At 44.5% G+C, this 570,776-nt stretch overlaps 5 protein-coding genes, 2 long non-coding RNA genes and 1 pseudogene across 19 annotated transcripts; 2 read left to right on the top strand and 6 right to left on the bottom strand.

Annotated features, from left to right (window-relative positions):
- Positions 1–9,729: 9,729 nt before the first annotated feature.
- On the bottom strand, positions 9,730–138,370 carry TJP2 (tight junction protein 2). 10 transcript variants are annotated; one of them, XM_086684970.1, is made up of 24 exons: positions 138,216–138,370; positions 107,170–107,290; positions 49,976–50,029; positions 47,511–47,635; positions 46,027–46,129; positions 43,241–43,823; positions 39,229–39,332; positions 38,445–38,598; positions 36,829–36,937; positions 36,591–36,724; positions 34,459–34,525; positions 33,508–33,658; positions 29,449–29,557; positions 28,020–28,230; positions 27,106–27,293; positions 26,148–26,243; positions 25,492–25,571; positions 24,886–25,096; positions 18,108–18,208; positions 16,677–16,889; positions 15,378–15,488; positions 13,658–13,987; positions 11,628–11,713; positions 9,730–10,724 (listed from the first exon to the last, which is right to left on the bottom strand). In XM_086684970.1, exons 3-24 carry the CDS (start codon positions 50,018–50,020, stop codon positions 10,559–10,561), a joined length of 3,477 nt encoding a protein of 1,158 aa, XP_086541096.1. In that variant the 5' UTR covers positions 50,021–50,029; positions 107,170–107,290; positions 138,216–138,370; the 3' UTR covers positions 9,730–10,558. The 10 variants fall into 10 exon arrangements, with proteins under 10 accessions (XP_086541096.1, XP_086541090.1, XP_086541093.1 ...); XM_086684964.1 differs by lacking the exon at positions 138,216–138,370 and adding an exon at positions 116,317–116,724; XM_086684967.1 differs by lacking the exon at positions 107,170–107,290 and having other exon boundaries at positions 138,216–138,347.
- A 38,439-nt stretch (positions 138,371–176,809) lies between these two features.
- On the bottom strand, positions 176,810–200,386 carry FXN (frataxin). Of its 2 annotated transcripts, XM_086684961.1 has the most exons (5): positions 200,169–200,383; positions 191,546–191,643; positions 189,233–189,353; positions 180,777–180,874; positions 176,810–177,412 (listed from the first exon to the last, which is right to left on the bottom strand). In XM_086684961.1, the coding sequence occupies exons 1-5, from the start codon at positions 200,334–200,336 to the stop codon at positions 177,262–177,264; spliced, it is 636 nt and encodes a 211-aa protein (XP_086541087.1). In that variant the 5' UTR covers positions 200,337–200,383; the 3' UTR covers positions 176,810–177,261. The 2 variants fall into 2 exon arrangements, with proteins under 2 accessions (XP_086541087.1, XP_086541088.1); XM_086684962.1 differs by lacking the exon at positions 180,777–180,874 and having other exon boundaries at positions 200,169–200,386.
- Positions 200,297–206,334, top strand: LOC147574709 (uncharacterized). Of its 2 annotated transcripts, XM_086684963.1 has the most exons (3): positions 200,297–200,477; positions 203,032–203,163; positions 205,637–206,334. In XM_086684963.1, the coding sequence occupies exons 1-3, from the start codon at positions 200,335–200,337 to the stop codon at positions 205,764–205,766; spliced, it is 405 nt and encodes a 134-aa protein (XP_086541089.1). In that variant the 5' UTR covers positions 200,297–200,334; the 3' UTR covers positions 205,767–206,334. The 2 variants fall into 2 exon arrangements, 1 of the variants encoding a protein (XP_086541089.1); XR_015243446.1 differs by lacking the exon at positions 203,032–203,163 and having other exon boundaries at positions 200,343–200,477.
- A 68,606-nt stretch (positions 206,335–274,940) lies between these two features.
- PIP5K1B (phosphatidylinositol-4-phosphate 5-kinase type 1 beta) lies at positions 274,941–568,019 on the bottom strand. Its single transcript, XM_086684735.1, has 15 exons — positions 567,523–568,019; positions 440,200–440,268; positions 391,749–391,879; positions 382,017–382,134; positions 373,108–373,260; positions 367,175–367,474; positions 343,938–344,149; positions 342,291–342,374; positions 342,121–342,169; positions 338,510–338,594; positions 335,215–335,370; positions 328,316–328,460; positions 278,731–278,848; positions 277,129–277,172; positions 274,941–275,135 (listed from the first exon to the last, which is right to left on the bottom strand). The coding sequence occupies exons 2-15, from the start codon at positions 440,266–440,268 to the stop codon at positions 274,979–274,981; spliced, it is 1,821 nt and encodes a 606-aa protein (XP_086540861.1). The 5' UTR covers positions 567,523–568,019; the 3' UTR covers positions 274,941–274,978.
- On the bottom strand, positions 368,842–370,173 carry LOC112868513 (small ribosomal subunit protein uS5 pseudogene; annotated as a pseudogene).
- On the bottom strand, positions 483,125–485,751 carry PABIR1 (PP2A Aalpha (PPP2R1A) and B55A (PPP2R2A) interacting phosphatase regulator 1). Its single transcript, XM_086684959.1, has one exon. It carries the CDS (start codon positions 485,616–485,618, stop codon positions 484,755–484,757), a length of 864 nt encoding a protein of 287 aa, XP_086541085.1. The 5' UTR covers positions 485,619–485,751; the 3' UTR covers positions 483,125–484,754.
- Positions 485,850–489,042, top strand: LOC147574708 (uncharacterized). Its single transcript, XR_015243445.1, has 2 exons — positions 485,850–486,267; positions 487,594–489,042. It is a non-coding gene; the product is annotated as an uncharacterized LOC147574708 (long non-coding RNA).
- LOC147574707 (uncharacterized) lies at positions 535,459–543,949 on the bottom strand. 2 transcript variants are annotated; one of them, XR_015243444.1, is made up of 3 exons: positions 542,466–543,949; positions 541,424–541,515; positions 535,459–541,057 (listed from the first exon to the last, which is right to left on the bottom strand). It is a non-coding gene; the product is annotated as an uncharacterized LOC147574707 (long non-coding RNA). The 2 variants fall into 2 exon arrangements; XR_015243443.1 differs by having other exon boundaries at positions 541,424–543,949.
- Positions 568,020–570,776: the final 2,757 nt, after the last annotated feature.

The following is a 570,776-nucleotide window of genomic DNA, read 5'->3' as shown; positions in this document are numbered from 1 at the left end:
AAAATGGTGTTTGAGCCTCCAAAATACTAGACTAAGTGAAAGAAGCCAAACACAAAAGGTCACATATTATAGGATTCCATTTATAGGGAACATCCAGATTAGACAAACTCTATAGAGAAAGCAGACCAGTGGTGGCCAGGGGCCAGGGGAGGGGTGCATGGGGAGTAACTGCTTAATGGAAACAGGGTTTCCTTATGGCGGCCCAACACTGCGAATGTAGTTAAGTGCCACCGAATTGTACATTTTAAGATGATTAATGGGTAATTTCATATTATGTGAATTTCACATTAAAGAAATAGGGTCACCTGGGTGGTTCAGTCAGTTGAGCATCCGACTTTGGCTCAGGTCATGATCTAAGGGTTTGTGAATTTGAGCCCTGCATCAGGCTCTGTGCTGACAGCTCAGAGCCTGGAGCCTGCTTCAAATTCTACGTCTTCCTCTCTCTCTCTGCACTTTCCTCTTTCTCTCAAAAAATAAACTGAAAGAAAGAAATGAAGGAAGAGAGAGAAGGAAGGGAGGGAGGGAAGGAAGGAAGGAAGGAAGGAAGGAAGGAAGGAAGGAAGGAAGGAAGGAAGGAAGGAAGGAGGAAGGAGGGAGGGAGGGAGGGAGGAAGGAAGGAAGGAAGGAAGGAAGGAAGGAAGGAAGGAAGGAAGGAAGGAAGGAGGAAGGAAGGAAGGAATATGTGGAGTTCCTGAGCCAGTGCACACTGATAGCACTGAGCTGGGGCCCCTGCCCACAAAGTTACACCCACTGGCTGTCGAGCTCATCTGCAATTAAACAAGCAAATCCAGGACATGACATACCTGGATTTTGTGCTTAGAACTTTGAATTGGAAGTATTCTTAATTTTCCATGTGAATTTAAAGGAAGATCATTTCAAATAAAAAATAAAGATGAACTTATTCATCTTGGTTCTTCTAAGGCTTACATTTGTTAAGCACCTACTATGTTGGCACATAGTTAAGTAATTACCTGTATTATAGTATGTAATCTTCACCACCATCGTTTCAAGATAGGTGCAATTTTTTTTGAGACAGAGAGAAAGGGCACAAGTGAGCGAGGGGCAAAGGGAGAATCCTAGGAGGGGCAGAGGGAGCGAGAGAGAGAGAGAGAACCAGGGCTCACCCGATACGGGGACGGGGTTAGAGATCAACCGAAGCGGGGCTCAAGCTCACCTGATGTGGGACTCAAGCTCATGAACCTTGAGATCATGAACTGAGCCGAAGTCAAAGGTTTAACAACTGAGCCACTCAGGCACCCTGAGATAGGTGCAATTTTTATACTTAGAGACGAGGAAACTGATGCTGTAACACGGAGGTTATACAATTAGCCCAGGGGCATTAAGCAGTTTTCAGAGAGGGATTCACACACAAGTAGTGTGCTCAGGGACCAACATTCTCAGTCACGGTGCTTTGTTAATTCACTGCCTTCAGAGGAACTCTCCTCCCAAAGCTTTTTCAAAGAGGAAAGGAAGCCAACGTACACTGGTGGGAGGTTTGGCTAACATTTTTGCAGTACCTACTGTGGGCCAATCACTTGCATAGATTCTTCATTTTTCACAATCACTGTCCCATCCCACTTTGTAGATGAGGAGACTGAGGCTCAGGCAACTAACTTACCCTGAGTCACAGGACCAGTGAGTGAGCCAGATCTCTGAACTGAGGGATCTGAACTGATCTGAACTGGCTCTCCCCCAGGCTCTCAGGCTCCCTCTCCCGGGACCCTTTTCCTCTCTTAGTTCAGTCATCTGTGCAGCAAATAACAAAGTGACAGGTAGGGAGAAGGTGCCACCTGCCCTTCCCATCCCACAGAACAAGCACTACTGTCCTTCGAGGAGACGCCCTTTCAGCCCAGTTAGCCCAAAAGCAGAAGACTGCAGAATTGGCTTCCTTTTCCTCTGTCACATGCATATCTCTAAGTACTGACTAATTTATGAAATATTAATTAATCTAGGCCTGCAGAGGAATACAGGCAGAGGGACAAGTCTACCAGCTGGGCCTAAAACTTTTCCCGTTATGCACTCAATAACATTCCACTCCGGTAGAGAATTTTTCAGATTGCATTTCCCCAGACCAGGTCCACAAATATGACCTCTGCAGTCACCTTGCTAACAAAGGTAGACAGCCATCCCTCAGAAATCCCATCGGGTCCTTATTCGGCAGGACTCCAAGCTAATTTTCTAAGCCATACAAATACATCTGCCACCCTTCCCCAAATTGCTTTTTCTTGTTCCAACTCACTCTAGCTGTAGTAGCCACAGAGAACAGGATTTGAATAGATACACTCATTAGTTCCCTTTAGAGCCAAGTGAAATTTCTGGCCCAATCTTGTCAGGAGAGTTGCAGATGATCCCAAGGAGCTGCAGAGTTCCTTCTTTTTGTTCAGAACGCTGGCTTCCTTTGCAGCTGCATGGGTGCTGCACACTGCTTGGGGGCAGGCAGGGGGAAGGGAGGCAGGGAAGAGGCGATCGAGGGTGTCAAACTGCACTCAGCCACGACCAAGGCCATGTTAGTAAGTGAGGCTGGGCGGGTGTGGTCCGTACGGGACAACAGACGCCCAGCTCCAGCCTGCGGGTGTCATGCAGAGATGGGAACCCAATACTGCCAAATCTACAGATGTACCATTTTGTAAAGAAAAGCCCCCAATCTGGACTTGTGTGTAAAATCCGCTGACTTTTAAATTTAAGAAAATTTTATTGCCCTGTGTAGGCCAAACAAGTTTGTGAACTACCTGAGTTCTGAGGATTCTGCCAATCTTCAGGCCAGATCGAAAGTGTTTTTTGTTTCGTTTTGTTTTTTTAAGTGTAAAATTGAAAGCCAAACAGCATGATCAACAAACTATTTCAAGACATCCTATAGAAGGGGCCTTTAGATGGACAAACAGGAAGACTGGACTCAGAAACAGAAAACTTTGTTTTGAATCCAAACTCTATATGTGATTTGATAGCTGAAGGAGTCCATGCAAGTTATATAATTAAGTAATGGATTATGTATAAAATTGGCATAGCCATACCAGCCATTCTCACTATGGAGGGCTGTGGCAAAGAACAAATCTATCAATTCAGGAAATTCTTACACAAATAATTTACAGTAAACTTTCTGAAAGCAGAAAATGGATCATATTCAGTATATAAGCGCCTATGTATCTCCACACAGACACACTCAATAAATATTTATAATTGACTTAGCTTGCCCAAATTCCTGCTATAATCCAAATTCAGGGAATTAACCTTTTTAACGAACTACAAAATAGTTGGTGTGGCTATTAAGCATAATTGGTATAGTGACTAATTAGTCCTAAAACTATTTATCAAAGTTCCCAGACTTAAAGAAATTACATGTTAATGTGTACATTTCTGTCTACTAAAGGGGCAAATAACTTCTGCCTGGTGGAAAAGATATCTACAAAAGTTATCATTTACTATTCTGTAGGCTATTAACCAGGTTTGTATTTAATTCAGAATTCTTACTGTAATATTCCTTAATTAATTGCTCATACCTATCTAGTTCCTCAAGTGCTCTTTAAACTAGCATGAACACCTTACTGGTACCTTCATTAGGGAATGGATTGAATCAAGTCTTCAACATGTATTCATTTTATATTTGCAAGAGAATCATAATTTCATCCTTTTAAAAATTATACTTCAGTGTGTCTTTTCCTAGCCAAACTAAATTCTTAGCAGTTTTTCTTGACTTGTTTTACTAATGTTCTCCAGTTTACATCAGTGGTATGAGTTGGGAGTTTAAATTGGGCCTAACATCAGCAAACCATCAGGTCATCAATATGTTCTTGTGGAAAAATGGCATGTTTCAATTTATCTCCCCCTCATTCATTCATTTTTTTCTCCCCGACAAACATTTCTAGAATATACGCAGGACACTGAAGAGGATACGAAGATGAGTAGGTCATACACATACTCCCTTTGAAGATTAGAGGTGAGTGGAAAGCGTATACATACGTTGACACTTAGAATATCAGAGAAGACGGTTAAAGGGCTATGGGAGATTACTGAAGGAATTGGTGTTAAATTCGATTGGAGACATCAGAGAAAGCCTGACAGAGAATGTGACATATCAGCTGAACCTAGAAGAATGAGTACGATTTTGAAAGATGGTAAAGAAAAGAGAAGGGTATTCTTAGCTCAAGGAACAACAGAAATTCAAGAAACGTATTGGCCAACTGACATCAACTCCTTTAGGCTCCTCTGACCCAATTCCAATGGGTGTGGGGTGGGGGTGGGGAGAAGTTCCCCCCACACAACACCAAGCAATTCGCAAACACCATTTGGGTGTCAGAGAATTCAACTCAGTTCTGACACTGCCTACCCAGCGATAGCATCAGATTCCACAGGTTAAGGACTCAGTGCTACAAGACTGCCCTCCACCCAATTCTGATGCCAGGCACAAGCTCCAGGTTGTTGCCTGTGTTTCTGACTGGCTACAGATTAGAGGTTCCAACCACTTCCTCATCACAGAACTCAGAGTAACACTTACTGATGTTACCAGCTTATTAAGGGATATGATCAAGGATGCAAATCAACAGTCCGATACGTAGGGCAGGGATGGGGTAAGTTTGTGGAGCTTCCATGCCCTCTCCTGGGTGCCACTCTCCCTGCATCTCTGTGTGTTCACCAACTGGGAAGCTCTTTGAACCCAGTCCTCTTGGGTTTTTATGGAGGTTTCAGTGCATAGTCATGATTGACTAAGTCATTGCCCATTGGCTGGTTCACCTTCAGGGGTGAGGGGGTGGACACTGATGGTTCCAACCCTGTAATCACATGGTTGGTTTTCCTGGCAACCTGCCCCCCATCCATGGGTGGAGACCAAAAGTCACCTTCGTTAATACAACAAAAAATGCCTTTATCACTCTTAACACTTCGGAAATTCCAAGGGTTTGGGGAGCTGTGAGCCAGGAACTGTGGGCAAAGATAAACATTAGAAATATATTCTGGTTATCTAAACGACCAAATATATATTTCTTACAAATCACAGTATCACAGTCAGGAACAAGCCCTTCTTTGAAACTGGAACATATATGGGCTTTGGAGGACAAAGTTACCTGAAAAAATATTTGCATAACAAAGTACTCCAAAATTCAATGGTTTAAAACAACACCCGTTTCCGGGTGCCTGGGTGGCTCAGTCGGTTAAGCATCAGACTTTGGCTCAGGTCATGATCTCCAGGTTCATTGAGTTTGAGCCCTACGTTGGGCTCTGTGCTGAGAGCTCGGAGCCTGGAGCCTGCTTCCAACTCTGCGTCTCCCTCTCTCTCTCCCTCTCAAAAATAAATATTTTTTTTTAATATTAAAAAGCAACAACACCTGTTTATTATTTCTCATATATCTGCCGATAAAGGCTGGGCTCAGGTAGAATGTCTCTGCTCCACAGCTCTCTCTCTCACCCTCCTGAGACAGAACAGTAGCTAGCCTGAAGAGCTTCCTCTCAGAGGTGCAAGGGAGAAAGACACATGGTCAATCCAAAACCAAGAGGTGGGAAAATATATTCCAAGCCTTCAGTGGAAGGAACTGTAAAGTGAGGAAGGGCATGAAGAATCAGAACGAATGATGCAGTCTACCACAGGTACAGATAGTAGAAAAGCTTGAATGCTATGATAAAGAATTGAACTTTGTTGCCAAGGGACTAGCTCTTACTTGTTCTCACCACAAGAAAAGAAATTATGTAACATGATAGAGGTGTTAGCTAACACCCAGGTGGTAATCACAATGCAACACATAAATGTATCAAATCAACACCGTTGCATACCTTAAACTTACACGTTATATGTCAATTATAGCTCAATAGATTAAAAGAATTTATTATTAAAAGAATTAAACTTTGCTGTAGGCAAGGGGAAGTCATCACGTGTTTTAAGTAGCAGGAGACATTCTCAGATCTATGTTAGAAAGATGGTTCTGCCTGTTTAGCTAGATGGAGGATTAGAGAGTTTACAACCATCTGAACTAGGGTAGTGGCTGTGGGAAAAGGGACAACAGAGGGACAAATTAAAAAATAGCTAAGTAGAACAAAGTAGGTCAACATTTGGAGGAAGAGCAAGAAAATCAAAAACACCACTCATGTTTCAAAATTGGTGTGGTGAAACCAAATGACAATACTACTAGCTACTTTTATTGAGCACTTACTTTGTGCCAACTACTGCAAACATTTTATGCACACCATCCCATTTAAGAGCCACAATAAAAAAACTGTGACATGGTGTTACCGTTTTCTATCCTTATTTCATACATGAAAAGAATGAGGCTTAACCAGTTGGGTAAACTGCTCAAGGTTACATGCTAATAACTGAACAAAACTGGTGACTGATGGAAGATTGCTTTGATTCCAGAACGTGAGCTTATCACCTCTAAGAGCTGCCTCCGCAGTAGATCACCACCTGCCTCTACACACGCTGCGCAGATTGTGGAGGCACTAATTTTATGCGCCAATTCCTTAAAATAAATCTCAATATACACACACATGCTGTTGGTCCTCTTTCTCTAGGGTTTCTAGGGAACCCTAATACAGGTACGTAGGCTCTCCCCTCCCCACTCCCCCTACATACGATGCTCTCGTTCTTCTACTGTCTCCCTCAGCCCATCCTAAAACATCATACAGAAAACATCTCCCATCTTGGAAGGCTCAGTAGATTCACGGCCCACTCACCATCCTCAAACACGCGGCCAGGTTTCCTCCGCCCTTGTGCCTCGCTCCACTGGGCGCTTCACCCTTTTTCGGCAGCGTCTCCTCAAGCCTTTGCTTGAGGGCGAGGAGTGAGGCTGCGCAGAGCAGACGCACGCACACGCACACGCACACGCACACGCACTCACGCATGCGCATATGGGCGGGCGCATGGGCGCACGGGGAGCAGTCCTGAAGAATCCGAAACCCGCTGGTGAGCAAGTAGCCCGACTCCTCCCGCCTGGAGTGGGAAAACTTTGAGGCACGTGTTTTACGCCATTCATCGGCGTTTCTTGGCGGGATTAAGCGCGGGTCTCCCATCACGGAATTACCTCGGACTCCGCGGGCACTTTGTGTCCTCCCCTGGTGCCGAAGCGGCTACCCGAATTAAGACCTCTCTTCAGCCTCCTTTCCCGCCATTTCTGCCGCCCGTGAAGCGGGTTGACAGCACCAGGAAGCGCGGGGGCGGATGCGTAGTTACGAAGCCTTTTTCTGGCTGGCAGAGACTGAGCCCGCTGCTTGGGGGCAGGACCACGCCGAGGACGCCGGAGGTCTTGGGTGAGGTGTCGAGGCCGGAGGCCGGGCACCTGCTGAGGATGCTGTGGTTGGGGTAAGTGCCAGGTTTTCTTCTACGCCTTCGCGTGACGTTTGCGTTCTGCTGCGTGAATCTACCCCTGTGTTTGAACACCCCGCTCCCCCCAGTCTTTGAGTAAAATGGATTTTCCATAAGGCGATGTATGGGGGAGGGGGCTTTATGCCTGTCGTATGGCTAGTTGGGAGGCGTTGGCCCTAGATCTTCTAGAATGGATGTCTGGATTAGTTCACGCTCTGGGGTAGGGTTGCGATACTGCAGTTTTCGGGCGCCCTTCTCCAGAATGTTTACTGAACGGACCCTTGGAATTGTGCTGCTGGCTTACGTGAAAGAACATGGTAAGAAACAGACCTCCGGGGCTGTGGATGGGGCGTGCGAGTCTTGATCCCGGGGTTGTGAGTTCCGGCCCCACGTTGGGTGTAGAGGTTTCTTAAAAATAGAATCTTTTAGGGGCGTCTGGGTGGCTCAGTCGGTTAAGCGTCCGACTTCGGCTCAGGTCACCATCTCGCGGTCCGTGAGTTCGAGCCCCACGTCGGGTTCTGGGCTGATGGCTCAGAGCCTGGAGCCTGTTTCCGATTCTGTGTCTCCCTCTCTCTGACCCTCCCCCGTTCTTGCTCTGTCTCTCTCTGTCTCAAAAATAAATAAACGTTAGGGGCGCCTGGGTGGCGCAGTCGGTTGAGCGTCCGACTTCAGCCAGGTCACGATCTCGCGGTCCGTGAGTTCGAGCCCCGCGTCAGGCTCTGGGCTGATAGCTCAGAGCCTGGAGCCTGTTTCCGATTCTGTGTCTCCCTCTCTCTCTGCCCCTCCCCCGTTCATGCTCTGTCTCTCTCTATCCCAAAAATAAATAAACGTTGAAAAAAAAAATTAAAAAAAAAAAAAACGTTAAAAAAAAAAATAGAATCTTTTAAAAAGTGGGGGGGGGGGGGGGTACAGAACTCCAAAGTCATCCTTGCAAGCAAGTGGCCATGGCTGTGGGACACAAGGTAAAACAACACAGAATAAAAAGAATGGGAGTAGGGGGTTGACTTCTAGAAGTTTCCCCACCTCCTTATGGACACTTTGAGTCAAGTCAGGTACCAGTCGTCTCGTGCCCTACACTGGCCTCTGGAAAGCAGAGGAGCCCAGTGTGCATAGTGAACACTACTCTCACTAATGGCTTTGTCTTTCCTGTTCTGATATTCTCTTCTTTCCTCATTTGCCTAGCACCCATTTCTTTTCTAAATCATAATCCACATGTGTTGTAGGCAGCCGTAAATCCTTCCCAGAACAAAGAGTGTTAATGAAAAAGGGGTGGGGCAGGCTCTGTGGTCCATGGGGCATACTATGGGACATTATGGGGAACAGAGGTCCTGCTTGTCTGCATCAGTAATTGTACCACAAAAAAAAGTGCTAAAGCCAGATGGCAGCCCAGCTCCTGCTGAAATGCCTCCTCTCCCCTCCCTGGCTTTGCAAAAAAGCTTGTTCGGGTAGATAAAAGGACACAAGCAAACTAAATCATCATATAACCAGTGTATCTTTTTCTGTCCGCAAAAGGTGACTTTATTGACAAAATACAGAGATTTGAGTCACTGTCTTCAGGATTGCTCAAAAATTCAAGGAACTGCACTAAATAGTTTATGAATTACAGCACCCAGACTGATAGAGACATAACTATGACGTATTTCTAATACAACTCCTTTTTTGAGTAAGCTAAATTTCTAACTCAAAGCTAAACATCTTTATGGCAATTCATATTGTAAAAGACTCTAATGGAATCAGGACTCTTCTCTTTTCCTGACTTCAGTGTACTTTTGGATTCATACAAGCCCCAATTCCTAGGCTGTCTTGTTTAAATTCTAAACATAATTCAGCCTTTAAAGAGTGAATGTGCGAGTATAAATTGATGCAACTCTCCTAGGAAGCAATTTGGCAACAAGTATTAAGGGCCTTAAAAATGGTCCTTATGCTTTTGCTCAGTAATTCCACTTCTGAGAAACTACCGGCAGAAAAGGATGAAAATGCTGATCATTGATATAAAGAAATGGATTACATACAGAGGTACATTTCATATAAAAGAGGCCACAAACTGGAAACAAACTACCAGATAGCAGAATTGTCTAGTTATGAAGTCACAGGTTATGCTGTTCTGCAGTTACTAGCAATGATGTATACCTGAGTTTTAACTCCCTGAGAGAAAGGTTCGTGATAGAATGTTATACAGAAAAAGTAAAAAACAGAACTGCAAATATAGTATATTTATACATACTATAGCCATCACACACACAGACATCTGCAAGACATGTACTTGAAGGAAATGCACCAAAATTATCTGCAGGATGAGATTTTGGGTAGTTTTCATTTTCTTTTTCATATGGATCTTTATTTTCATGTTTAGCAGCGAGTGTGATCTCATTTCATGATCACTAATTGAAATAAAAGTTGCCTTTAGAAACAAGAACTAGTGTAGAAATCTACCACAAAGCAAATTATTGGTTGCAATAGCCTCCTTTTTATTAAATTATAAAACTGTTGTCAATACACACATTTTTGGAAATGTGGTTTTTCCAATTATCTGCTTTCGTGGAGCACATGGTTTTAAACAAACAAAAAATTTCTATACCAGTATCTTGGTCTTCAAACTATTTAGCACTGGTAGCCAAACCACCAGGTATAGCTACCATATATACAGTCAGAATTTATGGAAAATATTACAAAGACAAATGCCTTGAAAAGATGACACAGTGCAGAGAAAACCATAGCTATTAAGCTGGTATGAAACTGTAGTCAGTGTTTTAGTCCATTATGGCTTTGCATAACGCTCCAAAGGAAGAAAATTTAAGACACTTCTCATCAAAGGCACTTAGAGATGTAATAAAATATTTCTTTGAGTTTAGTTTGAGTCCGGAAATATTTTAATTCCTTTTTCACATTCCATCTCTCATTGAAACAGTCCTTGAAGGCAGCTATTAATGAGGGAAAATAGTTATCACTTCTTAATATACACGTTAAAAATACGCAAACAGAATTGATACAGATTTTGGTCCACTGAAGCAGTTAACAGTATCAGACTGTTATGTTTCTCTTAAATCTGAGCAAAAAGCCATAAACTCCCCAGACCCAATTCCACAAACAGAGCCCTCAGTTCTTAATTTGCACTGTCTGTCCCCTGTACTCCCCATGAGGAGGAAATGGGACCTGAGGTCCCACCTCTATCTCCACAGTGCACTTTGCCTGGAAAGAACCATCCCATGACTCAGGGGGAGCGCTGCTCTGAGGTGGAGCAGCGGGGAGACAAAAGAGTCAATTCGCAGGCATCTATAATTCTGTGTCCCGATACCGGGAAGGCTGGCCGTAATAACCGCGCTTTGAGTGTTCTGACAGCTGCTGGCGATATTCTTCTTCCTCAACGTCACTGCCATAACTTCCCCTGGGGTCCTGGTAGAGTCTGGAAGGACCTTTCTGGGGTTCAGGTGGCCTAGAACTAACACAGTGAGAGTGTTAAATGCGTCACAAAGCTCAGCCAGGGCCTCTGCCCGTTGACGTGCGGCCATGAATCCAAGACAGATCACAAACTTGGAGTCGAATGCCGCACTGTGCTGTTTAACCAGGGTTACTTTGGGCCCCACTTCAGGTTAATGGTGGGGGAGTAATCAGTTAAGGCTTATTGGGCAGTGAGTGAGGAAGCCAAAGTACCCTACCAAACCCCTTTTGTTGCCAGGGGCCACCTGGTTGGCTGTACCACTGTTCAAGTGTTAAAGAAGAAATTTGCCTCTAGTTTTCTATTGCTGTAAAACCAGACTCTAGTTTCCAGTCAGAATGGCCACAAGAAAATGCGACTTTTTTTTTCTATTCTCGGAAGCAGGAAATGATCCAGTATAAAGCCTCTACAGGAAGACACTGTCATAATTCCTAATGCTTATGTAGCATTTTAAATAGAAAGCATCTTACCAACACTGGTCAACTGATTGTCACCTTCCCTTCAGACCACAGTTCAGTATAAGTGGCCTGACTTTGCTATGTGATACAAAGGAGTTAAGGAGCTTGATTAAGAGCCAAAATGTATTAGTGACAAAACAATTAGTGTTTAAGCCCCAGGAATTTTGCTCATGTGCTATCCTAATACAAGTAACCTGCAGTGGTCAGAGGGGACTACTCTGAAGTGTCAGTGATTACATTTTGTCGGTGTTAGTACACAAGCAAAATTTCTATGAAATTTTGATTGTATAATGTTTACAATTAAACTTGACTGAGTAAGTAAGGTAAATAGTTCACCAGGAAAAAAAATCTCCTTGCTACATTCAAATGTGGGGAAGAAATTCTTTCTTAGGAGTCCAAGTCCTAGACAAGCCCCCTTTTTAGACCTATACTGCTGAGCAGCCCTTACCTTGTATTCTGGGACAGGCCAGGGTCTGGCTTGTGTGTTTTAATTGGAACTGCATAGATATCAGGATGCTTCTGAGCAATTTCAATCTGTGGGAATTAAGGGGGAGAAAAAAGAACAAAAAAAGAAAGAATGAATGACTGCTGGGTGGCTTGCTGGATTCTTGCTGGTCCCATTTTCCAATCCCATTTTTAGTAGAAAAGGAAAAAAAGAAGCAACTCTCTAGTTTTTATGGTTGTATATGATGGCCTAATGTTTAAGTTCTGCCACATGCTACAACATGGATGAACCTTGAGGACATTTTCCTAAGTGAAATAAGCTAGTCACAAAAGGACAAATACTGTATGATTCCATTTATATGGGGTTCCTAAGTAGTTAAATTCATGAAGACAGAAAGAAAGTAGTATGGTGATTACCAGGGATAGGAGGAGGGGTAACAGGGTGTTGATGTATAATGGGTACGAAGCTTCAGCTAGGGAAGATTCAAAAGTCCTGGAGATGGATGGTGGTGGTGATTGCATAAAAATAATTGAAAAATGGGGCACCTGGGTGGCTTAGTTGGTTAAATGTCCAACTTTAGCTCAGTTCATGATCTTTTGGTTTTCTGAGTTCAAGCACAGGTTGGGCTCTGTGCTAACAGCTCAGAGACTGCTTCTGATTCTGTGTCTCCATTTCTCTCTGTCCCTCCCCCGCTCATGCGCGCACGCTCTCTCTCTCAAAAATAAATAAAAAACATTAAAAAAATAGTTGAAATGGAAAAAAAAATGGGGTGCCTGGGTGGCTCAGTCGGTTAAGTATCCTACACTTGATTTTAGCTTGGGTCACAATCTCATGGTTCATGAGATCGAGCCCTGCATTGGGCTCTACAGTGACAGTGCGGGGCCACCTTGGGATTGTCTCTCTCTGCCCCTCCCCCGCTTGAGCGCTCGCTCTCTCTCAAAATAAATAAACATAAAAAAGGGGGGGGGGATAAGAAAAATGTTCAGAAGCACTACCGCTGTTGTGACAGACTTAAAAAAAACTCTCCCATATCCACTAGGCAGAATATGCTTACCTAAATTCTTCTCCAACTTTTGAAAGGTTAGATGTGCATATGGCACAAAAATTCAAACAGTATCAAAAAGTACAATCCATGGGGCTTTCAATTTTAGCTTCTAAGGTTTCCTTGATTTCTATGGTAAATCTGGGAGCAAATTAAAATTCAGTTACTAAGGGGCACCTGGGTGGCTCAGTCGGTTAAGCGTCCAACTTCAGCTCAGGTCATAATCTCACAGTTCAGTTCATAATCTCACAGTTCAGCCACGTCAGGCTTTTTGCTGTCAGTGCAGAGCCTGGAGCCTGCTTCAGATCCTTTGTCTCCCTCTCTCTCTGCATTTCCCCCACTCACACTCTATCTCTCACAAATCAATAAATATTTTTAAAAAATAAAATTCAGTTACTGAACAAATATAACAAATGTTTTAATGAAAAATAACTTAAGAGAGGTACTGACTGTCTTGTCCTACTTCCCAATTCCAGAACCTGATATAAAGTTCTGAAGTGTGAAAAGCATAATCTTATTCACCTGTATTGTTAAGCTGTCTTGATTAGAAGAAAAAGGGCTACAGTGATAGCTGGCAGTCTGGAAATGACATACACACAGGAGGTGCCTGTGGTATCATGCATGTGAACATTCCTTTCATGTTGGTGGCAGTGGAAAAAGGACTCAAATCATTACAGGAAATGAAACTGAACATTCTTGCTGTTGACATGCTAAGATGATCTAGGGGTTTAAAAATAATTACCCTTGTGGGGCACCTGGGTGGCTCAGGTGGTTAGGTGTCCAACTTCAGCTCAGGTCATGATCTCACAGTTCATGAGTTCAAGCCCCACTTCGGGCTCTGTGCTGGTAAGCGCAGAGCCTGGAGCCTGCTTCAGATTCTGTATGTGTGTGTGTGTGTCTCTCTCTCTGCCTCCGCCCACCCCCCCAATACTCTTTCTCTCTCTCAAAAGTAAATAAAACATTTAAAAAATATATTTTTTTAAATAATTACCCTTGCATTCTGTGCTTCTTGGAGCTCTTGCATTCTCTGTAATCTTGCCTTGTGATCCATCTTCTCAAATATTTTTACTTTGCCCAGGACAGACTTGGGAGTGCCATCTTGCTCCTCACTGCCCTCTCCTACCTCCTCACTCTCTGGAGGAGGGACAGGAGTGGAGGGCTTCAGTATAGACCTTCCTAAGGCAGGTTTTGCTGCAACAGGAGGAGGATAACCTTTGGTAGATGCCCCAGGAATTTCATTACCAGCAACAGCTGAGGGGTTTGACTTATATTCATGGGATCTGGAGAAGTCAAAGGATTCTTCTCTGTTCTGGGTTTTGGCCTGAAGAGAACAATGAACACATTTTTACCTTGGGTTTTCAGTTTACTTTCAAATCTGTATTAGTGATTTAATACACTCCCATTTCCTAATCAGTTTCCAGAGGTGGTCAACAAATACCATTCTGACAAGGAATCAAATACTACAGGACAAACAGCCACTGGGTGGGCATCCTGAGCCCTACCTTGCTTCCTACAAAAGAGTATTTAGAACTCTAGGAAACCAAGAGGGTGTTGGGGAAGGGCTGGGAGGCCTGCAAGTGTAGAGGCAGAGCAAACCTACTTTTGTACTAGAGGAGATTAAGATCAGTGATCAGTATCTTGGAGAAGACCTCACAACAAGTCAAGGGGGTTCAGGATTGAAGAGTGGGATCCTGAGGGTGCATGCCCTAGTCCAGAGGGGAGGCCCATGTCCAGCCATGTAGGAGACTGGAGGTTGGAGTGGGAAAGGTAGCAAACAATGCTAATGGCCACTCCATCTTCACACTTCGATCCTAGGCCTGCTTGTACATTTTCAGTGATATATTTTATGAGGTCACTATTTCTGACAACTCACACAATCAGTGATTACTTTTTTCCTACCTAAAGTATTGAGTTAAATGGAGAAGTTTTATTGGGTTATACTAAAGGAAAAGCCTGTTTTTATAGATTTGATTCAGAAAGGGGTAAAAATATTATATGACATGTACTGTATGTTCTTACACTGATTCTGTTCTGAGAAATTATTTAATTTAAAAATAAATTAAGCTGAGGGGCACTAGGTGGCTCAGTCAGTTAAGCATCTAACTCTTGATCCAGTTCAGGTCTTAATCTCAGGGTTGTGAGTTCAAGCCCTGCATTGGGCTTTGTGCTGGGTGTGAAACCTACCTATAAATTAATTAATAAATTAATTTAATTAATTAATTAATTAGTTAAGCTGCCCTCATAATGAGAGGCATAATAAACAGTGGTGGTGATTGTGTTCTTCAGCAAACTATCAATAGGGACTTTCTGGTTTATCTAAATTGTGGGCAGAAAACTAACTCAAAAAGAAAAACAGATTCTGAAACTGGTGCTTCTGGGCATTCACTATTTGTCAAACTTTTATTCTTGCTACAAGGAACTTTTTTTAATAAAAAATAAAATGAATGAATGCATGAATGAATATGTGAATAAGTAAATAAAATAACAACAATCTTAAAACAGTATGTTCTCCTAAAACTACCTTTCCTTCTTTTTGCTCTTCCCTCATTTTGGGGTTCACCCACAAACCAAAAGACACATTTTAACAGAAAGTGTGAGTCAGAAACATAATTCAATGCCATCTTATGGTGTGTGCTCTTCCCTGGCTATGCAGGAAGCTGTCGGGTATCTGCTTCTTCTTCCTCCCCAACGTGGGCTTCCCAGCCACATACCTTGGGTGGTTCTGGCTTGAATGCTGGGGGTGGGCTACTGTCCCTAAGTTGATCTCTGCTAGCAGCCCTCCTCATCTGAGCTCGTGGCTCTGGGCTGGGTTTCCTTATGCTCTACAAGACATAAAGGTTCATTCACAACAAGAACATCCCAGCAAAGAAGAGAAAAGATTCATCTGCTTTGCTGGAGTTCTGCCAATTTGCAAAAGTTCAGAAGTTGAGGTTCATAACTTGCATAAATTGAGACACTGACCCAATGCTTCTTTACTGAAAAGGCAGATACCAGCATATTCCCATTAGTAAATGCTTAAGACACTTTTTTTAAACTAGTTACATCCATTGGTGTAGTCTCTTCCTTTAAAATAATCCCCCACCCCCAAAGTCTTCCTAAAGTCTAAAATCTCTTTGGTCACTTATAGCTATTAATATTTTAACCATTAGCACATCTATAACTGCAGACATTCAGGAGTTAAATTATTCTTTATAACTTGTCCACTGGTATATACTAATTTTTTGGCCATGGTAGGTTTTATCCCCCTTCAACATTTTTGTTTGTTTGTTTGTAATTTTATTTCATCAAAAATAAAATCATTTACCAAAATGAGCTAACTTGCTAAAGCGATGACAAGAATAACTATTCAAGTATATGGATAACCTCATCTACATTGACGTAATGTATCTGAGGTGCAACTACTAATTGATCCTTAGTGCCTGTTGACATGATTTCTAGGATCACAGAAGCTGTCTATTCACTGGCCAGTGGATGCACAGTACACATGATCAGATACATATTTGACCATGAACTCAATTTAGAAATTGAAATACAAGAGAGAAGGAAACTGATGGGGAAACACTCAGGAGTTTTGGCAGGATTAGAAAGGTTAAAGGTAGGATGGGTAAGAAAAAGCAAGGATACCTAAAAGTACAGAGAGACCTAATCAAAGGTTACAAGTAAATACAGCAAAAGTGTATTTATAAAAAAATGTTCCACTTGTAATTTGGACAGCTGGCACATAAAATTGTTCAGTGTATCCATCATGATTGAGAACATCAGTGTGATGAGTGCTGATCCCTCAACCTCTCCCAGCGCTAAGTTCCTGTCCGGCTTTCCCATGGACCACAAATGCTATCGTGCAGGCACTGACTTAGAATAAGAAACTCCCTAGAAGTCATCTGTTTCAACTCTTAGGAATACCTTCTACAGCACCCTGAATAAACAGTTGTCCAGAAGAATCCAAGTGAAACAGCAGAACCTCTTTTTCCTGCCCATGGCCTCACAGCCTGTGGCCTGCCTCACCTCACCTCCTCATGCTGCACCGGCTCCGAGGAGCGGGTGATGGAAGACACCAGTGGCTCCTCAGCTGGCTCATCCAGCTCATTGTCAGTGTAGGCGCCTCCTTCGCCGTCGGTGTCTTCAAAGTCACTGATGAGGCGGCTGTCGCAACTCAGATAGTCCGCGCCCATGGCAGTTAAGTAGGACATGCGGTCTTCAGGGTCATCATCCATCCCTTCCATCTAGAGGAATTTGTTTCGGAGGGTCAGTGGGGTCGACATGGCTCCTGGGAATGGGGACTCAAGAAAATTCCCAAGGGCACAGCCAAGTGACTGAAACCTGACATGTTCTAGAAAGGGAAGTCATCTTTATTTTCTTGAAATCACTTGGCTTTAGATTATTATGTTAATTTTTTGTGCAGGGACTCAAACTAGGAACCCTCCACCCTATCTAGCCTTACTACTATCCATCCTTTCTACCATTACTGAGCCGTGCTTCCTCAGATTGTTGTACTTTTCTTCCAGAATTTGGCTACTTTCCAGCTTTTTCTGCTAATACTTGTCTCCTAGTAATAAATGCACACTGCTTGGTGTTGCATATGTCTCCACTCATTCACTCGATTCTCAAATCCTTGAGGAAGGAAGCTATGTCCTGTTCAACCTGTTCTCACAAAAGAGGTTCTAGGGAGCCTCAGCAGGCTATAAACACTCAGAAGATGCAAGACACCTTGACTAAACATGCAGTTTCCTAAGGGCAAGACTAGCACTCAACAATCTAATTGGTTCCGCAACAAAATCATACCTCTGACGTCTCACAAACTGGTTCGATTCAGCTCGACTACAGAATACTAGCACCAAAGGCTCCTTAGAACCACAGGAAATTACATAATCTCTTTGCTTCCTCCCTGCAGTAGAACTGTGGGCAAACTACCTGCATAGATGAGAAGCTAGCCAATTTTAGAAGCCTACACAAGCTTCCTAGCACCCTCTTATCAACCTACTCAAATTCCTAGGACACATTCTCTGCCAATCTTCTTTCTAAGCAAATGACTCCAATTCAACTAGCTTTCCCTTTTTAAATTAATTTTTAACCATATTCTCCATGATTCTCACCCTCACCTTTCCCCCTCATGCTGAGTTTCCCGTGTACTTAGTAAGCTGTGGATGGAGCTCAGCACAAGATCTTGTAAGCTCTGATTAGTGTGCTTGGAATACAACACTAGTTACTACGTTAAAAGTAAAAGGGAAGTGAATGTAGGGTCACATACATCACATTCTACTTTTCTTGGAAAAGTCCCTTCATTTTATTACGTTTTCAGAGAATTTATAGAATTTCAAATCTGATTAGCACAGATGTTGGAATCACTTCAAGTGGGCATAGTTTTACTAATTCACTACCCTCCTGAGAAAAGATTCAGAACGTGGACTCTCACCTCATAGCAGAATATCTATGCCACATACCTTTCCTTCAGACACCCAAACTGCTTCTCCTTGCTGATGCTGAATTGAGTCCTTCAAGCTGCCAAACCAGCTATCATTGGCTGAATTTAGGTTGATTGTAGCTACAGAAATGTAAACAAAAGGTTTGCATCTACTTCCATAGCAATGCTTATTAAAAATGCTATTTGACCTCATTTTATTCTTTTGTCATATACGAATTAAAACTCTTGACAAATCCAAGAGAAAATCTGCATATATTTGAACAATAAATCCCTTTAGTCAAATGTAATTAAAACCATTACCAGTCCACCTGTTGAGAGTTTATATTATAGATAGATGTTATAAAGCTAAAATTGAATTTCTTTCTTTTCAGAATGTCTGTTTTTCAGAAAGGCTACCTTTAGAAAGTATGTTTTTAATAATTACGTTTTTAGGAGCAAGGATAACACATCTAAGCCAAATATAAAAGTATCTTAAAGATCATTACATAGACATATATGTTATAAAGAAGAAAAACATATACCAATTTACTGTTGGATATCACCAATAAAAAACTGAAGGTAACATTTAATGTTATCAAAATGTATATCATTTTGATAGGCTTTAACATTTTAGAATATACCTACAGATTAATCAAAGTCTATAGGTGTATATTCAAGGAATATACATTTTCTATTCAGAACAAAATATATCTCCTATAACAGCACTTACTACGGATAGACCAAGCACTTTTCCAAATACCTTACTCATTTTTTATTTATCAAAACCTTGCAAGGTGGGTATAGCTATTGGCCCCATTTTACAGAAGAAAAATTGAGGCACAACAGTGAAAAGTAACTAGCTCAAGGCCTCACACCAAACAACTGAAAAAAACCTAAATACAAACTCAGAAGTTTTCTTTTAGAGCCTATGGCCTTAGCCACCGCACAACACAGCCCATCTAAAAACAGATATGGGGCACCTGGGTGGCTCAGTCAGTTGAGTATCCAACTCTTGATTTTGACTCAGGTTATGATCTCACAGTTCAGGAGATCAAGCCCCATGTGGGGTTGTCAGCACAGAGCCTGCTTTTGAGTCACTCTCTCCCTCTCTGCCCCTCCCCCACTTGCACTTGTTCCCTCTTTCAAAATAAATAAATAAACATTAAAAAAAATAAAAACAGGGTGCCTGGGTGGTTCAGTTGGTTAGGTGTCCGACTTCGGCTCAGGTCATGATTCAGCAGTTCATGAGTTCAAGCCCCACATCGGGCTCTGTGCTGACAGCTCAGAGCCTGGAGCCTGCTTCAGATTCTATGTCTCCCTCCCCTGCTCATTCTCTCTTTCTGTCTCTGTCTCTCTCAAAAATAAATAAACATTAAAAAAAATTTTAATAAAAACAGACATAAAATACCAATCAAGTAAAACATATGCATTTGTTCTCCAGCAGTATGTATTTATGAACCTAACAGGGATAAACTGATAGAGCAAACTGCTCCAGAATAATAAATTGGGCCTAAAATGATCAGAGTGCAGGTATATTAGGATTTTTTTAAACTATATCATAGCCTCTTATTAAAGGCTATGGCATTATGTGTAGCACCCCAAAGAAAATTGGGGCTTACTGGTAAAATTTGTTAGGCCCCTGATCCATCTATCCTGAAGTCTGCGTACTTCTCTATATATAGCCAAAAAAAACCCCATTAAGCAATCTGTAAGCAACTGCGCTTCAAGTTTTCTTCCTAATAACCTATACCATTCTTTCATTTAAGAAGTTCTAACACTGACCTTGGAAAATCCTGAATGAGCTTGTAATTTCCTTGGTCATCCATTGTGTATAGCATTAGAATAAACCGATACATTGCACAACTCAAGCAAAATTAACTTGATTCCTTGAACTTTTGTATCCTTATCATGGTACTTTGCAAAGATTATTGTGTTCTTGGGTAAAATATGATGCCATAGTGCTTGCATGTGGAAGTGAGATTACACACCCCAGAAGTAAAATGAGAGGTCTGCAGGAAATGTGTACATTAAACTGCTTTTTGAGCTTTATGTTGGAGTTGAGACGAATACAATCTGTATTTATCACAAGAAAAACCTAAAGTTAAAGGGTCTTTTGTGAAATGCAGAAAATATGTTCATGCCTCCTAATAAAATGAAAAAGTCATAATACCTCTCATTGAATTCACACTGAATCAAACAACTTCATAGTGGCTAATTTCCTAAGACCCACATAAAAGTAACACAGACTAAGTTGGTACCATCCAGTTCATACACTTGACCCCCTTTTAACAGGTGGTTAAAACAGGATGTTGCCTTCTCTTGCAATCAAGTACCTTTAGTTTACTATTGGTTTTTGCTCATTAGGTTTTGCACATTCTTTTAGCATTATTATGTGCTATATTATTTTAGTTAATTCCTGTTGCTCCCAATCTCTGGACGAGGCCTGCATCTACTTGAATAGGCTTAATACATCTCTCAAACTCCAAACAGTGCAATATTGGAAGAATGTGCATTCAGTCTCTGTCTTGGCTGGGAGTCCTGGAATTTTGAGAGCATCTGTTCCCAGCCCTGGCACGAGTATGGTCATTATTCTCTCCCCAGCCAAGGAGATTGCTGGGAAGTGCCAAGTGCAGCAGCAAAAGGTGGCATGTAAGGCTGGACAGGTAGGGAGAAATTGGGAATGATTGCTAAAGGATATTGGGCTTCTTTTTGGAGTGACAAAAACATTCTAAAATTGGTTATGGTGATGGCTGTACAGTTCTGAATATACTAAAAACCACTGAATTGTACACTTTAAATGGGTGAATTGTAGGGTACATAAATTAAATTCCAATAAACTTATTCATGTGGCAGAGACCCCCTCTAAACGAGCAACCGTCAACCAAGGTGTCCAGCCAGAGAGTACAGCATCTTCCATCTGCTTCCTGTGGTTTCCAGGCTCTACCTTCCCTCTGGAAACCAAGAACTGGCTTGGCTACCATAGTTTGGGTTCCTTCACCTGGTACAGGATTCACTTTTCCCCTCAAGCCTTTGCAAACACTGTATAATGACATGAACTTTTTTTTTTAAACATGGAATATTGAAAGATAATAAAATAGGTATAAAGTAATATCACTAACAATAATCAGTAGCCTTTGTTCAGTACTTCCAAAGTCCCAGGACTGAACTGTACAAATTTCATATTACTGAAACCTGGGGAAGCTGAAAAAAGTGTTAGATTATTGAGTGGTTTTTTTTTTTCTAAATCCCCATGATTTCACAGAAATGGTGGCCCTGTTTGGGTCTCAGTTCACAGTTCCATTTCATTGGTCTTCAAACCATGAACTGAGTGCTTCAGGAATTTCAAGAAAACTTGCAATTCAAACTTCATGTTTGAAAAATCATTTTTGTGACAAGTACACAGAAATGCATTCTAGAATAGAAATTTTTAAATGGGAAAAAAGGGCAGCCTAACATTTTAACTTATACTGAAAATTAACTTGCTTTGGGGCAAATCTCAAAATAAATCTTTCCTTGTCATCCCCACTTAACTGAGGGATACCATGAGTTTGCAAGGGGAGTCATTTTTTTTTTTTTTTTTTTTTTTTTTTTTTTCAACGTTTATTTATTTTTGGGACAGAGAGAGACAGAGCATGAACGGGGGAGGGGCAGAGAGAGAGGGAGACACAGAATCGGAAACAGGCTCCAGGCTCCGAGCCATCAGCCCAGAGCCCGACGCGGGGCTCGAACTCACGGACCGCGAGATCGTGACCTGGCTGAAGTCGGACGCTTAACCGACTGCGCCACCCAGGCGCCCCAAGGGGAGTCATTTTAATAGTGTCATAATTAAATACTCATCTGTGGGAAATGGGACTTTCTTGTTACAATGCAACAGGGAAAAGAAGGATATTGACTGTGGGGAGTCTACCTGCAACATAACCCTGGATTTTTGAATTAGGGTGTTCAGAACAGTTCGATTATTCTTACTTACACATTCAAAAAATGCCATAAATTAAAAATCATTAAAAAAAACCTTTGATTCTGGCCATCGTACACACAATCAGGCCACAACCTGGTCAGCCTGACAGAGACACGGGGAATAGAAAGCATTTAGTGAGATCATCCATGCGGCTTTCAAGACTCAAACTTGGAAGTCTGGAAGAATACTGTAAGAGGCCATTTGGTAGAAAACTGGGGCTTGTTGGTAAAAGTCATTCAGCACCCTGTTCCATCTGTCCTGAAGACTGCAGAATTCCATGTTAGAGAGGTTGGCAACTCATGGCCACTTCAAAGTTCTAGATGAAACTGGAGGCTTAGTATCTTCATTTCTGTTCCAGCCTCTGACTTTAGTTATCCTAAACCTTCAAACTCTTAATGAGCTTTAGGCAAGAAATAGTTTGGTATCCCAAAGGCAGATCTAAGTTACAAATATCAATGCCCTGCCTGTTTGCTAGGCCTTATGCTGACCTTCGGCACACAGAGTAATGTACAGTCCCTGCCTTCAAGAATCTCATCATCCATTAGTGGAGCCGAATAAGGAACTGTTAAACCTTTCCACACACATGAGGTCCTACGGATCCTCAGACACAGCCAGCTAGTGTGATTATGCCTGTGCTCCAAAGAGCAAACGATACCCACTCACAGCCAGATAAAGAGAGGGACCTAGGGTCACTGGCTACTTTCTTCTACCATGCCCCTCCCTTTGTCCAGCCTCCTGCAGCCTGGTTCTTCCTCCACAACCCATGAGTTCCCTCCCTGATGTCTCATATCCTCACATGAACTCCAAATTCAACTCTAAGGCAAGCCCCTAGCTATTCAATGGACTGAAGCAAAGGCGGGGGTGGGGATGAAGTGGGGGTAGGTTTAATATCACTCATAATGATATAGCTCTTGGTTAAATGGACTAATTATCTGTTAAACAGAGGAATTACGCTATATGACCCCTTTCAACATTAAAAATACATCTGTGCTGTAACATATAGAATATTGGACACACAGAGACATCAGTTTCTTCTGGGCCCCACCATTCAATGTGTGACCCTGTAAAAGTCACCTGGCTTTTCTTACAGTCCAATAAGCACATGAAAAGCTATACCAATGTTAGCTACTGTTATAATAAAAATAGTGATAATAATTATTAATTACATTATTACTATTAGTAGCAGTAGTAAAAACAAGAGGAAAGATGAGTATGAATGTATCAAAAGCCCAAGCTCTTAAGACTTTACATTAAAAAAAAACCCAGTTTATGGAGCACCTGGGTAGCTCAGTCGGTTAAGTGTCCCAACTTCAGCTCAGGTAGTGATCTCACGGTTCGTGAGTTCGAGCCCCACATCAGGCTCTCTGCTCAGCGCCCACTTCAGATCCTCTGTATCCCTCTCTTTCTGCCCCTTCCCCACTTACGTACTCTCTCTCTCTCTCTCTCTCTAAAATAAACATTAGGGACGCCTGGGTGGCGCAGTCGGTTAGGCGTCCGACTTCAGCCAGGTCACGATCTCGCGGTCCGTGAGTTCGAGCCCCGCGTCAGGCTCTGGGCTGATGGCTCAGAGCCTGGAGCCTGTTTCCGATTCTGTGTCTCCCTCTCTCTCTGCCCCTCCCCCGTTCATGCTCTGTCTCTCTCTGTCCCCAAAATAAATAAACGTTGAAAAAAAAATTAAAATAAACATTAAAAAAAAATTTATGATAGACCACTCTCCTGTGCATTTGGCTAAATTACCTCTCAGTTACAGCATTTCACCATAGTGATAAATAGCACATATCTTTAACAAGAAAAGCCAGTGAAAATAAAACAAGAGTCTAATGTGGACGTACATCTATCTACCCCCCTTCCCCAGTGTCAGATATGCTAAAAATGACAAGTAGATGGTGAGCAGCACTGAACTCAAAAGAGCTATCATCACTATGTGAAGGATGTTCTATCCACAACAGTCTCCTCACGTTGCTCCCACAAAACTGCATGACCAAAAACTTCATACAACCCTTTTAAACCCTCAATTATACTGCATTCACAGAACTAGTCATGTATGTAGGTAGCGTATATTCAGTTATTAAAACATGCTATGTTCTTAGATTATTTTTTAAGGAATAGTAGCAGTGGGTCTTCATTTCAGGAACTTAATATTCTGTGATATAAAATTTTAAACATATGCAAAGTAGAGAGAACATGAACTTACATGTCTACATTACCCACCTTCAACAACTATCAACTCGTGTTAATATCCCCACCCACTCTCCTCACCAAAGATCATTTAAGCAAATGCTAGGCATGATATTAGGTCATCCATAAATATATATTAGGGTCATCCATGAACACTTTATTTAGTATACATTCCTACAAGATAAAAACTCTTTATTTTTAAAACATAATCACAGTATCATTTATCCTAAAAATGGAAGTAATAGAATATCATCCAGTACCCAGAGTGTTCAAGTTTCTATTTTGGGGACCTTTTTAAATAATGAAACCAAGTTCCTACCACTCCATTAGTGCACACATGCATGATAAGTAGAGAACGATACAAGCTATATAGAGATGGGGGTGTTTAGTGGTGCACTGGGCTTAATCACTAGCCTACAGTCCCACACAAAAATTTGAACCTCATCATAATGACCAATTTTTGCAATGTCATAGATCTTTATGATCATTTTTAGTCAAAATTAAATATATACACTCAATGAGTCTCATAAACTCATTTTATAGGATTAACTTCTTTTCAAGGAGTCATGAATAGGATTTCAGATTATTCTTCTTTTTTCATATTATTTTCTTGGTTCTTCCATTCTTCAATTCTGTATTTTCCACCATGGAACAAAGAGACAACATTTTAAATTTCACTTACCTGTAAAAAGATGTGCACAAGTTTTTTTAAGCTTGTTGGCTTGGTCATATAACTTCCGAGAACTTTTGTTGGACGTTGGATTCAACCTCTGTCTCATGGTTTTGACACCTTGTCTGGAGTCTGGGTTGAAAAAAATCACAATCGGGAACCACTGAGTGTAATTCAACAGGTCCACAGCTTTAGGAGTCACATCCAGGAGTGCATGCTTATCCTGTCAGAAATGGGGAAAAGTTACGTCAAAGTTATGTATGTAAAATCATACAGCAGCAAAGAGTTTATTTTAAGTAAAGGCTGCATCAGATAAAACTTGTCAATTTAAATCCAAAAGCAGAATGTTTTCCTCCACGTTATGGAGGAAAGTTATTGGAACTGCTGAGAAAATGAATTAACAGGTTATCTGGTATAATGTTGAGAACTGAAAAAAACAGTACGTCACTGCCGCTGAACATCACCTGGTTTCCACACAATGCAACAGCTTACATTTATATTTATTTTTTACAATTAACATTTAATGATTATTAAAAACAGATTCTGTCCTAAAAAAGACTCCAGCAAACCATGAGCTAATTCCTTCCGACAACATGGCCTTCAGATGAATTTCCTCACCTGTTCAATGATTTGCCTCACTGTATTTAACCGCACCACCCCACTGGATTTCTCGGATCCTGCATCTTTTGGTTCCGTTTCTGCAAAAGCAAAAACAAGGGGCTAACCAACTTTTTTAGAAATCAAAATCAGAGACTCCATCAGTCTGACATAAGGTGCCACCCTAAAGAGAGAGGAGAAGCACTCACACCACCTCTTAAATTGAAATCTAATCATGAGGAAGCAGATAGTCCCACAGGTGAGACAAGGGGCTTGGACTCTGCAAGATATCAATGTTAGAAAATAAAGTAGAAAGAGGAGGCTACTTCTGTCTTTGTAGACATAAACACAATATATACTAAACAGTACGGTTTTATCAGTGTTAAATTTCTTGGCAGTGTCACTGTATAGAAGAATGCTCTTGTTCTGAGGAGACTCACGTGGCTAAAAAAATGTTACAACGTCTACAACTTAAACTTTTCAAATGGCTCAAAAGAAAATTTTAAGAGTATGTATCTGTGTCTGTGGTAGGGGTGATATATAGCAAACTTTCTGACTGGTGACAGTGACTGCATGTGAAGGGTATGTGGGTATTCTCCTTTTTTTCCATTTTTCCTTTATATTAGATATTTCTCAAACTGAAAATTTGGGGAGGAAAAGATCATCAACAGACTTACTAGCAGTTTGAAACAGGTCAGGTAACTCATTTGCCAACTTTTCCAGTGCTATATCTGCTATAGGACCAAATAAGACCACAGGTCTCTTGAAACCAGCTGAAATGAGACAAGAAAGGCCATGGAAACACATTTCCTCAGCTATTAAGATAAGAAGCCAAAGTATTTTATAGGCTAGTGATGAACATAATTAAAGAAATGGTGTGCTCTCCCTCCCTCCCTCACTTCAGCCCTGTTCTTTCCTGAAGAATATGCTTTTACTCCCCTCCCTAGTGTCAAAGATAAAGTTTACTGGGGCACCTGGGTGTTTCAGTCAGTTAAGCATCTGACTTCAGTTCAAGTCACGATCTCATGGTTCATGGGTTCGAGCCTCGCCTCAAGCTCTCTGCTGACAACTTGGAGCCTAGAGCCTGCTTCAGGTTCTGTGTCTCCCTCTCTCCCCCCTCCCCCACTCGCACTCTCCCTCTCTCTCTCAAAAAATGAATAAACACTTAAAAAAAAAACTTTACTATAGGCAATATATGAAAACTTTTGAATGGTAGTATCAGAAGAAATAACTGAAGGGGCGCCCAAGTGGCTCAGTGGGTTAAGCTTTCGACTCTTGGTTTCGGTTCAGGTCATGATCTCAGAGTCATGAGATCAAACCCTGCATCAGGCTCTTCACTAAGCCTCGAGCCTGCTTGGGATTCTCTCTCCCTCTCTCTCTCTGCCCCTCCACCCCCCCAAAAATTAAAAAAATTAAATAACATAAGATGTGGAAATACACCTCCATGTAAGAGTTGGCACAGCTCACTTTTTTGGAAATTTTATTTCATGTTTGAGTGTGATTCCAACGCTATAACCTGGCATTGGTCTAAGTGGTATGGTAAGTTTGAACCTGACTGTTACAGTATGGAAATGAAGAAAAACAGGCTCAGAGCCCAGTCAGATCATTTCCTTAGGCCCCACCTAGCTTCCTCACCTTCTCGCAGCAAAACCCTCTCATAGGCTGGGAACTTGGTGCTAACTGACACAACGGCTGTTAGATCTTCCCGACTCTTCCTTAAGTTTTTCTTCACGCCAGATCTCTGACCACGCATTCTCCAGAAATCTGCTCTGTCCCCAGCATTGTCTCTCTGGGCATTCTGAACACTGGCCATCTGTTCAGCTCTGAGAGAAAAAAACCACAGGAAGTAAATCTCAAAAGCCAGAAAATGCACAAATGAAGTTAAAATTAACCAAGTCTAGTCAATACTGCTTATGAACTTGGAATAGAGAAGATGCAGCTTGACACCAAAGAGGTTTCACAGAATGGGAAACGTGGGGACATTCTCCACACAGTGGAAGCAGAGAATGGTTGGGTGCACAGAAAACCTACCAGAAATAGCTCAGAACACAATAAACTTGGCTCATTATGGTAGGATGGAATACAATAAACATAACTAAAATCCATGCCAAAGTATAATCATCTTTACTATTTTCCCTAGTCAGCCAACCAACAAGTGTTAACTGGGATAGATCAGCCCCGTCCAAGGATGCGGGCCCGACAGCGGACAAGGGCAACCTGTCTCTGAGAGGCGTGTTGGTTTGCTACAGCCGCTTGGTAATCTGCTTGTAGGCTACGCAAGGTGGCAGGCACTCCCCTGGAAACCGTTGAAACACCAGCCAGGTGCAACAGCCAACCACATGATGCTAACTAAGTACAGCAGACCATTTAGTGGGTATCTCACGGTCCCGGGCCACACCTCATAAATAAGAATAGGTGGAATAGGTGACAGGAGAGGACACGACGACAAATGATGAAGTTATAGGGGCTTCCTTTTTGAGCAGGGAAGGGACTGTATTGATTTGTGGAACACTTAGGAGAGGTGTATGAGAGTGTATGATCTCTGATACCTGCTTTTGTTGGGGATTAAGCCTTTCTCCAACTCATTTCCGATCCTCACGGCCAGCCAGTGGCCCAGCTTGCCATCGTACAGCGTATCTACCACTCGGAAGACCTCCCCCCTGGTGAAAGCCAGGCTCTGTGGAGTTTCCTTCTCACATTCAAAGTGGCTTCTTATAAAAAACGAATCCCCTCTGCCACAAGCTAGTATGTCTCTATACACTGAAAAACAAAAGCATTGTTGTATGTTGCATTCTGCTTCACAGTTACCAGCTTCTCCTATCCCTGATCACCCTTTTTACTTCTCTTCATTTAGTAAACTCAGTGAACAGACCCGATGGGAATCAGGGCTCAAACAAGGGCAGAAAGCTAACTCCATGAGTCACCATAATGGTTAATTTTGTGTCAACCTGACTGGGCCACAGGGTGCCCAGATGTTTGGTTAAACATTATTCTGTGTGTAACTGAGGGTGTTATGGAATGAACATTAACATTTAAATTAGTAGACTGAGTAAAGCAGATTGCGCTTCCTCATGTGGTGGGCCTCAGCCAATCAGTTGACGGCTTGAATAAAACAGAAAGGGGAACTCTTCACTGAGTAAGAAGAAACAAACTCTTCCTGCTTTAGAACTAGGACATCAGCTTTTGGGACATCAGCTTTTTTCCTGCTTTCAGACTCAGATGGAAGCATTAGGTCTTCCTGGGTTGTGAGCTTGCTAACCTTCAGACTGTAACTACACCATTAGCTCTCCCAGTTCTCAGGCCTCTGTACTTGGAATGGAACCAAATCATTGGCTCTCGTGGATCTCCAACTTGCCAGCTCACCCGGCAGATTTTGGGACTTGGCCAACCTCTGTAATCATGTGAGCCCATTCCTTATAATAAACATCTATACACACACACACACACACATATATCCTATTGATTCTATTGCTTTAGAGAGCCCTAATATACTTGCCAGTCAACCCCTGAAGCAGACAGGGAAGATGCTATCAACCCCCATTTTACAGATGAGAACAATGAAGTCTGAAAGGGTATAGCAAGTTGTCAGACTTGCATTGTCAAGATAAGGGTATAGCAACTTGTCAGATAAGCATTAATGTGGGAGTTGATCCACAGATGGGGCCCTTTGTATCTTGCATATGGAAACTCCATAAACTCCAGGCAGTACTTAAGGACAGATCACTATTCAGAAAAGCAATTTTATTCCAAATTGACACAACTGGTAAAATGATTTCAGTTGGTGTACAGAAGACATTTCTGTAGGACATTAAATGGTACCCAAATTTTCTCCACATACCTATGACTCAGAAATTGAGTGTGAAGATATACTTCAGTTTTTTAATACCCAGACTTACCTATTCTGGTCCCAAGATACCTCTCTCATCCTTCCTCCCTTCACCCACTCCCCGCATTAAACTAATAACCAAACATGCTCACCATCAGCTCGGCTCTGAGCTAATATGGTCACCATTTCACCTTTAGGGATTTCTAGCAGGTAGAGAACGGCATCTTCCCGAACCAGCCCTCTGAAATCCTGTGTGTTCACCTGATAAGGCAAACAGAAAAACAAACCGAAAAAAAAAAAAAAAAAAAACAAAAAGAAAACAAAACAAAAAACAAGAAGAAGAAGAGGTTTTTTAAAAGATGTCACCTAAGTTTTTGTCTCTTTGTTTTCATCAGGGCCTGCCCAAAGCAAATCCCAGATATAAAAAAGTCCTTAGTGTCCCAACTGAAACCCTCCCAATACCTCCTATGGGCCTAGGCTGTGTGAGTCACCATACCCTCCTGCCTCCCCACACTGCCAACCGTCCCTTAGAAATAGGCCATTCCATCAAGGATTTGTCACTGGATCAGATTAAACCTTCTTATTATGTTCGTGTGTCTGTCTCTTCTTTGAGTCTCCCATAGAGGTGGTCAGGGAGGTAATATACAATTATGAAACATAACTGTAATGCTATAGGGAGTGGTAGAGTTTTATGGCAAAACAAGCATGCTGGCCCAACTTAAGGCATTAACACTTTAAGTTGATTCAAATAAAAGCCTGAAAATAAAAATGCAATTCCACCTTTCTCCTGTAAGTTCTGTCACCTAAAAGGTTTTTAATATGTGTTTATGAAACTGAAGAGCATTAGCCTTAAATGGCAGACCATTAGCCTAATAGATAGACTTATATATTTAAGCTTCTGGCAAGGAGCCACAACATTTATCCCCCATCGACCAAAGAGGGGACACAGTAATTAGGTTTTGAAAGGTAAGTTACAAAGCAAGTAAAACTGAAATGTGGCACAAAGAAAAAGACATTTTGGAATCTTTGTTCAGTACCTTTAAAATCATTTTAAAACAGAATAGTCAAAAATAAGCAAATATAAAAATTATTTTAGGGGCGCCTGGGTGGCTCAGTCAATTAAGCATGGGACTTTGGCTCAGGTCTTAATCTCACAGCTCTTAAGTTCAAGCCCCGCATCAGGGTCTCTACTGTCAGCACAGAGACCACTTCAGATCCTCAGTCTCCCTCTCTCTCTGCCCCTCTTCCACTATGACTCTAAGTAAAACATTTAAAAAAAAAATGTTTTTTAAGTACCTAATATTTTAACAATATAGAAGTAAAAAGAAGATACAGAATTCCTACGAAATATTTTTTTCAGTCATTGAGGACTATGGAAGTCTTTATTACTTTATCACTGAAAAAAATCATTGAGCCTAAATTAAGATTGGAATTTATGATTAAGTGAAAACAGGCATTAGGTTGACACTTGGTGCTTTTGAAATAAAGTAACTTGCTAAAGCAATCCCATTAACTTTTCCTTTGAAACAGTATTTATCATTTAGGGTATCTGTCATTCCGTCTCTCTATCCCTTAATTAGGGATCATCAGATTTTAGAATCTAATCCTTTCTTATGCCATTTTCATATCTACTACACCTGTGTCTGTATATGGTGACATGTTTTTGTATGCACTCTATATGCCTTTATTTTTATTTAAAAAAATTTTTTTAATGTTTATTTTTTGAGAGAGAGCACGCGTGCAAGTGGAGGAGGGGCAGAGAGAGAGGGAGACAGAATCTGAAGCAGGCTCCAGGCTCTGATCTGTCAGCACAGAGCCTGACATGGGGCTCAAATTCACGGACCGCAAAATCATGACCGGAGCCAAAGTCACATGCTTAACCGACTGAGCCACCCAGGCACCCCATCTTTATTTAAATGAGATAAGGCCATAGGGCTTGAGGGAAGACCTTGAGGGTCCATCTATCCATCCTATGGCCATGTGAGACTGACCTTCCATCGAGCTACAAACTACACTGGTCAAAATTAAATCACACATGGTAGCTACATTTAAAAACTTAGAGGAGTTTCTTTCTCTCTTCCATCCCATAAAAGTTTCTGAAAGAGAAATAAGAACCATACCAGATAAATAATAAGCAAAGAGTTATGCCAAACATGAAAACATATACGTCTGTTAACGGATAAGGCAGATATCCTGCCACAATACACTGGTGTGTTCATTCCACATGTCAGGCTGCCATCTTTACAAAGGGAAGAGCTCCACTTAAAAAACCCTCAACAGAAGAAAAGTGTTTAGTATATGTACAGAGTTCCCCACATATTCAATTTGGCCGTGAATGCTGGAACAAATTAGTTAAAAAGGCCAGGACAGCACTTTGATACTGGAAGGTTAGGTTGTACAGTCCTCTCCAAGAAATATCCCCTTTCATTAATCTATTTAGTAGTCTACGGGGACTAGCCGTGTCTGCTGTGAGCCTGAAAAGGATTCTGTATCAGCTACAGCTTTTGATTATATAGCGGCTTCTCTGCCCCAGTAGGCAAGCTCAAGTCTTTTTTACCCTTTTGTAGAGCTGAGAGTTCCTTAACAGAAAATTTATTCACGCCCAAGAACGAGGACCATCTATTGTCTGACCTTCAGATGGGATTACTGCCCCAAAAAAAAGCTGGTTCCCATAGTTTTCTTCTTGTCTTTTACTAGGGTGATAACAAAAAATAAGACACTTTCTTAAGTATAAACATTGCATACCATGACTTTTACACATGGAAATGACTCTCCTGTCTTTAACAACTTACAGAGAGGCTTATTAGGCCTTGGGGTGAATTCACTATGTTTTCATGGAAATTCAGAAAATCTTTTTTACCCAAGGATACAAAAATATTTTATTCTTGAACCTTCATGAGCAAAGGCTTCCAAATTCCTGACTTCCTATAGCCCCACATTAGTTAGGAAATAATGCTTTCTCTCCTTTGGTATCAGCCCAAAAGTAAATTGGTATGAGCTGGCACTCTGATGGGATTCTTATCGATAACACTTGGTAAGTGGTATTTCCTAGGATCACGTGGTACCACCAGGTTCACTCAGGTACACTTGGTCTTCTAGGATCCTGACCAGAGCCAAGGAAGGTTTAGAATATCACTGGAAAGCTTCAGCAAAGCTCATGATCAAGCTTTGCCCTTCATCTGCTCCAGAAATGAAATCTGAACTACCGCAGTGAGGCCAAGAGCCAAGGAAGAGGACCACCTGTTTTGGGGCTCTGTTGCCTGCTTCCTTGGGAATTCTGCAACTTTTTTTCTCCTCTCTCCTTTGAACCTAGATACTTTTACCAGACCCCCTAATAAACTCATAAGAAATGCAAGTTTACAGAAGCAGAAATTCCAGTGAAGACAGTTCCCTGTATTTTCAGAGTCACGAGGTATTTGACATTCTTTATTCAGAAGCCAATGGAAAATACATTATATGTATCTCATGAAATGTCAAAGCTGAGTTTATTTTCTAAAAGTAGTAGATTATATAAACATATATATAGTAACTTTAAAAGGACCAATATTTGATTAACCAGAAATTCCCATTCCTGGTCAATTTTAGATGTAAACAACATCCTGAGTGGCAGCAACTTGTTATTTTCCAGTGGGGAGAAGAACAGACATTGACCTTCCTGCTCTGTGCCAGGAACTCTGCTAAATGCCTTGTGAGTGTTATCCATTCCAATCTTCCAGGGCCCCTGCAAGGCAGGTATTCTCATCCCCATTGAACAGATATGAAACCTGAGTGTCAGGGTTAAACCAAGGTCACGGAACTAATGAGAGGCTGGGAGTGGATTCAAGGCTGATGATCTAAGCCAGCACCCACCTTTGTTCAAGTTCAGCACACTGCCTTAAGAGTGACAACCAGGCAGGGAATCAATAAAAAACAAACAAACATTAGCAAGATCTTTTGAGAGGTCTTCCTCCTAGGCCTTAAGTTAGAATCTCAATCTTTTTGTTAAGCTTACTAATAAAAATCTTAGCAAGGGTCTTAAACACTATAAATTCCCACAGGCATGGGCATGAGTTTTGGGTTCCAGGACTGAGAAGACAGGGCCCATTCAGGGAAACAGAACTTATGTTTAGCACGAACAAACCTGCTACTGGTCCGTTTTCACGAGCTAGACACTTCCCTTATAATCAGCTCTTCCCCAGTAACGTCTAGAAACAGGGCTGGGCTTTTCCTACCTTCAGAATCTGGTCCCCTTCTTGAAGGCCTTCTTGCTCTGCGGAGGTCCCCTCTTGAATGCCAGCCACAAATATCCCAACGTCATTGCCACCAGCCAACCGGAGGCCCACACTGTCTCCCTTCTGAAACCTCACCATTTTGGTATTGGGACTGCAATCGGTTCGGTTTTAGAAAAGAAAGATGGGAGATTTTTCTTTGTGAAGGAGAACAACATTAGTGAAAGATTTAATTTCTTCTATTTATGGAGAGATTTACATATTAAAAATCTCCCGTTTTTATCTGTCGTTTTTGGGACTATGAGATGAACATCAGCAGGCCCACTTAACTGGTTAATAAGTAGAAATACAGGTGTTTATGTAAACTCATTCAAGATTAGAAAGCAAACAAAAGGCAGGGCTAGGCCATCTGACTCCCACTTTAGGATTCTCCCAAAGGAAAGCTTGCGGCCACCACAGGATTCTTGCCAAATGGAGACACAACCTGGGTCCAGCAAGGTCGGATCTTACTCCAGAAGCTGCCCCTCTCTACCACCACTGAACCACACGGGTTCTCATTATCCAGAGCAGAGCACTGTGTCATTTCTATCCTCCCTCCACATGCTAGGATCGTCAGGATACTACAACCCTAAAAAGGTCCTGTAGTTAAGCAACATTTCACCTATTTGAGAGTTACCAATTTGGCAAACTCAAATACTCAGAATCACATTCTGGAAAAGCAGCCAGATAAGTAGACAAGCAAAGTTAACATTACAAAGTTCGCCAAATTCCACATTTTTCTTTTCCTACAAGTTATTTCTCTTTCTCATAAACACTAACAATAGAGGTTGGTTAACAGTGGCCCATTATATGCAAAACTGCCATCTGCAGTTAAAAAACACCAGTGTACTTCAGTTAAGGACACTGAGGTGTATGGAAGGAGAAAGGAAAAGAGAGAGAGGCTGAAAGATATACCCATATATTGCTTCATCTTCAGGACTAGGACGGAGAAAGGTTCTTGGGGCTGCTTTTGGTTGAGGAGCTGTGGATTAAAAACCACCTATCATTAACAAGAGAACTAGAGTGAGTTTGTCTCTATAAAGATCACAAAATCCACAAAAATCCAAATCGGTACCTTATGCTACATATAAATCATCACATCAGACAACAAAAATAAGTCTTTAAGGTGAAGTTTAATTTGGAGGCATTAGCAGGTACAAATAGTTTCTCAAAATAAGTGAGGTAAGAAACTTCCAAAATCCCAGGTGCACAGTCACATGCGAAAGAACATTTTATATACTTTAAAAACCACATAAATCGGCCCTTACCATCAATAAATATTATGTAAAATCACAATGATAATTTTAGGGCAACGGGGCAGGGCTGGAGGATGGGGTTGAGATCAGAAGTGGGAAACAAAAGGACTTCAGTTAATCAAATAAGACAAAATTTAACTGTGACAGGATTGGAAACATATATATTTGGGGGGCACGTGGGTGGCTCGGTCAGTTGAGTGTCCAGCTCTTGATTTCAACTCAGATCAAGACCTCACACTTTCATGAGTTTGAGCCCTGAGTCATGAGCCCTGAGAGCTTGGGATCCTCTCTCTCCCTCTCTGCCCCTCCCCTGCTCATGCTCTCTCTGTCTCTCTCAAAATAAAAATAAAGGAAATAAAACAAATATATATATATATGAGACTAAATGTATATATATATATATATATATATATATATATATATGTATACACACACACACACACACACACACATATATATATATATATATATATATATATATATATATATAAACATTTAGTCTCTGCCCCCAGTTCCTAATACAGAGCTCCTAAAATCCCTGTAATTTCCAGAGTGATATGGGTGCCAGGACAATCTTCTCTCTTTCCTCTTTGCCTTCAGTTCCTGACACAAGTCCTACATCTCTTGGAATTTCCTCTATCTCTGTCTCTAAAGAGAGAACTCCTCGATAGCCTCAAGATGGGGACTGGTCACCAGACACAGCAACCCATGATTAGAAGCTTAGAACTTTCAGCCTACCTCCCCACCATCTGGGAGGGGACAGGGGTTAGAGACTCAGTTAATAACTGATCACACACATGACAGAGCCTACGTAAAATCCATAAACTATGGAGTTTGGAGTGCTTTAGGGTCAGTGAACACACTGAGATACTGGGAAGGGTGGTACGCCTGGAGAGCACCTGGCAGCTCTGTGCCCCTCACCCTATACCTTGCTTCCATTTGGCTGTTCCTCTGTCGTATAAAAACCGGTAATAGGAAGTAAAGTGCTTCCCTGAGTTCTGTAAGCCAGTCTAGCAAATGATCAAACCAGAGTGAGGAGGAGGTTATGGGAACCCTCGGTTCAGAGCTGATTTGGTCAGAAGTATAGGGAGCACCTGGGGATTGCAGTGGTGTCTGCAGTGAAGGTATCTTATGGGACTGAATGCTTAACCTGTGGGGTCGGCACTCAACTCTGGGTAGCCAGTGCCAGGACTGAAGTGAATTGTAGGATGATCAGTTGGTGTCTGGAGAATTCGAGAATTGGTAGTTGAGTAGGGGAAGAAACCCACACGTTTGGTGTCAGAAATGTTAATGTTTATTTGTTTTTGAGAGAGAGAGAGAGAGAGAGAGAGAGAGAGAGAGAGAGAGAGAATGGGGGAGGGGCAGAGAGAGAGAGAGGGGGAAACAGAATCTGAAGCAGGTTCCAGGCTCAAGCTGACAGCAGCAGGCTCAATATGGGGCTCAAACTCATGAACTGCGGGATCATGACCTGAGCCTACGTTGGACACCCAACCAGCTGACCCACCCAGGCGCCCCTGGTGTCAGAAATGTTAAGAGCAGAGCAGTTCAGGTTGGGATCAGAGATGGGAAACACAAAGACCATAAATATAGTGAAACATTTAAAAAATGTGACCAATCTGTTGGCATATGGTAAGGGCTATTATTCTTGTAAGTTTTTTTAATATTAAAAGAGACTGGAGTGCCTCTTCCACATATCTGAATGATTTCTTAATAACTTCTCTCTCCTTCTGGCCACCCTCTGGAATGACCAAGCATATACTTCCGAACACAGCTGTTTACAAGGAGCCTCACCTGGCGGTTCCTCTTGGTATTTGGGTTCCTTGCTGTTCTCTGTGCCAAGTGCAGCTGCAGCGTCCCCCATGGACTTAAAGGGAGTGGGTGTGGCGCCCATCCTGGACCATCTGTTCTGCATGTCCTCTCTTGAACTTAAGCACACATCATGTTAATGTCTCATAATGCAACAGATCTGTAAAATGTATGTGTGTACATTCACGGTGCCGCGCATGAGGGAAAGTATACATCATCTTACTTTGGTCTTTCCTTCAGCTTTTCATTTGAGGAATGATAATCATAATCGGAATACTGCTGCCGTCTCTCCTCTGGAGAAAATGATCGGTTTGACTCTATTTCTGAGATATCTGGTTTCAAAAATAAGAAAAGACTTCTTATTAAGATATTGAAGACTGTACCAGAAGTGATATTATTCTCTGGGTAAGCCAATATGAGAAATGGAAAAGAGGCAGGAGTAAATGTGCTGTTAGTCTAGCAGTCTTCCCTTGAAGCAAATCTGAGCCTTTGAAGGGAAAGACATTAATTAATAAAGAGGAAGCCAAATTCAGAATTTTATGTTCCTCTTTCATTACACCTTCCATCAAAGCTGCTACTGAGGAGTCAGAATTCAATTACTGGATCATACATGTATCCACTCATTTTTAACCACACAGAGCAGTGCTTCTCAAACTTAAATGTGCATATGAATCACCTGGGATCTTGTTAGACTAGCTATTCTAGCACACAATCAGGCCTGTGATTCTGTGATTCCAGCAAGCTCCCAGAGGCTCATGCAGCCAATGGGCTAAGGATCACACTTGAAATAACAAGTAAATAACCTATAAGCTCTTAGCATACTGGGATTATTTCTCCTGCTCTGTTTTCCTGCACTGCACTCATAGCAGTAACCAAATGATTAGACTTTTGATATGATGGAAGTTAACCTAAGTTGTATGGTTTCATAAAGTAATTCTTTTAAAAATCAGCATGGCTGGGGCACCTGGGTGGCTCAGTTGGTTAACCATCCAACTTCAGCCCAGGTCATGATCTCACAGTTTGTGAGTTTGAGCCGTGCATCAGGCTCCGTGCTGACAGCTGGGAGCCTGGAGCCTGCTTCGGCTTCTGTGTTCCTTTCTTTCTCCACCTCTCTCCCTCTCTCTCTCTCTCTCCCTCTCTCTCTCTCTCTCTCTCTCTCTCTCTCTCTCTCTCTCTCTCTCAAAAATGAATAAACTTAAAAAAAAAATCAACATGTCTGTCTTCAAACTTGAGTACTTAATATTTTCCAAGTTCTTCTGCACAAAGGCAGTACTAGATGGTTAGTCAGTATCATACCTACTTATTTTTATTGGTAAGTTTTTGCATCGTTAAAATGTGACCCCATGTGTAATTCAGATTTAAGAAGTGAGTATTGCTTCCTAAGACAGAAGAGATGACACAGATTGCTAATTAATGAATACCACAATATTCAGCCACTCTGACTGTTTAGCTATCTTCCATATAACCTTCCCTTTATTTGAAATATTAATACCGCTTTTTAAACATATGCAAGAAAGTACAAGACTGAACAATTTACAAATGGATGTGGTTAGGTCTTTGAGCCACTCACACATATATTTTTTACGAACAAGTTTTTTTTCAGTGGCCTAAAACAGATTCCACTGGGGAGTTCACAAGTCCACCTGAATCTCATATTGGAAAACTAGTATCAGCAGACACTTTAGTAAGAAAATAACCACCACTTATCCGAATTAAATTTTAAAACAGAAGCTTTTGTTGTAAATTTAACTTCCAGCTGGATGGCTATACTACAGTGAGAATGGAAAAGCAACAGCCTTCCTTGTTTCCAGCCAAGCTCACAGGCTTCCCCCTCTTTACCTTCTATTTCTGAGTCGCTGTCATTTAACGACGGGATGTTGATGAGTGTTTGCCTGCTGTCTCTCAACACCACTAGCTGGAGTTTTCCTCTTGACTTTTCTATCAGTTTTCGAGCATCCGTTAAAGACATGTTCTCAGTTACAGTTCCATTTATCTGTGTTTATGAATAATGGTCATGTTACATGTGATGCAGCTGTTCACAGCAAAATAGAAAGTTTGTATTTTGCCCTTCTAAAAGTGTAAAGTCTTTGCTCAGCTATTCAAACAACATGAGTTTTAGGATGACTGAATAAAAATGATTATCCTTTAAATTAAATATAACCCTGCATGCCTGGATCTCAAAGACAGGCATGAGAGAGCTGTGGTATACTTAAGTTACTCTGCTAATTTATTTAACTTCCAAGCTCAAGACGATGGTTTGGTTTACTACTGGAACATGTTTCCTGACCGGAGAGGTTTACAGAAACTATTAAACATTCAACATTCATGTACTACCAACTCTCCCTCTCATCTTTCCTTAGTTTAGGGAATAGGAGCTTAAACTTTAAATAAACAGGGAATAAGAAAGTATTCAATGAATTTTTTTTAAAAAACTAACATGACACTATTACAAATCTCCATGTCTGGTTTTTGTGATAAAAATCTCACCCCGCTGCCCTTCCCAGCTTTTGTCTTATTATTGACTCCCATCTCATCAAAGTTTCACTCTATCAGCATTCAAATAGGAAATTTGGACTAGAAAGATAAACATGAATTCAGTTGTTCTCTACCCTGTATCACCAACCTTGAGAATTATATCTCCTTCATGCAGGTTGCCATCTTTATTTGCCAGACCAGTTCTGGTCATTTCCTTTATGAAAATCTGACTCCCAAGCCGGAGACCATACTCTAGAAGACAAACACATAAACATACACATATTTCATCAACTTGTTCAGAACACTTAGTCTGGTTCTTAGGTCAATTTTTAAATATTTATGAAAAATTAATTTTGCACATAGGACATTCTGTCAGACAACCAGCCTGGACTCATCAAAAAAGTCATTGACATAAAAAACAAAAGAGGCAGAAGGACTGTTCTAGATTGAAAGAGACATAAAAGCCAAATGCAACGCATGAACCTTCACTAGGTCCTGGATCCAGTATGGGACAGAGGTGGGAGGGGGGATACGTTATTTTAGAGCAACTTCAAAATGAACCATACTACAATATATTAAAAGGGATATTAATGTTAATTTTCTAAAGAACCCACAATGGCATTTTGGTTATATGGGAGAATGTTCTTATGCCCGGGAGATACCTGCTGAAATATTTAGGGCTAAAGGGGGTCACCCTTGCAGTTTACTTTCAAGTGGTTCCAAAAAACCACTGAGAGATAGAAGAGGTGTGGAAGAGGAAGAGAGAAGGAAGAAAGGGGAGAAAAGAAGGGGAAAGAAAACAAATGTAGCAAAATGTTGACAAATGGAAAAACTAGGTGAAGGCTATATGAGTATCTGCTCTAAAATGAACACTTTTCAAAATGGGGCCCAAAGAAACCAACTCAGTACATCTCAATAAAGATGTTCTGCTGACAGTGCAGTTGCCTACAGAAAGGAAAGTGGTATACCCTTCATGTGTAATGACTTAGCTGTGTGGGTTTGACAGTGAAGAAATTTCAGTGTGTGAAGAAAACAGGTCAGTAAGCCAAGCCAAGCAATAAAGTATTGAAGTAAAACCTGTGTACTCAGGGGGTTTGTGAACTTCGGATTGCTCTGAAAAGAAAAAACACTGTATTTACTAAATATGCACAGTGAAAAGTATTTTAAATACTATTCAGACTCTTCTGATTTTACTTATTAGACTTATGAAAATACCTAATTTAAGGATAAATTTTTGCTGTTTTAGGAACCACAACCCAGCAGGTTTTAAAAAGAGACACCTTCAAATTTATTATTATTGTTCTGGACTCAAAATCTTACAATTTCAAAACAAAGTAACTTCCTACCATTTAAAAAAGTTATGAAGTAGATTTAAAGATAAGTTTTTTTCAAGTATAATTAACATACAGTGTTCTATTAGTTTCAGGTGTACAATATAATGATTCAGTAATTTTATACATTACTCAGTGCCCAACATGGTAAGTGATCTCCTTCACCTATCTCAGCCATCCCCCCCCCCCACTTCCCCTCTGGCAACTACCGGTTTGTCCCCTAAAATAAATTTTAAGTGCTTTACAGTGAGTTAGCATCAGATCTTATGACAACAATTGAAAAAGTTGAGGTCCATCTCCACCCCTTTAGGAAGGTGATGAGAAAGAATAAGGGTAAGACAGCATCTTCTTTCATGGATGACAGTTCCTTGTTGGTTAAACAGCCTCACAGCCCAGCACAGAAGGCTATGACAGCTTGAATGATGACTTCTTTCTCATGTGTCAATTCTTCTATCCTCTTAAAAACTGCAGTCTTACTGTACAGTTGCAAATAGGTTGTTATTGGTGTATTATGGGCATCTCTTAAATGGAGAAAAAAATGAGTTGACCAGCTTCTAAGACACGTACCAGCAAAGCTATCTGGTGCCCAGGAAATGCAACGGGGCAATTCAAATGGATATTTTTATTAGTCAAATATAGGTCTTTCCTACTGTTAGATTTCTTTGAAGATTAGTTTTTATGCAACTCTTGCCAGTGATAGCCAAATTATTGTGTAATCCTAACAGCAAAATTATCTTTTAAAAATTGGAACTTTTTTCCCCCAGTGAATTCCAAGTTTAAGTAACAAAATGGCCTAGGAGGAATAAAATGCTGTCTCAACAAAGGGACATAGCCCCTTCTATCCTTGATAGTATTAGTAAGACCAGGCATGACTTAGGCGTCTCTTACAGACAAGATCTTTTCAAGATTCATTAGTGAGTCTTGAAATCAATGTAGTAAGTTATGAACAGTATTTTTTTTTTTAATTTTTTTTCAACGTTTATTTATTTTTGAGACAGAGAGAGACAGAGCATGAACGGGGGAGGGGCAGAGAGAGGGAGACACAGAATCTGAATCTCAGGGCTCCAGGCTCTGAGCTGTCAGCACAGAGCCTGACGCGGGGCTCGAACTCACGGACCGCGAGATCGTGACCTGAGCCGAAGTCGGACGCTCAACCGACTGAGCCACCCAGGCGCCCCATGAACAGTATTTTAAAATGTAATGGAACCTCTCAGAATGCATCACACAGAATAAGTACTGTTCCATGAAAGGTTTGTTCAAATTTTTTGATATGAAGATGCATCCGTGATTGTTTGCAAGATGTGGTTCTTTCTGCAGTGGAAGGGAAGGAGGAGGGAAAGGAAAGGGAAAGAGGCAAAGAAGAGAAAGAGAAGGAAAAGTCTGAAAAGCACTACCTTGGGTAACTCAAGAACCTGGAGTACCAGTCCTATAGAAGGTGTATCAGGCCTCTCTGAGGGAGGTCTCATGCCAGGTCATCTTTCTCAAAATTTCTCCAGTCCATCTTCTAATCTGGGAGCAGGATGGTTTTTACTCTATAATTCTTGTAGGTTGATAAATTAATATATCATTATCAATGGTTGTAAAGATTCTGTAGAATCCTTAAACCTCCTAAGATGCGCATTCCTTAGAGATAGGAAAGTCTCGACTCACTCCCCTGTTTTCTGGGACTGGACTCTGCATAGCACATTACTCACATCCTTGTGTTATTCTTTAGGTATTTCGATGGGCACCTAGTTCTAGACTCAACTTTGTGCTCCACTAGAAGTAAAAACAAAACAAACCCTCTCATCAGACAGGCTATGTGAAATGTCAGCTCCCAACCTAAAGGGCAAGAAGTTAACTTTGCATTCTTGGGTGCTCTTCATTGTTCTTCCTCTTGGAGGGAGAAGTAAAGAACAGAGATAAAAGATATATGACAAGTAATTTAAAAAGTCAGAACCAAGAACCAATGCAGGGAACATCTCCGCACTGGCTCTAAAGCCTTGTTCATCCACCTACTTGTTTCTGATCATCTATCTACTTCTAGGAGATGCAATTTGTGTTCTGGCTCACCACTTCCTGGCTTCAAGATGTGGGCAAGTCGCTTCCCTTCTTGAAGTTTCCAATCCTCGCCTAACTAAGGGACTGCTGGCTTCTCTAACTGCCACGTGGGGCTTTAGTGAATTTTGGATGAGCTGAACCATGTGCAAGTGCTCCAAGGAATGCAGTGTGGGACAGGCAGGCTGGACCAGGGCCCTTCTCATCTGTGGGCACACCAAAACTTCTCTGTACCACGATGCTCCCCACTGGGCAACAGGAGTGAAGTCTACTACCTACCACACAGGGCTCTGGTGAAGATTAAGAGTTATTTATTCAGCGCAGGCCTGGCACAGAGCAAACGCTCAAGATCAGCTAGAGTCTGATTTACTCTCATGGTTTCACCACTCAAGCTGCACCAGGCTCACCAGGAGAGCTTGTTAACACAGACTCTGGTCTCTCTCCGTGTTTCAACTCGGCGGGGCTGGGCTGGGACCTGAGAATCTGCATTTACTGCGAGTGTCCAGGTGGTGCATAGGCTGCTTTGAGAACCCCTGGCCTAGGAGTTTAAAGCCACATTTCTGCAGCCTGGCTCTGCCATTGGTGACACAGCTTTGTGCAAGTTAATGAACTTTTCTGTGCCTCAGTCTCCTTGTCTACATAAGGCAGATATAAGTAACTCCCACACGCAGTGGTTATGAGGAAGAAATGAGCCAGCTGGTACAAAGCATCTGGGCCAGTGCTTGGCACACAGTAAGTGCCACGTAAGAGTTAGCTGTTGTAATAGTGCTCTTCTTCAGCAAGCATGCCTACCTTCATTTGCTTTGCTTTTCACCAGGAGAACCCCGATGGGCCTGTCCGAGTCCGGCCGCCCCCTCAGCTCAGGGCTGGGGCTGCAGGAGTGCAAGTGCTCGCGGCTGCGGCTCCGGGACGCCGCGTATCGGGCATCGGGCTGGGCCCTGCGGCCGTACTCCTCCTCCGGGCTGTAGGTTCGGTCGTAAGCTCGGTCGTAGGCCCGGTCTGTGCTCCGGCCGCGGCTGCGCTCCCGGGCCCGCCCATAGTCGTCGTGGTCCAAACCCCGCTCCAGGCTGCGGCCGCGGCTGCGCTCTCGGCCCCGCCCATAGTCGTCGTGGTCCAAACCCCGCTCCAGGCTGCGGCCACGACTGCGCTCGCGCTCTGGACCCCGTGCCCTCTCGTGGGGCCGCCCCCTCTCCGGACTGTCCTCCCAGCTGCGGCTGCGCGCACCGTGGCTGCTGCGCCGGCTCCTCTCGCTGTACCCGCTGCGGGCACTTCTGCCGTCGAACTCGTCCATCACATCAAAAGCGCGGTCATCCTCACCGACAGACGGGCTGCCCTGGGGTGGGGCCAGCTGGACCTTCCGGGGCCTCTTGACCACCTGTCATTCAAGCAAACGCAGGGGGGATGCAGGACAAGCACAGTTACAGAGAATGCAGGGTTAAGAGCCCAGCCCTGCTTCTCCTTTCAGTAAAACTCTGTCCCCGCCAACTCACTAAGCCTTGAGTATAAGACCATGAGTATAACTGAACACAGGGCCTCTAAAATCTGCTTCTACTCAGTGTTCTGAATAGCATGAAGGGACTTTAAATCACTAAGTTATGAAAATGAAAATCCAGAAATTGAAACATTCTGGATACAACTGCCTAATTCATTCAAAAGTCAGTGTCAGTAATGGAGCGGGAGGGGACAGCGTAGTGAGAGGGCAGAGAGAAAGAAGGACCCTTCTAGATTAAAAGGCATTGAAGAGATTAATGACCAAATGCAATGCCTGAGCCCTGATTGGAATCCTGGATGGGGAAGAAAAGTCTATTGAAAACATCTTGGGATATGGACTGGGTATTAGATGATACTTTAAAGTCATTAATTTCCTCATAGTGTTATGTAAAACAATGTCCTTATTTAGGAGATGCATGCTGAAGTAAGTAGGATTGACACTGTCGTATCTGCAGCTTTCCTTCAAATGGTTTACTGAAAATACGTGTTTATATACATAAAAACATCAAGTGGAGAGGCGCCTGGGTGGCTCATGAAGAGTGGCTTCAATTCAGGTCATGAAGTTTGAGCCCCAGGTCAGGCTGTCCGGTGTCAACACAGAGCCTGCTTCAGGTCCTGTGTCCCCTTCTCTTTGTCCCTCCCCAACTTGCGCTCTCTCAAAATAAACTTAAAAGGAAAAGAGAGAGAGAAAGAAAAATCAAGTGGGGCACGTGGGTGACTCAGTCAGTTAAGCGTCCCATTCTTGATTTCAGCGCAGGTCATGATCCCGTGGTTGTGGGCCTGAAGCCTGCTTGGGATTCTGTCTCTCTGCCCCTCCCCCACTCACACACGGGTGCCCCCACTCTCAAAACAAATAAATAAACATTTTAAAAAAGAAAAACTCAAGTGAAGATGGCAGAATATTAACACCGTAAAAGAGGGGTGCCTGGGTGGCTCAGTGTTTAAGCAGTTAAGCGTCTGACTCCTGATTTCAGCTCAGGTCATGATCTCACGGTTTGTGAGATCCAGCCCCTCTCCTGGCTCTGCACTGAGAGCAGCTCTGTGACAGGCAGAGCCCGACTGGGATTCTCCCCGTCCCTCCCCAGCTCACATCTGTGTGCACACTCTCTCTCTCTCAGAATAAACATTAAGAAAAAAAAAACAAAACTGTAGAAGATATAGAAGTGTTCATTACACTAATCTTAGAACTTTTCTTTTTGCTTAAAAATTTCATAATATGAAGTTGGGAAAAAAATTAAATACCACATACCCAGTACATCTCCCTAGCACTGTCCTTAAACACACCATATTCCACTTCTGGCTTCGTGTGTCCACTTGCCTGGCTCGAGTAGGCACTCCCTGAAGCACAGCCCTGCTCCAGGCTCAGGTGGCATCTTCATAGCTGCTGCTCACCCAGCGTTTGCTGATGAATGACTGAGCAAATGAATGAATGCTACAGACCGCCAGTATCTCCTAAGAAACTGTAGTTTATTAAGATACAGCAGATCTAGGGGCGCCTGGGTGGCTCAGTCGGTTGAGTGTCTGGCTTCAGCTCAGGTCATGATCTCACGGCTCGTGAGTTCGAGCCCTGCATCGGGCTCTGTGCTGACAGCCCAGAGCCTGGAGCCTGCTTCAGATTCTGTGTCTCCCTCTCTCTCTGCTCCTCCCCCGCTCATGTTCTGTCTCTCTCTCTCTCCTTCAAAAATAAATAAAAACACTAAAAAAAAAAAAAAAAAAAAAATTAAAAAAAGATATAACAGATCTCGTGTGGGCCTTTACAAAAGGGTTTTTGAGCAGAAATTTATTTTCCAAATTAATACTGTTTTACAAGTGTTCTCAATCTAGGGAATTCTCTTAGGATTGTCCAGCCTGGTTCCTAAGGCAAACTCACTCAGATACCAGAGTCATTGGAAGTTAACAGCATGAGGAAAAGGCAGGGAGAGACTACTTACATATTTACATCATCCGTAACATCACCCCACAGCAGGGGCAACAAGAAGTAGCAGCCCCTAAATTCTGTCAAGTGTTTAAAAGCAAGTGGTAATTTTCTTCTGATCATACAAAACAAGATGCTACGGAGACAAGCTGAAAGCAAACCCAGAGCTTACAATGGCGGCAATCTTCCCACTTTTTCTCAGCTGCTGAACAGCAAATGAATGGAGCACATCCTCCATGGGGGTGCCATTAACCATGACCACCCTGTCATTTTCTCTGCAAACAAAAAATAAAAAGAAGACGTGAAAAACTCCCATCTATTCACTGTAAATCGTTTATTTGGGAACACATAAAAGCAACAAATTGACCCAAAATGCTTACTAAAAGGCTCAGTGTCTGACGACTCCTGAGGCCGAATCGGTCAACTCAATCTGAACTCTTCCCAGGAAGGAACCCACAAGCCGCTCAGCCCACTTTTGACATTGTCTATGGGAAGCCAGTGGGGGACCAATACCAAAGGGTCCCTCCGGGAGGCACTAGGCAGTGGCAAGGTCTTAGGCACAAAAGGAACTTCTGCATTAGGCCCTCCCTGCCCGTGGTGCATGGTGGGCTTCAGGAAGTCTAAAGATAGCCCCCAGAGCAGGTTTATATCCACCTGTGTTTTTATGGAGGGGAGGAGGTCAGGAGTTTGCCTGAGGTTATTAAGGAAATATTGAGGTCATTAGAACCCTCTTACTTACCTCATCCCCAAAATCACTTTTTAAATCCTACACTGCTGTCTGTATGAAAGACTACTTAGATACGAATATACAGACTTGATATGCCAATAAATCCTAAACTTTTGAGCTCTCTGGCCAAGACAGTCATATAATTAATTTTAGATTCTGACCTAAGAAACTGTCCTGAGGGAACTCAGATATGTTTCTTTTAAAAATGGCATGATCTCTTCAGAACAGAAGGCTGGCATTTGGAAAACCTGTGTTTTCATGTAGTAAGTTTTCCCAGTTTCCACATCCCTCTTATAAGTCAGAGCATCATTGGGGTGCCTGGGTACGTCAGTCAGTAAAGTGGCCGACTCTTGATTTCGGCTCAGGTCACGATCTCAAAGTCGTGAGATTGAGCCCCATATTGGGCTCTATGCTAAGCGTGGAGCCTGCTTAAGATTCTCTCTCTCTCTGTCTCTCTCTCTCTCTCTCTCTCTCCCCCCCCACCCCTCCCTTGCTTGTGTGTGCACTCTCTCTCTCAAAAAACAAAACAAAACAAAACAAAAAAAACACAAATCAGATCATCATTAAGCCAAAGTATCCTCATTAAATCCTTAATGAATAGAAGGTAAAATAAGTATAAAGTGTTGGTTGGGTTGCTAGGGGCCGGGAGGAGAGCATGCTGATTTTGTACTCCACATTCAGAAATGATTCCTAAGCCTAGGAATGATAGTTGTGATAGTTATTACTCTTTTCCTGTGGAAATGACTGCTCTCCTTCCTCTAAAGGTTTAGGGATTGTTAAAGCATGATATGTTATGGTCTCAATTCTTGTATATATATATATATGCAAGTTTGGTTTTTTTGTTTTGTTTTGTTTTGTTTTTTTAAGTGCATACCCTGTCTAGGAGCAACCAGTGGGGCGGGCAGGGGCTGGGGTGCAAGGACACTCACTGAAGCAGCCCATCAGCGGGCCCCCCGGGGAGCACATCAGAAATGACGATTGATGTTTCTCCATTTTCAAAGTGGGGATTGTCTCTGCCTCCGGACACTGCTATTCCAAATCCTCTTTTGGAATCCTGTTCATTGGAGTTAAGAGAAAAATTAAAATAATAAAAATCCTTCTGTAAGTGGCTTTTGGGATTTATTACAAGCACTCAGTGAAATAAAGGTCAAACCAATAACCAGAGACAGCTCAAGAGCAGAGGGCTCACAGACACAAATGACAAAATAAGGCACCATCATGATTAGCTGACAAGTTTATAAAGGGAAATCCTTATCTAAAAGGAACAGTCTTGTGAAAGCTGGAAAAGACTGATAAAACAGCCTGGAGTTATCACTAGGGGCTGGCATGGGAAATAACATCTTCTGTCCAAACAGGGATATGCTATTCAAATCAGCAATCATACCTGTTCTCATATCCTGGCCTGAGTTTCAGTCACAACTGAATCTGTGCTGAAAACCCTATTTTTAAAGTATGACTTTAACTTCCAAGTTAGGTGAACTGGTGGTTTCATTTTAATAGGGTGAAAAAAGAAGTAAATGGATTTTAAAGATAAGATATGAAGATAAGCAGTTTTAAGATGTTATGAGAGAGCAAAACATTAAACTCCTGTGTACATATAAGACAGAAAATACAGACTAATTACATTCACAATTGGTCTAGAAATGTAAAACAGTGAACCTGGATAATACATAAATAACCCTTTCATTTCAGTGTTTAAAAAAGCTACGCTCCCAAAGTTTCATGCAGATGATATGGGCATGTGACTATAACTGTAAATCAGGGTCTGATTACATAAAAATGTACTCCAAGAATACAAGAAAGTCTTCCCCCATTTTCCTACATAGGACCCACTATGCCAACTGGTGACAATAACCAACACAAAACAGGCTAGGCGATTGTCCCATGATTACATGGCCTTGGACTGGGCAGCACCATCACCTAGTAGTTGGTTTATGCAGAGGCAGCTCCGTCCTCTATACCAGACTTAAAATGTCTCTCATCGTTGCCACCTTGAGGCCCACGACTCAAGGGGTATGTGAAATGCTGGTGGAAGGGCGCAGAGAAGAGTCAGAAGACGACCAGAGTTGAGAAGTAAGACCCAAGGGGAGAAAGCACTCATCCAAAGAAACCATGTCATGTTACTTAACTCCGGAAGTTTCAGCTCCTAAGCACTGACGTGGGTGTTTTTCAACCAGGACTAATTCATTTATTCAGGAACTAACTTTTCACTAAAGTCAGGATTTGAAAAATTCACAGTTCTAAGGGTTAAAGGAAAACTCTCCCTCTGAGGAACGTACAACTCCTCTAGGAACTTACAATCCAGAGCCTGGAGGGATTCAGAGCAGGACTAAGACCAGCAGAGCCCACAAAAGTCACAGAGATGCTGACCAGGGCAGCTGATGGAATAAGACCCCAGGACCACAAGTGCTTCTCAGATCAGCCCAGCCACACACAAATCACTTACAGACTGTTGGTGGCTGTGCTGATTTCAAGTGGGGCTAACACCTATCATGCCCACCTCGAATCTGCTGTCAGGAGAGTAAAAGGGACTAGAACTAACACTTATGAAGCAATCATTATGTGCTGGACTCCATGTACTAGAGGCCATCTGCATTACCTCATTTAATCAAGAGGAGGAATCCCATGAAACAACCGTAAAAATTAAGCCGTAAAAATTAAGTGAAGTACCTTTCTATCTGGTTTACGTTGGCTTTCAGTCCCATGGGGAAGGAGGGCAGGATTTTTAAAAATCTGATTAACTCGGCGCCTCCTGATCTAATCATGAGTTGGACAGGGGCACCTGGGTGACTCAGTCGGTTAATCGTCCAGCTCTTGGTTTCGGCTCAGGTCATGGTCTCGCAGCTTCGTGGGTTACAGCTCTGTATCGGGCTCTGTACTGGCAGCGTGGAGCCTGCTTGGGATTCTCTCTCTCCCCCTCTCCCTCTCATGCTGTCTCAGTCTCTCTCAAAATAAATAAACTTAAAAAAAAAAAAAACTCCTTTAATCATGAGTGGGATAAGAAATATAACCCATGTCTTCTGTCAAACCAATGTTTCAAAATTTAGTTTGAACTTAATACATCATAATAAAAATGACAGAAGTTGTGGAAGCTACCTCAACATCCTTAAATAGTAGAGGTTATTTCCATTTCTTCCCTCCTTTTCTCTTTCTTCATAACCTGTTCTGTCTGGCGATAGGTGAATACACTAAATAACCTCTATAATTTTCGATTACACGGGCCTTAACCAAAAAATATAATAGCGTGCAAATCTTTGATAATGCAGTAATTACTGCCAGCTACAATGCATCATCCACCTTAAGGGGGGAAACACTGTGGCCGAAAGTGAATAGGATCCATGACCCGTGAGCTCAAGAATATGACTGTAGCACATATGAACTGTGCAGCACTCACCTTTTGTAGGGTCACAGTGTACTGTTCCCATATCAGTTCTTCCATGCCTGGGGCCTGTTTTCAAACAGCAAAACCAATTTGTTTAAACCACAAACATTTCAATGCTAGAAATAAAGCTGTAATTCAAGATGTCTTTATATAAAGTCCAGCTTACACATTCTACACACTAAAAGGAGTTGATATTTTTTAGGAACATTATGTTACCTATCTTCAAACACTCCTTCAATCAAATGGTAGTCTTAACAAATGAAAAGTAATGAAATACATAGTAAGATATAGACCCTAAAAAATTGAAATATTAAGTGTTGAACTTTTTTATTACCACTACTCCAAAGCAGTCATTATAAAATCCCTTAAAAAGAAATCTAGAGTTTTAAACAGATACTTCTTTTTTTTTAAGTCACTCTCCCCTCCTCCTATCAAAGATGACCTCTTAGGCAAATCTTATGTCTAAAGGAATCCCTGGCCTTGTCAGAGAGTGCCTTTTCTCCATGGGTACTGCTGAGTGTAAAAGATGAAAATGCCTGCATAAATAGATGGGGGCTTCCTTTCTGACAGTATTCCAAAATAAATGTCCAGAAAAGCCTGAAAATAGTCGTTATCAGTTTAAAAATACTAATAATAAATCCATTAAATGCAGGCTGCCTTTGAGGAGAAATCCTTAAAGGCTAGAAATGCCAAGAAAGCTCAAAGCCAGAGAGATAAACCAGTATCGAAGCGGGCATTCCAACAGAAGGCTGGGAAGAGAGATAAGCTGTAGGACCCAAACAGGGGGGCGATTAGATGGAAGTGGATGTAGTAGGGGAAAAACTCCATCGGGCAGATGGAGATGGCAGGGGCATGTCCCTTGGCTCTGAGTAGAGCGGAAATAACTAAAACTATCTCCCTGGAGAATTCCTACCAACAGACCTGTACTCACACAGGTTTGAGACTAAAATTCTCATTACAGATAGTACCACATCTCCTCAAAACCTGCTAAAAGTGGTTAGGCAAGGGAGCACCACCCTGGGACACAGAGGCAAATGCAAATTCTCTCCAAGGAACATACTAAACACAGGTTTCAGAGAATCCCCCAGATGAGTATCTGAGGAACAGAAGTTGACAATTTGAATGCACACACACAAAGCGGGTCACCATGAGTGAGAGTTAAAACAGGAAACTGCAGGACCAAAGACTATAAATGCTGGGAATATCAATCACAGACTCAAAGAAGTGGATATAACATGTATGTTTATCATAAGAAATTAAAAGGGGAAATTGGAAATGTAATGAAAGGACAAGGGAACATCAAAAATGACCAAGGAAATCTGAAAAAAAGGCAAACAAAAATTTTAGAAATAAAAATGTATAATTGAGATAAACAGTGGAGTGAGCCACATACTGTACACACCTGAAAAGAGTAATTAATTGGAAGACAGATGTGAAGAAATTATCCAGAACACAGTAATAAGCATTTAAAAAGTGAGACATCCTGAAAGAAAAGTTAAGACCAAGGAAGTCTTATTTACAATGTATCTGGTTAGATTTCCTGAACAAGATGCTGAAAGGGTACAGGAGAGATGTAGTACTCAAAGAGATAATGACTCTTCCAGAATTAAAGATTTTTCAGGTTCAGGAAGCCCAAAACATCAAAAGCAGAGTAAATGGGGGGGGGGGGAGTGGTAGAGATGGGGAAAAAACACTTTTAAATACATGGTAATTTCAAGGAAGAAAAAAATACATAAAGACTTGAGAACAGTCTAGACCTGAGAGATTACCTACAAAAGAACAATCTGAGTAACAGCTGACTTCTAAACAGCAATGATGGAAGCCCAAAATTAACAGAATATTTTTAACACAATACATGTTGATTTAGAGGGTATAAAAGACATTTTTTGAAAACATAAAAACTGGGACAGATTAGTACCCTAGACCAGCAATAAAACAATTTCCAAAGGATATTTGAGAAAGAAGGAAAATAATCCCAGAAGGAAGACCCAAAACACAAGAAGGAACATGAGTAAGCCTGAGCACGTATTGGCTGTATGCAACTACAATAATAATGTATAACCTGTTAGACTTAATACAAATAAGACAGAGCCAAAGTATAAACAACACACATGTAAATCCAGAAGACTTGAACATAATTAGATTACTCTAAATGTTTTATTCAGGAGCAGAGTTAAACTGCTGATTAATTTTAAACTTCACTGAGTCAAATCTACATGTTAAATTTTCTGGGGTAACTACGATAGGAGTACTGACAGTACATAACTTTCAACAGAGCAGAGGTAAAAATAAAACAAACAACAAAACAAGTCAATCCAAAACAAGGCAAAGGAGGCAAAAGGGGAAACTTAGAAAAAAAAAAAAACAAAAACAGCACAAATGTAAAATGCAAACTAGAATATAGAAAGAATATAGAAGAGTAATCACAATCACACAAGAAGGTCCAGGGAGGCCTGGGTGGCTCAGTCGCTTAAGCGTCCAACTCTTGGTTTCAGCTTAGGTCGTGATCTCACAGTTCATAAATTGAAGCCCCGCATCGGGCTCTGAGCTGACAGCATAGAACCTGCTTTGGATTTTAAAAACAAGAAGGTCCATCAAGCTCTATGTCTTTTAATAAGAGACTATCTAAAACCTAAGGACACAAAGAAATACGTAAATAAAAGGCCTTACTGTATTTATATACAAACTAAAATAATTTTAAGAAAACTAGTTGTTTTACATTAAAATTTTTTCAAATCAAATTTGCCATTCCTGCACTGATACTAATATGAGAGAGAGTAAAGAACTGAAAAATGTCTAGATGATGTGCTTCCTTTTTCCCCAGTTAACAAACTCTCTTGACTGGGGAGAAAAACACAGCTTAACATAAAAGGCAAGTCTATCAACCGATCTACTGGAGCAGATCATCTGTTCCCTTTGGCAGAGGGGCTTAGGAAAAGGCAATTTTGTTTGTACAGAAGGTAAACCAGCCTACTCTTGAGTAGCTCTAACTGATTAGTCAAATTGAGAGGAAGTCCTAATCCTTTAGCTCACCCTCCCACTATGTACTCACTTTTAAAAGGACATTTCCATGGCTAATACCATCTGACTCCAAGAGATCAGAGTTATTAGATTAAAAACTAGAATAAAAAAACCACCTCTAGAGTTAAAAAGAAAATACAAATGGTCCTGGAACAGGCAAGAACTAGGATGCATGCTACCAGCACACCTACGACCAGGTGCTACGGTGGCAGGACAGCGGTCTGGGGAGGGATGGGTATCAGCATCCAAAATGGGGTTATGTTTAGGTTAAATGAAGGCACAACACATTGAAACAGGTATACATTAAAAAAGACCATACGTCTTTTTGACAAAGACTTTTGACATGGTGACAAAAGTTTGTTCACCATCACCACTGTTTTTTCTTTTTAATTAAAATATTTTATTTACTTTTGAGAGAGAGACAGAGTATGAGTAGGGGAGGGACAGAAAGAGGGAGACAGAATCTGAAGCAGGCTCTAGGCTCCGAGCTGTCAGCATAGAGCCTGATGTGGGGCTTGAACTCACGAGCAGTGAGATCATGACCTGAGCCAAAGTGGGACACTTAACCAACTGAGCCACCCAGGCGCCCCGACCACTGTTTATCAATTGAAAGAAAATGGAAGTGGATTTTCAGGTAAGATTTTTATATCTCACTCACTCCATTTCGTCCCTTTTCTCCTAGAACAGCAGTGGGTGCACAGAGTAGGCACTCAAAAAGGTTTTCTTTTCAATGAACCAAGAAGTGGGTACACTGTCTATTTATCACTTGTTAATGTGGTTAAAGCACTGATTTCTACTACTTAAAAGTTTTCTTAAAGGAAATTTTCTGTTACAGTCAGTGGCCCTCTGCCTCTTCGACAGCACCCTTGAGGTGGTCAGGTTGGGAACTTGAGTGCCGATAAGGTCTAGTGTGCTAGGTGGGCTTTATCACCACCATTCCTCTCTGGAATGTTGCAGTCTGTGTTTAAAACAGCATTTACAACGTGTGCCACTATAATGCAAGTTTTCCAAGATTTTAATAAAGTTTTCTATTTTAAAAAAAGTTTTCTTAAAAGGAAATAGTAAGCAGAAACCTGGTTGATTAGAATTATCTCGATCCTCTCTTTCCATTTCCACAGAACACCTCCTAACGCCCTGATACCTTCAGGTTTCAATGTGGCCTTAACCAATCACCTACCAACTAGAAATGACTTTACTAGCATGCATGCTCCCCAAGTTCATCTTCTTACACTTGACTCTACCTCAAAGCTGGCAAATTTCAACAGGGTGAATTAACCTGGAAGTTGTGGTAAAATAAATACAGATGCCAATTCCTCTTTCAATATAGCTATATCCCTACACATTAGGAGAAAACATCACTGTTGGTGGGAATGCAAACTGGTGTAGCTGCTCTGGAGAACAGTATGGAGGTTCCTCAAGAAACTAAAAATAGAACTACCCTACAATCCAGCAGTTGCATTATTAGGTATTTACCCAAAGGATATAAAAATACAGATTTGAAGGGGGTACATGCGCCCCAAACTTTATAGCACCCATTATCAACAATAGCCAAACTATGGAGAGAGCCCAAATGTCCATCAGCTGATGAATGGATAGAGATGTGGGGTGTGTGTGTGTGTGTGTGTGTGTGTGTGTGTGTGTGTGTGTAATGGAATATTACTCAGCCTTCAAAAAGAATGAAATCTTGCCACTTGCAAGGATACGGATGGAGCTAGAATGTATTATGCTAAGTGAAGTAAGTCAATCAGAGAAAGACAAATACTATATGATTTCACTCAAATGTAGAATTTAAGAAACAAAACAGATGAACATATGGGAAGGGGGTGGGGAGAAGAAGAGAAGGAAACAAACCACAGGAAGACTCTTAATGATAGAGAACACCTATGGGTTGATGGAGGGAGGTGGGTGGGAGAGAGGCTAGATGATGGGGACTAAGGAGGGCATTTGTTGGGATGAGCACTGGGTGTTGTATGCAAGTGATGAATCACTGAATTCTTCTGAAGCCAATAGTGCACTGTATGTTAACCAACTAAAATTTAAATGAAAAAAAAAAGAAGAAACATCACACAAGACCTTCTCCAGAATACTCTTCTAAAAATCATCAGGATTGCAATTATGTGGATGGAACTAGAGGGTATTATGCTAAGCGAAATTAGAGAAAGACAAATATCATATGACTTCATTCATAGGAGGACTTTAAGGTACAAAACAGATGAACATTAAGGGAAGGGAAGCAAAAATGATGTAAAAACAGGGAGAGGGACAAAACATAAGAGACTCTTAAATATGGAGAACAAAGGGTTACTGGAGGGGTTGTGGGGGGGGGGGATGGGCTAAATGGGTAAGGGACATTAAGGAATCTACTCCTGAAATCATTGTTGCACCATGTGCTAACTGACCTGGGTAAATTATAAAAAATAAATAAATTATAGAAAGTAAAAAAAATTTTAAATAAAAACCATCAGGAAATAACTAACCAATACCATAACAATCACCCCTAGGAATGGGCATTGCTCTGGGGTGGGAGGGAGCACAAATGTCCAAAAATGGAGTGATATTTGGGTTAAATGAATCAACACAATGAAATGCATAGGCATTGAAAATAATTACTTAACTGCCATCAATTTTTTAAAAGTTTCTTTATCATGATTACTACATTTTCAATTAAAGAGAAGAACAACTAATTGGCTTTATATTTTCAGGTCCATCCGCTCTTGGTGGGAAGGGTGGGAATATAAATTGGTATAAACCTTTCAGGGGGAAGGAGTGCCTGGGTGGCTCAGTCGGTTGAGCGTCCAACTTCAGCTCAGGTCATGATCTCATGGCTTGTGAGTTCAAGTCCCGCATGGGGCTCTGGGCTGACAGCTGGGAGCCTGGAGTCTACTTCCAATTCTGTGTGTGTCTCTCTCTCTGCCCCTCCCCTGCTCAAGCTTGCTCGCGCTCGCGCGCGTGCGCGCTCTCTCTCTCTCTCTCTCTCTCTCAAAAATAAATAAACGTTATGGGGTGCCTGGGTGGCTCAGTCGTTTAAGCGTCCGGCTTTGGCTCAGGTCATGATCTCATGGTTTGTGAGTATGAGTCCTGCGTAGGGCTCTGTGCTGACAGCCTGGAGCTCGGAGCCTGGAGCCTGCTTCAGATTCTGTGTCTCCCTCTCTCTTTACCCCTCCCCCTGCTCACACTCTGTGTCTGTCTCTCAACAATAAACAAACATTACAAAAATTTTAATAAACATTAAAAAAATTAAAAATAAAAAACCTTTCAGGAGGCATATTACAATAAGTATCAAAATGTAAAATCTGATTACCCCTTGATCATTCAGTTCCACTTCTAGCAATTTATTTTACAGGATTATCTGCACAAGTACACTAAGGTAAACATATAAGTTTTTTTATAGCTGAGTGTAATTTTTAATAGGTAATTCAAATGTCCAACAATAGGAGATTGGTTACATATATAGATCATATTCAAATGTCTATGGGGAGAAATCCATATACAAAACATCACTGTTTCCATTTTTATTGTCATAAATATATGTATTTATATAACCATACATGGAAGAGATGGGAAGAATAAATACCAAAAAATGTTAAAATTTCCCCAGGAGCTGTGGTATGGAAGAGAATATTTTTATATGAGTACATTACTTTTAGAATACATTTTTTATTTTAAAAATAAAAAAAACAAGTTCTCTTTTAAAAGTTTTGGATTTAGGGGCGCCTGGGTGGCTCAGTCAGTTAAGCGGCCAACTTCAGCTCAGGTCACGATCTCACCGCTCCTGGGCTCAAGCCCTGTGCAGGCTCTTTGCTGACAGTTCAGAGCCTGGAGCCTGCTTCCAATTCTGTGTCTTCTTCTCTCTCTACCCCCTTCCAGCTCATGCTCTGCCTCTTTCTCTCAGAAATAAATAAATGTTAAAAAAAAAAAAAAACTAAACTAAAATTGAATAAAAAATAAAGGTTTTGGATTTAAAAATTTTTATCATTTAGCCAAATAAGTGAGTTGCCACAAAACTTTATTTTTAAAATATTGCCCAAGGTAGAATGAACCTGGCTTTTGAAATTCACTATTCCATAATGAGATTATACTATCTAATCTACCCCTGTGCTGCGCACAGGGGTAATTTAAATTAGATTTATCAGAAAGAGAATTAAACCCCTATTCCTACCACTGCCACCCCAACAGGACTGAATTAAATTCTTAAAACTTATTTTAAACGTTTATTTTTGAGAGAGAGAGAGACAGAGACAAAGTGCAAGCAGGGGAAAGGCAGAGAGAGAGGAGACACTGAATCCGAAGCAGGCTCCAGGCTCTGAGCTGTCAGCACAGAGCCCGACGTGGGCCTCAAGCCCACGGACCCTGAAATCATGACCTGAGCTGAAGTCGAATGCTTAACCGGCTGAGCCACCCAGGCGCCCCAGGACTGACTGAAATTTTTAATCAATCAGACCTTGCCGCGTGCCCAAAGATCTCACTAACTTGTATGAACTGATCAGATTGTAAGTGGCTTCTTTACCTAGGATTGGTAATGCATTGGGACATAAACTATTAACTATTTAAACATAGTATTTAAAAGAACATATGTTCTGTTACACCAAGTGATGAATTTAAAATCTTATTTTTTAAAGACGAGGAACCTGAAGTAAAAATACATTTTAATAGTTCTTTTGAAAGCTATTAAAATATACCATAACTGTGTATTTAGTCCACAGAACTAGGACTTTTTATGAAGGTCTCAGAGAAGCCCCTTCATTCATTCACTCCCTCATTTATTCATTCGTTCAAAGACATTAAGTACCCACTATGTGCCAAGCCTGTGATTTGTGGCACTCGGGATACACTGGTGAATAAAAACCACCAGAGCCCGTGGAGTGTTTACAACAGGTGTGCCCAAAAAGAAAATCACTGAGTGTCTTCCCGCCTCATCTCTATAAACACCTTTTGGGAAACAGAGAGCACCCCTCACAGTCACACAGTCCTCAGAGTATCCTCTCCTGTACATCCCCCAGGGGACAGGCTGCCAGCTTACAGCAGCTTAGCTGAGGGCTTCAGCTCATTCATTTCAAACTGGGCCACTCGGCTCGGGCCCCACCCAACCTGTGCCGGGCTGTGTACAGATCCCAGAATTGCTGTCAGTATTCAGCCGTTGCTTAGCCTTGAGGAGCTTTACCTACATGGATCAGAGCCAAAGATACACGTATTCCATGATGCAGTGATTTCTCTCCTGGGCAGAGGCCCAAGAGGAATGTATGAATATGTGACAAGGACACACACAAAGAGTATTCACAGCAACATTCTCAAAAGCCAAAACCTGGAAACAACCCAAATTAATATCAAGAGCAGAATGGACAAGTAAATCATAATATATTATTAAAATGCGATATTCTACAGTAGTGAAAACAAACTAGAGCCACACAGATGCAACTCAAAGAAAACACTGAGTGAAAAACATCTAGAAGAATGTGCAGAGCCTGATATCACTTTGATATAGTTCAGAAAGCAGTGTTTCACAACAACGTGAATATATTCAATACTATGGCACTGTGCACTTAAGAATGGTTAAGATGCTCAGTTTTATGTTCTGCGGGTTTTTGTTTTTTTTTTTTTACCACAATAAAGAAAAAGCAAGCAAAACTAATTTTTTCCTTAGGGATGCATATGCATGTGTGTGGTAAAACTATGAAGAAAAAAAAAAAAAGAAAAGCAAGGGAATGAAAACCACAAACTACAGGATGAAATGAGCCAGGGATGCGGCACAGTGAGAAAGGACTTTCTGTCCATCTCCATGAGGCTCCATGGATGTGCATGATGGGCTCCTGGGTATGTGTTTTACTACCAGGCTTTATGATTTAGATCTGTAATTCCTGCACCTGCACCACATGCTTCACAAGTTCAGAAACAGGGGGGCAGGAACGCCTGGGTGGCTCAGTTGGTTAAGCATCCAACTTCGGCTCAGGTCATGATCTCACAGTTTATGAGTTCAAGCCCCACATCAGGCTCTCTGCTGTCAGGACAGAGCCCGCTTCTGTCTTCCTCTATCTCTGCCCCTCCCCTGCTCGTGCCAATCTCCCTCAAAAATAAATAAACATTTAAAAAAATAAAATAAAAAATAGGGTAGGTGCATATGAATGAACATCAAGGTGTACCCAATTCCTGGACAGGGACCTTATACCAAATATTTTTTAAGCCCAGACTTTGCAAAGTGAAAGAGCAGAAGAAAATGTGATCACTTCCACCGGAGGCAGGAAAGACAGGGTGGTGGCAATAATTTGAGAGGTGTATGGAAGGAAGGTGAGGGAGAGATTAGCTAGCTCTGGGGGAGCAGTGGGGTACAGGGCTCCCATGTCTATCTACCCCAAGTCAACACCCCAGATTATTCAAACTTAGCCCATAATTATGGGAGCTGTCTGATAAAAACCCCAAGCCATAAAAGTAAACATTCATACATGCTACAGTAGTACTTGCCATTCAAAACTCTGAGAGGAAGAAAAGAACAAGTCAAAAACTGTTTCCTGTAACTGAAGAACCTAGATATAAGAATAAAGATTTCTGCAGAATAAGGAAGCAAAAAGTTTCACCCCAAAATAAATCCCCAAACACAAACATCTTCTACGAGGAGTATATTAAGTCATTCCCAGGAAGCTACAACGTACTTGCAGACTCCCAAAACATGCAAGACAGCAGTATTTGACTCATAAATCCCATAAGAGGCTATCAGTTTCACATGTCTGCTAAAAATAAGGCAAGTATTTCTAAAACCCACCATTGACTACAAGCTGCATGTCACAGTTTGTTACTGAAAGCTGCCAGAAGGGCAAATAAATCCGAAGAGAAAGCAGTCACTGTGCGAAAGCTTTTGCTCCCCAACCACTTCCCGCAAAGAAAGGCTGGGAAAGAAAAGAGGGAGAGCTTGCAGAGGGACTCACGTGGCCTTTCAGTCTCCCAAACTTTTTAACAGCCTGGCCCCACATCCTCTGGAGGACCTGAGCAGTCTTCATGGCCTCTGGAGATTAATCGGCCAGGCCACTGCCTACACCCCAGGCTGCTCACCCATTGCCACCACTCCACGTGGTTACGTAAGGCGGATACAATAGTGGCCCACATTCCCAGCAAATCCTGTTGTCATCTCGCACAGTGACACATCCATACAGCAGGGACGCCGGAACGCTTTGAAAAGCACCACTTGTGAGGAAAAATAGAACGCAGTCTGGATTTACACCACTTGAAGGGCTTTCTTTCCCTCCTTTCTCCCACGCAAGGGAACCAGAGAATCAGAGCAAATATTCTTGCTAGACATACAGAGTAACTATCGAAGTAGAAATTATTAAGCAAGTAGGACATTTTGGAGCAGTACTCTGGAAATGAACATTTAGAGAAGGGTTTATTTATATAGACCCTCCCATACACACATACACAAAAGGTATAAGCTGGCTAGAGATGAACTGGCAATGTTTCAGGTGGATGGAACTGCTAATGTTACATAGAAATTAAAGGCTTGAAGATAAGATGTTTCACATCCTTGGAGGCGAGAGGAAGCAGGGAGCCAACTGGGGGACAGAGTGTTCACTCAGTAGAGTTTTCTCTTCTCCCTAATCTTTCTGTAAGTTTAGCAGATAAAAGAATAACAAAGAGCCGTATTATTTGTTTCCTTCTTTGTTTTTACCAATGGTGGGAAAGAGTGGAAAAGTACATTTTAGGTTTTTCAACATCTAGCAGAGACTTTATGGGATGCCTGGGGTTTCAAAGTTGGGTTTGGGATTTCAAAAGCACGGTCTTGGGGTTCCAGTCACTCTTGGTACTCTAATGTATGTTACACTAAGGGACCAGACCAAGCAGTTTATAAGTGTGAAGAGTACACTATCTGAACTGTCTGGGGTTAAGGTGTGTGACGAATCTGGACCACGAGATGGAGACCATACAGGAAGCAACTTGAAGCACAGGCAAGAATGTGCACTATAAAGGCAGACGATCTGGAGTGGTCTTTGTTCCATCACTTAGCTGTGGGATCTTTGATAATCTGTCTCCACCTTTAGAAAATGGGGAAGGATGCCTGTGTGGCTCAGTTGTTTCAGCAGCCAACTCTTGATTTCAGCTTGGGTCGAAATTTCACAGACGTGGGATCCAGCCTTGTGTCAGGCTATCTACGGTAGGCATGGAGCCTGCTTGGGATTGTCTCTCTCCCTCTCTCTCTCTGCCCCTTCCCCCTGCATGAGCTCTCTTTCTCTCATAAGTAAATAGGAAGGAAGGAAGGAAGGAAGGAAGGAAGGAAGGAAGGAAGGAAGGAAGGAAGGAAGGAAATAAATAAATAAATAAATAAATAAATAAATAAAATGGGATAATACCTCAGAGGGCCACTGTCAGCCTGAAATGAGGCAACCTCTACAAAGGGCATGTGCTAAAGAGGCATGACAATGTTCAGGTCATTCCCTTGGACTCTACAAGAATAAGTTCTTCATAAGCATTAGAACAGCATAATAGGAGGGATGCCAGGGTGGCTCCGTCGGTTAAGCGTCCAACTCTTGATTTTGGATCCGGTCATGATCTCATGGTTCATGAGTTCGAGCCTCGCATTGGGCTCTGCTCTGATGGCACATGGAAGCTGCTTGGGATTCTGTCTGTCCCTCTCTCTCTGCTTCTCTGTCTCAAAATAAATAAATAAACTTAAACAACAACAACAGCAAAACAGGGTAGGAAATGAATAAAAGTTTGCTTCAAATCTTACACGAAGAAGGGCAGGAAGTACAATGCTCAGTACTCAGTTGGGCTGTGCGGGTGAAGGCAGGCTCACTGCACAGCGGACAGGCTCGCCCCAGGGCTCACTGGGTCCTAGGAGCAGAGAAGCACAAGAACCTAGGCAGGGAGGGAAGACACAAAGCAGCTCCCTCCTGGACTCTGACCATTCTTTAGAAAATACTTGAGCTTCCCTGATAAGGAAATAAATACTTCTTTCCTTAATTTATGCATACTGCCCAGAAGTCACAGAGGCATTGTACCACTTAAGAATTCCAGATTCTTCTACAGTGATTTCCAGAAGTCACAGTTTCTGCCCTAGTTCTTTTCATTGTATTTTTTAAAATATGTAACAAAATTACCATCTTAATCATTTCTAACTGTACAGTTCAGTGGTGTTAAATATTTCACGGTGTTGTACATCCAGTCTCCAAGACTCATCTTGCAAAACTGAAATCAACACCATTAAACCACCTTCCACTGCCCCCTCCTCCCAGCCCCTGGTAACTACCATTCTACTTTCTGTTTCTGAATTTGATTACTCTAGGTATGGCATCTAAGTGAAGTCTTACAGCATTTGTCTTTTTGTTTGGGACATACTTCACTAACCTAATGTTCTCTGTTCATTCTTGTAGCATGCATCAGAATTTCCTTCCTTTTTAAGACCGAATGATATTCCACTGTATGTGTATACCACATTCTGTTTATCCGGTCATCCACTGATGAATAAACACTTGGGTTACTCTCACCTCTTGGCTATGCTGAACAGTGCTGCTGTGGAACATGGATATGCAAATACACTATCACTAATTCTTTACGCATTCACTCAGCATATGTTTACAAAGTGTAACCTGCTGGATGGACTCTGAGGATCAAATGAAGGTTAAAACAGATATGGCACCAGGGGCACCTGCCTGGCTCAGTCGGAAGAACATGCAACTCTTGATCTGGGGTCATGAGTTCAAGCTCCACACTGGGCATACAGGTTACTGAATGAATGAATGAATGAATGAATGAATAAATAACACAGATACGGCATTGCCCTCAGGAAGCTTAGCAAGAGCCAACACCTAATCTCATGGGGGGCGGAGGGGAGAGGTGTGTTTCCCATGAGCAAATCACACTGAGATGAAGTCTGAAGAATGAATGGGATTGGGGCTGGGGTAGGGTTGTGCATGATGAAAAGAATAGCACAGAGCAAAGATCTTGAAAAGGAAGGGGTGGGGAGTCCACAGGGAATGGCTACGAGAACCACTGCAGGCTTTCCCTAACAACTGTTCTACCAGAGACATCAAAAGGACATTTTGTGGAGGGAAGTAGCCTCCATGAGAAGATCTCAAGTTTAGGAATTTACCTTCCCAAAGATTCCTAAGCTCTGTATTCATAGATTTGAGAAAACTTTACTGAGCAGCAACCTGGGGACTGAAAGAAAAATTACCCTGAGTCACTACCCAAGGCGGCCATAGTTGGTAGGAAGTAGACACGTAAGCAGGAACAACTCTGCTCCTGCCACAGCAGATGAAGATAAAGGCTCAGTGTCGGTGCTGGGGGGATACAAGCCGAGTCCTTCCCTCACAGGAAGGATTTTAATGAAAAAAAGAAACAATAATAAACAAGTAAACATATATTATAATCTCAGACGGCAGTAAGTGCCATGGGCTGTGACACCAGAAAGAACTAATCTTAAGAAAATCTGAACCACTCTCCAAGGAGAGGGGACAGTAAGCACAAATGCCCTGAGGTGAGACACAAGCTCATTATGTCCAAGGAAGAAAAAAGGCCATGTGGGGCGGGAGCATGGTGAGCAATGAGGTAATGGCAATTACAAAGAGCATACCCCTCTCTTCCCCCACGAAATAGGGTCTTATGTTAACGATCAAGAAGGATTTAGTAAAAATTCCAATCACCAGGCACAATTTCAGGACACCTAACAAATAAGCAGGAACCGTTTCTGGCCAGCAAAGGCAGAAAATGAGCTCCACTCTCCTCCTAAAATGTGTACTTTTTAACATCATAAACCAAGTCCTTGGCTCTGGGACACTTGCCTGTAGTCTCTTCTTATAGTAGTAAACCAGTCAGCAGTGAATTAATAAACAAGTCTTTATATGAATTTTGGTTTTACCAACAAAAACCGTTCATAGTTTATCCCACAAGTATTTCATTTTCCAATGCGGTAACAAGGCTGTCACCGGCTCCTCACCCTCCCTTCACAGCCGTGCAAGGTGAGTGCTCACGGGCAGCAACTAAACTGTGGGCACGGTGTACTCACGCCGCACCTTACAGTGTGCACAGTTAAGAAAGTGATACACACGAGGTACAAGAGGGATTTCTGACAGGTCATCAGAATTCATAGGATTACACCTCAGGCCCAATGCTGAAAGGTACTAGAGTTACTGAAGTTTTTTGAACCCCATCCGGAACCTTCAGTCTACACTAAAGAATTGGGAGACAATGACAGTATCTCTCAGGGAGGACGCAACGGTTGTTTGGAAAGCAGTTGTGCTAAAATGCAAAAAGCAATGAACCTAGACTCTAAAAGGCACTTCCAGCCAAGACTCTGGACTTCCAACCCACCCATGACCTTGGGCACACACTCAATTCCATTGCCCCTTGGTACAAACAAGTATATCACTATCTATTTCATACGGGGAAATGAAGAAAACGCCCATGGAAAGGACTGTAAAATCCAGGCCAGTAAGCTTTCGAGTGGGAGGTTTATTTATTCATAAATACCCCTGAAAATGGCAGCCATATGATGTTGAAGTGAGAGTGCGGTGGGCCATCACACACACTTGGGTCCAAGCTAGCTCCCTATACATTCTACAAGTTCTGTGACCTTGAGCAGTTTACTTGGTGAGGCTCAGCTGCCTCATCTGTAAAACAGGGCTCACTACATCTACCCTATTTGAAATGTTGTGAGGACTGAGTGAAGCGGTATTTGTAAAAGCCTTGCTAATTCGTCACAGAATGAGCACTCCCAATAAAGTTACCCACCAAAGGCACTGCAGCAACAATATAACGAGATCATTCCCAAGTAAGAATTGCCTGTTTTGTCTTCCGGAAGTGCACAGTAGTTAAGAACATATTGTGTATTCTGAGAGAATTCAAAGTATATGTCCACACAGAAATGTGTACACAGATGTTCATAGCAGCATTATTTATAACGGCAAAAAACTGGACACAATCCAAATGACCATCAACTGATAAATGGGTAAACAAAATGTGGTATATCCCCACAATGGACTATTATTGGGCCATAATAAGGAATGAAACACCAATACATGCCACAACATGGGTGAACCTTGGAAACATTTTAAGAGGGGCGCCTGGTGGCTCAGTCGGTTAAGCATCCGACTTCAGCTCAGGTCATGATCTCACAGTTTGTGAGTTCCAGCACTGCATCAGGTGCTGTGCTGACAGCTCAGAGCCTGGAATCTGCTTCAGATTCTGTCTCCCTCTCTCTGCCCCTCCCCCGCTTGTGCTCTGTCTGTGTCTTTCAAAAATAAATAAAAGTTTAAAAAAAAAATTTTAAACATTTTAAGAAGCCAGATAGATGTAAAAGGACAAATACTGTATATGATTCCATTTATGTAAAATGTCCAGAAGAGGCAAATCTAGAGACCAAAGTAGACCAGTGGTTGCCTAGGAATAAGAGTTCAGGGAGAAATGGGAGTGATTTAACTAATGGATATGTGAATTATTTTTTGTGCTGATAAAGATGTTCTAAAATTGACAAGGTGATGGTTGCACAACTCTGTGAGTATATTAAGAACCACTGAATTGTATACTTTTATTGTATGGCATGTGAATTATATCTCAAAAAAGCTTGTTTCTTTTTAAGAAGGATGCATCAAGCATTCCATAATCAGAAAGTGGGGTTTCCAATTTCTGCTTCACCAGTTAGGCAAATTACCTAACTTCTTGCCTCAGTTTCCCCCATCTGTAAAGCAAGAGAAGTAACAACACCCACCTCTCTAGGGTTGTTGAGAGAATTTAATCAGACAGTGCATGTAGAGAACTCAGGGTAGTGCCTGACACAGAGAAAATGCTCCATCATTTTTAGCTATTATCAATATCATAACTGTTAGACTCATCTACAGAAAAGACTTAAGTCAGAGAAGTAAAGTAACTTGCTCAAGTTCATACAAGTAAAAGGTGGCAGAGGACACATTCTAACCCAGGTCAGTGTGGCTACAAAGCCTGTATCCTTTCCATGAAGAACACTGCCTTCTTCCCCTGTACACTGATGGAGCCTTTCAGAAACTACCTGTGACCAGTCAGTTCCCTGGCCTATCAAACCAAAAAAAAAAAAAAAGCATGGCGTTATTGCTTGGGCACTAGATGGATCCAATCCCTCTGAGAAGCTTGACGATCATTTCCAAGTAGTTGCCTGGGTTCAGTCAACCTGGCTCAGCAACTCTTCTGCAGTGACTTCAGAAGGAGAGGGCGCAGGAAGGGAACCGGGTCAGACTTTATTCCTGGCTCTTGCAGTAGCCAGCTAAGTTATAAGTTCCCTGTGGCTGTACCTCTGTGAACACATGTGGAAACAGGGGCACCTAAAATATATCATCACTGACTGAACATCACAAAGTGCCAGACAATATGAGCTAAGTGTCTAATGGCTGTTAACCATTAACCCTTCTAAAAACCCAGTTCCTCCCTTTTTTACATATGAAAATATAAGGTCTGATGAGCCCTGAAACAAAGAATTGATAAGCCAGACTTCATTAAAATGACAAATCTCTGGGGGCGCCTGGGTGGCTCAAGTAAATAAGCATTTGACTTTGGCTCATGTCATGATCTTGTAGTCCGAGAGTTCAAGCCCCACATCGGGCTCTGTGCTGATGGCTCAGAGCCTAGAGCCTGCTTTGGATTCTGTGTCTCCCTCTCTCTCTCAAAAATAAACATTAAAAACTTTTTTTTTTTAATTACAAACTTCTGCTCTGTGAATGGTAATGTCAAGAGAATGAACAGACTAACTGAAGACCAGGAGAAAATACTTGTAAAGATGTCTGATAAAGAACAATCATCCAAAATATACACAAAAACTCTGAAAACTCAACAAGAAAACTACCTGACTAAAAAACAGGCCAAACACCTTCACAGACACCCCACCAAAGAAGATCTGCAGATGGCAAATAAGCATATGAAAAGATGTATAATACCGTATGTCATCAGGAAAATGCAAATCGGAATAATGAGATACCACTGCACATATTAGAAGGGCCAAAACGTGAAATAATGACAACATCAAATGCAGTGAAGCTGTGAAGCTGTAGGAAGTGGCGAGAAGGCAGAACGGTACGGCCATTCTGGAAGATGGTTTGGCGGTTTCCTTAAAAACCAAACATACGCTTATCATACAGTCCAGCAACCGTGTTCCTTGGTATTTACCCAAAGGAGTTGTAAACTTATGTCCACACAAAAACAGATGTTTTTAGCATCTTCATTGAGAATTACCAAAACTTGGAAGCAACCAAAATGACCTTCAGTAGGTGAATGGATGAATAACTCCATGTGATGCATCTAGACAATGGAATATTATTCAGCATTAAAAAGAAATGAGGGATCAAACCATGCAAGGACATGGAAGAAACTTAATGCATATTATTAAGTGGAAAAAGCCAATCTAACAAGGCTATATACTGTACGATTCCAACTATATGGCATTCTGGAAAAGGTAAAACTGTCGAAACAATAAAATGATCAGTGAGTGCCAGGATTAGAAGGAAGGAGAGAAAACAGGCAGAGCATGGAAGATTTTCAGGGTAGTAAAAATACTCTGTATGATATAATGATAGATACCTGTCATTATTATACATTTGTCCAAATCCACAGAATGTACAACACCAAAAGTCGACTGTAATGTAAACTATGGCCTTTTGGTAATGATGATGTGTCAGTGTTGGTTCATCAGCTCTAACATACCACTCTGGTGGGGAATGCTGATGATTATTGTAAGGCTTGATCTTGTGTGGGGGCAGGGGTATTTGGGAAATCTCTGTACCTTCTCCTCAATTTTGCTGTGAATCTTAAACTGCCCTAAAAAAATGAAGTCTTAATTAAAAGATATATAGCATATATCCTGAGATACTAAGGAACTTGCACATGGCTCCACAACTAGTAGGTAGTAGTTACAATTTGATTCTAGATCTGCATGAGTCCAGTTTTAGTAAGATATGGGGGGGGGGGGGGTGAAATCAGCAGGTAATTACATTTAAGACATCTATGTTCATAATTCTGGTACACTGAGCTATGAAGTATAATTGTCATTTAAACAGACCGTTCTTATTTGTAATTATAAAGAAAGCATTAATAAGACAAAAAGGAAGGTGCTAATTTGGAAACAGGGACACACAGCCCTGTCTACTCTATGATTTTGAATCTGACTAAGCCCATACTACATTAAGACACAGCTTCACTTAAAAAGAAGAAAAAAATACATATAAACCACCACCCCATGACAGGTACCAAGATAAAGAAAATTATAAACTGCTTTGTCAAAAGGTAGGTTAGAAAACCAATTATTAGAGTGCTCAGCTAAATCCTGCCAGCAGGGTTGGCCCTAATGACACCCAGACTCAACTGTCCATCCAGACCCATCCGAGGCACCATCAAAGGACGGCTCACACAGAAAAGAGTGACTCAGTGCCTCCACCATCTGTCACTTAATGGTTAATTAACTGGTTAATCCCCAGAAAGCCAGGGAGCCTCCAGAGTCTGAAGCTTCAAAGACATGCCTTTTCTTTTTTTTAAATTTTTTTTTTTTCAACGTTTATTTATCTTTGGGACAGAGAGAGACAGAGCATGAACGGGGGAGGGGCAGAGAGAGAGGGAGACACAGAATCGGAAACAGGCTCCAGGCTCTGAGCCATCAGCTCAGAGCCCGACGCGGGGCTCGAACTCCCAGACCGCGAGATCGTGACCTGGCTGAAGTTGGACGCTTAACCGACTGCGCCACCCAGGCGCCCCAAGACATGCCTTTTCTATCAGAATTGGGAAGTACATGCAGGTCTTAAAAAAGACCTCACATTTAGATACTGTCTTGCCCACACCTAGGGCTTATTAGGAATGCCAAATCAAGCCCTACCTTGGACCTGTTGAAAAGAATATGCATTTTACCAGGAGCACCCATGTGATTAAGGCACACACTGAAGTTGGAGAACCACTGGTCTAGCAGTGACTCCAACAGAACTCTGAGCTATAACAATATTGTCCAGTACGGTAACCGCCAGTTACCTGTGGCCACTGAGCATTGGAAAGGTGCCGACTGCAATTAAGAAACTAAATGTTTACTTACCTTTATAAATAGCCACATTTAGCATATAATGTATTAACTATATATATTCCTAGCAATTTAATGTTTCCAGGTTTTTTTGACTACTTTAATACTATGGCAAAATTGTAGTGCATGGAGCCCTCTCCATAATTTGTAGTATTTCTGAATTGAAGACCACAAACATTTCTAAGCATTTTCATATGTCCTGACCCATTACTTTTAAAAGAAGTTCTGGGGGGCCCTGGGTGGCTCAGTCGGTTAAGCGGCCGACTTCGGCCCAGGTCATGATCTCACGGGTTGTGAGTTCGAGTCCCACGTCAGGCTCTATGCTGACAGCTCGGAGCCTGGAGCCTGCTTCGGATTCTGTCTCTCTCTCTCTCTCTCTCTCTCTCTCTCTCTCTCTCTCTCTGTACCTCCCCAGCTCATGCTCGCACTGTCTCTGTCAAAAATAAATAAATTAAAAAAAAAAAAAAAAGAAGAAGTTCTGGCAATTCACATTACTGTAGCAAGATAAGTCAAATGCCCTGTTTTTTAAATGCCCCTATGAGGAAAAATAAAAAAAACATACTACGGATTTACAGAAACAGTTACTTGCTTTCATACTTTAAGGATCCTTTTGGTAATCTTTTAAAATTTTTCCTTCAAGAAAAAATGAATGTGGGAAAAAGATTTTGAGTTCCCTCTGTAGGCATGCTGGTAAAACTGAGTAAATGACACTTTGGGGGTTTGTGTGTGTGTGTGCCTTTAATGGAAATTTATTTAATTAAACTTCCTTTCTTTATAAGACACATTTTTTGACATTTTGAAAACACTAATTTAACCAGCTGTCAGTATGAGACATTAAACCATTAATCTATGGATAAGATTTAAAAGCTTACAATTTATGGCTTCAACCTAATATGTACTTATTATATATTTAAAATATCAAATTCGGTAACTGAAAGTTTAGCACAGTGTGTGTCCCCTGCATCTCATGGAATCAATGGAGAAAAACAAAGAACGATCAGCTGCACTGGAACACACTCCATTAAGGGGAGGGGGCAGCAAAGACCAGAGACAGGAAGGGGAAAGGTGAGGTTTCCTGTATCCACCTCCCACACTGAGGCCAAGTGAGAGACCAAGCCAAGCTGTTAAAAATACTGAAAATGCCAATCAGCAAGCCTTACTAAGGACTTTGACTTAATAAGAAAACACAGATGTAACTGAGTCGAGTTAAACAAAAATAGGCTTCCAATGTTTTCTTCTCATGACAAAACGTATTAAATAAAGAAAAAGTTAAGGTGGTTGAAACAGTTCTGTTCCTAAACTTGGAAAAAGATCTCATTCGGTGGTCTAATACCTTATACACCATTATTATATAAACTGAGCCCAACTGAGTCCATAAAATAGTGTGTAGACACCTCCTCCCCAAATCTGCACTGTGCCATTATTGGTGACATGGGAAATTTTAAATAGGGGTCAACAACTTTAATTCTGAATTTCAGCAATGTTGAGCTCCTCTCAAAAAGAATCCATCTTTGTCTAGTAACAGAAATTGTTGGTAGAAATTATATGCGATCTTCAAGTACGAAAAGACACCCAGCATTTCCCTTTTGTGGAACTAGAAGTTGTCAGGAAATCAGAAAAGGCCACTGCATAGTAACAGATATTATCCACTAGATGGTGCAGTGATGCAGAAATAAAAAGAATGGTGTTTCCCTTCAAATTTAAAATTGCAAAATGTCATTTAGAGGAAATTAGAAATGAACCTTAATAATTACAATAAAATCCCACCATTATAGCTTTTATGAGAGGCAAGATAAATTTGCAAATGGGGGGTACTAAAAGTAGAAAATAACAGTCATTCATTAACATTATAAAAACACAAAGGCAAAGGCATATTACAATACATAATCACCCTACAAAGTTGCTAACCTGGCTCTGGGTGCTGTGGGATATTCAAAGAAAATTAAGCCATCTGGAAAGCAGAAGACAGCACTTTCTAATTGTTCATCACTGGACCTAATTGGTATAGAGGAGCGTAATTTTCAGAAGAGAGGCGTATAGAAGTTAAAGTTTCAATGAAGAAGGTGGAATCCATTCATTGATTCATTCAACACATATCTATCAAGCACCTCTCTCATGCCAGGCTTTGTACTGAGCACTTGAGATTAGACAATGAGGGTAACAAACAAGGCCCGGCCTTCATGGAGCTCACAGGCTGATGAGGGTCAATGTAAATCAAGGAGTCAGTCAGCAACTGCAGAATTAAAGCTGACAGGTGCTAGGACGGGAAAGCACACAAAGGTCTAGAAAAGAGAGAACCTGCCTCTTCCGGGACTCGAGGAAGGCTTTCCTTCTCAGTGACCACGTGGAAGTAGGGTATGCAACTCACTGAGGAAGGACAGACAAGAGACCACCACATCTAGGGCACAGAGAGGGAGGTGGGGGGGGGGGGGGGGGGCGCGGGGTGGAGCCTGGGACTCAGGAAGAATTTTGGTGTCATCTATGAGTAAGTAAAAGTCTGAGACAGGTCAGTGGTACAGGGAGATTTGTATTTTTACATGTTTGAGTCCAAGTTCCTTATTTTACTGAGAGCCAGAGAAGAAAGGTAAGCCTAGGTCGACAGCCCCAGCAGGTTACTAGACACAGGAGGTGGGAAAAGGAAGACAGAGGGGCCTGGCACTGATTCCACATGCAGTAATGGCTTCTAATCAGCTGAAGCCAAGGGCTCATCCAAGCGTTTAAGCCCCATTCAAGATCCCCTTTCTCCTGGGAGAAAAGACAAAAGCTAACCATACTTTCTAAGCCAGGTTCAAAGACACCTTTGCAGTATTGTTACTAAGGAGTGGGCAAGAAAAGGGGGTCAGGGGAAAAGACAACAACACAACACACTAAGCTCTCTCTAGCTATTCTACTTTGTCCCTGGTTTGTCACTAACCAACTATATGACCCCAAGTTCTATGAGCATCTTGGGTGATGATACCCATCTCCCACGGTTTTTGTGAAGACTGAGTGAGAATTATACGTGGGAGTTTTTATAAACTCTAAAGTACCACATGGGAGGGGTGTTTCCTCTATTAAGTAAGCCACACCCTTAAAAGGGGCATTGTGGTATAAGTTCAATAAAAGATTTAAAAGATAGATTGCATTGAACATTTAAGTACCTGTGTACCAGGCTTTGAAAACAAAGACCTAATCAACATAGGACATAGTCCCCACCCTCAAGGGATGCTTGTTTGTAGGATGTAGGAAGGCCTGGAATAGTACAGAGAACAATGACAGTAAATGCTTATGAGCTGGGATATCAGTCACTGATAGGAGTCCAAAGCCTTTCCAAGTCTTCTAAGCCAGAGGAACACCAATGACTCCTTTTCTGCGCTACATTTCTTCAAGACTTTGAAGATGATGGCATCTTATTATAATCTTGAAGTTTTCCCTGATAGGAAAGAATGAATTGCTTAAAACTGAAATAGTCAACAACGCAGAAACACAATAAACAGTAACTGTCCCAAAGCTGGAATCCAGGGAAATAAGAACATCCAAAACCCAGACAGAAGTGTTTGATCATAGAGGGTGATTTCAGTTTTATGGCCTTTCTGCATCCTTAAAAAAAAAAACAAAAAACCAAACAACAAAAAAATGTGCTTTGAAGTATACTTTCTCCAGTTTTTTGTGCTTATGCTAACTGCTTAATTTGGAGGAAGTCTACACAAACAGCCTCTGTTATCAGTCACCTTCCTGGACTGAAACCAGAAAGCAAACCAGCCCTTGAGTGCTCAGGCCCACCCCTTTCTCTCTTTCACTTTCCCACAGCCAAGAAGGACCTCAGACAAGAGTGTCCTCATGAAGCCAGAATCTTTCACAAGTCAGCATCCTGATATGCCTATTTCCAGATAGCCAAATGGGCGAGAAACTAAGCATCCTGCTTATGGGAGTTCTAAAGCAGAGCCCGGCAAATGTTTTCTTAAAGGGTCACATGGTATGTATCTTCGGCTTTGGAGGCAAATGATATTACATGAATACTGACATAACCAATTTTAAATGTACTCATTTAAAAAGGTAAGAACAGGCGCACTTGGGTGGCTCAGTCAGTTAAGCCTCTGATTCGGCTCAGGTCATGATCTGGCAATTTGTGGGTTCGAGCCCCACATCAGGCTCTCTGCTGTCAGAGTGGAACCCGCTTTGGATTCTCTCTCTCCCTCTCTCTCTCTCTCTGTGCCCCTCTCCCACTCCCTCTCAAAAATAAATATTAAAAAAATAAATAAATAAAATTACAAGGTGAGAACAATTCTTTGCTAGTAATACCAGCAGGAAAAAGCAAAAACAAAAAACCAACCAAACAGGCAGTTGGCTGTAGTGTGCAAACCCTAGTCTAAACTCATGCAAAATTTAGTAACGACCTACTGATGTGCAGGTGTCTGTTCACCAAGACACAATCTATACATGCAAGGTGCTCACACCGGTACTGAGGGAGGTGCACACACTTCTTGATCATTGCTTTCCTTCACCTTGGTTTTCACTCTTATCCTCAGTAAACCTTAGGACTGTCCTTAGCCTCTATTTGGGGATAATCCCATTTTGTTTGCTTATTTCTTTACTTTTCTTTCTTTTTTTTTTTTTTTTTCATTAATAAGGGGCAAGTTCTGAGCGGGTACATAATCCAAAAGTTAGATCACTTCAAAGTGAACTATGCTTGGTTTTGGTAGAAACAGAACTTCTCTGGTTATAATTAACCTAAGCTAAATTCTGAACGTTTTCACAGTTTCCAATCACGTACCGCAGGGAAAGCTGGGCTAAGAGCAAAATCTTGCTTCAGATAATCCTCAAAGTAGATCATTAACTGCATGTGTTGGTATTATAAACATTGGGCAAGACACTGTGTGAAGAAATGAGTTCCACAAAGAGAAGTAAAAACCTTGGTTCCTGATCTCAAGCTGGAATGCTGTCTGCACCCTCACAAAAAGAGAATGAAGATGTGTCACCCACAACCCAAGGCACATGCTGCTTTAGAAGAAATTTTTTTTAATATTTATTAATTTTTGAGAGAGCGGGAAGACAAAGTATCTGAAGCAGGCTCTGCGCTGACAGCACAGAGCCTGATGCCGGGCTCAAACTCACGAGCCGTGAGATCATGACCTGAGCCAAAGTCAGACATTTAACTGACTGAGCCACCCCGGCATCCCAAGAAATTTTTTAAAGACAGGGTGTAAACACTGGAAGTTTCCATCGTCCACCCTGAAGTGTGACTTAGAATCTGGTCAGAATTCTAGAGCCAGCATGTGTTGCGGCTGAGCTTAGGACCAAGAGTCAACATTTCCAGTAGGTGCCACCTTGAACGGACTGCCCATGGAAGCTCATGTAACTCATCAATTCTGGGTCCTGGGCAAAGACAGCTATGTGGTGAGGCAGTAAGGAAGAGAAAAAGCACCCTTGCGAGGATTCCCAGGGGCAATCAGAAAGAAACAACATCTGTATTTGGAACCTTCCCAGCTGTTTCTACCTCTTGGGCTATATGCTCTGATTGTCCACATCCCCCCACCCCAACCTGTCCAAGGGTGAACACATGGTACTCCGTGGTGGCTGCCCCACCACCAAAATATTCTAACTCCAAAATTCCCACTCTGTCTTTACCCTCAATCAAAACTTTCACTATATCAATGCATATGGTCTTGGCTCCATATGAAAAGAAAGCTTACTGTTCTGTTGCACATGCAAGTGTGAGTATCTGGTAGCCTAAACTTCTTGGAATTTGTAATGTTTTAAAAGATGTACTTTGATCCTGAGGTAACTTGTTATGGAATTCTGACCCTTAACAGCCAAGCTCCCAAACACAGCACGTTTAAGACGTTCTAATTCCACAACCCACGTTCTTTGTAGCCACAAGTTTTTCTTGACATTAACAACAATTGCGGGAGTTTTGGGCGGGGGGTGAGGGAGGGTTGAAAACACAGTCATTTCTAACTAGAGGCTGTGGAGTTGAAGAAAGTCTCTCACAGACAAGACATTCTTAATATTTGTATAATAAATTTGTATAATATTTGTATAATGGTTTTAGCTAGTTTTTTATATAAACTACTTCCCCATAAGGCTGTGTCTTACTCATCTTTGAGTCTTTGGGGCCCCATACAGCAATGAGCACAAGCAAGTCATTGAAGAATAAAAACATCTCTTAAAAACACTCATATTATTATCATCACTCATGATTCCCTGGAGGGAAAAACTTTTGTACCCTTTCAGTGATAATGTTTAAACTCCTAGAAATCAACAGAGGACTTTTAGCTTCTCCCACTATGTCTCTGCCCATCTGATTCTGAAAAACAGAGGCTGGTGGAGTTGGAAGAACCTACTGGTTTTGAATTAGTCAAGTGGACCTTGGCTCAAATTCCCTGCCTATCACACTGAGCTGTGTGACATGGGGCAAAGTACTTAACACTTCTGAGCCTCACTTTCCTCACCTATCAAATCAGGTTTTAACACCCACTTCCAAGTGGGTGGAATCAGTCAGTGAGATCTGCACCAAAGGTCTAACACAACGTCAGTCACATGCTTCCTCCTCCCACTTCACTAGAAGAAAGTTAGAAGTCCTACAGCATAGAGCAAAACCTGGGCCCCCTCATGATTAGGCATTTTTCACAAACATCAGTTTTGCTGAACAGTTGGGAACTGAGTAGAGTGGGTCTGTCCCCAATACACCCATAGTTGTAGAAATGAAGGACACAGCCTCAGAGCTGTTCTGCAATGCATACTATTAATGCGTATTTTAGATGTGGTAGGGTTTCTTGTTGTGTTGTGTTTTGTCTTTTAGATTTGTTGGTCCAATAATGAAAAGTTGCTATTTCAAACAGTCTCCAAGCCACCTACAAGGTACTTTTTTGCAGGGCTGGGAATATGGTAAGAAGAGGGAGAGTATATACACCCATACGAATCACACTTCAGTCCTGTAGGACTTACCTGCTCCATTGTCTTCCTTGTGCTTTCCTTCACTGACTGAGCAACAATGTGATGATGTCTGGACTAGGAAAGCGAACTCCAGACCTGCCCTCAAGAACCCATAATCAACCCCTAGCACGGAGACTGATACCCCTCCCAACACTAGGCAGAACACAGCCCACCCCCCAATCCCCCCAGAAAACAGCCTGCCATTCTGAAAGGATAAACACATGCACTGAAGTTTAGATCTCACTGAGGACTTTTTTTGTAATTCATTGTTTCCAAGCATTTGTTTTGATCAAGTTCATCCCAATCAAAAAGCTTGTATTGCTTCTTACGAAGATAACGGACTATCTATGTAGCAGACGACACAAATAGAGCCAATATATCCAGGTTGAAACAGATGAAAGAGACAGACAGACATGACAGCACCCCAGTTTCTGTGATATTTCACTGCATAAATCATTATCCCAAATATAAAGCCAAAAGAACAAGTCTGGTAACTGTTGGGAGTGACAGGTTACTGCTGTTTTTTTCAGGACAGTTCACGGCTGGGATATAATCCAGTCAGGTCAACATTTATATTTAATCATCCAATCATACTTAAAGACCACTTAGAACAACAATGCAGTTGTTACTTGGAGCTTACAACTAAGCCCAGTGAGCTTTTTTACCTCACAGTGACGTGCGCACTCTCCTTTGCTTCTGTTCTATTAATAGGTGAGAGATACTCTTTGAGACAGCGCATACTGACTGCAAATATTTTGTGGTAATAAATAGCAAAAGCATTGGCAATTTATGTTTCCTGGACAAAGTAAATCATAAACACGATACTCAGAAATGTAGCAATGCCTGAACTAACTTTATTTTTAACCCAGTTCTGTTTCTCCACATTTTACAGAAGAAAGGCTCACAGGGAAGTTTATCTTTAAAAAGAGGATGACTAAAATTCCTGAATGTGAGGAGGTTTCAGGATGGAGGAAGGTGATGTGTGATTTCAGCTGCCTTTCTTAATTCCCTAACTTTTGTGGAAAATCAGTTCGTGCCAGAACTTACTAAAAAAAAAAAAAAAAATCTAAGGGCCACTGTCAAATAAAAATAAAGGCTGTACTTTCCAAAATACACAAAGCAGCACCACACATCCCTTCCTGAGGCTATAATACTACTAGCTTAAATATTTATAAACACCTGGATCAGAATACATATATATTTAAAACTAATCATTTTCATTGAAGGAGTGAATTAGGTCAGTGCCCTTAAGAAGCTCCCCATCAGCTCTCTTTTCCACTCTCCAAACAGTGAAACCCTTTGTCCATTGTATTAACCACTGTAAACTGTTTGGACATCCATTGTTAGCCCTGGCCGACTGGGTAAGTCTGGCTAAAAAGAGAGAAAATGGGATTCTGTCAATATATTTCTAACACAATCAAATTTAAGCAAGCTTTGCAAAGCCAGCTCACTCTAACTGCTGCACCAGGGGCTGAAATGAAGTTACTGGTCATGCTTATCTTGGCACTTAGAATATTTGCATTCCTATCGCTTCACATTTCTCTGCAAGGAGCCTTCAGAAGTAGCACTATAGATACAAGCCTACGATAAAATCTTAATCAATAAATCACTTGGCCAGCCCCCTGAAAGCAGTAATAGTAAGGTCCCTAGGAAGTAAAAAAATGGATTCAGTTAGTTCAAGATGTTTAAATGTCTTAAGAGCAATACACTATAGCTCACATTTCATAACATAAGCTAGAAAAAGGACAGTCACCATTGCCAAATGGTTTAGTAGACTAGAGTGTGCTGCCTGCATGAGATTCGAGGCACCAAATAGAATAAAAATCTAATCTCTTTCCATTTCATTTGTCAAAAGATAATGAAAGTTAAAGACAGAAAAAGGGAACGTCCTTTTTAGCCCATCTATCAATAAGATTTACACATCACCCCTTACTTTATTAAAAACTAACAAATCAGAAGGACTTCCAGAAGAAAACACTCATTAAGCTTCATAAAGAATACATCAAAGCAGCTGTTCTTAGAATTAAGTCACCTTTCAGCTTCTGCATTAATTGGTAGGCTTGCAAATTATAATTTCTCAAGCTTACTCATATAGAGAAGTACCTAGAATCACAGATCAAGAGCAGAAGAAGCTGAGGCCCTTCGGAGAAACAGCTATGTGACAGGTGGGTCTTACAGCAGCATCCAGGATCCAGCAGGTGACTATAAAGTCAAAGGACGGATTCGGAATGTAAGTTACAGAAAGCAGTCTTATGACTGCTTTGGCATCCTGTTCTTCTGTAACAATGAGGATACTAAGAAGTTATAACCACTGTCATTCAGGTTGCCAGTGCAACCCCAGGAGGTGTCTATCCCATTTCTTGTTGGCTGGCACTCATCTTCCCTTGCTCCCAGAGGCCAGAAACCCCAGCCCTCTTGCCAACAGGGTGCACTTGTTTAAGGTCTGGAAGGAGAAGGAAAGCAGATGGCCAGCAGTGGCAGGCAAAACTGGACTTCCCAGACCTGAGCTTTGCAACTATCGTTAAGGCCCTACCATTTCAGCCACCTCTGGACTGAAAAGACCGAGAAGGTAGAAGGTGTTTCCAAGGTCCCGGCTCTGAGCCACAGCAGCTTTCTAACTTTCCGGGCAGGGGGACACAAATATGAAAGCCAGTGGAGTGCCCTTGGTTTTCATCCCTCCAGTCTCTTGTTTTGTAGGCACTTAATTGTCTCCATTAAATTCCTTTCTCCGTGAAATAGCCAAAATGATGTCTGTTTTCTTCACCGAGCCCTGACTGAGCAGGTACACAGTGCCCACTGTAGAGCTGAGAAAACCAAACACGGAAAAAATAAATTGCCTGAGGTAGAGCAAGCAAGCAGCTGGACGAAGGAATTCAAACCCAGGTCTGTCCAACTTCAGAATTACAGAATGAAAGTCAAACATATCCCCGATGCATGACCCAGCAATTCTACTCCTAGGAATTTAGACAAGAGAAATGAGTGTGCGAGGCCACAAAACAACGTGTTGATTTCCACAGCAGCTTCATTCATAATAGGAAAAAAAGAGACAAGAGATTCCAACAATAAAGGGAATACTACACAGCAGCAAACAAGAACTACTGAATCACATAACACAGATACACATCAAGGAGGTTATACTGAAGAAAAGAAGCCACTGGTGAGAGAAGTCAGAAGAGAGGTTCCCTTGTGGGTGGGGTGGTAACAGTAGGAAGAAGTAGCAAGAGAGAACCTTCTAGAGTGATGCAAAGTCCTGTTTTTTGATCTAGATGGTAATCACACATTCATGTAGGAGTCCATCCAGCTCTGGAACCAGATGGTGGTGGTTGCACAATACTGTGGACGTACTAAATGCCACTGAACGGTACACTTCAAAATGGTTAAAATGGTGGGGCTCGTGCTACATGCACAACACAAACAAAAACAAATTTATCAAGCTGTCCACTTGGAGATCTGTGTATTTTATTGTGTGTAAATTATACTTCAACAAAATGCCAGGAAAATAACAATGTAAGAGAAGCTCCATTATGAGGAAACGAGCTTGTGAGGACAGACCCCAGATGCCACTGTTTCTCTGGGAAAATTTTTCTGTTTCAGGCACATTTTTTTTAACCTCAGTTCTTTGGTAGAAACTGAGTCCACCTTTCCTGCCTCTTCCTGACTCTGGTGAAGACATCTGCAAACTATGCACTTAAGCAGCGTAAGTAGACTAAATATTTCTCCCAGACCTTTGACTAAAATTCAGATTTGGGTCTGCTAGAAAGAAGGCCACCAGGGGTGCCTGGGTGGCTCAGTCGGTTAAGCATCCGGCTTCGGCTCAGGTCATGATCTCACGGTCCGTGGGTTCGAGCCCCGCGTCGGGCTCTGCTGACAGCTCAGAGCCTGGAGCCTGCTTCGGATTCTGTGTCTCCATCTCTCTCTGCCCTTCCCCTGCTCATACTCTGTCTCTCTCTGTCTCAAAAATAAATAAAAACATTAAAAAAAAATTTTTTTTTTTAAAAAGAAAGAAGGCCACCAGTATTTAAGATGAACTTGGTACCTCTTCATTTCACCATGTCGTTGCTTGCCTGGTTTTAGACTCTAACAATAACACCAGAAGGAAGAGCACAAATGTTTCCAGTTCCATTTCTGGAAAATCTCAACGGGTGTCTAGGATGCCACAAATTTCTCTCCCTTCTTAAAACTCACCCAGACACTAAACAGACCAGCCCAAAGTAGGCAAAGTGCTCTGCCTGAAGTGATGCTCAAAGTTGAGTGACAGTGAGTGATTTTACGTCAGGCAGTGAACAGTGAGGTCCTGCGACAGTAACCAGGAGGCTCATCTTCAGCGGTTTGTGAAGAACAAACCAGAACAGGCTCCCAGCTGCAGGCTTCCACCTTACTTTCCACACTCCTGCTGCAGGTGATGTGGCCCTTGTAAGAGAAGTCCACAGGAAAAGAAGGGGGTGTGGGAGACTCCCAGTAGGTAGTGCTTACTGGGAACACTGGAGGGGAAGAGGAAAAAGAAAGAACGATTCTTAAGCGACTCGAGATGACTACAGATATTGGCTTGGGCTGCAGAGCAAGGAAGAGAATACGGCACACACTGTGATGGTGCATTATTTAAGCTGCAACTGAATAATAGATCTTTCCAGCACTTCATGAGCAGAACAGCTATTGCCACTCTTGAGTTCTCAGTTTATCTGTTAGAAAAATATCTTTCAGAGAAAATCCACTGGACCTTTTCTTAAAAGAAACAAACAAACACAAGGTTTTTAAAGTGCATGGAAGCACTTTAAGATGACAAGAACCAATAGAAGTTACTTAGAATGTTCTCTAGGCTTTACACCCAACCACTGAGAAGACTTCAGAGACCTTCAAATCGAACTACTCATTTCCCTAGAGAGAAACTAAATTTACGTGCCTTACCTGAAGCCACCCAACTAATTAGTGGTACAGCTTATACACCGCTACAGAAAAGGTTAGTATATAACTCGACAGGTCTTTTTCTTACTACAAACCATCTCATTCACTATATAAATGTCAGGAATCCACTCTTCTGAGTTCCCAGTGAGTCTTCAATTCTTATTGGTTTATGAAACAAAAGCCTTCCCCAGATCCAGTCAGTTGGGTGTGCTAAGCATAGTGGGTATGTCTGATGCCCCATCAGCTTCTGGGGTGACCCAGATGACTCAGACCAAGGAAAGGCTCATGGAAGACAGGAAGTGACCGGCATGTAGCAGACATGATAAGGGCTCTAATAAATACTGGCATGTGCACACTAACCAATCATGGGCGAGAAGGAAACTGATTCAGCCTGAGGGAAGAAGGGTAAGGGAGGAACCTGGCTTCTAAAAATGAGCTCACAGGGAAGTTCCATCTAAACGAGTCATTCTTTCACAAACAGAAATGGTTAGTTTTGCTAATTAATTCCCCCAAATAATTTCATTCTGCTGCTGCCACATATATTTGTGAACTGTCTTCCAAGGACGGAGAATGGGCTGGTTGCTTCTCACAGCGTAGACTACCCTCCTTCCCAACACAGCCTCCGGGTCTTAGGTGTGCTCCACATTAAGGCACAAAAGAAACCCCGCAACCTAGGACTTGGAACACTTCCTTTACTTTTGTGATAATAAATGGCTCTCAACAAATGGTTCTCAACAAAGCCATATTCGGAACATTATTTCCTCCTCAGAGGAACAAAGGTCTTAGAAGCTACAGGTCCTAGGGGCACCTGGGTGGTTCAGTCAGTTAAGTGTCCAACTCTTGATTTCGGCTCAGGTCACAATTCATGAGATCGAGCCCAGCATCAGGCTCCACGCTAATAGGGAGGAAGCCTGATAGGGATTCTCTTTCTCCCTCTCTGCCCCTCCCCCCCAAAATAAATAAATAAACTTTTAAAAAAAGTTACACGTCCTAAAAAAGTTGTTTTACTAGAAAACATTATTTCTCCTGTTCACCGTCAACTCAAATGGCAAAATCTAGAGTATCTGCAGTGTTCTCTCATCTCTACCAAAGGTTTTCTTTAATACAGTGGCAAAGATACAGCTGGACTTTAATCATTATCTGTTAATTACAGCCTAGTAACTGTTACTTACCAGGAACTATCCCCATAATTCTCTCACAATGTATTATACATCTTCCTCCAAATGCCTTTGACTTGTCACTAACTATAAATATATAACTATATATTTAGTCTCATATGGGGTGTCTATCAGATGAGGCATACTATAATTAAGCTTTCAAAAGATGATGCCATCTTTTTCTTGTGAACATAATGTATATATTTCATATGGCTGATTAAAGTCTACAATAGAAAATAATAATTGCCCTATTAATTAATTCTAGAGTCTGACTTTACATATGCATAGAGATAAAATTTAGAAAACAACTGCATTCAAGGATGTGACATGAGATCTTTGTCATGATTAATGGTGTAACTTGAAATGTGTCAGTTCAGCTTCCTAAAACACAAATACTTTGGGCACCTGGGTGGCTCAGTTGGTTGAGTGTCTGACTCTTGGTTTTGGCTCAGGTCATGATCTGTGGTTCATGAGTTGAAGCCCCATGTCGGAAACAGAAACAGAAACACTACAATCCATGACTATTCTAATTAGGCTAAATATTAGCCTGAAAGTTAAAATAAATATTCATTATGGTAAAAATGTATATTGCTACGGTCTAAAATGTATAAGGTACGGGCAGGAGTGCCTGGCTGACTCAGCCGGTAGAGCCTATGACTCTCGATCTTGGGGTCAGGAGGTTGAGCTTCACGTCGTACAGGAGTGGGTAGAGTTTACTTAAAAATGTAGAAGGCGTATAAGTGATTAAGAAAGGCTGCATTATATTTTTAAGGTTAAAGACCTGACCTGATTTAACGGTAACCATCTGGCAGAGGCACTCAACAAATATCTGCACGGATTTAAAATGTCTGAAGTACAAGTTACTAATTGAAGGCTTAGAATTTCACGTAAAAGGCGTGCACGCACACACACAATTAAGGATTTTGGTGACTGAAACAAAGTGTTTTCTATTCTGGTTTTATTTACCTACTATGATCATGAACTTCAATTGCTCCTTTCTCTAGGTCAAGGCAGGGTTACTTTTTTTTTTTTTTTTAACCTCAAGACTTCTAATTCCTGCTACAATCCTTGTTAAAGCCTATTTTACAGACCAACATAGGCTACATTTTTAAAAAATTAAGTGTATTTGGGGCACCTGGTTGGCCCAGTCGCTAAAGCGTGCATGCAACTCTTGACCTCAGGGTTGTGAGCTTGAGCCCCATGTGGGGTGTAGAGATTGCTTTAAAAAATACAATCTTTAAAAAAATAAAATGAAATAAAATAAAATAAATGCATTTACATGTGAGGCTATTTGGTCCTCTCCCTTCTTCAGCAAGATGCACTGCATAGCAGAGGGTGCCCCCTGCAGTACCTAAGTTTTTCCTCCATTCTTTCACAAAAGTCACACCACAGACCTTAAAGTCTTCAGAAGGGCTTGTGGGGAGCAGAGAAAGGAATGAGAATCAAGCAAGATATCAGAGAGCTTCACAAATATACTGTCTGCAATAAAAAAGAGCCGGGTAGGCAAGAGCAAGATGTGCATGTAAGACATAAAAACCGTCAAATTCAACTTTCCTGGCTTTTCTGGGTCATTCTGTGTCTGACATTCCTGAAGGTGTGGTCAAGGTATACTCAGCTCTCCATAACTAAATGTCACACTCATATTTTAAGCAGTATTTCCCAAGACTCGGATTTCAAGGGCTCTATTCACAATTTTTACCTTATTCTCATACCATTCATCCCAAGAATTTATTATTCTCACATCAAACCTGTTGCTTTCCTTCAAAGTTTTGCCTCATTCTTTTTTTCATAAATTTTTTTTTTAAAGTTTATTTATTGGAGAGAGACAGAGATAGCATGAGTGAGGGAGGGGCAGAGAGAGAGGGAGACAGAGAATCCCAAACAGGCTCTGCACTGCCAGCTTGGAGCCCGACGTAGGTAGGGCTCGAGCTCACGAAACCTTGAGACCATGACCTGGGCCGAAAACCAAGAATCGGACGCTTCACCGACTGAGCCACCCAGGCACCCCTTTGCCTCATTCTAAATAAACAATCTGTCCACGAAATCAGTGAGTTTGGTAACTGGCTTTAGAGTGTTGGTCTTGAAGTACAATATCCATGCAGAGTCACTGAAAAATAACGGGTCGCCTCTAAGTCTGTCTGTGTAGCACACTTTAGTAAACAGTTTGCGGAACAGCAAACCAGGACAGAAAAAGAATGCTTCGTTAACATATCAGGTATTTTTTCCCGACAACAGTCTGGTCTTTCTTCTGAGCTCCCAGTTACCGGGCGGATGAACCTCTGGGTGCAGTGGCCAGCTAGAAGAGAAAAGCTCTAAGCCCCTTACAAACAGAATGAGACTGTCACCATCAGGGGAAGGCCTAAGCGGAGCTGCCTGGGCTCCAGAAGTGAGAAGCCAAGTGCATTTCCCAGGCACCTTCAAACCTGGGACTCGCTGTTGCCACCACACGTTAGCACTGAGCGCCTGAACGCTTCTTTCCACTGCTGATACGTGGTCTTTAAAAAAAAAAAAAAACAGGAATGGTCACACCCCCTTAGACCCTTATACATTTGGTAGCTATAAGGGCTTCTGCCAACAAGGGTCACAGTGAAAATTCCTGTGGGGGTGAGGAGGCCCTAAAATAGTTTTAGGGAAGGTTTCTTTTTTAACCTCAATAAGTTCACAGAAACTTTGAAGTTTTTAACCACTTAAATAGGTGTTCAATCTGATCTGTGGGTCTGTTTCTGATACCCCGACCCTTGGACTTAGGATCAAGAAACTAACTTCGTAAAATACCCGAGACGATCATTTTACGTCCCCGTCTCTATCCCCTCCCCCACACCCTCCTACATCACTACACCCCAAATCCCCTGCAATGGAAAACGCCTTTTCAACAGCAAGGCTGGCTAGTCCGAGGCCATCTGGCCAGCAATTGTTGGCTCCCTGATTACTACTCAGAATCTAATCAATGAGGCATTTTACAGGGAGTCAGCTCTCAACCTAGATAAATTAATCTGTAGCCACAACTCCTAAATGGGATTTGTTTTAGAGATTAAGCAAGGAATTCCCCGATGGCTCATATTCTTGGTGGAAGTATGCTGAAAGTTTCAGCAGTGATTACTAACCCTTCCTCTTAACTCCACCCCCGCCACCCACTCTTTGTGCCACTCCTGGACCAAATCTGCATGACTTTTTAAACTACAGAACTTACTCCAGCCCACAGGAGGAGAGTGGCCCTGCCTGGTTTCAAGAATTTTACCTGTCTCTTAAAAAGAATACCTTCAGAAGAGAAACGCTTTCTAAATTGAAGTCCCTGCAGGGATTTTTTTTTTCTTCATCTCCCTTGCATTCTCAGGCACTTCTGCAAAAGATAAATGGTTGGCTATAACCTTTTGTCGGATGTACAAAGAATTAGATCAAAAGTTAAACAAATGGAGACATAAGTCCTTGCAAATGGAATTCCCCAGGGGGGCGATATTAAAATTCATCGGTCTTAAGCCTTTGGGAGCCTCAAAAAATAGTAATACTCCCAGTGTAGGGTGGGGGGAGTGAAGTGTTTACTGAGAAACTGGTTCGCTTCTTTGTAGGGAAAATCAAGTCACTGATCCATTAGGGATTTCTAGGACTTTCCCCGCCCCCCCCCCCCCAAGTCTTTTACTGGCATTCAAGGCCTTTCAAGAGTGTGAGCAACTCTTTCTCTTTCCCTCAGCTCCTGCCTAGACACCGACATGGTAACCCCTACCTGTACTTCTAGATCCTACCTCCCAGGACCCAGCACCCGTCTTGGTTCATACCACTAGCTCCCGCTTCCCTGGCACCCACCTCATGTCCGGCACCTTCCATCATTTCAGGCAGTCCGCACATAACCCTACGAGGTGGGCGTGTTATCAGCCCCCTCTTCTTTACTGGCTTACACTGTGGGGTATCTGTTCGAATGCAGCCCTTTCTTCCCAAAAAGAATCCCTAAAGGGAGGGTGTGTAAGGCAATCCCACTCTGCCTGTATTTCTGTACTGCAGAGTGCGCACCTGTATGGCACGCTCCCCCCTCAGCCCCAGGTATCCCAGCAGAGTCTGCGGAGTTCACAATACCCTACAATTTTCAGATGTAACAGACTCTGAAGGCAGAAACGGAGTCTTGCTCATCTTGTACCCCTTGCAGGGACCGCCACAGGCAGGTGCTCGTTTTAGTGGCGTGGTCACAAAAAAGTTACAGCAGCCACGGCAAGGAAAGAAATCCCCCTTCCTCCATCTCTGATAGCAGCTCTGAAAGCTCAAGAAACACCTCCAAAGCCCCCGCTGCCTAAGTAAAAGCACCCCTTCTCTCTCATCTCCCAGAGAGGGAGAAGCTACAGCATCCCATCCATATTTCTAACTGGAACATTTCTAATCATTCTTAATTATCTGCATGCTTCCCCGACAAGACAGCAACAGGGGCATGCTCTCCCCACTTGTAGTCCCCACACTGGAGTGAAGTTGTTCATGAAACTTTACTGAAGAGTCAAATTTCATTCTCAGGCAGGTACAAATGCAACTACTCTAAAGCATCTCCTTCCCAGGTGTGGGTGATGTTACCCCCACCACACACACCCACACCCTCTCAGTCTCTCCCCCCAACCATTCTGCCAAAGCAGGACTGGTTCCCTGGCAAGGATTATCAGCACACCCCCAGCACAGGCCACCAAAAGATCTGAGGCCGAGGGCCTCCTGCCCCCTGTGCTAGGATCCCCCAAGCTGAGGGAGCGAGTGTGGAGTCACAGGGCAGTTTCTCCGACGGGGTGAGTCTCCGCTGGGAACTGCAGGGAAACCACAACCATTTATTACTCAGGCCAGACAGCTGCCAGGGAAGCGGCGCTGCCTAAGAACTTAAACTAAAATAGAGGTGGGAGGCTGTATTCCATTACTAAGCCCTGGAGTATTCGCTCCCAAGTTCGTCCACATTTCCAGAATGTTAAAAAACCCTGCAGTCAAAACCCTGATTATTTATAAACTACTGTGCAGAAGCGGAAACCTGACAAATGAAGACATAAAAGCAAGGGAATGGTGACAGGTAAGATAATACCAGAGCAGAAAGCATTCATCACCCCCTTGTTGTGGCTTCCTCCAAAACCCCATCTCCATTCCCCACTGAAAACAACTTTTACTTGTATTACCGCGGCAGCTGATTAAAAAGGAAAATGAGGCTCCCGGTCTCCAAAGAGTTGTCAAGTTTGTCTCACAGGCACATGCCTGTAAGTTTGCATCAAGTAGGTGTGGTAGGAAAGAGAAGGAAGACACAAAGGCATACGGCAGGCTACACAACAGGCAGGACGAGATGCCTTCAAGGTACCAGAGATCCAGGACAGAGTTCAGGACCGTGTCCCCTACCCTCCCTGACGACTTAATCTGAAACCCAAGTGACTTCAGAGAGGAGAGAAAAGGATTAAGGAGCCCTGGAGGCCATGAGCCACCACCCGGTCGGGTGAAATCTACCCGTGCCCCCCGCCCCACTTTCAGGTGGGAGAGTAGCAGCTGCCCACCGCGCAACAGGAAGCCCACCATGCGCTCTACGCTCATCCCCCGAGAGTCTTCTCCCAACCGAGCAGACTCGAGAGGGCACTTACACGGAGCCAACCTGACAGCTCCCGACGGGGTGGAAACCCGCGATCCCCTCGCACCGGCATCTCGGACGCAAATCCCGCCTGGGCTCCGCTCCTCGCGAGGTCCGCGCAGCAGATCAGTCCTCGGACCCGAAACCGGGGCTGCAGGAGGGCTGGCCCGCAGGGCCCACCCCTTTGTCCCTCCTCCCGCCGCCCGCCGCCCGCCCCCCGCCGGAGCGCAGCGCCTCCGCGCCGGCGGCCGGACCCGGGAAACTCTCAAATGGGCCGCTACCACCCCCGCGCGGCCGGGGGGATAGAGCACGCCGAGACCAACCCGCAAGGCCTCCGCGGCTGGCCGCTTCGAGAGCGACTTCCGGCGGGGGGGCGGCAGGGGGGCGGGGACGGCGGCGGCAGGGGGATTCCCCCCCCAGGGCCCGAGCGTCCCGCGGCCCCCACGCCCTACCCTACCCCCCCTCCGGACGGCGCGATGGTTCGCTCCGCGGCGCGCACTAGGCCGGCAGGTCGGGCTCCGGGCGCGCGCCGGGAAGCGCTGGGAGCTCCGAGCGCAGGAGCCAGCGGGGGGACGGGCCCGTCTGTCCTGGGGCGCTTCCTTTGAGGTCGCGTGCGCATCCGGTACGAACACATTTTGGAGAGGTTTGCAGCGCCTCTTTTGCTCTCTTCCGAAGGGAAGAAGAGGGGAAACCCCAAAGTTGTCTGTCCTGCCTAGAGGCCTGCCCAGCCAGCCGACACGTACACGGCATTGTAGCCCACGTGTCTCAGCTCAACAACTGATTACCGGAATTCCGAGGGTATTGGGATGTTCGTGTTAAATAAAACTTGACTTTGGAGGAAAATATACCCCAGCTTATCTCTTTTTTATCACATTTCCAATAGCTCCAGTAAAAACATTGCAACGCCTCTAGCATCGTCATCTTTTAAAAGACTACCAGTAAGTCACAGATGCTTATCCAAGCAGGATTTATCAGTACATTTACTCGTTTTAGAGTCTCCTATGTACGAAGAACTGCACAAGAGAAGTAAAAGCTTCCTTATTTTAGAGGCATGTAAATTATTCGGAGACTCGAAACAGGTACACTGATTAAGCATAATTTAGGGTTTGAAATTTTGTTTTATTTTTTTAAATTTTTTTTTTTCAACGTTTATTTATTTTGGGGACAGAGAGAGACAGAGCATGAACAGGGGAGGGGCAGAGAGAGAGGAAGACACAGAATCGGAAACAGGCTCCAGGCTCTGAGCCATCAGCCCAGAGCCTGACGCGGGGCTCGAACTCACGGACTGCGAGATCGTGACCTGGCTGAAGTCGGAGGCTTAACCGACTGCGCCACCCAGGCGCCCCTGGGGTTTGAAATTTAAGGGAACCACGCTGTAAAAGAAAAAAAGTGTGGGCCACCTCGCTCTTCCCTTAAAATTGCTTTCCCTTAAGGCAAAACTCGGCCGAGGCTCACAAGTAGAAGGTGAAAGGTAGAATGTCCTATCTGACCCGCTGACGAGATGCAGAAGCTAGGCTCTCTCCCCGAAAGGTTGCTTCACTTCCTGCCTAATCAAAACAAGTTTGGCAGTTTATGTGGAAAAACAAGCCCAGCAGATGCCTCTCTGAAAGTGTGAGGCTTCTGGCCTCCTTTGGGGTAGAGCTAAGTGCATGCTTCTGGATTAAAAAGCATCGTGAGTGACGTTTCTCACTTGCCTACAAGTCTCCAGACTCAGACGTAGGGGTTGTGTTTCCGGTGTAAGGTGTTACTCCCCCGACCTAAGCTCAGATTTAAAAAATGTTTCCCAAATTAGGTAGTGCGAACAAATAATAACAATGATAGCGTTTGTGAACTGGTCACACCTTAGTAATGTGAGCTGATTCATTAGCATTTAAAAAGGAAGAAAGGAATCCACAGTGTGGTACTTAACATCTGCAGAACTATTTCCTTTTTCTCTCTAGAGCTGCACTGCCCTAATATAACCACTTCTCACATGTGGGTATTCAATACATTTTATTTTAAATTAACTAAAATTAGGGATTTAGGATTTAAAAGCTTCCAAGGGCGCCTGGGTGGCTCAGTTGGCGGAGCATCAGACTTTGGCTCGGGGGGGGGGGGGGGGGGGGGGGGGGGGGTGATCTCACGGTTCATGGGTTCGAGCCCCCACAGTGGGCTTTCTGTTAACAGCTGGAGGCTGGTTCAGATTCTTTGTCTCCCTCTCTCTCTCTGCCTCTCCCCTGCTCACACTCTCTCCCTCTCAAAAATAAACAAACATTAAACAATGTTTTAATAAAATAACAAACATTAAAGAAAATGAAGATTTCAGACAAATGTGTCACATGAGTCACATTTCCAGTGCTCAGTAGCCACTTGCAGCTAATGGCTACCATAATGGACAGTGCTGGTATAGAATATTTCTACCATTGCAGAAAGTTCTATTGGTATACACTGCTCCAAATAATGAAATAGTCTTATACTAGAAATACTATTCTTCTGACACAATGCCTGACATAGAGGAACAATAAATAGTTGTTGAAAGGCATGATTCAGTGAGCACACTAGCATTGCTGGTGGCAGTTATACATAAATAGAACTTTTTGGAGAAGCAATTAATAGGACATAATTTTTCACATGTGGGTTGCACATTAAAACCCCACTCCTACAATTTGTTTCTCCAAAGAACTTCTATCAAGCCAGACCCCCTGATAAAAGACTAAGCTCTTTCTCACCTTGGGGAGCTCAGTCCATTACAGCAGACGATCAGTAAATAATAAGAAACTGCAAAAGCACTGAGCTTTCCTGGAAAGCTCCAGGTAATCTGGGGACTTCTGGGAGGGCTTCTTCACCCAGACTAGGGGGATGGGGTTCAGGGAAGTCTTTACAGACAAGAAGATACTTACAGGAATGAGTTTGTGAGACAAAAAGGGGAAAGATTTCTAGGTGAAGGGAATAAATACAAGTGGAGAAACAAGGAATGAAGAGACCACAGACGTGCCCTTCGGTGCCAGGAGGTGAGGTTGCCCAGGCAAGCAGGGGCTGTATCCTACTGTTGAACACAGTAGGAGTGGGATTAGCTTTGGCATTTTGTAAAGATCCTTGGGTCAGCTCCTGGAGGACGATGAATCTGGCAGGTGGGATTGGGGGGGGGGGGGGAGGGGGGAGGTGTGTCAGTAAGAATGAGAAGACCAGCAAAAAATGCATTTCTGTGGAAATGCAGGTGAGAGATGACAGGGCTATCGGGTTGGGCAGCGTTAGACAAAAAAGGGCCAATTCTAGAGAAATTAAGGCAGTGTAATCAGCAGGCAGGTTGACTGATTAGATATGATGTAAGAAAGAGGGAAGTGACTCTAAGGTGACTCTCAGGTTTCTGGCTTAACGAAGTAGATGATGATATCTCTACCAACATAGAGAATGCAGGAGTGGGAGCAGATCTTGGGAGGGGCTGGAGGAAACATGGTGACTTTAGTTAAGGACTGATTGAGCTTCACGGGCTAAGGGTCATCCAGGTGGAGATGTTCAAGTATCTGCAATGCACTAGGCATTGAGTATTTGGGTAGAGGGCTCTGGGATGGAGGAAGAGATTTGCAGAGCGTCAATGTATCAAGACAGCTGAAGTCAGGTGAGGAAGTGAGACTGAATATTCAGAGACACTGTGTAGATCGAGGCAACAGAGGATTAAATATAGGACCCATCCAGCCTGTTTTCATAACCTTTACTGTGACAGGCAAAAAAAAAAAAAAAAAAAAAAAAAAAACCAAAAAACCAGATAGGACCCATATCTGGGAATGCCAATATTTAGGGGGCAAACTCAAGTCCCCAGAGCAAAGACCAAAGAGGAACTGTCAGAAAGGGAAGAAAAACCTCTCTGGAACAATGTCCACAAAGTCAAAGGAAGAATGAATTTCAAGAAGGGGAAAATTGCCAACAACACGCACCAGTGTGGAGGTCAGTTAAGATGAGAATGGAAGATGCTCACCACGAACAGGACAAGTGCCCATCCTGACCAGAGCTGTTTCAAGGGGAAGATGAGACTGGAATTCGACTCCAGTGGCTGACTGGGAGGTGAGGCACTTCACTGGATCCCAACTGATTACAACAAAGGCTGGAAACCATCAGTGTCCAATCACAGAGGGCTGTTAAATGACAGCAGATCAACTGAATTGGCACATCAAGCTATCATTTAAAATTATAGCAAGTCTATCCAGCAACAAGGAGAATAATGATATAATCACCGATGAAAAAGAACACAGACGTTATCTATCCTATGATGGCAATGAAGAAGTTATGAAAACATATAAACAAACTGGAAAGCAAATGGGAACATGATTTGATGACAGGATAGGGCTGTGTGCATTTCTCTTTTTAAATTGTAGTTATTATTTGTGCCATGTTTGTGTAATGGACAATTTTTCAGTACTTTTCAGGATGCATTACTGTGTATAAAATCTTTGTAACAAGTTGGTCAGAAGACCTCGAATTAATGTGATAAACACTTTTAATCAGATTTCTTCAAGAATATTACAATTTGGATATATATACACATATATATGTACATATATACACATACATAAAGACACGCACATATACATGTGTATATATGTATATACATATATATATGTTTTTACATATATATTTGCAATATAGTTATAAAGTATCATTAAATGGGAACAAAGGGATCTGACATAAAAAGTTTACAGGTTGGGGTACCTGGGTGGCTCAGTTGGTTAAGTGTCCAACTTCGGCTCAGGTCATGATCTCATGGTTTGAGTTCAAGCCCCCACTGGGCTCTGTGCTAACAGCACAGAGTCTACTTTGGATTCTCTCTCCCTCCCCACACTCTCTCTCCACCCCTCCCCTGCTTGCTCTCGCACTCTCTTAAAAATAAAATAAATAAACATTTGAAAAGTTTCCAGGTTAACTGAACAATTTAATTGGCTTGTATGCCGAATGGCAGACTGGAATCATAGAGACACTTCCTTGCAACAAACATTTCCTGAAGTCCCCCCACCCATGTGCCCTGGGGTAGATACAGAGAAGATAAAGATGATATATACTGGGGGCGGGGAGTGGGGGTGCTCACAGTGTGATCAAGACAAAACCAAGTAAACAAATGATGACAAGGCGGGAGAGTTGCTCAAGTACAGAATGACTAACACGCGGAGGTAGCAGTTAAAACTCTGCCCGAGGGAGGGGCACCTTTTGGGAGAACAGGCCTGGCCTTCCCTTACCTCCCCTGTCGTGGCCTCGTCTCTGCTGGCTTCTCCCACTCTTCTCAGTGCAAACAGCCATCCCAGTAACCTCCCATGTTCATGTGAAGGACTCCTTCCATCAGCATCCCCCACAACCCCTAAAACAGCATCCAGGAGAGAGGCATCGAAAGTTCTGCTCTGCCCTTTATGTCTTTACTTTTTTATTGCTCACTCTCAAAGTCTGTTAAAGTACTCTTCCTTTTTTTGCGGGGGGAGGGAGGGTCAGGGGACTAGCTACCTAAGTTTCCCAAATCCTAAGTTTCTAGTTAAAGCACTGATACCTATGTACGGAACTGCTTCTAGTCCCATATAGTCCTGCATGACCCCCCAAGCCCCACAGAAACACAGACTTTTGATTGAGACGCTCCTCATTGCAATCTATGATGGTTCTAGAAATATGATACAATGGAACAAACTTGACTCTAAGTGTAATGGTCATAGGTTTACACACATTGCAGAGAGAGTAAGTTATTTTCAAGCTAGCCTTTAGCACTTAGAATCCTGCAAACAAATAGGGGAGTGCGTTATAATCCACTAGAAAAACCCCCAGGTTCACCTCAGCCTTTGGGGCAACTCAAGACTCTTGCTTTATGTTTAAAAGCATTGTGTTTCTAATTTCCTGCCAAGTACTGCAGACTCCCTGTCTCCAGGATTGTTCCCATACCTTAATATTATATAGGAAGAGCAGAAAGCTGCCTCCAGTTTGCCACTTTCCTAAACATCCAGACTTCTACATGTTAGTGTCCCAAAGGTCACTGCCAATTTTTACACAGACATTCTTCTGTTCAGGAAATGGTAATTACATTGTTCCATAATTAAGAAAACTATTTTCGGGGGGTTCCTGGGTGGCTCAGTCAGTTAAGCGCCCGACTTCAGCTCAGGTCATGATCTCGCAGTCTGTGAGTTCAAGCCCCGCGTAGGGCTCTGTGCTGACAGCTCAGAGCCTGGAGCCTGTTGAGGATTCTGTGTCTCCTTCTCTCTCTGACCCTCCCCTGTTCATGCTCTGTCTCTCTCTGTCTCAAAAATAAATAAATGTTAAAAAAAAATTAAAAAAAGAAAATAATTTCGGTTTTGTTCATTTTTTTTCTTAGACCAGTGAGTTTTGGCAAAATAAATAATAATAATAATTAATAATAAGATGCCAATTATAAAGCATTCAAAACAGTTCAGAAAAGCACAAATAAATGTAAAAATCATCTAAAATCCTAATAACCAGCTTCAAAATTAGGTGGCCATTCCAGACATATGCACAGATACAGATAAAGAGCTAGTTAGGAGACTACCCCCAGAGACCAGAAAAATTTAAACAAAAATTAGTCTTACTACAGTGCTATTTTAATTGAAAAATAGTAAATAAAATTCTATTTGATATTGACAGAAAAAGAAAATTGAATAAAACAAAAGAACCCTCATGAACACAAATTAAGTTATTTCTTCAACATGATATTTATCCCCAAAAGATCATCTAGAGAGAAAAGATTAACTCCCCCCCCACCCCGCCAAAATCTTCAGTAGTGAGTTTCCAAAGACACTTCTAAAACATGAAGACATTAGCATTTTATTTATGAAAAATCACATGTTTCAGTTTTAGAAAGTTTCTCTTCCTCCAGGACTCGCCTCTTTGCTGTCTCCCTGCATCCAATCCCCCAGTCCATCCTCCCCAAGCAGCCAGAATGATCTTTTCATGAGACAAATCAGATCTCGTAACTCTGTGCTTTCAAACCGATGCAGACTTCTTGCCATGGCCTCGTTTCGGGCTGAATGTTTGTGTCTCCCTCAGCCCCCCAAAGGGGCTGAAGCCCTAACCCCCAATGTGGTGGTATCTGGAGATGGGCCTTTGGGAGGGAATAGGTTTAGATTAGGTCATGAGAGTAGGGCCCTCACGATGGGATTTGTGGTCTTATAAGAGGAAGAGAGAGATCCCCCTCCAGGCTCATGTTCTTAGGAAAGACCATGTGAGGACACACGGAGAAGGCAGCTATCTAGAAGGCAGGAGGAGGGCCCCCACCAGGAACCAAATCTGTCAGCATCTTGATCTCGGACTTTGTGGTCCCCTGAACTGTGAGAAGTAAATGTCTGTTGTTCAAACCACCCAGTCCATGGCATTTTGCTCTAGAGCCCAAGCTGGCTAAGACAGCCTCCAAGTCTGCTGCCTCCTCCAAACCCAGCTCATCCTGCTCTCTCCCAAGCTCAGGTCCCGGAGCCACACTGGCCTTTCTTTGTTGCTCTTGAGACCCTGCCAGGCGCATTTCTGCCCCAGAGCCTTTGTTTGAGCTTCTCTGCCTGGACCACAGAGCCAGCTTCTGCTTAGATTTCTCTTTCTCTCTAGAGCAGGAAGCATCCCTTGAAGCGGCAACCAGGAAGTGATGCCCTCGGGAGAGAGTCAAGTTTAAGTCAAAGCAGGGACACAGAGTCCAGCTGAGTGCTTTCCTTATGGCAAAGCAAGCATTTCAGAGAGCAGAGTGCAGGGGTATGAAAAGGTGGGGGAGGTGGGTGGTCTCCCTGGCTAAGGGAAGCCGAGGGAGGAACCACAGCAGGAAGGGAGGACAGCCCAAGACAGCAAAGGACACTAGTATCCACAACTCTCCCTTCTTAACTTTATTAGTATTATTACTCTTGGTAACACATTGGCAGGGATGCTGTTATTACCACAATGAAAGGATGTCAGAGTGAGCGCAAAAGTGATGAAAACATCAGCCAGTCTAACAGGAGAGAAAGTTCTCTCAGTTCTCAGTGGATGGTGGCTTTCAATTCACTCTCTCCTCTTTCTGCCATTGGCACAAATCCCAACCCCCAGCGTCTTGCTCCCGGTGTGAGAACCCGGCAGTGATTCTCACATGCCGGGGTCAGCCGGCCACAACACGGGCAGAAGAATTCGCCGTGCGCCTCAGAGTCAGCCGCGGGCTGGCTGGATGAGGTGTCTGGGGAGGCCGGGGCTTGCTGCTGGGGGAGGGCTGGTGGACCTCGTGGTGCCAGGCTGCCCACGTGCAGGCTCCTAGGACACTCAAGGGGATGGTCCGAGCGTGCTGAGGCCGACAGGCAAGGTCAAAGTGTGCTCAGCCTGATGGACAGGGGATTGGGACAGAACATAATCCAGCTGTGGGCCTGGAGATCCTAGAAGCACCTTCCGAGGCACAGTTTGGTGTAGACAGGCCCTTCCGGGAAGCAGGCTCTGCACTGGAGAGAGTCCTCCCTGGCGGGGTGCCCTGGGGCCCCCTGCTCACGCTGCTGGGTATACAAAATCCACACTCTTTTCAGGGACAGATGCCACTTAGTAACCCTCTATTTAAAACCAGCAACAGGGCGCCTGGCTGGCTCGGTGGGTTGAGCATCCGACTTCAGCTCAGGTCGTGCGTTCAAGCCCCGAATCAGGCTCTGTGCTGACAGCTCGGAGCCTGGAGCCTGCTTCAGATCCTGTGTCTCCCTCCCTCTCTGCCCTCTCCTGCTCATGCTCTGTCTCTCTCTCTCTCAAAATTAAATAAACATTGAAAAACAAAACCCAAAAACAGCAACAACGAGATGTGCCTGGCTGGCTCAATCAGTAGAGCTGAGCAGCTCTTGATCTTGGGGCTGTGAGTTCAAGCCCCATGTTGGGGGGATACAGAGATTACTTCAAAATAAAATGTTAAGACAACACCACCAACAACAAACAAAGCGTGATAAACAAAGGTTGATTCCAGGCGTATTATGTACCAAAACTCTTCCAAACTCTGCTGTAACTCATTTCACGCAGAGCCGCACAGCGCCCATGAATCTTTGGTATATTTGGTATTACTGCTGTGCTTCAGTGGTGAGGAAACTGAACTTCCGTGGGGGGAAAACAGCTGCTGCCTGAATTTCTCGTCCAGTAGAAGGCAGGGAGGCTCCAGGGGCAGGTCTGTGGGAGTGAAGCTCATCCTCACGACTGCTCTCCGGCCGCCACGTTCACTGTCAACCGCAGACAGACGACTGCACAGGTCAGGGGCTTGTTGCTACTGTGGTTTTCTCGAACAGAACTCAGGAGGGTTTCTGCCGAACGGAGTGCTGGGGGATCATGTTTGTGAAATTCTTGCTCCACCACTTTAAAAGGTAAATGCCACAGCTCTCTCCTCCAGCCATCCAAAATGCAGAAAGGAAAGAAGGCCGGTGGGGGAGAAGGTGGCCAATCCCCTGCTTGAGAAAAGGCCCAAGAATTCTGGCATCGGACAAGACATCCAGCCCAAAAGGGACCTCTCCCGCTTTGTCAAATGGCCCCATGACATCAGGCTGCAGTGGCAAAGGGCTCTTCTCTATAAATGTGTAATGCTGCCCCCCCGCCCCGCCCCTGAGATTAACCGTGGACCGCCAAACAGCTGCTCAGCTGCTTAAGCTGGCCCCCAAGTACAGACCAGAGACAAAGCAAGAGAAGAAGCAGATTGTTGATCCAGGCTAAGGAGAAAGCTGCCAGCAAAGGGGATGTCCCCACTAAGAGGCCACCTGTCCCCACCTTAGTGGAAAACAAGAAGGTTCGGCTGGTAGTGATTGCACATGCTGTGGATCCCACTGAGCAGGCATCTCCCTGCCCACCTGGTGTCCTAAGATGGGGGCTCCCCGCTGCATCACCAAGGGGAAGGCCAGGCTGGGCGTCTGGTCCACGGGAAGACCTGCACCGCTGTCACCTCCATACTAGGTGCTCCGGCTGAGCTAGTGGAAGCCATCAGGACCAATTACGATGACAGAAACGATGGGATCTGCTGCCACTGGGGAGGCAACGTCCTGGGTCCAAAGTCGGTGGCTCATATTTATTACCAAGCTGGAAAAGGCAAAAGCCAAAGGACCGGGCCCCAATCCGGGCTGAGTGAACGCTGTTAAACTCTCTGTACATAGAACTAATAAAAAGTTCTCTTTCAAAAACAAAAGGAAATGCCATCTGACTCCAGCCACCGGTTAGTTAATGAGACTCCTTGATGCAAATGCAATCTGACATCTAACTGAACTTCAGAGCACCCACTCCCTAAACAAGTGCTTTGAGAAAAAAACACTTCAGTATGTTAAAAATTGGACTAAACAAAAAGGCTCTCATCTCACAGGTAAGGAGGGAATCTGAGGTAAGAGAGGCCCCAGGGACCATCGCATGAGACACAGGTCCTCCCGGGAGCCAGAGGGGCCTCTGGCAACATGTGAATTGCTTTAAGAAATTATCACCAGAACCTTCTAGTCCTAAGAATTCAGGATCCCCTATCAGCACAGATTAAAGGAGCTGAAGAGTCTCCTAGATTTTCAAAGACTTCTCAGATCTGAAAGGGGCCTTTAGAAAAACACTGGGAGCAGACAGTTTTCCAGGCCAGTCACAAAGAGCATGGGCCTCTGGAACAAAGGAAGCAGGGCCTGGGAAAGGCACTTCCAAGGAGGCATTGTTCAATCATACTCGAAGACCTGGCTCGCAATATTTATGCTCCTATGGGACTTCTGCTAAATTTCCCTGATGACCAGAATTACCTGAGGCATCCCAGTCCCTCCCTGAGATGCTGGGGGTAGGGCTGGTGTGTGAGAAGGGGCAGGGGATTGGTTGTTTTGAGCATGCACCCTCCTCCCCAACCAAATGAGTCTCCTTATCAGGGAGGTCTGGGAAATTCTGCCAAAGGAACATTGTTTCAATGCTTGGGCACAAGACAGGAAGACCACAATTTTGAAAGCAGGTAAAACATTCAAACGGCAAGAAAATCATCATCTCTATTTGCAAACTTTTGTCTTTGGTTTGCAAAGGAAAGGATCTGGTCCCATCATTCTTTTTGTTATATTTCTTTACATATATATTTGCATATACATCTCTCATTTGTATTTCAGTTATTTTTATATACATGGTACTTGTTTATTTACCGAAACCATACAGTAGATCATAAAAAAAAGTAGCAAAATATAACTAAATTGTTGCCATCCAGGGAGCAAACTACTGTTAGTAACTGTGTGAGTATTCTTCCAGGTACCTGTATGCAGGTAAGCATATAGATATCATATATAACTTTGCACATCTTGGGGCCATACTAAGCATGCACTTTTGCCTCCTTTATTTCTACGTAAGAACGTTGCTTGACTATTTTTTCATGGCAATATAGATTTATATCATCATGTGTCTAACTGCATAATACTCCATTTGTATGAATATACTATAATTTGCTCAATAAATACTTTTATTTGAAGTTCTTTTTTAAAAACTGGTACAGAGGACAAGGAAAAAGAATCAGATGGATGAAACTCCTAGGATTTATTTCACATACATAATGAGAAAGTAAGATGCTTGTAAAACTAAAGCAGAATTTATAAGACAGGTAGAGGGTAGATACTAAGTTACTAAGCTGTAAGATGTGTTAACCAGAATAAATGGAGCATTTGCGTATTAAATATAAATCAAAAGATTTCAACAAATAACAGCGTTAGGACACCTGGGTGGCTCAGTCAACCAGTTAAGCGTCCGACTTTAGCTCAGGTCATGATCTCACAGCTCATGGGTTCAAGCCCTGAGTCAGGCTCTGTGCTGACAGCTCAGAGCCTGCAGCCTGCTTTGGATTCTGTGTCTCCCTCTCTCTCTGCCCCTGCCCTGCTTGTGTTCTCTCTCTCTCTCTCTTTCTCTCTCTCTCTCTCTCAAAAATAAATAAACATTTAAAAAATGTAAACAAATGACAGTGTTACTTAGAAAGAGAGGGAAAGACAAAACAAATCTTTTTTTTTTTAATGTTTATTTATTTTTGAGAGAGAGAAACAGACAGAGGACGAGCTGGGGAGGGGCAGAGAGAGAGGGAGACACAGAATCTGAAACAGGCTCCAGGCTTTCAGCTGTCAGCACAGAGCCCGACTCGGGACTCAAACTCACAAACAGTGAGATCATGACCTGAGCTGAAGTTGGATGCTTAACCGATTGAGCCACCCAGGCGCCCCCAAAGTAAATCTTAAATAGTAATAATATTTAATAAAACACTAGTAAATTCAATAAATATCTAATCTATAATTGTATTTATTTAGATACAATATGTAGTGATAATATATTTTATAACCCATAATTTATATTTTCAAAAAGACTTCCTATTTAACAAAATACTAATACTATATAATAAACCCCAGTTCATGTTACCTCCAGATTGACAGTTATGTCAATCCTAAATTGACCACCTACTGGTGACACTCCTTATGTGCAATTCTGGCCTCTCAGAGATATCATGGACTCACCCCAATACATGGGCTTAGAAAAGTCAGTTGAAGGTGAAAACTTGCAACTTTTCTTCTGTGCATCTGAGAGCCCCTCTGCAGTCCCGTCTCCCCTGGGGCTCCTCAGTCTATCAGAATAGTTGGGGAGCTCACCCCAGCAGCATAGACCCACACAGTAGTGCTCAGGCTTTAGGGCATCAGAAACTCCTGGAAGGGCTTGATAAAACAGATTCCTGGGTCGTACCCCCGCCCCCAGAGTTTCTGCTTCAGTCAGCGTGGGGTGAAGCACAGGAACATGCATTTCTAACAAGTTCCCGGCCAGGCCATTCTTGGTTTCTTTCCCTGATCTAGTTCTCATCGTCCGGTTGCTAAAGTATTTTGATTCTGGTTCTAAGTCTTGGGATAGTATCCCTCTTTCTTGTCAAATTTATCATGCTGAGCTGAAGCCATCAGAAGAGACAAATTTAAACTTTAACATATCATAAAGACTCTTTCACAGCATGTTGACAGAGTTAATTATTTTAGTTAACTAGACATAAGACCTGAAGTTGATTTTCTGAAGACCTGAAGTTGATTTTCTGAATATCAACAATTATATTTCAAATATCAATATCAAATATTAAGAGTAACTACAAACGGGGCGCCTGGGTGGCTCAGTCGGTTAAGCGTCCAACTTCAGCTCAGGTCATGATCTCACAGTTTGCGAGTTCGAGCCCCGCATCAGGCTCTGTGCTGACAGCTCAGAGCCTGGAGCCTGCTTCAGATTCTGTGTCTCCCTCTCTCTCTCTGCCCCTCCTTGGCTCACACTCTGTCTCTCTCTCTCTCAAAAATAAATAAACATTAACAAAAAGAGTAACTATAATCAAATATCTATGTATATTATTAAAATCAATCATTTTTTTTAAATATCAATATAATTATGATTAAGTGGGGGAAATTCTGTCTAATCTTGCTATACAACCAGATTACTTCCAAACAAGAATCAAAATGTGGCTGAACTGAAAACTGCTGTCACCAACCACTCTGTTGATAAAAATGTGACAAAGTACCAAAAATAGGGCTCTAATGATGATACCCCTTCCAAGCAGAAACTAGCTGCAAACTATTTATCTCAATTCTAGCAGGTTAATGGGAATCAGGTTTCCTCTAGGATTCCCCACACAGCCACAGCACCAGGGGCCCAAATCAGGCAGCATGCGTAGCAGTATAACTGCCGATCACAAATAAGACTGAACTCCCATCTAGGGAAGAGCCTTGTCCATGTAAATTTCCTCAGGCAGTGCAGTGCCTAGTTCATAGGGTACCTGGAACCATTACTGGACCGCTAAGTGGCTAGAATAGATGGAGGAGAAGTCTTAGAAAGAAGGGCAGGTGGTGGGGAGGAAAAGAAAGAAGTACAGCGCATCCTTGTAAGAAATTTGGCTGTGACAGATGTCCATCGACTGATGAATGGATAAAGAAGACGTGGTATATATACACAACGGGCTACTACTCAACCACCAAAAAGACTGAAATCTTGTCATTTGCAACGACATGGATGGAGCTAGAGTGTATTATGCTAAGTGAAACAAGTCAATCAGAGAAAGAAAAATACAGTACATGCTTTCACTCATATGTGGAATTGAAGAAACAAGAGATGAACATATGGGAAGGGGAGGAAGAGAAGAAAGGGAAACAAACCACAAGAGAGACTCTTAACAAAAACAGAACAAACTGAGGGTTGATGGAGGGGTGCTGGGTGGAGGGATGGGCTAAATGGGTGATGGGTATTAAGGAGGGCACTTGTGATGAGCACTGGATGTTGAATGTAGCTGATGAATCACTGAATTCTACTCCTGAAACAAATATTGCACTGTATGTTAACTAACCAAAATTTAAATAAATAAATAAATAAATAAATAAATAAATAAATAAATAAAATTCAAAAAGAAAAGAAATTTGGCTGTGAAAAGTAAGAGACAGATAGGGCTCTGGGTTGGAAAGCACCTAGCCATCTCCCCATTCTTAGGTTCCAGATTCTCTCAAACATGCAGGAGTATCATTACATTTCTGTTTCAGACCCTAGCCTGAGCATTACTCATCTATGTGCTATACTTAACAGTGTGCAGACATCTCAGATTTCCAGAGATAGGCCAGATGGCCACCACTTTGTCTTGTTGATTTCATGAGTAAACCACGCGCTCCAATTTTTGTTTGGAAAACATGTCAGTCTATAGCTAAAGCATTCAAAAGTAAGAGTGAACCCTTCTTATTTTTATTTTTCTTTCGTTTCAGTGGTGTACTAGTTTCTCATGAAAGTTTGCTTGAATTGCTAAAATGACAACGTCTTTGGATAAGTATTTAGAACATTTTAAATACTTAGGGAAGAAAATATGGAATTCTTGTGTGGATACCAACAAAACTACTATGTGTCTGAATCTTTATAGATAGACAGTTAAGGTGCTTAAGTTCCTTAATGCTGAAATAATTCCAAGTAAATGTACTTAGGGTACAAGTTTAAGGGCTAACGCATTGTTAACACATCATTTACAAACATTTAGGCTGTTTGGGAAGGACATTAAGAATAGAATAGCTGGGGGCGCCTGGGTGGCGCAGTCGGTTAAGCGTCCGACTTCAGCCAGGTCATGATCTCACGGTCCATGAGTTCGAGCCCCGCGTCAGGCTCTGGGCTGATGGCTCAGAGCCTGGAGCCTGTTTCTGATTCTGTGTCTCCCTCTCTCTCTGCCCCTTCCCCGTTCATGCTCTGTCTCTCTCTGTCCCAAAAATAAATAAATGTTGAAAAAAAAATTTTTTTTTTTAAGAATAGAATAGCTATACTCAGAAAAACTGTGCATTTATAGATAGTTAACATTTTAACAGCAGAAAGAGCACATCATCTGGAAAAAGATAGCCCCTTTCTTTCATGAATTTTAAATGTTTCATATACTCTAATAACTTCCCACAGACAAGCAGGTAAGATAGACAACTGAAATGGAAGAATATCTTATCCAGAAACTCAAGAACCAGAAACTAACAGGCTAGTGGCTTGGCACCCTGGTCTCCACCCCACTGGGTTCCCAGGGAACCTTGTGGAAACATGGCAGAAACAAAGAAAACGCTAGAAGCCAGTAAAGCACTGGGTGACAGAGCACAGCTGTGAAGTCAACAAGCACCTGTTCTGCTAACTTCTTAGATTTAACCTATGACCACTAGTCAACTGTTTCTGATCTACACAGATTTTGGGCACTTACCTAAAACCTCTGAGCCTCCCTTTCTTCAGCTGTAAAATGGTGTTATGGGTTGTATTGTGTCCCTACAACATTCATATGTTGAAGTCCTGACCCTCGTCACCTCAGAATGTGACCGTATTTGGAAACAGGGTCTGGATAGAGGTAATCAAATTAAGGCGAGATTTTCAACAGGTCCTAATCCAATACAATGGTGTCTGTCCAGAAAGGGGAAATTTGGACACAAAGACGGACACACACAGAGGCAAGTCGTGCATCTAGAAGTCAAGTAGAGATGCCCAGAACAGATCTTTCCCTTATAACCCACTGAAGGAAACGCGTCTGCCTGCAGCTTGATTTCAGACTTTCAGCCTCCAGGACTATAAATCTCCCTTGTTGAAGCCAGCTCGTTTGAGGTCCATCAGGAGTATAGTTGGACCTACACCTCACAGGGTGGTTATGAGAATCCAAAGAGACAAGGCAGGGGGCCCTGGGTGGCTCAGTAGGTTAAGTGTCCGACTTCAGCATACAGGTCATGATCTCATGGTTGGTGAGTTCGGGCCCCGCGTCAGGTCAGGCTCTGCGCTGACAGCTCAGAGCCTGGAGCCTGCCTCGGATCCTGTGTCTCCCTCTCTCTCTACCCCTACCTGTGTCTCTCAAAAATAAATAAACATTAAAAAATTTTTTTAATTAAAAATAAAATAAAAGAGACAATGCAGATAAAACATGTATCACAGTACCAACTATTTTATGGGGAGCCCACAAATAAACATAAAGCTTTCATTGTTGTTTTTTTTTTTATGTTTATTCATTTTTGAGAGACAGAGAGAGACAGAGCATGAGTGGGGAAGGGGCAGAGAGAGAGGGAGACACAGAATGTGGAGTAGGCTCTGAGCCATCAGCACAGAGCCCAACGCGGGGCTCGAACTCACGAACCGGGAGATCATGACCTGAGTCGAAGTTGGACGCTCAACCAACTGAGCCACCCAGGTGCCCCAAGCTTTCCTTGTTTTTACTACAGCTCTGATACATGTCATTCATGTTAGAATGACAGCGGGATTCTCACCACACACGACAACTTTTCTTCTAGCCTGGCCTGGGGTGTCCAGACTCTGCTCCCCAAGTTCCTTTTCCCCCTTTGCCCACATAGCCAACAACTTTTCGTCCTCCAGTTGCCTCTCAAATATCACCTCCCCCAGGAGGCCCACCTCACTTAGTCACTGCCTCAGGCCTTCTGCTCACATCCACCAAAAGGGGTGGATACCAGCCTTTTCACACAGCAATGCAATTACTGATTCCAAATTAGACCCCCAAGTACCCCATGGATGAGCCTTTATGTTCCTCCTAATTTCCGTCAGGTTCTGTGTGAGATGCTCGTTAAAGGTTTGAGGAAACAATCCCTTCACCTCAGGGAGGGAAAGTGGCCACATAGACCATCTACATATATATCTTTTTTTTAACATTTATTTATTTTTGAGAGACAGAGAGAGTCAGAGCATGAGCAGGGGAGGGGGAGAGAGAGAGAGAGATACAGAATCTGAAGCAGGCTCCAGGCTCTGAGCTGTTAGCACAGAGCCCAACGTGGGGGCTCGAACCCACGAACTGCGAGACCACGACCTGAGCTGAAGTCAGACGCTCAACCGACTCAGCCACCCAGGCGCCCCCACAGAGACCGTCTATAAACAAGCCCATGCTCTAAACCAGCTCGTAGAAGTGCTTTCTAAGTTAATGGTTCTCAGAAGTGTGGTCTGGAAACCAAGAATGGCCTGGCCAGGAACTTGTTAGAAATGCATATCCCTGCGCCTCATCCCACACTGACTGAAGCAGATACTCGGGGGGGGGGGGCGCACAACAACCCAGGAATCTGTTTTATCAAGCCCTTCCAGGAGTTTCTGATGCCCTAAAGCCTGAGCACTACTGTGTGGGTCTATGCTGTTGGGGTGAGCTCCCCAAGTATTCTGATAGACTGAGGAGCCCCAGGGGAGACGGGACTACAGAGGGGCTCTCAGGTGCACAGAAGGAAAAGTTGCGAGTTTTCACCTTCAACTGACTTTTCTAAGCCCATGCAATGGGGTGAGTCCATGATAAATGTGAGGTATCTAAATTGCCTAACAATGAGAAGCCACGTCTAGGAAGTGAGACTCTGCCCAGACTCACATCCTTCCAGAAGGCTGATATCAGAAACCTCAGGTCAAGGTCAAGGGCAGGCTCTGCAGGCACCCTCCTCCACCCAAGGACACTGGATGCTAATGGATCACCACATGCTTGCTTCGGCAGACTTGGACAGCACCTGAAGATCCTGAACCCCAGGCAACCACCACCGGTGGACCAGAACTGGCTCTTGAGAAAAGTCTGCTACTATTCTCAGTTGAGGAGCTAAGTCCCCACACTCTGGAGAGTCACACAGTCAGCCGGGACGGTAGGAATCGCACTGAAGTTGGGAGTCAGTGTCTGTGCGACTTTAGGGAAATCACTTAAAATCTGTGAATCTCAGTGTTTCTTTATTTGCAAAAGGGAGGTGGTCATAACCCCTTCCCTCTCAGGGTTATTCTGGGGTTAAACAACATCGGTGAATGCACTTTGCCCAGTGCCTGGCTCTTCATAAATGTCTGCTGGATCGGAAACTAAGGTGACAGGAGATGCTCTGGAAAAAAACCGTCGCCATCCAAGCTCACCCGAGACGAAGTCATCCCAGAAAGCCAAGCTTAAGTTTCTACACAGGAAAGAGCTTTAGAACAAGGCTCTGACTTGGGAAAACAAACTGACGTCAAAGGGCCTGTGGTCACTAGTACAGGGAATCAAAACCAGGGAAGTATTTATCAGGGGGGTCCTCTGAGTCACAAAGAGCCTTCCCTCCTCCAGACAATGCCTGCATCATCTCCCTTTGCCACACTCCAGGCTGCTCCTCCAGCTCATTTGACCAAATCAGAAGATCCTACCCAGAAATCTAGTTTCAGGAAAACCACTGCTGGAGTCCAGGCAAGCATCTGCCTTCCTATGTTTGGAAACTTTAAGAGCTCCACAGGGAACATCCCAGCAAACAAAACCCTGACAGTTCAGTGGAAACTAAGGGCTCCCCCGTGCAGGTGTCCCCATTTGGACAACTAGACTCCGAGAAAGGCCTTGGCATATGGCTGGTTCCTGCTATACTTTACTTATTTACCTTCATACTGACACTGTTTTCACAGATGAAGGATCTGAAGCTCAGAAACATGAAGACATGTGCCCCAAATCATTCAATTAGAAGGCAGGAACGCTGGGATTTGAACAGCCATCTGCCACCCTGGAGTGTGCTATTCACAGTCTATTAAACTCCAGCTCTGACACATAGCTAGAATGCACCCAGGCAGGGGCTGCAAGCTTAAACAGACAGGAATTATGAAACAAGCACATGAAAAATATTCCAACCCCCTTCCAGCCGCCATGGACTGACCTATAATCAGGGGTTAAAGCGTAACTAAGAACAAATACATCCCAACGTCTGTCCAAATAAAATTTAATACCTTGTAAATCTCATTTAATTCCTACCTAAAATTGAATCAGTAAATAGATAATACTCACTCTTAGCTCTTTCACTAAAAGCTTGTACATAATTAATCTTTGGAAGCCAGTGTGACCGATGCCTTTAATATCTGCAGCAACGTGCTTATCACTGTTACATAATTCTGCTCCATCAAAGATAATGAAAAAAACATGATTTACCAGAATGACCTATAACCCCAGACACTAACATACCCTGTCAGGCATTTATCCTGAACCACAGGAGTTGCACTTATATGCTCCAGCCAGGAAAGATCTCAATTAGTTCTCATCCAACCGTGGCAAAGCTATACCTAACAATTCAGACCATAAATGCAGGTACGATGCTTCTGTTCCTTGATAAATAAAATATTACAATTAAATTTTCTCTGATATGGAACAGTTTCTCTATCAGCCACATTGAAAACGGTGGCCTCGACTATGTCTAGGATGTGAAATAATTTACACCAAACTTTAGGAGGAGGAGAGCCAGTGACCAGGTTGATGAGAGGAAAAATGAAGTACCTGATAGAGCAGGCTGTCAGGTTGCACACGTCTATGCTTTGTCGAATGCTCACTCCAGGAGGTGCGGCCCAGGTACCAGTCCCACTCACAGGGAGATGACAGTAATGCGGCACTCCGCACCCTGAAAAAGACAGTGCGTTTAAAAATCCAACACGGTCACTCCCAGCACCGTGAGATTCTGGGAAATGCACCGGAATTCACGTACCGCGCAATTCAGCCATTTATAACATGGCTCTTAGTATATTCACAGAGTTGAGCAACCATCACCGTAATCCATTTTAGAACATTCTCATTACTTCAAGAAAGAAGCCTCGCACCCCTTAGACCTCATCCTGCACTGCCCTGGTTCCCCAACCTGGCCACCCCATCCTGGCAACCACCAATTTAAGTTTGTCTCTACAGATTTACCTGTACCGGATGCTTCATAAACAAACGCATAAAATGCATGGCCCTTTGGGGGCGCCTGGGTGGCTCGGTTAAGTGTCCAACTTTGGCTCAAGTCATGATCTCATAGTTTATGAGTTCAAGCCCCACGTCAGTCTCCGCGCAGAGCCTGCCTGGGATTCTCCGTCTCCCTCTCTCTGTGCCTCCCCTACTTGCACACGCTTTCTCTCTCTAAAAACAAACTTAAAAAAATATGTGACCTTTGTGACTGGTTTCATCTACTTAGCATAATGTTTTAGAGTTCCATCCAAGCTGCAGCATGTGTCAGAATTTCACTCCTTTTTATGGCCAAGTAATATTCCATTGTATGGATATACTTTATTTATATTTTCATCAGCCAGTGCACATTTGGGTTGTTTCCACGTTTGGGCTATTATGCACAAGTGTTTAGGCAGACAGTTTTCATACCTCTCAGGTATGTATCTAGGAGTGGAATTACTGCTCCTAGTATTTTCAGTCTTCAAAAAATGGAGAAAATGAAGTTTGGCACCATCATCCTAAGGAATAAGGTCCTATAAGAATTCACTTTTCAGATGAAAAAAATACTCAACGGGTAGAAAACATCTAGAGAAAACTAGTTTGTTTAATTACAGTAAAATGCACTTAACATAATATTTACCATTTTATTTTTTATCATTTAATTCAATTTATTTATTTAGAGAGAGAGCACACGAGAGAGAGAGAGAGAGAGAGAGAGAGAGAGTGGACATGCACAAGCAGGGGAGGGGCAGAGAGAGAATCCCAAGCAGGTTCCACACTGTCAGCACAGAGCCCGACATGGGGCTCGATCCCACAAACTGGTGAGACCATGACCTAAGCTGAAATTAACAGCCAGACACTCAACCAACTGAGCCACCCAGGTGTCCAAAAATTTACCATTTTAAAATAAACAATAGAGAAAAGATTTTAAACTAAAAGAAAATTCATTTTTCATAGCATTTATAATACTGGCTCATCTTTATGTTTATATTTATGGATTGCCCACCATTAGAAAAGATGGCATTGGGGCACCTGGTTGGCTCAGTCGGTTGAGTGTCCAACTCTTGACTTCAGCTCAAGTCATGATCCCAGAATCGTGGGATCAAGCCCTACATCTGCACTGGGCATGGAGTCTGATTGGGATTCTCCCTCTTCCTCTGCCCCTCTCCCTCGATCTCTCTCTCTCTCTCTCTCTCTAAAATTAAAAAAAAAAAAATTTTAATGTACCTATTTAAAAAAAGATGGGGTGCCTGGGTGGCTCAACTTCGGCTCAGGTGATGATCTCACGGTTCATGGACTCGAGCCCCGCATCAGGCTCTGTGCTGACAGCTCAGAGCCTGGAGCCTGCTTCAGATTCTGTGTCTCCCTCTCTCTCTGCCCCTCCCCCACTCACACTCTGTCTTTCTCCCTCTCTCAAAAATAAACAAACATTTAAAAAAATATTAGAAAAAAAAGATGGCACTTTTTTTTTTTACCCCTCATTCTAAGAAAATCCAAGAAACATCCCTTCTGCACATTTTTATTAATCCTGAATATGGGGGCATCTGAGTGGCTCAGTCGGTTAAGGGTCCGACTCCTGATTTTGGCTCAGGTCATGATCTTACAATTCATGGGTTCAGGCCCCATGTTGGGCTCTGCAGTGACAGCATGGAGCCTGCTTGGGATTCTCCCTCTCCCTCCCTCTCTGCCCCTCCCCCCCACACACGCACGTGCTCTCTCTCTCTCTCTCTCTTTCTCTCAAAAGAAATAAATAAACTTAAAAAAAAAAAAAAAAAAAAGCCTGCATATGCCTTTCAAACCACACAGGGAGGCAAGCTCACTTCTGGGCGAGGCCTGGGCCCTGGCAGCTTCACACAGGGCAGTCACGTCAGTGGGAGGAAGAATGTGGCTTCTCGAGTGTTCTGGACCTACTCTTCTGCTTGCGCTTGCGAGACAAAGTGATATTGTGGTGTCTGTGCAAAACCCTGTCTACACAATGAAATAGAAATAAAAGATAGTGTCGATTTTATTTGTGCAGGCAGGGGACACATTTCCCTTCTCCTGCAAGGATCAGCAGGAAATGTAGGAACTGGCTAAGGCAAGGCCATCTGGACAGCCTACAAAGCAAGCCACAGGATTAGAGCCCAGCCCATGCCTGGTTTCTATTATTACTTCCAAAGATAAATAAGTGGCCAGCAAATCAAGATGGGCTTGGTCATGCTTTTGGCCTTAACACGACATTTTTCTACAGGTATCAGCCACAAAAAGTGCTTGTTTCTTGTATTGAAGCAGATTGCTTTTTAACTGTTTTGAATCTTTGCATTTCTAAAACATCTTGGTTTTACCTTTCTTTTATAATAGTCCCAAGGTTTTTGACTGTATAGGAACCACCAATAACAATCAACCATTTCTAAAATACGCTACCATTGACTAGGGGTACTTTGACTAGGGCTACTTTTAAATCTGATAATAGCTTGCGAAAGAACTAAATTATATTCTTAGTTTCCAATAGTATTGGCAGATATGTAAAATTAATGTCAGGTAACATGAGTTAGCACTGAAAAACTGGACAAATTTTAGGGGCACCTGGGTGGCTCAGTTGGTTAAGTGAACGACTTCTGCTTAGGTCATGATCTCACAGTTCGTGAGTTTGAGCCCAGTGTTGGGCTGTGTGCCGACAGCTCAGTGCCTGGAACCTGCTTCAGATTTCGTGTCTCCCTCTCTCTCTGCTCCTCCCCAGCTCTTGCTCTGTCTCTCTCTCTCAAAAATAAACACTAAAAAAAAAAAAAAAAAAAAAACTGGACAAATTTTAAAAGGAAAATCCATAGGTGGATCAGTATTTTTTGTGTTTGAATGTCAATCCCTTTAAACATTTTTTAAAATTTATTTTGAAAGAGAGAGAGAATGAACAAGCACAAGCAGGGAAGGGACAGTGAGAGAGAATCCCAGGCAGGCTTCCCACGGCTCGTGCAAAGCCTGATGCAAGGCTCGATCCTACGAACCGTGAGACCAGAACCGGAGCTGAAATCAGGAGTCGGACACTCAAACTACTGAGCCGCCCGAGGGCCCCCTAAACACTTTTTTCCCCTTTATTTGCAGCTATGCTGAAGCCAAGTTAAGCACTGGCAACTATTTGCTGAGCACCTATCATGTGGCGGGCATTGGGGTGAATGTGCGCGTGCAGAAGTAATCGGAACTGTGCTTCAGTGAACTTGAAACACACAGTCATTGGTTGGTAGCTGGTTGTTCTGTTCTGTCATGTGACTACAGTTTGCAGAGAGAAGTCCAAGCACAGCCCTGTTTGCAGGCAGCAAGACAAAGTACTCAAGTCAAAGGAGGAGGGCGTTGGCGTGAATGAATTCCTTGAGGTCTTGAAAACTGAATCATGACCTGACTTCCAATTATGTTTGAAAATGCAAAAGCAGCTGTTCTTGAATACTACGTGGTATTACATGCTGCAGCAATTGTAATATTTCTTAAAAAGAATGAAAGGGCCTGAATTCTTGGAAAAAAAATACCAGCCTCACTGTCTACTCAACCAGCCCAACGGGGATCTCTGGTCAGGATGCTCGAGGGCAGATTTCCCTCCACACAAGCACCGCCAGCCACCTGCCGTCTCACCACTGACATCTCTAACGACGGCAGAGAGGAGGGAGGCATGGGGACGGCAAGCCCTCAGGAAGATCAGAAAAGTCTGAGGTCAAGAGGAAAGCAAGCATGCTCACGGAGAGCATGTCTCTAGGCGTTTGCTCCTCAAAGTGTGGTTCATGGACTGAACCATCAACATCGCCTGGACCACTGACTGGTCATCACCTGGGTTGACAGCAGCACCTGGAAGCTTGTTAAAATGCAGACCCACGGGCCCCACCCTACCTACAGAATTAGAATCTGCATTTTAACAGAAATTCATATGTCCATACAAATGTGAAAAATAAGACATCAAAGTGACCCTGAAAGATTTGGAATGGATTGGTGAAATTCATCAGCAGGAGATAACCCCTCCTAGGATCTCCAGGAAAGGAGAGTTGACTACTTAGTGAGGTATATGAAGATGTCCAAAGGAAGACTGTGTTAGGTGAAGAGGGAGTCAGCAAACAAAAGAATGAGAACCAGCAAAACAACGTTTAGTCCGTGTGTGTGTAAAGAGCTCAAAGTATTTAGAGATACAAGAAAGATCTCGTTGTTCTGTGATGCAGCACCATTTCATCAGGCTTAAGGGAATGTTCTCTTAAAAAACGGACAGAGGGGCGCCTGGGCAGCTCAGTCGGTGAAGTGTCGGACTCTGGCTCAGGTCACGATCTAGCAGTTTGCGGGTTTGAGCCCCGCATCAGGCTCTGTGGTGACAGCTCAGAGCCTGGAGCCGGCTTCGGATTCTGTGTCTCCCTCTCTCTCCGCCCCTTCCCTGCTTGCACTCTGTCTCTCTCTATCTCTGAACAATAAATAAACATTAAAAAAATTTTTTTAAAGAGAGAATGAGGGAGAGAGAGAGGGAGGGAGAATGAGGAAGAGAGGGAGAGAGAGAAGGGAGACAGAGCATCCAACTTCCTTTATTAAGAATCATTTGGTGGGGCACCTGGGTGGCGCAGTCGGTTAAGCGTCCGACTTCAGCCAGGTCACGATCTCGCGGTCCGGGAGTTCGAGCCCCGTGTCAGGCTCTGGGCTGATGGCTCGGAGCCTGGGGCCTGTTTCCGATTCTGTGTCTCCCTCTCTCTGCCCCTCCCCCGTTCATGCTCTGTCTCTCTCTGTCCCAAAAATAAATAAACGTTGAAAAAAAAAAAAAAAGAATCATTTGGAACAAATAGTTTGACTTCTATTTGCCTTGACTTAGGGAAACGAGGAGAAGCAGAGATGTTTCTACTTAAGGCACTTACTCATTCCAATGGCTACAAAAGATTATCTCCAAAAAGAAATGAATAATGCGGCAATCAATGTACACATCTGAATTGCGTGGGTTTAGGGAAAATCCCTTATAACGAATGATCTTGAGCCAGAAACTAAGAACATCCACCTGCTGTCTGAGGGCCAAGCCCTCGACCGTGATGACTCAAAAGAGGCTCCGTCCACACTTGTAAAAATCAAAGACTAAAATTAGAATTAAGGAATGATGACAATATAGGCCACACATTGCGTCTCTCCAATTTCCTGTATTATTCTGTCCAGAACAAGTATCTCTCGTCAGTCACAATACCCCTTCTCTGCTAAGCCCAGACTTGACCTGGGGGCCTCCCCAGCTTGACGCTACGAGCAGCCCGCACATCACCTAGCTTCATCAAGCCATCGGAGACCTGTCTGCCATCCCTGACAGGAGGTCCTCCCGGCTGTAAACTTCTGCCATTCTAGGACAAACGTCCGACCCCAGTAAGCCCAACCTCTTGGGGGTACTTGAAGAGTCACAATTTGGTCATTACAGAATGTCTTCATCACTAAACATCAACCCACATGGACTCCCAGAGTCACTACATACCCCTTGCCCTCTCGGCACATATATACACTTCCTTCCCTCCTCGAGACAACTGTAAAATAATTAATAATGATGATGAGGCCTCAGGATTCCATTCTGAAGCATCCCTAACATTTCTTAAAGAAACATCTAATGTGTTTCTAATAAAAACTACTTTTTACATATGGGAAGAAAATCTGACTAAATCAAATGTCTCAACAGCAGCACTATTGACATTTGGAGCTTGATAATTTTTTTTTAAGTTTTTGTTTTATTTTGTTTTGTTTTTTTAAGTGTTTATTTATTTTTGAGAGAGAGAGAGCATGAGTGGGGTAGGGGCAGAGAGAGAGGAGGAAGGACAGAGGATTCAAAGCAGACTCCGTGCTGACAGCAGTGAGCCCAACACAGGGCTCGAACTCATGAACCCTGAGATCATGACCTCAGCTGAAGTCAGATGCTCAACTGACAGAGCCACCCAGGCACCCCATTGGGCTGGATAATTCACTTTTGGGGGTAGAGGGGCTGTACTGTTCATTTTAGGATGTTGGACAGCATTCCTGGCTTCCATCCACTAGATAACAGAAGCAACCCCCTAGGTTATAACAGCCAAAATTGTGCCCAAACACAGCATTCTTCACAAAGCTAGAACAAGCAATCGTAAAATTTGTATGGAACCACAAAAGACCCCGAATAGCCAAAGTAATATTGAAGAAGAAAACCAAAACGGGAGGCATCACAATCCCAGACTTTAGCTTCTACTACAAAGCTATAATCATCAAGACAGTATGGTATTGGCACAAAAACAGACACATAGACCAATGGAATAAAAAAGAGATCCCAGAATTGGACCCACATATGTATGGCCAACTAATCTTTGACAAAGCAGGAAAGAATATCCAATGGAAAAAAGACAGTCTCTTTAACAAATGGCGCTGGGAGAACTGGAAAGCAACATGCAGAAGAATGAAACTAGACTACTTTCTTACCCCATTCACAAAAATAAACTCAAAATGGATGAAAAGAACCTGAATGTGAGACAGGAAAGCATCAAAACCCTAGAGGAGAAAGCAGGAAAAAACCTCTCTGACCTCAGCCGCAGCAATTTCTTACTCAACACATCTCCAAAGGCAAGGGAATTAAAAGCAAAAATGAACTATTGGGACCTCATCAAGATAAAAAGCTTCTGCACTGCAAGGGAAACAATCAACAAAACTAAAAGGCAACCGACGGAATGGGAAAAGGTATTTGGAAATGACATATTGGATAAAGGGCTAGTATCCAAAATCTATAAAGAACTCAGCAAACTCCACACCCGAAAAACAAATAATCCAGTGAAGAAATGGGCAGAAGACATGAATAGACACTTTTCTAAAGAAGACATCTGGATGGCTAACAGACACATGAAAAGATGCTCAACGTCACTCCTCATCAGGGAAATAGAAATCAAAACCACACTGAGATATCACCTCACACCAGTCAGAGTGGCTAAAATGAACAGATCGGGAGACTATAGATGCTGGCGAGGATGTGGAGAAACGGGAACCCTCTTGCACTGTTGGTGGGAATGCAAATTGGTGCAGCCGCTCTGGAAAACAGTGTGGAGGTTCCTCAAAAAATTAAAAACAGAACTACCCTACGACCCAGCAATAGCACTGCTAGGAATTTACCCAGGGGCTATAGGAGTGCTGATGCATAGGGGCACTTGTACCCCAAGGTTTATAGCAGCACTTTCAACAATAGCCAAATTATGGAAAGAGCCTAAACATCCATCAACTGATGAATGGATAAAGAAGATGTGGTTTATATATACAAAGGAATACTACTTGGCAATGAGAAAGAATGAAATCTGGCCATTTGTAGCAACATGGATGGAACTGGAGGGTATTATGCTAAGTGAAATAAGTCAGGCAGAGAAAGACAGATACCATATGTTTTCACCCATATGTGGATCCTGAGAAACATAACAGAGAACCATGGGGGAGGGGATGGGGGGCAAAAAAAGTTACAGAGACGGAGGGAGGCAAACCATAGGAGACTCTTAAATACTGAGAACAAACTGAGGGTTGATAGGGGGTAGGGGAGAGGGGAAAGTGGGTGATGGGCATTGAGGAGGGCACCTGTTGGGATGAGTACTGGGTGTTGTATGGAAACCAACTTGACAATAAATTATATTTAATATAAAAAAAATTGTGCCCAAACATTGCCAAATGTCCTCCCTCCTTCCCTCCATTGCAAACTACTGACCTAAATGATTATAATAATTCTCTTAGTGAGATGAGACTATGGATGATTTTGCCCCTTTTTTCCCTATATTTTCTAAATCTTCTCTAATGAATGTGTATTGTTTCTATGACAAAAATAAGCTAGGGATGGGGCTCCTGTGTGGCTCAGTTGGTTAAGCTCAGGTCATGGTCTCACGGTTCATGAGTTCAAGCCCCACATCAGGCTCCACACTGACAGCGCGGAGCCTGCTTGGGATTCTCTCTCTCCTTCTCTCTCTGCCTCTCTGCTGCTTGCTCTCTCTGTCTCTCTCTCTCTCAAAAAATACAAAAATTTAAAAAAAAAGTTTTTTTTAAATAAGCTAGTGACTTTCCACTTTTAACAAAGAAGTATCATTAGCTCCACAGATATCTCAAGTTGACCCTTGAGTAAGTGCCAATGTGTGTGGTTCATACAGTTGAAAAATTCAGTTCAGTCCCTAAAAATACTATCTGCCTTACAGACACCTTAAATTAAACTTCTCTTCAATGTGTAAAAGACACTTAAAAAAAGGGACTCTAGAGAAGAAAGCAGGAATTGAGGCCTCTATTCAAAAAGGAACATCTAAACCCTTCTTCAGCATGGACAATTAGTGGGGCATTAGAAAGACATGTCAAGTAAAATAAAAAGTATTTACCTGAAACATTCCACATGTACACTTTAGTCAGAAAAATACTTGCATTGTAGGGAAAAAAAAATAATAAGGCACACTTACTTCATCTTTGAGAATTGCCACGCACACATACAGGCCATATTTTTAAAAACGTCAAAATCAGAAGATTAAAATATCTGAATGTAAAAATACGCATGACTTCATCTTCTTGGCTGTTAGACTAGGATTTTTCTGAAACTTATTATTACCATGAATTTTATTACTAACTATTTTAATTCAGTCTGGCAAGGCCCTGTCTACCAGGAAGAAACAGGTTCTCCATGACCAATTCGCCATCTATGACCCTCAGGACACGGATGACCCTTTTCTCCACCTAGAACCCGCCCCCCTCACCCAAACACAGACAAAGCATCTTCTGGTCTCCTCTGCTTACCCGGGGTGCTGCCAGAGGTTGACATGTCTTCTGCTCTCAGGGAGAAGCTCCCTTTTGTTAAGCGGGGTGATACCAACCGCGGCTTCCAGAATAGCCATGTATTTCTTGTACCTCATCTTGTCTCTCTCAGTACAAGGTCATGTCAATTTCGGGCACCGTTCAGCTGAAGCAAATGAAGTAATCTTTGCACTACCTGATGCCCCTGTGCTTCTACATGTTCCGTGTACCCCTACCGCGAGCTATTAAACTCTAGAGTGCAGGCTGAGGCCAAGCCACAAATAAATAAAAAAAGAAAGGGCTCGTTCGGATTTCCCTGCAACGTCAGTATTATATAAGGCTAAAGAATTTTGACTAAAGCACTAACGAAAATGACTTGCAGGACAACCGTGGTTCTAAACACAGCAATCTAACGTACACTCCCCAATTAATCCACACATAAATCTTTGAGGCCGCTAATCCTTCAAGTACTAATGGCACAGGAGGTGATTTATCTCAAGGTCTGGAAATAATTGGTCCAAAAAACCCGCGTGGCCTCTGGATGAACTAAAATCAGAAGCTGATTTGCTCCTTCTACAAATACCTCTCTTCAAAACGCTGCGCTTTGACAAGTAAGGAGCTCCGGTTGTCATTTTATAGCACACATTTCCAAAGGCTATAAACTCTTTGCTTGAGTCAATAGCAAAGATTAGTTAATAGAAAAACAATTCTGTTTGGGTTGTTGTTGTTGTTTTTAAATATCTTTTTTTTTTTTCATTTATTTATTTTTGAGAGAGAGAACACAGGTGGGGAGGGGCAGAGGGAGAAGGAGACAGAATCCAAAGCAGGCTCCAGGCTCCGAGCTGTCAGCACAGAGCCCCACGCGGGGCTCGAACTCACAGACCGAGACATCATGACCTGAGCCAAAGTCGGCCGGCCACTTAACCGACTGAGCCACCCAGGCACCCCTTTAAATATCTTTTTAAATACCTCTATAACGCAACACAGGCGAGCTCTCATAGCGTGAAAGTATATTGTCTGGATATGCTCAGACCCTGTCCCATCCTTGTAGTTGTAAATGTCTCCCCTCAGCTCGGAGGGCCTTTCTAGCCCTCTTTCCACGGGTTAAAGGTGGGATGTCCTTAACAGTAGCCCACCTAATGAGTCATGGTTCACAAGGGCCAGTCTTCCCTGGGATGAAAATATGACATTCAGAAAGAAACGCCCCTTTCCTGTCAGAGCTGCTGACCAGGGGAGACGGGACACCAGGACTGTCGGCACTCATGTTCCCCGCCACAGTGCGAGGGCTCATCGAGTGCACTTAGGAAGAGCTGTATCAACAGAGATGCAATGAGATCAGCTGAGCTTCTGGACCCAGCCACGTCTAAGGCCACGATCATCCCGGCAGATCCCAGGTACACTTTTATCCAAGCTAATAGATTGACTTTTGTGAAATTTAGTTTTAGTTGCATTTCTGTCACTCTGAAAAAGTTCTGACTTAGCCACTCCCTGACTTCTTCAAGCTATATTTTTCCCAGTGAATATGCTCGAGGAGCTGGGCTGTTCCTTGTCTAAACAGACTCCTATATAAAAGGGAAGCAAAACAGAGGGAGGCATTATGTGTTAATCCTGATTAACCTAGATATCCATAGTGAGTAAGTATCCCAAACTCTACCCCCTCCCCCTAAATCTTGAACCTTTCTTCTACAGATTCTCTCCTCAACAGCAAGTTTCTTAGTTTTTGTTTTTGTTTTTAACTTGAATGGCCTAAATCAGTAGTCTCCAAAGCAGGGTGTACACATCAAAAATCTTTGGGGTGGAGGGGCACCTGGGTGGCTCAGTCAGTTAAGCATCCAACTCTCGGTTTAGGCTTCGGTCATGATCTCACGGTTTGTGAGTTCGAGCTCCACATCGGGTTCTGCACTGACAGTGCAGAGACTGCTTGGGATTCTCTCTCTCCCTCTTTCTCTGCCCCTCCCCTACTTTCTCCCTCTCTGTCTCTCTCTCAAAAATAAATAAATAAACTTATAAAAAAAATCTTTGGGGTGTGGAAAAAAAATATTAAACCATCTATTTCCTTTTTTCTCTTGTCTGTTAAAAATTTGGTTTGAGTGTTTATTTTTAAATAGTCATAATACTTTGAGAACTAATTTGGGTTTTTTTTTTTTAAGTTTATTTATTCTTGAGAGAGAGAGCAGGAGGAAAAGCAGAGAGAGACGGAGGGAGAGAATCCCAAGCAGGCTCTGCACTGTCAGCAGGGAGTGTGGTCCACACAGGGCTCAATCTCGCAAACCATGAAATCATGAGCTGAGACGAATCAAGAGTCAGTCGCTTAACCCACTGAACCACCAAGGCACCCTGAGAACTAATATACTTTAAGTTACATTAAAATATGCCATTTAGAAATTACTGTGTATTCATATATATTGTAGGGTGTCCTTTAAAATGTGATAGGGGTGTGTGAGCCAAAAAGTCAGTGACTTATATAAGCCTTCAACAGCTCTTGAAGCCTCAGTTTCCCATTTACAAGATGAGAGGCCCAAACACAGGAATGCAGTTACCTTTCCATATCAACAACAAAAAACTAAGAACTCCCGCTTCACTTGGCCTGGACATACAATTAATATAATCTAACCACTACAGAGTGGTGACAACAAGGGATAAACCTCTTGGTCTTGGGATATTTCATTTCCAGAGTGTTCATGAATATTACTCCCACTGGCGGTTCTGTAAACAATTAGTACCAGTTAGTCACAGGAATTCTTTTATGGGCTGAACGTGGTTTGCTACAGCTGCCGCGGCTGAGAAAAGCTACAATACAGCCCTCATTTAATCATACAGGAAGATGTAATTATACTTACACAACAGTCTTTGTTCTGACAAATTGTATTTCTAATGACGCGTGATAAAACTTACTACGCTGCCCTATCAAAGTAAGAAATGAAACCTGAGCTTCACAACAGCGACAAAAAATCAAGTTAAACTTGCTACCTGGTAGAAGCTGTTTTACTTGGGTGAAAGTGACACGAAACTTCATAAACGGCACGTTTTGTTTAAAGTTTCTTTTTCTTGGGGCGCCTGGGTGGCGCAGTCGGTTAAGCGTCCGACTTCAGCCAGGTCACGATCTCGCGGTCCGGGAGTTCGAGCCACGTGTCAGGCTCTGGGCTGACGGCTCAGAGCCTGGAGCCTGTTTCCGATTCTGTGTCTCCCTCTCTCTCTGCCCCTCCCCCGTTCATGCTCTGTCTCTCTCTGTCCCAAAAATAAATAAATGTTGAAAAAAAAAATTTTTAAAAATAAAGTTTCTTTTTCTGTAGGAATTTTTTACACATTTAACATAACCCCTTACGAAGTGATTCTAATCTATGATGACCTCATGCAAAACTCAAATTGGGTCTTTCATGAGGAAAAGAATTCTGCCTTAGCAAATAGTTAAGAAAGAATTTGCTTTCCTTCCATAAATGAGAGTGTTCAGTTTTATCATTTATTTATCCATTTAAAAAAATTGTCATCTTGGGAATGCAAGCTGGTGCAGCCACTCTGGAAAACAGTATGGAGGTTCCTCAAAAAACTAAAAATAGAACTAACCTACTACCCAGCAATTGCACTACTAGGCATTTACCCAAGGGATACAGGTGTGCTGTTTTGAAGGGACACATGCACCCCCATGTGTATAGCAGCACTATCCACAACAGCCAAAGTATGGAAAGAGCCCAAATGTCCCTCGATGGATGAATTGACAAAGAAGATGTGGTATATATTTACAATGGAGTATTACTCTGCAATCAAAAAGAATGAAATCTTGCCATTTGCAACTACGTGGATGGAACTGGAGGGTATTAGGCTAAGTGAAATTAGTCAGAGAAAGACACAAATCATATGACTTCACTCATATGAGGACTTTAAAAGACAAAACAGATGAACATAAGGGAAGGGAAACAAAAATAATATAAAAACAGGGAGGGGGACAAAACAGAAGAGACTCATAAATATGGAGAACAAACTGAGGGTTACTGGAGGGGTTGTGGGGGGGGATGGGCTAAATGGGTAAGGGGCATTAAGGAATCTACTCCTGAAATCATTGTTTTACTATATGCTAACTAATTGGGATGTAAATTTTTAAAAATAAAAAATTAAATTAAAAATAAATGAATAAGTAAATAAATGTCATCTTTGTGTGAACACCTTCATAATGGACAATAGCACAGAAAGCACAAATGTAGCCAAAATACCCCATCCAGATGTGTACTTTATATCATTTTCTTTATAAATCTAGAAATTCTTTAGAAATATGGATTTATTTAGTTGATTCCCTTAGAGTTCTAGAAACTCTTTACAACTACAGCTGTCTGCTTAAAAATCACTTACCTATTTAAAAAATGACTTTATGTCTACGTCTACATGATCCAAAAAGAGCTTTTAAGTCACGATAATCAAGGATACTTAAATCTGAATGATTAAAGTTGAACATAAAAGTACACAGATCGGACTGACGTTCCCTTTGAACTGGTTATTTCTACTTTATTTCTGCCAGAGGAAAACCAGGGGACATCCTTCTTCACTGGGTGTTTTAACTGTTTCTTTAGAAGTATAAAAATGGAAATGAACTGATGCCCCAAATGGGCTGTTTTATAGGGTGTGGTCTCCTTTTCAGGGAGCTGGAAAAAGCCTTTGCTAAAATAGAAGAGTCAGGGAAACAGCTATTTTTCTTTTTTTTTTTCTAAGCTTTACTGCAAATAAACCATATGACTTTATGCAAGTCATATTTTCTGTCCCCTTAATGTCTTCATATTATCTACATCTACATACACACACACACACACACACACACACACACACACATATCTACATATTTGCTATTCAGCTGACTTACCAGAACACTAAGAAAAACAGGCCACAGGATGTAAAAGAATTACCAAAGTGTTCGAGATTAGTTGTGGCTCCCCTAGATTCACCCGCCTCTGCCCAAACCAGCCTGTCCTCTTCACAGCCATCTTCAGAATGCACTCGCTACTGAGTTTATTTAAACCATCGCCTTCAACTGGATGCCACCAGATCTGTCCTTCTCATCCTGTCCTTCCACCCAAACCGATATCTGAAATAGCGCCCCTGCCCAGCCTGAGGCCTCCTCTTGCATCCCCCTCCCTTTTCTATTTCTTGCATTGCCCCCTCCCGGTTCGCCTGGCGTGACAGGCAGAAGCCATCCTCCCAGCGTCCCATGGTGCCCACGTATACCAGCCCCAGAGAGCTGTGTTTCAACGGGAAGGCTTGATCTGAATCCCACCTCTGCTGTTTAACACCTTGAGATCGCTAACAAGTTACCTGACCCTTCTGAACCTATTTCATCACCTGTAAAACTGGAATGAGATCGCAATACAGGGGTGCATTCAATGCGCATCATGTTGTCCCTCCCTCCCTTTCACCCCTGACATCTGTCCTTTTTCCTCTCCCAAAGACCTCTTCAAGAAACCTTCCTCTATCCTCATTTCTCTGCAGGCAAGAACAAGGTGCACTTACAAACTTCTGACCCTCCCTTGCAGCTATAACTTCCTTCAACACACAGTGAAAGAGAAAAGCCCAAGGCTGAGTGGTTTTGTAGGAAAAAAACGGGCTGCAAAACAGGCTGGCTGAAGGTAACAAGAACCCAGGGGCTGGAGTGAGTGATGGAAATCGTGAAAAAGAGAACAGAGGGTCTTGGGGCTCAGCTCGGGTGGTACCCACCAACTAGGGAAGTTCTCCCTTACAACAGTTCCCAGATTTTTAGCCTCTGCTACTTAACAATTAATAGCCAACATTAAAATCACTTAATGAACTGTTGCTCCCAAATAACGCGCATATGCAATAATTCATGGATTCCTCATTCCAAAGAAATTAACTTTCCACTCCGCACGTGTGGGAAATCTGCTCCCTGTTGTTTTTGGTAGAAACCGTGTTCATGTTACGTTTCTAATCTGCTCCTAGAGTTGTAGGATTCTGGCAGTCCTCTTGCCTGGGCGCAGATGAGGGAGAAGGCATTGCACAAAATTTAGAACACCGCAGGAGCTGACTTAAGTCAAGAGGGGCTTGGCCATTAGGCGGGTTAAGGGGATACTAAGTCACTTCTGCTCTGCGATTTCAGGAAAGGGACGGAGTCCCTGGAACTTGGTAGGGACGGCACCAGCTCTGAAGTGTTGAGAGACAGCAGTCGGCTGCAGAAGCTGGAAGCAGTGCACACGATCCCACGGTTCCCCTGCGGACACACCCCTCCGCTCCCTAGCATGAACTGGGGCGCCACGGCGCCCCGGGATTGAAGTACAGCTCCACCTCTAATTAGCTCTGTGATCTTGGTCAAGTCACTTAGTGTCTCACTGCCTCAGTTCTGTCATCTGTAAATAGGGTTAATAATACCACTGACCTCACAGGGTGGTTTTAAACACGAAATCGGTCATTGCGTGTCAAGCATTCAGCACACGTAACGTGCACCCCGCAGTAAACGCCATGCACGTGTGTGTTGTTCTCTCTTCCTTGCTAACTAGTTGCAGCTTCATTTCTTCCAGAAAGCTCTCTTTGGTGGAACACCCCCCCACACACACACACACACACCAGACCGGGGTAAACGCTCCTTCTTCTCATCTCTCAAATACTTTCTGCTTCAATCTATTCATACTGGAACCACGAACGATTTGAAATTTGAACGATGTGTTTAGGCAAGTACAAAAGACAGGGTGGGTCCTCTGGGCCATGGAAGGGAATTAAGTAAAAGAAAGGAGTCGTGGCAGTTGAGGGGGCTGACTTCCCATGGGCCCGCACCTGGCCCTGGCCCTCTCCTGGGTTGTCAGACACAGGTTGCGTTCCAGGCAGAGTCCTGCTCAGTGGTCAGGGCTGTGGCTGAGCTGGACGCAGAGCCTCAGAGTGGGGCCCACGGAGGAGCTTTGTCCAGTCCCGAAGCTCTAATCGTAGTGAACCCGGCAGACGCTGCTGAGTGTGAGCCTGATAATGTGAGCCTCAGGCTCGCTCTCCCGGGATACCGGTGGGAGAAGGCGGACTGTGCTGTGATGGCTGCTTTGTTAGCCATTAGTTCACTTGGCTTCAGGCAGAATTTCTTATTCTTCCTGTGTTAGTTTGCTAGGGCTCCCGTGACAAAGTACCACACACCAGGGAGCTCACCCAACAGCAATCGTACAATTTATTTCTTATCTCCTAGTTCTGGAGGCTGGAAGTGCAAGACCAAGGTGTTGATAGGGTTGGTTCCTTCTTTTTTTAAAAAAAAAGAAATGTATTTATTATTTTTGAGACAGAGGGCGAGTGGGGGAGGGGCAGAGAGAGAGGAGGACAGAGGATCCGAAGCAGGCTCTGCGCTGACAGCAGACAGCCAGATGCAGTGCTCAAACTCAGGAACCGTGAGATCACGACCTGAGTGGAATTTGGAAGTTGGAGGCTCAACTGACTGAGCCACCCAGGCACCCGAGGCCTGGTTCCTGCTGAGGACCATGAGGCAGGGCTCTCTCCTTGACTTACAGATGACTGTCTTCTCCCTGTGTCTTTATATGATCTTCCCTCTGTACACGTCTGTGTCCAAACTTCCTCTTCTTATAAAGGACACCAGTCATATTGGATTAGGGCCCACCGTAATGCCCTCATTTTAACTTGATCACCTCTGTAAAGACCCTATCTCCAAATAAGGTCACATCCTGAAGTACTAGGAGTTAGGACTCCAACATATGAATTTGGGGGGAGGGGGTTTGGGGGGAATACAGTTCAACTCATAACGCTGCCTACAGTGAAAAAAAAAAAATGTCAAGCTCTCATGAAGTTTTGCCCCGTGATGGAAAAAGACAAGAGCCCAGAAGTACCCAATGGCCTGGACACATCCAGCCTGTGATTTGGTCCAGCAGTGGCCTCATAGCAAACCAGCTAGGAAAAAAAAAAAAATACTCCATGTTCAAAAGGAACCAATGTCTAATACTTTGAAAATGAGCCGGTCTCTGGAAGCAGAAGCCGGATCCATAAAAACATGAATTCAAGAAGCTAAATCGCACTTAAAACTATTACGCGCAGCTGACCAGGACTGGGGATGTGCAGACAGCACTCTGCCCGAGTGGGGGGTGGGGGGGTGGTCAGAGCAACGGTCTGCTGGAGCTCCTGGAACCCTCACTCACTCAAGGTCAGCTTCTCTTGTGGAAGAGAACAGGGTGGTAAGGTGGAATCAGGAGATGGAGACTATGTTCACAAAAAGGCACGGAGATCCAGGAGGAAACTGACCGATGTTCCAGAATCAAGCATGTATCTGACCACCCGAGATGGAGAGAAAAATCAAGCTACACCCACACTGTGGCAGAAGAGAAAGAGCAAAGCAGACTGTACAGGTCACCTTAAGGAAGCCAGACTGAGCAAGCCTGAACTGAAAGGTGGTCCAAATCCCTCAGGAGAGGAAATGAAAAAGAAATGGATCTTGGTGGGTTATGACCTGTGGGGGCAGAGCCAGAGGACAAAAGGTCTGAAGCAAATGACAAGACGGGTGGAGAATTCAAAGAGCTGGAGCTCTACAGAAAGACAAAGACCCTGAAAACCTGGAAAGACCCTTTCTTCTCAGAACCAGATTCTGTTCCTTGAAAAAAGAGCTCGTGATCCTTGGTTGAGAGTGGGGGAGGCTGGTTCAAGACAGGAGGTTGCAGACCTGAGACAAAGAATAACCAAAAAAGGCAACAAAACTCGAGCCACATCAATTCAGGAAGGTAGGAATACTATGGCCCCCTTTGACGCATTGGAAACTAAGGCTCAGAGTTGAGAAACCTGCCCTAGGTCACACGGTGCCCAAGTGGCAGAGTCAATATTCCAGGCCAGGTCTGACCCGTCCCTACTCGGTTCTAGTGCCTTCTAGAGTGGATTCCCATGCACCTGACGATCAGGACAGAGCATTTGCTCCCTGGTCCCTGGATCCCTGGGTGCCTGGTTCCACTGAGACGGGAGGGTGTCACCCCCTACCCTGAGACCCTTCCCTGGCTGCACACTTTCCCCTTCCTTCTCCTTCCTCTTTGCCAATGTGCTCTTTCCAGGGGATCCCAATGTGGAGTTTGTGGGAATAAAACATCCTCTTCTTTCTCCTTCTCCAGTAAGCCCCACCCCCACCATCACCAAGGTGGCTCCCCACCAAGGTCACTGTCCTCCCAATCCTCCCCTTCAGGGGTTGGGTTTTCCTTGAGGCGCCTCATCCAGAAAACAGAAGTGAGTTACCTCCTGGGTTCACTAAGCTTCCACGTGCCCCTAATATCCAGGATCCTGAAACACCTCGAGATTTCTAAGTCATTTTGTTTAAAATTTCCCTATAATATATTTTGAAATTATTCAAAATTTTTGTTAAAAAAAGTTTTGTTAACATAAGTGGTTCTGTTTTTTTCCAAATTGAATCTTGACAGTGTTACAAAGTTTAGGGTACCTGTTACCACCATTTAATTATTATACTATACACGTTACCAAAACTAAACAGGGGATGTTAATTTGATGAATCAGCCCACTATTCCCTAAACAACAGATTTTTGGTGAGCACTTCAACCCTCAGACACATTTGAAATAAGAAAACAGTTACCTCTGAGAATGGTTCTATGTACTTACTCTAGGAAGGTGACAGAAAGTTCCTTGTTGGGTTGAACACATTTGAATAGACTTCAAAATTTTTTGATTTTATACGTCTGTCTCCCTGAGCATTTTATGATGAACCAGAAAGTAGGTACAATGTCCTATTCATCTTTGGTTTTGTTTTGTTTTTAATTTTTTTAATGTTTTTATTTAGTTTTGAGAGAGACAGAGAGAGACAGACAGACAGACAGCAAGAGCAGGGGAGGGGCAGAGAGACAGAGGGAGACACAGAATCCGAAGCAGGCTCCAGGCTCTGAGCTGTCAGCACAGAGCCCCATGCAGGGCTCAAACTCAGGCACCATGAGATCATGACCTGAGCCAAAGTTGGATGCTTAACTGACTGAGCTGCCCAGGCGCCCCTTGTCCCATTCATCTTTGTATCTCTAGTGCCTCTCTTTGCTCAGGAACCACCAGCATATGAGACAGATACCCAATGATGTTGGGTTTGATTCCTAATTAAGAAGCAGCAAGGTATAATGTCCCTGCACTCTAGAACCAGACTGCCTGTGTTTGAATCCCAGCTTCACACTTAATTAGCTGAGTGACCTTGGCAAATCTTTTGAACTCTTCAGGGCCTCAGTCTCCTCATCTGTAAATAGGGGATAATAATAGCACTTACATTTTAAGGTTCTGTGAGAATGAAATTTTATGAACATATGCAAAACTCTTAGGGCTTGGAGCATAGGAAGCGCTAAGTACTAGCCACAATTATTTATTATTTACTCAGCAAATATTTATTGACCCCAGTTCTATGGCCTGAATACGTGCCTCCAAAGTTCTTAAATTGAAGCCCGAATCCCTAGTGTGATGCTATTTGGATGTGGCATGTTTGGGAAGTAAATTAGGTTTAGATGAGGTCAGGAAGGTGGCATCCTCATGACTGGGTAGATGCCCTCACTAGAAGAGGAAGAGTGAGATCACTCTCTCTCTCTCTCTGTCTGTGCACACGCACCTAGGAAAAACCGTGGGAGCGCACAGAGAGGAGGCAGCCTTCTGCAAGCCAGGAAGAGGGCCCTCACCAAGAACTCCGCCCTGCTGGCACCCTTATCTCACGCTCAGAGCCTCCACAGCTGTGAAAAATCAATGTCTGTCAAAGCCACCCAGGCTGTGGTATCCTGTTACGGAAGCCTGAATGGACCAAGGTCCCAGATCCAGCTCTGACAGATCTCTCAGCTCAACGGGTGATACTTCCTCAATCAACCTTGAGTTCCTCGACCCACGTTCAGTGCTCTGGAGTGGACCTCTTCAACTTCCCAAGTGTCCACTCAGCTCTCCTCTTGGCCCTGCCCTTTGCCAGCTGATGCGCTGGTAGTCTTTGCTCTGCCCATCTATTCCCCTCGGAGGACTCCTGGCTCTCCTGGTGTGGCCTCTGCCTGACCACTCCTTCTAGCCTCCAACACCACCCAGGCTCCAGATGGTGAGTGCACACTGCTCGGGGCATCAACATTCGGACCTTGCCTCTCTCCCTCTGTTCTAGCTGCCCTGTACCTGCCTCTGGGCCAGACTGTTCTCCTGTGTCACTTCTCAGTCTCTAATTACATTATTTGATTGCTGTTTATCATCTGCCGCCCCCTCTAGACTGTAAGCTCTACTCTGAGGGCAGAGGCCTATTTTGCTGACACTATGTCTATTTCCTACTGAGTTTTCTAGTCCAACCCAACACTCTTTCACTCATTCACCCCCTGAACAACCACTGAGCCACCCCCCCCCCCATGGAACACTGATCCACAGTGGACCCAATACAATACCCAAGCACCCCTGCCTTCAAGAATCAGCCAGTCTAATGGAGTGACAAATAACTGTATGCTGTAACAGGGATGTGAGTGACCGTGGGACCACGGACAGACGGGACGGTTTTGTCTGAGTGTCTTGGCTTGGGAAAACCTTCACAGAGAAGGTGATTACTTGGGTTAGGTCTTAATAATATGCACAGATACTCCTTAGGTTGACAAAAGGATCTGAGGCATCTCGGGCAGAGGGGAAAGTATCCCCAAGAACCAGAAAAGCAAAGCAGCAAAGAATGTTCTCAGACCAGTAAGCAGAGCAAGCACCTCTGCACCCAGCGCTGGAGGGAGGCCGGCATCAGATTCCACACAGAGTAAGGGTAAGGGCAGATGCCCATCCCTCCAGCTGACACAGTCTTCCCCTTGCCTAGATGTCACCAAAGCATTACATAGCCAACATATCCACGTGCCAGCCACTGGGATAAGTGTTCTACATGCATCACCTTGTTGGATTTTCACATGCACCTTAAGAAGTGATCATAAAATCTCCGTTTTCAGAGGAAGACACTCAGGCACCCAGTGAGGAAGCAATCTGCCCACAGGCACACAGGTAATAAGCAGTGGAGGTGTGGTTCCTATCCAGGTTGGTGTGATTATAAAACTCATGCCTTCTTACACCCACTAAGCCCGGGTAGGCGCCCCGGGGCCCTTGGTGTGTCACCAGCATAATGAAATGTAATTGCCACTTATTTGTCTCCCTCTAGAAGGTGGGTCTCATGAGGGCAGTGACTCTGCTGTGCTCCCCATGGTATCCCCAGCACCTGGGGCATTGCCTGGTAGGGTACAGGCATCAAGAGCATGTGTTAAGTATGAATGAGGGGCGCCTGAGTGGCTCAATCGGTTGAGCGTCCGACTTCGGCTCAGGTCATGGTCTCGAGGTTTGTGAGTTCGAGCCCCGCCTTGGCTCTCTGCTATCAGCAGAGAGCCCACTTCTGATCTTGCCTCCCTCTCTCTCTGCCCCTCCCCTGTTCACTTGCGCTCTCTCAAAAATAAATAAACATTAAAAAAAGAACAAATGAGCAGGGTGGGGGAGCACGCCTGGCTGGCTCAATAGGTACAGCATGCAACTCTTGATCTTGGGGTTGTGAGTTCAAGTCCCATGCTGGGAGTTGAGATCTTTTTTTAAATTTTTATTATTTTTTTAATGTTCTTCTTTAATGTTTATTTTTGAGAAAGAGAGACAGAGTGCGAGCAGGGGAGGGACAGAGAGAGGGAGACACAGATCTGAAGGAGGCTCCAGGCTCTGATCTGTCAGCACAGAGCCTGTCATGGGGCTGAGCCCACAAACCATGAGATCAGGACCTGAGGCAAGGTCGGATGCTTAACCGACTGAGCCACCCCGGGAGTAGAGATTACTTTAAAAAAAAATCATTATAGGGCACCTGGCTGGCTCAATCAGAAAAGCATGTGACTCTTGATCTCAAGATCATGAGTTTGAGCCTCATGTTGGATACAGAGATTACTTAAATAAAACCTAAAAAAAAAAAAGTTATAATAAAAAGAATGAATGAGCGCATGAATGAACAGGGCTTTGAATTCTTTTGCAATGTGTCCTACCAGCCTTCCTTGTCCCTGTGGTGAAGGAATCCCAGTTATTATCATCCCGAAACCCAGATCTGAGTGCAAACCCCAACTTCACTTCCGCCCTCTCCCACTTTGGTCAGACAGAGGAAGGCTCCCGCAGCCCAGAACTCCGAAGCTGCACGGACTGGTGGACGGACCCTTTCCCCAGCCGCAGGGGTTTCTGTCACCATCCTCACCTCCCATCGTCCTCTCCATCGGTGCACAAAATAGTCAACATCCTTTGAAAGGACTGCTTACAAGGTTGGCCCTTGTAAGGGCCTTGTAAGAGTCTGGAAACTTGGATTTGGGGAAGTCTTCCACCATTCCCAGGGCTGATAAGAGTGGCTCACTCTCCCTGAACTGTTCGCATAAACAGCGTAAAGTTATCCTAAGACGAGCTTTCCGTCTGGGAGTCTGAACTTCTGGTGAACGCCGTGCAGAGGATGCCGACGTCGCAAGTCCTAGACTCTGCTCTGTGCACCATTTCCCCCTGCCGATTGTGCTTTGCGTCCATTACTGTAACAATCATAGCGATGACAACTGTGTGCTAAGTCCTGTGAGTCCCCTTACAAATCACTGAAGCTGGGAGTGGTCCGGGGGCCGCCAAGACCCTGTCTCGGCACAGGAGCAGAGTTGTGAAATACCTCCTGTCCAGTCCTGCCGGTGGGTGACAGGACTCACACACCCAGAGCCCACAGGGGCCAGGCAGGAATGTAAAAGTGTGCAACTGGCTGAGGGGGACCGGGGGGCAGATAGACGAGCCTGCAGTAGACAGGCGCTCGCTCAGCTCATGGCCGACCAGGCAGAGCTGAGCAGCAAGCTCACAGCTACAGATGATAAACCCTCTCCCCTGCTCACAACAGAGGCCCCCAAATGGCAACATGGGCAAGCTTCGGCCTCCTTCCCAAACCCAAGAGAAATGCTCTACATCCTAAGATACAATGAAGATTCCTTGAAACTAAAATGTAAAATAAAATAGGGGATATTTGTCTCAGCTGCATGAAACCAGCAGGAAGGGTCGTCCCGGAAGTTTCAGAAGACCCGATTGCGGTAGAATGCTAAGGCCCTTCTTGGATTTCTCTTATGCAGCAAACCTGACCTTCACAACACGGACTGTCAGCACCCACTCTCTGAATCGGCTTATACCCAGTCATGCTAAGGAGACTAGACATGTGGTAGCACAGATCCTAAAGCTATTAAGCTGACCAGCAAATACACGAAAGGAAGAAAAGTAAACTTCAAGGTCACTACCTGCACAAAGGACTCTTGCTTTTTTTTTGAGAGAGAGAGAAAGAGACAGAGCACAAGTGGGGGAGAGGCACAGAGAGAGGGAGACACAGAATCCCAAGCAGGCTCCAGGCTCTGAGCTGTCAGCACACAGCCCGATGCCGGGCTCGAACTCACACACTGTGAGATCATGACCTGAGCCGAAGTGGGATGCTCAACCGACGGAGCCACCCAGGCGCCCCAGGACTCTTGTTTCTTATTGACAAAGCTCACCTAGGTTCTAAGCTGATCATGATTAGCAGTGACAGGCAAGAAGAGGGAGAGAAGTCAGTTGTGACTCCAGGACGTGGCCTGCAGGACTAAAGGGGCTCCTGATCTTACGAGGAAAGTTCACGCTTGACCCTGCGGTCCCAAGCAGCATACCCCACTACCCGGTAATGCTGGACTTTTCTGAAAGGGATGGAAAGGTCAGCACCCTCCCCCCCCCCCCCCCCCCCCCCGCCTCAGCCCATACAGCTACAGCACCCAACCCTCCCCTTTCTGCAACCCACACCCCAGACATGCCCTTACTCCCCCGTTTACATGGAGTTTGTGGGCATCAACTGGCCTTGGTCCCCTCTGAGCCTTCTGCCCCTTCCTTCCTGATCCCAGAGGCTTCTCTTTCTCCACCCACCTCTCCTCTCCATATTCCTACGATTTAGTTCCCAGCACTTGTGTCTGCCTCCCTGGGATGGTACCCACTCCCCTGGCTCCACCAAGCTCCTGTATGCACAGGGTGCCAGCTGACCTCCAGCTTTGTCCCTTCCCTCACTCCAGCTCCAGGCTGACACTTCCAAATGCCTCCAAACCACTGGTTCTCAAAACACAATCCCCAGACCAGCAGCAGCATTGCCTGATTACTTGTTAGCGATGCAGATTCTCAAGCCCCACCCCAGGCTTTCAGAAGCCAAAAACTCAAGGAGTGGGGCTGCAGATAAGGTGTTTGAACGGGCCCTCCAGGCATTCAGGGGCAGGCTGATGTTTGAGATGCCCCTGCACTACTCACTCTGGCAGCTATCTCAGACAAGTCTCAAATGCAGCCGAATTCCCTGCTTCCCTTCATGCTACCCACATTTACCAGTAACACAAGTAAAACAGCACAACCCAAGTTCCAAATGGTGGGCCTCCAAAATGCAACAGGTATTTTGAAAATTCATGATTAATTTGTGGCTGTGGAGCATGAAGGGAATTCTCCACATGGCTACAGAGAAAAGCATTGCCATGCAGCGTGGGAAGGAAGGAACAAAACGAACGAACTCCTGCAAAAATGTCCATGAGCGTGCCCTCCGTGGGGGGATGCATGGAAATGAAGAGCACCCCAATAAAATATAAACAATGTCTTGTATATATACAAATGTGTTAATATGATCTTTAAAGCCTATGACTGTATATTTTCATAAGTAGACTGGGCAAATACTAACCCACACAGTATCAAATGATATTTTAGTTAAATATTCATCATTTAGTTAAAACATTCACCATTGGCACCAACGCATTTTCTTGGTGTGCTTCGCATGCACACATGTGGTGCGTTATTAACATTTGAGAGGTGCATGATTTTTTAGTGAGCATTAAGTCAGCATGTAGAATAATAAGTCCCTGCCTACTAAACTCCCCTTCATCTCCAAGAAACTATGTATTCATTAATTCTTCCCTCAAATCCTTTGGAACATCACGTACCACGTGCACGAGGCCCGACAGCAAATAAATAGACGACCCAACACTGAAATTAATTTCAGAAATGCAAAGGGCTCAATTTACATTTTCAGCGTTATAAACCACGGAACCTAGGGAATCTATTCAAAACTGATTTTCCTTTCTCCGTCTAGTTTTCCTTTAAAAAAGAATAAAAAAAAAAAAAAAGTCAAGAACAAATGGCCTGAGAAATAAGCACGTGAAAAGATATTCGACATCATTAGCCATCAGAAGTGAATCAAAACCACTCCACACCAACGAGGATGGCTAAAAAAAAAAAAAAAAAGACATACAATAAATGCTGACGAGGGTGTTAGAAAATTGGAACCCCCCCTACATTGCTGGTGGGACTGTAACGTGGGGCAGCCACTTTGGAAAGGAGTCTGGCAGGTCCTGAAAATGTTAAATATAGAGTTATTATATGGTTTTCACTTGTAGGCATGTACCCAAAAGAAACGAAAACAGATGTCCCCATAAAAACATATGTACATGAATGTTCACAGCAGCATTAGCCCTAATAACCAAAAAGTAGAAACAACTCAAATGTCCATCAGCAGATGAATGGATAAACCAAATGTGGCAGACACACACAACAGAACACTCATTGGCAATAAAAAGAATAAAGCACTGATATACGCCACATTGTACATAAACCATGAAAGCATTAGGCTAAGTGAAAGAAGGCAACGTGCAGGGCCACATAATGTGTAATTTCATTTGTACGAAATGTCCTGAATAGTCAAATCTGTAGACAGAAAGTAGAGTGGTCGTTGCCTAGGGAGGGGGAGGTAAGGGATTGTGAGGTGCCAGCTAAAGGGTGGAAAGTGTTCATGGCGGGGTGGTATTCTTTTTAGAGCAATAAAAATGCCCTGAATTTGATCATGGTGATGGCTGCACAACTCTGCGTATACACTCAAAAGCAATGCGTTGATCTAAATAGGTGAATTGCGGGGCACCTGGGCGGCTCAGGTGGTTGAGCATCCAACATCAGCTCAGGTCATGATCTCGGGGTAGTGAGTTTGAGCCCCACATCAAGCTTGCGGCTGTCAGCCTGTCAGCACAGAACCCACTGCTTTGGATCTTCTGTCCCCCGCGCTCTGCCCCTCCCCAGCTTGCCCTCTCTCAAACATAAATCAACGTTTAAAAATAAATAAATAAATAAATAAATAGGTGAATTCTATGGCATGTGAATTATATCTCAATACAATTATTTTTTTTAATGGCCTAAAACGAGAAGAGAATTACAAACAGATTCAGTGAACTAAAAAGTATTAGGTACCTCCAATATGTAGCTTCTTCTGTCTTCTTTGCATTATAAATTTATCCCAAATGAAAATGAAATAGGTTGTGCTATCATTTTACAGTTTACCAGCACTTTGGATTCCTTGTTATAATCTTATGGGGAGATAAGTATGCCCCTAATTTTATATTTCAGGATGTGGACACTCTGAGTATATGAAGTTCACTCCACCCAGTTGGCTGTTCAGGGTAAGTGTTAGTCCCACACCAAAATCCTGTGCCCTTTCTTCTATGCTCTGTCTGTAGTGTCTCGGGGTTCCACATAGACACTGGCTGGCCAGTATGCAGAGACGGCACGCTGGCCAATCTCAATAAGGAGAATGCCCATGTCTTGATTTTTCTGGAAGCTAGACCAGCTACAATAATGCTATATTCAAGCCAAGTATAATCTAACTCATCACTCATCAGGGGTCTTGCGGTACCATGAAAAGAACCCTTTGCTCTTAAATCCTTTGCTGTCTTGGAATTTACTTCACTGGCTCACTTCATACTTGCCTGAGGACCTAATACCTCATGTTCCAAGAGATATTAATGAATACACAGTTTCTTGCAGATGTAGGGGAATTTATAGGTAGAGACGATGCTACATAGAAGACCAGTGGAAAGAACCATGGTCTAGAGTAGGAAGATCACAACTGGCTTCAGTTTTCTCATTTGTAAAATGAGGGGAAAGAAGAAATACCTCTTTCAAGGTCATGGTGAAGATTTAATGAGAATGTATCTGAAAATACCTGATTCACAATAGGCATGGACTCTAAATCAAACAGGTCAGCACCTTGATCTCTCCTCTGGAGACCGGTGGGTTCTTCCAAATACCCAGGCTACTCAGATCTGGAGAATGATGACCAACGTCATCCATTTTTACTAAACTCCCCAAATGATTCCCCTGGCATCACTGAAAAAAACCATTCATTGGACGTGTTCTATGGAATTTTTTTCCTCGTGTGTAGACTACAAAACAGCATTTGTTCACCAAAGAAAACTCTGAACTACAATGCTATTTCAGAAGAGAACACAGTGAGGAAGGGAAACCTTTTCTCTTTTGCTTTACAAAACTCACAAAAATCTGCATTTCTGTGAATATAAGAATCTCCTCAAAAGGGAGAATTTTTTGTCTAATCTTAACCCATTTGAATTATCTTTCATTCATCATTTCAAAGGAATTTTTCAGCCAAAGGAAGCTGTAAGTTCCTTCCTACAAGTCAATAGCCTCATTCTGATAAAAGTCATAACACAGGAAAAGTCAAGTGTCTTAGAAAAAGGAAAAAAGGAATCTAGGAAGAATTTGAAGGATTTCCCACTACTCAGCTATTTAGGAAATCTTCCCAATATCCTTGATCACTTATGGATTAGACACCACATTTTTTTAAGATATTATTTTTAAGTAATCTTTGCACCCAACGGGGTGGGGGGGGGGGGGCGAGGAATCAAACTTACAAACCCGAGATCAAGAGTTGCATGCTCTACCAACTGAGCCAGCCAGGCACCCCCAAAACCACATTCTTGATCCATAACAATGACTTTCTTAGCTCATGAATGAAACCACTTTTATTAGTCTGCCAATTCATATTTGTGTTCTCACTGAAAAGCGTGTCCTCAAATCACAAGCTGGACAATCTTAAGTAGATGCAGGCAAATGACTCCCGTTATTACAAGCTTTTCTCAATTATACAAACATTTTTACAACTAGAAATAATGTTGTGGGACCAGATGACTCATTTAACATGAAAGCAGAGACAAAATACATAGTTTGGGGTATTTGGGAAAATTATTTCAAATCTTCTTTCTGAAGTCTTGCTGTGACCTCTCCCCCTATTTCCCAAGCAACAACTTTTTCCTTAAGGTTTATTCCAACTACATTCACAAATGAGTTTGAGTCGCTGTTAAAAAGAAATAATAAACCCAATATAAACAGGATACCTAAAATAGTCAGTTAACGGAAGCATAGAGATAAATGTCACCAGGCATCTAGTTTTTAATGTGCACTAGCTAATCACAGCAGCTTGAGCCCTGAGTAACTCCATTCCTTTGCAGCCAAAACAAAAAGGAAACCTTCATGGGTTTCTGGTTGTCTCTGTTAAAAGAAATCATATGCACTCTAAAAACCTGGAGCTAGGGGTGGGGGGCTTAGTCAGTTAAGCATTCGACTTCAGCTCAGGTCATCATCTCACGGTTCGTGGGTTCGAGCCCTGCATCAGGCTCTGTGCTGACAGCTTGCAACCTGGAGCCTGCTTCCAATTCTGTGTCTCCCTCTCTCTCTCTCTCTGCCTCTCCCCCTCTCATCCACTCTCTTTCGCTCTCTCAAAAATAAAGATTAACTTTTTTTAAAGCTATTCAGGGGTGCCTGGGTGGCTCAGTCAGTTAAGGGCCGGACTTCGGCTCAGGTCATGATCTTACTGTTCCTGGATTCGAGCCCCGCGTTGGGCTCTGTGCTGACAGCTTGGAACCTGAAGCCTGCTTCCAATTCTGTCTCCCAGACTCTGCCTCTCCCCTGCTCATGCCCTCTTTCTCTCTCCTAAAGATAAATATTTTAAAAATTTAATAATAGTAATAATAACCTGGAGCTATACTGCCATGTCCACCAGGACAGTGACTCAGGAATCTCTAAATGTTTATACATACTTTGTGAACATGATTTTACTTTACATTCCTATTCAACCTTTTCTGTACCCTACAAAATATACCATTTAAAGTATCCATGGGGCGCCTGGGTGGCACAGTCGGTTAAGCGTCCGACTTCAGCCAGGTCACGATCTCGCGGTCTGGGAGTTCGAGCCCCACGTCAGGCTCTGGGCTGATGGCTCAGAGCCTGGAGCCTGTTTCCGATTCTGTGTCTCCCTCTCTCTCTCTGCCCCTTCCCCATTCATGCTCTGTCTCTCTCTGTCCCAAAAATAAATAAACGTTGAAAAAAAATTAAAAAAATAAATTAAAAAAATAAAATAAAGTATCCAGAAGTTCAGGGGCTGGGGAGAGGAGAGGAGGGAGTATTGTCTAATGGGTAGGTTTTCTGTTTGGGACCATGAAAAGCTTCTGGAAACGGAGAATAATGATGGCTGCACAACAATGTGAGCATACTTAATGCCGCTGAATTGTACGTGTGAAAACAGTTAAAATGGTGAATTTCGTGTTATGCATATTTTACATTAGTAGCAACAATCAAAGAATGAAAGTATCCAGAAATAAAAAATTCACAGCCTAGTATGCTAACCACACATCCAAATGTCCCTGAGGAGCCTGACTCTATGGATGGAGGAGGGGCTGTGCCCCATGCAACTTAATTGTCTTAGTTTGGCAAAATGAAGGTTCCAACGTAGGACTTGATGAAAATGTATGGAAGTGTACTGTAATTCACGTCTTCACATTGAACAGGCCGTGCTTCTCAAACATTATTATGGAAACGATCCCCTGGGCATCTTGAATCAGCAGGTCTGGGTCCACTTTTAACAGGCCTCCAGGTGATACAGCTGTTGCCCTGAACCTCACTTCAACCAGCAAGGCCCAAGAGCGCTTCCGAGTAAAAAGACCATCGCCCAATCAGTCTGATGGTCATCTAGAACCACGATCTCCTCACCAGGACATGAGGACGGTTGGTCGCACCTTCCAAGTGAATCGGTTAAGGACGTGGATTACCTACCACCCACCATTTGTAAAACTGCGTTGAGAATCTTGGCCAGAAAGCCTGACAGAGGGGGGCTTCCCAGGTGTATCCACCCATCTCGCGGACTAGGAGTCTGCCACCCACGATAAGGGCAGTCGACAGAGGCAATTTCACAGAAAGCCTCCGGGCAGCCTTCAAAACTTAAAAATACCCTTCCCAAGCTCGAAGAATGCCTGGAATTCGGTGGCCTTTATCCAACATAAAGATCTCCAACTCCGCTTTGACGGAGTTCCCTATAGAAGAGCCCTGCAGCCTGGAAAACTGACAACGCCCAGCAGGTTAACGTGAAGGGCGGGGGAACCCTCGAGGGCTCTGCGGCGCTAGGGGCACAGGTCGCGGCTCTGCGGGTAGCTCTGGCCCGCGGGCACCTCCGGGACTGTGCACTCCAGCTCTCGGTTGCGCGGGGTCTGCAAGCCCCGCAGCTGAGGCTCGACCGAGACTCCACTGGCAGTCCCCACCTGCTTGCAACTGACTAGCGCCTCCCTCGGCCTCCAGGCACCAGCTCCTGCCCCCCTACACGTACCGCAAACGCTGGCAACAGAAACTCAGAGGCCCTTTTAACCTGGTTAAAGAGAGGCTCAACAGAAAGTGAAACAGTCCCCATTCCTTGGTGAAGGCGGCGCCAGGCCAGGTAGGAAAAAGACGGTGACTCCCAAGCACCTGTAGCCGCCTCGGGTGCGTACTCCAGCCCACTTGCCGACAGTCCCGCAAGAGAAACCCCACGATGCGCTATCGTCCCCGGCAGGACGGGGAGGCAAAAGTCCGCTAAGCACGCCCAGAGAGGAAACAAGCAGGGCCCAGTAAAGTACACACCGAATCCACAGGGAGACCGGGGGTGGGGGTGGGGGTGGGAATCAACTCGCTTGTGCTCTCGCTGCCCCTCACCTCCGCCCGCACGCCGATCCAGGGCGCCAGCGCCCCGCCACACCCCGCAAACCCCTAGTTCGCCAGGCTGGGACTGGAGGGAGGCATCCCGGCGACGCCCGAGCCCAGACGGCCGCGCGGCGGGCGCTCGGGGGCAGGGGAGGGAGGAGGAGAGTACTCGCCTGCGGGCTGGGGGTGGCCGCAGTCGGCGGGGTCCAGCGCGGGGCGAGGGCGCCTCCCGGGGCCGCGGGGGCGCGCTCCGACGCGGTGCGGGCGGCCGGGCGGGTGTCCGGTGCGCTGCCGGCGCTCGTAGCTGGCGGCGCCTGGCCGGAGTCGGAGTGCGGGACGCTGCCCGGGGAATGGGCGGGCACGAGTGGCCTCGGTCGCTGCTCCTGTGTACTATTGTGGACTCAAACTATTTCCTGTTTGGAGGTTTGGGAGAAAGAAAGAAAAAAAAAAAATCCAGGGTGGGGGCAGGGGGAGTGGGCAGCAGAGAGCCAGAGAGCCGCGGCGCGGAGGGGAGGAGAGTGGGCAGAGGCTGTCACCTCCTTCCTCGAGACCCCACGGGTGCCAGCTGCGCGAGCCAGGGGCAGGAAACGCAGCTTGCTGCAGCTTTACTTCGGGGTGTAAGCAACGATTGCGGGGGGGGGGCTCGCACGCGCCACCCAGCGGTGGGGCAGGGGTTGCGGCCGCAGAAGCTACTAGTCCCTCCAGCCTGGGAATCCACTCCCCTGCCTCTTCCCTTCTACGCAAAACTGCCACTGAGCTTTCTTCCGGCCCTAGAGCAAAAGGGATTCGCTGTGCTGCTTTCTTGATTCGTTCTCTGGTCGGCTTTCTGATCCTCCCCGGGGGTGTGAGCTTGGAAGGGGTTAGCCACAGTACCCTTCAAAAGAGCACGGGAGGGATGGTTGTGCGCCATTATTGTAGGTGTTTGGTGGCGCGGGGGTCTTTGTTTCTGTTTGGGGGTGGAGTGGGGTGAGAGGCAGGTTGGTGATTTGGGTGGAAAGTTAACCTTTATGATCAGCTTCCGTTCCCCTCCCCCATGAACCTCGCCCTTAGCCGGGATCACAGGGTCTGAGGCCCCAATCCGGAAATACCGGTTCCTCCCGCTGGGACAATAGGTGTGGGGAGCATTAACCCGAGAGCCTGCTTAGTCACCACGGGAATGAATCCCGGCTCGGCCTGGAAGGCGAAAGCTTCGTAGTGCCTGAAAGTGGCAAGCAGGTGCTCCTTTGTCACGTTAAAAACCCTGGGAAGGTAATGGGGAGTTATTGTTTAATGGGTGCAGATTTGATATGATGAAAAAGTTCTGAAGAGGGATAGTGGCATTGGTTGCACACGAGTATGAATTGTACTCAATGCCACTGAATTGTATGTTTAAAAATGGTTAAAATGGTCAATTTTATATTATGTGTTTTTTACCACACACACACACACACACACACACACAGAAAAACCTCGTGGGCTCCTTCTCACCCAAACCTCTACCAGGAGTAATGGAATGAATGACAGTGCTTCTTATCAAGTTCATTTAGTTTAGATTTCTGGGGGTACCTACTGATGTGGGAAACAAAGGCAAAAGAAAAAAAAATTAAATTTCCTTACAACTTACAACCCATTGACAAGTCCTTGAGACAAGAATGACTTTCCTCTAGGAGCTCAGCTGCCTCCATGTTGACACTTTGCTAAAGGCAAAAGGCAATCTTAGGGTAACATTATTCAGACACCCCCTCCGCCCCAGGGTCCTGTGAGTCTACTTTAAATGTATAGAAATTCCTTTGGAGACTTCCTTTATCTCTCTCTCTCTCTATATATATATATATATAACCCACAAATATATGTTAGCAATCATCCTTCAAGCATATGCCCCATGGATATACATCTGAAGGGTCTCACGAGTAAGGTTTTATTCAGACAATAATAAATGACCTTTTCCTAACAATAGCCAGCCCCCTCATTGTCCTGGAAACCTTCCAAAATTCCTTAGGGACATACACTCTCCCTAACCTCCTCCAACTAGCAGTATATAATCAGTCACCCGGCACAACCCCAGTACAGCTTTTTCTGCCCACAAGTCCTGTCCCTGTGCATTAATATAACCACCTTTTTGGGACACCTGGGTGACTCAGTAGGTTAAGCATCCAACTTAATCTTGGCTCAAGTCATGATCTCATAGTTCGTGAGTTTGAGCCTTGTGTTGGAATCGGTGCTAACAGTGAGGAGCCTGCTTGGAATTCTCTCTCCCTCTCTCTCTCTGCCCCCTGCTTCAGTACTCTCTCTTTCTCTCAAAATAAATAAATAAACTTTAAAAAAATAAAAAATAAATAAATAAAACCACCTTTTTGCACCAAAGACTCCTAATTCTTTCTTGGCCTTTGGTTCCAAACTGCATTTCCACATCGCCTATCAACAAGTTCTTTCTTTTCTTTTTTTTAAAGTTTTTTTTTTTTATGTTTATTTATTTATTTTGAGAAAGAGAGAGAGATGAAGAATGAGCAGGGAAGAGGCACAAAGACAGAGAGAGAGAGAATCCCAAGCAGGCTCTGCACTGTCAGTGAAGAGCCCGACCCGGGGCTCTATCCCACGAACTGTGAGATCATGACCTGAGCGGAAATAAGCGTGGAATGTCTTGTCAATGAAGAAAGCAAGGAAGCTATCGAAAACCAAGGTTCACATCAAATGGGATCCAGGGCCAACTTGTGGAAGCACCCACCAGCCAAAGTGTGATAAATTTTAAGCATCAGTAAGAAACATACCTGCAATGAATTGAGACCTATCAAATACTTATATATCTATGAGTCATAATGATACTAAAAAACAAAAAAAACCTCTAACTGGTTACCTTTGCAGATGCAGAACTAATTCATTATTTTGAAAGCTGGTAAATTGTAAAAGAACACATTTCACCTGCCTTTTTGTCTCACGTGTCTCTTACTCTAGTCACTGCAGCAGCAACAAGGTCCAGGTGGTCTCTATCCAGCTTCATGCAGGAACAACCTGAAAATAACCTCATGTCCTCCCTCCTACCCCAGTGCTTCTTTGTCAACGCCAGGGTGGGGATTCATGGAAACTATCCACGTGCCCATGTTTCATTGTCTAACCTTTGATCAGCGAGGGCTAGAAGCTGATGTATGAATATTCCTTTCTTTCTCCCCCCAAGAGGAACTATCCTGAGACTCAGTAGGCATTGTTTCTCAGAAATTAAGTCACACAGATCAACCAATCAGGTGCCTGAAGCAGCAGCCTACTGGGTGAATCTCCCTTTAGTTGGCTTTCTCTGCTTTCCCCACCCCTTACTTCTTTCTGTAGGATCACATTCCCCAATAAAGCCCATGTCTCAAGGCTCTTCCTTCTTGGAAATTCAGGCTAAAACAGGTACAGACTGTATCTCAGGATAACTAAATAGCTGATGAAGAGATTATTCTAGCCAACAAGTAAGGATTGAAAATTGCAACAAATACCAGCATTTTCCAAAACCCGAATAAAATAGTGGATCAGGGCAATAGTCATCGATGGCCACTAACATCACAGAGAAGGTCACCAGACATTGTGTTCCATCTGATGGAAATATACAACACCACAAATGACACATTCTTGCCAAACAAGAGCAAACCTGAGTCTGTCCAAGTTTCTAGATCCAACTACCAGTTAAAAAGTATTTTTTTTTTAGGAGCACCTGGGTGGCTCAGTCGGGCATCTGGCTTTGGCTCAGGTCATGATTTCACGGTTTGCGGGTTTGAGCCCCGCGACAGGCTCTGTGCTGACAAAAAAAAAAATTTTTTTTAATGTTTATTTATTCTTGAGAGAGAGAGACAGAGTGTGAGCAGGAGAGGGGCAGAGAGAGAGGGAAACATAGAATCCGAAGCAAACTGTCAGCCCGACATGGGGCTCAAACTCAGAGACCGCAATATCATGACCTGAGCCGAAGCTGGACTGACTGAGCCTCCAACTACCAGTTTAAAAGAATTTCTAGAAGAGAGGAATACGTTAAACAACACTACTACAGGGTACAATCAACAAAATCCAGAATGTGAGAAACTCAAAAAGTCGAAGGATCCAATTTCCTCAACAACTGGTAAGTCCTTAAACATGGAGGGGGAAGAAACCTATAGATTCAAAGACTTTAGTGTTATCAATGAAATACAGTGTGTATTTCTTGTTTGGGCCCTGATTCAAAATCACCAACCACTAAAAATTGATGAGGTATTTTTGGGGTAAACTTGATATTCCCTAACTTAGTAAAAACACGTTTTAATTACACACCACTGATTTAATCTACTATATGGGGTTGATGTTGGTACTACATGTGTTTGGGTGACCTATCATACACATACACATACACACACATACACACTAAAATACCTGTTTAATTTCCTTCCGTGTCTGAGCTGAAATGAACACTTGAAAGACTTGGATTTTGGATTTTCTTTGAATGTGTGCAGGTAGGGAAGAAAGGGACTCTGGCTGGCATAGCTGGTAACTGACATTATCTTGCCTTTTCCCACCCACTCTTTTCATTCTGGGTACATGCTGTATGTATTCCTTTGTCTGCGCTTTCCTGTAATCGGCAAAACAGCCTTTTCAGTAACTAATACACATTTCCACTCGAAAGACTACACATTGCAAAATCTGCTCAGAGAAATAGAGTCACCTCCCTGGGCCCCAGGGGCAGTACCGTGGAAAATGGGGCGAGAACTCTGGGTTCTGACTTGGAGCTCCGCAGCGGTTCCCTCCCTGCACTGGCCCCAAGGCAGTCCCACAGAAACCATCTTGCCTTTCTGGGAGACAAAGCCCTATTCTCTTGCCTCTCATGACTGGGAGCTCTTGTGTTCTGCGTCCAGAGGCTCTGAAATCAATACTGTGCTTCACCTGTGGGCTGGACGGGCAGGATGGGGAAGAGGTCAAATCACAGTCTAAAATGGGGCACTTGCCTTGGTAAGACAAGTGTTTCTATTCCTGGCAATAGGTGTGCCATGGAGCCCCAGGAAGAGTTTTGTTTCTAATCTTGACTTTGCTGCCTGTGTATGTTTGGCATTTTTGTCCAGTTTTACTGCAAAACAATTGACTTACATCACTGTACAAATTTAAAGTGCACAGCTTGATAGTTTGATTTACATCTATTGTGAAATGATTGCCACAATAGGTCCAGCTAACCTCCATCACCCCATATAGATACAATTTTTAAAAACAGAGAGAAAAAGGGTGCCCCTGGCTGGCTTAATTGGTGGAGCCTGCATGAGTTCAAGCCCCATGTGTAATTTACTTAAATTTTTTTTAAGTTAAAAACAATTTTTTAAATGTTTATTTATTTTTGAGAGAGAGAGAGGGAGAACATGAGAAGGGGAGGGGCAGAGAGAGAGAGAGAGGGAGAGAGAGAATCCTAAGCAGGCTCTGCAGAGTCCCATGAAAGGCTTCATCCCAGGACCGGGAGATCATGACCTAATCCAAAATCAAGAGTCAGAGGCTGAACCGACTGAGCCATCCAGGGCCCCCCACCCCCACCCCCAAATTTGTTTTAAAGAAAAAATGTTAGGGCCCCTAGGTGGCTCAGTCAGTTAAGCACCAGACTCTTGATTTCAGCTCAGGTCATGATCTCACGTGAGTTCAAGCTCCACATCTGGCTCTGTGCTGCCTGCTTGGAATTCTCTGTCTCTCCCTCCCCTGCACTCACTCTCTGTCTTGCTTTTTGGGGTACTGTTTTGAGTTTAATTAAAAGCAAAGTAAAATAAATGCATGGAATGAACTAGAAGAGCTTCCAGGTATCTTTTGGCTGACACTTGTAGGGATCCTAATGGGAAGGAGGATGTCTGTCTTGGTGGGACCTAGAGGTGTCTTGGTGGGACTCACGGGGCCCTGTAGTGTCCTGCACATTGAATGAAGCAGCTGCAGCTCTCAGAAACACCCTGGCCACAGTTGCATGGGCCACGTGGCCACTGAGTGCTCTCTCAACACTCCTTATCCCAGCTCACCCCCAGTCACACCTGTCTGGTCTAAACACAGGGCTGCTCCTGGGTCTGGAGAAATCCCAGGTGCCTCCTCCATGGGGCAAGGCAGGCAGCAGCCCCACCTTCTCCCCAAGCAGAGGCAGAAATGGGGCAGGTAAATGCCTCCCGTATAGCTACAAGTCGGGGTATTGAGAAGACAGGCAAAAGGAGTAACCAAAGACCAATCCCTTCTCCATGCTGAGCAATCCCTGCAACAGTTACCTTGAGCCCCTTTAACTTTATAGTCCACTCTATTTTGACATGATATTTTATTTTATTTTTAAATGTTTATTTATTTTTGAGAAACAGAACGAGCATGAGGGAGGGGCAAAGAGAATGGGGGACAGAGGATCTGAGCGGGCTCTGTGCTGACAGCAGACAGCTCTCTGCGGGGCTTGAACTCACAAACCGTGAGATCATGACCTGAGCTGAAGTCAGACGCTTAACCTACTGAGCCACTCAGACACCCCTGGCATGATATTTTAAGTCCCTCCTAAACTCTCTTGAGAGGCAGGGGTTACCTCTAGATACTTTCTGTGGCCAAAGCTTTGGGAACTGTTTCTAAAAAAATAGCAGTTTTTGGGTGCCTGGGTGGCTCAGTTGATTAAGCATCCGACCTTGGCTCATGATCTCACAGTTTGTGGGATCGAGCCCCACATCGGGCTCTGTGCTGACAGCTCGGAGTCTGGAGCCTGGTTCAGATTCTGTGTCTCCCCCTCTCTCTGCCCCTCCCCTTCTCACTCTCTGTGTCTATCTCTCAATAATAAATAAACGTTAAAAAAACTTTTTTAAATAGCAGTTTAAGTAATTGGAACACTGCCTGCTTTCTGGCACTCAGCGATGTTAGTCTTTGGACTTTGACAAACAGCTCATAAAGAAATAATACTTTCTGTTGATCACTTGTTAACAGTCCAAAGATTACTGTTAAGCTCCAGCTAAGCTCCTGGTGAAAAGTAAGTGTAAACACATGTGAAAAGTATATTGAAAATCCCTGGAGGTGGGATTGCCTATGAATTTCCGGGGGGGGGGGGGGGAGATGAACCTAGAAATACATGGAGACACAGAAAGAGATAAATTCATTGAACAACTCTCTAGGAAAAAGGGCATGATTCCTCATAGTATCTAATGTAAAAATCATCTTCTTTTTACTGTGATGCTCGAAGAGCACTAAACCATAAAAAAAAGCCTGTAAACAAAATAATTGTTGTGTAATCATTATTACTGGTGTTTACATGTATAGGCCAATCAGAGACATACGGTTGACTTGCACCTGTGCTTATAATGTACTGGGAAATAGTGGGGCTCTTAGGGACCTGAGCGAAACAGTGGACTCACATTTCAATGAGTACTTATTTGGCACACTATGCCTGCAACACTAACGCGAGGTTATACAAGCATGCCAACAGATTAAGGGATTCTTCCACTTAAATCAATAGCAATTTATTTTTTTATTTTTTTTAAATTTTTTTTCAACTTTTTAATTTATTTTTGGGACAGAGAGAGACAGAGCATGAATGGGGGAGGGGCAGAGAGAGAGGGAGACACAGAATCGGAAACAGGCTCCAGGCTCCGAGCCATCAGCCCAGAGCCCGACGCGGGGCTCGAACTCACAGACCGCGAGATCGTGACCTGGCTGAAGTCGGACGCTTAACCGACTGTGCCACCCAGGCGCCCCAAATCAATAGCAATTTAAAAACAACACAGACCAGGGCAGGTGATGGTGCTACATTGCTATTGCCATTGTAAACTGCTCCCGCCGTTTCAAAAGGCGTTTTCATGAAACGCATCAAGACTCGTAAAAAATGTTCAAGTCATTTGACCCTGTGATTTCACCCTGGGCTGCCATCTTCAGATAATAGGATAAATGCAGAGAAAGCTACATGAACAAGACTTTCCATGAACATGTTATTCGTAAGAGCAAAAAATTGAAAACAATGAAAATATCCAATAATTAGGGAAAATTAAGTAATTGATGATATAGCCACTAAAAGGAAAATTATGTGGGCATATATAGGTTAACTCTGAAGAATATGTAGCAGTATTGGGGTGCCTGGGTGGCTCAGTCGATTAAGCATTCGACTTCAGCTCGGGTCATGATCTCACAGTTTGTGAGTTCAAGCCCCGCATCGGGCTCTGCGCTGACAGCTCGGAGCCTGGAGCTGCTTCGGATTCTGTGTCTCCCACTCTCTGCCCCCCCCCCCCACCTGCTCATGCTCTGTCTCTCTCTCAAAAATAAATAAACATTAAAAAATAAATAAACTTAAAAAAAACGAGTATGTAGTAATATTTATTCCACCAACAAATGCTTATTGGACTGGCTTTACTCTATCACGCTCAGGTGATACAATAATGAACAAAAAACGAAGGTTTTGGCCTCATGGAGCCTGTGGATAATGTAATATTCAGCATAAATGACAGAAGACAAATTTCCATACCATGATTGCCAACTATACAAAACTGAAACCCACAGGCAGAAGGACGGGAACAAAATAAACCAAAATGCAAGCAGTGAATTTGTTTTATTTGGGGATAGCACAGATAATTTCTCGCCCTTTTTCAGCATTTTACAGGTTGCATTCGGAATTTTTTTTTATTGAAAATATTGTGGGATGTATAAGAACATCAAGAAACACTATTAGCTGGAAAACGCAGAAGGGTAAGTAGGACATACAGAATAGCTCTGCATGCTAATGAACAGGGATTGAGAACAATTGTGCACAAAGAAAAAGTATTATGAAAAGTGGTGGGATCTGAGCCATGTCATTTATTTATTTACTTACTTATTTATGTATTTATTGAGAGAGAGAGAGCACGAGCAGGGGAGGGGCAGTGGGAAAGGGAGAAAAAAGCTCAAGCAGGCTCCCTGCCCAGCTGGGAGTCCAACGCAGGGCTGGATCTAACCTCAGCCAAAATCAACTTAACTGACTGAGCCATCCAGTTGCCCCAGTCATTTAACTTTTTAACAAGTGCTTGTTAATGTGTTGGTTCAAGATCTTCTAACGTCGTGCACTTTTAAAAGAGACTTGGAGGAATCTCTTCCTCTGCCAGTCTGGAGAGGGGCCCGTGATATAGGTGGAGAAAGAGCCTGGGTGTCGGAGTCCCCAGACCTGGGCATCTGTCCCCGTGTGGTCAGTTTCTAGTTGTGTGACTGAGGTAGGCTCACTAGACCTACTCGAACCTCTTTTCTCTTTTATTTTTTATTTTTTTTTCAATGTTTTTTATTTATTTTTGGGACAGAGAGAGACAGAGCATGAACGGGGGAGGGGCAGAGAGAGAGGGAGACACAGAATCGGAAACAGGCTCCAGGCTCTGAGCCATCAGCCCAGAGCCCGACGCGGGGCTCGAACTCCCGGACCACGAGATCGTGACCTGGCTGAAGTTGGACGCCTAACTGACTGCGCCACCCAGGCGCCCCTCTTTTCTCTTTTAAAAATGAGGATGATATTATCTGCCTCATAGATTGTTGTTAGTGCTAGAAATTATACACACCCGCAGAGAAAAAAGTTCTAGGATAGTGTATCAGAATTTTTGATCAGTACAGAGAACAGAATCTCAAGCACAGTGGCCAAACAAGATAGACCTCTGGGTTTGGGGGGGTTTTGTTTTGTTTTGTTTTGTTTACATCACAAATATCTGCTACAGCATCTCTGAGATGCAAACAGAGGACAAGGCTTTTCCGGCCTTTCTGCCATTTTTGTGTGGAGTTTTGACCCTCATAGGTTGGAGATGGTTTCTCCACCTTCAGGCATCTAGGGCATCGTGTAGGCAAAAGCCCACGCTGGCGGAATCTGCCTATGAGCTTTCCTGTTTACATTAGTCAAAATGGGTTCCTAAGGCTATTCTTAGTCACACATATACCCTCCCCCCACACACACTACAGCCTAGCCTCTCCACTCTGCGGAGCTTATATCTGGCACGGAGACACATAATACGTGCTCAATAAATATTATGTGTTGAGCAGAAACATTAAATTGTCTCTTCACCACAGTATGATTCCCTATATAAATAATGAATCGGAAGTAAAATATTTCATTTCTGGCCTTGATATGACTAAATGATCCTCACCAGAAAGTTCTATATGCTCCTTGCATAGTGAATACCCACAGTGAGGACAAAACAAAAGCTACTGACTTACCTGGCTCCCGAGCCATCCTATGAACCACATTGTCCAGGTTGCCTTGCCTCACACTTGCCAGTCTGAAACCCAGCAGACAGAAACCGGAGGTAGTCCAGCGTGTGGCCTGTTTGGAGAGCATGGTCCACGCTCTCTGTCAGGGATGGAGCAGCCACAGGTACCACAGCGTCGACTGTCCAAGAGAAATACGTCCTGAATGTGGGTCTGGCAACCGTGAGGCAGCCATGTCTGTAAGACATTGTATCAAGAGCTGAGGAGTCACTAAAATGAGGACCTGACTTCATTATCCTTACCTATGGTTCCCAAGGCAACAAGGCAACAACGCTCTTAGGATCCTGGGTAATAAGATCCTTTCAAATTCACTTGGGAGATATCGGTTGTCTGTGGCCTGCACCTGCCTACATGAATATGATTCATAGGGCTTCTGTCCTCTGCTGAGCCAGGTAAAGGCACCCAGCAAATGTGTTTTAGTTCTTACTTGCATTTTTTCAGGTCTCATGATACACACTAAATACCCCTCAACAAAATACCTCCCATTACAGACTTCCGCTTTTTGTGAAAGGGTGTGATGTTGAGCAATTCATCTCTGCCCAGACCCGGATCCTTGATTCATAGCATTGTAACCACTCGCGAGATAGGTTCAAGCAACCTATTGGAATTACGCAGTGAAAAGTCCTATAGGTCCACAGTCCCTTAGCCGCAATTCTGAAATTTTAGAATTTTGTCTCTGAAACCAAAAGTTTGGTACTAAACAATTTGGCAGCAAAATCTGACCTGAATTGATGATCGAAGTCTATTTTATGGTCCTTATTTATTCTACTTGGTATAAATAATCATACATCTCCCTGGGGATACATCCATAGGTTTAATTATTGGAGTACTACCCCAGACTGCTGGAGGTATTATGCAATGCTATATAGTATACAGACCGTATTCCCAAAGAACTCTGAATTCCAAAACATACAGCCCGGATGTTTCAGATGAAGGATATGGACGGCAAAAATAAAGCTCCTGGAGATGAACAGTTACTGACGAGTTCTCAGCAGGTCACAGTGTACTTGTTGTATCTTTATAAGCTGTTGAGTCTCTGCTTTCCCTGCCCAAACATATATCATCCAGCCCTAACTATTGTGTGCTCTATGAGCCTTCTAGAAAATTTTGCAAACTCATCGTACACACCTCAAAGCTCTTACCCTAGGAATTTGCAGTGGCTCTGCCAATATTTACAAGGCTTGCCCCTCCTTACAGGAAAGACAACTCCATTTCCTCTTACAGCTTTCCTATCAATAAGAAAACAAGCATCCACCTAGGGCAAATGTGCTTGCTTCTCTGCAAGTTTCCAGGGAAAGCAAATTAGAAGAACAACTCAAAGGAGAACATGTTCGGTTTTTTATTTTTTTTATTTTTTTTTTATTTTTTAACGTTTTTTATTTATTTTTGGGACAGAGAGAGACAGAGCATGAGCAGGGGAGGGGCAGAGAGAGAGGGAGACACAGAATCGGAAACAGGCTCCAGGCTCCGAGCCATCAGCCCAGAGCCTGATGCAGGGCTCGAACTCACGGACCGCGAGATCGTGACCTGGCTGAAGTCGGACGCTTAACCGACTGCGCCACCCAGGCGCCCCTTTGTTCGGTTTTTTAAATGAATCTTCTTTTTCTCTTTTAAAATTTTTTAAATTTATTTATTTATTTTGAGACAGAGACAGCGTGAGTGGGGGAGGGGCAAAGGGGGGGGGGGGGAGAGAGACAGAAAATCCCAAGCAGGTTCGATGTGGGGCTTGAACTCATGAAATCATGAGATCATGACCTGAACCAAAACCAAGAGTAGGACAGATGCTTAATCGACTGAACCACCCAGGCGCCCTGGTTTTTTAACGAATCTTCTAATTTCCTTTGTGTAGCTGTAGGGTAGGGTTGGTTTTGTGACTTCTGCATGGTATTATCATAGCAAGTTAATCTCAAATATCTAGATAAGTCAGAAATCATGATGGATTGAAGGAAAGCAGAATTTGCCACCCCAGAATAGGTCTCTTTGGCATAAGGATTAGTTTAAGATAATTTTTTTTTTTTTTTTTTTGAGAAGGCAGGCAGGAGAGAGTTACTTGGTTTTGTAACAGCAGTTTACATTTGCCTTCCTGTCTGTGCCAGGAAAAGCAGGAGGTCTCTAAATCTCTAGAAATTCTTGAGATTTCAATCAATGGAGAAGGTAAAGATTTAAGTCTACAAAACAACCTTACCCTTATTTGCGGTGCTTTTCCTGGTGACCCCCACCCTCTGCTTCTGCCCCATCTGGCAACTCTTTTGTGTTTAACTGGAGATTATTTAAGGTGATGGCTTGGACCACTTCAGAGAGTTACTCAGTTTTCCTGGGTCTCTCCCATGTACACAACAGGTATACATGTCATTAAACTTCTATTTATTGTTCTCCTGTTAATCTGTCTTTTATTACAAGGGGGTCTCAGCCAAGAGTTTAGAAAGGTAGGAGAAAATTCTTTTCCTCCCCTGCAGGATCTTTGATTGAACAGGAATTAGGTGCATCATGCAGAATACATGAAGGTTTTATGTATGACAAAATTATCAGATTGGGTGAATGGATTAAGGTCTAAAGTTATTTCTGTTGGGGCCCCTGGGAGGCTCAGTTGGTTGAGTGTCTTGTTTTTGGCTCAGGTCCTGATCCCAGGGTCCTGGGATTGGGCCCCATGTCTGACTCCATGCTGAGCACGGAGCCTGCTTGAAATTCTCTTGTTCTCCCTTTACCCCTCTCCCCAACTTGCACACTTTCTCTAAAATAAAATAATAATAATAACAAAGTTATTTCTGTTAACCAACTACAGGAGACATAGACCTTTCTGTGTTGTTCTCTGTACCCAGAAAAATGGAATGTACTCATTAATGTAAGATTAATTGCTCCTGTCATAGGCAAAATATGTACCAACAAGCTATTGACCTTAAAAGTAAAACAGCCAGTTATTTTCCCAGCAAAGTGGGTTTATTTGAGGATAGCAGAGGAATTGTAATTTGGGACATGCAAGCTATGGCAAGCCATAGGCAAGTCTGAAGATCAAAGGAGGAGAAAGCTACTTTATAAAGAAAAGGATTAGGTTGAGAGGGGCTACTTTGGACAAAAGTCCTTTGGAGAAAGTGAGAGTTCAGGTGGTGATGCTTTCTCGGTGGCTGAGTTGTGGTATTTTCTTACTGGCTGAGCTTGTTGGGCAAGGAGAAGTTCTTCCTTCCTCCTGCTGCAGTCATAAGGTAGGCTTCTACCTTTTGGGAATGCATGATCCTTCTCTTCTGGTTGGGTCTGCACTTGACGATGAGCAATAGGGCATGGGAGCTCTTCCTGCTGGCCTCCCTAACTCCTTTTTATTTTATTTTATTTTATTTCATTTTATTTTATTATTATTTTGGGGGAGAGAGAGAGCACTAGCTGGGAAGAGGGGCTGAGGGAGAGAGAGAAAATCTTAAGAAGGCTTCATGCTCAGTACAGAGCCGGACACGGGGCTTCATTCCACAACCCTCGGATCATGACCTGAGCCAAAATCAAGAGTTAATGCACAATCAGCTGAGCTATTCAGGTGCCCTTCCAGCTCTATTATTTTTTTTAAGTTTATTCATTTTGAGAGAGAGAGAAAGAGAACAGGGGAGGGGCAGAAAGAGAGGGAAAGAGAGAGAATTCCAAGCAGGCTCCGCACTGTCAGCACAGAGTATGACACAAGACTCAAACTCACAAACCATGAGATCATGACCTAAGCCAAAACCAAGAGCCGGATGCCTAACTGACTGAGCCACCCAGGGGCCCCCAGCTCGATTTTAAATGAGGCTTCCTATCTTCAGTTTCCCTAAGCTAATGGAACTTCCAAAGGAAACTCATGACTCCTCACTCACATCTGAAAGGAGCAAGTCCTATAACTCTAAACAGAAACTCAGTAGACATCACAGCCTCATAAATTTGCATTCACAAAGCACATGCTCTTTAATGTAGATATGAAAATCCTCTCTGCGATTAAAGAGTTTGTGCTTAGCACTGAATTGTCTCTCTTCATGGATCTGCGTTGGCCTCTCCACTAAATAAATTACTTCTGGGTAACATGGTAAATTTTATCTTATGTACATTTTACCACAAAAAAAAAAAAAAAAAAAGAAAGAAAGAAGAGAAAACTCTACCCAGCATGTTCTAGCCTTCTCAAGGCCTTCATTTTCCTTTTTTTTTTTTTTTTTTTTAAGTAATCTCTACACCCAACGTGGGGCTCAAATTCATGACCGTGAGATCAAGAGTCGGATGCCCTATGGACTGAGCCAGCCTGGCACCTCTATTTTTCTTCTTCGCACTTTTTACTACCCATCACTGGGTAGTATTCCTATTTCTATCATCTATATTCCCCTAGATGAAAGGGAGACCCAGGAAAGCAGGTGCATTCCTATATTTGTGGTGCCCAGAACAGTGCTTGGCACATTGTAGATACTCCTAAATGTTTTCAGAATGAATGAGTGAAAGCAAGCAAACAGGGGCACCTGACTGGCTCAGTTAGAAGAGCATGTGACTCTTGATCTTAGGGTTGTGAGTTCAAGCCCCACATTGAGTGTAGAGATTACTTAAAAAAAAAGCCTTAAAAACAAACAAACAAACAAACAAAACAATGTGGGTCTGAAACCAGTACTCTCATGTCTTGTTTTCAATCGAGTCTACCCTCAACACTGACTCTAGAGTTATCTGGGTTATTTTTTTTTGAAACATAGGTCTGATTTTGACACATAGATCAATGAAACAGAGTAGAGAGCCTGGAAATAAACCCACGATCATATGGTCAGTTAATCTTTGACAAAGGAGGCAAGAATATGCAAGGGGTAAAAAACAGTCTCTTCAACAAATGGTGTTCAGAAAACTGGACAGCTACATTCAAAAGATTGAAACTGGACCACTTTCTTACACCATACACAACAATAAGCTCCAAATGGATTAAAGACCTAAATGTGAGACCTGAAACCATAAAAATCCTAGAAGAGAGCATAGGAAGAATTTTTCTGACATTGGCTGTGGCAACATTTTTCTAGATATGTCTCCTGAGGCAAAGGAAATAAAATAAAAAATAAACTATTGGACTACATCAGAATAAAAAGCTTCTACACAGCAAAAGAAACAATCAACATAACTAAAAGACAACCTTTGGAATGGGAGAAGATATTTGCAAATGATATATCTGATAAAGGTTATTATCCAAAATATATAAAATATATAAAGAATATTATATAATTATATAATAATATAATAATTATATAATATATTAAAAATATATAAAAAATATTATCCAAAATATATAAAATATATAAAGAACACCAGTTCTTACACCCCAAAAATAAATAATCCAATTAAAAAATAGGCAGAAGACATGAACAGATGTTTTTCAAAGACATATAAATGGCCAACAGACACATGAAAAGATGTTCATCACCACTAATCATCAGGGAAATGCAAATCAAACCACAATGAGATATCGCCTCCCACCTGTCAGAATGGCTAGAATCACAAACACAAGAAACAAGTGTTGGTTAGGATGTGGAGAAAAAGGAACTCTCATGCACTGTTGGTGGGAATGCAAACTGGTGCACTCACTGTGAAAAATAGTATGGAGGTTCCTCAAAAAATTAAGAATTACCATATGACCCAGTAATCCCACCAGTAGGTATTTACCCAGAAAATATGAAAACACTGATTTGAAAAGATACATGCACTCCTATGTTTATTGCAGCATTATTTATAATACCCAAATTATGGAAGCAGTTCAAGCTTATCTATCTCCAGATGAACGAATAAAGAATAAGTGATGTGTGTGTGTATGTAAGTATACACACACACACACACACACACACACACACACATACGTACATACATACATAATGGAATATTACTTAGCCATAAGAAAGGATGAAATCTTGCCATTTGCAATAATATAGATGCCTCTAGAGGGTTTAATACTAAGGGAAATAAGTCGGAGAAAGAAAAATAGCATATGATGTCACTCACGTGTGGAATTTAAGGAACAAAACAAATGAACAAAAAGAGACAAACCAAAGAAAGGACTATTAACCATAGAGAACAAAGTGGTGGTTGCCAGAGGAAAGGTGGGGGAGGGGGGATGGGTGAAATAGGTGATAGGGGAAAAGAAAAAACCCAAAGACATAGTTCTGATCTTCTTATTCCCTTACCCCCAAAGTCTCCATGTTTAGAAGAAAAACACAGTATTTTTAAAAAGAGGAAAAGCAGCTAGCACTTACACGGATCAAGTGTGCCTGATGAGAGGGTGTGGCCGTGTACACAACAGGCACTCAAAGTGAGTTTGCCAGAATCAACTGTGTACCTCCAGGACATGATACTCTCCACCACTAGACCCTTTATTAAGGCTATTGTTTCTCAGCTTTAGGTGTGGGTGCTGGTGTCCGTGCCGTGCCAGAACCCAATGGTGCCAAGTGTGACTTCATGGCAGGTGCCCATCAGCAGAGGGAACAGATGGCCCGGTCTGTGTTTACCTGATTGAGCCCTTAGGGCTGGTGGAATTTCCGAGGGAAGCTGGCAGGGCAGGTGTTTACTGTGTGTCATCACCGGAAAAAGAGCGATGGTAAGTGAATCCTGAAACTGAGGAAGGCAGAGCTTTTGTTGGTGTTTGGGTTTTTTGTTTTTGTTTTTGTTTTTGTTTTTTGTTTTTTGTTTTTAATTCTCAAGTTAGCTAACATACAGTGTAGTCTTGGCTTCAGGAGTAGAACCCAGTGACTCATCACTTGCATACAACACGCAGGGCTCATCCCAACAAGTGCCCTCCTTAATGCCCATCATCCATTTAACCCACTCCCCACCCCGCATCAACCCTCAGTTTGTTCTCTGTATTTAAGAGTCTCTTATGGTTTGCCTCCCTCTCCATTTTTATCCATATTTTCCCTTCCCCTGTGTTCATCTGTTAAGTTTCTCAAACTCCACATATACGTGAAATCATATGATACTGGTCTTTCTCTGACTGACTTAGTTTGCTTAACATAATGCACTCCAGTTCCATCCACATTGTTGCAAAGGACAAGATTTCATTCTTTTTCACCATCAAGTGGTATTCCATTGTGTAAATATACCACATCTTCTTAATCCATTCATCAGTTGATGGCATTTGGGCTCTTTCCATACTTTGGCCATTGTTGATAGCGCTGCTCTAAACACGGGGGAGCGTGTGCCCCATTGAAACAGCATTTTTGTATCCTTCAGATAAATTCCTAGTAGTGCAATTGCTGGGTCGGAGAGTACTTCTGTTTTTAATTTTTTGAGGTGTTGATATTTGTCTTTGTGTCAGCGCGGAGGGAGAAATCAGTGCTGAGCCACAAGAAAGCTCATTGTCTGGTCTATGTCACCACGGACATCTGTCCTCTTGAGAGTCCTATGAAGTCCAGTGGAAGATTGGGTGGACAGAAAGTGGAGACTCAGCTCAGTGTGCAAGCTGCAATTTGCATACACAGCACTTGGCTGATTTGTGGATTACAAAGGAGCAACTCAGAGAATAACCATTTCTGTAAAAAATTCAAGTTATCTGAGAATTATCGTAGATAGCAAAACAAAACAAAAACCAGACAAACCTAAAAGCCGACGACCATCCCAAACAAATTTACTTCTATGGCTCCAACTATTGCTTGACTCCTTCTCTCCTAAATCCTGTGGGGATGTCCTCCTCACCTTCCTCTTCCCCAGTAATCCTGACAGAGTATCACCAACCCTGAGCAAGAGGAAATGTAGCAAACAGTGGGGATGGGGACAAACGAATGAGCAGGAGGCCAGGAAGCCGAGGTTTTTGTCCCAGCTTTGCCTTTAATGGGTTGTGTGACCTCAGTTTTCCTCTCTGAGGCTCAATTTTCTTATCTATAAAATGGGAGAGATGGACTAGGGCATAGGAAAACACCAGTTCTAGGAGATTAATGTGTGTTCCCCAAAAGGATTCTGAATCCAGACACTAGGAAATCCTGGGCTAAAAACGTTTCTATACTGCAAGACTCCTCAGATGTGTGCATTGTGACTTTTCTTTTTTTAAATTTTTTTTTTCAACGTTTATTTATTTTTGGGACAGAGAGAGACAGAGCATGAACGGGGGAGGGGCAGAGAGAGAGGGAGACACAGAATCGGAAACAGGCTCCAGGCTCCGAGCCATCAGCCCAGAGCCCGATGCGGGGCTCGAACTCCCAGACCGCGAGATCGTGACCTGGCTGAAGTCGGACGCTTAACCGACTGCGCCACCCAGGCGCCCCCGCATTGTGACTTTTCAAGAGGGGTCAGAGTGCTGTGCGTCCCCAGTTTTCTTGGCCATAAATTATTCTTATTCCCATAGAATTTGCGGGACTCACTTGGGAAGATGCTGGAGTAAAGACTCCCTGAGTTCCCTTTCAGAGAGTACTTTCTTTCCCCTTCGCATGCCTGGCCTCACAGTGACTTCTCAGACTGTGTGCTACCCCGTTTCACACATGTCCCATTGTGTCCCCTCAGCTCGGATATCAGTGATCACCTTCCCAGGGCAAATGGAATAACTGGGTTCTCTTCATTCTCTGAAAATATAGATCCCTTGTTAATTGTCAAAATGTAAAAATGATAGGACTATTTTTTGGGGAAAAAAACACAGGTACTATAGGAAAGTGTGAGTAAAGAAAATGAAATTTTACCCCAGTTCTCATCACTGAGAAACAATTTTAACAAAGTATTTATTTATTTATTTATTTATTTATTTTTCTGAGAGAGACATAGTGTGAGAGGGGCTGAGGGAGAGAGAGAGAGAGAGAGAGAGAGAGAGAAAGAGAGAGAATTTTAAGCAGGTTCCCTGCCCAGCATGGAGCCTGACACGGGGCTCGACCTCATGACTGTGGAGATCATGACCTGAACTGGAATTGAAAGTCGGACGCTTAACCAACTGAGCCACCCAGGAGCCCCTATCTTTATATTTGTAAAGACATTATGTTTAAGTAATCTTTGTACCCAACATGGGGCTTGAACTTACAGCCCCAAGATCAAGCATCACATGCTCTACCATGAGCCAAGCAGGCACCACAGTAAAGCATTTTTAAATTGAATCAGAGGAGGGGCTGGCTCAGTCCGTAGAGCATAGGACTCTTGATCTTGGGGTCCTGAGTTTCAGCCCCGTGTTGGGAGCAGAGTTTACTTAAAAAAAAAAAACAAAAAGACAAAAAATTGAGTCCGAGGATTCTACAGTTGGCAAAATTTTATTTATTTATTCAATTACAAATATACATACAGCAGGGGCGCCTGGAACCTCCTTCGGATTCTGTGTCTCCCTCTCTCTCTGCCCCTCCCCCACTCATTCTCTCTCTTTCTCTCTCTCTCTGTGGAAAAAAAAATGAATAAACATTAAAACCCCCCGTATATATATATGGCAAAATATTTTAAATAGATTTAAGTTTTAGAATGCTGTATTTCTAAAACCTTGAATTCAGACCTATTATTGGGGGTTGCTGTGAGATTGGTGAAGGGGGTTGATATGGGTAGACTTGTGTCCTTTCAAAAAATATATGTTGTGCTCCTAACCCCTAGCACCTCAGAATGTGAACTTATTTGGAAATAGGGTGGTTACAGAGGTACTTAATCGCATTCTAATCCAATATGGCTGGGGTACTTGTGAGAAGATGGCCCCAGCAAAGACAAGAGACACAGAGGGAAGAATGCCATGTGACAATGAAGGTAGTGTTTCTAGTTTTACAGCTGCAAGCCAAGGAATGGCATTAGAAGCTAAGAGAAAGGCACGGAACAAATTCCCCCCTAGCCCGCAGAAAGAGCATAGACTTGCCCTCATGTTGGTTTGGCACTTCTGGCCTCCAGAACCGTGAGGCAATACATTTCCGCATCTTTAGCCACTCAGCATGCCATACTTTGTTCATATAGCTCCAGGAAATCACGCCGGGTGGTGGTGAATTGAGAGGTAATGAGAACAACTTGGCCATGCAAACCCCCGCCAGTGGCATGTGGGAGGCTGTTCCTCACAAGGCTTGAACCATGTGTACATCTCTTCCCAACTCCATGTTCGGGGATGTCATATGGGGAGCCTGAAAGCAGCCATTCAGCTGACCAACCGCCCTGTTTTCCGGGAATTGAGAAGTTTCCGGGAACTCAGGACTTTCAGCGCTGAAACTGGGAAGGTTCTAGGCAAATTGGAACAAATGGGTTACACTATCAGCTGCGGAAGGAGTACTTACACCATGGATATTGGCAAACTATACAAATTAGGGCATCACCCCCACAGAGATCTGCTTGTTACATATTTCCCAACTCATCACTGTTTGGGTTTGGTTTCCCCCTCCCCCACCCCCCATTTCATTTGCAATGAAACCAGCTTAGGTTACCTAAAGCCATTCCTGTACCTCTTCATCAAATTTATGGGTACTGGCAGGGAGAAGAACCTAGAAAATCATCCTTTCCATTAGAAAAGGCAAGCCTTTGCCCGATAAATAGTATAGTCATTGTGAGTCACATTGATAAAGCACTTAAAAATTTTTTTTGAGAGAGAGTGAGCGAGCAAGGGGCAGAAAGAGAGGGAGAGAGAGAATCCCACTAGGGGCAAGAGAGAAAGAGAGGGGGAGAGAGTGCAAAGCCCAAAGCAGGGCTTGAGTTCATGAACCAAACCGTGAGATCATGACCTGAGCTGAAGTTGGATGCTTCACCAGCTGAGCCACCTAGGCGCCCCAGCACTGAAGATTTTAAGGTAAGAGAAGTCCTCTCCCCAAATTTCAATTTTCTGTTCTCTTCCAAATCAATGCTTTTATTATTTATTTACGTATCTCTCAAAATCAAAGTTGCACCCAATGGATGCCTAGAATTATTGAATCCTAGAGTTGAAGGTAGGAAAGGTGGGAAATGCTAGACATTGACAATTTTTCAGGTCTTAAATTTTCTATACACTACATCACAGGGGTACAGATGCTTAACATCCTCCTATGGATTTACACATCGGGATTTGAAGCCTTACAATAAATCGCACTTGTCACAATAATGGAAAACCAGTAATGATCTATTGAACACAGCGCTTAGCCCACCATATCTGCAGGGTAAATAAAATAGCTTCTAGGTTTCACCCTTTTCTCTTCCACTAGAGCAGCTGTAGAGAAGTGAAGAGGGTGAGTGAAATTTCCAGCCAGTGGAGCACCGGCCTGGATGCCTCCCACTCCTGACCAGGCACCTCGCCATGGACATGCTATCCGGCAGTCCTTTCCCCACTGTTCCCAGTCTTCCTGCCTACCGCTCACTTATGGCCAAAGCATCTATTTAAAATGCACAACTACTAGGTAGAGTGACCTCCAGGATATATTGCACAGTAAAAAGCAAAAACAAAACAAAACAAAACAAACAAAAAACCCGCTGCGGAACAGTTTGTACGGTGTACCGTTGACCTTTGAACAATGCACGGGTCTTGGGCGCCAATCCCTGTGCCGTCGAAATCTGAGTACCATTTTTGCCTCCCCAGTAACCACTAATAGTCTACTGCTGACTGCATGCCTTACCAGTAACATAAACAGTGGCTTAACACATATTTTGTGTGTTACATGTGTTATATACCGTATTAGTAAAATAAAGTGAGAGAGTAGAAAACATCATTAAGAAAATCATAAGGAAGGAGGTGCCCGGGTGGCTCAGTCAGTGAAGCGTCTAACTCTTGATCTCAGCTCAGGTCATGATCTCAAGGTTCGAGGGACTGAGTCCCTGCTCTGACAGTGGGATTGTCCCTTGGGATTCTCTCTCTCTCCCTTTCTGTCTGCCCCTCTCCCCCAAATAAATAAATAAACTTAAAAATCATAAGGAAGGGGCACCTGGGTGGCTCAGTCGGTTGAGCGTCCGACTTCGGCTCAGGTCATGATCTCACAGTCTGTGGATTCAAGCCCTGCGTCGGGCTCTGGGCTGACAGCTCAGAGCCTGGAGCCTGTTTCAGATTTTGTGTCTCCCTCTTTCTCTGACCCTCCCCTGTTCATGCTCTCTCTCTGTCTCAAAAATAAATAAATGTTAAAAAAAATTTTTTTTAAAAATCATAAGGAAGAGAAAATACATTTCCAGGACTGTACTGTAAAAAATCCACATGTAAGTGGACCCCCGCAGTTCAAACCTGTGTTATTCAAAGGTCAGCTATACTATACTATACTAGCTATACTACCTTTTATATAAAACTTTATATATATATACTACCTTAAAAAAAAACTTTATATACTACCTTTTATATAAAACTATACTACCTTTTATACTTTAAAAAGTATCTTACTTATGTCTGTATAAATACAAGGCAGTCTCTATTTACAATTTTCAGTGATCAGAACTCTACCCAGTGCATTTTATTTGTTTACTTTTCTATTTGAGGGGAGGGGATGTGTTTGTTCACCCTAGCATCCTAGCTTCTGGCCTGGACCAAATACGCAATCAACAAAAATCGGTTGAGTAAATGAATCCTTAGATAAAGGCAAAATCCCTGCCCTTAACAGTTCCCCTGTCTCAGTAAATTTAGGGAGCCAATTGTTTAACATAAACACAGGTCCATCAAACGTGTGTGTGTCATTTCCTATCTTTAAAAAAAATTTTTTAATCTTTTATTTATTTATTTTTTTTTTTTTTTTTTTAAATTTTTTTTTCAACGTTTTTTATTTATTTTTGGGACAGAGAGAGACAGAGCATGAACGGGGGAGGGGCAGAGAGAGAGGGAGACACAGAATCGGAAACAGGCTCCAGGCTCTGAGCCATCAGCCCAGAGCCTGACGCGGGGCTCGAACTCACGGACCGCGAGATCGTGACCTGGCTGAAGTCGGTCGCTTAACCGACTGCGCCACCCAGGCGCCCCAATCTTTTATTTATTTTTGAGACAGAGAGAGACAGAGCATGAACAGGGCAAAGGCAAAGAAACAGACACAGAACCTGAAACAGGCTCCAAGCTCTGAGCTGTCAGCACAGAGCCTGATGCGGGGCTCGAACTCACAGACCACAAGACCTGAGCCGAAGTTGGACTCAACCGACTGAGCCACCCAGGCGCCCCTCATTTCCTATCTTTTTAAAGTGGTTTTAAAATTATTATTATTTTAGAGAGAAAGAGAACGCACATGTGATCAGGGAAGAAGGGCAGAAGGACAGCCCCCATGCAGGGCTGGATCCCATGAGCTGGGATCATGACTTGAGCTGAAATCAAGAGTCCAGTGCTCAACCAACTGAGCCACCCAGGTGCCCCAAAGTTTTTTTTTTTTTTTTTAATCAGAAAGAGCCAGAGGCAAAAAAAAAAAAAAAAAAAAAGGTGATGAAACCATAAACACACACACACACACACACACACACACACACGCGCACACGACAAACATCTAATTAGACCAAAACAAACCCAGTTCACAAGCCCTGACACATCATCTTGAAAGCTATGTTCACTGATTGTATAATTTATGACTAAACACTGTTATTTTCCTTCTCTGGGCATTAGGCAACTCAGGAAAGGGTTCCAGAAAATTTTCAACACTACTGACACCCTTGATTATTAATATTAGTAATACTATTTATTTAAAAAAAATTTTTATACTAATACTATTTACTTTAATGGCCCATCTTCTAGTCTTCTAAACCCATGTATGGGATTTTAGAAAGGAATGTATTTATGAAGGGTTGCAGCCCAAAGGCAGTCCTGAATGCTTTCCACTGGGAATGTCCTGCCTTCCCAACTCTGACCTCACTTCCCAAAGCCCCTGGGAATCTCTCCTTCCTCTCAAGCTGCCCCAGGGACTCCTTTTTCTTGGTCATGGGAAGGGTGGGAGTAGGGAAGGACTGGGGGAGAGACAGGGGTTATTAGTAAAGCCTTGGAGTTCCAACTTCCTCCCTCCCCTCCCAGCCTGCCAACTTCCCTTGAGGGAGGTGGTTCTGATTTTCCAGATAAACTCATTTAGCATCTGTATGGCCTTGGCAGAGGCCACACGGATTTTGGTTTCTATAGGAATCCCTCTGGGGAGCTGGGAGTTGGTCTAAGAGGGGTGCATGTTTTACTTTGGGCATGAGATGGTCCTGGCAAAATGTTCTTAAAACAATGGTGCAGACCAGGAAGTTGGAGTTTGTCGCCCAAGTCACATGGTGGTTGTGGAGGACGCTTTCAGGCACACAAGCTTGAGCGATGGAAAACCAAAGGGGCCACAGTGACCACCTGGCTGAGTAGAGACAAGCCCATCAGGCGACCCACCCCAAAATATCCATGGGTCTAACCGACCATTGGGCTTACAATTACCAAAAGAGGGAAATTTCCATACGTCAACCTACCTCCCCACTTTCCCTCCTTAAAAGCACCCCCCTCCCAAGGCCTTGTTGCAGACAGCCTCTCCATTATCCTGCCCTCCGCTCCCTTGCAATGTATTCAATGGGTGGATCCTTCTGCCTCGGGTGGATTCTTACACCTTTCAGTGCCACCAGCTTCCACCCAATCATCGCCCCACATTTGGGGGCCCCCACCCAATCGAAAGACACCCCATATAGGCACCACAGTGGTCACAACCCACAAAGATGAAGATTAGGTCAGTTGTGAAGGGAAGAAAGCTGAGCCCCACTTATATTCCAATGAGTGTCTGAAAGGGTATTCACTGTGATGTTTTTATGGCGTCTTGCAATCTTTAAACTTTACCCTTGTTAGTTTTTTCTAAAACCCCTGAAAGGCCCCTCCAGCTAGGGCTGCACTTGCTTTAAGGGCTATGAGCCTATGGAGGCAGGAAGCCATTATTGAAAGTAACGTCAAGGCAGAGAGCAGGAGAGAGCCCCCCTGCCCATCCCGACACTGCCAACCTGGAGCAGGAGGTTCAGTTTCCTGCTCCCTACTTCCTCCTCCTGGACTGGAGCCAAACTTGGCCTAGGATACAGGAGTCAGGTCCTTGGAAAGTTCCCATTATCTTATGGATAGCTCAATCCCCGGGCAGACCAATGAGAAGGCTCTTCAGTCTCCTCTTCCATCCCCTGTGCCACACGGAAGAGTCCCTTTGCCTTTCAAAGGACTAGTATGGGATCTGGGAAGAAGCAGGAACCTGCAGGTGATGCCAAAACTGGATAAAAGGACAAAGGGCCCTTAAAAGCAGGGAGCAGAAGAAAAAGTAGAAAACCCAAATAGGGAGAGGGTTTTCAGTGACAGCATAGGGGATGCTGTCAGAGGCCCTTGAGAGTCTAGAATTGGGAGTCTCATGCTAATTCTAGAAACTCAGGAAACCGGGGTCGGATTGTGGGATCACTATGTTAGGTTGATGTAGTGGTTCCAAACTTAAAAAAAAAAAAAAAAAATCTCAGGATCCCTTAAAGTCTTAAAAGTTATAGAAGCAGAACACAGAGGATTTTCGGGGTAGCAGAAGTACTGTGTAGGATGCTTTAAAAACAGTTTGACCAAGTACATTTGAAGCTGTAACTGGCTTCATTAAACAGTGGGCAGCATGCCAGGCGAGAAGTAGAGGGATGCTCCTAGGAGTTGTACCTGAAGGAAGGTTCTTATAAGAAGGAGGGTGGGGCAAGAAAGTTATTAGCAAGAGAAAAGGATTGTTGGAGGCGTGGTCACTTATGGGGCAGGTGGGGAGGCAGGGCGGAGAACAGGGGGTCTTATCACGCCCATGCCCATTACCTCATCTTCCTTTGGGGAATGGGGAGGGTCCTTGTGGCAGATTGCCTCACTGAGCAGAACATTCCTGACTGACCAGTTAAGACTACAATTTCGGGGGAGGCTGAAACTGCAGTTAGATTAGTTACAACCCCGGTTTGGTGACTTGACCAAAGTGATGCCATTTGGGGCCTGTGGTTTTCTTTTTCACAATAGTATTCTAGGGGAGGAAGGATTTCCCTCTATCTTCCTAGGTGTAATAGCCTGGGTTTATGACATAAACTGACAACAGGTGCATTACCAGGAGGATATGTATATAAATTCATTAATTTTTATTATCATGTGCATGAGGTATCACAAAAGAAAAGCAGTGAGATTGGAATTTATATAAGATCTTGGGGAAGAAGAGAGGGGATGTAGGTCACTTAGGGGAGAGTAAATATGTTTTAGAACCAACGGACGAGCCCTTTGGAAGAGTAAATGGGAGATAAGATTGTGTGTGTGACTAAGTCTGTCTGGGTGTGACTCTAGTCTCTTCTCCTGAGATAGGAGTCAAATCTCCCAGGATGGTCAAACTCCTAGGGAGGGGATTTATAACAAGGGAATTTTCTTTTGCCTACAAAAGGAGGCAGATAAGGGGAGGTCGGAGAAAGTCTCTCCTGGCATTTTGTTTTTCAAGTGCTCTCTGCTCAAAATAGTCAGTATGCCACGATGGCATATTTTGAGTCGTCTTCAACTCCTTCACTGTAGTAATGGGTACATGTCATTATGCATTTGCCCAGAATCATAGAACGTACAACAGCAAGGTTGAACTCTAATGCAAACCATGGACTTTGGGTGATTACGACATGTCAACGTAGGTTCATCAATTGTAATAAATGAGCCACCCGAGTGGAGATGTTGATAATGGGGGAGGCGGTCCATGTATGAAGGGTGGGGACAAGGGGCATATGGAGAACCTCTCTACTTTCTACTCAGTTTTGCTGTGACCCTAAAACTGCCCTAAAAATAGTCTGTTCAAGAAAAAAAAAAAAAAAAAAGGCTGTACAGGGCACTGAAGAGCTTTTATTTGTATGTGTCAGGGAGCAAGAATTCCTGTCCTCTTCAAGGGTCCTTCTAGTTAGACGAAAAGTCAAATTGACATGACACAGGTTCACAGGAGAAAATCACATTTACTAGGTAGGTACAGGGAATCCACACACACAGGGAAATCCAGAAGAAAGTCGGGCATGAGGTACACTTGTCATTCTGAACTAAGGAGAAGGGGGTAGGGGTCTGGGACCCCAAAGGGAAGGAATGCAATTCACAGGAAGATGAAATGGAGAAAGTGTTTAGTAAACAAATGCCTGCTGGGCCACTCAGAAACAATGGGGCATAAAGGACTTTGATGGGACAAGGTCTTGCTGGGTTCTTCCTCCACCATACCCATTTCAGATAAACCACAGTTATCTGCTGAGCTCTCTCTCTGGAGCAGGTGCTATATCTAAATTCTTTTTAGGCAGTTGATGGGGGAGGTAAGGAGCTTTTCCTGGATCTCCTGGGTTTCTATTGCTTTTTAACTCAAGATAATTTTTATGCCAAAGTGGCCCATCTTGAGTTGGCCTAACCTTGGCCCCTACAGTGTGCTTGCTGTATTTATCCATTTTTACCACATTTAAAGTTAAAACTGAGACATTTTCAAAAATATGTATTAGTTCAGTTACTTATAAAGAACAATAATAAGGCAATTATTACCTATTATTATTAATGACATATTTTAGGATAACTGTATTTTCAAAACACAACAAAATACATTGAGTTAAAAAAATGGCATTATTTTATAGTTTTGTACATCCTTAATGTTTGGCTTAAGTGAAAGTTACCAGAATATGTCACTCCAAAATATGCCTTTTTGGTGTATGAATTATTTTGGGCCAAAGGCCAGTGTGGAGAATCAGCAGACTCAGGAAAAACTCTACAAACAGAACTCAAGTTTTCCTTTTGTAAAGGGAATTTACATTCCTAAAGGAAATTTCCAGTTGTAGATATATCTCCCTCCCCCTTGCCAGGAAAAGGATTTAACAACTCTTATTGGTGGAAAGGACAATAACTAAAATCTGCACTACAAACTATTTATTTATTTATTTATTTATTTATTTATTTATTTATTATTTGTTTAAGAGAGAGAGAAAGAGAGAGAGAGAGAGAAGAGTGAGCAGGGGAGGGGCAGAGAGAGAGGGAGAGAAAGAATCCCAAGCAAGCTCTACACCACTGTCAGTGGGGCTTGAACTCACGAACTATGAAATCATGACCTGAGCAGAAACCAGGAGTTGGACGCTTGGCAGAATGAGTCACCCAGGCGCCTCAGTCTTTTCTTTTTTTAAGACTTTATTTTTAAGTAATCTCTGCACACAATGTGGGGCTCAAACTTAAAACCCCGAGACCAAGAGTTGCATTTTCTGCTGACTGACCCAGCCAGGTGCCCCTGTCTTGTCAGTCTAATTTATAGAGCCCCAGCTTGACAATCTCAATGGGTAGAGGAAAAATATTTTTTTCCCTTCCCTGCACCCTTCATTGACAGTGCCCCCCTTCCCTTCCGTTTTTCTATAAAATTTACATTTCTTGTTAACACTTTTGGAACTAGGTTTATTTGGAATTTACTTGGGCTACACTGGTAAACACGTAATCACAACACATTCATTTTGACATTTATGGAGCCCTTTTTGTGCACAAGGAATCATGCTGGCTGCTGGAGGGACAGCAGTAAACGGGGGAGATGCAGTTCCATCCTCGTGGAGTGTATAATCCAGCAGAAGGGACATGTTCTATACTAGTTCCTTCCCATTGCCATCAGCAGTGGAAAGGAGAAATACGGAGCGCTGACATAGTATGGGACAATGAAGGGGGTCCAGGTAAAGAGGCTCAGTGGAGGAGGGCACAGCAAGGCTGTGCCAGGAACATTTTTCAGGTAACACAAATGCCCTAGGCAGAAAAGTGGGGAATAAGGACCAACGTGGGTTCAAGGCTGGCCAAGTCCAGAGCTAGGTGAAACAGCATGGCTTTTAGGAAGGTGGTGGTTTGGAATTGTAGCTTAAGTGTTGAGACTGCAGGCAATAAGGGCATAATTATACTGCAGTGTCAATGCAGCGTTAGGTCAGAGAAGCTCAGTCTTTATGTCTGGTTCTGCTAAAGTTTTACAAAGGTAAGGGATCATATTTACACGTTTGAAAGCTCCCTCTGGGGGCAGCATGGAAGATGGGCTGAGAGAAAGGGAGGGAGGTGGAGCAAGATATCTTCTGCAATAATAATATAGGTGAGAAATGATGAGGACCTGATTGTGGGTAGGTAGAAGGGGCAGATTTAAGGAATGTAAGGTGAAACATTTGAGGAGACTTGTTTATGGGCTGGTGAGATGAATTCTAGCACAATCAGGGGATATGCTCTGAACAGTTTGCACAACTCTGAGTGGCACCATGGTGGTTATTGTAATCTCTGTGAATAGCAGTGCCTAGATTTGTGCAGTGCACAGCCTGGGCAGCCTGACACAGCAACTTTGATTCTAAATTCATCTGTTTCTATTACTTTTGAACCTTGGAGATTTTATCTATACATTTATTTATTTAGTTAGTTATTTTATACTCTTTTTTAATTGTTTAAAAATATTTATTTTGAGAGAGAGAGAGAGAGAGAAACAGCATGTGTGTGAGTTGGGAGGGGCAGAGAGAGAGGGAGAGAGAGAGAATCCCAAGCAGATCCCATGTTCAGTGTGGAGCCCAATGCAGGGCTTAATCTCATGACTATGGGATCACGACCTGAGCCAAAATCAAGAGTTGGACACTTAGGGGACTCCTGGGTGGCTCAGTCAGTTAAGCATCTGACTTCAGCTCAGGTCATGATCTCAGTTTGTGAGATAGAGCCCCACATTGGGCTCTCGCTGTCAGTGTGGAGCCCACTTGAGATTCTATGTCTCTTTCTCTCTTTGCCTCTTCCCCACTTGCGCTCTCTCTCAAAAATAAATACACATTAAAAAAGAAAAAGAGGGGCGCCTGGGTGGCGCAGTCGGTTAAGTGTCCGACTTCAGCCAGGTCACGATCTCGCGTTCCATGAGTTCGAGCCCCGCGTCGGGCTCTCGGCTGATGGCTCAGAGCCTGGAGCCTGTTTCCGATTCTGTGTCTCCCTCTCTCTCTGCCCCTCCCCCGTTCATGCTCTGTCTCTCTCTGTCCCAAAAATAAATAAACGTTGAAAAAAAAAATTAAAAAAAAAAAAGAAAAAGAAAAGAGTGGGACGCTTAACCAACGGGGCCACCCAGGCATCCCTGAACCTTGAAGATTTTACAGTTTTCTTTTTCTTATGGTTTTCTTTAAGCCACTTTCTTTTGAAAAAAATCTCAGCACTGAAAGGAGGAGTAGGAAATAAAAGTAACTGGGCAATGGCATTGTCTTATTTTTCCGTATAATTTAGCTACCTTTTCCACTTAACTTGGCAGAAATAAAAGCTAAAAACTTCGAGATCAAGATATGGTGCTACTAATGTTCCCACAAATCAGAGAAACAGAAGTGAAATGTAGCAGCCTGTCTTGCATTAATATTTATTTACACCTGGATGGAGCCTCAAGGGGCCTGACTTTTCTAAATTTTTTTTTTCAACGTTTTATTTATTTTTGGGACAGAGAGAGACAGAGCATGAACGGGGGAGGAGCAGAGAGAGAGGGAGACACAGAATCGGAAACAGGCTCCAAGCTCTGAGCCATCAGCCCAGAGCCCGACGCGGGGCTCGAACTCACGGACCGCGAGATCGAGAGCTGGCTGAAGTCGGACGCTTAACCGACTGCGCCACCCAGGCGCCCCGGGGCCTGACTTTTCAGAGTAGAAGAAAGTCTTTGGGAGCTAATTTTCCTGCTGGGTGCAAGCTCTTTACCCAACAGCTTAAGTAAGTCTTCGGTAAACAGCTCAATAAATCTGTTCTGGTTTATTGGAGTCAGCGCTCTAGGTCTGGCTTATTATCTCTACAAGAATAGAAACAGTCTCTTTCTTTTTTTGTCACTGAACATTTTTACCCTTTTACCAGCCTTCCTCTCTTTCCCCCACTTCCCCCAAACCCAGGCAGCCACTTTTCTACTGTTTCTGTGAATTTCACTTGAAAAAAACACTGATTTGATTGGTCGACTTGCAGATTTCACACATAAGCGGTACCACGCAGTATTCGTTATCCTCTGTCTGGTTTATTTCACTTAGCATGATGCCCTCCAGGCTCACCCTTGTTGTTGTAAATGACAGAATTTTCTTCTTTTTAAAGGCTGAATAATATTTCATTGTGTATGTGTGTGTATATATATGTGTGTGTACATATATACACACATACACCCACACTTATATGTACCACATTTTCTTTATCCATTCAACCATCAGTAGACATTCACGTTGTTTCTATAGTTTAGCTGTTAGGAATAATGCTGCAATGAATACAGAATGCAGCTCTCTCTTCAAGATAATGGATTTGTTTCCTTTGGATATATACCCAGAAGTGGGATTGCTGGGTCACACAGTAGTTCTATTTTTCATTTCTTGAGGAGCCTCCATACTGTTTTCCAGAGTGGCTGCACCAATTTGCATTCCCACTGCCAGTGCAAAGGGGTTTTTCTTTCTCCATATCCTCACTGACACTTGTTATCTCTTGTCTTTTTTTTTTTTAATGTTTATTTTTGAGAGAGATGGAGCGCAAGCAGGAGACAGGCAGAGAGAGAGCTGGAGACAGAATCCCAAGCAGGCTCCAGGCTCCGAGCTGTCAGCACAGAACCCAATGCGGGGCTCGAACTCACGAGCTGTGAGATCATTACCTGGGCCGAAGTTGGATGCTTAACCCACTGAGCCACCCCGGTGCCCTTTCTCTTGTCTTTTTGATGATGGCTGTTCTAATAGTGTGAGGTGATGATACCTCACTGTGGTTTTAGATTTACATTTTCCTGATGATAAGTGAGGTTGAATTTTTTTTTTTTTTTTTTGGTACCTGTTGGCCATTTGCTTATCTTCTTCGGAAAAATGTCTCTTAAGATCCTTTGCTGTTTTTGAATTGGGTTATTTATTTGTTTATTTTGCTATTGAGTTTTATGAGTTTCTTGTGTATCTTGGTTATTAAACCTTCATCAGATATATGGTTTGCAAATATTTCCTTCTATTCTATAAGTTTCCTTTTCATTTTGTTGATGGTTTCCTTTGTTGTGCAAAAGTTTTTTTATTTTGATGTAGTCCCGCTTGTTTATTTTTTTTTTTTAATTTTTTTTTCAACGTTTATTTATTTTTGGGACAGAGAGAGACAGAGCATGAACGGGGGAGGGGCAGAGAGAGAGGGAGACACAGAATCGGAAACAGGTTCCAGGCTCTGAGCCATCAGCCGAGAGCCCGACGCGGGGCTCGAACTCACGGACCACGAGATCGTGACCTGGCTGAAGTCGGACGCTTAACCGACTGCGCCACCCAGGCGCCCCTACCGCTTGTTTATTTTTGCTTTTGTTGCCTTTTCTTTTCATGCCAAATCCAAAAAGTTATTGCCAAGACTGATATCAAGGAGCTAACCCCTGTGTTTTCTTCTGGGAGTTTTATAGTTTCAGGTCTTAGGTTCAAGCTTTTAATCCATTTCGAGTTGATTTTTAAGTTTGGTACAAAAAGGGGCCCAGTTTCACTCTTTTGTATGTGGCTGTCTAGTTTTCCCGACATTTATTAAGATATATTCGTTTCCTAATTGTATATTCTTAGCTCCTTCACTGAAGATTAATTGGCCATATGTGTGTGAGTTTATTTCTGGGCTTTCAAGTCCATCCATTCACCTATGTGTTTGCTTTATGCCAATAATATACCACTTTAAAAAAAATTTTTTTTTTTGTTTATTTATTTTTGACAGAGACAGAGCACGAACAGGGCAGAGGCACAGAGACAGACACAGAACCTGAAATGGGCTCCAGGCTCTGAGCTGTCAGCACAGAGCCCGATGTGGGGCTCGAACTCACAAACTGTGAGTTTATGACCTGAGCCGAAGCTGGACTCTTAACCGACTGAACCACCCAGGTGCCCCATCGTTTTGATTACTATAACTTTAGAGTAGAGTTTGAAATGATTAAGTGTGATGCCTCCTGCTTTGTTCTTCTTTCTTAAGATTGCTTTGGCTATTCAGGGCCTTTTGTGGCTCAATACAGAACTTACAATTATTTGTTCTATTTCCATGAAAGACGCCACTGGAATTTTGGCAGGGATTTCACTGAATCCGCAGATCATCTTGTGTAGTTTGGACTTTTTAACAATATTAGTTCTTTTCATCCATGAACACAGAATAGTTTTATGTTTATTTGTATCTTCTTTAATTTCTTTAATCAATGTCTTCTGGTTTTCAGTGTACAGATCTTTCATTTTGTTGGTTAAATTCATTCCTAAGTATTTAATCCTTCTGATGTTGTAAGTGGGATTGCTTCCTTAATTTGTCTTTCAGATCATTCACTGTTGCTGTATGAAAACACAACTGATTCTTGTGTATTGACTTTGCGTCATGCATCTTTACGGAAACTATTTAAAACTGCAAACTTTTTTTGTTGGAATCTTTAAGGTTTTCTGTATAGTCATGTCATTTGCAAATAGTGACAGTCTTACCTCTTCCTTTCCTTTGTTTCTTTTTCTCGCTTACTTGCTTTGGCTATGACTTCTAATAGTGTGTTGAATAAAAATGGCGAGAGTGGCATCATTGTCTGATTCCTGATCTTACAGGAAAATCTCTCAGCGTTTCACTTTTGAGTATGATGTTAGCTGTGGGCATGCCATATATGACCTTTATTATGGTGACATATGTTCCTTTTCTACCCAGTTTTTTTCTTTTTCTTCCTTTTTCCTTCCTTTGTTCCTTCCTTCCCTCTTCCCTCCCTTCCTTCCTTCCTTCCTTCCTTTCATCTATCTGTCTATCTATCTATCTATCTATTCTTGGGAGAGACAGCATGAGCAGAGGAGGCGTAGAGAGAGAGAGAAAGAGAGAGAATTCTAAGCAGGCCCTGCACTGTCAGCGCAGAGCCTGACATGGGGCTCGAACCCACGAACCTCGAGATTACAACCCAAGCTGAAATCAAGAGTCAGTTGCTTAACCGACTGAAGCACCCAGGCACCCCTCCTTCTCTACCCAGTTTCTTGGGAGTTAAAACAGTCTACATCTTAATGAATATATCCAGAAAAGATGGACTGTGTGAACTCACATTCTGTTAGCAGACATCAGAATATAATGACCTCAGTTTTATATATTCCAAAGGGGCCATTAATTGGGATCTTTAGGACATTATGGATAATGGGTCAAACTGAGGATTTGAAAGCACTTCTTACTGTTGTAAGATGTCTAACAGTAATGTGATGTAATGTCTAACAATAGCTGTACGTAGAAAGATAGTCACGAAGTCATAGTTTTCAACGAGAGGAAAAATTCATGCAAGTCATACCAGCGGCCCTCCTTCCCCTTCTGGTATGTGACTATTTTCATTTACAGAAGATAAATCCATGCCAAGAATTCAACTGGACATGACCTAAAATTATTTTAATCTCGGTGTATACCTTGGAGCAGTGAAGCCAGGTTTCCTCGGCAAGCTTGCACGGCCAGTCCACGCAAACTTCACATTTAGGAATGTGGGTCCTTCTTTAGATGTAGCAATGGGGCTTAGTAGCATATGATGGCAGGCAGAGGTTAAGAAACATATTGTAAACTTACGACTTAATACAATCTATTAAAGTTGGCCAAATTGTTTTTAGAAACTACGCAGAAGATGGAGTAAAATATAAGTGTTGTAGGGGCACCTGGGCGGCTCAGTTGGTCAACTCTTGACTTCGGCTCAGGTCATGATCTCACAGTTTCGTGAGTTCAAGCCCTGCATCGGGCTCTTTGCTGACAGCACGGAGCTTGCTTGAGATTCTCCCTCTCTCTCTTGGCCCCTCCCCTGCTCACACTCTGTCTTTCTCAAAAATAAATAATAAACTTAAAAATATACACTTAAGCATTGTAAGGAGGCAGGAAGAATTGTTCCAGGAAATCAGAATCTATCACCAAAGTAACCAAAATGAGCATTTTGACTAAGTCTGAGGCTGAGTAGAGGATGTCATAGATAATACTTTGGGGGAAACTCCCAAATTTGAATATGAAATCATGCTGGGCATGTGATAGTGTTTGTTATGTATTAAGTGCTTCGCATGTGGGCCCAGGTGCCACAGGTTAGACATCCCCATTTTACAGGTAAGAAATGTGAGGCTGATGTCAACAAGTAAGTCAGTAGCAGAGTTTGGGTAAATTTTTTTAATTCTAATACAAAAAAATTTCAAGTTCTCTTTTACATACCCCAGTGTTTCTCTGTATCCTCAAAGCAGAGGAAAATAAGTCGTTCTGGGTAGTTACATTTTCAAGTGGCCAAGGGTCTATCCACTGTATATACTGATTTTTGTACATTGAAGCTAATCATAATAGAAAACTTTCTAAAATTATATCGCATATTTTCTTGCCTCCTTTAACGTGTAATACTGAACACTTACAACTTTTCCCTGAAAACTCATCCTTAATGTGGGTGATCCCATAAACGTGATAGTGTTCCCGGGTCTGAGGTATGGGAGGCTCCTGGCCTCACACTGTGGTGCTTTTCCAGTTTGCTGCTCAGAGAATGTTTTTATTCCTCCCTTGTGGCTGTTCTTGGGGCTGTAGTTCTTTCACACCTTAGATAGGAATCTCCCAGGGCCTTAGAACCTAAATAATTAAAACAGTCAGCATTGTATGTAAAGTAAAAGTAAATAGGCCTGAAGAGCTAGCCCACAAGGAAAATATTAGGAGCACAGATCCCCTGGGGCGCGTGGGTGGCTAACTCCGTCTGTGTGACTCTTGATTTTGGCTCAGGTCACCATCTCATGGTTCCTGATTCATGGGATTGAGGCCCACGTTGGGCTCCAGTCTGACAGTGCAGAGCTTGCTTGGATTCTCTCTCTCTGCCCCTTCCCCGCTCCCTATCTCAAAAAAAAAAAAAAAAAAAAAAAAGAAAGGCACAGATCCCCTAACTTACATTCTTTGGTTATAGCACCCTGATTGAATATATAAATATAAATATAAATATAAATATAAATATATATATATATATATATTTTTTTTTTTTAACGTTTACTTATTTTTGAGACAGAGAGAGACAGAGCATGAATGGGGTAGGGTCAGAGAGAGAGGGAGACACAGAATCCGAAACAGGCTCCAGGCTGTGAGCTGTCAGCACAGAGCCCTGCGTCGGGCTCGAACTCACGAACGGCGAGATCATGACCTGAGCCGAAGTCGGACGCTTAACTGACTGAGCCACCCAAGCGCCCCTTAAATATATTTTTTTATGTTGTGTCTCAGATGGGGGAGTGCATCACTTAACTGAATTTCAAGTAAGCAAGATAGTGAAACTTCCGTGAGAAGCAAGATATAGACACACACACACACACACACACACACACACACAATTTTATTTTTTTTTCTCACTGGTACTGACCTATGACACTTAAACTAAAAAATAAAATTATTTTGAAGAAAGGAAATTTTTAAATATCCACTTAGCATTTGTTTATATCGTTCTATTGTTAAGAGTTGTTTTTTGGGGCGCCTGGGTGGCTTAGTCGGTTAAGTGTTCCACTGGTGGTTTGGGCTCAGGTCATGATCTCACAGTTTGTGAGTTTAAGCCCCCATCTGGCTCTGTGCTGGCAACATGGAGCCTGCTTGGGATTCTCTCTCTGTCCCTCTCTCTCTGCCCCTCCCCTGTGCTCTTTGTCTGTCAAAAATAAATAAATAAAAACGTAAAAAAAAAAAGTTCTTTTCATGATCTCACAGTTCCTGAGCCTAAGCCCCTGAGCTGGGCTCTTTGCTGCCAGCACAGAGCCTGCTTGGGATTCTCCCTCTCCCTCTTTCTTTGCCCCTCCCCTGTTCATGATCTCTCTCTCCCTCTCTCAAAATAAATAAACTTAAAAAGTAACCAAACAGGTTACTTTGGGTGATTTTTTATATTCCTGAGCTTTGTTTTTTTCATGTGCAACATGCAGATCAGTAAAGATTAAAATAAGGTCCTATGGTGTGGCAGGCGTCTTGTCCTTTTGGGCTGCTATAAGAATACCATAGCCTTGGGTAACTTATAAACAACCGAAATTTATTTCCCACAGTTCTAGATGTTGGGAAGTCCAAGATCAAGGCCCAGCATATTCAGTATCTCGTGAAGTTCTGCTCCCCGGGTCATAGATGACTGTCCTCTCACTGAGTCCTCACATGGTGGGAGGGGTGGGGGCTCCCTGGGGTTTCTTTTATAAGGGCACAAATTCCATTCAAGAGGCTCTGTCCTTATGACCTAATCACCTCCCAAAGGCCCCTACCTCCTAATGCCATCACACTGGGGGTTAGGATTCAACGCAGGAATTTCAGGGGAATAGACATTCAGTCTACAGCACAAGTTGCCAACGGCAAGGACACGATCAGATGGGTATTATATGAACTTGAATTCAACTGAAGTTCAAGTAGAGCAAACCAATAACCATAGTTACTCTACAGCTTAAAAAAAATCATTCATTGTCATCTCCTTGTCTACCAGAAGGAAATAAAACCAGCCTGTTAAGTTGGCCTGACAGGACCACTGCATGTCTGGATTGGGAACTGACTATATTCTTTCTTCCTTCTCTTTTTCTTTCTTTCTTTCTTTCTTTCTTTCTTTCTTTCTTTCTTTCTTTCTTTCTTTCCTTCCTTCTTTCTTTCTTTCCTTCTTTCTCTTTTTTTTATGTGTATTTATTTTTGAGAGAGTGAGAGACAAGTGTGTGAGCAGGGGAGGGGCAGAGAGAGAGGGAGTCACAGAATCCGGATCAGGCTCCAGGCTCCAAGTTGTCAGCACAGAGCCCGACCAGGGCTGGAACTCACGAACTGGGAGATCATGACCTGAGCTGAAGTGGACGTTTAACTGACTGAGCCACCCAGGGAATTGACTATATGACTATATTCTATGCGGGTCTACCCTCTCGTTTAACATGAGGGGAAACCGAGGTCCAGGGAGCTTGTGAAACCCACCCAGAGATAGACAACCATGATGCCACAGGTTTGCACATACTTGTCATTGAGAAACCTTTCTTTCCCAAGAAGAGGGTGACCTGAGCCAAGGGAAGGACAGGGGCTCCTTACATTAACATGAACATCTTTTTATTTATGTGGTTGTTCATAATTTACAAAGCACCTCCTCACCCCCGTGACCTAGCTTATTATACTACTGACCTAGCTTATAATACTACACCCAAGAGCTTATGAAGATGGTTCTTTTTCCCCTCTTGTCTTTGGGAGATTCTTTGCATTCTCAGACCTGTGCTATAGCAGCTGATTCTAGAAGTACCTTTAACTTAAACACACACACACACACACACACACACACACGCACAGGGGCGCCTGGATGGCTCAGTCAACTAAAGCATCCAACTTTGGCTCAGGTAATGATCTCACAGTTGGTAAGTTCGAGCCCCACGTTGGGTTCTCTGCTGTCACCATGGAGCCCACTTCAGATCCTCTGTCCCCGTCTCTTTCTGCTCCTCCCCTGCTCATGCTCTCTCAAAAATAAAATAAACATTTAAAAAATATACAAACACACACACAATTAATGAAATGTGTGCATATGGATGTATATGTGTGTCTCTGTAGAAGAAAAGGCATCACATCACCCTGAGTTTCTAGCAGTCCACACCTTGGCAGACACAAAGTGCAAAGAGAGAATGACCTTTGGTTTGAGAATTCCTGAATGTCAACGACACTTTCATTCCAAAGGGCTGAGAAGTGTTTACAATTTCTTTTTTTTTTTTATTATTTTTTTAAACATTTATTTATTTTTGAGAGACAGAGCAAGAGCGGAGGAGGGGCAGAGAGAGAGGGAGACACGGAATCTGAAGCAGGCTGCAGGCTCTGAGCTGTCAGCACAGAGCCCAACGCGGGGCTCGAACTCACAGACTGTGAGATCATGACCTGAGCTGAAGTCAGTTACTTAATCGACTGAGCCGCCCAGGCGCCCCTGTTTACAATTTCAAGAGGCGTGGCAGGGAGCGTTTATAGGCAACTCTTTAATGAGGCTCATTTGGGGACAGAAAGATGAGGCCGGCCAGCCGCTTTTCACGTGGCTTTTTGCAGCTGAGTCCTTCAAAGAATGAATAGTGAAATCAAGTCACTTTTCTCCTGGAAGTGTCCCTTCTGATTTTTCCCGGTTGTAAGGCTACATACAAATGTAGGAGCATATGGACGATTATAAAAGAGAAGTGATATCCTGTGAGGGAGGAAATCGGACAATAAATCCCAAAACAAAACAAAGAAACTATGGAAATTAAACATCCGAACCTGGGGGAGGGTGGGAAGCCACGCATTCTTTCTGGGGAGCCATTCCCAGCAATGCAAGTGTCCTCAAAGGTGGGAATGGAAAAAAACCAGACACTGAGCTGCAGGACGAAGGAGGGGTCTTGGCATCACAGCTTTTAATGTCTTTGGAATTGGGCTGGGCGTCAGGTGCCTTTCCCGGAATAGGCCAGAGAAGATAAGTCCAATTCGGTTTTTAAGGCTTCCGTCAGCTCGGTGGTCAGCAGTTGGTGGAGGGACACGCCATCGTGGGCATACACCCAGCTCTCCCCGGTCCAGTCGTAGCGCTTCGGCCCACTGCAAGACACAACAGATCCTCAGAGGGTCTGCGCGGACAGATGCTGACTCCCCATACGCGGCCACCCAGACACCAGCCGTCGTGACGCTCCAGAAAGTACATTTCACAAGGCAGACGCCTGTCTTGTCTCAGGGTCTTTCTTTTTAAGACCAAGTACACAGTGAACCCTCTGGAACGATTCAAGAGTCCTGAAAACATCTGAACCCTCTCCATGAGTCTGCAGATGACATTCTGACCTTTTGCTTTTCCCAACTCACGTATGATATGTGCTATGTCAGAGGCGGTGGTTTTTTTTTTTTTCTTTAAAGTTTATTTTATTCTTTTTGAGAGAGAGAGAGAGAGAGAGAGAGACAGACAGACAGAGTGTGTGAGGGGGAGGGACAAAGAGTGAGGGGGGGACACAGAATCCGAAACAGGCTCCAGGCTCTGAACAGCACAGAGCCCGATGCGGGGCTTGAACCCACGAACTGTGAGATCATGACCTGAGCTGAAGTTGGACACTTAGCTGACTGAGCCTCCTAGGCACTCCAGAGTGTTTTCTATTTTATTTATTTATTTATTTATATTATTAAAAAAAAATTTTTTTTAAACGTTTATTTATTTTTGAGACAGAGAGAGACAGAGCATGAATCAGAGAGAGAGGGAGACACAGAATCTGAAACAGGCTCCAGGCTCTGAGCTGTCACCACAGAGCCCCGTGTCGGGCTCGAACTCACGAATGGCGAGATCATGACCTGAGCCGAAGTCGGACGCTTAACCGACTGAGCCACGCAGGCGCCCCCAGAATGTTTTTTAAAATTATGGCCATTTGTGTACCACTGGCATGATTTGTCCCTTACCAATATTCTTCTTCTTACTATTATTTTAGTACATTCATAACATGTGCAACCACAACCTCTATCTACCAAAACCCTTCATCCCCCCAAAAGGGAACTGTGTATCCATGGAGCAGTTACTCCCTCACAATCCTCTCCCCAGCCCCTGGCAAACACGTAAACTATTTAAAAATATATATATTTTTCCTTAATTCAATTTTAAGCCCACGAAACAGAGAGTTCCTCCACCTCAAGCTCACCCAGGGAACAAGAGTATCCATCCATCCATTCATGCTGGGATGCTGTATCTGTGTGGGCCTGGGCGAGCTTGGGTTTTGACGTGTGGTGTCATTCCAGAGGTGCAGAACTGTGCCCGTCAGTCCTGCCTCTTCTCGGCCTAGTGCAGGGGGTGGGGGGGGGGGGCGGGCAAGCCAGCGGACAGTGCTGGTCCACCGTGATGCCCCAACGGGGGTGAAGCAGAGAACCCCGGGGGCCCACGAGAAGGGGCACTGGGTTCACCTGCACACTCAGGGAGCGATCTCCTGACGTCAAGACTGGGAGGAGTTTGCCAGGGAAGAGAGACGCTTAGAAGGGGAGCATCTTTGGGGGCTATAAAAACATGAAAGGTTTCTGTATTATCAACCAAATGCTGGGGTTTGAACCCTTGCCTAATAACGGAGATGAGAGGGGTAAGCCACAAGGACGGAGGGCTTGGTTCAATACGCACAACCTGCCACATACAAAGTATCCGGGCCACATACCAAGAACTGACAGTCTGGACCAAATCCATGGAACACGCGCTTGGCCCTGGTCTCTGACTTGCTGCCGGAGTGCCAGGTGCAGCGTGAGGACCCCCCAGACCCCTCCACTGCCCCCCAGGGCTTGGAGTCAAGGCACCGGCGTCCCGGTGCCCACCCAGGCCTCTGCTGTATCCTGTCCTACAACTTCCCCGAGTGGGCAGGGTGGCCGGGGAAGGCCAATGTTTCTACACCCCCCAAAAACTGTCATCTGAAAAAAGCCTCTAAAATATCAGAAATGCAGCCCCACGAAAGATTATTTTGGGCGTGAAAAGTCCAGTGGAAAATAACCCTGTTTTTCCTTGGGGAACACAGCACCTGTGATAGTAAATGGCTCCTTGGCAGATTTTCTTTCCAGATTCCCATCAAGAATGACAGTCTAAACAATCCTGGGCTAGGAGCCCATCACTGGCAGGTGTGTCCAAACACGAGGCGGGCTTTTTCAGCCTCCAGATACAACACGGAGGGAACTGAGCCATCACCAGGGGATCCGGTGGCCTGCCCGGTATTTATACAGCCACCGGTCCCCAAAGGTGATGGCTGCATTTGAATTGGTCCACTCAGTTTCTCGTCCAGTTCCTCCGGGGGTGAAGGTAAGCATGGACAGTTATCACCTCTCTGGTGGGGGTTGGGACAACTGTTTGAGGCCAAAGAGAACAGTGTGATTGGCCCACACAGGGTAAAACATCCAACTTCGAATAAACTGGCTGGGTCTAAAAAACCAATGCAATCTGTAAGGGGCCTTGCTAGAAATGAGTGATTTCTGGGATTGTTTTTGTTAAATTATAACCTACTTCCTCGATGAGGTTGGGGTGAAGGAGGCACAACGCTTTACTTATTTTGAACCAATAATTACACACCCTTGCACGATAAACAGTATAATATTAACTGCCTAAAAATTATGTGAACATTGGGACAGGAGAAGAGTTATTTTTTTTTTTTAATGCAAATACCACTGGGCTTTCAAAGAACTCCATCCTGGTTATATTTGGGCCTTTCCCAATTCACAGTGTGTGTTCTCTTTGGAAGTGCTAACAAATGGCCCAGGAAGGCTGGTCTGAGAGCTTTTTGTGAGTGTCTCTCTATAACTCTCTAATAACCACACAGACGGATCCAGATGGATCCAGACGGACGAGGGACCCTCTCCCTGCACGTTCTCAGGCCTTGAGATGCAGCATGGGCAGGGGGCCTGCAACACAATCTTTTATTCCACTGGATTGAAAAAGGTCAGCGGGAGAGGCAGGAGGGATTCAATGCCCTGGAGTCGAAGCTTAAGAGGCTCTCCCACGTCCACAGGCCAAGCCGCCTAATTCCGTGGAGGGAATTCAACCGACCTCTAGCGGAGATGCTCAAAACAAGCTAGAGGTCAAACTTTAACCTGCTCTGAAGACAAAGGGTAACTCCTTCCAATGCTGCAGTATCACAAGTTTGGCTTTTCAAAAGGCCGGGCAATGATTTAATAGAGAAAGACGGTCCGGGCCAGGTTCTGAAAAGTTCTAAACTGTTTGCTTCCGATCTCACGGACATCTCAATATCCGCCAGCATCTCAGGATCTCAACATCCGCCAGATGATCGGCAGACAGAAGGTACAGAAGCAGAGTTGACCATCCTACAAGGATGGGGGGAGCGCGAAGCATCGGGAGAGGTGTGCTTACAAGCACCCGCCCACAAAGTGGCGCCCCCTTTAAAGGGTCCGCGATGCCACATCGCACGTGAGCTGAACACCGCCAGATTGTGACTTCGGGACCTACCTGGATGGTGAAGACAGCCAGATCTGCTTGTTTGGGGTCTGCTTGTTGATCACGTAGGTTCCTAGATCTCCACCCAGTTTAACTGTTAAAACACCACTCTAGTGGATCAGGAGGAAAATAAAAGACAAAGTTAGCTCTTGGGCACAATTGCTTCAGACCTGGATATGGTCCATTTATACAAGCACACAATATATATACACCCTGAAGAGACGTCTTTCGTGTATAGAATCGGCAGGTCATGTGGAAAGCACACTGCTCTCTGGGCAAGACTGTGATTAATCACAATAATCCTTGGACCTCATCCTGCTTTCTCTTACTCCCTGCGAGGCCAGCAAGGCAAGAGTTATCATTATTCCCCTTTCGGGGTGAGGACACAGCCGCGGCTTGTCTGAGGTCTTACAGCTGGCAAACGGGAGGCCCCGAATCCCGCCTGCTACCTTGGTTCCCTTAACTACCAGCCAGAACACACAAGAGGGCTTTAAAAAATGCAGACACCGGGGCGCCTGGCTGGCTCAGTCGGTGGAGCATTTGACTCTTGATCTCAGGGTTGAGACTTCAAGACCCACGTTGAGCATGGAGCCTACTTAAAAAAAAAAGCCTACTTAAATGCACCAGAGAACCATGTCAGCCCAAACATCAGACAGGACAAGTTCATTACCAAAACAAGGAAGAAATGCAAGAAAGAAAGAAGTAAACTACCTGCTTTGCTTGTCTTACAAGAGCAATCATAGGGGCGCCAGGGTGGCTCCCTTGGTTAAGCATCGGACTTTGGCTCAGGTCATGATCTCGTGGTTCGTGAGTTCGAGCCCCACGTTGGGCTCTCTGCTGTCAACACAGAGCCTGCTTCAAAAATTCTGTCTCCCCCTCTCTCTCTGCCTCTTTCCTGCTCTCTCTCTCTCTCTCTCTCAAAAATAAATAAACTTAAAAAAAAAAAAAAGAGCAATAACGTTTGCTCTGCTAATAGAAGGCTGACACTCCAGGCTAGTTTTATTCTCAGACCCTTCCCACACATCTCACAGGCTGCTCTCAAGGGCTTTATTTTCCCCTACAAGAGGCCTGAATTCTTTAAAAGACGAGTTGGTCCATCTTCGCTCAATAAGTGCTCATTTAAATTTGAAAACACTCTTTCAACAAAGGGGCCCTTTACTCCCAAGGTCTGAGGTCTCTTTAGAATGTGCAGGATCTTATAGCAGCAGCTACACAGCTCAGTTCCCTTTACTGGAGCTGCTGTGCAGGAGGGAGGCTCTCTCAATGCTCCCCGCCCGAGGCATAACCCGTGCAAACACATGGCCACCCTTCTCTGGGCTTCTAGAGCCCCTGTCCAATCAAGAGGCCCCGAATGCTTCTGAGAACACTTTGTGTTTGGTTCTCAAACACAAAGAGCTATTAAAAAGGTAGACCACAGTAATAATAATAATAATAACAATAATAATAATTAATAATAATAATTTAACTGATGGGCAAGGGATGAGGAGGACTCTATTGGGCTATATATATACATTTTATCTTTTTTTTTTTTAATGTTTATTTTTGAGAGACAGAGTGCGAGCAGGGGAGGGGCAGAGAGAGAGAGAGACACAGAATCTGAAGCAGGCTCCAGGCTCCGAGCTGTCAGCACAGAGCCCGATGTGGGGCTCGAACCCATGAACTGTGAGGTCATGACTTGAGCCGCAGTCAGATGCTTAACCGACTGAGCCACCCAGACTATTTTCAATAACATTTTTTCTGATTATGAAAGAAACAAAAATCACACAGACATCAGGAAATACAGAGAGTATAAATACAATGAAAACATCAATAAAAGTAGTAACCGCTAACGTCTAGTACCCCACTCTGTGCCAGGCTCGGTGTTTGGCATTTTGTGTAAAAGTGTTTGCACTGTGACCGTGACCATCAGAGATGGGAATCGTTATTCCAGTTTTGCAGGTGAGGGACACAGGGACCGGGGAATAAGGAATACTTAGGAACTGAGAGAGCTGATCTTAAGTCCAGGTCTGTGTGGGTCCAAAACAGGTTGTTCCTTACATAACACGAAGTGCTCTCTCAATCCCATGAACCTCGGATATAAGCTGTTCACTCTCAGGCATGTCTGCCAGTTTTTAAATGCATTCTGAAAAGGGCTGGGATCAAAGGGTACGTAAGTTTGTTTGTTTTTAAAGTTTATTTTTTATTTTTTAAATCATCTGTACACTCAGTGTGGGGCTTGAACTCGTGACCCCAAGATCAAGAATCACATGCTGCACTCACTGAGCCAGCCAGGTGCCCCATAAGTACGTCTTTTAAAATTTTTTTTCTTGAAATCCACCTTTACTATTTTGGTAGAACTACCACCTTTCATTTACTTACATGTGTCTTAAAACGGTACAAATCGGGGGCTCCTGGGTGGCTCTTGATTTTGGCTCAGGTCATGATTTCACGGTTCGTGGGTTTGAGCCCCACGTCAGGCTCTGCACTGACCGAGTGTAACCTGCTTGCGATTTTCTCTCTAACCCTCCCCCCGCTCTCTTTCTCTCAAAATAAATAAATCAATAAACATTAAAAAAAAACTGTACAATTTAGTAGTTTTTAGTATTTATTCCAAAAGCAGTCATTCCCCATTCCTTCTCGCCCCGTACATACTTTTACGGCTTATTCTCTCATGAGATACCGGGCTCAGGGGTTCAAGACGTTCCCTGTTTCCAGTGTGACCTATCTGGTCCTTCGATGCCCCGTCGTGCCTCCTTGTCCCCCACAATGAAGGAGGGGTAGGTGCAGAGGAGAGAACAGAAGGTGGGGTCTTAGTCTCATCAGCCCTGCCCCCTTCCTCAGGACAACATCTGTGCTGCCTCCTTCAGAGACTCCGTGCACCGATGGAGGGGCGTGGGTGCTCCCTGTGCACACCCCTGATCACTGTCGCGCCTTAGAACAGGAGACCAGTCAGGGATGCAGATCCTATTGGCTCAAAGCCAAAATCATCTCTTTCCAACTCACAACCTTTTTTTTTTTTCATGTTTATTTGAGAGAGAGAGAGAGCACGTGCGTGAGCAGGGGGGGTGGGCAGAGAGAGAGGGAGACAGAGCCTAAGCAGGCTCTGTGCTGACCTCAGAGGGCCGATGCGAGGCTTGAACTCATGAACCGTGAGATCATGACCTGAGCCGAAGTTGGACGCTTAACCGACTGAGCCACCCAGGCGCCCCTTCCAACTCAAAATCTTCTGCCACGATTCCAGGGAACTGGCTGCTCCTTCACAAAGAGCATATTCATAAAGCAACTGTGAGATTTCTTCCAGATGCACAGGCTGCAAGCTGTCTCCCACCACCTCCCCGCCCCCCGCCGGCCCCAGCAGCTTCTCTGCAGCACTCATTTCCCCCCCCACCCCCAAGACCAGCAGCCCCAGCTGAGGCACTTCTGGCGTGGTTACCCTGACACCCCGCAGCTGGGGCCAGAGCCTGTGCGTGGGTGCCCCCACAGCCCTTTTGTGCCTTCCTCCCTGCATCTGAGCCACCCGCTTGTTAGCCGGGCACTGACTGCCTTTCCTCCACTACTTTAAGCACCTTGAGTGCAGATTTGTCTTTTCTTTTTTTTTTTTTTATGTTTATTTTTGAGAGAGAGAGAGAGAGAGAGACCAAAAAAAGCCCGAGTGGGGGAGGGGCAAAGAGAGGGAGACAGGAATCCGAAGCAGGCTCCACGCCCTGAGCTGTCAGCACAGAGCCTGAAGCGGGGCTCGAACCCACAAACAGTGAGATCATGACCTGAGCTAAAAGTCCGGTGCTTAACAGACTGAGCCACCCAGGCGCCCCGATTTGTCTCTTCACCCAAGCGCCTTCAGTGTGCAGCACATCCGTTCTCTGTGCAAAAAACCGGATGGACGCAAACCTACATCGGCGGAGGCGGGAACGGAGCGGAGGGTGACCAGGCACGGTGATAACGTGCTTGACGTTAATAGCCAGGTTACACAAGGCAGAAGGTCTCAGCACTTAGTCCCCACCCTCCTCCTGTTCTTTGTGTGTCAGTACTTTTCCCCTGTGGAGCCAGCGGCTGTTTCCAGAGGAAACTGGCAAGAGGAGGGAAGGGGCGGAAGGAAACTAAGCTGCCTTACTGGGTCACCAGGAGTTTTAATGCTTTCAGAACCGGCCGCAAGGAGACCAGATGAAGCGGGCTTTTTGTTCATTAGCATTATTCCTTAAGGGGCAGTCGGAGACTGCTTTGGGAGTGTGGACGGACTTAAATGCAGAGGAGGGCAGGGGAAGTGGGGAGAGAGTTGAAACAGTCGCTGCTGACCCCGGCACCGCACAATCAGAAGAGCCCTTGGCCGCAGCGGGCGGCGGCTTATTCCTGCCAGTCAGTATCAGCCCTCCACATATGGCGGCAAAAGAAGCAATTTCCGCTGTCGCTGCTCACTTTGTAGCAACAGACACACACGGGATGGCAGGCGGAGTCCGGCGATTTCATGTGTACGTGGCTTCCCATACTCCAGATACAGATACAACTTCCTCTTAAAGAGTAAGAATAATGAGCGTGTAGCATTTTAAAATGCAATCCCTAATAGAAATCGGAGAGGTGGAGGGATGTCACTCAACCTACAGCTGAAGAACCTGCCACTCCCAGGAGTTAAGCTTATTTGCTTAAGGACGCTCGCTCGCCAGGGGCGTCTGGGTGGCTCCGTGGGTTAAGCATCCAACTCTTGATTTCAGCTTAGGTCATGATCACACAGTTAGTGGGTTCGAGCCCTGCGTTGGGCTCTGCACTGATAGCATGGAGCCTGCTTGGGATTCTCTCTCTCTCTCTCTCTCTCTCTCTCTCTCTCAAAATAAATAAATAAACAGTCCAAAAAAAAATTTTTTAAAGGACTCTTGGAAAGAAAATACAAATCCAGGATGAGAAGCTAGATGCTTTGTCTCCATATCCAATAAAATGCTGCCTCTGAGCAAGGGTCTGTGACCTGGGACCCAGAGGTGGTGTTCAGGTGTCTGCGAAAGCCCCCGCTGCAAAGCTGAAATTGTACTCATAGGTGTTCGGGGAAGATTTTCTCCGGAGAAGGCCCAGAAAAGGTTAAGAAATGTCTGGCCGTGAGATGCCAACAGCTTAGTGAATAAAGAACATGACTGCAAACCAATTCTCATCAAAATGTCAGGGGCCAGGGCTGCACCAGGCACAAAAGGAAGGTGGCTTGGAATCAACCCCTCAGAGAGCAGGGTGCTCGCCGGTCACGAGCAGCAGACGCCACGGAGGCCTAGGGACGGGCGGTACTTTCTGCTTTGGTGGTACCCCCTCTAATGGCAGTGCCGTTGGGGGGGAGGCCCGGACCCAGACACGGACCCCCAACATTACCCACCCCACGGACAGGAAGACGCAACAGTCAGGAGCTGCTCACATCTCCTACTGCACAGAGAGCAAACAGAACGGACATATTCTTGTGCCTGTCTGGATTACCACTTTGATCTGTCTACTCGGCCAGTAGCAAGTTGGGAAAATACCGATGATGCTGACCGGCATCAGTGGAAGTGTGTTTTGTTAAAGTAAGTGGGCGCCGTTCCATTTACGTACTGAATCAACACTTGTCAAATCCCTGTCATGTACTTGGCCATGTTGCGGGTGCTGGGGACACCCAGAATGGACCGTGTCCTGGCTGCCGAGGCGCTTGGTCTAGCCATGGGAGCTGATGTGTAAACAGAACACAGGGCGATCGGTGCTCCATGGAGTCCTTCTCAGCGTGCTGGGCAAGAAGGTAAGGGCGGTATCTGCCTGGAACATCTAGGAGGACTTCCCAGGGGAGGTGATGCCCAACTGGACCCTGGGGACAGGGAAAGACGGCACCCCAACAAAGCTCAAGTAATAGTGTTACAGGTGTTCTATTGCCTACAATGTAGTTTCAATAGATTTATATGTGGAATATATGTTAGGTAGCGCCTGGGAGACTCTAATCAGGAATTCACACCCCAGAGTAGATAGCATTTCAAAGTTCTTCTTTTTTTTTAAGTGTCTTTTCTTTTCATCTTTAATGTTTATTTATTTTTGACAGAGAAAGAGAGGGAATGGGGAGGGGCAGAGAGAGGTAGACAGAGGATCTGAAGCAGGCTCTGTGCTGACCACAGACAGCCTTATGGCGGGCTCGAACTCATGAACCGTGAGATCGTGACCTGAGCCGAAGTCGGACACTTAACCGTCTGAGACACCCAGGAGCCCCAGCATTTCAAAGTTCTTTATCAGAAGTCCCAACAACAGAGGCAGCTACTATATAAGCCTTTAGTTTCTACATCTATACTAGAGAATTTCCTAATTAGCAAATGATTTGTTAGAAGTAATTTTCCCCTGGTGAGGAGAGTGATACTGAAGGTTTTTCTGGCCAGAAAAACACAGGTGCCTCCCTTACTGGAACGGTTTACAGAAAGCCCAGCAGCTGGGTCACTCTTTAGAGAGAGACTCCGCAGGGAAGATTCAGGAAGGTCCTGTGACCCACCACTGACCAGGAACACTGGCTGCCTGATTCAGGGAGGTAAACAGAATCCCGCTCCAAGAAGACTGCCCCACATGCCTCTAACGAAAACACTCGTGCAAAATACCCGAGTCACTAAGTAATCTCACTAATCTTATAAGAATGAGTGGTGGGACTGTTTCTGTGGCATTTAAAAAAAATTTTTCTTTTGAGAGGGGCGGGGAGGGGCAGAGAGAATCCCAAGCAGGCTCCTCCCTGTCAATGCAGAGCCCAAAGCAGGGCTCAAACTCACAAACCATGAGATCACGACCTGGGCCAAAGTTGGACGCTTATCCAATGTCAATGAATGTTTGTATGTAAGGCGAGGTCAGCCCGAGACTTGGTTTCCCTCTAAGTCCAGCCAGCCCCTGATGGGGAGGCCGGGGGGAGAGGAGAGCTGTTAACGCCCCAGCTCCATCAGCCCACAGGCAGTCAAGCTGGGGAGGCCAGTCTGTAATGGTTCCCGAGCAACTTGCCTTCTGAGGCTGTCTGCACAGGCATTTCTAGAGCCCTACCCGAAAGATGCTGCGTTTTGAGCTGACCGCAATCACCTGGAAGGCATCCAATCCTGTCTCGCCCCGTTGCCTCTGTTTTGACCACAAAGTCCCTCCCTATCCTTACAACCAGGCTTGAAATCTTCCAGACTCTGCTACCTGCTCCATCCGGTGGAGTCCCTTTTCTGTTTCCACGGCAATATCCAACACCATTTCTATCACTTACGCCCGACAGCTGGTCGTCCTAAATAATTCCATGGTTTAATCCAAAATGCACACTTCATGACACTTCCAACTATTAATTAACTGCTGTCAAGAGGATTAACCTCCGTGGGGGATTTTCTCCTGGCCAAGAGGGAGCTGGTCCCTAAGGCCTCAACAGAATTGTAAATCCAAAGGTGGCCCCTTACTCAAGTCTGCCACCCGGTGGTCAGTCGGTGCAGAGCAGCACTGCCTTGGCTTCCGAGATCTGCATATTAGGATTATCTGGGGACTGATTACAGAACTTTATTGTTGTTGGTTTGTTTAGAAAGAGAGAGAGCACGGGCGAGCAGGGGAGAGGGGAAGAGGGAGAGAGAGAATCTTAAGCAGCCTCCATGATCAGCATAGAGCCTGACATAGGGCTCAATCCCACCACCCTGGGACCATGACCTGAGCTGCAATCAAGAGTCAGATGCTCAATAGACTGAGCCAGCCAGGTGCCCTGATTATAAAAACTTTAAAAAGCTCCCGTGCCTTGCTTGGGACATACTCCCAGATAAAAATCTCTAGGGGTGGGACCCAGGGTGCACATTAGAATCCCAGGTGAGCTTTTCAAGAATTTGCTTCCTGAGAGTACACCCTGACCTATGAATCAGAATCTCCAGGACTGGGACCCAGGTCTGTGTGCTCTGAACACATGCTGCTTAAGCAGAAGTCTAGCTCAGGCTTCCCCAGGCCCGCATCAGAGGCCTCTTGCTAGACAAACATACGCCTGGGTTCTTCTCCCATTTACCTTTATAGGTACTGAGTGGAGCTTGAGAACCACTGTTTGCAAGAAGAAATAGGGCTTAAGGAGAAACAGAGGCTGTGACTTGCCCAAGGTCACAAGCCTGGTGGAGCAAGGCTGCAACACCGTCTCCAGTCTTTCGGTCCGACACGTAACCGCACGCTGCTGGGTGCTTGGCTCCCCTAGAGCGGAATTCTTTATTTTAGTGAGCTAGAATTCTTAGGGAAGAAGCAGAATAATGAAAATAAGCAAAGGGGCGCCTGCATGGCTCAGTCAGTTAGGTATCCGACTTCAGCTCAGGTCATGATCTGGCAGTTCACGGGTTCGAGCCCCGCGTCGGGCTCTGTGCTGACAGCTCAGAGCCTGGAGCCTGCTTCCGATTCTGTGCCTCCCTCTCTCTCTCCCCCTCCCCTGCTCATGCTCTGCTTCTCTCTCTCTCTCAAAAATAAACATTGAAAAAAATGTTACTAAAAAAAAAAGAAAGAAAAGAAAAAGAAAAAGAAAATGAGCTAAGAGGTACCCCAAATGAGACATCATAGTCTTTCAGTGTGTAAGGCTTGTCTGCGAGGTCTTCAAAAAACTCTGCTAAGGAGTCCAGTGTCCTCTCTGCCAGTCTTTCGTAGGTGGTCTCATCCAGAGAGCTGCAGGGGAAACACAAAACACATGCTTACTAAACAGCTCCATTTTATTAATGTCAACCTGGCTGATGGATTCATTGATTGACTGATTCATTGTAATGGCTGATTGATTGACTGATTGATCCATTCATTGTAAGCTTTACCTCCAGCATGGGGCTTGAACTCATGTGATTCAAGAGTCACATGCTCCACTGACTGAGCAAGTCAGACGCCCCGACATATTTATTTTTTCCTTAAATTAAAAAATACACGGAAAATAGTTAACATGTACAGTGTAAAAAGTTAATCAACATGAAAAAGTTTATAAGTAAACTTTTTTTCCCAAATAAGCAGCCCCATCCATGGTCAACTACGAGTAACAGTCTCTTCTGTATCTGTCCAGAATTTTATATTCTCTTTTTTTTTTAAAAGCCCTTAGGGAGGGTCTACTATTAACATTTACTTATTTTTGAAAGAGAGAGAGAGAGAGGGAGAGAGAGAGACAGAGCATGAACAGGGGAAGAGCAGAGACAGAGGGAGACACAGAATCCGAAGCAGGCTCCAGGCTCTGAGCCGTCAGCACAGAGTCTGACGCGAGGCTCGAACTCCTGAACCGCAAGATCATGACTTGAGCTGAAGTTGGATGGTTAACCGACTGAACCACCCAGGCACCCCTTTATATTCTTTTTAATACAGAAATGAAGCACTGTGCAGTTTTTACTTAATATATTCTGGAAATTGTTCCATATTAGCACATACAGATTTTCATGGTATTTTATGTTATTTATTGAACCTGACACCTTCAGCCGGACATTGTGCTTATTTCCATTGCTTTTGTTATTAAGATTTATACTGGGCAAACCACAAAGTGGGAGAAAATTATTTGCGCTACATGTATCTGACAAAGGGCTTATTTCCACAATATAGAAAGAACTACAAGTCAATAAGAAAAAGAAAACCCAATAGAAAAAAAGGGTAAAAAAACTTTGAACGGGTATCATTTTTAGAAAGATATCCAAATGGCCAGTGCACATATGACAAGGTGTATAACTTTATCGATCTTCAGGAAAATATACATTAAAAAAAAATCACAATGAGGGGTGCCTGGGTGGCTCAGTTGGTTGGGCGACTGGTTTTGGCTCAAGTCATGATCTCGGAGATTGTGAGTTAGAGTCCGCGTCGGGCTCTGTGCTGACAGCTCGGAGCCTGGAGCCTGCTTCAGATTCTGTGACTCCCCCTCTCTCTGCCCCTCCCCTGCTCACGCTCTGTGTCTGTCTCTTAATAATCAATAAACATTAAAAGAAAAATCACAATGAGATGCCACCAGAATGATGGTTAAAATAGAAGAGACCGGAAATATCAAGAGTTGGTGAGGAAGCGAAGCAGCCCCTCTCCATTGGGTGTGTGTGTATGTGTGTGTTTGTGTGTGTGCGCTCGTGTGAAAGGAGGGTCCATGCGGACACCAGTGGCGGGGGGCAGACTGGAGCAGTGCTGGGGAGCTTTGCACCAGAAGCCACTGCGTCCTCCTACCCATTGGGCTGTATTTCCCAGCATCCCCTGCAAATAGCTGTGGCCATGTGCCCATGTCCTTCCCACTAAAATGTGAGTGGGTGACAAGCCATTTCCAGGGCTTCCATGCCCTTGTCCCTTTCTGTGGGATGGGCGGGGTGACCGGCCTCCACCGTGCAGGGGACAGTAAGGTACTGACAAGTCACAGGAAGGTGGAATAGCCTGGCTGACTGAATCACTGCACAGAGGCATGCCCACCCTGGGATGTCTGCACACAGGGACACAGACCACCGCCTTGAGCCGTTACAGGTTTGAGTCTCTTTGTTACTGAGGCTTGGCCTACCCTAATTGCTAAGTCACCCAAGAGAATGATAACAAAGCTGTGGAGACAACCTAAATGTCCAGCAACAGGGGATGAGTTAAGTGAACCACGGTCGGTGTATCCAGAAAACTTCATATTATTTCCTTAAAAATAATGTGGTAGGTAGTTGGTGACATGGAAAGATGCTCATGAGTGCTGCCGCTAAGGGAGATAACAGGCTTTGTATGGGATGGGCTTTTTTTTTTTTTTTTTGGTAAAAAAATGCTAAGAGAAAAGGAAAAAATTTAAAAAAAGATAATATGTGCACGTAGGCCTATGTCGTGTATTGAGAGAGAGGGAGGGCACGGGGGAAGAGGTCTCTGATGTGCAAGGTGCTTTATCTTACCCAGGGTCGCCCAAAGTCCCCGCTGTCCTCATGTTCATCAGACAGACACTCTGCTTTTTGACCTTCACAGTCTGACCAAGGCGGTGGCCGCACAAACTCTAAAAGCCAAAGTTAAGAAGAATGTTACCATTTTTCAGTGTATTACAGTCCGTGAATGCATGGTTTCACCACTCCTACATTCGAGAATAACCACATTCAAGTTTTCCAGGAGTAGTTCTTTCTTTCTTCTCTTCTCTTTTCTTTTCTAATTTATTTGAGTAACCCAACATGGGCCTCAAACTCCTGACCCCGAGATCAAGAGTTGCCCACTCTCCCGATGGAGCCAACCATGGGGCTCCTCCCGGAAATGTTTCTTAGGAAATGTTTTCACGTTCTTTACATACATACATTACCTGGAGTTCTCTCAGGCTCTCTCTAAGCCTGTGCTGCTCAAAATAGTAATCCTGAGCCACAGGCAGCTATTTACATTTACATTTATTGGAATAAAATTTAAGAAGTCAGTTTCTCAGTTGAACTAGCCACGTGTCAAGCGTCCTGAGGTCTCGTGTGGCTAGTGGCACACAGAACACAGTCACCACCACAGGAAGCTCTACTGGGCAGCATTGCTCTAGGCGACTAGCACAGGCCAGGCAGGGAGGCATCAGCAAAGCTCCCGGAGTCTGACGAATACAAGCAACAATGAACGGTAAGAGGCAGATGTCTGCTGATGTCCAGAAGAGAGGATCGGACCTCAGACGGGCAGGTCTCATTAACACGATCTGCAGGAGACCATGGGATCTGTTGATTGATCCCAGTCCATAACGTCTGAGTGTCCAGGCTCCTATCTCTGAAGCAGCCAACGCTACTGATCAGCTGGAGAGCCAAATGACATAACCAGAGGAGAGTGACAGGCACCAGAGGGGACGCCGGCTGAGGGACCTGCCCCAGTGTGGGAGGGGATGGAGCCTATAAAGGGAGAGAAAAGTGATACATCTGGAGTGGAGATGATGGAGAAGGGGCCACAGGGCCTTGTGATGGCACTCAGCTGGACCTCATCCTGGGAAGACATCCAAGGGCTTGAGGGGCTTGGTGGCAAGACGCACATTCTCCAAAGGTCACTCTGGAGCACGGCTCAAGGCTGTTATTCTCATGAGCCATCAATGTCCTTGGCAAACTCGGAAAGTAAAAGACAGAGGGCAAGGGGCTGAGAAGTGAGCAGACAAGGGGGAAACAAATGCAGAGCACAGAGGGCATGATTTGATTTGATTTTTTATTACTTTTTAATGTTACTTTTGAGAGAGAGAGTATGTGTGCATGCAAACAGGGGAGGGGCAGAGAGAGAGGAAGACAGAAGATCTGAAGCAGGCTCTGTACTTACAGCAGAGAGCCCTATGCGGGGCTCGAACGCATGAACTGTGAGATCATGACCTGAAGCGAAGTCGGACGCTTAACTAACTGAGCCACCCAGGCGCTCCCAGACGGCATGGTTTTAACTAATTTTTTTTAATGTTTATTTTTGAGAGAGAGAGAGAGACAGAGTGCAAGCAGGGAAGGGGCACAAAGAGAGGGAGACAAAGAATCTGAAGGAGGCTCCAGGCTCTGATCTGTCAGCACAGAGCCTGATGCGGGGCTCGAACCCACATACTGCAAGATCATGACCCGAGCTGAAGCTGGATGCTTAACTGAGCCACCCAGGCGCCCCAAAGTGGGCATGATTTTAAAAGGTTGGCTCTCTTGGGGCGCCTGGGTGGCGCAGTCGGTTAAGCGTCCGACTTCAGCCAGGTCACGATCTCGCGGTCCGTGAGTTCGAGCCCCGCATCGGGCTCTGGGCTGATGGCTCAGAGCCTGGAGCCTGTTTCTGATTCTGTGTCTCCCTCTCTCTCTGCTCCTCCCCCGTTCATGCTCTGTCTCTCTCTGTCCCAAAAATAAATAAACGTTGAAAAAAAAATTAAAAAAAAAAAAAAAATAAAAGGTTGGCTCTGAAGAAGTGAGAGAACCGGTGTGATAGCCACATATTCTAGAGTGCTCACCGTCCCCTTGGTGTTGATAGAAATGGAAGTGGTTAGTCCTCATTACAATCCTGTGAGGCAAGTACTATTATTATAGTGGTGATTCGCGACAGTTATGCTCTATAAAGTCACCAAGAATGCTAGATTAGTGAGCTGCTCCTAAGGGAAATACAGGCTTAGGGTACTGCAGGCCTCAGGTCACATTTGACCAACCGATCAATACATAACCTTGTTTTACATGTGCTTCTGTTTCAAGGCATCTTGTTTAAGGGGCACCTGCGTGGCTCAGTTGGTTGAGCATCTGACTTCGCTCAGGTCGTGATCTCAGGGTTTGTGGGTTCGAGCCCCGCATGGGGCTCTGTGCTGACAGCTCAGAGCTTGGAGCCTGCTTCCGATTCTGTGTCTCCTTCTCTCTCTGCCCCTCCCCCGCTTGCACTCTGTCTTCTCTCTCTCAAAAATAATAAACCCTAAAAAAATTTTTAAAGACATCCTGTTTAATATATATTTTTGATTCATGAACACTGTGCTCGGGGCCAACGGCACCGTAACTCAGGCGTGAATGGGGCCGATCCAGGGCACTTGTCTTCTCCGCGAGGCACCTAACAGCCTTCTTGCGCTTAGACGGCACTTCAGCACTAGGCTGGGGCCATTTTAAACGGTGAAATCAGCAACAAAATCACAACAATGCAAACAACACGCCACTGAGTAGCCGGTGAATAGGACACTTGTTTACAGTGTGGGGGCTGAGAGACAAAGCAGGGAGTCGCCCTGTTTGACCCGGGGTGGGAACATGCAAGCGGGGGGCGCCTCCAGTGTTTTGCTGCTCTGCGTGCACCCAAGCGTGACCGCAGAATCACCCTGGGTATCGATTTGGGGGTTACAGATACATTTTATTGAGTAGGTGAATTCACAAGTTCAGGACCCATGAAAAATGAAGATGAGGCTGTATTTGTATTTCACAGATGAGGAAACTGAGCAAAGTCACACGGAGACACAGAGACAAGGCGCAGGAGCTGGGATTTGAACCCAAAGCTGTCTGGCCCCAGGGTCCGGGCCACAAAGGAAAGAATCGTACGCCTGGGAACCGTACAGAGTTTCAGGCATGTAAGGGAAGTTTGAGACTAGGGGCTCAGAATTTCCCTCCTCTCCAGGGTCCTCTCAAGTCCTGTCATGTCTCTCTGATACCTTCACACAGCCTTCTTTTCTCTTTCATTCCTGGCTCTGATTTTTGTATCTTTGATGGCCGTCGTTGGTGGGAGGTTCGGGCTAATGCAAGTTACTCAACAGCCAGGAGTGGAAGTCTACACTCGGCTGTGTGTAATCATCAAAGGGACTGCTGCCAGAAACATCTTGCTGGTCTCTTACCTGTTCTCCCCAACCCAACATTCCCTGGGTACCTGCTTAACCATTCAGACCCTCTGTTTCCTCCTCAGGAGGCAGGGATCAGGGAAGAAGCCCTGCTGTGCTAGGGAGAGGCAGATGGAATCTGCAGCACTGAGGGCTGTGTTAGGGGTGCTCCCCCCTGCAGCCTCCCGGCAGCCGCCCTCCCTGCTTCCAAGCCACCTGGAGCCCTCGGACTATTGCTCTGTGATGGGTCTGCTAAGCCTGAGTCTCCAGGGTTCAGTCGGTCCCTGAGCTCAGCACGGGAGGCATCTGAGGAGATCCGAGATGGTTGCTAGGCCTACAGTCTCCGGCTCCAGCCCTGGAACCGCATGACCCAACGGAGGACCAGCCCCGGTGAGGCCCGGCCTGGGGGGCTAGCAGGGAGGACAGCCCTCACTCCGGGGGCCCCCCGCGGCAGAGCACAAGACTGGAAGAGTGACTCAGTTCTCATCCACACTCCAGGGAGCGTGGACTGGTGTAACCACTCTGGCATCAAGTGAGTTGAACATTTGCTGGCTCCTCACGTAGCCAATGCCATTCTCGGGAATTCATCCAGAAAGGGCCTCTGTCCGTGGCCAGGAATGCCCACAACAGCACCATCCGTGCCAGCAGCGCCACGGCGGGATCACCCGGATGTCACCAGAAGGAGACTGGACAGAGTGTGATGTACTCACCCAATGGGCTACTACCCGGCAGAGAAAACGAATAAATGACAACTGTGTGCATCAGTATCGACGAGGCTCAGAGACAACCCTGAATCCAAGGAACAAGTCGCAGCGGAATAAACGCAGCAAAATGTTTTTTAGGGAGACGTATGTAGGGGGTGAAACTCTAAGAAAAGGAGGGGATGCCTGACAGAATTCAGGAGAGCAGATTCCCTTCAGGGAGGCCTGGGGGGAGCGGGGAGAGCTTTCAAGGAACAAGCAATATTCTAATCTCTCTCTCGTTTTTTTTAAAATGTTTTTCATTAATTAATTTTTGAGAGAGACAGAGAGAAAGAGTGAGGGAGAGAGTGTGCACAAGCGGGGGAGGGGCAGGGAGAGAGGGAGACACAGAATCTGAAACAGGCTTCAGGCTCTGAGCCATCAGCACAGAGCCCGACGCGGGGCTCGAACGCATGAACCGTGAGATCATGACCTGAGCGGAAGTCGGACGCTTAACCGACTGAGCCACCCAGGCGCCCCAGCAATATTCACTCTCTTCATCTGGTGGTGAAAACATGGGAGTTTGTTATTAACCTTTAAACAAGATAGATATTTTATATACACTGTTGTATGTATAAACGCACATACATTGTCTGTGAAAGACAATAAAAATGAATTTAAAGTGAATTAGGGATGCAGCCCCTGGGTGGCTCAGTAAGTTAAGCATCCAACGTCAGCTCAGGTCATGATTTCATGGGTTTGTGAGTTCGAGCCCCACATGGGGCTCCATGCTGATGGTGCGGAGACTGCTTGGGATTCTCTCTTTACCTCTCTCTCTGCCCCTCCCCCACTCGCACTTTCTCTCTTTCTCTCAAAATAAATCAAATAAACCTAAATAAAGCGGGGCGCCTGGGTGACTCGGTCTGTTAAATATCCAACTCATGATTTCAGCTCAGGTCATGACCTCATCATTCGTGAGATCAAGCCTCTTGTCGGGCTCTACGCTGAGAGTGCAGAGCCTGCTTGGGATTCTCTGTCTCCCTCTCTCTGCCCCTTGCCATGTGCTGTCTCTCTCTCTCTCTCGAAATAAATAAAAAAGAAAAAAAAAATAAAGTCAATTAGGGCATAACCTGCTTGCCAGGCCTAAGGTCAAAAGATCCTGGGATCATAGGTGAGGATCTTGTCCCTCTACAAAAATTAATGTCTATAAGCCTTCCAAGGTGTGCAGCAAGGGCTGCAGCAGGGGCTTATGAAGTTAGGTCAGAGGTGATGACATTATCTCCTCCTTGGAGGGGCCTCCTGTGTGACAAGGAAAAGGCTGGAGGACCAGCTCCGTCCCATTCTCATTCTCAGTAGGGTCAGGGGCTGCATGATAGAACCAGAGGCAGCCCTGGGCCACGGAGCCTCACACTTAGATGGAAGACCTTTCTGGGGATCCTGGCTTCTGACGAGCAGCCAGAGCTAAGAACCGACAATCAGAAGCTTAACACGCTCTATTCCAGAGCTGTGTGTGTGCAGAAGCCGCGAGCCACACACGCGTGGCCATGGGGCGCCTGGAACGTGGCTGGTGGGACCAAGGACCTGGACTGTAAACCTGACACGATCGCCATTTAAAAATGATACTTGAGGGGCGCCTGGGTGGCTCAGTCGGTTAAGCGTCCGACTTCAGCCCAGGTCACGATCTCACAGTCTGTGGGTTCGAGCCCCGCGTCGGGCTCTGGGCTGACGGCTCAGAGCCTGGAGCCTGCTTCCAATTCTGTGTCTCCCTCTCTCTCTGACCCTCCCTCGTTCATGCTCTGTCTCTGTCTCAAAAGTAAAATAAAAGTTAAAAAAAAATTTTTTTTTAAAAATGATACTTGAGTCAAGTCTCTGGAAAACTGAAAACATGTTTGGAACAGCTCGAGTGTGTGACTTTGTTTTTCTACAGTGAACTCTGCGAAATAGAAATGAAACATTTCCACAAGCAATTCAGCTTAACATCTGAGCTGGCAGGTGCTGAAGTGTGCAAGCTGAATTTGTCAGAATGAGTACTAAAAAAGAATGTTAAGTGATTCAATGACTTTTCAGTATTGATTAAATGTTGAAATGATACCGTGAAAAGCTAGATTACATGAATGTGTTGTTGACATTTTTTTTTAAAAAAGTGAGCTCTATGCCCAACATGGGGCTTGAACTCATGACCCTGAGATCAAGAGTCACACGCTCCACTGACGGAGCCAGTCAGGTGCCACTTTGTGTTGCTGAAATTAATCTCACCTGCTTGTTTTTACTTTTTCCATGTGGCTTCTAGAAAATTTAGGATTACACATGTGGCTCCCCTTCCATGTCTTTTGGACAGGGCTGGAGAAGTAGGAATGGCAGTAGAGAAAATAAGGATGGGAAGAGGCCCCCAGAAGGAAGCCAGGTCCTGATGGATTCTGCAGTGCGTGGGGACTTTCAGGGCCAACCTGGGGACAGTTAACGCCTTGACAAAATTAAACATGGCGGTCCCAGTTGCCACCGTCATTGACCCAACTCTTCAAGTATTAGGGATGGATGAGGGAGCTGCGTGATAGACAAGTTCAGCAAACCTGATTAGGTTACTGTGGCAGAGGAGGCCTAATGGGTGACCCAGGGAGCTAACTACCTCCCAACCTCCCAGTTACCCCCAATCCCAGTGTGTGCCAGTGCCTGCCTCCTGGGTGCTGGCTGTGAGTTGGGCACGCTGCTGAGTCAGCAGCCCTTCAGCCACTAAATGCCATCCAAAAGACCATGCGTATGTTGTCACTGTCCTAAATGAAAAACTGCTGGCAACCCTTGGCCCACACCAGCAGGGGTCCAAGTACAAGCTAGGGCAGCTCCCCGTGGGAGCGGCATAGAAGGAGAGGGGTAACAAGTGTCTGTGTTCTGCGCCGGGGCATCGTGGGACCAGCATGGCCATAACCGCCTATTTTTCCTGAGAGTCCTGGGAACCCAGTATCAAGGTCCCAACTCTGAATATTGGCAACCAATCCTAACTCGTCTTCAAACACGGCCAAAGAATAGGGCGGTGGGAAGTTTAAGTCTGAAGTCCAAATTCCAAGGGCGACTGAGTGGCTCAGTCGGTTAAGTACTGGACTCTTGATGTCGGCTCAGGTCATGATTTCACGGTTGGTGAGTTCGGGCCCTATCTCCGGCTCTGCTCCGACAGCTCTCTCTCCCTCTCTCTTCCTCTCTCGCTGCCCCTTCCCTGCTCACGCTTGATCTCTCTCAAAATAAATAAAATTTAAAAAATAAAGTCCAAATTCCAGAGCTCCACAGGCAATCTGAGTTGGATTTCACCTGCCTCCATCCGCGTGGACAACCCACCCGGCATTACCAGCCACTCAGAGCGGATGTCCGTCTGCATTCCTCCCCCAGGCAGCCAGGTTCTCCTGCGGGAATACCCTCCTCTCACTCCCTGGCCATCTTCAAGACCCCGATTAAACACCGTGTCCATCCTGCCCTGCAGTCTTCCTCAACCCCACAGCCGTTCTTTCAGCTTCCTCCTTTCAAGTCTGGGGAGTTACTGGGTCAGACGCGCCTTTGCATTCCCCAGGGGAATTAACTTTCAGTGCTGAAGACTTTATATATGTTAATCCAAAGTAATCCTTACACCAGTTAGGCCAAATGGGCTTTACCCTTTAAATCTCTTCACAGAAAAGGAAGCCAATCCTCAGAGAGGTTCCAGATCCCCAGAGGTCACACAGCTCCCGTGAATCGAACCAGAATTTGGAACGCAGGCCCGGTCATTTTCCAAAAGCTTTGCTGCTCTAGCTACTGTACTCCGCAGCCTTGACATTTCCACCTCGCTTGAGGAAGCATTTCTTTCGGAAAAGCCCGTGCTTGAAAACATCATTCTAATTGTGTGTGTGTGTGTGTGTGTGTGTGTGTGTGTGTGTGTGTGTACATATACTATTATATTGGTACTATTATACTGTACTGTTTTGCTATTTTTTAAAATTTATTTGAGAGAGAAAGAGAGGAGCAGTTGAGGGGCAGAGAGAGAGGGAGATAGGGAGAATCCCAAGCAGGCTCTGCGATGTTAAGAAAGGAGCCGGATGTGGGGCGGGAACTCACAAACCAAGAGGTCCTGACCGTATCAAGAGTGGGCCACCGACTGAGCCACCCAGGCACCCCTGTACTATTTTATTTTATTTATATATATTTATGTGCCATACTGATATTGTATGTCACACACATATATAGGTATATTACAGCATCCAGTACAGTATATAGGATCGCTTAAATTGTTCTCGAAAAGCAAAGGGGCGAGCTTGGAGACAGCCACGGCCTCCGAAAGCGGATCTGCGGCCCCCTGCGTTGCGTTCCCCCGCAGTTGCATGGCAGGATACTGTCCCTTCCACCCGAAAGCAGAAGCCGGTGCAAATGCGACCCCGGGAAACAGAAGGCTGAGCGGGCGGCACCGCCCTGGGCAGCGGGAGCCGAGTGCTCCGCCGCCGTCCGGCCCCCCGACCCTCGCCGAGCGCGTCCCCGGCCCGCGGTTCCTCCGGGGCGGACGGGGCGCGCGTGCCCGCAGCGTCCACAGCGTGCGCGGCCTCCCCCCACTCCGGCGTGCGGCCCTGAAGGCTGCGCGGCGCGGGTACTCACAGCGTGGCTGGGTACGTGGGCTGCGGCCGTCCGGACTCTCAGACCCCGGCTGCCGTAGAGCGGGGCGTCCCTCTTCGGCGCCGGGGCCCCCGCGCGGGCCCGGGCTGAGCCCCCGGGCGCCGAGCGGGCCAGGAGGCAGGCGGCGGCGCGGCGCCCGAGCGTCCACATGCTGCTCCCGCAGTCCGCGGCCGCTCCGCCCTCCCGCTCGGGGGACGCCGCGGCGACACCTAGTGGCCACCGGTGGAAGGCATCGCGGCTCGGCTCGGCGCTCGGGTCCCCTCTTCTGCTGGCTGTGGGAAATGGCCCAAGGTTAGACCTCAGGAAGAACTTCCCAGCGCGGTGCTACCTCTGTTTCACGCAAATGGAGAGCGCGCTTCTTGCAGAGCACACAGCTTACCCCTTCGGCAACACAGTGAATGCGTAACCAAGGTCCCTGGTGTCGGAGACCTAGTGATCTGCTGCTGATTTCTAGCCAGGAAGGATTTGAGAGCTGCAGTCTTGCCGCCAACTGGATGGGGTGCAGGTCTTGAAGCCGCTTGCCCATAGCAGGTTATAGCAGTTAGGAGCGGGCAGACAGGAGAGGGATTGCCTGGTTTAAAAGCGAACTCTGTACTTCCCGGCTGTGTGACCAGTGCGCAGGTTCATTAACTTCTCTGTGCCTCATCTGTAAAATGGAGTTTATTAAAGTTCCTACTTCTTAGGGTTATTTTAAGGGTAAAATGAGTTCATCTATGTAAAGTGTTTTTTTGTGGGGGGACAAGCCCTAGACCCTGCTGAGTGTATGGTAAATATTAAGTTGTTAATACACCTTAAAAGACATTTTTGCTTTAGTATGTTGCAAAGGAATACAGATTGTGAACGTTTCTTCCATAGCTTATATATGCTTGAGAAAATGGCAAGTGCGCATACCAGAGAATGTCATTTTTATGGGGAAGATAGTGGGCAGAGGAGATCGATAGTTGGCGCTCAAGTTTTTCCAAAGCCTCCTTGGTACTTTGTGAATAGTGGAGGTAAAACACGTGTAAATGTGTGGGACACTAAATGACGAGGTTCAAAGAGGAACCCAAACTATCAGATATCAGCATTGAATGGGAGAGTATATACAGGCAGGGGTGGGGACAATCAAGGAAGCCTTCATGGAAGAAGTGGCATTTGCACTGGGCCTTGAAAAATATACAGGAGGGGTGGGATCTGACAGGCTATCAGAGAGGTTGTCCAGGGCATTCTTTTGGATGAGAGCTATTGTCTTTCCTTCAGTTAACTGTAAGTCCTTTATTGAGCACCTGTTATGCCTATTCCAGGCGTGGAGAGGCCTTGTCCCCCTTGTAAATGATCTGCAGATACATTTGATAGTTAAAACGAAGTGAGGGTTGGGGGGGTGTGTGCTGGCATCTAGTGGGTAGAGCCCAGGGATGCTGTTTGATAACATGCTACTGAGAGGATGGCCCCATGCAACACAGAATTATCCAGTTCAGAATGGTAATGGTGCCAGGGCTGAGAAGCCCTCACTAGAGCGAAGGGAAGTGTTTTGGTTAGTAGCCCCAGCCCCCGCCGCTGTTGCACTGATAGTGAGGCCTTTCTCACACCCTCACAACTCTATTACATACTTGGGGAGTTGCACTAGTATTCACCAGTGTGCTTAGCATGTTCTGGCATACGGGAGACCCCGGCACGTGCTCCAAGTTTTGCTCCCTGCGAAGCGGATGTCACTGCCCTGTCTTTGCAGCCAAGGAAGCAGGCTCCGGGTAGCAGAGCAGAGAACATGAAGGCCTCACAATCTGTGCTGAGGTCAGACTGAGAAAGAGACACCTATGATTTTGCTCATATGAGGAATCTCAACAAACAAACCCAACGAATAAATAATCAGAATCAGACCTGTAAACAGAGAACTAACTGAGGGGCGGGGGGGGGGGGGTGGAAGTGGAGGGATGGGCAGAATGGGTGAGGGGGAGAGGAAGATCCAGGCCTCCAGTAATGAAATAAGTTACCAGAATAAAAGGCACAGCACCGGGAATGGAGTCGGTGGTACTGTGATAGCGATATATGGGGACAGACGGAAGGGCAGTGGTGAGCACAGCGTGACGTTTAAGCTCTTGGAATCACTGTGTTGTACACTTGAAGCTAATGTAACATTGTTAACTACACTAAAAAAATTTTTTTAAGTTTATTTTAAGAGAGAATTATAATTTATATAATTCTTTAATTTAAAATTTTATTATATACATTTATTAAATTTTATATATTTTATAGATAATACCTAAATAATTCATATACAGTAACTTATATGCTAATGTGTGTATATTGCATATACATTTTATCTATGTGCTTTCATATAAATATATTTTATATGAATTTCATGGTTTGTATTATCAATATACCCTTATATATGTATTTTATGATGTAATATGTATTGCAAATATAGATAAGTTATATATAGTTATATAATCACTCTAGTAGAATCAGTATTATATAGTTATTATATAAACATAGTGTTCGATCATTGGTATGTAGTTATTAATTAACATCAACTATATAATCAATATGATAGAATTATATATAAATATATATATTTCTTGGGGAAAGAGAGCTGACCTCTGCTTACCCCTTCAAAGTCATCCTGTACCCTCTTGCCACACTTCCTGGTCTTTAACCTTGCCTTGCCCTGCTGTGCCTTATGCCTTTGCTCTTGCTGTTCTGGCTGAAGTTCTCTTCCTCCAGCTGATCACAGGGGGCTCCTTCTCTGCAGGCCTCAGTCTGCCTGTGCCGTCCTTAAAGAGCCTCTCTCGGACCACTGTACCTAAAGGAGATTTCTCCCTCTGTCCCGCTTCCCTCCGTCACTCCTCTCCATTGATTTCCTCCACAGCACGCCTCCCAAATGGCAAATCCATTGCTCGTTCACGTTTTACCTGCTAACTGAACGTTCGCCACACTACCGTACAAGCTCCGCGTCTGTTCTCTTCACCTCTGGTTTCCCCAGCGCTAGGCACGGTGCTGGGTAAGTAGCAGGTGCTCAGTTACTGTTTGCCTGGAATGGATGGATAACCCTGCTCTGTGACCTGCTAGCTGAGCTTCACCTGTAGAATAGGGATAATGGGGGTACCCGGCACACGGTGTGGTGTGAATTAAATGAAATAGCATACAGATTTTGTGGTAATGGTACTTGGCTCGTAGTACGATCTCAACGGTTACTCTGCCCTTTCTCTGTCACTGAGTCTTAGGCTCAACTGTGACGTGCTGGGGGCAACCATGGGCTAGTCATTGAACCTTTGAGACGTCAGAGTTTATTCCATTGAGTATTTTATTGATGCCTGGACACTGTTCTAATGCTGGAGTATGGCGATGCACAAAATAAGCAAGACTCCTTGGTCTCATGGAACTTAACGTTCTAAGATCTCCAGTGGCCGAGATACTCTTAGGTTCTGTGTCAACGCAGGAGCCGGAATGATCTGGCTGAGCTTTGCGTAGACTAGGAAGGAGAATGGCCTACCCTAAAGACTTGGGAGGGGACAGGGGGTTGTCCTCGGCTTAATTTCTTCCAGATCCAGCCGGTTTCGAAAATCACTTGGCGGGTCTTCTTGAACTGTGCAAGTTTGAGAGTTTGCTTGCTACGGCACAACATCTGCAGCTCTTCACTCTGAGAGCACGTCAGAATTCGAGGAGCCAGAGGACTGCCAGGGGAAGCCAGGCCTCCTGTTTTCTGGTCCAGTGCTCTTGCTCTGCAGGCTGTTTACAGCCGCAATTTCCCTGGTTTGGGGACGTCAGTCCCAGGAAAGGCTCTGATTGGCTCTGGTGGGATCATAGGCCCGCCCCTTGGAGCAATCGCTGTTGCTAAGGGGGTGGGCTAAGCTGATTGGTCAGCTGCCAGGGGGCAGGGCATATTAGACAGAGGGCGTGGGAGTTTGCTAGGGAGCTAGGAAACAAGCTACCTCCGTGCGCCGTCAATAATAAAAACTTGTCTCCAACTTCTCACTCCTTGCCTGGCCTCGGGCTTCACCTTCGTGCTCTGTCTCAGAGCCTAACACTGAATTTACCGCCGGGAGGTGACTTCAGCTCTGGGGAAAAGCCAGTCCGTTGCATTTGCTTGGATTGATTGATAAGAGAAATTGCCCAGGAAGTTCTTCTCCGACAGTTGCCCAGGGCAAATTTTTCTACAATGACGGATGAGAAATAGCAGTTTGTCTCAAGAGACTGACTATGGGACCAGAATCTGAATCCAAGTTCTGGAATGCAATTTGATACACGACTCTGAGCTTAAAAGAGATTAAGTTCATGAGATAGTCAACAAATTAATTGATCAGTAATTCCAAAATATTTTTGACAATACATAAGAAACTTGTAAATTAGTTAAGTAATATGCTAATTATCGACACTTTCAGTAGCCAGAAAAAAGGAGGTTTGGATTTATACGCTAAGAAAGTGCCCCTGCAGGGTCCCTTGGGGCCATGCGTGATTGTGTTTGAACCTTGAGTTGACAAATGAAGAAAGCTTCAGGCAGAGACCTCTCACTGTACAAAACACTTTTAGTGGAGGCTGCTTGAGGGAACAGAGGAGAGAAGCATGTGATATATCTGAAGTATTCCTTTAGAGAGTCATTCTTCTTGTTGAATTAGTGTTGATGCACCGATAGCCCTCAAGGAAGCAGCCTGATGCAGTAGAAACGTGGGTTTTGTGGATTCAGATGTATTTCCAAGGCAAATACATTAACATATTTAAACATAATTCTTTTTTTTAATATGAAATTTATTGTCAAATTGGTTTCCATACAACACCCAGTGCTCATCCCAACAGGTGCCCTCCTCAATGCCCATCACCCACTTTCCCCTCCCTCCCACCCCCCATCAACCCTGAGTTTGTTCTCAGTTTTTAAGAGCCTATTATGGTTTGGCTCCCTCCCTAACTTTTTTTCCCCCTTCCCCTCCCCGTGGTCTTCTGTTAAGTTTCTCAGGATCCACATAAGAGTGAAAGCATATGGTATCTGTCTTTCTCTGTATGACTTATTTCACTTAGCATAACACTCTCCAGTTCCATCCACCTTGCTACAAAAGGCCATATTTCATTCTTTCTCTAAACATAATTCTTATATATGTTTCAGATTAATTAGACAAGTGCTACAGACTGAACTGTGCTTCAAAACTCATATGATGCCATTCTAACCTCTGGTACTCCAGAATGTGACTGGATTTGGAGATAGAGCTTTTATTTCATTTTTTAAAAAGTTTATTTATTTTGAGAGCGAAAGGGGGGGAGGGGCAGAGAGGGAATCCCAAGCAGGCTCTGCACTGTCAGCACAGAGCCTGATGCAGGGCTCGAACTCACAAACTGTGAGATCATGACCTGAGCCCAGATCGGACGCTTAACCAACCACACCACCCAGATTCCCCTAAAGATAGAGCTTTTACAGAGGTAACTAAGATTAAATGAGGTCATGAAGATGGGGTCCTAATCCAATATAACTGATTTCTTTAAAGGATGAGGAAGAGACACCAAGGCCCCGTAAGCACAGAGGAAAGACCATGTGAAAAGGCAGTACAAGAGCCACCTGTTAAGCCAAGAAGAGAGGCCTCAAGAAACCAACCCACACCTATACCAACACCTTGATCTTGGACTTCGAGCCTCAAGAACTGAGTTATATTTCTGTTGTGTAGGCCAGCCTACTGTGTGGCACTTTTTTAACGGCCACCCTAGAGAAACAGGGAACCAGCAGGAAGGCGAAGCTGGTTTAAAGAGGATGGAAGACTGATCTGGAATAAGATTGTGAAGTCAGACACACGATCAATTAGTGTCCTTCAGACATGTGCATCTATGGCCTCTGGGTTACCTTCCTAGACAAGAATCGTTTGCATCTTATGACTTTTCTCCCAGGTTACATTCTTGAGATATAATTAATAACAACTAACAAGTCAAACGTAATCACTGTCATAGAGCAGAGTCCCTCAATAGCAGCATTACTAACATTGTGGACAGGACAGTTTTGTTGTGGGGGTTGTCCTGTGCATTTGAAGTTCAGCGGCATACCTGGTCTCTGCCCACTAGATGGCAGTAGTACGTGTTCCCCCATCCAGTTGTGACAGTCAAACATGTTTCCAGACATTGCCAAATGTCCCTAGAGGGAGACAGAATTACCACTGTTCTAGTATAAGTTTGAATTAAAAGACCCAAAGCCTTATTTTTGCATTCAGATCCCTGCTCTGCCCCTGGCTATGTGTCCTTGGCCTAGTTTTTAACCTTTGAGTTTGTTTTCTTCATCTGTAAAACCGGATGAATACACCTTTCCCTCGGAGGTTTCCCTGAGGATTAAGTGAAACTCTATGTGCCAAACACAGCCGTTAGCAAACTCGAGTCACACGCTTGGCCTCATGGTAGGCCATGCTGCCTTTAGTTAAGAGTTCTATTCAGGGGTGCCTGGATGGCTCAGTTGGTTGAGTGACTGACTTCAGCTCAGGTCATGATCTCACAGTCTGTGAGTTCGAGCCCCCGCATCGGGCTCTGTGCTGACAGCTCAGAGCCTGGAGCCTGCTTCCGATTCTGTGTCTCCCTCTCTGCCCCTTCCCTGCTCATGCTCTGTGTCTCTCTGTCTCTCAATATTAAATAAATGTTAAAAAAAAGGTTATGTTCATACACCTGTGGCCCCCAAGGGCGGAGAGCACCCTGGGACCACTTTGGCTTGCAGAGAACCGACAATGGTCTGTGTCTTGGGGGACTGCAGGATCATTGAGAAGCTGGGTCCCTCCAGCTGATCTGGGTGCTTCCCCTTACCACTCAGGCAGGGCAGAGGAGTGGGTAGTCTGGCAAAAGGGGAAAGAAGAGGGGGTTACCCTTTCTTTACCCTTGGCCATCACAGCGTGCCAGCTCTCTCCTCTCCCCCAGCCTGATGCACTTGTCACCCCCTCCAGTACTTTCTGTGGGACACAGGGCCCTCCTTGCTCTCTCTCCTCAGCCTTAGGCAAGAGCCTGAGTATATAAGGTCAGGACTTCCAGATGAAAGTAATTGGCACCTTTGTTCTCCTTCTACTTCTGTTTTTCAGAGGTGAACTTGTTGATGAACTGAAATGAATTTATGTGTGTTGTTAAAATGTATTATGCTGAGGTAGGAGTTGAGGGAAAGGGAGCTTTGATGGTCCTGACCCCCCTCCCTGAAGGAGACGTCCCTGAAGAAAACTAGTCCAGATCTCTCCAGTGTCCAGCAGGAGGCACCCCTGCCTAGGACCCTGGGACCCAGAAGGGGTCATGCTGGGGTTTCGCTTCTTTTCTTTTCTTTTCTTTTCTTTTCTTTTCTTTTCTTTTCTTTTCTTTTCTTTTCTTTTCTTTCCTTTCCTTTCCTTTCCTTTCCTTTCCTTTCCTTTTCTTTCCTTTTTTTTTTAGCTGCTAAATTTGTGGTATTTTTTTTTATTAAAAAAAATTTCTTGGGGGACGCTGGGGTGGCTCAGTTGGTTAAGCCTCCAATTTCTGCTCAGGTCATGATCTTGCGGTTCATGGGTTCTAGCCATAGGGCTCTGTGCTGACAGCTTGGAGCCTGGAGCCTTCTTCGGATTCTGTGTCTCCCTCTCTCTCTGCCCCTTCCCTGCTCACGCTCTCTCTCTCTCTCAAAAATAAATAAACTTAAAAATTAAAAAAAAATTTTTTAATGTTTGTTTATTTTTGAGAGAGACAGAGACACCATGAGTGGGAGAGGGGCAGAGAGAGAGAGCAAGACAGAGAATCCCAAGCAGCCTCCTCACTGTCAGCATGGAGTCCGATGTGGGGCTTGAACTCTCGAAACCGTGAGATCATGACCTGAGTTGCAACCAAGAGTCAGATGCTTAACTGACTAAGCCACCCAGGCGCCTGTGGTTACGCTGTGGTAATTTATTTTTAATTGTGGGAGAGTTCAGAGCTGGCTCAGCTTAAGGTGGGGACAACTGCTCCCCGTTCCCTTCTTGTAAAACACCAACTGAGAGACAGCCTGGCCTTGGGGCTCTGGACAGGGCCTTGCCAGAGGAAGAGGGAAAGGAAACAGTCTCCGGACAATGAAGAATTGCATCAGAGGTTTCCTGGTGCCGCCCCACCCCCTTTCCCTCCAGCACACTTGTCCTGCCTGAGTGAAAGCCATGGGAACTAATAGGAACCATTTCTGATGTGAAGCTCCACGAACAATTAGTGAACTCATGTGTGTGGATCCTGAGTCACCATCACATCAGTTAACATACAGTGTAGTCTTGGCTCCAGGGGTAGAACCCAGTGATTCGTCTCTTACCTATGACACCCAGTGCTCATCCAACAAGTGCCCTCCTTAATGCCCATCACACATCTAGCCCATCCCCCACCCCACCACCTCTCCGGCAACCCTCAGTTTGTTCTTCGTATTCAGAAGTCTCTTACGGTTTACCTCCCTCTCTGTTTTTATCTTATTTTTCCTTCCTTCCCATATGTTCATCTGTTGTGTTTCTCAAATTCCACATATGAGTGAAATCATATGATATCTATCTTTTCCTTACCGACTTATTTTTTAGCGTAATACACTCTAGTTCCGTCTACATTGTTGCAAATGGCAGGATTTCATTCTTTTTCATCGTTGTCATACTCCATTATATCTATATATACAACACATCTTTATCCATTCATCCGTCGATGGACATTTAGGCTCTTTCCATACTTTAGCTATTGTCGATGGTGCTGTTATAAACATTGGGGTGCATGTGTCCCTTCGAAACAGCATTTTAACCTTTGGATAAATTCCTAGTAGTGCAATTGCTGGATCATGGGGTAGTTCTATTTTTAATTTTTGGAGGAACCTCCGCACTGTTCTCCAGAGTGGCCCCACCAGTTTGCATTCCTGCAAAAGAGATCCTCTTTCTCTGCATCCTCGCCAACATCTGTTGTTGCCTGAGTTGTTAACGTTTGCCATTCTGACAGGTGTGAGGTGGTGTCTCATTGTGGTTTTGGTTTGTATTTCCCTGATGATGGATGATGTTGAGCATTTTTTCATGTGTCAGTTGGCCGTCGGGATGTCTTCTTTGGAGAAGTGTCTATTCATGTTTTTTGCTCATTTCTTCAGTGGATTATTTGTTTTTTTGGGTGTTGAGTTTGGTAAGTGCTTTGTAGATATTGGATACTAACTATCTGATATGTCATTTGTAAATATCTTCTCCCATTCCATCGGTTGCCTTTTAGTTTTGTTGTGCCTTTTAGTTTTATTGTTTCCTTTGCTGTGCAGAAGCTTTCTATTTTGATGAGGTCTGCGCTTCCTGCATTTTCTAATCCAGAGCCTGTGTCATTTCTCCCAGGAGCTCTTTCAGCTCTCCTGTCACCTTTCCAGTGAGCTCCCTGGATTAATTTTCTCTATGGATTGCCTCAGCGAGGTTTCCTTTTTCAGTCGGGATCCTGAGTGATATCTAAGTTTATACCGTGGACTTGATTGTCATTTTAAATGGTTCTTCCTTAAATCCCTTCAAACACAAGATCCTGCTCTCTGAGTAAGAATCTCCAGTTCCTCTGTCTCACTCATGTTCTCCCCTCCAGTTCCATGTTTGCCTCGTTTATGTCTGCAACCATCCATCCATCCATCCATCCATCCATCCATCATTATTTATTGCACCATGGTTGTATTTCAGAGTGGTAAACAAGATTGATAACAAACAGGTTCTCATGCAGCTCCTGCAGGAGAGAGAGAATTTTTTTTGCAACATTTATTTTGAGAGGGATCAAGAGTGCATGTGCCAATGCGGGAGGGGCAGAGAGAGAGAGAGAGAGAGAGAGAGAGAGAGAATCCAAGCAGGCTCTGCAATGCCCACTGCAGGGCTTGAACCCACAAACTGTGAGATCATGACTTGAGCCAAAATCGAGAGTCGGATGCTTAGCCGACTGAGCCATCGAGGCACCCCCCAAATTGTTTTATTGTGAGAACTTTTAAGATGAGATCTATCCTCTTGACAAATTTTAACTGCATGGTAGTACAGTATTGTTAATTATAGGCGGAATGTTGTACAGCAGGTTGCCAGAACTTACTAATCGTGCATAACTGAAACCATATTTCTGCTGAACAGCAACTCCCCTTTTCTCCCTCCCCCAGCTCCTAGCACCATTCTACTATTTCCATGAGTTTGATTATTTTAGATAACACACGTAAGTGGGATTGTGCACCGTGACTGGTTTGTTTCACTTAGTATGATGCTATCTAGGTTCATCCAATGTTGTACCTATGGCAGGATTTCCTTCTTTTCAATGGCTGAATAGTATTCCATTGTATGTATAGAGCACATTATCACTGTCTACTTATCCATCGATGGATATTTAGGTTGTTTCCATAGCTTGACTATTGTGAAGTACAGATATCTCTTCAAGATCCCCATTTCAATTTTTTTTAAAATTTTTTTTTCAACGTTTATTTATTTTTGGGACAGAGAGAGCCAGAGCATGAACGGGGGAGGGGCAGAGAGAGAGGGAGACACAGAATCGGAAACAGGCTCCAGGCTCTGAGCCATCAGCCCAGAGCCCGACGCGGGGCTCGAACTCACGGACCGCGAGATCGTGACCTGGCTGAAGTCGGATGCTTAACCGACTGCGCCACCCAGGCGCCCCTCAATTTTTAAATATATGTATCCAGAACTGGACTTCTGGATCATATGGAAATCCTATTTTTATTTTTTTGGGAAACCTCTATACTGTTCTTTATAGAGAGTGCATCAGTTTACATCCTCATGAACAGTGCATAAGAGTCCCTTTTCTCTGTATCTTCACTTACAGTTGTCTTTTGATTTTTTGATAATCGCCCTCCTGACAGGAGGTGTGAGGTGATATTTCATAGCGGTTTTGATTTGCATTTTTCTTTTTTTTTTAAGGGTTTTTTTTGAGAGAGAGGGAGAGAGCAGGGGACAGGCAGAGAGAGAGGGATTCTCAGGCTCCACATGGTCAGCAGAGAGCCCAACACGGGGCTCGATCACAGGAAGCCACAAAGTGTGAGATCGTGACCTGAGCTGAAATGAAGAGTCGGAGGCTTAACCGACTGAGCCATCCAGGTGCCCCTTAATTTGCATGTTTCTTTTTAAAAATTTTTTAATGTTTTTATTTATTTTTGAGACAGAGAGAGACAGAGCATGAGCAGGGGAGGTACAGAGAGAGAGGGAGACACAGAATCTGAAGCAGGCTCCAGGCTTTGAGCTGTCAGCACAGAGCCTGACACGGGGCTCGAACTCACAGACTGTGAGATCATGACCTAAGCTGAAGTCAGATGCTAACCAGTTAACTGAGCCACCCAGGTGCCCCGATTTGCATGTTTTTGATGAGTGATGTTGAGCATCTTTTCATGTATCTGTTAGCCATTTGTAGATCTTCTTTGGAGAACTGCCTATTCATGTCTTTGGTGTATTTCTTTTTTTTTTTTTTTTTAACGTTTATTTATTTTTGAGACAGATAGAGACAGAGCATGAACGGGGGAGGGTCAGAGAGAGGGAGACACAGAATCTGAAACAGGCTCCAGGCTCTGAGCTGTCAGCACAGAGCCCGACGTGGGGCTGGAACCCACGGACCGTGAGACCATGACCTGAGCCGAAGTCGGCCGCTCAACCGACTGAGCCACCCAGGCGCCCCTTTGGTGTATTTCTTAATTGGGTTACTTGTTTTTGTCTGTTTTTATTTATTTTTTGCTTTTGAGTTGTAGGAGTTTCTAATACGTTTTGGATATTAATCCATTCCTTAGCAGACATCTGGTTTGCAAATATCTTCTCCCATTCTGCCTTTTCACTCTGTTGATGGTGTCCCTTGCTGTGCAGAAGCTTTTTAGTTTGATGTAGTCCCACTTGTCTACTTTGTGCTTTTGTTGCTCGTGCCTTTTGGTGTCCAGTTCAAGAAATCATGGTCAAGGCAAATGTCATGAAGCTTTTCTCCTGTTTTCTTCTATGAGTTTTACTTTCAGGTCTTACATTTAAGTCTTGAATCCATTTTGAGTTGATTTTTGGGAGGAGAGAGATAATTTAAAAGTACCTACAAAAGCCACCTAAGTGCTGTGATAGGGTAATTCTAGGGCACTGTAGGAGCACATGGGAGTGTCCCAGCAACACCCCCTCCCCCGCCACCGCCACTGGTGAGGGGAGGACTGTGAGGGCATGAGTCCTTGGAGCCTGACCTCATGAAGAGCTGGCCCAACAGATGAGAGCAGGGAAGAAAGAGAGGAGGCTGAGAGGAGAGTATGCACAGCCCCAGAAGCCAAATCTGGAAAGTACCAATGGTAGGCAGCCTTGAAAAGGCAGCCTTTACTTTTTTCAAGTAAAATCAAGCTTGGCTGTATTGGGCCCCAACTCCTGGGGAGGAAAGCTGCACTCCACCTCTAAAGTAGTAATCTCTCCTCCCCTCTCTTCCCCTCCCCTCCCCCCCCCTCCCCTCCCCTCCCCCCTCCTCTCCTCTCTTTCCCTCCCCTCCCCCCTCCTCTCCTCTCTTTCCCTCCCCTCCCCCCCTTCTCCTCTCTTCCTCTCTCCTCCCCTCCTCTCTCCTCTCCTCCCCTCCTCTCTCCTCTCCTCTCCTCTCCTCCCTTCTCTTCACCTCCCCTCCCCTCCTTAGGTTGGTGCTTCTGTACCTCACACGTCAGGTTTGGCGTCAGCTCCCTTTGTCCCTTATAATGAATGCAAATTTCCTCAAACTTCCTGGAGTTCCTCACTTCTGGGGTTCCCTCTCTGGAGCCATTGTGAACCCTATTTTTCTTACTTGTTTAATGCAGCGTTGTTTGTTGTTGTTTTAATTTTTGTGTTAGAGAGCTAATTATTAAGATAATTACAGCTGGGATCTCTCACTTAGGTTTTTGCTATATAGGCTATGAAGCGTCTTGGTGCTCTTGCTGGGAAAACAATCAAGGGCACTTACCCCTAAGCTGGAGGGGCTGGGTGGCTACCTGAAGTGGGCGGCCGCCCTTTGAAATGCATGGCCCTCTTGACTGCCTTTCCTTTCTGCTTCTGCTGGGACACGAGGATACAGGATACTCGGTGTTGGGCTTCTGTTGACCCTGATGTAGGAACACCCACAGCACACGCAGGATGGTAAGCAGCAGCGTCATCGGTCCTGTGCTTGGTGACGGTGGGGAGGGTGGGGAGGACTGGGGAGTGCCGAGAAAATGCTCACCATAAGTTGTGACTGCAACTCGTCGCAGCTGAATGGTGTCCTGTGGGAATGCAGGCCTCCTGTGGACAGAGATTCCAACAGGAGACCGAAATCGGGATGATTTGGGGTACATGCAATTTACTGATTTTTAATTGTTGGAAAATAATTTTAAAATATATTGTACGGGCTACTGTAGTACAGGTCAAACAAAACATATTTATGGTCTTCAGGGGTTCTGAACCTTGGCTGAACATCAGAATCACCTGGGGAGCTTTTAAAACTCCTAAGGCCCTGGTTACACCTCTGGCCAATTAAATCAGAACCTCCGGAGGCAGGAGGAAGAATCAATTTTTATAAATGTCCCAGGTGATTCCAGTGTATAGTTAACCCACTGGGCCGGATCACTTGTGACCTCTGATTTATATGGCGGACGGGGGCACAGGGCAGCGTGAATGCCCGGTACCACCGGGGGCCTGTTCTGGTGTTATTGGTAGATGTGCTATGTCACCAGACATCGAGTGGTCCAGGTGAGACCTCTGAAGGGAAGCATAAAGTGCTCTTCTGTTGCTTTGAGGGCCCCAACTCTTTGCCATGAATTACGTGTTACGGTAATGGTGGGAAGAGGTCACTGAGAAAGTCCTCTGTTGTTTTACCTTAAGTGGTTGCAAAAGCTTCTTCTTTCACAGTCCACACGTCTAGATCTAGCGTCTTGTCCTGGGGATAATTTCTTACTTGGTACTATGGGTCCACTGTCTAGACGTGACCTGACAATGACCAGGCATCACACACTTTGTAAGCATGCAACAATGCCCCGTCAGGAGGTGTGCATGAGGGATCACCTTCAAGGTCTCTGAAGGACTGGGTATGACATGCTTCATCAGATTCCACCAGGATGGGCTAATGGTAGTGTCTGATATGTCTTCCCCCTTCTTGAAATGGTGGTGTTTCCCACAGTCCTATCCCTAACCCTCTTATCTCCCTTGGATCACACACTTGGGCTACACTCCTAGACCTCTTAAATTTCTTTTTAATGTTTATTTTTGAGGGGGGCAGAGAGAGAGAGAATGAGTGGGGGAGGAACAGAGAGAGAGGGAGACAAAGAATCCAAAGCAGGCTCCAGGCTCTGAGTTGTCAGCACGGAGCCCAACGTGGAGCTCAAACTCACAAACTGCGAGATCATGGCCTGAGCTAGGGTTGGATGCTCAACCGACTGAGCCATCTAGGTGCCCCTCACTCTTACACCTTTTTTTTTTAATTTTTTTTAATGTTTATTTATTTTTGAGACTAAGAGAGACAGAGCATGAACAGGGGAGGGGCAGAGAGAGAGGGAGACACAGAATCGGAAGCAGGCTCCAGGCTCTGAGCCATCAGCCCAGAGCCTGACGCGGGGCTCGAACTCACGGACCGCGAGATGGTGACCTGAGCCGAAGTCGGATGCTCAACCGACCGAGCCACCCAGGCGCCCCTATCTTACACCTTTTAAACATATGCCACTAATTCTTATTCTCTGCTGATTTCCAAATACTTATTTCTAATAGTCTGTTAGACATTGTCACCTGAATGTTCTATAGGAAATGTGGACTTAATGTGATCAACCCTAAATTCATTATTGGTTTCAATAAATTTGTGCTCCCTTTCTCTCCATGTGCTTTTAAAAAATTTTTTTTAACGAATTTACTGGAAGGACACATCAGGAAGAATTGAAAAACCAGTGCTGAGAAGGACAGGTCAGGTGCCAAAGAAGCTTGATGGTTAACAGCCCTAGAGGCACATGGGCAGCCTTATAAGATGCCGGCTTTGGATGACTCATTTGCAAATGTCTCCAGCCCCCTTGTGTTTTGGCTCCGGATTCAAATTTCTTTTTTTCTTTCTCTCGCTCTCTTGTTTTAAAAATATAATTTATTGTTAAGTTGGCTAACAGTGTATACAGCATGCTCTTGGTTTTGGGGGTAGATTCCCGTGATTCATCATTTACATACAACACCCTGTGCTCATCCTAACAAGTGCCCTCCTCAGTGCCCATCACCCACTTTCCCCTTCCTCCCAATCAACCGTCATTTGTTCTCTGTATTTAAGAGTCTCTTATGGTTTGCCTCCCTCTCTGTTTGAAACTATTTATTTCCCTTCCCTTCCCCCATGGTCTTCTGTTAAGTTTCTCAAGATCTACATACGAGTGAAAACATATGATACCTGTCTTTCTCTGCCTGACTTATTTCACTTAGCATAATACCCTCCAGTTGTTGCAAATGGCCAGATTTCATTCTTTCTCACTGGCAAGTAGTATTCCATTGTGTATGTAAACCACATCTTCTTTATCCATTCATCAGTTAATGGACGTTTGGGCTTTTTGCGTCATTTGGCTATTGTTGTTAGTGCTGCTATAAACATTGGGGTGCATGTGCCTCTGTGAATCAACACTCCTGTATCCCTTGGGTAAATTCCTAGGAGTGCTATTGCTGGGTCATAGGGTAGTCTTATTTTTAACTTTTTGAGGAACCTCCACACTGTTTTCCAGAGCGGCTGCACCAGTTTGCATTCCCATCAACAATGCAGGAGGGTTCCCGTTTCTCCACATCATCACCAACATCTGTTGTTTCCCGAGTTGCTGATTTTAGCCAGTGATAGGTGTGAGGTGGTTCCAGATTCAAATTTCTGAGAGAGAAAAACTGATAGGCCTGTCGTGGGTCATGTGCCCATCTCTGACTTGACAGGTGGGTGGGTCCTGTGATTGGAAAGCCCATCTGAATCAGATAAAAGCAGATCCCAGCGCTGTTATCAGGAGAAAGCAGAGAGCTTCTAAAGTAGGGGGAAAAGTTTTGTAGAAATTGTCCCCACTTTACTGCAAGTAACGTGTAAGTAAATGCACTTGTAAAAAGCCAAATAGGGAAGAACATAGACTAGTAAATTATTCTTCACTCTGCTCTCATCCTCAGAGGTAAGTACGATGAAATTATGGTCTATTTTTACAAGTCTTTTTTGAGGTATATATGTAAATATGTATGTAAAGTATGTGTGTATACATTAACTGTTCCTTTTCATGTTAATGTAACTTACTGCCTTCATTTAATTTACAGGATATTCCCATTTCAAAACTTGTAGTTCTACCTTGTTTTATAGTAAGTAAAGTAATTCATGGTGAACACGAATTTAAGCAGTTCAGAAGTTTGTAAAGTGAAAAATAAAAATTTCCCTTACTCCAATCCACATTTCCCTACATTTCTAGTGCTATTCTTTACAAGTAACCACTATTAACATTTTCTTATCAGAAGGGATATTTTTAGGAACTCCAGAATGGTTCAGTTGGTTAAGTTTTGGGCTTCCATTCAGGTCATGGTCACAATTTGTGAGTTCAAGCCCTGTGTGTGGGGGGGGGGGGGTGGAATCTCTGCTTTCAGCACAGAACCCACTTTGGAACCTCCGTCCCTCCCCCCGCCCCCGCCCCCCAACGGTCAAACACTTTGTCTGTCTCTCAAAAATAAATAAGTTTTAGCACCTGGGTACCTCAGTTGGTTAAGCATCCGTCTCTTGATTTTAGCTCAGGTAATGATCTCCCAATTCCTAGGATCAAGCTGCCTTGGGTTCTCTGCTGCCAGCATGGAACCTGCTTGGGATTCTCTCTGCCTCCACCTCTGCCCCTCCCCCATTTGCATGCACGTGCTTTCTCTCTCTCTCTCTCTCTCTCTCTCTCTCTCTCTCAAACATTTAAAAAATAAAAAATAGAGGCGCCTCGGTGGCTCAGTCGGTTGAGCGTCCGACTTCCGCTCAGGTCATGATCTCACGGTCCGTGAGTTCGAGCCCCGCCTCGGGCTCTGTGCTGCCAGCTCGGAGCCTGGAGCCCGCTTTGGATTCTGTGTCTCCCTCTCTCTCTGCCCCTCCCCCACTTGTGCTCTGTCTCTCTCTGCCTCTCAAAAATAAAATAAATGGAAAAAGACTCCCTGAAAAAAAAAAAAAAGTTTTTACAATAAAACTTAACTAGAAAAAGGAATATTTTTAGGCAAATAAGTGGGGCTATATTAGGACTGTTGACTTTCTGTATCCTGACAACATTATAGTGCTGATGATCATGTGTGTCAACCTGTTTTTATAAAAGTAACAAAATCAGTCGTACCAATCGAGGGATGATCACCAAGATGAAGAAATGCAGTACTTTAGAAGTGACCAGAAATTTTGTCCACCTTCTAGACTTCCTGACTCCCATAATAGAATTTTTCGTCTTTCATAGAACAGAGGCCGTACCAGTTTTTAGTCCACATTTTATGTATATCCTTCCTGCTTGTACAGAAACGTGGTGTTCAAAACTGTTCTACACGATCCTGCTAACAGGAGGAAAATAAACGAGAAGCTGGCTTGTCAAAATGCAGTTATCATAAACATCTTTTTCGGGACCAGAACATGCAGGATTACGTAAATAATTCCTATGGAGATAGACGAGATAGACATTTGCAGTTCTTGTTTTAATTCTGGGGAAGTTATTTTGCCTTGTTCTCCTAAAATATTTTATAGATAGAGGGGCGCCTGGGTGGATCAGTCGCTTGAGAGTCCAGCTTTGGCTCAGGTCATGATCTCAGGCTTGGTGATTTCTTGGCTGTCGGCCCAGAGCCCACTGGAAATTCTCTGTTCTCTCTCTCTCTCTGCCCCTCCCCTGCTAGCAGGCCCACGCGCGCACGCTCTCTCTCTCTCTCTCTCAAAAATAAATATTAAAAGATTTTAAAATAATTTATAGACCAAGTTAAAATCGAATCCCACAAGCCTTGTACTGTGAGCCGTTTGGAAACGACTATGTAAATGGTAAAAAGGAGAATCAGCTGGTGTGACAGGCAGTGAAGAATTTTCGGGAAGAGGGATCATCGTGATGGCTTTCTGAGGGGCACATGGGAAGTGGGGTCGGCTCTCACCTGCTCATTGGGCTCCATAGCCCGGCCCCCAGCAGGACGTAGCAGACACAACTGTGTCCTGCTACTCGAATCTTTTCTGATCAGAAGAGGCTTAGGTGGGTGCAAAGGGGTCTCCAGGCCGAGGACTCCACTGCTTCCTCAGGAGGAGAAGAAAAGCAGAAAACTAGAGAAACTTCGTGTAATTATTGTGTGCTGGTTCTGGTACAGCTAAATACTTGATGTTCTGACCTCTTCCTCTGGAGCTGTTTCCAGTATGCAGCCTGTGCTCCGTCGAGCCCCTGTGTTTTTCCAAGTGAGCTTCAGTGACTAATGTCATATGAACTTAGGGAATGGTGCATGACTGCTTCTACCAAACTGGCCTACTTTCAAGGCATGGGACTTGGGTTTTGAGGGTAAATTAGCAGTGATTTCTCTTTGTGTATCCGTTCTATTGAATAATCCAGAGCTAAGTCAGACACGGGCAGGGTTTTAGCCAATTGTGAGGAAAGCAAAAACAATCTAAGGTTATTCTTTGGAGAAGACTTAGCCCCCCATCTGCTAGGGAGCTGCCTTGAGCCAAAACACAGAAGGGCAGCCAACCTCCCCTCCCCTCCCCCTTGCTGGGTTTGTTTCCCTTTGGTGAATGTTGGTCTTGTTCTCTGTCCCTAGGTCTTTGCTTTCTCCTCTTTCCCCTCCAACCCGCCCCTCTCTGAATATACAGTCAATCCCCTCTTAATGGCTTAACATTAAACCATAAACTCAGAACTTGGCCTTGGGCACAGTAGACACTTGCTTAACCAACATCTGCTGAATTAGAAAAAACTTAGTCACAGTAGAAACCTTCTAACTGGAGTCAAGCAATTAAGAGTTTGTCATCGTTTTGTCTGGCTCCAGCCTGCAGGGCTGGGCGAATGGATGTTGTGTTCACTTGGAATGGCTAACAGCGACTTCGTCTGAGTGGGGAAACCAAAACATCGGTGTGCAGAACTGCCTTTCACACTTAAGGGGCAAGGTGAAGAGAAAGACGGAGAATAAATGAGTATGTCTGGAGCTAGGCATCTGTGACATAGGACAATCTGTTGTCCCCTGGTGAGGACAATCCCCTGGTGAATCCCCTGGAGACATAAGAGAATCCCCTGGTGAGGGCCGTTGAGAACTCACTGTGAGCACTGAGTGCACACCGGCTCTGTCTTCTGACCTGGTGGCCTGAGGGAGTGAGGAAGGGCTTGTTGCACACTCTGCCTTCCCATACATTCCTGTGGTATGTTCTTTTCATAACTGATAGAACAAATGGAAAATCATTAAGACCATCAAAGGACCTGAGCAATACTATCAACAACCAGACTAGTTGACATTTCTAGAACGCTCTACCCAATGATCTACACATTCTTCTCAAGAGAACATGGAATGTCCACCGAGGTAGACCATATTCTGGGCCACAAAACAAATGCTAATACACTTAAAAGGATTTAAGTCCTACTAAGTACATTCTCTGATCATAGTGGAATTAAAGGAGAACTCAACAGGAAAATTCTTAAAATTACCAAACACTTGGAAACTTAGTAAAACACTTTTAATTTTTTTAAAGTTTATTTTGAGAGAGAGAGCACATGGGAGGAGCAGAGAAAGTGAGAGAGAGAAAGAGAAAGAGAGAGAGAGAGAATGCCAAGCAGGCCCTGCACTGTCAGTGCAGAGCATGATGCAGGGCGTGAACTCCCGAACCCTGAGATCATGACCTGAACTGATAGCAAGAGTTGGAAGCATAAGCAACTGAGCCACCCAAGCGCTGCTGTTTGTTTTTTAAAGTAAGCTATGGTGCTTGAACTCAGAACCTCAAGATCACGAGTCCCATGCTCTACTCACTGAGCCAGCCAGGCACCCCTATGAGTTAGATTTTTTGATGCCACAGAGAGATGAGCTCATGCGGTGTTTGTCTTTCTGTGTCTGACTTATTTGACTTAGCATAATGCTGTTGAGTTTCATCCACGTTCTTGCAAATGGCAGAATATCCTTTCTATGGCTGAATACCGTGTGTGTGTGTGTGTGTGTGTGTGTGTGTGTGTGTGTGTGTGTGTATGTATGTATGTATCATACTTATCCATTGATGGTTGGTTAGGTTGTTTCCATGTCTCACCTATTATAAATCTGCAATGAATATTGGGGTGCAGATACCGTTTTGAAATAGTGATTTTAGGGGTGCCTGAGTGGCTCAGTCAGTTGAGCGACCGACTTTGGCTCAGGTCATGATCTCACAGTCCATGAGTTCGAGCCCCGCATTGGGCCCTGTGCTGACAGCTCAGAGCCTGGAGCCTGTTTCGGATTCTGTGTCTCCCTCTCTCTTTGCCCCTCCCCCATTCATGATCTCTCTCTCTCTCTCTCTCTCTCTCTCTCTCTCTCTGCCTCAGAAATAAATAAACATTAAAAAAAATAGTGATTTTATTTCCTTTGGTCAAATGCTCCAAAATGGACTAGCTGGATCCTATGGTAGTTAGATTTTTAATTTTTTGAAGAACCTCCATTTTGTTTTCCATAGAGGCTGCACCAATTTACATTCCCACCATCAGTGCACAACAGTTCCCTCTTTTGTTTTCTACCTTCGAAGACTCATGATCAGAATAAGTTTATTTTACTCCTGTCACATTTTTTATTTAAAGTTCATGTATTTCAAATAACTTTTTAAAATTACATATAATGCATTTTGTTATGGTGCACAATAATGACTATGGATCTAAACGGGTCTCTGAAATACCTGAGTCTTTCCTACACCACTTCCCCAGTATTTTTCTTTCCTCTTTTCATTGGATAAATTTGATGTTTAACATGGTGTAAATTTAAGGTATACTTCTTGTCACGTTACTTTGATACATCTATATTGTTGTTGTAATGATATTTATCACATTACATAATCCTAGTACCGTATTTATTAAACTGTATAAGAAATATAGCTATTTTAGTACTCATAAATATAACCTTTTAAAACTTTTATTTAATGATGGATTAAAAAAAAATTTTTTTTAATGTTTATTTATTTTTGAGACAGAGAGAGACAGAGCATGAATGGGGGAGGGGCAGAGAGAGAGGGAGACACAGGATCGGAAGCAGGCTCCAGGCTCTGAGCCATCAGCCCAGAGCCTGACGCGGGGCTCGAACTCACGAACCATGAGATTGTGACCTGAGCTGAAGTCGGACGCTCAACCGACTGAGCCACCCAGGCTCCCCTGGATTTTTTTTTTTTTTTTTAAGAGCATGCAATCAGGGATTGGGGGCAGAGGCAGAGAGAGAATGGTAAGCTCCAGTCCTGACAAGGACCTCAACATGGGGCTCAATCCCACCACCCTGGGATCATGACCTGAACCTAAAGCAAGAGTTGGACCCTCAACTGACTGAACCATCCAGGTGCCCCTAAATTTGTAAACTTAAACATCATTAGTCTTAGCCCCAATTCACTTGTAAACACCATTATACTCTTTTTTGTTATTGGATTTATTTTTATTTTTAGATTCCATATGAGAGTATTCGTCTTTGGCATAATGTGCTCGATGTCCATCCCTGTTGTCACAAACGTCAGGATTTCATTCTTATGACCAATATTCCATTGCATGTGTGTAGCACATCCTCTTTTTTTTAATGTTTATTTTGAGAGAGAGAGAGAGAGAGAGAGAGAGAGAGAGAGAATGTGAGTGGGGGAAGGGCAGAGAGAGAGAGAATCTCAAGCAGGCTCCAAGCTGTCAGTACAGAGTCTGATGCAGGGCTCAGTCTCACAAACTGTGAGCTCATGACCTGAGCTGAAATCCAGTCAGACACTTAATGATTGAACCACCAAGATGTCCCTGTAGTATATACTCCTAATTGTCTATCAATAGATAAATGGATTAGGTTGTTTGCCTATCTTGGCTGTTGGGACTAAAGCTCCAATAAATATGACCATGCATACATCTTTTTGATAATCTGCATTGATTTTTTTTGGGGGGGGCATATATACATAGAAGCAGGATTGCTGGGTCATATGGTGATTCTATTTTTATTTTTTTGAGGAATCTCTATACTATTTTTTCCATAGTGACTGAAGCAACTTACATTCCCACCAGCAGTGTTCGAACTTTCCCTTTTCTCCATATATTCACCAATATCTGTTTGTTTGTTTGTTTGTTTGTTTTGTCTTCTTGATGAGAGCCCTTCTAACAGGCGTGAGGTGATAGCTCACTGTGGTTTGGATTTGTATTTCCCTGATAATTAGTGACGTTGAGCATCTTTTCATGGATCTATTGGCATTTAGATGTCTTCTTTGGAAAAATGTCCGTTTACTTTCTCTGCCTATTTTTAAGTTGAATTATTTTTTTTTTGTTACTGAGTTTTGTGAGTTTTTTTAAATATTTTTCAGATAATAACCCCTTATTCAATATGTTTTGCAAGTATTTTCTCCCTTTCTGTAGGTGGTGTTTTCATTTTGGTAATTGTTAGTTTTGCTGTGTAGAATCTCTCAAGTTTATAGGCCCATTTGTTGATTTTGTTGTTATTTTTGCTATTTGTACTTTTGGTGTTCGGTCTAAAAACTCATTGCCAAGACCAATGTTGAGTACATTATTCCCTATGTTTTTTTTCTAAGAGTTCTACAGTATTAGTTCTACAGTATTTGATCCACTTTGAGTTGACTTTTCCTAAGATGGAAGTTTTTATTCTTTTCCATGTTAATATCCAATTTTCCCAACACCTTTTATTGGAGACTGTCTTTACTCTTTGCTCCCCTGCCAAATCTTAGTGATCATATATGCATGAGTTTATATCTGGGCTCTTGATTCTGTTCATTGGTTTATGTATCTGTTTTTATGCCAGTACCATACTGTACTGACTACTATAGCTTTGTAGCATAGTTTGAAATCAGGAAGTGTGATGCCTCCAGCTTTGTTCTTCTTTCTCAGCATTGCTTTGGGTATTTGGGGTCTTTTGTGGTTCCAATAAATTGTGGAACTGTGTTTTCTACTTGTAAAAAGTGTTGTTGGAGTTTTGACAGATACTGCGTTGAATTATAGATGGCTTTGGGTAGTATGGATATTTTAACAGTGTTTTTTTGTTTGTTTTTGTTTTTACTCCATGAAAATTGTGTACCTTTCCGTGTGCTTGTGTCTTTGGTTTCTTTCCTTTCTTTGCTTGGAGGCAGTTTTATTTTGTAATTTTGAGATTAAACCATCATGATGACCTTCAGGTTATCAGACTACGATTCACTGATTTATTGATTTAGTGTGCAGGCAGGGGAGGGAGGAAGAGTTGGACAGTGAAATAATCCCAAGCAAGCTGTATACTCAGCATAGAGCCCAAGGCAGGGCTCAATCCCATGTCCCTGGGATCGTGATCCAAGCCAAAATCAAGAGTTGGACGCTCAATTGACTAAGCCACCTAGGCGCCATGATTTTTTTTTTTTTCTTGTTAGTTTTGTTTCTTAGATTCCACATATAGGTGAAATCATAAGGTATTGGTCTTTCTCTGATGAACTGCTTAGCATAATACCCAGTAGACCCATCCATGTTGTCATAAACAGCAAGAATTCATGTTTTTTTGTGGTTGATTAGTATTGTATTATTAGATCTTTATTATTATTATTACTACCACATCTTTATGTATGGATCTTTTTTTTAAAAACCCCAAGATAGAGTTGCATGCTCTCCTGACTGAGCCAGGAAGGCACTTCTGCGTTCATCTGTTGATGACACTTAGGTTACTTACATATATTCATATTTAAAATAGTGCTTCAGTAAACATAGAAGTGCATTTATCTTTTTGAATTAGTGTTTTCTTTTTTTAATTTTTAAAAATGTTTATTAACAATTTTTTTTTTTTTTTTTTAGCATTTATTCACTTTTGAGAGATGGAGACAGAGCATGAGTGGGGGAGAGGCAGAGAGAGGGAGACAGGGTCTGAAGCAGGCTCCGGGCTCTGAGCTGTCAGCACAGCTATGAACTGTTCGTACTAATGAACTAGTTCGTACTAATGAATTAGTTCGAACTAATGAACTGTGAGGTCATGACCTGAGCTAAATTCGGACACTTAACCAACAGAGCCACCCAGGCACCCCTGGTGTTTTCATTTTCATTGGGGAAATACCCGTTGGACGATTGGTATGTCTTCTTTAGATAGATGTATCTTTAGATCCTCTGCCCATTAAAAAATTTGCTTTATTATTATTATTATACAATATCTTTTGGTGTTGAGTTGTAGGAGTGCTTTAATAGTTTGGATGGTAACCCCTCATTGGACATTTGATTTGTAAATACCGTCTCCCATTCAGTAGGTGGCCTCTTTGTTGATGGTTTTCTCTTCTGTACAAAATCTTTTTAGCTTGAAGTAGTCCTAATTGTTTATTGTTGATTTTGTTTCCTTTGCCTGAGGAAACAGATTCAGAAAAAATGTTGCTAAGGCTTAAGTACAAAAGATTATTGCCTGTTTTTTTTTTTTTTAATTTTTGTTTGTTTTTGTTTTTGTTTTGTTTTTACAAGTGTTATGGTTTCAGGTATTATATTTAGGTCTTCAGTTCATTTGGATTTATTTGTATGGTATAAGAAAGTGGTCCAGTTTCATTATTTTGGATGTAGCTGTCCAGTTTTCCTAGCATCATTGATTGGAGAGACTGTCTTTTCTCCATTGTATATTTGTGCCTCCTTTGTCATTGATTAATTGACCATATAGCTGTGGGCTTATTTCTAGGCTGTTTATCCTGTTCCATTTATTTATTAAAAAAAATTTTTTTTAATGTTTATTTATTCTTGAGAGAGACGGAAAGAGCATGAGCGGGGGAGGGTCAGAGCGAGCGAGGGACACAGAATCTAAAGCAGGCTCCAGGCTCTGAGCTGTCAGCACAGAGCCTGATGCGGGGCTCGAACCCACAAACCATGAGATCATGACCTGGGCCTAAGTCAGATGCTTAACCTACTGAGCCACCCAGGCGCCCCTATCCTGTTCTATTTAGCTATGTGTCCATTTTTGTGTCTAGCACCATACTGTTTTGATTACTATAGATTTACAGTTTACCTTAAATTGGGGATTGTGATACCTTCAACTTTGTTCTGCTTTCTCAAGGTTGCTTTGGATATTCAGAGTCTTTTGTGGATTAGGATTATTTATTCTGGTCCTGTGAAAAATGCCATGGGCATTTTGATAGGGATTGTGTTGAATCTGTAGGTTGCTTGGGGTAATAAGGACATTTTAACAATATCAATTCTTCCAATATGTGAGAATAATATATCTTTTTGTTTGTTCACGTCCTCTTCCATTTTCTTCAGTATACCTGAAGGAGAAGAAAAAGAAAAGGGGCATGAAACTTAAGAATTTATAGCTGAAAATTTCCCATTGTGGGTAAAGAAACAAATACCCAGGTCCAGGAAGCACAGAGAGCCTTAAAGTGATGAACCCAAGATCCACACTATGACACTTAAGAATTAAAATGTCAAAGGTTAAAGGTAAAGAGGATTTTTTTTAAACAGCAGGAGAAAAGCAACTAGTTACCTATAAGGGAAAACCCCATAAAATTATAAACTGATGGCTCAACAAAAATATTGCAGGCCACATATGAATGGTAGGATATATTCAAAGTGTGGAAATGAAAATTCTACAAATACAAATACTCCGCTTTGCATGATTCAGAATTGAAAAAGAAAAGAACTGTCCAGACAAAAACTAAAGGTGTTCATCACCACTACACTGGCCTTAACAAACAAAACAAAAACAAAAGCAAACAAAAGTCAAAAGATTAAAAGAATATTTTTTTTTTAATTTTTTTTTTCAAAGTTTATTTATTTTTGGGACCGAGAGAGACAGAGCATGAACGGGCGAGGGGCAGAGAGAGAGGGAGACACAGAATCGGAAACAGGCTCCAGGCTCTGAGCCATCAGCCCAGAGCCCGACGCGGGGCTCGAACTCACGGACCGCGAGATCGTGACCTGGCTGAAGTCGGACGCTTAACCGACTGCGCCACCCAGGCGCCCCTAAAAGAATATTTTTAAAAATTAATTTATTTTTAAATTTATATCCAATTTAGTTAGCATATAGTGCTATAAGGATTTCAGGAGTAGATTCCAGTGATTCATCCCCTGCATATAACACCCAGTGCTCATCTCAACAAGTGTCCTTGCTAATGCCCCTTACCCATTTAGCCCATCCCCCCCTCCCACAACCCCTTCAGCAACCCTCAGTTTGTTCTCTGTATTTAAGAGTCTCTTAGGTTTTGTCCCCATCCCTGTTTTTATATTATTTTTGCTTCCCTTATGTTTATTTGTTGTGTATCTTAAATTCCTCATATGAGTGAAGTCATATAATACTTGTTTTTCTCTGACTGGCTAATCTCACTTAACATAGTACCCTCTAGTTCCATCCAATCTTCCCATTGTTGCAAATGGGAAGATTTCATTCTTTCTGACTGCCAAGTAATAATTGATTGTATATATATATCTACCACTTCTTTATCCATTCATCTGTCGATGGACATTTGGGCTCTTTCCATACTTGGGCTATTGTTGATAGCACTGCTAAAAACGGTGGGGTGCATGTGCCCCTTCGAAACAGCACACCTATATCCCTTGTGTAAATACCTAGTAGTACAATTGCTGGGCTATAGGGTAGTTCTATTTTTAATTTTTTGAGGAACCTCCATACTGTTTTCCAGAGCGGCTGTACCAGTTTGCATTCCCACCAGCAGTGCAAAAGAGATCCTCTTTCTCCGCATCCTTGCCAACATCTGTTGTTGCCTGAGTTGTTGGTTTTAACCATTCTGACTGGTGTGAGGTGGTATCTTATTGTGGCTTTGATTTGTATTTCCCTGATGGTGAGTCATGTGGAGCATCTTTTCATGTGTCAGCCATCTGGATGTCTTCTTTAGAGAAGTGGCTATTCATGTCTTTTGCCCATTTCTTCACTGGATTGCTTGTTTTTTGGGTTTTGCGTTTGGTAAGTTCTTTATAGATTTTGGATACTAACCCTTTATCTGATAGGTTGTTTGCATATATCTTTTCCCATTCTGTCGGTTGTCTTTTAGTTTTGCTGATTGTGTCCTTCTCTGTGCAGAAGCTTTTTATTTTGATGAGGTCCCAGTAGTTCATTTTTGCTTTTGTTTCCCTTGCCTCCGGAGACGTGTTGAGTAAGAAATTGCTGCAGCCAAGATCAAAGAGGTTTTAGCCTGCTTTCTCCTCGAGGATTTTGATGGCTTCCTGTCTTACATTGAGGTCTTTCATCCATTTTGAGTTTCTTTTTGTATCTGGTGTAAGAAAGTGGTCCACGTTCATTTTCCTGTATGTCACTGTCCAGTTTTCCCAGCACCATTTGCTCAAGAGACTTTCTTTACTCCATTGGATTTTGTGCTTTGTCAAAGATGAGTTGGCCATATGTTTGTGGGCCCATTTCTGGGTTATCTGTTACATTGATATGAGTGTGTTTGTGCCAATATCATACTGTCTTGATGGTTACAGCTCTGTAATACATCTTGAAGTCTGGGATTGTGATCGCTCTAGCTTTGATTTTTCTTTTTCAGGATTGCTTTGGTTATCTGGGATCTTTTCTGGTTCCATACAAATCTTAGGATTGTTTGTTCTAGTTCTGTGAAGAATGTTGGTGTTATTTTAATAGGGATTGTATTGAATATGTAGATTGCTTTGGGTAGTATCAACATTTTAACAACATTTATTCTTCCAACCTAGGAGCATAGAATATTTTTCCTTTTTTTTTTTTGGTGTCTACTTCAATTTCTTTCATAAGTGTTTTATAATTTTCACTGTATAGATTTTTCACCTCTTTGGTTAGATGTATTCCTAGGTATTTTATGGTTGTTGGTGCAATTGTAAATGGGGTCGATTCCTTAATTTTTCTTTCTGTTGCTTCATTATTGGTGCATAGGAATGCAACCAATTTCTGTGCATTTTATATCCTGTGATTTTGTTGAATTCCTAGATCAGTTCTAGCAGTTTTTTGGTGGAATCTTTTGGGTTTTTCATATAGAGTATCATGTTGTCTGTGAACAGTGAAAGTTTGAGTTCCTCCTGGCTGATTTGGATGCCTTTTATTCCTTTGTGTTACTTGATTGTGTTACTTTATTCCTTTGTGTTACTTGAGGCTAAGACTTCCAGCACTATGTTGAATAACAGTGGTGAGGGTGGACATCCCTGTAGTGTTCCTGACCTTAGGAAGAAAAGTCTTCAGTTTTTCCCCATTGAGGGTGATATTACTGGTGGGTCTTTCATATATGGCTTTGATGATCTTGAGGTATAATCCTTCTATCCCTACATTCTTGAGGGTTCCAGAAAGGATGCTGTATTTTGTCAAATGCTTTCTTTGCATCTACTGAGAAGATCATATGGTTCTTCTCCTTTCTTTTATTGATGTGATGTATCACATCAAGTGTTTTGTGCATATTGAACCAGCCCTGCATCCCAGGTGTAAATCCCACTTGGTCATGGTGAATAATTCTTTTAATATGTGTTGAGGATTTTTGCATCCATGTTCATCAGGGAAATTGGTCTGTAGTTCTCCTTTCTAGTGGGGTCTTTATCTGGTTTTGGAATCAAGGTAATGCTGGCTTCGTAGAAAGAGTTTGGAAGTTTTCCTTGCATTTCTATTTTTTGGAACAGCTCCAAAAGAATAGGTGTTACCTCTTCTTCAAATGTTTGGTAGAAGTCCCCTGGAAAGACGTCTGGCCCTGGACTCTTGGGGAGTTTTTTTTTTTTTTTTTTTTTTTTATTACTAATTCTATTTCTTTACTGGTTATGGGTCTGTTCAGATTTTCTATTTCTTCCTGTTTAAGTTTTGGTAGTTTATGTTTCTAGGAATTGATCCATTTCTTCAAGATTGCCCATTTTACTGATGTATAATTGCTCATAATATTCTCTTATTTCTATTTCTGCTGTGTTGGTTGTGATCTCTCCTCTTTCATTCTTGATTTTATTTATTTGGGTCCTTTCCTTTTTCTATTTGATTAATCTGGCTGGGGGTTTATCAATTTTGTTAATTCTTTCAGAGAACTAGCTCCTGGTTTCATTGATCTGTTCTGTTTTTTTGGTTTCGATAGCATTAATTTCTGTTCTAATCTTTATTATTTCCTGTCTTCTTCTGGTTTTGGGTTTTATTTGCTGTTCTTTTTCCAGTTCCTTAAGGCGTAAGGTTAGGCTCTGTATCTGAGACCTTTCTTCCTTCTTGAGGAAGGCCTGGATTGCTATGTACTTTCATCTTATGACTGCCTTTGCTGTGTCTCAGAGGTTTGGGCTGTGATGTTAGCATTTTCATTGGCTTCCATGTACTTTTTAATTTCCTCTTTAACTTCTTGCTTAGCCCATTCATTCTTTAGTAGGATATTCCTTAGTCTACAAGTGGTTTTTTATCTTTCCAAATTTTTTGTGGTTGATTTCCAGTTTCATAGTGCTGTGGTCTGAAAATATTCATGGTATGATCTCAATCTGGGACTGAATTGTGTCCCAGTATGTGATCTATTCTGGAGAATGTTTCATGTGTACTCAAGAAGAATATGTATTCTGCTGCTTAGGATGAAATATTCTGTTAATATATCTGTTAAGTCCATTTGGTTTAGTGTGTCATTCAAAGCCATTGTTTCCTTGTTGGTTTTCCGTTTAGAGGATCTGCCCATTACTGTAAATAGGGTGTTAAAGTCCCCTACTATTATGGTATTATTATCAATGAGTTTCTGTATGTTTGTGATTGATTTATATATTTGGGTGCTCTCATAAATGTTTACATTTCTTGGAGCATAAATGTTTACAAATCTTAGGTCGTCCTGGTGGATAGACCCCTTAATTATGATATGATGCCTTTCTTCATCTCTTGTTACAGTCTATTTTAAAATCTAGATTGTCTGATATATGTATAGCTATACAGGCTTTCTTTTGGCGACTATTAACATGATAGTTGGTTCTCCATCCCCTTATTTTCAATCTGAAAGTGTCTTTAGGTCTAAAATGGGTCTTTGGTAAACAGCATATAGATGGATCTTGTTTTCTTATCCATTCTGTTATCCTATGTCTTTTGATTGGAGCACTTAGTCCATTGATATACATACATACATACATACACACACACACATTAATTAATTAATTAATTTATTTTCCACTGACATTTAGAGTGAGTACTGAAAGATATGAATGTACTGCCAATATGTTGCCTGTAGAGCTGGAGTTTCTGGTGGTGTTCTCTGGTCCTTTCTCGTCTTTATTACATTGGTCTTTTTTGTTTTTGTTTTTCTTCCCCTCAGTCCCACTTAAAATTTCTTGCAGGGCTGGTTTAGTGGTCATGAACTCCTTTAGTATTTGTTTGGCTGGGAAAATTTTTTATCTTTCCTTCTATTTTGAATGACACACTTGATGGGTAAAGAATTCTTGGCTGCATATTTTGCTGATTCAGCACATTGAATGTACCCTGCCATTCCTTTCTGGCCTGCCAAGTTTCTATAGATAGGTTGGCTGCAAACCTGATGGGTCTTCCCTTGTAGGTTAAGGACTTTTTTTCCCCTTGCTGCTATCATGATTCTTTCCTTGCCTGAGTATTTTGTGAATTTGACTATGATATGCCTTGTAGCTGCCTTGTTTTTTGTTGAATCTAATGAGAGTTTGTGCTTCCTGGATTCTGATGTCTGTGTCTTTCCCCAGGTTAGGAAAGTTTTCTGCTATGATTTGCTAACTTAAATCTTCTACCCATTTTTCTCTTTCTTCATCTTCTGGGACCCCTATGATTCAGATGTTATTTTTTAATGAGTCACTGAGTTCTTTAATTTTTATATTGTGCTCTTGTGCCTTAGTTTCCCACTTCTTTTCTGCTTCATTATTCTCCAGAAGTTTGTCTTCTATCTTGCTGATTCGCTGCTCTGCTTCATCCATTCTTGCCACTGTGGCAGCATTTGAGATTGCAACTTAGGTATACCATTTTTATTTCGTCCTGAGTAGATTTTACTTTTTATCTCAACACAAAGAGATTCTATGCTTTTTTCAACCCCAGCTAGTATTCTTATTACAGTGATTCTACATTCTGGTTCAGACATCTTGTATCTGTGTTGATTAAGTCCCTGGCTGTCATTTCTTCCTGTTCTTTGTTTTGGGGTGAATTCCTTCATTTCATTCATCTTGAAGGAAGACAAAGAATTAATAATAAAATAAAAAAAAAACAAAAAATAAAAATTAAAAAATTAAAAACAACACAAAAAAATCGAATAAATGATGCTACATCCTAGGGGTGTTTTGGTCTGGTTGTTGAAAGAAGCTTGATAGAATAGAGAAAAAAGGGGAAAGAGAAGAAAAGTGGGGGGGAAAGGGAAAAAAAGGAAAATGTTTGAAAATTAAAAAAAAATGAATGCAATAAAATAGAATAAAATGAAATGAAAGTAAAATAGAATTTTAAAAATTCACAGAAAAGTAAAAAATATAGTAGAAAAAATTAAATCTTGTTATAAAAACAGAAAATAAAAAATTTTCTCCTCCTGTATTCAGGAAAAAGAAAAAATTGAATAGATGGACCAGCAAACAGAATGAAAGATGATTGAAATGACATCATTTCCCCTAGAAGTCAAACTATGAAGCACTTTATAGTCTGCAAACTAAGCAGTCGGAGAGATGTGTGGTGTTGGTGTAGAGCACAGTTGGCCCACTTGGGCTAGGTTTGGTGTAGTGGCTCGGTTCTCCTTTAGATGGCGCTGCTTAGTTTACTGGGGTGGAATGTTGTGGCACATGTAGGAATGTATGCCTATGCATGGGAGGGGTGAAAATGGTGTTACCCAGCTACCCAGTCTCTAGTATCAGAATTCTGTGCTCTTGTAGACTGGTAATCAAGCACCCCTTGTTTGTCTCCAGCTTTGATCCACTCCGCTGTATGCACTGTCCATGACCAAGCAGTCAGCCTACCAGGTGACACCTCCCTCCTGAATTTTATCTCAGATGGGGATTTGTTTCCAAACCCCTCACTTCTGAGGGACCTGGGGCTTTGACCAGCTCGGATTCTCGGGGGGAGGGTCTCACTGAGCAATGGCAGGGTGCTGGCCTGCCCCCTAGTACATTCGTGCAACCCTGCTGGTGCAGATGCCCAGAGACTGCAAGTGGGTGCCAGCCCACCCCAGAAAAAGTTCGTGTGATCATGTGGCAGTTGTGTTTCAGGGATCATGGTAAATCACAACACACATCTGGCGCCATGTTTCACCCTTAACCATCCTTGCTCCAACCCCAGTGAATGTGGCTGTTATTTGGGGTCTCCTGGGGCCTTTGCCTGTGGGAAGGCTGCATAGCCTCTACCAAATATCCTCCCATCAGGGAAACCACCTCTCCCTGTGTGGCCTGAGGACCCCTCAGACCTCTCTGTCTGCTCCTGGGTGTTCACCCTTCTCACCAGAGTTCTGCCATGTATCGAGCTGTGGGGTTTCAGACTCTGTGCTCTCCCTGTTTATAGATTCTTACTGGAATTTAAACCGTCTTTCCTTTCTCCCTTGATTTGTTTAGTCCTTTCCAGTCCCTTTCTCCTTTCTCCCTTTTTTGTTCAGTCCACTGTTTCTCTTCATCTCCAGCTACTTTCCAGGGTGGGGGGGGGGAGTGCTTTTCCAATACTCTCCCCCCATCTCTGTCCTCTCTGCAGAAGCAAAAACAGTTCACTGCTTTCCACAGCTTCTCTTTTCCCCAGTTCACCTCTCCGCACCACGTACCTGCTGAGTTCTGTGTTTCAAGTTGTGCAGATTGTTGCGTTAATCTTCAAATCAGCTTTCTAGGTGTGCAGGATGGTTTGGTGTTGATCTAGCTGCATTTCAGGGATGAGAGAGGCAAAAAAAAAGTTCCATGCTGCTCTGCCATCTTGGCCCCTCCACTTCTCTCCAAAGAATCTTTATCAAAAAATTTTTTATGTTGGCTTATTTTTAAGAGAGAAAGAAGCACTAGCAGGGAAGGGGCAGAGAGAAGTGGGACGGGGGGTCAGAAGATCCAAGGTGGGCTCTGTGCTGATAGCAGATAGCCAAATGTGGGGCTCGAACTCACAAACCGTGGGATCATGACCTGAGCCAAAGGTGGGTGCTTAACCAACTGAACCACCCAGGTGCCCCTAAAAGAATCTTGAAGCAGAAGTGAAGAGGCTGTAAACTAGAAGTAAGAAGGTTAGGAAAGGAAAATATTTCATGGGTAAATACAAACAGAATGAAGGGAATAGATGATTCACTGTAAGTATGAAGGTTAAAATACAAATTTAAAAATCTAAAAAATTAGGATACAAAATAAAAAGGTGTAAAATACGACATGTGTAAAATATGGAGAGGGCAGTAAAAACGTAGTGCTTTTAGAATGTGATCGAACATACGCAACCATCAACTTAATATAGATTGCTAAACACTTAGGATGTTATCTATGAACCTCATGGTAACCACAAACCAAAAACTTACAGTAGAAACACAAAAATGAAGAGAAGGGACTCCAAGCATAACACTAAACAAAGTCACTAATAAAAAGGGAGGCGTGCAAGAGATGTAAGGAACAGATAAGGACAGCAAAAACCACCAGAAAGCAATGAAGAAAATAGTAAGAAGTACGTACCTGTCAGTGATTACCTTAAATGTAAATGGTCTAAATGCTCCAGTCACGAGATGAATGGATTAAATCTTTAATAGATTACGGACCCATCTATATGCTGCCTAGAAGAGACTTACTTCAGAACTGATGACACATACAGAGTGGAGAGAAGGGAAAAGATCTTCTATGCTGTGGTAGCACCACGTAAGTCCTTGGTCTGGTTTTGCTGTATCTCCTAAGTTTTGGTGTTGTGTTTACATTTTCATGTCTCGGAATGCTTTTTATCACTTTGAATTGCTTTTTTGAATCCCTGGTGGTTCAAAGTTTCCATGGATTTGTTAATTTTCCTGTTTGTCTCCTATTGATTTTTTAGGTTTATGCCATTGTGTTCAGAGAAGATACTTGGTATCATTCCAGTCTTCCTGAATGTGCTAAGACTTGTTTTGTGGCCTAACAGGTGGTCTGTTCTCTAAATGTTCCATGTGAGCTTGAGAACAATGTATATTCTGTTTTTGTCAGAGGAATGTTCTGTATGTGTTTTAGGTCCATTTGGTTTATAGTGTTGAAATCCACTGTTTGCTTATTGATTCTCAGAATTACAGAGAAATTGCTAAGAGTGGGGTATTGCTGTTTTGCTGCTTTTAGTTCCGTTGGTTTTTGCTGGATACATTTAGGCACCTCTATGTTGGGTGCATACATATTTACAAGGTTGTATCTTCTTGAAGGACTGAGCCCTGTATCAGTGTATATAATGGTCTTCTTAGTTTCTTTACTATTTGTAGCTTATTTTGTCTGATTAAAGTGTGGCTACCTTGTTTTTGTTGTCATTTTTTGTTATTTGATCACCTTTTACTTGAAATATCTTTTCCATCCCTTCACTTTTTAAAAAAAATGATTTTATTTGTAAGTAATCTCGATACCCAATGTGGGGCTTGAACTCCCAATTCTGAGATCAAGAGTTGCCTGCTCCACCAACTGAGCCAGCCAGACACACCTCTGTCCCTTCACTCTTAATCTATGTACACCTTTAAGGCTAAAGTGAATGTCTTGTAGGCAGGATATCACTGGATGTTTTTAAAAGATCAATTTGGCCATTGTATGTCTTTTGGAGAATTTAACTGTTGACATGTAATTATCGATGGGTAGGGACTTAGTGTTACCATTTTGTTACTTTCTGGCTGTTGTATAGATTAATTTTTCCTGTTTCTTGTGTGGCTGTCTTTTAAGAAAATGTTTTGATATTTTTTGATAGCCGTTTCCTTTGACTTTTTATCATGTTGTTTAATGTTAAGTATTATAGGTTTGTCCCTTGAAGTTACCATAAGGCTTACATAAAATATCTTAAAACGGTTTTTTAAAATTTTTTAATGTTTATTTTTGAGAGAGAGAGCGCAAACAGGGGACGGAGAGAGAGAGGGAGACACAGAATCTGAAGCAGGCTCCAGGCTCTGAGCTGTCAGCACAGAGCCTGATGCGGGGCTTGAACCCACGAACTGTGAGATCATGATCTGAGCTGAAGTTGGATGCTTAACCGACTGAACCACCCAGGCGCCTGTTAAATCTTTTAAACTGATAAAACTGTAACTACAATAGAATTTCCTAAACTTGACATTTTAACTACTTTTGCCCCTCATATTTTAGGTCATTGATACAGTTTATATTTTTAAAACATATTTTGTAACTAACTAATATCAGATAATTGTAGTTATGGCTATTTTTACAAGACTTGTTCCTTAGTTTTAAACTAGAGTTGTAATTGAATTACATTTCATTATAACCATATTACAGAATCAAACTTTGATTATATATTTATCATTACCAGTGAATTTAAGCTACCTTCTTAGGTTTTTATGGTGGTGATCACTGTCCCTTTACTCCCACTCAAAGAATTTCATTTATCTTTTCTTGTAAGGCAGGTCTAGTGGTAATGAAATCCCTCAATTTTTGTTTATTTGGGAAAGCCTTTGATTTCTTTCTTTTTTTTTTTTAATTTTTTTAATCTTTATTTTTGAGAGAGTGAGAGAGAGACAGAGTCAGAGCAGGGGAGGAACAGAGAGAGGGGGAGACACAGAATCTGAAGCAGACTCCAGGCTCTGAGCTGTCAGCACAGAGCCCGACGCGGGGCTCGAACTCACGGACCGTGACATCGTGACCTGAGCCGAAGTCGGCCGCTTAACTGACTGAGCCACCCAGGCACCTCTAAATCATCCCATTCTTAAGGTGCTTTAAGTCACTCACAGTCTTATGGGTATTCCCTTGTATGTAACTTCTCTCTTTGCTCTTGATGCTTTCAAAATTCTTTCTTTGTCCTTGTCTTGTGACAATTTATTACAACATGTCTTGGTCTAGCACTATTTGGGATCAACCTCTTTGGAGTTATTTGGACCTCGGGTTTGGATGTCCATTTCTCTTACCAGGTTTGGGAAGTTTTTAGTCATTATTACTTGATACATTTTTTTATAAGGTATATTTATTTTCTGTCCCTTTTTTCTTGAAACTCTTTAAATCAAATATTCTTTTGGGCTGTGTGTTTGGCTCAGTCGGGTAAGTGTTTGACTTCAACTCAGGTCATGGTTTCATGCTTTGTGAGTTGGAGCCCTGTGTCGTGCTCTGTGTTGACAGGTCAGAGCCTGGAGCCTACTTTGGATTTTATGTTTCCTCCCTCTCTCTGCCCTTCCCCTGCTTGCACTCGGTCTCTCTCTCTCTCAAAAATAAATAAACATAAAATGAAAAAATAATGACATTCTTTTGATGGATGTCTCATAAGTTCTTTCTTCACCATTTTCTTTTTCCTTTTGGTTCCTTGGACTATCCTCCTTGTTTTTTCTTTTAAAAATTATTTAATTTTGGGGGGAGCATAAGTGGGGGAGGGTTAGCAAGAGGGGGATAGAGGATCTGAAGCGGGCTCTGTGCTGACAGGCTAATAGCAGCAAGTCCACTGTAGGGCTCAAACTCAATAACCTTGAGATCATGACCTGAGCCGAAGTTGGACACTCAAATGACTGAGCCACTTAAGTGCCCCCACTTTGCTGTTCTATTAAAAGATAGTATTTTTTAAAACTTATTTTAGAGAGGGGGGAGGGGCAGAGAGAGGTAGAGAGAGAGTCCTAAGTAGGCTCTGCATAGCGCAGAGCCCAATGTGGGGTTCGATCCCATGCACCATGAGATGATGACCTGAACCGAAACCAAGAATCCGACACTTAACTGAGCCACCCAGATGCCCCCCAAAATTTGATTTTTAAGTAATCTCTATACCCAACATGGGGCTTGAACTTATAACTCTGAGATCAAGAGTTGCATGATCCACTGACTGTCTTCCATGTCACAGATTGTTCGTTGTGAATGGTGGAGTCTGCTTTTTAAGCACTGATTTCTTTTTCTTTTTTCTTTTTAAAGTTTATTTATTTTGAGAGAGAGCATGAGCAAAGGGGGGGGGGGCAAAGAGAGGGGGAGCGAATCCCAAGTAGGGTCCATGCTGCCCATGCAGAGCCTGATGCAGGCTCAAACCCATGAACTGTGAGATCATGACCTGAACTGAAATCAAGAGTAGGACGCCTGACTGAGCCACCCAAGCACCCATGAAGCACTTGATTGCATTCTTCATTTCATTCATTGTAATTTTTATCTTCTGGCCTTGGGATGTTTTTTGTTTTTTGTTGTTTTGTTTTGGATGGTATCTTTTTTTGAACTTCTAATTCTGTCCATGCATTGTTTTCCTATTTTTTTTTTTTTAAAGTTGTGTGTTCTTGTAGTTCACTAAACCTCAAGAGTGTTGTTTTAAGATCTTTTTTTTGATAGTTCATAGGTATCGGTTTGTTTAGGGTCAGTTATTAAAACTTGATTAGTGGTTTTAGATTTCCCTTACTTTTTTGGGCTCCTAGATTCCTTACCTTGGTATTTGTGCATTTGAACAAGCAGTCTCCTCTCCCAGGCTTTACATGTTCACTCTGGCAAAGACAGTTCTTTACTGTTCAGCTGAATTTCATTTTCTGGACATGTCTGCCTATAATATCCTCGGGCAGGTGGGGCCTGTTATCAGGGTCTGTTTGGGGGCCTGGCCGCTGTCCAAGCCTTAAGGTTGTATGAGGGGGTGCCAGCTGAGAGATGTTGGGCAGGACTGCTGGCTTTGTTCTCCACCCAAGCAAGGCTGTAGGATGGACCCTGCAGTTGACTGGATTCTCTGGTCACACTTACTAGGTTGTCTGGTTATTACACTCAGCAGTAGGTGGGGCTATGAAGTAGCTTTCCTATCTTGGCAGGGCAGCAGGATGGGGCCCAGTGTCTGCATGGCTAAGTGGTTGGAGACCCAAATAAGGCAAGACTGTGCACTGAATTTCATAGCCATACAAGGCCACTGGTTTTGTTCTGCAGATAGGGATTGCCATGGGCTGTACTTTCTGTTTAAGTGACACTGTAAGCAGGCTTGTTGAATGGCCTACATAGCTTCCCATGCGCTCTGATGAAGGCAAGCTGAAGGCTGTATGAGCAAAGGGCAGGGTTCCCTTTCTGAGAAAAGTAGAACAAACAGATTCAAGGTGGTAACGCTCTTGGTTTGTGGTTTTGACTGAAGCTGACCCAGACCCCAAGTTCCCTGGCTGAATAGAATTACTGGGGGAGCACACTCTGTGCTTCTGCATGGCTGAGCTGTGCAGCTTGCAGATGTTCTTGCCAGCCTTTTTGATGAGGCGGGGCTGGCAGCTACACTTAGCAGTGGACCAGCCTTTGACTCCGCTTCCCTGAGTGGCCAGGGACAGACCAGTCTCTAGGCTTGGCAAAGCCTAGAACTTACTTGAGCACGCAAATCAGGCAGACTTGCACCCTACTGAGTTCCTTTCAATAGACAGCATCACCATCTTGGTTCTGTAGATGAGCAAAACTCCTGCTTGGGACCACTTGAGTGCCACAGGTGGGAACTCAGTCTGCCAAGATTCAACTGCTGGTTGTTGGCAGATTCTCCCTCCTTCTCCATCACAATCAGATTGCCAGCGGTCAAGCTCTGAATATACTCCTGCAATTTTTGTGGAGTGGTACTGAAGTTGGACGTCCTAACAAGTGACTCACAATTCTGGGGGAGCTGTAAGTCCATCCTGGGCCTTCTTTTTCCACTGGAGGAACTATAAGCCCAGAGGAGACTTCTTGGGGAGGCTACAGTCAGCGTGTAGGTGTTCCTCCTATGCCTGTAATGTACTCTGTTAGTCTCGGTGAAGCAGAGGGTAGATGCTTCAGCCTGACTGCCATATTCTGGTCTCAGCGGTGTCTTGTTTTTGAATAGCGGTTAGTTCTTGTGAAAGGCAAAGGAGCCAGGGATGACCTTTTTCACCAATCGTGGTCACATGACCCTGGAAGATCTTTGTAATTTCTTAATAGATGCACTCATTGCTATAACTTCTCTGTTAAAACTGCTTTTGCGTCATCCCCTAGGTTTTGATATGTTGGGTTCCCATTTTCATTTGTTTGTGGAGTTTTTTAAATTTTCTCTTTTTACTTCTTCTTAGATACATTGGTTGTGCAAGTGTGTGTCTTTAGTTTTCCTACATTTGTAGATTTTCCAGCTTTGTTTTTGTTGATTTCTAGTTTCATATTGTGGTTGGAAAAGATAATTGGTGTGATCTTGGTCTTCTTAAACTTGATGAAACTTGTTTTACATCCGATCCTGTGATCTCTCCTGGTAAATACTCTATCTGCAGTTGAGAAGAATGTATATTCTGTACCTTTCCCCCTGTGACTGGGGCATTCCATAACTGGAAGCCTGTACCTCCCACTCTTTGACCCATCTTTACTCATGCCTCCATCCTTTTCCCTCTGGCAACCACCAGTTGTCTGTTTTAATGGATTTGCTTCTTCATTTTTTTTTGTTTTTTGTTTTTTTTGCTTTTACATTTTACTTATAAGTGAAATACAAATGGTATTTATCTTTGTCTGACTTGACTTAGCATAATACCCTATAGGTCCATCCATGTTGCAAAGGGGAAGATCTCATTTTTCCTCCTGAGTAATACTCCATTATAAACACACACACACACACACACACACACACACACACACACACATTTATATAATCACATTTTTATCCACTTATATCTATATCTGTATATATAATCCCATCTTTATCCACTTATCTATCAATGGACACTTAGGTTGCTTCCTTATTTTGACTAGTACACATAAAGCTGTAATAAGCATAGTGGTGCCTGTATCTTTTCAAATTAGCGTTTTCATTCTGTTTGGGTAAATACCCAGCAGTGGAATTACTGGATCATATGGTACTAATATTTTTAATTTTTTGAGAAACCTCTGTAGTGTTTTCCAACACTGATTGTACCGGTTTGCAGTCTTACCAACAGTGTATGAGACTTCCTTTTTTTCCACATCCTCACCAACACTTGTTATTTGTTGTCTTGGTGACTCTAACCTTTCTGACAACGGTGAGGTGATAGCTCATTGTGGTTTTGATCTGCATTTCCCCGACTAGTGATGCTGAGCATCTTTTCATGTATCTGTTGGCTACCTGTATGTATATTTTTGGAAAAATGTTCGGATCTGCCCATTTTTTAATCAGATTTTTTTGGTGTTGAGTTGTATAAATTCTTCATATATTTTGACTATTAACCCCTTATCAGATATAGATGTATCATTTGCAGATATCTTCTCTTATTCAGCAGGTTGCTTTTTGTTTTGTAAATGTCCTCCTTTACTGTACAAACTTTTTTTATTTTGGTGTAGTCCCAATAATATATTTTTGCTTTTGTGTTTCCTTGCCTGAGGAGACAGATCTAGAAAAATGTTGCTAAGGCCAATGTTCAAGAGATAATTGCCTATGTTTTCTTTTAGGAGTTTATGGTTTCAGGTCTCACCTTTAGGTCTTGGATCGATTTTGAGTGTATTTTTGTGTGTGGTATAAGGAAGTGATTTAGTATAATTCTTTTACGTGGAGCTATCCAGTTTTCCCAGAACTTTTTTTTTCATTAAAAAAACTTAAATCCAAGTTGGTTAACATATAGTGTAATAATGATATCAGGAATATAACTTAGTGATTCATTACTTACATATAACACCCAGTGCTCATCCCAACAAGTGTCCTCCTTATGCCCCTCCCCCTTTAGAACTCCCCCCTCACTCAGAACCCCACCAGCAACCCTCAGTTTGTTCTGTATGTAAGAGTCTTTTAAGGTTTCTCTCTCTGCGTTTTTATATTATTTTTACTTCCTTTCCCTTATGTTCATCTGTTGTGTTTCTTAAATTCCACATGAGTGAAATCATATGATACTTGTCTTTCTCTGAGTGACTTCGTGTAGCATAATACCCTCCAGTTCAATCTATGTTATTGCAAATGGCAAGATTTCATTCTTTTTTTATCACCAAGTAGTATTCCATCGTGTGTGTGTGTGTGTGTGTGTGTGTGTATACACATATATATGTATGTATGTATGTATATGTGTGTATGTGTGTGTATACACACACATATACGCATACACACCACATCTTCTTTATCCATTCATCAGTTGGTGGACATTTGGGCTCTTGCCATAATTTGGCTATTGTTGATAGTGCTGCTATAAACATTGGGGTGAATGTACCCCTACGAATCATCACTCCTTTATCCTTTGGATAAATTGCTCATAGTGCTATTGCTGAGTCCTAGGGTAATTCTATTTTTAATTTTTCTGAGGAACCTCCACACTGTTTTCCAGAGTGGCTGCACCAGTTGGCATTGCCATCAGCACTGCAAGAGGGTTCCCATTTCTCCACATCTTCGCCAATGTCTGTTGTTTCCTGAGTTGTTAATTTTAGCCACTCCGACTGGTGTGAGGTGGTATCTCATTGTGGTTTTGATTTGTATTTCCCTGATCATGAACTATGTTGAGCATCTTTTCATGTGTCTGTTAGCCACCTGTCTTCCATGTCTTTCTATGTCTCCTTTGGAAAAGTGTCTACTCGTGTCTTCTGCCCATTTCTTCACTGAATTATTTGTTTTTCAGTAAGTTCTTGATGCATTTTTGGTACTAACCATTTATCTAATCTGTCATTTGCAAATATCTTCTCCCATTCTGTCAGTTGCCATTAAGTTTTGTTGATTGTTTCCTTTGCTGTGCAGAAGGGTTTTATCTTGATGAGGTCCCAATAGTTCATTTTTTTTTTTTTTTTTGCTTTTATTTCCCTTGCCTTTGGATATGTGTTGAGTAAGATGCTGCTGCAGCTGAGGTCAAAGAAGTTGTTGCCTGCTTTCCCCTCTACTGTCTTGATGGTCTCCTGTCTCACATTTAGGTCTCTCATCCATTTTGAGTTTATTTTTGTGTATGGGGTAAGAGAGTGGTCCGGTTTCATTCTTCTGCATGTTGCTGTCCAGTTTGACCAGCACCGTTTGCTGAAGAGAATGTCTTTTTTTCCATTCGATACTCTGCCCTGCTTTGTCAAAGATTAGTTGGCCATACATTTCTGGGTTCTCTATTCCATTGGTCTATGTTTCTGTTTTTGTGCCAATACCATACTGTCTGGATGATTACAGCTTGGTAGTACAGGCTAGAGTCCAGGATTGTGATGCCTCCCGTTTTGGTTTTCTTTTTCAACATTATTTTGCCTGTTTGGGGTCTTTGCTGGTTCCATATAAACTTTAGGATTGTTTATTCTAGCTCTGTGAAGATTGCTAGTGCTATTTTGATTGGTATTGCATTGAATGTGTAGATTGCTTTGGGTAGTATTGACATTTAACAACATTTATACTTCCAATCCATGAGTATGGAATGTTTTTCTGTTTCTTTGTGTCTTCAATTTCTTTCACAAGCTTTCTATAGTTTTCAGCATAACAGATCTTTTACCTCTTCAGTTAGACATATTCCTAGGTATATTATGGTTCTGGTGCAATTGTAAATGGGATTGATTCCTTGATTTTCTGCTGCTTCATGACTGGCGTATAGATCCGCAACTGATTTCTGTACATCAGTTTTATATCCTGAGACTTTGGTGAATGCATGGATCAGTTCTAACACTTTTTTGGTTAAGTCTTCTGGGTTTTCCACACAGAGTATCATGTCATCTGCAAAAAGTGAAAGTTTGACTTCTTCTTTGCCAATTTAGATGCCTTTTATTTAATTTTGTTGTCTATTTGCTGAGGCTAGGACTTTGAACCCTATGTTTAACAATAGTGGTGAGAATGGACATCCCTGTTATGTTCCTGGTATCAGGGGGAAAGCTCTCAGTTTTTCCCCATTGAGGATGATATTAGCAGTGGGTCTTTTGTATATAGCTTTTATGAGTTAATGTATGTTCCTTCTATCCCGCCTTTGAGGGTTTTTATTAAGAAATGATGCTGTATTTTCTCAAATGCTTTTACTGCATCTATTGACAGGATCATATGGTTCTTATCCTTTCTTCTATTAATGTGATATATCACATTGATGGATTTTGCGAATATTGAACCAGTCCTGCAGCCCAAGAATGAGTCCCTCTTGATCATGGTGAATAATTCTTTTAATATACTGTTGAATTTGATTTGCTAGTATCTCGTTGAGAATTTTTGCATCCATGTTCATCAGGGATATTGGGCTTTAGTTCTCCTTTTTAGTGGGGTCTTTGTCTGGTTTGGGGATCAAGGTAATGCTGGCTTCATAGAATCAGTCCAGAAGCTCTCCTTCCATTTCTAGTTTTTGAAACAACTTGAGAAAAATAGATACTAACTCAGCTTTAAATCTCAGGTAGAATTCCCCTGGGAAGCTATCTGGCCCAGGACTCTTACTTGTTCAGAGAATTTTGATAACCGATTGAATTTCTTCGCTGGTTATGAGTCTGTTTAAATTTTCTATTCCTGTTTGAGTTTTGATACTGTGTGGGTGTCTAGGAATTTGTCCATTTCTTCCAGATTGTCCAGTGTGTTGGCATATGATTTTTCATAGTATTCTCTAATACTTGTTTGTATTTCTGTGGTGTTGGTTCTCATCTCTCCTGTTTAATTCATGATTATATCTATTTGGGTACTCTCTTTTCTTAGAAATCTGGTAGGGGTTTATCAATTTTGTTAATTTTTTCAAAAAGCCAGCTGTGAGATACATCTGTTCTACTGTTTTGTGTGTGTGTGTGTGTGTGTGTGTGTGTGTGTGTGTGTGTGTGTGTGTTTGATTCTATACTGTTGATTTCTGTTCTAATCTTTATTATTTCTTTTCTGCTGACTTTGGGCTTGCTTTGCTGCTGTGTTTCTAGGTCCTTTAGGTGTGAGGTTAGGCTCTATATTTGGGATCTTTCTTGATTCTTGAAATAGGCCTGGAGTGCAATGTATTTTCCTCTTAGGACTGCCTTTGCTGCATCCCAAAGGGTTTGGACTGTCAAGTTTCCTTTTCACTTGCTTCCATATATTTTTAAATTTCTTTTTTAATTTCCTGGTTGACCCACTCATTATTTAGTAGGATATTCTTTAACCTCAATGTATTTAAAGGTTTTCCAATTTTTTTCTTGTGGTTGATTTCAAGTTTCATAGCGTTGTGATCTGAAAATATGCATGGTACGATCTCAGTCCTTGTATATTTCTTGAGGGTTGTTTTGTGACCCAGTATATCTGTTTTGGAGAATGTTGCATGTATACTCAAGAAGAATATGTATTCTGCTTTGGGATGAAAAGTTTTGAAATCTATCTGTGAAGTCCATCTAGTCTAGTGTATCATTCAAGGCCATTGTTTCCTTATTGATTGTCTGCCTAGTTGATCTGTCCCTTGCTATAAGTGGAGTATTAAAGTCACCTACAATTATAGTATTATTATCAATAAGTTTGCTTATGTTTGTGATTAATTGATTTATATATTTGGGCACTTTCACTGTGGGGCATAAACATTTACAATTGTTAGCTCTTCTTGATGGATAAACCCTTTAATTATGATATAATGTCCTTCTTCATCTCTTGTTACAGTTTTTGGTGTAAAATATAGTTTGTCTGATATAAGTATGGCTACTCCAACTTTATTTTGATATCCAGTAGCATAATAGATGGTTCTCCATCCCCTCACTTTCAATCTGCAGATGTTCTCAGTCTAAAATTAGTCTCTTGTAGGCAGGGTATAGATGGATCTTGTGGGGTTTGTTTTTGTTTTTGTTTTTAAATCCATTCTGATACCCTATGTCTTTTGATTGGGGCATTTAGTCTATTTACATTCAGAGTGATTATTGAAAGATACGGATTTAGTGTCATGGTGTTAACTGTAGGTTTGATGCTTGTGGTAATGTCTCTGGTCTTTGGTGGTCTTTCTGCTTTCCACTCACAGAGTCCCCCTTAGGATCTCTTGCATGGCTGGTTTAGTGGTCATGAACTCCTTTAGGTTTTGATTGTCTGGGAAAGCTTTTCTCTCTCCTTCTATTCAGAATGACCGTCTTCTTAGAAAAGGATTCTTGGCTCCATATTTTTACTATTCAGCACATTGGATATTTCCTGCCACTCCATTCTGGCCTGCCAAGTTTCAGTGGACAGGTCTGCAACTACCCTTATGTGTCTACCCTTGTAGATTAAAGGCCTGTTTGTCCCTAGCTGCTGCTTTCAGAATTCGCTCTTTATCTTTGTATTTTGCCAGTTTCACTATGATATGTCATGGGGTTGACCTGTTTTTCTTGATTTTGAAGAGAGTTCTCTGTGTTTCCTGAGCTTGGATGTCTGCATCCTTCCCCAGATTAAGGAAGTTCTCAGCTATAATTTGTTCAAATAAACATCTTCCTTTTTCTCTCTCTCTCTTCTTCTTCTGGAACTCCTATGATAAAGATATTGTTTCATTTCATGGAATCACTTAGGTCTCTAATACTCCCTTCGTGATCTAGTAATTTCCTATCCCTCTTTTTACCAGCTTCATCAGTTTCTATAATTTTATCTTCTATTTCACTTATTCTCCCTTCGCTTCTTCCATCCTTGCTGTCACTGCATCTAATTTATTTTGCATGTCATTTATAGCATTTCTTAATTCATCGTGACTATTTCTTAGGTCCTTGATCTCTGCAGCAATAGATTCTCTGCTGACTTGCATGCTTTTTCAAACCCAACTATTAGTGTCATGACTATTATTCTAAATTCATGTTCAGATACATTGTTTATATCTGTTTTGAGCAATTCTCTGGTTGTCATTTCTTCCTGGAATTTCTTTTGAAGAGAAGTCTTCTGTTTCTTCATTTTGGCTAGTTTTTTTTGTCTGTTATGTGTTTTAATAGCTTGTTATGTTTCCTGCACCTGAAAGTACTACTACATCAAAAAGGGGTCATATACTGTCTAGGGCCTGGCACTTCAGGAAGCATATTTGGAGTCTGTTGTTGAATCTCTGGTCGCTTTATCTCACTGCTCATAGTGGTGGTTTGGATCTTCCACAGGTGTGCTTTGATTTGTTTGTTGATGTAACCCTGGGGAAAAAAGGGGGAGGGTGGAAGAAGCCTTATCCCATGCAAAGAGACAAATGACAGGGGTGAAATGAAAGTTGAGACAGAGAGTAAAGAAACCATAAGGCTTAATCCAGGGAGAGAGAGAAGGGGAGAGAGAAAGAGGAAAATAAAAAAGAAGGAAATACAGAAAAGGTATAAAAATAAGTGCCTGATTAAAAAACAACCAGAACAGAGAAAGAAAGAAAGAAAGAAAAAATTATATATATACAGTGAGAATAGATATATAATTATATTCATATATATGGCAGGATAGTTGTCTGTTGGTGCCTGGGACTGAAGGCTGTGCTGGTCTGGAGGAGAGGCCATCTGGTTTGTTCAGTGTCAATTTCACTCTGGTCTAGCAGTTACCAGTCAAGGGTGGGGGTTGGTGTGAGCAGCTCCTGCCTCCACTGGGGCCATTGTCCTGTTTCTTGAAGCCCCATCATGTTGGTGATGGGGAGAAAAATGGTGACAACACAATCTCTTTTTCTGAGACTGGGTGTCCCAAACCACACTGTGTAGGCAGTCCTCTCAGAGCCACATGAATGGACTGGCTTGTCCTGCTCCACAGTCTCCTGCACCTCCTAAGTGCTCACCTGAGATTCAAGCCCCAATGTATTAAAAGATCCTGCTCTGCATGGACAGCTTCTGGAATAGCACCTCTCTGCCCAGCCAATAAAGGGCCTCTGGCTGGTGCCTGCAGCGTCTTTTGTCCTTGGAGGGGCAATATACCCTCTTCCCACAGTACTCAAGGAAAGGGACTGTTTTCTCCCAGTGTGCCCCTAAGATGGCTACCATCCTCCGGGGCTGGCTCCCTCTTTCCCCTAGGTATGACCATCTGCAGTGGCTGCAGTCTGGAGAAAGTCGTGCACCCCTGAAAACTCTACTCTTCACTCCTAAGGCTGTTTGCAAAGTAGATACTGGCTCTCTCCATGTTCTTTGTTCCCTAGTCCGTGGTCCAGAGAGGTTTTTCTCTTCTCCAAATGCAATCCTGCACTTGCACAGCCTCTCTTTCTCTTCCTCTGAAGGGGTTCCCCCAGTCCGTGCCTTTGTCATCGATTTTATTTCTCCCAATTCACAAACATGCACCTGTGTCCCACCATCTCCTGTACCCTCACGGAGGTGTTTCTGTCACTCTGTGGCCTGGATTCCTGGAATGCCAAGTGTTCTGACCTCAATACTGTGTTTGAGGGATGAGGGAAATTTGGGTTCCCCTACTTGTCTGCCATCTTGACTCTCCCCTTGGGTAGTTCTATTTGTAATTTTTTGAGGAACTTCCATCCTGTTTTCCAGAGTGGCTGCACCAGTTTTCCCCAGAGCTATTGATTGAAGAGACTATTTCCCCATTGTCTATTACATGTGAACATAAAATTTCAATTTTCTGAGGTAAATTATCAAGAGTTGAATTTCTGGGTCATATGATAAAGGTACTTTTTTTTTTTGTTTGCTTTTATTTTAATCACCTAGTGCTTATCAGAAGTGTATTCCTGGGGTGCCTGGGTGGCTCAGTCAGTTAAGTGTCCGACTTCAGCTCAGGTCATGATCTCGTGGCTTGTGAGTTTGAGCCCCATGTCGGGCTCTGTGCTGACAGCTCAGAACCTGGAGCCTGCTTCAGGTTTTGTCTCTCTCTCTCTCTCTCTCTCTGTCTCTCTCTGCCACTCTTCCGCTTATGCTGTCCTTCTCTCTGTCTCAAAAATAAATAAACATGAAAAACAAAAAACAAGCATATTCTTCAATCACCATCACCTATTTGACCCATTCCCCTACATTCCTCTCCTCTAGTAAACATCAGTTCTCTGTAGTTAAGAATCTGTTTCTTGGTTTCTTTCTGTGTGCTCTTCCCCCTTTCGCTTGTTTAAATTCCACACAAGAATGAAATCATATGGATGGTACTTGTCTTTGACTTCTTTGACTTAGCATTATACTCTCTAGATCCATCCATGCCATTACAAGCAGCAAGATTTCATTCCTTTTTATGGCTGAATAACATTCCGTGTGTGTGTGTGCATGTACATATGTACGTAACACATCTTAAAAAAATTTTTTTAAATGTTTTTTCATTTTTGAGAGACAAAGAGAACAGCACATGAGTGGGGGAGGGGCAGAGAGAGAGGGAGCCAGAATCCAAAGCAGGCTCCAGGCTCGGAGCACAGAGCCCGATTTGGGGCTCGAATTCCTCACTAGATCAGAGCCGAAGTTGGACACTAAACCTACTGAGCCACCCGGGGCCCTGTACATACCCCATCTTTATCCATTCATCAATCGATGGACACTGGGCTACTTCCATACCTTGGCTCTTGTAAATAATGCTGCTATAAACATAGGGGTGTAATTAGTGTTTTCGTGTTTAGGTAAATACATAGTGGTATAACTAGTGGATTATAGGATAATTCTGGTTTTTTTTCCAAATTTTTATTTAAATTCTAGTTCATTAACATACATTGTAATACTATTTCGAGGAGTAGAATTGAGTGATTTCATCACTTACATATGACACCCATTTCTCAACACAAGTGCCCTCCTAAATGTCCATCACCCACCCACCTCCCTCCATCAGCCCTCCATTGTTCTCTATTGTGAAGAGTCTCTTATGGTTTGTTTCCCTCTCTCTTCCCCCCACCTTCCCATATATTCTTCCGTTTTATTTCTTAAATTCCCCCACATAAGAGTGAAATCATAAGGTATTTATCTTTCTCTGACTTATTTTGCTGAGCATAATACTCTGTAGCTCCACCTACCTTATTGCAAATGGCAAGATTTCATCTTTTTGATGTCTGAGTAATACTCCACTGTGTTCGGGGCTCTCTCCATAGTTTGACTATTGTTGACTATGCTGCCATAAACATCAGGGTTGCATGTGCCCCTTTGAATCAGCATTTTTGTATCCTTTGGGTAAATACCTAGTAGTGCAATTGCTGGCTTGTAGGGGAGTTCTATTTTTAACTTTTGAGGAACCTCCATACTATACTCCAGAGTGGCTACACCAGTTTGTATTCCCACCAACAGTGCATGAAGAGGGTTCCCCTTTCTCTGAATCCTTGCCAACACTTGGCGTCTATTGTATTGTTACTTCTAGCCATTCTGACAGGGGTGAGGTGATACCTCATTGTACTTGTGATTTGCATTTCCCTGATACTAAGTAACGTGAGCATCTTTTCATAGGTGTGTTGGCCATTTGTATGCCTTCTTGGGAGAAATGTCTGTTCATGTCTTCTGCCCATTAAAATTTTTTTTAATGTTTATTGATTTTTGAAAGAGAGAATGTGGGAGGGGCAAAGAGAGAGGGAGGCACAGAATCTGAAGCAGGCTCCAGGCTCTGAGCTGTCAGCACAGAGCCCGACTTGGGGCTTGGACCCAAGAGCCGTGAGATCATGACCTGAGCCGAAGTTGGAAGCCCAACCAACTGAGCCACCCAAGCGCCCCAGGTTGTATAAGTTGTTGATATATTTTGGATACTATGTCATTTGCAAATATCTTTCCCTATTCTGTAGGTTGCCTTTCAGTTTTCTTGATTGTTTCTTTTGCCATGCAGAAGCTTCTATTTTGACTTTTTAAAAAAAACATTTAATTATTTTTGAGAGAGCACGAACAGGGGAGAGGCAGAGAGAGAGGCAGACACAGTATCCAAAGCAGGATCCAGGCTCTGAGCTGTCAGCACCGAGCCTGCCCCAAGGCTTGAACCCATGAACCGTGAGCTCATGACCTGAGCTGGAGTTGGACGCTTACCCGACTGAGCCACCCAGGTGCCCCAGATGTAGTCCCAATAGTTTAATTTTGTTGTTGTGGCTCTTGCTTCAGTGGACCCTATCTAGAAGAAAGTTGCTATGGCCAATGGCAGAGAAAATGCTGCTTGTGATTTTTCTAGGGTTTTCATGGTGTTTGGGTCTCACATGTAGGTCTTTGAGCCATCTTGTTGATTTTTGTATATGGTGTAAGAAGGTCTGTTTTCATTCTTGTGCGTGTCGCTGTCCAGTTTTCCCAACACCATCTGTTCTTGAGGGTGATGTCCTTACGAAGAAGAGTTCCCGCAGTGGCCTGCAGGGTCGTGTCCTCTGTCTCCAGGGCCCTGTTTCCAGGAGCGTCTCTAATGGGTGCTGCGTGAGCTCCGCTTTTGTGTCCTGGCCCCTTGATCCTTCAAGCCAGACATCGGCAGAGGCTCTCTTTGCCTGTTGCGGGCAGTATTGGGTCCCCGGCCTGAACGGGGGGGCATTTTAAGTAGGTGTGCCCTGCTCCGTTGGTGAAATGGGACTTAGCACCACTGTTGCTGGAACGAAGGCCTTGCAAAAGTCCCAGGTGAGGAGATGCAAGGATGGGCAGGGGGTTTGGGGCCCGTCTTGTGGGGGCGGGAGCCCCCTCCGCGCCGGGACTGAGGCACACGAGGCTGAGGGGTGGTGACCCTAGGGCATGGGGGGCAGGGCTCGGTGTAATCAAGTTAGGTGGCGAGTGTCCGTGCTGGGCTGGGTCCCGCACGTGGCGCTGTGCTTACGCTGAGGGGTAGGGGTAGGTGACGTGGCGCTGGCCAGCTCATGCTCTGGGAAGAGCAACTAACGTCCCCGCTCTGCGCCCCTGGTGCTCTTCAGACCGGATCCCATGCTGGAGGTGTGGGTTGTTGGCCTGCCTTCTCTCCCTAGAGCAGCGCGAGGATCTCTGGACCGTATCCTGGCCAAGCCCGCTCACCTTTACACTCCAAGCTTCAAGCCCCTTTGCTCGCAAGAGCTCCCCAAATTCAGGCCCTCTCAGTTTTCAAGCCACTGGCCGTGGGGATTTGTTTTCCCTGCGGGCTCCTCTGTGTGCCGGTCCGTCTCTCGCCTCGTGGCCACACTGTGGCCACAGCTGTCTGCTCATCACAGCAGCCATGACCTCTTTCTCTCCTGAGCTGCTTCTCCTCACTCCCTACCTTCTTTGATGTGACCTCTTCTCTTTCTTCACTCGTCAAGTTTGTTCTTCCTGTCTTCAGGTCGATTTCTGGGGTATTTCGGAGGAGATGACAGTCACCTAGTTGTATTTGTGGGACAAGGTGAGCGTAGAGTCCTACTCGGCTGCCATCTGTCAGAAGCTTCCAAGGTCTGTTTCACCTTATGATGAACTGAAAAGGTTTTTTTTTCCCCCCCCAGAATGGCTGTCCCATTTTGCATTCCTAGCAGAAAAATACGAGAGTTAGAATTGCTTTACATTCTCACCAGCCCTTGGCATTGCCAATTAAGAAAAAATTTTCCATTTTAATATATGGGTAGTGAAATGTCATTATAATTTTAATTTGCATTTTCCTAATAACTAATGGTGTTGAGCATCTCGTGCTTATTTGCCATTCATATATTTTCTTTGAAGTGTCTGTTTAAATCTTTTGACCATGTATTTTTCAGTCTTGATAGACTTTTTGGGGGGGGGGAATCAGTTTAGATATACTGAAAATTTGCAAAGATAGAATATAGTTCCTGTATACCCTTGACCTAGTTTTCTCTTACTGTTAACATCTTCTAGAACTATGATTCCTTTGCCCAAACTAAGAGATGAACCTTCATCAACACTGTTAATTAATTTCCAAACTTTATTCAGATTTCTCCAGTTTTTCTGCTAATGTCATCCGAAGCTCCCCCCACCCCCCACCCCCCCGGCCCCGGTCCAACTCCAGGATCAATTCCAGGGTATGGAGAGTTAAAGTTTTATGCCCTCATTTTATAAATCTCCTGGGTATCTTCACCTTCTTGGAGAACTGGTGCCCAGAGCCATCTGACCTCTAATCTTGAGAGTTTTTTGGATCTTCTCCATTATTGACATCTTGGGATATCCCTTTACCTTGATCTTGGGGGATTCCTTTCACCTCCCTCTTGGGTTGTTTGTCCTATTTTCTGGATCTTAGGCCTTTCATTTTCATGGCATTCTTTCTCTTGGTTCATTATCTCATTTTGGCAAAACACACATTTTGAAGCTTCTAGGTAAAAGGAAGATGGAAGTTATTTTTGTATAGATTATTCTATTCTTACATAATATTTTTTTCAGGGTGTGGTAATTTTATTTTTATTTTTTAAGAACTTTACTTAAACCCAAATTAGTTAACATACAGTGTAATACTGACTTCAGGAATAGAATTTAATGATTCATCACTTACATAGAACACCCAGTGCTTGTCCCAACAGGTGCCCCCCTTAATGCCCATCACCCATTTAGCCCATCCTCCCACCCACCACCCCTCCCTGATTTTGTTCTCTGTATTTAAGAGCCTCTTAGGGTTTTCCTCCCTCTCTGTTTTTATCTTATTTTCCTTCCCTTCCCCTAGGTTCATCTATATTGTTAAATTTCACAGGAGTGAAATCATGCCATATTTGTCTTTCTCTGACTTGTTTCACTAAGCATAACACATTCTAGTTCCATCCATATTGTTGCAAATAGCAAGATTTCATTCTTTTCGATTGCTGAGTAATATGAGCAATATTCCATTATATACATATATTTGTGTATATATATGTATATGTATTTATGTATGTACACACACACACACACACACACACACACACACACACACCATCTTCTTTATCCATTCATCAGTCGATGGACATTTGGGCTCTTTCCATAGCTTGGCTATTGTTGATAGTGCTGCTATAAACATTGGGGTGCATGTGACCCTTGGAATCAGCATTTTTGTATTCTTTGGATAAATACCTAGTAGTGCAATTGCTGGCTTGTAGGGTAGTTCTATTTTTAATTTGTGGAGGAAACTCCACACTGTTCTCCAGAGCGGCTGCACCAGTTTGCATTCCCACCAACTGCACAAAAGGGTTCCCTTTTCTCCACATCCTCGCCAACATCTCGTTTCCTGAGTTGTTGATTTTAACCACTCTGGCCAGTGTGAGGTGGGATCTTAGTGTGGTTTTGATTTATATTTCCCTGATGGTGAGTGACGTTGAGCATCTTTTCATGTGCCTGTTAGCCATCTGGATGTCTTCTTCGGAAAAGTGTTCATGTCTTCTGCCCTTTTTTTTTCACTGAATGATTTGTTTTTCGGGGGGTTGAGTTTGAGAAGTTCTTTATAGATTTTGGATACCAACCCTTTATCTGATAGGTCATTTGCTAATATCTTCTCCCATTCCACAGGCTGCCTTTTAGTTTTGTCATTTCCTTTGCCGTGCAGAAGCTTTTTGTCTTGATGAGGTGGTCGTGAATTTTACATCCCGACTTGCCTAGGGTAGAGTACCCAGTTAGTTAATCAAACACTGATGTAGGTATTGCTGAAAAATATTTTGTGGATGCGGTTGTAGGTCCATAATGAGTTGACTTTGTTTAAACAGTAATTTATATTGATAGGTTTTTATTTAAATTCAAGTTAGTTAACATAGCGTAATATTGGTTTCAGGAGTAGAATATAGTGATTCATCACTTACATTCAACACCCAGTACTCATCACAACAAAGTGCCCTCCTTAATGCCCATCCCCCATTTAGCGCATTCCCAGCCCACCTCCCCTCCAGCGACTGTCAGTTTGTTCTCTATCATTAAGAGTCTTTTACAGCTTGCCTCCCTTTCTTCCCCCCACTGCCCCTATGTTCATCTGCTTTGTTTCTTAAAATCCAAATGAATGAAATCACATGGTATTTATCTTTATCTGACTGACGTATTTTGCTTAGCATAGTACCATAATTAGTTGACTTTAAGTAAAGAAAATTACCCTGGCCAAATGGATGGACCTCATCCAATCAAGAGATGGCCTTTAAGGAAAAAGTGATGTTTTCTAGAAAAGAAGAAAGGATGCCTCACAACTATTCTATCAACACCTTCGTATCCAGCCTGCTAACCTGCCATTTGAATTTCACAGTGGCCTTTTCTCGCAATCATGTGAGCCAATTTCTTAAATCGATTAGCTATGTCTATGTCGCTATTTGTCGAGAGAAACCTAAGTAACATACAGCGTATAGGATTATAGATTAGAAATAAATTCCTCTCAGAAGTTTGAAGGCTCCATTAGTTTCTAGCTTCCAGTGTTGCTGTTGATAACTTTGATTCAATTCTGACCCTTGAGCTTTATACAAAACTAATTTTAGTCTCTGAAGGTCTAGAGAGTCTCATGATCATCCCTGGTGGCTGGAAATTGCATGGTCAGGTTCATTTTTGTCCGTCTTTATGGGCATTCATTCCTTTTCAATCTGGGAAGTCATGTTTTTGAGTTTGAAGAAATTTTCTTAAATTATTTGTTTGAAGCTTTCTTTACCTCCATGGTCTATGTTTTCTCTTTGTGGAATTAACATTGGATATATGATCTGGTGGAATAGTCTGTAAAATTTTGAAATTCTTTTTCCTCTTTTAAAAAATTGTTTGGATGTTTCCTCAGTCTTATCTTCCAATCACTTTTTTTTTGTTTATTTGTAAGCTCTATGCCCAATGGGGCTTGAATTTAGGACCCTGAGACCAAGAGTCACATAGTCTACAACTGAACAAGGCAGGCACCCCAATCATTCTCTTAATTTCTACTTTCCACCATTATGCTTTGACTTTCTAAGAGCTCTTTGATGTTTTGTGAATGTTCATTTTTGTAATAGCATCGTGATCTTGTTTAATGGATGCCATATAATTTGTTATCTATAAAGATATAATGGTAATTCTTGTTTGTCTCGAAGGTTTTTTTTTTTTTTTTTTTTAAAGATTTTATTTTCAAGTAATCTCTACACTCACTGTGGGGCCCAAAGTCACAACCCCAAGATTCAGAGTTGCACGTTTGACTGACTGAGCCAGCCAGGCTCCTCCAAATTTGCTTCATATACTCCGTTTCTCTCTGTCCTCAGTTTTCTGTGGGTATGTTTGTTCTGTTTTAGAGAATTTCCTCCGATGTTTCTTGATCCTTAGCTGCCTGCTCATGAAGAGTGGGGACTAAATGCCATGAGCACTGGTGACGGGGGAAGGCTTGGTAGCTGAAACTCCTTGCACGGTGCCCTGGCTAAGTCAACCGCCGGAGATCGCCAATGTTATGATCTGTAAACTCTCTCCTTTGGTAAAGTAATATCGTGGTGGTCCAAATGCAAGAGTGGGGAGAGTAAAAGAATGTACTGTCGTCATGCCTGAGAGTCGGGCATAATCTCAGGCTGTCCTAGGCAAATTAGAGGATGATCATCTCCTTCCTGATAGGGATATTCCTCACGGAAAATTCTTCCATATCCAGTACAGGTGCTAGAAGTCAAAATTGTCTGCGTCTAGCAGCCGTGTGAAGGAAGAGGTCTAGGAGTTCTTGTCATCCATCTTCCAACGTTCATGCTTGTTTATAGTCTTAAATCGGAGGCAGCCTACATTCCAATCGGCAACCGTGTAGAAAACCGTGGAATTCACACAATGGAATGCTACTCGGTAGTGGAAAAGAGTGAGCCTCTGCTACATAAAAGGAAATGAATTTTAAATAGTGTTGAACAGGGACACCAAACAACCAGATAGAAAGTACATGCCATATGATCCCATTTATGTGAAATACAAGAACTGGCAAAACGAATCCAGGATGATAGAAGTCGTAAGAAGTGAATTTCGGGACACCAATGGAGAGGCCTTGATGGCACCAGGGGAGGGCACACGGAAGAGTCTGTACGCCAGATATGGGTAGATTTACAAATTGGGGGGAGGGGAGAGTGGCATTTCAGCTAGGTAAACCTCTACCTGAGGTGGGGGAATTCATTAGGACAGGAATATTAGGGAAAGAGGGAAAGGGTCCTCGGCTCTTGGCTTCATGAGAATTCTATGTTGAAATCCCAACCCAGGATAGATGCCCAGCACCAACTCTGCAGGTAAAATTACTACTTACACTGAGGAACCGTGGCTTTAGGTTATATTTACAAAAGTGAATACCATGTTTGCCTTTAAGAATCTGTTGGCTTGAACTTGAAGTATTTTACACTGAGCATCTTAATCATCAGGAATGGCTTTCTGTAGCCTTTGTCATTCTGCTTTCCAATGCTGTGTTTCTCCATCGTAAGCCTCTGCTGCTGGGGAAACCCATGAGATGGTGTAGATGCAATAATAGCTTAAAATACTCACCGTGCCTCTTTGCCGAGTCAATTCCTCGGTGAGAAGTAGACTTCCCATTCCTCTGTCAGTGTCGCTTACTTGGGCCAGTGCCATGTCACAAGGTGACATTCAAGAGAATGTAAGCTACATCTAAGCAGAAGCTTTATGAGCTCCTCTTGCCTGCTTCCACTGTCACTTTTTTGTCTTCTGCCATACAAATGCCATGTTCTAGAAGGGGGCTGCTCTGGTTCCCCTATCCAGAGATTTTGGGATTATTTGTTACCTCAGTATAAGATAGTGCACCCTAATCCACCAGGATGTTTGAGAAATTCTCTTGAACAAGTTGAGCAGAATCTACTGTATCTTCTCTCAGGATCCAGAGAATGTTCTCTGCTTTGATCATGAGAGATAGAGGATCCCTGAATGTCTAAAAATGGAGAAATATCTAGGTTATGTGTTTTTTTAAATTTTAATGTTTCTTCATCTTAGAGAGAGAGAGACAGGGAGGAAGGAATGGAGACACAGAATCCGAAGCAGGCTCCAGGCTCTGAGCTGTCAGCACAGAGCCTGATGAGGGGCTTGAACTCATGAACCATGAGATCATGACCTGAGCCAAAGTCAGAGCTTAACTGACAGAGCCACCCAGGCACCCTAGGTTATCTGTTTTTAACTAATAAAAGAAATGTAAAGACCATAAACCATCAGAATTAATGTCCCACCACAATTGAGAACAAAATATTTTATTTCTCTCAATAAAACTATAGTTTACAATAGTATTTACTAAATAAATTATATAATTTCTCTTTTACAAGCAATAAACTAAATCACAAATATTTCAAAGACAACGTATGTACACGACATAAGGCCTTTTATAAATAGCTTTGCTTTACTCATTTCACTAGTAAACAGTGAAAAAATCTTTATAGAAGCTAGTTTCCTATAAAGTATATGCAGACCTATTACACTGATCTTGATATGAAACCAATTTAAACTTTTAATGACATGGGCTATGATTATCATTTTGCAAAAAAGAGCAGAATTTATACTTTATTTACCATTTTGCATGGATGGATTTTTTTAAAAATAAGCAGATTACATATGTTGCTCATGTATAACCACTGGATGCATGCAAAATGAAATAATGCAAGCGTCAATAGGAAAATAGCACTTCCAAGTCCAAAATGGTGATTGGCAATGGCCTAGAAAGCAGCTTAAATATAGTTCATGAAGTTCTTCGCAGTTCCGCAAGCAACAGCAAATGATAGAATGGTGTGATGGTTTTCACATCACATCTGCTGATCAGCCTATGGACCAAGGTTCCCCCCACACTTTGCAAACTCCTAGATCCGCTTGATTGTTTCTTGTGTGCCAGGAGGGTCAGTCGAGTTCCTCTGGGTAATTCCGGAGTGGAGAAACTTCTCTTCCACAACTGTGGAATGGTCACCATTTTCACTTACTGGGGAGGTTAAAAAAAAAAAAAAAAAAAAAAAGCTGTAAACCTAAGTTTTGGCCTGGATTTATAACTGTTCCTCACAAAAGGGAACACAAGGTCATTATTAGGACTAGGCCTTGAGCCTGGGAAATGTGCGGGTAGAAGTCAGGGTGCATTAGGCTCGGGGTCCTTCTGTGATGATTATCATAGCATTCACTTCTCTGGTGGACCTATGGCCTCTGAGGACACCGAGTGTATCGAGTTCCTGTGACAGCACAGCACTGTGCTAAGACTCAGAAGGAAACAATGCTGGCTAAGGTGTACCCCTGACCTCTAAGGGCACAGGGCTTGGGGCATGTGCTGTTACAGCAGGCCTGAAGCCAATCAGAACAACTTGAACCTGGTCTTGACTCATGAATGCCGTGTTCGTTTTCAAACACTGTCCTCGTGACGGGGGAGTAAAAATATATCCAGCAAATATTTAACTTAATATGGTAACCATTTAAGGTCAGAGACTGCCGGTTCAGTCTATGACCGTTAAGCCAAGATCTACATGGGGAAGGCAGTACCATGTTCAGTTTTTAGAGGCAGACGTAGCTGGTTAAACCTACTGGTTTCCTAAGTACTACAGCTACAGGATGTTATGCAAATAAATTTCTTTTTAAAATTTTTTATTTTGAGAAAGAGCACAAGCGGGAGAGAGAGGATCATAAGCAGGCTCTACACCACCAGTGCAGAGCCTGATGCGGGGCTCGAACTCAGGAATGGTGAGGCCAGGACCTGAGTCGAAATCAAGAGTTGGACGCCTAACCTACAGAACCCCCTAGGCAACCCTACTTAACCTTCTTTGTACCTTGTTTTAGCTGTAAAATGGGAGTCATAAATCCTACCTTACAGGGTAGTTTAAGGGATAAACTTTTTTGGGGGAAATAAAGTGCATGTATGTATGTGACTGTGGGTACACACACACAAGCTACATACACAGATTAAATAGGGATCATTTAGTGTCAGCCACGTGCTTGTGTCCTCAAAATAGTTGAGAAGGTCGGAGGTGTTGGAATGTGTGGTCCAACACCTTCATTTGGAGGCTGAAAAAGCAAACGCATTTGAAATGATTTTGAAAATTAAGAGGCTATATCAAAGATTCTGTTTAAAAAGGAATATTTTATCACGTAATTTAAGCCTATTGGGATTTGTAATTTTTAATAGTTTCCATTTTGTTTCCTATTAATCTAAGTTAGGAAGATTTGCCTGCCTAAATGTATAACCTGCTCTAATTAATACTTAAATCATCTTCCAAAAATAGCCCAGGGGTCATGAGCCACAGCAGTGGGCAGAGGGGAAGCTGCCCACAGATGTCTGTGAAGTGGACTTTATTCAGATTCAGTCTGATCCCTTAGTGTGGTGCATATCAATGAGGGACATAAAAAAAAATCCATGTAAAATGATACGTTCCTACTGGTCAGCTTTATCAGTCTTGCTTTGTTTTTTTCTTTCTAACACTTTAATTCATTTTTGAGGGACAGAGAGACACAGAGTGTGAGCAGGGGAGGGGCAGAGAGAGAGGGAGACACAGGATCTGAAGCAGGCTCCAGGCTCTGAGCTGTCAGCACAGAGCCCGACGAGGGGGCTCGAACTCACAGACTGTGAGATCATGACCTGAGCCGAAGTTGGATGCTTAATCCACTAGGCCACCCAGGCGCCCCTATCTGCTTTCTTAAAAAAAAAAGACTAAAGGAGGTGACAGTTCTGTTCTTCTTGTTCTCTAGATCACAGTTGGAAGTCTGTGTCCGGTTTCTAATGATAAACTTGGAGAAAGCCATGACCCAGTTGGACACATGGCCGAGATGACCCAACATGGAAGGGGCTCCAAACCCAAGACCCCATGAAAATGGTTAAAAACCTGGGCATTTTGGTCTAGTAGAGACCTAGAGATGCCCAGTAGAGACCTGGGCATGAAAACTGTCTTCCAACTACTGAAGGCCACGGGAAAGGGAGAGTGGGGTACTCATTTAGTCCTAAGATCCATGTCCTCAATAATAGGGGCACAGATGGCCTGGATCCTCGGGGTGGGGGTTAGAATATCAGCATGTGTGGAGCAGAGTAGCAAAAGCTTAACCCTTCTCAATCTCTTCCCATTGGATACCCTGATCAGTATGTCCCAGCCCAGGGACAAGAGTGTAATTTCCCATCTGTTGACACCAATGAGTGAGACTAAATGGCTCTAAGACCACAACCATGGCAGACCCACGGAAACCAGTTTAGCTTTGACTTGGAAGTGTATTCTGACCACAGTAAAGAAAGGAGTGATCACCGAAGGAGGGGTGGTTGCTGTCACTGAAGCCTGAGGCTGGCCAGCCTCTTGGCAGGTGAGGCAGGAGACCCAGCATCCAGAACGCACTCGACATGGGCTGGCCAGCTGGGGGGACTTGGGCAGTCATGGTGGGCTGTGTCAACACATCCCATTGTTGTGTTCAAACCAAAAGATTGTATTAAATATGGTTAACAAATTTATTGTAAATAGTTCCCGTATATAAATCACTATTTGAAAAAAAGTAGTATTTGGGTGTCTCTCAAATTGGGTTACATTGATAATTTAGTAAAAAACCAAAGGCTTTATAATGAAATACACTCTCTAGGGGCACCTGGGTGGCTCAGTCGGTTAAGGGTCCAACTTTGGCTTAGGTTGTGATCTCACGGTTCGTGGGTTCAAGCCCTGCATTGGGCTCTGTGCTGACAGCTCAGAGCCTGGAGCCTGTTTAGGATGCTGTGTTTCCCTCTCTCTGCCCCTTCCTGTTGTCTCTCTCTCAAATATCAACACTAAAAATTATAATGAAATATACTGTCCTTACTATTAAAAATAATGAAAAATCCTTAATATTCACCTGTTTTATTATTTTTTTTTTTCATTTTTTTTTCAACGTTTTTATTTATTTTTGGGACAGAGAGAGACAGAGCATGAACGGGGGAGGGGCAGAGAGAGAGGGAGACACAGAATCGGAAACAGGCTCCAGGCTCTGAGCCATCAGCCCAGAGCCCGACGCGGGGCTCGAACTCACGGACCGCGAGATCGTGACCTGGCTGAAGTCGGACGCTTAACCGACTGCGCCACCCAGGCGCCCCTCACCTGTTTTTATTAAATTGAGGGTGTTGTATAAGTTTCTTTTAAACTTGTATTAACACCTACTGTCACCTCTAGGGTCCAAGAATGTCCACGTGCGGTAAGAACTGCCAACTCTCTATGTCCTAACATAATCCTGGGATGACATGATTGGTTACATGAAAGTGTCTGTTTTGTGCTAACTTAGAACTATAATAAAACAAGGTGGCCAGACAGGTCTTTAAATCTGTGTGGAATCTGACAGCATAGTGTCTTTTCGCTTGGCCACAGTGAGAAGTCTGCAGAAAGCAATTTTAGTATCCTCTTATTTAGGAGGGAATGTGCTATAATTTTCCTTCAAATTAGACCCCTCAAGTCCTTACCGGTCACTGGAAAGAAGCCCCAGCTGATGATCCTAGAAGGAGACTAAGCCTTTGAGTTGATTTTCCACAATGGGGCACACAGGCTGGTACCTCCAGCTGCACCCCCACCCCCATCGAAGATGGGATTTTCACAGTATTATTGCCCCAAAGACGAGCAACTTTTGGGGTGCCCTGAGATGCAACCACCCCTGGCCTTGAGGCTTTAGAAACAGAAATGGGAGCTGGTGTTTTGGCAAGAGAACCCGGCCAGATCTCAGAAAAGGGATGACAGACAGACAACGTCGTCTGAGCCGTCACCCACTGAACTGTCGTGTGTGCGCAGGGATGGCAAGGTTTCTTCCTACGCGTGTGGTACTGGGAGAATAGGTAATGTTTTAAATTCTGAGACCTGAAGGTACAGGTGTGATAATGGCCATGGGAAAAGTAAAAGAGTATTGAGGTACAGACAGCCCCCGACTTAGGATGGTCTGACTTAGGATTTTTTTTTTGACTTGATAGTGCGAAAGCCGTAGACATTTGGCGGGAGTCCAGCTTTGAATTCTGATCTTGGATATTTCCCTGGGCTAGCAACGTGTGGTATGATCCTCTCGTAGGATGCTGGGCAGTGGCAGCCAGCCACGTGCTCGTGGTACCCATACAACCTTCCTGTTCTTTCAGTACAGTTTTTGATAAATTACACCTTCTTATAAAATAAGCTTGGTGCTAGATGATTTAGCTCAACTTTAGGCGAATGTAAGTATCCTGGGCACTTTAAGGCAGGCCAGGCTAAGCCACGATGTTCAGGAACTGGGGTGTCTTATGTGCACTTTGCATTTGTGATACTGTCACCTTTTTGCGGGACCTAAACCCATCGTTAAGCCAAGATCTGAACTCCTGTGGCCTGATCCTAGCGTTATTTATTCCACGTATGTGTTTACGTCTGAGAGTGTGTGTGGCAGAAATGCATCTTTATTCCCACTGAAGCTCAAGTGCTTAACTTCAGTGACTGAAACCACACACTAATGCACACTTGTGGTCAAAGACTGCAAAGCTTTTTCGTATTTAAAAAGATTTAGGGGTGCCTGGGTGGCGCAGTCGGTTAAGCGTCCGACTTCAGCCAGGTCACGATCTCGCGGTCCGTGAGTTCGAGCCCCGCGTCGGGCTCTGGGCTGATGGCTCGGAGCCTGGAGCCTGCTTCCGATTCTGTGTCTCCCTCTCTCTCTGCCCCTCCCCCGTTCATGCTCTGTCTCTCTCTGTCCCAAAAATAAATAAAAACGTTGAAAAAAAAATTAAAAAAAAAAAAGATTTAAAGCACAGACACAGAAATCAAAGAGCAAGTCATAAGCAGTCTGTTTGCTAACGAGAAGCCCTTTCCAAGTCTGGACTGCAGTAGGGGGAACCAGACACCCCAGGGGGGGACCCTGAAAGTGGGGCACTTTGGGTGGGCTTCCCAATGGGGAGAGCTGAAGTTCACTTTTCAGAACCATGTGCAGGGGGCATCAGAGGTGAGACACGCCTTTCATTTCTGAGGTCTCCTTTCAAGGCTTATTTCCAAGCCTTCCTTTTTTTTCTCCCCCCACCAACTTTCTGCCTAAGAAACTCACACCCTCAACCTAATGTTTACTTTTTTGGAATAATTTTTTTATTGAAGCGTAGTTGATGTACGGTGTTAGATTAGTTTCAGATATAGAACGTGGTGATTCGACTAGTCTGTATGTTCTGCTCTGCTCACCGCATGGGTAGCTATGGTCTGCCTCCACAATACCACCGACCAGATTCTCTGCTATACCTTTTATTCCTGTGATTTAACCATTCTTCAACTGGAAGCCTGGATCTGCCACTCCCTTTCGCTTGCTTTGCCCATTCCCTGCCGTCCTCCCCTCTGGCAACCATCGTTTTGTTCTCCGTATTTCTGAATCTGTTTCTGCTTTTTGTTTTGTCTTGTGTTGTTTTTTCGATTCTACATACAAGTGAAATCAGGTGGTATTTGTCTGACTTGACTTAGCATAATGCCCTTTTGGTCCATTCACATTGTGGCTCATGTCAAGATCTCATGATTTTTCTATGGCTGAGAAACTTACACTGCCATCTTTGGGTGGCTTCCATATCTTGGCTATTATAAATAAAGCTGCAATAAATACAGGAGCATGGTGATCTTTTAGAACTAGCGTTTTCATTTTCCCTGGGTAAATACCCAGTAGTGCGATTATCATAAGGTATTTCTATTGTCAACTTTCTGAGAAACCTTCGTAGTGTTTTCCATAGTGGCTTCCCCAATTCACATTCCCACCAGTAGTGTACGAGGGGTCCTTCTTCTCCACGTCCTACCAACACTTAATTCTTGGCTTTTTGATTCTAGCCATTTTGGCCAGTGTAAAGTGATATTTTGCTGTGGTTTTGATTTGCATTTCCTTGGTGATGAGTGATGTTGGACATCTTTTCTGTGTCTGTGGGCATCTGTAGGTCTTCGCTGGAAAAATGTCTACTCAGATCCTCTTCGCAATTTTTTTTTTGATCGTCTTCCTATTTTTATTTAAAAAATTTTTTTTTTACATTTTTAATTTATTTTTGATAGAGGGAGAGACAGAGCACAAGTGGGGGAGGAGCAGAGAGGGAGACACAGAATCCGAAGCAGGCTCCAGGCTCCAAGCTGTCAGCTCAGAGCCCGACGCGGGGCTCGAACTCATAAACCACACGATCATGACCTGAGCCGAAGTCGGACGCTTAACCAACTGAGCCACCCAGGAGCCCCTCGTCTTCCCATTTTTAAATCGTGTGTGTGTGTGTGTGTGTGTGTGTGTGTGTGTGTGTGTTGAGTTGTACAAGTTCTTTATGTATTTTGGAGATCAACCCCTAATGGGATATATCAATTACAAACGTAGGTTGCGTCTTCATTTTGTTGATGGTTTGATTTGCTGTGCAGAAGCTTTTTATTTTGGTGTAGTCCCAGTAGTTTATTTGGGCTTCTGTTTCCCTTGTCCGAGGAGACTTACCTAGAAAAAGGTTTCTACAACAGATGTCAAAGAAATTACTAACTTTGTTTTCTTTTAGGGATTTAATGGTTTTAGGTCTCATATTTTGGTCTTTAATCCATTTTAAGTTACTTTTTGTGTATGGTGTGATAGTGGTCCAATTTCATTCTTCTGCTGTAGCTATCCAATTTGCCCAACACCACTGATCAAAGAGATGGTCTCTTCATAATTGTATATTCTTGCCTCCTTTGTCATAGTTTAACTGACCTTTAAATGCATAGATTGACTTCTGAGCTCTCTATTTGGTTCCATTGATCTGTGTGTCTATTTTTAGGATAGTCCTACACTGTTTTCACTCCTGTAGCTTTGCAATATATTTTAAAATCTAGGATTGTGGTATCTCCAATTTTTATTTCCTTAAGAATGCTTTGGGTATTGGGGGTCTGTTGTGCTTCCTTAGAAATTGTAGTATTACTTGTCCTAGTTCTGTGAAAAATGCTGTTGATGTTCTGACTGCGCTGAGCTTGTAGACTGAGTTGGGTAGTATGAACATGTTAACAATATTAATTCTTGCAATCCGTGAGCATGGACTGTATTTCCATTTGTTTGTGTCCTCTTCAATTTCTCTTACCAGTGTTCTATAGTTTGCAGAGTACAGGTGTTTTACCTCCTTGGTTAAAGTTATTCCTAGGTATTTGATTCTGTTGAAGTTGTAAAGGGAGTTATTTTCTTTGTGCTTCTTTGTTACTAGGGTACAGAAACTCAACTTTGCCGTGTATTGGTTTTGAGTCCTGCAACTCTACTGACAGCACTTACTCCAATAGGTTTTTGGTGGCATCTTAGGGTTTTCTATGCATAGCATCGTGTCACCTGCAAACAGTGACAGTTTCACTACTTTCTTACCCATTTGGATGCCTTTTCTTTCTTGTCTGATTTGCTCTGGCTACAACCTCCACTACCATGTTGAATAAAAGTGGTGAGATAGACTTGTCTATTCCTAATGTTACAGGAAAAGCTCTTGTTCACTGTTGACTAGGATGTTATGCTTGGGTTTCTCCTACATGGGCTTTATTTGGTTGAGGTATGAGCTCTCTAACATGAATTTTTCATCTAGAACGGATGTTGAATTTTGTGAGAAGTTTTTCCTGCATCTAGTGAGATAATCATATGATTTTTCTCCCTTGTTAATGTGATGTATCCTGTTGACTGATTTACAAATATTGAACCATCCTTGCATCCCAGGAATAAGTCCCATTTGATTGTGGTGAATGATCCTTTAACGTATTGCTGAATGAGGTTTGCTAATATTTTGCTAAGATTTTTGCATCTATGTTAGTCGAATATTGGCCTTTAGTTTTCCTTCTTATATTTTTTGTGGTATCTTTGGTTTTGGTATCAGGGTAATGCTGGCCTTGTAGAATGTATTTCGAAGCTTTTCTTTCTCTTCTATTTTTTGATCTAGTTTGAGGAGAATAAGTATTAAGGCTTCTTTAAATGTTTGGTAGAATTTGCCTGTGAAGTCATCTGGTCTTGGACTTTTCTTGGGGAGTTTTTTGATTACCAGCAATGAAACTGAGTCAGTCATCACCCTGTTCAGATTTCCTACTTCTTCCTGATTCAGTTTTGCAAGATCGTTTATAGAAATTTGTCTATTTTTTCTAGGTTGTGCAATTTGTTGGCATTTAATTTTTCATAGTACTCTTAGAATCTTTTGTGTTTCTGTAGTGTTGGTGGTTCTCTTTTGTTTCTGAGAACTCTTTTGTTTTTGAGTCTTTTTTTTTTATCTTGGAACGTCTGGGTAAATGCTTATCATTTCCGTTTATCTTTTCAAAGAACCAGCTCTTGGTTTCATCTTTTCTTTTGTGTTTTTAGTCTTTTTCATTTATTCTTGCTCTGATACTATCTCCTTCTTTCTACTAACCTTAGCCTTGGTTTGTTCTTTTTCTAGTTCCTTTCAATGTAAGGTCAGATTTTTTTTTTTAAGTTTATTTCAATAGAGCACATGAGCCAGCAGGGGAGGGGCAGAGAGAGAGAGAATCCTAAGTAGGCTCTGTGTTGTCAGCATGGAGACTGATGGGGGGGGGGGGGGCTCGATCTCACAAATGTGAGTTCACGACCTCAGCTGAAATCAAGAGTTGGACACTTAACCATCTGAGCCACCCAGGTGCCCCCAGATTTTTTTTCTAGAGATATTTTTTTCTTGAGAAAAGTATGTATTAGTATTAATTTTCCTCTTGTAAAAGCTTTAGCTGTGTCCCCAAGACTTTGGACTGTTGGTTTTAGTTTCATTTGTCTCTATGTATTTTGATTTCCTCTTTGATTTCTTTGACCCATTGGCTGTTGAGTATCATGGTGTTGAGCCTCCATGGATTTTGTGTTTTTTTCCAATCTTTTTAAATTTACTGAGACCTGGGGCGCCTGGGTGGCGCAGTCGGTTAAGCGTCCGGCTTCAGCCAGGTCACGATCTCGCGGTCCGTGAGTTCGAGCCCCGCGTCAGGCTCTGGGCTGATGGCTCAGAGCCTGGAGCCTGTTTCCGATTCTGTGTCTCCCTCTCTCTCTCTGCCCCTCCCCTGTTCATGCTCTGTCTCTCTCTGTCCCAAAAATAAAATAAACGTTGAAAAAAAAATTTAAATTTACTGAGACTTGCTTTGTGGCCTAACATGTGATCTATCCTTGAGAATGTTCCATGTGCACTTGAAAAAAATGTGTATTCAGATGCTTTTGGGTGGAACGTTCTGTATTTATTTATTTGTCTCCCTCCCTTTTTTAAAAATTATTTTTTAAAATTTACATCCAAATTAGTTATTATATAGTGAAGCAATGATTTCAGTAGATTCCTTAATGCCCCTTACCCATTTAGTCCATCCCCCCCACAACCCCTCCAGCAACCCTCAGTTTGTTCTCCATATTTATGAGTCTCTTTTGTTTTGTCCCCCTTCCTGTTTTTATATTATTTTTGTTTCCCGTCCCTTATGTTCATCTGTTTTGTCTCTTAAAGTCCTCATATGAGTGAAGTCATATGATTTTTGTCTTTCTCTGACTAATTTCACTTAGCATAATACCCTCCAGTTTCATCCACGTAGTTGCAAATGGCAAGATTTCATTCTTTTTGATTGCCGAGTAATACTCCATTGTATATATATGTCAAATTTTCTTTATTCATTCTGTATATATTTAGATCCATCCGGTCTAATGTTGTTGAAAGACACTGTTTCCATACTGATTTTCTACCTGATAATCTATCCATTGATGTAAGTGGGGTGTTCAAGTCGCCTACTATTACTGTATCACTGCAGATTTCTCCCTTTATGTTTAATAGTGGCTTTATTTACTCAGCATTCCACTGTTGGGTGCATAGATATTTGCAACTGTTACATTATTTTGTGGAATTGATTGCTTTATCATCCTGGTAATGCCCTTCTTTGTCTCTTATTACAGTCTTTCTTTTAAGGTCTATTTTAAGTATTGATACATTGGCTTTTCCCCATCCCTCCACTGGTCTATATACGTCTTGAGGTCAAGACTCAACTTGAAGTTGAGTTTCTTGTAGGCAGCAGGTAGACTATCTTGATTATTTATTCATGCTTCCATCTTATCTTTTTTGAGTAAATGTAAATGGTCCAAATGCTCCAAAGTAACTTGTGATAGGCATGTCCTTACTGTCATTTTGTAAAGTCATTAAACCTACATTTAGAAAATGTAACACCTGGAATGGGGTGGCCAGGCAGAGCTTCCCGAGCTGGCCAATATGACCAGCACTAAATGGTCCATGAAGTCTCCACATTCCACGAACCCGTGGGGTGATGCTCTTTCTTAACTACATCTACCTTGGGGGATAGTCCAAGGGCCCCACATAAGTAGGCTCTTTCCCTGTATGGTTTCCAAATACAGCTTCATTTTGGTTTCAAATTGAAATTTCTGCCCACCATATAGACAAGGAAAGCACTGATTTGGGTTTTTTCTCTCCAGGCTAACATAGGCAATAATCCTGTGTTCCCTTTCTCTGCACCAAGCCCCCATTTTCTTCAGCAATTTCTGAATTCTCTTTACCTCAGCCCTGCTTTGTTTCCTTTCTATTTTCTATTCTTCTTCTGGCGAATGTTCCTTCTGTTGCCCTGAGGGCACAACTAGTCCTGCCTCACAGTAGCCAAAGCTCCCGGCATGCCCACACACGTGCGCATAAAGGCTTTACAATGCCTCACCCTAACCTCATCCCCGGGGCTCTGGACTCCCCTCCAGCTCTGGGTTCACTAGATTGATTTCTCAGCACTCCCTGAATTTCAAACTCAAAACAGTCACTGTTGGACTCTGGGAAGCTTTGAACCTTTTTCTTCCTTTCCTCAGCTAAGGCTCTATTTACATTTTATTGTATTCCTGTCTACCTCATGTTGGGGGTTACTTCACAAGACACAATCACTTGAAGATAGATTGCAGGGGGGCTTTCTCTTTGTCCAACAGCTGCAGAGATAGAAAAGTGCACCATATTCTTGGAGTGGGGTGGGGGGGGGGAGATGACTGTTCAGGCTAGTGCTACGGAAGCGAGGACACCAGGCGTGACTAGGTTAAGCGACACGACTATGGCATCTCATAGATGGAAGGAACCTTAGAGAAGCTATGGTCCAAACTGCCTACCTGGACACTTAAAGAAAAAAAAAAATTAGGCTTGGGATCAGAGGTGAAAATACTCGGCTAAGAACCAAGGACTGTAGGCCTCTCACCAAGAACTTGTGAGGCCGAATGTGAAATGTTCTTGAAGGGCATGTCCAGCTGGGATGAAAACTACCACGTTGTGCCCAGTCTGACAGAATGTCTGTTGAAATCCAAGATGCGGGCAGCACAGGGCATGCCCAGCCTCTTGCCAACCGTTAAATGCCCTATCAGAATTCCACGCCGACCAGCAGAGACTACAGGCATACTCTGGGGTGGCTGGGGCCATTTCTTAAGACAACAATGAAGTTAGTGGCATCGGCTGACTCTTCCTTTCCTGAACCGTCTCTCTGGAGGATGGTGATGCTATCTGACAGCATTGTCCCCACAGCCGAACGTCTTTCAAAATTGTAGTCCGTCTTCCCCGCCACTGCTTTATCAACTAAGTGTGCCTAATAGTTTAAATTCTTGGCTATCATTTCAACAATCTGCACAGCACCTTCTCCAGGGACAGATTCCATCTCAAGAAATCATTTTCTTTGCTGATCTACAAGAAACGGCACCTCACGTGTTCAGGTTTTCTCAGGAGATTGCAGCCGTTCAATCCCATCTTCAGGCGCTAGCCCTCTTGAGATTCCCACCCATCCACAGTTACTGACTCCGCCGAAACCCGGAATCCCTCAAGGTCCTCCCTCAGGACTGGAATAAACTTCTTCCAAACTTGAATTTAGGCTGATATTCTGGGCCTCTTCCCATGAATCACATATGTTCTTGATGGCATCTAGTAAATCTTGCCAGAACATTTTCAATTTACTCTGCCCAGATCCATCACAGGAATCATTATCTAGGGCAGCTATGGCCTTATGAAATGTATTTTTTGAGACTTGAAACTCAAAATGACTCCTTGCTCCACTGGCTGCAGAATGGAGATTTTGTCAGCAGGCAAGGAAACCACAATCTGTGCATCTCCCTCAGAGCTGCTGGGTGATCCGGTGCATTGTCAGCAGTAATACTTTGAAAGGAATACTGTGTTCGGAGCACTAGGTCTCCACAGTGGGCTTGAAATCCTCGGTAAACCATGCTGTAAACAGATATACTGCCATCTAGGCTTTGCTCCATTTAGAGAGCACAGGGAGAGTAGAATTAGCACAATTCTTAAGGGCCCTGGGATTTTCAGAATGGTACCTGAGTGCCGGCTTAAACTTAGAGGCTCATGGGACTTTAACAAGAGGGCCAACCTGTCCTTTGAAGCTTTCAGGCCAGGCATTGACTTCTCTTTTCCAGCTACAGAAGTCCTAGATGATATCTTCTTCTAAGACTGTTGTATCTACATTGAAAAGCTGTTGCTTAGTGTAGCCCCCTTCGTTAATATCTCAGCTCGATCATCCGGAGAGCTCGCTGCAGCTTCTACATCAGCACTTGCTGCCTCACCTTGCACTTGTATGTCGTGGAGGTGCCTTCCTTCCTTAAACCTCATGAACCAACGCCTGCCAGCTTCAGACTTCTCTTCTGCAGCTCTCCCACCTGTCCCAGCCTTCATAGAGCTGAAGAAAGCTAGGGTCTTGCTCTGGGTTAGGCTTTGGCTTAAGGGAATGTTGGGGGTGATGTGGTCCTCTATCCAGACCACTAGAACTTTGTCCATATCAGCAATATGGCTGTTTCCCTTTTTTTAAAAACAATTTTTAAAATGTTTATTTTTGAGAGAGAGAGAGAGAGAGACAGAGACAGCCTGAGTGGGGGAGGGGCAGAGAAAGCTGGAGACACAGAATCCAAAGCAGACTCCAGGCTCTGAGCTGTCAGCACAGAGCCCGAGGTGGGGCTCGAACTCACGAATCCGGAGATCATGATGTGAGTCGAAGGCAGATGCTTGACGGAGCCACCCAGGGGCACCAGCTATTTCACTTTCTTATCACTTAGGTGTGCATTGGAATAGCACTTACAATTTCCTTCAGGAGCTTGTCCTCTTGGCTAACTGTTTGGTGCAAGAGGCTGAGCTTTTGGGCCATCTTAGTTTCCAAAATGGCTTCCTTGCTAAGCTTAACCATTTCTAGCTTTTGATGTAAAGTGAGAGACATGGGGTTCTTCCTTTCAGTTGGACACTTAGGCCAGTTAATAACCCTATAGTGGCCTCTAACTTCAGTATCATTGTGTCTTGGGGACTAGGAAGGCCCCAGGAGAGGGGGAGAGAGGGGGGACGGCTGATTGGTGAAGCAGAACACACACAACGTTAAGTTCGTTGAGGTGGGTGTGGTTAGTGGCTCCCTAAAACTATTAGAGAGCATTAAAACAAATACTGCAAAGATTACCAGAACGTGACACACAAAGTGAGTAAATGGTGTTGGAAAAATGGGACGGAAAGGCTTCTTCATTGCAGAGTTGTGAAAAACCTCGAATTTGTAAAACCTATAATAAGAGGTGTGTCTATACTGGTGAGATGAGAACACTCGAAAAATCGGGCACACACTGTGGATGTCTCGGGAATGAATTTAAGACTATGGCCCCTCTTTTTTTGAATTGTTACTGCTGCTGTACTGTTTTAACACAGTTCCCTGCTGATTAATTTGTTTCCCAAAAACCCGAGAGAAGCCTGAGGGCATCAGTGATGCATACAGGCTGGCAGTTCTATGTTGGACTTTCCAGCACTTGAGTGACTTCTGCTAACTGTAAATCCAAAACTGTTATCACCTAGTAGATCCTATAGCCCTGGGGCCTCAACCCAATTCACTCAGACCCCTGCTTATGCTGCAGTTGGAAAACGTTGGGTGTAGGAAGATAATCTTGGTTTTATTTGAAAAGGAGCAGTGCTTTGGGATGAGACTACTGAATTCTCTTCCACCTAGGTAGGGAAGGAGAGCACAGACGCCAGAGGCCCCTGGCCTCCATGCAGAGGGCAGGAACCAGAAGCTGTTCCCCCATCAAGCCTTTGTGTCTCCGCATTTCTATTGCTACCCTTTCTCTTTATAGAAAGACAACAGAAGCAATTATGGGTTGAATAGCATCTCTCCAAAATTCCTATGTGGAAGTCCTAAAGGCCAGAACCACAGAATGTGGCTCTATCTGGAGGCAAGGGGTCTTTATAGAGCTCAAGATCTTAAAAGAAGGTCACTAGGGGGAGCCCCAGTGACCTAATATGATGGATGTCTTTACCAAAAGGGGAAGCTTGGACACTGAGACTGACACACACAGAGGGAAGCCCACGTGAAGACATGGAGAAGACAGCCATCTAGAAGCCAAGGTGAGGGGCCTGGAACAGATCCTTGCCCCACGGCCCTCAGAAGGAAACAACACCCCCCCCCCCTCCTGACTTCTGGCCTCCAGAACTGGGAGATGATAAATTTCCTTGTTGGTAGTACTTTGTTACAGCAGCCCTCTAATCCAGTATGGTAGCCATTCCTGGGATTTAGAAAGTTTTCTTTTTTAAGTGAAAAATCTGTAAGATACTCAAGGCCATCCCTTACTGGGGGTTACTTCGAGAAGTACAGCCACCTAGGAGTTGAGAGGCTGCAAGGGGTGGCTTGTCAAAGATTCAAAGTGAAGAAAAGGATCTTTCGACCTTGTATTTGTCGATCTTCTGTTAAAGCTGCTGCTGTATAAAGGGCATTTTCTATGCTGAATCCCCAAACCGCTGCGGGGCCTTTCCAAGAGACTTCGGAAGAATTGGCCTTGACAGCTGAGGAGGTCAAGCTCGGACCCCGGGGAAGATGAGCCCCTCCTGTGGTGCACCTGTTCCTCACACGGACTGCAGAGCAACCTGAAAGGTGGCAGGTGTGGGGCCCATCCGAGGCAGCTGCCTTTGTCAGCTGGAGGACGTGACCCCGCTGGCCGTGCACACACGGCACGGAGGGTCTGCGAGAAAGTCCACAGCGTGGACAGAGCCCAGTGAACGGCAGGCACACTTGCTCTTAGGATTCGAGGATTTGTGTCACTCCTTGCGCCCCGTGGTCACAGGTGCCTTTCCACCACTAGGTGGCAGCAGGGCTTGCTGCAAGAGGAAAACAGTCCCAGGCTGGGTTGCTGTGAGTGTGGTAGGAGTCCCCTGGGGGTGACCTTAGCTTTGCTTTCTGGTCCACAAGAAGGGGACCCAGAGACAAGGCTCCATGAAGACATCGGCAGAGATTAGTGCTGCACAGCAAAGAAGGCCAAGGACCCCTCGGGGCCACCAGAAGCTGGAGGAAGGGAGGAAGCACCCCCTCCTAGAGCTTTCCCATGGAGCATAACCCTGCTGATACCTTGGTCTTGGACTTCTGGCCTCCACAACTGTGAGATGATACATTTCTGTTGCAGCCCCCCAGATATGGGTACTGGGTTTTAGGGGAGCCCTAGGAACCTAACACTGGTAGAGACAAACCAAAGGAAGCCGAGCCCTCAGAGCCCCACTCCTCAGTCCTCCTCATACCGTTCGCCACACTCAGGGACGCCTTATTTATTTTTTATTCAGTGCATAATGCGTACACCTTCTCCGCCCTACCAAATGTGCCGCCTTCCTCCTCAGATCCCATAAGGGCGAAATGGTAGGAATGAGGACAGCCCTGTTCACTCGGTCCATGGATAGGGTGTAATTTGCTTTCTTAAAACCCATCTGTTCCTAGTGTGGGTTCACTTGGAGTTTGTTCCTGCAGGCTCCATGCCTGGCGGCTTCCAAGGTCACACCATTGGAGACTGTTCCCTTTGCCCAAAAATTGGAAAGGCTCGGGAGAGTAGCAAACATTGGCTCCCCCTGACACGGCAGAACATGGAAACTGAAATCCCAGAGAGAAGCGTTAGGGAGATTCTAGAGGGACTGGGGAGGGGGAGAGAAGCCAGCGCCAGGAGGCAAAGATGGAAAAATGATGGGGTGACCCTCGGGGTGCCCCGGATGCAGGTGCCTCAGGCAGAGCTGACCTCAAGGCAGAAATCAAGCGGGCCAGTGAGGCCAGGAGGCACTACAAAGCTAGGACCCAACAGAAAGGAAAAAAAGCAAAAACAAAAACAAATCTCTGCTACCCTCCCTGCAGCCTATCATTCAATTGCTAATTTGGGTGTAATTTAACTGAAAAGCCAGAATGCCTGGGTGACTACCAATGCCCTTAGCTAATCCTTAAACAGTAGTTTAACAGTTTTATATATATATATATATATATATATATATATATATATATATATATATATATATATATATATATATATATAAACCACAATCCTATGGGAGTCCTCCTATCCCAGACCAATGGGTTGCCTCGTTAATTTGAAAACTGTGTCAGTATGGGAATCGCTCACAGTTGCCATAGGTCTAGGAGCTGGGAATCCATTTTGTCCGTTCTTCTGCACGTCTTACAAGTATTATTTGGTCAATGACGTAAGGGGGCCAAGCATTTCTGGGAATAAACAAAGGGAGCGAGCAACTTTGCTCTTGCTGAAATCTCTCCATTTCTTCCCAATGTGGTCATATGGCAGAAGGAAACTGCATTCTGGTTAAATGCCTTACAAGCCAAGGGCACTGCCTTCCTCCTCATCCTCCTCCTCTGCTCTCACTCAAATCTACCAAGATCCCAAGCAGCCTCTTTGGCAGATGGGGATTCTAGCTTTCTGCTGAGAAGCAATAGAATTTACCCGTTTCAAATAAACACCCCTTGCGGCAGCCAGTCTGGTTCAAATGGGAGTGATTAAAGGGACCTGATACTCCGCATACAAGTCTTTAAGCTCATTGCCAGTGAAGCGAAATCCACAAATGCTGTTTCTCTTGCCAGAAAGTTCCAGTGGATTTTCTAAGACCCCCGTGACCTAATTTAAAGTGTTTTTCTTCTTTTTTTCCTTTGGTCAGGCTTTTCTGATACATAATGCTACGATAAGCTGTTAATTCAATCATTTTCACTACTCTGCCACTCTTCGTCCTGTGATCAAAGAGTATTATTAGCCACCCTAAAGACACATTAAATAATCAAGCTGTCCAACAGCTGCACATCAGAGCATTAATCTCCAATCCAGGCAAGGCTAAGAAATGGCTTAACTGTTTCTTCTCCTCTGCCCACAGCTATTTTTACACCTCAAACAGCCATCTTGCAGAGACACCTCTCTGGATGAAAGCACATATTATTGAGAGGATGTTAATAGGGAAAGTGTGAAAAAGAAAAGAGTAGAACCTGGAGACTAAAAAGAGGAAAGTCATTGTTTAGTGGCATCTTTCAAACTTCTGTGTTCTTAAAGCAATCCCATGATCCCCCACGGACCCATCCCTGCTCAGCTAGTCAGACCCATAACATTTTTCAGCAGCGTTTGGTTGGTTGTTCCCCTTTTCCTTAAATTGCATTCTACATCAAAGAAGCTGCCTTAGGATGTGAAATAACCACTACGGGGACAGCGTCAGTGCCTTAGAATATTTGAGACTATTCAAAAAGTGGAATCTAGTTCTATTATGAAGACGGCATGATTGCCCATTTTCAATCAACAGAGCCTGTTCGTCGCTGTTGTATTCTTTTAAACACCCTCATCTGTGCCATCAACTCAAAATTCAATGGCAGACGCATCTTTGGTCACTGCATAAAACCCTCCTGAAAAACAACTCCCTTGACTTGAATATTTGCAAATGAAGCAGAGAGCCTGGAACTCTTTGGAGTGAAGGTGAATGGTCTTTTTCAAAGGAACGCAGGACAGTGGAAACACGGAACCTGAACCCAATGCTTTAGTGAGGGTGATGGGACAATTAGCTGCCTTTCAAGGTAAACTATGCTTTCAATTTCATGTCAGATCACAGCGGAAAGCAGGATAGCTGGCTGAACTGACAAGTGTATAATGTGGGTGGATCCTTAAAAGGAATTTCATAGGTTACCCGGTGTGCATACATGATGTGGTTTTAAATCCTATTTATTTTTAAAAGGGTTCTACACAGTATTATATATTAATAGACAAATAATAGCACCAGGGGATTAGGTTGTATCTATCTGTAGAGAAACACTGTATCCTAAAGGAGGAGAAGCATAAGAGAAACCTGCCTATGTCTGGTTAAACGCTGAAAACAATGTCACCACCAAAGCCTCCAAATGCCCTTCAAGTAAGGATGCCTTTGATTACGAGGATTCTAGTGAGGTCCAGAGGAAGACGAAAAAAGGTCTTCTCTTCTGTTTATCTTTTCCATTCACTCTTTCAGAGTGTGGAGGCAAACTAAAAAGCGTGGCCCAGGAGCTGTATCCTTTCGGAACTGAAAGGGCATGCGAAATAAAAAATAAAAACCTCCAGCGTGAAAACACAACCTGGAATTACTAATTAATGGTGCAGCACTTTCTAGATGCATTGCCAAAAAATTTAAGTCTAAATACCGTGAAGGTTCAGGGTAGAGAAAGTGATGAGACGGCAACATTCGGAGAAACCAGTGCTGTGACTCTGGCAAAACCTCTTTTACCACAACTCCATGTAATTTGGAGGAAGTCAGGGCAGGCCAGAGCTGGTGAGTTAATGATCCATCTTCTAGATGAAAACACTGAGGCCCTAATAAAAGAGTGGTCAATTCAAAGTCCACGACTGGTGAGAGGCAGAGATAGGCACAGAACCCAGGTGCCTATTTCTGGGTCGTTCCTTTATGTCCCATGTGGTTCAGCAGGGGAAGGGGCTAACTGAAAGGATTAGGACAGTGGGTGGGAGACCATTTCTGGGGATCCATCAGATCTTTGTAAATAATAATCAGAGGTCACCTGCCTTTTCCTTCCCATGCCCTCTGGTGGGCACACAGGGTCGTATGAAGACGTGCCCGATCACAACAGACTGAGGCGGAAAACAACACGAGAATCCAGCCTCTTCTATTCAACCAGAAGTTAGGGATTTTAAAGATGTAAAATACTGCCGCTCTTCTCATTTGTTTCTGTTCTGGAAAATCATTATTTTGACCGAAATTTACTTAAGTGAACACCAACGGTGTGACTGAAGGAAGTGAGGGGCTCTGGGGTAGACTCCCCCCCAGTGGGGTCCTTGAATCCCAGCGCTTCATCAGTTACTCTTTGGTTGCATAACTTGGGGCAAACTGATGATCTTTCTGTACAACGGAGCTCCATTTGCTTCGTGGGTTGTGGGGATTAAGTGGCTTAAGACCAAGTATTTAGGACATTGCCAGGCTTGTAGGAAACACTGAAAAATGTTAAAGGGCTTACGGTTAGTAGCTACAAAATAGGATTAGGCTAGAGCAGCTTTTCTCCAAGCTTGGTGAGAACTTCTACTGCCTTGGCTGCCCGAGTCCTCTCACTTCCTGTGCTGCTGAACCACAAGGGACCCTGTGCGGGGAAGGCTGGGCAGATGACCACAGCCACCCAGTAACTATCACCACTGTCTCTTTCAGTTCTAAACTCCCAGATCCCTTGAGTTCTAAGTGCTGCCCAAGTGTTTTCAATACAACCGACCATTAATATCGTGGCTTTTCCCTGTGGCTTCTTGAGGCAAGCATTATCCTTTAGTGAAATGTTGTGCTTGTCCGTGTCCAAGAAAGGCACAGAAGCAGCACAGTAAAATCAGACACTGATAAAAGTACATAAGCAGGCTCCTTATAAATGAAACTGTTAATACCAGGAAGGAACAGCTGAAATGACTAAGGAGACCAGCTTTCTACCAAAGGAATAAGGGTAACAGGTAAGGGACTGGCGTCAGCAGGGCCATTTAACCACCTTGTGATCTTACATTGCACGCAGCAGCAGTATCCCATGCCCCCAGTTGGTGCAAATCTGGTTTTTAGAAGAAACACACAAGGAGCACAAACTCTTAGCGCATGAAGATGAGATTTCACTTCCTCTTTCACTGTAGACTTCCCAACTTCTACTTCTGGATAAAACCAAACTTGCCCTGGGACCAAAAAATTACTATAAACCTTTTTTTTTTTTTCCTATTTAATTCCCAATCTTCTTGGTGGTAGAGAGGAACCAGCTCTTCTGTAAGGATTTTACATCATAGCTTATTTTAAAAAGCGGGGGCGGTGTGGGAGGAGTGTTGCCCAGTGGAAAAAAATTCTATTAGTGCCACAATCAGGATATTCAGAGGTCCTTTCCCAATGGTTGTTGTGGGGAGAGGGCTTCTAGTTTATGTAAGAGGTCAAGGAAAGCTTATCTGAGAGGGAGATGTTTGAGCTGAGACTGAAGGGAGCAAGCATGGAACAACAAATTATGTCCAGACAGTAACAGCAAATGCAAAGGTCCTGAGGCAGAGACATGCTTGGTTACGGGAGGAACACCAAGGCCAGTGTGGTTGGAATGGTATCAGCAAGAAAGACAGAGGCAGGGAAAGGAGGTCAGAGAGGCAGGGTGGATCAGACCATGCAGGCCCTTGAGGACTGTGGATCTTACTCTGGGAGGGGAGGGAAGACACTGGAGGCCTCTGGGATAACTAGTAGCATTCTCGGTGACTGATGTCCTCCAGAGTATACTTGAGGGGAATACAGGGCTAGGCTGGGGCATATGGACAAGTGTAAAATGGTGGTGTGGGGGTGTTCCTACGCTGGTTCCCAACGTGGAGCTTGCACACACATGCGTGGAAAACCTGAAATCAACACTTGGCCTGTTTCATGGGATTTTTGTGCAGGTGTGCAAGGATGTGGGGAACGCGTGTGGGATGTACTTCGTAGGGTAAATGCCCCTTGTCCTCTTTTACACTTGAGTCCATCATGTACCTTTCCAGCCCTCATCTAATAATTCAGTTAAGCCACTGCAGACAACTTGGCAGGCACTAAAGGGTGTTCACACACGGGATCACTCCTCATCCTGTAAGCAGCCTCGGGAGGCGGGCGTTATTTCCCTCCTTTGGCAAATAAGGACACACAGAGAGGTTCCTGTCCAGATCACGCAGCTGGTTGGTGACAACTGAGGGAGAGAGCCAAGATTCTTGAGTGCTGACTTTTCCCCACAACCCTGTTCTGTGCCTCTTAAGCTACCAATTTACCAAGGCAGTGATCCAGAATTCGAGAAGATTTACACACAAGAGGATACACATTTGAGTTCAAGAAGGCCTGACTTTGTCGAGAATAACATGGAGAAGCCACACCCCGCCTCATGAGCAGGGGACTTGTTCTCTGGTTACATACGCCGATTTTGCGTCTCACCCTACCTATTCTTTTGTGTGATGTTCTACGCGAACTGTGGGAGAACATGGCTTGTGGAAAGACACGCCATTTGCAGCAGTGACAGGGTGCCGCTGTTTGTTTAAAACCCAAGCATGCCTGTTCTTGTGTCGGCTGAGGCCTGGGTCCGTCTGTCAACCAGAAGGGAAGGGAAAGAAATGAAAATTACTTACTAAGTAGACATCCAGCACGGAGGCATTATCGTCCTGCATTTCCAGAGCATTGGATTCCGAAGTCAAGTAGATGGTCCCCTCTTCCAAGGTAAATGTTGAACTGGAAGGTAACCCTTTACTGGAAAAACAAAGAAGAACGATGAGCACGTGGCCTCCGGAGCGAAATCCACGGATACTCGCAAAGTTGTGGCTAAAGAAGCAGAGTTTGGGAAAGCCTTTCGGGATAAAAAAAAAATGATTTTGAGAGTTCAAAGGAAATATGGTCCTGCCCGGAGATAGGCTCACTTGAATTTAAGGAATTTGGTGGTGCCAGCAGATTTTTCTGTCTACTTTCCTCCATGAGATGCTTTACATTTCTGAGAAGTGATTTGTGGGTCCCCAGCCTCGGGAGGGTGGAGAGCTATAATCCAGAGGCACACGGGTCAGCTCTGACTTTGAGAAATTGGTTCCCACTGCCTACATTTTCCACTTGGAGTATTCATGCTCTGGTAGTTGATCAAGATAACCTTGTGCACCATCCGTAGTGACGATTTCTCTCTACTGTTCTCTTTTCCTTTTAGGTGGGGAAGGTCCAGTTGTAACCGTGGTTCTCAAACTTAAGTGTGCATCAGCATCCCCTGGAGGGTTGGTTAGAACCCAGTTTTCTAGGCCCTATACCCCCAGATTTGATGAAGTTGATCTGACACAGAGCCCATCAGTTTGCATTTTTTAAATTAAGTTTATTTATTTGAGACAGAGACCGTGCGCGCAGGGGAGGGGGAGAGAGAGAATCCCAAGCAGGCTCCACAGCACCGACAGTGCAGAGCCTGATGCAGGGCTCGAACTCCCCACACCTCAAGATCATGACCTGAGCTGAAACCAAGAGTGGGACACTTCACTGAGCCACCCAGGCGGCCCATCAGTTTGCATTTCTAATGAGCTCCAAGGTGAGGCTCATGCTGTCGTCCAAGGCCTACACTCTGCCTAATGATGACTGACGTAGGCACCGAGCACTGGTGAAAACAGCCTACGTGTGCCTTTGGTAACAGGAAGAACAACAGACGCAAAGGAAGGCGGCCAGACAGACGTACTCGTGAGTGAGGTACGAGGGAAAACCACCTTGTTTTGTCATGATGGGAGAGCCACTGGCACCTGTTGAAGTAATCAGCCCACTTTGATTGATAGTAGTGACACTGGGAATCGAGCTAGGAGCTCAGGAATGCGCAAGTTAGATCTTTAAACTGGGAATTTCCGCGGGAAGGTTCTGCAAGAACACGGCGTGGCCAACAGCAGTGGGGGAGAGGACTGTGGGGGCCCGGTGAGCTGTGGCAAGGGACTGGCCATGGCCCGGTGGAGCCCACCTGCCAGGGGACAAGAGAGCGGGAGTGTGGAAGACTGCTCCCTCTCACCTGCCCTGTGACCAGGTCCCGCCACCCTGCAGGGCCCTGCTCCTAGCTCACTGCTTCTGAAAACTCTAGTCCGAAGCCATCCTCTGAGCTTTTTGTCGGAGCCTCCCAGCTCAACAGGAGACTGACAGGACCTTCTAATCCTCTGCCGGTCCCTACTCTGGGAACAACACATCATTTTCCTTCCGTACATGTTTACCCATCCGTTGAAGCTATGTCACATAGTTAGAAATCCTGACCTTTTCAGTACTGGAAAAAAAAAAAGGATCACTAGAATTGTATGAGTCTTAATAAATCAGGTTCGTTTGCATTTTTTTCTGATCATAAAAGATACTGAAACAATAACTGTAAAAATAGTACGAAAGTAGTGAGAAGGGCACGGGAGTCTCCTGTGGGCCTCTCATTTGGTGATGCGGGGGAACGTGAAAACGAAGGGGTAAAAGCCACTGCACTCTGCCTGGACAGGTTTTCTCTTACATTCTGGACACTGTAGAAAAAAAAAGTCCTCTTTGTTTTCAAAAACCCCACAGTGTGGGACACGCAGTTTGTCCCGAAGGACTTAAAAGAGCAGGGTGAGGTTGACCTCTCTCCATGGAGCTGTTGACTTCATAAACCTTTAATGTTTATTTCTGAGGGGGGGGCAGAGAGGGAGACACAGCATCCGAACCAGGCTCCAGGCTCTGAGCTGTCAGCACAGAGCCCGCGACGCGGGGCTCGAACTCACAAACTGTGAGACCCTGACCTGAGCTGAAGTTGGTCGCTCAACCGACTGAGACACCCAGGCGCCCCATTCTGTAAACCTTTAGAGATTTCTTGGTTTGGTAAACTGTCAGCCTGCAAGGGAAGCTGCTTTGAGAAGCACTGTGTAGCCGTGAATACTGCTCAAGCTATTTTTTGCACCAAAAGGATGCAGTGATGGGTTTTAAATGACGTTTGCTTTTCAGCTGCGATACTGTCACTCACAAAAGACGAATTAGCTACTTAAACATCAAACCAAGAAACAAGGTGGTCAGAGAACATATGAGTGCGGTATGACTTGGGATTTTTATCCCTATTTTGGGGGTTCATAGTTTATTTTTATGTAATTAAAAAGTCTCTAATGGCTTCTGGGGAATTTTATGAACACAGAATTTATTTGGTGAAGTTCAAAGCTAAGTTTTCCCCTTCTTGTCTGAGTTTTTAGTTGTGATATTTAAGAGTATAACCAAGAAGATTCTGGAAGTGAGTTTTCACTTCCAGAGGCTCTGTGGAGGCTCTGGAAAGCTCTGTAGGCTCTGTGCCTAAAGTGGGGCTTGAACTCTTGATCAAGAGTTGCATGCTCTATGGACTGAACCAGCCAGGTGCTCCTGGAAGTGATTTTTCTTAAAATTAAAAATTTTTTTAATGGCAATAGATGTAGCATAAAATATAGCTAAAAGTCGTGTTCCTTTTTCTTCCATCCTTTTGTGATCCAGTCACTCCCTTGGAAGTAAACTTACATATTTTTCAATCTAACATTTATCTTCTATTTTTGGTAACTATGAGTAAGCTACTAGCATGGTTGAGAAAAATAGGGTATCCTGTGGGATTTGACAGGCACATGTATGAATTATTTTACCTAACATACACTGTTATATTATAGAAAACAAGAAATACCAGATTCCCTCTGTTATTATCTGATCAAATTTGATAAAATCAAACAGATACCGAAAAAAAAAAAACAAAAAAAAAAAACAAAACCCCACTCTATTTGTACTGTTTCTCACATGTGTTAGGATTCTTTCCTATCCCAACAGAATATTCTGAGCATCATTATATTTGGGGGATGAAAATGAGACTCCTAGGGACTTAAATCCAGGTTACGTAAGGACCTCTTAAAACAATAAAAAGGCAAATCTCCCAGTTGAAAAATGAGTAAAGGATCTGAATAGACACTTATCCAGAGAAGATATACAAATGGCCAATAAGCCAATGAAAAGATGCTCAACATCATCGCTCATTAGGGGAATGCAAAGAAAAACTAAACCAAGATACCACCTTCACACCCACGAGGATGGCTATAAAAAAAGATGCTAACAAGAGCCGGAGAGGATGTGAGGACACAGGAGCCCTCCTCCACTGCTGACGAGGTTGTAGAAAGGTGCAGCTGCTTTGGAAAACAGGGTGGGGGGTCCTGAAAACCAACCGACCCAGGAATCCCACGCCTAGACAAACAGCCAAGACAGATGAAAACATACGTCCACGCCGAAACTTGTACACGAATGCTCCCAGGACGCAGGCTTCAGAATAGCCCCAAAGTGTTCATAACCCAAATGTCCACCAGTTGATGAACGGGTAAATAAGTCCTACAATGGAATGTCATTCAGCAGAAGAATAACAAACGACGGATGTGTGCGACAACATGGGGGAATGTTGAGAACCTTATGCTAAATGGAAGAAACTGGTCCTAAAGGACCACATATTGTATGATTTCACTTATGTGAACTGTAGAGAACAGGCGAATCTAGAAGAGACAGAAGGCAGAGGAGTGGTTGCCGGGGGTGGGGGTGAGGTGGGGGGAGAACAGGGAATGACTACTATTGGGTGGGAGTTTTCTTTAAGTTTATTTTTAATCTATTTTGAGAGAGCATGCTTGGTGACACCCATGTGTGAGGGTCTACAGGTGGGGGAGGGGCCGAGAAAGAGGGGAAGCGAGAATCCCAAGCAGGCTCCATGCTGTCAGCAGACTGCAGACATGGGGCTTGATCTCACAAGCTGTGAGATAAGGATCTGAGCCGGAATCAAGAGTCGGATGCTTGCGGTGCCCGGGTGACTCAGTCGATTCAGTGCCAGACTTGATTTCAGCTCAGGTCATGACCTCACAGTTCATGAGATCGAGCCCTGCATTGGGTTGTGCGCTGACAGTGCATAGCCTGCTTGGGATTCTCTTTCCCTTTCTCTCTGCCCTCCCCCACTTGCCCAAGTGTGTTCTCTCTGAAAAGAAATGAATAAAAATTAAAAAAAAATAGAAAGAGCTGGGGGCGCTTGGGTGGCTCAGTCGGTTGAGCGACCAACTTCAGCTCAGGTCATGATCGCACAGTTCGTGAGTTCGAGCCCTGTGTCGGGCTCTGTGCTGACAGCTGGGAGCCTGGAGCCTGCTCCGGATTCTGTCTCCCTCGCTCTCTGCCCCTCCCCCACTCACACTCTGTCTCTCTTTCTCTCAAAAATAAACATTAAAAATAAAAAGTGAAAAACAATTACCATATGATCCATCAATCCCATTTCTGGGTATATACCCCCCAAAAAACTGAAAACGGAGTCTCCTATGTTCACCCCGTGTTACGGGCTAAACATTGTCTCTCCCCGACCGCCCTCCACCCACACCCCCACCCCACTCCCGTTCATATCCTGACCTCCAGTACTTCACAATGTGTCTATAGATAAAGTCTGTAAAGAGGTAATTAAGGGTAATGAGATCATTGGGAAAGGCTCTAATCCAATATGACTGGTGCCCTTAAGAGATGTGTACGTGCACAAAAGACGTATAAAAGACCGTGTGAAGACACGCGAGGGACCTCAGAAGAAACCAAACTTGCTGCCATCTTGATCTTGGACTTCTTGTCCCCAGAGGTATAAGAAAATACATTTCTGGTGTTTAAGCTACCTAGTCAATGCTGCGTTGTTAAGGCAGCCCTAGTGAACAAATACACCCTTGTTCACAGCGGCCAACAGGCAGAAGCAAATCAAATGTCCACCGATGGAGGAAACAGATAAACAAAATGTGATACATACGCACAAGGCGGAATTATTCAGCCTTGAAAAGGAAGTGAATTCTGACATGTGAATGGGTGAATCTGTAGAACATGGACCCAAGTGAAATGAGCCAGGCATTAGAATACAGATATTGTATCAATCTACTTCCATGAGGCATCTAGAGTAATTCAACTCACAGAGGTAGAAAGATGAATGAACGGTGGTTGCCAGGGGCTGGGGGAATGGGGAGTCACTTCATGGGGACATTTCAGTTCTGCAAGATGAAAAGAGTTCTGGACGGGTGCCTGGGTGGTTCAGGAGGCTGAGCGTCCGACTTCAGCCAGGTCACGATCTCGCACTCCGTGAGTTTGAGCCCCATGTCGGGCTCTGTGCTGACAGCTCAGAGCCTGGAGTCTGCCTTGGATTCTGTGTTCTCCCTCTCTCTCTGCTCCTCCCCCCATTTGCACTCTGTGTGTGTGTGTGTGTCTCTCAAAAAGAAATAAACATTTAAAAAATGATGAAGATGGGAAATTTTATGGTAAATGCACATAATTAAGTTATTTAAGCTTCCAACATTTCAATTTAAAAAATGACATAAGAACTCTGTAAAATGCATACAGCCCTATGTCAATCATCAGGCATTGATACACTTAAGTCCCATTAAATGCACTCAAAATAATCTGACATTAATACATCTTGGCACGGAGCTACATGACCAATCCACTAATCTTTATATTTGCTATCCTCCTTATTCAGTACATACTGAGTGAGATCCGAGCACAGAACTGACATGTTACCTCCCTAAAACTATTACGTCAGGTACTAACTACCGCCTGAGAAAAGGGGAGAATGCATTTTAGGAAAACAGATACCTGAGCTGGTAACGTAGCACAGGAAGACTGGGAACTTTGGAACGAGACAGTTTTGATTTCTGGCTCATGTGCGTGGTTGTGGGTGATACTGGGTAACTTTTTTAACCTCTCTGGAACTCTGGAACTAGAAGCTCCAGTTTCCCACATATAAAATGAGAACAATATCAAACATGCAAGGTTGTTGGAGGGATTAGCCTCCTGCATGTACCACGCAAACATCGTTTTATGCACGCTGTGGTCTAGGGGCCAGGAGGGAGCAGAGATGAAAATCAACGTCTCTGCCTCATGGAATTTACATAGTATCGAGGAAGGCAAATACTTCAAGCACAGAAAAGAGATACAAGGGAGGGAGGGGCGTAGACCATCTGTACACAGCAAACTCTCCCTGCTCTTCCAGTGGAGTTTTAAGGCTCTCAGGCATGAGCTGGACACTAGGGGACACGTGTATGTCCCCTCTACTCCATGGGACACTATCCTGCCCTCTGTAGTATCCCACTGAAGTGCCTATTCCTGGGCCGGGACAGGTACCCCCACTCCCTGACAGCTCTCTCTAATGATCACAGGCTAAATGCCCCACTCATTTCTTGGCTTCTCTAACAACTTTTATTTTTTTCTTTAAAAAAAATTTTTTTAACATTTATTTATTTTTGAGACAGAGAGAGACAGAGCATGAACGGGGGAGGGTCAGAGAGAGAGAGAAGGAGACACAGAATCTGAAACAGGCTCCAGGCTCCGAGCTGTCATCACAGAGCCCGACACGGGGCTTGACCTCACAGACCTCACAGATCTCACCGACCGCGAGATCATGACCCGAGCCGAAGTCGGACGCCTAACCGACTGAGTCACCCAGGCGCCCCTCTTTTATTTTTTTCAAAAACACTTTTAATGTTTATTTCTGAAACAGAGAGAGAGAGAGCGCGTGCGCGCGTGCACGCAAATGGGGAGGGGCAGAGAGAAGGGGAGAGAAAGAATCCCAAGCAGTCAACGTGCTGTCAGCACAGAGTCGGACGTAGGGCTTGATGTCACAGACCATGAGATCAAGACCTGAGCTGAAGTCGAGTGTCCGACGCTTAACCGAATGAGCCACCCAGGCACCCCTTGTCTAACCCTTTTTAAAGGTGGGAGAGGGGTAGTCAGCTACCAGTTGCACAACTGGTTTTGGGCCACTTGCTTTTCAAGTCCTGCAGGTTTGTTTTGGGCTTCAGTTGAAGCTGATAATAAAAACAATTCATTTTAACATTCTGTTTTTAGCCAAGAGATTAATAAAGGTCAGAGACACCATTGAAGATAAAGCTGTATCTTTACTAATCAAGAAGCGCTTCACATAGAATACAAAGTTATTTGTGCCATAGAACCTTTCCACTGTATCCTTGAATGTGCATGCAAACATCCATTGCTACTTCAAAAAATTAATGAAATGTAATTATTAAAATAGGGAGGGGAGCCTGGGTGGCTGAGTAGGGTAAGCGTCTGGCTTTGGCTCAGATCATGATCTCACAGTTTGTGGGTTCGAGTCCCATGTTGGGCTCTGTGCTGACAGCTCGGAGCCTGGAGCCTGCTTGGGATTCTGGGTCTCCCTTTCTTTCTGCCCCTCCCCTGCTCACACTGTTTCTCTCTCTCTCAAAAATAAATAAACATTAAAATTTTTTTTTTTTTTTAAATAGGGAGATAATACAAGAATAAACCATCCAACTGAGCCACCTGGATCCACTGCCTACAGCCATTTCCTCCGTCCTTGGAAACGCCTTGAGGAGTAAAGGTAATATTAGTTCTAAAGAGAATTTTCCCTTAAATGCCTGAGCCACTGGTCAATTTCATGTTTGTTTGTCTACCGTTCCGACATCAGGGGACATTCTTGCTCCTTAGCCCTGTTTTCTTACTGCACTGTAGATTTCCTGGGCATTAGAAATTGGAATCAATTTCTAATTTGAGAGATTTCCAAAGCCCTTTTTAGGGGTCACAGTAAGTGAGAGCATCTCTCTTGGGAGCAATGCCCTGAAAGCCCAGTGGTTGTGGGAGAGGACCTGCCATTCCTTAGCCTCCAGCTCCGGAAGATCCATTTCTAGAACTGATGTTACGTGGCTGGGTTGAAGAGTCTGGCTGCCTGCCTGGGTTCTGCACCATCAACTTTTGCCACAATTCCCTCAGTTCAGACTGAGGGCTAATTGAGACTAATTTGCAACAAGGCATCCAGGAAACTGTTAATCTCCCCAGTTCTGTTCTTCCCTTGTAAAACCAAAGGAACTGCCAATACTCTGCAGCTGCTCAGGGCTCAGCTCTCTGCACACGTTGCAAACTTGTCATAGGGAAGCTGTTCGGGAGGGGGCATTTCAACCCCTGCAGGGGCGGGGGTGGGGGCGGCAGAGAGACAGACATTAATGGTTCTCTGATGTCACACAATGTTACGAGCAACATTACTTTGGCTTCATTGGAGAGCACCAGCCAGCCTGCCCTGCTGAAAACAGTCATCCATGATTTTATAGCCTGGAACACTCTGATTTCTGTTTGCAGACCTAATGAGTGTTTTATGGCTAATTCTCAAGGGGGCATTTGCTCAGGGGGCACATGGTATGATCCACAGTTTTTTTCTTTAAGCGTTGACCTCTCAGGAGCGCCTGGCTGGCTCAGGTAAGTGTCTGATTTCAGCTCATGTCACGATATCATGGTTCACAGGGTCGAGCCCTGCACTGGGCTCCACGCTGACAGCCTGGAGCCTGCTTGGGATTCTCTGTCTCCCTCTCTCTCTACCCCTCCCTTGCTCATGCTGTCTCCAAATAAACTAAAAAAATAAAATAAAGTTAACCTCTCAGTGTCTTTATCTTCTCATCTTCTTTTATCAAAGTAACAAAAATATATCACATGATATAAATGACATAAGATGAAAATACTTTCCTGTCCTGACCCCCAACCTACCCCCTTCCTTGGTGGGGGGCAGCTCCTTGAGTGATTTCACTTTTTAAAAATGTTTATTTTTTATTTATTTTTAATGTTTATTTATTTTTCACAGAGACAGAGCATGAGCGGGGGAAGGGCACAGAGAGAAGGAGACAGAATCGGAAGCAGGCTCCAGGCTCCGAGCTGTCAGCACAGAGCCCCAAGCGGGGCTTGTCAACTGCAAGATCATGACCTGAGCCAAAGCCAAAAGTCGGAAGCTTAACTGACTGAGCCACTTAGGTGCCACTTAGGTGGAGATTTTAGTGTTCTTTCTCTCGTGGTTTTATTTAAGCCATTTTCTTTTGGAAACATCTCAGCACTGAAGAGAGGGGCAGGAAATAAAAGTAGCTGGGCAATGGTATTGTCTTTTTTTTCCCCCCATATTTAGCCACTTTTTCCACTTAACATGGCAGAAATAACTGCCCCCAGTGATTTCTCTTTTTAGCATTTCTGGTGGTTCTCAACCCTCAACAGGAAGGACATACACCTTTCCTACACGGCACTTCCTCCCAATATCTATTTATATTTAGTATGTAACTATGAATGATACACTTAATAACCTTTTAAAATTCCATTAAGCATATGCCATGCATCTTTAACTTCTCATATTATTTCATCTTTGTTCCTGCCCCTCCTCTCTCACTTTGTATCAGACACCCTTAAAAATTTTTTTCTACTTTGTCATGTCTGTTAATGTTTATATTCTATCTTGTAGCTATAACCACAGTTTTCCTGCTTTGTCCATGGATTGATTCTAAAATTAGAAAACTGATATGCAGAATTTATATTATCAGGGCTATGGAAATATTGTCCACGCCTGGCCAACAGGGAGTCAGTGTTCTGTTTCCCCGCTCTGGATTCAAAACCACGCTTGCTGGGCTGTGTAAAGAAAAATATTTGCAACCACAAGGTTAAATGGAGTTATCTTTGACAAAGCAGGAAAGACTATCCAATGGAAAAAAGACAGTCTCTGTAACAAATGGTGCTGGGAGAACTGGACAGCAACACGCAGAATGAAACTAGACCACTTTCTTACACCATACACAAAAATAAACTCAAAACAGATGAAGGACCTGAATGTGAGACAGGAAAGCATCAAAACCCTAGAGGAGAAAGCAGGAAAAAACCTCTCTGACCTTAGCCACAGCAATTTCTTACTTGACATGTCTCCAAAGGCAAGGGCATTAAAAGCAAAAATGAACTATTGGGACCTCATGGAGATAAAATGCTTCTGCACTGCAAAGGAAACAATCAACAAAACTAAAAGGCAACCGATGGAATGGGAAAAGATATTTGCAAATGACTTATCGGACAAAGGGCTAGTATCCAAAATCTATAAAGACCTCACCAAACTCCACACTGAAAAACAAGTAATCCAGTGAAGAAATGGGCAGAAGACATGAATAGACACTTTTCCAAAGAAGACATCCAGACGGCCAACAGGCATATGAAAAGATGCTCAACGTCACTCCTCATCAGGGAAATACAAATCAAAACCACACTGAGATATCACCTCACGCCGGTCAGAGTGGCTACAATGAACAAATCAGGAGACTGTAGATGCTGGCGAGGATGTGGAGAAACGGGAACCCTCTTGCACTATAGGTGGGAATGCAAACTGGTGCAGCTGTTTGGGAAAACAGTGTGGAGTTTCCTCAAAAAATTAAAAATAGATATACCCTGCCACCCAGCAATAACACTGCTAGGAATTTACCCAAGAGATACAGGAGTGCTGATGCATAGGGGCACTTGTACCCCAATGTTTATAGCAGCACTTTCAACAATAGCCAAATTATGGAAAGAGCCTAAATGTCCATCAACTGACGAATGGACAAAGAAGATGTTTATACATACAATGGAATACTACTTAGCAATGGGAAAGAATGAAATCCTACTATTTGCAATAATGTGGATGGAACTGGAGGGTATTATACTAAGTGAAATAAGTCAGAGAAAGACAGATACCATATGTTTTCACTCATATGTGGATCTTGAGAAATGTAACAGAAGACCATGGGGGAGGGGGAGGGGAAAAAAGTTACAGAGAGGGAGGGAGGCAAACCATAAGAGACTCTTAAGGACTGAGAACAAACCAAGGGTAGATGAGTGGGGGTGAAGGGGGGGGGTTGTTGAGGAGAGGGGAAAGGCATTGCTGGGCAGGGAGGAGGCCACTTGTTGGGATGAGCCCTGGAAATGAATTTGACAATAAATTATATTAGAAAAAATGGAGTCATCTTTTTAGTTTTGCTTAGATTCACCATGTTTTAGGCTGCTTCACCTTGGGGGGTGTTTTTGCCCTTTAGAAATGGACTCCCTGCCATGGGGATTAAACCCAGAGGGAGTGTATGGACTGAGCTGGTGGAGGCGCAGATACTGGCCCTGCTCCTGGGATCATTAGTTATTGGTCTGGGCAAGTGCTGACACTGAGCCCGGGCTTCCTCGTGTATATCGGGAGTGACAGGCCCCGCCCCCCTCATGGGGTCATCCAGGGGACAAGGTCAGAAGGTCATGCTCTTCCTTCCAAACGCAAAGCAGCAGTACCTTGAGTTTCACCTCTCAAACTGCACCTGTTCCGTGGTGGGGGTGGGGCTTGGACGCGACCTGCCTGCACAGATTTATTGTAACATTTTGTAAAGAATCCGTTTCTGCTCTTTTGAGTTTAGCCGCCCGAACGTTAACTGATGAGAAAAGCGGACAGGAAAGATCTCCCTGTAGAGAAAACCCACAAGGGCAGTCAAGTCTCACTTACAGGCTGCAAATACTTGTTCGGGCCTAGGGAGGGATGCCGCGTAGGGGCACACACTTACAATGCGATGCGATGATCAAGCCAACCCCCCCCCCCCCCCCGCCCCTCTCAGAAAAGCTCCCCTCTCGGCGCTATGGTTGGGGGGGGGGCGCTGAGGCAGCCATGGGGTGGGGAACTCTGAACCATGGGCCCTGCTTGCAGCCCGGGTAGAGTCAGTCTGCAGGTGCCAGGGCAGCGCGCCTCCTCCAGGGTGAGCTCCTGGGCTGAGCGTGCAGGCGGGTCTGCGAGACTCCCCGGGGTGGCCCCTGACATGTGAGAAGCCCTCGGCCACGGTCAGGGCATCTCGAATGCTTCAGCCACCCAGCTCCCAAACCACGCAGGGGGCTTCCAGAGAGATCTGCTGCTGCCTCTCTGCCTTTTCTGCGGGCCAGCCACGTGCTGCGGTGCTCTCCCACTTCTGCTACTTTTAGACGCGGAGGCTGCGTGTTCCCGGGGTGGGGGGCGGTTGGAGCGCGGTCACTGTCTGGGGAATCCACTGAGGGCTGCCCTGTGGGGCTCCTGCTCTGGGTGAACCTGCCTGTCTCCTCACAGAGGTGAGCGCCCGAGGCGCCAAGCCTGCGGCAGACGCAGCACCCAGGGCGGCACTTTGACCCGGCAGGTGAAGAGATAAGTGAACGAGGGGCCGCCAGGTCTCGGAGTTCGGGGAACAGGAATCTGTGCCGCTGCTCCCGGTTCTAAGAGCTGGGGGCAGCTGAGCGCCCCTCCCCAACCACCCCGCCCCCAGCAGCCGAGAAACACACGAAAGAATGAGGAGCATGGGGTGGGGAGGGGTTAGAGGAAGAAACCTCTTCCAGAAAGGAACCCTCCTCCAAGTTCAGGGACCTCTCCCACCACGTATTTCTAGGAGATTTATTTTTCTTCCCATACGCCTTTAAGCTGGCCTTGGTCACGGACAGTGAGGTCGATGCTGTGATTATTTCATTTAATGCATTATTTCATTTAATCGGTCAAGATAACCCTGTTAGGCTGGGTCTCCTCCTGTTTGTAACGTGAGTATTCGGGCGAAGTCCTCGAACCACAGTTAATAAATGGTGGCCCCTGGATTCCACCCAGGCCTGATGACTGGAGCCACGCCCTACACATATTGCCTCCAAAGAGCCAACTACTGCAGAGAAATAGGCGTTTGCTGTGCTTCTAAGATATTCAGCTTCTGCGTGAAATCGAAGGAGAATGTCTCCATGACCGTGGGCGTCCTGACTGGGAAGGGGCGGGAGGGAACTTTCTAGTGTGAAGGGAATGTTCTTTATCTTGATCTGGGTGATGGTCACCTGCGTGTATACATCTGCCAAAATTTGTGGAACGACACACTTGAGGCTTGTGCATTTTACCATATACAAATTATATTCCAATAATGAACCGTCAGCATGAAAACCATATCTGCTTTTCTACTCCAAAACTAAGTCATTCCTCCAAAAGTAGACTGAGTGCCTACTTTGTTCCAGGGACTGTGCTAAAAGCAAAACATAAGTCAGTAAATAGTTTATACATGGCTGGGTCAATGACTTAAGTCTTTGAAAAAAATAGGAAAAATATATAATGATTGCTAAAAAAAAAAAAAAGCAAGTAAGTACATATATCATTATTATAAAATATAAAAAAACCAAAAACCAAAAATTAAAAACCTTGACAATCAAAGAAATTTCTCCTGGGCTTTACAATGAATCATTTCTGTTCTCTTGGAAAAACATGTTTTCTGTTCAATCTGGCAGACGTTAGTATCAGATTTAATTTCCTTCCCAGAGCGCTTATGCATGGAGTTGAGAGATAATCTATTTAAGTAGGTCCCAGAGGTAAAGCTTAGGGGGATAAAACAAATTCTAATATGAGCAGTCCATGAAAACACCCCCAGGTAAGTGGCAGGCACTGAAAAGAGGTGATTGTGCTCTAGCTTCAGCAAAGCACCACAAAGGCACCAGGAATTTGAGACCTTTTGTATCCCAGGGGGCCCATGGCCGCCATGGCTGGGAGAAGCAATATGGGACGTGGAAGAATGACCCAGAACAAGAGGCAGGGTAGCTGAGTTGTTGGTACTCACAAGTTGTGTGTGCTGTGAGGACACACAGGGGCTAAGGAGTGAGGAGACCCACTTAATATACCGGGGCTCCTGTTTCCTCCTCTGTCAACATCAGGGCTTTGAACTTGATGAGGTCCTTCCAGCTTCAGAAAGCTTGGATTCTAAGCCTAGTTGGCCATCTCTCAACTTCCCCAGAAACCAAAGCTTGAGATCAGAGTAGCATATTCAGAAAGTCTGAAATCAGGATGCTGAAATGGAGGTGCCTTTTGCTGTCTAAGGTGCTGGAGGTGCCTTTTGCTGTCAGTTTCAGAGAAACTGAACAGGAAGAAATTCATTCCCAACATCAGCGCAATATACTGCACCTCAGTGATGTAACTAACTCCTACTACAGATGATGTCAGGCACCCAGATATTCTGCTATCTCTTTACACTTACTTGCTACAAGGATTGGAAAAAATAGTCCAGAAAAGCAAGCTTCATTCAGAGAGATGGTGTTACGGGTTGAATTGTGTCCCTTAAAATTCCTATGTTGAAGTCCTGGCCTCCTGGACCTCAAAATGTGACTTTATTTGAAAACAGGGTCATGGTGGATATAACGAAGACGAGTTCACACTAGAGTAGGGTGGGGTCTAATGCAGTCTAACTGATGTCTGCGCAGGCACACGGGGAGACCACCCTGCGAGCCTGAAGAACAGACCGGGGTGATGCTTCTGTAAGCCAAGGAATGCCAAAGCCTGCAGACCACCAGGGGACAAGATGGAGCAGATTCTCCCGCAGAGGCTCTGGAAGGAAACAACACTACCAACATGTCATGTTGGGCGTCCGGTCTCCAGAACCTTGAGACAATACATTGCCGTGGAAGCCACCCGAGCGTGTGGCACTTGGTTGTAGCATTCCTAGAGACCCCATACAGGGGTATAAACGTTTCCAGGAAAACCTTGCCTTGGCAAATAGGCTGGCTCACTAAAACTCACTCTCCCTTCCCTTCCCCCTTAACACCAGCAACCTTAACCTTCAGGAAGTTAATATTTTGGGGGATCTGAGAAAAGTACTATTCCTCTTCTCTACTGGACATTACGTTTTCTAGCTTTATTTTTTTTCAACGTTTATTTATTTATTTTTTGGGACAGAGAGAGAGAGCATGAACGGGGGAGGGGCAGAGAGAGAGGGAGACACAGAATCGGAAACAGGCTCCAGGCTCTGAGCCACCAGCCCAGAGCCTGACGCGGGGCTCGAACTCACAGACCGCGAGATCGTGACCTGGCTGAAGTCGGACACTTAACCGACTGCGCCACCCAGGCGCCCCACGTTTTCTAGCTTTAAAAAGAAAGGCCCTACCCTCAGTAAAATCCACCAAGCATTTGTTGAGCCTTTATTATTTACCAGAAATCTTTAGGTAATATTTGCGCCTTAGCTTTTAGAGTTTACTCAGGCCTTCTGTATACCAATGGGCTAAAAATGCAGAGGGCTGAAATGACTACCCTTAGCAGAAACGTGGCCTCATTTGGTCAGCATCCAAATTACTATCAAGTCTGCAGAAGCTGCTGGAAAAAATAATATGAGAACAGATGATAAGGCAGCTTTGCTTTCAAAGACGTGTATTGTAACCAGAACCGTTCAGGGCTATCGGAAAACCATACGCAGAATTGATTTTCAGTATGGCTGCTGGCTTCAGAGATGTTCGGAATGACAAGTTTTCTCGTGTGTGGCTAGGCCGGTGCCAGACTAATTATAAGCTCTGATTTGAATGACTGGGAAATGCCGCATAAACTACCCGTGTCTGCTGGATAGGGCAACACCCCGTCCTGAGTCATTAGAAACATAAGCAGTTTAGGGGCAGGGGAATCGAAAGTGCTCCAGTGGGCAGAGAAAGGGGGGTACCTGGCTGGGAAGATTTGGGAGGTGTTCAGCATTGGCATCTCTAAAAGGAACAACTTGGACTTATTTTCCTTTCCTCTCTCTCTTTTTTTTTTTTTAATGTTTATTTGTTTCTGAAAGACAGAGAGAGACAGAGCCCAAGCAGGGGTGGGGCAGAGAGAGAGGGGGACACAGAATCCGAAGCAGGATCCAGGCTCGGAGCTGTCAGCACAGAGCCCGACGTGGGGCTCGAACTCACGAACTGCGAGATCATGACCCGAGCTGAAGTCAGATGTTCAACCGACTCAGCCACCCAGGTGCCCCTTATTTTCATTTTCAAATCATGACTCGGCCTTAATCTCAGGCAGTGACTCCTCATCCCAAGACCCTTCCTATAATATAAGGAATAAAACTAAGTGCTTTATTTTTAAAACAAAAAATTTTTTAATGTTTTTATTTATTCTTGAGACAGAGACAGAGCATGAGCAGGGGAGGGGCAGAGAGAGAAGGAGACACAGAATATGAAGCAGGCTCCAGGCTCTGAGCTGTCAGCAGAGAGCCCAATGCGGGGCTTGAACTCACGGACTGTGAGATCATGACCTGAGCTGAAGTTGGACGCCCAACTGACTGAGCCACCCAGGCACCCCAAGTGCTTTATTTTTTTAAATTTTTGCTTATTTTTGAAAGAGAGAGAGAAAGAGAGAGCGCGCACGAGTAGGGAGGGACGGAGAGAGGGAGACAGAATCCGAAGCAGGCTCCAGGCTCTGAGCTGTCAGCACAGAGCCCGATGCGGGGCTTGAACTCATGAACTGTGAGATCATGACCTGAGCTGAAGTTGGACACTCAACCAACTGAGCCACCCGGGCACCCCAAAACTAAGTGATTTAAAAACAAAGTCAATTTACCCACTTAAATAGCGGTCCTCAAACTTTAATACACATTAGGATCACCCACAGGCCCAGGGAGTGATGTTTTAAACAACCTGTTTCTGAAGCAGGTGATTACACCTCAAGAAATACTGCCTTACAGACAATGAAACAAAACAATGGCATGATCTCACTTCTATGTGGAGTCTCAAAAAGTCAGCTGTGTAGAAACACAGAGTACATTGGGGGCTGCCAAGAGCAAGGGGATGGGACGTGCTGGCCAAAGACGGCAAAGTCACAGTTCTGTGGGATGAGGAAGTCTAGAGGTGTAGATGTAACAAGCTGACCACAGCTTATACAACTGTATTATATATATACTGGCCATTTGCTGAGAGTGGATTTCAGGTGCTCCCGTGACAGACACACAGACACGCACACAACACACGCACACGTGGTACAATCTTCCAGCTCTAGGAGAAAGAAGTCCTGAGGATATCACGTATGGTGACTCTAGTCAACAACACTGCATTGTATATCTGAAAGGTACCAAGAGAGTAGACCTGATAGAAAACAACCCCCTCCCCCGCAGCCAATCCAAACCAACCAACAAAAAGCAAAGAGACGCACAACACAGTCCCTACCTTCAAGAGTCCCTATCGGGGGGAAGGAAACAGACAAGCTAACATGTGGGCAAGGAGAACCAAGCTCTCGGACTCAAAGCAACCAACAAACAAAATAACAACGGGAGATGGGTATGTTAGCTGGCTGGACCACAGTGGTCATTTCACTGTGTGTATGGATCAAATCATATTAGAGGTCTTAAAGATACACACTGAAAAATGCTTACTTCTTTATTTAGAGAGAAAGAGAGACAGAGCGTGCATGTGAGCAGGGGAGGGACAAAGAGAGGAGAGAGAGAATCCCAAGCAGGCTCCATGCTGTCAGCACAAACCCTCACTTGGGGCTCGATCTCATGAAGCGTGAGATCATGTCCTGAGCCTAAATCAAGAGTCAGACGCTCAACTGACTGAGCCACCCAGGTGCCCTGACATATACCTTTTTATTAATTGTATGTTATAAAAGCAAACGAATTCTAGGGGAGAACAGTTTGTAATCGCACATGGAAAGAACGAGAAGTAGGAGAATAAGTTGCCAATGTATTTGGCATGATAAAACTTTGACGAGTTGCACACGTACTATTTCCTATGTAAATTTTTCATAAAAGTACTTTGCAGAGATGTGTCACAGGCATTCAAAGTTAATGTTATTAAGTTGTGATATATACTGAAATCTAAAAACCAAAGGAGGGAAAAAAAAAAAGGAAATACTGGCTTAGAAGCATGGTAAGACTTGACGTGCAGCCCAGAAATGGCGTCGTGTGCTTCCGTGAATGGCGGGGGACCAGAATGATCTAGTTTGGGATGTGGCAACAAATGAGGAGGCAGACGGTGGTCACTGACGAAGGCCCCGTCTATGCCTTCGAGGTTCAGCGCGGGCTCTGCCCTGTAGCCGGGTCGAGAGCACCTAGAAGGGCTGGCAGTGTGGCTCTGGAGGCTGGACCTGGCTGGTGTTTAGGAGGCCGGAATACCAGGGTCAGGCACACAGCCATTCGCCACGTGTCACCCACAATAAACTCTGCCTTCCAGAAAAAGCACGCACAGGTCAGCTAAGAAGTGATTAGGCACTTTGTAAAACACCGCAACATAAGCCGCCCATTATCTCACACGGTTCACACATCTGCCTTTTCATGACACGTTAATGCGGCGACTAGCATTCTGTAAATACAAATATTCACGTTTATAAGCTGCACCGAAATGACACTCTTCCCCAGTCATTCCACCTCCTTCCAAGAAGTCTAAGTGACCTGTTTTTGGCATCTGCTTTAAACTCGGCTTAGTTTGGATAATGCCCGTCTTTCGTATGTGTGTCTAAATCCTATCTACGGGAAACTTCTCAATGGCGATTCACAAAAATGCTCTCCAAGTATGTGTCGTTTCACACCATTTCCTTAGTCGGACTTGTTCTCTTGCATCTGAGATGATTCAGGGGGAGGAACTTGAAAGCTCTGGGTCGTTAACTCAGGCCTTCCCCGCTCACCACTGTCACTCGGCTGGGACTAGAGCAGTTCTTTACCCGTACAATAGTGGTAGAGCAGAACTTTCCTCATTTACTGCAGGTAGACATGAATAATTTATATGCAAGTGTCTGCCATGCTCCTTGCCCTCGGAAGCTAACTATTAAATGGCCTCTTTTCCACTAAAGCTGGAGGTGCCTAAATTTATCCTCCGCATTGTCTCCTCGTCTCCGGCAATGTAAGAGCATCTGTGAGGATTCAATAGGGTATTAGTAGCAAGTCTGTTGCTTGTATTTAATCATTTTAGCTGTTATTAGTTTTATCACTGAAGATGATAACGAAGAAACAGACAGTTTACGGACTTCCCTGGCACCAAGGGAGTGGTCTACTGATAAATGTGTAAGAACCAGTGTTCTGGGAGAAAGAGATGTATCTGTATTATACATTTGACTGACAAAGGAGGTGTAGCACCCAGTTTACAAATTATAATAAGATGCACTCATTTAAAAAAAAAATTTTTTTTTAACGTTTATTTATTTTTGAGACAGAGAGAGGCAGAGCATGAATGGGGGAGGGTCAGAAAGAGGGAGACACAGAATCTGAAACAGGCTCCAGGCTCTGAGCTGTCAGCACAGAGCCCGACGCGGGGCTCGAACTCACGGACCGCGAGATCATGACCTGAGCCGAAGTCGGACGCTTAACCGACCGAGCCACCCGGGCGCCCCTAAGATGTACTCATTTTTACCCTAACTTTCCATATAACCGGTTGTCACAGAACGCTTTTGTGGAGTTTTGTAGAACGTCTGCATCTACAGCCAACCTACGACTGCAAATGACGAGTCTGTAGTTCCACCAGGATGTTGGTTCATGTTTTCCTTTACACGAATAAGACGATAATGAAATAAAGGCACGTGTCCGAATCTCACTCCTCTGTTGAGGATATGGGCTACATCTTTCCTGAATGGGAAAGCATTCCAAATACTGGAAGAGTATTTCCTCAATGTTTGGTGCCACTGGCCGGGCAATGGCTACAGCTCCCATACGCTTTCCACGTTTAAAAAAAAAAAAGAGAGACAATCGACAAAAGCGTAAACGCAGCCCTGACTCACAGCGCTTGACAACTGCTGTGGAGTAAATACTTCGACGTCAATCTACCAACGTGACGTCACGGGAAGAAACGCACAGTAGCGCACCACCATATGGTATTTCCACTAGACAGACACCGCGTATCCAAGTGCCTTCAGGATCAAATAAAAGATACAAATAAAAGACACGTAGTAAAGTCACCAAGAATGGATGAGTGTTGACGACTACCCTTAAAAAACGTAACTCTTGTAACTGTTAAGTTTACACAGTTTAATTTCCAGTGATGGCTGTGCTTGACCCACGGCTCACAAAATTTGACAGCTGCCTTTCGCGAGTCAGAAGGAGCAGGCTCCCGCACACCGCTCGACAGAGGCAAAGGAAAACGTCAGGAGCGATTTTTTTGTACATCTCCTGAAGTTGCTGTTTCCACGGGAATCCCCACTGGGTCGGGCAAAATGTTACCCGTCAGTGAACTGCAGAGCCCAGTGGGACTCCAGAATAATTACGAGAGGCACTCAAATTCATAGGTCCGTGTGTCATTTCTTAATCAACTCCCATTAAAAACACAATTACATGGGTATTTTGACTCTGAAGAGTTGGGACCCATTGTTTTTGGCTCTGAAACCTGAAAACTAACAAGGAGCATCTACCTGTGTGCATGGAAGATTATATTAAGGAAATAAGATCCACAACATTTGGATGAATCAAAGTTCATCTGTCTTGGTATTAATGACCTAGTTTGTCTTACCAAAACCTTTCCTCGAAGTGTGGGAAAGGTGATCTCAGACAATCCACTCTGTGCAGTATTGCGTACGTACGACAATTTCCTACTAATTGCCAGAGAAAACCAAACACCCACCGTAATCATTAAAGCTTAGGCCAGTCCTGTTACGAGCACATAATGAGCAAGCATCTAAAACACTTGACACAGTGCCTGGTCCTGACAACCCATGATTAACCCTAGCTATAATTCTAGATGGCACGGAGTTTCACTGGAAAACAATTTCAAGAAGAACAAATGATCCTTTGAACAATTTTAAATTTTCCCCAGTCAACGATTTTAGAAAGTCAACATCCTCTCTTATAAAATCTAAGATCTAAGAAAACATCGATGGAAAGGTCACTTGGATCCAGAGATGAAGGACCTGAATTCCAATCCTGAGTCTGCTGCTACCTCTCTAAGCGATGTTGAGAAAATACCATCACCTCTATGCACCTTCATTTCCTCATCTATAAAGTTAAGGTGTTGGGTGAAATAATGGTCAGTTTTCATAAGTGAGGCTATCAGGCTCCAACATCAAGAGAATTTTGTGTCTCATAATAAATTAAAAACTCAACAAACACATCCTGAATTTCTTCTCTTGAATAACCATGAAGACTAGACCCTCCTACAGGTTTCCAAGGTCACACTTCCCCCCCACCCCCCACCCCTTTGTTTTAAGTAGGCATCACGCCCAGCATGGAGCCCAACGCAGGGCTTGAACTCAAGACCGTTAGATCAAGAGTCAGATGCTTAACCAACTGAGTCACCCAGGTGCCTCTAGTTCTTTTGAACAAATGCCGTGATTTCCCCAGTTTCCAAAAGTCTATCTGAGCTTCTCTCAAGTGTGTATTATCAGCCTTCTTTACTGAAGTGTAAGAACTCGAAAGAACAAGCCTCCCTTTTCTGGTAGATCAGAAAGCAATTCCCAGAAGGAGTCAGAGGGGGAGGCATAGGATGTGCTTGGGCACTAGAGATATTTTATAACGTTGATGTGTTAGGAAAATAAGGGGTGGTGGTCAGAGTCCCTGGGCTGGTGACTGCTTTTCTTATACCTTCTGTCAATGCTGTTCCTATAAATGGCTAAGTCTTATTTTAAAATTCTGAGTCTGTGGTCTTTTTTAAAAACACAGTTCAGGGGCACCCGGGTGGCTCAGTCGGTTGAGCGTCTGACTTCGGCTCAGGTCATGATCTCACAGTCTGTGAGTTCGAGCCCCGCATCGGGCTCTGTGCTGATGGCTCTGAGCCTGGAGCCTGCTTCCGATTCTGTGTCTCCCTCTCTCTCTGCCCCTTCCCTGCTCATGCTCTGTCTCTCTCTGTCTCAAAAATAAATAAAAACATTAAGAAAAAAAAAAATTAAAAAAAAAAGTAAAAACACAGTTCAATCAAACAATTCCATAGTTTTAAGCACGCTGTGCCTAAGATCGGGCAACAACAGCCATCACCCCTAATAACAGTAATAACTGCCCCTCACCGAGGCACCAAGCTGGCTCTGCATACCGCCTCATTCACAACTTAAACAACCCACTGAGGTCGGTGTTATCATCACAGTTTCATACAGGAAGCAGAGGAGGTCCTGAGAAAGCTGCAAGACCCAGATTTGGCAAGCTGGTAAGTGAATAAACGTTTTAACACTGCCAATAAAACCCCAGCGTGATCCAGGCAGGACTGATGCCTGTCTTGGTTTTGAAAGGGGAAGAGAGCAGGCGACAGCTTGAGAGAAGCAGGGCCTGGTGCTTTCCATGTCTCAGGGATGCAACTCGGAGCTGGGACAGGACGCTCACGTGGAAGCGGCCAAAGTGACACTTCACCTAGCAAAGCTTTAGACACATGCAAAAAAGAGTTCAGCTCAGTGAGGACTAACACGTTGTCCCACCCAGTTAAGATTCCCATAAGATAAAAACGATACTAGTAAAGCGTACCGAAATATCATTTGTTGCAAAAGCATGGAAAATAGCTGCAGATGCTAGGTACATTTCCCAACAGTGTGGAAATACAGCTAATTTTTATTAAGTCATCACCAGGACAAGCTCTCAACGAGCTACTAGATGTGATTCAGAGTTCAACCTCCAACAGTTCCATGGTTAATGCCAAGCCCCGGCCAGGATGTAATGCAACCAGAACTCTTACATACTGCTGGGGGCAGTTTGAGTTGAAAACTTTATGAACACACACCTACCTTATGACCCAGCAATTCCACTTTTAGGTATAGACCCCACAGAAATGCATTCACACGGGGGCGCCTGGGTGGCTCAACTGGTTAAGCATCCGACTCCTGATTTCAGCTCAGGTCATGATCTCATGTTTTGTAAGACTGAGCCTTGCTTTCGGGCGCGGAGCCTTCTTGTGATTTCTCTTTCTACCCCTCCTTGCTCATGCTCTCTTTCTCTCAAAATAAATAAGCTTAAAAGAAGAGAAATGCATTCATATGACACCCAGAGTCATGTAGGAGAATATCCTTAGAAGCTTTATGGACAACCCAAATGTCCATCCTCAAAAAAAAAAAAAAAAAAAAAAAAAAAGGATAAATATTTGTATACTATAATGGCTCTTATTCAGCAATGAGAATAAATATAGCCATACCAAACAACGTGGCTAAAACACAAACATAATATTGGGCAAAGACATTAGACCCAATCATACTGTATGATTATGTTTACATAATGTTCAAAGCCGGGCAAAACTAACACAGAAACGTTAGCAGTGTTACGAGTCAGAATAAAGGCGACATCTGGGGAGGCGGAAGGGATCAGGGATTGCAAAGGACCCTGAGAGGGCTTCCAAGAACAACAACAACAAAACACAATTCTATGGGATAGGATGATTATTCCCACTTTTACAGATGTAGACAAGGTTATGGGAGTACATCTAAGGTAATATTTATTTATATATGTAAGTGGCTTTAGGCAGAATTTTAAGCATTTTAGGAACTGCGATTTTCCCAGTGATTGCCTTTACGTTTCTCTCGCTTGCAAGCACAAAATCCTAGCTGATATCTATTATTTCTACAGAATTGTTACATGTACCACAATGACGGAGGACGCAGCCTTACGCAGTTTTAATTTTCCTATCTCAATGCATTCTACCCATTAATCTCCCCTAAAAGGGAGCTGATCGGAAACTCAACTGGAGCATCCAGGAACTATATATAATCTCTTAGGAGAGATCATTATTAAGTGGCATGCAGGTCCCCAAGAAAAGGACGACCTACGATATGTGGGGACGTAGTTTATCTCTACACGGTACTTGATTCACCCTTAAGTTGGACCAAGCTGAGCGTGTTTACCCAGGGCTAGTCCCACAAACGAAACCCAAGCAAAGTTTACGAGTTCAGAGGAAATGTAACACGTTCTCAGGAAGGGACCGGCTGATTGTTTATTAAGATATAAAAATCCCTAGTGTGCACAGAACCAATTTCAGAGAAACCATATGTCTTCTTGCTTTGCCTTTCATCTTCCTGAGGGTGGAAGAGGCTGGCGTGGGTGTAAAAAGAGCATAGTCGCTGACACATGTTGCCAAGTCAAGTCTATGGGTAAGTTTCACTAAGGCAGCAGTGTATGGAGTGCGGTCGGACGTGAACCTTCCCCTTGGGAGATACACAAGCCTGGTTTTCTACATTTGGGACATAAAAAAAAAAAAATCACAGCTATCTGCACGTTCAGTATGGATAGCTCAATATGAGCAAGGAACTTTTCCTTACCCTTGGCACGTATGCCTGAAAAACATCTTTGATCCGTCCCCAAATTCTGGAGACTGGAAGTTGGAGCTGTAAGAGCCAAGGTCATCCATATCCAGCCTTACGTGGATGCAGATTCCATGGCAGGTGGAAATATAATCTGCCTGCTAACATTAATCACAGTTAAGCCCAGCTGCAAAAAAAGACCCACACTATTAGAAGACTGAGTTGTCCTTCTATGTACACATTGTATAATGACTACGACTTCTTTCAAATAAAGCCTCAAGAGGTAATTGTAAACATGATCCTTTAAACTCACATTATAACGAAGTGCTATTATAATGCATGCTTGTGGTGTGAATTTTGGTGAAGTCACTTTGAGGGAAAAAGCACCAACTCATTTTTTTTTTTTTTAAACTAAACTCTGGGGGCGTCTGGGTGGCTTAGTCAGTTGAGTGTCTGACTCTCTTTATAATTTTTTTATTTTTTAACGTTTTTTTTATTTTTGAGAGACAGAGAAAGACAGTGTGAGGAGGGGAGGAGCAGAGAGGGAGGGAGACACAATCCAAAGCAGGCTCCAGGCTCTGAGCTGTCAGCACAGAGCCCCACACGGGGCTCGAACTCATGAACTGCAAGATCATGACCTGAGCCGAAGCCGGACGCTTAACCGACTGAGCCACTCAGGCGCCTCCCTGAGGATCCGACTCTGGATTTCAGCTCCGGACATGATCTCAGGGTCATGGGACCGAGCCTTCGCACTCAGCACAAAGCCTGCTTAAGACTCTCTTTCTCTCTCCCTCTCTCGCTTGTGCTCTAAAAAAATAAAATAAAATAAAACAACAACAAAGGCACAACTAAACTTCACACTGTATTTGGATTTTGTCAGTTTTCCTGAATGTTCTTTTTCTGTTCCAGGGCCACATTATCAGGGTACCACATTACATCTCCTCAGGTTTCTAGACATTGTGATAGTTTCTCAGACTTTCCCTGTTTTTGAAGACTTTGATACTTTTGAGGAGTACTTAAGAGCCATTTTATAAAGTGGCCCATGATTTGGGTTTGGGTAATGTTTCCCATGGTTAAGGTGTATAGGTTTTGGGGAGGAAGATCACAGAGGTAAAGTACTATTTTCATCACCTCCTATCAAGGGTATATACTGTTAACATGCCATCCGTGATGACGTTAACCTGGATTGCCTGGCCAAGATGGTGTTTATCAGGTTTCTCCACGGCAGGGTTACCCCTACCCTTCTTTCCATACTGTATTCTGGTTACAAACCACCAAATGTAGCCCTTACTCAAGGTATGGGGAGCCACGGTCTACCTCTTCGAGGGCAGAGAAGCTACATAAATTATTTGGAATTCTGCAATGGAGATGTGACTCTTCTCCCTCACTCATCATTCATTCAATCATATACTAACATCAATATGGGCTCATATTTATTCTTTGGGTCTTTGGACCGTGAGATCAATATGGGCTCATATTTATTCTTTGGGTTATAATTCAATACTATGTTATTTTGTTGTTCTAGTTTTAGCCATTGAGAGTTCTTTCAGTGGTCCCCTCTGCCTTCTGACATATTCCCGTTGTTTTACTTTATGAATACTAATTACTTTTTCTTTTTAATGGAGGACAGATACTCATATATATATATATATATGTGTGTGTGTGTATATATATACACACACACATATATATATATACATATATATATTTTTTGGTTTTTTTTGATGTGGATGGCTTATGTATGGAACCACTGAGGAAACGGGTTGGGTCTTTTAATCCTTAGCAAATATAGCACTCTGGTATCATTTTATGGTTAATTCAAAGGTTTAAGATTAACCTCATTTACTTCATCATTCACTTACTGGACAAACTTTGTGTGTTTCCTATGTGCTAGCGATTCAGAAACGGGTTAGTTTCCTTAAACCATTCCTAATCCCCAAGTGATATTAATTCAAGCTTAAAGGCTAGGTCTTCGAAAACCAGACCCTCCATCAGAAGCGTCAAGGGTGAAGTCAACTCTGTTAGAACATCAGCCTCTCCAGGGACACCCTCCGCCCCCTTGTACTTCTCCTTGAACTTTCAAATTAAATCACAGCTTTAGAGGCACTGGTTGGAACCAGTCCCTAGTGGGAACCAGCTTTCAGATTGGAGGTCCAGGGGTCATACAGATAAAGTATGGAATTACTCATTCATGGGGACTCAGGAGAATTCCAGGTATCCTCTGATCCTGCTGGCTGGGCACAGTGACTTACACTTTTTGTGGTATGTCTACAAAAATGTTTGCAGGACTATCTTACTAAAAAATGGATATCTGAGTATATGTTGTATTTTATTTTTTTAATGTTTGGTTTTGAGAGAGAGAGAGAAAGAGAGAGCGAGCATGAGCAGAAGAGGGGTGCAGAGAGAGGGAGACACAGAATCCGAAGCAGGCTCTGGGCTCTGAGCTGTCAGCACGGAGCCTGACGTGGGGCTCGAACTCACGAACTGTGAGATCATGACCTGAGCCGAAGTCGGACATATAACCGGCTGAGCCCTCCAGGTGCCCCTGTACGTTACATGTTAGGCACCATAAGGGATAGGCGTCATATACATTTTCCTGCTTTATCCTCACAGTAATCTTGTGAGGTAGATGTCATTATTTTTTCACTACAGGTGAGGAGACTGAGGCCTGGAAAGTTACGTCACGTAGCTGGTGGCCAGGAAAGTGATGTTCTAATTCAAGAGCCTCAATGCTAGCTTGCCTGTCCAGACTGGAAATTATGGCTAGAGAATCCTTACGGTTTCCTCGGAGGAAGCGCGCTGTGCCGAGTGTGAAAAGTGTAAGCCTCAGGTCGATTTAAGGCAACATGCTTCCTGGTTTACTTTTGCTTTGTTCATAAGGAAGGCAAGAGAGGGGTTAAATTTGTGTAGATTTGCCCACGAGGCTCTGTCTTTGCTGGCATCGAGCACTCTCCTCTTGGGAGTTACCATAAGAGAAACCCAGCATTGCAGGGTTCTGAGGAAGCTTGAAGGCACTCTAGAAAGCCGCGTGACGTTTGTCTGCCTTGGACAGCAGTTCTCCCGGACGGTCATTCAGCCCCAGCGAGAGGCTTACGTTTTCAGAAGCAGCCCACTTCTTTAATGTCACCCTCAAACCTCTTCCTCCCACAGAACAATCACCTCTTTGTAACTGCGAGGCCATGGGTTGTGACTCTCCCCCTTGGGAAGAAAAGCTCTTAGCCTGCTTCCTCGTGCCAGCTCCCGCAGCTCCCAGGACAGCAGGGGACTCGGGTCAGCCCTGGGTCAGGTCCTGCTGACTCTGTGGGAGGGTCCAGGGGACCACCCCTCTCAGCAAGGCAACCACAGACCTGGGATGCCAATTTAGGCAAAGCTCAGCATATTAATACGTGCCCCCGTTCAGAGATCCCAAAGACTGGATGCCTACTTGTGATGAATAAATCACATGCTCTTTACTTCTCTTAAAACTGTTTTTTAAATGTTTGTTTATCTTTTGAGAGAGGGAGAGAGATAGAGACAGAACATGAGCAGGGGAGGGGCAGAGAGAGAAGGAGACACAGAGTCCGAAGCAGGCTCCAGGCTCTGAGCTGTCAGCACAGAGTCCAACGGGGGGCTCGAACTCATGGACCGTGAGATCATGACCTGAGCTGAAGTCGGACGCTTACCAACTGAACCACCCAGGTGCCCCCAGCCCTTTACTTCTCGTGAGGCCTTCTCTCAATGGCATCAAACCAGCCTCCTGGAAACCCTTAAGAGACATTTCAGCCCACGGTGTCCATGTAAATTGCGTCTATAGGTGAGAGTGGAGCCACATACATTTCTAAACTTCTATTGGATTCAAGTTCAAAACGGGAAAGTCGAGGAAACCTGGGACATGCCTGAATACAAAAGCTGTCTCCAAGAAGAAGGGTGACTTACTGGCAAAGGAAAACAAGTGATGGGAGAAATCAGCAGCTCTACCGACTGCCAGTAGCTGAGAAGTAGGAGAGACATTTTCGGTCAAGGTCTTTATTTCTCCTTTGGGGATCAGATCTCAAGATTTAATTTAGCTTGAAAAATGTCACCCACTGAAAGCTACTGTCACAGCACCTGGAAATTACCATCAGCAAACGCTGAATGCCCACAGTGTGAAACACAGCGTCTATGGAACCACTCTCTCAAGTCTAACAGCTGCATGATTCAACTCCAGGTTATACCCGGAGTGAAGAGTTTTAGGTGAAGGCTGGGAAATCAATGTCCCCAACTGCTATCATAGTAAAAGGCTCTGAGCAGGGGAAGCGCAGTCCCTGAATAGCTGACCCAAAGTAAACTATTATTGGAAGAAACATCAAAAGGGTCTTCCCTCCGGAAACGGTTGCAGGGCTGGCTTCATGGGCACGTGACCCTTCGAGGCCCCTTGCTTGCTGCGATGCTGCAGTTATCTTGACATTACTAAGAATTTTTGAACAAGGGGCCCCACATTTAGTTTTGCATGGGATCCCGCAAATCATGTAGCCGGTCCTGAATGGTTGTGATGTTTTGGAAAGGTCAAGCAACGATGGTTAATAATCTAAATCAAATATAAGTTTCTTTTATTAATGGAGTGATACAGGTTCTTTTTAAGAGTAAAAGAAGGGTGGCGTTTTGGGCTGAAAAACGGAATCCTAAGGTTTTAGAGACTGGTAATCTTAGAGATCATGGTTATTAACAAGCAGACCTTGGCCCAAGGTTGTATTACACTGAAATGTTTCCTTGAAGGTGGAGACGATTTAGAATTCTCTGGAATATATACGACATGATTGTGTTGTTGACTACATACAGTTCCCTCTCTTGGTTTTTCACTTGATGAGCATGTGAGAAAAGATAATGCGACACGAGGGGCAATTCTAGGCATCAGAAATGCAAAAGGACAATTACATGAGCTCCCAGCCTTAAGGTCAAATATCACAGTGGGCGGTAAGTTTGGCCACTGGGCTCCCAATCATTTGAACACCCTGAGCTACAGATTCAGTCTCAATGAGCTGCAGGACTCCCTTTGAATTAAAGAACCACGTGAAGAGAGCACTGAAGGTAAGTATTCAACATCCAGTTTCATCTACGCAAAACGAACGGTACAGTTTGTGCGAGCCTTACCAGGCAGGAGGAACGTAAGAACTCGAACCATTTGCTGAAGTAAAGAAAAGCTTCGTGACTTGAGCAGAAGCTTTTTTAATGCATTTATCTTAAATCACCTCATCGTAAGCTTTATATGGTTTGTGAGCGCACTTACCTGGCTCTGTGACTCCAGAGGGGACTCATCTTCCTATTTGCATATGAAAAATATATTCTCCTTTGGGAGCAGAGAAATACATGCAAATCTGGATTCTGCATGTGTCCAGAAGCAAATGTTTATTCTGTGTTATTACTATCATTATTTTTAGTTTTTTTAATATTTATTTTTGAGAGAGAAAGAGACGGAAGGAGTGTGAGCGGGGGAGGGGCAGAGAGAGAGGGAGACACAGAATCCGAAGTAGGTTCCAGGCTCTGAGCTGTCAGCACAGAGCCTGATGCGGGGCTCGAACCCACGAACTGTGAGATCATGACCTGAGCCGAAGTCGGACGCTTAACCGACAGAGCCACCCAAGCACCCCTATTGTTATTATTATTATTATTACTATTATTATTATTTGCAAATCAGAATTTTAAATGAGCAAGTCACATATATTGTTATGATCCTGAATAAGTGGAGAAGCCAAACATGTATTTGTGTTCAGGTAAAGATGGCGTGAACACCTCTTCTGCCTTTGCCTCCTACCCCAAAACTCGTAAAATTGAGGTAACAGCGTGAAACCACAGAACCTGGGCTCAAAAAAGCCCAGGAGTTAGGGATACCAAGTATCTCTGAAAATGTGTGTGTGCGTGCGTGTGTGTGTGTGTGAGTGTGTGTGTGTGTGGGGGCATGTGCGTGAAGAGGGAAGTCAGCAAAGACAGGTAGGTTTGTTTGCAAGTCTTATGAAGAGGCAGACACATCATCTCCCCTCACTCTCTACCAAGGGGCAACTGCCCTGTCTCAATTTTGGTAAAAAACAACAACAACATAAAGGAGATGTATTCTCTTAAGTGGGTAGAATAGAGAGTCTCTGGACTGGGGGCTACCAGGGGCTAAGCAACCACAGTGGAAATGAGGAGACTCAGTAGGTATTAGCCTGCTGGATTGAAAGGCAGCCTTCTCACTCGGCTCCCAGAATGCTGGAAGTCAGCCCAGAATGCTGGCAGTCAGCCTTTATCCTCCAGCCTAAGGAGATTGGTTCAATCTTTCCTGGGGAATCTAATCAATCCAAGGGGGGATAAAGAAAAACCCAACACCAAAGATATTATTATCAGAGGTTCCCTTAACTAAATAGCTTGGCCAGATCAGCCTACAGTGAAGCCCGTAGACAACAAGCCCCAATCACACATGGTGAACTTTTAAATCATCTTGGTAGTGTCCCACTTTGTTTGGAAATAGTTTTACTGAGATATTATACACCCACCACACAAACGATCCATTTAAAGTGCACAATCCAGTGGTTTTTAGTGTATTCAGAGTTGTGCAACGATCACCATGACTAACTAGAACATTTCATCACCCCAGAAAGAAAACCTTTCTCATGAGCAAGCACCCTTCATTCCCCCAGCTACTCTGTACCAGGTAACTACTATTCACTTTCCGTCTCCACAGAGCAGGGCAGACAACGAGGGGTTACCAGAAATCTGAGAAAAGTCACTACGTAAAAGAGATGGAAAATACAGAAAACAGCTAATTGGTGGGAAAATTGGATTATGCAGGGGGCAGAAAATGCCAAAATGCTCATGTCTTTTTTTTTTTTTTTTCAACGTTTATTTATTTTTGGGACAGAGAGAGACAGAGCATGAACGGGGGAGGGGCAGAGAGAGAGAGGGAGACACAGAATCGGAAACAGGCTCCAGGCTCTGAGCCATCAGCCCAGAGCCTGACGCGGGGCTCAAACTCACGGACCGCGAGATCGTGACATGGCTGAAGTCGGACGCTTAACTGACTGCGCCACCCAGGCGCCCCTAAAATGCTCATGTCTTAACCATCATTTACATCCTCAGGTAAATTACTGTAACTATCTATTAAATAAAAGAATATGATACCTAAAAAAAGAAATCATAAAGATGAGAAAGAGATCTCTGAAACTAAAAAAACAATTATAATAGTAGAAATGACTCAATAACAGAGTCATATGAAAATCTGAGGTAATCTCTCTCTCTCTCTCTCTCTCTCTCTCTCTCACACACACACACACACACACACACACACACACACACACACCACAAAGCAAAAGGAGACAGAAACAGAGAAAAATAATGGAAACATGGAAGGCCAGTCCAGCAATTCCAATTTTCAAACGAGGAGACACAGAAAGAGATAACAGAGAAAACATATGCAAGGAAATCCTTAAGAAAATATCCCAGATCTAAAAACAAAAAGGAAAAAGAAAAGAAAAAAAATGTCCTAGTGTGAAGGATGTGTGCAGACTTAAAAGGTCCACTGAGTATACTGTACAATGGATGAAAATAAGACCCACTCCAGTCCAATTTGTCAAGAAAAACAAAGAATGCTTAAACTTTCAGAGGGAGGGCAAACAGGTCACATGCAAAGGATCAGGAAGCAGAATGACTTTGAACTTCTCAAAAGCAACCAGGGGGAGCTTGAAGACAATAGAAACAATACCTTTAAAAGCCTAAAGGAAAACTACTTCCAAGATGAAATTCTATACCCTGCTAAACTATTAGTTACAATAGTTTACAAGCTTAGCATGAAAACATTTTCAGACATGCAAGATGTCAAAAAATTTACTTCCAGTGAGACCTTATCTCGAAAGATACTGGAGGATGTGCTCCACAAAAACAAGGGAACAAACCAAGAAGAGGAAGACATGAGGACTATAAGCAGGGGAGCCAATACCAGAGGCAAATGGAATCCCCAGAGCAACAGTGAAGGAAGTTCCAGGATAGCTGCACACCAGGCACAGCAAGAAGACTGGGTCAGATCAGGAGGCTCTGGGGAGACAGTCTTCAGGGGCAGACAAGGATATACTGTCCGATGCATCTGAACCAATCAGACATGGTGACAGGCTTCTTCACCTGATAAGAAGATTCAACTGGCAAGAAGCACACAGACAACCAAGTTAGCAAAGCAGAACAGAACATCATTCATTTTTGGGAAAAATACAAAGAAAAATAATGACACTTCACAAGAGGAGAGGTGAACAGTGTTTATGACATAATCAGGTGAGTATCAGTCTAATCAAAATTATGACATGGGGTGCCTGGGTGGCTCAGTCCGTTGAGTGTCCGACTTCGGCTCAGGTCATGACCTCACAGTTCGTGAGTTCGAGCCCTGCATCGTGCTCTGGGCTCACAGCCCGGAACCTGGAGCCTGCTTCGGATTCTGTGTCTCCCTCTCTCTCTGCCCCTCCCCCGCTCACACTCTTTCTCTCAAAATTAAATAAACATTAAAAAAATTAAAAAATTTTTTGTTAGTATCTAGAAGTTCACTTTGTGGGCCAAGTTATGCTTTTGATTTGGGTGCACAATGGCCTTGATGATAACCAACTTTTTTTTTAGATTTACTTTTTTAAAGACTGTATTTTTAAACAATCTCACGCTCAACATGGGAGATCAAAAGTTGCATGCTGAACCGACTGAGCCAGCCAGGCGACCCAATAATCGGCTTTCCTATGTTCCTGTCACGTGTGTTTCTAAGTAAGTCCCTTTTACTAACGCCACCAGTGCCTACCTGACAGGGTTGACAGGTGCACTGAACAAAATAGTATCTATAAAGTGCTTGGCAAACTACGTGGAACAGAGCAGACATTCACGCTCTCTGGGTTGTTACCATAAACAAAAGATGTAAAAATTGGGCATTGATTACTAAGTTCCTATAACTCACCAGTTTTCCAAAAAAGTCTTCCATAATGACAGAGTAAAAGACTTTATAAAAATATAAAGCTCTCAGCATTGCCCTGAATCCATGTAATTATTTCAATCTGAGGCCAGCTCTCAGGTGACTCTCCTTCCTGTCTTGGCAAAGAGGTGCCACGCTCCGGTTACGCCTGGGCCCCGTGTGTTCTTCAACAAAAACATCCAGTTCCCCGGGTCTCCAGACACCGAGAGGGCTTTATGTGGGAACCCCTTGTTTACTAAGAACGGTTTTTATGTCACTGAGACAAGGGAGTGAATTTTAAAGGTCTCAACCACAGAAGGGCACATGGGACTGAGTGACACATGAGAGCAAACGGAAAAACGCCGCTGTCACGGTGCCAGAGGTGACGAGCGCCACGCATCTGTCTGCACTTGAAGAGGAAGATCGCTTAATTATTGTTCCAAACGTGGCCAGAGGATTGTGATGTGTACACGCTCGCCTGGAATTAAACTTGTTAATAACAGAATTTCCCTTCTTAGTTCAAATACACATAAGCACGTCAAGTGGTGCATTTGGATAATGAAAAAGAAAAAACAAAAACATCTGCCGAGCACTTATCGTACCAAAGAAATGGACAGGCCTCTCCGGGACGTGTGGCTTCTGTCTTCAGCACCGTCCCTTTGCTGTGGGCATCACAGCCGGTGCTGAACAAGTTGTCTGTCCCATCTGTTCTCCTGGCTCACTGTGCACACCTATTGGCACAAGTATTCTGGTTTCCCGAGAGCAAAGATTTCTATCTTTTCCACCCTCTCTAGGGTCTTCTCCTGTGGCTAGAAGGCCCCCTCCCCCCCGCACTGAAATGCCTGGGGATACCGAATTAAACTATTTGAGAAAATATTAAGAGACGTGGTAAGGGTCCCAGCCTGAGAACTGAGACAAAGCAATGTCCACGTGCAGGATTTAGATGGGACTGGGGGGCTGTGGGCCGGCCCGGGGGCAAGCGTACATGCAGAGGAATAAGAAAGTTCTGCCAAAGCAAACGAATGGACTCACGTCTTTAGTATCAGAGGGTATGTTTAGTTACGTGTGGAAAGCAAACTCCACGGACCCAGGTTTGATTACCAGGGGGAGAGGGAGAGGGAGACAGAGAAACTGAGACAGAGGGAGAGGGAGAGCAGGAGAAGGCAGGGGAGGGCAGGCAAAAGAAATTTAAGAGCCAGAAAGACCTGCTTTACTAAAAGTCTGCAAAACACCAGGCCCAAGCAGTATTGCTTTGGGCCTCCCTCTAACAAGTTAGGGGGCTCTCCCCTCTGTGCCACAGAGCTCTAGGGGCTGTGGGCCTCCAGTGCAGAGGGCAGGTGACCCAGCAGGAGGTGGACAGGACAGAGTGAGGTGCCACGGAGGGCGGATGGGGGCAGTGATGGTGCTCAGTGGGATAAGACTTGATGGTGAGCACCCAGGAGGCCTCTCAGGTGTATCTGGAGGGTCCCAGATTGGGGACTTGGCATCCAACACACTCCAACAGGAGCGTGTCTGTTTTGAAAGGGGCTGCCGTGGACAAGGAGTCAGGAAGGGTACCCGCGAGTTCGAGTTCTGCTATGACGTGACAACCTCGGGATCCTCTCTCAGCAAGGCTCTGGGCCTTTCCTGGTTACAGACGAAGCAGCAGAGGCAGATGCAACAAACCCCATGCGACTGTACTGTCACCTGAACCCCCTCGAAGACTGTAATGAAGGGTTAGAAGGAGATCTAGCCTAGAAGGGGAGAGCCTAAAATCTCCAGCATTTGGGAGCCTGGAAAACACGTGGACAGGTAGTGAGAGCCAACCCAGACCGCCGAATCTGAAGCCACCGCTGGAGAAGCTAAGAGACAGATAGCCAGAGAGATACTCTGCCCTGTCCCAGGAGAAGACTAGAAGGTACTTTCCCCCTGCTTCTGATGGGGGCATAGAAGACAGGCTATCTGGGCCCACGGGCACCACTGGCAGGGGAGGGGAAAGAGAGCAATGAAGTGAAAGTATGCATGTTAGATGCTGAGACACCCAATCCTCTTTCCTGCCCCAGGTCTCAGAAGGCTGACAGTCAGGCCCTTCCCCTCTGAGCAAGAAACTAGAAGCATCTTCTCCTGGGGAATCTGGCCAGCTCGGCAGCAGAGATGAGCAAATGTTAACACCGGTTTCCAGAGGCCAGACAGACCACCTTTTATAAAGCTTGGTCATCAAGCTCGGTTCAGAGGTTGAAGCTTCCGGGCAACAACTTCTTCTCCCATTTCAAGCCTGTGGTTGAGCAATGAGCAAGGATTTCCAGAAATCTGAGGGAAACCTCCAACGTGAAAGATGCAGGCCAGAACCAATGGAAAATGCAGCCCGCAGGACACTTGAGACCAGAAAGGGAGAAAAGACAAAAATCAGAGCAAACCAAGAAACCCACAATTGTGATAGCCTCAAAGAGGAAAGAAATTACAAGCATGAAATAAAAAAAGACTGCCACAAAAGGGAACCCCAGGGAACACAAAAGAATTCTTGGAGAATCTGACGATAGAAATGAAAAACACAGCGGAGGTTAGGGGAAAAGCAAAGGAGTGCCCACAGAAAGTAGGACTGAAGGACACACAGGTGGAAATAAAGAAAAATAAACAAATATAAACAAATCCAGTATATCTTCCATGCATAGAAGGAACTGCAGAAAGAAGAAAAGAGAAGGGAGGAAATTTAAAAAGTTAAGAAAACTTTCCCAAACTCAAAAGCACGAGTTTGCAGACTGAAAAGTCCCTCTGAGTGTCCCACACTCAGTGGCTGAAAACAGACCTACGGCCAGGCACATGATCATGAAATGCTGAGTAAAAAGAGAGAAGTTGAAGACGTTACAAACTCCTGAAGAAAAACACAGTCCATATACAGAAGATCAGGAATCGGAAAAGCCCTGGATTTCTCAATAGTAACCAGAAACCAGAAGATAATGCAGCGAAGGCTCTACGATTTTGAAAACATAAATCTGTAACAGAGCGTTCTAGATCTGCCAACCTATCCGTCAAGTGTTGGGGTTAGAATAAAGAATTTCTTAGCCATAGAAGGCCTTGAATATTCTGCCTCCCGTAAATCCTTTTCTTTGAAAGATACTGGAGAATGATGGGTTCCCCCAAAATGAAGTGATAAACCAAAAAAGAAAAAAGGAAAATACAGGATATGAGAAACAGGGGAACCAATACAGACAAGAGGTGATTAGGATCCCCAGATCCCAACATAACACATATGCCTCAGGCCCTAGAGGGCAATCAGTCCGGAACGGAGAAGGTAAGAAGGCTTTTGGGGGGGAAATTGGACAAACAATGAAGACAGCTGGGGCAGGGTCTAGGCTCCCAGGAAGGACAAACAGAAAGCTAGGTAAATAACAGAATGAGACGGTATTTACTGCAGGGAAAACAAAGAGTCGGACAGAAAAGGAAAGCACACAGGGGTATTCACACCGTCCTACTAAAACACTCAATACAGATCGAGGTAGGAGCATGATGTAAACCTACTGGAGAAGGAAGAGGCGGACGAGTGAGAGGGGTGTATGCACGTGGTAGGTGTGGGGTGGGGAAAACACAGCTACATCTCCGTCTTCGATGGTGGGAAGCTAACGCCTACACCAGAAAGATCAAGAAATGGCAGCAGTCGCATGCTACCCAGAGATATGGAATTCACTGCCAAAGGAACCAGCTAGAAGAGTTGAAGGTGGCTGCATTTGGGGACGGGGAGTGTAAAGGGACGTGTGCTAGGACCTGCTCTTTTTCCTAACAAACTGTATACAACTATTTGTTAAACTTGCCACATATAATTTGGATACAAAACAATTAAAGGCTGGAACAAGGCCAAAAGGACCCTGCTGTTCCCCAAACCCTATGACTCTTACAGGGTGAGCTTTGCCACTAAGATAGGAAAAGCATTGGGAGGGTGGGTGGGGAAAAGGCACAAGGTGCTCGGCCTTGGCCTTGGCATGCCTGCCTTCTCTCCTGTCACAGCTCAGGGATGACAAAGGAGACGCCCAGGCACAGGAGTGAGAATTACTAGGGGACCAACCCAGACGCACTCACGTGTAAATAAAAGACCAAACAACTCTTCCCAGATGAATTAAGTACAAGGAAGCACACTTCCATCGTGATAAGGAAAAACGGAAGGAACGTCAGAGAAACGCTAACGCATAAGCCCTCCAAGCGGCCCGTCAGGATGACATTTTCATTTCAGCCAAAGCCTTTGTTGGGAAGAAAGTCTGGCCCTTCTTAAGTTCTTTTGTGACCTTCCAAATGCTAATTTTTAATGTGGGTGGCTAGAAAACTAATGAGGTCCTTTACATCATTATATATTTCATCTTTATTACTTTATCCTTGAAAACAGGCTATTAAATAATTACATTTTAGATTAATATTATTCTGACTTGAGATTTTATCACTGCCTCCTAATTCCCTCATTACCCTTACCTAATCCGCCTCCCCACCCCCACCCCCATGACCACCGTGTGCTAAGAGCAAAAGGCTGGTTGCGGAGATACACTGAGCGCACTTGTGGGGGGCTGGGTCTGTTCGTTTCTCTGAAATCAACGAGCGCCCAGCAGCCAAGTTTCCCTCTCTGCACTTGGGTGAAATTCTTCCCCCAAAGATGAGCAAGTCACTTAAATTACAGGGAGACAGAGCCAGCTCCTGTGGAGATAATTCCACAGATCACAGAGGATTAAACAAAGGATCAACTCTCCTCTTGCCTTGCGTGAAATGGTATTTGTTCCTTTTTGTGTATTATGTGAAGTGCATCAGAGAAGAAATTAAAACTCAGGAATGTGGCGGAACCCGGCACCAGAGGACCCGTGGCTGGAGCAGGGCTGTCAGGGGCCTGGCGGAAATTCACTCACCATGGATCTCAGGCCGCGGCAGTCACCAATACTCCATGTGATGACAGAGCTCGACACGACGGGGACGGCTCAGAAGGCAAATGGGAACACAGTGGGTGGGCCAAAGGGGCACCTCAGAGAGAGGCCGCAGCAGCTGACAACCAACGGCTAAGTGGTAGGTATGGACAAGCCTGTGTGCTGCCCTGCGTGGGGCCACACGGCGGGGGACTATCTACGGTGACAGACCAAGATGCACAAGACTGGCTTAATCAGAACAGAAGTGGAACATGATGGGGCCAAACCAAATGGATGGAGGGAAATGGTCAGGATTGACAGGGTGACTGCCAGGGGCCGAGAAGGACCAAAATGACCTCTAAGCCGAGTGAGAGAGTCATGAGGCCCGTGGGATCTTAGAGAGACTGACTTTTCTCGGCCCCTGAGTCAAGGATCTCTGTAGACTCAGTGAGGTCAAGAACAGCTGCTGAACAGAAACGTAGCATCGTGTGACTTAGGGCCGGAGAGGGCTGAGCTGGGCAGAGGGTTTGCGGCAGGCTGGAGAGTTCTTCAGAGGAGTCATTAATCTAAAATAGATTTACGGCAAGGGAGGCCCTGCTTTGGATGTGTCCAGGTAGGTCTGAGATGTGAGCAAGAAACTGAGGTCCTGTTCCACTATCACCTAAAACCTCACTCCTACTGTTGTGATTTTACATTTCAGGAATTTCTTATTATATTCTCTTAATTCCTTGAACGAGCCCGTGTGTATTTCAGCTGGACAACAAGGCAAAGAAATTGTTTTGCCCCTCAGGGAAGATGGAGAGGGAGAGGATTATCTTCCAAGAACTTTTTTTCTGTGACTCGCACGTGCCTGAGAACTTCTTGAGGAGCACGCAGGGACTGGGATGTGGGGCCGAATCACACCTGCACAGGTATCTCTCTAGAGGTTTCATGAAGGAGGGCCTGGGACAGGGAAGGCCACAGAGATACTTCTCCAGCAAACCATCCTCCCAGAGATGCAGTGTTAGTGGCTCAAGTCAAGGGAAACAGAGATGTGCTTTTTTGGTGTAAGAATGAAGGGGCAGAAAATGGATGGGGGAGATCAGTTTTGATAATTTAGGATATCCACAGGCTGGCCACATTCTGCCCCCCTCCTCCTTTTTTTCCAATATGACTTGTCCATAAACTGGATCCATTAAAAAATCTGACTGCACAAAAGGCACCTAGAAATATTGCCATGTACCAATTCATCAAAAAATGTGAGCATTACTCAGCCACACACACACACACACACACACACACACACACACACACACACACGAAGACTGAAATGCCTTTCGCAACAACATGGATGGACCTCGAGGGTGTTATGTTAAAGTGAAGTTAAGTCAGACAGAAAGACAAATACTAGATGATCTCATTTGTTTGTGGAATGTAAACAAACATGAAACAAACACACAAAACTCACAGATACAGAGAAGACAGTATGGGGAGGGGAGTTGGGAGGGGTGGGTGAAACGGGTGATGGGGTCAGGAGGTATCGACTTCCAGTAATAGGGGTGCCTGGGTGGCTCAGTCAGTTGAGTGTCTAACTCTTGATTTTGGCTCAGGTCACGATCCCAGGGTTGTGGGATCGAGCCCCGAGTTGGGCTCTGGGCTGAGTGTGGAGCCTCCTTGGGATTCTCAATCTCTTTCTCTGTCCCCCTCCCTCCCACCTCACTTGGGCTCTCTATCTCAAAAACAGATAAGCAAACAAAAAACCTTTCTGGTTATAAAATAAGTCATAAGGGGAATGTAGTATGTGCAGTGTGTGGACAGCATGTCAACAATATTGTCATGCAAACTTGAAAGCTGCCAACAGAGTAAATCTTAAAAGTTCTCATCACAAGAAAAAAGCTTTGTTTTGTGACTCTGTGTGGTGACAGATGGTACCTAGATTTACTGTGGTGACTGTTGTGCAATACAGACAACTGTCAAATCATTAGGCTGCACGGCTACAACTAAAATAACATTACGTATGAATTATACCTCAGCAAAAAAAAAAAAAAAAAAAAATCTAAATACTCTACAGTTGTGTAATGACACATTCCCCCTCTAGACTCTGATCTCCAGGAGGAGAGGAATCACGTCTGCCCCTGGCACAATGTCTGGCATGTTTGGGGCCCGAGGAGTATTTGTCGAATTTATGAATAAATGAATAAAAGACAGCGGGGAAAAAAATGAGTGTTTGAATGAATGCTGAATCCTAAATGATTCCTCATAGAATGTCAGATATTTGAAAAATTCACTTCAATTTCCTGCCCATGCCAAAATATATGAAGGGTCGTTTGAAAAGCTAATCACTTCAGAAGCCATTCTACAATTTGTCAAAAAAAGAAAAAAAAAAAAAAAGGCATTGAGTAAAATCCAGGTGCAGACTATGTGATATTTTTTTTTTTTTTTTTTTTTTTGGGCTGAGGTTGAGGAGGGGAAAACTAAACTGGCAGGCATATTATGAAGCTTCTATCAAGCTCCAATTTTCTCTGCAGGTGCCTCAGTCACAACTGGAAAGGGAGGGGACATCACTGTTTGGTTTGCCTGTCATCCCAGCAGGGCTTAAAATGGTCCTAATTCCCCAAATGAGATCTTCTCCTGGGAGGCTGGGTAACAAGGCAGGTTTTTGCTTGAGGATCCTGAAGCGTGTTAGTTACTCTTTCCCACACCCGCATCATCATTTGCTTGGTCACCTGGTTTCCCGACACTAGGGAAGAGGTGACTAAATCCTTTTCTTTGTTATACGAAGAACAGAAGGGACACCGTATCCACCAGCCCCTCGCGTGTGTTCACTCCAGACTGAGTTATATTCAGTTGATGTGATGGGGTAGGTAGGGTATTACCGGCAATAAAAGTGTCTGGCTAGGGCACGGGCAACAGATGTCCAGCCTGCTGCTCTATCGGGGGCGGGGAGGAGGGGGGGGGGTCCTCACCCGGCATCCCCAGGCTTACAAATCTCTTTGTGGAGTTCTTGAGCTCAAGAAGCTTTTTATCTATCCCACACGCCTGGAATCAGCGGACACATTCCTAGAAGCATTTACAACCAGCATCCGTTCTAGCGCAGAGGCAGGGAAAGCATTATCGACGATCGGATAGGCTTGCTGGTAAATACTGGCGTCCCCAGTGACACAGCTGATTTGAAAAAAATTACGTCTGTTTTACATACGACGATTATATTGTCATGGCAATGAGTTGGCTCTGTGATTCCTTTTAGCGTATAGAGTCCAGCTCGATTCCTGTTCCTGTACACACCCTCTGCCTTTGTCAAGCTTTGATCATTCGAATTCTCTTTTTAAGAGACCCTGCATCTCCAGTCTTTGCCCTGTGGGCTGTGGCTGCCACTGATACCTTAATTCAACTCCACCTTGTGACGCTGCGGCCAACAGTCAGCGAACCACACCGCTCAGGCTCCAGTGCCAGGTTCCGCGGGCCGAGGATGATGAGGCGATGGGCGGAGAGAAGCTTTCGGTCCTCTTCTCTCTCGTGCTCCTTCCTTCCTTCCGAGGGCAGTGTTTCCGGCAGCAGCTGTGTCCCTGCCGCTATCCCAGCAATTCTGGTGATGTCCTACTCCGATGTCCCTGCTCTTACGGGGGCAGCAGGTCCCCAGGTGGGGCCTCCTTCGTGAGTCTATGTTCTGTAAGGTGCCGGGAGCCGCAGCCTGCAGTTACTTACCTGGGTATCTCTGCAACGTCCCCTTTACACGCCTCCGGTCACAGCGGGTAACCGATTCCTCTTACTACATTCTGTATGAGGGGCCCCTGGGTGGCTCAGTCGGTGGAGTGTCTGACTTTGGTTCAGGTCATGATCTCATGGTTCGTGAGTTCAAGCCCCACATCGGGCCGTCGGCTGTCAGCGTGGAACCAGCTTCGGATCCTCTGTCCTGCTCTCCCTCTGCCCCTCCCCTGCTCGTTCTCTCCCTCTCTCAAAAATAAATAAACATTAAAAAAAATAAATTCTGTTTGAAATTCCAAACGTGTTTTCCATTTCCTTGACCGGACGCTACCCGTTAAAGCACTCTGGATGGCCTTTTGACAAAAACAATGAAGTCTTGCTATTTTATTTTAACAAATACTTTGATGGCGTTTACTAGGTACCAGCGAGGGCTTTCCAATTACCATTTCAACTCATGGTAAGAACAACCCTTTGGGGCAGTTGTATGATAATCCACATTTCACAACTGGGGACACCGAGGCCCGAAAGGTAAAGTAACTTTCCCAACATGAGAGATGTCGAAGGGGCTGTTTTGGGGGCTAATGTCCTAAATGGTGACTTCTAATGATGGTTGTTGGCCAGAAGTGGGGAACAGTGGTGGTGATGTGGTCTGTCTGCAAGGAAGGACGAACCGGATGAGGAACCATAAAAGCTCAAAGGGTCTGGAGAGGATACTGAATATTCAGCATCTACAGGAGGGCTACAGAGACCTCCTGAGGGGCTGGTGCAGCCCAGATCGGCACCCGGTTCAGCAGGCAGCCTCTAGGTGCACGGTAGATGTCGCGGGCATATGCTGTCCCTCCCTTGAGGTTATTGTTAGAGGACCGGAACTGCTAGAAAGTTCTTGCAACCCACCTTCGTCTCCTCTCATCTCTTAAGTCACAAATGTCCCTTCTTAACCTTATTAGGTCAATACAAGATATGGGATTTTCTAAATCAAGCAGAAAGATACCTGACAAAAGTCTCTTCTCTGGGATCATGTAATGACACGGAAGTCTACTCGAAGAGCTAGAAATAAAAACTTGAAGAAACAGTTATTTCAGGTTTCTTGTGGACTTAAGTTAGTAGGTCATATTTTTAACGTTCGAACCCTTGGTCTCTCACATCTGGAGAAGTGAAAATCCTCACAATCACACGGAAGAAGAAAAGGCAAAACGCACGAAACGGAGGAGGGAGACAACTTGTGTGGGTGTTACCCAACTTCCATGAGCAGCGTCGTCTCAAGGTCACGTGGTCGGAGCTGGGACAACACAGGTGAGGGCAGCCGGTGAGGGGCTGAGGCTGGGGCCTCACGCTCTGTGTCAGTGCTGTGCCTGGAGACCATGGCTCTACCTGGCAGCCGTTCAACCTTGGGGGGTGACCTAACATTGTGAAGCGTGCCTGGAGATAATCAATATGATGGCCATAATGGGTTGCTTGGGAGAATTAAATCCCTTTAATGCATGTAAACAACTTAACACAGACTCTTAGGATTGTCCCAGAATTAGCTATTACTATACTATTGTGATCCTATCATTATCGATGGTTTGAAATACTACTACTGCTATGATAGAAAATTTCCCATAGCCATGATGGTTTTTTTTTTAATTAATTTATTTTGAGAGAGAGAGTGTGTGGGAGGGGCAGAGAGAGAGGGAGAGAGAGAGAATCCCAAGCAGCCTCCATGCTGTCAGGTGCACAGAGCCCGACGCAGGGCTCAAACCCAAGAACCCATGAGTCAAAATCAAAAGCTGGATGCCCTGCTGACTGAGCCACCTAGTCATGACATTCTTTTTTTATTTAAAAAATTTTTTTTAATGTTTATTTATTTTTGAGACAGAGAGAGACAGAGCATGAGCAGGGAAGGGGCAAAGAGAGAGGGAGACACAGAATCAGAAGCAGGCTCCAGGCTCTGAGCCATCAGCACAGAGCCCGATGCGGGGCTCGAACTCACAGACTGTGAGATCATGACCTGAGCCGAAGTCGGACGCTTAACCGACTGAGCCACCCAGGTGCCCCATCGTGATGTTCTTAATAAGCAAACTTAGCCAATGACTTCTAGAACAAACGTCACTGGTAGACATTCATATAGACCCACCACTTTGTCTAACAGAAATACTTCAGTTATTAAGCGGCAAAAAAGTGGCTCAATCGTGAAGTTAGAGTTCATGTTAGGAAACCCCGGCCCATCAGCCTCCCCGCGCACAGCACACACAGCAAGAACAACAGCACAACGACAAGAGGCTTTAGTGAAAGGGGGGTACGGAGGAGAGAATGTGAGGTTGGGCCTCCGAGACCCGTGTTCCAGTTAAATCCTACCAGCACACCGTGTGACCTCGTGGCAGCAGGTCACAGAATGCGCATGTCTCTGCACTTTTCTTTCCTGGTCTTTTAGACATGTCTGTAAGGTCACTCCCGTGCTCTCCTGGCTTTATGAGATTCTAGTGGGATGAAAAAAATGGCAGAGAACTGCAGTCAGATCCCCTGGGTCAGCCTCTGAGATCTCTGATGCTGGACTCAACATTTAGGGGGCCTTTGCCAGCTGTCACCTCTATGTGCAGATGACCAGTGGCTTCTCCGGTGACATAACTGCCCTTCTTGTAACACTCCAAATGCCTCTAGGGTGAGCCAGCTATTTGAAACAGTCACTAGAAAAACAGGAGAGCAGCCAGAGCAGTGATCAAGCTAAAGACATTTTTCCCCCCTTTTTAAAAAATGTTTATTTATTTTGAGAGAGACAGCGAGTGAGCGCACAAGCGGGGCAGGAGCAAAGAGAGAGGGAGAGAGAGAGAGAATCCCGAGCAGGCTCCACGCTGTCAGTGAAGAGCCCAACACGGGGCCTGATCTTATGAACTGTGAGATCATGATGTGAGCCGAGATCGATAGTCAGATGCTTAACGACCGAGCCACCCAGGCGCCCCAAAGGTAAAGGTATTTTTGATGGGGAAGCTATAAATAGGTTGGGACGCAGGAGGGCTTTCGATACTTGTGCAGGATCAGACCATCAGCTTTGCTACCAAAGGTGCCGGGACTCATGGCAAGAAATAAAATTCTTGCATGTAGCAAATTTCTACAATATTAAGTTGTTCTTATCTTTGAGGTAAAACACGTTTGCCTCTGCATTTCTTAGTGCTCATTTATACCCCCTGTAAAAGAACAGAGCTCTGCCTAGGAAAGAAGACTTTAAGGATCAAAGATTCAAAATTTAAATCCCGCCATTTGACTGGGAAGCACGTGCCCACCCGAGTTTGCCTCCATCACTATGAACTACATGCCCGAACACCAAACTGTACTGTGAAAACAGGGACTCCCAATCATCAGGTTAAATATATACTTTAAAAATACAATCTTTTCTTTGCTTTCTACTCAATTTTTAGAGTACACTTCCAAAAAAACAAAAAACAAAAAAGGAGGAGGAGGAGGAGGGGGAGGAGGGGGAGAGATTGCAATTGGAGTTTTTGCCGTTACAGAGACTAGTCCCTTTTAAGGCGGAATAACTTGAAGAGAGAGCAGTTTTCCCACTGCAACATACAATTCAGGTGTGGACACATCCCAGCACTAATCGACACTTTTCAAAGCATTTTATAAAGACTGACAGAATGACCACTGCTAGCTGAAGTATTTACGGCTTATTTAAGCGCAGACAGGTAAGGCACAGAGTCAAAATGGACAAAACAGGCCATTGTGCCTTAACACAAAAATGATTCACAGATTAAAAAAAAAAAACAAACCTGATGTGAATTATAAGTTTAATATTCAACTCATTTTCTTTCCAGGCTATTTGGATTAGGTTTTAAAACTGAGCAGGCCAGAAGGAACGTAGAATCATGTTTGTTTATTTTAGGGTTGGGGGCGGTGGGGGGGCGGGTAGGGATACTGATTCCCAGGAGTTCACAGGCTAGAGGTTTCTGTTTAGCACCTCTGGGCCTTTTTTGGCCCCTTTTCCTTAAGATTCCCCTAAAGCAGTGGTTAAGATCGGAGACACGTCTTTGGCTTCTTTTCTATCTCCAGGCTAAAACCAGAAATGCCCAGAGGAACAGGCAGGAGACATCAGAGGTAAGCAAAGCAGGGTCCAGGCTTCCCCCCTCCAGTGGATAAATGCCAAAGGCAACAGAGCCAAGAGGGGCCCAGACTAGTGATTTTTCAAAAGGGGATTTTAGTGAAACGACTTGATTTTTATTATTATTTTTTCAAGTTTATTTATTTTGAGAGAGAGCGAGTGAGAGCGGGGTAGGGGCAGAGAGAGGGGGGAGAGAGAGAGAGAATCCCAAGCAGGCTCTGCACTATCAGCAGAGAACCCGATTCAGGGCTTGATCTCAAGAACCATGAGACTACGACCTGAGCCAAAACCAAGAGTTGGACGCTTAACCGACTGAGCCACCGAGGCGCCCCAAAACTGCTTGATTTTTAAATGTTAGCTTATTTTAAAAACATTCAGGGATCACCAAAATGCTTTCGCTAGCTTGTGTTCTGTTGGCAGGGCACCTGCTTGACTGCGGCCAAGGCTGCGGGGCTATTGGTCGGCCCGTTCAGTGGCATTATCCAGGAGCGATTTCCTGATGTCCAGCCCAGAGCCTTTTCAGGGACTTTGCAAGCACCTAATTCCCCATATCAAATCCCTTTCTGTCTAAGACAGAGTGGTTTCTTGTTGCAACCTGACCGCTAAGCATATCAAAATGCAAGTTGGAGATACCATGCCAAAGAAGGTTTATCTCCAACAGTTCACTTCAAAAAAAGAAAGGGAAAAATATCACCGATAACACTGTTTTCCCCATCCAACATATGATAACCAGCATCCTCATAAGTAAAAGTACCAAGAATTATACCACAGCCCTGGAGCATGCAGAGGTAGCTTGCAACGCTGGCTAGGAAGGAGACAGTTCCAGACGCTGGGGGAACTTTATGAATACCCAAGAATTGAATACTTCTGGCCAAGATACTGCATACTTACTCACAACTAGTGCCACCAAAACAAACAAACAAACAAACAAACAAACAAACAAACCCACAAGCAAAAAACCCTTTTGTATTTGTGCTGAAAATTCTAGTAAATTAATAGCATATCCAATTACGTGACCCTGATAATGAGAACAGTAGCAATCATAAGAAACCACCATGCCTTGGGACGCCTGGGTGGCTCAGTTGGTTAAGCTTTCGACTTCGGCTCAGGTCATGATCTCAAGGTCTGTGAGTTCGAGCCCCGCGTTGAGCTCTGTGCTGACAGCTCAGAGCCTGGAGCCTGTTTCAGATTCTGTGTCTCGCTCTCTCTCTGACCCTCTCCCGTTCATGCTCTGTCTCTCTCTGTCTCAAAAATAAATAAACGTTAAAAAAAAAAAATTAAAAAAAAAAAAAAAAGAAACCACCAGGCCTTCACATGGAATTGTTTTTTGACCTTGCAAGGAGCTTCCTGTGACTTTCCAGCCATTTTTTTGAGCTGCTATTTCTATGTGAGAGCAAAACAGTGGTGTTTAGCTATACCACACAGATAGGAAAGCTGTCGCTTGACTAATTTATGTCACAAATTTGAACATTCAGGTAACACATTACCGCTAGGTCACTTTAAATTCTTCTAACCTAAGGAAGCTAACCAAATTTCTTTTACAGTTTAGATGAGTTGAGTAATTTATAATGGAGCCTTATTTGTTGGCTTTTCCACCCGAGCAATCTAAACTGAAGCCCCACTAAGACTGAAGGCTCACCCTGCCATTCATGCCACTTCTCCAGACCAAGACTGGTTGCCTCACCCACCATCCCCCAACCGGTATCTAGCAGAGAGAGCAGCAAACGGCAAGAGGGAAGAAATTTCTACAGAAGCTCCAATTACCAAACCGTAACTTCCAGACCAAGCTGGAATCTACAAATACGCGTATGTTAAAAAGCAGCCTACCATACGGAGTCCTCATTCTGGAAGTGAGCCAAGCTGCAACCGTGGAGGTGGAAAATGACTTGTGCCAGAAGGACTTTACCTGCACGAATCCCATCTTGATTCTCAAGAGCCAGATTTTTGACAAGAGCCAGTTCAACATTTAACAGATAATTATCAGGAACATATACAGAGCAGTCCCTGTCCAGCAACTGAAGCTAGTTACAAAATTGTATATACAGAAGTGCCTGGGTGGCTCAGTCCGTAAAGTGACCGACTTTGGCTCAGGTCATGACCTCGCAGTTTGTGAGTTCGAGCCCCGTGTCACGCTCTGAGGTGACAGCTCCGAGCCTGGCGCCTGCTTCAGATTCTGTGTCTCCCTCTCGCTCTCTGCCTCTCCCCTGCTTGTGCACTGTCTCTCTCTCTAAAAAAAAAATAAACATTAAAAAATTTAAAAAACCAAAATTGCATACATAGAAAGTGAAAATCAATCAGCCACGCCCATAGGCAACATTGTGATCTTTGTGTAAAGACATCATCTCCTGGGGCGCCTGGGTGGCGCAGTCGGTTAAGCGTCCGACTTCAGCCAGGTCACGATCTCGCGGTCCGTGAGTTCGAGCCCCGCGTCAGGCTCTGGGCTGATGGCTCAGAGCCTGGAGCCTGTTTCCGATTCTGTGTCTCCCTCTCTCTCTGCCCCTCCCCTGTTCATGCTCTGTCTCTCTCTGTCCCAAAAATAAATAAATGTTGAAAAAAAAAAATTAAAAAAAAAAGACATCATCTCCTATTACTAGAATCAATATTTGACAATGTTTTGTTTAAAAAGCAAAAGTATCGAGGGGCGCCTGGGTAGCGGACTCAGTTAAGCGTCTGACTCTTGATTTCGACTCAGGTCGTGGGATTGAGCCCTGCATTCGGATCTGTGCAGAACGTGGAGCCTGCTGAAGATTCTCTCTCTTTCCCTCTGCCCCTCCCCCCTCACACGCTCCCTCTAAATATAAACAGAGAAAGAAATAAACATAAAAAGCCAAAGTAATAACTAAGTGACTCTCTATTTAGGAAATAATAGTACCAACCCCCCCCCCCCACTGAAACACTAAATCATCGCATGTTGGAGAGTCACTGTATTAGTTTTCTATTGCTGCTATAAGAAATTATCACAAACTTATGGCTTAAAACAACACAACTTATTCTCTCACAGCTCTGGTCAGAAATCCTGAAATTCAACATGTTGGAAGATCTGTCTTCCTTGGTGAAGGCTCTAAGGGGGCACCTGTTTCCTAGCCTTTTCTGGTTTCTAGAGGCTGCTGGCTTCCCTGGGCTCACTGCCCTGTCCTCCGCCTTTTGAAGCCAGCAGCTTGGTGCCTTCTAACATCTCTCTCTCTTCCCTCTGCTTTTGCAATTCTCTTTATCGGACCCTAACCTTTCTGTCTTCCCCTTACAAAGACCCTGTGCATAACTGAATTTTACTGCTTGAGGACAGACTGGCATACAGTTAAGGATTTTTAGGGAGGATACATTTAATGTAAAGGCTCTCAGCCTCCTAGTGGATTTTGAATTCCGTGTGACTCAGTGATCCAGGAAAAAACAGAAGCATAAAGTTGCCTACTACTGTAGTGTTAATAAAACAATATTAAAAAAAAAGACCAGGCGATTTCATTGAGACAACCTTAATAATTGAAGATACACTTCCCACCTCGGATCTTTAACTTAAACACATTGGCAAAGTCCCTTTTGCTCTATAAGGTAACATATAAGGCACAGGTTCCAGGGATTAGGATGGGGACAACTGTGGGGGGCAGTTATTGTTTCTACCATGGCCACTAAGGTCACTCGAACGAAAAGAGAATATTCAAATATCTTTGCAGCTATGTGCAATATTAACCAAGAACACCTGCTTAAAAAATCCGTTCATACGAAACGGTGAAATGATGAAATGATGAAACATCCGTCTTCTTCCCGAGAACTGAGTACATAATGTCTATAGGACATAATGATTAACTGTGAAGAAACACAAGGAGGGTTTTCCCCTAGAGGTGCTTCTTGACATAGTAAAAATCAAGCATGTTTTCACTTCCTCTCACTTACAGGGGAGGTGACGGTCACACCCTGGTTGTCAGGGAGAGCATGTGCTTGTTCAGAGATACCCGTGTACCTGTGGCACTAACGGGGTTAACAGGCAGACGGGTAATGTGATCGCGCGAAGTCTTACCTGTTTGAATAGAGCGTAGTCCTGTCGTGTGGACAATGTTCATTGACATATAAGGAAGAAGAAGAAATCGTGGTTGCCAAGGAAGCAGCTTCAAAGAGTGAAGGAGTGCTAGGCACCAGGTCCGGCCTGTGTCGGGATCCCAGGGCTGGGTGACAAAAGCAGGAGAGAGACTCATGAATCTCAGTAGTAAATGCACTGGAGTCGAGTCAAAAGCACTCATTTCGCAGATCAGGTTGCGAGTTAAATGATGAATTCACCTCACTCATCTGAACTACAGCAGACCTGTAAGACAGCTCCTTGCAAACAGGTTAAACAGAAAGGGGACTGCATTAATTTACAAAACAGCTTATGGAAATGACATTATGAATGTTCTTTGAAAAACCTAAGAAAGTGATTTACTGTTTCAAAAGATGACATCAAAAGCTCATAGGAGCTTAAGGAGATAATGTGACAGGGATTAACAGGATGATTGGCCAATGTAGAAACACACAGGGCACCCGCTCTCCCTCCCTGGGATATGCACGTATTTATCCTCCTCAATTTAGATCTAAGTACTCAGACTTTTTTTTTAATTTTTTTTTTTTTAACTTTTATTTTTGAGACAGAGAGAGACAGAACATGAACGGGGGAGGGGCAGAGAGAGAGGGAGACACAGAATCGGAAGCAGGCATCCAGGCTCTGAGCCATCAGCCCAGAGCCTGACGCGGGGCTCGAACTCACAGACCGCGAGATCGTGACCTGGGCCGAAGTCGGCCGCTTAACCAACTGAGCCACCCAGGCGCCCTAGTACTCAGACTTTTTAACAGCCGGGAAACACATGCTTCCCAGACCTTTTTTTTTTTTTAATTTTTTTTTTAACTTTATTTATTTTTTAGACAGAGAGAGACAGAGCATGAATGGGGGAGGGTCAGAGAGAGGGAGACACAGAATCTGAAACAGGCTCCAGGCTCTGAGCTGTCAGCACAGAGCCCGACGCGGGGCTCGAACTCACAGAATGCGAGATCATGACCTGAGCCAAAGTCGGCCGCTTAACCGACTGAGCCACCCAGGCGCCCTTTCCCAGACCATTTTTAATCATCCTAACCTAAACTTTGGACAAATTTGTATCCCTTACTGCCCAGCCTGGTAGAGACAGTGCTTTAATGACAGGTCAGTCACACAGAACAGAGTTGCTTTAAAAACAGAACACTGTGTGGGGCACCTGGGTGGCTCAGTCGGTTAAGTGTGCAACTTCAGCTCAGGTCATGATCTCCTGATTCATGGGTTTGTGCCCCGCGTGGGGCTCTGTGCTGACAGCTCAGAGCCTGGAGCCTGCTTCGGATTCTGTGTCTCCCTCTCTCTCTGTCCCTCCCCTGCTCATGTTCTCTCAAAAATAAATAAATGCTAAAAAATTAAAAAAAAATTAGAACACTGTGGACATAACAGTTATGGACAAATCCTGGTCCTTAAACTTTTATAACTAGGCTCACACTGATTTTTTTCTAACCTAGGGAGACATCATCATTATTATTATTGTTATTATTATTTTTTGAGAAAGAAAGAGAGAGACAATGGGTGATTTTTTTTAACCTAGGGAGACATCATCATCATCATTATTATTATTTTTTGAGAAAAATAGAAAGAGAGAGAGAATGGGTGATTTTTTTTAACCTAGGGAGACATTATTATTATTTTTTTTTTTTGAGAAAAATAGAAAGAGAGAGAGAATGGGTGGCAGAGAGGCAGAGGGAGAGAGGGACTATCTTAGGCAGGCTCCACACTTAGCACGAAGCCTGACACGGGGCTTGATCCCATGACCCTGGGGTCAGGATTTGAGCCAAAATTGAGAGTTGGACACTCAAGTGACTGAGCCACTCAGGCACCCCAATATTTCATTTTTAAATTTTTATGAAGATATAATTGACATCTAACACTGTATTAAAGAGTCCAACGTGATGATTTGATAAACATGTACATTGTGAGATGATCATCATGGTCTAGTGAACATCCATCACCACATAGTAGTTACAATACAACACTTTTTTTTTCTTGTAATGAGAATTTTTAGGATCTAGTCTCTTAGCAACTTTCAAATATACAACAGACTGTTGTTAACCAGCATCACCATGTGTACCTAGACTCTTTTTCATCATTCCCCCAAGCTAAACCAAGACAGGCGATAATAAATACGACATAACTTTAAAGTGTTTCTGGGATCCCTTCACTGGCACGACGGGCTCAAAATTATGCATGTTTAGGAAGCGTACGCATGGAAAATGGTCCTAATAGGCACTATCGCATGAGTGTGAGGTTTTAGATGTGGGGTTTGAAGAGGGGGAGATGAAAGGATGGAGGGAGGCACAGAGGGAAAGGGGGTAGGCACAGAAGGGCTGGACTCTGGACCAGGAGACCGGACACACTTTAAAATATGTGGGATGGTGGCAATGCCAGCTGGTGCAGCCACTCTGGAAAAGAGTATGGAGGTTCCTCAAAAAGCTAAAAATAGAACTACCCTACGACCCAGCAATTGCACTACTAGGCATTGATCCAAGGGATACAGGTGTGCTGTTTCGAAGGGACACATGCACCCCCATGTTTATAGCAGCACCATTGACAATAGCCAAAGTATGTAAAGAGCCCAAATGTCCCTCGATGGATGAATGGATAAAGAAGATGTGGGATACACACACCCCCCCCCCCCCACACACACTGGAGTATTACTTGGCAATCAAAAAGAATGGAACCTTGCCATTTCCAACTATGTGGATGGAACTGGAGGGTATTATGCTAAGCGAAATTAGTTGGAGAAAGACAAGTATCATATGACTTCACTCATAGGAGGACTTGGAAGAGACAAAACATGAACATAAGGGAAGGGAAACAAAAATAATACAAAAACAGGGAGGGGGACAAAACAGAAGAGATCTGGAGAACAAACTGAGGGTCACTGCAGGGGGTGGGGGAGGGGGGATGGGCTAAATGGGTCAGGGGCAATAAGGAATCTACTCCTGAAATCATTGTTGCACTAGATGCTAACTAATTTGGATGTAAATTAAAAAAAAATAAAATTAAAAAAAAAATAAAATAAAGTAAAACGTGTGAGATGGTACATCTCTGCCTCCTATTCTGGTCAAAATAAAGAATTACCACGATGAGTAACAGATGGTAACAGACTGTATAAACACGCAAGTACCCCAAGCACTCAACATGCAAAAATTAGAGAGGCCTTCAATGTTATAGGACAATTGACTAGTGACCTTTAATAAGCTTGATCCTACCTTCTCATTCAATATAGAGGATCCCACCTTCTCATTCAATATAGAGGAAAATTGAAACTCTCAATAACATTGAAAAGTGGGTCAGAAAAACCACTGCCCATCAGATTTGAAAGGATTGCTACTCAATATAAGGCAGATGGGGCTGGACTGAAAAGAGCTCATCAAGACTCCAGTTTTGGGTGCACCCAGCTTGACTTCATCAACCAGAGGTTGTTTGAGCGATCTGTCCAGCAACTTGGGCCAGACACTGGTGAGCCCCAATCTCTTAGGAGCAGCTCTTTAAAACAGAGAACTATCTCCTCAAGCTCCTATACCCTTCAGTGTTTCTAAGAAACTAACATGGTAGACAGAATTCTAGGATGATCCCCAGGGATATGTATGCTTGAACCATCTCCCTTTGAGTGGGGGTCATATCAGTGAATGCGATTTGGCTTCTGTAATTACATATTTGACACCACAAAAGGAATTATGCAGGTGTAATTAGGTTACTAATTCCTTAACTCCAGCTTAGAGGATATTATCCAGATGGGCCTGGCCTCATCACTTGAGCTCCCTTTTTTTTTCTTATTATTTATTTTGAGTGAGAGAGTGTGTGCAAGCAAGGGAAGGGTAGAGAGGACCGGAGAGAATCCCAAGCAGGCTCTGTACTACCAGCACATAGCCCAACGTGGGGCTCGATCTCACGAGATCATGACCTGAGCTGAAGTCAAGAGTCAGACGCTTAACAGACTGAGTCACCCAGGCGCCCGATCACTTGAGCCTTTTAAATGTGGCAGTCAGGGATTGGAAGTGAGAGAACGATTCACTTGTACAAAATTCTCTGTTTGAAGATGGGAGGGGGCCGCCTGGCAAGGTATGTGCACGGTCTCGAGGGGCCGAATGTGGCCCACAGCTATCAGACAGGCAGGCATGGGGTCCGCAGGGATGCCAATTCTGCCCACACGATGACCTTGGAGGATTTCTTTCCCAACACCTCCAGATGAGAACGCAGCCCAGCTGATGCCTTCAGATCCCTGATAAACGGTGCCCGGAGAATCCAGGGGAGCCTTTCCAGACTTCTCATTTACACAACTGTGAGCTAATAACTGGAGGTTCTATTAAGCGGCTGGCTTTCTGGTAATTTGTTACATGGCCCCAGAAAACTAATACAACCAAGATATGCTGACAGTGGCACAGAAGAGACGATTAATAACTAGAGGCAATTTGGTGCACTATGAAAATGGAAGGCCCCAAATACACAGCATGATAAAAACTTCGCAGAAAGAACTGTCTAGATAAACTCATTTAGACATGAAACTGGGTCCAGGAGCTCAGCTGAAGAAAAGCACAACACGTGCCCTACTTCCAATGTTTCATCCAGACTTTCTGGATGTTATGTAGTGTATGTATTATACCCCTTTCTTCCCCCCAGACTGACAACTAGACTTGTTGCTTTAACTTCAGAAGTCACATGGTGCATCCTATTTGGAAGATTATGGGGCGCCGGCGGGGGGGGGGGGCGGGGTGGGGCTCAGTCAGTTGCACATCCGACTTCAGCTCAGGTCGTGATGTCGCGGTTCGTGAGTTCGAGCCCTGTGCTGACATCTCGGAGCCTGGAGCCTGCTTTGCAGTCTGTGCCTCCCTCTCTGTCTGCCTCTCCCCCGCTCAGGCTCTGTCTCTCTCAAAAATAAACATTAAAAAAAAAATAAAAAAAGATGAACTGATACAGTTTAAAAATCCATTAATCCTATTTCCCAGACTGTAGACACCTTATAGTTTTCTGTGTGCTCTAAGAAGACCAGCAGTGTGGGAGGGACAGTGCTGGTGCAGAGGTGCTTAGGAAAAGGGGAGTCACAGCTGCCACAAACTGCAGCCATCCAGCCAGAGACAGGAGCAAGCACATTTCATGAACTCTTTTGTCGATATCACTATATCTGGGTCTGAGCTGGTTTCTAGGGAGATGAGAAAAGAAAGAATCCCAGCGTGGAACATGTGGGTAAGTGCTGCAGGAGGGGAGGAATATCACCCTGTCCTAGTGACTCTGAGGAAAAGAAAACCCCGAGAAGAGAGTTAATCTTTAAAAAAAATTTTTAAATGTTTATTTGTGAGACAGAGAGAGAGAGCAAGACAGAGTGTGAGCAGGAGAGGGCAGAGAGAGGAGGCAGAGAATTGGAAGCAGGCTCCAGGCTGTGAGCTGTCAGCACAGAGTCCCAGGCAGGGCTCGAACTCACAAACCATGAGATTATGACCTGAGCCGAAGTCAGAGGCTCAACCCACTAAGCCACCCAGGCGCCCCTGGAGAGCTAATCTAAGTAGAAGAAATTTTCAGGAATTGCTGGGGTTCCCAGAAGAATACATAGATTAAAAAAAGTCGAAACTGTCACTTCCTCTTTAACAATTAGAAAAGGAAAACACCTAATCAATTCAAGAAGACAGACAAAAAAGTTTGTGATAAAATTCAATACTCATTCCTGATAAAAACTTTTGGCAAACCAGCAATAAAAAGGTACTTCCTTGACCCGATTATGGGTATCCAATACAGCAAACTTCTTTCTCAACAGTGAAATGTGAGAAGCCTTCCCTTTAAAATCAGGACAAGGCAAGGCCGCCCAGTCACTGCTTCTATTCATCACTGGACCAGGAGTTCTAGCTAGCAAGTGACAAAGGAACGAGCAAAGAGGTGAGGTCTAACACCGTAGCCACAAACCGCCAGAAAACCCACATCTTCAAAAGATACCCTTTGGAAAGATAGAAAATACAGGTCTACATCTTTACCCATTTGAGAAGAAATCTAACAAAAGGTAGGGATATATGACAAGCAAGAGGAAAGTTCTAAAACTTTTATTAAATTCATTAAAGACCTAAATAAGTTGGTAATTCATTGTTACAGTGTGTGTATATGTATATGTGCGTACATAGAAGCATATAATGTGTATGTCTGAAACACACACACACACACACACAATTATACACATGCACAGAACAAGGTCCAAGTAATAAAAACACAAAGATGTTCATATGTGTCACCTCCAGGCAGTGGGGTGACTGATGCTTATTTCTGAATATCTTAGTGTATTTCTAACATTTTTTACCTTAAGCCATATATTATATTGTTTACGTGTTTAAAAAATTTACAGTAAGCGAGTCATACTATAAGTATCCTTTAGAAAATTCATTAACACAATTTGTGTCTTTTTTTTTTTTTAAAGTAAGCTCTACGCCTTATATGGGGCTTGAACTCATGATTAAGAGTGGCAAGTTCTACCTACTGTGCCAGGCAGGTGCCCCCAGGTCTTGTTTCTGAGAGCAGGTATGTTCTAATGTTTTTTAAAAAAAATTTTTTTAACGTGTATTTACTTTTGAGAGACAGACGCACAGACAGAACCTGCACAGGGGAGGGGCAGGGAGAGAGGGAGACACAGAATCCGAAGCAGGCTCCAGGCTCCGAGCTGTCAGCCCAGAGCCTGACGCGGGGCTCGAACTCAGAGCTGTGAGCTCATGACCTGAACTCAAGTTGGATGCTCAACCGACTGAGCCACCAGGCGCCCCTCTAATGTTCTAATTCTTCTATTGTGAATCCACATCACCTATATAAATAAAATCAGAAGAACTCCTCCCCCCCCCACCTTTTTTTTTTTTTTTTTTTAAGTTGAATGTCTTTACCTTCCTCGTCAAGGCTGCTGAAACTCTGCCCCTCCGTCAGCAGATCCCGCTTCTCATCCTTCCATTCCTGGCTAATTGAGGACACGATCTCTTGGGAGGTTGCCTTCAGGGCAGCAATGGAGTTGCACCGTTTTTTAGAAGGTGACGCCTTCAAAGCTAGACAGGAAGGACAAAGGAGTGACAAAGAAAGATACTTACTGTAAAAGCACATTAATATTTTTAATTAAGATTTTATTTATTAACTTATTAGTCATTATTTGAGGAGAAATAAAACAAGAAACTTTGTTTTACATACACGAGGAAAGGGAGACAAAACTGTTGGCGTTTGGGCAATTTTTTTTGTCCGCAGTGACTTGACTTCGATTACAAGGGCCTAGAGTCCATGCAAACTGGAATGCATCTCCAGATTTTGAAGTTAAGTCTCACCCAAGGTGAAATTCAAATGTTTTGAGGCTAAAGGAGAATTTCTCTGCCTCCAAGCAACGTTTTCCTAGTGCTAGGAGGAGGTCGGGTGGGTTGGTAAACGCAGATGGTAAAGCAAGGAGAATTCTCATGACCCTGGTTTTATTAACTTGGGACTAGGAATTTCTAAACATGCCAATGTTTAATCGTATACTCAGGAAGCCTAATTTAGTCAAGTTACTTCGGGTTGCTTTTTTCTTTTAAGTGACTTTCCACTGAAACTTCCTGCCCTCTGGGTCTTTTTGAGGTCACGGCTATATCAGATGTACCGTTCACTCCTGACCTTTGTCCAAACAGCATTCTACAACTTCAGAAGTGTGTTGGGAACCCGAACCAGGGCAAATGGACTTCGCTATCAATCTGCTCGCTGAAGGCTGTGCCTGTACTTCGGCTACGTCACTGGGAGCTGTTTTAGCCGCAGCCACACCATCCCCATCTCTGTTCAGTCCTCGTTCCAATAATTCTTGGCTTAATGCAGTTATTAAAGGAGAGGAGGAGAGAAGTTGCGGCTTGTTTATGCCTTGCCTGAACTGGTTTTTGGCAGTGTCTCTCCACCTGTGGAGGTTTGCATGCAGGGGTGACCTGACAGCTGATGCATTAGAATAATTGCATCTGGCTTTGGGAAGCTCAGAGCTTAGATTGCAACGCTCATCTGGGGCCTGCCCGTAGGCAGCTTGCAAGAACTTAATTGGACAAGGACTTTGGGACACACAAATGGGGAAGAATGGTGGGCATTCTCTCCAGTTCTGGAGAAGGAAAAGTCTGTGTGTCTTGTGAGCAGTCTTATAGCCATAATCATATGATCATCGTAATAAATAACTTTTGTAGAGGGTTTTAGGGTTTGGAGACTAACATCACACTCCGTATCTCAAATTACCCACGCGGTTGTCTGAGGGAGGCAACGGTCGTCTGAGCCCTTTTATAGGTCCAGAAAATGAGAGCTGAAAAGCTGTGACCTGCCCAAGGTCACAGAACGAGAAAGCAGGAAACCCAAGGTGTCTTTCTTTTCTCTGAAGTTGTCTTAAGCAGTATTCATTTCTTCGCTCGCTAGCATTCTATTTCCTGGCTGACAGGAGGGGGAGAAGAGATAAAACCAGACCTGGGTTTTCTTGGAGGGGAGGAAATTTTGAATGTTTAAAAACTGATCGAAATGGATTTTATTGGAAAATAAGTGGCCCAAATAAGTCACATTCACCTTGACTCCTCATGCTATGAAGACAATGGCGACACCTGCTATCTAGGTGTGAAGGGATTACGCGCACTGGCTTCTGCTTTAAGGTTCTGTCTGCCGACTTTTATGAACCTTCACCTCTTGTCTTCCAACATAATATTTTAAAACTTTTAAGTCGGAGGATCTCAAATGTGGTTCAGGGAGTACTAGAGGCTCCTGAGACCCTCTTAGAAGGTCTTCGATGTTAAAATTATTTTCAGGGGCTCCTGGCTGGCTCAGTCAGTGGAGCTTGTGACTCATGATCTTGGGGTCATGAGTTGGAGCCCCACAGGGCTGTAGAGATTACTTAAAAAAAAACAAATAAAATAACTTAAAAAACCTATTTTCATAACAATATTAAGGCGTAATTAGCCTTTCTCACTCTCTAATGAGTTTTCTAGATGCCACAGGACTTCTAGCCACAGACTGAATTCAGAAGCTGATAGGAGATTCTAGATGTCTCCTATTAAGCCAGAATTGGGGCTTTGAAAAAATGTAAAATAATACCACTTCTCTCAGTCAATTATTTGTTTTAGAAAATATTGCTTTTCCTAATTATTACTATTATTATTATTTTAATGTTTGTTTATTTTTGAGAGAGAAAGAGCATGAGCCGACAGGAGAGCCCAATGTGGGGCTCGAACCCATGAACTGTGAGATCATGACCTGAGCCGAAGTTGGATGCTGAACCAACTAAGCCACCAGGCATCCCTTCATGATTATTTTTTATGTGAAATTTTTTTACCTTTTTGTTGAAACTGACAATTTTTATATGCAATTTTTGAAATTGTTACTTTGTAAGAATTAATGAATATTTAAAACTTTCCTTAACTTTAAATTCTAATATGCTAAATAGTGATATACATAGCCCCACATGTGTAAATGCTTTTTCAGGGTCTTTAATCATTGAAAAGAGCGTAAAGTGGCCCTGAGGCCCAAAGATTTGAGCACTGCTTGTGGTGAGAGTGGATATACTTGTCTTGCTGCTGATGTCAGAGGAAAAGCTCTCAGGTTTTCGCCATTGGGTATGATGTTAGCTGTGGGTTTTTCATGTATGGCCTTTGTGATGTTGATGTATGTTCCCTCTGAACCTACTGTGTGGAAAGTTTTTACCATGAATGAATACTGTACTTTGTCCAGTGCGTTTTCTGCACCTGTTGAGATGATCGTTTGGTTTTCATCCTTTTTTCTTGTTAATGTATCAGATTTTTATATATTCCATTAGCATTTGTTGTGAATTTACATATGCGAACCAATGAACTATATACACGTGTGTGTGTCTGTGTGAATAAATCTATGTCTATAAGGACTAAACGTACCTTTAGAATATGACTTTTATTGTACATATTATTCCATTAGATTGTACCATAATATATTTAATACATCATATAATCTGTATAATACAGGACTGGAAAGTTAGGCAGTTTCTAATTTTTTCCACAATAAGACTCTAATGATTATGGCATCAGTAAATTACTGGTAATTACATAATTATTAAGTGATCACAGCTTTTGGGAGATAAATTAGTCCAAACCTTCCACTAAAAATCTTGGAAGGATACACACCAGAAAGTCAGCAAGTAAGTGCTAAAAGTAAAAAAAAAAAAAATTCTAAGAACCTTACCTTGAATTTTCTTGAAAACTCTGGAATTCATAAACTTTAGAAATCTGTCAGCATAAAAGCTTGGTCGATGAACTGAAACAGTATCCTGAAAATACAAATCAGTTATCACAGGTTTATCTTGCAGTTCATTTTAAGCTAGAAGAACCATCTATTCAATCGGTTCTCTGTTAAGCCCATGTCCTTAACCAGAAGGTGTGGATGTTGAGAGCCAGAGAAGAGCAAAGTCTTGTGACCTGTGGTGCCCAAGAGTCAGGCTGCAGAAGGAGGCAAAGACAATCTGAGCAAAAACTGTGGATGGGGCTGGGGAGAGCTAGCAAAAAGATGCTGCTTTATAAAGCAAAACATGTAATAAGTTGATTCTGATTGCACTGTGTGCCATGTGGGGCTTTTAGATTCTTTGTTTCACACGTAGGCAGCTGAAATGAAGGATAACGCTTTGAGTTGGGGACAAAAACTGGGGACATAGACGCCCAGGTGGCTCAGTCGGTTAAATGCCAGACTTCGGCTCAGGTCATGATCTCACGGTTTGTGGGTGTGGGCCCTGCGTCGGGCTCTGTGCTGACAGCTCAGAGCCTGGAGCCTGCTTGAGATTCTGTGTCCTCTCTCTCTGCCCCTCCCCTGCTCGTGCTCTGTCTCTCTTGCTCAAAAATAAATAAACATTGGGGCGCCTGGGTGGCGCAGTCGGTTAAGCGTCCGGCTTCAGCCAGGTCACGATCTCGCGGTCTGTGAGTTCGAGCCCCGCGTCAGGCTCTGGGCTGATGGCTCAGAGCCTGGATGCCTGCTTCCGATTCTGTGTCTCCCTCTCTCTCTGCCCCTCCCCCGTTCATGCTCTGTCTCTCTCTGTCCCAAAAATAAATAAACGTTGAAAAAAAAAAATTTAAAAATAAAAAAAAAAAAAATAAACATTAAAAAAAAATTAAAAAAAAAAACTGGGGACACAAATAAGCAAAACAACCCTAATGGAAAAATGGCATCTAGGTCAAAAAGGAACACTGGTTTTATCTCCTAGTAAAATGGTGCAAAACACAGGGAAGATTCCGAGGGGACACGGCTGACTGATGACCTCCGTTATGCTGAATTATCCACTAATTAGATAGAATTGAATTGAATTAAACTGTTAACTCAATTCTCTCATGCTTGGCAGGAGTCTTCAGGACTGAAGGGGCGTTTTATTACAAATCCAGGAAAGGAGATGGATGAAGAAGCGAATTCTGTATGTTTATTCAGTGATCATTTACCTGCTCTCCAAGATATACATTTCCAGAAACAAATTAATGTTCCATTTTGATTCTAAGTTTGTGGGTTCCAATAAAAAAAAGTTCTAAAAGTTTAAATTTAGATGGTATAAAGTGCCCGCTCCAGGTGTGGAGGGAAAAACCCACACTGGACCAGGGGTCTGGAGACCTGGTTCTGGTGTTAGTTCTAACTTTAAGAAGCCGTGCGATCCAGGAGAAAGGCGGTGTTTTGGTGCCTCCGTTTTTTTTTTCATCTGTGAAATAGGGAATTACATGAGGCATAAGGTAATTCTGTAATTAGCATGTAATGAAGGACAGCACAGAGGAACCTTCTTTGGCCAAGGTCCCCTAGACAGTGATGTTGCAGACGTGGTGGGAATTTCCTACTGGTTTGACGTGCGCTCCCCCAGTACTCTGGCAGCTCCTGTCTGAAGTGGACACATATTCACAACAAGTGCCTAAGATATTGAGGAATATCTTATGGTGCAAGATGATTAAGACCCAGACCTTCTCTTTCCAAGAGAAGCTGGGCTGTGGTTCTCTTTTGGTATGAAGGAACATTGTTTAAATAAGAGGCACGTTTGCAAATAAACAAAAGCGAGTCTTATTTACCGCTTATAATTCCACAAGTAAACAATCAACACAGAGAGTCTCTTAAAAAAAAGAAACCGCCACCAAAACACGGAAGATGTATTTTGACTAGACAAAGGTAGGGGCCTCTTAGATGCATCTGACCAGTTGAGTACTAGGCCATTCAGATCAGAAGTCTTAGTCTGGTGACAGGGAATTAAAGTTGTCTTAGGAAACAGAGAGGGAAGGGTGTTTGCGGTTTTCCTTTCCATGTTTAAAGCATTTTGCAGTCTTGGGACACCTGGGTGGCTCGGATGAACATCTGACTTTGGCTCAGGTCATGACCTCGCAGTTCGTGAGCTTGAGCCCCACATCAGTCGGGCTCCCTACTGTCAGCCCAGAACCCACTTAAGATCCTCTGTCCCCCTCTGTCTGCCCCTCCCCTGCTTGTGCTCTCCCCAAAATTAACAAATATTTTAAAAAAGGCATTAAACAGTCTCTATTTTTGTCAGCTGGAAGGGAGAATATCAGTCCGCCATCTTGGCCTTTAAACAAAAGGAATCTTCGATTTAAGTAGTAAGCCTACATTTACTTCTCAGAAGCAAACTTGTGAACCTGTTGTTTACAAGTGCATTCTGACAAAGCCCATTCCTCAGCCTGGGGACAAAAGGCAGATCTTTCATGCAGAGAGGTTATTACCAGCCTTCCACAGAAGTGAGGAAGTCAGTGTTCTTTTCCAATAAAGGAAGAGAATAATCTCTATAATTTATCTTCTTTCAAAGGAAAGCAGCTGCGAACATCTTTAAAAAATGTGCGAGCAAACCTCTGCCCAATATATTCCGTGGTCAGGTTATTAACTGAGGGAGGCCGAGGCCAGTAAATGTTCCATCAGTAGCAAAAACTTCACATGTAACACGTAGATAGGAACGTGTCTGTGTACTGAGTGGGGAGGAGGGAGACGGGGAGGGAGAATACCTCTGGATAATTGATTGTTTTCTTTTCTTTTTTTTTTTTTTGATTGCTATGCAACTCTGGGTCTAAGAGACCCTCACACCGTTCAGTCTTAGTCACGTACATCCGTAACAACTTGTATGTAAGTTTTCACTTCTTCCGTCTTTATTGTGCTCGGCATTGTGTTGAACATGACAGTGTATTATTTTATTTAATCCCTGCATTAGCCCTATGAGGGCTATTACTATATCTCTGGTACAGATGGGAAACCAGGCCCAGGGAGGCCAAATAAACAAGCAATGTGACTGGATCACACGGTGAGTAAAGTGGTGAATGCAGGGTTCACATCCAGGGCTGTGTCCCACCAAAGTCAGGCTCAGATCGCTCCACAGCTTACTCCGGTGAGAACCGAGAATCTCATTTCAATGGTCCTCCTGTTCTTCCCCGGGGCTCTGCAATCAGTCTCCCTCCCCCTTTTCCCCAGCATCCTCTTGTAAGAGGGTCCTGGAGATTTGACATAGAAACAACACATCCTTTTAGGGCACTTGGGCGGCTCAGTCGGTTAGGCAACCGACTTCGGCTCGGGTCATGATAGCAAGGCTCATGGGTTCGAGCCCCGCATCCGGGCTCTGTGCTGACAGCTTACAGCCTGAGCCTGCTTCGGATTCTGTGTCTCGCTTTCTCTCTGCCCCTCCCCCGCTGACCCTCAGTCTCTCTCTTTCGGAAATAAATGTTAAAAAAACAACAAAAAAGAGAACATCGTTTGGTCTGCTGATGTGACTTCCTACATGCACGCTGAAGTCTGAGAAATCAGAGAAATATATAGTTTAACAAGGAACATGGTAAGTCACTTACCCCATCATAAACAAGCGCTTTCCAGGAATGTTCTAACTTCTTCATTAACCTAAATGTAAACAGACAGAAACAAAAATGAGAATATAAAATCACTCCCATCTGGTGGATTTTCAAAGCCTTTTGTTGATTTACTTTGAAATAAATAAAGGCTTCTTCCCCAAATTACTTACCTATATGATTGCAGAATGTCAATAATGCCCATAAACAAAAGTAGTCTTTCTCCCTTATGGCTTTTAGCTGGAATGCCTCCCATTCTGTTGATAGGGCAAAAGAGAGAAGCTTTTACAATATATTAGGAAGTGGACATAATTTCTAAAATAGACTAAATAAAAATGGACAACTTTAAGAATTCTGGACTTGCTTTCCTTTTCTCTTTTCTTTCTTTCTTTCCTTCCCCCCCCGCCCCTGGGTAGAGTCTTCCTGGGAATCCAGAATGATGTACTTCCCACACAGGAGAGTGAAACCAGAGCTGTCACCTCTGGACAGCTGGATGAGAAGAATCCAAACAAAAAATTCTTCCTATTTTAAAACTGCAAGCACGAATTTTCAAAGTATACTGAAATACTGCTTTTTATTTCATTTTTTAAAATGTTTATTTGTTTTTGAGAGGGAGAGAGAGAGAGCGCACAAGGGAGGGGCAGGGAGGGAGGGAGGCACAGAACCCGAAGCAGGCTCTAGGCTCTGAGCTGTCAGCACAGAGCCCAATGCAGGGCTCACACTCATGAACTGTGAGATCATGACCTGAGCCAAAGTCAGACGCTTAACCAACTGAGCCACCGAGGTGCCCCAAAACACTACATTTTAAAAATGCAACACTTTTATATATCTACTGTGAGATTTTAAATATACAAAAGAACCCATTCCAAGGATGCCAAGGACCTCTATCAGCATTTGGTACACCTTTCCAGGGGAAACGTATGTGTATATGTCTTTATTAGCCCGCAAAAGCATTTAAGTTAGCATATTTTACAACTTGCATTTTTCATTTGCTAAACGATGTACATTTCCTCATATTCAATGCTAATGCGTTTTTTAATGGCTGTGTAGTTCACTATACTGATAGAGAGTAATTGGTTTAATGGATTGGACATTGAGACAGATTCATAAGAGAGGAATTTTTAAAGCTTTAATACGTATGGAGCTCCTTTCTAAAGGTGAAATATACCTGTGATTTAGTCATTGTTGGAGACTCCCAGAAGGCAGCCCCTTATGGCCTAGGAAAATGATGCCATTCATTCAGTCTCCTGCACAGCTGGTAAACACGCATGACATAGACAACCATTTCAATCGCTTTCTTTGGTTGTAGCTGTTTCTGTTAGTCAAGAAGCACTTTCTCTGTACCAACTAATCCTGCAGTTACCATCACATCTGGCTGAGGCCAAGAGACTACATCTGCCAGGGTACAGGACCTAAAACAGCAGAATCTTTTTATGTGGATAAGCGGCTCTGAATTGTGAACGTAATTCCTGTCACATGTTTGCTTCAACGCATGTTTATTCAAATTCATAGTCTCCTGTCGCGGTGCCTGTTTTGAATATGCAGTAAATAGGGGCAGAAACATTTTCAGCCGCTGTTCAAAAATGGGCCATCTGAAACACTGAAACCGCGTGCGTCAGAGAATGATAATGACCCAAAGAGCTGCTACTCCTCTAGTCATCCGCAGAGGAAGAGAAACGAAGGCTGCTTGATCCATTTTAGCACCAGATAGGAAGCCATTCTCCAAGAGCCACCAGGAAAGGAACATGACTGCATTTAATTACCTCACCGATGTGGGCTCCCCCGGCCAGGAGGGTGGGCAGGTAGGTGACCACACTTACGTGTCCGGGTTCTCTGTGATGATCCCGTCTCCTGGTTTCCCTGGACCCTGGATGGATTCCATTGCTGTCGAATAGAGGACCTTCTGCATCCCCGACCGTTTAGCATCAGGCACGTTTTGTGAGTTCTCCTCTTCTTTCTCTTTGAGGGAATGGTCCAAGATGTGGATTCCCAGCAAAAGGCTATAGTCCATGATTTTGAAGCTTTCCAGCACCTGAGTAAGAAAAAGAACCAGCAGGCCAGTCAACTGAAATGGCTCCTAAGTCTCATCTGGGGAGGATCAGAGAGCTCTAGATAAGCAGACACACGGCTGACAGAGGAAGAATCAAAATAAAAACATTTGAGGTTGTTATTAGGTCCTGTTTAGTAAGGATTATCACAATGGCTCCAAGACGATATTTTTTATGCAAATTGAAAAGCAGCACATCTTTTCCTAACCCTTCATAAATGTTTCACCCATAACAACATTTATTGAAAACTTCCCACGGGCCAGGTTCTAAGTAGGTCACCTTGGATTCAATCCTCACACCTCTTTGAGTTAGGTACTATTATAGTCTCTCTCTTACAGATGAACAAATCGAGACAGAGAGAGAGAGAGAGAGGAAGTGATTTGCTCAATATCACACACTTCATGAGTGGTGCTGTCGGGATAGGAACCCGGGTAGGCAACTCCAGCAGCCACACTCTTCAGCACGAGGAGCACAGACACCAACAGCTACTGGTCTCTAGAAGCCTGCAACCTCCTCAGCGTGAAGACTCAGCCGGAATGTGTTTCTGTTTGGATTCTGTTCTCCCAATCTTGACCTTGCTGGAGTTCGGTGGTCTCCTTTGGAAAGCGTGTCTTTCAAAGCTGCCATTCGGTTCCCTGTACAACTGTTTTTAAACTTTTTAAAACGTGTTTATTGATTTTTGAGAGAGAGAGAGCGAGCGAGCACGAGTGGGGGAGGAGCAGAGAGAGAGAGAGAGACACCCACATAAAATCCGAAGCAGGCTCCAGGCTCCGAGCTGTCAGCACAGAGCCTGACGCGGGGCTCGAACCCACGGACCGCGAGGTCATGACCCGAGCCGAAGTTGGACGCTCAACTGACTGAGCCACCCAGGTGCGCCCCCTGTACTAGTGTTTTTAAAAATTAGGATCTCAAAAGCACCTGGGTGGCTTAGTTGGTTAAGCGCCAGACTCTCGATCTGGCCCAGGTCATGATCTCATGCTTGTGGGATTGAGCCCCGCATCAGGCTCTGTGCTGACAGCATGGAGCCTGCTTGGGATTCTCCCTCTCCCTTTCACTCTCAAAATAAAGAAACAAACATTTAAAAAAAATTAAAAATAAATAAAAATAAAAGTAGCAGAGGCCACCAGACAAAGGAGGTAGAGGTGTTCTGACAGGAAAAGGGCGGGAGGTAAGGTCAAGGGGAGAAGCAGTCAACACGGCTTCCCAGCGTAGGTGGGGCTCTGACAGTCAGGATGCTTCCTTAGTGGAGGAAAAGTATTCAGGAGCGCATGAAAACGGGGCATTTTCCTCCATGATAAAGTTCTTCTTGTGGTTTGTACATGAATCTCCTGTACGGCAGGGTTTTAAATGCCTGGCGTTTCTCACACAAAGCTATTTAGGAAATCAAAAAAGCCCAGAAATTAAGCCAAGCCTGCATGGCAGAACAACATGATAATCTGTCACTGTGCCCTAGTTAGGAACCGCCTCTGAGGATCAGAGTCTATAGTCATTGTTTAACCAGAGACAGAATACGCAGCATTTCTAAGGCTTCTCATTCCCCCTCGGCCCAGCTGCTTTTTGATCAGACATTTATGATACAGGGAACAGGGGTCGAGCCCGAGGACTCAAACACCTGTGGCTGCCACTTCATGAATACCATCTGTCACGGGATTTGTGAACTATGGCACAGGAGGCCTTCCAGAAATACGGTTATCCCTGGGTCTCGTACATCTTTGCCATCAATGAGGAAGAATGAAAGGGGCTGTACGTGAGCATCGATTATTCAGGGTATCATTTGTTCATCTTACGGTTTACTAAATTAAGAAAGGAGGCAGGCAAGGGGCGCCTGGGTGGCTCGGTCGGTTAAGCATCTGACTTTGGCTCAGGTCATCATCTCACGGTTCGTGGGTTCGAGCCCCGCATCAGGCTCGGTGCTGACCGCTCGGAGCCCGGAGCCTGCTCCGGATTCTGTGTCTCCCTCTCTCGCTGCCCCTCCCCCACTTGCGCCCTGTCTCCCTCTGTCTCAAAAATAGATGAACACTTAAAACAAAAATTAAAAATACATAAATAAAAAAGGAAGGAGGCAGGCAAGAGCTGAGAGGAAAACCTTACTATTTTAGACGTTTCGGCCATGGAACCTTATAACCCACGAGATCAGAGAGTGGCCTGACAGCAGTGTGGACCGAGCCTCCCTACCCTGAGAAGAAATGGAGGCCAAGGTTGGAGGAGGCGGGAAGGGTGGCAGGAAAAGCTCCTCACCACTGACCCAACGTGTAAGCCTCAGACTCACTGGTCGGTTCCCCACGGAGGCTTATCGGTGCCTTACGCCCCCACACGGTGGCACGGAGCCACGTAAGCAAACAAGACAGTTCCACATCACGGTTGCCAAGGACCCAGCCTCTTGAAGAGAAACCCTGACAGATACTGGATGCTTTCTTCAGACAGCAACAAGGGCACAAGGTCCTCGGGCTTTGCAGTTCTCAGCCACACCGCAAGGATGGCTGGGGAACAGTGCCCACCCACGTGCACTTGCACGGCAATCGCCACCAGTCTCCCCACTGACATTTGTCAGCGCGCACGCGTCCGGGGGCAGGACATAAAAGGTAAAGAGTGTGGCCTAGGCAGCTTACATCACCCCCCTCTGCCTGCTTCCTCCTCTATAAAGTGGTGACAATAATGTTATATACTGTATGGGGTGCTTTGTAAAAATTCAACACGGACATGCAGAGAAAGAGCCTAGGAACGTTCCGGGTACAAAGAAAATGCCGAATTAACTGCTTGCGATCGTCATCCTGATTTTAAGTCATAGTGACTCATTGCTCACACTAGCGTGAGAGATGACAGATGTCATCTCGGAAGTAAACGCCCTTAACCTTACACTTCTGAAAATAAAAATGCACAGAAAGCCACCGAAAATACAACTGTGCGTTCAGCCTGCTCACCAGCGCCCTTGTGGGCCTTGTCAAAAGTTCTGGGTTGAAGGTCGACGAGGAAAAGAACGGCAATTCTGGTCAATGGGTATAAAGCGATGACCGCACGATCCGTCTGGGGGAAGAGTCCTGATTTTGGCGGGCAAAAAATCACAGCCTCATGCCCGGCACAGCCCCCGAACTACCCACTGGTAAAGGTCCCCTCAGGGCGGCAAACTGGCTTCAAAAGCAAGTGCTCATCAGACCGCGAGACGACGGTGTGAATGTTCCTGGCGGGCATCCAGAGAGGTAAACTGAGAGGCGGGGAAAATGGAAAGGTAATCTTGACACCATCAACTTTCTTTCTTTGTCCCTGCAGAGCATCCACAAGTTAGCTGCGCCTGTTCAAAAGCTTTCCTTATGAAACATTTTTTCTTATATTTTCAATGCCACGTACAACCTATACAGTTTGGTTGGTACTTCCAGTCACTTCTCTTGCCTCAGGACAGGCCAAAGAGGACACGTGCACTTTCTAAGTGACGCAAAGTCAAGCTGGGGTCCAATTTGAACCCCTGATGCTGTAAGTGGCCAAGTATCTATCTGGTTTACTTAAAAAAAAAAAACAAACGAAAACAAGCCTCAAGGGAGAATTAACTAAGAAAAAGCTACATGTAAATTTTAATTAAAAAAAATTTTTTTAACGTTGATTCATTACTGAGAGACAGAGACACGGCGTGAGTAGGGGAGGGGCAGAGAGAGGGAGACACAGAATCTGAAGCGGGCTCCAGGCTCCAAGCTGTCAGCACAGAGCCTGACTCGGGGCTCGAACCCACGAACCGTGAGATCATGACCTGAGCCGAAGTCGGACGCTCAACCGATTGAGCCACCCAGGCGCCCCTACACGTAAATTTTTAAAAGTGAATCATTTTTCCCTGTACTCCTAAACTGAAGGACCCTGAACTGTCTTGAGGAGGCCAGGCTCCCGCTTTCAGAGTGAAAGGCTTAAAAAAGATAAGTTCTATTCCCATATGTGGGAAGTTGGCCATGATAGTTAGATCACGGGTTAAAGTCACCACTTATATAAAAAAAAATGTTAAGGAAGGAAAAGATAAATACGCAGGCATGTATTTTAAGTCAAATTCAAAAACTTCCATAATGAAAAATCCTGGGAACAGATTTTAGTCACGTGCATTGCAGACCCACATCAATTAGGAACAAAGTCGTTGTTATGCATATCCTCCTGCTTCCTTAATTAAAGGAATCAAATATAGCTGCCAAAATCTTAGCATGTGTGGGCTTTGAGAGTGTGCAACATTCTGCAACAGGACAGACACCCATCAGTCAAGTCTGTCACTCAGGCGCATTTTTTTTTTTTTTCCAGAATGTTTGCCTGACCTGGCTGTCGCTGGGGGATCCTGCGCCCGTGCGGTTGCTGTGCAAAACTCAGGCTGCAATGCAAACACAGGTGCTTTTCTGTCTAGCTTTGGCGAGACTTTACTTCCCCACTTGTAAAAAGAAGAAAGCAGGACTGATTTCACAGACGCGTGTAAAAGCGAAATCAAGACGGAGTATCGTTAACGCTTTTATTGCCAAAGTCAGATTGGCTTCCCCCTTCTTTCCCAAGGACTGTTTTAAGGCAATAATAATACTGGAAGATAGTAAAAAAAAGTCAAGGTCGAAGCAGCATCCTGAGGACGGGAGCAAAACTATCTGTTCCTGAAGAAAGCACCTTCTCCGTGTTCTCACGGCTGGTGACAGGTGGGGACTGCTCTTAATTCACATGCGGTTTCTGGAGGCCTGGTGACATGGTGTGGGAAACGTCCTAACGCAGAATGGCAGGCACTTCTGTCCTCTCCTTGTGGCCACATGTGACAAAGACTGCCTGGTCCTCCTCTTTCTATTCCACCTGCTGTGCCCCCCTCCCCCCCCTCCCCCACCACGCACTGTGTTCTGTCCCCCTGCTACGAGGAGCGACAGCAGCTGCACGGTGGTTAAGACTCTGTGCTCTGGGGGCAGGTGGGCTTGGTCGACCCATGGCTTCCCTACTCGTTTGCCCCCGGGGCAAAGTATGGACTGTGTTGGGCCCCGTTTCCTCATCTGCAAGAGAGAGATCATGGGAACTCCAGCCTCATGGAGTTACTGCGAAGACTGAGTTAATCCACGTCGAGTCTTAGGACAGCAACTGGCATACAAAGGGTGCCCGATAACTGTTAGCTGTTACCGTCGCCGTTCATCCCCCCCGCCCATGCAATCATCCGGGCTGACCACGCCCCCCGGCATCTCCACGTGCCCTCCGCTCTTGTTCTTTGCCTTCCCGTCTGTCTTTCCTTTGGATCATGATCCCAAGTCCCGACTTCCTCTGGATCATCCGCAGGACAATGATCCAAAGATGTTCATTGAAATTCTCTCAACATTCTTCTCTGCTTCTCAGCGGCGACATTCATGGGCTCCAGACTCGACTAGAAGTGAGTGTCTAGTGTTGTCCCAGGCACGATGAAGTTGCCAGGACTTCAGAGCTAAGTAAAATAGACAACAATACCATCCTCAAAATCACACAAACCCCAATTACAGGTTGGAATAAGGCCTGGAAGAAAACAGTCAGGAAACCGTAGAGATACCCCACATAAAGGGTGCCTGTTGTTGACTAAAGGGTTTCAATAGCTTGGATAAGAGATGATACTTAGGCTCCACAGCAATTAGTTTGTGACCTGACTAGCTGAAGCAATCCTGAAAAAAGAAGAACAAAGCTGGAGGCAGCACACTTCCAGATTTTAAGATATTACTACAAAAGTGTAGCCGTCAAAACAGAATGGTACTAGCACAAAAACAGATCAATAGAACAAAATAGACAGCCCAGAAGTAAACCCACGCCTATGCGGTCAATTAATCTATGACAAAGGAAGCAAGAACTTACAACTGGGGAGTAAGTCTCTTCAATAAAAGGCGCTGGGAAAACTGGACAGCTACGTGCAAAAAAATAAGACTGGACTGCCTTCTCATACCATATGCAAAAATAAACTCAAAACAGATTAAAGACCTAAATGTGAGACTGGAAACCACAAAAATCCTAAAGAGAGCACAGGTAGTAAGTAATTTCTCTGACATCAGCCATAGCAACATTTTTCTACGTGTCTCTCCTAAGGCAAGGAAACAAAAAGCAAGATTCAACTACTGGAACTATATCAAAATAAAAAGCTTTTGCAAAGCAAAGGAAACCATCAACAAAACAAGAAGGCAACCTACTGAATTCGAGAAGATATCTGCAAATGACATATCCAATAAGGAGTTAATATTCGAAATATATGAACTTACACAACTCAAGACGAAAAACCAAAACTCCAACTAAAAAATGGCCAGAGGACCTGAATAGACCATTTCTCCAAAGACGCCATACAGATGGCCAAGAGACACATAAAAAGATGCGCAACATCAGTAATCATCAGGGAAATACAAATCAAAAACCATAATGAAATACTGCCTTATGCCTATCAGAATGGCTATAATAAAGGGGCGCCTGGGTGGCGCAGTCGGTTAAGCGTCCGACTTCAGCCAGGTCACGATCTCGCGGTCTGTGAGTTCGAGCCCCGCGTCAGGCTCTGGGCTGATGGCTCAGAGCCTGGAGCCTGTTTCCGATTCTGTGCCTCCCTCTCTCTCTGCCCCTCCCCCGTTCATGCTCTGTCTCTCTCTGTCCCAAAAATAAATAAACGTTGAAAAAAAAAAATTTAAAAAAAAAAGAATGGCTATAATAAAAAAGACAAGAGGGGTGCCTGAGTGGCTCTGTAGGTTAAGCATCTGACTGTTGGTTTTGGCTCGGGTCACGATCTCATGGTTTGTGGGTTCAAGCCCCATGTCCGGCTCTGTGCTGATGGTGCTGGGCTTGCTTGGGATTTTTTTTCTCTCCCTCTCTCTCTGGGCCTCCTCCGATCTCTCAAAATAAATAAACTTAAAAAATAAAGACAAGAAATAACACGTATTGGTGAGGATGCGGAGAAAAGGGAACCTGCGCGCATTGCTTGTGGAAAGGCAAACTGGTGTAGTCACAATGGAAAAAAGTATGGAAGTTCCTCAAAAAATTAAAAATAGAGGGGCACTTGGGTGGCCCAGTCGGTTAAACATCTGCCTTTGGCTCAGGTCAGGATCTCACGGTTCACGACTTTTGAGCCCCGCATGGAGCTCTCTGCTCTCAGCACAGAGCCCACTTCAGATCCTCTGTCTCCCTCTCCCTCTGCCCCTCCCCTGATCTTTCTCTCTTGCTCTCAAAAATAAGTAAAAACATTAAAAAAATAGAAATACCACATGATCCAATAGTGCCCCTACTGGGTATTCACCAAAAGACCATGAAAACACTCATTCAAAAAGGTATCTGCGCCCCTATGTTTAGTGCAGCGTTATTTACAATAGTCAAGGTACGGAAGCAACCTAACTGTCCACTGAAAGACGAATTTAGGGTAAGATGCATATGCGTATATGCACGATGAAATATTATGCAGCCACAGAAAGGATGAGATAATGCCATTTGTGATAACAGAGACGGACCCGACGGGTATTCCGCAAAGTGAAACAAGTGACAGAAAGATACCACATGATTTATTTCATATGTGAAATTAAAAAAAAAAAAAAAAGAAGAAACAAAAGGGAACTCATGATTGCCAGAGAGAAGGGGTAGGGGGAAGGGCAAAACGGGGGAAGGGGGGGTGGGGCAGACACAGGCTTCCAGCTGTGGGATGAACAAGTCACAAAAGGCACAGCACGGGGAACAGAGTTGACTGTAGGGTGATAGCTTGGATGGTGACAGATGGCAGCTGTACTTGTGAGCACGGCCTAATGTTTACACTTGTCCAATCACTACGTGCCACACCTGAAACGAATGTAACTTCAGCTCCAATCAAATTTAAAAAAACTTTTTTTTTTTTTTTTTTTTTTAAAGAGAGGATACCTGAACGCAGATGGCAGCAGGGGAGATCGAGGGAGGAGTGGAAAAAACATGAGCATCTTTTAGGGGGTCACGTCCAGCTATCACCTCTCTACAGACAATTCCTAAGATCTTTTCTTTAGGCCAAACTCACTCCTGAGCTCAGCCCTGCGTATTTGCATTGGGCTTCTGGGCATCCGGAAACATCTATGCAACTGCCTTGCTGTAACCGTAAAGGCTTATTTTTCCCCCAAAGCAGTTCTTTCCCCTACTTTTTTTTATTCGAAATCATTCTGATGTGGGTTTCAGACTCCCTGACTCCCTCTCTTTTCATTAAGCTGCCTAGTCCTGCAGCTTCTAATTGGAACATTCCTTTGTGCTAATGCTTTGATTTCAACTTCTCTTCCCTCCACCTTCCCATGTATTCCCGACCACCCCCCTCACTTGACCAGGTCAAAAACCTTCAGTCTCTCACCATCACTCAGGTCCTTGTGACTGAAGGTCCTTGTGACGGTGGCCCCAGCCAACAACTGCCTATCCCATACTTAAGATCCGTACTGACATATCTTCCAGGCTGGTCAAGCTGAAATCCCTTAACTACCCATAAATGTGCCCTAAAGATGTAACCCCTGATAGCACTGCTAATGTTGTGTCTTCTGGAAGGTCCTTACTATCTTTTCGAATCTTCCTGGTTCTTCAAAGCCTATCTCAACTCTTTTCTTCCTGAAAATTATCCTCACGATCTCCATAAAACATCGAGAACACATCTCCCCTCTGAAAAATGAAGCACACTGTCAGTGGCCCTCTATGGAATCACGCTTGGTTGTATCTACATTTTTCCTATCATACGTACCAGACTGTTCCGCCCACCAAAGGCTTCTTCTGCTTTGTGGTCCCTGATGTGCACCCTGATCATAGCAGAAATGTGTACTTTTTATAGTGCTATCCACGTGAGCCAGCAATAGAAAACCAAAATATTCACTAAGAATCTAGAATACTACATCTTATAACTCCGACATAAGAATTTGATATTGCATTTCAAGATGATAATGCTTGTGAAAAATCCTCAATACTAAAAGTATTTACTGTGATTACATGCTCTGTGTTGTCGGAAGAATAAAGACCACAGTGTTTTCAAACCTACGGACGCCAGAGGTATTTATAAACACAAGTGAGGGGGTTGGGGCAGGGGGGCTGCTACTTAACAAGTAGACCTTATTTATTTATTTCATGTTTTATTTATTTTTGAGAGAAGTGTCAGAATGCGAGTGAGGAAGAGGCAAAGAGAGCGGGAGACACAGAATCCGAACCAGGCTCCAGGCTGTCAGCACAGAGCTCAATGTGCGGCTCGAACTCAAGAACTGCGAGATCATGACCTGAGCAGAAGTCGGATGCTTAACTGACTGAGCTGCCCAGGCGCCCCACAAGTAGGCCATGTTTAAATCCTAATCCAAACTAACCCAACTGTTTCTGAAACCATTAGAGGTTTCAGCGGGTCCTGGGTGACTCAGCTGGTTAAGCGTCTGGCTCTTGATCTCAGCTCAGGTCTTGGTCTCAGGGTCATGAGTTCAAGCCCAGTGTTGGGCTCCACCCTGGGCGCAGAGCCAACTTTAAAAAAAAGAAAAGAAATTTGAACACTGACAAGTAAGAATTAACTAATTTTGTAAACGTATGATAATGAAATTATAGTTTTTTGTTTTTTGGTTTTTTTTTTAGAAAGGAGTCTTTAGTTTTTAGGGATTCTTAATGTTTGAGTCAAATAATGGGATACCCAGAACATGCTTCAAATTCTGGGAGGGGTGGGGGCAGGAGGCAGTGAGATGAAACAAGACTGGCCAGGAGTTGAAAATTCCTGAAGCTGGGTACAGGGAACATAGTGGTTCTTCATGCGTTCTGTCCCCTTTTGTGTATATTTGAATTTTTCAAAAGGAAAGTTTAATTTACTGAGGTGCTTAGGTGAAATGCATTTTATTTTTTATTTGTTTTTGAGACACACAGAGAAAGAGAGCACGCACAAGTCGGGGAGGGGCAGAGAAAGAGGGAGAGAGAGAATCCTGATGTGGGGCTTGAACCCACGAACCGTGAGATCATGACCTGAGCCGAAGTTTTGGGCGCTTCAGCAACTGAGCCACCCGGGGCAGCCCTAGGTGAAATGCATTTATATTCCATGTGGACTTCGCTTACTACTATCTTGGCTGGTGGCAGGTAGAGAGGGCACAAAGATGAAAATTAATTATCTGGGATCCTAACAGCGGGAAACTTGCTGTGTTTGCTCCTCACCTCACCTCCTCACTCACTGACAGAAGGTCTAAAGAATAACCAAGTCAACAAAATGTGGAGCTGACAGGAAGGTGTATCAAAGGTCCCGAGTAATGTTCCCCCCCTGGCCTACAGTCTCGCACGCGAATAAAGAATACGTGTACGTGACTGGAAGAAACACTCGTGTGAATTTCAACAACATAAGACAACTGAAGGTAGTCTCCTGTAGCTTTTACGAAAGGAGACATTCCTGGATGCCCTGGTTTAGGGAACAGTGAACCTAAGGGTCTGTCGTTCCATGCAAAGTAGGTCCCTTGGAGTACGGCTTCTGAATTACCTGTATGTGCAAGTCAGTTAAAGCTGAATACTGCCTTTTAAATTTAATTTAATTTCCTCAATAAGGCTCAGAGTGCGCTTTGCTAATACAATAAAAAGAAAAAATAGGCTGTGACGAGCTCTTCAATTTTGGCGGGGAAACCAGACTGAAGTAAATATTCAATCCTTAGCCTGCTTACGGCAATGATGTGTTTTGCGCTGTGTCTAATGCAGTGATTTAGGCCTCTGGGCTGTGCTTGATTAACACGTACCACTGCTTTCTGTGCTCATGTGAAACGCTTGCAATACTCAAAGTGTATTTTATAGGCATCAGAGATAGCCATGTACCATTTTAAAAGATTATATATGACCATATATACAGTCATATCTATATACCAACTTCGATTTTGGGTGAATTTGGGTTTTTTTCTTCATAGATACTTTGTTTCAACAACTAAAGATGCCTTAACAAATTATTTTGTAAACACATTTAGAAATTATGGTTTATATACACAATGGAATACTACATGGCAATGAGAAAGAATGAAATAGGGCCTTTTGTAGCCACGTGGATGAAACTGGAGAGTGTTATGCTAAGTGAAATAAGTCATCCAGAGAAAGACAGATACCATATGTGTTCACTCTTATGTGGATCCTGAGACACTTAACAGGAACCCACGGGGGAGGGGAAGGAGAAAGAAAAAGAGGTTAGAGAGGGAGAGAGCCAACGCATAAGAGACTCTTAAAAACCGAGAACAAACTGAGGGTTGATGGGGGGTGGGAGGGAGGGGAGGGGGGGTGATGGGCATCGAGGAGGGCACCTGTTGGGATGAGCACTGGGTGTGGTATGGAAACCAATGTGACAATAAAGTCCCTATTTAAAAATAAAATAAAATACAAAAAAATAAAAAATGGAAAAAAAACCCTAATGTATTAAAACTGCCAAGCCCTTCTGATTATCTATCTTCTGGGCCTTGGGCCAGCTGCTCAAGGAGACTCACAAACCACACTCGCCGCACGTTTCCACACCTACTTCAACGAATGAGGTGAGATTCCCGGATCCTCATCATGAGCTACTACAGTCTTCCTCTTCTCCGGGTAAAGGGGAAAAAGTACCCCCTGCCTTCCCTCTCTCTGCTCACTCTAATGGACAAGGAGAGAGAAGATAAATGGGAGTACATGTCTGCCATAAATAAGCACTTGATGGTTTGCATTTAAACTGTAAACTCTATGCTCCTTAGGGGCGCCTGGGTGGCGCAGTCGGTTAAGCGTCCGACTTCAGTCAGGTCACGATCTTTCGGTCTGTGAGTTCGAGCCCCGCGTCGGGCTCTGGGCTGATGGCTCGGAGCCTGGAGCCTGTTTCCGATTCTGTGTCTCCCTCTCTCTCTGCCCCTCCCCCGTTCATGCTCTGTCTCTCTCTGTCCCAAATAAATAAATAAACGTTGAAAAAAAAATTAAAAAAAATAAATAAACTGTAAACTCTATGCTCCTTAAAGGTAAGGACCATAGTCTATTCATTTTTTGTTTTTTGTACCCACAGACTTCACACAGAGCCTTATGCACAGCAAGAATTCAAAACTGTTTGCTGAATGCCATGGGATTAATTCAGTAGGAAGGTGACACAGGATTTGTCAAATGAGATGCCCGTGTGGTCTGAAACCAGGGAAATCAAGCCAATCCCTGCTCCGAGATCACAAAAGGTTCCATGGGGCAGGAGGAGTCTTGGGTTTGGGAAAGTCACCATTGGCGGTGAGCCACTCACAGCCTAAAAGAACACCCAATGCATGCTTAGAGGGCGAGTTTGGAGAAGGGACAGAAAATCCTGCAAGTAACAGAAAGTCTCTGGGGTCTTGAGGTATTACAATTTAGTTTTTAAAATAGTAGCATGTGCACGGTCACAACTGAAGAACGTCTAAGAGGGCGACTCAATGCCACATTCCACGGAACATGTGTGTGATGATTTAAGAGAGAAAAACAAAATACAGAAAGTTAAAGAGCTTGAGGCAATGTTCTTGTCTCCATGTATCACCAAGTGATAGAAACTCCAATGGTGTTTCCCTAAAAAAATGGAGGAATGAAAGAGGGATGGCTTACACCTGCCTGGAGAGAGAGAGAGCTCAACTCTGTACAAGGAGAATATTTAAACTGCGGAGGTGACCAAACGAGAAGAGACGGAAACATTAAATGTGCAAGCTTACGTTTGTGGAGGTGGGTTCTAGTGAGCAAGTGTAGTGGAAAACAAACAAACAAACAAACTTGACTCTCTCCTGCACATCTGAGCGTAGAAAAGGAAATCTGCAACCTGGGATCACTGCTTTCGTTGTTCTGTGAAGATGAGGCTGTTGCCTTTTTTTTCCCCCCTGAAATTGCAAATAATCTAGAAAGAAGGTGGGGAGCTGTTTCGGAGAGAGGACCATCAGCGGATGTCTAATCTCTACCTCCTGAGGATGCACGTCATTGCCAGAAGCCAGATTAGCAGGTGTGTGAGAACGAGAACTTGGGGAGCACAGCGCTGGCATCCAGCACGTTTGGTTTTGGAAACGGCTGGAGCCGGCCGAACGTGGACAAACGGGCAAAGTTTACACACGAGGTCTTCGTGTGGAGAAACGAAGGGAGGAAGTCAGCGAGACACGGACTCCAAGCAGGCTAACATTCAGGTTTGGGCACCGGTATTTAAAGTAACCATCAGGGTTTAACTTCCCTGCATCCTGAAGAGCTACGGGCAACCGACGTGTCTAGGGGCAAACGCGCCCCCTTTGGAAATGGGTTTTTTGAAGCAGACATGTAGGAAAGGGCACAGGTATGTCCGTCTGAAATAAAAAGTTGAAATTTAATCCATAAACTCATAAATAACAGATTGTTCTTGGCCACCTCATGCTTGTGGGGGAGGCAGAAATTCCTCGCCAGGCAGGAGGGCAGAATTTCAAGGGATGAAAGTGAGGAGAGAAGAGTTCTACTCGCCTGATCAAAGCACTACATTAAAAAATGTCTTTGAAGGAAGAACACTGGTGACATCAAAGGAACATTCACTTGCAGGGGAGGGGGCCAGATGGAAAGTGTTGACTGCCGCTGACGGGGATGAGCAGCTATTTACGTGAGCCAAAGCCTCTCAGAAGCCAGCATGTGCTTGTCTTCTTGGAAAGCGCTGGAACTAGGACGTGGCCCAGGAAGTACCTTGCCTTTCACAAGGCCGTCACGTGGGCCCCAGGTTCCTGCAGCAGTGCGGGGACTCAGCACGGATGTCAAACGAATAGAATAAAGTCCAGCCGAAATCAAACCGATTTCCCCCTTTGGAAGTGTTTCCACTTGCTGGAGGTGAAGGTTTCTGGGAGGAAGACAAGATCACGTGTGATGGGTGCACAGCAAGCTGGGTAACATGCCACGAGATAGTTCTGAGCCATTTTCTAAACTTTGTAACATTCTCCCAGACCTTGGAAACTCTCGAACGCTGCTTCAGTCTCTGCAACTCCGTCCATCACCAAATTCCAGAAGTTTCTCCTAAGCTATGGAGCTTCTCAGCACCATTTTAGAAGCCACTAGGGTTTGCTGTCCTTTGTCTCCTTTGGTTTGAGCGTTGACAGTCCTGCTCTACTTCACACGGTCATCCATGTGACTGACTCACGCTGGAATCCACAACCGGACCCACACTGGCCAACCTCAAAGGCTTTCCAGACCCATCTTCAAAGGCAGAGTTGCTACGGTCATGTCCCCCTGAGGTCACTTCCCCTTCCGGCTGTGGCTCTCCTGAGGCTTCCCAGGATTCCCAGTGGGGACATTTCCTTCACTCTCCTTCCTCCCCTCGGATATTTTGTGAGTCCTTCCATTCGGGAACCTACCTTGACCTTACCTCTACATTTACGGTCAACTAGAAAATCAAAGGCAGGCAGGTTCTTTGCACACCCGAGCAGAAAACCCTAATATATTAGACATGGCAGCATTCCATTTCATAAGCCCAAGGACTTCTGCTTCTGTTAAGTTGAAACGGTTATATATTTCTATTTCTGCGTGACAAGTTACTTAAAACGAAAGCTGGTTAGGCACAGAACCACTACCGCCGTATGTCGGGGATACTTAAATTCTCTCATTTTAGGTGATCTTTCAGGCAAAGGAAAAGGAGTTTACGTAGGGGCGAGGAAGATGCTTTCAGCCTCCTATTTTTCTTCTGTAGAAATTTTTACAAGGCTCCATTTGGTTTGAAGGGAGGGTAAAAACAAACACTGGCTTGAAAATCCTGCCATTTCTGCTGGCAGTCGAGGAGCATTCTTGAAAGCTGCTCACGCAGGACCCAACAGCACATCGAAAGCCTCGTCTCCCTCTCCACACGAGGCGAAAAACAATCTTTGTCAAACCCCCTACTTCGCTGTAACTGTCACGTTTCTCAGAAAGAAGTCCTGCTCTTCAGTCAATCGGATTTGACGCACAGGCATGTTGGTAACAGTTGGGAGGTGTTAACTGGCTTGATTACACTTTCCATTAAACTTTTAAAATTCAATGTTTGGGTTCCTGATTTTATTTTGTGTTCCTCGGTCACTGTTCTCCTCGCTCCCTCCTTCGGTGAAGAAGGTCGCACGTTAACCCACTGCCCTGTCCAAACCGAGTTCTCTGCATTCGTAGCGTCTTTTCTCTACAGCACCTTTCCCACCAGCTCTGCGTCAGAGTGGGAAAACTGTCACCGTGCACTTGAAGCCCACCCTCTTCAAACCCGTGGTGGGACTTACGGTTTTCATTTTAGCAGATGTTCCCCTTTGGTACCTAGAGGCTCCTTATGGAGAGCACACTGGTAAGAGGGCCTGGGTCTGGAGTCAGAGATGCCTGTGTGTGAGCTGGGACCCAGCATGTGAGCTCTGGGGACCCGGGAGGTGTCACCTGTCCCGCATCTCCATTTCTCCATATCAGAAAGGGAATCATGGCACTCACTTATGCCACAGGGCCATGGGGAGGCTCGACGAGAACCCACCTATAATTAATACAAAGCAAGTCCACAATCAATGTCAACTGGTCCAACCTGCAGACGCAATGAGCCTTGAAAATGGCTTGAAATCCAGGAGATAGGATGTCAAGTACCATATCCTGTGCATGTGTTTTCGGATTACGTATTATGGATGATGTGTTCTAAAGGCTCAGCTACTTCAGTATCTGCATGTTGCATCTAAGATGGGACCCTGCCTCCACCAAAAACTGGAGCAGCTGGTTTTGCCAAGTATTGAGAATTATTTGTCTGGCTCAAGGTGAGGTACCCCCAAGTTGGCAGAAAGTCAAGAACAGCTAGAGAAGAAAAGCAATACAATGCAATGGCTTCTGTAGCTTCCCCAGAACTCTCTCGTACCGACCATTTCCCCCCTTCTCCCGCTGCCAACAGAAGCTCCCTGCCATCATCCACCTGCATCATGACGGACCTGGGGCCACCAGCAAAAGCCTGAGCAGACATCAACCCCTTTCCGGGGCTGATGAACAGGTGTAGTGTTGTCTTAAATTGGGACATCAGGCACCACCCTCAAGAAACTGTTATCTCTAAGGCTTTCCCAAAAGACCAACATGGGGCCAAGTGCTGTTTTGTTAAGTGGTTTAAGGGTAACAAAACGAAGTCATACAGCTCCTGTATGCCCTTTCTCCTAAAGGGCAGATTTTAGTGGGCAAACATTAAACACATACCGAAGCAATTACAGAATAATTGAGAAATACCCATGGCTATTGCATAGATCTAGATGAAGTCCTGTGAGCATTCAAAGTCTCAGAGAAAGGCTTATTACTAGAAACACACGTGGCCAAGTCCTGTGCCTCAGGCTCTCCTTCATAGGAAGCCCTACTGATCAACCACTCAACTTAACTGTAAGTTTTTCAGCTTCCTTTTTCGCCACTGTTTCCTGCATCTCCGAACGGCCTCCTTATTGGGTTTATCTTTTGTTTTGCCGGAGCATATACTCAAGCAATTCTTAAACGAGAGACTTAAACACACACCTACCAGAATAGCTAACATAAAAAAATACGGAAGACAGTGAACGCAGGAGAGGATGAAAAGAAATGAGATCATACGCTGCTGGTGGGGATGTAAAAGGGTAGAGGCTCTCTGGGAAAGAGCATGGCAGTTCCTTACAAAAGTGAACACGTGCTTACCACGTGACACAGCAGATGCACAGGACACTTCTGCAGGAGAAATGAATAACCTTATGTAAAAACCTGCAAGGAAATGTTCATGGCACCTGTTTTTTTTTTGTTTTGTTTTGTTTTTTTGCAATAATCAAACACTAGAGAAAAACCCCAGTTCTTCAGCAGGTGAATGGTTAAACGGCGGTATATCCGCACCATGAAACATCACTCAGCAGTGAAAAGGGGCAACTACTGATATACACAGTAACTTGGATGGATATGCAGAGTGAGAAAAGCCAATCTCGGAAGTTAATCCTGGATGACTTCACTTACGTGGCATTCTTGAAAGGACAAAATTATGGAGAAAGAAAACAGATTGGCGGTCGCAAGGGGTTGGGAGGGGTTGGGGGAGGGCGGTGGCTCCAGTTATATCTAAAAGGGTAGCAGGAGGGATCTCTGTGAAGGAACCTTTCCGTACTTAACTGTGGCCGTTAAGTCAATCTATATATGCACAGAATTGCATAAAACCACATACACATATGCCCACCTACAGATACACGCAAGAGTGCATATGAAACTAGTAACATCTGAAGAAGGTCAGTGGACAGAACCAATGTCAACTTCCTGGTTTTGATGTTACACTAAGGTCATACAAGATGTTACCACTGGGGAAACCAGGTGGGGGAGTATATGCGATCTCTCTGCGTTATTTTTTCCAACTACATGTGAATGTACAATTATCTCAAAGTAAAAATTTCTGTAAAAGAGGGTTTATAAGTAGAAACCTTTTTTAAGTCCCTGAGAACGTGATAATGTCTTTATTCTCACAAGGAAATCTGGCTTGGCCAGGCACAGACATCTAGGTCCAAAATTATTTTCTCTGACACCAGAGCGTGGAAGGCACTCTTCTACTATTTCCCAGGGACCTTTATGATTCTTTCCAGCTCAAACAATCTTTGATTCTAGGAGTTGGTTTTATTTATTTGTTCACCAACGTTGACTTTGCCTTGTGTTTATATTGCAATGCTATCAAAACAATAATAGCATACAGAGCAAAACTTATAATCTAAAACAATGGAGCAAATCCAATACATCATGGGATTAGAGTGTTTATAAAACACAATTTGAAAGACGGTGACTTTATTTATGCCTTTTTTTGGGCAAGTAATCTTTCAAGAAATGGTACAGAGATGTGGAGTTGGTGATATTCCTGTACCTAACAAAAATAAGGTCTTTATATAAGACCATATGTATATGTGTGTGTGTGTATATATATATATGTATACACATATATATACACATATACATATATATATGTATATATATATATTCCTTCTTATATAGTTCTTCTTATATATATGAGGAATAAGCATTTTTTCCTTTTTTACTTGAAACAAAATTTTTTACTGAAAATATTTTTTAATGTTTATTTACTTTTGAGAGACAGACACAGAATATGAGCAGGGGAGAGGCAGAAAGAGAGGGAGACACCGAGTCTGAAGCAGGCTCCAGGCTCTGAGCTGTCGGCACAGAGCCTGACGCAGGGGTCGAACTCACGGACTGTGAGATCATGACCTGAGCTGAAGTCAGACACTCCACTGACTCAAGCCACCCAGGTGTCCCAGCATTTTTTCCTCTTTAATGATAACTGGGAAGGTGACCGATATAAAAAAGAAAGAAAAAAAAACTGTGTACACGAAGTGTAAAATCTTAATGCTGAACAAAATTACAGCTGGGGGGTAAGCACTAGCCATAATGCGAAACTAAGTAGTATAGAAAATAAGCTACTTGGTAACCCAGGCAAACGTGCCCATAGCTGAGAAGAACCTGATTTGCAAATTTAGACCCACACATAGTTAGATGGATCCCACTCTGCACATCAAAAAGTCTCAGTATTCTTAAGACTGGCTTCATTAAATTCTGAAAACCTATTAATATTTATGGTGACAGCCATTTGTGTGAAAAAACAAAATTGGTTCCACACTATTTAAAAATCAGTAACTTTGCCGCTCAACAAAAAATGACAATAAATGTAAAATAAGTCATTTGGGTCATTAATGACCAAGACTGTGCCTGATAGGACTCCCACTTGAAGGAATCAGAAATATTTGGATTATAAACCCAAGTTCTCACTAATATACTTGGCAACAATGTCATTTCCCCAGAGTTATCGATAAATATTGTAGGATGTAATAATTTATCAAGTTAATTAAACGATATGGGACTCTTTAGATTTTTCATAGAGAGGCTATGTCAGAGAAGAAATAATTATAGTAAATTAAAAATGAAGATAAAAATAGTTCCTATTCTTCCAAAATGAACACATAAATTTCGATTCAAAAGAGTTTTTTACATTATCTTGCGATAGGTACTGAGTGTATACAATAAGCCAGGTAATGCACCTGCAGAGAAATATAAGGAATGAGCTGTGGCCTTTGAGACAATGACAGTCTAGCTGGGCAGATCAGGTACACACCTAAAGGAGACAGGGGCCAGTATTAAAGTCTAATGACTTCTCCAATATTGTTCCTATGAAAAAAACAATTCAAAGAGAAATACACTTTTATTATACAAAGGGCTTAATACAGGGACACTCAGTACCTTGACTGGGATTCGAAATGGAGATCATGTGCTTTATCGCATTACAATCTCCGTGACCACAGGGCAGCCACATCAGTGAAAGTGGAGATTTCCTCCTCCGAAAGCAGCCCTCAAAACTCAGCTAGACACACAGAAGTCACCGAAGGCCGCTTTTTCTTGGAGATGTAACCTAAATGTGTCTCTTTGTCATCACATAGTTTACTGTGCTTATTCCTTTGTTCAAATATGTATCTCAGTAAACATTTACTAAGCGCCGGGCAATGGAGATACAAAGACAGATGAAGGTCTGATTCTCAAGCTCACGGACCCGCATGTGAATAAATAAAACAGCGCATTAAATGCCCCAAAAGATGTGAATCCGGGGTGCTTGGGGAGCCACAGCATGGTGGTCTCAGAGCAAGTGAGGCCGGCGGTCCTGAGGGGGGCAGGTGAGGGAGAAAGGTGAAGGAAAGCGGGGAGGGAGAGCCCAGCAGAGAGAGGCATGCAGGAAAAGGCCAGAACCTTCACAGAATGTGTCCAGGAGATGGGAAAGGCTGCGGAAGGAAGGGGCTCTGCATGGAGGTGAGAGAAGGCTGAGGAGGGAGCGGGAGAAGCATCCGGAGAAGGTGGCCGGGGCCAGAGGAGGAAGGATGGTAATGGCCCAAGCTAGGAAGACAGGGCTTTGGTGCACAGGCAGGTGGTCCTCTGAATCACTGTGGCAGCAGCACTTGGATGTGGTGGAAGAGAGAGAGCTTGAAAAGGAGTAAGGAGGCTACTGCAAAACTCCCAGCAATGAGCCGTCGGGGTTTCAATAAAGGCCGCGGCTGTGCAGAAAGAGGCGGGGAGGGGCAAGATCCAAGACTTAGAAGGCAGACTGGACGGGACATGGTGACTTACTGAGTCCAGAGAAAGAATTGCCTCTCAGCTTACATCGCATGGGGATGGTCTGAATAAATCCTACTTCCTGTTTTCGACAGCAAGTGACCTACGGTGTCCTGATGGTACTCCGCTATCACGACTCGGATCCCGGGTCAAGCTCACTTACGGGTGCCGAGGGCTGTCACAACAGGCACAGAGTGAGGCCCAGGGAGAGGAAATGCTTCCAGAAAGGGGATTATTCACATGTCCATGTTCCCCAGACACCGCCGATAAGGAACAGCAACATGGAGACTGGGGAGGACCCAGGATGGGGGATCCCCTGCCCTTTTGGGAAGAATCTTTGTCTCAACCGTACGGATAGATGAAGTCCATTCGGTTTTTCTGGAAGAGCTCTGAGGCTAAGGTGCTGTGCGGAGGGGCCAGCCAGGGATGGACCAGCCAGGGATGGACCATCCCAGGGGGGCAGGCTTACCGACGAGGGCCCAAGCTCAGACTGGGGAAGCTGGGAATCGGGGAAGGAGACTGTGGGGAGCAGGGCACAACAGGCCCAGGCCGTGCTGGGTCCACGAACCACGCAGGTGTCTTCTGGCCGGTGCTCACGCAAGGGAAATGGGATCCTGGGGATGAGGGGGTAAGCCAAAAACCAAAAGAAGTGGAATGGGCAGGAAGCGAGAGGTCGGCACGAGGTCAGGAGGCTTCTCGTGTCTGCCTGGGAAGGGCTGGCCCTTCCGAGGAGGACCTGACAACACAGAGAGAGGGAGAGGATCATGCCTGGCTCTGGGATGGGGACTAAGCCTTCGGGGAGGCGGGTGGGTTGTGATGGGCTCCAGGGGTCGCAGGAACTGGGGAGCGGATGGGCATTTTTCTGGGGAGACGGTTCACAGCTTTCGTCCGTTTTGCCAAGCGGCCCGTGACTGCTACACCTCGAGACCCACCATTCTGGAAATGCGCCTGAGCTCCCCAAGGCAGCTCTGCTCGGGGAGCCAGGGGCTGACTCCAGATCACAAAGGTCGTGGTCATGGTCAAGGGAGATCATGGAAGGGACTCAGGTTCCCTCACAGCGAGGCATTTAAAGGCTCCCACACCAGCCTGAGCAAAGCCTTTTTGGAGATGAGTGTTGTGTATCGTTTAAAGAAGTTCCACAGTCTGAGTCAGGGTCAAGACCCAAGGGGGTGGATGAGAGGAAGCTGGCTTCAGGACCTCTTCACTGGCCTTCCTTAAAACAACAAATCTTCCAAAAATAAAAAATAAAGAAGCCAATCTCCAGGGTCTCATTCCTGATGAAGAGACATGTTTGACTTCGTCCTGTCAGTACTGGGCTCAGGAAACACTAATAAACAGCAAGTCTGGTGCAATGCCTCTTTTGCATTTGACTCCCCACCCCCCTGCCTTTTTTTTTTTTTTTTTTTTTTTTTTTTGCATAGGAACCTGTGGTTTTAGAAGACACACAAAAAAATGGCTTTCCATATTAAAGAGGCAAGAAGCACACAGGCACACAAAGAGAAAGAAAATCTAAAATTGGAGAGGCTTGTACTAAACTCTAGGGAACGGAGAGTCACTTTTCACCCACATCCTGTGAGGGCAGAGAAAGCACAGGAAAAGGTTTCTACTCAAACGTGTGTGTGTGTGTGTGTGTGTGTGTGTGTGTGTGTGCGCGCGCGCGCACGTTGGTTTTTCTTTTTTAAAGAAAAACATGAATCATTCATATCCACCCAGATAGCTGAATAGCTCAGCTGGACATTTTTGTTGTTGTTGTTGTTGGTTTGCTTTAGTTCCCTTGACTTGTGAAAAGATAATGAAAAACAAAAACTCCTTACAGCGAGCCATTACGTGTCAATTGTGAACAGCACATACTTTGTACCCAAGGAGGTGTGGGCGCCGCCCCTGACTTGCTAAGTAACGCTGGGCAGGTTGCTTGCCCTCTTTAAGAGCCTGATGATTCACCAGTTAAAATGGGAATGAGAATGGTTACAAACTTCAAACGGATGCTGAGAAAATGAAAGGAAACGTACATCAAAAAATCCTAGGCTAGTCTGGCGCACTGGGCATTAAGAATAGGAGCTGTGGAGTAACTTCGCTGTCAATGAAACGACCCACTCAATGACACACTTTGCGCATCGTCATTCACATCCTAACAGGTAGAAAGAAACGATCCATAAATAGTAGGACTGTGTTTCTCAGCAAGGATTCGTCCCCCTCCCCCGTGCACCAACGTGGGTCATCTGTCCAGAGCCACACAAGGTCCGGAAAGCCACAGTCTGGAAGACACAGCTCATACGTCCCAGAAGCCTATCCACTCCTAGCAAAAGCCCTGGCCACCTCCGCTATGCCCAACTTAGCTTGGAACTAGACGGTATTCCCAAGTTCACCTGGGGCACAAAACGCTCTTTCTGAGAATGTGTTCATCAGATGATCATCCTTCTTCAGAAGCCATCACAGTTCCACTTCCATCGTTTTCTCCAAGGGAACCTTTACCTACTTTCTGTAAATTCACCCTATCGGGAAAAATCCCTCCCAGGTTTTGGGTCTCGTTATTATGTTCCTAAGAGCGGCAGGCTGAGGGACTATGAATTCCTCCTTCCTTTTGACAATCCCGCAAAGTTTCCACGTTATGGTCTTTGCTCTAAGTGTTGGGACTCATTCACGATGGCCCAAAATAATTTCAGCAAGCGTACTGCACCCACACCAAGTATCCAGGGAACTTCTCTCCCCGGTTGGAATGTTACCTGTGCCAAGGTTTGTATATGGCTTTTCTTGCTAATCATTGCATTACACCCAATTCCTTTTCCCTCCGGTTTAACCACAGGGGGGGATGGAAAGCAAACAAACAAAAAAAAAAAACAAAAAAAAAAACCAAATTCTTGTTTAATTTTATCAAAGAAAGCTGACTTTGCTTTTTACTGAAATTCATAGACACTCCTAGACAATTCCCTTATCGTCCACCAATTCCTTCAACATCAAGGAAGCATGGATGGGCACTCGGATGGTTAACAAAGGGATTCCACACGTCTGTTCTGGACATTCCTCACCAAGGTGACATTATCACAGATGCCTTTCCCAGGGCAATCCCGGCAATGGTATTTCCTTACCCGGCAGTCTCTCTGAAGTGTTTTCATGAGCGCGTTGTAAGTTTCTGTGTCAAAATATAACCCTTCGTGCATGTCCTGCAGGAAATCCAAGTCCTTGAAGGTGGGGTTGGATTTCTCCCTCTCTTTTCGGGAAGCTCTTCGCTTGTACGTGGAGCCTTTCAGGTCATACGTGAAGTGCATTCTCATGGAGCGCGGTAAGACGTTGTTCATTACCACGATCCTGATGTTAATGCCCCCCGATTGCATGCAGTACAGTCCGTAAAATTTTGGCAAAAGAGTCCTTGGATTCTGGTTCAAATTCTAAAAAGAGAAAATGGGAAAAAATGTTTTAAATCTCCAATTTTCATAAAATAATGCTCCATCAAATATGTGCTTTCATCCAATATGATAATGAAAAATGGAATGTGGTTATCTTTATGAAAGGCCATAACTAGAGGCGCCTGGGTGGCTCAGTCGGGTGAGCCTCTGACTTCAGCTCAGGTCATGATCTCGCGGTTCGTGAGTTCGAGCCCTGCGTCGGGCTCTGGGCTGACAGCTCAGAGCCTGGAGCCTGCTTCAGATTCGGTGTCTTCCTCTCTCTCTGTCCCTCCCCTGCTCCCACTCTGTTTCTCTCTCTCAAAAATAAATAAACTTTAAAGGCCATTACTAAAATATTGCTATTTCTGATCTGGCTCTTAAGGTGGTTCACTGGAACAGTAACTTGATCATTCTAAACCCATGGTATTAAAAGTGGCTGAACTGAAAACAGAGTGTCCCAAATGAGACCCAACTCAAAACAGGGAAAGAATGGATTAGAGCCATGTGTGACTATGCTCTAAAGGAGCTAAAAAGAAAACTCATTGCTGGGGTCTAAAAGATGAGCGCTTAAAATTTTAGTAGCTCCTGAAAAAGTGTCTTCCAAAAAATGGGTAGACCAATACACAAAGTCACACTTTGTTAGACCATCTGCTTCTTGTCACTCGTCACCAGGGCCACAAAATATCAAGCTTTAAAGGCTCTGTAAGCATGATCATTAAAAAATGGACACTTGTTCTCTGAAAAATGGGAATACCATGGATTATTAGAGAAATGTAACATTTTAATTTTATTTCTGGCCAAAAGAATTATGCATTACTATCCTTTGCCTGCTTTTCTGTAGTTTTGGGTTATTGTTGGGAGTTTCTCAGTATATTCTGAATATTCAGCATTTTCCTATTCTCTACAGGGCAAATATTTTCTTCCAGTCATGTTATCTTTTCTACTATTAAGAAATACATGCCTATTTTTAGTGTTTCACTTTAAAAGTAGGCGAGAAATTAAGAAGTTTGCTGGAGGGCATTTATGTCACGAAAAGTTTCCCTACTACCCCGATCCTTCTTCCAATTCCCAACTTTTAAAAAAAAGTTTTTAAAAAACATTTATTTATTTTTGAGAGACAGAGACATAGTGTGAGTAAGGGAGGGGCAGAGAGAGAGGGAGACACAGAATACAAAGCAGGCTCCAGGCTCCAGGCTGCTGTCAGCACAGAGCCCGACATGGGGCTTGAACCCAAGAACTGTGAGATCGTGACCTGAGCCAAAGTCGGACCTTCAACCAATGAGTTATGCAGGTGCCCCCCCGCCCCCGCCAATTCCCAACTTTTATATATATTCCTATATATTTGTTATACAGATGTTATACCCCAAGCTTATAATTTCTTCTAGTTTCTTCCAAATTTTTACTAGTTTTGGTCATTTACATTTGGTTTTTACTCCATATGGAATTATTTCATGTGTGTGTGTGTGTGTGTGTGTGAGAGAAAGATCTGAAAATAGGAATTATCTGACCCGATTGATCTATTTGTCTAGAACTATACTAATTCCACATCTTTAATATTAGTGCAGGTTTATAGATTTTTTTTGGTATATGTTCCGGCAGGTCCACCATTTTAATTCTTATCAAAACTATTTTGTCTGTTCTTACAACCTTCCCCTTCCACCGTTTATTTTTTTAAATGCTCTTAAAACGATATTTGTTTCCACTTTCTTCTGTTTGTTTTGCTTTCATTTTCAAATGAATCAGTTCAGAGAAAAATCCCACTGGCATTTTTTTTTTTTTAAACACAGACTTAGTTCACTTTGTTTTCCTTGTATAAAACTATGTGGCGAACACAAGTGGAGCCTGGGTCTTCTGCACGGAGACTCTGGTGTGGGCTTCCCAAGATGGTCAGTGAACTCCTGATAGGGAGACTTGATGAACAGTCTCTTTCCAGAGGTGGGGAAGAGACAGGTGTAGGTCTTGGGAATCAAAAGTGGCCTTGGTGAAGTTGCCCGGGGGGCAGGGCAGACCCTGGCTGGCGTGTAGCAGGCGTCAGTACTGTCATTGTCCGTATCTTCTTGGGCTCAGGGACAGAGACAGTGCCAGTGCCCCTGGGGTCGAGGATGAAGTGCATCAGCACAGAGCCACAGCAGCTGGTCACTCCGCACGGGACAGTGTGGGGCTTGATGATCTTGTCCCCCGAGTCACCTCACCACACAGGTCCCTGGAAAGTTTGGCAGGGATCACGACCTCACGGTCGGCACTGGCTACCTCCCTGGAGCACTTAACACCCAGACCGATGTGTCCATTGTCCTCTCCGATGGCAACAAATGCCTAGAACCTGGTCTGCTGGCCAGCATGGGTTTGCTTTTGCAGCAGCATATTCTTCAAAAGCTCCTCGAGGGACACCCCCAGGAAAAAGTCCGTGATCTCAGATTCCTTGATGGGCAGGGAGAAGAGACAGATCTTCTCCAGATCTTCATGTCTTTGACCAGGTGGCCCAGCTTGGTGACCGGGATCCACTCCTTGTCCTCAACCCCCACAGAAGCCACCGTGGTCTCCCATTCCAGGGCCCCCAGACCCCCCAGGCTCATCGGCAGCACCAGGGTCAGCTGACACTTGGTGTTTTCTCAAAGAAGCCCTCATGATTGCAATTAGACTGGATTTCTAAACTGATGAGGGAGAACTGAAGTCTTTATAATACTGAGTTCAGGAACGATGCGTGTCTCATTATTTCTGAACTTTGTATGTCTTTGAATAACAATTTGTAGTTTCTTTCATATTGATCTTATATATTTGTTTTTACAGATGCAAGCATTTTAGAGTTCTTATTACAAAAATTCTTTTGGGGGAGGCACCTGGGTGGCTCAGGCAGTTAAGCGTCGGACTGTTGATCTCGGCTCAGGTCATGATCTCATAGTTTGTGAGCTCGAGCCCGAAGTTGGGCTCTGTGCTGACAGCGTGGAGCCTACTTGAGGTTCTCTCTCTCTCTCTCTCTCTCTCTCTCTCTCTCTATCCCTCTCTCTGTGCCCCTCCCCTGCTCATGCTCACTTTCTCTCAAAGTAAATAAACAAACTTAAAAAAATTCTTTTGGGGTTATTGTTTACACATTATAGTTCTTACTATAACTTGATTTCCTTATCACAATTATAGTATGCTTTCATTTATTTGTATCTTTATTCTTCTCATCATGTTCACTACAAGTTCCTGTTGTCATACACAGGCTCTCATTTTTTTCCTTTTATTCTCCTACTCTGTATGATCTGCATAATGGAACACAATGGAGGGTGTAGACATATCCTGCAAATCTGGACTCTCATTATCTCTAGAAACTGCTGGCTAATTTTCTTGAAGTTTTGCTCCTTTTTTTTTTAATGTTTATTTATTTTTGAGAGACAGAGAGAGACAGAGCACAAGGGGGGTGGGCAGAGAGAGAGGGAGACACAGAATCCAGAGCAGGCTCCAGGCTCTGAGCTATCAGCACAGAGCCTGACGTGGGGCTTGAACTCACAAGCTGTGAGACCATGACCTGAGCCGAAGTCAGACGCTCAACCGAATGAGTCACCCAGGTGCCCCAAGTTTTGCTCCTTTTTAACTGTATTGTTTATAGAGAACGGTGTTTATACTTTTCTTCTATTTCTTTTTGTGCTCAAAAGTTATTGCTAGAAATTCTCACAAATACACCAGACAGGACTTCTATAGGAGGACACCTTTATCTTTATTTCCAACGAAAGGGCCCTTGTTCCTCTCCATGAGGTATTAGGTGAACTCTTGGAGACTGAAGAGTGCATCGTACGTGTGTGTTCACTTATTTATGTTAAAAAACTTCCCTCCCAATTGAAAGAATTTTAATTAGGAAGAGATGCTGAATTCTGAATGCCTTCATTTCTACCCAACATTTATTTGGATCATCACACGATGTTCACATTTTTTCTTGTTAACTGGGTAAATTATATTATTTGTTATGTTAGCTTACAAGTAAGATTCAGATAAACCACTTGTTTGGCTGAATGTTACAATTTCATTTAATTTTAATTGATTTCAAATTAAAAGCTGCATCTGGCTAAGGACTACCATATTGGACAATGCAGTTCTATCTAAGCTTAGAACTAAAGAAGTTTAAGACTTAACTCACTTAGCAGGTGAGTAAAGTGCAATGTCAGTTTGATCCCAGTTTTATATTATTTAAAAATGTGTGTATGAATAGAATACATCAGGAAGGACATACACCAAATGTTAGTAACATGTATCTCTGGAAAAATAATTAAAATTGGCTGCATTTTTCTAGCTTTTCGGGATCTTCTGTTTTCTCTAATACAAAGCACATAGACCATATGCTCTAAAACAATTTCCTTTTTGTTTAGGATTAAACCTTTAAAAGGTTTTTTTAAAATTTTTTTTCTTAATGTTTTTATTTATTTTTGAGACAGAGAGAGACAGAGCATGAGCAGGGAAGGGGCAGAGAGAGAGGGAGACACAGAATTGGAAGCAGGCTCCAGGCTCTGAGCCATCAGCACAGAGCCCAATGCAGGGCTCGAACTCACAGACTGTGAGATCATGCCCTGAGCCGAAGTCGGACGCTCAACCGACTGAGCCACCCAGGCGCCACTAAAAGGTTTTTTTAATGTGACTTATTTTTGAGAGAGACAGAGAGAGAGAGAGAGAGAGAGAGAGAGCGAGAGAGAGAGGCAGGCAGGGAGGGAGAGAGGGAGATGCAGAATCCAAAGCAGGCTCCAGGCTCTGAGCTGTCAGGACAGAGGCCGACGCGGGGCTTGAACTCACGAGCCATGAGATCATGACCTGAGTCGAAGTCAGACACTTAACCAACTGAGCCACCCAGGTGCCCCAGGAGCAAACAAACCTTTTAAAATCTGTGCCTGCTCTCCACTAAGATTTTTATTTAGATTTTTGACCCCTATATTTATGTGTATGATTTACAACATTTAATGTCTCCAGCAGATTCTGAAATTAAGTAGTATTTTTACAGCTGTGTTTCACACACAGCTTAGCGCTCGATGAACGCTAACCACTCATATGCCTACCGCGTACTGGATGCCAAGGGTCTTGCGATGCACTGCTTCCTCTATCCCGCATCCTGTACCCTTCCTCCATCACAACACTTGTCGAAGACACGCATTTCCCAGCTTTCACAGACTAAGGAGACTACAGCTCCGACGTTAAGTCACTTACTCGTGGTCACACAGTTAGGTGATGGCTGAGCTGGGATCTGAACCCAATAACCGTCGCGGTATAATCCAAACACACCACAAAGCTCACCAAAGGGAAAGAAACATGGCACAGGGTCACTGTAAGAAGACATAGGAGAAGAGGCGCCTGGGTGGCTTGGCTGATCAAGTGTCCAACTCTTGGTTTCGGCTCAGGTCATGATCTCATGGTTTTGTGAGACGGAGCCCCGCCCGTGTTGGGCTCTCTGCTGGCAATGCGGAGCCAGCTTGGGATTCTCTCTCTCCCAATCTCTGCCCCTCCTCCGCTCACGCCTGTCTCTGTCTCTCTCCAAATAAACAAAGTCTTACAAAATAAATCAAAGATAAAGAAAACTAAATAATTTTTTTTTAAAGCATGGGGGGGGGGCGGGAAACTGTGGTGGAAAATAATGAAATCTCAAGTAGGATTTTACTGATGGGACGGTTACTTACCATGTAATAGCCTGGAAGTAGCTTCTGAAGGAACTCAGCTTCTTTATGCTGAACGGTTTTGATGATAAATTCATCATCGCTGGTCACAAAAAACAAGGATCCACTGGCTCCGGGGTTGGACAGCTCTATTAGAGGTTCACTACAGATGGAATACTACAAGAGTAGATAAATAAATGATTAAAAATACATTTAGCATATATGATGCTTCCAAGGAGGAAAATCATAGGATTATGATCTTGGCCATTCTGAAACAGGAAGTTCTCTTCCATGAGCTTCCAAAGGAGGTTCCATGTACATTAAGAGGGCTCTCTGGGATTTCTAAAAATTTAATTGATGCATTTATCTTAATGATTCTATGACAAACAGAAACGCCTTCTCACCTCCAGTGTCATATGACAGAATCATGAATCATCAGGTCTTTCCAACAAACTAACGTCAACAGTACTGTTGTCTAAGGTGTTTTGTTTTCGCCAAGTGCCCATAAAATAACGACTGAAGGTACAACTTATACTGTGTATTTGTCACTTGAACACTAACACCTATTCTATTTGCTTTCCCAAAAGATGTCATGCATGCATGGTTTCAACGCCTGTAGCTCCAGCCCAGATCTCTATAATGCTCCAGACCTGTACGCCTAACTTTTAAAAATATTTTTAATGTTTATTTATTTTTGAGAGGCAGAGACAGAGCAGGAGTGGGGAAGGAGCAGAGAGAGAGGGAGACACAGAATCCGAAGCAGGCTCCAGGCTCTGAGCTGTCAGCGCAGAGCCCGACGCGGGGCTTGAACTCACGAACCACGAGATCATGACCTGAGCTGAAGTCGGCGCTTAACTGACGGAGTCACCCAGGCGCCCCTGTATGCCTAACTTTTTCAGTAGATATTTCTATTTGGTTACACCATGAGCACTTCACTTGTAACAAGTTCAAAGTCAAATTCATCTCAGGGCTATGGTCAGCCCCTATGATGCCTCTGTAGTAACTAGAAAGAGGTGCTTTTCTTCTGGAAGAAGGAGCTCTGGGTCAGATACAAGGCTGATAAGTAAAAGAAAGGCTGGGTTCCAGCCTCTACTTCTTCAGCTTAGCCAGGTATTCTTAGGCAGTACACACCCTAAACAACTATACATGGCAACTCTACATCATGTGCATCCCTTCAACCTCTTTCTTTCCCCTAATTCAAGGATCGGAAACATTATTTATTCTGTTCCCAAACCAGAAACTTGGGCATCAACCTTGATGCCCCCCCTTCCCTCATCTTTCGTACCCAGACTAGCGATGGTATCTGCCGGCTTCACGCCATTCTTCGCTCATACCGTAAATTCAGTGGTTTTACATCATGTCTGGATTGCTATGGGAGACTCCACCTTGCCTCAACTATCCACTCTCCATTTCTCTCCTGCATTTTCCACCAGGAAACTGGAGATCTTTCTAAGATGCCAATCTGATCAAGCCCTTCCATGCCCTCACATCTTTCGATGGTTTCCGACGTCTGGATAGATGAGAACACCCAAATCCCTTAACAGAGCTTTCAAGGCCATGCATGGCCCCACCTGTCCTTCCAACCTTCTCTTTCATCACTTCCCTCCTTAAAATCTAGCTTTAGCCACGAAGAGGTGCTTCCCATATTCTCAAATGTGCCAGCGACACTCACCTACGAGGATTCTGCATTTTCCTTTATCCCAAACAACTTCCATTCTACCTTCACCGGGCTGACTATTACTCATTCATGTATTCATTTAACACTGAGAAAACTTCTGCTGAGCATCTGTTACGTCTCAAGCACTCATGAAGCTTAGAGCCCAGGAGGAGAAAACAGACGGTAACCAAGTAAATCAATTATACATCAGAACGCAGTAAGTGCTGTGGAGAAAGATGAGGCACGGAAAGGGGGCAGAGTCCCAGCCGTGACTGAGGACTGGGCTGCGGTAAACTTCAAGAAGGCTGGGTCACTAAAGCCTCACTGTGGGGGGGAAGGGGTGGGGACTTGAGCAGAGGCCTGGGCTGTCTGGGGGAAGGGCGTGTCAGGGAGAGGGGAGCTCCAAATGCAAAGGTCTTGAGATCTGGGGATCTCAAGGCACAGCCAGGGGGCCAGTGGCTGGAGCAGAGTGAGCAGGGAGGGCTGCAAGGAAAGGGGCCAGAGGGCAGGTGGGCCAGACCGCACAGGGCGGCACGGGTCACTGCAAGGACTTGGAACTTTGCTCTAAGGGAGCTGAAAGCCGTTGGAAAGTCTGGAGCAGAGGACCGACCGCTCCGTCCACCGTGCTGAGAAGCCACCGCAGGTGGACATAAGGAACACGCAGGGTGCACAGCAAGGGAGCGGCCGTGGGACGTCGCGTGCAGGGACGCGTGTGGGACTGGACAGCACTTACTCTGGAGCCCTCTTCCCGCTCCTGCTTCCTGGCACCACATCTCTGGTTCTCATCACGGAAGTGACCACAAAACCCCTCACGTGCCTGTTCAGGATCCCGAGTCCCCACCAGCCTGCAGAACTCCACAAGGGCACCGGCTACTCGTACCTTATGCGGTGACACAGGGCAGGATCGGTGCCTGGCACACAGCAGGCACGACACGAGTTTTCGCCAGACGAAGGGCTGAACTTCACCAATTAAGGTGAAGGGCTGTCGATCTCACCCAAAACGTCAAAACAAACCCAGAAGAGAAGTCAATGTCTGGTTACGGAGCTCAGTGTTCACGAACCGAGGATCCCCATTACTGACTTAGAGAAACACCGAGGGTAGACAAAAAGGTCAAGACCCAGCGTGTGAGATGAGACCAGTCCTGGCGAGGGGCAAAGAGGGGGTTTAAACAGTCGCACCCTAAGGGTGGAAATGTTGGCAACATCGCCCAAAGCTTTCTACCTGGGCTTCTGGATATTTAAGTGTCCATCACAGAAAAGGCTGAGAGGAGGGAGTAGGAGGTGGGGGAGTGGGGGACAAGGAGAGGGGAGGGAGAAACCGGGAGAAAAAACAATTAAAAGGCAGTTCTAACTGGTGACTTTAAATTCTCTTGCTTCGGCAGCACGTGGATGAGGGAAACACAATTTTCCAAGAAAAGAAAGAAGTAACTGCATGCTGCCTTCTATCTTCTCCTTCTTTCCTCCAGGCTTGCTTTTTCTTTTTCATGTGGATTTATTTATTTTGAGAGAGAGAAAGAGCACACGCAAGGCAGGGGTAGGAAGAGAGAGAGACAGAGAGACCGAACGTATCCCAAGCAGGTTGTGTGCTGTCGGCACAGAGTCCCTGACGAGGGGCTCGATCTCTTAACCGTGAGATCGTGACGTGAACCGAAATCAAGAGTCGGATGGGTAGCGGACTGGGCCACCCAGGCGGCCCCGGGCTTGCTTCCTGAGGCTTTCTTGCTGAGCAGCATTAGAATGCTTTGGTCATTACGAGTGATGCAGAGACGAGGAAAAATAAGAATGCACAAAGGATGCCGTAAAAGCCCAGCGGAAGCAGAGGGTGCTTTCCTGCCGTGGGTGCAGGATCCACCTGGAGAGCTGGTTGAGTGTGAAGGGCGTGGGACTTGGAATCACCTTTTTTCACATCACGGCTCTGCCAGCGGCCACCTCAGCGACCTGGAGGAAGTACCTTGGCATCTCGGAGTCCAAGGAACCTCATCTCTGAAACAAAGACACTAACGTCTACAAGAAAGCAGCTGAAGGTTTTCAAAGGGGATGCTTTCCAAAACCCTGGCAAAGAGTGACCACGTACCTACTGCTGTTCTTCCTTCCTTCCTTCCTTCCTTCCTTCCTTCCTTCCTTCCTTCCTTCCTTCCTTCCTTCTTTTTTTTAATGTTTGTTTATTTTTGGGAGAGAGAGGGAGGCACAGAAGCCGAAGCAGGCTCCAGGCTCCGAGCAGTCAGCACAGAGCCCGACGTGGGGCTCGAACTCACGGACCGTGCGATCATGAAGTAAGCCGAAGTCTGATGAGGCTTAACCGGCTGAGCCACCCAGGTGTCGCTAAGGATTTAATGCTGGGCTATGTCTTATCACATGACCACACACAGGCGAGTGAGTCCACACCGTCTAGGCGAGGAAAAACTGGTGCCTCAAGATGTACTAAGGGTTTCGGCTGAGCTCCAGCAACCAGGAGGCTACCCGAAGATCCGCTGGGACACAGTGAATCAAGGAGAAGAATGGGTCTCTCGTATAATCATAGATTTGAGACATTGGAAAATAAAGGTGTGGACCCCAAGCTCTTCTAAAGAGCGAAGGCAGACCCCAGACTCTCTTTAGGAATTCTGATTCTTTGTTTTACGGGCTCTGAATTCCCTGCACAGAGCCTTCCTACAGACAGGAGTTAATGTTGTGGAAGTCGAACAACAACACAGAATGCAGAAATTAGAGGCTGCAAATAGAGAAATTAGGGGGTGATTCAGGAAGAGCGGTCGAGAGAAAACTGGATTCAGACCTAATCATCTGCTTCTAATTAAAGCCTCAAATTCTTCTAGAAGCAGTGACATTATAGGGAAAATACTTCATTGGTTACTTGTCAAATCCTCCTTTAATAGGTAATTTATACATTGATATGCAGGGAAAAATAAATCGCTTTGGCATTTCTTAATAACTCGCTGGGGGTCACTACCAGCAGTGCAGTGGTGTGCAACAAACTGGCATTTTGATATCAACCAGGAATATTACCGTCCTCATGTATAATCCCGTGATACCTCACCCTATCACTTGGTTACCACGCTCCGCGCTAAGCAACCTGCTCTGAAACGTTGCCATTTAAGAGCAAATAAAGAGGAGAGACGGGAACATTTTAATTAGCCTTGATCAACAAGGCCCCACGTGTACCCTGCGTTTTATGTACCTCCTTTCAGGCTCTCTCTTCTGTGCAAGCTGTTCCGATGCGTTCATTGTCTCCCTTCTATTTCCTGTAGGGCCTCCTGACTATTCCCGCTGGAAAAAACTACAAAGTGCAATCCAGCTGCCCCCCCCCACCCCCCAATGCCCCGCCGCCCCCGCCGAGGCAAAGTAACAACGTAAACTTGCACAGTGGGGTGGAGATAAGTTTTCCTGCCATTTCTTTCCCTTGATAGTGTTAAATATTCACCCTGTTCTTATCGGTGCCGGTGAGTCTGGAAAGACGTCATACAAATCACCCTGGATTTTGGACCACTCCGGCACCTGGGGGAGAAGGAAATCAAACCGAAGGCTTGCTGCCCAAGCAGAGATGGGAAAAAAAATGCTCCGGGGACCTTGGCCTTCCCTCGAGAGGCGTTTATTTTGGAACAAGGAAGGAAGGAGGCACAGCCAGGCTGCTGGGCTGTGTATGCACAAGCACCTTCAGTGTGCGGTCTCACAATCCAAATTATGCGTGTTCCAACGTGAAACTTGTAATCGGTATGCAGATGGTGGATGTTAATGGTACTGAGAACGTAAACAGAGTAATTCAGGCGAAAATCCAGATACAAGACCACAGCACTGAGTGGAAAAGCACACATATCAGGGGGATCAGCATTAGGCCCAGCTGGAGAGTTACCGATCACCTTATCATGTTACCTTCTCTCCCCTTTTAGATCAGTCTATCTTCACAAATTTGGGTTCAACTAGCCCCAGTTTGACAGACGCCAGGATGTACTTTGGCATTTGCACGGTATCCTTTCTCCCCCCCCACCCCGCACACTTTTTTTTTTTTTTTTAAGGGAGGTCTTATTTGATTTTACTGTGTTTTATTTGGGCTTAACTCTTCCAAAAAAATGCTTCGTTAAGGGTGTCTGACCCCGTTGGGGAGGTGCTTCAGAATGGATACTCACAGCTGGTTTCATGGTCGAGGGAGTCTTACGCTGTGAACACATTTAATGAGAGGTCTGAGACTCAGTGGGCTGAGAGGCAGCTGGGAAATGGGAAAGAGCCCGGGGGAGGGCTGGGGGATCCCAGGTCTGGTCTGGGGTCTGCGCCTACCAATGTGGAAAACCTTGGGCGCCTCCTTCACCGACCCCAGCTTTAGACTGTTCATCTATAATGAACGGTTGGACTAAAAAGTCTGATGGTTGTATCTAATTCTGGAAGGCCTGTCATGTCAGGTGAAAAACCCCTTCCTCCTCTACCACACTTGAGATCACTGGCTGGGGTTTTCAGATTAAGTGGTTTGGAGGTAAGCTTCTAGTTCTGGGCTGGGGGTGTCCCCGGGGGGTGTCTCAGTGCGGGGCAGGTAGATGGCCATAACCATTGGGGACCAGGTAGCCATGTTTAGCTAGAGGGCCAGTGCCCTCTGTTTCTCGTAGGTCCCAGAGATGGGTCCGTTTACTGGACTGTGTTGATACGGGAGGTGGAAAAATGGAATCGAAGAACAGCATTCTTACCTGCCTGTTCCTATCTTTTTCTCCCTGCCCCTCCCCCCAACTTCTCATTACGGAAAATTTCAAACCTGCCTACAAGCAAAGAGAATTGTGTAATTAATATCCATACGCTTCTCTTCTGGCTTCTGCAATTATCAACTCATGGCCAATCTTGTTTCCACTATACCCCCATCCCTCCTCTGCCTGCTTCCCTCAAAGTCTCTCGAAGCGAATCCCAGACATCAACTCATTTCCTCCAGAGAGACTCCGGCATGCATCTCTAAAAGACAAAGACTCCTCTTTTGAAACTGAACCCCCAATACCATCATCCCACCAAAAACATTACTGCTCAACATCATCGAATGTGCAGTCAACTTCCCTTCTTTCCCTCCGACTCAAATCCCTTCCAATTTCTAAGTCACTAGAGCTAAACCATTTCACGCCCTCCTAATCCTCCATGCGACAGAGAGAGACCCCCTCCCTCCTCTGAAATCCTGGACTGTTTGCTATTTCCCTCTGGTCTTTTTATTTGCTGTCTGGTAGAACTGATGTTTCGCCCACACAAAGTCATCTTGCCGGGTTGGATTCTAAGTTCCCTGAGGGTCATGGCTTCTAACTTTCAAATTTCCCTATAATCAGTGGCAAAGTATTTTCGTGGCCTAAGTGTTCGAAGTATGCGATGATCGATTAATCTACCTTTTGCCAGCTCCATGAAGGAAGACTTCTGCTCTGCAAAGCCATCAGCTTAGTCTCCTGGGCTCCTTTGTACACACTCGAACCCCATGATGAAAGTAACTTTGCCAGCTTAAAGGCGCACTAGGAAACTCTGTAAGCCGTGGGCCCCGTTGATCAGAAAAAGGCCTTCCCCCAAGAAAGCCCTTTTGCCGGACAGAATGAGCGCGAAAATTGCCTTCCCAGCCTGTAGCTCAGTGGCCCCAGGAGGGCCAAAGACAGACCTACAGGTGAAGGGGAGGCAGTTGGCCATCTCATCACAATGACGGGATCTGTGCTATGAAATGCAAGCAAATGCCATCTCCTCGGTTAGCAGAAGCTCAAGGAAATTCAGAAGGAGAACCCAACTGATTTCTAACATGTGGCAGATGAGAGCACAATCTCATTTTCAGTAAAACAGCATCAAGACCCCACTGAGTTCCATCAACATGTTTCCTGAATGACAGTGACACTCAGTAATGAGAGAATGGTCAGAAACCAAAGAATCTTCTCTAGTACCCCCCCACCCCCAACACGCGTGGGTTCGTGCACTGGAGTAGCTGGGGAGGGCAGGTTTGGTAATGCTGGGTAGAGACACCTGACATCACAGCTCAAGGAGCGTGGCGAGGCAGAAAGCTACCTGGATGGACACATTTAAGGGGAGCAGGACTGCCCAGGGACTTTCTACTCAGTTCCCACTGCCCTGTGAAGTCTTGGTAATGTGCCTTGAGGAGCCAGTATCATCTCACTGAGCAGAAGTCATAGGAGTTTCTTAGGGCTCAACTAAAGAAGAGAGTCATACCTGAGGGGAGAGGGGTGGGGGTGGGGGTGGGGGTGGGGGAAGCAGGTGATGGGGATTAAGGAGTGCACCTGCTGTGCTGGCCGCAGGTGATGTATGCAAGTGGTGAATCACCGTATTATACACCTGAAACTAATGTAACACTGCACGTTAACTGGAGTTACAATAAAAGCTGAAAAAAAAAAAAAAAAAGAAGAGGGTCATGTGCAGGTTTTCATCGGCGCAGAAGAGAATGAGCTTTGAATTTTATTATGTGCATCTCAGCCAAATTATACAATGCAGTTTCGATAGTCTCTGTTCCCAGTGATAAATGTTGCTATACTTCCCGTGCAAAGCTTTATTCCAGGATCTGGCTCAAGTCTTATTAAGATCATTCAGAAAAGGACGAACAATAAATATTTGATGGCATCCTTCCTACAGCTTCTTGAAAACCGATTGTGAAGAGCCCCAGGGTGTTAACAGTGATCAAATTATGAAATAAACCATTTTTCTCTTGAAACAAAAAGGAAGTTCCGGGTTCCTCGAGCAGGAGGTCAGATCAGACTACCTCACAAAAAAGCTGTTGTGTTACACCTGCTGCATGCCAGAAAGATGATGGACAGAAATGACAATTCTAAGGATAAGATATGCCCTTGTGCCAAATAAAAATACATTTAAAAAGAGCTTGCATCAAAAGATGTTGAGAACAAGCCTATCCAGCATCTTTAAAATGCTGTTCAAATTGTAGGTCAAGGTGAATACGGTTGCAGGCCAAGGCAGGTTTGAGATGAATGGAATAAATAAGGCAATTAAAACAGGAAGGCTTTCAAGTAAAATGCAATCAGCAAAATTCACAGGAGTATTTGTAACTAATTATATCTGTTAGAATAATGATCTGACGTAGCAACCAACACCACAGTTATTTAAATATCAATTACCATAGCAGATTCTGTAGTTATCAGTAAGGGCTGCAGAGTCAAATCATATTGCCTGAAGCTAAATTTATCATCATTATAAAACTTGGACCTTTTACGAGGCTCCAGAGCATTATAAGAGACACACACGACTTGTCGCTGTTGCTATGAGACAAATGTTTAGATCACACGTTTCTGAAGAAGGAAGGAAAACGACAGGTTCTTACCAAGTAATCATCAGGCTTGATACCAAAAAGTTCTCTGAAATATCGGAATGCCAGTGGAGCATAGGTCTTAAATCTGAAGTCTGGGTAATGATGTGCTGGGGTCAGATTGCTCCCTTCACTGCAGTTAAAATATTAAAAAAAAAAAAAAAAAAAAAGCGCGAGAGAGAGAGAATTAGCAAAGACAATTTTGACTTCAAATTGTAGTTCTCCTAGTCCCAGGCCAGTTTCCCTGTTAGAAAAACATACCCCAATTGAGGGTCTCTCTAAGCTCATGTCCAAGGGCAATGGCCATCAGGTCAAACCAGATGCTAAGTCAGCAGGGGCCACTCCAAGCCCATATTCCCTGCCAATCCCAGTGTGTCTTCAGCCTGAAAATTCTTTATCATCCCCCTGTGCCTGTGACTTTCCTCCTGTGATTTTCCATCGTCCCCAGTGAAACCAGTTGTGATGCTTTAGGTAGAAGATTCAGGGCTTAGTGCATGGAATGATTTGAAAAGTGCATTTTTTTGACCATAAACATTGGATAAAGATTTTAAACTAGGAATAAGTGAAATGGTTTTAAAAATGTCACTCACAAAATCACCACACTGGAAATGGGGGAGTCCTGAATCTGAACTATTTCTTACATCCATATTTATAGGAAAAGAGATCTTAAATATTTTAGCGATTTTAAAACCCTGATGTGCATTCCCAGAGACATCATTATCTTTTTTCCCCCCTCTTCTGGGTTCATCTTTGAAAATTTTTGTGCAATATTTATGACACATAAAAGGTATAAAGAAATAAACCAGTGAATACTCATGAATCTAAAATGCTGCTTAAGAAATAAAATATTATCTGTATAGTTGAACTGCCTTCTATACTTTTTATTAATCATAAAACTCTCTTTCTCCTTAGAGGCATCCACTAGCCTGAATTTTGATGTTTATTATTCATTTTAGTCTTTGACTACAACTATAATATATCTCACCCAACATCCGACAAGCCACCTAATCCACCTGTACTTAAAAGTTTTCATTGTGAAAAATGAGAACAATTCAGTAGATTAATACAATTTTGTAGAGAGGGTCAAGATCTCTCTTTACCACATTCTAAGTGGGTCACTGAGGCTCTAAGGCAACTCTGTCATGGTCTAATTTTTATGGATACGAGTAAGCCCGTGCAAGAAAAACGCTTTCAGCATGCAACAAACACTTGGACCCTACAACAGTTTAACTGTGTCCATGGCAGCCAGATTTTTGTATCGGTACCCAGCACATCACTGACAGTAAGTAGTTTCTGAATAAAACAGTGAGTTTTTAAGACAAATGGTAAAATAGTAAAGTTGATTCTTACCTGAAGGTTAGGTTCAAAACTCACCAGGTAAGGTAAAAAAAAAAAAGGAAAATCACTATAGTCTAGAGATATAGACAGATACAATGGAATATAACAGCCATAAAAAGAATGAAATGTTGCCATTTGCAACAATGTGAATGGATCTAGAGAGTATTATGCTAAGTGAAGCAAGTCAGAGAATCACAAATACCGTATGAATTCACTCATTATGTGGAATTGAAGAAACAAAACAAACGAACAAAGAAAAGAGACAAACCAAGAAACAGATTCTTCATTATAGACAACTGATGGTCTCCCGAGGGGGAAGCAGGTGGGGGCAGGGGTGAAATAGGTGATGGGGATTAAAAAGTACACTTATCCTGATGAGCACTGACTAATGCATAGAATTACTGAATCACTATATTGTACCCCTGAAATCAGCATAACACTGTATGCTAATTACACTGGAATTTCAAAATTAATTAGTTAAAAAAAAACCCCATCATCGTCAAAAATCACCCTTGAAAGCTATTTAGGAGATTGTCTATTCAATATATCCACTAGGGCCAGTTCTTCCTCTCGCATGGTCACAGATGACTGCTTCTTCTGGTGACTTCCAGCGGAAGTAGTTGGCTTGTATTGTCAGGGCTTGACATCAGATAATACATCTTATCTGTAGAGGTGAAGCTTGCACTAGGGCAGCAGCAAGGCTTGCCCTTCAGGGCAGTGGTGCAGGGACCGGGACTGCCTGGGATCAGAGCCGTCACCTCTGCATCAGCTCGGTGTGTGAAACGGCCCGAAATCACCTACTCATCTGAACAGTTGCTGTTTCCTGAAGCGAGGATAGTTGAATATTCACAATGCACATGTGCTGCCCGGACATCGCATCGGAACATTTCCTCAGTCCGTATTTTGAGACGTCTCAGGGGACATGTACTCAGTTCCAGGTCCTATGGGATTGTCAAGAGGAATAATTCTGGAACTCCTAGGACATGGAGTAACTTGAAAATGCTGGCTGGGCAGAAATAAGAGAGAAAATCAAAGAGGCTCAAAGTGACCACTGACATGCCTCTGCCCCCTTGCAAACAAGTAAAAGCAAATACAGATCCTTGGGTTCCGAATTGGGCTGCTTTCAGGGGGCTAAGAGTGTTGCCAGTTTCTTATTTCTTCCACCCTCTTCTGTCCTTGATAGCTCATGCAATCAAAGTCATTAATTCCATTAGAATGCATGACATTAGCTTCAATGTTCACACAGTAAGATAAAACCCCCATGTTCTAGTCCTTGGTGTTTTTCTTCAAATGGCTTATTCTTATGCAGTTGGGGGACCAAGACTGTGAGAGAATCTTAAGCGAGAATCTCACAACTGTGAGATCATGATCTGAGCTGAAACCAAGAGTTGGTTGCTCCACCGACTGAGCCACCCAGGCGCCCCACCACTGCTCTTATTAAATCTAAAAATATGTATTTCTCAGGATGCCTGAGTGGCTCAGTCGGTGAAGCGTCCGACTCTGGCTCAGGTCCTGATCTCATGGTTCATGGGTTCGAGCACTGTGTCAGGCTCCGTGCTGACAGCTCAGAGCCTGGAGCCTGCTTCGGACTCTGTGTCTCCCTCCCTCTCTTCCCCTCCCCTGCTGGTGCTCTGTCTCTCCCTGTCTCTCAAAGATACACATTAAACAAATTTACAAAAACGTATTTCTTAGTGGCAATGGACGTTTAGAATTACACAATGTTGAAGTCTGAAGGAAGCACTAGCCACTACCTGGCGATTCCCATTTAGCAGGTAAAAGAAAAAAAAACAAAGTCCAGGGAGGGAAAGTAATGGCCTAAGCTGGTCAAGAACAAACAAGATGAGGACATTAGATTCACACCAGAGCCGTGGGAAAGTCATAGGCAGATAGGTACGCTTTAACTTATACTTGACGTTCCTAGGGTAAGTCCTCCTTTTCACGATTCAGTTGCAGGCTTCCGAGTAGCCCCTGCCCAAATACACCAGCTCTTCTTCTCCAGGAGGACCTCACACTGTGGGGTCACGGGGGGCAGAATTGTACTTACAGAAGCTTGATGGGCCACAAGAACATTCTCAGCTGGATGCGCTGGGAACACCTTAGCTTCCTGGACGTGGTTCCACAGCCTGATACGCACTATTTGGGGTGGCATTGGGAGCAGAGGGTTGGTGCTAAGCAATAAGGTGAAACTAACTTGGCATCTGCAGGGCACAAAAGGGGGGCTCCAGTTTGGGAGCCGAGAGCTAGAGCTCTGCTGTTTCCGAGGCAGCGTTTTATATCGGGTGGATTTGCTGATTTCAAGCTGTAACTGACAATAGGGGGTTTGGAGGCTGTTGGCAAAAGGAGCTGGCCAGCAGCTCCTGGGGGACAGACTCATTCACGTGATTATGGAGGGGGACAAGTCCCACCATCTGCCACCTGTAAGCCGGAGGCCCAGGAAAGCTGGTAGAGCAGTTCCAGCTCAACCTTGAAGGTCTGAGAACCAGGTGAGCCAATGGAAGTCCTGGCCCGAGCCAGAAGGCCCAAGCAGGAGTGCTAACGTCTGCAGGCAGGGCAAGGTGCCTGTCCAGCTCCGGCAGGGAGCGAATTTGCCCTTCCTCTACCTTTCGGTTCCATGCGGGCCCACACGAAACCGATGAAGTGATCCTGGGTCAGTCTAGTGATTTGAATGCAAATTTCCTGTGGAGAAATCATCACAGACACATTCAGAAGTAATGTTTTTTAATAAACGTTTTTAAAGTGTTTTATTTATTTTTTGAGAGAGAGACAGAGACAGAGCCCAAGTATGGGAGGTATAGACAGAGAGGGAGAGACAGACTCCGAAGCAGGCTCCAGGCTCCGAGCTGTCAGCACAGAGCCCGACGCGGGGCTTGAATTCGCGAACCGTGAGATCATGACCTGAGCCGAAGTCGGACGTTTAGCCGACTGAGACACCCAGAAGGCCACACCATCTTTTAAGGCCAGCCAGCTAACAGCCAATCTTTAAAAATCAGCAGATGGAAGCAGCTTAAATTCCACAACCAAATACTGCATCCTGGGCTGTCATGTACTTGGAACACGGGATATCACTGTCTATATGCTGAACTTCCCAAGTAGTTGGTACCATCCTGGGAAATCGTGTTTAAAGGCAATTTCAAGTAAGTTACAATGTTATATAACAATCACTACACACAATAAACCTTTTATCTGGAACTAAAGGAAGAGGTATGCGCCTTTTATGAGTAGGAAATAGGTATCTCCCCGTCCCTACCCCATAAATGTTAAACGAATATTTGAAGAGTTTTGACTTGAAAGGACATCATCCTGGTTGGCTTGTCCAGAAACAGCCACGCATCCTCTTTGATGATTTGTGTGTTATCCACCCACACAGAAGATGGGCTAGAAAATGTCTGTACCGACGAGGGGCTGGCAATCCTTTAAGAATCTCTGTTGTGGGGCGCCTGGGTGGCTTGGTCGGTTAAGCCTCCGACTTCGGCTCAGGTCATCATCTCACGGTCCGTGAGTTCGAGCCCCACGTCGGGCTCTGTGCTGACTGCTCAGAGTCTGAAGCCTGTTTCGGATTCTGTGTCTCCCTCTCTCTCTGACCCTCCCCCATTCATGCTCTGTCTCTCTCTGTCTCAAAAATGAATAAACGTTAAAAAAAAAATTAAAAAAAAAAAAAAAGAATCTCTGTTGCAACCACTCAGCTCTACTGCTGTGGTGGGAAAACAGACAATATGTAAATGAATGGATGTGGCTGTGTTCCAAGGCAACTTTACCAACAAAAAGGGGCAGGGAGCCAGGTCTGTCCCACGGGCTGGAGTGTGCTGACCCATGGTAGAGAGAGATGGGTTCTTGGATGAGTTTACGTCAGTATTATTTGAAACGCAGGCAGTTGCCTCATCTGTCAAAACCTTAACATCTAGCACTGAAATCTGGCAACGCTCACATGAACTGTTGACCTCTATGTTTGCCTGTCCCGTAGAAAAATGTCGCACCCTCACAGCAGTTCTGGGTAATTCTCTGCCCAATGAGGGTATCACTTGGCTATTCCCATCCACCCCCAAGGGTGCATACAGAGAGCAATCTGTGTTCGCCAAACTGAACTCCATTTTATGAGGGAGGAGATTAAAATGCAAGAGACTTTTATAAATTCTTTGGGTAGATGATTACTCTTGAATATGGAAAGATATATAAACTTTTACTGCCAGCTTTCAAGCCCTATTTTCCATTGCAGACAAAGCCGGGATGGCGTCTCCTGAAGGGGAACGGAGGACAGTATTAAAGCTGCTTGTCAAGGGGCTGGAGGGAAAACTTTCTAAGGTGGAAGCTGGGTACTTTCTCTGATTCAAACAAGCAGAACTATTGTTACTGTGCTTTCTTGCCACGGTGTAAGGAAAAACAAAACTTTGGAGTCGGCCATCCCCGAGTTCAAATCCTGACATCACCATTTATTGGTTGTACAGCTTTGGGTTAAGACACTTCCTGTTTCCGGGCCTCAGTTACTCCATCTGTAAAATGGATTTTTTGGTAAAGTTGAAAGATAGTAACAATAAGTTAATGCTATATGCTGTATCATATAAATGTTATGTCAGTTAAACTACGGGTGGTTCATGGCTGGCACTCATCAATTTTGCTTCCTTTTGCCATGTCAGGGTCATGTTTGCATGGCTAAACATTAGAAAACATCCTCCTCTTTCTTCCTAGTCCCTTTACACATGCCATTTTATCTACAACTGTGAGTTTCTGACTGCACTGCAGAACCTGGGGTCAAAAGATTAAAATGTGGTCATAGCTCTCTTACTAATCTACATTGACTTTGGAAGATCATGGGACCAGATTGTTGAAAGGGATTAAAAACAATTTTTTTTAACGTTTCATTGAATTTTTTAGAGACAGAGCACGAGCAGGGGAGGGGCAGAGAGAGAGGGAGACACAGAGTCCGAAGCAGGATCCAGGCTCTGAGCTGTCAGCACAGAGCCCGACACGGGGCACGAACCCACAAACCATGAGATCATGACCTGAGCCAAAGTTGGACGCTTAACCGACTGAGCCACGCAGGAGCCCCTGTTGAAAGGGATTTTCTATCATCCTTCAAATCCCAAGTCCAGAGGCTTTTTTTTTCCATCTACAAAATGAAATGATGTGTGGAACAGGATATAATATCTAAAAATAACTGTGAGCCACTTTGAAATAAGTAAACAAACAAACATGACACATTTCGTTGCTAAGGGAGACAGTGGCAGTAACAAGAACATCTCAAGACACCCAATGCAATGACTTTTCTCTATGACCCAGATAGATTCATTGCGTTTTAGAGCCATCAAAGACTTGGACGGTCAGAGACAGTCCTGCCCACCTCCTCCCCCTTCCTCCTGTCTCCAGGCAAGTGTGGGAGTTTATGGATGGGCAGGGAGGAAACTTTATCTGGCAGCTTTACGGATGTGTAGCTGACATAAAGTACAGTTTGTTAATTTTCACAGGGGGTCTATATCCATGAAACGGTCACCATGGCCAAGGTACTGAATTGACTCATCACTCTGTGGGAGCTTTGTGGCTGCGAGAGTAACCAAGAGATAGATATTACTGGCAAGGCCTCGGGGGTGACAAATATCCTAACACGTGTACCCTGGCACAAAGTGTTGTCTTATCCAAAAGAGCCGATACCACCGCCACTGAGAAGAGCTGGGCTCAGTCCCTTGGCAAAATTAACGAACAGCCCAGATGAGGAAACTGAGGCAAGACCCACATCCGTTTCTTCTGTTTTCATGGAAACACATCCAGAGTGCGTATGTTATTTAAAAAAAAACAACAATATGGCATTTGCTAAAAGAAATTCTTGTCTGCATCAAATGCTTCCTATCACACTGACACTTAAAAAGCTATATATATGTTAAAATGATACATTTTAAGTGACAGTGGGTTCCTCCCAATAGGGTCATTAGCTAAGCCTCCCCTCCCCCAGCGACATGGGTGCCACACAGGGGCTGATGCTTCTCCGCGGTCTAGAGGGTGAAGGTCAAAGACACAAATTCTAGGCATGGACACTGTTGGCTTTTCTACTCCTGAAGAAAAAGGAGACCTCGTTTTGCCTTAATCATCAAGATACAGTATGCTTTTAATAAATCATCCATGAACAGAAGGATTCATGGCACCAAGAAAGAGCTCATGAAAACCTAGTCACACGCTCCTTGTTGTAAAGTATCTCATAGAGTGTCACGCATAATTTACTTGGGACACAGATGTAATTTTGATACTTTAGGTGTTTGCTGAAAAGTCATACAGAGTTTAACATTAGTTGCAAAAATCACATAAGAACTCCAAGAACAAAATTTGGTAGTTACGAGAAAGATCATCCCTGTCACATGGGAAGTCACACGCGAGGTCAGCGGTTCTCCAACAATTATGTGCTTAGAATGTCCTGGAAGGATGGTTCAATAGATTTCTCGGGCCCATCCCTGAAGTTCTTGATTCAGTTGATGTGGGTGGGGCCCGTCCAAAGCTGGCTCTGTTGATTGGACACGGTGGGTAGAAGAGACCAGCAGAGATGGAGCACCTGTCACTGTTCTCACTGTCTGGAAACTAGCTCTGGTGGCTGCCCAGGACCCTAGAGAAGCAACCTTCAAAATTCCTGATAGACCCACTGTATTCTTCAACCAAGAGCATTTAAAGCAAAACTAGGCTGTCTGGGTTCACCACCTAATGGGTTGATTTCGGGACAGCTGACAACTGGATGTAGAGATGAACTTAAGTACCATTTCCCTGAAGACTTAAAAAAAAAATAAAGCAACGAAGATACTGAGGGTCAAAGGCTCTCCCCAGCCATTCTCACCCGAGCCCAGTAAGTAACAACTGATACCAAAAGTGGCTTAGTTTGGGGAGCAATACTTATATTTTAAAATGTAACTGTGTCTTACACATTTATCCACAGAGCCCTGAAGACAAAGCGACTGCCGTGCACCCCCAAGTCAAATAGCTGAATTTTTATTTGCTAGGCCGTTGCAGTCGCGGGGACATTTCCAATTTAATAACAATTACTTCTCTTCCTATCCTAAGCTAGCACGAGACTTAACACATTTTAACTTATTTGCTTTCTTTTGGTAAAGAATACGTAACAGAAGCCTTACCGTTTAAACCACCTGTAAGTGGTCAGTGGCACCGCGTGTATTCACACAGATACGCAACTGTCTCCACCATCCGCCCCAGATTTATTTGTTGAACGGATTTCCCCCCCAAAACACGATCGAGTTGGAGGTGACCTGTATGGTCAACCGGGGTGTTTTTGACACCACCTATGGTGTCAAATGGGCGGGATTCTCCTAAGTTTTCTGGAGGAGAGCTAAGTTGAAGGCCTCACGGAGGAAGAGCTACGCGACTGAACCCAGATATGAGGCCCAACTGCGGGCCCCCAGCCCGTCTTGTGAATGACAGGCCGCAAAATCCTGGCATCAGCCGTTGCTTCTCAGATGCCCTCTTTTTCTTTTTCTTTTTCTGTTTAAACTTTGGAAGATGTGTTTATTTATTTATTTTTCAATATATGAAGTTTATTGTCAAATTGGTTTCCATACAACACCCAGTGCTCATCCCAAAAGGTGCCCTCCTCAATACCCATCACCCACCCACCCCTCCCTCCCACCCCCCATCAACCCTCAGTTTATTCTCAGTTTTTAAGAGTCTCTTATGCTTTGGCTGTCTTCCACTCTAACCTCTTTTTTTCCTTCCCCTCCCCCATGGGTTCCTGTTAAGTTTCTCAGGATCCACCTAAGAGTGAAAACATATGGTATCTGTCTTTCTCTGTATGGCTTATTTCACTTAGCATAACACTCTCCAGTTCCATCCACGTTGCTACAAAGGGCCATATTTCATTCTTTCTCATTGCCACGTAGTACTCCATTGTGTATATAAACCACAATTTCTTTATCCATTCATCAGTTGATGGACATTTAGGCTCTTTCCATCATTTGGCTATTATTGAAAGTGCTGCTGTAAACATTGGGGTACAAGTGCCCCTATGCATCAGCCCTCCTGTATCCCTTGGGTCAATTCCTAGCAGTGCTATTGCTGGGTCTTAGGGTAGATCTATTTTTAATTTTTGAGGAACCTCCACACTGTTTTCCAGAGCGGATGCCCTCTTTTTCTAACACAACGCAGACATTACTCTGAGTACTGCACTCCTTCCCATCGAATCTCAAATCTTCATACAATCTTCCAGGCGTTACCATCATTACATAGAACCTACTTAACGTCTCCCTATAAAAATAAACGCAACCCACGTGGCACAAGGGAAAGTGACAATCCTTGGTGCTGCGTCTGGGCCTGTTAAAGACCCAACGCGTGCATGTACCCATTCACTGGTAGGAAAGTCTTCAATGTGGAGAGGTCACCAGGAAGGTTCTTTAGCACGGAAATCCTCACAAAGAGAAATGTTCTTACCTGGGTAGGAACACACTTTCCACCACGTAAAAGTCTTGCATGAGAACATCTCTATCCGGCTTGGAAGTGAGATTACCCACGGTGTATCCTATCCCCAGCTGAATAGCACCTTTGATAGCAGATGATGCAGTCTGCAAAGAAAACAAGGGTCTCAGGGTCAGCCTCAATAGTCAGGGCCTTGTTCAAAGTCACAAGCAGCAGAAACAGGAAAAGGGGGTTAGATTTTCTTTCTTGTTCCTCAACTGTGTGGAAGCTGGGTTTGGAAACAGGACCGGTTCCTTCTTCTGACGGTGAGCCTATTAAGGACCCTTCTTGATATGAAATTATTCTTGTGGTAGTATTTCCTACAAATATTTCTAAGGTCAAATTACAGTCCCAAATCTCCACCTTTCTGTTAGTAAGAGCTTAGAAATTTGGTAGGATGCTTTCAACACATGGTATTCTAATTTGTACCAAAAAAGAAATGGTATAGTCACATTTTTTAAAAATCTGAAGTTCTATAACACACCTATGGATCAGGAAGTGTATTTGCTTATCTAGTTTGAGAGAGAGAGAGAGCGCGTGAGAGAGCGTGCGCATGCACGCAAGTGGGGGAGAGGGGCAGAAGAAGATAGAGAGAATCCCAAGCAGGCTCTAGGCTCAGCATAGAGCTGGATGCGGGGCTTGATCCCTTGACCCTGGGATCATGGTCTAAGCCAAAACCAAGAGTTGGATGCTCAACCCACTGAGCCACGCAGGTGGCCCCCTCAAGAGGAGTACTTTATCTTCACGAGAAATGAGACAGCAAAAAGTAATTTGAATCTTCGGATAAAATTTAATTTGGAAATTGCTTACTAGTTTTGCCATGAATCCACAATCACAATTTCCTACACTGACCTGTGTAGGAATAATGTATATGCATTATTGGGGAATAATGTATATACATATATGTGTACACATACATACACATACGTGTGTGTGTGTGTGTGTGTGTGTCATTTTAGCCAATAAAATAGGAGAAATAGCAAAGTAACTCAATTTAGGAAAATTAGAAGGCATGCTCTTTTTTTTTTAATCTTTTAAATGTTTGTTTATTTTTGGGAGAGAGAGGGAGAGGGGCAGAATGAGAGGGAGACACAGAATCCGAAGCAGGCTCCAGGCTCTGAGCTGTCAGCACCGAGCCCAATGCGGGGCTCGAACTCACGGACCGCGAGATCACGACCTGAGCTGAAGTTGGGCACTTAACAGCCAGCCAGCCAGGCGCCCCAGAAGGCATGCTTCTCAATGTTTGTGCAAGTGTGGCCATTTCAGGTGAAGTCACCAAGTGATTACTGGGGACCTAGCCCTGTGCTTGCAGTGGTTTGTCTGGGGTTCAACCTCAGGTGACTGTGGATCACAGCACTTTGGCTAGAGGACACCAGTGTTGGGGGTGGGGTGGAAAGGATATACGACCTAGCTTGGTTCTGTATGTCCTTTGCTTGTGATCACAGAACGGCATCCAAATAGGTTTAAAGCGTCTGCGAGCTGTGTGCATACAGCCAGTTTTGAAGCCTTTAAGAAGGGATTATCTCCACGATTCAGGAAATCTGAGGATCAAGGATCAAACCAGAGGCCAGGATCGATCCGAGCTGCTCAGTCACTTCCACTCTACAACTCTACGAACCCTTCCCCGCGGAGTCATCATTTGGTGGCTTGTTCACCCCACTGCAAATATGATATCCCCCCTAGTCTGAGCACAACTCCCTGCCCTCCTTCCTAGAGGAGGCAGAGAGTGGCTCGGTGTTTTTCTTCTTCCACACGCCTCTTCAAGATTCCAGGGCAGCAAGATGGCGAAAGACTGGGACTCAAGCCCCCAGGGCAACTAGGCTTCAAAAACAAAAAAGTTTGCTATTTTCATTCTCGCTCCCCGAGTTCTGCAATGCCACCAACTGGCATCAGTGACCTTTTGTACCAAGAGCTCTGACTTCGGAAGACTGAAATGGATTTTCTTCACTTTAACCTCACATACAAATTCAAAAGGCATTTCTATCCATCACTCAGAGCAGTATGGCCCAAGATATGACATCAGCACTCTCCAGAGGACCCGACACCCCGACGTGTTCTGTTCCAGAACTATCAACAGAGTCCTGTGCTCTCAAAGCGCTCGTCCATCCCCACCCCTGACTGCTACCCGGAACTCTCGGTATTTCTGCTTAATTCAGTCCTCTAGTCCTTCTGGGGCCGGGACACCTGTCATACAGATGAGGGAGTATAACCAATGGTTTCTTGACCACCCTCTCCTCGAACCCCAACTACAGAAGGTGGTCAAAGCAGCAGAAGTCTATACCTGGTGTTTTCAAATTTTAGGAAGCATGAGAATCATGGAGATACTTAAAAAAGATGAAGGCAAAACCACAGAGACAGGAAAAGCAGCAACGGTTGCCAGGGTTTGGGAGAAGACAGGGGGAACACAGAGGGTTTTCGGGGCAGGGAAAACACCTTTTATGATACTGTAATGATGGCTACATGCCGTGACACAGGTATCTAAGCCCACAGAACACACATAACGAGCGAGCCATGATGTCAACTATGGACTCCACGTGATAAGGTAGGTTCATCCATTGTAACAAACCCAACCCTGTGGGGGAGGATGTTGATAGTGGGAGGCAGAGAGCATGTGGGAAATCGCTGAACCTTCTCAATGCTTCTGTTAACCTACAACTACTCTAAAAAAAAACAGTCTTAAAAAACAGTCAACGGGCATGGCCAACCCAAGCCAAAATCAAGAGCAGACTGATGGGTTGCATCTCCAGACTTTCTGATTCTGAAGGTCTGGGGTGAGGCTCAAGAATTCGCTCTTGTTCTAAGGAACATTGGACAAATCTTTCTCCGATGGCATGAGAGTAAATTTTGAATCCTCAAAGGAATAAGATTCAGGAAAGGGCTCTGTTGACGTCTGTTTAGTTAAACCAAAAAACACACTTGTGATGCTATTACCTTCCTTTCTGCCTCCTTAAAATTCAAGTGCTCTGATGGGAGACATAACAGAAATGGTAACAAAAGTTCGTATTTTTTCGATCAACACTTCGCGCCTGGTACTTGACGCACAAGGATAATAATCGTAATGACAATCTGTCGTAATCGTAGCGCAGACATACGGAGCATTCACTGAGTGGCAGGCACTCTTCTGAGTGCTTTTATCCTTACACAGCTAGTGACGAGGTGCAAGTGGAACTCACACGTGGGGAGTCCAAGTTATAAGCAACTACACCGTCACCTATCAGGTCAAAATCCCTGATTTTGCCCTTTTTACAGGTGGGGATTTAAGGCGCAGCGAGGTTAAGTGACTTGTCCCACTCCCATCGCTAGCATATGGCACTCTGGCTGCAAAGCCCACGATGCTTCCACATCTGTTTTTTCATCCCCCATCCCCACTCCCAAAATGAGCCTGGGATGCAAGTCTGAAGTTCCCTCTTAAGCTAGCTGTTTGACTTCAGCAGAGGAAGGAGTTCTGTGGAAGCCATTCCTTTTAATAAGCCAGGGCTGAAATATTTTATTTGCTTCTAATCACACCCAACCATGAGTCAACCTAAGAAAAGCTGTAAACCGCTTGGTAAACCAGTATAAATACGGGTCAATGTCACTTGTTAATGTCACCACCAGCAACGGTGGTGGGGGGTGTGTGTGGTATTTTGCTGCCAAGGGAAGGATGAAGTCTTGAGGTTTCCTTCTCCCCACCTCCACATAACATCCGATGCTTTGGCACCCATGCATTTGTAGAGAATTAAAAAGCATCTTGCCCACTTCCTGGGAATGTCTGTGTTCACTGGGCATGTGGTTTCTTGAGTCACCAGCAGTAAAGGCGCCACCCAGTACCTCAAGTTCTCCCAGCGGGCAGCAGTCACGGCAAGCGGATGGGCCGTGCTGTCGTATTTTCTAACACGGCCACGCGTAAGATGTGCTTTAAAACTGTAGAACTGAAATGCTACCTGGAGTGTCTCTGGTTAGCAGATTAGTAAACCATGATGGTGACAAAGAACCCGTGTATAGGGCTAGTGGTTCCTCTTGGACGACCAGCACATTCCTTCCCTGCAAACTGCGCGCCATAAGCCCTTCTTCGGTCCTTCGGGATTCCAGCCAACAGACCGGCGACCCAGAAACAAGTCCGTGGCTCCACACACACTCAGCCTCTCCAGTGTTCTCTGTAGGACTTGGCTGATGCTCTCACAGCGCTAGGACATGACCATTTTCCCTTCGAGCTCCACCAGGGACCTTTGACTCCTTTAGAACATGTAGCTCTAGATTTCGGAACACAGGGAAACAGAACCTATTTTTAATTCAGGACTTTGCATGGGCTAAGTGGAGGCAACACGTTGCCTGGATACCAGAACAACCTCTAAAGCTTTGCATAGTCAGAAAAAAGAACCACGGAAGACCGCGAAAGCAAACCACTGACACTTCCATAGCTCCTCTTTCCTAACCCACCCTTGCGCAGGGCTGACGAGAATCCTAAGGGGAAAACGAACGTCAGCTCTGGGTTTGTGTGATAAGTTCGAGTTTTCAAAGTGCTATCTTTTAATGTTTGATCCTCAGGATTGTTTTGCAGGTAGGGAGGGCTTATAAAGCCCATTTGACAGCTAAAGACAGCGTGGGTCTGGGAAATTAACCGGATCTAAGTCCCTTGGCTAGGGTGTGGGAGAGCCAGGAATGATGCTCTGGTCTCTGAAGGCGCCTGGTTCAGCACTCCACCATCTTCCACTATCTTACGAGCCTGAATTTTTCTGCTGGAGATGATCTGATCTGACTGAAGCCGGAAAGTCCTCCCATGATGAGATAATCATGGTGGTAGGTAACAATCTGACAACATCTATGGAAACCCACCATCAGGGAAGCAATGATCCTGACGACAGTAAGATTTAACTGACGTGACACTGGTTACGGGAGACTGCTTCCTCCAGCACATTGTCTATGAAACCGGATCACTTAACGTGCCATCTGGTATCAGTGGCTTGAAAAGGAAGTATGAGAACATTTCATGTCAACGGCACTTTCTCCTCCAAGGTGTTCCGATGAACTAATTACGGGATTAGAGCCAATATAGATGATGCCAGAGTGATTTTTGTCAAAAGTACAGATCTCATCATGTCACCACCTTGTGCAAAACCCTCTAATGGGTTCCTGGTGTCCTCACTATAGGATTAAGTCCAAACCCTTTAGCTTGACAGAGAACCCTGTCTTACAGTATTACTCCTTCCTGACCTCCATGGACTCCTGCATCTTGATATAAAAAGAGATTCTCACACTCCCAAACAGACAGACAGACACACACACACACACACACACACACACACACACACACACACACACAATGCTTTGAGCAAGCTGACCTTACAGGTCCACGAAGCCCTAAAACTCTAAATGACATTTGCTGGTCGGGCGCATTCTTCCCAAGGAAGGGGTCCAACGTGTTCTCTTTTTTCAGAATGTGTTTTTCCAAAACCACACAGAGATCTAGAGAGTCTAATTCTAAATTTTTTTTTAATGTTTGTTTTGAGAGGTAGAGTACGAGCAAGGGAGGGGCAGACACAGACGGAGACACAGAATCCGTCTGAAAAGGGGCTCGAACTCACAAACCTCACAATCATGACCCAAGCCGCAGTCGGATGCTTAATCGACTGAGCCACCCAGGCCCCTAGAGAGTCCAATTCTAAATTAGAGATGTTCACTGCCAAGGGGCCTTAGACTGGGCCATGAAAAAACAGCTCAGCGACACCTCTTCACAGCGAGAGGTGGGAATCCTTGTCCGACAGGGAGAACCCCTACCTCCAGGTCCGTGTTCCCCTCATCTCTGAACCTATACTCAAGAACAGAGGCACAGGCTTCTTTGCCCCAGTGGTAGAATTAAAGGGAAAGAAAGTAGGAAATATTGCATGAAACGAGCTGTAGGAGTGCAGAAATGGGATGGTTTATGGGTGGGCAACCTAAAGCCTTCTGAACGGGAGAGGGGGGCACTCTCATCTTCCACTTGTTCAAACCAATGCTCCAGTCCCTCTGTGTGTTAGGTTTCTACTGCTGCTGTAGCAAATTACCACAAATGAGTGTGCTCAACACAAACTCATCATCATACAGTTCCGTAGGTCACAAGTCCTAAAATCAAGGTGCTGGTAGGGTTGTGTTCCTTCTGGAAGCTCAGGGGAAAATCCGTTGCCTTGCCTTTCTGACCCTCTCGAAGCCGCCCACAGTCATTGACTTGGGGCCTCTTCGTCTTCAGAGACGGCAGCATCTTCAACTCTCTTTCTCTCTCTGACCTCAGCTCTTGTCACATTGCCTTCGTGGACTCTGAACCTCCTGCCTCCTTGTCATAAGGCCCTGCCAGGAAAGTACAGGAGGATCTTTCCATCTCAAGATCTTTAACCAAATCCCATCTGGGAAGTCCTTTTTCCACGTAAGCTAACGAATGCACACAGTGTAGGGATTGGGACATAGCCAACTGTGAGGGCGCCATGATTCTGCAGATCATACTCCAGTTCAGGGCTGATTTCCAGCATTTTCTCTGGGGTTGCCCCAGGTAAAGAGAAGAGCTCCCCTTGAATGCCATTCAGTCAGATGCTGTTCATTCATTTAACAGAGGTCTGAGAACTTTCTGTGAGCCAGGCACCGGTGCTGGGGAAAGAAGCACAATGTTCTTGCTCTCATGGGAGCTTCTGGTCTGGTGGGGGAGACAGACATTAGGCAAAGACTCACACACATAATGACAAGAGCAGTCAGGGATATAAACAAGAGGGTGATGTCACTGAGGCCAACAGGGTGGAGGTCAATTTGGAAAGGTGGAGTTAGGAGAGGCATCCCTGAGGAACGGTACACATGCAGAGACTTGAAAGGTAAGAAGGGCCAGTCAGCAGGTCCTGTCGACAAGGGCTGGCTGGGGGCCCCCCACATGCCAGGTGCTCTTCTACAAATGGGGATACAGAAGTGGCCTGGCCAGGGTCCTGGCCCTTAAGGAACTCTGAGAGTCCCACTAGGAGGTCAAGGGAACAGATTTCCAGGCAGCAGTTCAGGGACCCGAAAGCAAACCATGGCAAATACACAGCAGTGGGCCCCATGGAAAGTGTGAGAACTAGAGGCTGGAAAGACCCTGGCCTCAGATCTGGGCCTTACAGGCCATGATAAGGGTTTTGTGTGTGTGTGTGTGTGTGTGTGTGTGTGTGTGTGTGTGTGTTGACAAGGAACAGCTTTCTAATTTTAAAAGGATCGCTATGGCTGCTGGGTAGATGGAAAGGAGTTAGGGGGCTGCTGTAGTGGCTCAATGAGATGTGGACGGCTTAAGGAGGGTGATAGACACGATGGACAGGAGAGATGAATGGGAGAGATATTTTGGAAGGAGCTAAGACTTGCCATGAGCTAGTAATGAGGGTGAGCAAAGTCCTGAAACATCCGGGTGGTTCTCTGGAGCAAGTGAGAGGACGGAGTTTGCTCGGCTGAGGTGGGAAGACTGAGGAGAACATATTTTGGGGCGGAAGATCAAATGTTCCATTTGAGATGCCAATGAGACACCCAGTCAGAGATGTTAAGATGTAAGTGAGGAGCTCAGAAGAGAGGTTTGGGCTGAAAATTTGAATAAGTGTTTTCCACATATAAATGGCATTGGGGGTTGACAGAGGAGTATTCTAGAAGGACCTGGAGCTTGGTGAAACATTTAGGGAGAAGACAGAAAGGAGAACCATTCGCAGTGACATAGGAGTGATGGCAGGAGTAGGAAGAAAATAAGAAAACATGGCTTTCAAGAAACCAGAGAAGAGAATTTGAAGAAAGAAGTGACCTGAGTCTCAACCAAGTGATCCTTTTATTTGGTAATATGAATACAACTTGGTGGGATCTCGAAAGCTATGGGTTAAATTCTCTAATCTTTTCTCTCGTTATCATTGATTCATAAGTCCAACTCTGCATCTAGAATATTTGACAAAATTAAGTTTATTTATTTGAGAGAGACAGAGAGAGCGTGTGCACATGCACACAAAGGAAGGGCAGAGAGAGGAAGAGAGAGAATCCCAAGCAGGCTCCATGCTTTCAGCACAGAACCCGACATGAGGCTTGACCCCATGAACTGTGAGATCATGACTGGAAAAGAAATCAGGAGTCAGACACTCAACCAACTGAACCACCCAGGTGTCCCTAAACCATATTTTTAAAATGTGTTTTTCGGCAACCGACGGAATAGGAAAAGATATTTGAAAATGATAAATCAGATAAAGAGCTAGTATCCAAAATCTATAAAGACCTTACCAAACTCAACACCTGAAAAACAAATGATCCAGTGAAGAAATGGGCAGAAAACATGAATAGTCACTTTTTCAAAGAAGACATCCAGATGGCCAAAGACACATGAACAGATGCTCAACATGACTCATCATCAGGGAAATACAAATCAAAGCCACAGCGAGATACCACCTCACAAGGGTCAGAGTGGCTAAAATGAACAAATCAGGAGACTATCATGCTGGTGAAGATGTGGAGAAATGGGAACCCTCCTGCATTGCTGATGGGAATGCAAACTGGGGCAGCTGCTCTGGAAAACAGTGTGGAGGTTCCTCAAAAAATTAAAAACAGAACTACCCTACGACCCAGCAAAAGCACTACTAGGAATTTACCCAAGGGATACAGGAGTGCTGATGCACAGGGGCTCTTGTACCCCAAGGTTTACAGCAGCACTTTCAACAATAGCCAAATTATGGAAAGAGTCTAAATGTCCATCGACTGATGAATGGACACATAAGATGTGGTTTATATACAAAGGAATTACTACTTGGCAATGAGAAAGAATAATATCTGGCCATGTACAGCAATGTGGATGGAACTGGAAGGTATTATGCTGAGTGACCTAAGTCAGTCAGAGAAGGACAGATATCACATATTTTCACTCATATGTGGAACTTGAGAAACTTAACAGAAGACCATGAGGGAAGGGAAAGGGAAAGGGAAAAAATAGTTACAAACAGAGAGGGAGGGAGGCAAAACACAAAAGACTCTTAAATACAGAGAACAAACAGGGTGGATGGGGGGGGGGGCGTGAGGGAGAGGGGAAAGTGGGTGATGGGCATTGAGGAGGGCACTTGTTGGGATGAGCACTGGGTATCGTATGTAAGTCAGTGTGACAATAAATTATATTAAAAAAATAAAAATAAAATGCGCTTTTAACTTAGAAAAATATTACGTTAAAAAGGCAGGATGCAAGTTACATACAATCAAGTTTGAAAAAGATAACCTCACAACTGTAGATATACACATCCACAAAGGAAAAAAGGACAGGAAGGAAATACTATATATCAAACTGTAGGATTACCTCTGGGTGGTTGAATGATAGGTGATTTCTACTTCCAACTCATGTACTTCGTGAATTTTCTAAGTTTTTTGTTATATGTGGGAAAAGAAAAGTCTTTCAATCAAGGAACTGCTACCATGTTTACAAATACCTTTTGAGGCATGAATTGAAATATATGCACACACACACACACACACACACACACACACACACACACACACACACACGTACGTTGGAATTTCTCATTTTTTAATTTCATTTTCTTTTAGTCCAAGCCCTAATGCTAAAACCCCACATAACTGCTACACTCTTAGGAAACATAATCATTACCAACCTTGTTTTTGTCTCCCATGGTTTCTCTAAATTTATTCTAGGGTTACATCTTCCCCTGCCCAAGGTTAGATCTATGACCCTTCTGGCACTTACCAGAAGCAAAGGTCCCTCTGTTCGTCAGATAACCAAAAAAGGTCTCATGTCAGTATTTGGTCTAGTCCACTTAGTAATAAAAACCTTAAATATACTTTCTGTAGCCATCTCTCTTCCCCCAGCTGGTCTGGCACAAGCTGGCTGCCAGCGGTGGGAAGGGTTGGGGGGGGCTTCTCTTTCCTTTAAAAAAAAAATTTTTTTTTAACATTTATTCATTTTTGAGAAGGAGACAGGGCTCAAGTCGGGGAGGGGCAGAGAGAAAGGGAGACAAAGCATCGGAAGCAGGCTCCAGGCTCCGAGCTGTCAGCACAGAGCCCGATGTGGGCTCGAACCCACAGACCGCGAGATCATGACCTGAGCCGGAGCCGGACGTTCAACCAATTGAGGCACCCGGGCGCCCCATGGGGGGCTTCTCTTTTCTGACTGATTGTTGGAGGGGGCAGGAAGGTCTTGCTTGAAGAGCTGGAGGACATCCCAGGTACTTAAAAGGCTTGCTAGGTATCTCTCTCTCTTTCTCTGTGGCGTGCTTGCCTAGGATCTGCAGTTACGCCCTCCCATGGTGCTTATGTCCTCAACTTTAGCGGGGAGAGCACACCTCCTCTGGCTGATAGTTCCCCCAGGTCCTCACTCAACCAGGCTCAGAGATGACCACACATCAGCTTTATCACTGGCTCAGTGCCCTCAACTGGTTACATATCATTTATCCTGAAACTCCTCGTACACTCCCTAAGGGCCTTCTCTTTGCTTGGCCACCATCAGAGCTGACCCTACGATTCTCTCGTTCTTCTAATTTCCCAGGAAGTACTACAGTCGATCGTATCCCCCAGGCTCCAGGGAACACATACGATACTCTTCAGTGGTCTCACCAAAGCCCCCTGCCCTGGGCTACAGATGATGGGCAGATCCTCACCTGACACTCCGCGTTTTGAGAGTTACTCACAACCACAACTCTCTCCAAATTCCTTTTCCGTCTCCGCATCTCAAAGTGGACCAGCTAAGCTCTTTAATAGAGCGGGGTGATCACTCAACAGGTCTTAGACAACCTCCCTCCTCAAGTTCTTCGTGGCGGGATGGCATGTGACCTTGGACTGTGATTAAAAGGCCACCATCCCTTCAGCTTCTCCTGGCCTCGACTGAACCACGGGTCCTGCTGACAACATGGGTTTTGGTCATGGGTGCATCAACTGATTGCTCACTGTGTCCCATTAGACCCCACCACCTGACTGTCGGATTCATCCTTCTGAGGCTTTATAACAACAACAGCAAACACTACCCACCTCCCAGCATTAAAAACCTTCACTGTTTTGTTTTTTCTGGACTACTTATAGAAATGCATCTAAATTTCTTGATGGGCTTGCAGGACTTTCCACAATCTAATTCCTGTTCATTCTAACTATGCTAATAATAATTTAAAAATCCCCCATCGCTAACATCTGTAAAAAATGCATCCCTGAAATTTAGTGTCTTAGTGCAACACAACTTTATTTCTTAATCAGGAAGAATCCACTGTGGGTGTCCCTGATCGGTGTTCCGCTTTCCCCTGCTGGGCGGTGTCCTGTATCACTGTGGCTCTGACATCCCCTAGGGTCTCAATGTCCTACAAACCCAGCGGGCTGACTGGAGAATCAGGAATGGTGAAGGAACACCCACTTCCTACCGCCGTTGCCACGAGTCCCAGAGCAGACTGCGTACCCCAGGTCTGCTCCCCAATCCTTCCGCACCCTACTCTGTGTCCTGGCACACTCCCCGAGCGGCTACATTCGAGGGCTTCCCAGCCTTGTCTTCCAGTTGGATTTGGCCAATGGGACACATCCACAGAAGAATATGGGATGTTTGTAAATGATGTTTACTCCCTTCTTTCCTTCCTATGGTGGGGTGTGGGGAGGGAGTGGGAGGTTGGACTTAGACTGCTATGTCCTGAAAGTTATAGTTCCTTTCTTGTGAGCCTCCCCAGAGAACTCCTATTTGGGGTTCTAGAAACTGTACCCTTCTCTAACCACTCAGGCCTAAGGCGGACAACGAGGTAAGTTCTGGCCTCGAGATACCATGCTGTCCCTTGTAGTCTCCCTGTACTCTTCCCCCACACTTTTGCCAACAGTGCCTTCCCTAAATGCTCTTCGAATTACCGATCTGAATGTATTGTCATCCAGTCACCGTCCAGACCCTCCAGGTAAAGACCCACTTAGAGTCCATCAGCAAGGATCAATCACACGGCCTCACCAAGATACGAGGAAGTCTGGCTAGGGAAGAGGGACCGCAAGTTCGGGGGGACAGCTTGCTGTCCTGGCCACACTAGAGATCCGAGTGCCTCTCCACAAACCTAGGTGGGTCTCCATGCCTTCAATGTTGACTTTCTCCATTCTCCATTTGGCTTCCCACCTACGCTCCTAGGCCCGCTTCTAACACCATTCTCCCCACCCAGTCCCTGTTCATACAACAGCCAGACCCGTTGGTTCCCTTATCCCAGTAAGTGTGGCTTCATAAATGACTTTTGGGGTATTCTGTTACTTTCATGGTTGGCAACTACTTTTCTGATAAAATTTCTGCAGCCATCTACATTTTCAAAAAGAAGAATGCTGGAGATACTGAGTAAGAATAATTATATCCTCCGCTGTGCCTGTACAGACCTTCTAGGTCGTGAAACTGGCTCATAACAAGGTCGTTTTGACATACTGGGCACTAAGCGACCTTGGAAGAAGCCCCAGACAGATTTGCTTTATATTTAACTTTCTCTTATTACTAAGCAGCCTTTTAACAAAAATCCCTGTGTATCCACTTATCTGAAGGAAGATTTGATTCTCTAAACATGCGAGAAAAGGCAGAACAAAGAAAAGGTGTTTCATGATTTCTTTTCGATGATCTCTATCTTATTTATATTCCTGGCAGTGAAATATTCTCTCATTGGAATGGAATAGCATATTAAGCAAACACTTCTCACGAATAGAAAAATACTGTACTCTTAAGGTATTCAGCAGTGGTAAATTATACGCACTTAACTGCCCTTAAAAGAGATATGCCGGGGCGCCTGGGTGGCGCAGTCGGTTAAGCGTCCGACTTCAGCCAGGTCACGATCTCGCGGTCTGGGAGTTCGAGCCCCGTGTCAGGCTCTGGGCTGATGGCTCGGAGCCTGGAGCCTGTTTCCGATTCTGTGTCTCCCTCTCTCTCTGCCCCTCCCCCGTTCATGCTCTGTCTCTCTCTGTCCCAAAAATAAATAAACGTTGAAAAAAAAAATTAAAAAAAAAAAAAAAAAGAGATATGCCATCAACTGCAGATGAGATTTTTGATTTAGGATAGGACAGCATTATGAATGTTGCCAGAGTAATCCTTTCAAAATATTAGTGTATGCTGAGACATGCATCATAAACGTGGCACGGTATAATATCCTTAACACTGGACACACCAGGGAACAAAGTCTGTATATTCAAATAAAAATAAATAGAAATATTATTTGATAAAAACTACAAATTTAGATTCAAAAAATAAAAACAAAAAAGGATTAATTTTTCACCTCCTGAGAATCAACCAAAATCAAGTTTCACCTAGTCTTATAGTATTATATTTCCTGTAAGGGAGTTGTTGATTTTTTTTTCAAGTTTATTTATTTATTTTGAGAGAGAGAGAAAGGAAAGAGTGTGTGGGGGAGGGGCAAAGAGAGAGGAAGAGAGAGAATCCCAAGCAGGCTCCACGCTGCCAGCGGGAAGCCCAACACAGGACTTGAACCCACGGACCGTGAGATCGTAATTTGAGTCAAAATCGAAAGTCGGATGTTCAACCAACGGAGCCACCCAGGCGCCCTAGGAATTGTTGATTTTAAAGGGAAATTATTTCGCTGGCGCTAAGCACTGTTTGGGGAGGAACAACACAATACTAATGACAGATGTTGCTAACTGTCTGCATTATCTATCTGTCCCTCTTATTTAGCAGTTGTTCTCAATGAGGGCTGATTTCATGCTCCAAGGGACACCTGTCAGTGTCTGGAGACAGTTTTGGTTGTCATACTTAGGAGGTGCCACTGACATCAACTGGGCAGGCCAGGGATGCCGCTAACACCCCCACACCACACAGCACAGCCCCCTCGACAAAGACTTACCCAGCTCCTAATGTCAAGAGTGCCAATGTCAAGAGACCCTATTATACAGTAAGAGAAACTTTAATTGGGTATTTTGCCTGGTTTCTCTCGCAACTAGGTGTAGTCAGGTCTCACTAGGAAATTAGTAGTCTCACTAATTTCCGACTAGTGAGAGGAAATGATGTGGCCAGCTCGCAGGTCACACTTTTTTTTGTTTTTTTTTTAATGTTTATTTTTGAGAGAGAGAGAGACAGAGCGTGAGCAGGGGAGAGGCAGAGAGAGAGGGAGACACAGAATCCGAAGCAGGCTCCAGGCTCCGAGCTGTCAGCACAGAGCCCGACGCGGGGCTTGAACTCGTCAACTGCAAGATCATGACCTGAGCTGAAGTCGGACGCTCAACCGACTGAGCCACCCAGGCACCCCTCCCAGGTCACAGTGTTAACAGGGAGAGCGTCCTCTTCAGAGGAGATGACTAGAGATGAAGCAGCCCCTCCTTGATCGTATCTGGAAGCCGCACAATGAGAACGACAGCAAAACAAGATGGAAACTCGGGTCCCTGATGACTCTGCAGAGGAAGTAAGTTACCCCTGAACTGTTATACGTGAGACAAATAAACTTCCACTTTGCGTGAGCCATGGTCATTCTGTTCTTGCTTTTATACGTAACTGAACCCGTATTCCGAGGGCTTGTAACCTGTGAAATGAGGTGCGAATGTTCTTTACCTGAACAGTGATGCAGGCTCAAAAACATCTCAGACTGAAAGAGAAATAAATGTCTAGGGGCACCTGGGTGGCTCAGTCAGTTGAGCATCTGACTTCGGCTCAGGTCATGATCCCACGGTTCATGGGTTCAAGCCCCGCATCGGGCTCTGTGCTGACAGCTCGGAGCCTGGAGCCTGCTTCGGATTCTGTGTCTCCCTCTCTCTCTGCTCCTCCCCTGCTCACATGCTGTCTCTCTCTCAAAAATAAATAAAGATTAAAAAAAAATTTTTTTTTTGAAAGAGAAAAGTCTACACAGAGAGCAATGATTAATTAAAAAAAAAAAAAAAACTAACTCAGGCTCACTGAGTACAAGTCAAGTAACTCTTAACTATAGAAAGTAAAGCAGGGAGGGGCGCCTGGGTGGCGCAGTCGGTTAAGCGTCCGACTTCAGCCAGGTCACGATCTCGCGGTCCGTGAGTTCGAGCCCCGCGTCAGGCTCTGGGCTGATGGCTCAGAGCCTGGAGCCTGTTTCCCATTCTGTGTCTCCCTCTCTCTCTGCCCCTCCCCCGTTCATGCTCTGTCTCTCTCTATCCCAAAAATAAATAAACGTTGAAAAAAAAAAATTTTTAAAAATAAAAAAAAAATAAAAGAAAGTAAAGCAGGGAGCCCGTAACCCTGAGGACAAGTGGCCACCGCGGCCAAATACCTGGCTCAGGTCACTGGGATGGCTCTGCCCGGGTCCCGCGGCAGGAGTTTGCACAGCTATGAACTCCCCCTCAAGGGAAATGCTAAGTCCGTGGGCGGCTTCTCTACATGTAGTCAAAGGTGGCCTCAGCCAGGGAGCACCTGCTGGAGGCGCTCAGAGCCCAGGCCCAGGAGGACAGAGGGAAGGAGCCCAAAGGACCACTCGGCTCCTCCCGCCATTCCCTGCCTACCACCTGTCATCTATAGCTTGGTAATAAATAGCTTTAATGCATTTCTCAAAAAAATAGGAAGTAAAACAGGAATGTGCCCTTCTCGATCTTGCTCCTCGGGGTTAACTATCGTTACTTCTTTTGTGTGTGTCCTAGACTTTTTTCTCTACACAATGAAAATACATGCGTGTGTGTGTGTGTGTGTGTGTTAAAGAATAAAAATGCGGGGCGCCTGGGTGGCGCAGTCGGTTAAGCGTCCAACTTCAGCCAGGTCACGATCTCGCGGTCCGTGAGTTCGAGCCCCGCGTCGGGCTCTGGGCTGATGGCTCGGAGCCTGGAGCCTGTTTCCGATTCTGTGTCTCCCTCTCTCTCTGCCCCTCCCCCGTTCATGCTCTGTCTCTCTCTGTCCCAAAAATAAATAAAAAACGTTGAAAAAAAAAATTAAAAAAAAAAAAAAAAAAAAAGAATAAAAATGGATCTTACTATCCGTGATCTACCGCAGTTGGCTGTTTTCATACAATATCCTTCCATGTCTGTCTGTACAGATTTTTTTAAAAACTTTTTTTAATGTTTATTTACTTTTGACAGAGACACACACACAGCATGAGTGGGGAAGGGGCAGAGAGAGAGGGAAACAGAATCCGAAGCAGTCTCCAGGCCCTGAGTTGTCCGCACAGAGCCCGACGCGGGCTCGAACTTGTGAACTGTGAGATCATGACCCGAACAGAAGACAGAGGCTTTACCGACGGAGCCACCCAGGCGCCCCAGATTCTTTTCTTTTTAATTTTTTAATGTTTTATTTTTAATTTTTTTTAACGTTTTATTTATTTTTGAGACAGAGAGAGACACAGCATGAACGGGGGAGGGGCAGAGAGAGAGGGAGACACAGAATCGGAAGCAGGCTCCAGGCTCTGAGCCGTCAGCCCAGAGCCCGACGCGGGGCTCGAACTCACGGACCACAAGATCGTGACCTGAGCTGAAGTCGGACGCTTAACCGACTGAGCCACCCAGGCGCCCCAATGTTTTATTTTTAATTTTGAGAGACAGAGAGTGGACACCCAAGACAGTGGGGGAGGGACAGAGAGAAGGAGACAGAGAATCTGGAGCGGGCTCTGCACTGACAGCACACAGCCTGACGCGGGGCTTGAACCCACGAACTGTGAGATCACGGCCTGAGCTAAAATCGGACGCTTAACTGACTGAGCCACCCAGGCTTCCCCAGAATCTCACTGTCTCTAATGGTTATAGAGAGTTTGGTGGTTCGCGTGTAACACAACTGTTTGAACCGTTTTCCTTTGAAAGCAATTAGGATTCTTGTTCTCTCTTTCTAAGAGCAAATAATGCTGCAATGAATACTCCTGCTTGTATATTCACGCCCATTTCTTTCTTGTGTATTTCTGCAGCATAGAGTCTCAGAAGAAGAACCGCTCGATGGAAAGACATGCACATTTATACTTTTGGTGGGGTGCTGCCAGAAAGCTTTCCAAACGAGATTTCATCGGTTTATATTCTCACCAACAGAGCAGAAGAATGTGCTTATCATTGAACCCTCACCAACAGAGCTACCACTGACACTGCTCACTTCTGCTCATCTTGCCGGTTTAGTGCCCGTTTTCCTGATCATCGACTAGGGAGACCCTTTTTGCATCTTCACTCTATTATCTGCCTCTAAATGAGTAATTTTCATTTCTTGGGGCACCTGGGTGGCTGAGCGAGGCGTCCGACTTCGGCTCAGGTCATGATCTCACAGTCTGTGAGTTCGAGCCCCGCGTTGGGCTCTGTGCTGACGGCTCAGAGCCTGGAGCCTGCTTCCGATTCTGTGTCTCCCTCTCTCTCTGCCCCTCCCCTGCTCATGCTCTCTCTCTGTCTCAAAAATAAATAAAAACATTAAAAAAAATTTAAAAAAAGACAAAGTAGTATCTTAGAAGAATTTATACTTCTAGTCTTTTTTTTTTTTTTTTTTTTTTTGCAAATAGCGATATAGTGCTCTGTAATTGGCCCACCGAGACAGGGGGCTCTTTTGGGGGAACACGTAACAGCAGCCTGGGGGGAGGGAGAGGCAGAGAAACATACCCGGGCAGAGATACAGAGGAACTGTCAAGATGCTACGTGTCCTTTTAGAGTCTTACGCTGTATCGTTAGAAGGGGCCTTGCAGGTGGCCTTCTCTGTGCTGAGAAGTCATCAGGTATGTGGAGCTGGAACTGTCTCACATGATGGTGCCTTTCCTGCCACACCTCTGCTTCTTTCCTTCCTTCCGGAGGGGGGAGGTAATGCAGCATACGAAGACCACGTCACCATTCTGTTGGCTCCTGGCACTTCCCGGGTGCTTACTGAGATCTGGGTGCTGTGCTAAGTGCACGGGAGGCATTTTCTCCTTGGTGTACATTATCCCCACAACACTACGAGGAAGGTAAAATTGTTGCTCGTGGTTTATTTACAATGACACCGGCTCAGAAAGACAGAGAAGCTTACTCAAGGCCACAAAGCGAGGAGGTGACGAAGCTGGCCCTGGAAGGCAGATTGGCTAACCCCCAGTCTGTGTTCGCGACCATCACATGCGACATCAGGACCGGACACAGAAATAGAGATGCCAGCTGAGCCAGCTGGTTTAGCACAGGCCCAGCTCAATTCTATGGCAAGTCTAACTACCACGGTACGAACTTGGCGGTGTGGGTCTGTTTCCAGGCCATAACCAAGCCAGGTTCCATCCTTTTTATTTGTGTTCTCCACCGACCAGCAGATGCGTGGTTTGCCCAGAGGCATGGAGGTGGGTCAGAGCCACGCCTCATCCCTAGAGAGCCCCCAGGAGACATTTTCACAGCACTCTGCCAGGTAAGGCACATGGAAACACGGGCACTGGTTTGAAGGGCAGTCCAGGCGGGGCCAAAGTGGAAAGGTTTCAGTGCAATGTCGGCATTTTGGGATCTTTCGGGAAAAAACGAGCATCTAGGCTCATCTCCTGGCTTTACATAAGACAGCGACCAGACAGGCAACCAAGCCCTCCCCGCCCAAGTCTTCAGCAACCGCACTCTCCCCACCATCGTTGCTGGCCTTACATCATCCCCACCTACTCAGAGAACACTAACCCTTAGCCCCGCCCCAGGTCTCCTGCCCCCCCAAAGCTCTTGCTGCATAAGACGGATGGATGGACGAAGAGACACACAGACACACATACAGAACTGCTGTTACCATTTCAGGGATTAGGAGAGGAGAGTTACAACTCCCTCAAGGAGGCAAAGACCTTGAGGGCAACTTACTATACCTCTGCAAACCCCTGCAGCAAATAAGATTTTGTTCTTTGATTACCAACGCCAAGACACCTCCTCCAACCTTTCCCCTTCGTTCCACCAAGCGACCTCTTCAGTATTCAAGAGATGTATGTACGCAGCTCAGGAAGAGAAATAGCCCAGTGCCCGGCGCTCTCATAGAGTCAGTGGGTCCGCTGGTTACTCCTCGGTAGTTAATTAATTCAAGACGTATATTCTTGGACTTCAGGAAACAGGAGGGCTTGCTGGCTACCCATTTACCCAAACAAGGAGAACAAAGCCAGAAATGAAACTTTTTCCTGGGGCGGGGATCCCTGGATTCATTTTTTTCCCGTTTGCGCCTAGATTTGAATGCATCACTTTATATATATATATATATATATTTTAAACATTTATTTATTTTTGAGACAGAGAGAGACAGAGCACAAACAGGGGAGGGTCAGAGAGAGAGGGAGACACAGAATCCGAAACAGGCTCCAGGCTCTGAGCTGTCAGCACAGAGCCCGATGCGGGGCTCCAACTCACAGACCGCGAGATCATGACCTGAGCCGAAGTCGGCCGCTCAACCGACTGAGCCACCCAGGTGCCCCTTAACTTTCTTAATAACTAAGTTTTTTGCTCTGTAAAGAAAGACAGGTAAAATGGGGACAACGATCAACGATAAAGAAGCAGGCCTAAGAAGAAAGAAAACTAGCTTTGCTTTTCCTTTCAAATTTCTCTCACTTTGATTTTCCTTCTTGGTTTCATTTTCAGGATGAACTGTCTGAGTGGGCCAGAGGGAATTTTATAAGGATACATATCTCATATATATCCTACAACAGATGATCCCATCATCTATACAGAACATACACCCTCTATAGGGACCGAAGATTTAAAACAAGAAAGGGGATGGATTTGATTGCTAAATGTGACAGAATCATACAGGAAACAAACCAAAACTACACTGTTTTTTTACAGGGTGACAACGAAAAGCTTCATTTGCTAGTGATGTGATGTTTTCCAGTCTTGAACCACTTTTCTCTGTGCAGGCCCTCAATACTTCCTAGAGGCTACACTGAGCAGGTAGAGGACCCAAGGGGTGAGGGATGTTGATAAAGGGATTTTAAAAAATGGCCTCTCTTTAAATGTCTACGATCAGGCTGTCTTCTCTGAATGAATGCAAAGTGAAGCTATCTCTCCATTCACAATTAAATTATGGGAAATGAGGGGCGCCTCGGTGGCTCAGTCAGCTGAGCGACCAACTTCGGCTCAGGTCGTGATCTCACGGTTCGTGGGTTCGAGCCCCGCGTCGGGCTCTGTACTGACAGCTCGGAGCCTGGAGCTGCTTCAGATTCTGTGTTTCCCTCTCTCTCTGCCCCTCCCCTACTCATGCTCGGTCTCTGTCTCAGAAATAAATAAACATTAAAAAAAATTATGGGAAATGATAATGGTAATTATTTATTGTATCATTACTGCCTGCTCAGTAGCTCTGCCTGTATTTCTGGAAAGCCATAGAAAAACAATGCCAAGAGAGGTATAAACAAAAAGATCTGAAATGTTCAGTATTTATCCGAAGGGGTTATAAATTTGGAATGTAGGTGTTTGCTTCATACCAAAAGATTGTTTTTCTTTTAAATCTTTATTTGAGAGAGAGAGAACGTACGAGCAAGGGAGACTCCCAAGCAGGCCCTGCACAGTGCAAAGGCTGATGTGGGGCTCGATCTCATGAATCATGAGATCATGACCTGAGCCAAAATCAAGAGTCAGATGCTCAACCGATTGAGTCACCCAGGCCCCCCACAAAAGATTGTTTTTTAGGAGAGAAAGCCTCGAATATAATGATTTCTTTGGTGAGATATGTTTATATAATATTGCCATAAGTTTTGCAGTAACTGTTGTACATTATGTGCCAGGTCAAGTTAACGTAACTTTTCTGCCGTAAATCTATTACCTCCATTTTACAGAAAAATAAACTGAAGTTCAGAAAGATTATACACCCCATACACTAAAAGTGTACAGACTGATATATCAGAGGCTAGGTATGTATTTTGCAAGAATCTCTATAATCATGCTACAGCACTGACATTAGGGAATCATTTTAAATACTAAGCTCACTTCCAAGTTTGGATTAAGCATTCATTGCCCACGTAAACTCAATGTTTCAAGATCTAGGAGTACACTGTATTCAAGATGTGATTTTGTCTCTGCACACTCTCTCAGAACTACCCTAGATTTTAGTTTCTAAAATCCCCTATCTTAGAACCCTATTTAAAAAACAACAACCAGGGCACCTGGGGGGCCAGTCGGTTAAGTGTCCAATTATGGCTCAGGTCATGATCTCACGGTTTGTGGGTTCGAGCCCCGTGTCAGGCTCTGCGCTGACAGCTCGTAGCCTGGATCCCGCTTTGGATTCTGTCTCTCTCTCTCTCTCTCTCTGCTCCTCCCCCGCTCACGCTATGCGTCTCTCAAAAATAAGTAAATGTTAAAAAATATAAAGAAAATAAAAGAAAAACAACAAAAACCCCAGCCATGTTAGGTGCTGGGGACTCTGCCATCTGCCCGCAGCTCCCCCATTCCACATCTGATGGCTGTGACTCCCTTGCCTTCTGTACATCTCCATAGTTCACGTCCAGATCACTGTGATTTTCCTGGATCAGCCCTTCTGCCAGGAAAGCTCCTTAGGTCTCAAAGCTCCTTGGAGAATGGAAGCGCTCTCAAAACCTAGCCGGACATCCAGCTGCAAAGGGAGATAGATACAACAGTCCCCAGCCAGGGGCTGCCTGAGTGGCTCAGTTGGTTAAGTGTCCGAGTCTGGGTTTTGGCTCCGGGCATGACCCCGTGGTTCGTGAGATCGAGTCCCGTGTCGGGCTCTGCACTGACAGCACAGAGCCTGCTAGGGATTCTGGCTTCTTCTATTCTCTCTCTCTCTCTCAAAAATAGATAAACATTAAAAAAAAGAAAAAAAAAAGAGTCCCTGGCCAGGGGGCTGCAGGTCACCAAGGTGAAATGATGGGCGGCAGGGGCCAGGATCTCCCCCTGCAGTCCTGAGAAGCTCTACTGGGGGCCCTGCCTGCTTCACATGCTTCACCACAGCTCTGGCTCACAGAGAAGCTTCTTCCAGATTCCTACTGTGGCAGCATTCCACCATCTCACTGTCCCAGGCTCCCTCCCTCCTCCTGCCACTGGTGCTGGACGCTGGGGGTGCAGACGGGGGGATGGCCCCAGACACAAGTGAAAAGACACTTAATTGGATCTCTCGGCTTCACCACTGACCAGCTTTTTGACCAATGGTAGAAGAAGAGAAGAAAAAACATTCACGGACAACGACTCTTGCCCCGACTTCCTAAGGCCCACCGTATTAATTTGCGTATTAACATGGACAGACATGTCCATACAACATGTCCGTATTAACATGGACAGACCTCTGGTATCAGGAAAGAGTCAGAAAAACCTGAGTCTGGGGCCCCTCCCGATGCCGAGGGGTGGGGGGCTGTGAGACTCTGAGAAAGCCACGTGGTATCGCTGGGTCTCAGTTTCCTCCCCTACAAACGAAGGCATTTGAGTAGACGATGGCCAAGATCACATGTAAAAATGTCTAGGCCAAACCGAATTTATTTTCCAGTGTATATGGTCACCAAGCAGAAGTCACTTGCTCTGTAAATTTTAACCTAATTTATTCCAACATTATCTCTCTGGGTTTTGTTTTGTTTTGTTTTTAGGTACAGCCGCTTCAGTAAACAACAGAGCACAAAGGCAGCGCATTTCATCTACTTCAGATGACAAGTCTTTCAAGTTAAGACCGAACTGAGAAAGGGGAACAGGGAAGTCATTTCTCACGAGGGAAACCAGGGGAAGCAACCTTGGCTTTGAGCATGTGCAATTTCCTGAAGTGCCAGCTGGGGAGCGGCCACGGGCTGTTTGTTTCTGCCTTTTCTCTTGAACTCCGAGAGCACTGTTACAATGGTTTTGATGTCGCCTAAGGTCAAAAGGACCGGGGTCAAAGCTGCCCGCTGATGAACCCCTCGTTCAGGATTCTTCCCACCGGAGCTCACCACCAGACTGTGACCCCTTTCTGGACCGTCAGAGGATGAGACTGTGCTTAGCCAGTTTCTTTTCAACCTCTGGACTTGACCCCCAACCAACGAGTCTTCTAACGGCACCACCCAAAATGGATCCCTGGTGGCCCCGGCTGGTAAGTGACCGGCTGGGACAGCACAAGTGAAAGCGCCTGACCCATAGCCCATTGGAGGGGTGTTTCCTTCGCCCTTTCCTAGTAACGGAGGAAACCATGGTGGATTCTGCTGCCAGACCCCTGACTCCGCACTCGCGAATGACCTTCACTACCAGCTAAAGGAACAAGAACCAACTAAATGTCTGCTGCGCTCAGCACTCAATTCGGTACTGGCCGAACGACTGAGCAGATGCTACTGGAGAAATGAAGGCCATCCTGACATTAAGAATCTATGAGCCTATGGAGGCATCAGGCCTGCTGTGGGGGGTACCCCTCTTTAGGCCCTGCAGCAGCCAAATTTCAGGACGCACATAAGCAAGCAGTTGTCTGTCTAGAAATTTCTGTATTGTTCTCTCTTCCTTGTTCCTTGGGTCTCTGTGCAAAAGGCCTGACTGATTCTCAACCTTGTCTCTGTCTTTTGAGCCACACCTCTACTCTCCGCTCTTTTAGGCCACTCTGATGGGTCCTGTCCCTGGGCACCAGCATTTCACCTCCCTCCCAGAACCAGTATCTGATAGGCCTTGGCCTTAGGCTGTTACTGGAAGGTTGATTAGAAACAGCTTGGCTTGTGAAACAGACATACCAGATACAGGACATGACCTGGGGAAAACTTCTCCAGTCTGGCCGGGTCAAAGGATAGCCTTTCCCAAGAGGGGTTCATGTCTCACTGTGAAGGGAGGTGAGCGAAAGCGGGTCCAGTCTCTATCACCGACCGCCACAACCCAAACGTGCAGGTGGTTCTGGTGCCCCGGGGCCGTGGCTAGTCATCCTCCCAGGCTCCTGGGGCGAAGGGGTGTTATTTTCCTGGGAGGGAAACCACCTGCCCTCAGCCAGCCCTCCAAAAGGAGCATTATTGGAAATACCTGTGTCTCTATCCCATGATTTAATTTGTTTGGAATTTAACCACCGGGCAAGGGGGAAAAACCCCAAACAGTATGGAAATTTTCTTTCAAAGATTCCAAAAGGAACAAGGAAATACAAATCATTCTTCTTACCCTCCGTCTGTGAGTAGAACACAGCACCCGGGCAGGGCTCTAGCAGCCTCCTAGTCATTTCTCCCTTTCCCGTTTCTCCCCCAACCCCTGCTTTTTTTTTTTTTTCCCCAATTATTTGCTGTTGTAATGGTCTCTGCCATGATTTGACCACACCGAGGTCCACTTCCTCACCTGCCCTCGGGTTCCCTGACTGGGCTGTCATGATAAAGAATGGATGAGGGTAAGGCGTTCCTCCGTCTTCACATTCCTAATCATCTTCTGGAATTCTGTGCTTGGTTATGGAAACTGTATCGTGACACCAAACCGAAACAGTACATCTAAGTTCTCAACCACAGTATCCACAGATGTCAAGAGGAGACGGAAGCTGATTTTTAATTTCTGTCGCCGAGGACAGAAGCCCGAGAGAACGCGCAAGTGGCATTTTGGCAACGGGTGGGCAAAGTGATGCCCTACAGAAATTTCCCGGGGCCAGGCACTCTCCTGGTATGTTTACTCCACAAGCCAAGCTCTTTCTAAGTTCATCAACTCCCGACATAGCCTTCTAAAGCCAAGCATCAGATAAGCCATAGATTCCTTTAGGCCAGGGTTTCTCAACCTTGGCACCACGGACATTTGAGACTGGATAACCCTTTGTTGTGTATGTGGAGGGCTGTCCTGTGCACTGGCCTCTACTCCCTAGATGCCAGTAAGCATCACTTCCACCAAACGGACAGTCAAGAATGTGTCCACACGTTGCCAAATGCACCCTGAGGGAAGGGGCGGGGCAAAGAGCCCCAACTGAAAACCACAGCTTCATCTAAGTACAAAACCCTCACACTATCCACCAGCATAAATCACCCTTTTATTTGCGGTGAATACACGTCACTTTATGTTGTCTGCGTATGTCATTCATGACAATGGAATGCCTTCTATTTATCAAGAACGGGGTCTTCAAACTTCACAGTAGTTTAAAAAAATTTTTTTAAATGTTTATTTTTGAGAGAGACAGAGACAGAGCGTGGGGGGGGGGAATGGGGGGGGGCAAGGGCAGAGAGACAGGGAGACACAGAATCTGAAACAGGCTCCAGGCTCTGAGCGGTCAGCGCAGAGCCTGACGCGGGGCTCGAACTCACAGAGTGCAAGATCATGACCTGAGCTGAAGTCGGATGCCCAACTGACTGAGCCACCCAAGCGCCCCAAAACTTCACAGTTGTTTTAACTCTTATTTTGCTTCATCAAGCCAAGCGCAAAATGCTAGTAATGAAATGATTAAAAAAGGAAAAAACAAGGGACGCCTGGGTGGCTCAGCCGGTTGAGCGTCCAACATCAGCTCAAGTCACGATCTCACGGTTTGTGGGTTTGAGCTCCGCATCGGGCTCTGTGCTGACAGCTCAGAGCCTATAGCCTGCTACAGGTTCTCTCTCTCTCTCAAAAACAAATAAATAAGCATTAAAAAAGTGAAAAAAACAACGATGGAGAAGCGGGACAGGAAAGTACTCTGTTCGCCTTTGTCCTGATCCTGGTCCTTAAAAATGCGGCTGGCATCATGTGTGTACAAATAAGCCTGCCCACCCTCTCTGCCTTCCACGTATGCATGCACACGTACACACAGACGCAGGGGCTACTGTGCATACAGCAGGCAACACTCTAGTTCTCAAGGGCAAACTGCATAGGGAACGTTTCGGCCATGTGCGTGTGAGAAACGCCCAAGGAGAAATCGACACGAAGGGCATCTCTGGGGCTCATGGCTTGGCCTGGTCACCCCACGAATTTGTCAAGGGCGCTGCAAAAGAGTACAGCACACCGAGAAGGGTCCAGATACTGGCCGCCAGAGCTCCAACTCTGCGTGTTGCACGCAGCACGCTCTTGGCCACCGACTGGAGTATTTGGGCATCTATTTTCTTATATGTTAATGAACAGTTTTTTTCAGACGCACTTCCAACTCTACCAGTCTAAGTTTCTAAGAATATAATGCAGACAAATGTCACTTCCACCCACCCCACAATCCTTCTCTGTTCTAAATTAATCATTTCTGCTATTTCCACCTTGAGTGATGGTGACTATACCCGTTTCGTCAGCAACGGCAAACGCGCACACGGTCTCCACTCTGCTTTCAAGAAAAAGGATTAATCCTGTCATCAGACGTGATGATCTTATTCCTATTTTATGCCCAACGTTAAATCTCTGAGGACAGCTAATGTTCCCTTTTCAAAGAGATATTAAAAAGATCCATTCAAGTCTATCCAAACTGGATGCTGGAAAATACCAGTCCCATGGTACACGTGAAGTCACCAACATATTTCTAGCCCTTGATCCCAATCCAGAGATCACTTGACTCTATATCCCATGTAGAGATTTTCCATCCATCATTTCCTCCTTCCAGACATGCTTCATAAATGGGACCTGCTTCTGTAAACACCAAAGAAATAACATGCACGTGGTACTGTGGAAGACGCAAAATAATACAGGAAATGAAGGAGACTATCTTTAGCAGTGAGCTCAAAATCTGATTTTAAAAACTGTGTTCAAAGACCGACTGCTTCATGTTACGGTAGGAACGTCAGCCATTCTTGCTTTTCAATCACATGGTAGCATCGAAAGCCCTGTTTCATGCTTACACCTGGTAAACGATCTCTTACCTATGTAACTTTATTACAGGGAGATTTAGGTCCTGGAGGCGTGTTTCTTACTCTGGTTAAATAGAAGTGTGAGGGGAAAGAGAGGGGCGGAAGGAAATACAGATGAGAGACAGTCTCCATGCCTCAGGGGCTCAAGCAGTGTCTGTTGAGAGTCTCGGACGGACTTAAAGAAGGTGATAAAGGGATGACAAAGGGCCCTACGTACTCAGAGGAGGACACTGTTACATTGTGGTAGACAGAACAAAGGTCTCCAAATAGGTTCAGGTCTTAATCCCTATGAACCTATGAAGCCTGAGTATGTTTTCTTAGAAGGCAAATGAAACCCTAGAGGATAAAGCAGGAAAAAACCTCTCTGACCTCAGCCACAGCAATTTCTTACTTGACACATCTCCAAAGGCAAGAGAATTAAAAGCAAAAATGAACTACTGGGACCTCATGAAGATAAAAAGCTTCTGCACTGCAAAGGAAACTATCAACAAAACTAAAAGGCAACCGATGGAATGGGAAAAGATATTTGCAAATGACCTATCAGACAAAGGGCTCGTATCCAAAATCTATAAAGACCTCACCAAACTCCACACCCGAGAAACAAATAATCCAGTGAAGAAATGGGCAGAAAACACAAATAGACACTTCTCTAAAGAAGACATCCAGATGGCCAACAGGAACATGAAAAGATGCTCAACGTCGCTCCTCATCAGGGAAATACAAATCAAAACCACACTCAGATATCACCTCACGCCAGTCAGAGTGGCCAAAACGAACAAATCAGGAGACTATAGATGCTGGCGAGGATGTGGAGAAACGGGAACCCTCTTGCACTGTTGGTAGGAATGCAAACTGGTGCAGCCACTCTGGAAAACAGTGTGGAGGTTCCTCAAAAAATTAAAAATAGACCTACCCTATGACCCAGCAATAGCACTGCTAGGAATTTACCCAAGGGATACAGGAGTACTGATGCATAGGGGCACTTGTACCCCAATGTTTATAGCAGCACTCTCAACAATAGCCAAATGATGGAAAGAGCCTAAATGTCCATCAACTGATGAATGGATAAAGAAATTGTGGTTTATATACACAATGGAGTACTACGTGGCAATGAGAAAGAATGAAATATGGCCCTTTGTAGCAACATGGATGGAACTGGAGAGTGTGATGCTAAGTGAAATAAGCCATACAGAGAAAGACAGATACCATATGTGTTCACTCTTAGGTGGATCCTGAGAAACTTACCATAAGACCATGGGGGAGGGGAAGGAAAAAACAAGTTGGAGAGGGAGGGAGCCAAACCATAAGAGACTCTTAAAAACTGAGAATAAACTGAGGGCCGACGGGGGGTGGGAGGGAGAGGAGGGTGGGTGATGGGCATCGAGGAGGGCACCTGTTGGGATGAGCACTGGGTGTTGTATGGAAACCAGTTTGACAATAAATTTCATATTAAAAAAAGAAGAAGGCAAATCATTACAAGGTTGCAGGTGCAATTAAGGTTGGTAACCAGCTGAACCTGAGATGGGGGTGCTGTCCTGGATTACCCCGATGGGCCCACTATAATAACACGGGTCCTGAAAAGTGAAAACAGAAGAGGCAAAAGGGAGGGTAAGCGAGTGAAATACAATGTGAAAAGGACTAAGTGGCCCTTGCTGACTTTGAGATTGAAACAAGGGCCACGAGGCAAGGAAACTAAGTGGCACCCAGAAGCTGGAAAAATGCAAGAAAACGGATTCTCCTCCGGAGCTTCTACAAAGGAATGCAGTCTTTTTGATACCTTTTTTGATTTTAGCTATCAATTTTAACCGTTTTGATTTTTGATACTGTGCTCCACGTGTATCTTACAGAACTGTTAAGATAATAACTTTGTGTTGTTTTAAGCCACCAAGGTTGCGGTATTTTGTTACAGCAGCAAGAGGGAACTCCTAACACATATACATTTTACAAAACCCTCGACGCTTTTTGGTCTGATCTGCACAAGGCACCCCAACCTTTTCACCCTTTGCCCCACTAGCCCCAAAGGATGAATCTATTTATACACAAGATGTTCTACTGGGACCTACCCAGAGTGGTTTGGGCTAGGTCACTCTTCTGTTTTTTGGACAGAAGTCACACTTACCCACCAGCACAATACTCACACACATAGTGCAGTTTAAATACACTGAAGTCAGAACGAGGGGACCGATTGTTGGCTGAATATCTCTTTCTTTAAACCGAAGACTTACAAGTAATAATTTTCAAGGTCCTCTTCACTGATAATTTGCAAAGGGTTGAAATTAAGATCGGTTGGCACGCCTGCGGTCCCAGCGCATGGCACCAAACGGGCCCTAGATGACCATCTGTTGAATGAACAGGGTGATGGCTTTGACATGAGCACACATCTGGCCTTCTGGATGAGAGATGGTCTCTACAGGAGCTTTTTGAACTAGAGATCACCAAAGTAGCACCCAAAAGGAATTCAGCCCTCTAGCCTTTCTTCTCTTCGCCCCCCAAGACCACTTCTACATCTGAGACTCTGATCGTGGACAGACTCCCCTAGGCTTGAAGAGAAAGTGGGGGTGGGGACACAGTCCCGTGCTTTATGCACACTTAACTTTCTATTCCTACAAGATTGAGACCTTTGGCAATTTTGGTAATTTTCCAGTGTATTCATTTTCCCTGGACTCCACATGAAAGAGGAAATCTCCACTTTTGGCCACAGAGGAGTCATCCTTTTTAAACCCACAGAATGATCTGAGTTTCTAATCCAAAAGGTGTTTAAGGAAGGGTGGGAAAATACACAAGATATTATCACCTTTGCACCAAAAGGAAAACCACCTGAGACACTCTTAACACAGATGAGAAATAAAATGTAAACTCCCTTCTTTTGCACTTTTCTGTGGCATCTTGCATACCCTTAATAAAGAAATTGCTGCAGGGAATAATCACAGAATCAAGAAACACACAAACAAAACCCAAAACAAATCTATTTAAAAAACCCAAGAAACATAAATGGCATTTAGCGGTCATCCACACTCCAAATTTTACAAGGGGAGAAACAGAAGCCCAAATATAATAGGAAATTGCATTCAAAAGTAAAGTTAAGATGAATAAATGAATTTCAGGCAAAAAAAATTTTCTAATAAACAAAAGTCTATTTTTTTTTTTCCCTTGCCCCAAACAAAATTTCTCAGGAAGACGGATTTCAGCAACCTGATAAGCCTGTGTGAAGCATTAACTCAGGATAATTTCCACATAGATCGCTCTGGTCTGGGGGAAAGGCCAAAAGGCTTATAAGGAAGAAATTCTAAAAACGGCCTCAAATTATAAGCAAATACTACAGTTATTCCATCTATCCAGACTGATACCAGATCCAAATTAATGTTTTAAGAGAAACAAAGTTTAATATTACTACTTTTAAGTACTCAGAGTATCTTCCAAGCTAACTATGCTTTCAATGACTGCCTTTCCATGGTCTGCATAAATCAGTTATGTAAAAAAGTCAGTATCAATTAAGATTTTAAAAAATTCTTAGAAAAACCAGAGTAAGAAACAAACTTTCTCAACACGAAAAACAGTTCTTGAGCTAAATGACAACATTATATTATTGGAAGAAGAATGACACTTCCCAAATGTATCTGACCAAGGGATTTTTTTTTAACTCATTTTTTAAATTATTTTTTTCTTTTAGAGACAGAGCACATGAGTAGGGGAGAGAGGCAGAAGGAGAGAAGGAGAGGGAGAGAGAGAGAGAGAGAGAGAGAGAGAGAGAGAGAGAGACAGACAGAAGGAGAGAGAGAATCCCAAGCAGGCTCCACACTCACTGTGGAGCCTGACGCAGGGCTCGATCCCATGAACCCAGGATCATGACCTGAGCCCAAATCAAAAATCAGACGCTCAACCGAGCCACTAAGGCACCCCTAAGGGATTTTTATGTAAATAGCTATTAATAATCCATGAGTATAGCGGAATGGACTCTGGGAGACAGTACAATAGCCATTTGGCTTTTAAAATCATGAACAAGACAAGTCCTTTTATCACTAACATTCTTCGATACGATTGTGGAAGACCAAGCCAATAATATAAGACAAGAAAGCTAAATTCAAAATAGCGGTTAGAAAGAGAAAAACTATAATTTATAGATGATATGATTGCTACCTATCATACCCAAGAAACAATCATGGACCTAGGAGAATAGTTTCAAAAATGAAGTTGACAGTTTACAAAGCAAACACACACATCGAGAACTTAGACATTCCCAGCTAGGAAATGTAATGAGAAGAGAATCCCATTTATAACAGGGAAGGGGAAAAAAACCCCACAAGAGTAAGAACAAAAAGAAAATCCTGGGGCACCTGGGTGGCTCAGTTGGTTAAGCATCCCACTTCGGCTCAGGTCATGATCTCATGGATCATGGGTTCGAGCCCCGTGTCAGGCTCTGTGTTGACAGCTCGGAGCCCGGACCCTGCTTCAGATTCTGTGTCTCCCTCTCTCTCTGCCCCTCCCCTGCTTGCATTCTGTCTCTCTTTCAAAAATAAATAATATTAAAAAAAATCCCACATCAATTACTTAGGAATATAGTTAACAAAAAATAGTTACAAGATCTTGGAAGAAAATAATTTACTGAGGAGCATAAAAGACAAACATATAGACGCTGAACTCTTGGAAGGCAAGACTTAACACTTAAAGATGCTACTTCTCTCTAAATTCATTAATAAATTTAAACCAATTTCAACAACAATCACAATAGCAATCTTTTTAAAAGCCATAATCTTATAATTCCAAAGCTTCATTGGAGGAATCCATGTAAACACATCATCAGGAAACTTTTGAAAATTAAGAATTCTTTGGGAAGTCTTGTATTATGAATATTATAGTGAAAACAAAGTATTGCCAGCATAAAATTTAAAAATGAGAGTGAAGACAAAAGCCTTTAGGGAAATACTAAAAAATTTGACTTCGTAAAAGCTTGAGTTAAAAAAAAATAAGCAATTGGGGCGCCTGGGTGGCGCAGTCGGTTAAGCGTCCGACTTCAGCCAGGTCACGATCTCGCGGTCTGTGAGTTCGAGCCCCGCGTCAGGCTCCGGGCTGATGGCTCAGAGCCTGTAGCCTGCTTCTGATTCTGTGACTCCCTCTCTCTCTGCCCCTCCCCCCTTCATGCTCTGTCTCTCTCTGTCCCAAAAATAAAAATAAAAAAAAAAAACGTTGAAAAAAAAAAATAAGCAAAATTAAAAGACTCATTTAGAACCAGAAAAACACTTTCAAGAAAAATACAAGCCCTTGATACGTAAGTACCTCTTATAAATAAAATGTGTAACTCCCAAAGGATTAAAATTATTTGGAAAAAAAAAATAGTCACACTTACCAGTGATAAAAATGAATGAAAATTAAAAGGAAAATTAAGGCATTTTCATCTAGCTGGCTGGCAAAGTTTTTTAAAATGAATAGCACTCAGCGTTAGTGCCAACCAGGGAAAATACGTGCTTTCCCAAATCAGCTGGACAGTGTAAATTGAGATCGATTTTTGAAAGGCAATTCGGGAAATAATGCTACAACGTCCAGACACCGTATAACATGATTCTGAGAGGTCACAGGCCAATCCCACGTGTTTAGGGCGACAGCTGTGTTACCTCACATGTGTACATGCCCAGGTTTATCTACCGAGTAGGGAGACAGACATTCTGGGGCTAAAAATGGGGGCCTGCTCTTTCCAGGCTACTGGGTGCCCAATTATCTCCAGTGCAGGTGACCCTGGGACGGGTGAGTTTGGGTCTATAAGCAGGAAGGATGCGGATGATTATACTTGTTTCCTACTCAATAGTAGATTGCCAGTTTAAATTCTTCCTTCATGAGGATGGAAAACTATGGGTGAAGGGCTGTGGCCCATTAACCCAGATTCAGCCACATTCTGCCTTGTGCACCAAGGATTCTGAGGGTCAAGGTGCTTCTCCTCCTCTGTGCAGCTACCTGGCATCTTGAGCAAGACACCCTTTTCCTTGGATCAATCAAGGGCTTTATGTAGCTCCTACTACTCCTATGTGACTTCTTCCCACCCAAGGGTAAATTCCCCTGAAGCAATTCAGGACTTCCACAATCCAGGAAAAAAAACAAAAAACAAAAGAAATTAAAAAATTGGCAATATGCATGTCAATCGAAATATCCAATATGCCTAAAAACACAAACTTGCTTAAAAGTAAATGTACGAATAAGAAGTGTGGAGATCAGCATCCAAGCAGGTCAACTTGGGGGCGCGTGGGTGGTTCAGTCAGTTAAGCGTCCGACTCTTGGTTTTGGCTCTCAGGTCACCATCTCATGGTTTGCGGGTTCAAGTCCTGCAATGGGCTATGCGCTGACAGCATGGAGCCTGCTTAGGATTCTTTCTCTCCTGCTCCCTCTGCCCCTCCCCTCCTCACTCCATCTCTCTCTCTCTCTCTCTCTCTCTCTCTCTCGCTCTCTCTCTCAAAAAAAAAAATGCATATCAACTTGGCATACCTCCAATTCCCAAAGGAAAGGGAAACTTAATGTTTTTATTATAATGAATACTTCCTTGAAAAATAAGATTTTTCTGACCTAACAGAATCTCAGAGACTTTAGCCTTTGATTTTGCTCACAAATGGAACTTCCCCGCTTCAAAATCTCTTCTGTGTTTACAATTTTTAAATACTCCTAATTTACAATATCATAGATATATCCAAATTTAACATCCCATTGAACATCAGGGGAGGGAATGGTGGAACAGATTTGTCTCCAAGTTTATAAGTAAGTAAGTTAAAAATTTTAAAAAAAGGGGCGCCTGGGTGGCTCAGTCAGTTAAGCATCCAAGTCGTGATGTCGGCACAGGTCATGATCTCACGGTTTGTGAGATCGAGCCCCACGTCAGACTCTGTGCCGACAGCACAGGGCCTGCGTGGGATTCTGTCTCTCCCCCTTTCCCTGACCCTCTTCCTCTTCCCCCCCCCCCTCTTTCTCTCTCAAGAATAAACAAAATGAAAGAAGCCAAAACAAAATAAAATGAAGTATAAAAAAAATCTTGGAGAACGACTGTGTCGTTTGTGCTGCTTGGTTTTTCCGGGCTTTTCTTTAAAACGCACGCAACACGCCCTGTCTACCCCCATCTTCCACATCCTGCTGTCTTCAATGACACACGCTCACCACACTCTGTTGCACTCTACATCCTTGGAGAGAATAACATTTGGTTCCCCCCAGAATTCCACTGGTCTGGGAAGAGCAGCTAGAACAGGTAAAGGCAGAGAAAGAGGAAGAGAAGGGACTCTTGAAGCCTAAATCAGTTTCCTAAAACTAAATCAGATGGGGAAGATGGTAAAGCTATAATACAAGAGTTTTCATTTTTATTCAATGAAATGGAAAGCAAAGAAAACATTTTTCCTTTTTGGACATAGGACACCCCCTTTTTTTTTTAAGGCGACTTCAATGAACAAAAGTGAGGTTTCCTTTGCCACAGAATCCCACTGCTCTTTCAAAACAACTGTCACCTCAATATTCCACAGCAGGGACGGCCATCAATACAGAACAGGGTCCCAAGCCGTTTGGAATTCCCAATTCGAGCAGTGTCACAGCACGGAGAAGGTGAAGAACAACCTGTTCTTTCGCTCCGTGTTGAGTTCTACCTGGTTGGCCAAGTCCTTGCTCTTGCGGGGCTTAAGCTCCACTGGGGGTGACTAAGGATCCAGCAACGATAGTACCAATTTAATATCTGCACAGCCAACTTCTATCTTCCGAGAGCCTTCTCATCCCTCATCAGATTTACCGGTCACACCACAGCGTGGTGTTGCTATGCTCCAACTTTAAGTGTCCCACATGAAGCTGAGCTCATAAATGGTTGAGCCAGCCTGGCCCCCCGGCCAGACTCCCTCTCAGCCCAGGGGTGGTGAGGGATAAAGGAACAGCATGGCAGCCAGGGCTCCCATCACCCCCTGCCTTTGGGTCCTCACTGCAGCTTTAACATCTATACACCGCCACTATTTTGTGAGGGTCGTAGCGGCTTCTGGAAAGTGCCAGGCTATTGCTCCCTTTCATTCCCTTTGAAATAGCAGCTCTAAAACATCACGGGGTCCTGTGTCTTTCACGTTACAAAGAAAAGGATGTTCACTATGGCTGCCATGCTGGAGAAATGGACGGCCAACCACCGTCAAATCCTGCTTCTCCCTGGCAGTCACCAGCATCTACCTAGGGGCAGCCTCTTCTAGAAAGAAAAGAACCTTTCAACGATGGAGTTAAGAGACTGCCTTTTAAAATTTCATTGCTGAAGCTCTTCCATGAATGGCTGATCATAAGCGGTCTACAGATTATAGACAAGGGGACTTACGGATGCCAAAAACTTAACAGCCAACTTTCAGAGAGCCATGCACTTCACCCAAGACACAGATAATCACTATCATCTCTGAAACACAAAAAGCCCAGAGAACTGAACTGAGCTCTTTCAAAGTATTCTTTCTCCCATCCGAATAACCAAAGTATAAATTCCACCCCTTTCTGCACACCCCCCCCCCCACCTTTACCTTTCTACCCTCCAACATATCTCACCTGTAACTGCAGATCCGGAACTGTAGGGTCAAGAACATATCTCTCTGCAAAGTCTATGACAATTTTAGAATTAAGAAAAAAAAAGTGATACATCTCTTGAATGTTGTGGGCCAGGCACTGTATGGGACCCTACGGATGTCAAGATGATTGGGCCAGGCCCCTGCTTTCTAGCTGCTCAAGGTGAGCATTTGGCAGGCTATCACTGCAAACAATTATTACAAAACAAAAGTCATCCGTGATACAACAGAGGTTAAGGGCAGGGTGCTGAGGGAGGCCTGGGAAGGAGTAATGAACAGTCAGCGCCTAGAAGCATGGGGAAGGACAATGGAGGAACTACTTCTGGAATGAAGGTGGTTCTAGAATGATCAGCCCGAATAGAAAGGAGCCGGGATCCACATACTCAGCGCGGCTGGAGTTAGGCGTGAACTGAACAGCAGGAGATGGGACAAGACAAGCCCACTGGGGACAGACTGTAAAGGACTCGTATGTCGTGCTTCGGAGTGTAGATTTTCTCTGTATGTAACGGAAGGCCCACGGGAGACTGTAAGGGAATGAGTTGGCCAGCTGTGTTTATTTTGGGACTATAACTCCATGAAGAAGGGCCTTAAGAGGTAGTATTCCAAATGTGAATGCTTGCCAGTCCTGGGGCCTCTCCTCCATCTATCTCACCAATTCCTATGGATCCATGGCTCAACAATGAGAAATGGAACCTCGGACCTCTCCCCTAAGCTCCAGATCCACATTTCAGAGTGTCCACCAAATTCGCCCCTTCACTGGCTCAAAATATCTCCAAACTAACATGTCCAAACTGGAAGACTAGATCTTCCTTCCCAAGCCTTTCCTCATACCACTCCCCTCCGTCTTGATCAATGACCACGACATCCACCCAGGTGCTTGAGTTAGAACCCGGGGTTCACCAAACATTCCTATCATGCCCTCGCACCCCACCCCCCCACACAGGAAACCATGGCCAGTCTGGCCCGGTATAAATCTTTACTTAGGCCACCACCTATCTTTAATTTAGGATTTCTCAATTTAGCACTCGGCACTCGGGGCCAGACGGACCTGGGGACTATTCTGTGCATCACTGAATGTGTAACTGCGACCCTGGGCTCTAATCCACTGCATGCTGGTAGCACCCCTCTCGTGTCCCCAGCTGTGACAGCAAGGTCGTATGTCCCCCGGGACACAATAGGGGCCTCAAGTTCAGAGCCACTGCTCTCATCCCATCTTGCCTCTGCTTCCTTGTTCAGTACGCTCCATCACAACAGCCTCTCCTTTGGTTTCTGGAATCCGCGAAGCTCCTTCCTGCTTCTGGGACCTGGCAAATGGTGTTCTCTCTGTCAAGAACATTCTTGCTTCCACTCTCCTGTTGGCTGGCTCCTTCTCACACTTGTGATCCCAGCCCCCAGCTCACCTCCCCTAAATGCTTTATCCCCTAAATACTTTATCAAAAGAGGCCCCCCTACATACTTTATCTAAAAAGTAGCACCCCTGCCCTTGGTGATTTTCTTCATAGCATTTTTAAAAATTGAAGTGCAACTGACATATAACCTTGTATTAGTTTTAGAGGTACAACATAATGATTTGATATGTGTACATATTGCAAAGTGACCACAATATGTCTGGTTACCACCCGTCACCATACAGAGCTAGGAAACTTTTCTCCTGATGCAGACTTTCAGGATCTGCCGTTAGCAACTTTCAAATATGCAATACGATATTATAGTCAACACCGTAATCTATATGTTATACATGCAATACAATAATATAGTCCTAATCACCGTTCCATACGTTACATGGCTGAGATTTATAACTGGAAGTTTGTACTTCTGGATACTGATCACCCATCGTGGCCACCTCCTACGCCTCCCCCCTCCGGCCAATCTATTCTCTGTATCTATGAGTTGTTTTATTTGTTCGTTTTTAGAGGATTCCATGTGTAAGTGAAATCCTACATTACTTGTTTTTCTCTTATTTAACTTAGTATGATGCCCTCAAGGTCCATCCGTGTTGTCACAAATGGCAAGATCTCATTCTTTTTTTATGGATGAGTAGAATTCCAGTGTGTGTGCGCGTGTGTGTGTGTTTGTGTATCACACCTATCCATTCATCTACCAATGGACATTTAAGTCGTTTCCATATCGTGGCGATTATAAATACTGCTGCAAGGAACATGGGGTACATTTATCTTTACGAGTACGTGTTTTTGTTTTCTTCAAATAGCCGTAAGTTAGATCGTACGGCAGTTCTATTTTTCCATTTTTGAAGAACCTCCATATAGTCTGCCACAGTGGCTGCACCAATGCACATTCCCATCAACAGTGCGTGAGTAACGCCTTTTAACAACTCCCGTTATTTCCTCTCTTTTTTAACAACAGCCATTCTGACAGATGCGAGTTGTGGATTTGATTTGCATTTTCCAGACGACTACTGGTGCTAATAAGCATCTTTTCATGTGTTTGGCCATCTTAGGTCTTCTCTCCGAAAATGTCTATTCAGATCTTCTGCCTGCTTGGCAATCACATCGTTTGGTTTTTTTGTTATGGAGTTGTTTGGGTTCTTTATATATTTTGAATATTAAACGCTTTATTGGATATTATCATTGGCAAATATCTTCTCCCAGCCAGCAGATAGCCTTTTCAGGTTGCGGATGGTCTCCTTCACCGTGCAGAAGCTTTCTAGTTTGATGCAGTTCCATTTGCGTATTTTTGCTTCTGCTGCCCTTGCCTTTGGAGTTAGGTTCAAAAAAGCATCACCGAGACCAACGTCAAAAAGCTTACCGATGTTCTCTTCTAGGAGTTTTATGGCTTGAGGTCTTTAAATTCATTGTAACGCTTATTTTTGAGAGAGACAGAGACGGAGGGGTAGACAGCGAGGGAGACCCAGAATCTGAAGCAGGCTCCAGGCTGTGAGCTGTCAGCACAGAGCCTGAGGCGGGGCTCAAACCCACGAACCGTGAGATCATGACCTGAGCCAAACTGAGATGCTTAACCGCCTGGGCCACCCAGGCACCCTGAAATTCATTTTAATTTTTGCGTATGGTGTAAGAAAGGGGTCCAGTTTCATTCTTTGGCACCCAAGTGTCCAAGTTTCCTGGCACCGGTGACTGAAGAGGCTACCCTCTCCCCACTGTATATTCTTGCCTCCTTTGTCACAAATTAATTTACCATATACGTGTGGGTTTATTTCGGAGCACTTTAAAAGTTACTAATTGCTTTATTCTGTTTACTTCTTCTGGTTTGTCTCTACCATGACAATGAAATCATTATTAGTGAAGGGAAGAGCTCTGTCTAGGCCTCTGTCCTACCCCCAAGGCCTAGCACAGTGCCAAGCTAAATAAATATTTGTCAACTGAATACATGAATGAATGCTTGGACGTACAAGCAAATATGTGTCTTATATTCCAGGCACCGACCATGTCCTTAAAAAAATGACAAAGTCACAGTATGAAAAAGTAGCCCAGGAGAATTAGAATGTCACCTGGACAGCCTGTATGTCAGCCGTGTGCTCAATAACGAAACGCTCCCTGATCCATCATGCAGAGTGGGCAGCAGCAGATTTGGCTGCATAAAAAGCACTCCCGTAAAAGTAAGAGTGGGTGATCTTCACCGAGGAAAAAAACCCCACAGTTAGATGCTATGAACAGTTCAACATTTTCCTTGTAACTCAATCCAACTTGTGTCTCTGGATGTCAGGATGTACATACAAACTGGGGGGTTAGGCAAAAAAGATAAAGATTAAATTTACATCCCCAGAGACCACAACCGTCGTCTTCTTGTTCTCTCCTTAACGATGCGCTGTCTCAGGGAAGGCTTCTGTGCTGAGGGCTGGAATGCCTCATCTTCCTCCTGTGTTATGATAAAAGCTACAGACACAGGATCCGCAGACAGCGAACTTGCCAGAAAACACAGGTGTACCATCTGGGGAAATGTGACTCTCACGCAGGAAAATAACTTTCAAAGTATTCACCCTCCAACCCAATGCTTTATCAGATCTTTTTTGCTATTGAGCAAGTCGTTAGTGAGTTATTACCCCTCCTGTGACTTTCTATGGCACAGCTAGGTTTGAAATGTGTTCCTCTCCTAATATGACAGGTCAAAATATATCACCCCCTCCAGGTGGATCTCATACTTCACTGTCAATTTTTAGTTCGGTGCTCAAGAATGATTTTTGAAATTAGCACTTTGTCATTTTATTTCCAGTGTTTCACCCAGTACCCGGAGATGAGATTGTTTTTCATTTCAAAATTAATATGTACCTTCTAGAAAAAGTTATTTTGTGGCTACAGCTCAGATTCTGTATTCAGAGGAGAAACATACAAGCACAGCTGGCTTTGGAACCACTGAATCAGGGAAAACACTTTTCAGAATGATTCGCTACTATTGTGCTCCCAATCCAAAGGGGGCTAGTTTTACCTGTACCCCCTGGCTTCTATTCTTCTAGCGGATAAATGAGAACTTTCCATTTAATGTCATAGGAACCATAAGGTTCAGATAATATTGCAGCGGTTTGGGTCTGACACACCCGAGAGAGAGACAGTTGGGGTTAAAATCCCAGCCTCATTCTGCCACTTATGTGGGTGCCCTGGGGTGGGCAACTTATCTTCAGTTTTTCATCCATAGGGTAGCAAAATGGTTGTGATGAGATTACATGAGTTAATAATTCTGAAGTGCTTAGACAGATGTGTGGCATATGCTAAACACTGGATAAATGTTGCTCTTATTATTGACATAGCTTTTTTAAAGTTAATTTATTTTGAGAGAGACATAGAGAGAGAGGGAAAATAGCAAGCAGGTTCTGCCCTATCAGCACACAGCCCGACACGAGGCTCGACGTGATGAATCGTGAGATCAGGACCTGAGCCGAAATCAAGAGTTGGACGTTTAACCAACTGAGCCGCCCAGGCCCCCACTATTATTAACACAGCTTTTAAAATTGCTTCTAATTAGTTATACCATGCTTTAGTTTGCCACAGTAATAGGTTTCTGGTTAAATAAACTCAATCGAATTTGATAAGTAAGATTCTTTCAGCAACCAATGATTCTAACTCCCTAAGACAGCAAAACTATGAATAAGCACATGGCATTTATCCTGTTAGTATCTGTAAGTAGAGAGAAGACTAGAACCTCTCCTATGTTACTGGCCTTCTTTTCTGGATTTCCAAAATAAAGAACTCTAGAATTTTTCATTTCTCTGTGCTTAAACAACGTTTATTATTATTATTATTATTATTATTATTATTATTATTATTATTTTAATGTTTATTTTTGAGAGAGAGAGAGAAACAGACAGACAGACAGAGGGCAAGCATGAGAGGGGCAGAGAGAAAGGGAGACAAAGAATCTGAAGCAGACTCCAGGCTCTGAGCTGTCAGCACAGAGCCCGATGCAGGGCCAGAACTCATGAACTGTGAGATCACGACCTGACCCGAAGACGAATGTTTAACTGACTGAGCCACCCAGGCGCCGCCTTAAGCAACTTCTAAGAGACACCTTTCAAAATCACCGTGAACTATCTATCCAGGCAAGGGAAGTGGAGTGGTAGTGCTAAGAGTGGACAAGCCAGGGATGCCTGTGTCTCTTAATCTCAGGGTTGTAAGGTCAAGCCCCACGTGGGTGTAAAGATAACTCAAAATCTTTGGGAAAAAAAAATGGACAAGCCATAGGCCTTGGGACAAGAGGCATGCTGGCCAGATCAGAACCCTGCTGGCCAACCTGTGCAGGGAGGCATGTAGATCACCGGAGTATATTACAAAGCCATTTAATTTGAAAGCAAAAGCTAAATTGTGCTTGGAGAGCAGGGGCTCCTGTTCAGATGGCCCAGCAGGCCGCAGAAGCACTGAAAACCCCAGCCTCCCCACCTGCCATTAACACCACACTCAACAATGGAGTGGTTCCTGTCGCCCCCGAAGAAAGCTGTATGGCATGTTTTCGGGTGTTTTGGAGACACCAAGACAACGTTTACTGGCATCAGGGACCAAAACCAGATGGAAATTCCATAGTTAATCAGAACGCAGAAGTGAAGCAAACCTGGGTGGCTTACCACGTGGATGCTCTTTCCAATGCCAAGGCCAAAGGAGGTCCCTTAGAAATGAACAGTCCAAGGAAACACCGTGATCGGAGGGTTGGCTTCTCCGCCTATTGGAAGCCACCTATTGACTTTGCTGAATCACCTGCCATGTCTTGCCCAGAAGTCATAAAGGCAGATTGGTCATCACGTGCTTTAGGACTTAGTTTGGAAAAACACGGAGGCACAGGTGATACTATCCAGAAGCAGAAGGTTTGGAGGGAGGATCTGCCCAGCAGGGTGGACGGTAATGGTCTATGCTTCTACATGCTTCTAAATCTAATGGGATTACCGAAAAATTTCCCTTCTCTGAATGACGTAGCTCATCTGCTCGCTGCTCAATTAAAAGAAAAAGGGCAGGGGCGCCTGGGTGGCTCAGTTGGTTTCCACTCAGGTCATGATCTCATAGTTCATGAGATCGAGCCCCGAGTTGGGCTCTGTGCTGTGACAGAGCCTGCTTGGGATTCTGTGTTTCCCTCTCTCTCTCTCTCTCTCTCTCTCTCCCCCTGCCCATCCCCCGCTGGCTCGCTCACTCACACACACTCTCTCTCAACATAAGTACACTTTAAAAGTATATTAAAAGAAATAAAAATAAATAAATGATAAAAACCCATAATGGCAGCCCCCCATCAGGAGCACGTCTTTCTCTTATTCTGAAGCCACGGCTACATGGAAGGCCACGAGGTCCTGCTCCGGCCCTCACTGTGTGCTTCTCCCATGCCCAGGCCAGACCGGAGCCAGCAGCAGGATGCTAAGTGACCAGTCGCCAGGGCCAGCACTGCGGGAGGCAGCCACGCACAACAGGACGCATCTGACTGGAAATCAGAGGCCGAGAGATGTTGCTTTTGCTAATAAAGACAGTGATGCCACTCACTGGTATTCCCAGGCTGTGTTTGATGCTCACCCCACAATGAGGCTGTCAGGGTAGGTACTGGTGACATTTCCTCAAGGAGCAAAATTAAGATTCACATCAATTAGGGAAAATGCCTCAGGTTACACAACTATTATCCAGAAGAGTGAGACACCTATCCACCCTCTTTTAAAAGGAGAGTTTGGTTTGGGCCAAGTTTCTCAGCCTCGCTGCTACGAACACTGCAATAATTCTGTGTTGTGGGCACTGTCCTGTGCATTACAGGACACGGTATCGCCAGGCTCTACCTCCTAGATGCCAGGAGCACCACCCCTCCACTTGTGACGATCAAAAATGTCTCCCGACATCACCAAATGTTCCCTGGGGGGCCAAAGTGGTGCTGGTTGAAAACCGTTGGGTTAGAGTGTTTTGGATTAAGGTGCCTAGAAATAACACTTGGAATGCTGAAGGATCACTCTTCCTAGAGATCAATGTGGTTGCTATCCGTGAGAAATGCTGCTCAACACACAGAAAAAGAGGTCTCCGCTAAGCTACAGGGGGTAGTGCAACCAGAGGACAAAGCAAGCATCTTGTTTTATGGAAGCGATGGCTTTCTAGAATCTGAAGGAAAAAAAGAACAGTCAGGGCATGGAACACATATCAGCCCCCACTGCCACGTTAAAACGTCACTGATTCAATGCTCGAGTAGGTGAAATATTCACACGGTTCAAAATTAAACATATATACAGGTTTATACAGACAAGTTTTCCCTAACTCAAGACTCCCACCACCTGGTTCTCCCCGGAGACAGCCAAGGTTACCAGGGCCTGTGTATGTTCCCAGAGATATTTTATAAAAGAGTTTGTATTTCAATAAATGCTTCCTCTTTGATCAAAGTCTCTTGGAGTCATTACCTTGCTTAGTCATGACCTTAGGTTTAAAAAGTCATAAAAGCCATCTTTCCTTATAATGTGGTAAAGGGCTAGCATTATTCCCTCTTACCTCATCACTGCCTACCTCCACTGATAGGGAAACCGGGAGAGACACTGCAATTAAATGACAACTAAGGCCTTTAAAAAAAAAAAAAAAGAACAGAACAAAACAAAACTGAAAGAACCAGGGTTCTTGGGTCAAGAACACTGGGTCCTAGTCTGCCGTTCCGTGTGCCAGTCATGGTGAAAATCAGGTGGACAGTTCTACGCTTGGGTTGCTGGTGTCGAAGGTAGGCAACCTCTACGCCCAGGGCAGCCTCCAATAGGCATCAGAACCCGGATCTTGGGGAAGGGGGGAGGGGGGATGCTATTGTGGGGAGGCCCAGGATGGAAGGAGAAGTAAAAGAGGGAGGGGCAAGAGGTGTGGAATGACGTTGGGAGGAGCCTGGAGAGAGGAAGCAATGCAAATGGCGGCAGTAACAATTGCCTGCGTCAGTCCAAGCCCAGGTGACTGGGAAACACTGATCGATTCCCAGGAACAAGTCACAGAACTGGGATGTTACGTGGCCAGAGATCTTAATCTCTGGGAGATTAAATCTCAGTGAGATCCTGACAAAGAACTGCTAGGTGACCTGGATGCACTCTGACATCTCTTTGTTCTGGATGGGTGGGGGAGGGGTGGGCAATTTCTTCCATGTATAAAATACTGAGAAAACTCTTATCTCCCGCATCAGTATTTTACTTGAGTATAAAACAATCTCAAGTGAACTGATGTCCTGCCTTCTGCTTCCTTCTAAGTTTCTCACCTTATTAAAAAAAAAAAAAAAAAAACAACTCTTCCTCACATTACTATCAGTAGTAGAAAATTTCTAGTAGTTACTCTGAAACCTTTCAGGTCAGCCTTAGTTGAGATTTGTCGTCATTCGTCTCCAAACCACGTCATGGTACCTCACTGTCTGCGACTCAGCTGTCCAACATGGTAGCCGTTGGCCACAAGCACTGATTTAAATAGAAATTTAACTAAAATTAAAAATTCATCCCTTGGACAAACTGGACACAAATTCAAATCCTCATCACCCAGATGCAGCCTGTCGCTACTGTATTAGTGCAGATTACAGGGCGTTTCAATCACTGAAGAAAGTTCTAGTGCACAGTGCTGGCCTAGAACACAAAATCCAAACTCAAACTAGCTTTCAAGGTTACCTGTCATTTACAGCCAGTCTTTACCCCCTAAATCGCCTGCGCTTTCCCTAAACACTGACACTTGGCTTTGTCCAGGCCGGGCTATTCGATCCCTCCAACAAATCACGTTCAGCCCTGATTCTGTGCCTGTGCTCATCAGATTCCCCCCATCAGTGAAACAAATGAGTAGGTAAATCAATTCACAGTCACCTAAGGAGTGGCATTTTTCCATCGTGACAGAAAGCAATGAGGCATCTATAAAATTTTCATCCCAGCAAAATGCACTGCTAATGAACAAGTTGAAGAAAAGGACTTTTCTCTAGAAGACTGTAATGAGCTTTGGCCTCACCAGTATTTGCTAGAAGATTATGTGAAAGGCCACTTGCCTTGGCACTTAATACCAATTTGGGTCATTACTTAATTTTCCATGTGCATCTATGTCTTTTTTTCCCCTTCAATAAACTGTACGGTGGGTGTCTAAGTGGCTCAGTTGGTTGGGCTCAGGGCACAGTCTCGCGGTTTATGAGTTCGAGGCGGGGCTCGGAGGCTGACAGCTCAGAGCCTGGAGCCTGCTTCTGATTCTGTGGCTCCCTCCCCTCAGCTCCTCCCCTGCTCACACTCTGTCTCTCTCTCAAAATAAACAAAGATTAAAAAAAATTAAAAAAAAATACAGAAGACATGTGTCTCCTCTTTACCACATCCCCCCCTGGTTAGTTCACTCCCCTGTTACCTGCTTAGCTGCCGTAGGCTTTTATGTTTACAATTCTTTTGGAAGACACTTCCATAAACGAACTGAGAAGGGAAATACTACACTCTGTAAAAAAAGCCAGGCAGCCTTTAACGCTTGTCTTATGGGCCACATGTTCGTGTTAAGCAGGGAAAGTCAAAATTCTTGTTGCAGCCTTTAGCTGAAGATATTCGCCTCACCCACTGATTTTAGCTATTCTTCTTGGGTTGTCAAGAACTGACAATGGATCAGGGAAATGGTCACCAGAACGAACAGAAGAGCCCAGCTTAACTAGTCATGTGCAAGTACTCAAGACTCGAGACTATAACATTGTTCCATGGACACCAAGGGCTCCCTAAAAACATGTGGAAATCCCATTCCTCATGATGCTGAGTGCTACTGACAGCTGCCCAGTAAATCTGGGGCTTGATACAGGAAGCCTAAGCCTCCTTGATGACTCTAACCCACAGTGATTTCTCCTCCTTTGAACCCTTTATTATTAACTACTGGGTTCTAAAGGAGAGAACTCCTGTCTTGTCCCTCCCACTCAACTGTAAGATCCTTATAAACTCCTTTGATATCCTTCCCATGCCTCACACAGGTCAGGGGGTTCTTAACCTGGACTGTCTTTAGTCAGAGGCCAAAACCTAACGAATTATCAAAACTCCTTATTAAAAAGGTGCATACCTCATGGGCAGGCCCGCAGGACTGGGAAAGAACTCTTTCAAGCATTTGTAAAAGGGCCAATACTTAATGAAATGCATGGTGGCCTTGATGACATTCGTGTGGTCTGTTAGTTACCTATTCAAGCTGTTTTGTCATTTGCACATTTGCGAAGCACGAATTCCATGTCTTCATTAAGGTCATGCGCAAAAAAGTATTAAGCTGCCCAGGGTCAACGCGTGCACAGGCTGGGAGACACCAAAGAACAGGAAACAAAACTGCAATCCGTTGGGAACATTAGTTCAACCAGGTACGAGCCCAGTCACCATGACGTTCACTCCATTCTTCTCCGGCTGGTCTGAAAGGATGCCACCAGAATATTCCTGGTGCCCTCAAATCAAGATTCATTCAACTTGAGAGTTCTTTCTTGTCTGTGACTAATTTAATGACTCTCTCAGAATAAGAAATGTAGTCAACTTGGCATAAACTATATCTTGATGAACCTCTGCAGGTTTGTACGAGACATGTGTTTCCTCTCTAACTGTACAGAAACCATATGTTGACTAATCCGTGCTCCAATTATGCCGAGGAGCCGTCTCACATCTGGTTTCCAGAAGGTACTTTTTCCTCACTTTTGAAAAGAGGGATGGTATCTTCTCGTCTCCTGCCCTGTCCCACTTTTTCAGAGCTCACACCCAGGGGTTTCCCTACGTGAGCCTGAAGCTCTTTCATTCGGGGGAACGGTCCATCTGGGCCTAGAGACAAACACATTTCCAATAGCTAAGGAGACCCCAGCCACCTCTGGGAACGCTGTGATTAACACCTCCAGTGTGACGATGTCTTTGCTCCATGGAGAAGACTTCAATGGAGTAGTTCAGCAGAGCCGTCCCCTGCTACCGAAGCGATACTTTCTCTGAGTAGTCCCTCTTCCTCCTGTGCACGTCAACACCGAATTACTGAGGACTGAAGACTCAGGAACTATGCTTTTTGGTGTTTTTCTCAGAGAAGCTAAACACCTCTCCCTCCACCGCTCATCTTCGTCTGAAAATCAGAGACCATTCGAAGCATCCGGTTGCCGCCACGCACAAAAAAAACTCTGTCCTGTTAATAATCCTCCAGGATTAAATAATCTTCTCTTATTTACTGGAATTCTTTGTGATCTTAATATCTGACTTTCGGTTCTTAAGACCTTACCAATGCTGCTGAGTCAAATATGCTATCAGAGACGTCACTGCCTCTGGCCAGATTCGCATGTTTGAGATGATATAACATGACACTTCTTAGTTCCGGAAACTTCACCCTACTCTGCCCCCACCACATCATCACTTTGGACAGAAACTCCCTGCTTGTATTTCTAGGTTTGGCTGAGTAGGCAAGTCAGAAGCTGTACCAGGAAAAGGGGCATATTCTCCCACAAAAAAAAACGGAACAGGAAATATATCCTGTTAATTCCATGACTCGAATATGCAGTTGGATCAGGTGGTTCCTGTACTTTATGGCAAAAGTTCTTGCTAGCTATCCACAAAAGAGTAAAAAGCAAAAGGAAAAGTTAAGATATAATAGACCTTGCATATACAAACCTCCTACTCGCAAGACAGAAGGAGGGCAAGGACTTTTAAAAGTAAAATGTGCAGTCTATTTAAAATCAGGAGCAGTGGTGCCTGGGAACATATACTCCCCAGTAATATGTTTGAACATTAGCTTCCTCGCCAGGAGCCAAGAATTTATCAAAGTCAAAGAATGGCAAGGTAAGATACACTGGAATGTCTGGAAGGGGATTTTTGTGAAATGGGCTGAAGGCACAGAATCTGAGAGGCTTACAAAGGGATGGGACAAAAGTTCATACTACAAATTTTTTTTTTTTTTTTAAATACAAAGGTAGAAAGTGTGTAAAATTTTGGTGGGAAGTAGCAAGTCAATTAAAAGATGCATATACTGGGGGCACCTAGGTGGCTCAGTTGGTGAAGCGTGTGACTTCGGCTCAAGGTCATAATCTTGCAGTTTGTGAGTTTCAGCCCCGCATCGGGCTGTTGCTGTCAGCACAGAGCCTGCTTTAGATCCTCTGTCCCCTTCTCTCTGCCCCTCCCCCTGATCACCTTCTCTCTCTCTCTCTCTCAAAAATAAACAAACATCTAAAAAAATTATTTAAAAAAAGATTCACATACTGGACACAGAACACTGCACACACATAAGGGCCTTCTTCTTAAGAGTTACAAGAGTCTTCAAATAACCACCTTCTGTCAATGATCTATATAGCATAGTAACTGTCAATGATGTACAACATGGAAAAACCACCCCTCCCCAAAGACGTCCACGTCCCATGGCGATCTGTGAATACATCATATGGCAAGGAGGTGTTAAGGTTGCAAAAGAAATTAAGGTTGCTGATCAGCTGACTTGAAAATAAAGGGATTGGGGCACCTGGGTGGCTCGGTCAGTTGAGCGTTCAACTTTTGGTTTTAGCTCAGGTCATGTTCCCAGGGTCAGGGGATCGAGCCCTGCATTGGGTTCTGCACGGACTGTGGAACCTGCTTGGGATATTCTCTCTCTCTCTCTCTCAAATAAAAAACTAGTAATAATTAAAAAAGGGATTATTCTGAATTATCTATGAGGGCTCAGCGTAATCACAAGAGTTCTTTGAAGTGTGAGAGTGATACAGCCTGAGAGAGACTCAGCTGGTCTTTGCCATCTTTGAGGTTGGAAGGGAATCATGATAACGGGCAACACAGGCAACCTGGAGAAGCTGGAAAGACAAGGGAACAACAGACTGTCCCCTAGAAACTCCCGAAAGGAACGCAGCCTACAGCCACCTGGATCCTGGCCCAGGGAGACCCATGTTGGCCTTGTGACCTGTAGTCCTACAAGACAATACCTCTGTGTCGTTTGAACCACTGAATCCGTGAGGGCAACAGGAAACTAAGTTTGTAATTTACACACAACTGCTTTAGAGGGAAACAAGGCCTCGGATATATGCAACTTTCCAGGCAACGACCGCGTTCCTCTTTCTGAACCGAAGAAAGAAAACAAAACAGTCACTCACCTTTTTGTAAGTTTTTTCTTCGTTCTGTTTTCCAGATGCTGCATCTCCATTTTCAGCAGCAGACGACATCTACAGGAGAAAAACGTACCCGTGTCAACTTACCACTCGGCTCTGAAACACCATATGCTAATAATACTGTTACCTGGAGAATCCGCTTCGGTTAATTACATCTGTGTTGTTATCACTCTGATCTCCAAGAAAGGAAGAGATTTCTCAGAATACTAACAAAAAAAAAAAAAAAAGGAAAAGAAAAAAGAAAAAAATCTGTGTTCCCCAGTCTTTACAAAATAAATCTTTACCACTAAACCATTTTGGTAGAATACTTGCTCCCATATGCTCTAAGAAAGATAGTATAGAAGTCCAAGCCCAAATCATACGCACAAGTTTCTTTCTATAAAGTCTTAAAAAAAAAAAGCCTCCTCTGATTATAGACGCTTCCTCTAAAAGTATCTGGAAAGTACCAAAAAATATAAATCAGGACAAAAAAAGTACTCAATTCTACTGCCCTTGGGCAACTCCACTCTTCACATTTGGGCTTCTATGTTATCACCTTTGGTTCCCCGTAGTTTTATGCTAAGAATGTTACGATACCACTTTCACCCAGCAGTTTTCAAAGACATTTCGGTAATACGTGTTTTCCCGTTTGATTATAAACATCTCGTTGTAGGAATAATCATGGTCTCTGGCTGCAGGGCACGCCAGTGTGTGAACACAACTGCATGTTAGTCCTTCACCTTCGACAACGCTAACGTTAAAGGACAGGTGAGGCGCTCCAAGGGTTTTACGCCTACAAATAATACAACAAGAATTATTTTGTGCATCTATTTTTGTCCAATTTCAGTGTTTTCTTAGATTCCTAGAATATCAAGGTCATTAGAAGAATAGTAACTTTCTTTCCCAGCATATGCCCATTCACACTATCTTCGGTGAGTGGGTGCTTGTTTCATTACATGCTTTCAGTGACTATTACCATTTTAATTATCTTTGCTAATTTCAGAGGTGAAAGAAAGCATCTCTTGATATTAATGTGCACTTCTGAAAATTATTAGTAAACGTTAAGATGGCTTGCATACCTTTTTTTTTTTGCCTTTTTTAACCTTCCTGTATTTCTTTTGAGTTTTCTAAATTTTTAAAAATGTTTATCTTTGAAAGAGAGAGAGACAGAGACAGAGAGAGACAGAGCACAAGCAGGGGAGGGGCAGAGAGAGAGAGAGAGACACAGAATCTAAAGCAGGCTCCAGGCTCTGAGCTGTCAGTTCGGAGCCTGATGAGGGACTCGAACTCACGAACCACGAGATCATGACCTGAGCCAAAGTCAGATACTTAACCAACTGAGCCACCCAGGAGCCGCTCATCTTTTGAGTTTTCTATTACTGTGTCTGCTTATGTACTGGGTTCTTAGTGTTTTAGTTATTGATTTTTACCCATTATGGTTATTATTACTAGTGTTTTTCTTATTGATTTTTATGTATCAAGGTTATTCATCTGTATCCAAGCACGTTATTAATATTTTCCATGCTGCTGTCTTTCATATTATAATTATGACATAGAGTTTTCTATTTTTCATGCACAACACTATTGACTCCCTATGTGACTTCTTTCAATGCTTTTAGAGAAAATATTTTTGTCTCACTGGAATATGTAAGATGTTTAAACATGCGTCCTTTTCACTTTGTAAGGCTAAGATTTTTGTATCTTACCTTTTAATTCACCTTAATTTTTATAGCCACTCATCTGGCAAACGAGAAGAACTACTTAATCCAGAACCGTGACATTTAAGGGTCTTTTCTTAGGATACACCAAGGAAGGTTAACACTTCTGACTTTCTTGTAACCCTTTGAAACACATGTTATTTTATTTTTTTAAGAAGAAAAAGTTTTAATTAAAGTATAACGGACACAATGTTATATTAGGTTTGGGGATACCACACAGTGATGTGACAAGTCTGGATGCTCTGCTCTGCTCACAAGGGCAGCTACCCTCAGTCTCCCTATAACACTATCAAAATTCCATTGACCAAATTCCTTATGCTGTATTTTTCATCCCTGTCACTCATTCTGGAAGCCTGTACATCCCCCTCCCCGTCCCCATTTTTACCTGTCCCCCTCATCCCTTCCCGTCTGGCAACCATCAGTCTCTTCTCTAGATTCAAGGGTCTGCTTCTGCATTTGCTTGCTTATTCGTCTGTTCTTTAGACTCCCCGTATTGGTGAAATCATTTGGTATTTGACTTTCTCTGACTTATTTCACTTAGCATTACACTCTCTGGGTCCATCCATATGGTTGCAAATGGCAAGATCTCATCCTGTGTTATGGCTGAGTAACAGTTCAGTGTGTGTGTGTGTGTGTGTGTGTGTGTGTGTGTGTGTGTGTGTACCACATCTACCTTACCCATTCATCTACTGATGGATAATTAGGTTGTTGAAGCAGATTTTAAATCTTGGGCTTTTAATTTTTTTTAATGTTTATTTTTGAGAGAGAGAGAGAGAGAGAGAGAGAGAGAGAGAGAGAGAGGGAGGGAGAGAGAGAGAGGAGAGAGAGAGGGAGACACAGAATTGGAAGCAGGCTCCAGCACAGAGCCTGACGCGGGGCTCAAACTCACAAACCATGGGATCATGACCCAAGCTGAAGTCGGAGGCCTAACTAAGCCACCCAGGCACCTCTAAATCTTGGGCTTTTAATAAATATGGTGTGGATTAAACCTAAGAATTTGCTAGCCATTTCTCTGCATTGGGACTAAAAGACTCCTACATGCTTGAAAGGACTAAAAAAACATCCAAGGAAATTAAAGAATGGATCATGGTAAACTAACCTCACCAGACCTATGACTGCCCACCCATCAAAGCACTCTCTTAGACAAATCTGTATTTCCATTTGTGTCCATGTAACTAACTGGATTATAACCCATCAACTATAATATGGACAGGTGTTTCAGATGCTAGTGCTTCCCACACTATATCTGCTTAATACAATTAAAAAATAATTGATTTTCAATGCACCCAGGTGGCTCAGTCAATTAAGTGTTTGACTCTTGGTTTAGGCTCAGGTCGTGATTTCACAGTTCATGAGATGGAGCCCCACAATGGGATTCTCTCTCTCTCCCTCTCTCTCTCTCACCCCCTCCCCTCCCCCAACTCGAAATAAACATTTTTGAAAAAATAATTGATTTTTTAGTCCCTTCATAATATTTTGGTGAGGTTTGAATAATGTATAAGTGGAATTATAATACCTGAAAGGTCTCAGGCTCATTGAAACAAAAAGGCAAACCAAAGGCTAGGTCATGCCCCTGGAAAAGCTCAAATTACGCAATTACTTCATACGAATATATAGGTATTTAACTAATATTGGATCCTTGCGTAGGCAAACATTTTTATACACATAAAAGTTACACAATAAAAAAGTTTAGTTGATTTGACCGCTCAAATTTCTCGACTTAATGTCAAAATAGATCATGAACGTATTAAAAGGCAAGCAACAAGGCGGAAATGCTGGCAATGAATGTGACAACAGTTAGTAATTCTAAAACAAGAAAAGCTTATGTAAACTGAGCAGAGCCTGTCACCTATTCAAGGACTTCGTTCCTACGATTCTCCCCTTCCTCTCGGCGGCTTCAATTTTTCACTCTATTTCTACCCCATCAGCGCTCTGCCATTTCTTCCACCTTAACAAAATAAAAGCCTTTTCTGGATTCCACTTCCTCCTTGCGGCAAAACTCCTTGAAAAAGATGTTTCTACTCTCAACCCCCGATTCCTTTTCACATATTCTCTCTTTAATGCACCTCAATCAGGGGTTTGCTCTCCCCACTACACTGTGAACGTTTTCATCAAAATCACCAAGGACCTCCATGCTGCCAAATCCAATGGCTAACTCTAAGTCCCCATTCTGCCTGACCTATCAGTCTACTTAGACGGTTCTCCCTTTCTTTCTCTGTAACCTCTTAATATTGGAGTATCCAGGACTGACTCCTTTTTTAAAAATTTTTTAAAAATGTTTTTATTCATTTTTGAGATAGAGAGAGTGCAAGTGGAGGAAGGGCAGATGGAGAAGGAGACACAGAATATGAAACAGGCTCCAGGCTCCAAGCTGTCCGCACAGAGCCCGCTGTGGGACTTGAACTCACAAACCTGATCATGACCTGAGCCAAAGTCAGACGCTTAACCGACCGAGCCACCCAGGCATCCCCAGGACTGACTCCTTGGTTCTCTTCTCTATCCATACTTTCTTGAGAGTCTCCAAATACCATCTGGAGCTCTCTTCTGGGCTCCAGAGTTGCATATCCAATAGTCTTCTTGACATCTCCATGTGGATATCTACCAGAAACCTCCAAATTTGCAAATCTAAAACCATAATCCTGATATTCCCTCCCTTCCTTTCCTTGGACTTTTGCCATCTCAGTTAATGGCATCTCCAACCTCTTGCTGTTCAGGCCCCAAATCTTAGAGTCCTCCTTCTCTTACAACATAGTCAACCTGCCAGCAAAGCCTCTGAAAGACATCCAGAATCCAGTCACCTGTCACCACTCCTGCTCTGTGTTCATGAGCAGAGCCACCATAGTCTGGAGCATGTGTTACCTCCTCTCGGTCTCTCAACAGGGCTTGCTAGGGCCATCCACACCCATCTGCAATCTATTCTCAGCCACAGTGATCTGTTTTTAAACCTAATCATACCAAGTCCCTTTTCTCTTAAGACCCTACAGTGGTTTCCCATTTCATCCAGGGTAAAAGCCAAAGTCCTTGCAATGGTGGATGTGGTCCTGTACGATCTACCCACCCTCTTCCCATTCCTCCTCTGACCTTAGCACCTCTGAACTCCCCCTCCATTCCCCTGCTTCACGTACTCTGCTTTTTTTCCAACACCAGAATGCTGCTACACTAAAGCTTTTTGCTTGAGTTATTCCCACTGCCTGAACAGTCTTCCACAGGTACCTGCTCATCTCCTTCAGGTCTTTGTTCAAATGTCAACTTGTATCTGATGCTTAGCTTGATGATCCTATTTTAAACTATATCCTATTTGGTACCTCCCTGCCCCAATACCCCATACTCCTGATTCCCCTTAAGTCTCCTTAATTTCTTTTTCTTTTCTTTTTCTTTCTTTCTTTTCTTTCTTTCTTTCCTTCCTTCCTTCTCTTTCCTTCCTTTCCTTCTTTTGTTTTTATTTCCTTCCTTCCTTTCTTTCCTTCTTTTATTTACCCTTCCTTCCTTCCTTCCTTCCTTCCTTCCTTCCTCTCTCTCTCCCTTCCTTCCTCTCTCCCTTTCTTTCTTTTTCACCCATAGCACTCATCAGTATCCAACATACAATAGAGTTTCCTTATTTATTACAGTGGGTTTTTGTTTCAGTCTGTCTCCTCCTGAAAATTTAAACTCCACAGAGGCAGGGACTTTAGTCTGTTTTGTTCAACGATGTACCTCTAACACTTAAACCGTACCCGGCATACAGTAAGTGCTTCGTAAATATTTATAGAATGAATGAATGAATAAATTGCTAAGAAAGATAATAACACACCATCAGATCAATGCAGGCAGCATCTGATTCCATCTCCTTGGGTGTTTTATGCATGGGAAGAGAGCTGATCCCCTGAAGGAAGGTGATCAAGACATAACTGAGGGGTCCAACACCAACAATCACAATGTACGCAGGATTCTTTGGAAGGTGCCAGCGGCGTGGTAACATTAGATATAGTTGGCATGGAATAAATGGCCATGTCATTAACTCAACACAATCTCCTTCATCAATGAAAAAGACTTTTAGACTGTACATACTTCAATAGACATAATCTCCACGTGCATTTTAAGCCCTTTTTAAGATGTAAAACACTACTGAATATGCCACGTTTTCATTTTCCTGACATAACCAGACTACTCCCAAAACTCTGCAAACTAACTTGGAGTTAAGTTTCATAATATATGGGGAAGGTTCCTTGATTTTTTTTTAATCAAATGTGTAAGTGTTCATGATCTTTCAGTCATTTTAAAAACTAAACATACTTTTTAAATTTAAAAATAATGTCTGGGGTTCAAATTTAAAAATAATGTCTGTGGGGCACCCGCATGGCTCAGTCGGTTACGTATCTGACTTCAGCTCAGGTCATGATCTCACACCTCATGAGTTCAAGCCCCACATCGGGCTCTGTGCCGATAGCTCGGAGCCTGGAGCCCATTTCGGGTTCTGTGTCTCCCTCTGCCTCTGTCCCTCCCCGGCTCCTTCTCTCTCTCTCTTTCTCTCTCTCTCAAAAAATAAATAAACATTAAAAGAAAATTTCACATGATGTTTTTTCCCTATGAAAAGTAAAACAAGTATTTTATTTGAATAAGAAAAAGAAAAGTAAAACTATCACCTTTAATCCTATTACCTGTGAATATTCACTTATTTCACCAGTGGATCTTTGTCTTTTTTTTTTTTTTTTTACCAGTGGATCTTTTTCAAATGTGTGTTTATTTTTTAACAAAACTGGGGTCATACATTACATACAACTTTGTACTTGGGCCCTTTTTGCTTTATATAAACATTGTCTGCATCACTAAATATTAATTGGAAAAAGGTCTAACATCTGAATAACTATCATAAAAATGCATCATAGTTCAATATTTATTAACGGACATTCAGGATGCTTTCTTTTTGTTGTGAGTAAAACTGTCTTCTGTGTTCTTAGAATTTCCAACGGCAAGTCCATCAGAGCCGCTAAAGATTCACAGAACGATGTTTACTGGGTAAAATATATCTAACTTTGTATCTCTCGCAGCAGCAAGGGTCATCATTTAAAATCAAATAAAACACTTGGCCAATTCTGGGCAAAAATATCATCTAATTTTGCCTGTGTATGTTTCAAAGCAAACAGACAACTCTGTCATGTTTACTTGGTTGTTTGAACTCCTGTGGTGGATCATCTGTCTGAAGCTCTACCCCATTTCTCACTAGGGTATGTGCATGTCTCCCATTTATTACGCGCTAATGACAGTAAGGGCACGGTTTTCTTTACCCGTCAACGGTGTAACAGAAGCAACAGAATGAAGAGTTCCCTAAAGGATGCCATGGAGTCATTAAACCTCGAAGACTTGGCAGCTCTGAAAACCGAGAAACTTCCAAGAGCAACAATGAAGGGTCTTTGGAAAACCCACCATAGGGAGGGGTTGACTAACGGGCTTGACTGCAGGACAGATGATGAAATGATCCTTTGTATTATGTTGTAGGTCACCCCTGAATGGACAGCAGAAAAGAGGAGAAGAGAAATAGGTAAACTTCCAGTTTTAAAAAGCAATTTCTCTAAGACATTACAAAACAGGCAATAATGATAAAAGGATGCCATGAAATGTTGCCTGTACTCTACGACTTTTCTTAGGGCGATGTTGAACAAAGGTCACGCGGACCTCTTCACTGGGACATCTGTGCAGGGGAGGCAAATGAGACGCTTGGGAATGTTCTGGTAAACTGCAAATGGGCAATGAAATGGACAGAGTGGTAATTACCATTTGTTCCTAGACCTGCTATGCTCCTGAACCAGTTAAAGTGCATCATTCATAACTATGGGAGCCAAGATGAGTACGTTTTAGAGAGATTATGTACAATTCTATATATTTCTATATGTGCCTGGAAGAAGGAAGAAAGAAATTCACAGAAGCCCTGGTGATTATCTGTGGACGATGGGATTATGAATGCTTCGGGTTTCCATTTTTATATTTTTTCTACATTCTCCAAGGGTTACGCAATGAGCACTCCACACTTAACAGTAAGGGAAACATTAATGCTCTTCAAACCCTGAACCACAGGCAGCAATCAATAGCACGAACCATATATCCCAGGTTCTGTTCTGCCCCCCGAGGCATGCTGACATTCACCAAACTTCGTTTCTCTTTGCTTGTCATTTGTTTTAAATTTGATAATGTCAAAGTTAAAGGTCATGAACTAGGGTAGGATTTTGAATATTTGTAAATAAGTATAAAATAAAAGAGGTAAGAGCTCCAGACTGAGTCCGTTGGAATTCATTAAAAATGCAGACGGTAGGGGCACCTGGGTGGCTCAGTCAGTTAAGCATCCGACTTCGGCTCGGGTCATGATCTTGCAGTTTGTTGAGTTCGAGCCCTGCGTCGGGCTCTGTGCTGATGGCTCAGAGCCTGGAGCCTGCTTCGGATTCTGTGTCTCCCTCTGTCTCTGCCCCTCCCCTGCTCGTACTACATTGCAGCTCACATGACAGGGTTAGTGTCTAACGTACTAGGAAACTCTACAAATTGATTACGAAGGAAAAGACAGACCACACAGGATGAAAATAAGTGAAGGTTGTGAACTGAAAATCTAGATCACCGGTAAACCTGTGAAAGGGATAAGCCTGCTGAGTGGTAAGAGAACACGAATTATAATAACTGAGATGCTACTACCTGCCCACCAACTTGGAAAACATTTTAAAGATGGCGAACGTCCAATGCTGACAAGTATGTCAATAATCAAGGACTCTTCCTGCGCCATTCGACTGACGGCTTCAACCTTTTTCTAGACAGGAATGTAGCAACGGCCCTTCAAAAAGAACCATTAATGCACTGACCAAGCTCGGCCCAACTTCTAAGATTCTTTCTCAGAGAAATGAAAGTTCTAGAACGTTAAAGATGTTTCAATAAGGGTGTTTATTCCTGGCTGGCTTACGATAATATAGTTATAGTTCTATCATATTCTCCTATAATTTTTTTTGTTTTATTTGTTTGCCTTAAATTTTCCACAACAATGCTGACTAGTGTATAATCTATGTGTAATAGTGTCCTGGTGAAATATCCTCTTGACTTTGAAAAGGATCCTTTCTTACTTAATAATTTTAGTTTTGAGTTCCATTGTGGTTCATGTACACTTGTTTTCCTTTTACTTGCATACACTTGGCTTATCTTTGTCCGTTGAACTTTTTTAGCTGTCATTTGTTTTATCTGTGTTCCTTAAAACTAGCCTGAAACTGGAGTTTTGTTTTGTTTTTGCTAATTTAAGAGTCTGCCATTTCAAAGGGGATTTTTTTTTTTTTAATTTTTTTTTTTTTTTCAACGTTTATTTATTTTTGGGACAGAGAGAGACAGAGCATGAATGGGGGAGGGGCAGAGAGAGAGGGAGACACAGAATCGGAAACAGGCTCCAGGCTCCGAGCCATTAGCCCAGAGCCCGACGCGGGGCTCGAACTCACGGACCGCGAGATCGTGACCTGGCTGAAGTCGGACGCTTAACCGACTGCGCCACCCAGGCGCCCCTCAAAGGGGATTTTAACAAATTCACATCTATTGCGATAGGATTGTATCTGGCTTGCTTCCAATATATTTATTTACTATTAACTACATTTATTGTTGCCACATTTATTTTTATTCATTTCCTCTTTGCTGGATTAATCCGACTTGCAATTCCACTTTCTTCTTCCTAGTAATGACAACAGTTCATGCCATGTATATTTGGTTAGTTATTCTATTTTCAAATCATCAAGAGAATCTACGTTTTCCTATCTGCTCCGTCAGGGTCTGCCCCTGTCAAGAGCCACCTCAGCGAGGCGATGGCCTCCCCGGGGCTGCCCACATCCTGTGACCGAATGGTGGGGCAGCTCCTGGCCAAGTCGGGCCCGCTTCGTGGGTCCTGCAGGGGAGCCGGGCTTCTGCCTCTGCTCACCCCACCTCTTCCTTTCACAGGCTGTATTAGTCTCCGCATGTGTGCCTTCACATGGTAGGAATTTCTTCTCTCGTGGTTCTGGAAGCTGCAAGTCCCAAATCATGGCATCAGGTGGGCCATGCTCCCCCTGAGGCTCTGGGTAAAATCCTTCCCTTCCTCTTCCTGCTTCTGCTGGTGGCCACTGACCCTTGGTGTTCCCTGGCTTGTGGCTGCATTGATCCTGTCATACAGCATTCTCCCCACGTGTCTGTCTTCACGTGGCATCTTCCTCTTCTGGAAAGGACGTCAGCCATATTGGATTAGGGCTCACCCTCCTGACCTCATTTTCCTTGATGACATGAGTAAAGGCTCTATTTCCAAATAAGGTCACGTTCACAGGTACCAGGGTTTAGAACTTGTATATATATTTTTATGTATATATATATATATATGTGTATATATATATATATATATATATATTTTTTTTTTTGCAGGATACAGTTCAACTCCTAACACAGGTGTGGACCTCTAATAAATATCTTGCATGCAAAAACTCTGTTTCCTTGCCTGCTTTCAGAGAATCCAACCCATGACATCTCCTCTCTCTTCCTCGTCCACAGGAGGTATTAAGACATTTTTTTAAAAACTTCATTTTTGAGAGATACCGAGTGTGAACAGGGGTGGGGGGCAGAGAGAGAGCGAGACCCAGAATCTGAAGCAGGCTCCAGGCTCTGAGCTGTCAGCACAGAGCCTGACGAGGGGCTCGAACTCACAAACTGTGAGATCATGACCTGGGCCGAAGTCGGACGCTTAATAGACTGAACCACCCAGGTGCCCCTGGAACATTTCTTAAGTAATTTCCTCACAAGTGGCACATGGATGGCCCGCTTTGAGTCACTCCATATCTAAACATGTCTTTCTTTTGGCCTCATATATGACTAGATCTCTTGGCTGGTGACGGGATTCTTAGCTCAGTCCTTTGTTCCTTCAACTCTCTATAAATATGGTATTGCTGTGTTCTTGCTTTCTGGATTATAAGTAAGGAGTTTCATGCTAGACTGATGCCCCTGTCGTGGTAACTGACTGGTTTTCTCTGTCTAGAAACCTATGAGAGTTTTTTTCTCTCTTTTTAATTGAAGTATAATTATACATACAGTGTTTGTTATATGAGTTTTGGTGTTCAATATAATGAGTCAATGACTTATCTATTTCATGGATCCCCCTACCCACCTTCCCTCTGGCAACCATCAGTTTGTTTTCTTTGTAAGTCTTTTTTTTCTTTTTTTTTTTTTGTCTATCTTTTTTCTCTGTTCATTTGTTTTGCCACTTAAATTCCACATACAATGGAACCATATGGCATTTATCTTTCTCTGATGGATTTTACCTAGTATTATACCTTCTAGGTCCGTCCATGTTATTGCAGAGGGCAAGATCTCGTTCTTTTTTATAGCTGATATAGCCAATACTCCATGGTCTACATATATCACTTTTTTATCCACTCATCTATTGACGAACATGTGTTGATTTCGTATCTTGCCTATTGTAAATAATGCTGCAGTAAGCATGGTGTGGCGTCTATTTTTTCAAAGTGCTTTTGTTTTCTTTGGATAAATAGCTGGTAGTGGGATTACTCAACCACACAGTAGTTCTACTTTCAATTTTTTGAAGAACCTCCATATTGTTTTCCACAGTGGCTGCACCAGATTGCATTCCTATCAACAATGCATGAGGGTTCCTTTTTCTCCACATCCTCACTGACACTTGTTATTTCTTGTCTTTTTGGTGTTCGCCATTCTGACAGGTGTGAGGTGATACCTCATTGACGTCTTGATTTGCATTTCCCTGATGATGAGTGATGCTGAGCATCTTTTCATGTGTCTGTTGGCCATCTGGATGTCCTCTTTGGAGAAATGTCTATTCAAGTGCTCTGCTCCTTTTTAAATTGGATTATTTGGGTCTTTGCGTTGTTGAGTTGTAGAAGTTCTTTATATATTTGGATATTAACCCTTCACAGGACACACCATTTGCAAGTATCTTCTCCTACACGTAGGTTACTCTTTTGTTTCGCTAACAGTTTCCTTTGCTCTGCAAAAGTTTTTTAATTTGGTATAGTCCCAATCGTTTGATTTCTCTTCTGTTTCCCTTGCTTCAGGAAACATATCTAGAAAAACGTTTCTATGGCTGACATCCAAGAAACTACTGCATTTTTTTCTTCTAGGCGTTTTATGGTTTTAGGTCTCACATTTAGGTCTTTAATTCATTTTGAGTTTATTTTTGTATAGGGTGTAATAAAGTGGTCGAGTTCCTTCCTTCCTCTTTTTCCTCTTCCTTTTTTTTTTTTGTTTTTTTTTGCACGTAGCTGTCCAGTTCCCCCAGCACCATTTGTTGAAGAGACTGTCTTTGCCCCATTGTATAGTCTAGCCTCTTTTGTTGTAGATTAATTCATAGTTTAAGTGAAGGTTTATTTGTGGATTCTCTATTCCATTGATCTGTATGTCTATTTTTGTGCCAGTACCATATTATTTTGATTATTACAGCTTGGTAGTGTATCTCGAAATCTGAGAGTATAACACCTCCAGCTTTGTTCTCCTTTCTGAAGACCACTTTGGCTATTCGGGAGTCTTGTGTGGTTCCACACAAATTTTAGGATTTGTTCTAGTTCTGTGAAAAGTTGTTGGTATTTTGATGGGGACTGCATTAAATCTATACATCGCTTGGGTAGCATGGACATTTTGACAATATTGATTCTCCAAGCCATGAGCATGGAACAGGTTTCCATCTCTTTGTGTCATTTTCAATTTCTTCATCAATGTTTCACAGTTTTCGAAACATAGGTCTTTCACGTCTGTGGTTAAGTTTATGCCTAGCTAACTATTTTATTATTTTTGGTGCAATGGTAAATGGGATTGTATTCTTAATCTGAGAGTCTCTGCATTTAACGCAGAGTTAAAAAAAACTCCATAAGGATAGATGTGTCTTTTTTCACTAATCCTGCCAAGCAAAGGGAAACTGACAAGAAGCTATTACGTTGAGATCCCATGACTTGACTTACACCATGAATAATATTTAGGCTATCTCAATGAGGAATGAATGGACTGCATATGCTTCAGGCAATCCTCCCTGGAAAGTATTTCTCATAACCAACCTTTTGATAAGAATTGGACAGTAGAGCCCTCAAAGTTATAGTCTCTGGCAAGAGCCTGGAATGCAGAATTCTTAGTGGCCAAGTAAGGGCATAATCGTAAGAGTCAGGTCTCCTTACAAAATGTGTTAACATGTGATCTGATACAGACTCCCAGTTAGGACTTATTTTCTTAAATGATTTCTGACATTGAACACAGCCAACTTACAGTGTCATATGGTTAGACTGTTGAGCACCAGTTCAGATAACAGAAATATATACCAAGCAATGAATTTTGACTATTTAATTGCTTATCTGTCCTTTCTGATACTTAGTATCTGGATTCTGTTAGCTTCAGGAGTAAATAATTTACATGATCTCATAGCTCTCTACATTTTTTTTTTAATTTTTAAATTTTTTTTAGAGACAGCGAGCAAGGGTGCACGTCGGGGAGAGGGGCAGAGGGAGACAGAGGGAGAATCTTAAACAGGCTCTACACTCAGCATGGAGCCCGATGTAGGGCTCCGTCCCACAACCCTGGAATCATGATCTGAGCTGAAATCAAGAGTCAGACACTCAACTGACTGAGCCACCCAGGCACCCCTTTAGCTTTCTCCATTTCTGAGCTTTCATTTAATTGGAGGGAAGAAGACACATGGTCATTTGTTGAGCAACAACCATGTGTGACAAGCCGTCCCATCCATGAGCTCATTTACCACCGTAAACAATCCCTTAGCATCCCACTTTAGCCAGTGCTATCGACACTCGTGACGGACTGTCCTATAACATCCATGGGAGGTAGTCATTTTTCATTTTCCCAAGGTAGGCTCTCTTGCTGTAAGGCTGGTCTGTAGAAGTGAAGCCCTTAGTGGGTGTAGGCACACAGGGACCATCTCTCCAAGCACCTCCATCTCCGCCTGGCTCTACGGTTCTCTATACCAGTGCTGGCCCTCACAAGCACCCAGGGAGCTTTGTGAAAATGCAGATTCTTGGTCCACCCAGCAAAACAACGAAACCGCCACCTTTGGGTGGTGGGTCTGTGGAATCCGTATTCTCAGCACAGGCGTGGGGTCATCTAAGACATTCTGACTAGTAAAGGCAATCAACACGCTTTATTACTTCAAGCGAGTTGTCAGGGTCCAGTAGGGAAAACGGAAACCATTCTGGGTGCGTTAAAGAGAGGGAACTTAATACACGGAATTGATTATAAATGTGATAGGTGAGCTGGAAAGTGAAGCAAAAATGGTGAAGCAATGCAGACATTCGCATCAGCAGGAAGCCACCACCACTTTCAAGGCCAGAGGCACACCAACAGAAAGGGGTGTTAACGAACCACAAAAGGTGGAGCTTATCTGCTGGGGCCAGAACACTGTGGTGAAGGTTGATTGGCAGAAGCTGGAACCACAGACGGAGAGGTATGTTTACAGGCATGGGGAAGACAGAGTCACCGATGGAGACGCTCCCTGAAGCAGAGACAGGGGGAGAACTCCCTGGATTCTCTCTTATCCCCTGTAACTGCTAACCCCTGTGTATGGCTCCCAGGGGCCAGCCCGCTGAAAACCATCGAACATGAGGATCCTGAGACGTGCATCCTATAGGGGATGACTGGCCAGTGGTCCAAAAAAGAACAAGAGTGACCTCGGGCTCTGAGAACAAACAGGCCCATGACAGACCACAGAATGACACAGAAAACAGTAATGAACGTGGGAAAGCAGGTATGTGCTAATGATCTGCCTAAGAAACATGATCTCAAAGGAAATGTGGATTAGGAGGTAGGCCAGGAGCTGGGACACTTCTATTTTTATGACTCTGGGGATCCGCAAAGAGCTTCAAGTAGATGGCTACCTTCTGTGGCCTCTACATTAAGTCTAAGAGTGAGGCTATGACTTGGGACAACGTGCCTGGGGTCACGTGGGGGCAGGAATGAGACCTGATCTGGAGTTTTGTGGGCCTTCAAGTCAGTTCTCTCCACAAAGCCACACTCTCCCCGCTAGCTGTCTGACAAAAACAATCGGAAGCCCATTTAATCAACAGTGCACTTCCTCTTTCAATTTGTAAACACAGCCCAAAGGTTAGGCCACAATATCTATTTACACGATGATTTTCTGTAAAACGCGTTCTACATCAGGGAGTCTCAACCTAGAGGGCGTTTCAGAATTTACCGGGTGGCAGGGGAGCTTTTGAAAGCTCCACGGCTACTCCAAGTTGCAGAGTTGTGACACCTGGGGACCATTGGTGAGTTAGCGGTGATCCTTTGCACCTCTGAGTCTCCAGCTAGGGCCACAGATGTCAGTATTTTTCATTCGCCGCTGATTGAGTCTGCTCCTCATGCAAGACCAAATGGGGAGGGGGGTGCAAACGGCTCATTACCTAATTACCCAACTAAATAGGCCAACCTGTAGATCCAAGACATGAGGGGCACTGCCCCCAAGTCCTTCCTGGTCTGCTCGTAACAACAGGCACTCCATTAAACACCGATGAAGCCAGGCAACAGGGACAGATGGGAAAAACACCAGAATAGGCCTCTGCATGTTTGGTGTCGATGCCCATGTCCACCACGAACTCTGTGTGACCATGGGTCCCACCCACTTCTCTTCTGCCATGAATTCTGCGGACTCCCTTCGCCAGTGCTTGCGGTTTGGAGCCACTGCCACTTCTTGGGTGAGGCCTCCTCTCAGATCCTCCTTGGAACCAGGAGGAGGCTCATTAATTCTTTGCTCGTTACAAGGGCAACTCGCCCTATGGGATCTGATCTGCCATCAGATAGCCACAGTCAAACGCGTTCATGCCATTCAGGCTACATATGGTAACACTGCCTAGAACATTTCCCAATAGGGAAAGCAATTAAAAAATATTTGGGGCCTTGGTCATGCCCGCATGCTAATGTTAATCACTTCTGTGTAAACTGTGCTCTTCTGAGTTCATTTTCGTTACCTGCCAGCAAATTAATTCACGCGTTCTTTTTTTTTTTTCCTCTTTCATCCAATTAATTCAGTCATTTATTGAGCATTACATGTCAGGCACTGAACTTGGCCCTGGAGCCATCAAGACAAAGATCTTTCACAGAAGTCACATTAGTAGGAGAAACAGACATGGGGACAGCTACACTACAACCCGGCATGTGTTTTACTCTGGGGTTCTTGGAAGAGGAACAGCCCGAGTCCGCCCAGAGAGACCCCGGAAAACTTCATTTCTGAAGAAAACTGAAAATGGACTTAGAGTAGCTTTTGGGGGACACGAGGTTCAGAGGCAGAGTGAGGAAGATGCCAGGCTTCAGGGCAGCTTGCTCAGAGCAAGACCCAGCAGCATGAAAGAGATACTTAACATATTTTCGTGGGTGTGCATGAGATGTCCAACTTGCGTTTAAGGAATTTACCCAAAAGCAGCCCAAAGGTTAGGATGTTACTTAAAAGGGTTACAAAGAGATTTCCATATGCTCATTCTACTGGTGATCCCAAGTCCATGTTCAATCCTTTGACTGAGGAAAAACACACTTGTGAAAATGTATATATATTCAGGAAAACCTCAAAAGCTATTCTTAGGAAAATGTCAGCCTTGTAAATAGCTCTGTTGGGGAGGTTAAGAATATTACCGGTCCTTCTTCAGTGCCTTGAAGAGGTCTGATGCTTTTCTAATGCGGCTTAGGCAATAAACAACAATAACAAGCAAGCAGGAAAAATCAAGGATTAAGACTGTGATGGATTATTTCCCAAGGCTTCAAAATAAGCAACCAACATGCACCAAACGGAAAATGATCCTTGACGTAGTTTCCCAAGTAGAAATGCCTAGATTTTTCAGACTGGAAAAATTCTGCTATATTAAGAAAGCACAGGGTCGGATTTCTTTCTCTAGACTATGCGCAGAAACTGTCAAAGAAATGGCTGCACAATGGAGGGAGGCCACCTATACACATGTATGTGCAGACATATGGTCGGCTGCGCAAGTTTATGTTCCAAAGTTGTAGAAACAGACCCACGGTGCTCTTGGATTCGACATAAAAGTTCCCCCTATTCTTCCTGATGAAAATAATTTAAATGGATTTTCATTTCACGTATCTAATGTTTATGTAACCAAGCCACTGCCAAAACCAATTCCAAACAATGGCACCTGCTCGCTATGAATCAACATGGAGACCAATCAAAACAAATTGCAGGGCTCTTATAATTCTCTCATGAAACACATTCATCGACTCTCAGAATGGAGCTCACCAAGTGAATCAACAGAATAGCTATAAATGGCAATGACAAAAGGCTCAGCATAAAGACGAACCACTCGTAATTTGTGTTTCCAACAAAGGTTGTGCTAAAAGTATTCATGAGCCTTGTCAAACCAAACTTTCACTATCAACATTAGACAGAAAAAAGTAGCTGTCTCATATTTGGGGCACCTGGGTGGCTCAGGCTGTTAAGCGTCCGACTTCGGCTCAGGTCATGATCTCACGGTTCGTGAGTTGGAGCCCCGGGTCTGTGCTCACAGCTCAGAGCCTGGAGCCTGCTTCGGATTCTGTGTCTCCCTGTCTCTCTCTACCCCCCTCCACCCCCCCCGCCCCCGAATCTCAGAAATAAACATTAAAAAACTTTAAAAAAATAAGTTGTTGGGGCGCCTGGGTGGCGCAGTCGGTTAAGCATCCGACTTCAGCCAGGTCATGATCTCGCGGTCCGTGAGTTCGAGCCCCGTGTGGGGCTCTGGGCTGATGGCTCAGAGCCTGGAGCCTGTTTCCGATTCTGTGTCTCCCTCTCTCTCTGCCCCTCCCCCGTTCATGCTCTGTCTCTCTGTCCCAAAAATAAATAAACGTTGAAAAAAAATTAAAAAAAAAAAAAGTTGTCTCATTTCTTTAATTTACCAGGTTATGCTTTCTGTCCATGTTTTATTTCTAAACTATTAACATCTTTTCCCCCTAAGACCACACGCCAGGAACTATTAAATTACTACATTAATAATAACTGCAAGCCATATGCAAACTTAAAGCCAGTTACGACTGGTAGAAAACGTTTGGACTCAGGGGCACCTGAGTGGCTCAGTTGGTTAAGCATCCTGATTTGGGCTCAGGCCATGATCTCAGGGCTATGAGATCGAGCCCCATGTTGGGCTCTGCCCTGTGCATGGAGCCTGCTTGAGATTCTCTTTCTCTCTCTCTCTCTCTCTCTCTCTGCCCCTCTCCCACTTTTGCTGTCTCTTGAAAAAAGAAAAAAGAAAGAAAGAAAGAAAATACTTGGATTCAGAAGCTTGCAGCAGTTTCTCAAGCATTTCTGGGTCTATTTCGTCTTCTGTTGAAAAGCCCAAGTAACAGATCTCCCGTGCGCTCCCATGAAAGACAGCTGACCTTACCCCACAGAAGCTGGGGGTGGGGGGCCCTGTGTGTCTGGGGGGGGGGGTCTGAGAGAACACAGAAGGGTGTAGAGGGGCTGTGGCTACAGCCCGTAGGAAAAGCTGCTAAGGGCAGAAAGCCACCGAGGGAGCAACATTCTGCCCCCAAACTGTCTGCGGTTCTGGGCTTAATGGATTTAACCGCAAGATGTAGGAAGAGCAGTTTCCAAGGAGGCAAAGACACAAATGTTTAGAGACAGGGAAAGCCCGAGTCATGAGATGGCCATGTGTGACCTACTCCTCACCCAGGAGGGTATGCACCGCCTCGGACGTGTATTCGGGCAATCCTGTATGTAAGGCACTTTGGGGGACACATGATGAGTTACGTGGTCCCTGTTGTCACAGCGCTTCAAAGAGAAGCCAAAGCACAAGCACACGGAATAATGAGAAAGTCTTTAACAGGATTAGGAGTTAATTCCTTTTACTTGGCTTTGCTTCTAACAAATATTCCATTATCACAGTCAGAGGGCTCATATGGAATGTTCTAAAAAATGCAATAAAGAATTAAAAAGGAAAAAAACAACAACCAAGGCCAAGAGATTATAAATCAGCTATTAATCACGAAAGTTCCCAAGTGTTTTTCAGACACACTGGGCAGAGAGCTGTTTTCAATGGACCCACAACTTAACTGGAGAGTCGAGGGTAAAAGGCATTGTCCAGAGGACAGGGAGGTGACAGATAAGAGGGCAGGGCAGGGGTGTAGAAACGGGACATCTGGTGACAGAGGAAGATCAGGGTGACCAAATGGAGGGGAATCAAGGTGGAGACGGTGGTCAGCTCCAGGCTGCATGGCCTTGGGAGCCGATCACAGGTCAGACAAATCACAGAGCATCTGAAGGCTTTAATATTAAGAGGAGACAAGACGAAAAGGCAAGGGAGCGTCAGATTGAAGGCCCGCATCTGGCAGGTGTTCTGGTGATGGGGATCTAGAAGGTTAGTGTGGAGCTGGAGGCTGAGAGGAAGGAGCCCTGCATAGCGTTGACAATGAAAACATCACCAGAACCTGGATACCAACTGGGCCTGGAGGAATACCGGGTGAGGTCGAACATGACTGAGATTTCAAGCTTCACTGCCCACGAAGATCATGGCACTTCTGAACAGCGGCCCCTCTGTGTTGACGGTCCCCTCGCCACCTCCACCCCAGCTGTACCACGAGCTCAGGAGGGAACCTGACTCAGGCCAAACCGCAGATTAGCCACACGGGGAACATTCTACAACGTGGGGACCGAGGCAGTCAAGCGGTAGTGGCCTTGGCCTCGTCAGGTCCGGTCGAGCCAGCCAAAGTCACAGGTGAGTGAGACTGCGAACAGGCAGTTCGGCGAGACTGTGGACAGACACATGGATAAGACCCTGTGTTTCCAGAAGGCAGGCAGAGACAGCACTACTGCCGGCTGGCCGTCCAGCCCTGTGAACCCTGCCAGGTTCCCCAGCCAGCAGCTGGGTTCTGGAAGGGCCCCAGTGTCCACAGCATCCACAGGACGAGTCCGCTGCGCCCTTGAACTCTGTGCGGGGGTACTGATCCTCAAAGCCAGACTTCCGGTGAAAAAGACAAAAGATCTGCTCTCAGGAGGCTGCCGCAGGCTTCGCTGAGGTCATCGGCTCATCCCTCCACCTGTCGCCCTCCCCGCCGGTGGGACAGATGGTGGCAACGTGGTGGTCACAGGAACAGGCTCTGCGTCACACTGTCCAGCTTCAACAGCTGCTCGGCCTGCTCGAGTCACTTCATCTGTGGGCCTTCGTGCTCACGTCGGAGCAGTGGGGAAAAACAACAGGGGCCTTTCTCCCGGGCCGGGTGTGAGGAGGGACCAAGTGGCACAGAGTACACGCTCCAAAACTTTAGTGTCGTCATTGGCACCACCAGCTGCCCTCATCCCCCTGTCACTGCTCTGCTTCCAAAATCTCCGTGGCCACAGAGGTGACCCAGAGCGCTGGGGGCCCTGCGGTCTGGGCTCCCACTGTGCTCAGGTGGCTCCCCGGCCCCTCTCCCTCCCTCGGGGCAGAAAGGGCCTCTACACACACACACACACACACACACACACACACACACGTCTCCAGACCATGCACCCCTGCCTCTGCCCCCAGTGTCTGTTCTCCCTGAAAGGGCCTCTCTGTGACCCTGAGTATAAGTCAAGTACTCCCATTTCTGACAACTTCCTGATGCCTTCCACTCTAGGAGAATACGGCGCCTCCTTTGCTGGGTCCTCCTAACGTGGCGCCCAACACTTACATTCTGGTGTTTTCACGGCCCCAGGCTGCATCCGCCCTCGGTCCTATTAATAATTCCCATTATAGATAATCCACATGGAGCGCATCTTGTATCAGGCACAGCTGTAAGTAACGCACGAACCAACTCATTCGATTCCCCGCTACGGGTTTTTGTTATTAGGCTCATTTTACAGATCAGAAAACTGAGGCACGGAGAGGTTCAGTAACTTGCCCACACTGACACAGCTAGTGAGTGGCGGAACCAGGAGGGGAGCACAGGGTCTGCTCCGTTCCAAAGCGGGGCTCTTCACCACTCTGAATGCGCCTATATTCGGACATCATTTGCTTCCTTCCATCCCCTCCCCACCATCTCTGCATCTTGCCTCCTGCTTCCCAGAGGAGTGGACGGTCCCTTCACCGGCCGCCCTTCCCACCTGCGAACTCAGAAGCACCGATTCCCAGCCCTCTGTGTGGTGCATCGCCAAGATGTGTCCTATGCGCCTTCCAACACACCCCTGCCCGGAGCCCTCTCTCCGTCATCCCCAGTGATCCCTTCACCTGGATCTTCCCCCCTTTTATCTCATCTGGCCCTTTCCCTTGGGAATATAAGCATGTGTGCTCTTTCCTGAGCCCCCCCCCCCCCAACGTCCTGCCCCTGACCTCACATCCCCTTCTGGCTGCCACCTTGTCTCACCCTCTCACACTCAACGTCAAATCCTCCAGAGACTGGCGCCCACTCCCCACCTTCACTTCCACCTCTCCATTCACCTCCAGGGGCACAGCAATCTGGCCTCCCCCACAGCCACACGACACTGCGGCTCTGCCCACGTGGTTTCTTCCATTATCTTCCCGGACTTTTCTGAAGTGTTGACCTGAGAGGGTTCAGTACACAGTAGGCTCTGGGATATCTGTTGAAGTGATAAACGACCAGTCCCCCTTGGCCGAGGGCCCCTCTGCTCTCGGCCAACACCGTCCTTGGCTTTCCCCAAACCCCTACGCCGGTGTTCTTTACCAACACGGTACTGTTGGGGGAGGCAATGTACCCAGTGAAAGAAACACGAGAACCTCGTATTCCCAGATGTTTTGGGAAGGAGAGACTGGCGGAGGATGCAGATGTCCTGGGACATCTGTTAAAGAGGCAAATGAGGGGCGCCTGGGTGGCTCAGTCGGTTGAGCATCTGACTTCGGCTTAGGTCATGATCTCACAGTTTGTGGGTTCGAGCCCTGTGTCGGGCTCTGTGCTGACGGCCGGGAGCCTGGAGCCTGCTTCGGATTCTGTGTCTCCCTCTCTCTCTGCCCCTCCCCCGCTCATGCTCTGTCTCTCTCTCTCTCTCTCTCTCTGTCAAAAATAAATAAAACATGAGGGGCGCCTGGGTGGCGCAGTCGGTTAAGCGTCCGACTTCAACCAGGTCACGATCTCACGGTCCGTGAGTTCGAGCCCCGCGTCAGGCTCTGGGCTGATGGCTCGGAGCCTGGAGCCTGTTTCCGATTCTGTGTCTCCCTCTCTCTCTGCCCCTCCCCCGTTCATGCTCTGTCTCTCTCTGTCCCAAAAATAAATAAAAAACGTTGAAAAAAAAAATTAAAAAAAAAAAAATAAATAAATAAAACATGAAAAAAAATTAAAGAGGCAGATGCAGTCAGCGTGGTCATTTCTGCGACCCATCATTTGCTCTTTTGTCCACGGACGGTGGACCTGAGAAAAAGCATGAGCACGGATTCCACATTTCCTGTTTTCCCCTAATTCTCTGAACACCTCTCTGTCTCTGGCAGGCTCCCTCTTAACTATTCACGTTCCTTGGGGTCTTCTGTATTCTCTTATTCTCACTCTTGCATAACGTCTTCCATTGCCGATGGCCTCAAAGATAACCTCCTTGTGATAAGTCCCGAGTAACGCTGGATCCCAGATCTCTTTCTTGAGCTCTGCATCCCTATTTATTTCTGGTGGCTTTCACGGTGCCTACAGAGTCTTACAGGCTCTACAAATCCTAGAAGCTCCAACTCCAATTTCTCACATTCTGCCCCCCTCACAGGACACTACCATCTCCCACCGGGCCATCCAAGCCCCACATCGAGGGATGGCCATCCCGACTCTTCTGTGACACCCCCCCCCCACCCCAGCCCAGCCCATCCATCTCTCCAATCAATCTCCTTAATGGCCTTTGATTCCGACCCCTTCTTGGCATTTTCTCTGCTACCATCTTAAGTGAGACGTCACCCTTTCTTGCACAGATCACCGCCTCAGCCTCGTCAGTCTGCCTCTCTGGGGCACACTGCGGCTCAAGGGACCTTTCTAGGATGCCAATTTGGCCACGCCACGCTCCTTCTTTGAAATCCGGCAGAGGCTTTCCCACCGCTTCGGGGCAGAACTCAGTCTCCGGCACAGCACTCGACCTCTCCTGACATGGTCTCTAACTCCTGTCTCCCCACGGCCAGCCCCACCGCAGCGGCCGCCCATATGGGATGACTTCCGGGAGCCTTCCTCCTGTCTTTGCTTTCACAGCGGCGCCTGCCCCTCCCCCGGTCAGGGGCTCCCTGTCTTCCAGATGCTGCTGAGGCACCACTGCCTTCTGGAAGTCCACGCTTAGCCCTCCCAAATCCGGGTTCACCGCCTCTGATCTGTGCTCCCAAGATGCCGTGGACCTGCCCCGACGGTCTCACTGACTGACTGCCATCATCAGTTTCGTGTTCTTCTCTTTCCTCTACACTGACAGCCCTTTCAGGGCAACAACCTCTGTGTATTTATGTGTAAATCACAAAACCTAGCACGGCGCCGGGTGCGCTGACAGACTTGGACGTTGAAAGCCGGATGAATGTATCTAGGAGTCTGTCCACTACACTTCTTAGATACGCCATCTGGAGGGCACAGAAGATGTCCTCTCATCGGGGCTTGCACGTTAAGTCAATGTTTAATGTTTTCTTCTCCTCCCTTCTAGCATTGGATGATCCATCAATGTTCAGTTTACAGAGTGATAAAACGAGATGAAAAACAGGGACAGTGATCAATCTGGGACGCAGAGACTTCCAGGAGATAGCTTTCCTTCTTCCTCCCTTCTCCCTTCCTCCCCTCTCCTGCTGTTTTAGGTCCATTTTACACAAGACAGTCTCAGTTGCTTTGAATGGATTCTCTTGTGGAGTAACTTAGAAAATCTGATCCTAAGTACCGCTCACACCCTTCCGGGGGCACCTGAGTGGTTCAGTCAGTTAAGCTTCCGACGCTTGGTTTTAGCTCAGATCATGATCTCGCAGTTTCACGAGCTGGAGCCCCGCGTGGCGCTCTGGGCCAATGGTGTGGAGACTGCTTGAGATTCTCTCTCTCTCCTTCTTTCCTTCTCTCTCTCTCTCTCTCTCTCGCTCTCTGCCCATCCCCCACTCATGCTGTCTCCTCATGCTATCTCTGTTTCTCTCAAAGAAATAAACTTAAAAAAAACACCTCACATCTTCGTAGAAATAGCAGGTGACCCACAGAATCACAAAGAAAACTGATGTGACCAGCGGTCTCACCACCCAGAGATGCCCAAAGTCCATCTTGTGGGGCAACTTTTGATAGGTGTTTTGTGACGCCCACATGCTGACTTTTTTGCTCTCCACCCCCTCACTGCTTCTAGAAGGGCCCAAGAGGCTGAAATGGGCCATAACACCCGGGGGCAAATATCCTTCATTCCATCAGAATTCAACACAGCATCAGACACAAGAGAAAAATGTGAGGACCCCCGTGGAGCAGCTGCCCCAAACAGGAGCGACGTCATCCTGAGACTGGGCTTCTCTTGAGCAAAGCTGTTCTCCACCTGCAGACCTTACTGGGTTTGTCTATGGCACTGGGGTCTGCAAAGGACCCGGACCTTTAAGGGAAGACCTAATTCAGGATTTGCGCTTATCTGTCCACTCTGGCAAAGACTTCTTGTCAAGTGGTGCCTTCACTTCACAGGATTGACTCTGAATCTTGTCATTAAACCATTTCACTCCCAATCGTTTTGAAAGTGGGGGGGGGGGGGGAACGTTCCAGATCTTCACCTTTAGGGTATTTCAAATCTCATACACCCGGCGGGCCACCACAAAGCTCACCGCTGTGCTGATGTCTCAGAACTAAACACACCTTTTTTCAGCATCACGGAAGAGGATGAACCTTAAGGTGAGCCCAAGTGAAAGAAATCCGGGAAGGGCGGAGCCAGGTTGCGATTGTTAGCAATCCAACAGAAAGAATACGTGCCCTTTCCCTAGTGTTAACACTGCTAAGTATCCCTGGAATATTCATGCCCCCAACTGCCCAGGCCTGCCGTTTGCCTTTGCAGACCTCTACTTGGGGCTTTCATCAAAATACACAGGGCTGTGTCCTCCCTCAAGGGAAGCACACTGCCCCCCGCCCTCCCACCTCCAAACACAATGTCAATTCACCTTATCGGAAGGCAGGCAGAGGGATCCGGAGACAGAGGGACGGCTTAGCAGACCTATGGACCCATCTATCTGTGTGGTAGCAGCAGGCGCTAAGTAAGAGAGGCTCGTGGGCACTGGGGATGGGCAGGGACACCTGTGATTGGACCAACAGCTTCCTGTTTAGGACTTGGTCGGGGGGAGAGGGGAGGGGATGCAGGTACAGAGACCATCCCTCCCAACATCCTGGCACTTGGAATGGTTACAGCTTAAGCATCTCAAGAACTTAACAGTAATGGAGATCTTGGGGAGACCCACATTTTCTACCCTGCCATGACCCTGGCAAGCTTCCAACACCTCCATCTGAATGACCAAAACAAACAAACAAACAAACAAACAAACAAACAAAAATCCCTTCTGACTTATCAGCAAAAACCCAATTCTCTGGAGAAAATGAGAAAACACATCTCCTCCGGGCGGATTCAGCCCCTGCGAAGATAAAGGACCTTTTGCATCGGCAGGTTCAGGGCCCGGCAGTTAGCGGGGGCTGGAAAGGAGCTTTCGTTCACTCCTCTGCAGGCACCTTCGTAGAAGCACACACAGCAGTCCCTCACCCTCCTGATATGGGCCGAGTCCACGGGCAGCTTAGGGGCATGGGTGGTGAAGGCCAGTACGAGCAGGAAGAAGAAGCAGTGGGGCCCAGGGGGCTCCAGGAGGTTCAGGCCGCCCTGATTCATCATGAGGCCAGAGAAGTCCTGGAGGCCTGGAGCATTCCTTGAGAAACACACGCGTGTGCATGTGTAGGTCCTGTGCCAGGTGCTGCGGGGGAAAGCATGGCCTGAATGTCAAACGCCGGCCGTATAAGGAAAGGCCCACCCTGACACGTGCAGGGTCCGGGCCCGCATGGGGTATGCTGTGTGGTTCCTCCTCCCTCGCCAGCGTCACCTGGTCACCCACTGTCCACACATACCTCCATCCCCACCAGCGTCACTGTTTTCAATTCCTCCAAAGGACCTGATGTGGAAAGGCTGGGCTATGGATTTACAATTCCTGGGCTCTTCGACAGTCAGGGCCAGAAAGGGCTCACCCCTGACCCTGGCGCTGCCACTCTCTTCCCCACCGCAGTTCTGTCCCACGTCTCAAAGGGACCTGCGTGCATATGTGTGGACAGCCCTGTGGAAGATGCTCCCCGTCCTTCAGACTCAAGGGTGTAGTCACTGGGGCCATGGCTGCCCTTCAAGAGGAGGGACCTGGAAAAGAGGTCCTCAAAGGAGGCTCAGTATCATTAGTGCGGAGAATTCTGGAAGGTGGGGTCCTGGTTCCATGGAGCATAGCACAGAGAGGAATACATGCGCTTCTGCTGGGCACATCCCCTGGGCTTCTCAGACTTGCTGCCCCATGGAAAAGGGGTGCAGTCAGAGAAGGGCTAGAGAGAGGCCCTTTCAAGGACAAGACCTAGGTTAGGGGTTCGAGGGAAGGGCCCCCCTTTGCCTGGGTTCCAGGACGGTACTGCCTAAGAGACAAAGGTCCACCCAGCAGCCACAAAACCATGCAATCTGTGCTCAGGGTGGACACAGGTTGCTCAGAGGAGCGTATGGAAGGGGCATGGGGCCTGGACTCCGGAAAGGCTCCCCTGAGGGGGTGGGGCCCACATAAGTTGTATCGGAAATGATGGCTCGCACACAGCAAGGTAGAAAGAAGCTAGAATGAGTGTTTCCAGGGCATAGGAGCAGCATTTGCAAAGGCGTGGAGGTGGGACAACATAGTGTCTTCTGGAAATTAGCAGTTCTGTGTTACAGTGCCCATCCAGGGATACTGGCATGATTCCAGAAAGTTCTGCAGGGAAGGTCTTGCGTGCCATGCCAAAGCATTTGGAATAATACAAGGGTCACCAACGCTCTACTCCCGTCGCTTCTGACCTCCCCAGCCCGTCCAACGCCCCCTTTTTACTCAAGTCAGTAAACTAGGCATCATCCCGGATTTCTCTCTTGCCCTCCTCCCCCACCCTTCCCCCAGTCCTGCTGATTTCTCAGAATCACCTCTCCTCTCCACCTTCTGCTATCCTTCAGCCCCGAGACCAGCACCGTTCGCCTAGTCTAACGCAACTGCCTCGTCCTGGTCTCCCTGCCTCCCTTCTCCACAGGGCCAGATGATCATCCGAGAAAATCTTTCAGATCATTCCCTTCCCAAAACGCCTTTAATGCTTCTCCCACTGCATTCGGAATAAAATTCCAACTGCTCACCTTGGCCTCTAAAACCCTGTAAGAGCTTCTGCCGACCTTGCTTTTCAACCTCACCTCATGCTGTCCTTCCCTTCACCCCCTCCCAAACTGCTTCTCTACCATTCAAATTCTCAGCCCCTTGTGTATTTCCTTCCCAACCTTTATTGTCATTGGCATGTAAATGATTTCACTATCTGTCTGTGAGTCTCTTTCTGCGGGGGTAAGGGAGGATGTCTATTTCCCCTCAGAATAATATAAACTCCATGAAGCCAGGGGATTAATGTGTCTCTTAGAAACAAGACATAAAATTGTTAATGACAGCTCAGGATCTGGCCCATAGTAGGTGCTCAAGAAATATTTACCCAGTGAACAATGTGACAACCATATTAGAAATACACCCTATTTATTACTCTCCAAACTTTTGTGAGTTAAGCTTCTTAAACTTAAAAAAAAAAAAAGTCCTTGCTGGGGTGCCTGGATGGCTCACTTGGTTAAATGTTGACTCTGGATTTCAGCCCAGGTCACGGTCTCACTGTAGGGCTCCATGCTGAGTGTGGAGCCTACTTAAGATATTCTCTCTCTCCGCTTCTCCCCTGCTTGTGCACTCACTCACTCTCTAAAATCAATAAGTAAATCCTAAGAAAATTTTTAAAAATCCTTGATTATAAAACAAGCTCAAAATTAATAAATAAATCATTATATTTGGAGGAAGTTTAATTCAAATCCGGACTCCGAAAGATTATTTTCTTCAAGTATTCCCATCGGCTGGTACGTAGCATTCCATGGAACATTAAAAAAAAATTATGAATGCAAATTCATTTATTAAAAAAATTATGGCAGTAACATCATAGGACTATATGCCTTCTTTAATGTGGAAAATATTTAAATAAGGTCATTATGGCTCTCTTACAACGTATCTATTTAGTCTAAACCTCTGGTTCATTTCTGCTGTAAATCTACTTTGTTTCAAATCTCAGAATGTAGAGCCCATGAGGCTCTTCCAATGCTGAGATCAACAGATATACACAGCAATCTTGTCCGTGGTTCGGAGTATTACTAAGAGAATGAAAAATTTAGTAAATAATTTAAACTACATATTCTTTGTCTAGTCTATCCTTCTATCTCCCGGAATCTGCAGTCATAATTCTAACCTATTAAATCCAAGGCAGAAGAAAAAAGCATGTCACTGAGATGGGAGGTAGTTACAAGAACACCTTACGAAGGCACGTCTGTTTCATTTACTTTTTTAGGATCCAATGATTTAATAAATTTATAAAAAGGAATATACCAATAAACAATCAGGGTTGTTTTTTTTTTTAAACCAGACACAAAGAAATAAGAAAACATGAAAATAGTAAAGAAAAATTTTAAACTCAAGAGTTGTTTTAAATTGTTTTTAATGTTTATTTATTTTTGAAGGAGACAGACACAGAGTGTGAGCGGGGGAGGGGCAGAAAGAGAGGGAGACACAGAATCCCAAGCAGGCTCCGGGTTCTGAGCTGTCCGCACAGAGCCCGACACGGGGCTCGAACTCACAAAGTGGGAGATCACGGCCTGAGCCGAAGTCGGAGGCTTAACCGACTGAGCCACCCATGGTGCCCCAAGAATTAATTGTTTTAAATGAGGATTGCGATTCTTGTTTGCTGGAAATTCCTAGAATATACTCTTTCACATAGCTGGATAACTCTTCTGAGGTTCCCCTTGCCTCCTCTTACACCCATTCACTTATCAACCTGACAAAATAGAGTTGCTTCCTTTAGAAACACCTTTGTTATTACCTTCTTCTGGATTCCTGTACCATGTGGGAAATAAGTCCATTACATATTGCGACAAAGTACTAGCACTGTTCGGTAGTTATTTGTAAGTGCATGGACCCTACAAAGAGCAGCTTAAGGATTTGCCCATCCTTTTTTTTTTTTTTTTTTTAATTTTTTTTTTCAACGTTTTTTATTTATTTTTGGGACAGAGAGAGACAGAGCATGAACGGGGGAGGGGCAGAGAGAGAGGGAGACACAGGATCGGAAACAGGCTCCAGGCTCCGAGCCATCAGCCCAGAGCCCGACGCGGGGCTCGAACTCACGGACCGCGAGATCGTGACCTGGCTGAAGTCGGACGCTCAACCGACTGCGCCACCCAGGCGCCCCATCTTTTTGTCTCTTAAAGTCCTCATATGAGTGAAGCAATATGATTTTTGTCTTCCTCTGACTGACTAATTTCACTTAGCATAATACCCTCCAGTTCCATCCACGTAGTTGCAAATGGCAAGATTTCATTTTTTTTTTAAATTTTTTTAAATGTTTATTTATTTTTGGGACAGAGAGAGACAAAGCATGAACGGGGGAGGGGCAGAGAGAGAGGGAGACACAGAATCGGAAACAGGCTCCAGGCTCTGAGCCATCAGCCCAGAGCCTGACGCGGGGCTCGAACTCGTGGACCGCGAGATCGTGACCTGGCTGAAGTCGGACGCCCAACCGACTGCGCCACCCAGGCGCCCCTGCCCCATCCTTCTTTGTAACACCAGCTTCTAGCACAGTGCCAGCTACGTTGTAGATATTCATCAGACATTATTGTAAAATGAATGATTAAGTCACCTCTACTATTCCTTCTCTGAACACCTATAAATTTGGTGACCGCATTTTATAACCCTAATACTTAAAAATATAACTTCATACAATGGTTAGAGAGGGAGGGAGCTAAAACATAAGAGACTCCTAAAAACTGAGAACAAACTGAGGGTTGATGGGGGGTGGGAGGGTGGGGTGGGTGGGTGATGGGCATTGAGGAGGGCACCTGTTGGGCTGAGGACTGGGTGTCGTATGGAAACCAATTTGACAATAAATTTCATAATAAAAAAAAGAATCATATCAAAAAATACATAACTTCATGAAGGAATTTTGTCATTTGTCATCTCTAAGTGCATGAAACAGAGCTATACTAGTTTCAATGTCAAGATTTCTGAGATGTTTCAATGGGCCGTTGGAGGTAATATGTGATATCTTGAATAACTTAGAAAATTAGGATCTAAAGTTGCCAGAACTATGAAAGATGGAAACAGTGGTGGCCATAAGTGTGTGGGGTAGATACCTATTTAACACTGGCCTCCTTCACCAACCACCACCCACTCCCTATGTTTCAGTCTTTCTTCCACGGAAATGACAGAGGCATAACAACCCACCTACTGGTGACCTGACTAGCCCCGAATTACGGATCATTCTAGTGTAGGAGATAAAAAGCAACATTTTCCTGACGACACTGCCATAACTCTCTAGTCTGGATCAAATGAGAAAAAGGCTGTTGCAGATTCATGAAAAAAAAAATCTGCAACACTTATTTTCTGAGAACTACACTTTTTTTCCTTTTCCAGTCACACACATAAGCTCCAAACATGACTGTTAAATAAATCATTCAAAACTGACTTGGAAAAAAAAGTTTCTAGAGTGGACAAAACTTAATTGTATATTACATGAGAAATAGCAGAGTTTATGGGGCTGAGTATACAGTATGATGCCATTTGGGGGCGAAAATTACATACACATTTTCAATCACAGAAAAAGTGCAGAATAATCCACATGGGAGTATACACAGGGGCGTCTCAGTGAAGTGTACTTTTATTTGCTTGTTGGAATTTTCTAAAGTTTGTAAAAGGAACCTATATTGCTTTATCGTTAGAAAGTAGGTGTGTGTGTGTGTATTTTAGCCTATGTGGATACTTGCTTTTAGTCTTCTTTCACAGTATTGAAATACATGGCTTAAAAAAGTTTACTTAAAAGTCATCTAAGCTCCTCATCTAATTATACAGAATTTCATAGACTGTGTCAAAGTTAAAGCACATTTCTTTATTCTAGGCTGTGAAATGTCAAGAAGGAAGAAACTCAGCATTTTCACGAGTGTTTGGAAAACTAGAAGGGAAGCTTATCGACTTCATGTACCATAAAATTTGTAACATCACTCCCGAAGACTGTGCACCGTATGGATTTTAGTCTAGAAGATATCCAAAAGCCTGAAGTACTCACCGGGATGCAATAATCAAATACATTATGACACGCATATCGCAGTTTTCCGTGAGCACACATCCCCGGTTTCCCAAGCACCAACGACCACCAATAATAAACACTTACTGAGTTCTTCCTAAGGATAAGCATTGGTATGAGGAAAGATACATAAGCCAGTGTCCCTTTCTTCCAGGAAATGTGCCGTCAAGATAGGGGATTATTTCACATATGATACATACTCTTCAGGTTGCCACTCATTCAAGCTACCAGTTTCCAGGTAAATAATTTTACATGCCTTATAATCCCTCTAATCCTACTTTTGAGCTAGGGGCTATTCCCATTTAACAGGTGAGCAGACTAAGACGCACAGAGATTAAGCAGTTTGCGGAAAATCACAGAGCTGGGAAGTGGGAAGGCTAGGTCTGGAATGCAGTTCTACCAGTCTGCAGAAACTGTGCTGTGGAACCATTACTTTAGGACCCCCCACCCCCACCCCCAAACACAGGCTGAAAACGACAAAGAGCCCCAGGCAGCAGGCACTACGGTGATTCAGAGGAAACCCAGGCTACTGAGAGCCCGGAGAAGCAGAGGCGGCCCCACGGAATGAGCAGGGCTTGACTGGAGTCTCCAAAGACAGAAACGCGGTATCAGGACAGAGCGGACCCCAGAGCAGGCACTGTTGCGTCCCGGGTACAAATGAGGCTTGGACGTCCCTGAGTCCTCTTTTTTTTTTTTTTTTTTTAAATTTTTTTTCAATGTTTTTATTTATTTTTGGGACAGAGAGAGACAGAGCATGAACGGGGGAGGGGCAGAGAGAGAGGGAGACGCAGAATCGGAAACAGGCTCCAGGCTCTGAGCCATCAGCCCAGAGCCCGACGCGGGGCTCGAACTCACGGACCATGAGATCGTGACCTGGCTGAAGTCGGACGCTTAACTGACTGCGCCACCCAGGCGCCCCCCTGAGTCCTCTTTTATGAAGGATTGGGACACGCCGCCCAACCCGCAAGAACGAATTTGACAGTATTTTATACTTAGAATGAGGTCTGAGCCATTCCACGTGAGGAAGGCATTCTTTCTTCCTTATCATTACTGGCGCTGTCCTCTCCCACCGTTCGGCAAGAATTTTGAAAAGGAGTAAGAAAAAAAAACATCGGTCCCTGAATAAAATCTAAGAGGACAATGAACTACTTAAAAATAAATAAATAAATAAATAACAGCACTCACTGAAGAGGAACATGTCTCTGGGTTAAGAAACTGGGCCAAACTCACAGAAGTAATTGTGTCACGGGTGTGGAACTCAATTTCAGTTTATAAGTGGAAAAAAGCCATCAAAAATAGACGACAAGGGAATAAAACGAAATCCGATGAATTCATGAAGGAAGCCAATCAGTTAAGCCTTTATCTTTTGCAGTTTAGTCATGTGTGGGGTCAAAACATTTACAGATCTTTCCCCCCCTCACAATAATGCAACACAAACAAACAAGTCAAGAAATTGTGACTTGGCCTTGTTTTTTTCCCCCCCAGACTATAATCCTATATAGGTAAAGACACTTCCTGGGAAACGCTTAAAAACAGTTTCCCAATAAGAAAGAGAGGAAGGATGACCCTTACTTTGGCTCGTCTTTATCCTCAAGGATCCGATCTCTTTCTTGAGCCATGTGGTTCACTCCAATTTGGCTCCTGCTACTCTGATGGGGCTTCTACACCACCACTCCAAGGCAAGGACTCTTTGGGAGGCCGCCCTAATATACATGTTACCAAATCGGCACTCAGCCATCAGTCTTCCTTGTCAGATCAGCTGTGATGGGCGTCCCAGACGGCTCCATCACCTTTCACACTTTTCTTCACCCAAGTGTCCAGGACACCATACTGTCTTCGCCTTCCTACCTCCCTGGTTGCTCCTTCTCATTCCTCTTCCTGACCTCTTAACGTCACAGAGTGCTCCAAGGTTCATTTCTTACTCTTCTATTCTTGGCACACAGTCATGTGACTGACCCTTGCGTTGGTGGCACAGTGGTGAGCATAGCTGCCTTCCATGTGACTGACCCTGAGGGATCTCAAGGGTGCTCTTGATTTTAAACACCTTCCACAGGCAGAGGACTCCCAAGTGTGTATTTCCAACCCAGCCCCCTCTCATGAACTGCAGACTCAGATATCTCACTGCTCACCTGATATCTCCACTTGAATGTCTAAAAAGGATCATGTGCCTAACATCCAAAATGGAGGAACTGATGCCCCCTAGGTCCACAAACCCAGCCAAAAAAAAAAAAAAAAAAAAATCTGACTGTACTCATAGATTTCCACATCTCAGGCGATGATGGCTGCTCTATTCCCCCAGTTCCTCAGGCCCCAAACCTTGGAATTATCATGTGACCATCTCAAATCTGTTGGCTCTACCTTCAAAATATAGAGTTTAACCACTTCTCCCCACCTCCAATGCGACCACCTTCAACCAAGCCATCACTATCTCTTATTGGACTGTCAGAAAGCCTCCTGACTGGTGCCCCTGCTTCTACGCCTGCCTCTCAGAGCCTACTGTCAACCCAGCAAGTGTGGTCCTTTTATGTGGATCCTGAGAAGCTTAACAGAAGACCATGGGGGAGGGGGAGGAAAAAAAATAGGGAGGGAGCCAAACCATAAGAGACTCTTAAACTCTGAGAATAAACTGAGGACTGATGGGGGGCGGGAGGGAGGGGAGGGTGGGTGATGGACACTGAGGAGGGCACCTGTTGGGATGAGCCCTGGGTGTTATATGGAAACAAATTTGACAATAAATTTCATACTTAAAAAAAAAAAAACTTACGACAGATCATGTCAATTGTATGCACCAAGTTCCACAACGGCTCTCCATCTCTCATAATCAAAGCCAATGTTTTTCCACGGTGCACGAGACCCTACATCACGTACATTTGCAACAATCCCTCCTCCTGTGCACCTCTCTAAGCCCCTCCGACTATCCTGCCCTTCAGTAACTCTTCTCCAGCCGCCCTGACCTCCGTACTGCTCCTCACTCTATATATTACGTACTTACTATGTTTGTGGTCACCTTTCCCTCTATCCTGTTAGAATGTAAACAGAACATGTGCTCTACAGGGGCCTGAGTCTCTGTTTCGTCCACTGATGTATTCTAAGAGGCTAGCCAGTGTGAAGCACGTGATAGGTGCTCAAGTCAAAAGCGCTCAAAAAGTGAATTTCTAGTCTCTTAGCAAACCATAAAGAGTTCGGCCACACGGCCGGATTCCTTAAAAATAGTCTGTACCATTCGTTCATCCATTTATCCATCCGTTAATCATCCATTCAATGTAAGTTTCAGCAACTATAATGTGCTCTGCACAGGCAGTAAGGACAAAAATAAAAGGCTGAGGCTTTGTTTATGCACATGGCAGAGAGACAAGAAACCACACAAATATGAGGCAACCTGTTAATGGACTTCACAGAAGGAAACACCAGGTAGAAAAGGATCAGAGAAGAAAGCCATCTCACTGACCAGGGCTGGAGGGGCGGGGGCCATCAGGGAAGGCTTTCCGGAACATGTACCTCTTGGACTAAGTTTTGAAGGGGTTAATGAAAGAAGGTTGGTACAGACTGTAGAAGAAGGAGGGAGTAAGAGCCACTTTCAGCAGAGGACACAGCTTGCCACAACACAGGCAGCAGATGGGAACGTGAAGCCCCGGGGGGCCTCAGGCAAGCTCAGTGTAGCTAGAGTCCTGGAATTCAGGGGATACATGGAGGTGGGGAGGTCTTCTTACACTCCCGCTGCATAATTTGATTTAATCCTGTAGTTGGAGGGTAGCATTTCATGTTGCATTTCAGAAATACCTCGTAGCAAGCAGTGTGGTAAAATGGGGCCTTGAGGAAGACTATATAGACAGGTATAGAATTTTAATTCAGAGTTAGAAACCCAGTAGAAATTGGCACGGTAAAGCGCAGCAAGAAGTGTAATTCTTTTTTTTTTTAATGTTTATTTATTTTTAAGAGAGAGACAGAGTGTGAGTGGGGGAGGGGCCGAGAGAGAGGGAGACACAGAATCCGAAGCAGGCTCCGGGTTCCGAGCTGTCAGCACAGAGCCCGATGCGGGGCTCGAACCCACGAACCGCGAGATCATGACCTGAGCCAAAGTTGGACGCGTAACCGACCGAGCCACCCAGGAGCCCCAAGAACTGTAATTCTTGACTCAAAGAAACCTGACAAGGATCATTCTTATTATTAGCATTTACTGTTGTTTTTTTTTCCCCCAGAAGACTCAAAAGAAGAGAACATTCAAGAAAGACGCTCGAAAAAATTCATAAACCAGATCCTGATTCAACTCCAAATCCCCCAAGGAGTGGAGCAAAGACTCAACAAAGGTCCACGAAGAAAACCACCGTGAAGGTCGCTCTCCAGTCAACAAGGAGCTCGCAAGAGTCCAAGAGAGGGCTCACGTGCCAACAGAACTACCCGACCCACCCACCACCTTTCACTCGCACTCCCTCCCAAATATCCCGTTTTCCCGTTCGGAAGATACCAACGCTCAATGGCCACCTGGCATTCTAGAATTCCCGTCATCCTCCCGGCACTCCAACAGCAAAACTGTTCCTTCTCCTTAAAGCGAGGGGGAGGGACCGCCCGAATCACAGGAATGGTTACCTCAACCAACCACTCTACTTTCAGAAGGCACAAAAGATCTTTCTCAATCGTCTTCTTTCACAACATGCCTTTGTGAGCCAAGCCCTAGATGTTAGTTTGGCTTGGAAGACCATTGTAGGCAACTGGAAACAACCCAGAACATCCCTGGCACTGATACAGAGCCGAACTTTCGCAGGTCCATAAACGCAATGAGGTTCTCTGTTTTCTGGTTTCAGTCCTAGGTTTTTTTGTTAAGGAAGGATTTTCCATCTCCCTAAGCACTTCTTGCAGACGTCCATAAAAGAGAACTTGATTTCAGGCACAGAGAGGTTACTTCTCTTGTAGGGTAGCACTTGGAAATAGGAGGGGGAAACTAGAGGTAATCTAAAATGGGAAGAAAGCTAAATATGGCTCCAGGCACACAGATCAAGGGTCATGAAGTAGGTCAGGTGTGTGTGCTTCCAAACAAGTGAATGTGTGCATGTGTTGTGTGCGTTAGGCTGGACATACACAAAACTTGAGTATTTGATGTTATCTGTCTATATTCTCTGTTACAAAATTATCTTCACAATCAAGCTATAGGACCAAAAGTCACTTCTGAAGTGTTTTCAGAGATTTGTTGAACTTCTGGGACACCCAAGTGGCTTGGTCGGTGGAGCATCCAACTCCAGCTCGGGCCATGAACTCACTGTTCCTGAGTTCGAGCCCCACATCGGGCTCTGTGCTGACAGCTCAGAGCCTGGAGCCTGCTTTGGATTCTGTCTCTGTCTCTCTCTGTCCCATCCCCTGCTCGCACAAGCATGCTTTTTCTCTCTCTCAAACGTAAATAAACATTAAAAAAAAAAAGATTTGCTGAACTTCTAAAATGACAACTAATCCTTTAGAACAAACTATGCCTTTCAATGGTTTATTTCAAAATGTTTAGGGGCGCCTGGGTGGCTCACTTGGCTAAGCATCCGACCTCGGCTCAGGTCATGATCTCACGGTTTGAGTTCAAGCCCCGCATGGGGCTCTATGCTGACAGCTCAGAGGCTGCAGCCTGCTTTGGATTTTACATCTCTTTCTGTCTGTACCTCCCTGGCTCTCAATCTCTCTCTCTCTCTCAAAAATAAATAAACATTAAAAAAAATAAAGAGGGGCGCCTGGGTGGCTCAGTGGGTTAAGCATCTGACTTAAGCTCAGGTCACGATCTCACGGTTTGTAAGTTCGAGCCCCACCTGGGGCTCTGTGCTGGCAGCTCAGAGCCTGGAGCCTGCTTCGGATTCTGTCTCTCCCTCTCTTTCTGCCCCTCCCCCGATCATGCTTTGTCTCTCTCTCAAAAATGAATAAACGTTAAAAAAATTCAAAATGTCTAACGTAGGGACAGGTCACCACGAAATGTGAAGTCTAAGCACAAATTCGAAAATGTATTGAAAGGCAAGTTTTCCTTTTGGGGTCCTTTCATTCAGCACTGATTTTCTATGAGGTGAAGTTAAAAAAAAATAATAAAGTTTCTCAGAGATTGCTCAATTGTTCTGAATTTAAATGTCTGCCCTCTGGGGAGAATTCTTGTAGAGAAAGAAGGCAAGCATGTTATTAGGCAATAAAAGGTTTTGGATCCTCCTTTGAATCCTGCTTACTTTTCCTCTAAAAAAAGATACATTTTCCCCCATTCAGTAGGTTGCCTTGTCATTTTGTTGACAGCTTCCTTTGCTGTGCAAAAAGCTTTTTATTTTGGTATGGTCCTGAGAGTTTATTTTTGCTTTTGTTTCTCTTGCCTGAGGAGACACATAAAAATGTTCCTATGGCCCATGTCAAAGAGATCACTGCCTATGGGGCCTTCTGGGAGTTTTGTGGTTTGCAAATGATGTATCTGGTAAGGGTTAATATCCAAAATATATAAAGAAGTCATACAACGCGACACCAAGATAACATACAATCGGATTTAAAAATGGGCAAAGGACCTGAATAGATATCTTCCCCAAGCTGACATAGAGATGGCCAACAGACACGTGAAAAGATGCTCAACATCACTAATTATCAGGGAAGAGTAAACCAACACCATGAGGAGGTATCGCCTCAACAGAATGGCTCCACTCAAAAAGACAAGAAATCATGTCGGTGAGGATGTGGAGAAACAGGAACCCGTGAGCGCTGTTGCTGGGAATGCAAACTGGTGCAGTCACTGTGGAAAACAGTATGGAAGTTCCTCAAAAATTTTAAATGAGGATTATAATCCAGGGTTTCCCCTACTGTGTAGCTGCCCCAAGAAAACAAAAACACGAATTCAAAAGAATATACGTACCCTGTGTTTATTGCCGCATTATTTACAAAAGTCAAGAGGTGGAAACACCTCAAGTATCCGTCGACAGAAGAACGGGTGAGGGCGATGTGGTATGTACAATGGAATATTACTCCGCCATAAAAATGAAGGAGATCTTGCATTTGCAACAACATGGATGGACCTAGAAGGTATAAGACTAAGTGAAATAAGCCAGAGACAAATAACATATGATTTCACTCCTATGTGTTATTTAAGAAAGAAAACACACAAAGAAACCAACACAAAAACCAGATTCTTAAATACAAAGAACAAACTGGTGGCTCCCAGGAAGGCGGTGGGTGGGGGATGGGTGAAACAGGTAAAAGGGATTAAGAGCACGCTAATCTCGAAGAGCACTAATATACAGAATGGTTGAATCATTATATTGTGTCCCTGAAACTACTATAGCACTGTATGTTAATTATATTTCAATTTACGAAAGGAAAAAATACACATTTCTAACCTACAGGGCTAATTTGGGGGGGGGGCATCAAAATGGTCTTGTTTTTGTTGACCTAGGAATGATAATCTAAGGACAACCAAAGATACTGTATAATTCAAATATAACAAAGCATATATATATATAAGAGAGAGTGTATATACAAATGTGTGTGTGTGTGTGTGTGTGTGTGTGTGTGTGTGTGTTTAAGGAAACAGTCTAAAATTTATTTTGGTTTGGGGTTTCCTATTTCAAATAGCAAATCAGTTAAGAAATATGTAAATCCTAATTTCTTTCTATACTAATTTACTTTTAACTATTACTAAAAAAAAACAATTCTCAGAGCATCCTCTGCTATGTAACAATGTCTAAAGCCATCATTTTACATCAACATATCATTTGATTCAACATACAAGGGACAGCACTAGCCAGCTGGAAATGTGCTTTATCTCAAGTAAGGAAAAATTCTGTACGTAAGAAAAAAACAAAACAAAACAAAAAAACCCTAAATTCAAAAGGAAAAAAACAAAAGAATATAGGCTTGAGAAAATGTACTTGTTTTTCTCATCTCATGTATGAAACATACATACAAAGCACTGGAAATAGTGTCTAGGGGCTCAATTTAGCATTCAATAAATGAGTACTAATTCTTATTAATTATCATTACAGGCAATGGCTCATGTTAGCAGGCCATCTTCCATTTTCCCATGGGGGAAGGCAAGCAGTACTGAAGGGATCACAATCTTGCGAAAATCTTCGCTGTAAAGGATGCTAGCCCTATTTCCCAGGGGTGGGAAATGCATTGACAAAACTGCTCAAGATTTCTCAAATCCAGAAGCAAGAGAAGGTAATTACAGAGGATCAGTGTTTCTGATCCGTCAAGGAAGGGCTATCGCCTAAAAAAGAGAGATAAGGCTTGTTCTGCCTTTTCCAGAGCCACAGCCTTGAATTCAATGGTGAAAGTTACAAAGGAACATGGTGGTTATGAGAAAGACTCTCCAACATGGAAAACACTCAGCTCATAAAAGGATGGGATGCCCTGAATAGAGAGCATACTGTTACCGGTGTGAATGCAGGAGTTTCACCAGGCAAGGGTGATCAAGAAAAGCTTCCTTGGCACATCCTCTCTGGATGACAATCAGGACAACCACCACAGCCACGGGGATAATGACAGCTGACACTTCTAAAGAAACTGCCCAGCACTGCTCCACTTTAGATATACGGACCCATTTAATCCTCACCACCGCCACTGGGCTCCACAGCCTGTGCTCTTAACTGCGACTATACGCTGCCTACCTCCCACATTTAGAAACCTGAGCACAGGGGCGCCTGGGTGGCGCAGTCCGTTAAGCGTCCGACTTCAGCCAGGTCACGATCTCGCGGTCCGTGAGTTCGAGCCCCGCGTCAGGCTCTGGGCTGATGGCTCGGAGCCTGGAGCCTGTTTCCGGTTCTGTGTCTCCCTCTCTCTCTGCCCCTTCCCCGTTCATGCTCTGTCTCTCTCTGTCCCCCAAAAAATAAAATAAACGTTGAAACCTGAGCACTAACCTCTCTTCCTCATTTGTAAAACGAGGATAACAGCATTTATCTCAGATGATAGTGATAAGGAGTAAATGAAATAGATTTGTTTAGTACCTAGAATAGTGCCTGCCACATAGCAAGTACCTTATATACAATTTTGTGTGTGTGTGTGTGTGTGTGTGTGTGTATATATATATATATATATATATATATATATATATATATATGTCATTTCAGCTTTTAAGAAAATTTTCTACTTGGATGCCAAGTTAGGGGAGGAATAAAGAGCCGGCCTGGCTACAGTGAGCAATGTGACTTAAATTGTTTATTTATTTATTTTTGTAAGTGCAACTCAAGCCTTGCTGATTTACGATCGATTCTCTAACAAAACAAAATGAGCCGTGAAAAATACGGGCAAAGCTGAAGCGAGAGTTCTGCAGTGAGGTCCGATTCTCTGTGTGCACTGCCACGGCTGATCGTAAGCAAGGCCGTGAAGAGAGGGGCCTCATCCATCACCCACTGCTGACTTCTCTTACCATCCTCAAGGCCCCGGCCAGCAATTCAGCTACACTTTTAGCAGAAGCTTTAGTTGCTTCAAACACTGGACTCAACCCAGATCTACTTAACCAATGCCCAAACCTAGGTCAATCCAATCCATTTCTTTCGCACCTGCCATCCAACTGCAACCAGCCATCCAATGTGGCCTCATAAACCTTCCTCTTGACCTTAAGTCACTGCTTTATGGAATTTCACAGAGGCAACATTAAACCTTTCCTTTGCTCAAGCTTCTGAATCTACTCCCGCCCGCCCCTGAATATCCTAGACTACTTGATAACTGGAAAAAAAGAAGCAATCAGATACAAGTTCTTTCTACTTCTCAGACACCTTCTTCCCCACCCATAAACTTCTGCAATAGCAAATCAATTCGGCAGGTACTGGTATCTTTGCCTAGCCTTTCTGCTCTCCTTTCTGCCTTCAGACCTCCTTTCTCAGGCCAACCCCTTCTTCTATTCACTGATGCTACTCAGGAAATAGAAGTTACGTCTTCCTTGGTTTGTTGTTCTGGCAACTATTCCCGTCTCCCACCTCTCTCTTGGGTCTTCAAACGTTTCCTACTCCTCCATAAAGATGGCTATACAAAAAAAAAAAAAAAAAAATCCCTAATTCTGTTTCCCTTATAAGCCTTGACACTTTCTCCCACCTTACTGCCAAATATCTAAGAGTGGTCTCTTGCTGTAGGAGTGTGACCTGTTGACCTAATGTAATAAATGTGAATCAGTGGAACGCAACGTGATACAGATTATTCTTGATTATAAGCAATCTTTCAAGTACGTTTATAGGTTGGGACACCCAACATCTGTGTATTTGGTGACCGTTCATTATTTTTTCCATTTTCATTGTTTTTCACAAATATAATAAAGGGAACCATACCATAGACGTTTCTTACATAAAACTGAACTTTAACTAAATGTGGATAGGTGCTTTGGGACTTCGAGCACAAAGTTTATAGCACAGCAATACTAATACCTTAAAAATGTTTCTTTGAAGGATAATTCTTACATGAGCTAAGTCCTCACATTTTACAAAGTAATGACTAACGTTACGAACAAGAATGTGATCATGTAAATGGTCTCTATATACTCTTAGAGCTACATCTGATTTAAAATTTACCAACCATATAGAAAAATAAGCTTAGAGAAATAAAGGTTTCCCTATACTTTCAGAAAAAACGATCTGGCAAAAGGACCATAAAATAGCAGAGAAGATGCTGTCTTTAAAAAGAAAGCAGGCCAGTGAGAATGGGGTACAGAAAACAAGGGGACAGAGCACCAAGGGTCAGATCCCTTAGGGCCTCCTAGGCCAGAATCAATACAATTTGGTACACCAGGAAGCAAATGAAAAGCTTTAAGCTAGGGGATGGAAGGATCACATGTGCAATTTTAAAAGGATTACTGTAGTTGCTTGCTGTATGGAGAACGAATGGATAGCCAACCAGAGTGAGTGGTGTAGGGACAAGCGGGAATTAGGAGGCTACTTGGGAAGTCTAAGAGGAAAATGATGGAAGCCCAGGTCAGGGTGGCAGTCCAGACAGATTCTGGAAGAGAAAATCAGTTAAGACTTGGTGAAGACGGGAGGAAAGAAAGGAAAAGAGAGGTCAATGACATGTTGGTTTCCTGAATTTATATACATATATACGTGGAAATGAGGAGGAAAACACCTTGTACAATATATACTGAATTAACAGAAATTACCTAGGGGAAGGGAAGACGAATTTTACATAATAAACGGCAGACTTTCATTTTTTTACTCCACAGATAACTGCATTGTTTAAATATTTTTATAATCAGCAGGTATACATTCTTTCATAGTTAAAATTAACAGGCAATAAAAAGAACCAAAGCATTTGCCTGGCTGAAAAGGATAGGAATGGCATTTTAAAGAGAAGGAACAATCCATCCAAAGGCACAAACACATGAAAGTACATGGCATATTCAAGGACCATCAAGTAGTCTAGTGTTTGCAGAGTGACAAGGAAGGATGTGTATTGGGATAGGATAAGCAGAGTTGTACAGTGGTTTTCCAGGATGGCCAGTTCATGAAGGACCTTATTACATGCCGGGCTAGAGAAAGCATTCCCTAAACTGTGGGAAATGGGGAAGCAAAGGAAGTTTTCAAGCAGGAAGGTGAAAACAAAGCAAGTTTTCTACTTGACAAAGATCACTTCAGAGGCCGTGTGGAGACCGGGTCAAAAGGAGGGTGAGAAAATGGGTGAGACCACCTTAGGCTGGAACATAAGCTCAGAGGCAAAAGAAACAGAGAAGAGGAGAGGCTGGAGATTCATTTCAGTAAACAGAACTTAAGTGAGTAAGCTGGATGTGACAGGAAAAAGAGAAAGTCAAAAATGCTTCTCATGGTTTCTAGTTTAGAAAATCAGAGAGTGAGGACGTCAATTTAGGTAATTCGAGAACAGGTTCAATGAGAAGATGATACATTTTGTTTTGGAGATGCTGAGGTTAAAGTACCTCTGGAAGCAGGTTAAGGTACCCAACAGGAAGCTGGATATATAGGTTTGAATTTGAGGAACAAGGTCAAGACTGAAGCATGTGAACCATTACCCAGAACAGAGGATTTTAAGCCTATATAAACAATCTTACCCTTGACATAATTTCACTGAATTCTTAAGGCAACTTTCAAAAGTTGACCAGTTCCGTTTATTCTCAGAGCTGTAAAAATTCCACACAATCGTTACAAGTCTCTGTAAGCAGTGAACTTAAAGAAAGTCGGAGCTTTTTGTATTGGTCTCTCTTTTATTTTTTCCCCTTCCCCTTTTGCTGCCATTCTTTCTATCTATCCAGTAAAGGAAGATATAGGAAGTATAATATAGAAACGTTTGTTATTAAATATTTCCGTATTTTGTCTTAGTTGTAACAAGGCAAGGAAAAGAACATTTCAGAACTTTACCTAAACGAAACCTAAGTTAAGCAATGATTTACCTACGTGACCCTCCACTGATTTTTCTCTTGCACGTCACTGACCCTGAATCAATCGGCAATCCCAAGGCAGTCGACTCCAGCTACAGCTTTAACTAGAGGTTCCTGACATGACTCCACACTTCTGTGGTTGCTCACTGTCAGAAATCCAAGTTACACTGTACCTCTGTCTAACCGATGATGCCCTAGTTCGTTGGGAGGTGGGGGGGGGAAGGACCTGTTGGCAAGGAAACAGCTGCTTCCCTCCTGAGCCAGGGAAAACCCGGAAGGTGACAGATGGGCAGGACAGAAAGGTGGCCAAAAGTTGCTCTGGCTCCTTGGTGGCAAGGATTTTCACTGAGGCACAATTGGATATTTTAAAGCGTGTCAATCAACGAGAGACTTTTATCTGCCTGGGGGCCCCGGTGAAGTCCAACAGAGCTTCCCACATTTTCTATGTTTGAAAAACTTTTAAGTTTGCAGTGGTAAAAGAACCTGGTCTCAGCCTATGTACAGTGGGCTGAGACTGCAAGGCACTGGCCCGTGTCACTTCAGGACTATACCCGAGAGAATGCACTTTCTGGTCTAAAAAAAAAAAAAAAAAAAAAAAAATTTTTTTTTAACTTTTCCGTAGCGATATTTGCATGACTAATTAGAATTTCCATTAAAATTTCATTAGAAAATGCTTTTCTTAAATGTTTACTATTATATAATTTTAAAAGACTTGTTGCAAGCTTTTATATTTTGCTCATCATTCCCCCTCCCAGCCACTTATGTACCCAGAAAATTAAATATCCAAGGACTCCTGGGTAAAAGAGACACCACTGGGTTGATGTGTTATAACTGACATTCTTTTTAAAAAACTGCTGTAAATACATAAGTTATTCTTCAAATAGAAATCAGCAATCACTGAAAAGTAATATTAAAAATTAGTGTGGGCATGAAATATGGAATTCTAAAACATCAGTTTACTATGCTGATTAATTCAACATTTATATTTGCATCAGAACTTAATAATCCCATAAATAAATAGAGCTCTCAATTATTTTAAAAAATCAAGGGATAACATATGTATTTAAACATATTAGCAGCGTAAAGACGTATGCTTCAACACACTTATTGGGAAAACGTCTGAAAATATTACTACACTGAATTCAAGGGCATCCCGCAGGAACCTGACATAAAAGTTCTCTAGAATAACAACATTTCAGGAAATTCCAAAAAAAGGAAAAGGGTCAGATAGGAAAGAGCCTCAAATTAATTCACAAAGTTCAGTGCTTGCTCCAACTTGATTTTTCTCTCCATTGCAAAAAAAAAACACCCCGAGTCTCAGATGGGTGGGTGAATCACTTAGATGAAAGTTCATCTACTGGAATAAATGGAGAGGCCGCTTGGGCAGGCGACACAGGAGAGTCGGTGGTAGTGCTGACTTTCGCTGGTGAGTTACAAGAAGATCCGGCACTGCTACTGTTTCCATCAAGGGTATCAGAAGATACACACACACCGGGATCTGACAGCTGTGCAACGTCAGAAGAAAGCATGTTGGTGATGCCCTGGAAAAATCTCTTTGGCTGATACTCAGTTTCCATTTCACATTTTCTTTTCAATGGTCCAAGAACGCTTGGTCTGATGCAGTTGATGGGACTCTGGCTTCTCCGGGTGGTAAATCGAGTCGTTGGGCTGGGAATAGGACTTGGAGGCAATCCATTGCTACTCACAAAACTTTGCAAGGATGGTGAGAAACACTGCTTCCCAATCCCCCGGGTGGGTGAGGGTGCTGGTGACACCGGAATGAAATCGATGCGCTTCGGGGAGGCGGACTTCTCCACATCGTTGTCACTCAGGCTGAAACTTTCCTCCCAGGAGTGGCTTATCTGCATTGCGTTCTGCACCTCGCGCTCGTGGACCGTCTCTCGGTTGATCAAGTCCATGCCTTCCTCCTGTTTGATCTGGTGCAAGCGGCTGCTGTGCATGCGGACGGGGGAGGCCGGCAGCAGCAGGCCGTGGCGGTTCGGGAACGTTGTGCTGTTCCGCCTGGCGCTCGGCGCCTCGGCCTGGAACACCGGCGAAGTGTCACTGAGGCCGTGGATCAGGGGGGCGCTGTTAGACCTCCTGAGGCCCCCGCCGGCGCTAGCGCCGCCGCCCTCCGCCGGGCTCCCGCCAGTACCCGGAGGCAGCTCCAGGTCTAGCTCCATCTTCTCCTGAGCCATGTCGGGGGCAGGGAGGCGGGGGCGGCGCTCAGAGACCTAGGACTCCCATTCCCCGCAGTCCAGGGCCAGGGCCGCCGCCGCCGCTGCCGCCGCCAATCTGTCAGCGGGCTCGTTCTTTTGCGCATGCGTGCCCTTTCGCGCAGGCGCGGTGAGATTCCTCTCCCCGCGGCGCCTGCTTAATGCGTAACAGCCTCAGCGCAGCCCTAGGGGGAGGGGCGAGGACCGGCCGGGCGACTACTCAGTACGTTTCTTCCGCAATTAGCTATTGAGCTGCGAGCTCGCGGCTACTCGTGTTTACAAGGCTACCGTATTCCAGAGTGTGCGCTTACAAAACCGGAGCACTGAAAGAGACGTCGTGGATGATAGGGGGCTGCATGAGGGGGAGTGGAGCTTGGCCTCACCAGGGAGGGCTTCCCCGAGGAAGGGACAATATCCTGAGTTCCGAAGGAAACAACATGGGTGCTGGGTAGTGAACCCCGTCCAGGAAGCGGTACCAGCTTGGTGGCAGGCGGGAACCAGGAGGGGAGGGAGGGAGCGTGGGCTGCGGTGGAGACTGAGGGCCGGCTTACAGGACGTAGCGGACCAGGGCGGATTCTGGCCTTTATCCCGAGAACAATGGGAAACTTCGGCTTTCAAATTTCAAGCAAGGGTACGGCAACGACTGCAAAGCTCGCCGGCTGCTGTCTGCAGTCCGGATGGTTGGGAGATTAGAACCTACAGGAAAAAGACCGGAGGGGAGGCAGTCCTCTAGGCCACAGAAGATGGTATTTGCAGTAAGGTGTTAGTATGGGAGAGGAGATGGAGAGAATGGTAAATTTGAGAGCCATTTAGGTCAGGGGAAGAAACCAATGTGTCGTTATACTGTTTCACGGTCCTATTTCTAGCACAAGCATGTGTGCCCAGGCATCTTCATTCAGTAGGAGAGATTAAACGAAGGGAAAGTTTTCACACTGGAAAACTACAAACACAATCCTCCGCTTAATATGAACTGTGACAGCTCCTTAAAAATGGGCTTATACTTATTCCTTCATGTATTTTTATTTTGCATTCTTACTATGTACGATGCACTGCTAGGAAAAAGGCCCTACTATGAAGGCGTTTCATTTCTTTTTTTTTTTTAATTTTTTTTCAACGTTTTTATTTATTTATGGGACAGAGACAGAGCATGAACGGGGAAGGGGCAGAGAGAGAGGGAGACACAGAATCGGAAACAGGCTCCAGGCTCCGAGCCATCAGCCCAGAGCCTGACGCGGGGCTCGAACTCACGGACCGCGAGATCGTGACCTGGCTGAAGTCGGACGCTTAACCGACTGCGCCACCCAGGCGCCCCAAAGGCGTTTCATTTCTCCCGAAGACAGAGAGAGATAAATAAGCTATTTTCAGATAGTGGTAAACCTCAGGCAAACACAGGATGGTGTGATAAGGCACTAGCGGGCAGGGGGGGCAATTAGAGCGGAGATCTAAATCCAAGAAACAAGTTGCGTCCACATCTGGGGGATGAATATTCTAAGCACAGGAAGCAGCAAAGCCCAAGGCAGACGTGAGTTTGGGGAGCTGGCAGGAAAAGAGAAAACGGCAGCTGGAGCACAAGAGGGAGAGTGGTGGGAGGACATACAAGAGTTTGGATCTCATCCTAAGTACAGTGAAAAGCCACCGGGGACTTTAAAGCAGAAGTGATATTATCTGGTTGAGGTTTTAAATATCGCTTTGGCTCGGTGGGAACGAGGCTGAAAGAGGGCAAGAGTGGAAGCAGAAAGGCAGCGGAGGGATGGAACCAAGATCCATTTTGGAAGTAGAACCAAAAGGATAGGCAGATAGATTAGATGTAGGTGATGAAAGGAACAGACAATTCAAAGGCAACCCACAGGTTTCTTACACCGATAGATGGTAGTATCATTCATTTACGGAGATAAGGAGGGAGTGTGCTTCAAAAAGTGGAAATTAAGAGTTCCGTTTGGGTCGATTTGAATTGCAGGTGGCTATCAGATATCCGTGTGGCTATCTGAACTGAAAGGAAGCTTAGAGATTTTTGTTCATCTTTCTCTTTCCGCGGCTGAAGAATGTAAGGCCCAGAGAGGCTAAGTGACATACTAGCCATCACACAGCTTATTTCGTAATGGGAACCAGTACTAGAACCAGGTCTTCTGGTTCCTAGTCCATGCCTCTTTCTCCACTGTATCTCAAAATGCTTTTATTTTGAGTTCCCTATAAAATACAGGTCCTAATGATACAATAATGTTGGCTATTCATGCCTGTAATTGTGTAGAAACTGATTTAAGCTTCCCGAGTGTCAGACACTATTCAAACTGCTTCACATGTAGTCCCTTGCTTAGTCCTCACCACAACCCTAGCAAGGAGGTATTATTGTCCTCATTTTGCAAGGGTAATCGAGATGCAGAAATTAGGCAACATCCCCAGGATGACAGTACACAGAAGCATCTGGCTTTTCTGGCTCCAGAGCTGGGGTACCACACGGACTCCTCCAAGTGCAGTGATGTTTTAGGACTGAGACAAGCCATTTCCAATTGTGAGCTCTGTGAAGACAACAGGACCCAAGACAGGGTAACAGAGTGAAGATGTTCTCATACAGAAGTGACAGCATGATAATAAAAATGGTGAATTTGCTCTACATGAAATACACGGAGAAGAACCATAATGGGGGCAAAGTTGGAAACGGAAGTCATGGGGAGAGAACTGGGGCTCTGAATGCCAGGCAAAAGGGCCCATATTTAACCTGCGAGGCAAAAGGAAACCACGAAAGGTTTCTGGCAAGAGGAAAGACCATGAGACCTACGCTTTGGGCCCTGCCAGGCAGCTGAAGGATGGAGCCAGCTGGAAGGATGGAAGCGGAAAGAATCCACTCCTCGGACCTGCCAGGCACTCTCAACAGTCCACAGTCCCCCGAATCCTCACTGCGATCCTACCAATTAGACACTGTTATGCTCATTCTGTAGAGGGACAACTGAGGTTCAAAAATTGCAAAATGCCCAAGAGGTACGTGGAAGAACCAAGATGGCCCAATCTGAATCAAGACGCGGCTTCAAACCCTGCATTGTTTTTGCTACCCTTTCCACGGAGTGGACAAGGGGAATCTGATGGCCAGCTGTGAGATGAGAAGGAGGGTCTAAACTCAAGTTGAATTCAAGCAGAAACAGGATATGGGTTTGAAAGACAGGCAGGTAACAACAGTATCTGACCCCCTGTGTTTGGAGACTATGGAGAGACGTCACAGATGACAAGTTTGAGCGTGAGTGGCTCAAAGAATGGTACAACATTAAAGAAAAACAGGAGAGATGAGAGGAAGACCTTTCAGAAGGACACTGCTATTGGATAAATAGAATAAAGCATTAACGACAGAACTTCCCAAGAGCCAAGGCATATTGCTAATTTGCGTATTATTAAAGTATTACTAACGTGGCTCAAATGTGCCAACACTGTGTTCATCCTTGTCTGGACGAGTACAATAATCTTTACCAGTAAAGCAAAGAGATGGTGGTAAGTGCACAAAATCAAACACCTGTGCCCTTTGGTTCCTGCCTGAATACACTTACCAGCTATCTTTACTCATTTCTTTGTTCCCGTCCCTGTCTCTATAGTCCGTTCTCCAACCAGCATTCAAGGTAATCCTCAAGGGAAGACTTGAAGAGAACCCTTCAGTGAGTTCTCATTCAGAGAAAAAGCCAATGTCCTTACAACGGTCTGCAGAACTCTATGTGATGTGGGTCTCTGCTGTCCCTCTGACCCCGCCTCCAAATATTGCCCCCCTCACTGCCTTTCCTCCAACTGCAGAGGTCCCTTACTGTCTTTCAGCCCACTAGGCAGGCTCCCCACTCCTCCTGGCTTACTCTTCTTTCCAGTGGACGTCAATCCCTTCAGGTCTCGGCACAAATGTCATTGAGAGGCTTTCCCTGACCATCCCTTATAAAAAGCGACAGCGGTGCCCAACACCAAACCTACACTCATTCCCATACCCCTTACGTGGTCTGTATTTTCCTCTAGAGCACCAAATGACATATTTGCATATATAGTTTTCTTGCCTCTTGTCCTCGAGAAAATCAGCTCCACAACCACAAAAACAAGGCCTTCGCTTTACTTCCCACTGTATGCCTAGTACCTAGAACAGGGCCTAGTACGTAGGACTCAAGAAGTAGTTGTGAAACCCTGTGTGAATGAATGATGAACGACTGAACGGCCTAGCACAGCTCCGTTGAAATGGAAGAAAGTTCTATTATTTGAAACTCCAGCTTAACAGCCTTTTCTACACAGAAAAGATAACGTTTATCTGTTTTTGAGAGAGAGACAGAGCATGAGTGGGGGAGGAGCAGAGAGAGAGGGAGACACAGAATCCAAAGCAGGCTCCAGGCTCTGAGCTGTGAGCATACAGCCTGAAGCGGGGCTCGAACTCAAGAGCTGCAAGATCATGACCTGAGCCAAAGTCACATGCTCAACTGACTGAGCTACCCACGCACCCCTTTTTTACACTGATTCTGAGTACTTACTTGGACAATTTGTTTTCTTTTATGGACATTATTATTAAAGGGCCCTCCAGACCACACAGGTTGATCTACTGAACTAACGGTTAGGTGAACTGAGAAACTGAAGCCCTAAGTTTCCATTCTTTTTCAATCATATGCTGATACACTCTTGATAGAATTAAAATGCTCAGTGCTGAGGACTCCAAGCAGTGTTTAATATATTTAGTTACTGCTTCCTCTCAAAGGGATAAATGAGAGAAAACAGCCGCCATAAAATGCAATTCAGCCCGCTGCAAATGAATAATGCCAGAGGCAGGATTCAGGAGACTGTCCCTGAGTCAATTCATCCTTCTGGTTTCACTCTGGTATGAATTAAATACTACACATAGATAGCTGATATTCATGCTCACTCCTGAGTCATAAAAGCAGATTTCTATTCAATAGTTAAATTTTATTGTGATTAATATTGTATGTTCTTAAACCAACAGATAGTTTCCTTTTAATTCCTAGGGGCAGCTTTTCACTATTAAGCCCCAAGCATATGGCAAGGCAAATACCTACCTCTGGATCCATACTGAATGAATTTAAAATACAAACGTGTGTGTGTACATACTTTTATTATTTTTTTATTTTTGGTGAGAGGGAGAGACAGGGAAGGAGGAAGGGAGGAAGTGCATGTGTGCATGTGAGTTGGGGAGAGGGACAAAGGGAGAGACAGAATCCCAAGCAGGCTCTGTGGTCAGTGCAGAGCCATAAGCGGGGCTCGAGCCCACGAACTATGAGATCATGGCCTGAGCCAAAGTCAAGAGTGGGACGCTCAATTGAATGAGCCACCCAGGTGCCCCTATATGTATACTCTTAGATGGACTGACAAATATCTCAACATCTCACAGTTACTAGCATCACCAACCCAGAAAAAAAATACTGCAGAGGAAAACTTGACTTTCAAAGTATAGAAACTCAGCAGTGTCCACTAGTTCAACAACTTAGGAAAAATGCTGGCAGTGTCTACCAGAAGGAAATATATGTATGCCCTGTGGTTGAGCAACTCCACTCCTGGGTATATACCCCAGAGAAATGCATGCTTACGTCTCCTAAAGACAGGTACACGAATGTTCCTTGCAATATTATTTGTAAAAGCACCTAACTGGCAACAACCCACATGTCCATCAACGGTTGAATGGGTGAACAAAGTTATACAATGGAATTATTTATTTAACAACATGAGTGAGTTACAGGATGATACCTCACGGAAGAAACCAAACACAAAGGAACAAATCCTCTGTGATTCCATTTTTATGACGTTCAAGAACAGCCCAAATCCATCTCTAGTGGTAGAAGGTCAACATATTGTTACCTTTGGGACAACTGACGGAGAGGGGCACAAGGAAGTGTTCCATTTCCTGATACGGGTGCTGGTTACAGAGGTATATACACATGTGAAAATTCATTAAACTCAATACTTGAAATGTATACACTGTACCGTATAAGGAATCAGGAATCATCGACCTCAAAATGTTACCGATGCAGAGGAAGACAATGGGAAGCTGAAATGTAAGTGGAGGGTGGAGGAGAGTAAGAATGTATTTCAATTGAAAGGAAGATATTCTGTTCACACACTAATCACGAGTTTACACTAGAATCTCTTCCAAATCTCTCTGACACACAACAGTATCAGCCTAAGAACAGCTAGCCGGCCTTGCTAGCTGGAAGGATGGACAAAGACACACATGCACCGCCCCCCCCCCCAACACACACACACACACACACACTCACTCCTCAAGCTACGTTTCACTGGGGTCATAAACACCAGCAGCCTCACGTAAGCACTGGATACCTGTCTGAAGCTGGTTACGGATCATCAACACAACCGCTGCCTCTCCGTGGTCCTGTTCCCACAGTGCCCTCAAAGCTGGTCACTTCTAAGAAAGCAGGGAGGAGGAAACGAAGCCCATTTCATAGCCTTGGACTTTCTCAACTGTGTATTTGTTCAAAGTCAGCTCTGTGATACCCCCCCACCCACAGCTGAATTCAGGAGATAGAATGGTCAAAGTAACCGGAGTCCAGGAAATCGCCAGGGGCTGTCCTCATATATGGCAAGAATGAGAACTGTATTTAAGGACATGATTTTGACCACAAGGAACTTATTTAGTTATCCTTATGAAAGAAAAATAAACACAAGATGACATCAGAAACTGATCAACCATTCCATCTCTAATTACTGAGAGTATGCTAAGCATAGATATGCTCTACAGTGTTTACCCTCAAGGTTGCTTCACCTAATCCCTAAAACTTTCCGGTAAGGGGCGCTTGGGTGGCTCAGTCGGTTAAGCGGCTGGCTCTTGATTTTGGCCCAGGTCATGATCTAGTGGCTCATGAGTTCCAGCCTGCTTGGCATCCTCTCTCTTTCCCTCTCTCCCTGACCCTCCCCTGTTCACTCACTCTCTCTCTCTTTCTCTCAAAAATAAATAAATAAACTTAAAAAAAAAAAACTTTAAAGTGACAGCAAGGATTAGAAAATCAGAGGAGTCAGGGCACCTGGGTGGCTCAGTTGGTTAAGCATCCGACTTCAACTCAGGTCATGACCTTGAGGTTCATGGGTTCGAGCCCCGTGTCCGGCTCTGTGCTCACAGCTCAGAGCCTGGAGCTTGCTTCGGATTCTGTGTCTCCCTCTTTCTCTGCCCTTTCCCCGATCATGCTCTGTCTCTCTCTCTCTAAGAAAAATAAACATTAAAAAAATTTAAAAAGAAAATCAGAGCAGAAGTTTACCAATGGACATTAAAACCACTCTTGCGTTTTATTTTTCATAACCACTGAAAGCCATCAGAACACTCACACAGAGCAAGGCCCATCATATGCACACGGGCCAAATGGTATAAAGGGGCCTCAAAGCCCTAATGGAAGAAACCTCATAGACTAGACCCTCAGCAAAGTTCAAGTAAAGAAGTAAATGTGAATTGTAGTTATTTTGTTCAGTTTGCCCAAAGGAGAACATCAAGGAAGATATTACAAAGAGCCATCCAGCCCCCACACTCTACCGCCTTAAGTCTTGCAACAGAAGAGAAAAAGTAGTTGACTTCACTTGTCCCTCACTGGTTTTATGTGTTTTAGGCAGCATCCATTTTTTGGTGCCTTCACTTTGGCCAGACTTCTAGACTGTAAGCCAAGGCCAGCACGGGTATACCTTTCTGTGGCTATACGCTTCTCTCTGCCTGTCTGCTAGCTTTCACTCGCAGGAGTGATCCATCTGGCAAGAAGGAAACGCTAATTCAAGGCTTTACGGATCATGTATAAAGTTCGCTGCAAAACACGCAAAGGCTACAAATCTAGTTGGGTTTACGTACTTGGGCCTTCCAGTTGCGTGTCTCAGAAGCCTCCAGAAAGGCTCGACAAATCAGTACATAGCGCGACCGCAGGGAAAAAGGGCCAAATCTGGAGTCAGACTACTATACTTGTAGTTCTATGACCTTGGGCAAGTTTGTCAACCTCTCTGGGCCTCACTTGTCTCATCTATGAAGTGGGGACGCAACCTCTTCGTAAGGATCAAAGGCATGAGGTCTATACTAGGCCTTACAAACAGTAAAAGCCCTGTACCAACAGGTTCCTCTCTATTACAATCCTCAGTGCCATGATCCCGAAGTGGTCCTCCCCACTTTTCCACCCCTCTCACCAGAAGGCTCCCTTTTTTTTTTTTTTTTTGTCGCCTTTTAGTTTGGTTCTGTGCAAGAAAATTCTCTCTCTGGCTTCTTCCCTGAGATTGTCGTCATTTTTAGAAAAAGACGTTTTCTGTGGTTTAAAAAAGTATGAGTGGAAAGGTTCATCATCGGTCAGGTTGACAGTTTCTGACAAGGAGAAATAAGAATAAACCTCCTTTCTAAGACTTTTACTGGGTCTGAGGAGAGACAGATCCCAGGCGGTAGAAAGGCCGTCAGTAAGTAAAAAAGTAAAAATGCGGCCGGATCAGTGAATACTATTTCCTACAGCAAGCCATTTGTTAATCCCCAGAGGCTGCGACTACCCTCCCTGGTTGCTCTCAACTTTTCAATGGCGACTAATCCCAGTGGCTTATTCTTATTTATTCATTTTAAACCCTGTTTTGAATTACTGCTGTCATGCTACTGTCCTTCCTGGCATATAATGAGCTGCGCAGGGACACATATTTGGCGATGCCCGACAAAGAGGTTGAACACGGCCTCTTTCGGACAAAACAAGCAGAAAGAAGTACAGGGCAAGGAACTGCAGAAAGGTTCGAGAAGTTTGCAGGAGTCACCATTCCTCTAGATGTGTCTTTCCCTCCAGGTGGCTGACATCCGTAGGCATGTTCTGAGGAGCAGGTCAAATGTTCCAAAGAAGCTGGAAGCCAGACTTAGAGACTGAGAAGCAACATGATTCAGGGCCACTTTTTTTTTTTTTTTTGGCTTTAGAAGGTGACCAATGTGTAGCCAAGAGTCCCTTAACCTCTCTGACACAGAGGGACGTCTATGATTTATTCTTTTCTTTGTACCCACAGTCCTTTAAGGGTAACAGGACAAGTAAACGTAGCAAAAAGAACAAGTATTAAGGGCAGGGGTGCTCAGATTCCTCCAGTTTTACACCAGCTAATTTCTAAACCGAACGCAAGTCCATTTGTTAACAGGAAGTGTATTTTTTACCACCCGTGGGGTTCAGCCCTCTGAAAGTTCCCGCCTATTAGGAAATGGTACAGATTTTTCTTTCTCTCTCCTTTTGAAAGCCAAAAGTCTAAGATCAATTTTTTTTTTTAATTTTTTTTTTTAACGTTTATTTATTTTTGGGACAGAGAGAGACAGCATGAACGGGGAAGGGGCAGAAAGAGGGGGAGACACAGAATCGGAAACAGGCTCCAGGCTCTGAGCCACCAGCCCAGAGCCCGACGTGGGGCTCGAACTCACGGACCGCGAGATCGTGACCTGGCTGAAGTCGGACGCTCAACCGACTGCGCCACCCAGGCGCCCCTAAGATCAATTTTTTTAAAATTTTTTAATGTTTATTTATTTTTGAGAATGAGAGACAGAGCATGAGTGGGGAGGGGCAGAGAGAGAGGGAGACACAGAATCTGAAGCAGGCTCCAGGCTCTGAGCTGTCAGCACAGAGCCCAACGTGGGGCTCGAACCCACGAACTGCGAGATCAAGACCTGAGCCAAAGTCGGACACTTAACCGACTGATCCCGCCAGGTGCCCCTAAGATTGATTTCTTAAGATGCTTTCCACCAATGGTTTTATCATTGTCATCATCATAGAATAGTAACATATTTAGTGAAGGCGTGCATGCCAGGGACCCTTATAAGTACTGTGTATCACCCTGTTCAGGCCCGAAACCACCTCTAGGATTATTATCCTCATTTTATAGAGGTTCTCAGGAGGCTAAGTTGCCTGAGGTGACATAACCGGTTAAGCGGTACAGGTAGAGGAATGGGAGCCCAGAGGTGAGTGGGGTTTTTTTAATGCTTATTTTCTGATAGACAGCGAGCAGAGGAGGGGCAGAGAGAAAGGGGGACAGAGGATCCAAAGCGGGCTCCACACTGATAGCAGTGAGCCCGATGGGGGGCTCGAACTCACAAGGTGCGAGACCATGACCCGAGCTGAAGTCGGACGCTCAACTGACTGAGCCACCCAGGCGCCCCCAGAGGTGAGCTCTTAATCTCCCCTACTGCCTCTCAAAAAATACCCTTGGATTCCTCACACCTGCCCCATTAATGGTACTCCGAGTGATCTTCCAAGAAGGTCAGTGGACTGGACATGGACAGGACCATCGTTCTGATTGCCAGACAGATAAGGGCTCCATGAACTGCGAGGGCTTACGGGTCCTAGCGACCTTACAAAATCAGGCCATTAATAAATGCCCTGTTATCCCAAAGCAGTCATGAGCACCAGTGCCAAGGGTCAGAATGGCAGAATATCCAATCGGAAGGAGGCTTTAGAAATGAGGCGTACCAAACTTGACCAGCAAGTAAACTGAGGTTCAGCGAGAGCCAACGATTTCTTCAGGCTCAAAAAGGCATCCAGGATGGACAGAGCCAGGATGTTTTGTTAAATTTGTACAGATTATTTTGCGATGTTTGCCCTGTGGGTTTCCCTTGCACCTCAGAGTCCTTCTCCAAGCAGCAGCATCCACGGCCATGGTTTTCACTGCAACCACTGTACTGATGGCTCTCACATTTCTGTCCCCAGATATGGCTGACCCTCCTTGAGCCTGGAATCTGTAACCACCTACAAGGCATTGTCCCCACGTGGACTTTTCACACCTTTCGATGAACAAATTCACTCTTCCCCTCCCCCAGTCTGCTGGTGTTAACAATGAGTTACACCACAATCTCCCCCCGCAAGTCAAAACTCCACATCATCTAGATCTCTCCTCTCTTTCCTGTCTTTGCTCACTCCATGTCCTCGGTTTTACCTTCTTAGTACCTTGTGTCCTTCCCTTCTGCCTTTGTTACTAAAGCATTTGGGTCCCCGCCCCCTCCCCCACGCGCCCCACCCCCAATGCCAGGACTCCAGTGAGGCTTGGTCAGGTAGGATGCCTCCACTCCTACCCAGTTTGCCTCAACATTTCCGGAGTGAATCAACTGAAATCATCTCATCAAGGTCCATAACGCCCTCTTCCTCTTCCTCGATTCTTTCATTAATGCTCCTCAAGGGCAAGAGTGCAGGCAGGCAGACTACAGAGAGAAAGGCACACGGAAAAGGAGGGCAGAAGGGAGGGAAGGGAGGAGGCGGGTAACCCTAGTCTCCCCAAATTTCTCTAAAGCTTTACTCCCCCCTCCCCTGCCTTCAGTGAAAAGTGCTCTAACACAGTATCTAAGAACTTGGGCTCTTGGGGCGCCTGGGTGGCGCAGTCGGTTAAGCGTCCGACTTCAGCCAGGTCACGATCTCGCGGTCCGTGAGTTCGAGCCCCACGTCGGGCTCTGGGCTGATGGCTCAGAGCCTGGAGCCTGTTTCCGATTCTGTGTCTCCCTCTCTCTCTGCCCCTCCCCTGTTCACGCTCTGTCTCTCTCTGTCCCAAAAATAAATAAACGTTGAAAAAAAAAATTAAAAAAAAAAAAAAGAACTTGGGCTCTAGAGGCACCTGGATCGCTCAGTCGGTTGAGCGTCCGACTTCGGCCCATGACATGATCTCACAGTCTGTGAGTTCAAGCCCCGCGTCGGGCTCTGGGCCAACAGCTCAGAGCCTGGAGCCTCCTTCCGATTCTGTCTCCCTCTCTCTCTGCCCTTCCCCAACTCATGCTCTGTCTCTCTCCCTCTCTCAAAAATAATAAACATTAAAATATTTAAAAAGAACTTGGGCTCTGAAGTCAGAAAGCTTGGATTTAAATCTTGACTATAACTTACAAAGGTGTGACCTTGGGGATCAAGTTACTTACCCCTCCTTGAGCCTCACTTTTCTTACCTAAAAAATGAGAACAGTCCCTCTAGCAGCCGATTGTGGTGAACAGTAATGCAGATGATATGCACAAAGCTCTTAGAACACAGCCCGACAGGACACTCCTCAAAAGAGATCCTGGAACCCAAACCAGGATCATATCTTATTTACTTAGATTGTTGTCTCCTGCTTCTCCTTCTTGGGCACCGACTACCTGGCCAGCAAATCATCCAATATTTACTGAGCACTAAAACTGCACACACTTCAATCTGAAGACGGAACCAATGCTGGTAACACAGCTTCTCTGCCAGAACCCTGAGATTTCAAATTTCTTCGTGCCACAAAACACGTCCTCAGAGTCTGTTATGATTAAGTCTCTGTAGAGGGTGTTGCAAAGATGAAAAGGACCCCGAAGGAAGTTGAGAGTCCGGGAAGGAGGTAGGTTGCAAATGAGTAAATATAATACAGGCTAGCTCTTGTGACTTCCGCCTTCGGGGAGCATCAGGATGACCTGTGGAATTTTGAAAAACAAACACAACAGAGTCCCAGTCCGGAGATTCCTTACTCACTAGGCCGGGGGCGGGGTATTGGAATTTCTATTAATTTTTTTTTTGCCCCCGAGTGAGTCTGATGTGCTCCAACGGTTAGAAACTATGGCGGGAGGCGGAGAGAGCACCTCTACAGCTCCCAAGTCCTTATCAAAGTACGAAGAGTTCTGGAGACGAGCAAGATTGGTTTCGGTTGAGAGGAAGGACCCACGGTCTGTGAAGATTCCTTGAACCCAAAACACGCCCAGAGAGTCTGGTTTAACTTGCTGAACCCGGAACACGAGAAGCCATCTTATAGTAGTACCAGCTGGGTAAGACCTCTGACCGAGAATTTGTGTTCTTCTATCACCTGGATTCCTTCCTCCCCCTGCCTTGACCCAGGGAGGTCAGAGCCCCAGCAAGATGGCCAACGGCAGGGGACGAGACAAGCATGCCCTCCTCAGGAGCCCAGCGGCTTTGCCTGCGGCCACCCCCCACCCAGGGAGGGGAGCCCCTAACTTGAAGTTGGACTCTTTGCCAATTGCAAGGCACCCAACATCTGCGACACCAGCTGCAGACAGTGACTTCAAGTGACAGGAGAACACTTCACCGCCCACGAGCGAGCGGAAAGGTTCCTGGGTCTCACATTCACAAGAGCAGACCTTTCCCCGTTGAATAAATTTACACCAAGAGGCAAAAATAAAGAGTTCTGCGCACATCCCACGAGTGCTGCTGGTTACACATGGGACATCTGACACTTGTCCCATGTGGCGGAAATGCTGAAGAATAGAAGGATTGATTGTGGGGAGGGGGCATTTCTAGTGTCTGGGAGACACCTGGTAACCGTGGGGAGAGGACTCTGGTAGAGGCAGAGGGAGAGAGTGCAAAAAAAGAAAAAAAAAAAATCAAGATGGAAGGAGCCGGGCCCGGAGGAGGAGGTGACAAAGGTGGGGGTGGGGGGAGCCACAGAGACTAAGCACTGAAGAACTTGGCTGATTCAGACTGAGAACCCGGGTGCACGGTGCTTTCACGTACACGGAGAGGAAAACAAGCAATAAAATGTCACCAACGATGGGTCACGGGATGGGACTTGCTTAAACTTCTTTTTCTCTCCTGAGAAAAGACTATTGGTAAGAGAAATGTGGGTGGTACAAAGAAGAAAGGAAAAAATATATATAATTGAGAGAAAAAGCCTGCCGTGGTGGAGGAGAATGAGGAGGACACCAGTAACAGATTGCAAATATTTATTTAAAGTCTATAAAATAACCTTTAGCTCTAGATCAGTCAGATCTGGGGGAAATTACCTCATTCTTTTTTTCATCAAGAACAGCCATAGTTTCAGGGCGCTACTGACACTGAACCAGCTCCATGACTGACAACATAAAACCGTCCACCTTCCTTCTAGAAAAATGTAGGCAAAAGGGAACTGCTGCTATTGCTTCTAGAATACCCAACACATCTGGCCGCCAGACACAGAAGACAAGAGGCAAAAAGTCCCACGGCATAAACGACAGTGAAAGCCTGCCCCGTTAAGTTGAATTTGCTTGTGGAATGTATAAAATCTAAAGGCTCAATTAACCTTAATGATGCGTCAAAGAAGAGAAGGATCACCCTGGCCTAAAAGCAATTCTGCACAAACCGCAGAACCCGGAAGGAAGAATGTTGAGGAAGAGGTGGGCGATGGCCAATTCCCCGCCAAGACGAACCCTCCATCTGGTATTTCAAAAAATAACAATTTTTCCATGTGAAAACTACGATGGGGGAATTAAGGACATTATCACTGGGTATGAACAAGTTGTGTGTTCAGTGCAGTAAAAATCTTATCGTTTGTTCCAATTTTTCTTCCATCACTTTTCCCAACAGGAAGACTAGTCGATTCCCATGGACACGGCTTCACCACTAAGAACCCAGTTTGCCCTGAATCGCTCTTCAGTTTATCACCAACACTGGGAGACGCAACTGAACTGCTTCCAAGGGCAGACGGATAGATGGACGAGAGCACTGGGAGACAGCACTGCACTCAGCAGACTGGAGAACCTTCGGGCATCTCAGGAGAGCAGGCAGCTGCCAGTCAGCTCCCGCAGACGGCTGCCCCTGCAGAGGAGGGTGGCCGTGGATGCTGGAGCCTCCAGTTATTAAAGAGGTTGGGGGCGCCTGGGTGGTTCAGGGTCTGACCTCAGCTCAGATCATGATCTCACGATCTGTGAGTACAAGCCCCACATCGGGCTCTCTGCTGTCAGTGCAGAGCCCACTTCAGATCCTCTGTCCCTCTCTCTTCTCCTCCCCCACTTGTTCTGTGTCAAAAATAAAAAAAAACATTTAAAAAGAAGGGGGGGGTTTGAAAATCCAGATTTCTAAAACTGTGGACTCTCACAGTCTACGGATGTCAATTTTTTCAAAATTTTCTTCTAACATTTATTCTTTTTTTTTTCAAAATTTTTTAATGTTTATTTATTTTTGAGACAGAGAAAGACAGGGCATGAGTGGGGGAGGGGCAGAGAGAGAGGGAGACACAGAATCCGCAGCAGGCTCCAGGCCCCAAGCTGTCGGCACAGAGCCCGACGCGGGGCTCGAACTCACGAACCGTGAGAACATGACCTGAGCCGAAGTCAGACACCCAACCGACTGAGCCACCCAGACCCCCCTACAGACGTTCAATTTTTTAAAAAGTGAAGAGCGAACACATTTTAACACTGATCAAAAAAAAAAAATTAAAAGCTAACACTAATACCAATTAAAAAAAACAGAAAGGAAAGTCTGGCTTAAGCTCAGCCCTTATGCCCCACGATTGTCACTCCTCTTCTCTTTTCGTAAGGTCCTTGTCATTTTTATTTATGCTCAACCCCCGTCTCTGGCCACATGCTCTCTAGGAGAGGACAAAGTCATGTCCTGCAGGTGAAAGAATGTCCTGCAGTGCCTTGCAGGGGCCAGGTGTGGGGCACTGCCTATGAATGATGGTGGGCGATACTTCAGACACCTGTGCTAGCGGATGATGTATGCATCCACTTTTTCCCTCTCTTCCTGCCGCTTCCCCCACCAGGCACCAGTTCCAACTGGCCACACTGATTCTCTTTTTCCACTGATTCCCTACTTTCCAGGTGTGCACTTCAAACACCTACAAATAACAGCGAAGTTTGCAACCTCCACTCCGATGTTCTGTTTCGTTTTTGTTTTTTTCTCATCTTCTGGCTCGTCCCTTCTAGTCAGGTTTCTAATTTCACCAAAAGTGAGCATTCTTAGCACACATTTGATTTACAGGGGACTGCGCCCCGTGTTTCACAAAATATGATGCTGGTTTGGCATGAGGCCAGAGATTTAAAATAAAGCAACATGTAATGAATTCTACTTATTCTAATTGTACCAAGTTTTTGTTTTTTATTTTTTTTTTAATTTTTTTTTCAACGTTTATTTATTTTTGGGACAGAGAGAGACAGAGCATGAACAGGGGAGGGGCAGAGAGAGAGGGAGACACAGAATCGGAAACAGGCTCCAGGCTCTGAGCCATCAGCCCAGAGCCTGACGCGGGGCTCGAACTCACGGACCGTGAGATCATGACCTGGCTGAAGTCGGACGCTTAGCCGACTGCGCCACCCAGGCACCCCTAATTGTACCAAGTTTTAATTCTTTTTAAGCTTATTTATTCTGAGAGCGAGCTCAAGAGGGGAGGGGCAGAGAGAGAGAGGGAGACACCGAATCGGATGCGGGGCTCGAACTCAAGAACCAGGAGATGGTGACCTCAGCCAAAGTCGGACGCTCAACCCACTGAGCCACCCAGGCAATCCCCAAAATTCACCCTCATAAAGAATACAGTTTAAGGAGTTTTGACAAATGTGTACGGTCACATAACCACTGCCACAATCAATGTATCACTGGACGTTGAATTACAGCAAAGCATTTTTGGCACTGAAAGATGAACACACAGATTTGTTTTTTTGGTCTAGCGTGAAACCAAGCTCACACATTCCTGGGATGCACCCCACTCGATTGTGGTACTTCTTTAATGTGCTGCTAAATTCTATTTGGTGGTATTTCACGGAGGGGTTCTGCATCAATATTCATAAGCATGACTGATGTTCAGTGTGTGTGAATGAACGCACGCACATATGCACACACACTACCAGTGCGAAGCTCTGGCATAAAGATCGCTTTAACATCTTAAACTCCCAAGTTTGGACTTTTGCCACATGCATAGAAAACACTGAAATCGTGGCAGGAAAACGTATCCAGGTTTACGCAGAACGGTTCTGGTTTACAACAAATGTCCCGCACGAAAGCCCCTTGCAATAATTTGTAACTTCACCCTATTTAATAATATCCTTGCATGCTGGAAGAATTTACTGAGGCCATCTGGGCTTGCACTTTGAATTTAGAAAGCACCGTTTGGTAAGTTTTTCATTTCTTACGTGGTTATTGACTTCGGATCTCTCTGCCGGGAACCACTCCGATAAAGTAAATTTTCCTAGAAACACCACCCACTCATCTATCTCCACAGAATGTCCCATCGTATCTCATAGTCTTTTGTGGTAATTTCTCCTTGTTTGCCTCTATTTTTGTTGATCTTTACTTTCCCCAGTAATCAAAGGGGTATCTGTTCGTTGTAAACAATTGAAAAAATAAAGAGACATAGAACAAGTTGAAAATGACCCATAATCCCATCACACAGAAAGGACTACTAGTGCGACTATCATGTAAAACACTGCAGACTTTTATCTGTCTACATACCTACCTTCCTTACCTACCCACAATGTTTGTTACCCTGCCTTTTCCTTGTTACACGATGTGAACATCTTTTCCGTATCAATACATACAGATCTATAATTTCAGTGGCTATGAAGCATTGTTATGCCATGCTTTACCATTGTTATACCATGACTTTCTTACTAAAATTCCTGACAAGAGGGGATATATATGGTAAAACTTTTTAGGACCATTGGGCACATGGGTGGTTCAGTCGGGGAAGTATCTGACGCTTGTTTTCAGCTCAGGTCATGATCTCACGGTCCGGAGATCAAGCCCTGCACTGCTCAGCATGGAGCCTGCTTGGGATTCTCAGTTTCTCTCCCTTCCCCTCCCTGCACGTGCTCTCTCTCAAACCAATAAAAAAACATTTAAAAATTTTTCTTTAAAAACCGTTAATAGTGCTATGTTGAACATTATTTAACATCTTTGCGATGCGCATCCAATTATTCATATAGAAGTGATAGTCAAAGGTAAGTTTCACAAAATGGTTTTGCTTATAAGACAAGTCTCTATTCCTTACGTTAAAAAATAAGCAAAGAAAAAACATAAGCCAAGAACAAAGATTTCTTGCCATCCACTATCCAGTGATAGCTTCTGTTAATTTTGTCAGGTACCCGAGCTCTAACACTCTTTTTCTGTAACCATCAATGACACTGTATTATCCACACTAGTTTTTAACTAACTTACCATATTACGCCATCTTTCCATAGTATCATTGTAGGCAGCTCTAAAGTATTCAGGGATAAAAGAGCCATAATATGATCATCTTCATGGAAACTGGAGAAGTTTCCAATTTTTACTTTTACAAACAATGCTACAATGAATATCAGTGTGTGTGTGTGTGTGTGTGTGTGTGTGTGTGTATTTATTTAAGGCCCCATCGTTCAATTCTTTCCTTAGGCTAAATTCCCAGAGGTGGAACTGTTAGATGGGAAGTTATGTACTTCAAGGCTTCTGATGAACACCCTCACCCTTGAGAAAGTGTACATCAATCGATGCTCCCAACAGAGTGTTCTCTACATCTACTCCAACCTTGGTATTATAGCTCTCCTCAAACTGAGATTTAGGTAACAAAATGTAGCGCTTTTCTCTTCCTTCCTTCCTTCCTTCCTTCCTTCCTTCCTTCCTTCCTTCCTTCCCTCCCTCCCTCCCTCCCTTCCTTCCTTCCTTCCTTCCTTTGCTTGCCTGCCTGCCTGCCTGCAAAAAGCTATTAACAAATAGGATATTTTCTTTCATGTGCTTTTTGGTCCTTTACAATCAATGAAGAAATCGCTTTATATGATCTAGTATCTAGCTATACACAAAACAGCCATACGAAATTCTATTTCTTCCTTAACACTGTAGGTCCTATTATTTTCCTGGAGAATTAAAAAAAGAAGAAGAAAAACATGCTTTGCATTTTTAGCAGTAGGTCTGGTACTGTTGCTGAAAGTTGCTGAAATTTTGCTTTTAGTTTATTCCAAGTGAGGGAGAACCCCCATTATCTCCATGTTGCATTAACATAAATATGGACCAGAACATTATTATACGATGTTTTTGCTAGAGCACAGAATTCAGTGGGGCACAAGCCACGCCCAACTTTTCCGTGCACTGTAAGCATTTTAATAAACGTTTCATTATACTACTGTCTCATCTCTCACAGCTCCATGGAACAGACCACTAAAATAACACTGGAGGCAGGCTCTGGTTCATCAAAATGTCAACATCTGTAACGTCTGAAACATTAAAAATTGTGAGTGCAGTCTCTCGCAGAGCTTTCATTTTTATTTTTGCCAGAGCTCTCCGTTTTAAATAAGCACCCGTTAAGAACAATTGTGACTGATTTCCTTTGGAGCAAAAATTTCCTTTGGAGCAAGAACATTCACTTTTTTTTTTTTTTTTAACAGCCGAGAACAAATGACCTGCCAGTGAATTCAAGATAATGAGCACTGAATGTAGCATTCCATCAAAGCGTTTTTGTTTCAATGTTTAAGAACAATATTCAGAACATATATTCCATAAGGCAGCAAATTTACATGGGCCTTCTCCACCTTGTAAAAAACACTGGTTTTATTTTAAAATACACACGAACGTGTAAAATGCTTCCATGTTTTTAATAACTGTGATTAAAGAAATCAACGTGATTACAGTTGGAAACCTAAGATCGATTTTTTTTGGGTACGTTGCTATTTGTGATTAGGAGATCACATAACAGACATGAGGGCAAGAAAACATTTACTTTACCAAGGATAACTAGAATAATTCTGTCCTAACATTACTTTTTGTTTTAAGTATTGCTTAATCAGCCTGACCTTGTAATGCTTGATAAAAATGTATAAAATAACACTATAGCTTTAAATGGTAGCATGAAAATCCAGTAAAATAAATGTTGTTTCTATTCCTAAAGCATTCAGTAAAAGATCCTAAAAGGCTGAAGTCCTACAATAGCACTCTGATGAAAGAATGTTCATTACGATACAAATACAACAACTTTAAGATACAACTGTTACCCTACCAACTCATTCATTCTACTACGGGTCCCCGGATATAATGGATTCCACAGTTTAGTGGGAGAGATGACCAGAACAACAGATTAGGGAAATACAATGACATCAAGAAATGGACAGGCCATTCTACATCATTAATAGCTCTCTGAATTCACCCTCCATGGGTGATGGGCTCAAATGAATACATACTCCCAGAAATAATCCACCATTTAGCTCGTGCACACAATGAAAAACTGACCACTATGGAGACTTTTACTGTTGAGATTAGGCAAACCCCAAAGCCTCATCAAAGAGCAGCCAACCTTAAAGAGAATCCAGATAAACTGGAAAACCGCGACATCTCCTACAAGTAAGCTGAAACAAAGGTAAAGAAAGAAAAAAGCGGGGGGACAAATGTATCAGAAAAGATGGACATGTATCAAAGGAGAGAGAAGAGAAGTGTGGCGTCTCGAGCTTCTCCAGAGAAGGTGGGGCCCTGGACCCCGTGTTCGGAGAATCTTCATCTAACAGACACGTAGTTCATGAGCCGGACTGACCCACGGGGTCGACATCATCTGCTGAAACCAGCCCTTCGAATGTTCCTCTGCATTTGCTCTGACCCTCATCCTCACCTACAGACCATCTGACCTTAACAGACGAGCTGAAGAAAAGTTGGCCCATTCGTGGGAGGAAGATACACCACCCCATGGCCATGATTATCGCAGCGTGATGGGTTTTTTCACGTTTGCACGCACATGAATAAGGTGGCCCTTTTCATCAATCTGGTGATTGTGAGTGGGATGAGTCAACTCACGAGGGTCTCATTAGCCTTGAAAAAGGACGACACAGAGTTCATAAACCTACAAAGCTGTGAAGCACGTTAAAAAAAAAATTCCTTTACAATTTTCCCCATGCCAGCATTAGGACGCTGAAATTCCTTCGCTATGCGGACCTTGCCTACTTTTCAAACCTCACATGACAGGACTGTGATTGTCTTCATCAATAGCTGACGTTTGTTAAGTGCTTTTTCTTTTTTTTTTAAATGTTTTATTTGATTTTGAGAGAGAAAGACAGAGCACGAGCAGGGGAGGGGCAGAGAGAGAGGGAGACACAGAATCCGAAACAGGCTCCAGGCTCCGAGCTGTCGACACAGCGCCCGACGCGGGGCTCGAACTCACGAACGACAAGATCATGACCTGAACCGAAGTGGGAGGCTTGCTCGACTGAGCCACCCAGGCGTCCCAAGTGATTTTCCCATGTAAGTCCCTTTCTAAGCATTTTACTTAGGGTAGTTCATTTAAAACTCACAAGAACCCAAAAGGTGGCTAACGTTTTCTTTGTTTCACTAAATGAGGAACTGAGGCAGAGGAAGGTTAAATGCTCTGCCTCATCATGTTCCCACACGAATCTCACACCTCACTCACGCCGAAGTAGTTGTAGGTCTTGCAAATGCCATATGCTTTTGCACACTGCTCACGAGGCCCAGAGCACCGTCTTGGCTTTTTCCGATCTGACCACCTCCTATTCATTCTTCCACACTCGGTTTAGGCTGGGCTTCCTCCGGGAGACCTTCCAGATACCCCAACTTTTTCAGGAAAAGTTAAGACACTCTCGTCCGTGCTCCTGGGCAGGTGCCCACGCACACGTAAGGTAAGCACTAAGGGACTCAATGCAAATCTGTTCCCCACCAGGCTAGGGGCTCTCTCAAGGGCAATGTCAGCGTCGCTGTCTTTCACTGCACCACTGCGAGGGGTGCCATTCTTGGAGACGACACAGTGACACAAATCGTGACTCCTAGCCTCGTACAGTATGGCAGCTCTAAGGACAGTAAGCCCATCGCTTTCTAAAACGTGACACGCAAGAGTACGCACTCATCAACACTGCTGAGTGAGTGGCTGAGACAGATATCATGATCATATCAAACGGAGCTTAACCACAGAGGTCTCCCAATCAGGCTACTACCCTCTAAAGCAACATTGCAGAAGGTAAAGTCTAAATAACACCGTCAAGTTCAAGGTAAGGGCTGCTGGTGCTTACTCAGTACACTCAGAAATCTCTGCCTTATCTTCTCCATATCAGCTTCTTATACATTTTTTCTGAATGCTCACGGCACACGCAGGAGATTTCCCTCTGAGCCTTTGATAGTGGCAGAACGCATCTGGAAATGGATGTGGCATTTTCGCCAGGGACACAAAGAATTACAGTGAGAGCCGGATATAAAAATCTACCCAGAAGAGTGGACTGAAGTGCAAATTAATACAGTCCAATTCTTCTATTTTAACGAGCACGTTCACATTATGATTATGACATCATGATTCCGTCCTCAGAAGAAAGACACTCCCCAACTTTGAACCACCTGCGCAGCAGAGACAGAAAACTTCATGCCGACCTTTGGCAAACATTTATGGGGTCTCTGATGAGAGGTAAAGGAAGAAAAATAAACTTAGGGAATACATCCCTATTCCCTTTAGAAGGTCACAGTCTATCATCCCATGGATGGGAACATGGTCCTAAGTAAGAGAACCTTCTGCATCTAATTAGTTTCAACAAACAGCTGGAGGTGGAGGTAGGCTTCACGGAAGAGAAATTCTGCGTCAGCCGTTCGACGTCACTACTTAGCCCTCATTCCTTCAGTTGACTCCTGCCTTATGACTGCTGCCTGTCTTGGAGAAGGAAAAGGGAGCAGAGCAACAAAAATGAGTAGCTGCGAAACTACTGGCAAAATCTATGAAACCTCGGAGGCACTGTGGCAGGCAGAAAATCAGTCCCCCGAAGATGGCCATGTCCTAATCCCCAGAGCCTGTGACCGTATTGCGATTAGGCCAAGTCGGGGCATGTGGGGGGTGGGGGGATTAAAGATACAGGTGAAATTAAGGTTGCTAATCAGCTGGCCTTAAAAGAAGATTATCCTGGATTATCTGGTGGGCCCAGGGGAACCACAGGGGTCCTTCAAAGGCAAGAGGGAGGCAGAAAAGCTGGTGTCTGAATGACAGACTGTGAGAAAGACTGTCCCGGCTACTGCTGGCTTTGAAGACGGCAAGAGGCCATCAGCCAAGGAATGCTCCTGGCCTCCAGAATCTCAAAAAGGCAGGATGACAGATTCTCCCCCAGAGCCTCCAGGAAAAAGGCAACCTTGCTGGTGCGTCACTGTTGGCCTCGGGAGACCAATGTTGGGCTTCTGACCTCTCGAACTCTAAGATAAATCTGTCGTTTTAAGGCAGTAAATCTGTGGGAATTTGTTACAGCAGCAACAGGAAATGAATATAGGCAATTTCATGAGAAAAGAAATACACTCATTCTATAATTTCTACAGCACGTGGACATTTACCGCCCCCCTCGAAGGAGAGCAGAGAGCGCCCATGGACTACCATGGCCGATGTGGCCATTCCCTTCTCTCCCCCCACCTGAGCTATGGATCGTGAAACATAACACGTGAAAGCTATTTATTTCACAGCAGTGGTCTGAAATACATTCAAGTTGATGTTATGTTGCATTTTGAGGCTTTCTGCATCCAAGGTTCATCACATTTTGTGAGCATCAAAGGGACCTCAGTGAAGAACATATATGGTCCATTCCTTGTAACTAATTTATAAACGAAGACCTCCAGGCCCTGTATACTCCAGATCACACAGCTAATCACAGATCCAATAGGAGTCTCCTCTTCCTCAAGCCAGTTCTCTTCCAATTCCCTATGCAACTAATAACTAGGATTCGACACCATGCATAAAATTAAAAGGCACTTGAAATTGTGTAACGGAGGTGGATTTTTTATTTTATGTAATTAAAAAAAATTTTTTTTGACATTTATTTATTTTTTTTTTAATTTTTTTTTTTTCAACGTTTATTTATTTTTGGGACAGAGAGAGACAGAGCATGAACGGGGGAGGGGCAGAGAGAGAGAGGGAGACACAGAATCGGAAACAGGCTCCAGGCTCCGAGCCATCAGCCCAGAGCCTGACGCGGGGCTCGAACTCACGGACCGCAAGATCGTGACCTGGCTAAAGTCGGACGCTTATCCGACTGCGCCACCCAGGCGCCCCAACATTTATTTATTTTTGAGAGAGAAACAGAGAGCACAGGCAGGGGAGAGGCAGATAGGGAGGGAAACACAGAATCGGAAGCAGGCTCCAGGCTCTGAGCTGTCAGCACAGAGCCTGACATGGGGCTTGAACCCATGAACTGTGAGATCATGACCTGAGCCAAAGTTGGACACAAAAGACTGAGGCACCCAGGCGTCCCTAATTTTATTGAATTTTAATGTAAAAAGTTTTTAAAACTCTGCTGGTTTATGTTACTGGGAAACTTTTACATATGTTTGGGACCACCTGGGAATGGGAGTCTACTTCTTCAGTTGAAAACTTATGAAATCTCAGGAAAAGACCCAGTATTTCTGATGAAAATCCAGTGTCTGAATGTGTTCTCAGTGTAAAATATATGCTGGAATTTAGAAGATTTGGTCTGAAGAAAAAATAGATATAAAATATGTCATTAAGTTTCCATGTGGCTGTTGAAATAATATTTTTGATGTATTAGGTAAAACGTGGCTACTATAAAATTTAAAATGATGTAAGTGCCTCTCACTGTATTTTCTATTGTGTATGTTAACCTGAAATTCTAGAAAATGGAAACACAGGCAAAAATACAAGCTATTTGCTTGACACATGATCAGAATCTCCAAACTTTGTAAAAATGTCCAAGATACAAAAAAATTCTCTTCCTATTCATTCATTCATTCATTCATTCAATTGTAGAGAGAGAGGGGGGAGGAGAGAGCACGAGCGAGATGTGAGCAGGGAGAGGGGCAGAAGTAGAGAGAGAAAATCTCAAGCAGGCTCCACACTCAGTACAAAGCCCGATGTGGGGCTCGATCCCACACCCCAGGGATCATAACCTGAGCCGAAATCAAGAGTTGGATGCTCAACCAAATTGAGCCACCCACACGCCCCTAATTTTATCTCCAATCAATTGGAGTACAGGATGCCTGCCCCCCCCCCCAAAAAACGTTACAAAATTACTCTGCTTAAAACTTCACTTATTTGTGGTTGGCTTGTAATTTACAGACTGGCTTGTAATTTACAGACGACCTTGTAAAACAACTGTAAACTAAGAAGGAATACATGGGCCACAGAGCAGCCACTTACACATTTTTAGAAATCTATTTCTTCCACAAATGTGTCACACTTACAAAATGAAAATACCAGCAATTCACAAATTCTTCACATTAAATTTCTAATTCAAGCACTCCCACCACCCCCTTTTTTGGCTTTGGTAATGGATCAGCTATAAGTTTTTAGAACTAATATTATACCACAGCGGGAGATATGCTGATCTGGCAAACAGGGTTCTTAAAAATATTTATGTAAAATATCACATGGCCAAAGGCCCTAAAAAAAAAAATCCCTGGAATTCGGCCTTAGGAATAAGGCAATTTATCTGCTCTCCCTCTACATGCTATTCTTTCCGTACAACAGGAGTGCGTCCACGCGGGTAATACCTCCATGTGTCAGATGACTGATCAAAGATGTCAAAGCGAAATCTACATGGTGGCTCAGAGAGTGAGGCCAGCTTCCAGAAGCCACCGGGCTGCTCAGAGGAAAGGAGGGTTTTTGTTCAGGCGACCCTAAGCCTCCCAGAGGTCATGCGGGATAATCTCAGCTTTGCTTTCCCGGCTCGCTGAGGATACCTGGGTCCGTGATTGTTTCAGGATGGTGGCACACCATGCCAAGGTCATCCCCTGGGACTCATCCTCAGGACTGTGGCCATCTGTAAGGCTGTAAGGATCATCTCTCCCCACATTCCCACAGCCCAACTGCCCTGTTTTCCTATTTAAACGCTACGCATCAAGGAGAAACATCTATTTATAATGTTTAGGTGAGAAGACCTGGATATACAGTATGACAGCAATTACACAGATGAAGGAAAGCTACCGTGAATGCCAACAATGGTTATCTCTATTCGTAGGATTATATTCCTTACACTTTTCAGGATTTTGCACACATTGGAAACTTGAATTATTTATACAGGCCCATAATCCCCCCCGACGTTTCTTTTTGCATGGGTAGGGGGGAGTGTTTAAAGACTCCAGGGGTGCCTAGGTGGCTCCAGCATCCAACTCTTGATTTTGGCTCAGGTCATAATCTCACAGTTCATGAGTTCAAGCCCCGCATCGGGCTCTGGGCTGACCGTGCAGAGGCTGCTTGGGATTCTTCTCTCCTTCCCTCTCTGCCCCTCCCCTGCTCACACACACACTCTCTCTCAAAATAAATAAATAAACTGAAAAAAAAATAAAGAGTCCATATTACTAAGGTACTTGAACATATTTTAAATTAACACGCTCCTCTGACCCTAGCACATAATACATTAACACATAATACATAAACTGCTTGTGACATCATTAAACAGAAGTACACTCATAAATGTGCTTTCAAAAGTACCACACTGCTAATCCAAAAAACAGGACCAGTACGAAAACCAAAAATGGGTTCTTTAGGAGAGCGGCCTCCAAAGTAAGACACGTTAAAACTAAACTTTTTTCACTGACGTAGGAATGAAATTTAAACCATTGAACTACGTGGTGCATCTAACACCTTAATAATACTGCATACAAAATTAAGGCTTTGCATTATAGGAATTTCTAACCCACTCTTCTAATTTGAGTGTGATGTATTCCAAATCATTTCTTACAGGTTTTTGCAAAGTTCAGCAGGGCAGCCAAGTATCACTGAGAATCTACGTGAAAAGGTATTTCTTTACAGGACCGAGGAAGTCACCTAGAAGTCATAGAACTCCAGGCAAACGTAGTTACCATTTGCACACAGTTTAACCATTAAACATCAAGAAGGCCACACAGCAGTAACTTGTTATGAACTATACCTTATTTGGAGAAGAAAGAGACTGGAATTGCCAAGGTCCTGTGGGAAGAGATCCACTAATCACACATGCTGGTGAAACGCTAGTGACATTCCCTTTAAAGTCAAAAGGTAGGTAAGGATGCCTCCTATCACCTCTGTTATTTGAATACTTTTCTCCAAGTTTTAGCTGAAGCAGTACAAAATTATAAATGACAGGAACTGGAAGACATAATTAACATTATTTGGAAAAACAATAATCAATCCACTTATCAAATCCAGTAGAATCGCCTAGGGGGAAAAAATCAGAGCCAAAACATAAAGTTCAATAGTTTCCTAGGGCACCTGTGTGGCTCAAACATACGACTCTTGATTTTAGCTCAGGTCATGATCTCACGGTTCATGGGTTCGAGCCCTGTGTCAGGCTCCTTGCTGACAGCATGGCGCTTGCTTGGCATTCTCTCCCTCTCTCTCCGCCCCTCCCTCACTCTCTTTCTCTGTCTCCCTCTCAAAATAAATAAACATTCTTAGAAAATCAGTGATATCCTGGGGCGCCTGGGTGGCGCAGTCGGTTAAGCGTCCGACTTCAGCCAGGTCACGATCTCGCGGTCCGTGAGTTCGAGCCCCACGTCAGGCTCTGGGCTGATGGCCCGGAGCCTGGAGCCTGATTCCGATTCTGTGTCTCCCTCTCTCTCTGCCCCTCCCCCGTTCATGCTCTGTCTCTCTCTATCCCAAAAATAAATAAACGTTGAAAAAAAAAAATTAAAAAAAAAAAAAGAAAATCAGTGATATCCTTAATCTTGAGAAATAACCCACTAAGAAATATAATGGAGATGAAACTCACATTTATCAAGGAAAAAAAGACACCAAACAAACAGGAGTACATTTAAAGAGAGGTGAACAGAAGTTACATAAAGAAAACCATGTCAACTTTAGTGTGGGACACAAGTGAAGACTTCAACTCATGAAATCATGTGCCATCCTTCCCAAGGGGCAAGCTAATCATAAAGATGACAATTCTCTCCAAAGAAATTCAGAAATGAAATTCAGTTCCCATTACTACCTCGCTGGAGGTTTTCTTTTCTTTTTTTTTTTTTTTTAAATTTTTTTTTCAACGTTTATTTATTTTTGGGACAGAGAGAGACAGAGCATGAACAGGGGAGGGGCAGAGAGAGAGGGAGACACAGAATCGGAAGCAGGCTCCAGGCTCTGAGCCATCAGCCCAGAGCCCGACGCGGGGCTCGAACTCACGGACCGTGAGATCGTGACCTGGCTGAAGTCGGACGCTTAACCGACTGCGCCACCCAGGCGCCCCCCTCGCTGGAGGTTTTCTTTAGAACTTGATAAAATTACTCTAAATTTCCTTTAGAAGAATTGTCCAGAATACTCAATAAATTTGGGAGGCAAGAGGATGAATAACTATTGCACTACCGGATGTCACCCAAATGTGTTCTCAAGCTACAGGAACTGAAACGCGTTTTGTTCTTAGCAGCAAAGTGTTGAAGAATAGTCTAGAACTCAGCATTTGACATTTCAAATCAATGCCAAAAAGATGAATTTTAAATCAGGTCGCTCAACTGGCTGTTCACTTTGGAAACAATAAACTTGATCCCCATCTCTCTTGCCTTACCCAAAAGAAAGTTCAGGTGCAATAACTTTCAATTGTGAAAAAGAAAACCACGGAAGTACTAGAAGAAAATTACAGTACTATTTCTATAATAATGGTGTGGAAAACACCTGGCTCAGCATGACAAAGGCCAAATTCATATAGAAACATGTTATGCGATTTGACAGCATAAAATGTCAATCTTCGAGAAAAGTAAAACTACTAAGCACAAAACCAAAAGGCAGGCAAATTGAACACAGGGCAGAAAAGGAGTTCATAACCTTAACCAATAAAAAGTTCTTGTGAATTAACTTAAAATTTTGCTTTTAGAAACAGGCATGTGACATACGACAATTTATGAAGCAATACAAACAGCCAAAATATTCAAACATACCTAAAATCAAATATATGCACATCAAAGCATTTATACAGTGTTTTTGTTATCAACATGTTAAAGTTTTTTAAAAAGTGATCACATCAAATGTTTCCAACAAGCAGGAAACTGGCCAATCTCATTGCTGGTCTAAAATCTAGATAAATATAATTTTGCTGGAGACAAATCTAGTCATGTACATTTAAAAAAACCTATCATTTTTGGGGCGCCTGGGTGGCTCAGTGGGTTGAGCGTCCTACTTCAGCTCAGGTCATGATCTTGTGGTGTGTGAGTTCGAGCCGCACATCGGGCTCTGTGCTGACAGCCTGCTTGGGATTCTATGTCTCCTCCTCTCTCTGCCCCTCCCCCACTCATGCTCTGTCTCCATCAAAAATAAAATAAACATTAAAAAAATAAAAATAAATTTTAAAAAACCCTATCATTTTGTAACCTCAAATGATTCAGTAATTGCATTTCCAGGAATTTATCCCATGGAAATGACTGGACATGTTTAAAGCTTATTTACAGTATTTTATAACACTTAATGGTTAAATTACATTTCCAATACTAGTAATCTGTACTCATTATACGATGTCTGTTAAAAATGCAACCAGTAAAAAAGTTACAGAAAATGTATACATTCCATCTTGGATTTTATTATATATTATTATTCAAATTATTATGTGTATATATATACATATAAATAAATACGTGTGTGTGTGTGTTTGTTTTTTAAGTAAACCCTATACCCAATGTGGGTCTCAAACTCACAACCTCGAGATCTAGGGTCACATGCCCCACTGACGGAGTCAGCTGGGCACCAACCATCCTAAGTTTTTAAGAAGCAAATTCCAAAGCAGTATGTTTCCTGTGATTCTTTTCTTGTTTTTTTTTGTTACAATGAACTTAAAATGCAGCAGAATCTTCGTCCGCCCTCCAGATATGACCCTTTGCCACCTCTTCCGCGGCTATATTAATTCCTTCTGGATCTTTCTCAACCACTATCATGAAAACAGTATGAAGAACAGGTCCGATTTATTTTTTTTTTTAATTTTTTTTTTCAACGTTTATTTTATTTTTGGGACAGAGAGAGACAGAGCATGAACGGGGGAGGGGCAGAGAGAGGGAGACACAGAATCTGAAACAGGCTCCAGGCTCCGAGCCATCAGCCCAGAGCCTGACGCGGGGCTCGAACTCCCGGACCGCGAGATCGTGACCTGGCTGAAGTCAGACGCTTAACCGACTGCGCCACCCAGGCGCCCCGGCATATCTCTTTTAAGGGCAGTCCCTGGCCCCTACTCCTCCCACTTGATAGGTGAGCCAGCAGAAACTTGGAGAAGAACTGGCTGAAACGCACATTGGCTAAGCAGTGGCAAAAAGGAGAGATGAAACCTGGGTCTTACGTTCCTAGAAACGTGATCGGGTTGCCAGAATCGTAGAGAGAAAGTAAGGAGAAAAAAGGAAACGAATCATATTCCAGTGCTATCGCTGATGGGATTACCTACGGATGTTTTCACAAACACTAAGTTTAAAGACGACAACCTGGGAACACAGGCAACCTTGCGCACTGTTGGCGGGATTCCCAAGCGGTGCGGCCTCTACGGAAAACAGTATGAAGGTTCCTCAAGAAATTAACAAGAACTACAGTCAGGCTCAGCCATTCCACTTCTGGGACTGTATCTGATGGGAAAGACAAGAGTAGGTCAAAGAGACATCTGCACCGCTGTGTTCAAGAGCAACAGTATTCACGATCGCCAAGATGTGGGAACAACCCAAGTATCCATCAACAAATGGATGGACAAAGAAGATATGGTGCGCGCGCACACACACACACACACACACACACACACACACACACAATGGAGTATTATGCAGCCATAAAAAGGAGTAATTCTGTCATTTAAGCCAACACAGTGGGACCTTGGGGCATTATGCTAAGTGAAATAAGTTAGGTAAAGACAGTACTGTATGATGTCACTTATATGTGGTATCTAAAAAGAAAGAAACAAAAGAAAAAAAGTCCAAACTCATAGGAAAAAGAGATCAGATTTGCATTTCTCAGAGGTAGGGTGGGGGGACGGGGATCTGGATGTAGGTGCTCAAAAGGGACACACTTCCAGTTTTAAGGTATAGAAGTACTGGGGAGGTAACGTACAATGTGACTACAGTTAACAATGCCATATGGTATATTTGAAAGTTGTTACGAGAGTATTTACTCAAGGCTTCTTATGACAAGGAAAAGACCAATTTTTTTTCTTCTGCCTGTATCTATAGGAGATGATGGATGTTAACCAAACTTATCACTGTAACCATGTCACGATATATGTAAGTCAAATAATTATGCACACACCTTAAACTTAAACGCTGCTGTAGGTCAATCAAATCTCAATAAAACTGAGAGGAAAACACAGCATCCTGGCCTTGCCACTAACAACATGACTGGCCCCACCTCTCTGGGCCAAGGTTACCCAACTGAGAGCAAGGTGAACTTCGAGATCGCTAATATTGTACAGTCCAACGCCATTTCCACTGACGTACTACACCTAAACTTACGGCAACAGTGAAAACAACATACATTCAGTTCAATCCCCATTTATTGGGCAGCTGCTACGGGCAAGATACTGGGATAAATACTAGGGGGAAACCACATCGGCTTCTATCTATGTCAACAATGTATCAGGGCTGAATTTTACAAACAAGCAAACAATCCCCAAATGTTGGATATCTGAAACATCAAGCTTTTAACACATTTGTAAAGTTAAAGAACAGTTATTCCATAGGTACCAGCATAAGATGCCCTATTCTCTGCTGACTTTTTTGAAGAGTAGACATGGGGATGGAGGAGTTGGGGTCTTAGTCCTGGCACTGTCATAAATTCATTTTTTTTTAACTAATTAAGGTGAAATTCATAGAACATGAAAAAATTTTTTTAACATTGATTTTTGAGACAGAGAAAGAAACAAAGCATAAGTGGGGCGGGCGGGGGGGCAGGGAAAGAAGAAGGCACAGAATCCGAATCAGGCTCCAGGCTCTGAGCCGTCAGCACAGAGCCTGACGTGGGGCTCGAACTCACAAACCTCGAGATCATGACCTGAGCCAAAGTCGGGCACTTAACTGACTGAGCCACCCAGGCACCCCAAAACCAACCATTTTCAAGTGAATGATTCAGTGGCACTTAGCACATCACAGTGTGGTACAACCACCAAGTCCATGACCTCTAGGGCTTTTGTGGTGGTACAGCAGGGCATCCCGTGTATGTTCTGTTCCCGGTCCTGACCATTTCCCAATCAAGCCTCTCCCTCCCTCGGCAACATCTGCAGTCATTCAGCATCACGGGGTAACTTGCTCTTCTCCATCATTTAACAAATGCCTATCTAAGCATCTACCAGCTAAGTGAATAGCCACACCGCTACCTGAGAGACAAAAGTCCATCAATAGAACCATCCATGATCACTGATTAATCACATCTTTTTTTTTTTTGATAGCTGGATTTTATTACCTGAATCATGCCCTGCCTCCACTCTCTCATTTCAAACTCCTTTCAGGTCATTTTGCACAGAGCACTCAAAGTGTGTCTGGACCCCAAGCTCACGAAAAGCCAATTCACAGGCTCTCGATGTAGACTTCCCTTCTGCAGGCAGGGTTTATTAGAGCAGCGGCAGCACACATTTGAAACAATTACAATTACCACGAATACTTACATACTACCTTAGACATTTTCTATGTACTAACTGGAAAACTAAACTGCCCGCATTTTCGGAGGATTTGTTATGGTCTAGACACATGTCTAAGCACTTTCGATGCATTATTTCCTCTAATCCTTACCACGGTCATAGGAGGGTGGGGCTTGGAGACATTAAGTGACTTGCCCAAAGTCATCCACTATAGACGTAGAGAACCAGAATTAAAAAGATAATCTATTTGACGTAAATACCAGTGCTCTGAGCTGCTAGGCAGCTCCCATGCAGAATTCCCACGGCAGCTGGGATAAACCAAAGCCCCATGGCTTAACCTTCAAAGACATTCCCAGGCAGCACTGTGGAGAAGGAACAGAGTTTTAGCACCCTGGAAAGACTCAGGTATCCCAATTCTTCATCAAAAGCAGAGGCCCATTTGCAAACGTCAGTTTCAATCCACAAAGACATTTTCATTCACCCCTATGAAGAGTGAAAAATGCTCCCAACCTATTCAAGGTCACGTCTCGTCCCCAAGTGCCTATCCAGAACTCTGACCCCCCTCTACCCTAGACTGCTTGTTTTCCTAAATTCTCACGACCCTCCAATATACCCTACCATTTACTCATCATGCATATTATTATTATTCTGTGCTCGAACGCAAGCTCAGTGACAAGAGGGAGTCTTTGTTTTATGCAGTGTCCCCCGTGCTTAGAGACACAATGGCCTAAACCACAGTTGGAGCACATTCCTCTTCCTTACAAAAGTAGATGATGGATCTATTCAAAACACTTTCTAGCATTTCACCAAAAACTGCTAAACGCTGCTAAATATTTCGCACATTTGAATAGAGACGTTGACACGTCTATAAGTGAATTCAACAGTTACGTCACGAAGGAGAAAGCCGTAATTACAGAATAATAGAACCATCACTGACAGATGGAAAGGGGTTTTCTTGTTGTTACAGCTCACGGACCGGGATCATAGGAAGAGTTCAGCGAGTTAGCACGGCTGACAGGCGATCCGAGCGCGTAAGCTCAGCCACGATTCCTCAACTCTTAGGCACAGAGTTGGGGAGCAGTGGGGTGGGAAGGGGCGGGTAATGAAAGAAGCATATTTAATTTCAAACCCTGATCTTTGTAATAGAAGTTACTCCATGGAAAAGGTTTTAAAAGCCCATTATTTCTATAAGGGAAACTACACAAAATAGCGTGATAAACGGGTGCGGTGGAGCATGCGTTAATAATGTAATAATTTTCGGGGCGCCTGGGTGGCGCAGTCGGTTAAGCGTCCGACTTCAGCCAGGTCACGATCTCGCGGTCCGTGAGTTCGAGCCGCGGTCCGTGAGTTCCAGCCCTGCGTCGGGCTCTGGGCTGATGGCTCAGAACCTGGAGCCTGTTTCCGATTCTGTGTCTCCCTCTCTCTCTGCCCCTCCCCCGTTCATGCTCTGTCTCTCTCCCAAAAATAAATAAACGTTGAAAAAAAAAAATCTTTAAAAAAAAAAAATAATGTAATAATTTTCACTTATTTAACACTTTACTAGGTACCAGGCGCTATTTTGAGGCCTTGGTGTGCGTTATCTAATGTGCTTACCTTCACAACCACTTTGTGAGGTAGATATCGGTATTATTTTATAGATCATGAAACGGAGGCTCAGAGAGGTTGTCTAACCTACTTGGGAACGCACAGCTCTTGAGTGAAGGAGCTGAGATCAAATCTAGGTTAGCGGTGCTCAGCACAGTTATTTTGTCCCCCAGGTGCTATCTGGCCATGCCTGGAGACTTTTTTTTTTGTTGTTACCACTGGACGGAAGGTGCTGCTAGTATCTGGCCGGGTAGGAATGCTTCTAAATATCCTACGATGCAAAGCACAGCCTCACCACAAAGAAGCATCTGGCCCAGGAGGTCAATGGCGACAAGGCTGACAAACGTAGTTCTGGAGTGAAAACTTTTAACTGCTGCACACAAAGTTCGAGAAACACCATCTTTGATGCAAGGAGAGAAAGGAGGAAAACGAACTGTGACACGCCAGCTAAATGCAGCTACACACTAGCTTAGCAAAGAAGGAGGCGTGTTTCCCGACAACACCTGAATCAAAGCACAACAAGCCTGCTGGCTTCAAACTACACAAACATACTCCTTCCCACCTCCACAGCCCAGGAGTCCCCAAAACCAGTACTCCTGGGCTGAAATCAAAGTGTCAGCGGCCGTAGTCCCTCGGAAGGCTCTATGGGAGAAGCTGGCCCTTGCTTCCTCCGGCTTCTGGTTGCTTCTAGCAGTGGCACTCACTGGCTGGTGGCCGCATCACTTTGGTCTCTGCCTTCGACTTCACCTTCTCCTCTCCGTGTCTATGTATCATCTGCTCAGTCTGTGTCCCTATTAGGGACACCTCTCTTATTAGGAACGCTGGGATGGCATTAGGAACACAGGGATAATAATCCAGGATAGTCTGCTCATCTCATAATCTTTAAGTGGAATCACCTCTGCAAAGATTCTTTTATTTTCCAAATAACACACATTCCAGAGACAAGGACGCGGGTCTCTTTGAGAGCGATTTTTCAGCTCAGGACAAGGGGGTGACAACACGTCCGCTGACCCCTGAGGGACCTCAGGTCATTTGCCCAAGGACCAATAGCTAACAAGGGGTGGAGGTGAAATTCGAACCCAGCTGTCTCCGCCTCTGAAGCTCATGTTCTTCTTTACATCACTCCACCTACAAAGGCCGAAGAAAAGATCTTAAACTAGCAAGTCCCAGGCTCTGAGTGGGAACCAATGCAAAGAAACTTAAAAACATCAACAGGTGCTTTAAGTACTGCCAATAAAAATCACGAAAGCACAGATTTTCATGATGCGAGAGTCTTGAGAATGTTTGTATCCATTATATTCTTGACATAATTTAGCGCACATCTCTTATCCCCAAGGAGCTACCTTCTTATCCAAAGAATTACTTGTAATCCTTACAGAAAATGGCCTACGGCTTTCTTCCTGAGTCTTGCTTGAGTAATAGCAAGTGATTATGGCTTTACCTGCACATGCATCTTTAAGATCTGCACGTTATTATGGGTTGAAATCCCAAGCTTACTGAGATAGAAAGGCATTGCCAACCAAGAGAAGGATATGGTGGGTCTACAGGGGGTCAGTGCTGGAATTTTCAGAACTCCATAAAACTTGTGACATTAAGAATACTGGGTATGCAGCCGTAGAAAAGAATAGAGTACGGATATCTACTACAACGTGGGTGAGTCTTGCAAACGTACGCTAAGCCAAAGAAGCCAGACCCAAGAGGACCCGTATTGTGTGATTCCATTTCGATGAAATACCCAGAACAGTTAAATCCACAGAAACAAAAAGCAGATTAGTTGCCCAGGGCTACACGGAGCAGGTACTAGGCAATGGCTACTTAGTGACAGGTGGTTTTATTTGGGAGGGATGGCAATGTTTCAGAATTAGATAGTGGCGGTCGCCTCTGTTTTTCACTTTAAAATGGTGACATTTTAGGCCGCATGAATCTCACCTCCATAAAAATCAAAATAAATCAGTGGAGGCCTCTATGCTAAGCAAACTTAGCATCGAGTAGACAACCCACTTCTTTACAATGTAATATTAAATCATATTCTGGTTCAGATCTGAGGGTACTAGGACCTGGCCGGGAAACAAGGGTTTATTTCATACGATCCTGGACAGGGCCCACCTACTATGACTCTACCTTTTGGACTGTGACAAGGAGGAGGCTTCAAGAGCTGGAAGTCCTACAAACTCAAAGCCACTTTTTAATTTTCGCTAATAACCTAAGATACGCTCGCTGTTATAAAAAAAAAAAAAAAAAGTCATATCATGCCAACACTGAAAGTTACTTAACCCCACGGAGAAAAGCGTTACCTCCCACTGCCCTAACCTAAGGAGCCTGCTTGCGTTTTCCCAGAAGATCACCAAATGGAAGGTGCTCAGCGAACTCCGGAGGACATTTCAAATATCAGGCATTATTAGTAGGAGGGTGAACACTGATGACCGTTCAGAAGCCAGCGTAAAGTAAAACGTGGCCTTTCGTGTGCATTGGGAAGCAGTAATCACTAACCAATGAAATTGGCGGTCTATTACTGTATAATCAACAGACAGTAATTACACAACCGTCAACAGCTGCAGTTTCGATGTGATAATAACCAGATAGGACACACCAGAGAATGTGCATGTCGGAGATAAGATTCCCTCCTCCTGAAGCAAGCATATGCAAACGGCGTCGCCCTAGGGAGTCTGGACGGCCCTGGACGGAGTAAACCTCCTCAAAGGAAGAATGTGAAGTTCTCGGACTTGTGCCTGGGGTTAGGACCGTCTGTGGGGCAACCTGGGGAAAGAAGGAGAGGGGAGGCGGTCGCCCGGCCGACTTCAAGCCTCACACGTTCCTTCAAAATCCAGCTTGTACTTCTCCCTTGGGAGGACGACCTTCCCATCACGCATGAACTTCCAGCTGTGGAGGCCAAGGACAGGGAGGGGATTTGAAACCTGCGAACGTACCGCTTTCTTAGGGCAGAATCTGCAAGAAAAATCCTCGCCCTCTGCACCACGCAAGATGGGCTGTGGATCAGGAACTAGTCTTTTGGTTCCAAATGAAGGCTGCGCTTCTGTGGCCTTCCCACAATTCGGAAGCAGTGCTTGAGGCCACAGTCAGGCACCGCGGCCGGAGGACAGCTGTGACAACAGGGACGGCAGGGGAGACTGAAGTGAACAAGCCCAGGACGGAATTGGGAGTGCTGAGCTCTGGGCCAGGCTTGCCATTCATCCCTTTGGGGAACCCACACTTAACTCCTTCCCCTTGGTGTGCTTATCTGTACAATGGGGCGATGGCCCTGCCCCGCTTGCCGAAAACAAAGTTCTTGTTGGAAGGTCATGAGAGTGAGCCGGTGGGGGGAGGGGGGGCATCATTAATGACCAGAAACGTACACACAAGAAGTTTAGGCTCCTATCAGCATGCCTAAACTCTGCGGCCACATCCCACACAACCAAGACCCCAGATGTTAAGAGTTAACATAAAGAGGAGATCCATTTGGGAAATCATAGCTTAAACCACATTTCCTTTTTTAATTCATGCCTTCATTTGTTCAACAGATATTTAATGGGCACCAACTAGGTAGGTATTACTGAATAAAACAGACGTGGACTTCTTCACGGGGCTTACAATTTGATGGGAGAGTCTGTAGAATTTTTATTTGGAAAAAATATCATCTGTAATATGGGCTGTGAGGACAATGAAGGGGACAGGGTGCAGTGATAGATAATTAAGGGGTGATCTATTTAGGTGGGGGGCAGGGACAAGAAAGTCTTTTCTGGGGCAGCAACATTTAAGATTCCTGAAGGCTCGGGGTGCCTGGGTGGCTCAGTTGGTTGAGCATCCGACTCTTGATTTCGGCTCAGGTCACGATCTCACCGACTTTTGGTTTCGGCTCAGGTCACGATCTCACCGACTCTTGGTTTCGGCTCAGGTCACCATCTCACCGACTCTTGGTTTCGGCTCAGGTCACCATCTCACCGACTCTTGGTTTCGGCTCAGGTCACGATCTCACCGACTCCTGATTTCGGCTCAGGTCACGATCTCACCGACTCTGGATTTCGGCTCAGGTCATCAGGTCATGATCTCACTGACTCTTGATTTCAGCTCAGGTCACGATCTCACCGACTCCTGATTTCGGCTCAGGTCACGATCTCACCGACTCTTGATTTCGGCTCAGGCCACGATCTCACCATCATGAGATTGAGCCCTGTGTCAGGCTCTGCACTGACAGCGTGGAGGCTGCTTGGGATTCTCTCTCTCCCTCTCTCTCTGTCCCTTCCCTGCACTCTCTCTCAAAATAAAGAAATAAACTCAAAAAAAAAAAAAAATCCTGAAAGCTCAGGGGGAGCCAGCATTGCAAAGAAGGAGCAGGGAACTGGCAGTGAGTTTCCAGTAGGAAGACCCAGTGTGAGCACAGGCCTTGGAGCAGGAGGGTCAGGAGACGAAGAGGCTGCAGACAAGCGGGCAGGAGGCCTGGAAGCCTCTTCTATGCTGTGTACCTTGTGAGCCTCCAAGAGTGAGAGAGAGGATAAGCACTGCCTCCCAAAAACGTATCCCAGGATGCTAACAGGGACGTGTCAACTAAGCCACCAGGTTAAGATGGCTATCCCATTCCAAGGTGAAGAGCCAGGCCTGGATGCACTTCTTCAGAAGACACAGCCCCAAACCAAGTTCACTGCTCTTGAACTCACCCAGAGCGAGGGTGCAAACGTGTCAGGCTGCAGGTGGCTACAAGGAGGGAATGACTGAACGAGCCGTGGGCAGTCTGGTCCCAGAGGGAGGGCCTAAGAAGAGCCGGCTTCCCCATTCCGGTCCGGCAAAGGGCTTCAGCGGGACTAGCTGGAGAGCACGAGACTCCCACAATATGGGAGACACCGCGACCTTGCTGGTGACTCTGGCCTGAGAAATCGAAAGTGGGGGATGGGCGGGCGGGCTGGCTGATGATGGACAAGCCAAATGACACAACACCTACACTGGGAATAGCATGCAATCCCCAAGTCTGTGGGGACCAAGGATGTGCATGTGCCAGGGCCCAGATTCGGATCGCGCCAAGAGCATACGTAGGGGGCTCTGCCAGGCTCCGCCCAACGAGGGCCAAGTGGACAGCAATGGAACCCAACAGATAGGAGAGCGAGTGAGCTTTCCAGGGACTGAGAAAGGAGTGGCAACGAGACTACAGAGTTGTACAGCAGCCAAACCAAGGTGGCTGGAGGGAGGAGGTCCCCACAGACAGGATGGCAGGATGTTTCTGAAGAACGCACCGAAGGGCCCCCTAAGGGCAAGATCCAATGCCAAAAACCCGCAACACAAAAACAGCTCTACTGTGACACTGTCTGCCAATACAAACTTTCCTAGGCCCCGTCCCGTCCTTCCCACCCCCTCCCTACCCAGAAGCAAGAGCTACCGAGTGAGCAAGAGAGAAAGCGTCCAACCACAGACCCTTCTCCCAGCAAGAGGCCGTAGCTGGAGGAGGGGGAACAGAATGAAGTTGGGAGGTTTGACTATTACATGGTATTAGATATTTTAAGTAAGACATATCACCACAGTCACGTGATACGTTTTCATCCAAACAGAGGGAAAATGCTTTCTGCTGAAAAACTTTTTAAAGTTTATTTATTTATTTAGAGGGTGGGGTGGCGAGGGAAAAGGCAGAGAGACAGAGAGAGAGAGGGAGGGAGGGAGGGAGGGAGAGAGGGAGGGAGGGAGAGAGAGAGAATATTCCCAGGCACTGTCAGCACAGAGCCCTATGTGGGGCTGGAACTCAAGCCAGGAGACCATGACCTGAGCCAAAGTCAGACGCTTAACTGACTGAGCCACTCAGGCGCCTCTCTGCTGAATAACTTTTAACGGGAGAGTGGGTGATGAAATAAAGTTGTCTTGTGACAGCATCCCACGACATCTATTTGTTTGAGGAGGATTACACCGAGAACTTCGTCATGGCGGCACATTTCGCGGAAAACAGACTTGGTGAAAATGAGGTCCATCGTGCCCCAGCCTCAACACGGGGGCCACCGCAGTTCCTGGGCTCACCGTGTACCACCTGCATCCCCCGCGGAGCCACACAGAGCCTTCGGCAGCTGTAGACACGGAGCCTACGGACTTCCGGCCCACAGAAGAGATTCGCATCCCCTACACCCTCCTCCTCTTCCAGAAACACACGTGTGGTTCAGGAAGGGATCCCGGCCACCAGGAAGCACCACCGAGCTCAACTCTGATCCTCATGCAACAGGCTCCAAAGAAGTTCCCAATTTTAAGCCTCCTGAGCATGTCCTCGGACGCCACTTAGTAAGATCCCTTCCATGGGGATCCAGCTACGAAGCGCAGAGCCTCAACTCATACCCAGCAGTGAACCCAAGGAAATCAAGCACAGGACGGGGGCCTACCTTCCTGCATTCATTCTCCCCTTGCCTTATGTCACGAAGAGCACATCTCAAGAGGGCAGAGCAGTCAAACGTGATCCAGAACTCACCTTCGGTAAGCCGTGCAGAAGTCCCCAATTACAACGTTAAGTATATTTCAGCGGGTTTTGCCGATCAACACACACTGGCTCGCTCTTTCCGTGATTGTAAATATTCGCCAAGTCTCTACCAGGTAAAGGAGATTTGTCCTCGCTCATAAGCCCTACCCTCATGAGAGCGTATTTAAAACCGAGATAATTTTAAAAGATGTTCCTGGGCCCGCTGTCCACTGGATTTTCAGTTCCTTGAAGGCAGGGACTGGGTCTCATCTACTTTTGTGTCCCCGGGGGCCTGGCATGGAATCTGGGACATAAGCGGGTTCAAAAATCCGATGGATAAGTAGTAAGCAAATGAACAAATGAATATCCTGGCTCATGTTTTAAGCTAGATTCATGTGAACAGTGTACATATGTTTTGAGAGAGAGAGAGAGAGAGAGAGAGGCCTGCTTTTCGTCATTGTTGACTACCCCAGTCTATTCCCTACAGATGAGCTTTGGTATGTTTATTTGATGTTTATAACTGGATACTTCAGTGTTAGGTTATACAGAAGGTTTCCCCCAGGCTACTCTTTCTACAGATTCTGAGACCACGTCAACTGCCCGTTCACTGCCCACTGAGAAAAGAGTGAAAAACTTCCATGGTGGTCCATGACTCCATCTACGAGAATCAACGAGTCGGGTCTCTCAAAGCGAGTAGTACTGCTTTAACACAGATACAGCTAAAAGAATGTGGGCACCTGGGTGGCTCTGTGGGCTAAGTGTCCGACTTCGGCTCCGCTCACGGTCTCGCAGTCCGTGAGTTCGAGCCCTGTGCGTAGGCTCTGTGCTGACAGCTCAGAGCCCGGAGCCCGCTTTGGATTCTGTGTGTGTGTCTCTCTCTCCGACCCTCCCCCGTTTGCGCTCAATCTCTCTCTCTCTCTCTCAAAATAAAAAATAAACATCAAAACATACTAAAAAAACAAATTAATTTTCACCTCTCTTGTGGAAGGACTTCTGGGGACGAAGCAGAGAGAAGGAAGGCTGGCTAGCGCAGGGATGGAAGCAGCAGGCACCAAAGAAGACAGGTCACAAGATTCGGAGTTGGACAGACCTGCGGTCATGTCTTAGCTCCGCTGGGCCTCAGCTTCCACATCTGTAAAATGGAGGCAGTAATGCCCACCTCAAACAAGCACTGTGAGGAGAACCAAACGGCTGGAGGCTCTGAAGGCAGTGGCTGCCACATTAAGGGCGGCGGTTTCATTCGACAGTGGTCTTACGGTTGCGTACACATAAAAGGGATTATATACACCTACCTGCATATTCAAGGACGCTTTCATATACGGGGGTTTCACAACTCAAAGGAGGGGAGATCCACAGCTCAGCTGCTTGGAACTTGGAATGCCTCTTCCCATAGAAACAATGCTAGAAATCACAGAATTTTAGAACCAGAAGGGGCCTCTAAGAGCATCTGTAAAAGCTCCCACGCAGTGGAGTGGGTCCTACCCCAGGCACCCCCGTGGGTGCAAGCCCGCCAAAACCATACAGCCCGTGATGCAGCTGAAACGCTACGCACCAGCAAACAAGAAAGAGAAAACGATTTTAAAATATTCAGTGACTGCGCATCTTCACAGGCTCTGCTGACCTTAACTAGACTGTCTTTCTACCCTGAAGTTCAGTGATGTAGGAAGGGGAGACCTACGCTTGGCACGTCTTGTAACCTACCCTACCCTCCCCACACCCAGCAACTGCTACAAAAGAAACCTTCCAGTCAAGATACGATAAGAACCTTATCTGCAGCATGAACAACAGGCAACAGGCCCGTGGAGGAGAAGGAGATACGTGGGGGAGGGGCGGAGGGGGTGTCCAACCAAGGCAGCGAGAAGTGGGGCGGAGCAGGGCACAGGCAGGAAAGCCTTGGTTAGTTACCAAGTTTCCTTCCGTTATCCCCATCGGCCCTGTTTCACCAAGTTGTGCCCAGACGTAACTATCTGTTGAAGACACTGGAGACCCTGCTGGGTCCCATGCGTATGTCACTGTTTAGGAGCCCCCTGTCACCCTCACTCTGGTCCCTGGCTGTGCCCACCTGACCCCCTGCCACGGGCACAAAGCGCTCTGGGGTCTTCCTACTGCTTATTCTTTGGGATGACGGCAAAGCCTGGCTGTGTGTACTCACAGGATGTTTGCAAGACAAGTGTGCTCAGCTTGGAGAGTGCCTGTAATGGGCTCTCGAATAGAGAACATTTGGAAGAGACTGCAGAAATGACCAAGCTTTTATGTAGTTTTACGTAAACACAGCACAACTCGGACCACGCGAGATATTACTCACAGTACGATGTTAAATGAAACAAAAATCACTTCATGAAAATGTGCATATGGTATGATCCCACTTGTGACATACATGTACGCACTATGGCTTAGCCACTCTTACCTGTATCTGTTTAGAAAAAAGACTGGAAGGAAATACTTTCAATTTTTTTTTTTTTTAATGTTTGTTTATTTTTGAGACAGAGAGAGAGCATGAACAGGGGAGAGTCAGAGAGAGGGAGACACAGAATCCGAAACAGGCTCCAGGCTCTGAGCTGTCAGCACAGAGCCCGACGCGGGGCTCGAACTCACGGACCGCGAGATCATGACCTGAGCCGAAGTCGGCCACTTAACCGACTGAACCACCCAGGCGCCCCGAAATACTTTAAAATGTAAATGATGATTTTGTCTGTGTGAGGGAAATACGGGTTATATATAGATTTTTTTCCTTTGTAATTTTCTGTATTTCCAAGCCTGGTGAAATGGGCAAGTAATTGTAAGAGGAGAGGTGAAATGACATTTAGATACACTGATTAGATAGGGAAAAGCAAAAAAGTCTTTAGAAATGGCCTAATTCAGGGGGCACCTGGGTGGCTCAGTTGGTTGAGTGTCCGACTTCAGCTCAGGTCATGATCTCGCGGCTTGGGAGTTCAAGCCCCTCGTGGGGCTCTGTGCTGACAGCTCAGAGCCTGGAGCCTGCTTCGGATTCTGCGTCTCCCTCTCTCTCTCTGCCCCTAACCCACTCGCATTCTGTCTCCGTCTCTCTCAAAAAGAAATAAACATTAAAAAAAAAAAAAAAAAGAACTGTGTGTTCTAGGGGTGGCTCAGTCGGTTAAGCGTGCAACTTCGGCTCAGGTCATGATCTCACTGTGGGTTCGAGCCCCACGTCGGGCTATGTGCTGACAGCTCAGAGCCTGGAGCCTGCTTCACACTCTGTGTCTCCCTCTCTCTGCCCCTCCCCCGCTCATGCTCTGTCTCTGTCTCTCAATCATAAATAATCGTTAAAAAAAAAGAAGTTAAAAAAAAAAAAAGAAATGACCTAATTCAGTATTTCTCCCAATCTCTCCCAATCATGTAGGTAAAACACGTCTGGACCCTCAGGTGACTTACAAACCTCAAGCCTTGCAACTGATTTGGCAGACAGCCAAATCATGGCTTGAACTCAGATCTTGTGACATTTATGGCCTGTGCCACTCCCATGATATCACAGTGTCCTAGAGTCAGGGACGAACGAACTTCATAAGGAAATGCTCCATAAGGAAAGAGCAAGACTTACTGTGCACACCTACACTTCTCGCTAAATAAATATTTGCCTAGCATTATATCATAGTTTTATGACAGGCAAACAAGTCAGTTGCTACAGGAGCCCCAGTGACTTTGTCACAGCTAGTGAACCTGAGTCCTGGTTACAAAGGTCTTAAGCCTGCATTGCACGGAAGCCCACCTCCAGAGACTTTCAAGGTCAAACTGTATCAGAACGCACCCCTATCCTTTGAAGCCAGGCCTCTCTGGAACAATTAAGAAACGGGCCATGCTATCTTCTACTGCTGCGAACTACACACGTAATAGTCACTTCACTTCCACTCCGTGGCATCATGTTGAGCAGATGTAATACAGCAATATTTTTAAGTTTTTTTTTAATGTTTTATTTATTTTTGAGACAGACAGAGCATGAGTGGGGGAGGGGCAGAGAGAGAGGGAGACACAGAATCCGAAGCAGGCTCCAGGCTCCGAGCTGTCAGCAGAGAGCCCCACGCGGGGCTCAAACCCACGAACCGTGAGATCACGACCCGAGCCGAAGCTGGACGTCCAACCCACTGAGCCACCCAGATGCCCACACTACTTAACGTTTACCCAGTCCCAAAAAGGTCTGGAGAGCAGACAGACTGAAAACCTTCTTTAGAAGCACCCACACCTTAAAGGCTTCAGGTACTTCCTATTTGTAAATAGGGAGCTTGTTAGGAACAAGCATCATCTCCATCCGACAAAAGCATCAGTTCTAAAACCTTTCACTTAAGGAAGAAAACTCGGACACTTGACGCAAGCACGTGTACAGAGCAGCCTGGGGCCACACAGGAGTGGCTTTCCATTTCGCTCTGCTTATCTCCAGCTGGCTGGGCTGGGAGAGCTTTCTAGGCAAAGGGGGTGGGGACATGGCCTCCAAGGACACAGGAGCAGAGAAGGACCGGCTACAGGTGGCAAGTTAAAGAATTGTTTTTCAGACAAGCATACAGACTCCCGACGGGCTAACCAGAAACATAACGCATGAACCCAAGATTCACTTATGGCAGGCAGGGAGAGAGCATGCCGGAGCCTGGACAATATGCCCGTTGCCTTGCCGCCTGGGCCGAGCAGTAATTAACCAAGACTTAGAACTTGAAGTTAGCTGCCAAGCCTGGAGCATGCACAGGCAGAGCAGAGCTGGGAGTGCCCGAGTCGAGCTGCAAAAATGCAAAAAAAAAAAAAAAATGCTGACCGTGGGAAGAATTCAAGGTGGACGAAGCCCCAAAAGAATCTAGGTAAGAGCAGGCTGAAAAGTACTGCCACCTGAGAGACCTCAGGGTGCGCTCTATTCCTGCCCCCCAAATGACTTCGATATTGAGGGAAGCCCTGGAAGGAGACGGACATAGACATGTTTCAGCAGAAGCGTGGAATTCTGAAATACCTTCAAGTTTTCACGGAAGAACATAGTGTGCCCAAGTGGCCTGTCTGCTTTGCAGTCAGTCAAAACAAAGGCGACCAAAACGAAACAAGAACCATGTGGCTTTGGGCCTCAATCACAGACCTCAACTGCGAGAATTTAAGTAAATAAGACAAAAGAAGCCAAAAGGCTAGACTGTACGAAGGTGTCTAAGACGTCATGTTCCATAAAAGCAGAAACACCGACGCTGGGTCATATCTGACGACTAATGATAGGGAAGAATTTGACCAGACACACAAGGAAACCGCTCAACCCCTTTAGGACTGATAACATGGAGATCTACGTTGGGAAGATAAAACGTGAGGCTTAAAAATTCAAAATTAAATGTTCACGACGGATACGGCTAAATCAAAATGGTGGTGGCCAGGGAGGAAGCTGGAGGAGTCTGTGATCGAGAGCAGATGTTGACCAGGATGGTCTGAGGTGCCCCGATGGAGGACACAGATGCTGAGGGCAAGTCCTCCTTGGGTAAAGGGTAAAGCCATGCAGAACCAGTCAAACAGAGGCTCCAGCTCATTCTGAAATCCCAAGGGGTGGGTCTGGGCCCTAAACAAGAACAGATGTTGGTCTTGGCTGGTTGATCGAAAGGGGTTCAAGGGTAGTGCTTAATTAACCTTGGATTGAAGGGCTGAAAATAAGGAGTCTCATAGGACCCTGAAGGAGGGAGATCTGAAAGGACTTGCAGATTGAAAGTAAATGGAGCCCTTTTCACACAGGGCCTGTAACACTCTGTTTAATCCAGAAACATCTGGAAGGTTCCATTTAGTCTAGAAATTTGGTCAACTCGCCGAGGAGCACGAGGACCAAGTTGTAAGTGCCTGATGACCACAGGAGAGCGGGAATGGGGCAGAGGGATTAAGGTCACCCCACCCCTCTTCCGTCCCCACCTTTCAGATAAGAAAACTCACACCCAGAAAGGCGAGGCCAACTGCTTGCCCAGGATGACAACTAACTCTCTCACGGCAGAGCCAGGGTTAGCACCTGGATCTTTTCCTATCATTCCAGCAATTTTCACATTATTCCGTGCTCTCACATGAACCATAGGTAGCACCCAGCATTCTCCCATCAAACAGGAATTAAACTTGTTTTTGCTAGAAAACTATTACTGCTTTTATTCTTAATTGGGGGGAAATTCAGGAAAGCCATAAAAGAAGGAAAATCAACTGCAGCTTCATTTCTCAAAGCAACCTCCATTTTTAAGAAATTTTCATTATTTCTGTTAAATACGGTTTAGAGCCATTGTCATAGTTGGACAATATATATTTCATAGCGTGACTATTTATTCTACTGGTTTATTAGCTGGCCCACTGAACTTTGTGTCATCAGCTAGACAAAATACAGGGCTTTTAAAGATTTCTATCCAAGTCCTAAGGATCTTTCTCACATGGGGGCCAAGGAAAAATCTGAACTCCTGCCTCTGGGGACTTCTTTCCAAGCTGTCACTCAGTCGTTAATTGAGCTATGGCATCTGAATAGACTCAGCTGTGAACTTACTGGATTGTTTTGCCATCCTCCAACCGCTATTATGTGCGTAAGGAAACGTGTGAAAGGTTTTTGTCAAATGCTTCCACGTCTATGGCCCTCTCTCGCTCTGCCGATCTAGAACACTTCTCGAAAAAGGCAGCTGGGAGAGCCTGGGTGGCTCAGCCGGTTGAGCGACCGACTTCGGCTCAGGTCATGATCTCATGGTTTGTGAGATGGAGCCCCGCGTGGGGCTCTGTGCCGACAACTCAGAGCCTGGAGCCTGCTTCAGATTCTGCGTCTCCGTGTCTCTCTCTGCCCCTCCTCCGCTCGCACTTTGTCTTTCAAAAATAAATAAACATGAAAAAATTTTTAAAAAGGCAATGTGATCAATTAGTGACTGCACGTTAGTAAATTTATGCTGGTTTCTAGGGATCAATACAATCTCTTCTACGGGTCTGCAAATCACGCACATGCGTGGTAATCCAGAATATTTGCAAGGGAACGATTCATACGCTGACGTGTCAGGAATTAAACTCCTTCAAAAGTTGCACAGAAGAACATCTGCATGTTTCTCAACTTCTGAAATGTCTCCCCCCTGCAAAATTTATTCAACGATCACTGGCAGGGTCTCAAAGGTGGTAACTTCTAACTCCTTCGACACCTCCAGATATGATCTAGTAGGTCCTAGAGATCTGAACTCCTTCAGATTAACTAGATGTTCTTTCACTGTCTTCTACGTCCCCCTTAATTCTTCCCTTTTCACTGTGAAGATCGTTTTTCTCTTTGCCGGAGAACTGGGAGCAAAATAGTCTGTATGTGTCATGTATTAATGTCAGCCTCATCCTCTCATTTATGCAACAGTCTCTCTCTGTCTCCATTCTTCCAGCTCCAGCTATCACTAAGAAGCCAAACAAACTAAGACCCTATTTTCAAACTACAAACGACATACCACACACTGTACGTTCTCAAACACACACCTGCACGTAGGCCAAAAAGGTTCAACCTGGCCAGTGAAGAAATTAACACAACAACGAAATGTCATCTTGTAGCAAAAGCCATGGAAACCCACCTTTCAACAGCATGCTGGTGAGTTTGCAGGGAAAACGGACCTACCCGCTGGACCTAGGATAACGTTAACTGTGCCTTTGGAGGGCAAATACACAAGATGTTTATGCCCTTTGGAAAGCAGGAAAGCTACACCTGAATGTTTATCTTAAGGGACTCATTCTGAAATAAATCTGAAATAAAAGAAGGTCCAAGTAAACAAATATGCCCCTCAGAAATATCATCATGGCCCCAAACAGTCTAAATATCCAATAGATATTGAGAGAGTAGACAGTCTAAATATCCAACGATGGAAATGGTTAAATGAACTACAAAACTTCAACCACGGCTGGCCAAATAACGTCCCCTCCCGAAGATGTCCGAGTCCTGACCCACGGAACCCGTGAATATGTGGTCTTACGTGGTAGAAGGAACTTTGCCGACGTGATTCACTTAAGGATTTTGAGATGGAGAGATCACCCTGGATTATCCAAGCAGGCCCAACACATCACAAAGGGCCATGCTAAGAGGCGGGCCCTGCCTGGGCCAGAGCCAGAGAAGGAGCCGTGACAAGAGAAGCAGAGGGGAGAGACTCAGAGATGAGACTTGAGGTTGGTCTGTTACTGGCTTTGAGGACAGAGGAAGGGGTCATGCGCCAAAGTACGCGGAGGCCTCCAGGAGTCGGAAAAGGCAAGACAACATTCTCTCCTAGAGACTTGAGCAGGGACACTGTCTTGCCAATACCTCAACTGTAGGAATTCTGATCATCAGAACCGTAGAATACCACATCTGTGTCCTCGGAAGTCACTACACTTATGGTAAATTTTTACAGCAGCAACACTAATACACGACCAGGCAGCCACTAAAAACGATAAAACAGAGGAGTGTATGGCAACGGAAGAAAATCGCTAACACGCACAGATGGGGAAATGGCAGGCATGGCGATTATTACTCTGTGAAATACATACAGATAGACTGAGGTTCTGAGGCACCTGGGTGGCTCAGGAGGCTAAGCATCGGGACTCCTGATTTGAGCTCGGGTTCCTGAGTTCGACCCCCACACTGGGCTCTACACTTGACAGTGTAGAATCTGCTTGGGATTCTCTCTCTGCCCCTCTCCGGCTCGCTTGCTCGTTCTCTAAATAAATAAAGTAATTAAAAAAAAAAGATTTATAGGAACAGTTGAAAATATATCAATAGATTAAAAGACCTCGTAACCGGTCCCCCCACTTCTGCCCACAAGCACCTAAGACCCAGAATGGTCCTTTTCAAATATGGAATTAATTACCTTACTCCTCTGCTCAAAACCCTCCAGCGGCTTCTGTCATCGCAAAGAAAAAGCCCAAGTCCCAAGAAGAACATACAGAGCCCAGGTCCGTGGCAGCGCACGGCTCTGGGAAGAGGCACCCACGCGTACTTTACGTGACTGGCAGTGACCTCCACCCAGGCACGAGCCGGCTCCTACTCCCTCCGGCTCTCCGAGCTTCCCGCCTTTGCTCTCTGCCTTGCTGACGCCACCTCGGCCTCACTGGCCAACTTTCTATTCCTAGAACATACCAAGCACACTCCTTCATACTTTCCACATGCCCTGCTCCCTCTGCCTCAAGTACCATATCCAGGGGTAGGTTTCCTAGGACAAAGGGCAGGGCAGGGCCGTCTCCTGGATCTGCTCTCCAAACACTTACATCATCTGTAAAGAGGTGGGTATGTCTATTTCCCTACAACCTCACCGGCACTGCCTTTTATCACTTCAAGGTGTGTTTGTTACAAAGTGATAGTTCAGTTTTGTGTTCGCTTCTAGTTTGAACATTGTGAGCGTGTACGACTAGAAATAACACGCCACACACATTACACACTGGGATACCTTTTGGTGTCATCTGTGTAAGAGAATAGTGGGGGGGCTACGTCATCTGTATTTTAATGCCTCATTACCTCACTTCCTTCCAGTCGCTGCGCAAAGGTCACCACCTTATGAACGAGGCTCTCCTTGACGACTTTGTTTTCAATAAGAATCCCAGCGTCCACCTCCCAATTCCCTAATCCTGCTTACTTTTCCCTGTGGCATGTATTACCATCTGTCATTCTAAAAAATACCTCGCTGTTATATGTCTCCTCGAACTAGAACGTATACTCCTTAACAACACAGACATCAGCAGCTTGGCCTATTGGGGTGTTCCTGGAGCCTAAGTGAGTTCACACGGTGGGTGTTACAGAAATATCTATGTGTGTGTATGTGTGTGTACATATATATATATATATATTTAATTTTTGAGACAAAGAGTGAGCATGCAAGCAGGGCAGAGGGCAAGGGAGGGGAGGGAGAGGGAAAGAAATAGAGAAAGAGAGAGACAGAGAGAGAATCTGAAGCAGGTCCCACGCTCAGTGTGGAGTCTGATGTGGGGCTTGATTCCACAACCCTGGGACCATGACCTCAGCCAAAATCAAAAACGGGATGCTCAACCGACTGAGTCACCCCGGCGCCCCCATGAATATTTGTTAAGGGACTCGCTTAAGATTAGAGAGGACTTCAGAGAAATGAAATATGTAGCTTGGTTGAAGGTGAACTGTACCCACTTCGTTTAGTGCTGTCATAATACTGTTTTCACAAAACACCAGCCAAGTAACTTTTAGTGATGCCTTTCATGGAAACTCCCTGTTCAATCACAAGTCTTCTGCACAAGCCTTTTAAAAATCAAGTTAGTCATCAAGTATCCTCTGAACCCAGATGCCGTCTCCCGTCTGTCTCATCAAGTTTCATAGTTTTTGTGCAACCAGAATTCCATTCTTCAGAAACTCTCAGCCCTTTTGGGTCACATTTCCCTTAAAATCCATGAGATCCAATGTATTTCCACTGAATGTTTTCAATTCCGCCCTCCTAACACCCTAGTCCCGTGTCTCATGACCACAGGTGTTGTTCTGTTTTCAGATTCCAAGAGATTCAAGACAGGAAACACACAGGACGAGCTCCAAGTGCTTAGAATGTCAGGAAATAAGGAGGTGCGAAAGCAAACAGACAAGACCCCACAATGATGGGGGGGCACGTCAGGGATACAGGAATGAACCGAAAGAGGAAATAAAAATGGGGGCCAAAGCTAGGACAACGGAAGAAAGTGAAGCAGTATCAGATTATAACTCAAAGTATAACATAGAGGAGGCCACAGAGACATAAATGACTGAATAAATAAATGGGGGGATGGGGCGACTAGGTGGCTCAGTCGGTTAAGCATCTGACTTTGGCTCATGTCATGATCTCGCGGTCCACGAGTTCGAGCCCCGCGTCAGGATCTGTGGTGACAGCTCAGAGCTTGGAGCCTGCTTCGAATTCTGGGTCTCCCTCTCTCTCTGCCCCTCCCCTACTTGCGCACACGCTCGCTCTCTCTCTCTCTCTCTCAAAAGTAAACAAACATTAAAAAAATTTTTTTTAAATCAACAAATGGGGGCAGAATAGACAAATCTCCCATGCAGAAGATTTCCACATTCTTTCTTTTTAAAAATATTTTAAGTAATCTCTACACCCAATGTGGGGCTCAAACTCACAACCTCAAGATCAAGAGTCAAGTGCTCCACCGACTGAGCCAGCCAGGTGCCCTAGAATTCCATATAATTCTTACAGAAACTCTTCCTTCAAGGGAAGGACCGTAACTTCCTACTTTTTAAAGTGTGGGCTGCACATAGGGACTTCCTTCCAAACAGTACAGTGTGGAAAGGCGGAGGAAAGAAAGAATAACTTTATGGTGGAGAAATCTGACAAACACTGCCTCACCCAGGCAATCAAGATCAACATCACAGTGATGTCATGTTAATAGGATATGTAATCTTGCTATGATGTGATGAGAACAGCACATTATCTCTCCAAAACACCTTACCCTGGGTTAATCATGAGACAACATCCAACAAATCCCAACTGAGGGACATTCTGTAACACACCGGACAGTAATTCTGTCAACTGTCAAGGTCATCAAAAACAAGAAAAATCTGAGATCCTGGCACCGTCGTTAGGAACCACGGAGACACGACAACTACCTGTAATGTGGTATCCCAGACGCAAACTGGAACACAAAAAGGGCAGTCGGGAAAATCAGCAAACGTGAATAGAGTGCACACTTCAGTCGATTATAACGCAGAGATGTTGGTTCAGGAATTGGGACGCGGGAACCGTGTTCATCTAAGAGCGCTGCCCACACTCTACGCTGTAGTCTTGAGAATTCTCTACATCTAAAAAAGTTCTAAAGGGTTCACTGCAAGTAATTCCAACAGATCATCAGCACTGTCTTCAAAGGTTCCTCGGTCTTCCACATCCTACAGTAATTCTTCCTGAGTGGCCAGTGGTAAGTCCCATGCAGGGACTTCCCCCGTTGTATTCTGCCAAGTGACTCCAACAAAACCAAAAGGTATTGGACTTTGGGTCCACTTAGCCACCCGGCAGATGCTGAGACAATCATCCCTACTGCCTCTTCCACTTAGGCAGTTGGTGTTAACAAACTCCCATCAGCCTCAGCCTCCATCTGTCTGCTTAGCAGAAGGTTCCCATGACAAACTGACAGACTTCCCTCCCACCCCCTTTTAACCTCACCCAATGCTATGTAGAATGGCTTCTCCATTAAATTATAGCTTGGAGATAAGCCCATTCTTCCTTGTTTATCAATCCAGTTTCTCCTCTGGCCTTCCACAGACTGGAGAGACAATCCCATCCCTTTGAGAGTCTCAGGGCATTTGAACAGGAAGCCAGGGGAGCAAGTATCAGTCACCACAATAATAAACAAAAAAAGCATAGGGAAAAGAGTAGGATCTTCTCTATCTAGTCCACATGACATATTCTGGAATCACCTGCCTGCTACCCTTTGGTCCTCAGTGGCCAAGTTCCTAACCCAGCCGTAGAGGCAGGTCACGTGGAGCTCTGAGCCTTGGCTCTCGCTGTCCTTCTCCCTTCCCCCTCCCCCATTTGGGACATGTCCCTCTTCTCTGGTCATTCTTCCAGCTGCAGTAATCCTGCGTGCCTCCCCCACCGGACTGATCCTTCCCTTCTCCCAACTCTCGGTAGCCCCGTCTTATTTCGCATTCCTGGCCCTGCTGGTTGTGTTTCACGATCTTACCTCCTCACCTCCACTCTGAGTTCCTCCATGGGGTGAAACTCGTCTACTTTTCCGGTTACCTTTGGCACGCTGATCATTCTAACTGTCCAGTCAACACCAGCAAACATTTGAGGGCTTCTCAGACAATCTTCCAAAGAATCCCACCTTACAACAACTCACCGACAGAGGCACACAATTACCCCCATTTTATAGCTGAACATGCTGACGAGTGAAGCAGTCGAGTGGCTTTCCTGGGGTCACATGGAAGAAACAGAGGCTGAATGCGAATCCAAATTCATGCTCTTAATCACCGCAGCACATCTCACTGCATCTTACCAGCTAAAAGATCCCTTACAGAGTCTAGGTATTTTAGTAAGTGGTGATCTCAGAAGGAAAGTTAAAAACCCTTGGTCTACAGGCCCCAAACTGACTGAGAAAACGTTTATCCAATTGTGCCCCCCAAACCTAAAAGTCACATAGAATGGGCTTACAGCAGAGACAACGGGACTCAAGGAAGAGAGCACTGGATTCAAATTTCTTTAGGAAGCACCACGGTCAACCATCGTTCTTCACACGTTGGCCAGTGCGAAGGACCGAGGGACACACGCTGGACAAACAGCGAAAACTAAGACAGGCAAGGCTGTAGCGTTTCGACTGCAATGCCAGGCTAGCTCACATGCTTCGAGGAGACGGGGCAGAGACAAGGCATCGGGCCAGAGGAGGAACCAGCCCCCAGCACCGTGCTGTGTGAGCACGTCCAACATAGAGCAAGGTTCTCTCCGGCCATCTGCTTCCCAACTCCCGCTGGCAATTTTGTGGTTGGGTGACCAGCTTCTTACATGATGTCTAAAAATAAGTGAGCGCCAATTCAATTACCCAAGTACATGAGTATTTACGGTCACCTTGTGGCCTACACCAAAATCAAACACCCTTCCTTTCTATTACAAGGAGCAAGGTGCTGGCCTCCCTCCGCAGGTGCGAAGCATCAGAATTGGTCCGAGGCTCCAATGTCCTCATGGTCACCACCGGATGACAAGCTTAAAGAATGCCCGACCCCGGCGGCAGCCTCAGTTGTAACGCCCACTCCACGCAGCCAAGAATTACCAGGCTTTGCCAAAGGGGCGGGAGCACCTCTCTACTCTGCTGTGTTCCTGACGTCTCTCTCAAGGCCAGGGGCTGCTTAACCCTGAGCACTCCCAGAATGCCTCGCCCGGGGAAAAACTACTGGCCTTGCCGCACCTGTTAGATGGGTTAACTATTTTCTTTAGGCCCCGCTATCTTCGGTTTACCAGACCCAACTGACTGCCTGGCTTAGCTATCAGACTGGAGACCAAGTGCCCCTCTTCTGAGGTCCTTTTCACCAACAGGAGGTGGCCACACTTGGGAGCTTTGGAAGAAATATGAAGACCACAGGAGACGTACCATCGCCGCTGCCCAAGTGGGCCGAAGGGGATCTGGCAGTGGAGCCTAAGTCAGAAGTGGCAAGGGCATGAATTTCCTTCGGATCCCAGATACGCCAAACCCCGGATGATTCGTTTCAGAAACTCCTGAACAGGACTTCGCCACACGTAAGTGCAAGTGATCCAGGGGACTCCATCCGTCAACATGATTCTGAGGTCAAGATAACCGCTCTGGACAACGGTTTATTTCCTAAAAAAATAATCAGGCAACCCTCGTTCCTTCAAGGAACTTACAACCCCGCAGGAAAGAGGAGACATGCCTGCAGATAACTGGAAATACACACCGGAGAATGCTAAGTCCGTAAGCGCGGTTTAAAGAAAATGCTTATCTCCTCCACCCCACTACTGATTCCCCAGGGTCACAGGAAAGATTTCGAGAGCTTCTAGAAGCAACTCCCTCTTGGCCTGGTTCACATAGAAGCACAGGAGCCCCGGAAGCGGAGGATGAGCCGGAAGGTGCTGGAACCCGGCTCGCTCCTTTCCTCGTCTCCTAGTCTCCTTGCCTCCACGTTATAAAAAGGCTTGCAATCTGTTATTATGAAATACTTCCCGAAACACTGCAAAGAAAAGGCCATGTGCACAAGCAAGGAGCATAATTCTAACATTTTAACACTTTTTGAAGTGCAGCACTAAGAGCAACTTCTATTTTGATTTAAGTGTTTTTATTTATTTTTGAGAGAGAGAGAGAGAGAGACAGAGTGTGAGCAGGGGAGGGGCGCAGAGAGAGAGAGAGAGAGAGAGAGAGAGAGAGAGAGAGAGAGAGACATCACCCGAAGCAGGCCCCAGGCTCTGAGCCCAACCTGGGGCTCGAACTTGTGAACCACGAGATCGTGACCTGGGCTGAAGTCAGGCGCTCAACAGACTGAGCCACCCGGGCACCCCTGTGAAAGCAATTTCACAGCATGTTGTAAGCCCTTGGCACCAGCCTGTCTTCAGATCTGGAGAACTACCAGCTCCCCTGCCACCTCCAAGGCTTACTTTAGAGCCCCTGGGCTGGCTTTACCCCCAACCCTGTTGAGTGCATACTCAGCACTCTTATCGACCCCTAATCAACAGTGCCTGGCTCCTCTAATCTACTGTAAATTCGCTCAGGGCGAAACCCACTCATCTGTTTTGCAATTTCCCTCCCCACCTCACCCCCACTCTAAATGTTACCCCCTTTGCCCTCAGCACCTCACAAAAAGCTTGAGACCTGTTATAAAAAGCACAAAACAAACGACTCCGTATTTACCTAACTCCTACTACCAATATTGCTTTATTTTAGCCCGTCTTCCCAATAACCCGTCGAAATAGGCGACATCAGCTTCATTTCACAGGCTGTTCTTTGCTGGGAAGACAAAGGAAACTGGCTCATCTTAGATTCTGTCCACCCTACACAACGCAAGGTCAAGTTTCCCTCTCTTGGGAAACTTGCAGGGCAAAACGTACACATCCGTACCCAGACAGGACAAGTATCAGAAATCATACTGGTAGAACAGAGACTCATCAACTGATGTTAAATTGAAAACACCGCAACTTTCAGACATCAAGAGTTAGTCTAGAGCAGACTAACTCTAAGGCTCGAAAGCAGCGCTCGAACATGACCCATGTCCCTTGAAACGAAATTATCACACATATTTAAAAGAGTCCATAGGCTCGTGCTAAAGGTAACTTTCCTTAACAGGGATGGCTCTGGAGACGGTTATCTGTTTACCTGTTAATGATTGAAGGATAAGTAAGGAGGAACAATTTTCAACTAAGAGTGTAAAGGAGGTGCCCCAATCTTGTCCCATCTCAGGAATAATTCTCATGGGGGAAAAAAAACAGAGAAGATACATTAGAGCAATTCAAAACAATCGGGAAATCACTGATCCCTTTCCTGTTTCCACTCTAGTTGATCTGTATTTGTACCGAGTGTATATACAAGGTGGGTAGGACCCACTTTAAGCACCCAATGAAATCCATGGAATTTACTGTCAGTTCCAATACACCTGATATGACAAGCTCAAGAGTTTTATTTCTCAACACAGTCCAGGTCAAATTCCATTCCAGTGACTCCTGTGGGCTTACTCAAATCCTCTGCTTTCCTGCAATTTAGTTCTCATAGTACTTAAAGTGTGAAATCGGTTAAGAATTGAGAAACTTCTTCTTGACACAATTTCCAAATGGACTTGGCTATGGGCTGTTAGAATAGATCTAAAACCTTTTTAATCCCCAAATGAGTCTCATCTGCTGATATGGGTCATTTCTCAAGAATTGGTAGCAGTCCTGGGGCCCCTGGGTGGTTAGAAGCCGGACTCTTGATTTCAGCTAAGGTCGTGATCTCACCATTCGGGAGTTCGAGAGCCCCCTGTCGGGCTCTGTGCTGACCACGTGGAGTGGCTTCAGATCCTCTCTCTCCCCCTCCCCTGCTCGCACTCTCTCTCAAAATAAATAAACGTTAAAAAATATTTTTTATAACGTTTATTTACTATTGAAAGACAGAGAGAGTCAGAGCATGAGCAGGGGAGGGGCAGAGGGAGAGGGAGACACAGAATCCGAAGCAGGCTCCAGGCTCCGAGCTGTCGGCACAGAGAGCCCCACGCGGGGCTCAAACTCACAGACTGTGAGATCATGGCCCAAGCCCAAGTCGGACGCTTAACCGGCTGACCACCGAGGTGCCCCTCAAAATAAATAAACTTAAAAAAAAATAATAATAATTGGCATTCATCCCAAATTAGTCTTGTGGAGTATTTCTTCAATTGCCCTATCCTCACCCGTACGGAAAGCAGGGAAGGGACTGTCACTGGTGAATGGCTCCTGGTGGGTGGGATCAGGTGCTCCAAATCTTGTTGACCCTGTATGTTATCTTCTCCATCGTACGACAGCCTGTGAATTATGTTCTCGTGGTCCTCCTATCATATTCGTATGCGACCAAATACACCCAATAAGAAGGTCAACAAAAGCATCAAAGCAAATCGCACAAAAGTACTCTACGCTTTCTCTTGCTTATCCATGTACTGAATTATAAATCCTCTTTTATAGCACTATACCCTATTTTATATTTATTTTCCAGGGGCTTTTCCGTAGTATTGTATAATACAAAGAAGAGCGTATTGTTCTCTTACAGTTTGTCCAATCGTCTCCCCAAATGTTAGAGAATGAAGTTATTTGGAGTCTTTCCTTAAAACTAACACTGTTCCAGGGGCGCCTGGGTGGCTTAGTCGGTTGAGCATCCGACTTCAGCTCAGGTCTTGATCTCACGGTCTGTGAGTTCGAGCCCCGTGTTGGGCTCTGTGCCGACAGCTCGGAGCCTGGAGCCTGCTTTGGATTCTGTCTCCTTCTCCCTCTGCCCCTCCCCACTTGTGTTCTCTCTCTCAAAAATAAATAAATGAAAAAAAAAATTTTAAATAAAACTAATATTGTTCCAACAAAATTTTTTTCTACTTTTTTTTCCCCTGCCAAGAGAAAATACGATATTAAAGAGTACGTTCATTATAATAACTTTTGTTAAATAATTTTGGTACTCTTCAGGAAATATGCACTGATTTGAATGCTACCAATTGTGTGTATTTGCAAGTCTACACAGCCACACCAATATTCTAACTTAGCATTTTAATTATTTTTTAAAATCCCAGTTGACCTCAGGTTGCATTTCTTGTATCTTTACCACGTTTGCTTCTTTGTGCACACACTGGTCTTTCTCATGTATAAAAATGATAAAGTACTTAACTTTTGGCCATTTATCCAAATAAAGACTAGTCGTAACATAGCTATATCTGCACCTTATACATTCTGGATAGTAACCTTCTCGTGTGTGTGCATGTGTGTGTGTCAATGTGTTTCCATTTCAATAGGTGTTTCAAAAATCCTAATTTTATTGGTTCTAATATAATCTCTCAAAACAACCGAACATGTTAAGATTTTATCTTCCTTTTAGATCTTGGAAAATAAATTAGACTGGAGATTTTATTATCTCCCATAAATAAACCCAAATATACTTTGTTCTACATGACAGAAATTAAGGATTTACTCTTACCCTTCAATGACCATTAAAACAATGAGAAATGAAAGAGAAGATGTTACAACTGATGATACGGAAATAAAAGAGATCAGAAGAGACTATGAAAAACAGTTTTATGCTAACAAACTGCACAACCTAAGAAATTAGATAAAATTACAGGCCAATATTCCTGATGAACATAGATGCAAAACTCTTCAAAAAATTTTTTCAAACCCATTTCAACAATACATTAAAAAGATTATAGGGGCGCCTGGGTGGCGCAGTCGGTTGAGTGTCCGACTTCAGCCAGGTCACGATCTCGCGGTCCGTGAGTTCGAGCCCCGCGTCAGGCTCTGGGCTGATGGCTCGGAGCCTGGAGCCTGTTTCCGATTCTGTGTCTCCCTCTCCCTCTGCCCCTCCCCTGTTCATGCTCTGTCTCTCTCTGTCCCAAAAATAAATAAAAACGTTGAAAAAAAAAAAAAGATTATATACCATGATCAAGTGGAATTGATTCTAGGGGTGCAAGGATGGTTTAACACCCGCAAATTGTTTACTGTGAACACCAGAGTAACAAAATCAATGTTTATTTCTTTTTGGGACAGAGAGGGACAGAGCATGAACGGGGGCAGAGTAACAAAATCAAAGATGAAAAAATCCTATTACCATCTCCATAGATGCAGAAATCAGAAAATAGATGAACAAAAAACCCGAGCTTCCATTTATCATAAAAACTTTCAAAGTGGGTTTACAGGGAACATACCTCAATGTAATAAAGGCCACGTGTGACAAGCCCACAGTGAGCATCATACTGAACAGTGAAAAGCTGTTAAGATTTTCCTCTAAAATCAGGAGCAGGACAAGGGTACCCACAGCTGCCATTTTTATTCAACATAGTATTGGAAGTCCTAGCCACAGCAATTGGGCAAGAAAAAGAAACCAAAGACATCCAAATTGGACACAGAGACGTAAAGCCGTCACTCTTTGCAGATGACAAATCATCATATAAAGCAAACCCTGAGGATTCCCTCAAAAAATAACAAACTACAAGAAAGAGAAATTAAGAAAACAATCCCATTTATAACCGCATAAAAAAATACCTAGGAATAAATTCAGCCAAGGAGGTGAAAGACCTCTATATTGAAAACTACAAGAGATTAATGAAAGAAACTGAGGAAGACACAAATAAATGGAAAGATATTCTGTGCTCAGAATATCTTCTCTGGCTGTAAGACGTAATATTTTTTAAATGTTCATATTACCCAAAGCAATACACAGATTCAATGCAATCCCTATTAAAATTCCAATGGCATTTTTCACAGAAATAGGACAAAAAAAAATCTAAAATTTGCATGGAACCATAAAAATACCCCAAAGCAATCTTGAGAAAGAACAACAAAGTTGGAAGCATCGTGCTTCCTGATTTCAAACTACATTCCAAAGCTACTGTAGCTAAAACAGTACAGTAACAGAGTACTGATAGATCAATGGAACAGAATAGGGAGCCCAGAAATTATCAAAGGAATATATGGTCAATTAATTACGAGACAGAGCCCAAGAATATACCATGAAGAAAGGACAGTCTCTTCAATAAATGATGCTGGGAAAATTAGACATCCCATGCCAAGAATGAAACGGGACCCTTATCTTACATCACGCACAGAAGTTAACTCAAAATGGATTAAACACTTGAACACAGGCCTAAAACCATGAAACTCCTAGAAGAAAACAAAGGCAGATACAGGTCTTGGCAATGAGTTTTTGAATTTGACACCAAAAGCAAAAGCAACAGAAGCAAAAACAAACATCAAACTAACATCAAACAGACATTAAACTAAAAAGCTTCTCCACAGCCAAGGAAACCATTAACAAAATAAAAAGGCAACTTACCGAATAGAAGGTACTTGCAAGTCATGTATTAAGTAAGGGGATAACATTCAAAATATATGAAGAACTCACAGAAATGAGTAGCAAAAGAGAAGGAACAAAGAAGGAAAAGGGGGAGGGGGAGACACAGGGGGAGGGGGAAGAGAAGAAAATAATAATCCAGTTAGATGGGCAGAAGAACTCAAAAGACATTTTTCCAAAGGCAGCCAGCAGGTACCTGGAAAGATGCTCAACATCGTTAATCGTCAGGGAAACGCAAACCCAAAGTGCAGGAGATATCCCCTCACACCTGTCAGGATGGCTATTACCAAAAGGCCAAAAATAACAAGGGCTGGTGAGGATGTGGCGAAAAGGGAACCCTCGTGCACTGGTGCTAGGAATGTCAACTGGTCCGACGACTACAGAAAACAGTCTGGATGTTGCTCAAAAAATTAAAAACAGAACTACCACATGACCCAGTAACTCCACTTCTGGGTACTTAGGCGAAGAAAACAAAAACACTAATGCAAACACATATATGTACCCCTAGGTTCACTGCAGCACTATTTACAATACCCAAGATATGGAAACAACCCAAGTGTCCACCAACAGGTGAATGGATACAGAAACCGCGATGTACAGGTGCATTAGAATGTTCCTCAGCCATAAGAAAAGGATGAAATCCTGCCATTTGTGACGACATGGATGGGCCTCAACGGCATGTGTTAAGTGAAAGAAGTCAGAGGAAAACAAGTACCATACGATTTCATGTGTATGTGAAATCGCAAAACCAAAACAAACAGAAATAGACTCATCAACACAGAGCACTGATGGTCAGAGGGGAGGGGTAGCAGATGGGCAAAATAAGCGAAGGGGATTAAGACATATAAACTTCCAGTTATAAAAGAAATAAGTCAGGGGGGTATAAAGTACAGCAGAAGGAATACAGCCAATAATATTGTCCTTACTTTGTACGGTGACAGATGGTAACTAGACTTATTATGGTGACCATTCTGTAACGTATGTAATTGTCCAATCGCTACGTTATACACTTGAAACTAATGTAATATTGTACGTCAACTATATTTCAATAAAAATAAATTAAGGAAAAAAAATACAGCAAGGGAAAGCAAAGAAGTGATTCAGCACTAATGAGTATTGATTACAGATAGGAAGTAAGTTAACTGAGTGAGCTGGTAAGTTGGTTGCTAAGGGAACACCTCCCTTGGGATAAAATCATCACCAAAGTGTACGTGGGTAAGGACCAGAGGTGCGGAAGGCTCTTTCCTGTTTTGGAGCAAGAACATGAAACATTAAAACAGTGGAAAGTAGGGCGTCTGGGGGCGCCAGTCGGTTAAGCAGACTTCGGCTCAGGTCATGATCTCGCCGTTCACGGGTTCGAGCCCCGCGTTGGGTTCTGGGCGGATGGCTCGGAGCCTGGAGCCTGCTTCGGATTCTGTGTCTCCCTCTCTCCCTGCCCCTCCCCTGCTCGTGCTGTCTCAAAAATAAACAAACATTAAAAAGAAAAATTAAAAGAGTGGAAAACACCGGAGAAGGGAAGTTTAAAGACTTTCCGTCAACCCAGGCTAATTCTTTTCTACCATAAGGGTGTCTGCACTTGAGTTTGGGGAAAAAGCCTCTCTCTTCCTTGGAATGTAGTGTGCACAAGACACAGGACAGCGACCTGGGGCACTTCTCTGCAGTAAGCGGGCAGGTCCATGAACTTCCCACTGGAAATGGTGGACGTGAGAGGAAGAAACTATTTTCCGGAGATTTAAAAGAAAAGCCAAGGTTTATTCGCATAGGTGTCCATAACAGCTGAGCATGGGAGAAAGGTGACAGTTTATGCCTCCAGGTTTCTATTTCTTTACATTTGGTTCTATACTAGCTCATATCAAATGCTAAAAGCCAGCCACGGGAAAGCCTGGGACAAAAGTGATATCCCAACTAGCAAATACTCAATACGCTGAGGCACGTGTTTATTCACTAACCTTATTCTTTCGGTCTTATTTTCCTGGTTCTTGCCTCCCCTCCCCCAGGTTTCCTCAATTGTTTCTACCCTATTATATTCATAAGCAATCTGGTCAGCCACCTCAAATTCTTTTTGAAATGAGTATGTAAGTAAATAAAATCCGTAAATTTTGTAAGGTGTTATAATGATAACAGGTAAATTTTTTTTTAAAGGTAATTAGAGTGAAATAAATGGGCACTCTCTATTTAAGGGCTGCAAAACTTAATCTTGTTAATACGGCAATACTTCCCGATCTACAGATGCAATCCAGTCCCTGTGAAAATCCCTTTTCAAAGAAATGGGCGACCGTTTGCTTTTAACATTCATATGGAAACTCAAGGGACTCAGAAGAACCAAAACAATCTTGGAAAAAAAGAACCGTCTTGGAAAAGAACAAAGTTGGGAGACTCACATTTTCTGATTTCAAAACTGATGACAAAGTTACAGGAAGCAATAGAGTTGGTACTGGCATTAAGAAGTGACCCATAGATCAATGGAACAGAAATGAGAGTTCAGAAATACACCCTTTTATAGATGATGGAATTGATTTTGGACAACGGTGCCAAGACAACTAAGTGGGGAAAGAATAGTCTTGTCAACGAATGTTAATGGGACACACGGATATCTACATGCAAAAGAATGAAGCTGGAACCCTACTCCATACGATATACAAAAATTAATTCTAAATGGACTGAAAACCAAACTGTACGAGCTAAAACTATAAAACAATTAGAAGAAAATACAGATATAAATCTGTGACCTTGTATTTGGCAGAGGATTCTTAGGTAGGATACCAAAAGCCCAAGCAACCAAAGAAAAAATAAATAGGTTAGATTCATCACAATTAAAAACTTTAATGCTTCGGGGGCACCTGGGTGGCTCAGTGGGTTAAGCATCCACCTCTTGATTTTGGCTGTCATGATCTCACCATTTGTGGGTTCAAGTCCCACGTCATGCTCTGCACTGACAGCATGGAGACTGCCTGGGATTCTCTCTCTCTCTCTCTCTCTCTCTCTCTCTGCTGCTCACACTCTTGTCTCTCTCACTCTCAAAAAAATAAAACATTAAAAAAATTAAAAATAAAAAAATAAACTTTAAAAGAAATTTTATAAAAAAATTTAATGCTTCACAGGACATCATGAAAAAGCAAAAAGACAAACACACAGAATGGGAGTCTACTTTTGCAAATCATGCATCTGTTAAGCACCTGTATCTAGAATGTCTTAACAAGGATTAAAACTTAATAATAAAAAGACAACCCAATTAAAAATAGGTAAAGGATCTAAACAGACATTTCACGAAGGAAAATATACAAGTAGCCAATGAGCATAAGAAAAGATGCTTGAGATCACTAATAATTAGGGAACTGCAAATCAAAACCACAAATCAGTAAGATGATCCCTCACACCCAGAATGGTTATAATAAAAAAGCATGCATGAGGATGCAAAAAAAAAAGGTTGATATTTTTTCTCATTTCATTGAAAAAAAATGAATGTATTTGGATATCTAGAATTTCCATTTATCCAAATATTTTAAATTCAGGTTAAACCCTTCCTTCAAAAACATGTACCTCTCCATACGCACATCAGTCCACGAGTATATCCTTGCAATTATTCCTTTATAGCCCAGAAACACATTTTTTAACTTAAGGTTTTTATTTAAATTCTAGTTACTTGACATGTAATGTAATACTGCTTTCAGGTGTCGAATTTGGTGATTTTTCACTTACATTCAATACCCAGCGCTCATCACAACCAGCGCCCTTGCTCCTTAATCCCCATCACCCATTTAGCCCCTCCCCCATCCACCTCTCCCCATCGACCGTCAGGTGAAACACAATTTTTTAACGGTGCTTAAACATATGCACTTTATTCCACCTAGAAGGCAATCAGTAACAGTACCATGAGTCACCATCTCTATGTAGGCACACTTAACTACCCTCCAGGTCAATAAATCACCTTTAAGGAACGCATATGGGAGAACTGCGAATGTGGAATTTTCCCTTGTCCACAGAGGACCAGACTTCTCTAGCAAATCCTTCATGCAAACTTTCACTGACCAGCGAAACGCCATCAGTTTGGAAACACACTGCCTCTTCATGACAGACGACACAGAATGTTCTTTTTTAACGTCCTTCTCCTTTTCTCAACCCTTTAAGGACTTCCCATCACACAAAATTCAAACCCAAAGTCACGGTCACGTGTAGGAGACTCTATCTGCCATGGCCCCGGGTTCTCCCTTCCATTCCCTCAGCTCTGGAGGTACCGGTTTCCACCTAGTACTCACACGAGGAACTCTGCCTAGCTCAGGGCTTTGCACTTTCTGTTCCTTCTGCCTGAAATGCTTTCCTCCAAACACTGTGTAGTGTGCTCGTCTATTTCGTGCAGAACTTTGTTACGGACTGAATGTTTGTGCCTCTCCCGCAAATTCCTACCTTGAAATTCTAACCCCAACGTGATGGTACTAGGAGGTAAGGCGTTTGCAAGGTCATGAGGTCATGAGGGTGGAGCCCTGGTGAATGGGATTAGTGCCCTTGTAAGAAGAGGCAGCAGAGGGAGGCTTCCTCTCTGCCACGTGAGGATACAACGAGAAGACGGCCACCTACAAAGGACAAAGTGGGCTCTCAGCGGACCTACCAGCACTTCGATCTTGGACTTGCAGCTTTCACAACTGAAAGAAGTGAATGTCTGCATTGAGGCCGCCCAGTGGTGCTACATTTGTTATAGCAGCTGGAGCTAAGACAGTGCTCATAGGAATTCCTTGACCTCCCTTGGAGAAGAACACCCCCCTCCCACCGCTATCTCTACTCCACGCCTTGTCCCGCTTTAGATTTTCTCCACAGCATCTTGTATTAGATTACACGAGTAAATATCATATATTACACGTGTACAAAATGCACTAATGAACTTATTAAAGTTATGTGTTAAATTATACACCATATGTTAATTACAAATTATATACTGCCCTCCCCGGCTAGAAAGGAATAATCCTACCAGCGAGAACTGTGTTAACAGGCAATGACACATCTGTTGAACTGCGAGTGAATTAAAGTTAGGGACCTCTTTAGAAGACTTCAGAGAACGAGCCATGGTGGCATTAAGGATTGCGCACCCAATGCACTGGGGGGTGTCAGGCCCATCGTCCTCCATGAGACCTGATCCAGAGGGATGGTTCTGGAACTGGACCACCTGGCTCTGAAATCTGGCTGTGTGGCCTCCAACACCGTACTTAGTATCTCTGCTCCATGGTTTCCTCACTTACAAAATGGTAACTGTACCTACCTCACGGGTCGCTATGAACATTCAACAAGTTCATGCATGTTTATTGTTTAGAAAGTACCTCGAATGTACTGAGTACCCAGGTAAATGCTAGGTATTCGACAGCTTGGTTATGCGAGGGTGCTTCCTTCCCTTATACAACTTTCCGATCGTTGACGGTTTCCTCCGGCATTTCTTACAATGTTCAGTTCTTACACTCCACCCATTTCAGTTTCTTCATGTTACTTTTTACCTCTGTGTTCTAATTCGCAACATACCAATGATTTATCACAGAAAGGCACATGCAAGGTAATGTACCAAGTGAGACAGAAAACTTCATGACCACGACCGCTTCCGCCTCTGCATTTTCCTGTTCCTGCCACAATTCTACCAAGACAACCGTTGTCAAGATTTTCTGTTTCGGCTTCTTGGTGGTCATCTCCATGACCTGATCACATGCTTCAATGCCTCATTCTTGATTCATGATAGGATTTTCCAGCATACCGTTTTAATTCTTCTCATTACCTTCCTAATGCGAAGTACTCAAGTCTTCATTGGTGTCTCCACCCATTTTTTTCCTTGACTGAAGCAAAACTGTTTTTGTTCACAGACAACATGACTGTCTACATTAAAAAAAAAAAAACGATGCATGCCATAAAAAAGTTACTAGAATTAATACAGGAGTTCTGTACCTTGCCCAAGAACATGTAAGGACATCAAATAAACATGACTTGATACCCAACATCATTAGCCACCAGGGGACTACAATGTGAAAGCACAGTGAGGCACCATTATACACTTACTAGAATATCAAAGATGAAAAAGACTGAGTGTATCACGTATTGATGAAAATACGAAGCAACTGGAACTCTCACGCGCCAACGGTAGGAAGGCAAGATGGCACAACTCTGGAACGCCACCAACTTTTAACAAGCCTATCTCAGTCCCCCGTTTTAGGAGATGAGGACTTTAGCACCTGTTTCCTCACCTCTCTCTGCCTTCATGTCATCCCACCTCCTGCCAGTGAGACTTTTACTCTGTGGAGGTTGCTACCATTTGCCATCTAGCCTACGAGCATAACCAAGTCCACCGTGCTTAGGCCACAGTCTGACTATAAGGGCAGAAAACCAAGGAAGTGCACCTGTATGATTATGATTATGCCACTAAGCCAACTTCCAGGTTGAGCAAGGAATTCAAATTTTGGCCCCTGACCCAAAGTCATGACTACAGATCTCACGTCACAACCCCTGTTCCAACGACGTTAAACTCTGTGAGTTCCCTTCATTTCTGATCCGGTATTAACCCATGTCAATAAATGCCATCAAACCCCTCTGCCACTTGATATAGGTCAGCAGGTCACAAATTTTTCTGTCATTAACTTTTCATCTCATTCCTCATTTAGGGGATGTCCAATGAGCTTCGAACAACTTCCCATAGGTATTAAAATAAAAGTGCTTTCTGGATGACTTCTAGGATCTTCTCCTACACCACCTAAAAAGGCATTCATGGAAACACTGACCATCTCTGTATGTGAGGCATGGCGTTAGGCGAGCGCAGTAAGGTGGGATGATAACAACCATCCACCGTACAATAGAAAGTGAGTAAGCAACGAACTTGTTTAATACACTGAGCAGATGTTCTAGTTTAGAACGTGTCCTATGAATTATCTGCTGCCTACGAACATTCAGTTTCTTTAACAAGTAAACGTGAGTTTCACTTTGACAGCCCTCCACCTTTAAAAATAAAGGTATGCTGCTCTCCTCATCCATGACGAGGATGGGTTTAAATTCTGGAAGTCTCATCAGGCTTTGGCAAAGCATCCCACTTGTCACCCTTGACCCCTGGGAATAAGGAAGGAGAATTCTTTCATGGGAACCCAGTCACAGCAGATGTTACATCCTTGGCGTCAGAACTGCTTACCCGTGGGCCATAAATGGGGCTGTCCGGAGCCTCACCTCCTTCTGCAGCTCTTACGAAATCATGTGCATGAGGCTTTTGTTCTAAGAACCTCAAAGGCCTTCATTTCGTGTGGCCTCACGACATGCCTTTCAACTAGCCAGGAGCCAGTGTATTGGTTCTCATTCAACAGATGAGGGGGTTAAAAACACACAAGACTGTCAAGCCACTTGACCAGAGGTCATCAGAAAGTCAGGAGAAGGGCGGGATGAGCCAGAATCCTCGCTTCTCAGGCTGGAATTCTCGCCACATCCAGATTCAGCCTGTGCAAATGTATGCAAAATGCTGTCTAAAAACACAGGAAGCAGGACCCAGAGAAGCCAGGAGATACACTCTGTGTGAAGTAAGGGTAGGCACAGGGGAGCTGTCGGAGAGCTCTTCTCCTCCTCTCAAAGTTTCAAATAGAATAAAAAATGACAAGACTTCGGCCCGCATTTTGTGGACCTGTCAGCCAAATTTCATTTTTTTGGGGAAAGACGGAACATCCTACCTACAAACCCATGATAAGCACGTACTTTCAAGTTAGTTCAAGGCACAAGCATGGGTAAAACTCCTTACAGAACGTTGAGTTATTCACCTTTATACTCAGTCTTCTAAAATGGAATAAAGGTCTGGGGCACCTGGGTGGCTCAGTCGGTTAAGCATCCGACTTCAGCTCAGGTCAAGATCTTGTGGTTCGTGAGTTCAAGCCCCACGTTGGGTTCTGGGCTGACAGCTCAGAGCCTGGAACCTGCTTTGGATTCTGTGTCTCCCTCTCTCTCTGCCCCTCCCCTGCTCATGCTCTGTCTCTCTCTCTCTCTCAAAAATAAACAAACATTTTTTAAAAATTAAAAAAAAATAAAATTAAATGGAATACAGGTCAATCACAAGGGGTGGCTATAACACGTGGAAGACACTGGAGCCATCAGGGAGGGTGGGAAACACGGAGAGACAGAAGACGTGGTCCGTGGTGTCAGGCCTCTGCATCTGCTTGGTGAGATAAAGCTGAGAACAGATGAAAAGCCAGCCTGTAGGGAAAGCTCCCGGAAAGTCAGAAGAGCAAGAAACCCAAAGGGAATGTGTGCCGAGAAATCCCTTCAGGGCAACTGAGTGTGGGAATTGGTGGGGTCAGAGAAGCTTTCCAGAACCACGGTATGTATGGGGGGGGGGGGGGGGGGGGGAGTCATGAAAATCTGATGCCATTCCCTTAAGCGGAAAAGAAAATGAAAGATCCAAAAAGAATAGATATAAGAAGCCAAGGTACAGAGAAGTAAGCTGCAAAGGAAGATAAGTGAATGAGGCTGGTTCTCAGACATTTTCTCTTCTTTGTCTCTAAACCCATTCAGCCAAGTCTCATTTCATCCACAGCTTCAGACACTGGTGAGCAACCGTAACACTGTCCCCATCCCGAGGCTCTCTCCTTAGAGCCATACTCATAAAGCTTCCTTCTAGACCTTCTGCCTGGTGTTCTACTCGATTTCAATCTCATCGACTCCCATGACCTGAAACGCCGCCCGGAGCCAGGGACCATCACAGCCAGTCTTCCCGCCATAGACTTCTCCCCTCACAGCCACACTCCACCTTGCCATCCCACGGGTACCTCAAACTCAAGTTCAAGGCCGGACTCCTCATCACAGCCCTCCTGCCACTGCCAACGCCTACACGCGGCCTCTCCACAGAACCAGACCATCACTCCCCAACCTCTGCAGCCACTCCAGCCAGAAGCCAGAGAACCATCTTCCACGGCTCCTATTCCCTCAAAATTCACATGCGAGCGGTCGCCCAGTCCTATCAATTCTCCCTAGGACATCTCCAATCTGCTCACCCTTCCCCTCCCTCTCTACCTTCACTGGACCCTCATCTCCCCTGTAACTAACCCCCCACCCCATCTCCGGTCCCTCCCCCTCCCTCGTCTCCCAAACTACAGCCCACGTTGCTGATCTCACATAAAACACGAGCTCAACACTCGTCCCTGAAAATCTTCTAGCTGTTGCCTCATTGCTCAGAGAAGAAAAGTTCACACTCCTTAGCACGTCTAAGAAGATGTCCCCGGTCTGGCCTCAACACCCTGCTGCAGCCCTGTCTCCTTCCACCCACACCAACCCTACGCAATATGCAGTCACACGGCTCCAAAATGCACCGAAAACCTTTCTGACCTGTCTTCTTCTATGCTGTGCCTGCTAGAGAGTAAGCATTCAAGAAATGGTACCTGTAGGGGCGCCTGGGGAGCTCAGTGGGTTAAGCGTCCATCTCTTGATTTTGGCTCAGGTCACGAGCTCACAGTCTGTGAGTTTGAGCCCCAAGTCAGGCTCCACATTGTCAGCATAGAGCCTGCTTGGGATCCTCTCTCCTTCTCTCTCTCTACCGTGTGTGTGCCCACTCTCTCTCTCAAAATAAAGAAAGAAAGTTAAAAAAAAAAAAAAAAGAAGAAATGGTACCTGCAGTCACACTATAGTCCTACAAGGACAGCAGGGACAACAATGATAATGAATGGTCTGTAAGGGCCAGAGTACAGATGGTTTTGTGGACCAAACAACAGCACTGAGATTTCGGGCACGGTAAAGCATTTAAGCATCTGGGGGCCTGCTGGTGACAAAATTATAATCTCTGATAGCAGATATTATCAATGATTAATAGAAGGGGGGATGTGGAAGCCAATGGGGAACCTGCCGCAATAGTCCAAGTAACAGGTGTTCGTACAGAAAATGTAAGTGAGAACAGAGAACAACGTGCTTTTGTTTAATTTCTCAGGACTTGGAAGCTGCACGGAAACAAGGGTGAGCAAAATAAACATCAGTGAAAGTTCTGAAAATAGGTTAAAAAAAGAACGAGGGGATCTTTGATGAAAATTGAGAACTTGGGAAGGGAGATGGGTTCCGTTTTTTAACAAGGGACAGCTACAGGAGACACCTGGGGGGGCTCATTCGGTTAACCGTCCGACTTCGACTCAGGCCATGATCTCACGGTTTGTGGGTTCGAGCCCCGCGTCGGGCTCTGTGCTGACAGCTCGGAGCCTGGAGCCTGCTTTGGATTCTGTGTCTCCCTCTCCCTGCTCCTTCCCCGCATGCACTCTGTCTCTCTCTCTCGTTCTTTCTCAAAAATAAACACTAAAAAAAAAAAAATTAAATTAAAAGAGGAAGGGGAGCTGGCAAGTTGAAAACAGACAGTTGTAGCCTAAGGACATCAGTTACTCACCCATTCAACCACTCTTTGCACTGGACACCTTGCTAGGTGCTGGGACAACAGCAGTGACCCATACATAGTCCCTCCCCCCTGGGGAAATCACTTCCCAGTGAAGGAGGCAGACAAGGAAGGAACCAGTAAAAATGTAACTGCAGGGACTGTTAATGATCGTCTCCGGAGCTGCTAGGTGCACGTGGAGGACGCTTAACACTCAGTTTCCAAACGCTTCCAGACATCTTCTGATTTACGCGGCAAGTGACTCTGTCTTATATAAAGTTTGCACAAGATGAAATGCTGCATCATGGTCACGTTTATAAATAGCCACTTGGGAGAGGGAGTTTCTGACAAACCACAAAACTGAGTAATGGGGCCCAACCTTCCACAAATCTCACAGGCTGAATTTCCATTCTGTTTTCTACAAACATAAACAAAAGTCATGTTTCCCTCTTAACCCTCAGCATGAGACAATTCCCATTTACTCCACTTGCCACAAATCTTCGCTACATCGTCTAACTGCATGTCTTGGGAAAAACAATAAAAAGGCATCATTTAAATACAGCTTGCTAAAGCGACAACACTAGTAGGTTTTTTTGCTTCTCTGTAAGGCATTTCTAAGCCTCCAAAGAGTGTGGTTCACCTCACTCCTTAAAAATAAGTTCCACTTCCCTGGGGCACCTGGGTGGCTCGGTCAGTTGAGCGTCCAACTTCAGCTCAGGTCATGATCTCCCAGTTCATGAGTTCGAGCCCCACGTCGGGCACTGTGCTGACAGCTCAGAGCCTGGAGCCTGTTTCAGATTCTGTGTCTCCCTCTCTCTCTGCCCCTTTATAACTCACACTCTGTCTCTTTCTCTCAAAAATAAACACTGAAAAAAAAATTTTTTTAAATAAGCTACATTTCTCCATTTAAAAAAAGTTAACTATCTCATATTCACCTTCCTGGTTTTAGTGCAGGTTTTAAGTCTATTTTCCAATGGAAGAAGTACATCAGGAAACTGGGGAAATTTTTCTATGGCATTTCTCCAATGGGAAGAAAAATATCTTCAGTTATCTACTACCTCTAAAGGCATCAAAGATTAAAAATGAAGCTGTCACCAAAACACCCGTAAATTACAACTCCGTTTAAGTTAAATTAAAAAGTCAAGCAAGTGTGCTCTATGCCACCATGTAGGAAACACATAAATATTTTATAAAAAGAAAAAAGAAACCATGAGTATCTCAGCCTAAGAGGTAGAAATTTATTTATCTGAACAGCCGCAGAACAGGGTAAGAAAAACACACTCTTTATTGGCCAAAAAAACAAAGTGAATGAGGAAAAACTAAATCTTGCTTGCTTTACATCAAGAACTCTTGAGGTCCCCCCTCAAAACCTGTGTTTTTCTCTTTTTTTTAAATATCAATGTCAGCGCCTAATACGAATTTATTTGGGAAATCATTCAGACAGCTTGGGTGCTATCTGGTTCCCAAGATCACAACAGATTCTCAACAGCAAACAACGAATGAAGGGGCGATCACTGCTGAAAGTCACAGAAAAAGGGCCAAAACAATTTTTTTTTTTTCAAGAAAAGGCAGATGCAATTTTCAAAGACGGTAAAGTGGGGCTGTTTGGTACAGGGGCAAAGAGCTTCTCATCCCTGAATAGATCCAAAGCTATCACTTTATTATAGCACAAAAGACACGCTCTGTTCTGTATAATCTTAAGAACTGGGGAAGGTTGTGACAACTTTGTGGGAATGTTCCATGCAAATGTTAGATGTGACAGATTAAGAGACTTCAAGGAGCAAGCAAACTCTTAGCCATCAGGAAATTCACTCCAAAAGCAAAACAGCCTAAGAGTTCTGAGTAGCCCAGGGTCCTCTGGCTTAAGCTCCTTTCCTTTTGTGATTGGAGAGGCAATTAAAATGGACAGTCTCAAAAGTCTCCGTGAATTTCAGGCAGGAAAAAAATAAAAAACACTGTCAAATGGTTCTTAACATATTTTTAAAGCTGGGTTCGTTTTTTCTTACAGTATTCAGGGTCTTGCTAAAATAAGTCAGTGCGAACTTTGGGATGAGGCTCATACGAAAAAATTGAGACAATACCCCCGTATAAAGGCGGTGTTTCATCACTGCAATTTACCGATCCCGTGTAACAGGACAGGCTCTTAAGTTAAAGCGGGAAGGAACATCTCCGAAAATACCAGAACACATCTCGTGTAGTACACTTTTCTCACATGAGACGTTTCTTTTGACTGTATTTGTTGGTTGTAGGTCTCTGGATGCGGGGTTTCAACACAGAATGATTTCTTAAAGGGCAATGACGTGGCCATAAAGGCTTGTACGATGGCCTCGATATTTGGGTTCCCTGTAATTCATATACTGAAATCCTAACCCAGTGTGATGGTACTAAGAGGTGGGGCCTTCGGGAAAGGATTAGTTATTGAGATTGGGGCCCTTATGAACGGGATTAGTGTCCTGAGGAAGAGAAATCCCAGAGAGCCCCCTCATCCTCTCTCCACCAAGTCAGGGTCCAAGAAGTCAGAAGTCTGCAACCAGAAAAGGGACCTCACCCAACCCGGACCGGGCTGGTGCCCTGATCTGCGACTACAGCCTCCAGGACTGTGGGAAATAACCCGCTGTTGTTTCTAAGCCGCACCGTCTGTGGTACTTTGTGACAGCAGCCTGAACTAAGACAGATTAATACCGGTCTTTTACTCACGGTTCAACTGTGACTGAGCAACTGAAAAGCCACGGGCAGAGATCAGTGTGGAAGAGCAAGTCCTGAGAGGCTATGCAGGAGTTCACCAGCCCACCTACCCGGAGAGCCACAGAGGCCAGGATGTGTCTGCTTCCCTGAGGACAAGGACGCACGTGGACGACAAGAATGCGGCCGGCACAGTCTAGGCCACCTCGACTGGCCTGGCTGCAGCCGGGTGATGGACGAGGGGAGGGCCAGAGAGGACTCAGGGGCCCGGGAGGCTCTGGCTAGAGTCCAGCGGAGGGATGAGAAGCTAGGTTAGGACGGAATCAGCAGGAACAATGAGAAACAGACGGGCGGGGGAGATGTTCACAGGAAGCAAAAGCAACAGAAACGGGACGGGTTGGATGCCCTGGGGTCAAGGACGGCTCCTGAATGTCGGCCTCGTGTGACCTGGTGGACGGCAGGGCCCATCACAGAGCTAAGGAACCGCGCAAGAGGACCAGGGATGGAGAGAGACCAGCCTCCTGGCCTCAGACGAGTCAAATCTGAGGTGCCTTTGAGATACCCAGGCACGAAGTCCGTGATGTTAATTACGTAATCTAGAGCTCCTAGAGAGGCTCAGCTGGGAGAAACAACTTCTAGATTCACTTGTGTCTTCCTTATTTAAGCTCTCCCCCCAAAACTTCATTCCGTGGCGCAACAGCGAGAAGCGGAGAAAAGCATGTGGGCTTTCAAGTCAGAAAAGCCGTGGGGCGCCTGGGTGGCTCAGTCGGCTAAGCGTCCGACTTCGGCTCAGGTCATGATCTCACGGTCCGTGAATTCGAGCCCCGCGTCGGGCTCCAGGCTGACAGCTCGGAGCCTGGAGCCTGCTTCAAATTCTATGTCTCCCTCTCTCTCTGCTCCTCCCCTGCTCACGCTCGGTCTCTCTCTCCTTCAAAAATAAATAAAAACATTTAAAAAAAATTTTTTAAGTCAGAAAAGCCGTGACTGGAACCTTAGCCCCACTCTTACTGGCTCGGTGCTCATGAGCCTGTGATCATCCGAACAGCTTTCCCTGTCCTCCACTGTTAACAGGGATGCTGGGCCCGCCTTCAGGTGCACGATGCAGATCCAAGAAAGAGCACTTCACATCACAGGTGCCTGGGACACGTTAAGTTCTTGGTCGAGCTGAGCCAGACCATGTTTATACTTTTTTGCACGCCCCACAGCAGTGGCAGAGTCTGGGCCAGGTGTTCAGTCAATCTCTAGCATGTTGAACGGGCATGAAATACCCTGGAAATTGTCAGAACACCGCCCTTCTCCTCTTCTCAGACAACCATCAGTTCAAAGAATCATTCCTTTACCTGCTATCCTCCCAAAGTCACATTCAAACCTAAGTTATACATAGAGCATGGCTCATCCTTCATCACCTAGATACCCTGGTCTGTCTCCCAGTCCTGGCAGGACCCATCACTTAGCAGGGCCATGACTATCAAGAGCTTTTGGGGTGCCCGATGGCTCAGCTGCTTAAGCGCCCGACTCTGGATTTTGGCTTGGGTCATGATCTCACGGTTTATAAGATCGAGCCCGGCATCTGGGCTCTGTGCTGTTAGCGCAGAGCCTGCTTGGGAATCTCTCTCTCCCACTTTCTCTGCACCCCCCCAAGTGTGCTTTCTCTCCCTCAAAATAAATAAACTTAAAAATACTGAAACTTAAAAAATAAAAACTTAAAAAATACTTTCTATATATATATATATATAAAAAAAATCCTAGGGTGGCTCAGTTGGTTAAGCGGCCGACTTCGGCTAGGGTCATGATCTCACAGTCTGTGAGTTCGAGCCCTGCGTCGGGCTCTGTGCTGACAGCTCAGAGCCCGGAGCCTGTTTCAGATTCTGTGTCTCCCTCTCTCTGACCCTCCCCCATTCATGCTCTGTCTCTGTCTCAAAAATAAATAAACGTTAAAAAAAAAAAAATTAAAAAAAAAAAAAGAGACATCAGCTGAGCCTTGAGAAGTTTTCACCTCAAGGGTCCTAGGACTTGCCCCGTAGACGATCACAAGCTGTCTTAGATAGGCACTGCATGTACTTAGGAGTTAGGGATGTTGAGGCCCTGGTTTAACAGTTTTGGAATGTTTGGTTTCGTGCTTGAGAAGTTCTTAACAGTTTGCTGCCATTCATTTTTGAGTGAAGAGAAAGGAATAATAACTCAACTCTCGAAACAGAGACCTTGCTTCATACTCAAGCCACAATCTAGTCACCTAAGCAAGCTCGGTTTCCTCCCCTTGGAGGACTCGGCATTCCCGTAGAGCTACGACAGCTAGCGCTTAAGAGCTGTCTTGGAGCGGCACCTGTTCGATTCCAGTGCCCTCAGGGGTGGTCCAGTTCATCTGCACAGCACGGATGGGACTCATTCATTCATTCAAATACTAAGCAGGCACCTACTATGTACCAAATACTTGAGAAATCGTGTGAAACAACCAGGACTTCTGCCCTCAAGGAGTTTCTACTTTTTTTTTTTTTTTTTTAATGTTTATTTATTTTTGAGACAGAGAGAGACAGAGCATGAACAGGGGAGGGGCAGAGAGAGAGGGAGACACAGAATCTGAAACAGGCTCCAAGCTCTGAGCTATCAGCACAGAGCCCGACGCGGGGCTTGAACTCACGGACCGCGAGATGGTGACCTGAGCCGAAGTTGGACGCTTAACCGACCGAGCCACCCAGGCGCCCCAAGGAGTTTCTACTCTTAAGTTGAGCGGGAGTTTGGGCAAAGGTGGTAGAAAAGCAAGTGAAACACAGACATGTACAAGTATCCATTGTGAGAAGTGAAGAAGACAGAGGAAGAAGGTTCTCTTTAGGTCAGATGATCACAGAAGGCCAAAGTCCCAAGAAGAGGCACGCTTAAATCCATTAACTTAGAGAAGCTTGGGGCACCTGGGTGGCTCAGTCGGTTAAGCGTCCGTCTTTGGCTCAGGTCATGATCTCATAGTTAGTGAGTTTAAGCACCGCGTTGGGCTCTGTGCTGACAGATCAGAGCCTGGAACGTGTTTCAGACTCTGTTTCTCCCTCTCTCTCTGCCCCTCCCTCACTCACCCTCTTGCTCTCTCTCAAAAATAAACAAACATTAAAGAAAAAAAACCACAACAACTTAGAGAAAGTCCATTCTTATCTGTGCACCTGAACCAAACTCACTACTAACCCACTCCAGGTGCATTAAAAATATGTCAATCTGGTACTTGTAAATAATAAAAGAAAGGGCACATTTTATATCTAGGTTATAAGTAAAAAAAAAAAAAAAAAAAAATCATTCCCAGGCATGCTGGTTAAAAAGATTGGGTCTGGTGAATAAACACTGTATGCGATGAAAAATGAAGGACCCCTATCAAATGCTGAAACTACTGATGTTTTTTAAATGGTCTGAAAAAAATAAAATCATTACAATAATTACGAAAACATCCCAGAGGTGTGAAGAGCATTATTTGTCTGAATGCATACATCATTCACTACCCATTTATTAAACCCCTACTATCTGCCAGCCCCGTGCTAAGTTCCAAGAATACAAAAATAAAACCTGGTGCCCAACCTTTCCCACTGATAAATATTAGCTAAACACGCATGAAAGGCTTACTACTCCCTCAAGCAGGTCATAACATTGCTTTTCATCGCTCCAGTGTTTTCGTTTCCTACTTTATCAACAAATGTTAGGACCAAAGATCCAGATCTGGACGGAAAAGCTTAAATATCACCTCGTTCTTACCAAATAAATTTTTTTTTTACAGTCCTATCTTTCATCCCAGAACTTGAGCTCCGATTCAAGATAATTCTACTTTCTAGCCCACTCGCCTCGGTGCCTGAAAGTCCAACCCTTGCCTGCAGAACCTCTACTGAAATACACATTCGCCCATTTTTAGTGGAAGCAACCGTGTCCACTCAATGCTTTGCAGTTCATCACAATTTTGCAAGTGCCTTTTTAAAACTCTTAGAGAAAACAAGTAGGTCTCCAGAAGTTGCTCGCCCACGATGTAAACTCCCCAAAAACACACTGCACACCTGTCGTTCATTCATTCCCATAAACAACACAGAAGACTTTGGACCAGAAGGACACATACTTTGCGTAGCTCTCCATTCAAGTACAAGTTGTAACTTAAAATAATGCCAAGGCGCTGCCGGCTGAGTCAACATGTAACCACGTGCCGATTATTATCCGTATTTCAAATACACCTTACCCAGGAGTAACCTCCTGTGAGTACAATTCCTGTATGTTCCTCTATCATGATCTCCTTTATATACCTCCTGCAAAACCAGACAGAAGTAGCTACAATTGTATCTGGAATACACAAAATCAAGCCTGTTTTCTCGGGCCTCATCTTTTATACTGAAAGGAGCCTGGCTGAATAAAATACTTCATCAATGGCAGCCAATTGTTTTCTATACAGTATTTCAAAAATTTCATCACTAAACTAGGTTTAGATGTTTTTTTTTTTCAAAAAGAAAAATATTAAATAAAACCGAAGGCTAGGTTTCCTCCCTAATTTTCCTTGCATTGAGAATTGGCCATACATGAATCCACAAATGAACAGCTGAGCTACATAATGTACAGTTCTAACTGGGCAGCTTCTAAAAAAGAAAGGACTCTTTCCAACTCCGGTTAATACACTTGATACAAAGAACACATTTCTGCAACAAATACATTTAGGACTTGATGTTTTACAGTGTAGCTAATGAAGGTTCTAGCCATAGTAAAAAAAAAAAAAAAATGTATTTTTTCCCCCCAGGATATCAAACTTCGGACTCCCATTTAACTGAAGTACAAGCAAAATGAAAATGCAAATTAAACGTATACATATTTATGACTTCACTGGCTCTACAGCAATGCCACCTTTGGCTTCTGGTTTTATTTACCAGGAAGAGAAGCCTGGAAAACCACCATACATTTGTATTTCTATTCCAACTGTTCCCTTTCTTCAAGCACTGGTTGGAACAAAGTATTAATTCTGAGTCTGATGTTCTACATGAGTCAGGAGAATCAGAGTGAATAGACGAAAACAGACAAACATTTTCTAATGGTGTCTGCTTGGATGAGAAATTTACAAATCTCCATACTAAATCGTTTAAAATTATGACAGTTTACTATTACTAGTAAAGAGAAGTTTTCTGGGGCGCCTGGGTGGCTCAGTCGGTTAAGCGTCCGACTTCAGCTCAGGTCACGATCTCGCGGTCTGCGAGTTTGAGCCCCGCGTCGGGCTCTGGGCTGATAGCTCAGAGCCTGGAGCCTGTTTCAGATTCTGTGTCTCCCTCTCTCTCTGCCCCTCCCCCGTTCATGCTCTGTCTCTCTCTGTCTCAAAAATAAATAAAACCTTAAAAAAAAAAAGAGAGAGAAGTTTTCTGTTAATCTCCATGATTTTTAAAAATCAAGAATGCACCTTCACCACAGAACCCCCAGCGCAACCTTAAATGTGAACCTTCCTAAGAATTCTTGCAAAACATAGGTGGGACCCTGAGTAAGCCACTTCACCTCTCGATGCCTCAGTTGTCTTACCCGTAAAAGCGACAAGTCTCTGAACTATTTAACATTTAAATTCTTTATCACGAAGACATACACCTCAATCCCAATGGCTGGACCTGTTCACAATATCTAAGAACCATTCTAATTCTTCATCATTCTTCTGAAAATAAAAACACAACTTCTGTGTATATGGGAAGGAGGGGTGGAAAGAGGACCCTTAAAGGGAACAGAAACTAGGTTGGTTTTGTTAATTAGGTTTCCTCTGTGAAACCTCTAGCCAGTATTAGCAGCTGCTTGAAACTTACTCAAAAAAAAAAAAAAAAAAAAAAGCGGTAGGTTTCTCCATCTCAAGACTCTGACAAAAGGGCATAAGTCAATGTCTAGCAATGCGCAGCCAGCTGCCCATTACTAACTAAGGGACAGAAAGGGGAGCAAAAGAGCATGACAGAGACAACATGAGTCTATTGCCTCCGTGGAGAAAGAAAAACTCTTCTTTATATGATGTATTCAGGAAGGAGAGTAACAGGCACCTGTCTCTGCCAGCTTCAGGAGGCGCACCTCCTGTAGGTAAATTACCTTATGGGTCAGCAGATGTTGGGAATTTACGTGGCGAGACCCTTGCTTTGTTTCACAGCATGTGCTTTCCTTGTGAGTGATTTCATTCACCCCCTTCATTCAACAGCTATTTCTTGAGTGTTACTACATACAAACTCCAAAGCTAAAAATATACTAAAGGTATGAGTTGACTGGGATAGCCAAGTGAATCTTAATATGTATTCTACAGTAGATCAGCCCAGCAGGATATTTCCAAGTCAAATAGTAACACTAAACAATACGGATGCTAAGTTTAAAGTGCCCTCGCGGGGCGCCTGGGTGGCGCAGTCGGTTGAGCGTCCGACTTCAGCCAGGTCACGATCTCGCGGTCCGTGAGTTCGAGCCCCGCGTCGGGCTCTGGGCTGATGGCTCAGAGCCTGGAGCTTGTTTCCGATTCTGTGTCTCCCTCTCTCTCTGCCCCTCCCCCGTTCATGCTCTGTCTCTCTCTGTCCCAAAAATAAATAAACGTTAAAAAAAAAAAATTAAAAAAAAAAAAATAAAGTGCCTTCTCCCCCTCACTAAGTGGGACGTGGTCAGTGGGAAGGGGGAGTAAATTACAAGGGGAAGAGATAATTAGCTAAATCCCTTACTCAAGACAGGGTGAACAAACTTTCTTTCCCCTAGAGAAAATGATCAGATGGATTAAAAACACATCGATAAGCATTATAAAATGCTGAGACTAGAAAGAGAAAAATAATTCATTTTTAATTTCTTACTGTGTATGTGGGACACTTGAAGCTCAGAGGTGGTATGATGTGGCCCGGGGTCACACAGCCAAAAAGAGTGCCTGAACTAGAACTCAGGTCACCAGCAGACACGGTTAATAGTCCCCCAATGTACTGCAGTATCCGTGATGTCCCCTCATCGCCATCAGAAGTGCAATGATGGCATCATTTGCAAAGCAGTGGACGGGACATCAAGAGCTCTGTTATCTTATAACCTCCACTAGCTTAGGCAGGATACCATGGAAAAGTCCCATCCCGGTCTAAACCTCAGTTTCCTCATCTGTCAAATGTGAACAGTGATTCACAGTGAGACAGCACAGACCACAAGAAATGCAGAAGCACTCTGGCCATCATGAAAACCTTAAAGTTCAGAGCCAGCACTACGGTGATGGCGGGGGGTGGGGGGGGGGTGTATTTCAGAGAACGTGGCTGTGACTCTAATTCCAGCCTCCTGTTACCTTGGTAAGTCCCTGAATCTGTGGGCCTCAGGTTCCCACTGCGAGTATGTGCTTAATAATCTTTGCCCTGCCTCCCCCAGAAATGGTTAGAATTTAAAGAGCATTGAAAAACATTCACTTACAACAAGGCACGGATTCAAAATGCAAGGTATTATTATTAGATTTCCTCTAGTCTTAATTTGGACAAAAATGTAATGTGGTTTTACCATTCAGTTCTGAACAGTTTTCTTTCTCAACTAAGATGTCATTATTCATGAGGCTCAGATTTCACCGCTTTCTCCCCGGTATTCCTAAGTCTCCACTCCCATTACTGAGCACGGAATGCATCATTCCCCTCAGCACCGAGACTAGGTGCAAGGCTCACTCAACGAGCATGCCACTAGCATGGGCTTGGCTGAGAAAGGCTTTTTTTCCCAGGGCCTCCTTTCAGCTGGAAATGCTCTGCCCGAAGCTTCCATGAACGTTATTCTACTTCATCACATTAGAGGGGGAATGAAACCAACCCTTGGGCCTTTCTCCAACAACTGCAGAACACTTCAGCCTTTCCACGGAAAAGAGACAAGTCTGGGTGGATGCTTTTCCCCCGGAGGGGCAACCGAGGATCCCCAAACCCATGCTCAGGAGGGCTGATGGGGAGACCCGATTTTTTTTCTTTGCAGGAGACTAACACGTTCTGAGGCCCAACCTGTCTCTCAAGGGTCATTAGCTCGGGCCCCTGGGAGGCTGAAAAGGTCCTGCGAAGACCGGGTCGGTGGGTGTTTGGAGTATCCAACACTCTGCCTTTAAAAAGCATCAGAGTAACTAGCATTTCCTTGTTGAGAGCCCTGATTTTAGTACATCAGATGAAAGAATTCACCAGCTTATCCAAACAACTTCTCTGGAACAGGTTTCTACCCGACCATGCTGGGCACCAGAGACTAGGGAGCCGGGGCGGTGAGGGGGGAGGGGGGGCGGATAAGAATACAACGGGCTCATCTGCATAGATGCGAGATAAGCAGACTGGTTGTCTTCAGTTTTGGCGACTCCGGGCACCGGCCTGGCATATCGAGCCCTGGCATTCTCCCTCTCCGTTGCCCCCACATTCCCACCCCTCGCCCCAGCTGCTGAAGCGTCACGTTGACGGGGCTGGGGGAGAGAACAACGCGAAACGCCCAAGTCGGCTGCTGCATATAGGCTGCAACCGTTCCGCACCTGTGCAATCCGGCTTCGGCGCCAGAAATGACCAGAACACCGACTCGCAAGCCCCTCTTGAGATCCCAGGGGCGCCTAACAAGTTCGCCTCTGTTTATTGCCCGGGGAGGGTGGGAGATCCCACCTTCTGCTGCCAAACTCAGCCGGTTCCTCCGAAAAGGGGGGGGGGAGCTCCCCCTTACGTGAACCCAGAGAGGTCCCCGAGGGTTACTGCGGCCGGAGGGGATCCGGGCGGCGAGCTAGTGGGTGCTCGCGGGGAGCGCGCGGCCGTGGCCCCAGCGGAACGAAGGTCCCGCTCCGGTGGCCACGCACAACCTCCACCCTACCCCCAGCACTACGCCGACAAAGTGCGAACGTGGAGAGACCTCCAGGGTTGGTCAGGACGCGGAGCCCCCCCAGCCCCAGCCCTGGAGGAGGGTCTAGAGAGGAGGGGCCGGGGACGCGCAGGAAACTTACCTCACCCGGGCAGCATTCGGGCGCCTCTGCTGTCGAGACCAGTTGCGCCACAGTCTGCAAGTTGTCGGGATGTAGTTGCTTCCCCCCCGGCGCCGGGAGATCTGTGCCGGCGAGGGGCGGGAGGGGCCGGAGGGTCGGCGCGGGCGGGGGCGGGGCGCGGCGCGCGGAGCCGGCAGGTGCCGGGCCGGAGCCGCGGGGCCAAACTCGCCCGGGACGCGCCTCGGCGGGGGCGCGCGGCGGCGAGTGTGCAATGCGCGCGCGCCGCGGCGAGTGTGTGTGTCCCCGCGTTCCCCTTCCTTCCCCGCCAGTCCTCCGGCCACACGGAGCGGCGAGCGGGCAGCCGGAGCCCCCCTGCCCGGCGCGGCCTCAACGCGGCGCGCCCGGGGGCCGGGAGCCGAGGAGCGGCGGCGCCCCCAGGGCTCGGGCGCGGGCGCGGGTCCCGGCGCAGTGCGCGCCTGAGTCGGAGCGAGGCGCGGAGAGAGCAGTCGGCGCGGCGGCTGCCGCGGCTCGGGGAGGCTGCAGGCCCCGCCCGCCGGCCGCCCAGGCTCTTCCCCTTTTCTCTCCACCCCCTCGCTCCATCCCCGCACGCCCTGCAGGGAAGGCAGACCGGTTTGCAGCGGCGGCGGCGGCGGCGGCGGGAGCCTCCGCCGCAGTCGGACTGGGCGCGGGAGTCGGTGCGGAGGGACCGGGCGCTCCGTCCGGCCGCCGCGTGCCTAGGACGGAGAGCGGGGCCGGGACGGGCCCCTAGGTCTGGCGGGTTTTCCAGGGCTCGCCACGGGCTCCCCGGCCGTTCTAAAGTCTTGGAGCCCCGCTAAACAGAGCCGTGTTTCGGAGAGGTCACCCCCCACCCCCCGGCCTGCCTCAGGCCGCTGAACTCCGCAGCGCCCGGTCGCCTGCCCGCTGGACTGTGCTTGCGCGAAGCCAGCGTTTAAGCACAGGTGCCCCCTGCACCAGGAAGGGACAGCTAGGATTCCAAGGCGCCCGTGTCTCCCCTTGCAATGACAGCAGGAGTCCCCAGGAAGTAAGACCTACCCAACAGGTAGGGTAGGTTGGCGAAGGGGTCCCGGGAGAGAGAAGGCTGGAGGGACGTCGAGAGGTCGGTCAAGAGCGGATGGGCTGTGGTGGGAGAAGGCGACGCATCGTGTTGATGGCGCTGAGCGGGCGTGGGGGCACCTGCCGTCTCACCAGAGGTTGGGGGAGAGAAGAGAGGGTAGGGGACAGACGTACGGACGCTCTGGGGAAAAGGCCGTCTTGAAAACGATAGCTGAATTTACTTAATAGGAACTGAAGGGTACCCACCGGATCTTTCCCAGATGAATGGAAGCTAGTGGTATTTCTCACCCTCATCATTTCCTTCCTTTTCCTTGTTTAAAAAAAAACAAAAAACAAAAAAACACTGATGTAAAACGTGGGATACGTTCCGTTGGAGGAAAAGCACTTCATGGCCCCTATCCTCACATATCCCTGGCTTAGCGAGTCACAGACAATTTCTGATTGAAAGGATGCTTCCTAAGCTCTCAGCAAATGAACACCTCTTTTTGGTTTTGAAATCTTCTTGTACCTTCCCCCCCCCCTTCCTTGGGTAAGTTTGTAATGGTTTTAATATCAGCTCGGGAAGGAGCATAGTCATTCCTTGGTAATGCAAATATCGATTATTTCTTGGACAGTTTTTCCAGCCTACCTCCTCTAGATGTGTCTGGCCATTCCTGGGAGTTTTAGGGCATCACGTGTTGAGGATCCTGGGACTTTGTCCTGGCTTTTTTTTTTTTTTTTTTTTTTAATGTTTTTTAACGCTTATTCCTTTTTGAGAGAGAAAGGCAGAGCAGGAAAAGGGCAGAGAGAGAGAGGGAGACACAGAATCCGAAGCAGGCTCCAGGCTCTGAGCTGTCAGCACAGGGCCCGATGCGGGGCTCGAACTCGTCAACTGCGAGATCATGACCTGGGCCAAAGTCAGACACTTAACCAGCTGAGCTGCCCAGGCGCCCTGACTTTGTCGTGGTTTTATCTTAGCATCGCAGACTCTTCGAAGTTCAGAGCAGGAACACACATCTAGTTCAGCGTGATCGCTTTGCAGAAGAGAAAACTACTATCCAAAGACATTAAGTGACCCAAGAGCCAGAAAACAGGTTCCCTGACTCCCAATTTCTGAACAGGAAATAACAGAGGCACTGGATTAGCAAAGTTCAGTTTGGGGTTGATAGAGGGGGCTCTGGAGGAAGAACAGATCCAAGGACCCTTCATCTGCCTGCAGTGAATCCCTGCATAGGGGGCAGCACCACACCGCTGTAAGTAGCAGACTGGCTAGGATCTGGGAATGGTGATCCCAGTCTCCCCTTCTCTGCTCCTCTGGCCGCTCTGAAATCCAGGGAGTGGAAAACGAAGCTGTTTCCCAGAGTGGGAAAGGCAAATGTAAAGTCCGTTTTCAGTGTTTCCTGGGAATGCAGGGGAGGTGAGAACAGGTAAAACCGGACTGAAGTCACGGTGGATCAGAGGAGATCACGCACATTACATACAGATGCATGCATATACGTGTAACACAGCCCTTCTTTCCCACTACCTCCCTTCTGTTGAGCCAGCAGCCTTAGGTTTCCAGAGAGAAGTCACAAAGCAGACTGCCCACTGGCTCATTAGAAAGCTGACTCTTAGTGGGGTGCCTGGGTGGCTCAGTCGGTTAAGCAAGCATCCAGGTCATGATCGTGGGTTTGAGCCCCGCATGGGGCTCTGTGCTGACCGCTCAGAGCCTGGAACCTGCTTCAGATTCTGTGTCTCCCTCTCTCTCTGCCCCTCCCCCACTCGTGCGCGTGCTCTCTCTCTCTCTCTCTCTCAAGAATAAATAAAAACATTTTTAAAAATTAAAAAAAAAGCTCTTATTAAACAGGATTCTAAGGAACTCTGCCAAGAGTCTTAACATTATCATTACTGTGAATTAATTCATGGAACAAGGGACCGCATAGTGATTGGTCCTACATGAGACGTGCATTTCTTCCCAATTCTGTCTCTCCGTAGATATCAACAGAAATTGGGGAACGTCACCCTCTAATGGAAATAAAACAACATCAATATCAGAGCAAGAGTGACTTGGCAGAAAGCTTGGAAACATTTAAAAATTAGAAAGCGCTCATCTAATTGTTTTACCTAATTTCAAATGTGACTTTTCTAGTTGCTTCTAGGTTTTAGTCCAACGTCTTACTGCCCTTTAATACTCCCCTGTGAGAAATATGCACAGATTCCTTATGGTAGATTTGATGCCTTAA

Source organism: Puma concolor, chromosome D4 (assembly GCF_028749965.1).
Source record: "Puma concolor isolate L17-30 chromosome D4, mPumCon1.1.hap2, whole genome shotgun sequence".
Classification (NCBI taxonomy): domain Eukaryota; kingdom Metazoa; phylum Chordata; class Mammalia; order Carnivora; family Felidae; genus Puma; species Puma concolor.
This window is presented reverse-complemented; position numbering and strand designations above follow the sequence as displayed.

Bases quoted from the DNA above. Each gene is read 5' to 3' on its own strand.
- TJP2 (XM_086684964.1), bottom strand. From the start codon at position 116,432: ATGAGGTACAAGAAATACATGGCTATTCTGGAAGCCGCGGTTGGTATC. The intron at 29,558-33,507 runs GTAGGAAAAGCC...TTGCCTTATCAG, and splicing joins AAGGGGACCAGATTCTGAAG to GTGAACACACAGGATTTCAG. The intron at 13,988-15,377 runs GTATGTGGCTGG...TGTTCTCTTCAG, and splicing joins TCAAGCCAGAACCACCCAAG to GCCAAAACCCAGAACAGAGA.
- LOC147574709 (XM_086684963.1), top strand. From the start codon at position 200,335: ATGCTGCTCCCGCAGTCCGCGGCCGCTCCGCCCTCCCGCTCGGGGGAC. The intron at 200,478-203,031 runs GTTAGACCTCAG...TTTCCTCCACAG, and splicing joins GCTGTGGGAAATGGCCCAAG to CACGCCTCCCAAATGGCAAA. The intron at 203,164-205,636 runs GTAAGTAGCAGG...ATTTCTTTAAAG, and splicing joins AGCGCTAGGCACGGTGCTGG to GATGAGGAAGAGACACCAAG.
- FXN (XM_086684962.1), bottom strand. From the start codon at position 200,336: ATGTGGACGCTCGGGCGCCGCGCCGCCGCCTGCCTCCTGGCCCGCTCG. The intron at 191,644-200,168 runs GTGAGTACCCGC...TTTGGCTTTTAG, and splicing joins CCCACGTACCCAGCCACGCT to AGTTTGTGCGGCCACCGCCT. The intron at 189,354-191,545 runs GTAAGATAAAGC...TTTCCCCTGCAG, and splicing joins GGGACTTTGGGCGACCCTGG to CTCTCTGGATGAGACCACCT.
- PIP5K1B (XM_086684735.1), bottom strand. From the start codon at position 440,268: ATGTCGTCTGCTGCTGAAAATGGAGATGCAGCATCTGGAAAACAGAAC. The intron at 382,135-391,748 runs GTAAGAACATTT...TTTTAACTGCAG, and splicing joins GAAAGTGTGTTCCTACCCAG to TGAAGGGAGCAATCTGACCC. The intron at 278,849-328,315 runs GTAAGACTTCGC...TTGTTTTTCCAG, and splicing joins ACTACGCTCTATTCAAACAG to TAAAGGGTTACCTTCCAGTT.
- PABIR1 (XM_086684959.1), bottom strand. From the start codon at position 485,618: ATGGCTCAGGAGAAGATGGAGCTAGACCTGGAGCTGCCTCCGGGTACT.